The 453,388-nt window shown below is 43.2% G+C and overlaps 12 protein-coding genes across 26 annotated transcripts; 7 read left to right on the plus strand and 5 right to left on the minus strand.

Moving 5' to 3' along the window:
• Positions 1 to 13,209: 13,209 nt before the first annotated feature.
• On the minus strand, positions 13,210 to 411,166 carry anxa5b (annexin A5b). Of its 4 annotated transcripts, none has more exons than XM_070978468.1 (13): positions 411,156 to 411,166; positions 22,467 to 22,511; positions 18,821 to 18,905; positions 18,348 to 18,442; positions 16,781 to 16,894; positions 16,582 to 16,672; positions 16,152 to 16,231; positions 15,852 to 15,902; positions 15,114 to 15,207; positions 14,941 to 15,036; positions 14,778 to 14,836; positions 14,576 to 14,698; positions 13,210 to 13,656 (listed from the first exon to the last, which is right to left on the minus strand). In XM_070978468.1, exons 2-13 carry the CDS (start codon positions 22,467 to 22,469, stop codon positions 13,594 to 13,596), a joined length of 954 nt encoding a protein of 317 aa, XP_070834569.1. In that variant the 5' UTR covers positions 22,470 to 22,511; positions 411,156 to 411,166; the 3' UTR covers positions 13,210 to 13,593. The 4 variants fall into 4 exon arrangements, with proteins under 4 accessions (XP_070834569.1, XP_070834578.1, XP_070834587.1 ...); XM_070978477.1 differs by lacking the exon at positions 411,156 to 411,166 and adding an exon at positions 93,066 to 93,075; XM_070978486.1 differs by lacking the exon at positions 411,156 to 411,166 and adding an exon at positions 22,715 to 22,831 and having other exon boundaries at positions 22,467 to 22,510.
• Positions 27,526 to 35,141, plus strand: uchl1 (ubiquitin carboxyl-terminal esterase L1 (ubiquitin thiolesterase)). Of its 2 annotated transcripts, XM_070985825.1 has the most exons (9): positions 27,842 to 27,965; positions 28,066 to 28,077; positions 28,512 to 28,640; positions 31,017 to 31,158; positions 31,702 to 31,787; positions 32,501 to 32,548; positions 32,670 to 32,739; positions 32,820 to 32,878; positions 34,011 to 35,141. In XM_070985825.1, the coding sequence occupies exons 1-9, from the start codon at positions 27,933 to 27,935 to the stop codon at positions 34,092 to 34,094; spliced, it is 663 nt and encodes a 220-aa protein (XP_070841926.1). In that variant the 5' UTR covers positions 27,842 to 27,932; the 3' UTR covers positions 34,095 to 35,141. The 2 variants fall into 2 exon arrangements, with proteins under 2 accessions (XP_070841934.1, XP_070841926.1); XM_070985833.1 differs by lacking the exon at positions 28,066 to 28,077 and having other exon boundaries at positions 27,526 to 27,969.
• On the plus strand, positions 36,958 to 62,428 carry LOC139341723 (LIM and calponin homology domains-containing protein 1-like). 5 transcript variants are annotated; one of them, XM_070978379.1, is made up of 25 exons: positions 36,958 to 37,413; positions 44,591 to 44,661; positions 44,774 to 44,843; positions 44,945 to 45,051; positions 45,177 to 45,207; positions 45,315 to 45,425; positions 45,880 to 46,007; positions 46,287 to 46,357; positions 47,247 to 47,442; positions 54,595 to 54,633; positions 55,399 to 55,528; positions 55,636 to 55,793; positions 55,882 to 56,521; positions 56,686 to 56,943; positions 57,027 to 57,206; positions 58,080 to 58,182; positions 58,279 to 58,304; positions 58,497 to 58,610; positions 58,761 to 58,853; positions 58,956 to 59,136; positions 59,261 to 59,360; positions 60,174 to 60,239; positions 60,351 to 60,459; positions 60,622 to 60,724; positions 61,007 to 62,428. In XM_070978379.1, the coding sequence occupies exons 1-25, from the start codon at positions 37,297 to 37,299 to the stop codon at positions 61,030 to 61,032; spliced, it is 3,228 nt and encodes a 1,075-aa protein (XP_070834480.1). In that variant the 5' UTR covers positions 36,958 to 37,296; the 3' UTR covers positions 61,033 to 62,428. The 5 variants fall into 5 exon arrangements, with proteins under 5 accessions (XP_070834480.1, XP_070834488.1, XP_070834497.1 ...); XM_070978387.1 differs by lacking the exon at positions 54,595 to 54,633 and having other exon boundaries at positions 36,966 to 37,413; positions 57,024 to 57,206; XM_070978396.1 differs by lacking the exon at positions 54,595 to 54,633 and having other exon boundaries at positions 36,966 to 37,413.
• Positions 62,945 to 72,341, plus strand: tmem192 (transmembrane protein 192). 2 transcript variants are annotated; one of them, XM_070982806.1, is made up of 7 exons: positions 62,966 to 63,091; positions 63,848 to 64,003; positions 64,668 to 64,929; positions 65,066 to 65,188; positions 70,786 to 70,891; positions 71,590 to 71,749; positions 71,780 to 71,800. In XM_070982806.1, exons 1-6 carry the CDS (start codon positions 63,062 to 63,064, stop codon positions 71,702 to 71,704), a joined length of 792 nt encoding a protein of 263 aa, XP_070838907.1. In that variant the 5' UTR covers positions 62,966 to 63,061; the 3' UTR covers positions 71,705 to 71,749; positions 71,780 to 71,800. The 2 variants fall into 2 exon arrangements, with proteins under 2 accessions (XP_070838917.1, XP_070838907.1); XM_070982816.1 differs by having other exon boundaries at positions 62,945 to 63,091; positions 63,851 to 64,003; positions 71,590 to 72,341.
• Positions 73,341 to 75,957, minus strand: apela (apelin receptor early endogenous ligand). Its single transcript, XM_070991076.1, has 3 exons — positions 75,659 to 75,957; positions 73,758 to 73,847; positions 73,341 to 73,392 (listed from the first exon to the last, which is right to left on the minus strand). The coding sequence occupies exons 1-2, from the start codon at positions 75,732 to 75,734 to the stop codon at positions 73,759 to 73,761; spliced, it is 165 nt and encodes a 54-aa protein (XP_070847177.1). The 5' UTR covers positions 75,735 to 75,957; the 3' UTR covers positions 73,341 to 73,392; position 73,758.
• On the plus strand, positions 88,399 to 102,400 carry marchf1 (membrane-associated ring finger (C3HC4) 1). 2 transcript variants are annotated; one of them, XM_070978438.1, is made up of 8 exons: positions 88,399 to 88,613; positions 96,002 to 96,052; positions 97,023 to 97,096; positions 97,823 to 98,635; positions 98,787 to 98,967; positions 99,123 to 99,267; positions 100,748 to 100,792; positions 100,890 to 102,400. In XM_070978438.1, the coding sequence occupies exons 1-8, from the start codon at positions 88,527 to 88,529 to the stop codon at positions 101,210 to 101,212; spliced, it is 1,719 nt and encodes a 572-aa protein (XP_070834539.1). In that variant the 5' UTR covers positions 88,399 to 88,526; the 3' UTR covers positions 101,213 to 102,400. The 2 variants fall into 2 exon arrangements, with proteins under 2 accessions (XP_070834539.1, XP_070834544.1); XM_070978443.1 differs by lacking the exon at positions 100,748 to 100,792.
• On the minus strand, positions 102,357 to 104,522 carry tma16 (translation machinery associated 16 homolog). The gene is made up of 7 exons (XM_070978499.1): positions 104,461 to 104,522; positions 104,233 to 104,336; positions 103,701 to 103,738; positions 103,512 to 103,596; positions 103,264 to 103,412; positions 103,130 to 103,172; positions 102,357 to 102,738 (listed from the first exon to the last, which is right to left on the minus strand). Exons 1-7 carry the CDS (start codon positions 104,461 to 104,463, stop codon positions 102,561 to 102,563), a joined length of 600 nt encoding a protein of 199 aa, XP_070834600.1. The 5' UTR covers positions 104,464 to 104,522; the 3' UTR covers positions 102,357 to 102,560.
• On the plus strand, positions 109,100 to 116,758 carry tmem154 (transmembrane protein 154). Of its 2 annotated transcripts, XM_070984186.1 has the most exons (9): positions 109,292 to 109,454; positions 110,227 to 110,328; positions 111,122 to 111,190; positions 111,382 to 111,444; positions 111,632 to 111,805; positions 112,059 to 112,113; positions 112,728 to 112,804; positions 113,180 to 113,222; positions 115,700 to 116,757. In XM_070984186.1, the coding sequence occupies exons 1-8, from the start codon at positions 109,352 to 109,354 to the stop codon at positions 113,209 to 113,211; spliced, it is 675 nt and encodes a 224-aa protein (XP_070840287.1). In that variant the 5' UTR covers positions 109,292 to 109,351; the 3' UTR covers positions 113,212 to 113,222; positions 115,700 to 116,757. The 2 variants fall into 2 exon arrangements, with proteins under 2 accessions (XP_070840294.1, XP_070840287.1); XM_070984193.1 differs by lacking the exon at positions 113,180 to 113,222 and having other exon boundaries at positions 109,100 to 109,454; positions 115,700 to 116,758.
• On the plus strand, positions 121,853 to 238,864 carry fbxw7 (F-box and WD repeat domain containing 7). Of its 3 annotated transcripts, XM_070974630.1 has the most exons (15): positions 121,853 to 122,345; positions 132,820 to 132,970; positions 143,777 to 143,853; positions 163,386 to 163,634; positions 163,884 to 164,426; positions 218,151 to 218,233; positions 219,531 to 219,672; positions 223,067 to 223,201; positions 225,623 to 225,746; positions 225,916 to 226,052; positions 226,699 to 226,812; positions 232,123 to 232,304; positions 233,674 to 233,899; positions 235,070 to 235,280; positions 237,361 to 238,864. In XM_070974630.1, exons 4-15 carry the CDS (start codon positions 163,455 to 163,457, stop codon positions 237,627 to 237,629), a joined length of 2,346 nt encoding a protein of 781 aa, XP_070830731.1. In that variant the 5' UTR covers positions 121,853 to 122,345; positions 132,820 to 132,970; positions 143,777 to 143,853; positions 163,386 to 163,454; the 3' UTR covers positions 237,630 to 238,864. The 3 variants fall into 3 exon arrangements, with proteins under 3 accessions (XP_070830731.1, XP_070830741.1, XP_070830747.1); XM_070974640.1 differs by lacking the exons at positions 121,853 to 122,345; positions 132,820 to 132,970; positions 143,777 to 143,853 and adding an exon at positions 155,111 to 155,430; XM_070974646.1 differs by lacking the exons at positions 121,853 to 122,345; positions 132,820 to 132,970; positions 143,777 to 143,853; positions 163,386 to 163,634; positions 163,884 to 164,426 and adding an exon at positions 213,529 to 214,144.
• Positions 399,952 to 401,208, minus strand: dctpp1 (dCTP pyrophosphatase 1). The gene has a single exon (XM_070978512.1). It carries the CDS (start codon positions 401,100 to 401,102, stop codon positions 400,551 to 400,553), a length of 552 nt encoding a protein of 183 aa, XP_070834613.1. The 5' UTR covers positions 401,103 to 401,208; the 3' UTR covers positions 399,952 to 400,550.
• On the plus strand, positions 401,239 to 422,239 carry gatb (glutamyl-tRNA(Gln) amidotransferase, subunit B). The gene is made up of 13 exons (XM_070978447.1): positions 401,239 to 401,501; positions 402,946 to 403,099; positions 403,188 to 403,301; positions 410,764 to 410,962; positions 411,218 to 411,340; positions 411,469 to 411,582; positions 414,491 to 414,575; positions 415,245 to 415,289; positions 415,660 to 415,852; positions 416,097 to 416,230; positions 420,959 to 421,037; positions 421,146 to 421,280; positions 421,392 to 422,239. The coding sequence occupies exons 1-13, from the start codon at positions 401,353 to 401,355 to the stop codon at positions 421,515 to 421,517; spliced, it is 1,650 nt and encodes a 549-aa protein (XP_070834548.1). The 5' UTR covers positions 401,239 to 401,352; the 3' UTR covers positions 421,518 to 422,239.
• Positions 422,240 to 425,162: 2,923 nt separating this feature from the next.
• On the minus strand, positions 425,163 to 451,257 carry fhip1aa (FHF complex subunit HOOK interacting protein 1Aa). Of its 2 annotated transcripts, XM_070986928.1 has the most exons (13): positions 451,033 to 451,257; positions 440,059 to 440,114; positions 438,074 to 438,294; positions 432,524 to 433,210; positions 431,144 to 431,302; positions 430,925 to 431,011; positions 430,630 to 430,797; positions 429,661 to 429,740; positions 429,266 to 429,468; positions 427,268 to 428,326; positions 427,006 to 427,184; positions 426,481 to 426,601; positions 425,163 to 425,543 (listed from the first exon to the last, which is right to left on the minus strand). In XM_070986928.1, the coding sequence occupies exons 3-13, from the start codon at positions 438,179 to 438,181 to the stop codon at positions 425,347 to 425,349; spliced, it is 3,048 nt and encodes a 1,015-aa protein (XP_070843029.1). In that variant the 5' UTR covers positions 438,182 to 438,294; positions 440,059 to 440,114; positions 451,033 to 451,257; the 3' UTR covers positions 425,163 to 425,346. The 2 variants fall into 2 exon arrangements, with proteins under 2 accessions (XP_070843029.1, XP_070843038.1); XM_070986937.1 differs by lacking the exon at positions 440,059 to 440,114.
• Positions 451,258 to 453,388: the final 2,131 nt, after the last annotated feature.

The raw sequence follows: 453,388 nt of genomic DNA on the forward strand, positions 1-453,388 counted from the left end.
CATTTGGCAAAAAGAAAAAGCACCAAACTTCAAACAGTCTGTCAGGTACAGCCTGTCCTTTATCTGATGTAATAAAAATGTTTGAGCAGGTTTGTTCAACACTGTTTGTGACACACACACACATATATATATTTTAATATTTCCACAAACAGACTGATAACGGACCTCCTTTGAAGAAAAAAAAGGCCTTAGGAGTTAATAAAAGGCTTAATTTGTTTGATAAGTTGGAGGTTTTCACAGTGAACAACATGCACAACAACGCCGCTGCCATCATGTCAGACTTCGTGCCAGGATCCACATTGTTTGGCAGATTAAACTGTGTGAATCACGCTGCTTATTCCTCCGTCCACTGCTGACGTGCCCTCAAAGCACCACACACTCGTGATGAAAGACTCCTTTTCACACACACAAGTGGAGTGATTGTGCATGGCATCCAAATATCAGAGCTCCAGCTTCCTGCAGCGGTCTCTAATTACCTGACAGCAGACAGCTGCATTACATGCCATTTATAATAAGATTGGTAGTATAGAGACGGCTATGATCCAGCTGTGTGTGCATGTGTGTGTGTGTGTATAATGTGTATTCCTTGAACAAGTGCAACCCCAGATGTGGATTTTATTCTTTCCTGTCTGCTCTTGACCTTCGTCACCTCTGACCTGCTGCTCTCTGTCCCCTCGGTCAGACACTTAAAAGAGCCATTTCCACCTTTAAGCGGAAGTCCGCTCTCTTTGATGGCACAAAGGGGATTTTTGTAGACGTATTGTTTTACCCACTCCCTCTCCAGAGCTCAAGGGCCCATTCCAGGAAGGAGGAAGTAGTTAGAGGTTAGAGGTCAAGGGTGAAGGAGGAAATGAGGATACCATCCCAAAGTCTTTAAGGATTAGCTCCACCTCTGCCAGTCGTCATGTGGGTTTACGTCTTTTATCCTCCGGCTCCTCCGGGCTTTGATCAAAAGGTGATCCACCGGCAGGATGATGTTCAGACAGCGGTGGAACTGCAGTGCTATAAATCACATTCAGGGTGGGCTCAAGGTGGAGTTTTGCAGTTTTTAGGTGTAGTCTGAGCGCTGACATCTGTGCAGAAATGATTCTATGAACTCTCAGCCTCAAAGCTGTCATCAGCCAGACGTCCTTGAACCACAATAACAACATAATAACACTGACCTATCATCACCCTTTAAGATGGCTTGTTTCACAGGATCATCTTGGAAAAGGGTGCATATCTTACAAATCCAGATGCCTCTCAAGGTGACTTTTAAGTTGATATGGTGAACTTTTTAGCAAACAGTTGCTTAATTAAACATCCAGCAGTTATGGAGCTGCATTGTCTTTGTTGTTGTGTCTCTGGCCTCCACTCACTTTTATCTCTGTTTTTGGTCCCCACCACCTCCTGAGGGAAATATCCGTGCTCACCAGCTCGTCGCTAAGTGTTCAGTGGGTTTTTCGAGCTTTGTCGCTGAAAGCAGCTGCCTGTTGTAGCTGAAAATGAGCAGCAAGAGTGAAGCAGAACAGTAAAGATGAGGGCCAGACAGCTAAACAATGAGCTGAAACTTACCGTGAAGCTCCATAAAGGTGCAGATCCAGGCAATAATAAGGAGTTAAAATATTAAGTTTGAACTACTGGGTAATCTCCAAGCTTCAGAACAGATACTAAATGGACTTTGTGGTGACACTGTTTTCTCTAAAGTAATTCAAATAAGTCGCTTTAGTCTCTGAATGGTCTTTGGATTAATTTAAAAAAGTGTTTGAGAGATTAACTGATTTTTATAAAGCTCTGAAAGAGCCACTCCAGCGCCTGAACAGCCTCTGAATGCATCTGAACTGGCACATAAAGGCGTAAAGCCTTGGTGTGCTTGTGTTTGTGCCTGCACACAGTAACTTATGACCGAAGGTGCCTCAGGGGGTTTAGTGGCTGTTTCGTGTGTGTGTGCACAAGAAAGTACTGCGATGCTGAGCGGAAAAAGAGGGAGGGTGAGTGTAACTTCAGTAGGATCAAAATAAAAACACGTATTTTCAATCGTTCTCTCCGACATCCACAAACATGCCACCCAAGAGCAGACGTGATGAGTGAGGGGTGGGCGTGGTTAAGGGGTGGCTTCCTGTTTCTGTCACACACTCAAAGGTCAACAAATCGCAGGCCTGATTAAAGATCTCATGAACAGATACTGGATTATAGACAGGTAACATGTTCGCTCATGATAACAGGGTGTGTGTGTGTGTGTGTGTGTGTGTGTGTGTGTGTGTCTATCATAACAGGTGTTTTCAGTGGAATTTGGTTGTAGGCAGTTTCAGCTCTGTTTAGTGTGTATCAGGATATTATCGACACACACATTCGAGCACACAGGTACGCAGAGATGCTCACAAAAACCTCGGCGTCAGAGTCGTTAAAGGTCAGAGTGAGAAAGAGAAGACTTTCACCGACCAATCACAATCTTCATCATGAGTGTGAGAGACAGTTTGGGAGTAAAAAAGCCAAAGTCAAGTGTTCACACAGATGGACAATGATCTACAAAATGTATTCTTCACATAGACGTCAGTCAATCTGCAAATAAATGCAATAGATCAGATGTAGATCCGTGTGGTCATGTCCACAAATATGGATTAAAACCTCTCAAAATCAGGCATAATGTTCTTTTTTTATTTTCTTTAATATTAAATTTGGGAGCGTCCTGATGGCTGAAACAGTTCGATGCAGACAAAATAACGACTGCATGTTGTGCTCAGTCTCTCCCCTTTGTTTTCTGTCTGATGTAACTGTTCAAGAAATAAACACTTTGCCCTGAGAAATATATTTCAGCTCTCTCATCTTTGAACACAGTTCAGGTGTGGATGTTCAAGAGTTTCTTTAAAAAGTGGACACTAAGAAGAGGCTGTGATATCCTGACTTTTGGTGCCTAATGTGAGTGAAGCTCCAAAATCATACGATCCAGGGAGTTAACAGCATCTTTCACTGCGCTCATCCTGCCAGGTGGATGTCCACATCTTTCAAACTTTGTCCTTTCTGTCAAACAATTGTAGATTTTTATGGTGTTTTCAAAGCACCTTCTCAGCCATAAAGCACATGAGCTGTTTTCACGAGCTGCCATGACCAGTAAATTGACTTCGACGTGTAAAATTGGTGGACTGGCCCTTTAACGTCACCTCGTACAGCTCTCTGCCATGTGTCAAGCCTTAAGAACAGTCCAGTCAGGACAAATAACTCTCAAACTGTCAGTAATGTCTTAATGAGGTGAGGAATCCCTGAAGGAAAGCACATTATTGTCAATAACCATCATCTCATCTGAGTCATATTCAGGTATGTGCGTCCTTTATAACGGGGACCTGTCCCGTCCTGTCTGTCTTTCTGCTTTACAAACCAAACAAGCACCTGTGAACGCACCAGCCTTTGACTCCTCTGCTCAAAGCATTAAGTTTTGTTAAAAACCCTTTGAACTTTCAGGCCTTTCAGGATCCCACGAACAGCAGATCCACCTCTTTTTTTATTCATTTATCAGTCTGCTAATTACATAACATATACGACAGTTGTACCTGGGCTTTGGTTAATACAGACAGATAGATTCCACCATAAATCTCCATTAAAGACTGATTCTACAGATAAAAAGAGTGTTTCCACCGAGCAGATCGACCTCTGACCTCATGTTTTCTGTCTGCTCTTCAAAGTTTCCTGATGAATGAAACTTCAAATCGACTTCAGACTTTCATACCCAATCATGATCCTCTCACCTGTTGTCAACCTGTTTACCTGTGGGATGTTCCAAACAGGTGTTTTTGGAGCATCCCACAACTTTCCCAGGTCTTTAGTTGCTCCTGAACCAACTTGTTTGAAACATTTGCTGCATAAATTCCCCAGAAATATAAGATGTGGAAGGCTTTGCTGGATTTGCGTCAATCAAGATATGTGAGAAAATGTGATGAGACACAGTCTGACGTTTGGACATCATGGATGCACAAACAAATTTTGGAAGAACCCCGTAACATGTATGTTGGCTTTTTAACACAGCATTTTTGTTAAAAAAAACACCTTTGAATTTCGAGGCTGAGAAGTTTGTTGCTTCTTCTTTGCTATCCTGTTCATCATCTTATGACCCTCCACATTTATCCTGTGGCCCTCATGGGGGTCCAGACCAGCCCTGAAAGGCTCTGGCTTGCGTCAGGTGTTTGGACACGAGCATACCTGCTCACACGGCTTCATTGTTTTGTTTTTTTTCCATGTCACCTTGCCAGCCAACCCCTCGTCCTCACAGTCTCCTGCCTGCTTTGTTTGCCTGCCATGCAGTGACGCTCCTGTCTTCTCAGATCCTGACACTCCCTGCTGCCCTGCAGTGACTCCTGTTCCCACCATTCCCAATCACCTGACCTTATCCGCCTACCTGCACACCTGTTCCCACTTCCCTCGTTATCCTGCAGCGCACATACACAAGCCCGCTTCCATTCATTCTCTGCTGATTGTGCATTGTGTTGTGGTCTTTTATTCCCTGCCTGCTTGTTCCACTTGTTTTCTGTTCCTCTCTGCCCGCCTGGTCTTTGACTCCTTCCTCCTTAGACCAATCACCTGAATAAATGTTGGTATTGGACATTTCCATCCGGTTAGGTTTAGGCACATAAACCACTTTCTTAGGGTTAGATCAAGTTTTGGCTTAAAAAATGTCTCAACCTCCTGTTAAAAATACCCTTTTTGTCGCCACAGACGCGGCTCAAACAGCGGTCTGCTGCCTATCAGTCCCCACCATCATCCTGATGAGACACTCAGCTCATATAAACGTACCAGTATTCTGATCTGCGTCACTTTGATGCCTGTTGTAGAAACATTGATAGATGTGTGATGTACAAATTTAACGTATCAGCGGTGCGATGCCAATGTGCTGCTACCACAGAGCACTACGCTATGCTCGAGAGAGGTGCTGTGAACAGTAAACGCAACACTGAAAAATATGGAGGATCTTGCCTGCCTGGACTGCAGAGCCCGCCTTCAGGAATTTAGATGTTATTGATTTGTGACGACTTCTGCCACCAGATTAGTCTCAAAGCTGCGGATTAGTGGTCACGACTTCATGTCAGGTCATGAAAGCAGCTGAGAAAATCAGCCTACTGCTCGTGCTCTTTCGTAGAAAGCAACATCCATCCACACCTTCGTTAATCAGGTCGAGCTGACAGAGTTATGCTAATTCTTGGTTAACTTGCAGCAAACTAACATTCAGGCACCCATCCTCTTCTTCTTATATCCAGGCATGATGCAAAGATACAGATAAATACCTGAAAAATGTAAAGATACCTCCAGAACGGCTTCAGTGAGTGATAATGTGTCCTCGTTTCACTTTCATGGTGAGCGCAGTAACACGAGATTCATATCAGTTTTATGCATCAAGCATTCAGGCGTGTAGCCCTCTTCACATGAATCTCACCGTGTCATCTCTTCCTGCTTAGTGATGGCTGAAAAACTAGTCATTTACACTATAAATTTAAAGGCATTTATCGTTCAGCCCGCTGCTTCTTTCACGTGTAATGTTGTCCTGAACTTGAAGCGCTCACAGAGCTTCAGCTGGGGTGAAGAAGGAGAGGAAGGGGCTGGACGTCAGGAGGGGGAAAGAAAAACATCAAAACACAACTCAACGCTCCACTAAGTTCTTCAGATCTGACCTACAAAGCTGACTGGACACATGCCCACCCACAGACACCCGAAAACACGCAAGCCAGCGAGGTGGGAGGGGCTGGAGGTATTGTTCTTCCTGTGGCTCGAGGTGGCCTGACACGCCACACCCTGCTGTCCGGATCTTGTTATTGGCTGCCTGTTTCTATGGCAACAATCAACGGCACTCGCTTCCATGAAAAAACAACAGAAAGAAGTGGAAGAGGACCTGGGATGACCCCTCCTTCACACACACACAGAAATACACAGAACATCTTCTAATAGCGTCAACAGTGATCTCGAAGAAGCTAAAGAAGAAGCCAAACGAGGGTGTAAAGTGTCGCTGACGAGCCTCTTTAGGTCCAATGGCTGCAAGAACGAGGCTTCACCAGCAGCAGCAGATGATCCACAGCAGAATCACATGCAGCAGTGAAAGCTTCATGGAGCAGTGAAGGAATGAGTGTGTGCCATCTGTGGACTTTGAGTATTTAAAGGATCAGTTCATCCAAATGTAGAGTTTCAGAGTTTTGAACAGCACAAGCAAAATGCTATTAATCTTTGCTGTATTGGAAATAAAACTGAGCAATTGTTTTTTGGGAATTTTACTGAACTGATTCAAATTAATTGTTTGGGTCCTTCTTTGAGTGCAATTAGCAGTAACACGATAGTTAACAATTTTCTAAAAGTATTACACGAAGTATCTAAAAGTATTCATTGTGCAGAATACTGCCTTTCAGAGAGTTCAGTACTTTTATGCATTATATTAAAGGTACAACATGTAACATTTCTGCATTAAAAGGTCTAGAAGACCCTGTTAAATATTATGTGGAGTTGTGTACTTACATTATCCTGGCTGTTTCCAGCAATGCTCAAACCCAGAGAAAATGTAATTTTAGACAAGGTGACGGTGTGGTCACAAATAAAACCTTAATACATTTACTCGTCTGTGGCCATTTCTGTCACACTGCGGTGAGGTCGTCCTGTCTTGGGTTATTGTCTTGTCATTTCCTGTTTTATTTTGAAAGTCTAACTCTCCTCTCGTTTCAGATCACTTGCCCTTCCTCTTGTGTCACCTGTTCGTCATCCCTGATTCCTGATTGTGTCCACCTGTTCCCCATTACCCTCATGTGTTTAAATAGTCTGCGTCTCCCTTTGTCCTGTGCCGAAGTGTTTCGTCTTATGTCCGATCACCAAAGCCTGCATCATAGCTCACAGCCACAGTCTGTATTTGTAAGTCTTGTTTCCTCGTCAGAGTGATTTTTTGTTGTAACTTCTGTAGTTTAGTTTAGCATTTATAGTCTTTTGAGTAATTTGCTTTCTTGGTTTGCCTCCCTTTGGAGTGATTTTCAGTTCATATAGTTCATAGTTGAAGTGAGTCTAGCCTCCATCTTTTAGGAGAGTTTTTTGTTTCTGTCCTGTTCTTTCTGTTTCTTTGTTAGCTCTTTCTCCATTCGGAGAGACTTTAGTTTAAAGTTTTGTAGCCTCTTGATTTTCCTCTCTGTGAGTGATTTTGATTTTGATAATTTTTATAGATCCGTGATTGAGATATTTTCCTCCTTTGGAGTGTTTTTTGTTTTCTCTAGAGTAGTTGAGTATTTTCATAGATCAGGTTTCATAGCCCCTTTGTTTGCTCTGCATAGAGGTTGTCTTGACTCAAATAAAGTCTGCTCACTGTCATTCTCTGCTCCTGAGTCCTGTTTTGAGTTCGGGCCTGACAGTACACTTCGGCCAGTATGGACTCAGCAGAGGCTGGCCGGTGGGCGGCCACGTTACAGGCTCAGGAAGCCCGCATCTCTCGTCAGGAGGAGTTCCAGACGGCGATGGTGGGTCAGCTTGGCCAGCTTTCGGCCCAGGTGAGGGAGCTGACGGACCACCTGCGGCAGACAGCCCCACCATCAGCGGCGCCGGAACCCCCAGCTCCTGCTGCGGCCGCGTCCCAGGGCGTGGCCGGGATGGGAATCAAGTTGGCTTCCCCGGAGCGATACTCGGGGGAACCAGGACAATGCAGGGCTTTCCTTATTGATTGTTCTATACATTTTGAACAGCTCCCGCACGCATTCATCACAGACAAGTCGAAAATTGCATTCATGATTTCCTACCTGACAGGGAGAGCCAAAGCTTGGGCCGCCGCTGAGTGGGCTCGAGACTCTCCGCTTTGCTCCTCTTTTACAGACTTCAAAACTGCTCTCATGATGACTTTCGATCCTGTGTCGACTGACAGGGAAAAGGCCAGGGAGTTGAGCAGAGTGACACAGGGCCGGGGCTCGGTGTGCGACTATGCTATTCGCTTTCGCACCCTGGCGGCGGAGAGTGGGTGGAATAACACCGCCCTGTACGATGTCTTCCTGAAGGGGCTGGCGACTCATATCCAGGAGCTGCTGTTGCCCCTGGATTTGCCTGCGGACCTGGATTCACTCATCTCGCTTGCCATCCGGACTGACAACCGGGTTCGTGAGCTCCGGCAACCGCGGAGCAGTGGTTCGAGGTCGGAGAGGGCTCCGTGTTTTCCTGCCCCGGGGGGGCAAGTTCTCCGTGATTCACCGCCTGAGCACCGTTTTCCCTCCTTCCCCACCAGGGAAGAGGAGCCCATGCAGCTTGGCAGGACACGGCTGACACCGGAGGAGCGACGACGACGCCAGCAGGAAGGCAGCTGCTTTTACTGCGGCAAATCTAATCACCTCGTCGCTACCTGTCCGGCCAAAAAGATCCAGGAGGTGAGTCAACCCCCAGCCACGGACCGCGCTCCGCGCAGCCTGACGCCTGTTAAGGTAACGCACCATGCCATCACTATGAACATTGAGACACTCATAGACTCTGGGGCCGATGAGAGCTTAATTGACTGGGGGCTGGCGGAGACATTGGGGTTAAAATCGAACCCCCTGGCCAGTCCCATCAAAGCCAGGGCTCTCAACGGTAAAGAACTGTTTTTGATCACTCACGCCACTGAACCACTGGATCTGCAGATCCAGGGGCATTGGGAACTCCTGACCCTTTACTTAGTTACTTCACCCTCTCAGTCTCTGGTTTTAGGTTACCCTTGGTTATGTCAACACAACCCCCACGTGAACTGGGTAACAGGGGCTATTATGGGATGGGGGAAGGATTGTGTGGACCACCGCAAACCGGTTCCGGTCCAGGGGAATAACATGACTGCTATCAATCACTTCTCTGTCACCTCTGCCACAGACTCTGAAACCTCCGACCTGAGCTCCGTGCCTTCCTGCTACCACCACCTCCGAGAGGTTTTTAACAAAAGCAAGGCCTTGTCACTTCCCCCACACCGGCCCTACGACTGCGCCATAGACTTGATTCCTGGCTCCCCCATACCCAAGGGCCGGTTGTACTCCATCTCCGGGCCAGAGAAAGCAGCCATGAAAGATTACATAGAGTCATCATTGAGGGCGGGGCTTATTCGTCCTTCCTCGTCAGCAGCTGGGGCCGGATTCTTTTTTGTAGGGAAAAAGGACGGATCTCTCAGGCCCTGCATCGACTACAGCCCCCTAAACGCCATCACCGTCAAAAATCGCTATCCCCTGCCCCTGATGACGTCTGTTTTCGACCAGCTGCAGCAGGCTAAGGTATTTACCAAGCTAGATTTACGCAATGCCTATCATTTAATCAGGATCAGAGAGGGGGATGAATGGAAAACAGGGTTTAATACTCCTAGCGGCCACTACGAGTACTTAGTCATGCCTTTCGGTCTCACTAATGCCCCAGCTGTATTCCAGACTATGATTAATGATGTGCTCCGGGATTTTTTAGACCGGTTTGTGTATGTGTATTTGGATGACATTCTCATTTACTCATCAGATCTAGAAACTCACAGAAACCATGTATCCCAGGTCCTCCAACGGTTGTTGGAGAATAAGCTCTATGTCAAAGCAGAAAAAAGTGAGTTTCATGCCGACACCGTCTCCTTCCTGGGCTTCATTGTAGCCCCTGGAAGGGTGCAGATGGATCCGGCTAAAGTGAGCGCTGTGGCCAAGTGGCCCACGCCTGATAGCCGCAAAAAAGTCCAGCAGTTCCTCGGCTTTGCTAACTTTTACAGGCGGTTTATCAGACACTTCAGTGCTATAGCGGCTCCGCTCCATGCACTCACCTCCACGAAGCAGCCATTCCTCTGGACTCCGGAGGCAGAGGCAGCCTTTCAGCACCTCAAGACCCGCTTCACCACGGCTCCCATTCTCACGATGCCTGATCCTCTGCGGCAGTTTGTGGTCGAGGTGGACGCCTCCAATGAAGGGGTTGGGGCAGTCCTGTCCCAGCGGTCGGAACAGGACGGGAAGGTGCATCCCTGCGCCTTCTTTTCGCGGCGCCTGTCCAGGGCGGAGCGGAACTATGACGTCGGCGACCGGGAGCTGCTGGCGGTCAAGCTGGCCTTGGAAGAGTGGAGACACTGGCTTGAGGGGGCGGAACATCCGTTTATTGTCTGGACCGACCATAAGAACTTGGAATACATACGTAAAGCCAAGAGACTGAATTCTCGCCAGGCCAGGTGGGGACTCTTTTTTAACCGCTTCTCCTTCTCTCTTTCTTACAGGCCGGGGTCCCAGAATGTCAAGCCCGATGCCCTGTCACGAATCTACGACCCCGAGCCTGTTGCCAAAGAACCAGAGCCAATCCTTCCACGGACCTGTGTGGTTGGAGCGGTGACTTGGCAGATAGAAAATGAGGTTAAGCATGCAAACGGTGAGAGCCTGCCACCTAGTGGGTGTCCCGAGAATCGATTGTTTGTCCCGGCTGAGCTGCGCCCACAGGTGATCCACTGGGCTCACACCTCGTTGCTTTCCTGTCATCCGGGGGTACGGCGCACCATGTATGCCATCTCCCGGAGGTTCTGGTGGTCATCCATGGAACGGGAGGTCCGGGAGTACGTCGAGGCTTGTTCGGTCTGTGCCAGAAATAAGACGTCCTCCAGGCCACGTATGGGACTTCTTCAGCCGCTGCCCATCCCCTCCAGACCATGGGCCGAAATCTCCATGGACTTCGTCACGGGGCTCCCGGTCTCCCAAGGTAACACCACGGTTCTTACGGTGGTAGACAGATTTTCCAAAATGACTAGATTCATAGCCTTGCCCAAATTGCCCACAGCCAAAGAAACGGCTGAGATTATGATTAACCATGTCTTCAGAGTCCACGGATTTCCTAGGGACATTGTTTCTGACCGGGGGCCCCAGTTTGTGTCACGTTTCTGGAAGGAGTTTTGTCGTCTCATCGGGGCCACGGCTAGTCTCACCTCAGGCTATCACCCGGAGGCCAACGGCCAGACCGAACGCATCAACCAGCAGTTGGAAACCGGCCTCCGATGTTTGGTGTCCCAGAACCCCTCAACATGGAGCAAACACCTGGTCTGGGTCGAGTATGCCCACAACTCCCTCCCCACCTCAGCCACAGGTTTTTCACCCTTCAAATGTGCGTATGGTTACGAGCCTCCTGTCTTCGCGGACCAGGAACCTGAAGTGTCGGTGCCCTCCGCCCATGCCATGATCCGCCGTTGCCGACGAATCTGGGCGGCCGCCCGGCAGCTCCTTATCCGCCAGGGAGACCGGGTCAAAAAGGCCGCGGACCGGAGAAGACGGCCCGCTCCTGCATACCAGCCAGGCCAGAGAGTGTGGCTCTCAGCCAAGAACCTTCACCTCCGAACCACCTCGAGGAAATTGGCACCACGCTTCGTGGGGCCATTCCCCATCACTAAGGTTATTGGTCCTGCAGCAGTTCGCCTGCGTCTGCCCCGGTCTCTCCGTGTCCACCCCATGTTCCACGTAAGCCAGGTCAAACCAGTCAAGGACAGTTCCATGGTCCCGGCCACCCCGCCCCCTCCTCCTCCGGAAGTCATAGACGGGGGTCCTGTCTACAAGGTCAAGAGGTTGCTGGCAGTGCGCACCCGGGGTCGGGGCAAGCAGTACCTGGTTGACTGGGAGGGTTATGGCCCAGAGGAGCGTCAGTGGGTCCCGTCCCGCTTCATACTGGACCGGTCCCTCATAGACGACTTTGTCAGGGACCATCCTGAACTTCCTGGGCCGTCAGGAGTCGGCCCTTGGGGGGGGGTACTGTCACACTGCGGTGAGGTCGTCCTGTCTTGGGTTATTGTCTTGTCATTTCCTGTTTTATTTTGAAAGTCTAACTCTCCTCTCGTTTCAGATCACTTGCCCTTCCTCTTGTGTCACCTGTTCGTCATCCCTGATTCCTGATTGTGTCCACCTGTTCCCCATTACCCTCATGTGTTTAAATAGTCTGCGTCTCCCTTTGTCCTGTGCCGAAGTGTTTCGTCTTATGTCCGATCACCAAAGCCTGCATCATAGCTCACAGCCACAGTCTGTATTTGTAAGTCTTGTTTCCTCGTCAGAGTGATTTTTTGTTGTAACTTCTGTAGTTTAGTTTAGCATTTATAGTCTTTTGAGTAATTTGCTTTCTTGGTTTGCCTCCCTTTGGAGTGATTTTCAGTTCATATAGTTCATAGTTGAAGTGAGTCTAGCCTCCATCTTTTAGGAGAGTTTTTTGTTTCTGTCCTGTTCTTTCTGTTTCTTTGTTAGCTCTTTCTCCATTCGGAGAGACTTTAGTTTAAAGTTTTGTAGCCTCTTGATTTTCCTCTCTGTGAGTGATTTTGATTTTGATAATTTTTATAGATCCGTGATTGAGATATTTTCCTCCTTTGGAGTGTTTTTTGTTTTCTCTAGAGTAGTTGAGTATTTTCATAGATCAGGTTTCATAGCCCCTTTGTTTGCTCTGCATAGAGGTTGTCTTGACTCAAATAAAGTCTGCTCACTGTCATTCTCTGCTCCTGAGTCCTGTTTTGAGTTCGGGCCTGACAATTTCTGCCTCAGTCACATCAGATAGATTTGCCTTGGCAGTGGTGGTTGTTTAAGAATGAAGACAGCAAGTCCCATGATGCCATGCTGCTTCATTCAATCATCAAACTCAATGTTCTCTGTTTCATTGTGATTAAGAGCCCCCTAGTGGCAGAAATTACATACTGCATATTTAATATACGCTGCATTGGAGCTGATTTAACCATGTGTTTTATGTATTACTTAAGTTTTAACAATGCTTCACAATTTATAACCATGCTTAATATCTACAAACACTTTTATTTATTGGCTGATCTTCCTCTTTGGTTTTTTGTCTCAGCCTCAACACTCGTCATGTGGCTTGTGGACGCCTCTTCGTCAGAGGTTATCTCAGTGACCTTTGCCCCTCGCCTTGCTCTCTTGATATGTGGATCTTGCGAGATCCTTGCCTTCAGATTTTTGGTTTCAGTGTCAACTTGGCCTCCAAGTTTTGACCTGTGTTTCCTACCACCTCATTTCCTTTAGCAGTGCCAAATTTCGTCTTTGTCCCTCTTCTGGGTGTTCCACACAGTTTATACCCTGACCATATGTTTTGTATGTAAAACAGCAACTTAAGTATAATACTGACTAAATGTACTTTTACTCAAGTACTTTCCACCTGTCTTGACCTGCAATGATGACGTAATGTTGAGGCGCTTTAACATTCACAGCTAATCTGCATTAAAGCTGCTCTACCTTCCTCTAGTGGCCATGAGCCGTCAGTGCATGCAGGACAGGATCAGACACAGAGACAAGGTGAATTTTACCATCGTACTTCATCAGCTGAAATGTTTATTATTGCATATATTGTTTCTGCCATACAAAGTGCAAACAAAACAACTGTGGTCTGATATTTTAGCATTACACTGAATAACATAACATTAATCAAAATGAAGGTGTTAGTGGACCCTAAGCTATATTAATGTGGACATGAACAAAATGTTAGCTACCTTTCAAAGACATTATTTGGAATCATAGTTTAAAAGACCCGACGGGCCGCCTCGCACACACAACGCAGTTTCATTGTGATGACTTTTGACTTTGTGTTAGCTTGTTGTTTCAGCGAGCGGTCGAGCCATCGGGCCAATTTGGACAAGAGGCACTTCAGGTATACTTCCTGTTGTATTGCTTGTTGCCACGGTTACGCATCATCTCCACCACAGATCAACAGTAAGGCCTTTCGGTAGTCACCGCCGGTGTCTCCCTGTAACACCAACATGCACAATTAAAGAACAGAAAGGGGGCAAAAGCTTCATGTTGGCTGCACTACAAAACTGAGACTGAGGTCTGTTTTATCGTTTAAACATTATTATGCCCTGAAATTCTTCCTCTGCCATTTCTGTCGGCTCTATGTGCTTCACTCTGCACAGCTAATGCTAAAACAGGAGAGATGACAGCTAGCTTATGAGATAGCCACGGCTAGGCTTAGCTAAAGCTAAATGTACTTGTTGATTTTCCCCTTGCTGTTGTTGTGATTGAAAAATATTTAAATGCATTAAAGTGAGATTATTTTTCTATGTTGATTTAATGTAATGTAATGTAATGAGACATCAAGCAAAACAGAGATAAATTTAATAGAAACTATGTCTAAATACTGTTATATCAAGTGAAAATTAGCCTGCAAGCTAGGCTTAGCTAAAGCTAAATTTATGTACTGATTTTCTCTCTTGCTGTTTTTTTGATTGAAAAACACGAGTTTTAATGAGCTGACATGTTGGTGATTTAGTTTTATTCCACAGAACTAAATGAGCAAAGAGTCATAATAGAGAAAGCAAACAGCTAAACTCCTGAAGCTGAAGCTAACTAACCTTGGTAGCTAACTGTTGTCTCAGCTTTTGACTACACTGTGTTTGTGTCATTTGGGACAGTTAAGATACAGATTAAACTCATGTTTAAATGTACAAAATTGAGATTATGTTTCTATATTAATTTAATGTAAATATTAACAGAAGACAGATGTGACAGTCATGAAGAAAACAATGGTAAATTTAATAGAAACTACGCCTAAATACCACAGGTTAGTTAGCCGACTGCTGTCTGCCTCTGTAGGACAGTATGGCAATTTGTGTAACTGTATGTGTGTGTAGTGTTGTATATCTGCTTATTTGTGTGCGTGTGTGTACCTTGATCATGGAAAACAGAGATCTGGCAAACATCCTCCTGAACTCAGATCTGATGTCCATCATGTCCACCTCACTGCGGCTCACCATCGCTCTGATCAGGGTGTTATCATCAGTTCCTGCACCCTGAAACACATGAACGTATGATGACTGCATGCCACATGAAGGTACAACAATTATCTGCGAGCGTGGATCCAGATCTTACCTTCATTGCATAGTACAGAGTCTCAGCAAAATAGGCTGGAACGCTCCTGGCACACTTCACTTTAGAAGAGAAACAGAAAAGATGGAAAGAGTTTGTTGTTATCAGCCATTCAAACCTCTGATGACTGAATCAGCCTGCAGGATGCAGCTGTGCAGTTTCTTACCCACGGCCAGAAGCAGATCTTTCAGACTACCAGATGTTTCCCTCCCGATGCTCTCCTCTATCTGGTATCCGGACATCTTCATGTAAGCGTCAAACACTGAAACGCAGATTCAGAATGAGTGCGGCTGACTGAAACTGTCAAACCATTAAAAGTGCTTTCTAACTCGGACGAACCTCGACGAAGATGTTCTGCACTGCGGTTTCCCAGGATGGTGACAAATGATTGTTCATCAGTGCCAAACTTCTCCTCTCCGGCCTTGAAGAGGGCCTACGACCACAGAAACGAACGCCCCACGTCACATGTTGTCACTTTATGGTACATTTACTCAAGCACCTCACTTACATACAATTTTGAGGTACTTCTATTTTGTGCTACTTTATATTTCAACTTCACCACATTTCAGAGGGAAATTACACTTTTTTGGATCCCTGAGAGCAGAAATGAGGATATTGCCTCAAACCATCCTTCCTTACTTTGGATTATCAGCTCATACTAAACTTCATACGTGCTGAAGAGGAATGAGATTCAGCTCTCTCACCAGACTGATAGGAACAGCAAATTACAGCAAAGTCTACTAATTACAGGGGGATCATGTTTGGACTGATCCTAGATCAGAAAACATTCAGCAAAGTGACAGTAAGAACTACAGGAAAATATTTTAGCCAAGCGCTCTTCACAGAATTTTCTGACTTCTTTAAAATTCAACCAAAACAATGGGAATCTTACCCTCGCCCTCCACTAGAGGGTGCCAGTATTACAGAAACACACACACACCAACAGGCTTCAAAGGCCAGTATTTAGATCTATCCACAAACACATGTGACAGTCACACCCTCACATAAAAAGACAAAGACACCAGTGATGGCAAAGAGTAGACATATCTACTGACTACCAATGAACAGCTGACTCACCTGAGCATCACTCTCAACATTTCCCTCCTGGATCCCCGTCTGCCTGTTCGCCTGAGGAGGGACAGAACATTTCTGTTAGAGAGGAGCCAAGACGAGAGGAGAGGAGACGAGGATACAGCAGAGGAAAATAAGGATATAGGGGAGAGGGGGCAAGGATGGAGGACAGGAGAGGAGAGATGATGGGGATACAGAGGGGAGGAAAAGACAGGTTAGGGAAGAAAGGAGGTTAGAGGAGAGGAGACAAGGGCAGAGGAGAGGAGACAAGGGTAGAGAAGGGAGGAAAGGAGAGGAGAGATTTACCTGCAGGAGAATAACCAGAAGCCTCTTGAAGTGACCTGAAGTGTCACCTGATACGTCCTCCTCCAGGTCGTCGTCATACTCTGAAGACCACATAAACACACACATGTTCATGTTTCCTGTTTTACTGTTTACGCACACAAATACAGCAGAGTGTGTCCACATGTAAAGTGATTTTATCCCAACTTGTTTTTGTGCCCTTTTATCTGGAAGTGTTAATAATTCACAGTTTTTGGCTCAAAAAATCTCTTGTTTACAGACATCGTTGAGCTTGTGTGTGAAGGAGCATCTTCACTGTGCTTTGTTACCATGTTCAATTTGGTTAAACTGCATGTAAACATATTTAAACATCTTTTTTTAATCAGTTTATCATGCTCTATTAGAGAGAGTGTGTGTGTGTGTGTGTGTGTGTGTGTGTGTGTGTGTGTGTTACCCTGTCTGTAAGCAGCGACGATCTCCTTCACCTGCTGAGCTGTTCTGGAGGCGAGGATCTCCACCAGGACCTTCTCGTCCGTTCCTGCCCCCTACAGGTCAAAGGTGAAATGACATTTGAGTTTCCAGCCGCCCTGACTGCTAACGTGTGTGATCATGAGATCTTTATCTGCATCATATCTCGCATGTGCAGCACTTACCTTGATGGCGTTGCGGAGGGATGTCACATCGTAAGCGATGGGCGGGGTCATGAGAGCCACGATCAGGGTCTCAAATTTGCCACCCAGCTCTCCCTTCAGGTCATCGACCAGATCCTGTCAAGGAGACACAGTATGAACATTAATTAGCTCTGCTGCAGCATGAATCCAGTGTGTGACAGATTTAATGGCTGGTGTGTGTAATGTGTAAACCCGGAATGTCACATGTACGTATTTTCTGCTGATGATCTGTACTGTACCAGCTGTCAAGTTGGAGCTTCAATGTTATGTGTGGTGAACAGGTTTAAAGGCCTCAGTATGCTCCAAACTAAGAGCTTGGCGGATCATCTAACAGCTTCTGAAGACCATTTTATGATTATGTGGATTCATGGGGTCCGACATTAAAGCGCAGCCTTTTTGAGCAGTGGTTGGCCAGGTGTGAGGAGGTGTGTAAGTAGGCGGGATGTGAACTCCTCTCTTCATCACTTTTTATGTGTAACACCATGAATGCTTTTGAGAGGAGGATAGTATTAGCTGATGGGAGCTAATGATGCTGGGAGGTAATTATTGCTAAGCTACAGTTCAGCCAGTAGTTAGATGAGAAGATTGACACCATCATACCCGTGTGGTAAGTAGAAACCTGACGCCAGCAGCTAGTTAGCTTAGCTTAGCTGGACACAGCCAAGCTAGCTGCTTCCCCCTTTTTCCAGTTTTTATGCTAAGCTAAGCTAATTGGTGACAGTTTCCTGTTAACCATTCAGACATAAGAGTGGTATCAATCCTCTGAACTAACTTGAAGCAAGAAGTGTGAACAAGTGCATTTCCCAAACGTCAAACTGTTTCTCTGAGTTTGCATGCAGCTAGCTAGTCAAGTCCAGTTTAGCATCGCTTTCATCAAACGAGGAAAGGATGTTTAAGCTCATTGTGTGCAAGATAAGATGCAGGTGCTAACCAATCTACAGCAGGACTGTGGGCCTATTGTGCAGTGTTTGCATGTAAGTTGATTTAATCATCACAGTTCACTTTCTGGGTTCAGTGCGATTTATCCCCATCTCTTCATCATTAGTGATCCTCTTTAAGATCATTATATTTCAGTAATCATTCAATACTGAAACACAAAGGCTACTGTGACAGTGATCTGAGTTTCTATTCTGTATTTTTGACGCAGTGTGACTGATTTCTTTTTTATTCTGTACTGTTTGTTGAGCCACATGCTGTATGTGCACAGAGCAGATTAAATGCAATCACAATCTGACGAACCAGCAATCTGAGATGAAGCTTCAAAGCCCACAACACACAGAAAGTGTGCACGTTATATCAAGACTACAACGACACGCAAAAGACAAAGAGCTCGTGTAAGAAGCAGCGAAAAGTAGCCGGGAGGCGGCTGTGATGGCGGGCTTTCTTCCCCGCCTTCGATCGAGTCGATTCAGATCAGACATAAACATTATTCCTTTAAATGTGGTCGAGCAGCACGTCACAGTCGTTAGCTTGAAGCGCACAGAGGCCTTTTTAAAGCTCTTTTAGTATGTTTGCTCATGCGGTCTGACAGCTGTGACGGAAGTCCAACCTTTCCAAACAGAGTTTTGTAGCTGGCCTTGATCTCCTGCCTCTGGGCGTTGCTGCGAGCCGTCAGCAGCTGCAAGATGGCATCCTCGTCGGTCCCTATGGCAATGAGCACCATGGTTACTCAGGCAAGCAGCAAGTGTTTGTTTATAGCTCTTCTCATGAGGGATTACATAATAATGAGCGTGCTCTGCTAGGTGGACTGCTGATTACAATCGCTTCACCCACATAATTAGAGCCTTCAGTGGAGGTCAGTGGAGTGTTCGCTCACAGCGACTCCAGTTTCATCCCTGCTCATGTGCTCATGACTCACTGCTGTCTGGGTGGAGCTCCACACGCACAGCAGGGATTACTACAGCGTTTGTTCAGAGAGGAACTCCCCCAAAAACGCTCTCTCATTGGTCCACTGGAGTTCAACGTATCAGATGACACTGTGCTGACAGCAGATATGCATACACACACACACATGCATCTTACCCAGCCCTTTCATGGCCTTGTACAGGACCTCAGCATCTGCGCTGGCATTGAAGTTTCCACTGGCTTTCACAGTTCCTTTGCTGGCCTGCAACATGAAAAAAATGTACAGATGAGGATTATTATGGTGTAGATTTTCCAGAGCTGTATGCCTTTTTTTTTCTAAGAATTCCTCTTAGTAGTGCAGCTGAGACCTCTGGATCTCCATACTGCACGCCTTCATGCACTGAAACGATCTTCTACTGCGATACACGGACGTTACAGTACAAATTACTGCACAGGAGCCGTGACATCTAACGCAGATTAGACATCACTGCAGACACATTCCAGTACAACCATAGCCATAGCTGTACAGTCATTATTTTTCTTGCATTTCTTAAGGTTAACTGTCCTCTTGTCATGAGTGTCTTCCTGTTGTTTGTTTAAACAGCTGTTTTCAGTGAGCATCAAGCTGGACATGAACGTAAAATTAGAAGACGCCTCATCGCGTTACTGTAAGCACACATCTAAACACGCTAAATCTGTCCTAAACTAAAACAACCACAACAACCACATCTCTCTGCTGTCTGCTTTTAATCAGATAGAAAGTAAATGCTATAATACTGCAGGCAGTGTTCATACACATTTTCTCAGGTTCCTTATGTGCATAACCTTATTATAGACTTTGCCCCTGTGTATCATGATAGAAATGCTTAGTCCACAAACGTGCTCACATTCCTATAAAACACCAGATCTCAGATTTATTATGCCCATAACTTCCCTTTTCAGACCATAATCAATCAATCTCTACGTTCATGTTTGGATAAAATTGAGCTACATATCTCAGCATAATGTCATGTACTGACGTTCCTCCTTCTTCCCCTTCAAAAACTTACAGAATATCCTTCATCTCTACATTCATGCTTACAGACATGTAAAACACAGCATCCTGGATTTCTTATGTGCACCCCCCCTTTTCAGATGCACTTAATGACTTACAGACTCATAACTCCATGAAACACAGATGCGCAGGCTCTCACATCAGCCCACTTCACACACTCTCATTTCATAACCAGCATGTTCCCACATCATTTTTCAGCCTTGGAATTGACTCAGATTTGTTCAGGGATTCAAATGTGACGGACTTCAGTCTGATTATCAGGTTCACAGTTTCTCTCAATGTGGAAAAAGTGTCTCTGAGCAGCAGACTGATCCACAATGAGGACAGTAAGAACACAAGGCCGAAAAACATTAACTTTAAGATGGATCGATTTCAGTCGAAGCGCTTCTCTCTGTGACAATGCTGCACACTCCCTAAAACTGTGACACATTAACAATAAAACAGTTGCTGCCTCATTCGGGCAGAGAGATGTTTAAACAGGAAAACCACGGGAATGTCTCTGGAATCCTGACCCTGAAAACCTGGAAGGAAAAAAAAAAAAGAAAAGTGGGCCGTCCAAAAACAAGTCGCAGTGAACAACCAGGATTCTGTCTTTTAATGCAGGGAGGAACGCCCGAATGTCCTCATAAACACACTCAGCACCGCATGCTGAACAAAATCTAATCAATTTGCTCGGACAAACAGCTGAAACAGGAGACATGCAGCGAACAGGTCGTTCCAGCTGGAATGTCAGACGCGGGTTTGGCTCGTGTCGCCAGCGATAAGCTGTGAGGCGAGTTCAGACTTGACCTGAGGCTGGGGGCTTCAGATGCAGGTATGCTGAGCCGCCGTGTGCAAACATCGGCCATGACGGCTGGTGTCTCTGCTTCGGAGCGCAGATGTGACGCCGCATGCACGTCTTCCTGCTAACCCTCCTTTGTTTATGGACTGCGGTTGCCAGACCCAAAGATCTTTCCATTCTGTCTTCATTTTCAAATATCACACAAAATGAGTGGACGTCCATATTTTTAGACCCACAGTCCTTTGCTGCACCAATTTTTAGGCACAGACTGAATTATACAAGGATATAGTCTCTGTGATGTCACCACACTGTAAAGCTCAGTGACAGGGTCGCCATGTAATCCAGAAATGGGCAAAGAGGTGGAGCATGGGTGGAGCTGAGGCAGCTGAATGAAGGCTGGTTGCTGAAACCTGACAGCTAGCTGTCACTCCAAGCAGCCATGCCCGTAATTCTGCAGAACTTTAAGCCTAAATATAAGTTAAATGAGTGAGTCATTTGTCACGAACAGGTAAATTAGCTATAAAGACCAAATTGCCTTTTAAACCACTAAACTTGCTTCTGCTGTAAAGTTGGGCATTTTAACATGGAGGTCTATGGGGATTGCCTCGCTTTTGGTTTCACTTTTCAGCCACAGAGGTTTATAGAAAAAGATAAAAGATAAGATTTTCAGTGCAGTTGAAGACATCTCCTGTTTACTCGTGAAGCTTTTGAAATGACAGATATCTGCACATTCATAGACTGTCAACGACGGAGAAGGAGCTGATGTAATCTTAAGAATTAACGAGGCAACTGACAACTTTTCCAGAAAAAACCACGAGACACAAATGATCATTTAAAGGAGGATCATGGAGAAAAACTCTGGGACGTACAACTGGTTTTAAAATGGATTTAAGAGGTCGCCTGGATTATATTACATTATTTTATAATACAGTGTCCAAATTATTTGACCGAATTTCAGGTCTTTTTAAAATCATCTGAGGGTGTGGAGGCTGCTGAGATTCATGACCTCAGTTTTTCTAATTGTTGGCCCCATTCTTTCCAATGTGGTCTTTAAACATGGGTCACAGATATAACACGTTTGAAAAGGCTGAAGGCTGTCAGACTTTAGCTACACACACACACACACATAACACTTATTATTTGGATCAATTCATTGTTAGTTTCTTTTCAACGCATTTGCTGACAACACGAAAAATTCTAGGACATCACGAGTCCAGTCTGGACCCTCAAATGAGATCTTTGTCTGAGAAAGAGCCATTAAAAGTGACTTCGGTGAGCAGTTCATACCAAAGAGAGGTTCAGTAAACACTAAACCGGCGGCAGGGCGCAGACATCTCATCTGATTATCATGAATGTCATCACATTTTTTATGGCGACGTCCAACTCCACCCTGACGAAGAGAAGTGATTCCCCTTTAAGAGAGGGAGGGCGGCTTTGAACTCCAGGCTAGACTGTGGAAATGAGTGTATTAAACCCAGAGGTGGAGAGACAGAGGGACCCACCCGAATGGAACACAGCCCACATGAGTCATACTCCAAACTTCCCAAATGAAACCTCTGTGCACATCCACAAGCTTATGCATTTAACACACACTTAAAACTGGAAGGTTTCATCAGTAAAAGTGTCCATTTGACCATTTCTCTGCTAAAATAAACTTAAATGTAGCAACTAGTTACTTGTTGACGTGTGTATGAATAGTTTCTGAACTCCTCTCCAGCTGCGCTGCCACATCATTCACAGCCACGAACAGGCTGCTGTGTTTGCTTCAAACTGACGAGCTCTTCAAAGTTTGAGCACCGCTGAAAAAATAATCCCACTTTGCAAACTCCAACACACATTCAGATCAAATCTCAGTCTTACATAATATGGAAAAAAAAGTGGGCGTTGTCTTGGAGTTCAGAGGGTAAAAACCACTGTGAGTCACGCATTTGCATAAATAACGGACTTCTGCAAAGACTGTTTGAACAAATATGCTGTAAGTCACTCACCATTTTGACAGTCTTGAACTTTTATTCACCGGTAAGAAGAAAGTCTGTTAGAGAGAGAGGAACAACGTTAGAGCGGATGGAGCCACTTCAAACATCTGTCATTAACTTCTTCTTTGGCTTTTTCCGGTGCCGGGCTCTATCTGCTGTCCAGTCTGGCTTCAGACGTGTCTCCTCTGTCCACAGGTGGACCCTGTCTGTCCCCGCTCACCTGGCTGACGCTGTTGAACGTGTGGATGTGAGAAACTTACCGCAGAGCAGCAGCAGCAGTCAGACGAGGAAGACGGAGGAGGAGAAGAAGGACCGACGGCGGAAAGCCCACTGAAATACTCTCTGCGGCGCGCGTGAGTGTGTGCGCGCGCGCGTGTGGGCCACACCCCGGTGCGCACGGTCTCTGGCGCGGCCCTGCTCCTGAAGCACTCTGGGAAATGGTGTTTCAGGTGTCTTGAAGCTGCTGTGGAGTGAAAACAGAGGTTTGATCATGTCAGCCAGCCTGTAGGACGCATGGACACGGGCAGTATGGATCCATGTGTGAGAATCACCTGAAGAGAGACTGCCAGGTGATGTCACCTGAGGGGTTTCCATGGAAACACTGTTCACGTTGATATCCTTCATAGGAAAAGGTCTTTACCTAGTCTTTAGCTAGATTTTCTGCATTCTGTGTAATCTGTTTTAACCTGTAGCAGACACAGTCCCAATGAATGCTAATTTTGCTAGCAGCAATGTCCAATATTTTGTTTGTTTTGGGACATTTCTGGCTCTTAAAGCTGCTAAATCCTCCACTTTGTTCACCATCTGTAGCTGCTGATGTTGTGTGTCCCTTGTTTTGTGCTGGCCAGGTACCACACAGTGGATTCATTCGAGCCTTTTGGCTGAACAGAGCTGCCCGCTGGGTTTGGTTGATAAGAGTGTTGAAACAAAGATTTCAGCTATGATTTAAGGGGCCATAAAACCAAAACAATGAGCTGCGTGCTCATATCTGTACTTTTGTCACTAAGACCAAGCCCTTTCCTGTTACACAGTTATTTGATCCATTGTCAATACTAAAATATTGATCAGTGCAGCCTTGAGGTCAGCGCAGAGCAGCGAGTTAACAATGAGCTGACAGACAGCAGTAAAGTCTGTTTACTCTGCACTCACGCCTACAACTTACAGACGTTATATAACTTTCATGCTCTAAATGTCCAGCTGCCCCTCTTTTGCCTCCTCGTGAAAATATCTAAATGATACGGCTACGATGTGTCACAGATCGCATTGAGAATTGATTAAAGCAACATCATTAATGTAACATATACACTTAAAAACAAGGAAACTTATCAGCTGCTCAGTTATTTGCTTGTTTTCGTTTGGTGTTTAGGAATAATCACAGTTACTCAACACCAATCAAGCACCAAACAGAAACATCTAACACTTAAAAGTTTGACTGTCATTTATATTCTTTAAAACTCCGGCTTGTTATCGTGACTGAGGGCCAGCCAGTGTCTGAAGACACCTGACACCAGGGGACATCCCACTGAGGTACATTTGGAAAAAAGGACTGTTAATGTAGCTTCAAGTTCAAAGACAGTTATATACCAATAACAGTGGAAAAGAAACTACACATGTAATCAGACCAGAGGTAGATTCTAGCAGACTGACACTAAACTGACCTGTTACCACAGCGGTAAAACGTACTGAATGAAGAATCTTATCTTAGAAATGCTCGGGTTTGATTGGTATTGTTTCTACTCTGAATAGTGTTCATTCTGCTGCCTTTGGCATGTGTGGCATCTCCATGCCATGTTAATAAATCACCGAGTCAACTGAACTGAGAGCTGCAGATCAATTCTAACAAAGAGACTTAACAGAGAGAGAGATAAGGAGAGGAGACAGAACACGGGTCATACGGTTTAGAAAACACATCTAGTTATGAGAAAAATGACAAAACAGGAGGATGGATAGTCTTTTATTTTGAAAGAGCAATAAATGAAAGTTCATTCTTCCTTGAAAACAATCATTTAACAAAAAGAAATGTTAGCATAAGATGCACTTTTTTTAAAACATGTATTTATTCCAGAGAGTTTTCCTGAAAGCAGTATTAAAGAGCAGTTGGGGGTTAACTGCCTCGCTAATGACGGAGTGACAAATGCTGCTCTTTCATCTCCCACAGGTATCCTGCTGCCGCTGCTCTTTCTGATCACAACTGCAGCTCTCCAACCCTCAGGCTACCGTTGCCCCTCGTTGCTAGTCTTTTTTCCCAGAGCTGTCAGTTGCATCTCATGGTCTTTGTATCCTGTGATCAAAGATCTGTATGTGATGATCACTGGGCATCTCCATGACAACTGTGCAAAACACCATCTGGTGTGAAGATTGTGCCGTTTACAGACAGTTACACAGCGGTTGATGTGGTCAGAACTGTAATCTGGTTTAGAGTGCGTATAGACAGAGCGGTTATAAATGAAGATAGCAGCACTGCTCCGGAAACCATGCATACATTTGGGTTATTTATCACTTACAGATGTGTAAAATGTTTCAAATGCTGCAACACAGATTGAATATTTAAATTGCTACAGAGTCACAGGCATCCACACACACACAAACACAAACCTGACCTCCACCTGTTAGACGGCAGGTGGAGGTCAAAGTGCATCATCACCTTCTGTATCTGTAGCGTTGGGATTGTTGGAGCAAGAACCAGAGAAACAGAGCTAAGAGCAAGCTGAGCGACACAAAGAGGCAAAAGTACACCACCATGCTCCATCCCCAACCTGCTGGTAAAGGAGGCGCACCATCCACGTCCACAACCTGTCCCGGGGCAGGCATGCTGGTGTGCACAGGAAAAAGGAGTCAGAGGTCAAAATTAGATTCCTCTAGTTCCTTTTCGACATGTAGGAGAGGATAAGTGACCTCCAGGGGAGTGAATTTGTTCTGCTGTCCACAATTGAATGTTCGGTTTTCCTTATCTTTTGAGGACCACAGTCAACTCATGCTGTTTTCTCCAGCTGTCCGGGAACTTTCTGTATGATGACTGCAATCAAGCTTTTCCAAACAGATTGAAGAGCAAAGATCTTGATTGTAACAACAATCTGATAGTTGTTTAATGTCCCAGAATGCAGCTGAATATCCTGTGTGTGCTGATGAGCATCCAAACTCATCAGTGTCCTCTGTTCTCTGACTGCTTCGTCCACGTTCGCAATGGAATCAGGGAAAACAAGAGGTGAAATAAAGATGGTCGGACTCTCCTCTCTTGTCTTCTTCTGCGGAATTTTCTACAGACCACTGCATCACTGTTGCTTGTCCCCTTATCAACAAGCCTACAAACACGGTATTTAAATACAGATCGGACAGACAGATGGACACGTAGATGCAAGGACTAAATCAACAGCTACCCATCACTCTGACCTATGAACCCATCAAGCCACAGGCAGTCTTTCTCTGTCTGTCTGTCTGTCTCTCTCGCGCGCGCACACACACACACACACACACACACACACACACACACACACACACACACACACACACACACACACACACACACACACACACACACACACACACACACAGAGTCACAGACCTCACCCTGCAGGTGTGTATAATGTTATCAATACCCTTTGGAATCATCAATCTTCACCCGTGATTGAAATTTATTTCCAGAGTCCCTCCAGCATGAATAAAACATGCGTGTTGTGGCTACAGTGCACTGCTAACACTTTTGAAAACCTACAAAAGAGTCTACTGACACATTCAAAATGGCATTTTCTTGAGGAATGCATTACCAAAGTAATCTCCACATACATGTCAAATAACTTTTACACTGTCCAAATGTATTTGGAAAGCCCTTTGAGTTATGTAAGTAAATGATCCTATTCTTAGACATTTAATAGTATAAAACAAAGCAATATATAATCTCATTAAGGTGCTGCCCTCTCTCTGGGAATAGAAAACAACATGCCAAGAGTGTTGTAAATTTGTGTTGTATAATTTATGAAAGTCATCAGTGGTCACAGACACTTTATTTACACACTCTCATTCTCACTGTCACAGACATGCACCGACATGAAAAATCAGGTGCTTACACAAACAGGTGCTTATACACTAACATGAACAAACGGGTGCACAAAACTGGGGAAACAGGACACGCTAAAGCAATATGCCTGTGGCAGAAACCATACATGGTATTAATTAACCAGTGTGTGGCTGGAGGTAGTGAAGGGTCTCTGTCAAATTCATGCAAAATGTGCAAACCTACGGATTACCAAGGGAGTAAATAAGCATGGAATTGACAAATGCACGTCATTGTCTATGGACAGCACAGCACATCCCTCTTTACTGGTACAATAGCGCCGCCATGGTCTAAGGTCACATTTGGCAACTGCAGTCTGTTGCATTCAGCTCATGTTATTTCCAGTAAAGAAGCATGTGATGCTTTGTTCTTGCACATCAGGACTGATCAGGACTGAGAAACACATGCAGAAAGACAATAACATTGCTTTAAAACTTGCGCTGTACAGTTTCAACTCCAGTATGCTGTACATCCAATAACCATAGATCAGGTTAGGACAGATCTCCAAAACTGTGAGGAAACTGTTTGTGTAAGTGAAAGCCCATTATACACAGTCAAGGGATAAAATAAAGGGTTAATTAACCAACTGCATGTTAATTAGCTCCACTATCTTATATATAGAGACTCAGAAGTAATACATAACTTTTTATATTGGATGATGTAATCAAGTTATAGAAGAGGCAAACATTAATACCATGTGTTACTAATGTATTTCCACAGTTATTTTACTTTATTTCAAAGAGGTCAGTGGGTACATGCAACCAAAAAAGGCTAAAGAATTAAAGAGCTAAAAAAGAAAATCACTGATTTACATTTACTGTTGTACATTCCCAGCAATAGCAAGCAGTTTGCATGGAATAAACAGATGGAAAGACAAAATTCAAGAAAAAATAAGTCACATTCTTAGCCTGACTGATGAAATCCGCTCGTTGCAGTTAGCAATAAGGTGGCCAATTAAGAGCAATGATTGTTTTGATTATGTTTAACGAGTTTAATGTTGGACTTCTGAACTCGCAGGTTAAGCGGAACCATTATTGATAGGGAACTATCACTACGTCACACCTTTCTTTCTAGAAAGAACGTGGTGGTTTGACCACGGTCATCTCATATTGAGCGGTGTGATTTAACTGAAATCTAATTTTTTAAGAGAGGATATATCTTTTTTCAGGGTGTCACAAAATAGTTAAACTTGTAGTGCGTAAAATCTAGCTTTTAAATCACTTTGATATTTCTAATGAGGCCCACTGAAGATGTGCACCACCGGTTATTTGATCTGAGACCACCCCCCCGTCTGCCAGCAAGTGGTATGACCGGCAGCATAAAGTGCGGGTACACTGTGTAACTTCAACTGACAGCTGCAGAAACCGGCGGAGCTCGTGCACAAGATATCGTTAAACTTGCGTAGTCACACCGAAATCACTGCTAAAATGGAGTGGACCCCGATGGAAATCAACCCCGAGGTGGGTGGGGGAATAACTGTGTTTTCATAACTTTTTGTCAACACCGCAACGTCTTCGCCGACGTCGAACTCACCTGTCGTGTCTGTTTCTGTCGTTTCAGATGCTGAACATGGTGAGTAGTAAACGTTAGACGCTGAGTAATGGCGGCAACGTTAACGGTTTAACTCAACTTACGGGTAAGTTTCACAGTCGCGAGCTAGTTATGAGGGCAGTTACTGAGACTACCGTTAAGCTAACACGTCGCAGCTACGGCGTCAATTCATGGGTTTTATTGATATTGTCAGCTGTATGGGTAAAAAAAGTGATGGATAAATTCAAAAGGAGACGCTACTACAAGCTGGAGACGCGCTGATCTCCTCAGCATCATTCCCAGCGCTGCCCCCAGTGTCTCGGCTAAAGGGTGTGGTCGGACTGGACCAACACAACGCAGCATCTTTGAGCACCACCAGAAGGGATCATTTACATATATGTATTACCGCTGAAATCTCAGCGCTTTCACATCCATCTAAGTCATCGTTTGTTTATCCTCCCGGCTTTGTGTTTCAGCTGATGAGCAGCCTCGGCGTGGATGAAAGCTGGCGCTTCGTGGATGTGGTGGGGCTGGAGGATGAGCAACTCTCCGCGGTCCCGAAACCATGCTGTGCCTTGATGCTGCTCTTCCCGCTGACACAACAGGTAATGCTGGGCTCGTGGTGGAGACTACTTCCTGGAAGAGAAGGCCCGAGGGTGGGGGTGAGCCACTGATACAGGCTGTCTGGGGTGGGGTGAGATTGAGGTGCAGGGAGGGCATGGATGGGGGGGGGGAGCTGAAATGTTATGTGATGGACAGAATGTGGTGAGGTTGGGATGAGAGCAGGAGATGAATCAGCAGATGCTTTCATTAATTTCTCGATATGTAGTCATCACGTCAAATGTAGGCATTAAACTGCAGTATCATTCTCAGAGAGGCAAACCGCTGAAATCTAATTGGGTTGCCACTAACGAATAATCCAATTATGTTTTTTTGTCAATTAATGGAATTAACAGTTGGTCTACCAAATATAGATGATGTCACATCAGCAGCTCAAAACCCAAAGATATTCCTTTTATAATGAGATAAAATGGAGAAAAGCAGAAATCTTTGCATTGGAGAAGCTGTAATAAGGTTTTTTTTGTATGTTTCTGCTTCATGAATTTAGATTTTCACAATTTTGTCTGTTGATTGCCATTTCCAGTTGTGACCTTAAAGGTGCAACGTGCAGTAACTGGCCACCTGTCGAATTATTACTCCGAACAAATAGGGGGCAGCATATCACCAGAGTAACTACGAAGTGTCACGAGTCTTTACATCCACAATTTGATTTGACTTTCAATAAACTTTTTATTTTTCACCAGTGACGGCTGTACCATTGTTAGATGGATCGTTAATTTGTAAAGATCAACAGATCATTGGTTTTATCTCCTGACAACTGTCATTTACATTTTCAAATTCTTCTTTAAAAAGATAGTCTACATGATATCAAGTGTGATATAACTGCCATATACTGTATATATTTTTGGAATGTACCACACTTGGGCCATATGGTCAAATAAAAATAATTTATTTTAGATGTAACAGCAGCAGCCTATTACAGCAGTCACTTGGGAACTGAGTGTTCAATGCAAACATAAAACTAAGAGTCATGGGATTGCAGAAGGGCACAGAAACAAACTGTCCTGTGTTTTCTATGTGTGTCAATATTTGAGATGGTGTGTCCCCTCGGGGTTGCCATAAGGTGGGAGTTGTTAGCAGAGTTCTGCTTTTGACACATGTGAGAGAAAAATTAAGACAGTTTTACAGCTGGTCATTCCACTACGTCTCTGTGTCCCATTTATTATTTTTCTAATAAGTGCTGCCCTGTTCGGCAAACCCAAAATGCTCAGTTACATTGGTGGCTGCGGTGGAATTTGAACGGCTTGAGTTTCCTGATCGGCAAAAGCCATCAGGATTAGAAATGTTGAAATTTAGAAAAGATGTTGCCACGCTGGTGACTTCTGGGAAGCTGGAGGATTTCCCAGTTCTGTTATTTCATCATCGTCTCTGACTTTGGCAGTGACCATGCTGTTTTGAAAGGTGCAACTGCAGGTGACTCGTAAGCTACGCTGTGGCGTTTTTGACAAGCTTTTATTTTCTCTGGATATGTGCAAGTAGGCGAGCTGGGAGACGCAACAATCCTGATTTTGATGATTTTTGATTTAGAATGGAAATCGTGACACCCCGAGAAGCCACTAACTGCTGCTGCTGTTAGCTAGTTAGCTCAGTTAGCCATGAAGCTAGCTAAACTATTAGCTGACTCTGCCTGGATTGGTAACTGGGAGCACAGTTACATTGGACCACTGTAATGAGGAGGATTTAAGGCCTGGGTCAGGGGCACCCAGCAGGGAATACTGCTGGGAAGCTGGGAAAGCAAGCTAGGGAACCAGTCGCCGCAGTCTCCCAGTGAATGTGGAAGGACTGGGACCAATCACAGCCACTGATACTGATGGTGGCCAGTTTGACGACAGAGAATACAGTACCGAGGTGATTTACAGCAGCTCCAATGGACTCTGACTCCAGGGACAATGACAAGTCAATGGGTTCAGGCAATGACAGGAGAGGCGTGAAGCAGGAGAGGAATGAGAAGGAGGTCTGGCATCAGTCAGTGCCCACCTCCAGAGGCCTGATTATGCGGTGTCATCCCTGGGGCACCAGGAGCCAAACATGGCCAACACTAGAGTGACTCATTATGGCCTCTTGTAGTATTAAGTGTTATTATGAGACAGGACAGGCTGAGGTTCTCTGGTTAGCATGCTAGCTTCAGTAGATATCTCTGCAACAAAACACATAGATGTCTTTGGCACAACATCAGAACTGTTCACATTCTGTTCATAATTTTAGTTAATTTTTGAATGTTTTGAACCTAAATTTGTATATAAGGCTCCTTTAATCCATGTCCACATTTCAAGTGGCATAATTGACTGCCACCTGTGTCCTAATGGGCAGATGACCATGACCATCCTCTGTGTGTGTGTCTCTGTCTGTCTGTACGGCAGCACGAGTCTTTCAGACAGCAGCAGGCGGACAAGGTTGCAGGAAACTCTGAGGTTTATTTCCTGAAGCAGACAGCAGTCAATTCCTGTGGCACCGTCGCCCTGCTGCATGCTGTGGCCAACAACAAAAGCAAACCAACATTTGGTGAGTGCAAATCAAATTATCACTGATACCGTAAGTAAAAACTGTAGTTTTAATTGTGCGTTTTAGTTGTAGGGAAAATGCCAAACACTCAGGATTTGAAGGTACAAATCCAGGGCTGCATAATCGAAGTGTTCTCTCCAGAATTAAGTTTATATTCAGCTGTGTTGGGTGTGTAATCTGTAAACCAGAAAGTGAACCTTTTCAGGCTGCAAGCATTGGCACACAAATGGGTTGAAAAGGAGGCCACCGTAGTAAATGTTTCATTGACTGTAGCTGGAGCAGCTCCTAATTCCACCGCTCAGTAAAAACACAAATAGAGGGGTTAGTTCTCGACTTGATTCCTTAAGAAAAAGTTGTTTGTCTTGCAGCAGCAAAGTTATACCATTTTAAAAATGAATGACACAACTATTTATTCTCCTTTTTTAATTTTTTTTTTTCTTTTACTTACTCGATGATAACGTTTTCTGGTGTGATAGGATGTGATTTAGGATATTTCATGTGACAGATTTCCCATTAACTTGATTCTGTTTTTGGTCTTTCCAGCTACTGGCTCTGTCCTGAAGAAGTTTCTAGATGAGACTGCAAACATGTCTGCTGATGAACGTGCCAAACACCTGGAGATGAACCAGGTGAGATAAACATACCGACTGTTGAAGCTGCTTTTTTTTTCTTCCAGTTGAATTAAATAGAATGGAGATTCAGTCGTTATAAACGTGGGACACTGATCAGCACAGGTTTAAGTATCTTTTTTAGGTATAAGTGAGATTTTATCTCCTTTAACACCATGTTGTAACTGAATGCCACACGAGCAAGCATTTGACAAACTGGGTCGAATGCATTATTTTCTATTGGAATGTCTTAACTGGCTATGAGCTACGCAGTGCTGTGGATCGCGACGCGGCATCCCGTTTTGAGCTGAACTGCTGTTGGACAGCCTGTTTGTGTTGCATCATGGACAAGGAACAGTTGACTCATGAAGTTGAGCTGAAGAGTTATCTGTAAGATACCTCCTCATTTAACTACAAAGACAGCTGAAATAAACCTAAACAAAGAATTTCTATTAGTATTGCATAACATGCATGTTCTGTTTTACCCACTTGGGGGCACCAGATGCTGCTGAATCCTTGTCCTTGTCAGGGTATATTGCCAGCTGCTTTCTTGAATATTATTACAGAATGTACCATAAAAATGTGTTTCTAAGTCTTCAAACCTTTGCTTTTTTCCCTATATTCCACTTTTGATTTCTTTATCAATTAGAAACATCTCTGCATGTGTATTTTAATGAGTGAAATGATTTGTTTGAGCTCTATTAAACTGACATGACTGAGCTTTTCTTCTCCAGGCAATCCGTGATGCTCACAATGAGGTTGCATCGCAGGGCCAGTGTATGGTAAGACACTGAAACACATTATCAGCTACTAATGGTGAACATCTTAGCTCTTTCAATCAGCAGATTTTTGTGTCGTAATAATAACTCTGAATCTTAATTCCTCAAATCTCAACTTTCTCAGCCGGAACCTGACAAGGTCAACTTCCACTTTATTGCCTTTGTCAATGTAAATGGACAACTGTATGAATTTGGTAAGCATGTCAACTCAGTTTGCAGATTCCTGTATGTGTTCGAAGGTTGTGGATTCCTAACTGTCCTATCTGTTGTTAAGATGGGAGAATGAATGGACCTGTGAAGCACAAAGCCACCAAAGATGAGACGTTCATAACGGTAGGAAGAACTATGGTCATTCTGAAGCATTTATGTGAATTTTGGACATGTTGAAATTTGCTTGTAAGACAAGCTCCTCTCTGCACGTCTGTGATGAGTCGTGGTATTAAACTGGAGCAGGGAGTGGCCGTTCCTGGGTATCTTGATTCAATCAATAAACTTGGCTGATGCTCGCTCTCAAATCTCAAACAGGCTTCATAAAGACAGTGGAGACTATCAATGTCTAAGATCAATAACATGAATAAGCTGTGTAGGAAAAGCATAATGAGTGATTCAACTGTAAAAACAAGGAGCTTTTAATCTCAATGTGCATTTGTGCTGCAGAGGTCATTGAGGGTCGTATCTGTGCTTAACACAGCCTGATGGAATCGTCAAACTACCACAAGAGGGCAGCACATACATGAGTGCTGATGTGACAACATTAAATGTTGTGATGACTTATCGGATATAAGAAGAATTACATGACCTGATTTTATGGTTCTACTGAAGAGTATTGGTGGGTTATATTAAATACCACAAATACCACTATTGATATATCAACAAAATCTAATGATACTACTGTATACACACATTTTTATGGAATCATTGAGTGTGTGTGTGTGTGTGTGTGTGTGTGTGTGTGTGTGTGTGTGTGTGTGTGTGTGCGTGCGCGTGCGTGCGTGCGTGCGTGTGTGTGTGCGCGCGCGCGTGCGTGCGTGTGATGTTACGATAAACATTCAGATGGATTCATTTTGTTAAGGTGGAACAGAAAATGTGCAAATAAAAGCACAATTTTAAGGTATATGACAATTAAATGTCATTAGATTGAGGCTCATGTTATCGTATTGATGTTTTAGTGATATTCCTCAGCCCAACTGGGGAGAACATTACTGGCAATAAAATGCACTTAAATATGAAAGAAAAACTTCTTCCTACAGGACGGCCTTTCTTCTGTGGCAAGTAAGCTCAGATGTTAGAAGGGTTGTGTGGTTGAAAAGTGTACATTTCAGTTTTCTATTTGAAAAGCAGTATTTGTAGTTTATGTAAAGTAGAACAAAATGATTCATCTTGAATAGCAGTACATCAATATGTTATGTAAGAGTTGATATATCTGCTTTCTTTGTTTTTATGTTTTTTCCTCACACATGGTCAGGATGCAGCCAAAGTGTGCCGTGGATTCATGGAAAGAGAGCAAGGCGAGGTCCGTTTCTCTTCTGTCGCTCTTTGTCGCAGTTAGATATTTGGTGGGACACGCAGCCAAATCGTAAACCAAAATGTCCTGATTCATTCACACGGCAAACACAATCAGCAGGCGCCTGTTTCGACCTGTGAACACATACATCTGCAGACACTATGCACTATAAAGCACATATTGTTTCCACATACTGTACTGTCATCTCATGAACAAAGCATTCTTTAGCACATGGACACACAAACGCACCATCAAGACCTTTTGTTCTGCTGACACTAAGTGAAACAAGCTCGTCCAAGACGTTTTATGTGATATATCTTTCAGCAATTAGAATTGTAAAACCTGAGGTCAGATCTCACCACTGCTTGGTTGCATGTGTGTATTTGGTTTTTTTTTGTTGTTGTTGTTCTTGCTACTTGTTTGTGTGTGTACTCATTGGTGCGTCAGTGTCAAACTCAAAAGACTGATGCTTAAATACCTTTTGTGCCAATAAAGGGAGTAAAGAAAAGTGAGAAGGAGAAGGCAGAAAACGTTTTGCCTGTTTCTCTGAATGCCTTCGGTTCCTGTGTGGTTGAGTTTACAAAGATCTGACATTCCTCAGAACAGCCCAAATGTATCCGTAGGAATAATTTAACCATTGTTCGGGACACGCACGCACCCTGTTCAGCGCAGTTTTTTGGTGTCACTGACATTTCTCTGAAAAACTGTGGTTTTCATGGAGAAGTTCGAATTCAAAGTGCAACATTACAGCAGTAGATTACAGCCATTTTCTCTTGATAGTTTACCAGTGTTTTCAAACGTTAATACAGCTGAGTTATGTTTGCACTTTGTTTGAAAATGGCTGTTCAGTTAACAATCCACAAATAGTCAAATACACTGTTAATGTGAAACATAGAAAACTTCCAAATGCGATCGGGACCATCCAAATAAAGTACTGCTGTATGTTGGGCTGTTGTTGTGCAGTGCAGGGTGATAGTACTCGATGTCTAGGCTTTGCACCTGTTTACCTTTCTGCACTTTCCAAATACATTGTTGCTGTAGTTCTGCTGGTGTTGCAGCTGTGAGACTTCAATAAAGCAACCATTAAACTCATGTGTCTCCTGGTGCCTTTTTATTGGTTAGAACAAAAATACAAGTCCTGCTTGTGCACCTGCTTTCGAACCTGCAGCAGGTACACTAATGTACTGTATGTTGAATTTAAATATGTAAGTAATCTTAATTGCCTCAAGCTGGATGTTTGTTACATATTAATATGTTGGTCTAGTCATGTGACTGCCATACATATTTGTTCATTTCTACCTCTCCTATTCATGCTTTCTGTCTATAGTAAGTAAAATTTCCACAGCGTGGGATCAATAAGGTTTCATCTCATCCCTCAACCTTTCAAGCTCTCGTTTTAAAACCCACAAACCTAAATCCTTCTTGTGACTTCCCCCAGTCACCAGTTGACATTTTAGCTGACATCCGTTCACACTTTTGTCACATGAGGTGATGAAGTGTTTAATGTCCTCAGGCCCTCACAGCTTGACTGATCTCAGCTGCAGTTCAGCTGTAAAGGACGGAAACAGGAGGAGGACTGAAGAGTTGCCAGTCACTTAACTCATCACTGTGGATGAAGAGCTCTCAGTGTTGAGCAGGCACAGTGTGATAAATCGACCTAAACAAAAGATTGATAAGCTTGAATTCCTTCCAGAGGCTGAGATGTATACTAAAGTCCTTTTTCCAACCAGACATCAAGGCCAATATCTCTCTGGTATGGAAGGACATGGGAGGAACTATGACGTTACAAGCATGTCCTGATTGTCTTGTCTTGAGGTGACTTGGTAAAGTAAAGTAAAGGTTTGACCTGCTGTCAGAGGTCACATTTGCATCCAATACTGGATGGAGCAGGAGCTTTCAACCCCACTGCGTACTCAACTGTTATCACCAGCATCGATTACTTACAACATGACTGACTGCTGCCATTCATTGGCCAGTGTATGAAATGCACTTATTACAAGTTTATGGGCTATTGATTTAGTGTTGTTTAACTTGTAATCAATAGCTGTAAAGAAGAGCTGTCGTAAAGGCAGGGCTGCGTCTACTATTGTGGACGTTTTGGGGTGGAGGGGGTTAGCGTCTTGGGGGGAGTTAACATTACACAATGAAAAGCTCTGTATAGATATTTTGTAGGCTTGTCTGAGTAGATTTGGACTCCAGTAATGCCAACAAATGTATGCATTAATACAGAATTTAATATTTTGCCAGCAGAATAACAATAAATATATATTGTGTTATCTTTGTCTTTGGTAATGAGATTAAACACATTTAAGAGTACGCACCATTTAAACACAATAACAACTAAAGTAAAGGCACATTTTTATATAATTTTTTTTGTACAGACTTTTCACACAAGGCCTCTTGACAGCACAGTACAAGTACAGTAAGGGAACTTGCCTGTTTTTCCTATTCGGTAATCCAGCCCTGTGGAGAAGGCATGCACACCTTCATGTAGGGGAAATCAAATCTAATTCAATATTTAGTTTCAAATTAATGAATTCAATTAAATGAATGCTGAAAACTCAGATCAGACTTTTTGCTGTCTGGCCTCACATACATAATCTCAGTATTTCTAAAATCCTTCCTATTGCTCTGATATGAAGCAGAAGTAACACAATGATGAATTATAGACTTTTGAAGGTGTCATTTTCCTGACAAACACTGACTCACACCATCCCCCCACAGAATGAATGAAGCTCTACTTTTTGACACGTTTTAGCTCAATTGCTCTCCATTTTCAGCTAGTACATGGGAGCTGTGAAACAACGGGACATCTTTTGCAATCCCCCATCGCTCTTTCGCTCTCTCTCTCTCTCCTTCCCATCTCTTTCTATGTCTCTCGACCTCCCCCGCATAGATTCCTGACTGCGCGTTCACGTCCCCGAAATTGCGCGGCAGCAGTGTCAGCCTCGCGCAGTTCGGCGGCGTTCAAGAAACGTTATTTTTAGCGCGTGGTTCGTGTTGCAGCGTCGGTGTCGCGAGAGGCTTCCCCCCCCTCCCTGTCGGTGCCACAGTTGGAGCAGGGCTTGCGGGGAGCACGAGAGGGCTGCGCAACGCACCGACTGCGCGAGGAGTTGCGGGGGGTCGTTGAAAGCGAGGAGGAAGATAACGGACTGAGAGCGGGGAGGTGAACGCCACCACACATCTTATCACCGCACCATCACCGTCCGACAGACTCTCCGGTCCTCGTTAAACGGCCTGCTCGGAGATGGCTAGCCCCGCAGCAGGTCGAGATGTCCCGAGTGCTCCGCCGCGGGACGAGTGGGAACGTGTGGAGCCGAACCATCCCGAACCAGCCTGCCTGGAGGCTCAGAAATGGATAGAGGTAAGTGACCGTCCTGAGGGGCTCGGGGGCCTGCTGTTACACACACAGAGCGGGACCACGCTGTCACATACTGGGATATAAATACATATACAGCACCGGTGCACCGTCACCTGTTGTGGGGACGACGCAGTGTCGGGTTACTGTGTGGGACGACGGCTCTGCTGCATGCGTGGACAACCGTATGTGTCAAAAGTTTTCACCCATGTGTGTCTCTTACTGAAACTGGACACCCAGAGCAGCTGCGGGGACTCATAAGGCCAACCAAGCAAGACAATAAACGGCAAAACATTAAGCAAATCCCGCAAAGCAGTCGTTTATTTTCTGTTTGTTTTCTACGTGCTCGGAGGAGTAACGCCCCCTTTTTTCAGGCGCGAGGGGATTCCGGTTGCCATGGTTATGAAACCGGGCCAACGTTCACGCACGAGATGCTATCCTGGACCAGCAGTTGATCGCATCGGATGAGATTATCATTTGTGGTCTTGCCGCATCGCTTCCACCGTCATCTGGTCGGCTAAAAACGCCTCTGCCTGTAAGCCTGAGCGGTGAATCATGATTCGCCCGTGGAGCTGCGTTATGACCTATTTTTCTGCTTCCATCACGGTGCTTTAGTCTAGCTACCTGCCAACTACAATCACAGATTGGGTGAAAAATAGGTTTGGAAGCACAACAAAATGGACTTTTATGCGAAAGTTTTGGCTTTACCTTCACAGGAGGCCCACAATCTGAGCATCTTCTGAGGCACACAAGCCAGTTTACTGCAGGCTGTGGGTAGATTGGGTAGATAGATTTGTTTGGCAAGTCTGGAAGTAAGTAAAAGACTGCAAACAGCCAATCTGGACACACAAAGACAGAAAGACAACAAGCTCATTTTCATTGATAGAGAAGGAGAAAGATTACAGACTCAAGATTCATTGTATAACATTCCTTCACCAAGGAGAAAATAGATGTCAGTAATGTTTAACAGCCATTTTGATTGCTAGATATATGATTAATGGGACAGCAAGGCAAAGTGCTCTGTCTGTCTGTCTGTCTGTCTGTCTGTCTGTCTGTCTGTCGGTCTGTCTTGATCAGAGTTAAATGGTTCGCCCGGGGCTGCAGCTTTCCACCATGATTACTTTTAAACTTCCAGAGGCCGCAGAAGTAGATCACCCGTCTCCCATCTGCCCAGTTCAGATCTATCAGTGTCCCACATACAATTCAAGAAAAATCAAAGTTGTAAAATATCTATTTCTGTGGAGTTATGACCTATTTAGGCGGCTCTCTGGGTATTAATATGCACAGACAAATTTCCATTAAACTTGTAGAGTTGTCCCTTTAATGAATGATGCTGAGGTTGGACGACTCTTACAAGACTTAGCATATATATATATATTTAAGTTTGAAGAATTAAGTAATTGGATTTGTGTGCTTTGATGTGTTTGCAATACATAAAAATAACACTTTTTCATGATTTGAGGACTGTAAGCATGTTATTACAAAAATCCCTTTAACTAAATATGGCAAAGCAAGAAGTGCAAGAAGTCTGGAGTGAGCAAAGGTTCTGGAAATATCTGATAATAGAATACTTGAACAAGAATCTGAGCAGAGATGTAAATTATGTATTTCTGGCATGTCATGCTTTATCCCACAAGTGCCTTCTGGCTAACTGCTTCCATCATCATGGTCATGGTGTCTGAGGCCATGTCTAGTCGATCCATCAGTTATGTGATCTCCAGCATGGCTGCAAACACCAGATAAATAACATTACAACCATCTGTTTTCAGTATAGTTTTCACAGATTGCAGTATTTCCTCCGCATGCACAAAAATGTGTGCAAGAACTTTTAAAGATTTAATTCTCTGACTCTGCAAAATTGGCCTAAAAACTAAATTTTTGACTCCCAATGCAATGCACACATTAAAGAAGTAGCAGTGGTAGCTTTGTAACCTGAGTGGTGAGCACCAACAGCCCAGTCTAGGTTAAATGATGACCTCTAAGTCTTAATCTCTGCCTTGCACAGTGTTCCTCTCTCTTTGTCGTCTTCCTGTCTGCTAATTCCCCAGTTATTTCCAGACTGGCCAGGCTGACTCTATTTCTAGTGGTGCATTTACATGCTCTCACAGGTGGGGATGATTCAGGGTTAGCCATGCCACCCTGCGCTACATGCAGCATTTTGAGTCAGCCTGTGCCTTTGCCCCGTCTGTAAGAGTATGCAAAACATATGCACACACACGCACGCACATGCCGATCAGCTATGCATGAACTGCTTGCACACTCCTCAGACACACCCCGGTTGGATGACACGGGTCACTATGGGAACATAACACGGGCAGGCTCTCAGGTGTCACTGTTTCCACGGGGGGGCAATAGAGCAGTAGGCTATATATCACCACATGACCCGAGCAGGAAATTAGACTGGCACAAACAAGACCTTTCTATCTGTTTATAGACGAGACAAGGGAGGATTAGACTGTCTCAAAGCTGATGCACGCTGTCGGAGGTGCTCTAAACCTGTTGGATGTGACGCTGAGCAGGTTAAAGTTGCACAGGCTTAGAGAAACACAAAGTTAACTTTAGTGGCAGCAGTTAACCTCTGCTGTCACCGGCATACAGTACATAGCAAGAGTTAGGGTCTGTCACACAGAATAAAGGAAAGAATGTGTGTGTGTGTGTGTGTGTGTGTGTGTGTGTGTGTGTGTGTGTGTGTGTGTGTGTGTGTGTGTGTGTGTGTGTGTGTGTGCCAGATGTCACAGCTGTCCTGGGAAGATTAACTCCAATCGTCCCAGACAGCCAGCTGTGTCTGCATGAGAGAGAGAGTGTGAGAGCGAGGATTTCTGGATTTTCCATGCATCAAGTGCTGTATGAAAGAATGTGAAATAATGATGACACAGACCGGCTGTTGGCAGAGACGTCTTTCAAGCCTCAGTGATGTTTGTAAAGAAAGGATGGCTGCATGCGACCAGCAGGAAGGTTAGTTGTACTGGTGCATGCTGTGTCATGACCTGTGATTGACTCTGACTAACATGGTGCAGATTTCTCAAGTAGCATTAGTTTGTGTTAGGTGTGAAAAAGCAGCGCACTAAACTATACGACGTTTAAGATGCAAAAACACTGAAAGGTTCATGCAAACAGACTAATAGTGAAATAATCAACCTAATGTTATGCTTAAATGTACTTGAATTGCACATCTTAAGGTAGTTAAACCATGAAAATACTGCTTTAATAACAAATGAAAGCAGCTTTAAGTATATTAAAAGAATGACTGCATTTCTCTGTACAGTGCAGAGTGAAATGTAAGTTAAAGTGTCCCTCTAGAATATCATATTTTGGCTCTTTTTTAAATATTTTCTTAATCAAAAACATGAAAATATCATGCAGTTTTTATGCTATTATAGTGCCTAATCACATACTGCTGTTACTTATTTCAGCGTACAACTCATTTCTTCTATCATGATGACAAAGTATCTTCTTAATGCATTTTTAAAATATGTACAATAAGTGTCCTGGAATTACACCAAGGAAGTTCCTAATATTGAACAGATATCGGTTGTCAGCAGCTGAAGAGTCGAGTCACTCTGGGTAATTACTTCGATCCAGATTAAACTCATCCTCAATCTGGATTATGACTCTGCCTTTCTCTCTTCCTTTCTCAGTCGTCTCTTTGTTATGCGGTCTTTGTCTCTGTTTATGTCACGTGGCCATTAGTGTGCGCAGCGCCCACAGCACATGGTAACATTATAACACGGCTAATGCTTCTGCCACAACACCACAAATTAAAACACCAGCCTCTCTGTGGTGTGTGCACACTGGGGCTCTAACCCTCTCAATCTCTCAATCTACTGGATTTACTGGAAGCACATAGACTCTGCAGCATAGTTCAACTTAGCCCCAGTTTGTGGCTCCCATGCACCAACATTACATTTGAGTCAATGGGCTAATCTTATGTTTTTCCAAAAAGGTGGAAATCACCTATGACCTGCCTCAATTTGCAGGATGTGAACCAAGAGTTTTATTATTGGCTTTGTATGTACTACTTTATGCTATCTTCTGTTTTTTATAAAGCATCTTGCAAAACCAGGAAGCAGATATGTCATATCTGCTGGCAGTCTCCAAAAATAGGAAACTTGATAAATCTGTGCTATCAACTAGCAAACTTACTTATTTTTTTATTAAAATGGTTAGAAGAGTCTTTTAGGGTTCTGGAAATATCTTTAAAACAACAGCAGCAGTTGTGAAACAACCGTCTTTTCACTGGGTATTCATTTTCCTGAAAAACAGACGCTTTAGTCTGACTTGAACGGTAATGGTAATACATGAGAGGCTGAACTGAGGTTCAGCTCAGGAGAAACTTTCAGTGGCAGCAGCATGGCCCCACATCATCATCACTTTTGGTCTGAGCCTGCAAAATCCTGGCTTTTGTCGCTTTAATGCCTCACAGCACACCATGTGCTCATTGGAAAATCATACCACAAAACTGATTTACTGCATATTTTTCTCCTCTTCTGCTTTCTGCTTTTCTCGCCTCTCGTTCTTTCCAACTTTTTACAGTTGTTAAAATGAGAGTAACGGATATTTTGGCCTACTTCTGCCTCTCCTCTGCCCCCCACACACTGTCTCACCTCAGGGTTTAAATGCTAGCTGCTGCTGCCATTCAGCCAGACTGAGCAGGGCAATCCACCATGAGGACTGAGAGGGAGCGAGGGAGGGTCGAATTACTGTTGCTGGCGCTGAAATACCCCGAGGCCTTTGGCTTGGTTTTTGTAGGCGACATGAATGCTCACTTAACACACATATACCCCCTGTCTCTCTTCTTAGCACACACTCATGGCAATCCCTCTACTTTAATTTTTCTAATTAAAACGTGCATGCTCACACACCCCTCACTCTGTCTAATTGCTGTATTTCAGTTTCAGCATTTTACACGTAACCAGTCATTAACCACCTCCATCCCCCACCCACTATCTGTCTCCTGCGTCCCACACACACACACACACACACACACACACACACACACACTACCCACACTAAACACAGTTGTCCAGCTCTCCTTCAGTACAGTGCTCTTCATGGTGGGTAAATTATGCATGACCAAGCTATAAATGTTTCATAGGCCTGGAGTCAAACCTTCACAAACATGACATATGCCAACATACGTGTGTGTGTGTGTGTGTGTGTGTGTGTGTGTGTGTCACAACAGAATGATGAAAGACAAGAAAAAGAATGAGATGCCAATGGGAAACATCTGGTCATCACTTATATAACGAAAAAACAATAGGCTGTTTTCATAGCTGCAGATGCACTCTGTGTGTGTGTGTGTGTGTGTGTGTGTGTGTGTGTGTGTGTGTGTGTGAGAGAGAGAGAGAGAGAGAGAGAGAGAGAGAGAGAGAGAGAGTGTGTGTGTATTCCTGTCATGCATATGATGCATGTGCATCAAAACTGTATGTTAAGAAATGCAAATAAGAAGTCATGACAGAGCAGACAAAGACAGAAGAAGAAATCCAGAAGGACTCAGATGTTTTGTGTTGCAACTTTAAATGCCATCAAAGTCTTTAGACCCTCAGATTAGTTAGAGTTTGTGGTCCGTTGCTGACAGAAAGTGACGCATTTGGCTCAGATTAAGTGTGGGTTGTTCTGTGGATGGAGGCACTATAAGAGCATACACTGTATATTAGCAGTAGAGACAGAGAGAGTGTGTGTCCGCAGTTAACACTTTGGGGGTTAACTGTAATCTCTTCTAATCTGGATTAGAAGTAGTCAAACCTCTCTTCATTTCGATTCATCTTTGGCTGCTGGTTACACAACAGCTCCAGAGAGCAGCGTGTGTGTGTGTGTGTGTGTGTGTGTGGGTGGGTTGGTGTTCTGGTAGTATGTCCCTGTTATTTTCCTGACTCCATCTTCCTCTCCTGCCTGCACAGGATAGACTGCAAAGTGGAGTCCAGGTTAAAGGATTGAGGTTATCGTTGCGGCTCGCTAAGGCTATGACTACGTGCCTCTAAATCAGGGACGTGCGCATGGGCACATTTTGGGAAAATGGAATGAGGACACAGCAGTGTCATTGGCTTGATGTCACTCTAATGTGGTTTCTACTGAAGGAAATTGTTGGGGGAAGGGTGAACCGGGCAGCAGCAGGTTCCTCTGTCAGGGACAGAGTGAGGCACAATGCAGTAGTCTTCAAGCACTTTTAGGAAGTATTATCTATTAATGAATCGACTTTTCTGTTGAGTGTTTTTCAGTTACTCCACTACTCCTTTAAACTACCCATTGTCAGAAAGTGCCAGTGTGCATTGGTATCTATGGAGTACTAGTTTGTTCTAATACAACCGAGAGGCTGAAAGTAGAAAATGCTCAAAATAACAGCAAGATCTTGTGTGTCTCAGAGTGGACATCAGCAGCAACAGTCAGTAGACAATTACATAGAGAGGGGTATTATTGTAGGGCTGCAGTGCACAAACCACTCATTCCAAAGACAACTGCACATTTGAGAGTTCAGTGGTGCAAAACCCATCAGCACTGGTCTGCAGAGATGTAAAAAAAAGTGATATCGTCAGATGAGTCATCACGTGGGCGAGTGTATGTGTGGCATACTCCAAGAGAGCGGTACAGGCCTGAGTGCTGGACCCCCTCAGTGAGGGGGATCCGCTGGCTCTGGTATGCTGTGGAGGGCACTCTGCTGGGATGGTTTTGGTCCACGTGTCCCCTTAGAGGGAAGGGGGTGATCACATTTATCCAGTACCCCCATCCATAGAGCAGGAGGGGTTGCTGAATGGTTTGATGAGCATTATTGTGAGTGGTCATCAGATCTCAACCCAGGTGAACACCTATGGGACATTTTGGACCAACGTGTCCCGAGAGTGGCCCAACAACTTACCAAGACATTTTATGTTGGTTTTGTCTTTAATTTGTCACCTGTCACTCACTGTACTCTCTCTACGTCCACCCTCTCAATGTGAAAATTTCATTATTTTTTGGCTTTATATCATCGTAAACTAAATATCTTTGGATTTTGGACTGCTGGCTGGGCAGAAGACGTAATTTGAAGGCATCACCCTGGACTCTGGGAGCTTGTAATGAACATTTTATCTGCAAAACATTTGCTTGATTGATCAGAAAATAACCACCAAATGAATCAGTAATAAAAATAATCCAGTATTCTAGTCCACCTCCTTTACATCTGTCTCTCCCTGTCCTCCTTCCCCAGGCTGTGACAGGGAAGAGCTTTGGAGAAAAGGACTTCCGCAGCGGATTGGAGAACGGCATCCTGTTATGCGAGTAAGCCTGTGACATCACTCCCACTCAGCTTTTGATGTCTGAAGTACCAACAACGCACATAAATACTCCTCTAAGACTCAATAAATCTCTACCTCTCCCCTCCTCCACGCAGGCTGCTGAGTGCAATCAAACCAGGGCTGGTCAAGAAGATCAACAGACTGCCCACCCCGATCGCTGGGCTGGTAAGAAGACACCCTCCAGTGTGACATCCAGCCTTGAAAGCCACCCTGTTTGTCAAACTGATAAACTCTGACTGTCTGTGGTCCTCTGCTGTCCTTTGTAGGACAACCTGTCAGTCTTCCTGCGGGGCTGTGAGGAATTAGGCCTGAAGGGCTCCCAGCTGTTTGACCCCGGGGACTTGCAAGACACATCCATACGAGCTAACCTCAAGTAAATAGGCGTGTGTGTGTGTGTGTGTGTGTGTGCGTGTGTGTGTGTGTGTGTGGCTTTTTATTCCTGCTCATGTCCATTTTGATGTAGTATCACATGACAGTAGTGCATTTCTCTCTCATCAGGGATTCTGACTGCAACCGCAAACTAAAAAATGTGAGTAGTTGTTGCCCTTTCTTTTGTATTTCTTACTTTATCTTCTATGTTTGTGTGTTTTGCATTTATGAATATATAACAACCCCCCCTGGATCCATGTCCCTCAGGTGCTGAACACTGTGTTCTGGCTCGGGAAGGCTGCCAGCGGCTGCGCCTCCTACAGCGGCCCGACTCTCAACCTCAAAGAGTTTGAAGGGCTTCTTGCTCAAATGAAGGTGGTGAGTGAACTCAGTGAAGAGGACAGAGGAGGGAGGGGGAGGAGAGGGAGACAGACAGCAGCATGGAGGAGGTGCAGGCTGTGGATTTGTTAGCTTCCTGTCTTTGTTGGGGGGCAGGAGAGAGAGGAGACAGACACATTTTTGTCGTTGATGCTGCACAGCTACTCCTATTTCAGGGAGAGACAGAAAAGGGAAACAGGATATGAGTTGGAAAAGAAGATTGGCTCTGCACATTTTATCTATTGGATCAATTCAAGAACATTTTTGTTCAGATTTCTTATACAAGACAACAAGCTGACAGCTGGTTTTCTACTTTTCTTTTGCTCCTACTCTCATTTCCAGTCAGTTCCTCAGCCCACGTATTGTCTCTTAAATGAGCGCCCACATGCATCGTTCTCATGTTATAGATATTTTCTGTATGTTTTCCTGATTGCTTATGTGTGTGCGTTTGCAGGAGAGCGAGGACGGAGGGGAGAGTCCACAGAAGCGCAGTGTTAGAGACAGCGGCTATGACTGCTGGGACTCTGAGAGGAGTGATTCGCTCTCTCCACCACGACACACTCGCGACAACTCCCTCGACAGGTGAGAGACATCTGTCAACACACACACACACACACACACACACACACACACACACACACACACGCACACGCACATACACACCCAAGTGCGTGGGCACACATACCAGGGGTATTTCAGGCTACTGACGAGAAGTTAACTGTTGACATTGTCTGTATTTTAGAAACTCAATTCAAACATTTAAACTGATTGCATTCATACAAAACGTGTATTTGCATGAAAGTAAATGCCCCACATGTGATTTTACTTTAAGTAGTAAAATATTTTCTTTTGTTTTGACAGTCTGGACTCCTTTGGCTCCCGCTCACAGCACAGTCCTTCTCCTGATGTGGTGAATCGAGGCAGCGGTGATGGTTGGTTCTGATAAACGTCTCTTGAATTGGAAAATTTTTTAAAAAGCCAGGCTACCCCTTCCCCCCTGCTTCCAGTCTTTCTGCTAAGCTAAGCTAGTCCCATACTTAACATACAAACATAAAAACATCGTCTCATCTCAATCTCAGAATGAAAGCAAATAAGCATATTTCCCAAAATGTTGAATTATTCCTTTAAAGCAGCAACACCATAAATAGTCTGACTGCTGTTCTCTAACATGTTGGGGTTTTAACCTTGGCATGTTTTGGCCAGTCTGACAGGCTGTGGACAACAGCTGAACGTCTCCGCTACTGTGTGTGTGTGTGTGTGTGTGTGTGTGTGTGTGTGTGTGTGTGTGTGTGTGTGTGTGTGTGTGTGTGCAAGTGCATGCCCCAGATGCAGCAGCTGTTGCTCTAAGTAGCAATCACTAGAGAATTGGACCTGGGAAACACAGGCTGAGGTCAACATCCTGCCTTTCATATGTCAGTGTGTGTGTGCATGTGTGTCAGGGGGTGTTTGTGGGGGGTGTCACAGGCATCCTGTTTGTGTCTTTTATATTGACAGTGTAATATGAATGTTGCAGGGTGAGGAAAAACACAATTCCTGAGCAATAGGCTCATTCCCCACATTCCCCGCAGGTCACAGAGTCTACGCTGCCTCACCGACTAATATTTATTGAACAAGAAAAGATGGACAGGGGATGAAGACTGAACCTGAAGTCTTAATCAATCAATCAACAATATGAGATGGGACAACATGCAGCTTGTATGTCGTGAGAATCGTGTTTTACAGAAGTTAGAATTCAATGTCCACTTGAAAATAGTCCCTGACATACTTTCTAACCTTCTTCACCCTTTTCTCCTTTATGCTCCGTCTCTCTTTGGGTCCCAGGGCGAGGCAGCGACTCGGAGGCCGACGGCAGGAGGCCAGATGTGCGGAAGGATGACATGTTGGCCAGACGGACCGCCAGCAGTGAATCAAGAAGCTCCATTCCCTTTAACCAGTTTCTCCCCAACCGAACTAACGCCAGCTCCTACATCCCGGCTCCACGGCGAAAACCACATCCAGAGGAGGGAGAGCAGCGGAGGTAATGACCAATGAATAATTCAGATGCAAATTATGCATTTTATGCACAAGTTACAAAGAGCTGCATTGGGAAATACAAAACCTGAGCTGAAGGAAAAGGTAAATCTCACAAGACACACAAACGTCCTGATCCCTAATCTTTCCCTGCCGTCACACACCGTTCCCCAGTCACCCTCGAGCCACTCCAGAGCAGGGAAAAAGAGCTGGACTGCACCATAAAACCCCTAAGACTGTCACTTGGGCTCCTGAGAGCAATGAGGGAGAACTAAGAGAGGAGGAGAAGGTGTCCCAGGAGGTGTTGGAGCAGAGGAGGTTGCAGAAGTTGGAGAAGGCAGGGATCAAAGTTCTGCCTGCTGCCGTTCGCTACAGCAGGTCAGGGAGGAGGGAGGCATGAGAGCTGCTGCTGTTGCTGCTGTGGTTTTGGCTGCGTTCACTAATGGATTGTTGTAATGGTAATTCTGTTTGTGTTTTTCTTTGCTGGTGCTCCATTAACACTGGTGCTGCGGCTTGACTGGTGGTATCTGATTGGAGCAATCTGGCTCATTAATGATAATGAGTTTCGCGTTTGTGGATACAGAACCGACTAACAGCCTGCTCCTTCTCTGTGTCTGAAGAGGTCTGAGAGGTCGATTTAGTTAAGAGGTCAGTTAAGAGGTTTTAACGGGCAGGAATTGCTACTCAGTTGGTGTGTAAAAATCCTTCGTGTTTGTACGCACACAGTGGTATGTTTGACTAATCAGATGGACTTTGACAATAATAATTGTGTCAGAGCCGAACTTTGCATGTCATTAATCTGCTCGCAAGATTCAACGGTGGATTTTTGATCCTCTCTGAAATGACCTTGCCACACCATCCCCAGCCCTCCCACAATGGAAGAACAGGAAGTGAGGTCCCCGTCTCCGAACATCATCCTTCGCTGCAATAATGACTTTTTGAGCTCTCAGAAGTCTGCCTGGGACTCCTCCTCTGATGGGGAGGAGGAGGTAGAGGTGCAGAAACTTCCGGATGTCCGTAGAGATGACCTGGCATCCAGACGAGCTCACCGCGGCCCTGTTGCCCCCAGGGTGCATCAGTTTGTCCCTCTGCCTGTGTGCAGCAACAAAGACCGAGAGCGCTGGGAAGGCATTAGACGAGCCTCGCAGCAAACACTGCAGGAGAAGGAGAACAGGTTAGCCGGCGCATGTTTGTGTGATTTCTTCTCCATTTTCTCTAACTTACTGCTAAATGTGCTCTCTCTTTCTTTGGGTGTTGTGATCACTGGTGGTTTGACGTGTGCGTGTGCTCCACTTTGACGTGAAATGTGTGCCGTGTGACGCCATCGTACTGGCTCTGTGATCGGACAGTGAGAAGGAAGTGGTTGCTGACATCATTACACGCAGAGACAACCCCTTCCTACACCCCACCCCTCGCCGTGAGGAAGAGGAGGATGAGGAGGAAGAGGGAGAAGAGGGAAAGGTTAAAGCGACGCCTAATAAGCAGAAGGATGACCTGGCTCAGAGGCGGGTTCAGGGTAGGCCCCTCCCTCACAGGGACGGACCAATGAGCTTTGTCTGTGCGTCCATGAGCCAGGCAGATATGCAGAAGTGGGAGAGACTCAAGATGACTGAACCCAGGTGCCCAACACACACTCTCTGTTTCAGCACACATGCAGCACAGAGCGCTTAAAGGCTGCTGTATGTCAAGTGTGCGGCTTGTTAATGACTGTGCAGTGTGTGTGTGTGTGTGTGTGTGTGTGTGTGTGTGTTAGATCCAGTCTTGAGCAGATCATTGCAGGAAGAAGAGGGTTAATCTGTAAAGACTTTCATAGGAAGTCACAGCCCAAATGTTGTTCACTGGATTTTTTTTAATCCCTAAAAAGCAGTTGCTTGAATACACGAGGTACCTTATCTCAAAATGCCATCCAGGTTTAATCCCCACTAAACCACGACAAAGTACAGGCCATGAGTCTGTCCGTCTGGCCAACACGTGTTTAGTTTGTTAACGTTCAGAAGAGACCAGGACTGTTATCAAAAGGGTTTAACACTACACATTTTTTTATTTTGGGTAAGACTGAAAGAAGCAAATATTTGTTTTTGCACATTAAATGAGCTAAACATGGTAATTCGTGATCTGCAGAGGTGCTGGTAGGCAGAGTAAAGTGAGCTGTTTCCCTCTGCTTTCAGTCTTTGTGCTAAGCTAATCACTCCTGACTGTAGTGTCAATGTTTACTGAGACATGACAGCGGTATCGATCATTTAACTCTTGGCAAGAAAGAAAATAAGTGTATTTCCCAAAATGTAACATAGTCAGTCACATATTCAGCAACAAATGCCAAAAATCATTGGTTCTAGCTTCTCAACTGTGGGAGTTTGCTGCTTTTTCCTGTTTTACATCATCATTGTTGGGCTGTGGGAAATCATATCAAGCTTTTTTCCAACAATAAATGATTAAGACAGATTTAGGGTCACACGAGCCCCCTCCTCCAGCAATCTTTTCCTGTTAGAGCACAGTCCTTTAACCTCCATCATCTGCTTGTCAATACTCCATCGATTTCGGCTCTTAAGACTGCTGTCGCATCCTTTTGTAAGCAGCTTCGTACCTCCTTACATTTAGTTTCCCTGCTCTTTCCTCTGTTGCTCCCCGTGTTCTCATGTGCTTGTTTATTCTTCTCACTATTGCGCACTTGAGTCCTCTTCAGTCTTCTTTGACAGGCATTGAAACAGAGCAGGGAATTGGCCGGTGTGTGTGAGATTGTGTGTGTGTGTGACCAAAAGAGAGGCCACTGTTGGCTGTGAGCGCTGCTTGGGCTTTGTTTTTGTCTCCCTGCGCTGATGTCATTAGATAGGATAAAGAGTTTTTTGTGTTCCCACAGAAGGAGCAGTTACCAGGAAAATTTGGCTACCTAGAGTGGATAGAAGGCTCGGCGCGTATGAGTGAATGTACATGTGTGTTGAAGGGATTTAAGTACACAACCCATTGCTTTGTCCGCCTCTGTCCATCCATACTTCCTGTCTGATTCATCATTTCCACCTCATCCTTCCTTTGTCTTCACAGTCTGATCCTTTGTGTCTCGCTGCTCATGATTTCTTTTCCGCCCTCTTTCTCTTCCCCCTGCTCCTCTGCTGGCTGTTTGTGTGTGTGTGTGTGTGTGTGTGTGTGTGTGTGTGTGTGTGTTTGTGCGCGTGCCTGTCTTCATTTGTGAGACTGTATCACTGTACAGTGAGGCTAGCCCGGCCCCTGTGTGTCAGGCTTGTCTGGAGAAAAATTATGGAAGTCCTTTCAGCGGATCAGCAAAGGCTGGACGAGGTCACAGCAAAGTTGTGACCTTTGGGGGCGTGACAGAGATCGAGCAGCCAATAGACACAGTCATGTCAAGTGAAGGGGAGGAGACGGAGTTGCTAAGACGACTCCTTTCCAAGGCAACTGTAGCCATGCCTACCATTGGCCTGGGCTCCCAGCTTTCAGAGCGGGAACGCAGGTATGGACAAGGCCGAAGGCAACACAGGCTACAGTGGCTTGAATCCAAAGTCTCTTGCATCAGTATGGACTGTGTTGAGGAATAAATATAAGGAATAAAAAGTCCCTTTCTATTCCATTACTAATTAAATTATTTTATTGAATTGCTTGTCAGTGTAATTTTGGAAAATGCTTTACATTTCAAGCCTCTTTGAATTAGTAAATTAGGTAGTTTGGATGCACTTCTCTGCATTGAACTGATTTGCCTGTAGTTTTAATAGGAAATAAAGGTACACACACACACACACACACACACACGCATGTTAATACTGTTGCGACAAGTAGAGCTATATAAATTGGCTCATAGCACCTCATCACAGATACATCAGTAATTGCAATAGAGTAATGGGACATGTTTCATGGAGTTGTTAAACATGATCTTCAGTACGTAAGGAGCTCTGGCAAATTGGCAATGAAGTTTAGTCCATTCTTATCTTATCTTATCTTATCTTATCTTATCTTATCTTATCTTATCTTATCTTATCTTATCTTATCTTATCTTATCTTAATCAACAGCTGAATCATTCTCAGAAATCCAGATCAGCTTATAGAGACAAGTAGTAAAAGCACAATTCAGCTTTTTTTTTTTTCTTTTGTAATTTTTGTCCAGAGATATTACACAATCTGTTCACTTCTGACATGTTTCAGAGTTTTTCCTTAAAATCAAAACATGCCACTTCAAAGATGGAGGTTGTCACATGACTCAGATGGTCAAAGTGCTTGTTGTGGCTTAAAGTGTCATCATGTCTTTTTTGTATATTTGCATTAGTTTTGCATGTGTTTTCTAACCCTTGTGTAATTGTTGGGAAGACACTCTATTGAATGGTTTTAGTCTGGAAGCTTTCCGTCTTTATGGTCTGTATCCTGTACCCTTTTCTGCATGTTCAAGCCTGGATTTTTAAGACTATAGTTGCAGGTTTGGGTATAAATTATCCGTCGTTGTTGCTGTTGTTTGAGCTGATGTGCTCTCGCAGCCAGGTAGATGGAGCCGACCTGAATCAAATGACCGCTCCCCCTGCTGACCTCCCACCCTGGACCCCTGAAACCCCTTCTACTCCTGCTGAGCTGGATGCACGTCTGGCTCAGTATGAACAGAGAACAGAAGAGGAGGAGGAGGAAGAGGAGAGGATCCCAGATCTTCAGAAAGACGACATGATGGCGAGGAGGACAGGAGTTTTCCATAAACAAAGCGCTGCCACACTGACTTACAGCCGTTTCCTGCCTCTGCCCGCCTCCAAGCGCTGCGCGCAAGGGGAGGTCACCGCTGATGCTGCTTCACGGAGCAAAAGGGAAGTGCAGGCAGAGAGGAGCAAGAAACTGAGCGTCAGGTGGGCTGAGATCTGTCTAACAGCATGAGGAGACGCTAACAAAGCTTGGTGTGGTTTTCATCCTCAAACAAATTCTGCAGCTTGATGTTCAGTTATTTCAATTGTAGGAGTTTCTCTCATAGAGCGGAGCAACAGCCACCCCAAGTTCCCATGGAAACACCTCAATCGCACCCTGACACGACTGTGATCCGAGCAACGTCTCACGGCGAACGGGAATACGATGATGATGAGGATGAGTATGATGAAAATGAGCCTCTGCCCGACTTGGAGAAGGATGATATGATGGCTCGAAGGACCGGATCGTTCCAAAAAACGAGTGCAGCCAGGACAAATAAGTCCATCAACCAGTTCCTGCCAGTACCTGGATCAGTTAAATACAACGTCGCCCCAGTGTCTGCTATGAAGCCGCTGCACAGCAGGCCTAAACTCACAGAGAGGATGGCTACTGAAAGGTATTTACTGTGTTTGGCCGGAGAGATTGTGGTGTTGGTCAACTACTGCAACTAACAAAGCATATTTTGCCAGCAAAGATGGAGGTTTAATAACCATGTTGACAAGCTTTATGGCCTGCAGTACTAACATTAATACATCTCTGTGGATGATTTATAGCTGACTGTGTTGTTGTTTTGGTTCCGTGCCAGCATTTTTGAGTGCCTGCAGCTGGATGCCTGACGTGATTTCATTTGTTTAATTCATCTATGAAAGGACCGGCCAGCTTTGATTTGTTGTTGTGGTTGGATTATTGGAGCTCTGGCTCTCATATGACTTGGAAAGGTTTGTGCTTGGTTTGGACTTAATCTGGCTTTTTGTTGTTGTTGTTGTTGTTGTTGTTGTTGTTGTTGTTGTTGTTGTTGTTGTTGTTGTGGTTGAGGATTAATGTTGGCTTTGCTTGGTGTGACTCTGGTTGTGGTTCTAGTTGAGGATGGAGCATTTGGCTATTATTTCTGTATTTACAGTATAAATCACTCAGGAGCAAAAACAGCTGCTGCCACTTTCTCTATATTTGAAATTCTTGGGTTGCTTCACCCAAATTACAGAAAAACATTCAACAAGTTTTGGGGAAATAACTGTCATTTGGTACTAATTATAGGAATAATAACTTCTCAATGTAAACCTCAGTAAATATTCACTCATTATTGATTGCAGTGATTAAAAGACTCTTAGGTTACATTAGCACTGTACCAACTGAACATTCAACATCAGCACGTCTCTGTTTGTCCTATAATTAGTGACAAATTATATCGTTCTTTCAGAGAAACCCCCATGATAATTATTAGGAAATCACAGACCAGTAAAATGTTTTTTGGCTCTACTTCTGTGAGTAGTTTTTTATAGGGCCCACATCTTTAGTAGAAAGTGAAAACTGACTTCAGTGATGTCTGTGGATCATCCAGGCTCTTTCCTGAAAGACATGTTGCTTTTTATTGTACATGTCATAGTACATACATGCATTCACCTCCATTGTATTTGGTCAGAAGGAGACATTTCAGAGACATTACTGATACCTCACAACCTCAGATAAAACAAAAACTTGCCTGCATGACCAGATACAATAAGTGAGAAAATGTACTTTCTGTAATTTGGGTGATCATCTGGGTTCTTTCAGCCTTCATGATAGACGATGAAACCTGTATTTTGACAAGAACTATGAGGGTGTTCAGAAGTGCAACCTGCTTAAAAGTTTCTGCAAACAGCCGCAGTCTCCCTGCTGTCTGCGACACAGTCTCAATTTAACCTTTGAGCCGTTCTTCCTGGTAATCTTGGCTTTGTCACTGGATTTTAGCAGCATTGTTACCGCAGCAGCAGGACCTCAGGCCCCGCCCTCCAAAGCCACAACCCTCCCTGAGTGTGCAGAGCTGAGGGAGAGGCCGGAGGAGGATGGAAATCAAGAGGGAGGCACGACAGTCCCAAACACCGCTGTCACAGATGTGAGCGAGCCTCTCCCTCCTCCATCGCTCGGCCCTCCGCCCAGTCCTGCTACCCTGCAGAGCTGGAAAGTGGAGGCAGAGTTGGAGAATCAGAGAGTGGAGGAAAGAGATGAGGAACAGGTGGAGGAGAGAAAGACCGATGTGAACAAGGAACCACAAAAGAAACCCTTCTGGCTGGATGACGATGATCTACCTCCCATGATGTGAGATGCCTGTTGAACTCTTTGCATTTGTCTTCGTCTCCCCCGTCTCAGGTTTAGCTCAGCCATTCATCCAGACTGCTTACGTCTCTGAATGGACATGACAGCCAAAAGATTTCAGTCAAATGATGTGCATAACACCCTGCTACCCATTCCCTCACTTCTCCTTCCTCTCATTCACTCTACTCTGTTATTGTTTTAGGATGAGCCGGCGAGTTGCTTTTATGTCTGAGGACACTGAGTAAGTCTTTCGGTGTGAACCTGGATGAGCTTCTGCATGACAGCAATATCTACACACTGTGCACGTTCGAGTTCAAGAGTACCGTCCAAAAATATATCGATACACACCAAACTAACATCATGCTCATTAATGTGCATTGTCACATTTTAACTATTAAGTTTTACTTTCAATGTTATGCTGTTTTTACTTCTTTGGTTTAGAAATTGTTATTAAAAACACACAAGCTCATATACAGAACTCGACTAACACCCTGTAAGTTGACCGTGTTTGGCTTGCCATGAGAAGTTCTATTTAAGTTATTTTTGCTTGTTTATTTTCCTTGTAATTAGTTTATGGAAACAGTTTCATATTTTTGTTCCTGTGTGGAGGTTTGGGGCAACACATACACCACTAATATAAATCCACTATATGCAGAAAAGAACAATAAGAACAGTAATGTGGTAGTTATGTTTAGTGGACTTTTGTTGGTTGTGTGTAAATGTGTTGCTCTGTGTTCATAGCTTGTAGAAATATGTTGTACAGTGTCATCTGTACCTTTTGAAAAGGCGGCAGGTTTCTTCTCGCTGCTCCTTTTCAATCATGGAATGTGTTTTTTTAAGTTACTGAGTATTTCTTTTAGATGTTGTGTTAGAAATATTCACTGAAGTAAACAGTGAATTGATTTAAATTAAATATTTGCTGTTTTCCAGAGCCAAGTTGGACAAAGTGAATATGTTTGTTCAAGTGACTCAGAAATGTATTTTATTTTTTATTTTTTCTCTGTAGGAGTGTGAGCATGGGTGACATGCTTAACGAGGAAGAGGTGGGACACTTGCCACCGCTGAGCCAATCGCGATATGAGCGCATGCACGAACAGTACAACAGTTTTGTGGAAGATGAGGACCACTGGCAAGACGTAAGAGACATATGACATTTCAGTAGAGTCAGAGAGAGCAGGCAGTGTCCATTTAAATAGAAGAAGACCGTCATTATATATGTTATGCACCTGTGAACCTGTGACAGGACTTGGCTCGTTGGAAGACCCGCCGTCGCAGCGCCTCACAGGAACTGATCAAGAAAGAGGAAGAGAGGAAGAGGATGGAGAAAAGGATGAAGGAGGAGGGAAGTACCAGCAACAAGAGGAAAAGCATCAAGACCTACAAAGAGATCGTGGAGGAGAAGTGAGGACATAAAGCACAATAAAGTAATATACAGTATGAAAAACACTGCTGCAACAATGCTTTGAGTTTCTCTTCTTCTCTGTTCCAGGGAGCGCCGAGAGGCAGAGTTGTGTGAAGCGTACAGGAATGCAGCGACTCCAGAGGAGGCCGCCATGGTTTTACAGCGTTACGCTCTTCGCTTTACCATCAGTGACGCTACACTGGACAGCCTGAAACTGCCCAGATCCACTTCAAAACCCAAACAGGACCCAAATAAGGTGGATAAGGAGCAGCCACCTGTTAGTGACTCTGAAACATCAGAGCCTCTGCAGGAACCAGAACCAGCTGTTGTAACGGACCAGGCGCCCATAAAACCTGAAGAGATCGAGACAGACGCAGCTGCTCAACAGGAGACACCAGTTTCTGTCTCCCCCGTCTCCCCAACGCCTGGCAGTCCCCTCAGCCCGGTCATAATCTCAGAAAATGTGCCACCTCAGTCACCACATCTTAATGAACCTCAATCCAAACCGACAGAGTCTCCAACCACACATCAGCAGCAGCCGGCTGCAGGAGATGCAAAGCAAACCAAACACACGCCACCTCAGATTGCACAAGTGCAGCCTCCCACCACGCAGCCTGTACACACTCTCCCCTCCCCTCCGTCTGTATCCCCCAGACCCGTCCCCCTGTTGGCAGCCAAGCCCTACTGCCAGCCCAGGAGCACGCAGTCTGGACACAAACCCGTCAAGGTGAGGGCTCTGTATCATTGTCAGCAACATCTGATACCTCACTGATCCACCTCAACGCCTGAACTTTTAACGTTTCCGCTGCTCACACAGTGACATGGATGCTGTAAATTTCCAAAATCAAAGTATCCCTGTAAACCTGACTTGTATGTGTGTGTCCCACTCAGATGGACGGGTTGGTGCGAGTGAACGGAGAGGCGACGGAGGACTCACCTGTTTCCGCTCCTCCTACCTCTGTCCAGCACTCGCCGCAGCAAGTCAAAGACGTTCCCATCAAAGAGACTGAGAAAGATGGGGCTACTGTGGCTCAGGAGGTAGAGCAGTCGTCTGCCAATCAGAAGGTCGGTGGTTCGATCAGTCCACAAGCCGAAGTGTCCTTGGTCGAGATACTGAACCCCAACACTGCCCCTGATGCTGCGCCATCGGTGTGTGAATTCATATGTACGTCACTTTGGATAAAAGCTTCTGCCAAATGACTAATTGTAATTGTAATGTTCCCTCCCAGCAGACACCAGCCATTCAGGAGACAGAGAAGCCGACGCCGCCTCCACAGACAGAAAAATCAACAGGCTCGGCCATCAGCTCCCTCATTGGAGGCCGAAACTGTATCATCACAACAACCATTGTGACAGAGCTCACGCAGACTCTTGTGGAGCCGTATCACCCAGACATGCAAAGCAATGGACAGGTAAGATTACAAGTGGCGTGTTAAAGGTTACCTGTGTTTCACGCAGTTTACTCCATTTAAGACAAGGAATTTTCCATTCAAGTGTTTATGGAAAGCATCGACACCTGAGACTGTTGATTCTGACCATGCATGAGCCATGTCAGTGGAAAATTAAGCCCAGGGGACAAACTGAAAGCAGCGCTGTTAAAAAAGAAAATTGAGAAGTTAGTTGTATTATAAGGTTATTCTTGTCTTGGAAGCACTTGACAACAACACAAGAAATCATCGTTTCATCTTTATTACCACAAAATGAGAACACAAACAGAACGACGAGAGAAAATCCTTTAATGTGGCCACAGGGGAAATTTGTCTGTGATGCCTCACTGCAGTACAATAACAATAAACACAATTTACAGTTCAGACAAAGCATAAAAAGACATTAAAAATAATTAAAAAGTTACACAAGTACATTCTGTGACACACACACACACACACAAGCATACCTTGATTTTTTTTTTACCCCCCTTAGTTTAAAACACCTGAATTAGGAACAAAAGCAGGTGTTTGTTTCGGCTCTGTCTTCACGTTGGAGAGGCATGAGCCTGACCTGAAACACTCCTCAGCTTCACTGTGATTGGTGGCCTGTGTAAAGCAAGTTTCTCTTCAGGTTGATTTTAATATTGCATTTACATGAACCGAAGCCAGCGACTGCCTGAGAGGAATCCCTGTTGAATATTTTGGGCTTGAAACAATAAGATCTGTGTATTCAATATTCAACAACACCAACATGGTGCATACATTTTTAATAAATATATATCTAAATAGAGGCTGAAGAATTACAGATCCACTTTCCAGTTAATGTTTTATTCATGGAGTTGAATATTTGACTTTCAGGTCAATGGTGCTGCGGGGTTATCAGAGAAACCAGCAGAGGAAAGAAAGGCTCAGCCAGCTGCATCACCAAACAGCATGCAAGAGTATTCTCCCACTGTCACAGGTAAAACTGTCAATCAGAAAGAAGAACAGCATGATCAGTTCTTGTGTAAATAGTAAGCCTTAATTGAATCTGTGTGCTCGTCTTTTTCGTCCACAGAGGGTCTTGAGGAGAGCAGTTTGACTGTGAGTATCTCCGGCAGCTCCAGCTCGTTTTTTTTTTTCCTGTTTCTCCTTCATTCCTGAATTTGATCCTGTCCTGACCCTCCGTCTCCAGTAGTCGCTGTAGTCTGACTTGTCCTCTCACCTTTCCTCTCTTTCTGTCCTTTTGGTCTGTATACATGTGTGTGTGTGCGGTTGTTGATCGGGTCTGGGTAGATTGAGACCCCCATGTTGAACTTGGCTAAACGTGTTAATCACTGGGTCTGGGACCCGAATGAGGAGCGTAAACGGCTGGAAAGTTGGCAACAGGAGCAGGAGCGCCTCCTACAGGTACACTGGTGCAATGGTGTGTATGCACTTAGCTCCATGAATGTACTGGCACAGGATGTCCTGGGTGTGTGTTTATCTGTATGTGTTTATGTGTGTTATATGTGTGTTCTTGCGCACGCAGTATTTAACATGTACAGTGTTTCTTTGCAGGAGCAGTACGAGAAGGAGCAGGAGAAGCTGAAGATGGAGTGGGAGAAAGCACAGCTTGAGGTGGAGGAGGAAGAGAGAAAGCACAATGAGGAGGTGCAATCACACACAAACTGACAAACATGAAACCAGAAGCATCACTTACAGCTTCTGTATGTCAAACTTTATGTGTCTTTACTTTGTGTGTTTGTCGTCCAGGAGAGAAGGATTCTAGAGGAGACTGTAACACCCCTCAATCCCACCGGCCTGTTAAACCAGCAGTCATCAGCTCCAGAAACCAACAAGGCAGCAGAAGGAAACGGTCCTTTACAGCAAAACGGCCAAAGAATCCCCACAGGGAACGAGGATCAGCACGCGTCCAAGCTGCACTTCTTCCAGAGTAAGACGCACACAGGAATACACGTTGATACGCGGGACGTGTCCACATGTGTCCCTGCACAGCTCGTTCAAACTGAGCTCAGAGCTTCTGAAGTGAAAGTTTATTTTCTGGTACATTTTTGTAGATTCTGTATCTGATGGTGAACCGTGCAAGAAACAAGAGCTGTGGAAGACGGCCTCTCTGGACCGCAACCCTCAGCCCAATCAGGCACATATTTTTAAAAGGTATGCTCTCACAGGATGCTCTGTGTGTGTGTGTGTTTGTGTGCGAACACCCTTCTGTATTTTAGGTCCCATACTGCTGCATTTTGATCCTGAACTCATATGAATTTGTTCTTGTTGCCTTGTAATAAGGCGAGCAGTCAGGCTGATCAAATGCATGGGGCAGAAAGTCCCTTTGCTATGTTACTGGATTCCAGCTAATTTGGTATGTAGCATATAAACTAATATGTGCAGTGACAATTATGAGATAGTACTAAATTCTGCATGATTGCTTAGTAATGTAATGCTTAGTAATGTGTGTTATACAGAAATATGAATCTAATTATATTTAATTATTGTTTTATAATGCAAACGTTATCTTCTGTAAGCTTCTTCTCAATACAAACCAAGAAAGGCTGCAGGAGCAAATCCCCGAGTATTTAATTCAACTTTTCATCTGTGTCCCGAAGAATGCGTTAGTTCTCTCCAAGGTTGAATAGTCTCACTTTAATAGCCATTAATTGATAATCCATTCAATGTGAACTGATCACATGAATTTATAGTGACTTGATAATTTCCTGATGGTAAGCAACAGGGATTCACGATGCGGTTGACATTAATTTGCGCATTAAATCATCATCTGTGTGTCAAACACAAATCAAGCTTTCTTATTGAATTCAGTGCCAAGACTTTAATGGAGAACAAATGGCAGGAAGTATTGCATGAATGTGTTTCATGCCCACATGGCAACCATTTGAATTGGATTATTTACTGGTAGAAATGTCAAACAATGTGTTCATAAAATCTCTTTCATCTCATCTCTTTTTTTAACTGCAGGTCTGAATCACACGATGCTGTAACGAGCAAACAGCAGTCATCACCTCAGCCTCCCTCCCCCAGCAGGTAATGATGCCAGCACGCAAGCTGCACTGTTAAACGGAGTCAATGTGGCAAAGTAGGATAACCTGTCTGTTTTCCTCCTGTGTGTGTGTGTGTGTGTGTGTGTGTGTGTAGGTGTGTCAGTGGGAAGAGACTATGTTCTGGTTGTTCTCAGCCACTGGGAAAAGGAGCTGCCATGATCATCGATACGCTGGGACTGTTTTTCCACATGGACTGTTTCAAGGTAATTTAGCATTCATCAAAAAGAAAGACAAAAAGTTGACAGTAAAAAGCAAACATTTGACTTTCAATAGTCCTCATCTTTAGTGTTTGTAACGCATATTCTACTGTAAAACTATCCTTTCTGTGTGGAAAGTGACGCGTTAACTGTGTTTCTCTTCCTCAGTGTGGAGTGTGCAGCGGGCAGCTGGGTGACGCCACGACTGGGACCGATGTGCGGATTCGGAATGGACTGCTGAGCTGCCATGAGTGCTATATTGCATCTCGGGGTGAGAACACATGGACACACGTGCTCAAAGACACACAGAGGCTCTTATGTTGAAATTTGTATTTGGCCTCAGCTGTAGAAAGTAACTGGGTACATTTACTCCAGCACTATACTTAAGTACAATTTTGAGGTACCTGAATATTTCCATTTTATGTCACTTTATACTTCTACTCCGCTACTGTTATCTCACTGATATAGCTGCTAGTTACTTAGCCGACAGATTTCAAAACATATGCTCAACCTTTCAACGACTTTTCACCAGTTTTCATGTGTTCATATGCAGGCAGAGGCCAGCCCACCACACTATGATGACCTGCGTCTGACCTGGAACCCCACTGTCAGCGTCAGTGATTGGGCGGAGAAGAATTCTACAACCTTGAATCACATTCTGGGATATTCTGGAAAACTCCTGGAATCATCCTGGGAGCTTTGGAATCATCATGTTTTCCTGAAATGCACAAACAGCTTTATGGACGTTACTGAGAGCACAAGTGGACTGACATATGGACTGAGTGACGCAGCATTACGTGCACACACTGTACCGTGTGTGCACCTCCTAACTGTACACATGTATACACTTCTTTTAATATGTGTAGCATGGATTTAATCAAGAAATCAGTGTGTTTAAGCCTTTGCACATCAATACTTAGCACAGTCAAGACTCTAAAATAAGGATCTGTTCCGTCACAAGCTTAACATTCTACGCTCAAAGCTGAACACTGCTGTCTTCAACACATCAGTCTCAGTCTCGACTCATTAACCCTGCTTCTGCACTGATCGTGTGACTCCACTCTCCGAGTGCGACGTACAGTGGTTTGGGTTGGATTACCTGAAGTAGCTTGACCATTATAATGCCTTACTCGTCATCATACCTTCTCGTTCTTTTTGGGTTTTGTGTTTACAGTTTTGCATGAAAGAAGAACTTCTATAAGTTATTGTGAGTATTGCTCAGATGGAGTCGTGTGAGTTTGATATTATCTTCTCAACAGCTGAACTTTAACTCTCCTCTCGTATGTTGTACATCATCATGATATTTTTCATATTTTTGGCGCATCAGGCTAACTTACGCAAGCTTTTTCTTTATAATTCATTTTACAGGAATGAGAATGCATGTTATTAATTATACTTGTTCTTTGGGTTTTAAATATTTTCCCTTTAAGATGTTTTAACCATTGTTTATTCTCATAGATTGACCCGAATCAGTGCCTTATGTGATGAATGCGAGGGCTAGTGTAAGTGCAGGAGTATTTCACACTCACACAGACCTCAGGGTCTCGGCACATTGTGTGTGTGGGCGTGCGTGTGTGTGCGTGTATGAAATTTTGCATGTATAGGTATGTATGCAATGTGTGATTTGACTTGAAGCACAGTTCCATACCAGCAAAAACATTTTAAATGGATCAGCCTCTCCTTCTCACCTGCTACTCCACCCCCTCCCATGAGCTAAACCAATGACACAAAGTGATTTGCTGCTCAATTATTCCCCCGTATTATGACAGTACACAATGTCCTCCAATCTCTCCTCATCTGCCTCTATCACAAGTGTTGCCTCCCCACAGTCTGAGCTGAGCGTCTCTGTCCTCTGTGTGTCGTTGCCTCTGTGTGGACAGCTGACGGCGGCTTCACTTTGTTGAGAGGAACAGAGCGCTCGGCTCATTGTCTTTTATAGCAAGTGTATGTTTATCAATAAAATATTTTAAATGGGATGCTGTCTACCTGTGAGTTTTCTTAGTATTAAAATGCGCTCAACACAAGCAGGTAAAGAGATAAATTAATTATGACTGCACAAAAAAATGTCATTTTAGAATAGATCAACATCCAAACAATGGTGGAAAAAGTGATCAGATCTTTAAATCAGGTCAAAGTAGAAATAACATGATGTAGACATACATCATCCCTTCTGATTTGCTGTGTGGTACTGTGATTAAATATGTCACTTTTGGAAAATACAACAGAAGCACAAAACTGAAACAATGAGGGCCTTGGAGAGACTTCCTGGGGCTCCAAGGCTTTTACCTGCTCTGCACAAATAGAAATTAGAGCTTTACAATGCAAATGCAACACCATCCCAAATTTCAAAACGTTTTTTTTTAACAAAACCTGCAGAAAAATCTCAACTTATTTAATACAAGCACAAAAGATTCTGCTTTTAATCAGTATAATCAAATTGACGAATCTTCCCGGAACCAAAGCTGAACAGAGACCGGAGTCATTAAATAGAGGAACCGGAAGTGCGCCAGTATTTGCCTGCCCGCCCCTTTCCTAGCATGTAAACTGATGGTTGTTTATTATTGTTTTGTGACGACTTCTTTAAAAACGTCGGACGTCAAAAATAAAAATGGACTCAAAGGGACCTCCGCTTTATGCTGTACGTACAGGTCATTAACGTTACCTGGTCGCCATGTTTACGGTTAGCTTAAAGAGAGCAGTACTGTGTGGCAGTTAGCCTGGTTAGCTAACAGTCAACAAGATATGAAACAGCATATCTATATCAGCATATATGACTGACTTTATGTCGTGTAGCAACAGTTTTCTTTTACAAATGACCACATTAGCAGACCATTAGCTCCCAACAGCTTTAAAACGTGGTAAAATGTACGTGTGTGGGCTGCTGTGTCGTTGTTTCTCAGCTGTTTCCTGTTTTCAGTGTGAATGTTGAAATGAGATTGTTGTGGCGCAGCTTGTAACTACATTAAGCAGAGCAGCTAGCACTTATTAGTGATTACATGGTTGGTTTCATGAGGAATGAGCCCTTAGTTATTACTAGATTATTACTTCATCACTATTTATTTTTCACAAATATGCTTTGGACTTTTATAACCACTGTTGTAATACTGGAGACACAATATAAAAGAGGAGGGAAAGAAACAGGATGCAGTTAAAAAGAAAAATATGTGCAAATCACAACTGATGTCAAGTCAGAAAGTTTCATCCGGTGAGTTTTCTAGACCAGTGTGCATAAATAATCAATGGTGCATTGTATGTGAAACATGCCATACCAACCTAAATATGACATGTCTGTAATTTATCTGTAAGACATATAAATATCATATTTTTGCAGTTACATTAACTAATCTGTACTTAAAAACGGGCCTACTGCTTAATAACGTGGTGTTCATTTCAGCAGGCGGGCCCCTCTCTAGACATGTCACGTAGCCTTGAGGAGGACTCTCTGGTGGATGGACCTCTGATCTCTGCTGACGCCCTCCACTCTGCCATCAGGAGAGAGTTTCAGACCGTACCGACAGCCTGCCATGCTGGCCTGCTGTCTTTACTGCATGTATGATACGCATACATTTACACACATTGCGTTTGCTCAGTATATCAGCTGTAACTTTGTGAACGTGAGACCTGGTTTCTCCCACAAATAAGACTGAAAATGCTTCAGAATAGTTCAGAATAGTATTTTTGTGGTGATTATTCTTATTTCATTTTGATATCCTGGTACTGTTGTTATGTAATCGTCAATGATTTGCAGCTGTAGTGATTACTTAAATGATTAATTGACAGAAACTTTGTTGGCAACTATTTTGATAATCGATGGAATGATGTCTGAGTTCCTGCTTCCAAGCAGAAGTGCCAGATATTTGTTTTATTTGCTGCTGTTTCTGTCTTTTATCACGATGAACTGATTATCTTTGAGTTTAGGGCTGTTTGTGGAGCACTGTGGGCTTTTTTTGATTTTCTAATATTTCATAGACTAAACAACATATCGAGTAATGAAGGAAATAATTACTACTATTAATAGTTGCAGCCCTAAAATGCTTAGAAACTTTAAACTTATCAAGAGTAATCTTACTCATCTGGCATTCATCCCCTCTGCCCTCTTGACCTGGTTGCTTTCAGTGACCTTTTTGTTTTCTGTGTGTGATAGTAGTCAAAGTGTCTGATGTCTCTGACCACGTACATCTGTCTCACTCTCTGTGCTCTCTTCTCTGTTTCAGGTGGTGTACGTGGTGTTGTCAGTGTGTTTGGCGGTGCTGTGTGTCTTGAAATTTGGCCAAGAGGAGGTGTGTATGAATATTTTGGGCAATGTGCGAGGCGACAGCGTCATTTTGTTTGGGAAGGTGTGTTTATGGGTGCTGGTCCTGCTGTTCACCGGGTGTGCACAGCACCACCACAGCCGGGCCAGGAGCAGAGGATACCTGCGATTCTACAGAGAGATGCAGGGACTGAAGCACCTGCCACTCAACGTTCACTCTGCAGGTACAACTGCACTCGTGTTGTCAGGCAAACTGTAAATCTGTTTGTTCTGCTGCACGTGTAGAGGTCAGTTTTCTCCACAAGGTGGCAGTAGTGCTAAAGGAGGAACGTGTTTGTGTTCCTGTATATTTGTGTGCAGGAAATGTTCTGCTGCTGGTTGTTCTGGCTGCCCAGTTATCACTGACTGTCCACATCTACATGCTGCTCACCATCCTGGCCGTGGAGCTCCTGGTGGCCTTACCGTGTCTGCTCTATTACACAGGTGAGCTGATGTCAGAATATTTTAATACTGGGTAAGATGATTTCACTCTGGGATTGCAACGTGAGTCTTTTAGATGACGGCAGACTTTCGTGTAGTTGACTGAAGTGTGATTGCATGATGTACATCAGACTTTTAAGGCATGCACACAGCCACCCACCCACCCACACACACACACACACACACACACACACACACACACACACACACACACACACACACACACACACACACACGTGCCTGCTCCCATCCAAAACAGAAAACATGCATTGCACAGCCAAACTTAATCCCTTGCTTTCATTAGCACACCCTGAGTTTCCTCAGTTCCAGCTGTCTTTCCTCTACACTAAGAGACTGACTTAATAAAATCTTACCTGAAATATGAGGAAAGAAACCAACTTCAGTGGTAAAATAAATATATTGAACGAATATAGACCTTAAAAATGAAACTAAAAAAGATTCCTCACATCAGGAACAACTGGAAACAGTGTGGCTCTAATCTGGATCGCAGTGTCACTTTCTTTACTTTCAGTTCACTTTATTTAATGTTAATTATCATACTGTGCAACATAAGAGTCTTGTGAGTGACGAGAAGGAAACACGATATCAGTCGGTATGATAACGTGACACTTTTTGTATTCCAGTGTTGTAAGAGCGATACTCTACACCAGTCCTACTAATATCAGTGGAGGTATATGGACAGACACACCCCATAGATTACACACAAGCACACAGACTACCCCCACTCTCTATCTGAGTACATTCGCATCACAATACCTGCCCTGCCCTTTTCAGACTCGACAGCATGACAATCAGCCATTCAGCTCTCTGTCCTCCCTCCCTCCCTCCCTCCCTCCCTCCCGCTCTCTCTCCTGATACAAACACCAGCAAACCTTGTTGGATAATGCCCATAATTATCTTTATTTCTATCTATTGTCCTTTTTTTCTCTGCCTCAGGAACTAATTGGTTGAATTTGAAATGAACTCCCTCTGGCCCACTTTGTTGGTAGCCTTGTTGAAACAGCCATAATCTGCAAAAACTTAACCAGGGAGGAATTAAATCACTTTGCAACACAACAGAGCACACTGCCCATGTTGTAAACCCTGACTTCGCTGGCTGTGAAAAGGTATTTAAGAGAGCATGTGGGAAAGAAAGCATGGACGGCATTCACAACTGTTTTCACACATCGTTCCCCAGTTTGACTCGGCTTGATGTCTTGTTTTGCATTAATATTCTGGTTTGTGTGGGTTTGAGTTCTGCATTGGGCCTGTAAGTATTTCTTTTACCAATTGTTAGACGTCACCTGTACAACATTTAGTTTAGTTGCTGCAAACGTCCCTTCATCATTGTCGCTCGGTCAGTCAATCCACCGCTAACAGCTCTGGAATGATTGCTGTGACATTTTGCACATCCAGTCGTGATCCCCAGAGGATGAATCCCAGTGACTTCAGTGGTCCTCTGACTTTTCCTCTGGTACCACTCCACTGGAAAAATATCCAGTTTGTCCAGAACTTTAGTTAAAGACTAAATACTTTGAAGACATGATCAGAAAAGCAAATGTTAGCATGCTAATACACTATGCTAAGACGGTGAACATGGTAGAAACAATATACCAGCTAAACATCAGCTGGTTGTCATTGTCCTTGTTAGCATGTTAGCTTTTAACCCAAAGCTCACAGCCTCACAGTGCTGCTAGCATCTCTGTGTTTTAGCGACCTTTGCAGGGAAAGTTCAGACTCCATCTTCAGCATCAAGAACTCTCAAGCCAACTTTAAGATCTTCAAAGACAGAAAGGACGCCTCTTACAGCTCTGCTGACACCTATGCAATGGGAATTTGGTATTAAAGTAGTTTAATGTTAAATAAAAAAAACAGGATTTTTGCAGGTAGTCTTTGAGGAGTTGTGTATTTAATTATATTTATTTAATTCAGTATTTCCTATAACTCTGGGCTACGTGATAATAAATTCAATCCTCACATTAAATTCTCACTTAATGCTGCTATCAGACCTCAGTACTTTATGATTACCACCCCAAATATGTCTGTTTTGGAAACAGGCGAGTGCCAGAAGTTTCTTATTCTGGGCTGTCACTTTGTGTTAAGACAAACTGAGATGTGGTTTGGGTTGAATTTAATGTAGTTCATAAGTTTGAGAAATAGGAAAATAAATATTTCTTAAAATTAGAGACTGAAACTTGGGCAGAATTTAAGTTTAAGTTAAGAATTTATTTATTTATTTATTTATTTTTTTTAAAGGCCGTGCCGTGTTAACAGTGATGGACAATAAACATTTAGATATTCCCCAGAATGTCAGGTGAGCTCCAATACACTGACCTTCCTCCAAGTATGGAAAGGAAGACTGCTATTAAAGATGGGGACGGGACATTGGAGGACAGGACATTGGAGGACGGGACATTGGAGGATAGGATATTGAAGAATCTGTAATCAAAGGAAATCCATATTAAAGGTGTGTTTGGCAGCTGAGGGGCACAGATTGGGGTTGGAGATACCAGAGAGTCAGGGAGAGAAGATAAGAGGCATTAGGATTTAACCTAGCCAAAGGGTAACCCTCAGCCCGCTCCACCCAAACACAAGGAGGCTCACACACACTCACACACATTGTCCCTGTGTTTACAGTGAGGGTGATCCAGTGTGTGAGGGGTGTATCTGTGTGCGCTCGCTGCATTCCTGCTCAGATCAGTGCAGCCAGGCACGACGCGAACCGAGCGACGCCTCGCAGCGCGGACCTTTTTAAGCACGCACACACATACACACGCGCAAATCCACCGAATGATGCAGAGTCAAGGTGACATCAGCGTGTTCACGAGGAGCAAAGAAACTCTTTTAAGAGGAGACGCAGAAGGAGAGATATAACTCCTGCAGCTATGAAGTCCATACAGGAAGGCCTCGTTCAACTTCTCTTTGAAGTGCATGATCATTGTAAGTGTGTGTGTGTGTGTGTGTGTGTGTGTGTGTGTGTGTGTGTGTGTGTGTGTGTGTGTGTGTGTGTGTGTGTGTCTTTGAGGTTGGCTGTATGTTTCTGCCTCTCTCATTTTAACATGAATACACTCTCCTCTATAGACCTACATGCACATCAAAGCCGTGTCTTGGCCTTCAAAGGCTTAACTTCGAATACATCTTTCTCCTCTGCCTACAGGAGCACAGGGTTCACACACACACACACACACACACACACACACACACACACACACAGATACACATACCTACAGTATAGCCCTATCACACACAAACCCCTTGTGCTGTTTGATGTAAGAGTGAGGACCGACATATTCAAAGAATGTTTGAAACTCAACTTATTTTTGATCATAAATATCTTTATCGTTCTGATCTGTCCAAAGTAAATATCACTATAATTATCACAGCATTATCTCAGTGTTGATATGTTAACAGTATTCACCCAAGTATACAAAATCGTGCTAAAAAGTTAGCAGATTTGTTTCAGATCTCATGGCATGATGTGACCATGTGACCAAACAGAGTGATGATCAGTCCAAAAGCCTCACCTCATCCACATCACTGCACCAGACCTTACATGCTTCACTTTCACCATCATTTAAACCGATGGCCTCAGTGTTTTTCCTCAGACTGTAGCGTCATTATCATATCTAATCTGGTGGAAATGTGTCTGTTTTTTCTCTTTGTTTTGTTTCTATGGGAGGAAAAACTTTAAAAACTTAAAGTCATACCATAATACCTCCACAGTAATCCAGACTGAGCTGTACCGAACCAGCACAAAACTCACAGCAGGATCAGGATCAGGCAGATCTGCATGTTAGCTGGAAATATGCAGCTTTCTGCAGTCAAATCAGTGCCAGTCCGACATTACAGTACATTTACAAGCTGTACTCTCCCTTTAGAAGTACCCACACTGTAACTGTGATATGATATGATCCTCATCATTTTTAATTGTGAAACATATGTTAGTTATATGCACAAAGGTTTGTAGTTTTTAATGTAGATGCTGTAGAACTGACACAGTTTCATGAGCAGGATTTATTTTCCAGCTGACCGCAGACTTGTGGACTCTCCCCTCATTCAGTGTCCTGTGGTGAAACTAAAAGGCGTTCACAGGCCTCCTCTCCTTCGTCCTCTGACACTCTATTCAGTCTCCTTAGTTGTGGGCATCCATTTCCCTCCAGGTCTTTGATTTTGACTCAGGCGGTGCTTAGTTGGGAGCACTCTATGCGGTACCTTAGCTGTTAGCACCTCTGCAGCTTCAGCGTTATCACCTGGAAATGTGCACTTCTTAATGGGCAATTGAAGCTTCTCAGATGTGAGCAGACCAGGTCTGTCCAGCCATGTGAGCGTGTGAGTCTCTAACAAGGACGTGTGAAATGTGTCACTTCCTTCACACTGCTCTGTCCATCCATCCATCCGTCCTGGTGTCTCTGTCTCTAACACACTGAACTCCACAGACCTGAAGAACTTCCTGGACGTCCTGGTCCTTTTCTATATGCGCCCTAACTCACAGCGTGTTTACAGGTTTGCTCATAATCCAAACAGAACCAACTCTCTGGTTATTTTATGCAACTTAAATGGTTGTTTTGGTGAAATTATGGCTGAAATCAGAGTACATAAAACCTGATGAAATACTCAATCTTACAAATGATTGTTCCATCTGAACAACTTCACTCGATTTTTGAAGCAAACATTTATCAACCTCCTAATATTAACAGTTTGCTGCGATTATAAATGCTTTGTGACCTTCTCCTGGTTATTCTCACTTCTGTTTGTACATGCAAACACTCGTCATGTGTGGAAAAAAAAAAAACAGAAGAAATTTTACCCTGTTGGTAGTTAGTGAAATATTTGACAGCAGTTTAACTTCCTTCCTCGTCATTTCTGACACAAACACACTCATCATCACGTCTCTCCACCTCTTCATCCCTCTGCCTTTCTGGAATGTCTCTCTCTCTCTCACATACCTGCTTACTGTTACTGTATTTACACACACTCACACACAGATTTAGGGCCTCATTATGCAGGAATGTGCAGTATTTCTCTAGATTGTGTGTGAGTGTGGATGCCGCGATGCTGCACTGGAGCAAAGTAAAGATAGCGCTCTTTAGAGCCTCCCTGACAATTTCCTCTGGCTAATGACACTCGAGTCTTATCAATCCTCGGCCGGCTCCTCCCTCTGCCCTTCCTCACACACTCGCCCTGCAAACCACACACACACACACACACACACACCTCGGCCTTATCTTAATTCAAACAGCGCCGACATCTCCCATATTTTTTTTCTTTCAGCTACTGTATGCTCCACACCTCGCCGCTAAGCCCGCCTCTTGTGTAAAGGTGTGTTTTTTAGGGTGTGAGAACGAGAGGTTTGAGTGCAGGATATGGCAGCCCATAAGGACTAAGTGCAGGATATAACAGCCTGTGTGTGTTTAGGAGAGGGAGTGGGATGGAAAACAGTAAAGCAACAAATGTGTGCTGTTTCTCACCTGAGTGATTAATGTCTGTGGGACAGCTCTCCCTGCGCAGCAGTGTCTGCGTGTCTTGATGACCAGATAAAACGCCAGTTTGAAGACATGATCAGAAAAGTGACAGATGTTTTCTTTGGCTTGTGGTTTTAGTCAAAGTGATGCAGTTCAACAGGGAGCGAGCTGCACCAGACGTGAGCCAAGAAGAGCATTCGCACAACTTCAGTATCTCGAGCCTGCCGACTGAGACCGGCTTCAGGTACACACATTTCACACACACGCACACACACACGCTGGCCATAGCCACTCACAGATGTGCACCGTGTCATAAAAGAGTCGCTCTCGCAGTTGAATCATCCTCTGAGTCGCCTCTCCGTGATGCAAACTGCAGTATTTTCTCTGCAGCACGTCTCCAGTCTGAATCGAATGCTGCCTCATTAACACGAAGGCTTCAGCAGCATGAAGTTAGATAAGCAGAGAGAAATGTTAAATGCGCGTTCTTGAGAGTACAGTAGTAATTTTGCCATTTAATAATCACCTCTTATGCGCAAAGATAACAGAACCAGTTAAACAAAGCCTGAAATACTTTGAGTCATTAAGTCATTGAGGGCTCCTTCATGTTAGGTCCAAATGCAGGAAAACTTCCTCAGAAAATCACAGAAATTAAGCTTTGATCCCCACCTAATGCTCATAGTGTGACATAAGAATATATGAGCAAACAGGAATTGGTGCAAACCTTTTGTGTTTCAGTCTCCGGTGCTCTTCTACTGAAACATAACTTTTAAAATCCATTGTCATCTTCAGCTGGACCAGCTGTGAAACTTCGCACAATCGTTGTTTTAATGGAGCCGTTGTGGAACATTTATTTGATCCGTTGTGTTTTTAGACGGGCTTGATGATTTGGACCTAAATGTTTGCAGACGTCACTCATTCAGGATTTATTTATTTGTGTCTCAGAGAGGGCTCCAGCCTGGAGGAGGTGGTGGAGAAGCAGGCCGACCTGATCGAGTACCTGAAACAGCACAACACCCTGCTGAGCAAGAGGCTGCTCAACCTCACCGCTCAGCACTGACCACAGCCCGGCCTCCTCCTCCTCCTCCTCCTCCTCCTCCTCCTCCTCCTCCTCCTCCTCCTCCTCCCTGGGAACCAGCCATCACACACTGGAGCCTCTCTGCTCTCATGACGCAGAGCTGAGGGGAGGTGTGGGTGTGAAGGAGAAGGCTGACGCTGGAAGAAACACTGGATAAAAGACTAAAAGTAAGGAAATCCCTGAGCACACGAGCTCCTGTGCGCACAGGCTTAAGACGGGAGGGTTCATCCTCACCTGAGATGGACAGATAACGCAGGAGGAGGTGAGCTGTAAGTGGAGGACAGTTAAAGAAGTGGGTGGAGGAGGAGGAGGAGGGGAGTCACGGGTCACAGATCAGAGGTGAGGGGTTTTTATCACTGTCTTACGACCCCCAGCGACCTGTGTGTGCCGCCGCTTGTTTCACTGTGAGAGAATCAGAAAATAAGTTTTAAAGATCATCTGCACTAAGGAGGAAGGAGCAGGAGATGGGGGGGGGCACTTTATCAGGGTCAAACAACAGAAAGAGATTTAGCAACGCTGTAAAAAGTGCTATTTTATGTCTGAATATGTGTGTAAATGCTTCATTTGGTGTTGAGTGTGTGTTTTTGTGATCTGATTCCAATAAATCTTTAATGTTCTCATGTTTTTGTTCATGTTGAAGCCTTTTCAGGATGCCACGGTACGTCAGGGAAGCCAGTGTTCAGTGTTTTGTTGCACTGACGTTCATTCAGTGTAATACAGCGTGAGAGCTGAAAGATCGGCCGGTGTGAATGTCTTTTCCCGCCTCGCCCTTCCCCGTGTTAAATATCCACACTCGCGGGAATCTGCGTTAACGAAATATCGAGGTCGTCGTTTGAGCCCTTGGCGTTTGCTCCCCATTGTGATGTCTTTATGCTCTGGCGTCCGTAACTCCGCGGGGAGCGCTGCATTTACGACTCCTTTCCCATGTGGCCTCTCCTGGGAGCCCGGAGTTACCCGGAGTGCTGCAGGTAGCAGGAGTCCTGCTTGATTTGGGGCCTTTAGCTCACATGTATAAAGATATTTTCTTTACTCTGTCCCTGCTTAAAGCGCCCTGAATTTAGATGAAGTCTGGTTTAAAACCTGATTTTAAAACACACAAACTCACATAAGAACAAAACAGTCCACTGATACATTTTTTATTAAAAAGTTTTAAATGTAATTCAATAAACATTTCAAGTGCATACATGCATTATAAACACTTTGTGGGAATACTTTGCGGATGCTGTTCATCATCGCTGCTGTCACTAAGATGTTTCCAGCTCTTTGGTCCGTAGCTTTGAAGTCGAGCGTCGCCGACAGATGTTGCAGCTCCTTCTCCTTGTTTTACACAAGTACTGGCTTCTGAGGATGATGAGGGAAGGTGCTTGAAACTGGACAAAGCCAGATCTGTGGCCACAGGGCTGCCAAAAGCATTTCATGGTTTATATTTTGTTGGGGATGAAGAGACAGACATGGACATGGAGCTGAAGTCGAGCTTGATTTTGAACACTTTTGCAGCTGCGCACACATGAAAGTCTTTGGATGGCGTTTCCATGGTGTCCCACTGTTTTCCCCCCACATCACAGTCTGTCTTAGTAATGAGTCCCATCCACGGTGTTTGGGCCGCACACTGCAGTTGCTTTATATTCACATTTCTGTCCTTAGTGCCATCCTCACTCTTGTGCTTCAACCTGAAATGGAAAAACACAATTTAGTATCCTGCCAAAAGGAGTTCAGGGGAGGACAAAAACAGCTTTAAGTGGCTGCGGGTGTTCAGGAGTCCAGGAATTAAAATCAAAACCCCCTCTCTCTCCCCCAAAACACCCCTCGTGGCACTAAAGCCTTCCTCTTCATCGTTAGTGAGATTTATGTCTGAGCCTTTTCCCCTCGCCACACTCCTGCTCTGTTCTGCGTGAACACACACCCCTGCCACTAATCACACACACCTTCTTAACCGCCACCTGCCGGCTCTGTAACCTGGTTTGGTTCCACGTATCGCACGGCTTGGTTCATAACCCCTTTTAGACAGAAACACATGTACGAGCGTCCGGCTTACCTCAGGGGAAGGGTACTCTGGAGTGGAGAGGCAGGCAGCGTCTGTGTGGGCAGTGGTGCCTGTGATATTTCCTCCTCAGGTTCAGGAAATCTGAAAAAGATGCTTTCATTTGAATGCACAGAATAAAGCCCCTGCATAAGCAGATTAAACGTGTAGCCTATAAAACATATTGTAATGTAAGTCAGACTGCTAGAATGACTGGACTGCTTATCAAATTGCAGGTGTGAAAGCACGATTTATGTGTGCAGGTGGACCCCTGCATATCACCTGACGGCAACTAATTAATCCCAAATGGAGGAGAGGAAACTCAGCCAGGCTTTTTAGCACCACAAGAGATAGAATAACATCTTCTACAGTCACCATCTTACAAATAAGTGTAATTTTAACCCTACAAAGGCTGATTATGGCCTAACTTGTCCTCTGTTGGCCATAGAGAAAGCCGGCTTTCATGGGTTTTATTGTTTGGATTTTCCAGAAACAGGGCGACCCCCTTCTAATAAAGTGGGACACGCAGACCTAACACATGATTATTTTTAAACGTCCCTAATAAATCCACTTTGACTCCTGCGGTTCACAGGCTGCCAGCCAAGCCCAGGAAGAGATAAACTGCCAGATGACTTTATGGCTCCCTCTTCCTCCCCCTTTCCTCCATGAAAGAAACCGCTCCCCACGCCTCAAGGTAGGCTTCTTTACACTTGGCACTGCTCCTCCATGTCATGTTAATAAAGCTCGGGGATTTGCATGGAGTGTTAACACCGTGATTGACAAAAGCGCGCCGGAGTGCCTTCCAGCCGGGCACAAAGGGGCTCACCGGGGTCGCCGCGCGATCCCCGGCGGCGCTCCCCCCTCCTTCCCACCCTTCATCCTCTCCTCTCCATCATCGCATGAGCCTAATCACGACCTCGAGCCCAAAGCCTCTCTGTTTAACGACGGCTGTGAGTCTGCGCCGCGATGCCGAGGACCAGATACCCGCAAACCAGCCTGGATTTGCGCAAAAAGCGCACCTGCTGCAACAGGCAGGAGCAGCGTGATGTCTGCTTTTACAGTTAGCAAAACCTTTCGCATAAACAGGGCTTTTACTCATTTGTAGTCAACTTTATGTTAAAAAAAGTTTAAAAGACGAATGTTAAACTATCAATTAACATCCGAACAAGTTTAAGTTAGTTATGCTGATGCTGCATTCAGGCCGTGTTGGTAAAAAGTGCAAATCGTAAAAAAGTTAGCGTACTTTCTAGTCGTATTATCACACCAGGTACATTGAAAATAAGACTGAATAAGTATTTTTATTGTTTTTAAAATTTGCAGCCGTTTGGCTAGCAAGATTCAAAAAAATAAAAACAAAAATAAACACATTTCTTTTAGTTAGCTAATTCGATTGTCCTGGTGTAAACAGCAACTGATTGATTTCGTTTAGCCAGCGAGGTTGACTTTGCAGATCTTTTGCGGGTCGTTTACACTTTTTGTGGCTGTTTCACAAGCAGGCTCACGGTAACGGTTTTTCCCACTCGAGTTTCCATAATTACGGACTTTGCGTTAAGCCTGAACACTCCATAATTGATAGAATTCGTATGTTAGCGTTAGTTACGTCCCGCCATGACGACTGACGGAGCCACATTTTATCTGTAAGTATGTTGTCGCACTTCTTTCATTACTACAGCTTTCTTTTTTGATTTAAGTTCAACTTCTAATAACGCTATGTTTCCCTCCAGTGAGAGTTAGCTAGCAATAAGCAGAAGTATCCTACTTTTGCTATGATACCTGCCGTTCAGCGTACACTGCGCAGTGTTTAGCGCAGTATTTAAAACTGCGCCCGGGACTATGTTTGAACTGTCCGGGCGGATTTTAAGGGACACCTGTCGGCCAGTCGGGAAATCTGGACAGCAAAGTTTTGGGATGCTTACCTGGTCTGGCGGAGGAGACTGGTGCTACAGCGGCTACGAGCAGCAGGAGCAGGTAGAACAGGTTGAAGACCTTCATGGCTGCGCAGCAGTTAGCGTCTGATGAGCTTAGTTGATGCTATTTTTCCAAACGTATGGAGAGTCCTTCCGGCTCTGAGCTGGACTGATGATGCTCGATGTGGTTCAGTTCTGTCTTTCTCCTCTGTTTCAGTCTTGAAGAGCCACCGTGGGAGAATCCAGCACCTCTTTTCTCAGGATGATCAGTATGTCCCTAAGGAGTGTGTGTGTCCAAAGTGTTTGTGTGTCCAGCGAGAGCGTGATTGTCTCTGTGTCTGAGAGCGAAGTGACAAAGGTGCCTGTCCCCCCACCTCCTTTATACAGCCTTTTAGAGGGAGGGGGGAGTACGGAGGGGTGTAGCTCCCACAGCAGCCCCCACCTCAACCCCTGACACACACACACACACACACACACACACACACACACACACACACACACACACACACACACACTTCAGTACTGCACATATTGACCCCACATGTAGAGGGTAATTCAAGTGACAGGAAGCCCCCTCCCTACCCTCCAACTGCCCCTTGAACACACACTCTCCTGCATGCTGCATGGTGTGTATGCGTGGATGAGTGTGTGTGTGTGTGTGTGTGCGACTATCAGTGATGGAAATACTTTAAGGGAGCAGAAGAAGCAGGCGGTGTTGATTTATCACTTCCACAGATAGAGAGAGATTTAAGGAGCAGTGCATGAAAGTAGCAGGTTGCAGATCCCAGATCTTTCCTCCCCCAGTTGTCCCCTACCCCCGCACACTAAGGAGGACACACACATCTGGGGCTTTTGGGTGGTGGTGGTGGTGGTATTGGTGGTGGAGGGGGGTGTTTGCGCCGAGCATTTCAGCCCTGACTGAGTGGAATCCTGGGATGCACTGGACTAACAATACTCTGACTGACTGTCTGGGATGCCGTCTGCTGCGTCTGTCTGTCTGTGTGCGTGAGTGTCCGTCTTTGTGGGGAGGGTGTGTGGTTAAATAGAAAACTATGTTTGGCTAAAAAACGATCCCTGTCATGACCCGTAAAAATCAAACTTTTTTAAAATGCTTGCATAACTCCTTAAAAACCCTAAAAGTTGAGTTCGGTTCGCTCGTTTCACTTCATTTCATCCTCTCATTAGCGCCTCAGAATGTTTTTTGGCACCGAGCGTGAAAACCTGTCGGGTCCTGAACGGTCACCGAACGCTTGATCGGATTTATCACCTTAGTTATTTATTCTTTACTCACCCATCAGATAGCTCCTGATGTAAAGGTCCAGTGTGTAGCATCCAGAGACATCTAACCATCAGGATACTGACTGCAGCCAACTGAGTATTCCTCGCCTCACTCCGCTCCTTCCAAGCGTGTAGGAGAACCTACTGTGGTGGCTAAAAAAGGCCTCTTGAGCCATTTGTCTGTTCTAGGCTACTGTAGAGGCATGGCAGTGCAACATGGCTCCATGGACGAGGCCTCGCTCCCTCTGTAGATATAAAGAGCTCCTTCTAAGGTAACAAAAACACATTTTTTTATGGTGTTTATATAGAAATGAAAGCATGTGTGAGTATTTTATTCTATTTTTGCCATATTTTGCCCATAGATCCCACTAAATCATAGTTTCTTTAGGTGTTGGTGCACAGCTGCTTGTGTTTAGTCATTCAACATTTGAGTTTTGTACCTGCATCCTATTGTACCTGCACTATCATCAAAACATGCAACAATTCACAGCCCTACCTCTGATGCAGGCTGTCAGTTGGGGGTATACCAGCCGATTTTCTTGCGGCAGGTATCCCAGTTCACTCGGCGTCAGCTCTGCGGTCACCGGCAGCTTTTGCAAAGCGCGGGGGCTCATTAGCGTGTCTGCTTACGGCCGTCTCTGCGGACAGAGACTCTCCATTCAGCACCCAGCTAATGAATTAACACATTAAGATGAAATGTCAGCCATTACATGTGAATGAGGATTAGAGAAGCAGCAGGACACTAATGGACCGGGGGCTCGAAATGGTCCCAGAGACTTTGAACAAGCATCTGGACTGTCAGCTCACTTCAGCCCTCAAAAATAGACAAAAGATGCCAGTCTCTCCGTGTGTGTGTGTGTGTGTGTGTGTGTGTGTGTGTGTGTGTGTGTGTGTGTGTGTGTGTGTGTGTGTGTGTGTGTCTTTTAGGGGTGTGTGTGTGAGTGAGTGTCTTTGGAAACTTTGCTTTTATTGCTTTATGGTGTTTGCAAAAATGTTGCTTGAAATGACAGAGATTCCTCATGGAACAAACACATACATCCATGTACACACACACACACACACACACACACACACACACACACACACTCAGCTGAGGTATGTAGTTTGTTTCTGTGGCGAGCTGCACTTTGCATTTCAGCTGCCATTGTCTTTTAAAAAACTTTTATTTTCCCTATTTGAATATGCTAATTTGGACTCCATTGTCATTCAGAGCCACCTGGTATCTGCTTCATCCAACTGCTGCCAAATCAGCGTTTCTCCCCGAGTCGCTCTTCTTCTTCTTCTTCTTCTTCTTCTTCTTCCTCTCAGCGCTTCGGAGCAGAAACAAGTGAATCGCATTGAATTCTCCCCACCGGGTTTTCTTTGTGACTGAGGAGAGCATGTTGTAATATTTGCTCTTCCTGGGGATTATACGTCTTTACAGGGATTACCCAGCCTGCTCAAACACTCCCCTACGAGGCGCACACACACACACACACACACACACACACACACACACACACACAGAGGGCAACCTCGTATTAAGCTGCTTCAATGCTGGCAGGGCTGCGCTGCACAGATGAACCTTGCTCTGCTGTTAAAGGTCACTCTTTGGCGTGCGATAACTAGCGTTTGGTACAGAATTCACTATTTTCTTCAACAGTCCACAACCCAAAGACAACCAGTTTATGGTGATATAAAGCAGAGAAAAACAGTAAAATCATCAGTCAGCAGAATGGTTCAGTGTTTTTACTTTGCAGCTATAAAAATGAATGCATTAATTTCTTTGGTTGACTCGTTTCTGCTCGCTTCGTTAGTGCCAAAATCAATTGTGTATCAGAAACTGAAGTACTGAAAACGGACATTGAACGTCTGCTTTGATTCATATTAAGATTTGCTTGTTCTTTGATGAGATAATTCTGGATTAGGATTAAAAAAATTCAGATTTTAGACTAATTAATTTAGGCAAAGTTCAGACAATATCCACTTTCTGATGAACACATTATTTCTCAGAGCATTTGAACAATTTTTGAAGCAAAAAATGTCTAAAATTCACTGATTCGCACTTTTTAAAAAGTGAAGTTTTGCTGTCATTTTAAATTGAAGACATTTTTGAACTGTTGCTCAGACAAAACAAGCAAATTTGAAGACACTTTTGGTTCTGGAAGCTTGTGAAAGGCCTTTTTAATTGTTTTCTGACTTAATAGAATGATTAATCTTGACAATATTCTGCAGATTAATGGCTAATTTAAATGATTGCGAATTATTTGTACCAAATCTTAGCTGTCGTGTCAGATTTCCCTTCTAACCAGCCGTCGTATTGATCTGATCAGTCACTCTGAGCCTCCTGTCCCTGAATACCATCTGATTCTATGTGTCTTCGAACTCAACAGACACCGTCCACAGGGTGACGATGATGATGATGATGATGATGATGGAGATTTAAATCAGTGATCAGATTTGAAAATATGAATCTGCTGCAGGTGGTGTCGTGTGCATTATCACACGTTCTTTTGCCAGTTTGGTGACTTTAAATGCGTCGTGGACCAGTGTGTAACTCGGGAAAGTCGGACTTCAGACCTGCTGTTGTTGCTGCTGTTCCAGTCGTCATGGTCGTCCTCGTTAGCTGTGATCTTTACGACAGCAGAGGAAGCTCCTGCCTCTCCTCCCCTCCTGGATTTCACTTTCTTCTTCCTGTCCTGACCAGGACACACAGATAAAGTCCTTCCTCTCTGATAAAACTTGCTCACAGGAACAGTCCGTCATAAAAGGACTCTGTTTCTTTTCCACTCAGCACGCAGGTACATTTAGCGAGGACAGGTACTTACTTACATCCAAACACAAACACTCCATCTATCTTCATCTATTCCTGTAACGTGTCTGCTTGTATTAGACCTTTGTGGGCAGCAGAACGGTGATTTTGCATCAATGTCATAAAGTCATTTAATTTCTCAGGTATTAAATCCAGTGGATTAACTAAAAACAGGCGTACCTGTCCAGTCCAGACATTTTTAAACTTGACTGGTTTCCTGGGAAATTAGAAAGAGTCTCATTCAGCTCTTTCACCCTGTACAGCAGCTCACCTGTGTGACAGGTGAACACACTACTGCGTGTACTTCACTGCAGTCTGTGTGTACTGTTTCTATCATTCTTATGGTTTATACATATTTTCAGCCACCTGTTCTTATTGCACTTTTTTCTCTCATTTATTGCCAGCAGTTTTTTGATGTGTATATAAGATAAGATTAGTCTAGAGTCCAGAAAAACGGCCGGAGCTGCTGTAACTCACTCGTGCGGTGCCATCTTGAATAATACATACAATTCTGTACACAGCACATGTCTTTATTCCACATTCAGTGTCTTGTTCTGCAGATCTGCACTTCTTTCATCCTCCTGTTAGTCTTAATCTGTAGTTGATCATGCTGCTGTAACATGATTTCCCTCGTTGGATTAGCAAACTCTGTCTGATTGATCCTCGTCGCCCGCCGTCGCCGAGCATGGAGGCGTCTGTCTTTGCTTCTGTTCTGCTTCGTGCCGTGATGTCTGAATTTTTTTGGGGTGTAGTCCAGTGTCTGCCCGTGTGTGTGCGGGTGTTGATTGTGATCTGATGGGTCAGTTCGTTGTCCATTGTTCCAGTGATAGTGGGTCTGTTGTCATGCCATGAGGTCGTCAGTGTTAATGAGGGCCGCAGCCAGCCAGAGCTTAATTACTCTTAAGACCCTTTATCTCCAGTTGGCCAATATGGCCGCATATACACATGAACAGCCGCGAACTCCCAATACACACACAGACCGTACGGACCATCAGGACACATCACAGCTGAAACGAGCCGGCGTTTTGTTTTCTTCTTCTCCTGCACTCAGGAAGAAGATAGAATCTCACGATGGTTGATTAACTCGGTCTTTATTCAGGAGCGCCTCCTCCCGTCCGCATCGGCATCTAGACGGCTGACTGCGGAGGAGTGACGGAGGGCCCAGGGGTCAAGGGGCAAACTCAACAGGGGGGGCCTCTGACCCCCCAGGATGTCACCCCAGTAGGGCTTCAGGGGGCAGAAGTCGCCGGGTTTGTTAAATCCTAACGCAGACCCAGTGTCACTTTGGTTTTAAGGTGCAGTGTGGATCTCTTTCTGCTTTTCCACATCAAGCTCAGTCTGTAAGGGTCCTCTTTAGTGTAGCGTTGTTGTGATTCCTTGTGAAAACTGTAGATGGGGCTATAGAGCAAGCATTTCACTCTCATCCTAGAACAAGAGCATACTGGACCACTGATGCCAAACTGGATTTTGGCATCTCCAAATTTGAAGACACATTTTGTTGAACATATCTAATTCTTCCTGCTCTAAAGCAATAATCACAAGCCATGTTTGATTGAACGCTTTCAGTTTTCTTACCTAAGACTTGTTTATTTACTCGCACAAACATCAAACCTTGACTTCCTCCACATTTATATAAAATGTTAACGCTCGGCTCAGAGGCAGACTGCACCGTTCATGGAGGACAAGTTTATTGTCGCCCTGTCATTGAAAAATCAACACTATGTCCCATAGTGACACTCTTTGATTCAAAAGTTTTCAGTTCATTTACACAAATCAGACCAGATCCAGAGATTTCTTTTGCTTTATGGCTTCTGTCCAGCTTCCTTGAGGATCACTCTCTGCTTTCTGTTCAATGGCTGCAGTTTCTTTGCTTCGTGGACACTTTTTCCTGGAAGAGAAAGAGCATTGTTGGGAAGACTGACATTTGTGTGTGTGTGTGTGTGTGTGTGTGTGTGTGTGTGTGTGTGTGTGTGTGTATGACAGCCGAGGACGAGTGTGTACCTGGATGTCCTTCTCGTGGTTGGATGCAGACTGAAGCCAAACTGAAGAGTGAGAAGATGACGAAGGCAACGATGATGAAGGTCAGCTCAAAGTCAGAGAACGGCAGGTCCATCTACACGACTACCCAACACAGAGCACGCCGTTACCTCATCTGACAGCGTTAAGATCAAACTAGTCGCACTGCGAGGAGATGCAACCCATCATATTTCCATCACACCACCATCCACCCTCTCTGCACTTTGCATGTTTCTGTATTCCTGCCAGCTTTATTAAGTAAAAAAGGTCCAAATTTCAATTTTTGCTGAGCCACAATAACAGTCAGGTCATTTAAAAAGGTCATTTCATATTGCAAACGTGTGCATGTGACATTCAATGTGTGTAAGATGACATTTTTTTGTGAATCACAGTCCCATAATGAGCTATTCACATTATAATCCAGGCTTAATATATTCAAGTGAATGAGCTGAACCACACTGTCTGAGGAGCACTTGGACTCTGTGGTCGTGTGGGTGATTCACAGAAAGCTTAGAGTGGATCTTCAGGTGTGAAAACTACATGAAACGACATGTTATTGAGAGCTGAACTGAATTTATTTTTAGTTTTTTTATCAGGACAAAAGCCACAGTTTTGCATTTCGCGCATAAAAAGAAGTGCTTTGAAAGCAGTAGTTATACTGGCGAGCAGTACCCCATGGCTTCCACTAGGGGGCGGTTTAATCTTTATTTGTATCTGTTAGTCCTACTAGTTGTTTGTAATGACTCATCCTCCTCAGTCAGCCTCTTCCTAGTGCTGGTTTTGTCTGAGTTTTAAAGCACATTATACTGCAGAGTCTATTCATGCATTCATATCGTACTCTATCTCTGATTACTCACAGCCTTTGAATAAACTATCCAGCTCACACGGCCTTTGTGGTATCAGATGCTGTGTTTCACAGAGAAGTACTGCAGTATTGTAGTATGAGTGACTGAGAGGGAGAGCAGGGCTCACATACATAAAACAGTCATCGCTAAAATCAAAGAAAAAAGCTCTGGAGTTTGTTAAATAGGTGACCCTTCTCCTGGTGTTTAGGATTCACCTGGTAACAGGTATCAGGTGTGTTGCACCGTGCGGTTTTAGATGATCACTGAGAGGCTGAAGGAATCAAAACGGCCAAACACACACGGCCTGAGGTTCACACATTCGTCTTGATGCTGTAGATCTGTTCATTCACACGAGCTCCACCCTGTGATCGCTGACGAGAACCATTCAGGCGCCGCGCTCCTGCAGAAGAGTCCGAGGGCTCGGCGGCGTCCGGCCAGCGCACCTTTGCTTTCTTTGAGAAGTCTCATCTGAGCTGTCCTTTGTTTGACACATATTTCTTTTTTGGGAATATGAAGCAGCGAAGTAAACAAGAAAAGCAGGAGGAGAAAGAGGAAAGCTTCAGGACTTACCACTGGAAGAATCGCAGCAGCTATTTTTAGACCCGAAGATCCAAATAAAAGGACTTCTGTTTGTCTTCACACACACTCACAGAGGAAAGACGGCAGGCGTGTGACACTGTCTTGGAAGTGGGAGTTTGTTTATTCATTTTTATACTGTGTACCATCCAGGCCACTCCTTTGTGCTTCATCCTGGAAGCCTGTAAGACCGGATCCCAAGACAAAGTCCACTCACATGTTCAGAGGCCGCCGTTCAGACTGTTCTGGAAGCTGATAACACACTGACACAAGGCCTTGGCCGACATGTCCTCATTAGGCCTCGCACAGGACGCGAAGGGGCGACTGTCGCCGCCGAAACTTCACCGTGAACCTCATCCGGAGTCACACAGTCTGCTCCTCGCTCTGTGGCTGTGCCTTTGACCCTGATGGATAGAAAAAATAAAACTTCCTTTGGTTTTTACACCTCCATGTACACGATTTTATACAGTCTCATACAAATAAAATCTGTGGCGTGTTTAAAAGAAGTCATGTCTAATATTATGTGTGTGATGTTCTTCTGGAGCTTTCAGCTGCACACGGCCAGTTCCACTCACTTTATATAGTTAGATATAAGTATTATTCACTGGCTGACCTATTTTCTACATCATAGATTGCATGCGGTCCGTTCAAAGCCATGAATAAACATCTGCTGCACCAAAACCTTAAGAACACACATGTTGTATGTCCACTTCACATACAGCAGACAGCAAGAAGCAATATTACAGACACGAAGTGATGAAATTATTAGTTATAAAGATGTTTTTTTTACAGGGCTCAGAAGTAAAAGACAAGCTTAAAAATGTTAATTTTCTGTCATGGTAATGTGACTGAACTGTGACGTGGTCAAATAATATTTCTCATGCATAAATACTGTATGTATATGCTGAAATTTCAATACCTCTGGTTTTATTCTGACCTCCGTCAACTCTCTCTCTGCCCCAGAATTCTTGTTTCAAGTGTCAGTTTTGAAAGAAAAAATGGGTTTTAATGCAGTATTTAAAGGCAGCGGCAGTGACTTCTTTAGAGCCCTGCAATAAATGTGTGCAGGAAATGAAGATTTTACTCTACTGTAATGTTTTATTCCAGTCTTTGGCTTTGTTGATTGCATTAGCAGATATTTCTATTCTATTTTTCAATATTTTGTGTATATATTGAATACTCAGTTGCCAGTTTATTAGGCAGACGGGGCAAAAAGTAATGCAGTCTAATATAACTGTGCTGCAATAAATGAAGGTGATAATGTTTTTTTAAATTTTCTTGAAGCCGTTTTAGACCAGTATTGATTCACCTCTGTGCTCATTTTGGAGGCTGTGGTCTGTGGGGCTGCTGAACTTTTACCGAACTTTTAAAACAGCAGTGCAAAACTCCCAAAGAGTGAATAAAGTGTAGTATTAAAACATGTGGCATCGTCAAGAAACATGGTGGTTTTAGAAAAATCAGAGCGACAGTGATAGAATATATCAGAGCCTCTGCCTCAGATGCATTTTGAACTAATTCCACTGTAAGTTCTGAGAGTTTGTTGTGCTATAAGTAAACGTATATATTTGAGTATATGGAGTACGATACACCAAGTTGTCAGTTTTCTAAAACTCATGCAGTGTAAGACATCTGCCATGCAGCCTGTGGAGTTATAGAAGTGTCCTTAAACACACCACAGTTATACTAAAGAGGTACAGCCTCCAAAAATGATCAGGAAGTTGGATCAAACTGAAATGGGACATTATAACCTTTGAAAAATTCAAACCTGGAAACTACAGATCAGTCGTATGAGATGACAGTCACACACTGATATTACAGATGCAAAGTTTAACAGTCAGCGTAGTTTTGTTCTCCACATCTGCTCGATCAGAAGTTGTCTATGAAGTGACTAAATGAGCAAAGTCAGACATTTCACTTTTGTGTGTGTGTGTGTGTGTGTGTGTGTGAGTTTACAGTCGTACCATTCAAGTGTGCACATTCCTCATTGAGCATCCCAGTAAGCGTGAAGAGGGCGAAAACCAGGAGAGAGAACATGATCGTCAGCACCTCCAGCTCAGTCAGAGGAGACGCCATCTACACCTGCTGCCACGGCTGCGTGTCGACAGTGAACGCCTCATCTGCAAGATCACCTGCTGCCCCACAAAGGTGACATCCCCTCCCACCAGGGACTCAGGCAGAATGAGGGCTGAACACTCACCCAGAGTGTGTTCCTGGTGCATTTCGATGTTGACCATCACACAGCAGCAGTTTCATCACACTCACACACACCCTCTCTCTCTTTGTCACACACTTGCAAGAACTGTGAAGAGCTGACTAACACATCCCCTCTCAAGTTCAAAAGAGATCATGTTAACCCTAATTATTAATGGGCCCTGTGTGTGTGTGTGTGTGTGTGTGTGTGTGTGTGTGTGTGTGTGTGTGTGTGTGTGTGTGTGTGTGTGTGTGTGTGTGTGTGTGTACCAGTAGAAACTTCCCATGCAAAATGTATGATTGTCTTCATGTTTTGAAGTTTTAGGGTTGCTTTCAGGTGGAGCATTTGAAACTACATGGTGGGAGAGTTTGGTTTTAGTGTTGGCGCGACATTCACACGCAGGGTTGAAACAGAAACTTTCTGTGGAGTTTAACGCTCTCGTGGTTTTCTGTTTTTTGTTTTTTTTTTTCCACAAGACCCCCTGTGATGTGGTAGATGTCGTGTTGCAACGGAATAAATCCATTTGTCTGCTACAGCGCCTCATCAGCATGCGCACAAAAGCACATCTGTTACAACCAGATGTGCTTGTAGATGCATGTGATGCCACAAGTGGTGACGAATTAACACTCAACTTTTTTCCAAACTGGAGACCACAATGCAAATGTGACTTCCTCTTTCTTGTGTGGTTAAATGGCATTGCAGTGGTGTGTGTGCATGCGTGCGTGCGTGTGTGTGTGTGAAGAGGATATGGGTGGGTAGACTTATCTGGGACACCTCCTTTGAACACACACAGGGCTGGTGTGGCTGCCGCTAACAAGCTGTCAAATGTTCTCTATGCCAACGAATTGGAGAATAACAGCGTAAAGAAGCTACCAGAAGGTTCATGAGAATCACTCAACACGTGAACGAACGGCCGCAGGTCGTGTCAGATCCAGCAGTCTGGGACTGAAGTGGGAAAACAATGGGCAGAGAGAGGCAGAAGGTCAGTTTATGTTGATGTCAACCAAAGCACGGGCGCATGTCCATCAAAGAGATTAAGTGTACTGAGAAAGAAATAACGAGCTCAACTCAAATGAGTTTTTAAATAGAGTTCCTCATTTGAGCTTCTCGTCATAAACAGATGGTGGGCAGAAGCAAATCTTCTGGCATGTTTACTCTCAGTTTTATGACTGTTTTATGAGAGGAAGTTGAGCTTCTTGATTGCACCATGATGGGCCATTTTCCAACCAGGAAAACTGTCACCACTCCTCTTGAATCCCTGGAAAAAATCTGAGCTATTGGCTGCAATTCTGAGGTCTGAAACCAGACTAACTCTGAAGGCCACCCCAGCCCTCACAGGTCACACACACTGGCTGATTGGACCTCTGCTCAGTGTGAAGGTGGTGTTAGCTTTGCAGGGAATTACGTGAGATCACAGCGCTCTATGTGCAAGAGGTTTGTCCCCCGGTGAGGTGCTGCAGAGCTGACAGGAGAGTCAGGGAGTCCACACAGTCCCGAGGAGAGTGAAATCACCTGTGCAGGTTTCATACCAAAGGCGTGCAGGGCCTCTTACGTTCTGCTGGTGCCTGGCAATGATTCACCACTGCAGCAGTATCGTCAGTGCCTCATAGGTGCATGTGGACCGGATGACACAAATAATAACATGCAGTTATGAACTAAAGGCTTGAATATCCTCTCAAACAGATGCAAGCATGGACAGCTGCAGACATCCTGGACGCGTAGTAGTAGTACTGTTCTTAATACTTTCTAGAGTCTGCTTGGAGGATGCGTTCCATCGAATCTCATTCTCCCATCCCACTCACCTGTCACCTGTGACTCTCTAATAACAATATAGTTTAAGATGAGATCCTGAGAGAAGTTGTTGTATGTGTAAAAATAAAGTCAAAACATTATTGCAATCTCCAAGCCTTGGACAAAATGTACTTTTTAAGACAAATAAGTTAATATTAGTAATGAAAGAGAAGGGACGAAAACTCAAAATCTGAGCAGGTCAGAGGTTTTTCTGATTTATTCAATCATCTTGGTGATGCATCTTGGAAGCCCCTTCATTTTTTTTTGTCTCCTGATGGACAGTCGCTGCCCTGTGCATGTCTCTCTGGAGACGTTTGATGTAATGTACCACTCGAGTTGTTTGCCCTCTTCACCTGTCAGCCGCTGCTCCTCACCGATAACTTGAAGTCACCTATTTTCCCGTTATATCAGTCATAATCCTCATGTCCTCAGGCATTTTGAAACAGGATTACACTTCAGTCACCCAAACACACGCGCACACACACACACACACACACACACACACACACACACACACACACACACACACACACACACACACACACACACAGAGATTCTGCGAGGACATTGCTGTGGTCTGTTTATGGTCTGTGTGGGTTTTCACCTCACGGCCCGACAGACGAGCGATGTGCCTTCATTCCTCGAACATGGCAGAAGAAACGAGGTGTCTTAAATCTGTCACCACATTGTTTCTCGGCGGGGAGTCCCTGAACAATCAGGCCGTGCGTGCATGTGTGTGATTGTGATTATGCGTGTGTGTGATTGTGTGTTACTGCTGTCCATGTGCACAAGTTGTGTAAGCTTATTAGCAGCACCAGTGGTCAGAGGAGGAGATTGAGGTTAGTCTAAGCCCTAATCCTTATGGACCGTATGCTTATTACCCAGCAAGCACGGCAGAATCCTGGCTCCGCCTCTCTGAGAAAGACACACACACACACACACACACACACACACACACACACACACACACACACACACACACTCATGTCACTGCAACACACACTTCCCTGCCTCCTTGTTTACAGCTCAGCTCCGTCTCAACTCTTCCTCTGTCTCTCTCTCTCAGCAGGAGGGCAGTTGAGGAGGAGGAGGGGGGAGGAGGAGGAGGTGGTGCGCACTGTTGAGTAGTTTCTCAGTCGTCATGACGACCTCACACCCCACCGTCTCCAGAGCTGTCTTCCTGTTGCCACGGTGACCTGATCCCATTCCATCCCCGCTCCCCTGGATGATCCAGATCGAGCAATCCCGCAGCAGCGTCTCCTTTCCCTGAGACCGACTCGTTGATGGGACGGCAGATCAGACGCACGGACGCAGATCGGAGGACGGGAAGGCGCCGCACGCCGGGGATGCTGTGGGAGTAACACCGGAGTGTTGCCTGGAAACAGCAGCATGCCAATACAACAGATAACTGTGGTTCCGGCCAGGGAGACAGCCAGCAACGGAAAGAGCGCTCCTCGCTCCAAAGACAAGACCGAGGTGAGTTCCTGACCTGTTAACTGTGTTTCACGCCACTAAGATGGCCTATTTTATGTTATTTTTCACAGTTAAGGCCTAAAACTGGCATAAAGTTGGTCAAATGACAGAGATTGAAGAATCTTGAATTGTTCTTTGTGTTGTCAGAAAGTTGAAGTCATTCATTTGGTCGTTGAGCGTCGATCTTTAAGACTGTAGAAGAGGCTGCGTATGTGTGCATGTGCATGCAAGTGTGTGCGTGTGCGCGTGCGTGTGTATGTGTCAGCCTCCAGTATCAGCTGACAGGTTTTCTTCCCTCACCCAGGCGCTCACACATAGAGCATGGACGCACTCAGCAGCCTTTTATCACTGTTCCCTCACTCAAGCTTTGATGTTTTCCACTCTGTCTCTTATAGAGTCTGACTTCACACCTCATCATTAAACATGACATCGCACAGCATCACCTCACATCACCTCGCGTTACGTGTTTCTCTGTGACAGCCGGGAGGCTTCCATGTGGACAGACTTAGGGATTACACATTCATACAAGTGGTCGGATGGTTGTCGCCAAGTCGGTTTGTGTGTATTTGCTCTCTCGATTCCAGACTAAAATAAACTGCAGTGTTTTTAATTGCCATTCAAGCTCTTGTTCTCTGCACTACGCATTAGTACGAATTTACTTGTTAAAACAGAAACAGGAGTTGGAATAGTCTCTGACGTCTTTTAAGTGTAGCTTGAAGTGGTTTTGCGTCCTTATCTGACGCTTATTCTGCTGTCATTCACTCATCGCCCTGCAGGACTCACTCCTGACTGCTGCCTTTTGAAAGACGTTCTGTCAGTTGTCCTGTTGCCTGTAACGTCTCCACTCTTTTTTTTTTGTTTTTTTTGGCTTGCAAAACTTTCTAAATTAAGTGAAAGCCGTACACATTAGGATTTCCATATCCTGTAAAACTGACACAAAACACGTCAGTTACTGGATTATAACACACAACAAAGCAGCGAAGGATCTCAGCTCGAATCAACCACAGGATGTGGCGGCTGCTTGATACACATTTAGACCATTAGCATGCACGCTGCTTGTGTTGCAGGGCAGTTTTTTGTGACACCACAGTCTACAATTATCATTGCTTATTTGGGAGATTTTTTGGATGAGGATACAATGATGCACAGCAGTAAGGCCACGATCGTGCATCCAGTAAATACCTGCTGATGGAGCTGTCAGTGTTTCTGTGTGTGCGCTCTGTGCTCTCTCATCTCCATGATAGACGTTGATTGTCGTGACATTGTCGTTAATCCAGGCTAAACTTAATGAGCACAAACACTGAGTGAGCTCACTGAATGATGTAGGTGTTGGACTGTGATCCGTTTTTTTAGAATTGAACTCAATTCAGATTTAAAATGTTACAAAGCTGAAGGGTTTCATTTTAAGATCATCGTCTTAGACTTCTGGATAAGACGTCCCAGGCATCCCTTAGCTTCTGTTCACGTGCATGTAAAAATCAATGTGCTGACTCTCGAAACTTAGCTGAGTCCTGCAGTCCATCACAGTAAACACCATGTCTGCATTAACCTTTTTAAAGTTACATTGTTACATTTTCTGGCAGTTCATTTTCATACTTTAGAGAAAAGAATGGAAATCAATGGCTGTCTGCTCCTGGAAAAGTTACAGTACAGCATTTGAAAAACAAAAACATAGCATTTGTATAATTTGTAGATGAGGAGCTAACTTTCAAACCCACTAATATGCTTCTTTAAACATCCAGTAATGGTATAAAAATATACATGTTGCCAGTGTGATGAAAAACAAACGTGTAAGTCCTTTCTTCCATCTACAAACAAATCTGATGTTCAGAGATCCACATTTCACTTCTTTAAAATTCCCCTCCACTCAAAAATGTCTTTTTTTTTGTCTGACCTTGGCTTGAAGTCTTTGCCTTTCAAACTTATCCCCAGGAAGCCAGACACATCTCATGCTACATCACAAATTCAAAAGCCAATCACGCAAATACTGCCACTGTTAATGAGCCAGTTCCCGGGCAAACATGGCTGGAGATCAAGATTTGCAGATACTACACGCAGTATAAAAGTCTCAGACGGACAGAATTGACCTTTCTGCAAAGTTTTATTGCTCCTCTGGTATATCTTTATTAATAGCAATGTGATAATGTGAACACACCGTAACATGGAAGCGGATGTTATTTTCTTTTCCACAGCCGCTAGCGCTGTGCCAGCTAAAAGCTAACAAACAACGTAAACGCATAAAAGATGTTAACTACACTTAGATTCTGCCTCCTCATCTCACTCTGGGTCTGACTGAGGTCTGACTCTTATTTTACTTACAAATATTTAGTGTTGTAAAGAAACCAAGTTTAGCTCTTTTCAAGCTGAGATTCTGTAAAACGTGTTGCACCAAAGAGTGCAGCTACAGCCTCATGGTTGCTTGTCTAAATGCGGCTGTAGGTGTTTTTTGACCCTGAGCCAGAGTACAGAACCAAAATATAGCCCTCAGCCCATGCTACATCACTTAATCCCCTCCACAGAAACATGCACATGTCCACACATTAACTCACCAAAGTCTCTGCAGTGCATCAGAGCGAGAGCGTCGGCAGAGGAGCAGGCGCTCAGGTAGGCGACAGTCGCATGTTTTCTCTGATGCAGCATTTTATTCCTGCTGAACTGTTCGTTTAACTGTAGCTGTGCTCATACGAGGCTGCTGTGTTTTCACTGCGAGCTCGTGCTGGCTGTCTGTGAGACGTTCCTCAGCTGTTTTAAGCTGGCAGGGACCTGCTGTGACTTCGACCTGTCGGGTTTGAATTCGGGATACTTTGGATGTTGCGTTGCAGGTTCTTTGCTTGAAGTGAGGAGGAAACGCTTCAAACAGATGGAGCCAGTGCACAACTGTAACTGACTGAAAAGCCTGATAGTGACAGTCATTTGCCTTTTTAGATATTGCTGTTGTGTATCTGTGCTCATTTGGTGTGAGCCAAAGAGTTGATGATGATGATGCTGATGATGATGATGATGATCATACAGATGCAGCTTCTGTGCAGATGCTACAGACCAATGCGCACAGTTGGAGAAAGACGTCGCGTGTTTTCACTGCAGTAAATCAGAGGCTTGCGTCTGTCAGTCTGCTGTGTGTTGACCACGTCCTCCTTCTGCTTCTGCTCGGCTACAAACTGTTGAATTCACACTTTCCTCTTGTTCTTCTCTCAGTTTAACTGTTGAGATATTTCTGTTGGATTTCATGTTGTCTGCAGCGGTTGAGCAAACGTCTGTTACTGGTGAGCTCAAACTATTGTTTATTTTCACTCAAAGTGCAAAGTAGATTATCAGGGAAAAGGTCTACACATGTACAGACTATGACTGCTATTGAGCGTGACTGACACCAACATAATCCAGCATATCCAGTGTTTGCAGATGGCTTCTTTACCTCTGCAATCACGCCGAAGCTTGATTGAACACGCTTGCTGTTGTCTGGCAGGGAAGCAGTGCATGGGTGGCAAGTTCAGCTGCTGTTTCGCTCTTGAAGGAGCACTCGGTTGTGTTTAGCTTAGCTTGGCACAAAGACTGAAAAGAGGGGGGACATGGCCAGTCTGGCTCAGTCGAAGGGGCCTTCCAGCAACAACATTGTGTCATTTCAACATAATGTGAACGTTGGCAACATCTCTCACTTTCCTATTACTGAACAAAGTCCAGGGGATTCTTCGGCATGCAGGGTGTTAGCTTCCACGCTAACAACACTAGCTCTTCCCCCCCGCTTTCAGTCTTTGTGCTTAGCAATGCTAAACATCTGTTAGGAAACTGATAGCAGTCTTCTTATCTAATTCAGGAAAAAATAACTTTTGCTTTGTTATTCTGCTTTAAAAAGCCCACCGGGCCACTGGATGGTTATGATTGGTGCTGTGGAGACCCCACCTTTCAAGATAGATCTGAATGTATGAAAATCACTAAGTTCTCATTATTCCGTAAGCATTTCCATGTATGTTTATTGTTTGTTGTCTGATCACTGAGGGGTCATGCGTTTGGTCGTCCATGTGTGAGAACTGTATGCTCGACGGGCTCTGGTATTTGCGGTGATCCATAATTTTTGTTAAACCTGTTTTATTGACATCTCTGTTTTATACTATCGTTGACTGCCGACTCCTCTTCTCTCTGAAGGGGTCGGTGTGGCAGCAAGTTATCTGCTTCTGTTAAATGTCCACATTTTGGCCCTAACCCTTTGCTGTGGCTCAATAATCCAAAGAAAAGTTTGGTCTCATCTTGTCAGGGAGCATCCACATATGAATTCCAGACTTGATACGATTAACTAAAGTCAGGTACGACACGAGATGAATAAATCCCTGTTTTTGTTTTCTTTGCCTCCATCTTGACTGTAAGCCACGTGGAGATCTGCACTCTCCTGAGCACATGAATGCACCACCGTGCACCTGCATCTTCTCAGAAATGCAAACTCAGACTAATGAAAACTCACCTGCAGAGCTGCTGGCCACATGACTGCAGACGTCTTATTTTAATCATGTGGAAGTCTGGAGAAATGATATGAGATCTATTGGCAGAGTCTGTCTTATGACTCATAATGAAGCGCTGATCTGTGCTGCTGAAATACCAAACATCACAAACACGCGCCTGAGGCCCAGTACATGTGTCCACGGCCTCTTAACACCCAGAGGAGGTTGCAGAGAGTTTGCTTTGACTCCACGCAGGACTACTGATTTAAACCCGGCGATCTGCAAATCCCTTGATCAGCTTAGACAATGCAGTCCTCTACTCGTCGGTGCGTCTCTTATTTACTTCCCTGATTTGCGTGAGTGTCCTCAGCTGTGTCTATGTGTGGGTTGGTACACCCAAGCTGTGGTTTGCTTTTTATATGTCAAGTATGAAAAATCTAAAGAAGCCGCCCACATGAGCTGAATATTCTGTATGAGCTTGTGATTCTCACACTGCTAAACCTGTAAGATCTATACTGGATGTACTATACACACAAATACCAATTTTACAAACACACCTCCAACATATGTTCCATGTAAGCAGGCATCAGACTGTGCTGTGGAGTACTTTAATAGATATTATTAGTCAACAGATCCCATCAAAAGATGCAGGCAGTGAATTGATCCTACTGTTATTTTGTGCAGTCATGGCCTTACATATCATATTTCTTCCTGCCATAGACCTCCAGAGCATTCGCAGTGAGCCACACGGCTGCTCTGGATGACACTACGATGAACCGCCGTTCATTTTGAGTCAGTACCGCAAACGCCTTCCTGCTGCCGCACACACACACGCGTGTTAATTCAGGGTCAAAAATAGTCCCTGTTCTGGTTTGATCTGAAAAGTGGAAAGTCCAGTTTGCACCTTCTTTTCTTTTGAATTGAACGTACAAATTACAGACGAGAGACAAATCTAATAATAAGAATACTAAAGGAGGAAGACAAGTGAGAAGATGACACCTCAGATGCTGAAATACGCCTGTAAAAAGTATGAGATTCTGTTTAGAAAAGGAACCTCCGACCTCTGTAAGTCCTATACATATGCATACACACGTCTTTAATGACTATATGAGTCAGAAGACAAAACCCGGGCAGGGATGGCGTCAGTGAAACGCTGCAGCCTCCAGCCTCCAGAGTCATGATTCGAACCACAGCGAGCGTCAGGTCGGTCTGAGATACATTTGACCTGTTTTTAAAGACCTTCCCCACAGACAGGAAGCAGTCAGAACCTCCTGAGAGACCAACAGTTGTGTTGTGGCGTCGGCCGTCTCATGTGATTTACTGGAAGTAAGAACACTTAAAGAAAACATCCTGTATCTGTTAAACGACGTCCTCTTCCAGGGAATATACCATCAACACTTCATCATCAGTGTCTCTCTCACTCAGTTCACTTTCCACTGCCCACTCACACAGCGGCACACAGCTGGCAGCTTACCTTGCTTGTTCCATGGCATGATCAGTGTGTGCGTGTGCGTGTGTGTGTGTGTTGACTAATTTTCACACATACCTCATTCAGAATCCAGCGCATATTCACAGTAAAGGCAGCTGAGGCTGAAGGTGTGTTTCCACTGTCTGGGACAAGATGGTTTTAATCCCATAATGCACCTGGCTGCCCGTTACATCCGCAGCGCAGCCTGGGAGGAAAGCCAGCTGAAAATGGTGACGTGGGAAAAGATGATTTGTGAGACGAGTGTTTCACCTGAGATTTTTGAGTTCAGTTCCTCCATGAAGTGTGTGTGCGTTTGATCAATGTGGTCGTTTCTAACTGGAGCTTTCAGCCTGCATCATGTTTTAAGATGAACACAGAGGCAGCTGAACTGATCTGGGCGATGTGATGATGTGAATATATGCAGTTGGATGATATGAATTTGTCTGCTTTAAGAGATTTTGCCGTTTAATAACCATCCCTTTAAAATCTGTAGGTGTGATGAGTCATTTTGGCCAAAGTTAGATGATCGTTTTATGGCAAAGTGGGATTTTAATTGTTCTGTGATGAACTAATTTGTCAGGAATAAATTAAAATATGTATTATGTCATGCTTTAAATGGCTATAATGACATAAAACTGCATATATCGCCCACCTGTGAGCTGATCTGGTTTGAGAGTCTGGAAAATAACTTGTGGAGACACGTGATTCAAATACCGGGGAAGATATTTTTTGTCCATGGTGGTTTACCAGCGTTAATACCTGAATCTTGTGTAAGGCGCTGCAGGCGCTGAACGAGGCCGCAGATGTCTGAGTGTTGAGTTCAAGGTCTAACAGTCGAGTTCAGGCAATCAGCGCTCTAGGAAGTTCTGGAAAAAGTGCTATTAGTTTGCTTTAAATAGAGACACATTGCAGAGCAGCATCTCGTACTCTTAGCAGGACGGCCGGGTAATTGGATTGTCTGGCTTTAGCTCTGGCCACAATGAAAAAACAAGGACACGTGTCCACGCATGACTCCTGACGCTGGATTTTAACCAATCAGCACAGAACCAGCCAGCACTGAATGATGCTGGTGACATTAAAGGCTGCGTACTGTTATTATGATGTTTTTGTTTTTATCTTTAGCTTTAACAAGACAAAACTTAAGAAATGGACCTTTTGCAGGAGAGCGTGGAAGTCTGTGGACAAAATGAGACTGACAGCAGATTAGAGCTGAAACAATCAGTCAAATGAGCAATTAGAGGATTGACAGAAAGGTAATAGCCAAGAACGGAAGACTTCCTTCTTTTCCTGTTTTCTAATATTCTAATTAGACTTGGAAACATCATGAACACAGTTGTTAGTCGCAGCCATGCAGCAGTGAGATGAGCGAGCTCCTGCTTTAGCGTCTCCTTAATGTCACATTTCATGTCCTGCAGCCACTCAGGTGCCATTAAAGCATCACACGCTTCTCTGTGTTTCTAACGATTTTCTGTCTCTCCTCCTCCTCCCTGCAGGGGAGGAAGGCCCCCGGGCGCTCAGGGAGTCGATCCAGCAACATCTCCAAGGTAACGGCTGAATATCAGAGAGCTTAAAGGGCCCGAGTCGAGGTCACAGTTCAGAGGTTGTGGTAGCATCCTTCACCCAGGCAGAGTGTGATGAGCCAGAATGTGCTAATGCTACAAGTGTGAATAACAAATCAATACGAGGCTGCTCCGAGCACACTGCTGTATGACTCAGGCACTAAACGATGCTTTAAGCTCCTCTAAGTAATAGTTGGTCATATTAATTGTGAATTAGATGTTTGGGTGTAATGTGGATGGGTTGCCTCTTGTAGCAAACCCTCAGAGCGGTATCACCTGTAGCTCCACAGGTAAAAAATAAACCCATGAAGTTACAAACTGTGGTAAAGATGACCTAAGCACGGACAATTAGACTGAAAGAGGGAAAGGTACATCTGAGCATCAGTGAGGTAAATATAGGCAGTCACTGGTAAAAGCAATGGTTAGCTTAGCATCAAAATCTCTGCAGATTTAAATAGGAACAGGCTCCCGTTTCAGTGTCAAGTGCACAATAAAGCCTGTAACAAGCTGGAATTAACGGCCGCGTTGCTTCAGCAAAGCTATTCTTAAAACCTCAAAACAGAAATAGAAGGTCGCTCGAGGGTTAGCACGACTGCAATTGGATCAGGAAAATATCAGCTGAGCGTACTATGGACCAACGGCTTAAAGCGATTCAGTCTGACCACTGAGCAGCCTGCAGAGAGGAACAAAAACACCCAAACTTTTGAAGCACTCAGTGAAAGATGGTGTTTCTCTGTGGCTGCTGGGCGTGGACGAGGACAGCTGTTAGCAGTGACAACTCGATGAGGCCGTAATATGTCAGGGCTGTGTGTTTGTCAGCCTATTTTGCCTTCTTTAACCCCCCCCCCGGCCAAAAAAAATCAACTGATGCATCTTAAAGATAATCCATGTTTCTGATTTATCATCCAGATTACACCGATTGTGTGGAAGCTAATTTGAATCTTCATTGTTTCAGGCCAGCAACTCTACAGCAGGACTAACTACAGCATCAAGAACATCAATCACCCCATCGTCTCAGGACATATGCAGGTAAGAGACTGAATATCTGCAGACATCTTCAGTTAGTGTGGTCTGCCGTGCCCCGAGGGAATGAGCGAAATTACAACAACGCTCCCACAGCATGGCCAATGAGAGGAAGGTGGCTGATGGCAGAAATGGGGTTCCTCCTCTTATTATATCCCCCGGTGGTCGTCACGCTGTGTTTGATGGCAGCATGGACAGTTGTGATGTGTTGCGCGTGCTCAAATCATTCCATTTTCACCATCTCCTGTCCTGACAAGCAGACCAAATTGCCGTTTTTTCCACTTCATGATTCAGTTTTATTCATGTCCCGTCGTGTGTCTCTGAGGACCTGAACCTCTCGTAGTGAACGTCATATCTGTCCCGCCAACGTCATTTTCAGTCGAGGCGGAAGCTGGTGGGAGTTTCTTGGAACATTAACTTAATGTTTTTCACATTGTTCGGAAAAATAGCTTGTGGGATGATGAAACCCGTTTTCACCTCCATCGTTTAGAGGTGAATGCAGAAATCTCAGAGACAGAAATCTCAAAACAAACAAACAAACAAAACATTCTGCGTACCTGCACAGAAGGTAACTGAGAAAACGTGTTTGAATTTGGGTGAACTGACCCTTCAAGTATCAGCTCATTTGTCATCGTGTTCATGTCTTCTCCATCTCATCTTATTTGTACATACCTCCATCTGTGTGTGTGTGTGTGTGTGTGTGTGTGTGTGTGTGTGTGTGTGTGTGTTCAGCTCTGGTCATCTGACCCGTGTAGAGGAGGATGCTTCTGAATCCCAACACAACAAGCACACACACACCTCTGTGATGACGGTCACCAGCACGGCTCTGGGCTCGTCAGCTCAGGCCCAGAAGAAGCACGTGAAGCGCCGTCACCGCCGCAAGAGGAGCAGCTGCGCCGGCCTCGACTACGTGGAGACCAGCGGCAAGCAGGAGCAGACCGACCGCAGCCTCAGCTCCGACCGCAGCGAGCGGGGCGAGAAGAGGGAGCGCGCCGCCAAGAACCGGAGGGAGCTCCCGCCTCGCCTCCGCTGCGCGGGGGCTCCCAAGTCAGACTCCACCTCCGAGGATGAGGCGTGGCGCGAGGCCCGCAGCTGGAGCAAAGAGAAAGCCCGGAGAGTGCGCCGCCGCAGCGGAAGCAGCCGCGAGAGGGAAGGGCTGAACGGGGGCAAGAGAGGGGAAGACAAAGCAGAGATCATGGAGCTCCAGTCGGTGGGCTCGGACGAAGGGAAGGAGAACCATCCTCTGGTGGAGGACGGCGGCGGCCTTAAGAAGCGGCACAGCGGCAGAGCCTCGATGAAGCGAGACGGCCACGTTTCACAGAGGGAAGGCTCGCCGAGCAGAGACAAGGAGAAGGGCTACAAGTCATGCAGCCCAGGAGGAAGCTCCTCATTGGCAGAGGACGGCGAGGAGCTCATCACCAAGAGATACCAGGAGAAGGGGTCAGGGGGCGGGGACATGTCAGTGCCCACACTGCAGACACACTGCGGCGTGAATGGGAGCACGCCACGGCCCTGCTCTGATGACTCCGAGATGGAGGTCTGCAGGTTAGTGAGTGTGCACCAATCATCTGTCAGTATCAGATGATTGCTTAACTTTGTCGACCAGAAGGGGGGTTTCTCTGAGTCACGATGCACAGGATGCTCAGAGAGCATCATCTGTTCTGACATGTGTGTGTGTGTGTGTGTGTGTGTTTAGGATCTGCCACTGTGAGGGGGACGATGAGTGTCCGCTGATAATGCCTTGCCGCTGCACGGGGAGCCTGAGCTTCGTCCACCAGGCCTGTCTCAACCAGTGGATCAAATCCTCAGACACTCGCTGCTGCGAACTCTGCAAGTTCGACTTTGTGATGGAGACGAAGCTCAAACCTTTACGCAAGGTAGGTGCGCACACACACACGCACACACACACACACACACACACACACACACACACACACACGAGTCTCATTCAGAGCTGTGAACACCATTCCTCTCTCCCCTCAACCAAAACTGTCTCTCACTGCCGCTCTGTGTCCGTCCCTCTGTCCTCCAGTGGGAGAGGCTACACATGTCGAAGAGCGAGAGGAGGAAGATCTTCTGTTCGGTGTTGTTTCACCTCATAGCAATAGCGTGTATGTTGTGGTCAGTCTACGTTCTGGTCAGGAGAACCGCGGAGGAGATCAGACTCGGGAAGAACGGTCAGTGTGTTCCCTCAGCTCCCTCTCACACACCAGAGACAGGCAGAGTCAAATATTAAACCTTTAGAGTGCAGGGCGGCTAGTGCACAATAAGATAAGTAAGAACACATTTTAGAAAAATAAACAGTAATGATAACACTACGTCAGTCACAAACTGTGCATATCTATTACTGCAGCAACTCTGCAGCAGTTCAGTCACATCCTGTCTGCACATGTGCATCATCATGCTGGTAAAACACAGCAATATCTGCCTATTAAAGCACTGTAGCGCCCCTAGTGGCCAAAAACTCCAACTGTTTACTGATTCTCAGCTGTCTGACTCTGGTGATTGTGAGGTTTTCCTGTGTACTCGCTCGTTGTTCTTGTGGTTTCTCTAAATCTAGTGAAAAGTGTGTGTGTGTGTGTTGTACAGAATCAATCTCCCAGATTACAATCTTTCTGTGACGGTCACCCCCCCCAGTGTCCCTCTGCACATTAGAGGTTTAGAGACTCTGAAGAACTGCACATAAATCCAAGTCAAGTTAATCAGTCATTTTACCTCATTTACATCCTGATACATACAAAGATGAATTGTTTATGATAATGTGGTAACCTGCAACCCATAAAAACATGTCACTGAGTCAGGGTGTTGAGCTAAACTGGGGGTATTTCATGTTTCAGCTCATGAACCAAATTGTGTAAACGTTACCACATTTTTGATAATTTTCCCACTTTTCAGGCAGTTATTAGTTATAAAATATTCTTGCTTGCAAGACTTGAAATCTGTTTGACGTAGATGATCCATCAAAGTGAACGCTGGGGCATGTTTTTGCATCGTGGCATAATCACATATTTTATCATCACATGGCAATGCAGAGGACGGTGAAAAGGCAAAAAATCAGAGCTACTGTTTTTGTTCGAGAATGAAACCCAGAAAAGAAAACAGGTGTAAATACGAACATCGTGAAAACAGTCGAGCCGAGTTTCATCACGAGGTCAGTTCACCGGCGCTGTGTTCAGTGCTCATCGTTTTGTTACCAGACATGAAATCGTACGTTTGAGAAAAAAAACAAAGGTCTTTGAAGCTTCGCTGTGAGTCATAACCTGCAGAAGATCTCAAAAAAGTCTGCAAAGTAGTTTCAGGACTGACACGTACAAAACCACCAGTGTGGTCTTTTGAGTGTCGGCGGTGACTGTTGGCCTGTTTCACACATCAGCTTCTGTTTCCTCTGTCACAGTTTCCACCATCGCTCGAGTAAAAGTAGATCCTCTGTGCTTCTGTAGGATCTCTGTTGTGTTCGCTGATGGTGTGGTGTGTCGTGCTGGTCATAGTGTATCTGTAGCATCACTCTCATACTGTAGGACCGCTGCAGTGTGTGCAAAGAACTTCATATATATATATTGATAACCATTAATATATATTTATTGTATGATAAATAATAGCATAGAATATGTTTACTCAGAGATTATAAAGAGAAATTACACTCACTCTTGATTGCAGAGGATTTTTGGAGATTTTCTCTTCTGAAGTACTATTCGCCAAATGGTAAGCACAGCTCTGCACACACCGCCATCATGGTCCACGACGCGTCCTGCAGGCTCACTTACAGCCGCTCTGTGTTTGTGTGTGTGCGTGTCCTCAGGTGTGCTGGAGTGGCCCTTCTGGACTAAGTTGATCGTGGTGGCCATCGGCTTCACGGGCGGCCTCATCTTCATGTACATCCAGTGTAAAGTCTACCTGCAGCTGTGGCGCCGCCTCAAGGCCTTCAACCGCATCATCACCGTGCAGAACTGCCCCGAGAAAGGCCTGCACAACTCTCAGGCCCGGCCCAGCGCCCTGACCAACGGCAGGCACGAAGCCGCCGAGGTGCCGGTCAGCCCGGCACCCGCCCTGGCTCCAGAGGCACAGATGGACTCGGACATGTCAGTGGAGGCTGCGGTGGCGCCAGCGCAAAACCCCGTCTGAGCGATCCTCCTCCCGCTCAGAAGAGTCCAGAATCACACCCGACTCATCCGACAACACCTGCCGGCGTGAGCGCGGTGTGGTTTCCACTCATACAGTGTTTTAGTGTTCATCTCAGCTCCTGTGATGACTGATCTTGAGACGTAACGGACAGATTTACGGTCCTTCAGTGGCCACTGAGAACCAAAAGGGCAGCAGGGCTGCAGCGACGTTAGTGTGCACAGCGAGGAAGAGCGTGGCAGGACAGGAAACGAGGAAGAGCTGATGAGACGTAAAAAAGGAAAACAAAGCCATCAGCAGGAGAGCTTTGTAAAGACTTTAGTTTTGTGGTACATTGAGTTTTATCCCTGTATGCACTTTTTCAAACTGCACTGACACAAGTTTAAGGAGCAAACTCCCTGTGGATGCTTTCAAAGCTCTCAGTATGCTTCAAACGAACCTCAGGCGATGTCTTCATGGCAGTCGCTGAGTCGCACACTTTGGGACGGCCTCTCCTCGTAGATGGAGGCAGCAGCGTGAAGAAGTTCATACCCCGCCTGTTCCCACACCTCCGCACATCTGGCCAACCGTTACCCAGAGTAGACGTGGGCGGGTTTCAGATGCTGTTAGACGATTCAACAGGTGCTCTGTTTGAAGCATACTGAGGCCTTAAATCCCTCTGGACAGTCAGGTCTGCAGACACCAAAGAGTCCGATGTGATAAGTAGAGAAACGAATATTTAAACAGAATGTTTATGTCATGTGATGTTTTTGAAAAAGCTGAATTTATTCACCGTCGTAGAAAAGTTTAGAGTATTTCTTCAAATAGTAAATCTCAAGTGTCCCAGCTGTCTCTAACAGTTTGGACAGTTTGCGTGGTCCCGTGATTTACACAGCGCTGTAACCAGAGCTTTCGTGGCTGTCGTCCGTTCACGTTTCCACGTTGGACTTGACTCACTGTGCGAGCGACTGAGCGCTCGCTCTGCGAGAGGCGACTGCTGTTTACACGAGTCCACTTTTCTACAGCTTTCATTTGGTTTTCTACCATGTCACGGTCACGTCACGCAAAATTTGATTTTCTCTGCGTCTTAAAACATGACAGCACTCAACATCTTTGTCAAAACCTTTTTTCTATTTCTGATTGGATAAAATGGGATATTCAGGTGACAACAATATTTGTTTGTGCAATAAACGATGAATGTAGAACCCCTCACAGGCTGGTGTGAAGTTACTGAGCCACTTCTCCACTCCTCAGAGTTTGGCGCCCCCCTCTGGACAGTCATGGAGTAGCAGCATCTTTCCCACACAAACACACTTCACATCTATAAAAAGTCTTTGCTGGGGGGGGTCCAGCGTTTCCCTGAATGGACTCCTCAGTTTGAATCCGACATCAGTGCCGTGTCATCCAGCTGCTCACCGTCCAAATCGCCTTCATCATCGTCGTCTTCGGCCTCACCTTTCTCCTCTTCTGGAGTCTTTGTGTCCAAACCTTTGTTCGACACGTTCCGCAGTTTAATATTTGGAAGTTTCTTCAGATCACCGGTCCACTCCCTGCAGAACCAACAACCGCCATCAAACACTGTCAGCGAGGACGTTCACTCATCCTGTTTGTAAATCCTGCTTAAAATGAGCCAAACTGTTGTGAATGAGAGTATTTTTACGCGTCTCTGTGGTTTTTGGAAAGATGCAGTAATTCAGAAACATGCAGCTCAGAGCCAAAGACCATCAAGACTCATCTTAATGTGCATGATCCAGCATTCATACAGCTTTTAAAAATTATTTAACATTGACTCATTTCAACTCTAGAACGCAAACAAATATGACGACAAGGCTTTCCAGGCTTTGTGCGCAGTCTGATGATCGCGTTTTGTGAAATTGTAAAAGCTGAATATTTCTAGCCAACAGAAATTGGGGAACAGAGCTCTGATTCGTATCCACTCACCTGAACGTTTTCAGATTCTTTGCATTGATGATGTCTGGGATCTCTGCAGAGGACAAACCACAGGATCATGTGGTTGTGTGCATGTATACGGCATCATAAGTGTGTGTGTGTGTCTTTGTACTATGAGGACTCACCGAATCCGTTGCCCTCATATTGCGCTCGCTCTCGCTCGATGGTCTGTTTGATGACGGCCTCTCTGGCGCCGTGGAGACGACCCTGTCGACCTTTGATCCCATTCATCAGCTCAATCTGCTCGAGTTCAGAATCGAACCTTTGGAGGTACCTTCTCGTACACGAGACAACACACTTTTCTTATTTTCCATGCAAATATTTTGATGCGTTTCAAACTGAAAACTGACAAGTGACAAATCCCATCTTTGACCTCTCAATGATGTCACAGGCGTCTCTCTTCGTGTAAACGGCCTTTTCTGGATCCAACTGTCCCTGAAACCACAGCAGCTTCTCACCTGAGAGTCCAGACAGGCAAACAAAAGGAAGAGATGTTTGATGGACAGTGATTTGATCGTCAGAGCCAGCGAGTATCAATGACACGAATGACAGACGAGCTTACCGACGCCACTCAGACGGACTGCTTTGTCTGTCTTCTGCCTGCAGCGCCAGAGAAACCAGTTAAATCAGAGTACTACGAGCCCACAACACAGTACATTAAGCTATATCTGAGCATTTGTTTCATATTTGAAAGCGTGCTCACTGACAACCACACTGTACTGTAAACTGTGTTGGAAAAAGTACCAATATGTAAAAATACCATTATTATTAAAGTTCAACTCAAAATAGGATCAAAAATCCTTCTTATGCAAAAGTTTTATCAGCAAAATGTCCATAAATACTAAAATTAAAAGTACTCTTGCGGCAGAAAAAACCCTCAGTGACTGATTTATTATCATGTGTGACATTTTTTATGTGAAACTCCATCTGTCAAATAAATATAGTGGACTATGAAGTACAATATTTCCTGTAAAGTAGCATCAAAAAACTACTGTAGCTGTTATTGGTAAAGCAGATACTTCAGTTTTGAAGTATTTGTACATCACACGTAGTTAACGTGCTGCAGCTGTGACTGCGTTTCCTTTCGTGCTCACCTTTCCTTCTTCTTCAGTCGGATTTCTTCTCGGTTCAGGTAAGCCGCTTTCCTGCTGTACGGATGAACAACTTTCTCCGCGGCTTTTCCTTTCTGAGCCTTCGGCTGAAAAACAAAAAAAACAAAATAAAATACAAAACCAGACGATAAAATGACCAAAAAAGCTTTTAAATCAGCCTTAACATTATTTATCCGGTGGTTAAAATCACTGACAGACCGCCAGTCTTACCATTTTACCAGGCTGAAGACACGCGCTTCCCTCCTGTGTTGACAACCGGACCGGAAGTGGATGGTTCCGTCGTCAAATTCTGTCCGATTGTGTTACAGAGGAAATCAAATGGTTCCTGTTTCAGGAGCGTCTCAAATCCACAAACACTTCGCGAAAGTGATTAAACTTGAACTGTTATATTGAATCAAGATTATATTATTTAAATAGAATCTAACCATCACCAAACTTGATGATTTTTTTTATATAATTTACAAAAACAGTTCCTCTTGCACTTAGACACTGTATGTTTTTGTTCATTGATTCTTTTTCTATGTATTTATATGATTATCTATATTTTACCTCTTATTTGCGTCATAGTTATATTTTTTATTTTACGTATCTTTGTTCAGCTTTGTTGTCCTTGTTTTTAGCTGTCTGTATATTTCTATCAAATAGATGTTTTATATCGTTCTAAAAAAAGAAAATGTAATCCTACTGGATCACATGTGATCCCAGTCTCTCTCCCAAGGACTGTCACCACTGAGGCTGTTTGGATCTTGGCTGTCTCTTGTCAAAGTGATTTGCAAATCATGATATTTCTGCTAAAAACTGACATAAACTACAGAGTCTAACTGGGGTCACGCAATCCAAATAAAACAAGTAACTTATTGAAACATTAGATGACCTTTTTTGACCAAAAGAGGCAACTGGTATGAGTTTTATAAGCATAAGTAGTTTCCTTTTGAATTGATAGGGAACTTCAATCTGTCTTTATCATAACAAAACTGATGAAGTTCCCTTTATTTAGTGAACTGAAGGGAATAATTCTGTTCAAATACGTAATGTACAGTAATCAACTGCTCGGCAACATTTTGTTTTGGTTCAACAGAATATTGTCAAACCTTATTTAGATTAAAAAAAGAACAGACACTTACAGTCATTTGATAGATGAACATTTGAAGAAGTACAGCTGTGTTTATTTCCGATAAACTTTATTAATGCATCACTTCATTTCTATTTGTGCACTGAGACGTTGACACTGATCAGTCGAGTTCAGACTGCTTCAGTGGGACCAGTTGAGACTAGTCAAGCTCCTCCAGCACGTCATGCTTTGCTTGCTGTTGTTAAAAAGATAAGATATGGGGCCGGGGAACGAGCCCTGGTTTGCTTTAAACTCCATCATTTTAACATCAGGAAGAATCAGATACAACAGTAGATTGAGACTGAGACTCTTTCAGCTTCTGTGAAATAACAATCTGAGGATGCTTTATGTGGCCAGAAGTATGTAGACACGCATGTTGTACTGTCCACATACTTTCATTTACTTTTGACCTGGCCTGGCCTGATATTTTAATTAACAGAATGCTTCCAACTGTTTGGCATGACCGTACTCAGGCACACAGAGGAAGGCTCGGGAAGAAATTTCCCAGTTTTGTGTGGATGAACTTGACTGGTCTTCAAAGAGCCCTGACCTCAACCCAAGCGTCTCTGGGAAGAATTGAAATATTATGTCCCAACATAAGTGCTTCACCTCACAAAGGCCCCTGTGGCTGAAGGGGAGAAAAACCCACAACCAGATTCCTAAATCTTACAGGAATCCTTCCCAGAAGGATGTTTGGGATGGAGATGATCCAATGACAATACTAACGCCCTGTACAGGAAGGGCCAGAGACGCCTACACCTGCTGAGGAGACTGAGGTCCTTTGGTGTGTGCAGGACTCTACTCCGGACTTTCTCTGACACTGTGGTGGCCTCTGCAGTGTTTTATGCCATAGTGTGCTGGGGAGGGAGCAGCATGGACAGAGACAGGAAGAGACTGAACAAACTGGTCAAGAGAGCCAGCTCTGTCCTGGGCTGCCCACTGGACTCCATCGAGGAGGTGGCGGACAGAAGGACGTTAGCCAAGCTGACATCCATCATGGACAACCCCTCTCACCCCCTGCACCGCACTGTGAGGACCCTGAGCAGCTCCTTCAGCACAAGACTTTTACATCCCCAGTGCAGGAAGGAGCGCTACAGCAGGTCATTCCTGCCCACAGCCATCAGACTGTATAATAACATCCACTCAAATGCAAGTTGTACTGATAACCTGATCACATGATGTTCAAGACTGAACGCGACAGGAAATCATTCCTGCCTGTGGCCATCAGACTGTACAACTCCTCCCTCTGAATGGCCCTTGGACTTTTCACTGCCTGTTAGATCACACATATTCATACTGCAGTTCACTGTTGACCAAACTCAATTTACAAAGCACATCCCTCTGTATATACTCTCTTTATTTGTCTATGTGTAAACTTATAGTTTCTCAGTATATTTTGTTTTATATATATATTCTCAGTATAAATATTTAATAATATTTATTTTAATATTTTATAAATCTTATCTTATCTTGTCTTATGATCCAGTCACATCCTGGTTCGATGTTCATGTGTACTTTTGGCAGCAACGTGTATTTGTGTGTCTTTGCTTTTTGTCTCTTGTGCAACAGGAAGTGTCACAAGCATCTGCAATGATCTCAGATTTCTTCAGAGCTTCTAAATGAGGCAGAAAAACAACACGTCTCAGGAGGGAGAATCTGACACCTGATATTTTCCACTTTATCTAAGAAAATCTTTACACCTTTCTGCTGAACGGTGACGTCCAGAGGTGCTCAGAACTGTGACTCAAGTGACGGCCCAACGTGTAAAAACCCCTCATTAAAACTGCCGTGTTGCACCGCCATGTTTCTACCGTGGTGCAGAGCAGACAAACAGTGGCTCAGGTGAGCGCCCTTTGAGTTTTTCATGAGTGTCGCAGCCTCCTTAGATTCTCCTACACGCTCGGAAAGAGAGATGCGAGATGAAGGCTATTCAGTCGGTTGCAATCTGCATTTTCACCACTAGATGCCACTGAATCCCACAAACTGATCCTTAAACTAATTCAAACACAGTTAGGGAGTTTTACTACCAACCTCAGGGTCGAGGCCCTCAAAAGAGTCACAAGATAAATCTGGGGGGTCACGACAAAATGAATGAAGTTTTTCAGAATTTTCTCTCATCTTTGGATTTTTTCGGAACTGCTGGGTAATTTTCCGACTTTGGGCCAAAAACACTTAGTAACACCATGACACCATTAAAACAAATTTTAGAAAATTTCCCCTTCGCATGCAGTCGGTTAAACAAAGGCGGAGTGTGTCGAGGGAGTGAGTTATACCTTTAACAGACTCACTCAGATCATATGACTCACAGAGACACAGAAAGTCTTTTGAGGGAGCAGCAGTCACGGATACTAAACTCACAAAGTATGAACTGTCTTCTCCAAACTGACAGAGACTCTTCACAAAACATCCTTCAGTTTTGGTTTTCTCCGAGCCAAATCTTTTGAGGCTACGCTCCTCACTTTAATTTGTTGTTACATAATGAACCTCTGAAGTCTATACTTGTCTGTATTCTCCGTCTGTTGTGTACAGCTTTCATTCATGGTCATGTTTATTCCAAATAACTCAGAATAATTACAAGTTTATCCAGCAGTTTAGGAAGAGGTTGCTAATAAATCCATTTGTAGGTCAATTAGGAGTCAAAAATCCCAGTGACTGTTAATATCTACTGCTGACAACCTGGAACATAATCCATTCAACAAGAACTTATTTACAAATTCATACTCAACGATTAACAGCCTTTAATAACCACCTATTAACCTTTAGAACTGCATAAATTATGGCTTAACAGAAAGTGAGAAATGGATGAACAACATTTATAACTGTACACCAAAGATGGTGACAGGATAAACACCTGCCATTGGGATCTGTCAACCCAGTTTGCGGGCAAGTTTGCAACAATAAATATGCGACGTCCGGATAGACTTTAAATACAAAGTTCGCAGAGAAACTTGGTTCAGTTTAGGAAAAGATCGTAGTTTTGGTTAAAATAAGTGCGATAGTTAAAAAAGTTCAGATACATGCGTAAATTATCTGACATTACGAACTTGATGATCTTAAGTGTGTAACATCAGGTAGCTTACCTACATAAATGAAAGTGATGTAAATTCAAATGAGTAAGTTCACGTAAGCATGTTAACTTACAGGTGACATTCATCCTTTGGTCCCGTCATTATCGCCCCCTGCTGGTACTGCACCTTCACACGTGTAATTCTCACGTCTATGTGAGGTGAAACGTGACACTGATACGATATCCTCTGGTGGACTGGCGGGTCTGTTTTGGCTTTTGCGTCATACTGGGCTGCTGGGTCACTTAAGCCTGATATTGTCTAAAAATCACTGTCCAACCTTTTTCAGGTTTCTGAGAAATACCGCCAATATACAGAAGAAGTGGCACAAAATGTATTTTCATGCCATTTGTGATGCATTGATAAGAGTCACAGAAGAAATCACAAACCCCGACCTGCAACTTCCATCTCTCTGCTGCCAGACGAAGAAAAGAGTGCAGAGTCCCTTTAAACTAGGCCATCAGCCTTCACCCATAGATAATCAAGACAGCATGACCCTCACATTCATGATCAGTATTTTACCACAGTAACTTATGATCCTGCCTGCGCTTGTATCAAGAAACAGAACAACAAATGCACAGCCTTGGAGTTATTTTCAGCAGCAGCTCGACTGAAACCAGCCCAGCCAGACCTCCCTGAGCTCATACAAATAGTCTTTCCTCCCTCAGAGTTTGCTCAGCTCTCCCCTCACTCCGTATTGCTGCATACCTCACCGGCAGGAATGTGATTGTACTGCAGCTGAGGAGTCGTCAGACTTGTGGCGACAAGCACACAGTTGATTGCATCACATCCCAGTGAGTTATCTGAGTGAGTCTGAGGGTGTGTGTGAGTCTTTTTTTTTTTTTCCTCCCATTTAACATGTTAGGTCAGATCAGGAAGTGTGATGCTGTGACAGTTGAGAAGGAAGCGGGCACACAATGGCACTATGTCTGCTTCTTGGCCTGGTAGCATGAGAGGCCCCCGGGTGAAGACCCCTCTTCTTCTTCTTCTTCTTCTGCTGCTGCTGCTGAGCTCTCTGACCAGGACAGGTAGGACTTGACGATTCATGTTTTTACTGTCTGAATTAAGACACAGCAGCTCTTTCCTGTCTCCTCCCTGCTCTCTCTTTTGTGCTTTTAATCTACTCTTTCTGACTGTGTGGCTTTGAGTAACTGGAAGTAAAGGGTGTTTATTATTTACACTAATCAAATTTATGTCTTTACAGTGAATTTAACAACGTCAGATAGAGCTGGTAGATTGGATAGCGTGACGTGAGGACCCAGAGTACAAAATTTAGTGTGTCCTTTCACCTTATCTTTCTTCAGTCCACTTTTTGTAAAAACAATATGCCATGTTTAGACACTTACTTCAAATCAAATTGTTCTCTGAGATTTTTAAAGCTGAGATTAGCCGACCCAACCTCTTAAAATGTACCGTATAGCCTGTTTGTATTTTACAAGCTGACATTCCTCTTTTGTTTGAAATGTTTTCTTGAGCAAGAGAAAAAGCTCTGTCGGGAACACATTGCTCAACATGTCGAATATCTCCACCTACTCCTTGCTGTCCAGTAGGTGCATTTTGCCGCAGTTTTGTATTCTTGTAACAATGACTTGAAACCATCTACACGGAAGTCTGAAGTTCCTGTATGATACTGACTTTGACAGTTATTCTGCTCCACTGCAGATGTCGTTTTAGAAACTAGGCTCACGGTGCGCTGACTCACCTGTGTGTTACGCTTTTGATGCGAACGCTGCACATGTTTCCTTTTCAACGACATGACAGTGACTTGATGCAACGTAATGAGAGGTGTTGCAATTGCAGTGTTATGCCAGTCTGACGACGCTGGTGCAGATCCAGATGCTGGGACAGAAGGAGAGGAGACAGATGACATAGATCCAGGTGATGGTGACACAGAGACCTCAGGTGAGACGTGAATAATAAAAGAGATTCTTGAAACAATAATTAAATACCTGGCCAAAAGTATGTGGACAGGTGTTGACACACTTATGTGTGGGGCTGTTAGTTGTTTCTTTTGTAACCAATTAAAAGACTCATTGAGACATTGTTACAACATAAATACAGTCCAAACAGGCTAAGACAGGCTGTAAAAGCAAGTAAATAATATCAAGTTACGAGGCATAACCAGGTATGAGATTTCAAAACTGCATATGAAAACAATACGTTTAGATGCAGCTGGCGTTGTTAGACACAGGAGGTGACAGTGTAGAGACAGACAGCTACATACAGGTACATACATACATACAGCAAAGGTATCTGGAATCAAACCGGGGATGTTGTAGTTGTATGATATGCCAGATTTGCAAGGCCTGGAACCACTGCACCAAGCTGCGTATGAAGTAAATAATAATATATGAGTCACTTTTTCCTGCAGAAGACCACTTTTGGTACTTAAAGTGCATTTTGCCTTTGAAATTCTTGACAGTAAACTTTTGATTTTTGTACTGACAGTATTTTTTTGGACAGTATTTGCTCCTCACTCTGGTGAAAACATGCTGCGTAGGTTTATTTCTTTTATGGTTCCAGAAGCTTCCCAGAGGCGGGGAAGCTGTCAGAGCAGCTCATCATATATCTGCAGTTTTGGAGATAATCACATCTGGGCGTCCACATACTTTTGGCCATGTATAGCGAATTACCACTTAAAAACTACTGACTGTAGATGTTGCCACTGTAATGACGCGCTCCTCTCTCTTTGTAGAACCACCCCCAGTTGATTCGGATGCCACCTCAGCACCGGACCCGCCCCCCACAGAGGAGGGCGTTCAAGGTCAGACCTCAACTGCAGCACGGTGCTAAAAAACTCTTCCAGGAAGAGTTTCCCAAATGCTTCGCTGCATTTGAGATCCTGATTGAATTCCTTAGCACCATGTCATGGAGAGAAGAAGAAAGAGTTAGCACATTAAGTACTCGCAGAAACGTTAAAAATCATGTCATCATTTCCTCCTCTGCTGCTTGCAGATGAAACTGTATTGGAAGAAGAACATGGCTCAGGGCATGTCCACTCCGTCAGTGAAGTTTATGGTACGTCAGAGCAAACATGACCCAGCATACCAGCACAGGGGTGACTTCTGTCTAGGTTAATGTTTTAATCCTGAGACTAAATGAGAGGAGAACAAGAACAATCCTCGTTCACATCACATCACAACACATTTATTATACAAGTGAGAAATCTACAGACTGACGCCTGACTGACAAACGTGCTTTTCAGAAATAATAGAGGACCCTAACTTTACGGATCCGACCTCCACCCCAGAAGACGACCCAGAGGCTTTGAGTCCCATCATCATCCTCATCCCTGTGGTGCTGGTGGTGGTGATCATCGGCATGATCGTCTGCGGTATCTTCATCAACCGCAGGTGGAACAAAAAATCGAGAGATCAAGGTGGGTCCATCACAAGAGGGAGCACTTTAAAGGGTCAGTTCGCCCAAATCAGACACAATAAAAGCAAAAGCAAAACATATTTTCCCTCCTACCCCTGCTGGCTGATGCAGATGGTTTTGCACCACAAGCTGCATTTCTTGTATGAATGAATGTGACATACAAATAACGTCGAGGTGGACTATATTCAGTTACTGTAACACTCTTTGCTGTTTTGTCATAATAAAGATGACTGGACTCTGGTCTCTTCTCATAGAACTAAGAAAAGCTGATCCATATCTGGACGGGTCCAGTACAGAGAAGGTGCCAATGTAAGTACTGAGAGAGAGTTTCATTCATTTTTCTACAGCTGCTAACGTGAAGACCTGTGGGCAAACACGTGAAATGTTTAATCCGATAGAGATTTGCAGCTTCCTAGTGTCCAATGTGTAATTTCCTTTCTGAAAAGCACAACCTGTTCTGTGTGGAAAGTAGGTTTGGGTTTCATATGCATGCCAGAGAGGGACTTCAGTTAAAGTCATGTCTTGAGGGAGGGCACTTACTCCGCCGGTAGTAGTTTCTTGGCTGTGCAGAGGGCTAAAAACACTTCCAGTAAAGGCTGAAGTTGGTGTTTTAAGTCTGGTAGGAAGCAGCTGTGAAACTGTGAACACAGTTTTGGATAAAACACTACAAATTCATTGACATTAGTAAGCAGTTAGCAGTTAGCCCCGCAGTGATGTATTAGCAATGCATTAGCCTCAGACAGCTGATGGCTAGCTTAGCAGCAAACTGATCAGAGACAAACCAACAAATGAACAGTACAAATAAAGCCCAACAAGGCCGTCAGGTGTTTGGTCACAGATCTGACAGCATGGTGGCTGTAACGAGGTCTGTTAAACCGCTCTGGAACCTGTGTCTTAATCAGTTTTTCTGATTAACCCTCCAGGCCCATGTTTGAAGAAGACGTGCCCTCTGTACTGGAGCTAGAAATGGAAGAGTTGGACCAATGGATGAAGAAGGATGGTAGGTTTCTTTAAAGACAGCAAAATGACATCCTTTGTGACTGCTTGTCTGTTCTGAGAAGAAAACCACAACTAAAGCGTCAAAAATAGAGTAAAGAGAAAGATTTAACTTCCTGCATTCACAGTAAAGCGAATGCAGGGAGTTTTTCCAGCAGAGGTCGCTGTTGCTCTAATTGTTGCTGCCTTACAAGCAGCGAGCAGAGCCCAGTGAGTCTCATTTGATGCCATTTTTGCAAATCTTGTGTATTTCTTAGGACTTTATTGCTTGTGAAATTTAGTTTGCAACATTTCCGTGACATGAAACATCACGCTGGTGAGAGTTTAGTGAACACATGAGTCATTTCACATGTCTGTCTCTTTGGTTTGTTTGCTGTAGGTGAAACTGCAGACGACTCTAAACATGCATGACTCTATTTACGGTGAGCCGCCTTTACATTTACCGAACGTATGTCCAGTTTATGAACACACAGATTTCATTCAGCTTCTTGTCACGAGCAGAGAGCTATAATCTCATAATCATTCAGTTCAAGGCCAAATCCCAAAAAAAGTTGGGATGCTGTGTAAGACATAAATAAAACAGAATGTGATCATTTCTGTAAATATCTGCTTATTATGAATCTGATGCAGCAACACGTTTCACAGACTGGGAAAGATGTGGAACGCTCCAAAAACACCTGTTTGGATCATTCCACAGGTAAACAGGCTCATTGGTAACAGGTGAGAGGATCATGACTGGGTATGAAAGGGGCATCCTGGGAAGGCTCAGTCGTTCATAGAGGATGGAGCGAGGTTCACCACTTTGTGAACACATGGCTGGATAAAGGATGTTACGACATGGACTCAGGAAGACTTTGGAAAACTGTCCTATAAACACAGCTTGTATGTGAATGATTGCAGTCTGTTTTTATTTATGTCGTACACAGCGTCAGATTGTAATAACATGCCCAAAAAGTTTATTATTCAACTCTAAAGTGTTGTTCTTAAATATCAAAACAAATCTAAATGCATAAAGGTGCGTGAGTATATATTAGCTTTACTCGTGATTAATATCTTCCCTTCTGCTCTTCTGTGGACGTCGAGAGTTCATTTGGCAGTGATGACTAAATGATAGCAGTCACTGTGTCACAGCCAGCAGCAATGTGTCACAGCATGAGCAATTAATTGTTAAGCAATGCTCCTGCAGGTGTGAATGCAACCTAATGAACGATCTCATTGTGAATACACACAATAGGAACGTAATTATCTATTTGCCTGCGGTGTAAACGACGAGGCATTACGACTAACCTGTTACGTGCAGCTTATACACGACGATGCTAACACAACCCGGATCAGCTCGGGTTCTTAGACTTTCCGATCCGTTTCCTCTTCTCTGCCAGCCTCTGTTTTGTTTTTTGTTTTGATGCACCAGCTGGATTCAGTATAGCTGTGACTGGTGAACTGTGACCCTTTCATCATTACACATGGTACTGTTTGAAAGCACAAACACTCCTAACATCTGTTAGTGATTACAACAGGCATGCATGGAAGTGTGGCGCAACTTAACCCAGGGATAGTCTCCTTACTGGAAGGGCTGGGAAAGCAAGGTCAAGGTCCACTCGACGAACTGTTGACCAACGTCATTTACACGCTGCTTTTTCTCAGGATTGTGTTTCCAAAGCTGGGCAAGGGTTAGAGGGTACTTTCATTCAGCACAGAGGCTTGAGAGAGATCTCAGAACACAAGTAAACGTGATGTGAGGTTGCACAATGTGATGCCATCCACTGCAGCAGCTGTGTCTTGTTTGTCAGACCTGTGAGAATCAGCCGTAACTTAAACACAATAGTGGATCAAATGACAGAAAGCGTACACAGTGTTGCTGAAGCAGCTTCAGTTGCAAGTTTTGAAACCTTCCAATTACTGTGCAGTGGAAGGAGCCGAACCACAGTAGACCTCCTCTCCAGAGGTTGGTCAAGGTTTTTAGAAAAGAGTAGCTCAAACCAAATTTAAGAAGATTAACAAAATGGTGCTGAACAGCAATTCTGAATTCAGAAAAAACCCACTTTACATTGAGTTCATTTTGTAAAACAAAGTGTGCAATTGTTTCCTTAAAGCTGCGTCAATCCAAAAAAACTAATAAGGCAGAAATGCATGAAAATAACCTCAGAAAAATGAAGCTCTTCAGCAGACACAGAGCAGCATCAGCAGTCATCTGGAGCTGTTTTTCTGTCCATCTTACCAATATTAACTCTCTTTTAGCTCTGTTTTGCTCTCTACCAACTCACAAAAAGGAGCTCAATATCCACAGGAAAGGAGGAGGAATATGTCACTTATATATATCACCTTGAATTATTTGTGTAGAACTTACTCCAGGTAAAAGGCACAAAAATGCTAAAGTAAAAATGTCACTTTAATTATCTATGAAAAAAGAATAAAAGCAATAAAAAGATGACATCACATAAAAGCAAATAAGTGCAAAGAAAACGCTCACAGTGGGCTGATTCCTCTTCACAGATGCCTGTTAACATATTTCCACGTTATTTCTCTGCTGTCGGCCACTTCTGTACGACCCTGAGCTTTCTGAGTTATTTGCATTTTTCATGTGAGCTCTGAATGTGTTTCTGAAGGTATTTCCATGTTTATTCTTATTTGATCACATTACCCTCATGCAGACCCGCTGAGACTTGTGCAGAGGGAATGTGGCTGTGGTGGTGGAAATAAACCTTTGGGTGTTAGCTACACCGCTGATGACAGCTTCAATCATCAGTATGCAAATTTAGCTGAAGTATCATCATGTGACGGTCAACGGCTCTGGACTCACGCCACCACAGTTCAGACAATATGGAGGACGACCTCTGTCTCTCTCTGTCTGCCTCACTCTGACAGTGTCACCTCTCTCTCCATGGTTTCTTCACTGCAGGTTAACTAAGGACGCTCTCCCGGTATGCAAGGACACACAGCCGACGGCGCATTGTTGCCAGCTTGGATTAATGACCTTAATGACCTTTCTACGATAACCCAGCAACATTTCTGGACACTGGACACAGGAACTAGTTTGACTGCCAGGAAACAGTATCACAGCACCTAAAGGACGCTTATTATTTTAACTTTCACAGAGCTCATTCTGTTGCAGTGTGCAACACTTGGACTTGAACTTGCTGAATAGTGGCTCTTTTGTGATGAAAGTGATCAGTGTTTCTGTCATGCTGCCTGTTTTGACTGTATTGATGAACCGCCAAGCCGTAATCAGTTACCAGAGGTAAATGCACAGTGTTTTCTGTCTTAATTAAATCAGCCAGAGTGAAAAGTGTTAAGTTAAAGTGCTGCTGCAGCTGCCAAACGCTCCCTTTTCTGAGGATTTGTTCTCTTAAAGAGTGTGTGCTCATCTTAAAGCACATTACGTGTCACTGTTCATAGTTTCTCCTCGGCTCACAGCCTCTTTGCTGCGTGTGAGACTCCCTCCAGCTGCAGGTTTTAATAGGGAAACATCCTGCTGAAGATTGCAGACATGATTAGGGTTTATGGACAAACTGTGCTCATTCAGAAACAGAAATCTCAAAGTGTGAAATCACTTGGATCCTAATTCTTTTGATGAACCGTCGCCGGTTTCTGAAGCAGCTTTCCAAAAGCTGCGACTGATAAGGTTTTCATCTCACCTCAGATTCTGACTCTGTGACTGAAGACTTTGTGTCAACAGATGCTGTTTGGATGTTTGTTTGTTTCCAGTTTTGGCTTGTAAGTGTTGAATCGAGGCAGTCATCACACTGATCTACATGTGAGTGCAGCTTTTGAAACGCATCAGTCAGTATTTTGCAGGATCTTGCACTGTAAATAAGAGAATTCAGTTTACCAAAAGATGTTATTTTCAATGAATGCCTTTTGTAAATATTTCATATAAGGCTGTAGTGTTGTTGTTTTGCTGATGAAGCTTTGAGTGAACGTTTGGTAAATAAAATCTCTTAATAAAATCAGGATGTTTGAACATTTAGGCTTTGAGGAATGCAACACTGGCCAGTTGATTCAGACTGAATTATCTCTACTGGATGGACTGCCATGAAATTTTCCACAGATGTTCGTGGTCCCCAGAGGATGAACCCCAATGACTTTGGTGATCCCCTGACTTTTCCTTTAGCATCATTATGAGGTTGACATTTGTGATTTTTGGGTGAAATGTCTTGACAGCTATTAGATGGACTGCAAAAAACTACTAAACTCAGTCATGACCCCCACAGGATGAATTTTAATAATGTTGGTGATACTTTTACCTTCCATCTAGCGCCATCAACAGGTCAAAATTTTTACCTTGTTTAATGACCAAATTCCTGCACAACGAAGCATCAGCTGCATTGAATACAAATCTTTTCTGCATGCTAACATGCTAAACCAAGATAAAAAACACAGTAAATATATCAGCATCTTAGTATGGCCATGGTGAGCATGTTAGCATGTTGACCTTTAGCTCAAAGCACCACTGAATACAGCTGCTGGCGTGTCTGTAGACTCTGTGGCGTCTCGTGGACAGAAAACATAAAATTCTCAGGAATAATTAAGATTAACGGTGTATTCCTTCCATGCACTTCTCTGTTTCTGTGCAGCTGGCCGTTTCCTGGCAACTCAAAACATGCAAAGTTGCATTTAAATTAATCATATCAGTACAAACAATGAGCATTAAATACAAAACAGCAGGTTTGAAGTGTGTTACATCTGTCGCTGTGTCAGACTTTATGTCTGCTGCTGTAAATCCACAGATGAGTTTGCTCCGCTTCCCTCTTTGAGCTTTGTACGTCTGATAGAATTCATACCAGAGGAAGGTCTGAGGGAGCAGTGACGGACAATCCATGCAAACCAATGAATACAAATGAGAAATAAGTCTCCCACTCCATTTTCTGCTCCTTTTCACTCTCTTTCTCATTAGGTTTCCAGACAGCAGTTCCGTCTGTTGCAGCACAATGTCCGCATCGTCACTGCCGTCTGGCTGCTCGGACACTGCTGACTAAACATTGACATTCACTTAATCAACAACCAACGCCTAAGGAAACACTGAATTACTGTTTGCACAGGTACATCAAGCCTTTTGTTCACTGTAATTTAAGTTTGGAGCATCATACCTAAAGGCTTGTCCCATCATGTTTGTTACGCCCAAAAAATAAGATCTATTTCAAATTTTAGGAAAACTGAGACCGTGTTAGACGCTTTCATCTTTTCACGCCTTGATCACTGTAACTGTTCATTTGTCTTAACCAAAAAAACTACTGAAAGGATGCTGTGACTATGTTTGACTACATCCCAGTGAGGTGTAGAACTGATTTTATTATCTAATTATTTTATTTGTGCATGTCAACGTGCCTTCACTCATCTGTTTTAGTACTTTTCAGCCACGTGAAGACAGCTGTGCACTGTCCTCTGTGGCTCTGTCAAATCCAAAAAAGTACACATTTGACAACATGTTTCTTAGCTTGGAGACAGAATCCCTGCAGACATGAAGTCTGACAGATGTGAGCGTTTACCTGCATCAGAGGCTCCAGCAGAAAAGGTTATATAATAGAATCCAGTGTTTTTGGAGCTTGACCCATGAGTCAGGAAGTCTCAGCAGCATTGATCATTCTTCCTTACACGTATAAACCTCTCACACGTCCCTTTAACTGCATGAAACTGCAACACTAAAGAACTGCAGAACTCTTTTAAGGCTTCTTAATGCCTTCTTCCTCGCTTTATTTCTGACCTTTCAGGTTGGTTCAGGCTTCAAACCAGAGGCGACACAATTTTACTTGAGTTATCCTCATATTATTAGATTAACAGAAAATTCACTGTTAGGGCTGTTTTTCAAGTGCACTTCCTTATTCCAACTTGTCAAAAATACGGACTTTGCTGCTTGTCTTTGTCTCACGATGGCATGCTGAATATCTGTCTCTGACATTTTATTAATCCTTCAATTAGTTGATTAATTGAGAAAACGATCTGCGGATTAACTGGTAAAGAAGAGGAGCTGCGGCCCTGGTTTTTTATGTGTTCCTTCATGTGAAGTCCAACTGCTTTGTGCTCTACACAGGAAGCTGATCCTGTTACTTTTAAACTGAGAGAAAGCACAAATGCTGTACATCTCCACCTCTACTCTTAGATGCTGCACCGCTGCAGGTGCTTGCCTTTTTCACCGCCTGTGCCAAATTCTGGCTAAACCTGCTTACATGTAAATAAAACGGCAACGCCTCCTAAACATGACTGCGGCTGATATATCAACTCTCTGTTCTGAGCATTTAGCATGAGACTTTTCCAGCTGACGACAAGGTGACCAACTTGTCTGGCGCAGGTACGGTGTATGTGCCGGTATGTGTGAATGCGGATGTGTTTAAATTTTTGATTAAATGCATGTCTGTCACAGTGAACTGAAATGTGATGTAATCTCCCTTGAGGACACATTCATAACATCATATTTCCACTGACCTGTCTCTTTGAATTTACCCAGCGTTGTAGACTGAATCACTCTCTACCCGGCAGGCACTGTTGCTGCCTGTCACACTCTATCAGCTCCATTTCACAGCCGTGTTTGTTTGCCTTCAAGAGCTGTGATGTTACAGAGCATCGTCCGTCTGTCGCAATCACCGCATTCACTCGTTCTTGGGCAATCTCCGAGTGGAAAACACAGCGTACACCAGGGAATCTGTGTGTGTGTGAGAGAGAGTGTGTGTCATTACAGGAGGCTTACTTCACAATCATTTCGAGGCCTTTGTAGAGTCGTGATGAGCAATTCAAACCGTGTGAAACTTTCCACTGCCTCTTATGAAAGACTGCCTCTTGCACCACTTGGATAACGTTTGATAAAAACAGACACATCAACCAGAGCTGTAGCTCCCACCGAGGACACGAAGGTCATGTCCTCTCTATTTATTTTTTGGGGAATTTGGGGATCTGAGGCATATGGTTTAGATTTTATAATTGAAAGCTGCACATGATGGGATTTAAAGGGTGAGACCAACTTTTTTAGACTTGGTGCTCATGAGACTTCAATTCAATTCAGCTTTTTTCCTTACCAGTTGTTCCCAGCCTCAGGGTCGGGACCCTTTTCTAACACTGACCCCTGACTGAGTGACATATTTTATGGATATTTCCCGTTGTATTCAACATAACAACAGCAATACAGAACAACTGACAAACTGTACAATTAACCCAAACAGTGAACGCACTGCGTTCAGGAAGATTGTGTAAAACTTCCTGTAAGTACTCAGAGATGAGTTTTCCTGATATTTTTAGAGACTTTTTACACAATTGGTAGTCTGTTTTATGTAATAATATTATTTTTTATTAACAATCATGCATATGTAATAGGCTTATTTTTTGACATATTTTGTGATTTCTTCCCCCTTAAAGTTGGTTTTTTGGTTCTTTTGACTACATACTTTTCTTATGCAGGTGGAGGCTCTGTGAATGTATCTTATGTTCAGGTCTTCAGTGGGAATTATATTGTGTAGATTAAGAAATAATCTACACAATTAAGAAATAATCTACACAATATAAAGTATTTTAAAAGATATTTCTAAATTGATGTCCTTGAAGGAAAACCAGTCTGGAGTAGATGTAAAAACTAACAATGATTAATTAAATGAATGGAAAACAAAAATCCAAATGAATGGACTATTTTATGGATGATTTTCAGCCCTCTTCAAAATGATCTGTGGGCGTGTGTGTTTGTGGAAATATTGAGATACAATCTCAGTATTTCTAAAATTCTGGCTATGACTGGGAGGTAAACACAACAAGGATTATCCAGTATATTTTAACGTTTAGTTTCACTGACAAAATGATAAAAACGGCACATGGAGAGATGACATCAATGAAAATCTCCAGTTTTGAGCTCAGATTTTCTGTGAGGAGTCGCTCACCAGGGCAATTTCCATAAAAGCACACAGCTACAGAGAGTATTTCATGACAAAGTGAGGATATTTACAGTCGTCCTTTGTTTCCAGGGTCTGCTTTTCAGTCTTCATTGACCAGATGCCCGTCTCAATTCCACACTTGTCAGGATCACAGGTTGGGTGCTTAGTGATATCTCAGGGTTTCAGACAGTCCCTGGAGGATCCAGATACACAGCATGAAAATGACCATGAGCCAAAGCTAACCATGGCTGGCACTGCAGGGCTAACTTCAGCAGCAGCAGCAGCAGCAGCAGCAGCAGCAGCAGCAGCAGCAGCAGCAAACTAATCCACGATAACTTGCTTGTTCTGCCTATGAATAAATGAGGCTCAATATGCTGGAGAGAATTAGGTCCAGGTTTTCATCCAGCATGATTTCTGACACACCATGCAAAGATTCGGAGCCCCTCCCCTCCTAGGTTTTTTTTCCCCCAAAACACTTTATTGATGAAATATTTTTACATTTACATTTTATCATAACAAGAATATTAAAAAAACTAAACGGAAGGCACAATCAAAGCTTATACAGTATATAGTAAATAGAAATAAAGATGCCAAGAAAAGTAAAGAAAAAAGGCAGATTACAGTCTCACCTAAAAATGCAATTATAAGATTTCATTATGTGGATACTCATTTCATGTATTTTTTTAATGAGAAAAAAGGGAAAGGAAAAACAGTAATATGGGATTATTTTAGGAAAACAATATTTGTGAATATAATAAAATAATATGCCCTATCTTATTTAATAAAAAAAGAGAATAAATAAAGAATTTAAACCATGAACCATTTGAGTCTGTAGTCTAGATAACAGAACGAAATGTAATATTAAGCATATTCAAAATTAATTTTTAATCAAAAAGACGTGCACCCCATTGATGTTTTATTCCATGTTTTGTTAATATTTATGTTAATACAGCCTACTTATTGTGAAAATGAACAAGACTTTGTATTTAAACTTCCATAGTTTCTAGCATGAATTTTACCGCCAAACTTTCACGAGAATTCGTACATAATTGTCAACATTATAAGCATATTTTACGGATACAAATATTACCATGTAACTGTGTCACATGGATGTCATCCGGGAGTTTAGTGTTACGTCACATTCGAGCGCCCACTAGCAAACAAAAACGTTCCATCATCATGTTGCGACAGCCATTCTCTCCAGTCGGTGGAGAGTCAGGAGACGAACAAACCTGGCGGTAGTTGAAGAGGCTGTGAAAGGCAAATCAGCCACAACTGACACGCCGTTTGGTCTCAGTGCATGTGTTTTCCAGGTGTTAATGGTCGGAGGCCGTCATATGTTACCCAGTAAAGTAACCGAGTTAAGGAATCGACCAACACTCGTGAATTCGGCTGAACAGCTAACGTTAGCGGTGTTTTACTAGCCAGCTAACATTACACGAACTTGGCTGGTGGATTGCCTTGCACAGGCTAGTTAGCAGGTCTTGCTAACGTGCTAGCTTCTGTTAGTTAGGAGCAAACACTGAGTGCTACTGGTGGGAACCCCAAGAAACGAAGAAGGAGCGTTTAACCTCACCGGACCCTGTAGCGCTAGCTTCATCAAGCTCCAAAGGATATCTCGGTTTGGATAGCGTTGCACGACCAAAACGAAGCATCCGAGAGGCCTGTTGTTTTTGTTATCTCAACAATTCTGAGGTAAGTACAGCTTACATTTACAAAGTGCAAGATCACAACTGGGGAATATTGTGGTAATGGACCAGTGGAAGTGGGCCTAGCATTAGCCAGCTAACGAATAGCTCGTTAGCTAGCTGAGTTAGCGTTGCTAACGCTAGCCAACTTAACGCACTTCTGTTGATGTGGAAGCTTGCTAGCCATCTGAAAGAAGTTAACGGTGTCATATTCTGCTCAGCGTGGCTGAGGGTACTCTGTTGTAATGTTTCCAGCATCAATTAAAGCAGCCTGACCCAGTTTGGAACCTCTGTTGGCTCACTCCGTTGATAACACTCTGCCTTTTAAAAAAGCTGCAAAAACTGAGTCAGAAGCTGCAAAGTGCGAGGAGTTCTGTCCGCGTGCAACACGTTAATCAACTATGTGATGAGCACAAAGTTGATAGGAGTGAATTTTATTTATCTCGGTCATAGTGTTCAAAATAAAGGCGCCTGTGCAATGTAGGTGCAGGTTTTCTGTCCTAATAAATGCTAGGAGACCCCATGCGATGCTAAGTACGTTATAGCTAAAACCAGATGTTCCTGTGGGCACACGGATGACAGCAATTCACGGGACAATGACAACTGTTTGTGGGATTTCTAAGATTTAGGGCCGTACAATTTGGGAAACTGCTGGACTGCACTGATTCTGCACAGGAGCAGTTGTCCTCTCAAGGAAACAGTTCTTGTAGTAACGATTGATTGGCTGCTTATTAGAAATTGTTGTACACTGAGTTGTCACTTCATTAGGTAATGTTAATTCTAGGCTAAGCAGGTCCTCAGGTAAACCTTTACCTGTTACACTGAGAGACGTTTTCTAATATTGAGTCTGAGCTTATTGAAATAAATAGGTGGAAAAATAGAATTGAAACTATATTAGTTTAGCAGATCACCCTTCCTTTGATGTTGATGGGCATGAACAGAGAGCAAAGAGAAACCTGGTTACTTTTGTCTCTGTTTACATGATTTGAACAGCATCCAGTTTTCAGCATCCAGCATATATGTAATTTCTGTGTTGACAGAGCTACTGTGACAAGTGAAGACGAACTTTTTCAACCTTTACTGACTAACTATGACATAACTTGAGTTGAGGACACACCTGCAAACCCGACAGAGAACAATAAGATACTTGGATAAGGTTACCTGCCAAAGTATCTGGATTTCTATTGGCATGCTCCAGGTAGCGTGTTCAGGTGATGTTTACAGGTGCTACACATAACCGGGAATAGTGCTAGAGTGTACTCGCTTTCCACCCAAGTTTGACCCCATCCCAGGTTAGCCAAATCTGTTGATGTGAATTCACACACTCAATTGTGCAACTGGAACATTACTATGGTCTTTTTGACCATATGGTGTTTTTCTTCTGTGCTGTTTTTCTATTCTGTAAGTCAGTTGACTTTAATTTAAACATCATTAATATTGAAATAAATCACTGTTCCAAATGGAAAAGACAGTTTACAAAAGTGGCATCAGCCCATGTTAAACTAAGGTCAGGAAGGTTGTTTAGTCAGATCAAATGACACCCATTGACTGACAGTCGCACAGCCAGCACAGGTTTAATCTACGACATTGTCAGTTTGAAAGGGTTTGTAGATTAGTGGCTCTTATTACCTTTCCAGGACAATATGACTGCTTCTCCACCCTACCTGGTAGTTAAGTGCATTCCTGACCTCTCAGGTTTGAGTATGTCCTTGGTGAGATAGCTAGAGTAAGAAGCACCTGTCTGTCAAAACTGAAAACTGTTGTCCCAGATCAAGGGCTAATTTTTCATTTGGCTGGATGAAAATAAGTGAACCCATCCGTTTATCTTGTCATGGCCTGTGCACCTGTGTTGATGAACAAAGAGCATACAGGAAACACTCACAATAACCTCATTGTACCACATTAATTTATAAAAGTCCTATTTTTTATGAATCATACTTGAATAATCTCCTGAAAACCTGTTAATCTGTAGTGATTGATTGTTTTTTAGGGGTTAGGGTTAGCAGTAGGAGTAGGAGTTGAAAACACTGCTTTGTATTAGATTCTAGTTTCTCAATTGGCCAGTCACATTTGGGTGAAAAAGTTTCAAATAGTTTTCATGCCTCCCTCAGTGCCACATTTTGAAGTAGTTTCCATACGACAAGAACAGCATGGCAAAATGTAGCCTAATAATAGTAATGATGATATGTTAATTTATGTAGCATCATTCAAGAGCAGATGTCACAAACTGCTTCATAAAGTGGAGTATTAGTTAATGCTTTTTGTGTCAGTGCTCTTTTGTATTTGGAGCAGGGTCTTTGAGGACAATGGCAAATAAGAGTCTTGTCTTAGCACAACATCCTTAGGGTGAAGAAATCGAAGAAATGTTTTATATCACATGGGTTACAACAGAGCATCTGCAAAGGTGCTTTTCCTTTTGAATAACATTCATGTGATGCACAGAGCCTAACCGCAGAACTGTTTACACACTATCAGTAGACTGATGGTTTACTGTTCACTACAACAGCTCCAACAAGGCCTTTCCTCAATAGCTGATTTGAACATCTTGTACTCTGTATTCAGACATAAATATAAAACCAAGGTGTTAAGTCAGCGTCTCTCTGACACAGTGTCAGCAAAAGCAGAACACGCAAAGCTTAAAGGTAGGCTTGACTTCAGTGCTGTGGTATTGATTCACTTTGGCTTTTATAGGAGTTATTTGTTTTTCTGTTATTTCAGTGTATATTTTTAGCAACACACTGCCAAGACAACAAATGAAGTAGTGTGGACAGCCAGCAACATTTGCAGGTTCCCCACTAATACTGGAAATCTGGTTGACATTTGGGACTGTGGTAGTTATCAGCTCTGAGAAGTTCCCGTACTTCTGTTATAAATAGGGCTTCAACTAACGATTATTGTCATTATCGATTAATCTGTAGATTATTGTCATGATTTGTGTAGTCTATAAAATTTAAAAGAAAAAGTGAAAATGCTCGTGACATCTTGAAAATGTTTTTTTGTCCAACCAACCATCCAAAACCCAAAGACACTTCATTTGCTATCATGACTATCATACTACCATTTACTAAATGACAAAGAAAAGCAGCAAATATAAGAAGCTTGAACCAGCAAATGTTTGACATTTTCATTTTTTTCTTCAATTGACTAATTGATTAATTGACTGAACGTTTCAAACACAAGCGTATTGACTACTCATCAGAAGGAAAAAAGCTGTTCGTTTGATTCAAAGCCAATAGAAAATGACCTCCGTTTGCTTGCGTTCAGCCTGTTCATTTCGCCTTCAGCTTGGTAAAACAGCAGTTTACTGAAAGCTCATTTGAGAAAATGAGAAAAACATACACAATAAGACTAAAAATCAGTAGGGCTGTGAAGTAACAACAACTGCTCTGGTAATTTAGGGGTAAACGTGGGAAACGTGGGGACGTTAGCTGTTGATTTGATGTTGAGTACTATTATATTTTTATCATTTGTTCCCTCATGGCATGTCCCCTCTCATTAATCAATACTGCTTGTCTGGCCATGGTCCAGTAATCGATGGCTTTGAATCCTAGTGTGAAGTTTTACAACAAAGATTTTCCAGAATTAAGGACTGATTACAGGCAGCTTAGCTTCTGCTGCAGTGCACAGTGGGACAGTCATTAAAAAGCCACCCTGAACCGGCGAACTAGACAAATAAAAGGCAGGTTTGGACATTTTTGAAAGGATGTTGATCAGTTGGTCATTTCTGGCTTTTAACAGGTTGCTGTTCTGGCAGCTCTTCTGAATTACTGTTGGATGAGGGAGTTTGCTGTCTACAAGCTAAACAGTTACAGGTTTTATTATTACCCACAACTGTTATTTAGGGCCAAAATTCCCTCTTTGTATACCTTTGAAAGTGGTTACGCCATGACCAATCATTGAACCCTTCATCTCCATGTATGACGTTATGTGTCCCATAGGTGTTCCTCCATCTCTGTGGTCGAGGCAGTGTAAATAAGTGAAGATTAGAGAATGCGAGTACAGTGATAGGCTGACAAGAGTGGCATATTTTCCGTTCACAGGGATCAGTGTGATGAAATACCGCTTTCTGGCAGTGATTATTGCTGCAGGGCCTTTGAGTGAGGGATGAGGGGTATCCTAGACTTTGTTTGCAGTGAGTTTCACATTCCCACACTCCTGACTGTTGCCGTGTAACTGACCCCAGTGCCTTCCTAAAACAGTTCTCATAGGGACGGCGAGGTTGTCTGTCTTTGAAGGTCGTATTGACAAAACATGAAGGAGGTTACGAGTGTCTTTGGTTGTTAAAGGTGTCAATAGAGGGCGGTAATTCAGGTGGGATACATTCTTGGAGAGTGGCCTTTGGAGGGTCATACTAAACTTCCTGTAATTAACTGTAAGGCTGTCATACAAGTAAAAGAAATTAATCACATGCTTTGTGTTAAATGAATCGCATGTATAATCTGTCACAGGTAGACTCACTCAGTCTGCGTCTGAATTCCTGTTTTTGTGTAGCGTGATGAAACGTTGTAGCATCAGGGGCTGTGCTCGGTCTGAGGTGCTTTGTGCTGAGGTGTTTGTACTTTGATGGTACCATTGCACAGAATGGCGCTCCTATCAACACATCCACCTGGGCGTTTTTCAATGTAAACTTTCCAATCGCTCGGCCAAGCAACGTTTTCTCGTCTGCTACCATCGTGCTCACAATGCTACTGTTGTATGTTCAGTGATTTCAATTTCAATATTCCTTTATTAGTCCAGCAAAGGGAAATTCCAGTTTACAGCAGCCCAATAAAGCCGATAGAGTAGTGTAACAAGTGCATGCAAATTAAAATTGTATCGTGCCAGAAGGCAATTTTACAGCTGAACTATTGCCTTCAAATAGCTTTTTGTTTCCTTTACTGTTAGGGCATCCAAATATTAGGCCTAAACAAGTGAAAATTCTGATTTGGGTACCTTCTTTCAACACAAGTCCGCAGTTGAGATTGAACCAGGGTTAATATGTATTTTAACCACTAGTCTACTGAGGTGCCCCCAGACTTTATACCTCGGCGACACATGGAGCTTTGTGTAGGTTCCTCAGCACTATCATACTTTTGCAATATAGAATACTTTCTGCACAAATGGACTGTGTAATATCTGTTCTGTGGCATCCAGTTTTCAGAAGACAAACCAGGGCAATTTTGGCAGGAGCTGGAGTGATGAGATCTGGAGTAGGAGTTTGGAAAGAACGAGGTGGATTAGGACTGAAGAGAGAAGCTTCTCTGTTGAAGTAGAGTGCTGCAAGAAATGTGATGAGCGCAGCCCTTCAGGCTTTTTGGGACCCAAAACACTGTTTCATGAAAGATGCTGGGACATTTGGTAACGAGTGATTCATGATTTGATGAACAGTCCAGAGAGGAAAGAAACGAAGGGGTTTGAAGGCTCGACTTAGGTCTGCTGGTCGAGATGAGTCTGAGGACTTCTTCCAGATAGAGAGTATAAGGCAGTGTTACTGTGTTGTGTTAAAAACGACAGATTTCCAAGTGGCAAAACCATGTTTTAGCTGCAGAATTTGAATTTAGAGAGACTGACAGCTGGAAGAGAAACTGGAAAAAGACCACAGGAAGGAGCCAGTGGAGGAGGTGAACTGTGGGAAGGGACTTACTTAGAGGTGTTAGCAAACGGGGGAATGCAGAAGGAAATGAAACGGTTCTTGTAAGCAAAGGAGAAGCAAAAAAGATTAGAAGAGCTACACAAACCCAGCCTGCCTTCAGCATTGTGTGGGCAGAGGCACTTGAGAGAAAGTGAGATCAATGAAAGAGGAAATTAAAGGGCTTTTCTGTGGGGAGGTCCAAGTCACCTTGAAGACAGAGGGATCTCCTATTTCCAGGAAACCTCATGAACTGTGTTGTTGCCCCAAAGTCCTACTTGATGGCTTTCTTAGAAACAGACATTGACAACAAGGAGGGCTGAAATACGGGCTGTTAGGCTCTAAGTGGGTCAAATGTTTGGATATTATATCACATATGTTCGGCTGCTGATGGCCGATCTCTCAAGGCCCTGCAAACTCCTGCCTGCTGCGTCTAAAATCACTCCTTTGTTATCACACCCACTTCTCCGTATACAATAAACACTCAAAAGTGAGCAGTAATTTCTGATTTTGGATGCTAATTTGTGTTTTGCGCATTTTGCGTCATCAGTGACCGTTTTAGAGTAGCACCACAATAGTTCTTCCATCTATGACGTTCACAGTATTGCATTGTCTGCTTGCGAGCAGAAAATTATGTAACTTCCATCGATGCTATGTTTTAAGTCAATGTCTCAACGCGACACCCGTCTTGACAACAATACGTCACAACCAAATCAAGCATTCGGAGGAAGGAGCCAGGCAAGCAAGCGAGCCAGAAAAAAACAAAGCATCTAGGTCCAAATAAACCTCCATTAGAGACAGAATTATGTACAGCACGAAACAACTGGGAGGAATAGTAATATTCAAGTTATGCACACTTGTCTCATGTAAAGTCTTGTTTTTTGACTTATGTTAGCTAGCGCAGTTAGCACAGCATGTCCCTTTGTTTTCATATTGTTTCCTCGTGGCCTGATTTGAAATGTGCTGCCCTGTGACCCCTGGTTTACAGTCCCCGATTTAGCTGCTGCCAGCTGAGTGAAGCATGCCAGCATTAGCTTTTGCACTCTGTAGCATCATGGCTCTTGTGTTATCTTTGAAGCACTGTGCCAGTTAGCTTGAAGTTAGAGTTTAATAGCTATTGCACAACGGTAGCATCACGAGAGACGCCTCAGTTTGAAGTTGTATCCTGGAGGGAAAGCTTGATACTGGAAAAAAGACATGGAGGGTCATGTTTTCAGATATTTGCCAGATAATGTTTGGTTGCATGGAGCCCGTGTAAACATAAAGCGTAATTAAATTAAGTCTACGCTGATTTTCTGCCTAAATCTGTGAAGTTCCCAGCGTCTGTAAAAGGTTGTGCTTTAATATTGCCCAGATTGAATCTTTCTGTCTAACTTAAAATCTGTCTGCCTTCGCACCTTTAAATATTAATTTCCCTGTGGTAATTTACCTGAAACGTCTCATTAATTCACTTGTCATGCCCTGCTGTTATACAGCACTCTCATATCGTATCCTCTCCTCATGCTGATGAAAATATTAAACTCCATATCTTCAACTTCTGATGTTTAAAATTTGCTTTTGCTTTCATCGTCCGAGTTAATGCTGTCAGTGATCATGTGATAGTATTTTCTGGTCTGCGCTTCTCTAATATGATTTCTTAATGAGTTTCACTCTCAGGGTTTACTGGAGATTTACAGGCAAATACAGCAAAGCGTGGGTGTGTTCTGCGGTTGTGAATCGCCCTCTGCTCTGTATCTGTGAGGCACAAGGAGCACGTTAATAATTCAGTGCTGTGCCATGTAGCTCTGAGTTGGTTAATGAACGCGGGGAGGAATCTCCCCGGCATATTGCTTTGATGTGGGCTATAGTATGAGCGCTGACAAGGAGAAGTCGCAGTTTGGCACAAAACAAGTCAATAGTGGATATGTCATAGTTAAAAATGATGCCGTAGCAGGCGATGTTGTAGCCCTCGAAGCTAAACTAGAGACGGGATAACGGAGGAGAGTCTCTCTTGATCCAGTTCTAAGAGACGCTTCATTTCTTTCTTGGCGCTGAACAAGAAAATTTTCAACTTTTCCAGTGTCCCTTCACTCATCATGTCTCCAGGAGCACAAAGAGCAGACCTCGCCTAGTCAGCCAAGGTCTTTCTCTCCAAGCTGATGACATCTGTGCCAGGGTCATTTACACCAGACGGGTGGGCTGTATATAAACCCAGCCTTTTTTTTCCCCTTTTTTGTCAGTGACTGCGTTTCAGATTTGTGGTTTTGAATTGATAAAGACATAGCGTTGATGCATTGATTAATCTGTGCTCACCCACATTGTAAACACTCAATTAGTAACCGGCATTTAAGAAAAACACACATAAACATATTTTAGGTTGATATGGTGTTCATGCTCCACTGTGTTTCTTACCAGTTGGCCACTAAAATCTTCCTCTTTTGGCTGAAAATGATGCTGTATGATAACTCATGAGCTGAAACTCTCTACAAAGCTTCTGTAAAGCTGAGGTGAGCTGCACATTCAGGTCACGGTGAGCAGTCCCTTCACGTTGTCGCATTGTCTCATATTGCCATTTGATGCATCATTGTAAAAATACTGATTGTAGCTGCTGTAAATCCAATATCACAGTGTCAGTATAAGAAGCTCCCAGCACACAGAGCCAACCCCAGCCTATGCAGGCTCTGATAGGAAATCACACCTGCATAGGCTCTGGGGCTTTCAGCTCAGACCTTTTCCATCTTGCCTTAACACAATTGCATCTCTTCACTGCCACCCACAACTCATTCCCTCTCAAATGCCCACCAGTCCTTCTGTGAGCACGCAGCAGAGGTGCAGGATGAAAACCGTTTGAAAGGAGGCCTCTCCCAGCAGAGGTCTTGTTGGCATGGAAACGGCTGTCTTTGTGAATGGACGCTTCTCTTACGCGCCTTGTCAGAGGTTTCCCACTGTCTCATGGTCCAAGAGGATCCCGTCAGACCTCTTTTTTCTTCCAAGCAGACCTTCACAAGCTCACCAAACCTGGTTTCTACTAGTTTTATACTACCTTTCGGTAATGGCCTTTGTTGTCTCCCATCGGTTCTTAGCTGTTGTTGTAAGTGTGTGTGATTGTGTTATTGCAGGTGTTATACTTCCCACATTATGTGAACGCTAGAGTGCTCTCATTCATCTCCTTCGCACACTGAATTGTAGGAAGGCATCCACCGATCAGCTATTTGTTCCTCCAAACTGTAAAATCCACTCTCAGTCAACCTCTAGCCTCTCTGCCGTCAGCGAGGCTATCTGTAGAAATTATTACGTGATCAGATGTTTTGAAGCAAAACCAGCAAATCGCTTTACTCTGTGGAGCAGGACAGAGAAGCACTGATCTAATTATTAATTTCCAAATTCGGTTGATTCGACAAAAAAGCCAAGGTCACTGCAGGATCCTGTCCTTGTCTTGTCCCTTCAAGGTATCGAGAGTTGGCACATTATCTGTCCTTCATACTGTTTCCAAATTCTGAGGCCACAAATTATGATTAAAAGTGTGATTGCACTGTTTTGGGAAATGGTAATTTAAGAAGTCATTATTTCCTTGAATGTGCACCTTCATGCCAGAATTTTGCCCTGATAATATCCAATCCCAGCACGGCCAAAACCAACCAAACCATTTCTGTGTAAAACATTGTAATCAGTCTAAATGAGGACTCAATACATTTTACTAACTGAAAATCTTTGAGGTAACTTTGTCATGGTAGAGTTTGCCAAGAAACTGCTGACAAATTAGGGCTGGATAATTACTCGAAATGTTATTGAAACTGCAATATGGCCAAGTACAATATTCAGCTTGCAGAGGTGCAAATTTTAATGTGGCAAACAGCATTATATTAAAGAGCTGTGGTGCTGCAGAGATGCCCAGGCTGAACACAGACCCCAGCAAGTGTCACTTCATCATGATTTTAACTTTTTTTTTTTTAAAGTAAAAATGGAAGTTGTGAGAGCAGAAATGATTCCCACAGATCATGAATGATACAGAAATCGTAATATCTGTCAAAATAATAGATTTCTGAAAATCATATCGTGCAGCCCTGCTAGACATCGTCTCAGTTTGAAGCTAGATCACAGTTCTCTGCGACCCCCCCCCCCCCATGCTGTTTCTTCTGGATGAATTATTTACAGTTTATCAAAATTAAAGTAGGTTGGGTCACACTTACTGTAGCTGAAAAATGCATCTTGTGTGAATGGATAGCTCTAAGTAAACATGAATGCACCCTATATATACATACATATGCTGTTGATTTATCGTCTTTATTCCATAAATAGTATTTCACCTTGTTCAGTAATGGATTCTTTTTGTTGTGATGAAGAATGAGAGGCACTGGAGGAATGTGTTGCATTGTCATGGTAGGATATCCTCCCTCAGACTTGACCGGGGTGGCTTTCCGCCGGGGACGCAGGCAGCTGGCAGCTCAGTTAAAGTGCCTTTAAGTCTATTAGAGAGGATAATCCTTGAGGGAGAGTTCAGTGAACAGAAGGAGCCGGCAAACCAGTCTGTCAATTCACTTTCCTCACTTTTGCCATGCGACCGTATCTGTTGTACAACCCCTCCCGATGCAGCCAGTCGTTCTCCAACACATGGCCACCATATGCTTTCTTCATTACTCCCTGAAAGGCGGCCTCCCTAAACAGGACATTAAAAGTACAGAAAAAAACAATGTTGTGTGTGCGGTGTGACCTCAGAGTCTTCGCTCTGCTCCAAACAAACCAGTCGTAAACCATCTCTGAGGTGCATGTTTTGACATCACGAGATGAACGTTCACGGGCGCATTTTGTTTACTTCTCTGCTGCTCTGTGCTGTATCTTTCGTAACCCACAGTTGTTTTCTCACCTTTTGTTGCTTTCTGTGCATTTTCTCCAGCCTCCCACCTTCCACCTTCGCTGCCCCTGGCTCAGTCGGTGGCTCAGCATCACTTCAAAGGGGGGAGGTCTGCGGAGCTGCAGATAACACGCCGTACCCCCAAGCACCAGCAGGCTTTTCCAGAGCCCCTCCACAGTCCCTCAACTGACAGGTTTGGCCCCTTCTCTGTCTTGTAGGAAACTGTGTCTGCTGCTGCTTTGCTGATGTCGCTGCTGTTTTTTCTCCTCTAGTACATCTTGCTCCAAAGTTTCATTGTTCTGTCGAGCCCCAGGCTTGAATGTACACTTGAATTGCCGCCTTGCAGCATTTGTGTAGTACATACATAATACTGTGAACTTGAAAAGATGAAAGGGATGAATAACATGTTGGTATATCCTGAGTGGAAGTATTATGGCAGATGGCGCAGGTGTCTTGTCTGTTGTTCTGACTTTTTTAACGATCAGTTTTGACAGTTTTAGTCATTTTCGTCGACATGTCAATCAAGATATTTGACACTGATGTTGTGTTTTAGTCCTCTCTAAATGAATTTTGGTGGTGCGGCTGCAGTTTTTTTTCTATTTGGGCCACAGATTGTTCCCAATGTATATTGTTTGATCTGATCAGAAATTAATTTGTTTTCTTATCTTGATCCGTAACGCGTGTTCATGGGAGGTCATGCGTAAGCCACAACCTTCTGCAGTCGCTTTCCTCAAACATTATAGTATCCATTCCTTGTGTATTTCACAAGCGTCAGTGATTGATTACATCTTGTCTCACCCTCTTTTGTGAATTGTTAGCTTCAGAGTATTTCAGTGTAATTCATGTCCACATGGGCCACAGCTGTAAAAACACAAAATAAATGTAATAATGAGTGTTATGCCACTCTTTAACAAGTTGTAGATAAGAAATACCCGTTAAACCTGCTTAAATGAGAAAATCTTCATCATGAGTCGTTAAATTATTTCCCTTTTATGAGTGCCGTGATTATAAATTGAGATTATCCCGTTCAATCTGAATTTGAGCATCCTTTAAAAAATCATTTTAAATTCTTGGCCGCCACAAATGTAATGGGCAGCGTACGGCGGCTTTATGTTAGAGTACTTTAAGTAGTTTTGCTAATGCTCACAGACATGGCATCTGTTGGCTTATCAGTGTTTCCATGGTAGCAGCACTTTGCTGCTCAGGTTCCCCATGATTTCCTCTGGGATGAAACACCTCTCACTCTGCTCTCTAAGAACATCTTTGTCTGCCTGTGGATTTCACATCCTGTCTCCAGTGAAAAAAGACGATTATACAAGCGTTTCATGTAATCAGGAGCCAGTTAAATACTGCAAGCTGTTCCATTAATATATACGTGTGTGTGTGTGTGTGTGTGTGTGTGTGTGTGTGTGTGTGTGTGTGTGTGTGTGTGTGTGTGTGTGTGTGTGTGTGTGTGTGTGTGTGTGTATGTATAGACCTTTAAATTGCAGCATATGAAAAATAGAATAACTACCTCCATCCACAAACTATTACTATTATGGCATTAACTACTGATTGATTTAATACCAGTTACTTAATTATGGGTCATTATTTGCAGTAGGGATGCACCGATCTGCTTTTTTCACCTCCGATAGCGATATCTGAGGTTTAGTAATCGGCCGATGCTGATCCGACACTGACAGCGCTGAATTACCTAATAAATGGTGTTTCTCATTGTGTGGAAAAGACTGGGATCATTCTTTTGTGCATCAGACTTGACTTAAACATTTCTTTCCTATTCTTTAAGCGGGGACGGGGGTCTGATCTCATAAATGACGCATGTCGCCCCTCACAGCACCTATAACATAGGGTTAGACTGAATAGATCGGCCTAGGGCTGGGCGATAAAACGATAACGATATGTTTCGCGATCAATAAAAAATGTGTTCAATTAAACATTCGATAATTCATGTCATAAGTTCATGTATGTTTAGAGTAAGAAGAGTGACTTAAGTTGTTCATATGTCTAGGCTGGTTTTATAGTTCAGTCAGTGTTACTGTACTGACTGTCATGTTTGTTTGTTTGTATGTTACAGATGTCAAGTCTACCTCAGTTTCTGCTGTGTTTACAAAATGCTGCACATATTTGAAAACATTTTATTCACCAGAAGGTGAATCAGCTTGTGAACTTCCTGCACTAAACCTGTAGAAAAAAAGTTCTCAGGTTTCTCTCCGTTTACATTTTTACACTTTTTTTACATTTATTATTTGAGTGTTTTCCATGGTTGTGTTGACATTTCCTTTCCTTTCTGCCTTGATAGCTGAGGGGATTATAATCAGAGGAAGGTTAAATTTAAAATAAAAATATTTAAATTTAATGTATTTTTCTCCTGATCCTTATCTTAAAGAGGTCATAAAAAATATGATATAGACCGATATAAAACACTTATATCGTGATACAGTTTTCAGCCATATCGCCCAGCCCTAGATCGGCCCCAGTGTATCGGGCCCAATGTCACCGATACCTGATCTAGAATTTTCTTATATTGGGACCAATACTGATACCAATATCAGATCGGTGTATCCCTAATTTGCAGCTGTTGAAAACCAGTTTGCAGTGAGATGTTTACAGTAAACTAGTTTCCGCTGCAGCAGCATTGGCAGCATTTGAAGTAATTCTAACTTTCAACTTGATGTCCGGTGAGATTCACCAAAGGTCACATAAATTCACACAGAGAAAACAGACTCTTCGCACGAGGATCGTTGCTTGTCATGCCACATCAAATCTGCATCCTGGAGGTTGATGCGATGCAAATTGGGGCAAAATATCGGATAATAGAAAAAATATAAAATAATATCAGGTTTTGTGATTTTGGAAAAAAAATGGTCCAAAGTGACCTGTGTGTGCGTGTTTGTGCCCACAGCTGTGAGGTTTGACGTCCGTTGAGTCCACCGTAATCACCTCTTCACTGCCTAACTGTAATCACACAAAGTGGTGAAAATGTGTTGTCAGACTTAAACATCAGTGTATTTATAGTGCAACGTTGATGCAAAGCCGGCAGCACGATTAATCACCACTGTCGCTGCTATTGTCGCTGTTATTGACAGTAAAACTAAAAAGGCACCAACGACAGTGACACCAACCCAGCAGATGTTAGAGTTTCTCAGTATAAATGGCTGCCAGAGATGAGATGGGCGTTTGTAATGGAAACTTTAAAGGATGAGAGCAATGTCGGCAAAAGCTTGAAATCATTTTTCTCTGGAATAATAACATTAATCAACTCTGCATCAACAGCCTGAGACAAACATGCGTGATCGTGCTCTTTCATTAATTCTGCCTCCTCATTAGTTTCTGTTTTGCTTTGTAACGCCCGCTCTGCATGACTGAAATGTGAGCTAAATTGCTGCAGGGAAATAGTTATTTTTTTTTTGTTTTTGCTGAGACCCACAGCTGCACATTGTGTCATGATTGTGATGGTGAGGTCTTAGTTGCGTGGTGCAGAAAGCTCCTGGAATTGGAGGAAGAAGCTGTTGAGAAGGTGGGGTCGCAGAGGAAATGAGGCTACATTCCAGCCGTGATTTATGAAGTGTCTTTCATTCTTTCTGTGCTGCTGGCTAGTTTGCAGCTGCTCCAGACAGTTCCCTGATTTTAGTAGAGCTGGACCCATCGAAGCATTGACATGGAAAGGAAGTCATTAGTTGCCGTAGTTGATGCGAGGACTGCACGATATGAGGAAAATCTGTGATGTGTGCTAACTTTGTTCACTAGTGCGACGACGATATGACTTGTGATAATTACACAAATATTGAATTGTGCGTATTACCGTGCACAAAAATACGGTTGAGTTTGCTGATAACAAATAGGTTTTTCTTTTCTTTTTTTTAATTTTAAAATCTGCCTGTGTAGAAATACACTGCTACAATTTTAGCCCATAATTATTAAAAATGCTGTAGTGAAAGAGCAAGAAATCAATGACGAAAGTGTGCCCATGTATTTCAGCAAAGGAAAATAAGAAAAAGTAGAAGCTTCTATGTTTTAAACAACCTTTCTGGCCATTTGAGTGTAGATTAGAGTTAACAGGGTACGCCTGAATGCACCATGAAGTCCCTGTTGGCATCCATGTGCTTTGCAGTACAAAGCGATGAACATTTCAGAGTTCATGACGTGTACCTGAATGCACCATGGAGTCCTGATTGGCACCTATGTGCTTTGCATTATAAAGCGATGTAGATTTCAGAGTTTATGAGGTGTACCTGAATGCACCATGAAGTCCCTGTTCCTGTGTGTGTCACACTCTGACAAAGACAGCAGAGGACAGAAGCAGCACAACAGTAATAATACCAAAACGCAGTAGAGGCTCAGCATGATGTTTTATTCCATGACAATTTTCCTACAAACATTTGCCCACGAGTGTGCCGGATAACTTTCTGAGATTTACTCGGCAAACATTAAATCTACCCACCTCTGGATCTTGGCGGGTGTTCATTTCGGACTCACTGGTACATATAAATAAAATAATTTTTTGTATTTGTTGCGCTGCATTCGACATTGTGAGACTCAGCAAGAAAATAGCCTGAATCAAGCTCTCATGTGGGCCACAGAACTTGCTCAAAATGCTCGCAATCTACAGAATGAGTCACCAAAAGAAGTTCTGAAGCATCCAAATGCAGTAACGCTATCAACAGTGCTATTATGCTTGTGTAAATTAAGTATTTTGTGGTCTTTTATTGCATCTCCAAGTGAATTTTGTCAAGTAACCTTTGCATGTTGTTGCTATTCTATTTGTTAGTTATGAGTACCGTTAGGATCTTATTCATACTGATACTGATATTGATACTACTCTGCATGATTTGTTGCAGAAGGGCACGTCGTGAAAAAAGATTCAACAGTTATTTATTATTGCTTGCCTATTGACATTGTTTATCGGATTATTTAAGAACATAAATTAAACGTGTTTCAAACTGTTGTGGAGTTAATGACTGCAGACTTTATAATGTTAACGAGCATTACCTTTACTTAATGATGTTATTTTTAGTTTGTCAGATCTCGTCCGCCTTGGAGCTGGGATGCTGCACTGAGGACGAAGGTGCAGCAGCTGCTTTGCTAGAGCAGTTAAACGTGCTGCACCGCTGCAGATTTATAGAGTGTTATATTTTTAAGAGTCTCATGAGGTTGCTTGTGTTACACACAACTGCATGTTCATTCAATCTAGTGAAGTGAATCTACACTTTTGAAAGTTTTTACCCTGTCAGCCATGACAGGAGCGCACAGAAGGTAAACACATAACTCGGTAACATCAATCAATCAGTCACCTCACGCTGCTGGCTTTGTCATAAGTGGGGGACGGTTAGGAAATTGAATGGTGTCAGAATGAGTAAATGTTAAATAAATACTGACAGCAGCACCGTTTGTCCAAGAGCTGATCAATATTTCAGAAGAAACAGTCAGCTTTTATTTTATTAAAAAAGATAACTGCTCAACTAAGACAAAAAACCAAAAAGTGAATGAAAAGTTAACAAGTGCAGAAATATAGAATGAAGAATATATACAAAGAATGATGAGGCATTCAGGAACTGGTGCCAATTTAGTACTGGTTTCCAAGTCCTATCCTTACTATTTGCTAATGAGTCGTGTGAAAACAACAATGTTATGCATTTTGGTTATGTAAAAGAACGAAGAGGAGCAGGTCCTTTAAGTTCAATGCGAATTGGAAGTCGAGTCATCAGGCTGCTGAAAGAGGTTTCTCACTGCTGTGTTGTCCAAGAGAGCATTTCCAAGTTAAGATACTTACAACTGGTCTTCTCTGTACAAAGTTGACAGATTCTGGATGAGAACAATAATTTTGTTCACTGAAGACGGTTGCATAACCCGCTGCTTCTCTCATATTTTGACCAGAGTTACTCAAACTGAACCGAGGCCAGGAAACACAGCAGTTGCATTCCTCCATGTGGACTCATTCTATTTGGCACATCCAGGCACAGCTGACCCAGACTGAAGTTGCATGCATCCATAACTGCTGTGTTGCCTCACTCACAAAGGCCTCTTGGAAACATTCAGAACTTTTCCTAGAAAGCTCTGGGTTATCCCCTTGATATAAATGTTAAAAGGTGGCTCATTTTGCGTCTGAAACAGAAGCGCCAGAGCTTTGTCTCTGTGTTGAGGAGAGACTGAACTCATGAATGTAGCTTTATATCACAAATACATTTCTATTTAGTACTTCAGCCCTGACTCTAAGTGACTCTGGCTTCATACTGACTCTCTTATTCATATTAGAAGCATCCTTTTTTGGCATTTTGCCATTTTCAGACAGTGAAAGAATAGATGTAGACAGGAAACACGAGGAGAGCGAGACGGGGATATGACATGCATTAAAAGTCTCTGCCTGACATTGAACTGTGGATGTTACAGCGACATGGCACACATCCCGAACACCAGGCCTCCGCGATGCCCTGGAAGCAGAGTGGAAACTTATGTTGCTTAACATTCAGAGCTTCAGTTTTGTGAGTTTGTGTGATTCGTGCTGTGTATTTATGAGTGATGCGGTCTTCCCGATTTGATCCTAATGGCCTGTATCTGCGGCATGCTGTAACGGATCGGTATCAGCCAAATCAAAGCCATCAACGTCCTTTCTTTACTGAGCTTTAATGTGTTTTGTCCACCTCAGCCTGCTCAGTGTTGCAGTGCTGCTACCCAGTTTCCCACTGAATCCACCTTTTGTGGAGTTTTGTCTAAAAATTGTCTTGTCATAGCCTGTGACCTCTCGCCACATCTGGAAACATCCACTCGTTGCTTCATGCAGCATCATTACACAATGAGTGAAGTGTTTCTTTGCAGCTTCAGTTCTGCTCTTCGCTGCAGATAAAGCCTATGGACAGCAACAATCCTGACTCGTGAGGCTTTCAGTTTGTCGACCATCTTTCTGTCCCACGGTTATCAAATGTCAAACAGCTGGATAGCCTGTCTGGGCATCTGCTCATTTCCCAGAACTCAATGTCCAAGTCCAGTTTTGTTTACGTCAGCTTAGAAATCCTATTCTCTCTGCACAAGCCAGCTCCTTGGCGCTGCTGGGGAGTCTTGAGGGCCTAATTATGTTTGTAGGCAGCTGCTCTTTGGAGCAGCTCAATTTCTCATATTAGAACACCTTTATCTGTGTTTTGACCCGTTATTGAGCAAATTATTCCCGAGGGTACAGAAATAAGCTTTCCACTGTTGGGCAATTTGTGCAGTGTTGATTTAAGTTTGAGTTTCAGCAGTCCTTGAACACAAGGACTGGGCTAGAAGGATCACAGGCACTACCTCTTCGGGTATAGCACAGGGTTAGATATGGACTGCTGAGGGTACAGGACTATTGGTTTGTAGGGGCTTTGACAGTCTGGTTATCCACCATCCAGTGGCGTAGCCAGGATTTTTCAACAGGGTGGACTTTTTGGAAGTAGTGTGGGCCACTATTTTTTTTACATTTTTTTTATTCCGATATAGGCAGTAGGCCTATAGCAGTTGTCCCAAAATTAAATAACACGTGATTTCATCACAGATCAGAAAACAATAATGGGCTACGTTGATAAATAGATTATACTTTATTCATCCCCGGGGGAAATTTGAGGCACGACATACATGCATGCATGTGATTTTTTTTTTTGATATTTTCTTTTTATTTGGAAAAGCAAATATTTACATTTTCATTTACAACTTTCAATCCTTCCCCGGACCACTAAAATATCTTTTCCTTTGGTTTGACCACCCCATTCCGCTTGATATTAGATGGGGGTAGTTTCAGAAAGTCCAAGTGTCTTTTCCATGTTGCTCTTCCAAGATATTTTTGAGTCTTTCAAGTAACTATATTCAAAGAACAGAACCGGGGGAGCTCACATCCTGAGGCCTCTCAGTTTCACATTCAGTGAAAACAAATAAAAACAAAAAAAAATCTTCAAAAATTCTTATACAAGTGGTACCCACAAAAGTAATTTAAATGAAGAATGGATTGTCACAAAGTACAAATAACATCAAGTGAAATCAGATCTTACAGGTTTTGTATAGGCAGTCCATTTGGACCAAATCCAATAAAACTTTTCTCTCTGTACTCTTAAAGAAAATGACAATTTTTCCATAATGTAAATTTCATAAACTATATCCATCCATTCCTTGATGGTGGGTGGTTCTACCTTAAGCCATTTTCTAGTAATAGTTTTTTTACTAGCCGCCAATAGTACACAAAACAATTTTCTATCATTCTTGTTCCAATTATGAAAGTCAATGTCTCCCAGATACATAGATTCATAATTGAAGGTAATATTCCTCCCCATTACATTTGTTATATGTTTATGAATTTCTTCCCAAAATTCCCTAATAACCCGGCAGTCCCAAAAAATATGGAAATGATTGGCTCCACTAGTGCCACATAGTCTCCAACAAAAGTCTGCATTACCCTGATGTCGTTTCTGAATGGGCGTAATAAAAAATCTCACAATGTTCTTCCAACAGAACTCACGCCATATGTGTGACCCTGTTGACCTCCGCTGTAGCTGACATATTCTTTCCCAACTCTCCACCGAAATCACTGCCTTTCCTTCTTTTTCCCCACTTCTCCTTTATATATATTGTACTGTCTTGTTTTGATTTTTGGATGCCATTGTACAATATAGATATAATTTTCCTGCAAGACTGGGACTTAAGCTGCGATAAAAATACGTGCAGAAAGCCTGAATTGAGTTCTGCTAAAGTCGCTTTCATGTGATGATTAAAATAGCTTCTAACTTGCAGGTACCTATAAAAGTCGTCTTTTCCCAATCCTTGTTCGTTTTGCAGAGTTTCAAATCTCTGGAATGCCCCCTTGTGGACAAAAGAGTAGTAGGTGGTTAAGCCCTTTGGGATCCATCTCTTAAACCTATCATCATTTTTGTTTGGTTCGAAATCTGAATCGTACGCACACCACCTCAGGATTTTACATATGTGCTCCAGTCTACAGGATTTTACTATTTCCTGCCAGGATTTTAAGAAGATGTCAAGCAAGGAATCTTCTGAAATCATGAGATCATCTTGCAATTTTTTATCTGCTAGTAGGGCTGCTATTGGAATTCCTTTCACACTTGTACCTTCTATATCTTTCCAGCCTGCAGTATACATTGGTGAGAGTAGACACATTAATGGTCTCAATTGAGCTGCATAGTAATACTCTCTTAGGCAGGGAAGGCCCATTCCACCCCTTTCTTTCTTTAATTGCAAAGTTCTATATTTAATCCTGGCCTTTTTCCCTTGCCAAACATATCTCGATATCCACCTATCCCATTCTAAAAATTGTTTAAGTGGTATTTCGATTGGCAGGCACTGGAACAGGTACAGTAATCTTGGCAAGAAATTCAACCTAATTGATTCTATCCTAGAGCTCAAACCTAGGAAGGGAACAGCATTCCACCTTTGTATGTCTGACTTTATCTTTGAATTTAGGGGTCCATAGTTAAAATCAAACAATTTTAAAAGATCCTTCGACAGTATGACTCCCAAATACTTAATGAACTCTGCGTCCCATTTCCAATTACATAACTTTTTAATCTCCAATGGTGGGTCATAATTAAAGGTTACATGCATGTGATTTTTAACGTCGTACATAAAGACTTGTCAAATAGCTAGTCAAGACCATGGAGAAGAAAACCATATAAAGTAGGCTGGGCTAAATATGAGCAAAAACACGTATACCAGGCTGACGTTGTGGGCGATTGCAAGCGATTTGTAAACATGTAACAACAACAACAAAAAAACAAAAAACAGACAGCCTGAACCCAGAACATGGATTCTGAAGGTCTGATTTGGGAAAGAAAACAGGGCGGGTGAGCCTGAATCAGCATCAATCAATAAATATTTTTTTAGCACAGCTAACCGTTAGCATTCATTGCGAGCTTTCAGCGATTGTTGACACAGCTAACGTACGCACGCTGCGGCCACCCACGTAGCTTTACCCAATCAAAATGAAGTGCAGAATATTAAAAATGGACAAAGGAGCATTTCTGTAAATATTTGTGACATAATGATACTTCATTGAAACAGAATTGATCTCCCACAATTGTGTACGTTATTATTATGGGCTATTTTTTCGTTAATCAAATTTCAAGTTAATGCCGGGCATTTCTGATAGGGTGGGCCAGCTGTCAATCATAGTGGCACTGGCCCACATTGGCACTTATGTGGCTACGCCACTGCCACCATCACCACTGCTGGACCTGTGAATGACAGAAATCTAAAACTGTCCACTGTCCAACCACAACCTTTTCTCTAATTCCACGATCTCCAGCAGTGATACGTCCTCTCTCCACCTTCATGTCACGTCGGTTTCAGGAGTCACATTCTTCCAGTTATACTTACATTGATATATCCATAACTGAAACTTATAATAGATTTGATTCAGGGCCTCAGGGTCAGTGATGGGGTGAAGAAACTTGTGGGGAATAAGCTGACAGCTGTTATTCAATGTGTCTGATACATCAACACTTAGCTAAATCAAAGTATTTGATTGAGTTTGGAATTGACAGATACCCAATGTTAAGGGATTCAAATCGAGATCTGAGCCAGAAAACTCCAGGACATCCTTATTCCTCACGCGGAAAGCGAAGAGAGTTCAACTTTCAGTTTGATTTTGAATTAGCAAATGTTCACCATTGTGTTAAAGCCGTCAGCCGTGCAGTGGTTAGCCAGCAGCTGCCCTGGTTCACTTCCCATCAAACGAGACAGAGGAAGAACTGACGCATCTGTGGCGATGACTCACCATTAACACGCTGATGCAGGTTTTGTATATTGTGCCAGGTTGTTCAATTGTTCTGTTGTAGTTTTTTTTGGCAAACCCATTGAAGAGCCGCCGCGTTCTGTCTGGGTTCTGGAGACTATGCGGTCGAAGCCCGGCATCCTTATCTCACGACTGTGGGCCTCCTGCTCTCTCCTCTCGTATTCCAGACGGCCCCATGGTCCATTAACTCTTTGATGACCTCCGAGATTGCTGTACTGACTGCTCTTTTTCCCTCCTTGTCCACAGAGAGAATCAGCCCGTAGAGCGGGACCTGGACTGAAGAAGACCAATTGTGGCCTGAACAAAGACGAACAGAGAGAACTGTAAGTAAACTCTGCAACTGTGTGAACTTCTCAGGAGTCAGGAAGCTTTTGTGTGTTTGTAACTCTCAGTGCAGCGCTTAGCGCGTGGGCTTACACACGGGAATAGTAAGATTTGTGGTTGTTGTGAATGGGTGAGAGTGCACATGTGGTTTTTGCAGATGAAGCCGTCTAAATTGCTCCTCGGGGTTTCAGTGTATCTGGCAAGGTTTGGATCCAAGTGTGTGGCAGATGGCTGCTAATATCTAACATATCTGACATTTATTAGGCTGCTTGCGGTCTTATTTGTAGTCTGTGTCCCTCTCTGTCTGTGAACGGCATTTTGTTCACGAGCTTTGTTTTCAGAAAATAAAAGCTGGAAGACAAACAGTGAACAAAGCAAACAAGGACATTACGCTTCCACTGAAAAGTAGCCTGGCAGACGTCCAAGGAGGGAGGACTCTTTTACTAATGTATAGACATTTTAACACCGCTGTGAGCATTGTCAAACTCTATAAACCGGCTCAAGTTTATGTCACGGCAGCGTTCATCCTTATCGTCTGTGTTTTAAACAGCTGATAGGATGTAAGCTTTTGAACCCAGTTGTTTCCTAGCAACACATTTCCCATGTAAGTGTCTGTTATCAAGTAAATTCACTCCCACTCCACCGAGGTATCAACAACCATATACAAGTTCCAACCTATTGGAAACACTGATTTTAAAAATACCAAAGAACTGATGACACACCAAACTGCAGTTACAGTGTGCTTTACAGAAAGTGATCCGGACAACAGCAGATTATTTGATAAAAAAAAGACAGACCACTGAAGGAAAACTCTGTGTTTTAATCGAACATCAGGGCTGTGGTACTGTCTTGTTTTTCATGTCTTCTAAACAGAAGATGACTGGTGATGAAGACGTTTTCTTCTTGACTCTGATGCATTAAAACAAAATACAGTTTATATTTGTATGTAATCAAAAACGTATAACCGCATGTCGTTGCACAACCTAGATTCCACAAAGTTGGGACGCTGTAAAACATAAATAAAACAGAATGTGATAACTTGCTCATCCTTTTTTGACACATACTGAATTGAAAACGCCCTGCAATCGGCTGGCGACTGGTTCAGGGTGTACCCCGCCTCTCGCCCATTGTAGCTGGGATAGGCTCCAGTCCCCCGCAACCCCGAAAGGGATAGGCGGTATAGATAATGGATGGATGGATGGATGAATTGAAAACAAAACAAAGACAATATATTTAATGTCTGAGCTCATCAGCTTCACTGATTTTTGTAAATATCTGCTCATTCTGAATCTGATGCAGCGACACGTTTCACAGACTGGGAAAGATGTGGAACGCTCCAAAAACACCTGTTTGGATCGTTCCACAGGTAAACAGGCTCATTGGTAAGAGGTGAGAGGATCATGACTGGATATGAAAGGGGCATCCTGGAAAGGCTCAGTTGCTCACAAGCGAGGATGGAGCGACTTCACCACTTTGATTGGATAAAGGAGAAACAGAAACACTTTGGAAAACTGTTTTCAGTAAAGACAGTTTGTGAATGATTGGATTATATTTTTTTTTCTGTTTTACACAGTGTCCCAACTTTTTTTGAATTGAGGTTGTAGATTAAAGGCTGTTTTTACAACTTTTATATCAAGGGACACAGCCTCTGGAGCTACTTACAACACAGCATTTTATATTATATTAAAAACATCACAAGTCCTTAGAGCTCAAGGTCGTGTCTTCAAATTGTCTGACCAACAGCCCAAAACCCAAAGGAATTCAGTTTGCATTAGTTGTTTCAGCTGCACAGACAGCATCATATAACCTTGATATCTCAATCTCAGAGTTCTTATTCCTCATCTATCCTTCTTTACTGTGTGCTTTTTAAGCTTTTCTTCTTGTTTTCAACACTGATGTTTTATCTTATGGCAAAGTGAAACCATCCTGCTACGAAAACCCGAGAAGTCTGAGTGCATCGCCTGCGTCAGCTCCCTTTAGTGAAGACGAGTAAGCCATGTGTCACGTAATGAAGCGGAAAAAAGTGCCACAGAGATCAAGGAGGACAAGAAAATGATTGCCTCAGTGGATGCACGGAAGGCCCCACCCTGTGTTTCATTGTCAGTGTCTCAGGCCGGATGCAGACCTTTCACACTTGTGCACGAGACACAGTGGAAGTTGTTGGAGTTGTTATGAACGAACAGGGGGTGAATTCACTCAGAGGCAACCTATTGTGCGTATGTGTGTGTGTGTGCATGCATGTGTGTGTACGCAGGGAGCTGAAAAGGCATGAGAATATGTGTAAAGAAAAAAATGAATTGCTTTTTGGTTTGTGGCTTTATACTGCTTGGAAACCTTGCATAATGACGTCTTTATCTAATTATCAAATGTGTCTTTTCATGTGTTTTCTATGAGATAAACACGTTTTTCAGGCTCTTTTACATTTTCTTGAGGTCAGGCTGCAGATATTCATCATTGTGTACCTTGAAGTTGATGCATATGTGGTTGTCAGCAGTGACTGTGGGGTCAAAGGCACACGTTTAAGTTTTTATGGTGTAGTCGGCGCTCGTTGCTGTGAGGGGGACTCTTAAAGCCTCGAGTGTGGTGCAAGTCTTGAATTATTCATCCTCGGCACGCGCCGGTGAATTAAGGGTAAAGTGATAGCACGTAGCAGTGCCTTGCTTGGCCCGCTGCTGCATTTTTAAAGTGTGGACTGGCACTCGAATGTCAAAATGTTAACATTGTCTTCCCCCTAAAACTGTTGCCCTGGTCTCAGGGGCTGGATACTGGAAATTTGATCTGGAGTTTGAATAATTCAGGATGATGGTTTGGGATTGAATTTTCAGCCAAGTGCAACCTCCCTATTTGTATCCTAGCGCTATCTCCTCGGGCTCAAGTCTTGAGCGCTTTGAATGATGAATCTGTCCTTTTGCAAACAAGAGACAAAACCAAATCACTGATATTTATTCAGTCATTGAACTGAACATGCCGCTGCTTGTTCCCTTCGCAGGAAGAGATTTTGCTTGAACGTCAAGGAAAAGAAAAATAGTGAGTTCCAGGGAAAATGTGTGCTGCAGAATCCCCAAAGGAAGAAGTGCACTGCTGTCATTTCCCTAAAAGGTCCTTTCAGAATTTGAATGTGAATCTGCCTCCTAAGCAGACTGTTGAAAGGGGCTGAGATTTAACCATCCTCTGTGTCACTCCCTAATCAGTCCCACACCTCTCACCCACTCATTCTCTGTAAATAATTCAGAGCAGCCTTTTGCTCGCTCACACACAGTTGATAATGGAGGATAGCCGGGGACAGTAAAAATCGCTGCAGATGCACATTCAGAAGTCAGAAAAGTTTCAACCACTTTGACCCTGCTGTCGTTTTCACTCGGCGCTGACATCTTTCGCTTTTGATTAACTTCATGTTTAGCTGTGCACATGACCACAAGTCCAAATGAAACATAAGTAAAAAGCAGATGGAAAGTAAAAGGGAACGAGGAGCCGTCTTTAAACAAAACGTCCAGTTGTGTACACTCCAGGCGAGCAGTTATTCTCATCGTGAGCCAAATGGGTCAGCAGCTTAAAATAAGGCCTGACCTGCGGACAGTGGGTCAGCGGTGACGGCAGCCAGCTCTTTCTGCTTCAGACTCTGGAAATGTGGGTAACCAATCATGTCGACTTCTGTACTTTTTAAACACTCCTCTGAAAACTTTGTAATGTGATGTGATTGTGGCTGATGATGGATTTTATGGTTGAAAATCATCGCTCAGTGCTGTTTCTGAGCAGAGGGTCTCCAATGAAATCAGCTGTTTTGCATCTTTCATCGCGGTGCTTTGAGGCCGCTCTGTGTTGTTCTGTTGACGTTCAGATGTGTGTCATCCTTCTGAGGGGCGTGGCGAACACTTTCTCACTCATTCATGCTTTGGAGTTCCTGCTGAAAACAGGAAATATAACTTTGTCCTGTGTCGGAGAGACAGGAAGTTGTGACTTCACAGGACCTCTTTTGGCTTTGGCCTGGTGCCCGAGTGTGACTTCTGGCTATAGTCAAATATACCCTTCTGTGTAATTGAGAAAATAAATATTCCAGTAACTACATGAATAGTCCCAAGTGGTGAGAAATAGTCCACAATCTGCCTTTTCTAAGCCCTGCTTGAGTTTTCAGTCTTTGCCCACTAGAGTGCAGCCTTCTCAGAGGAAATGCTCTGTCTACAAGCTCAGTCACATCTTTAGGGTTATGATAAGGATGTTTCTGTTTAAATGACAGAAATTTGCATTATTGTTTGAATATTAAATTCAGGACAGATGGCCTTTATGTGACAGGACTCAAACTTTAAGACAAACAGAGAAGTGTGCACACAGTGTCTTTCCTTTCAGTGCGTCAAAATTTGGGAGCTTCAGGATAATCGAGGACACAATTTGAAAGCCTGCTTACATGTATCGACCAGTAACTGTTTTGGGGGACTTTATAGACTCTGTTATCCATTATTCTGTCCATCAGACACAGCACTCCACCTTAATGTCTCGTCAGTGGCTTCACCAGTGTTCTCAATGAAGAGCCTGCTATAGATTTACTCGACAGGCAGCAGACACAGGCTTAATCCAGCAAAGCGGATCATGACTTTAAAGTGTTAAATCAAGGACATAAAGGCAGGGAAACAGAAAAGGTTATAACAATAATAATGATGATTTTGTGGTTTTAGGGATGAGCACTTTGAACTTCGTCAATGTTTGAGATATTGTCATGATACAGGGCTGTACAGTGTAACAATTTCCGTTGCATTTTCTACTAAAAATCATTCTGTGGGAAGAGAAACATGCATCCACTAGCACAAGTGCGAAGATGTTGCGCTGGTATCATGTCTAAAAAAATAGTGGGGAAAACTAGGCTATATTACTGTCTCTTGTCCTATTTGTCAGTTGTTGGAACAATGCTTCATGGGAGTTGTAGGGAGAAGTGTGTACTGTCCTTATCAAGCCGAATACAAAAGAACTACATTTCTGGGTAAACGTTCCCGCCCTCGCTGATCTGTGCCGGGAAACCGTGACTTTTGTATCATTTTTGTGACAAATCAACTGCAACAACTAAGAATAACAAGAAGACTCAAGCAAAATGAAGAGGTATTTTTCTGTAGTTTCTACCTCGGTAGGTCACGACAACAAGGATAAAAGACGCCGTTTGATGCGCATTGAAAATATAACACTGTTGATTTTTCATGTTTAAAAATGTTTAAATTCATCTTGTTGTGTTCAGGTGGAGGAAGAATGAAGGTTAAAGAATCAGTTTAATTGTTGTTCAACATTGTTAGAATTTCTTATCAGTATCAAATTAATTTAGCCAACAAGCACATTAACTAACTGTCCAACTGTGTGTGCTGCTAAATTTTCATTTGTCTTTTCTTTTTAGAGTAGTCTTATAACTGTCAATTTATGTGCTGCCAAGAAAATTGATATCATAAAGTCCAGCCTCATCAAACACAACCCGAATCAAATAATAGGTATAGGCATAATAGTCAAAATATGTTTTTGATAATATCCCAGTTATCACCATATAGCCCTTTAAACAGCTTCTGAATTGATAAACAAGAGCACTGGTACTGGATTAGCGCTCTGCATCAGCCCATACCAAGCATTTAGGCATCAGAGTTGTTATTGGGAGAGAGAAAAAAGTGGAATTGGTGTATCCAAATATAGTTGTTCAGTCTGGGAAGCAGCTCAGGAGTCATTTTTCATGGTTGCAAAGCCATGTGATAAAATGTTATCTTTCAGTAATGAAGAATAATAGCATTGGGCCCCACAACAGAATAATTAAGGACAAAGTGCATGAGTTTGAATGAGAGTCTGTGGAAATGAAAGCTACTTTTTATTCCATAAAAAAACAACAGAAAGTAGTTTTATTAGAGGAGGATGTGAAAGGTTGCAGTGGTCTCTGCCTCTTTCTGTCTTTGCAGCTTCTGAGCGAAAGCTTCTTGCTGTCAGGGCGGCGTAGCTCCACAGAAAACCATATTAAATGTTTTAAGGCTCCTTGAGGCTCCAAATTACCTTCCTTTTCTCACTCTGTACGAGACTGGCATTCTGTCAAATTTCTCTCCAGTCACGGACTGTCGGCGGTGTTAACATAAACCTCTAACACAGTGAGACACGTTTTTAATGCTCACCAAATCTTTCAGCAAACACGCAGCTGAAAAAAGCCCAAATACAGAAACAGATACTCTTTGTCAGCATTTCTCTTTCTCAATATGAAGTACAACAAAGACAGCTATTTATGCATATGTAGCTCTCAGTGACAGAGGTTAGTGTTCAGCTTTAAGGGATCAGCATGTGGCGTTAGGATGCCTCATTTCAGTTAACAATGGAAGATGAGTCAACAGTGACGGAGCTTTTTCTGCACCGCACTGTGGTCGTTTGCGGTGACATGAGTGCAGCTATCGTCATCCGGGGCATAGGCTTACTTTGTTTTTGGTTTAAGTTAAATTTAAAGTGCAAAAAGCTGCACTGGCCTTCAGGCTTTGTTTTGTTTTAAATCGACTGTTTGTCTGAACGTATTTTATGGCCTGTAATTTTCAAAAGCTGGCTTGCAGGACAAAAGAAGGTTGGAGGGTTTCATCCACTTTTAGCTCTTCTAACATGGAGTGAGATTTTTGTTGATTACAAAAGGCCGTTTTAGGATTATAGAAACTCCTCAAACTCTGAGCTTCAACACAGTCTCACACCCAATCGACCGAGTAGATCCTTTGCCAGTGACACCCAAAATGACACACAGTGCTGTTGGAGAGTACCAGGCGTGACGAGCAAATGTTAACATTGTGAAATGGTTGCAGTTCGGTTACATCATATTAACAATAAGGAACATGTGGTTAAAGCTGCAGTAGGTAACTTGTATAAAAGTAATTTTTTTTGTTATATTTGCTAAAACTGTCCCAATGCCCAGACAGCAGTATATGAAACATGTAATCTGTGAAAAGAAAGGACTCCATTGGTCCCACCTACTGTTCCTACTGCGATTTGCAAGAATCCACCGTGCCCGACACAAAACAACCAATCAGAGCCAGAGGAGCGTCTGAGGGAGTGTCTGACATCTGTCAATCACTACTCACACACGCTACGAACTGCTCCCTCCCTCCGCTCATGCTGCCGGCTGCCGCTCAGTCAAACACCCCTGTGAGCAGCGTCAGGAGGCTAGTGAAAGCTAAGGGGGAGCAACAGCCAATCACAAAGGAGAAGCTGTCCACACCGCCGCTGCCAACAACAGCATATACGGCTAAGACAACAAATAACCATAAAGCTAATATGGTGATTGTTACACACCACAGCTTGTACGGTATGTTAGTGTCTGTGATGTAGTGGCTGGGCAGAGTTAGCTTGTTCCAATGCTAAGGCTAACGTTACTGGTTGTCACGGCAGCCATGCAGACGCCGCAGGGAGGAGGGGCTTGGAGGCGGGACATGAGTGCAGCAGAGAGGGAGGGGGAGTGACCTGAACTTGTGTTGGTTCAAATTTTCAGGCTTTTGCAGCTTTAAAGTTGTGAAACGGTTGCAATTTGGTTTGGTTTAGGCAACAAAACTGCCTGGTTAGGTATTGGAAAATATTGTGGTTTAGGTTAGAATATGTACGTTAGCAATGGAAGTTACTTAAATTGACTTATGTACGTACATTATGTAAGTTAGTGTATGTATGGAAGTCAAAACAAGTCCACAACTGTTGGTGTCACACGGGATACGAACATTGGTCTCCTGAGTGAAAGCCTTGTTTGACCCATCCACTCTGACATCCTCCCTATCCTGACTTTTGTCGTGCTTTATACTACATCACTTTTCTCCTGTCATAATGGCTACAGCCGTCAGAACTCGCAGCCTCACAAAAAAACCTAAGCATAGGTCATAATAAGCAGCTTGCACAGACCTTACACTGTGCTTTTGGAGAGGACGACTTTGTCCAACGCCTGATTCTTCTCGTACAAGAGACAGCACAGATCATTACACAGCACTGTATTGATCAGTAAAGCTTTTGTTCAGTTAATGTTGTACTGAATATTAGTTTTGTGGGCGCACTGCACAATGGAGAATTTATGTAGTAATTTTTTTTCATATGGCCAATAATAATACAGTCGAAGTCATGCCACCTTATTAGGCCCGTCTAGCTGGCGCACTGGGGGCTGATACTCCCTATAGCCGCTTCATTTAAGTCTTGTGTCGTTATGTCATCGTGTGAAACCCTCTGCTATGGTGCAGTGAGTCTTATAGATCAATACTGAAGCAGTGAGCTGACACAGTGAAAAGCAATATTCATAAATAATAAACAGGGCACCCTTTCACCCTGCCCTGTCTTTCAGTCCTGAGAACAAAAAATTAAACTGTAAACACAATGCTTGTTTGTGCTTATGGAGCATTATGTTTTAAGACCCACGTTTTGTCATGGTGCCGCCTTACTGTTAGCTGCTACACGATGCGACTGGACTGGACTTTCTTTAATGCAACCCTTTGTCCTTGTTCCAGTGTGACAGTGTTACTTTTCCTTATAGATGGTTGCTGTTGATTGTAGATAGAGGTCTCTGCGTTTGCTGTGTTCCATTTCTCTCCTGATGCGCTGTTTGTTCCAGAGAGACGGCAACCTGGTGTTTCAGGAAACCTCCGTTGCAATGAATCACAGTGAGGTGTCACCTTTAGTAGCGCTTCTATCAGCAGCACAAAGATGTGCCAGTGAGCGAGCACTGAGAACAGCTTTAAGTGCTTCATTATTACCCTTTCCACCACCTTTTATGTTGGGTGCAATTGGCAGTTGGTCACAGCTGCGCACCAAAGCATGATGCACTTCACCCAAATAAACGGATGGAGCAATAACAGCTTTTGTCATTTTTGCAATAGCCGCCTGGAAAAAAGACTAATGGCAGTCGATTTTAGAGTGGATCTCTTTGCGTCATTTAACCCAGCCGGCATGTAGAATACCGAATGGATGAACAACCCAGGTGCAGAGATGCTTTTGTCCTCTCTGTGGATACACATTTTAATTGACCTCTTAAAGGCGTATTCAAACATGAAACCAATTTCAGAGGCAGCATATTTGTGTCTAAACTCAATATAAAGACAGCAGTGGGTGTTACTAGGCCCAGATTTGCTCTTAATAGGGCAACCTGAGACCAGGCCTGCCTGGACGAGTCGCTTTGATTTGAGTGAAAATGTTGCATTTCTGATTATGTTTGACATAAAAACGTTATTATGTCGTTATGTTTTATGATTCCACTTCGTAACTACAGAAACCAGAGCAGAGAAAAAGGCCAGCGCTGGTGGAAAATAACAGATAGCTGGAGGAGATCTGTCAGATTTAAGCTATCAAGTAAATGCAGACACTCACACAAGGTCAGTGAAAAGGTTGCTGACCAGCTGCAGCTACAGTCGGTTCATTGGTTGTTTGGTGCGAGTCGACCGGCGCTATGAAAACACATAAGTTGAATTTCCGTGCATAATGGCACACATTAACGTATCTTTAGAGTAATGGTCACTTTTAAGTTTTCCTCAGCACCGAAGTCATCCAGTGCTCATTGTTCGTACGTCCAAGAGCGCGCTGCAAACAGGAAGTGCTGATAGCGAATTTGGCATTCTTTTATCGCTGCCAGTTTGCTAACATGTACAAAAATATAGGCTAAGAGAAATTCTGTCTTCGGGGGACTCTTTTGAAAACCCCTGATGTAAGAAAAAGCATTACTACTAATTACTCAAATGAATAATTGAATATCAGAATATCTGCCAGTAACTTCACTTGATGGACTAATCAGTTAATCAGTTAATTGTTTTACTTTTTAAATCAAATCTGCATATTTTAAAAAATCACTGTGTACACGGTCAGCACTGGAATTATCAGAATATATTTTGATGTCGCTATTAATTCTTGCGCCTCCTAATCAATACATTGTTATTTGATGTTTTCTTAAAGGGGCATTAGCTTCTTGGAAACAGTCTCTCTGGAAACTGTCATTCTTGTTGGTTAGTGTTTACAGCGTCTGCACAGCGTTTACCATTTTTCATTGTCTGCGTTGGCGGTGATGACAGACTGATTTTGAATAGTCACTTAACGTTATTATGTGTGGGCTATTAATAACAAGCTGCTGCCGCTCCTTTAACAGAGGCCCATTCTCAGTTTTTTGTCAAGCCATCTTTGCTTTGCCATTATTATCGCCACTCCCACTCACCGTCTCCCCCTCCCTCCTTACGACTCCGGTAACTATTAAGCTCCGCGCTGAGCAGTGTTCACGTTGTCCCTGTGCATCACTCGACTCATCAGGTCAAACATCTGTGATGAGATGAACGGCGAATATGCAGTCTCACTGAAGCTGGGGACAGATGTTGACACACGAGGGAATTAGAGATGATACACTTTTATTGCAGATGTATGCATTGTTGAACTGGGACTAATCACAGACATACAGGCTGAATGTATATCACATAATACATTCTATCTAGTTGCCGTAAGGCTTAATAACTGTAAATCACTATGATAGACATTAATAACTGCAGATTTCAGAGTGTTTACTTTCCACTTTGCAGGTTTTCTTGATCACTTAGAGACGCTGTCTGTCTTTTATGCTCCACACTATTACAGCAGTCATCAGCGTCATCTTGATCTCAGTGACAGATTATTACCATAATAACCTTGTCTGTTCCGTTATTGTCTCCTAAATGCTTACCGGACCCCTCCCCCACTGCATCCAAACTGTATCCTGCTTATCAGTCCTTCTGGTGCATGCAGAGTGGCTTGGATCTCTCATAATATTCTATCCACTGCTTCCTCAATTAATGGAACGACCAGGAGCTTCAGTGTCATATGAGGGAAGCACTTTTATCTGCAAGTTGGAGGAGCTCAGTCTGAGTGGTTTACCGCTGGAGCTGGTGGTGGTGTGTGTATGTGGGGGGTGGTGTACAGTGGTGGCAGCAGCGTTGACGGGGATAGCATCCTCATTGCACAGCAGCCGAAGGCAGTGGAGGGAGTGGAAAGAAACGGATGGAAATTGTAGAGACGGAGGGGACTAGTGGCAGACGTTGCATCCTGAGTGTTATTTGTAATACCAGAGGAAGGTGTTTTGTGGATGGGAGTGAATTTTGCAAACAGGGGGAGCTGCAGCAGGAGGCGTGTGCTGTTCAGAGATAGGAGTACAGCATAGGGAGTGGAGTAAGTGGGAAGCAATCACGAGGGAAATGGACCGACAAACTGTACTTCCCAACTCAAGTGTCCTCACTGTGGATTAAGGTGAGCGTCCGCATCTGTGTTATGTTGACAGTAGATAAAACCAACCTGATCTCAGTGACGGAGTACCTGTGGATCAGCACCATGTGGAATACATTACAGAAAAGGCATCAGCTGTGAGGACAACTCAGGGAAATTCAGCAAGGACCAGGAAGTGGCTGCAGCAGGAGCTTGTCTCTTTTTTCCACACGCTTTCCAAACCCCTAACAGCCGGGCTACTAATGAGCAAGTCGATGTGTGGCTGTGGCTGCAGCATCATCTCCTCTCTGATGAAGAGACTGGGCCGCACAGCTTGCTGCTCAGATCTCTTCTCCAGCCACACTTCAGAACAGCTGCAGCGACTGGCCACTGGCTGCCCACCTCAACCAAAGGTAACAATGCATCAGCGCCCACTGACACGGCTACATCTGCGTCCACGTTCCCCTGGATCATCCAGCTGTGTGCTTCTTACGGGTTATCACCCGTGTGCGATGCAGCAAACATATGGGGCCTGGCAGCATATTGCAGAAAGCACCGCGTGTGAAGTATAGCGTCCTTTGTTTATCTGCTTGTGCTTGTCCGAAACGATTTCTCAGGTATATGAACTGCGCTACCAGGGAGAGCAGCGCAGTAATTGATTCTTTAATGGAACCAGGTGATTTAATGGCTGTCTTGCTGCCTTGACAACAGTGGACTTGCTTTCAGCTTGCAGAGTCATTTAAATGGATGCCTTCAGACTGCCTGTGGTTTACAGTGATTGCTGCCCCTCATCAGTAGGAGAAAAAGCCTTTCCTAATGGAACAAATAAAAGCCAAACAAGACTGTGTGTGCGTCTGAGTGCCTGTGTGCACGTGCCTGTGTGTGTGAATGAGAGTGCGACTTTGCTCTAATGCAAGCTTCTGTCTCATGGCTGTAGCTTCTAGGGTTCCCTCTGTTTCATTGTTCGATATGCACATGACTGTCTTAATAGTTGGCCGCACTGACTGGGGTTTTAAGTCCCTTCCACAGTCCTTCTGGCAGTAGGCCATTCTCACAGTGAAGGAGATTGATTCCCTTAGTTTCTAAGAAGATTTATGCTCTCATGAGTAATGATAGAAATCCGCGAAGGCAAATGTTGTGGTATTATTGGGCTGTTGCATGGCAACAATTCAAATGAAAAATAGATAATGAGTGACAGTTTTAGAGGAGGCGTGGAGCTTATAGACAAAACCTTAATGTCGCTTTTATGTTGAACAGAATTCATTGTTTTCCGGAGAGAGCATTGTGACAGAATGAAGCGCTTAGCTGTGAAATGAATGTGGAACAGTGTTGTCCCTCTGTCTGGCAGCTTAGGGATTGAGGTTTCACGTTCTTCCTCTGAGACATCACGGGGCACCAGCTCTAAATGCAGCTATCGATTGATGGCTTCTGCGTTGAACCGGAGACACAAGGTTTCAACAAACGCGGGGTATTTATAGGATTTCTAGACTTTGCAGGAATCCTGTAAAATGGTTTCCAGTATCGCACTTCTGGCCTCAAAGAGTTTATAAAGTCAAAATCCTCAATGACTCTTTTTACTTTTCGTCTCACACATGTTAATCAGGAGGCAGGTATGAGACAACGTCAGCTTTAAAACACTAGTATTGCTTCATTCAGTCTTCATCAATGTCCCACTGTCAACATTGGAAACTCTAAGCGGAGCCACGATACATCCGCTGCTCAATCTATATCTGTTACTATGTGCTTTGTGTACAGCCAATATTTTCCTCACTCTCTCCTACTGTTCTATTAAGGTCACATTGCTGTGATTTATTACTGCCATTTGGGGGTGTTCAGCTCAGTCCTATAATTTTCTTTCCTTATTCTCAACAAGGTTTATATGCTAGCTGTATCCAGTAGCCTTGAAACTGTTGAGCTTCTCAGGTTTTTGTCTCTTTCAAAGCTGGAAATCATTATCATGCTGAAGAATCCCAAGGACCCCGGTCTTTGCAGTCCATCATCAAGCGCAGAATGTGTCCTCATTAGCACAAGAATTATGAACTTGAATGATTTGAAATGGTTATTTTCAAAGATAACTCACTTTTTAGACATTCATCTACCAACTTGGACATCATTTATTCGCGAATAAGCGTGTCAGTAGAAAAAGAAGGGAATCTTCACACCCCATGAAACCATCCTGTAATGACACAAAGCTTTACTGGAAACGGTGGTGGTGACATATGTCACTTGAAGTTTCTTGCACTTTTGAAGTGAACTTTTAGCACCACTTTCAAAGCTACTTGTCTGGAAGTATCTTCATAAACTTGACAAAAACGTTCCGTATGTTGGACGAAAGTTTTGCCTCGTTTCTCTTTACCTTCAAAACTTTGCCTTCTCACACAACTTTAAAACAATTTTGTTCTGACAGCCAATTTCAGACGGGGAATCACATGATCAATGGGACATGATAAAGCGAGCTCTGCCAGCTGTAAAGGCTGTGCTGTGGCAGAGATGAATACCTCTCCTCTGTGGGTCTGACCAATAATCAATGATTTTGTAGATTTGGCTCCTAAACTTTTGAAGTTTCTCCTTGTGAACTTGTGGGCACTTTTACCAAAAAAGACCCACCTGTTTACACTTGTTTTAATTTACTTCTATGTATGTAAATCTGATGACATGCCAACAGAGTCATAGTTTGGATGTCAGCTGTGTGATGTGGTGGGCAGGTTAGCTGCTGCTCTCATGCTGCCTGTATTAAATTAATGCATTTCTCTTGCTGACCCATCAAAGCACGTAGAGAACTCAGTCAACTCGAAGAGAGGGACACTCTTCCTGGAGTGCCCCATGTCGAGTCTCTGCACAAGGCTAAAGTAATGTCTGCTGTGCACCAGCTGTGGCTTTATTCGTGAAGTGCCGACTTGGCATCACCCGCTGAAGAAATCCCAGCCCCTCCCCATCAGCAGCTACACCAGGGACAGTCTAGATGTATGTTGCACTGCCAGAGTGCTGGGCACACCAGATCAAGGCTGGTCTATATACATCTTATTATTCTAAGAAAAGGGAAAATCTTTTGGCCACTAAGCATTTCTAGTAACACAATTAAAGAGATTGTGTCCAAGTTGGCATGCCACAAACTTTTTAACACAGCACAGACGAACACGATGAGCTTCCATTTCTTTCAGTTGCACAAAAACTTTGAAATAAGTGAAACTTTGTTATTGTTTAAGATGCATTAATTGATTTTTTTTTGTTGTTTTTGCGCAAGACACAGAACAACTTTAGCGTCCATTTGGAGTTTGTGTTTTTGGCCACCTGTTTGATTTTCAGGAAATTTGGTGGAAGGGTGTAGCATGAGCTAAGAAATATCACAAGATTTGGCCTTGGCAGGATAAATGCCATACATCTTAAAATCGTGCAGATAGTGGTAGGACTGAACAATATGCAAAAAAAAATCATAACACCATTGTTTTGATAGATATTGCGATGAAATGTGAGTCACGATGTTAGTGGGAATAGTGAGTTTGGCATCTCTGTAGCACCATAATACTTCATTTATAATCCTATGTTGTGACACCTTTAGCAAAAATTGCAGCTCCTGTAATGTGGACATTGCACTTGGCCATATTGTGATTTTGATTAACTGTTCAGCCCCAAATCATTGGGAAATTTGGTAGTGACAAAACACAGCCAGTTGGACAAATATGATCACAATCCACATTCACCAGCACCGGTAATCCTCTGTGGTGTCTGACACATGTAGTCGCTCAAACAGCATACAGAAAGCAGTCCTTGTGGAGCACTCAGGGACAGTGGTTTCATGAGAAAACCACTACAGTACCATGCTGCTAATTATACTCTCACACAGGAGAAGTTAAATAATTAAAGCAACGTGCTAATTTGTGTGTTTTACTCTAAGCCAGGCAGGTGTCTGAGAACACAATCCCATCCTTTTAAAAACATCTCTGATCAGATTTTCTGTTTGCTCTCAGAGGCTCTCTGACTCGTGGACACCTGTGTCTCCCGTTTGTTTCAGGAGACACAGATTCACACCTGCCTTTTCCAGCTTCCCCAAACTATTTTTGTCCACTTCAGCACTCCTGCAAGACTAAGAATAGAGGCTGATGAATGAAACTTGTGCATGCAAAACCAAATGTGCCAAGTCTTTGTTCACTAAGTGCTGCAGCAATTTTGTCTCTTTAGCTGCCTCAAAACACTAATTCAACCACTTAATAAGCTTCAATGGAAGAGCAGTTTTCATAACTGTACAAGGTGCTGCTCTGAAATGGTTTTCTGCTTGCCATAAAGCGGCCTTTGAGGAACTGCCCAGTTGAGGGCTGAATGATAGCAACATGTTTAGAAAGAAACCTTTTAAAATGCAGTGGGAATTGAACAAGAACACTAAATCTGTCGGCCAATGAGTGACTCAAAGCTGAATTACGTTTGTCCTCTTACACCAGCGACACGTTTTTATTGTGCGCAATCTGTCTCATCCTGTTTGCGCCGCTTTCAAACAATTGTTTGAACATTAATAACAACAAACAATTTTCATGCCGTATTTAGGAAACTAATTACGGAACCTTGGGTTGTTCCGGTAAAAGGCAGGGGCAACTTTAGCTATTCATAGCCTTCCTCTTCTGAGCTCAGAGCAATGAACTGGCAGTCCCGAGGGGCGCTGTGCAATCTGAGATAGGTCTAATGCTTCCCACCACTGCACCGCGACCATGCAGCAAAGACAGGGAGAAGCCTTACAATGGGACCAGTGACTTCTCCTCAAGGTCAAAGCAATTGGTTTTCACTGAGACAGATAAAGCATGTGAGCCTCCCAGAAATATTTTCTCATCTCGTATGTAGTGCATTGAGGAGATTTGGAACTGCAGGCAGCACGGCTGATCCTTAATTTGTCACAGTTAAGATTATCTTGAGGCTCTCATGCGGGCATTTAAAAGGCCCATTGGCACCTTTTAAAGCTACATTAGCTGAGATTATGTTCAGTCCAGCAGACAAATACTCCAACAAAAACTTCTCCGCAGTGATGTGTTTGACCAGTAGTGAATCTCTGACCTTATGTGCCTGATAGTGAACCACCAAACCGGTTTATAAATCCAGAGAATAAAATCTTCAAACCTGAAAAATCCCCAAATCCATGCTGAATTTCACTCCTCTGTGTTCACAAATGATGGGAAAACCTCTTTTATATTTAAGGTGAAGTACTCTAATAAATTTACCACCATCCTATGGGTTTAAATCACAGTGAGTAATGTGACAGGAGACAAGTGTGTGTTCAACGGTAAAGTTTTAATGGCCTTGTAATTCACAGTATTTGATGCACTTTATATGACTTGAAGAATATTTATTTATTGATTGTACAAAACTTCACTTGCATCCACTAATATGAGCGCAGGTGATGTCTTTGCACAAAGAGGCTCCACTCGTGTACTTATTTTACAACTTGTCTTCAAGCTTCACGTGGTACCTACTGAGCCCACTACCACAAAACCATGACTCACACATCCCTCTTACCTTCATATTTACATAAACCTTTTCTTGTTATTTACATGCTGAGCCAGTAGAATAAAGATTGTGTATTAAGTTCCTTTAAATCGTTTGTGTTTGAGCTTGTGTCCTGGTTTCAGAATTTAGATATTTAGATGATTCTAAAGACGATGCTTGTGAAGAGTTTCCACCCTTTGTTTTTCTTGGCTTTGTTTTTGTTTTCGCTCTACAACACTGAATCATAGTGGCTACAACGACGCTTTCTCGACTGTGATCAGCAGAAAAGACTCAGAGGACTTCTGATAATGGGATGCAAACAAAATGTTGTCTTCTGAAAGCCAGTTTTTGTTTGGTAAAAACACAGCTGGTAGTAAGTTCTTGGCACTTGGTTTCAAAGATATTGCCTGTGGTAAAATAAAAGCATGACTTGCAAAACAAATGCATCCCTGAAAAATGTGAGTAGTTTCAGTCATAGTAAAATCTTTTTCAACGAGGACCACCAGGACTTCCTTTGAAAGAAATGGGTTTTAGTACGATTATACTTGACAATCAGCAGAAAGTACGTCAAAATGCCAACAGTTTACAAGTGTCCAGGCTGTGATTGCACCATCTATGCAGCCCTTAAGTTTACTGTCAAGGTTTGGCCGTGTTACCGTTTTAAATCCAGATGGATCAGGACTGACATTGACAGTGACCTTTGAGATTTCGCTTCCTGTTCGGCAGCTTTGCCTGATGCCTGAAAGAGTTAAGTCAGTTAGGTTTATATATAGCCCCATATCACACATTTGCTTTAGTGCTTTTACTTACAGTCTTTTACACCTTCTGTTCTGTAGAACAACCTATTGATTTTTTAATTAGCTACTTAGAAATACAGAAAAAGTTTGCATTAGAGCATCATTTGGAAAACAACCTGAGAAACTTGTAAGTGCTTCCAAAGGCAGCTGGACTTGCTTGTGCTTTTGGTATTTCTAGTAAACCTGAGAAACACTTGGACTTGAGGCAGTGGTGTAGCCACATAAGGGCCAATGTGGGCCAGCACCACTATGATTGACAGCTGGCCCACTCTATCAGAAGTGCCCGGCATTAACTTGAAAGGAAGGTTGTGTTAGAGAATGAGTTTTTGAACATCTCTGAAATGTTTGTTGAACTCAATAACCTTCCTGGTTGTGTTTTGTTATTTTGAGTAGTACCTTCAGAATCCATGTTCTGGGTTCAGTCTGACCGTTTTTTTCTTTTTTTTTGTTACATGTTTACAAAACGCTCGCAATCGCTGACAACGTCAGTCTGGCGTACGTGTTTTTGCTCATATTTAGCCCAGGCTACTTTCTATGGTTCCATGGTCTTGACTAGCTATTTGACAAGTCTTTATGTTCGATGTTAAAATCACATGCATGCATGTCGTGCCTTAAATTCCCCGCGGGGATGAATAAAGTATAATCTATCAGTGTAGCCCATTATTGTTTGCCATTAATTGTCTGATCTGTGATGAAATCACGTGTTATTTAATTTTGGGACAATTGCTGTAGGCATATCGGAATTTAAAAAAAAAAAAGGGTTAGTGGCCCACGCTACTTCGCAAAGTCCACCCTGTTGAAAAATCCTGGCTATGCCACTGACTTGAGGCATGAAGTGGTGACTTTTCCAGGGTCATTCATGTGGGAGCCCTTTGGTTGGTTGTAATGACATTAACTTTTAACAATGGCAATAATGGCCCAGTTGACAGTGTTGTCACCAGAACAGCTAAACTAGAAATGTTTCAGTTAGTCTGTCAGCCTGTGAAAATAACCACAGTAAATATTGTTTCTTAGTCTTTTTCATTATGCAGTTTTAACAACACAACTTCGTGGCCTGCATAAACAGCTTTAGAAGATGTGTACATGCCTGAGGAGAAGTGTGGTGCATGAACATCTCCACTCACTGTTAGGAAGTCATGTGAACACGAGTTGTTAACCACACAGTACCCCGAGTTTCAGTTTCCAAATTGGTATCTGGAGAAAGCAGAATCTGTGCAGCCCCAGTTGTTGCAGTGACTGTAACAGCGGTGTCAAATCATCTCTACTAGCCTGGCTGGTCGGTTTCATGTCAGTGTTTTAATATGTGCGGTCAGGTGCCTGCACGTACCAGGACATATGGACCGAAAGAAATTTCAGCCCCACACTTGATGCTTTGATGGTGACAGATTGACACTGCTGCTGGAGTTGCATTGCTGCGCCTGCGACACCACGTCAGAGGGAGAAGCTGTCTCACTGTAGATAAAGCTCTGGTGTCTATCCCTCAATTCTACATAAAGACATTTCAGAGGCAGGCTATGTGCCTTCTGTGTTTATTCAGCAGCTTTGCCATAAACAGCGAATGCATAGCAGCAACACAGGGGATTTGGAAGATACACAACATGTCTGACATTTTTATAAAGCTTGTAGACTGCAGTCTTAAGGACAGTTGTTGGACTAGCTTGTGGTACATTTAAGCTATGTTTTGCTTTTGTATTTGACAGATTGGACTTTGTTTATTGGCTTTGTTGGAAGCTGGAACACTAGTAGCTCTCAAGGCTTTTCTGCCCATCCAACGCTGTGTGATCTCAAGCCAAACACAATCACTCCCACCTTTTTTCCTTGTCTGCTGCTGAGCAGCAATAATATGACTCCAAGAGCAAATGTTTAATTATTTTAATTCAGAGGCAAGAATAGAATATGCAGGCAGACATTCATGCTTTCTTTTGGAGCAAATAAGCAATGAGCATGTGTTTGTGTGCATGGATTGATGTCCAATAAGTCTTGTTCTTGCTCTTTATCAGTTCTTTGATTTCTTCCTTAGAAACACAAGCTGAGAAGAAGAAAACAGTTAACATGTTGATCATCTGTGTCTTTTTTCCTTCTTTTTGTGTGTCTCTTTGCAGAATGCCAAGCCCTTCTCCTCCTCAGACAGCCTAGCGAAGGTCCAGGAGGTAGCAAGCTGGCTTTTGGAAATGAACCAGGATCTGCTGTCGGGGGGCAGCAGCAGCAGGCGGAGTCGAGGGCCGGGGGGTCCGGCAGTGCGAGGTAACGCCTCCTCCACGGCCCGGGCACCTCAGCAGGCAGCAGAGGAGGGTGATGAGGATGAGCACATGAACCGGGTGGTAGAGGAGGAAGAGCAGCTGCAGCAAAGGGTAAGGCCAGCTGACGTTCAGTAAATTATATGGGGGGATTTGAAATAAACCTGTAGATCTAAATTGGATAAATGTAAGCCGAGGTGTGAAGACGTGTACATCAAATCCATATAATTGTGGAAATTTGCTTTAGATTTGCACTGTGGTATCTAAGGAGGAAGTTTTTGGCAAGTACAGTGTGCAACAGATTGAATTTTCCATCAGACCTCTCCTCTGAGGTATTATGTTTCTTTGTGTGGACCTTCACAGCCTGAGGCGTCGCAGGTTGATGGCGAGAGAGAACCACCGTGGGCGCCAAGCGAATCAGGAGCCAGCAACGGCCCTCGGGGAGATGAGGAAGGGGAAGAAGACGAAGAGGGCCCTCCAAACGAGGTGAACGGAGGAGAGAAAGGAGCTCGATGGATGTGGGGGGCCGAGCAGAGGCGGCTGCGAGGCCAGCCGCTGGGCGAGGAGGACGAGGAGGAGGAGGAAGAGGAGGAGAACAACAACAGCAGCAGTCACCAAGAGGAGGAGGAGGCTGAGGAGAGGACAGAGGGAGGGGAGGAGCAGGGAAGGGAGGAAGAGGAGAGGGAAGAGGGCGAGGAGGAAGAGGAGGAGGATGAGGACGAGGAGGAGATGGACCAAGACAGCGATGACTTTGAACATTCGGTGGAGAGTGGGAGGGAGGAGGAAGAGGAGGAGGAAGGAGAAGGGGAGGAAGGGCTGCGGTCTCCCTCTCTCAGGAACAATGTGTCTGCCCCCAATAACAACCTGGACTCTGGTTGTACACACCAAAGCTCTTCCAACAAGAAGGTAAGCACAGCTGTTGTTTGTTGAAGCGTTTTCATTGGAACCACTGTACTTTTTCCTGAAGAAATAGTCCCTGTGTAAACAGTTTACAGTGAGCTCTGCGGAGCCTCCAGAGATAGCAGGGACACTGTTTCTGAAAGACAAAAGCCGGTGATGTTTTCAAATGTCGAAATGTCGTTTTTCTGTACTGTGGGCTCCACAAACAAAAACCCATTCACCTCCACCATACAGCCGCGATTCCAAAAAAGTTGGGACGCTGTTTAAAACGTAACTAAAAACAGACTGCAGTCATTTGCAAGCAAATTATGTTTGCTGACAACAGTTTTATGAAGTCTTCCTTCATCCAATCATGTGTTCTCAAAGTGGTGAACCTCTCTCCATCCTCACTTGTGAGCGACTGAGCCGTTCCAGGATGCCCCTTTCATACCCGATCATGATCCTCTCACCTGTTACCAATGAGCCTGTTTACCTGTGGAACGTTCCAAACAGGTGTATTTGGAGCGTTCCACATCTTTCCCAGTCTGTGAAACATGTCGCTGCAACAGATTCAGAATAAGCAGATATTTACAAAAATCAGTGAAGCTGATGAGGTCAAACTTTAAATATATTGTCTTTGTTTTGTTTTCAGTCGAGCGTACATCAAAAGGGATTAGCAAATCATCACATTCAGTTTGGTTGTTTTGCACAGCGTCCCAGCTATTTTAGAAGCAGGGTTGTGATGGGAGACAATACCTCAAAACACAGGCAAATAAAACAAACCATTTGCATGGCTGGATACAGACAGGCAGACAGGCAGACAGGCAGACAGGCAGACAGGCAGACAGGCAGACAGGCAGACAGACAGACAGACAGACAGGCAGACAGGCAGACAGGCAGACAGGCACATCAGTTGCAGGGGAAGTTGCTCACAGGCAGTGTTTGGTTGTTATCTCATCAGAGCTGTGAAAACACAGTGTTCTGCTCTGGCATAGTTAAAACAGCAGCTCCCTCTTTTGGCTTAAATGTGTTACTGCACTGCACAGTCATGCAGTACACCTCCGAACATCTCCCCAGTGGAAGGATTAGGATATTGAACCTACATTAAATATTAAATTAGGATCAAAAAACAGAATTTGTGAGTGAATATGAGCAAGAATCAACAGAGGAAAACGGCACTTGCAAGTCATTACAAAGTTATTCTGAGTGATCGCCTTAATCTTTCTATCAAACTTGTAATCTTGTTGGGAGTGGTCTTTTCCAGGGTGTCAGTGCCCCCATCCACAGGCTCTGAGGGGTAATAAGTACATAAATAATGTGAATCATATACTATAATCTTCACAGTCATCAGATTTCAACCCAGCTCACCACCTATGGAACACTATGGACTGACATGTTACACAGTACTCTCCACCAACACCATCAGACCACCATCAGTCCTGCTGTAAAGTTCTGTATAATGCAGTTTTTATTTAGATGGTTAGAAGAGACTCTGAGGACTCTGGATCAATGGCAAGTGTTGCGAGATGACCCTCTGGGTTTGTCAAACACAGCTGAGTATTTATCTTGTGGAGGTACGGATGCTCTCCACTGTGACTCACAGTGATATGACGCTAATCCACGAGAGACACAAACTGGGCCTGTAATAATCTATCTGAGGTCGCATTGAATCTGTAAAGGCAGCTCTCTGTGGACCGACAGCTCACTGAGGCACTACACGTTTGCTTTCCTGATGGGAGATAAAAGCTGAAATGTATCACAGCATTTTGAGGAGAAAGATGGTTTAATGTGTCATCAATACCAGGAGGTATTTAGGCAGATTCATTCTTCCCCTTTCTTTGTTCAGCATTGTCGTCCTTGTTCTTGGCTTTTATGTTTATTGCTGTGTCTGTACACAGTAATTGCTTCTGAAAACTCGATGCAAGCCAGCACATAGAGGAGATAAATGCTGAATTGCAACATTTATTACAGATGTCAATAAAGTGGCCCCAATGTGTGGTCACAACAGCAAAATTATTGGAAAAACAGATTGATGATGATTATAATCACGTAAAATATCTCGTTCACCAGTTTAGTCACCGGCTCTGTTCCATTTTGTAGCTGAAGTTTGTAATAGAAGAGTCACAGCACCGTGTGGAGTTACATCTAAACAGCCTCCTTGTAAATACTTCAATCATGTGTAGGGTGCACGGAAGCCTGTTTCAGGAAATGTTAAAATTTCAAGCACGTTCTCGCCTCACTGATGGATGGCTGAGATGCTGAGTGATGACCATGGCCGGGGGTGGAGCAGCGTGTGATGTTCAGAAGACGTGTGACAGATCTTTCCTCAGTAACAAAATTAATGCGCTCTGTTCAAAAGGCTCTGGTGTGGCACAGCAGCATTGTTTGGATGTCGACGCCGGTGTCTCGTTTCAGTGATGACTGATGCCACGACTGTTTGATGAGTGTGTTTCCATGGCCTTCACAACACCTGTATTTGAATGGAGGAAAGGGAGATGGCTGAGACATTTTCTCGAAGCTGGGAATGATATTCATTATTTGCAGTGTGTTTGTAATGCACTGACATTGATTTTGAATAGAAAACCAACAAATCAAATGGCTGACATGCCTCAATGTTGTCTTAATAAGGACATGTCATATCTGTGTATACTTAGGCTGAAAGATTCCATAGTTTATAATAGCCTGTTGTAGCACAAGTTGTTGGAGTAATAAGATCACTTCAGCAGGTGGTGGTGCGACTGTGTTAAGAATAAAAAGCCTCCCACCAGGACAATTCATTTTCAGTTAAACTGCTAACTATATTCTTAACTATAGTATGAATTTGTGTATTTAAGTCAAAATCTGTAGCAGCATCAGCCCCCTTAATCCAGTATTTTTCTAGCATGTTTTTAATTTGTGTTACGTGTAATTTAACAATACTGTCCTAAACAGTGCGTCATACTGTTGTGTCGTGCATTCTCCTGAATGCAGCGGAAACAACACAGACACACACCCGTCTTAACAGACAGTGATGATTAAAGCCGTGACAGATTTGTCATCAGCAGCATAGTCTCATGACCAGTATGCTGCTGTCTCCACACTCCTCAGACAACAGGAAGCAGCGCACCTTTAATTTGTCCCTTTTTAACTGGCACAATTGTTTCCTGTTTTATGTCATACCTGTGGCCTCAGTGAGGAGTGATGTTATGTGTTTCTGAGCCTTTGATGGAGATCTTGCGCCTGCTTACATGCACCTAAATATAGCTTTAGTTAGCGTGAATTTGCTCCTGTGTTCCTCTCACCATCTGACACAGCTGTCAGATAGGATTGTCAGGGTCTTAGCCGCTTTAGCGTGCCAGCTGGCTTTGATGTTGAATGTACACATTTTGTTCAGCTGTGGATCTTGTATGCTTGGAATTAGGAGTGGTGTAGAAAGAGTTGATTGACATTTATTGACCGCTCAAGTAAGAGACACAAAACTGAGGACAGTCGCCAAAGTCAGATTCATCTGACGTATTTACACTCATTGTGTTTAAGGTGTAATATCCTGGAATATCCAAAGTTTAGGCTTAGAAAGTGCTTTGTAAAAGAGGAAATGATTAGTGAAAGTGATTAGGCAAAACAAAGTAATAAAATGAAGCTCATAATAACCAAAAAGGTCAAAGTTAATCAGAAATAGGTGAAACAATAAAGTCCAAGACAGAATCAAACGAACAAAACAGTTTAATGTGTTTAAAAGTTGTCAGATTAGCCTAGATTTGAAAAGCATTTCAGCCATGCTGATGCAGCAGTGTCATTTATTCCAAAGCTTCAGGTCTTCAGCTGCAAATATACATAATACATACATAATATATATAGCTGCCTGTAATAATTATTTTCACCATCGATTAATCTGAGAATTATTTTCTCAGTTGATCGGAAACAGAGAAATGGCCATCACAACCCAAGTCCAAAACCAAAAAAAGCATTTACTTTACAAAAGGATACAACAGAGAGAAGCAGAAAATCCAAAACAGTAAACTAGAACTTGTTACTGCTCTGCACTCGTGCTTGAGAGAGGATCATTTTTCTGTCAATCGATTCATCAAGCACTCATCGCAGCTGTACAGACAGTTTAATGGCCCCGGTCAGATGATCATAGACACTTTGAAGAACAGCGACTTTACCCACTGCGTCCACAGTGACTAATGAAGATCTGGTCTCATTAAAACTGAATAGCTGCCATTGAAACGAATATCAAATGAAAAAAAAGCAAGAATTGAATTCGTTTGTACATTTGACTTGTTACTTAGATTTGTTAGTGGATCTTGGGTCCCTCTTGTGTTCATTCACTTAGTTGCTCTTGCAGATGAATCTTAGTCCCTTTACTTCACCTGAATCTGAAACCATCAGGATCAGCCTTGAAGTGCAAACATGCAACTGTCTTCTGTTTTGTACGGGTTCATAAAACCTTATCAGTTTGTTGAATAACTAAAACTTCATTTTTATTTCTGCTTTTCAAAACCAAGGTCACACAGTGCTTAATAGTAGTAGTAGAAAATAGATTACCTTCATACAAGTTACATATTTAAAAGTCCCGTGCATGTTCCCATAGATCATGTGTATGCAGTCCTGCAAACCAGAGCATTTTGACAGCTGCAGCGTGCATGTGTCAGACAGGGGGCAACCGGGTTGTAGTGGAGGATCGGTCCCCATGTTTGGACCAAGAATGTGTCAGTCCATGTGCGGTTAGGTGATATGTTCCTGCACTGTGTGCGTGGCAGAAGTGTATGAACACAAAGAGCTGCATGTGTAAAGGTTCGAAGTGGAAGCAGCACTGTAAGCTTACAGTATGGTGGTGTTGAGCTTTCTGCACATGCTGTAGCGTGTCCCTGGTGAGGACAGATTGTGTTCCCAGGCTCCAGGTGCTGCAGGCCCAGGTCACCAGAATTAGACGCCTCATCTCCTCTTCTTACTTGACACTCCTGTCTTTTGACCCCTTGCCAGTGGACTGATGCTCGGGGTCATTCTCATCCTTTAACCTTTTAAATTCTTAAATGGCTTCATGAATCAATATTTCAGCCGTGCGTTAGCATCCCCGCAGGGCTCAATGTGCAGAGATATTCCTGAGTTCAGTCAAAACTTCCTTCAGATTTTACATTATGAGCAGATGACGGTTCTGTTCAGCGGTACTAAAAAGGGCATGCGTCACATGACATTTTGAAAACGTGTTGAATGACAGGATATATGGTGTTGGCTTAACATGAGGCTCGTAACCCTTAGGCTGAAGCAGCTGTTGATATGTGCAGACTGTGCCATGTACATTAGTACGCGGGAGGGCAGGTTGTTTGACATTAGCAGGTGGAAAAAATGTTAAAGGTTGTTTAGGTAAGTGTTAAAGGTCATGAGAACATGTGGAGTGACATAGTGGAGTAAAATGTTAATAATCCCATTCCTGATGGAAATTAGTTCCACTTCGTCTTCAGGGATTTTAAAAATAACGACAATGTTAGATTTGAAGTATTCGTAACTCTGCATACTGTGATTTGCTGTTCAGTGGAAGAACACTGTGCAGTTTGTAAAGTTTGAAATAAGCAGACGTATAGACCAGGCATTTGACTCTATTCAATGTTCTCTATTTCCATAACTCTGCATGAAAGGTGGCAGATGATATTTTTCAGGTGCAGTTTTTTTTTTTTTTTTTGTTTAAGCGTCGGATGTGTTTTACTCCTTGAACAGCTTTTAAATCTAAAATTTTCAGGATGACTTATTTTATTCTGATTGTTTATATTGTGGTTTGTTCCCAAACTGTAACCAAATCTCCAAATCGAATGGAATTATATTAAGCTTTCAGTTTTTAAAAATATGCGATAAGAATAGAGAGGGACATATTATACCCATGTTAGGCTCCCTGCAGAGCACCACTGCCTGTCTATCTTAGAACTTTAACATATTACTCATGACTAATGACTAAGGCCTTATGCGATCTGACAGGATTAGATGTCTTATAATGACTCATCGGAGACCTTTGGTGGCAACTGGGCCTGCAGAGCTATGATAAGGCAAAACGATAGGGCACAACGCTGGGCTGAGTGCACTGACATCGACGCTGGATGAGTAAATCATTGAATTATCTGGATAAAAATAGGATAGAAAAATGTTAATTTTGTGAGGGGGTGTCTGATATGTTACGTACATTTTGTCTTGAGTAAAAACAATTTGCCGTACCCTTTCAGCCTCACACCTCGGTCATCTGGGTAGAAGAAAACACGTCTTAGCACCACTGAAAGCGTCAATTAAACTCCAGTCTGTTTGTCATAGTTGCTTGGATGTCCTTGTCCCTTCTTCTCTTTTTGTCACGTCTTATCCGATTTTCAAGGCTGGTCAAATCTTTCGCTCATGAAACCGGCTTTTACTTTGTGAATAGTGGTGATTAATTGACGAGGGCAGCAGCTCACAAGGTTGAACTGAGATTTTTCGTTCTGGTGTCTCTGTTGCTGCAGCTGTAGGAACAGAAAGCTTGGCATTGAGCAACAAACAGCAGGTCTCTGAACTGTAGGAATATGACACCTCTGCAGACTGATACCCTGTACAGTAATGTGGGCTGTAGTGCACGATGTTTGATATGTCAACAGTTTTATATGTATTATTGTTTGAGATAGGAATGAGCAGCCAAATTGGTTTTACTCTTGCAAACTTGGACAGTGTGAGGTACTTTCAGTGCTCCACTTTTCTTCCCTTCATTGCCATTAATTAAATGTTTTTCCAAAGAGAAGGCAGCCTGCTTATTGGTCTCCCACACACTGGCCTTGTCACACAGGCAAAGATGAGCCACAAAGGACCAGTGTTCTCATCCTCCCACATAAAAGCAACTACTTTCAGTCACTACCAATATGCATTGATGACAGTCTGCTTTCACAGAAGCCCTCATTATACACTGTTACACTTCCACAGGCCTGTTGAATTGACCATTGCTCAGCAGTCTCTTTGCCTGCGGGCTTTTCTACAACTTTGTTGAGGCTTCTTTTGAACTCAGTACCAAGGTGATGTTATTTATCCCAACTGCTCAACTGTCTTGGTTACCAAGCTTTGATTTGACATTATTAAGACATTAAATCCAAGACAAACCCATGCAATGTACCCTCCCTAGATATATCTGTTGCAGTACTTGATGTAAAGACAGCAATGATTCATATTTGAAGGTGACAAGACAACATCATATATCAACAAACACTGAGTGACTTCATTGATGATGATTTGGCATTTGTTGTTTTTTTTCTTTCAAACACAGCAACACAGTCAGGCAGAAACTAGTGTACGCCGCACAGCGCAGGGAGGAGGCATTAAACAAAGACATGCCTCAGCACAGGAGGGCCAATTCCTCAGGTCGAGACTCGGGACAGTAGTGGATAGAGGACTACAATGTGCATATTTTATATAGAGAGGACAAATGGTTTGAAAGAGGAGTAGTAGATAAATCATTCCTCAGCATCCCTCCCAGGAGATTTAACATCTATTCACAGTTGGCCTTATATTATGTTTAGACTTGGCCTCAAGTAACGACTCCAGCGACTGCCGTTACACAGACAGGAGCGCTAATGACCCAAGTGGTATCAATGACCGTGAGGGCAACCCTACAGAGGTAAAATACCTGGGACTCCCCACGAGTAAGAGAGAACTGAAGGCAAGGCATTTTCACCCTGAGAACTGCTGCTCTCTGGTTACTTTCTTTTTAAGACAATTCTCTGTCAACCTTTGATATGTTTGCGTGTGAAAATCACACTCGAACAGGTGTACCTAATAAACTGGCCAGTGAGTGTAATTGCCCTGGCTCTGCTTTATTCTGAAAATACTTAAAAAATGAACCAGGGCTCTAAATTAGCGAGGAACTGCATGTAAAAGGCAGCGCTGTGCTGTTGTTACATGTGTGTGGGCCCACCGCTTTTGCAAGCTCAGCGCGTTTTTTTTTTGTCAGCAGGCATTTCTGCTTTAGAAGGTAACGACAAAGAAACAAACCGAAAGGATTTGCCCGTTGGATAGGATATTTTTGTATTGGGGGACTGTCCGTGCAGCATTGTTGTCCCATTCTTTGACACCAGAGGGAGGCAGTGCCCTGAAAGTCTTGTACACACAATAATCCTGGAGCCACAGGTTGTAGAGGCTCGTTGCAGCTGTGCTCAGACTGCACCACACCTAGTAATGAACTGTAGCCTGTTTCACATGGACACTGTGCAGCAGTGCGTGAAAGCCAGTGAGTGTTCATGTGTTTGTTTTTTCTTGTAATGCCTCCGGTGTTTGGCAGAGGCTGTCTGCTTGCTGATGAAGAGACAGCGTGGCGGTGAATAGGATGGGAATGATGTAATTATTTTCTCATCTCAAAACCACAATTTTCACACTAGAAACCTTCACTGTACACATATTTACCATATGGATTTTTAAATGTAGTAAACCATGAACTGCCGCGTGTTGACAGGTACACTGCATCATCCAATTCAATTGCAGAACATGTGCCTCAGTCGTACCTAAATGACTTCAATTAAAAGGCTGAGAACTGCCTGCCAGGCTGCAGTAGGAAAGTATTTTATGTCTGATATTTCATCCTATTGAGTGTACAAAAAGATTTCCTATTCACAAAGTCACCTCACGCGCTCCAGAGCTGCGGCGATGGGGTTTGAGTGATATTGGCAGCACTGAACCGGCAGGATTAGTGTGGAAGAATTTCAGTGCGGTTAATACGCTGCTGTAAAATGTCACACAGATACCAGTAAAAACTAGGAAGTTGCTGTTTTGCCTGTTTTATAGCATAATTATAACCATAAACATTCACTTCCAATATCATAAACTATCATGAGAAGCAAAATGATTGCACCAACATGCAGACACAAAGTAAATGCTGTGTTTTGTCCATTTTTCAGTGGTTTGGAGAGCCAGTTGTTCCTTCATATGGTTTGATTCAAAGCCCGAACAGAACCTGCTCTCTGCGGGTTTGGTCTGCAGCACTTGTTACCATGATGGCATCATTGCTTTCAGTGTTAATAACTTTATACTACACAGGCAAGGCCTGCAGTGTCTCCCTTTCCCAGGGCCTACATCTGTAGCCATACCCTGTCATCTCAGTTGCTCTGAGAAGCTGGGATTGATTTGTAAGTGTACAGAGTTTCTAGAAGCCAAACATTCTTGACCTCTGGCACTCCATCAGTCTTGGAATGACTTATCAGGTCTTGCAAACTCAATGACCAGGCAGTTGTACTGGGGCACATTATTAAGAGAAAGTAGACAAACAGACAGCACATTTACTCATGCAGCTTTGTTGGTTTACTTTTTGGGCGAGCTATGAGCTTGTACAATAGTGATGGTGTGACCATGCAAAGCTTGTGCTCCTTTATTGTCATTGTAAGTCGTTGGTTTTATTCCTGGCGTTGATCATCTATGTTTGGGTAGTCTTTGATTACTATAAAGCTCAATGGGGCTCTATGTTCTGTCTACCTTTATAGCTTCATACTTTAAATCTCGTGAGATACTCACAATACAGTGTCAGCCTTGTCACAGGAGTACATAACACAAGCTGCTTTTCTGCTTCACAAAACTAGAACACCTTAGTGTGGGAACCTTTTCAAGAACTCCCAGAACTTTATCCTCTTTATCCTCCAGAGGAATCTCTGTTAAGTTTGGGTTTCTTGGTCATGGGAAAGCAAACAAATCCAGTCATGCATTTTTTGAAGTTCCTTTACATGTTACTTCCTGAAATAATTTGGCATAATGATAATAATAATAATACTACAATGTTTAAAGAAAATCTTCTTCCAAGCACTGGGAACTGGCGTTACAGAGGAATCAAGGGTAAATATGCTTGCATGGCTCGGTGTTTAATGAGCTACTTTGGGCTGATCATGTTTTAGCAGAGTGGAGCAGTGTGTCTGTCACATAACTTAATGACCTAAGATTAGTACAAAAGCTCAAGTAACCTCGAGACGGCGTGGGGCATGTCAGAAACAAACAGCCGTTTACAGTGCCCTTTTTGCTTGTATCATGCTGTATGTGAATCATGAAAGGGAAAGAGAAGATGAAACAATTTATATTAGCCAATCATTCATGTAATTGCATTTCTAAAAGAATCACTGTACGATATCCAATAAGGCCGCTTGTTTTCAGTCTTTGTCATCTGAAGGAGAAAACTTTCTATACATTGTGTCAGTGCATTAAATGTGGACACACTGAGCTAAACCCGAAGAAATAGCGCCAACTAATCAAACAAATCAAACACCCTGATGGTGTTTGAACATGAAGTTGCACACCTGAACATGCTGCAGATATTGCAGCTGATGGTAAAAACACAGCTGACGGTTATATACAGTGTATTCTGTTCGGGTATGGTCACAGTACATTTGTGGACAAATTCAAGCATATATTTCCTATTTCGCCGTCATCTCCAGCCAGTTCCGGTGGACTGAGAGGATTGTTCAGCTTTGTTCAACACATCCACAGCGTTTTCTTGGCGTGTTTAGTACATGATCACACTACCAGACAACAAACTGTAGCATCGCTGTGACATCATATCCTTTTTTGGGCTACATTTGTGTCAGATTTGTTGAATGGAAACGTAATGTGACCTTACGTTTTTAGAAATGCAAATAAACATCAGTCAAACGCAATTGAATTACCACTGTGAATCTTAAATTCTCAGAATGCAAACTGTGAATATGCGTGATTTTAAAGTTGCAGCTGGATGTCTTAGGTTTTACCTTGCATGGCACTGGTGTTGCCATAATGTGGCTTTTGCTTGTGAAGAAGCAGAAAGGCAAAATAAAGGAAAGCAGCACCAAGTGAATAAAAGATTTGGTATGCTGGATGTTCAGTCAGAGAGCTCTCCCTCACACTGACAGCCTCTGCTGTTAGTTCAACATGCTCAACTGGCTGAGCAGCTGCCGATAAGGCGCCAACTTGCTCCAATTGTGCTGAACATACTGTAAAAACTATGGGCGTTGGTCAGCCACAAACACTCAATGGCGTCCAACAGCCGACTGTCAGCCTGGTGTGTCAGGGCCCTCAGTCTGCTCTGATAGATGCTCTGGAACTGTAATCCTCCTCAAACAATGGTGGATGTGAGAATAGAAGGGGGGTTAAGCCCTGGTGTTTCTGTTACCATGTGCTCAGACATTTAAATGCACACAGGGAAGGTCGTCTCTTACCCTAACTCAATCAGTACATTTCTACATATTCTGCAGTGGTTGTCAGCTTGTTTTCTGCTGCATTTTAATTTTCTCTGGGAATCAGCATAAGCGCCACATTGAGCTTTCCTCAAGTCCCTGCTGTTGCATTACTTGTTGCGCCTACGCGCCTTCATACCTTCACACCTCTGACATGCCTTGTTGTGCAGAAAGGTTCAACTGAAAAAGATCGACTTCCTGGCCGCTGCTTTCGTTGACTTGAAAGTTCATCCCTCTTGACACTTGGTCAAGTGAATCCTGGTTTAAGTGCATGTGTCACATGCACTAACATTGAACTGCTGTGTGGTCGTCTCCTGAAATATCCTCAGCCTCTTTGCTGACATAAACAGAGTTATTGACACTCCTGAAAACCTTGTTTCGTGACAGACTTGGAGAAGGTAACAGATCCTAGCTTCAACACTTGATTCAGGTGAGGATGTGGTAGTCTGACACTTTGGGAAAGTTAACTGGACTCTGATGATGTAGGCCACTAAGTTGGGAGGACCAGAGAGGGGTCAGAGAATGACCACAATGAGGAAGCTCCCCGGACACGTGTGCTGCGTCGGACGACTGCTGGTACGCATTCCACCGCCGAGGGGTCATGAGAGCAGATTCCACAGAGCCTGTCTGAGGGGGGAGAGGCTGAGTTGGTCCATCCTCTTTTCAGGCCCTGACAGCAGCTGCTCCGCCTGGCTTGGGCGCAATAGTGACCTCACACCCCAGAGATATTTTAAAGGGTGCCAGTCAGCAGCGAGATGAGTTCTTAGTAGGTAGGTGCAGAGGCTCAGTGGGCGCAGTATCGATACGTCTGTGCAAGGAGGATACATTTGTTTAAGAAACGTTATCTGCTTGCGACAAGAGTCGGCCAGCGTTCGAGTCTCCTTCTGGGATATGATCCAGTAGACGGCCTTTTTTGCAATGCTGCGGCATTGCCCCATTCCCCGTTTCTCGTCATCTGGTGCTCGGAGAAAGATGCCAAATGTTTCCTGTGGGAAAGAGAAGACTTTGCGCGTCCCACTGGAGAGTCAGCCACTCGACCTGGCAGACCCCAAGGACGTTGCCAAGGAACCGTTACCCCCTCAGAAAGTACTCAAGATATTTAGCATCAACATCATTGCCCAGGGTTTGCCTTTCTGTCGCAGACGGGTGAGTATTGTATGTGTAAGGCCCGTCATATGTTTTGGGTTCGGTTGAGCCATGGAACCTAAAAATGTCAAAGGTCGTCGGACACTCTCACCCACCTTCACTCAGGTCGTTGTTATGTTGTGTAACTGTTTGTTTATCAAAATTGCAAATCAAAATCGAGCCTACTTGGCTACTTTCACTTCTGTTTTTATTGCTTCAGCACCTTTAGACATTCACCACCCAATTAACCTTTTTCATTTCTGCAGAATTTAAAAAAACGTAAAACTGCCAAAAAAACGTAAAGTTAAATCCCGACAAAAGGTTGTGATGTTTTTCACATGTTTCACGATTGCAAATGAGCAGAATATCTTCCTTTTAGTGACGTGTTTGAACTTGAATATGTAAAAGATTTTACATTTTACAGCTTAGCTTGAGTGGTATTGGTAAGAATAGGTAAGAATAACTTAAGATACTCTTTATTATAAAGGACTGACTGATTGTCCTTTTGCCTTTCGCCGTTTCCATATGCTCATAGAACAAAGTTCGCATGCCACGGCTCCACCCATGGCAGATGACGGACGCCGACATGTAACCTTAAAAAGGCCATCGTCAATGAGCCTATTTTTAGGTTGTGTTTTTAGATAGAGATATATATGCATTAATTTGCGATGAAATTAATTTTCACAAAAAGTAGTGCATTTATATGTTAAATATGCAGGTAATATCTTGATTTTTCAGATTGATGAGTAATTTGGCCTCTTATAGATGAGGCTGTAGGGTTTTTAAACAGCCTTGTCTGTTTCTCTTGAAATGTACAAGTGAAATAAATAGCACACAGTTTACAGTATTCATCAGTGTTAGGAGTTCTGATCGTTATGACAGGTGATGATTAAACCTAAATTATGCCTACATTAATGTCTGCTTGGCTGTTTTGCTGTATTAGGAAGATATGTTTGCATCAGAATTTGCAATTCTTCTCATGTGTCAGAGCGAGTTGCAGGTTGAAACCGTTCCAAAACATCAGCGCTTTAACTGTGGCATTAGTAATTTCTTCCTCTTTGACGGCAAATTAGGTTGCCTGATAAGAGCTTTAACGGTAACACTACGTGCGTTAAAAGTCTCCTTTGACAGCCCTGCTGAATTAATTTAGCATTATCTGCAGTGTGACTTGGAAATCTAGCAAGATGCTCCCCAAATGAACCCAGGGCTATTTCTGAAAGACAGAAAACCTCGAGATGACGCTGGCAGTCTGATGTCAGTCATCAAGAGATCAAAGGCTGAAACAACACATTCACAAAATAGTTCAGCCTTCACATTTTTAGCAATAAAACATATGTTTTTTCACTGTAAATCATATCTTACAATACTGAAATTAATTCTAGATATATATTTGATTAATTTAGGTATATACCATATAGATTGAATATATCTAATATTTGTACATTTACTTGACAAATGATTTATTCTGGCATTAGAGAAGTTAGAAATTGTAGATGATCAGAAAAAGGTATTTTCTCAAACTGTAAATCATTTCCCACATACAAAAAACCCACACAGTTCACTGAAGTTGATTTTAGTTTTGATTTTCTTTTTCTGTATTTGATGTCACAGTACATATGTGACACATGACAGACTGAAATCCAGGACGACTCGATGAGACTTGAAGAGATAAAACATTCAGCTGTTTCCATTTAAAGACCACAGTTTGTTTACTCAGTGCCGAGATACTCGACCCCTCTATCATTAGGTCAGTATTCTTCCAGGTATTTCGTTGGTATCCCCCAGCTGTTAGTTAGGACTGTATACTTGTGACCAAACAAAATTCAGCAGGTACTTCAATTAAAAGTACAAGTTATTTTAAACAAGCGTAAACACGGAGCTGAGCCTGGGACACAGGCCTCCATCGCAGTGGCACTAACGGGTTTCCTTATGTCATCAGAGGTGGAAAGATGGGCAGTTCACAATATTAACACACTAAAAAAAGAAGGAGATAGATGGGGTAGTGAGGAGCAGCGTTGTGAAATATCGGGCAAAGACTGAAATAGAAAATAGGGGTAGATGTCATAAGGAGACTGAGGAGTGTCGGCTTGTCCTTTTCCTTTCTTGGTTTTCTCTCAGATCAAAGCTAGCTGCTGTGCTGATCAGCTTTGGAGACAAAGGGTCTATTATGGTGATTTCGCTTTAATTAGTACTGTTTATGCAGTAGTTAAACGGAAGGTTCAAAGGATAAGCTGAGACAGACCGCAGCAGGAGGTTTCTTTAGTTCACCCAGCCACAGGCTTAAAAATATCCAGTCAAACCTTTGTTGCAAGGCGACAGCAGTGATTTAAAAAAGTTAGACAAAAGCTGTGATACACCTCTGATGTTACACATCATCCCTAATTACATCTCTACAACCTCTATGTATTACAGGCTGTATAATTTGATATGTCGCAGGCATGACTTTATTTAGCATCAGAGACATTGTCTTCAGTTCAGAGATTTGTACTTTGCTTTTAGCCATGCTAACAGCAAAGTGGCAAAATTTCACTTTGTCCACTCTTTTGTTTATGAACACCTGCAATAAAAAGTGCGTTCCCATACGCTTCAGCTGTGCTTTGTGTTTAGCTAACACGCTGAACAAAGGCGGTGGCCATGGTAAACATTATACTTGCTTAGCTACGTGACGCTAGCATTGTCATTGTGAGCCTCAAGTACAGCCTCACTGAACCGCTAGCATGGTTGTAGAGTCTTAATCTTGTTTGCTTGTGGTGAAAAGATGGTGATTAAGTGATGGGTTCCACACCCCCTCCCCAAGGTTAGCATACTTTACATATAGTGTTCTTGGGAACAGCAGTAAGGAGTTGGTTTCCTCTTCTTTCTCCAGCATGATGAACATTGACTGTTAAACAAGGGGAAAAGCACAGTTGGGATGATGCTAGGCCTTGAGTTAAAGTGTTAAAGTCTGCCATCTGTGTGCCAGTGGCACCACCACATCACGGGGTCTTGGACTTTGTTTGCAAGGAAAGACTAAGCCATCTGTGTTTGTGCTCAGGAACACTTTTGCTTTAGATAATTTGCTTTTATTGTTGACATGGCAAGCGAGTCTGGAAACTCTAGACTGAAGAAAAGGAACTTGAGCCATAAGGTTGTTTACAAAGTCTGTTCTGCTGGAGGAACTAAATAGAAGGTCCCATAAGGCCAGTTCCTAAGGTTGTTGATCCATGCAAAGGAGGAAACCACGTGAGCCCTGCTGTGCATGTGTCAGCTGTCTCCAGTGAATGGCATAGCTGGGATTTCCCAGGGTCTCAGCAGTATGGCATGACTTAAGTCGTCTGTGTCTTCAGAGGAACAAACCATACTGTAAAATGCATAATTGTATGGTTCGACTTTCTGTGTTGCTTATTCATGGAAGACTTGCAAGGAATTTGTCTGCTTTATCAACCCCCAGGTTTTCTTTTTCTTTTCTTTTTTTTTTTTTTTTAGAAAAGTCAATCTGATTCCATGCATGAAATATTTATTTGGACTTAATCATGGGAGCTTTCCATGAGGCAGCGTCATCTCTTGCATCTACATCTTTTGAGAAACTTCAAGTGACCCTAAAACGTGTCCTACTGTACTAATTAAAAATAGCCCTTTCCAATTAAAACATCCCCAGTAGAAACCACTGTATTTCCGGGAGCCGGAATGGGTATCCAGCTGTTGCAGGAGATGATATAGTGATCAAGATATAGAGCATTAACAGCAGGACATTTTAGTTGCGGTATTACTTTTCTCACCCACCACACCCTGCGCTGCAGGCCTGTTGAGTAAGGTGATCTGGACTTGCCCATGGCAGCTATGTCTGTATCAACAACTATTAGCAAGATGCATCTGCTGTTTGAGCAGGTGTTGTGGGTGTGTCGCAACTTTCTGGAGTCTCAGAGTTTCCCGTGGTTTCGTCTGTAGACACGTTAATTAGAGCCACACAGCTACTGTAATTTTATTTTGGTCCTTTTGCTTGGTTTAAATTTTGTTTGTTTCATTTGCCTCTCTCAGTTTGTCAGTTGAAGACGGTAACCTGTAGTTATAGCGGTGGCCCACTGATCTGAGACGCAGATCCACCCAGTGACTCTTTTTGCAGTGATTGCGTGGATATCCGAAACCTGCTGCCACCTGGTTAATTAAAGGGGTGTTTCACCTCCGGAAAGATGGTATTTTCCTAAAGCTGTGCTGTCAATGCACTAGAAAGATGGAAATGAGTGGTGCAAAGGTAGAAAACCTACAGCAACCAGAATACACCGTGTCGTACTGTGAGTTGGACAGACTTGGTTTTGGCTCATCAGGTTTCAACCAATGGCGGCCTGGTCACAGATTTTCTCATATTATGGCTACAGTACACTAAAATATGTTTCTGAAAGGCCCGAAGGTGGGAAATGGGCAATGCAGTATCACCACCGTGTACTCTTTGTATCATTGGAGGTGGGCCTAGGGAAATGCTGAAGTACAATCTGTAGTTGGAACAGCAGCCCTTTAGCCGGCAGAAGTCCTTCAGATGAGACAAAACGTGCCAGTTAATTAGTAAGTTACTGTAGAAATGTTTTGAGTAAATCATGAATCATGCTATCACAATGGCAGTAGTATAGAGAGACCTGAAGAAGCCGTCTGTCCCGACATGAATGCTCTGTGTTTTTTTAACATCTATTTTAGAGAGCATATGCCTGGTTACATGGAGGACATTTGTATTCCCTTTCAATTTGAGTTGTGTGTCCCTGTCCGCTATGTGACAACCAGGGTGACATGATACCGCTCCTGATCCTGCTACTACCGAGTCAGATGATGGCTCAAGTGTTATTGGTCTTTACTATTCGTATTTCAAAACCGACTGTCCCCCATCACCAACACCTTTAACTCACCTCAGCTAATTCAGTGTTTGGGTTGTGCTTGGTTCATTTTAGCATCACAGTCCTCACCCTGTCTTTGCTGTACCTTCTTTTTTCCTAATTTTTTAATAGTTTGGCAAAAATTCAACCTGTCGGTGTTCAGTGATTATTTGTGCACACTAATAAAAAGGACAGCGCCGTTTGAGTGACAGCCGGAAATGAGTAGCTTGTCAAATTAAATAAAAAACAGTGTCAACTTATCAGTAAACTGGGTAACCTGAAATTAATATTAGCTAAAAAAAATTCACAAGCAGCACAGGCGTTAGAATAATTGGTGGGAGGAGGGAGCTCCTCAGTGCCTCTAATGAAAAACAACCACAGCAGGAACACTAACAGCAAACCAGCGCAGGAAAACTCCATTTGTAAAACACTGAAGCTCTCCTAACAACATCAGCAATGCAGATTCTCATGTGCACCTTATTAAGCGTGATTAAACTGAAGCAAATTAGCCTCCTCAGCATCTCCAGTATGTGTGCAATAAATGCATTTTGCCACATGAACGTTGCTGCTCGTACCTGACTTTGTTCGGTCGCACTCGGCGTTTCGCTCGAGATAAACTTGGCGCCCTGGAGGAGCAGCTGCCTTTCCTGATGTCTGTCTCTGCAGATGACTGTTGCAAAGAAACTAAAGCTCCCCTGACAGTATCGTGCAGCTTCCCAAACGACATCGCTCAGGCCTTTTTAACCGTTTTCCTCCTGTTTTTGGGTCTCCAAATTGAGAATGCTGCTTTTGACAGGACGAGAAGCTAATTAATCTTTTTGAAGTTTTTTTTTTCCTCCATTACTGATGCAATGCATTGTAACACGCGGGAGTGAAGCTGAAGGGAGATTCCCTGCTTACTATTGAAGTGTTTGATGGTTTGTGCCGTTTGAGCATGAATATTAGGAAAGTCAGAGTTTTCCGTCGTGCTGCATTATCCCTGAAACACATGTGGAGAGGCTGAAACAGTCAGAAACATTTGGTCTTAATTCATATTTTCTGTGTTTAGAATGGTCGATTAATTGATCAGGCGATCAGCAGACAATAACTCTGTGCCTGTTTTTCTGTGGAATGATAGTAGAGGTAAAGATACATGCTTAAATAATCGTCAGTTGCAGCCCTAGTTTAAGATGAACATATGTGTTGATCAGCCCGTATGTTCGTGTTTTAAGTCAAAGAGACATCCCGCGATGTCACCTTGATGCATTTGACACCATTCGTCAAGCTCACGCAGACTGCTGCCATGAGTCAACGATTGAGAGACGGCCGACTGGGTCCACCGGAGTCGAAGCCCGTCTCTCTGTCCTGAAGTAAGGACCACGCCACAGTCCACTGCAGGAGGTTGGATTCCACTGCCCTTGGGCTCCAAATAACACAGAGGGGAGGAAGGCATCTGCCATTGGCTATTCTGAGAAGCGGTCCCATTCCAGGGAGCACACAGATCCAGTCAGCAAGCTACACAGCACCCAGATCAGCAAAAGAGTTTTGTTTACTCCTGATTTCCCAAGACTCATAACTGTGGCATCCAAACGCTGGGATAATGTTGAAAAGTGGCTTCTAATATTTTTGTGCTCACACAGCTTTTCCACTGTTCATTAACGGCCAGGCAGTCTTTGACATTGCATGTGATCGGTGGGCTTAAACCTGATCTAGATACCGCTTGAGTTCAGCTTCGGGGTGTATAGTGTTATACTGTTGTGCTTTACATACAGAGCATACTGCATGGCGATGTGCTCCCACCTGCCGCAGAGCTGCCTGAAGGCACTGACATTTCTCACGCTGGTAGATATTCCACGAGCTGAGACAAGATACTCTCCTCCTTTAGCGAAGTGTCACGGCTCCTAAACGCTTTCTTTTAGATGAAGATATGCAGCAAAATGAAACCTCTTAAACACTTTATCTTTCACACATACAAACACCTACATTACTCCTCCAGTTAAATTATTCATCTCCGTGGTGCTGCATGGCACACACACACACACACACACACACACTTTCCTCCATAATTCAGCACTATTGGACACGTTGAAAAGACTTGAATCTGAATGAACCACCTGGGTAACTGCCTCTAGAAGCTGCATTTCAGTGCTTTTCTTTGCTTTGGTATTGTAAAACCTGTTGTTTTTAACCCCATTCCAAAAAAAAAAAAGACGTTCAAAACAAGTTGGAGAGGAGAAACAAAAGACTGTGAAAGATGTGGAACGCTCCAAAAACACCTGTTTGGAACATTCCACAGGTAAACAGGTTGCCTGGTAACAGGCGAGAGGATCATGATTGGGTATGAAAGGGGCATCCTGGAAAGGCTCAGACGTTCATGAGCGAGGATGGAGCGAGCTTCACCACTTTGTGAACACATGATTGGATGACAGATGTTACTACATGGAAAACCAATGTCTGTTTTTATTTACAATTTACACACTTTTTTGGAATCAGGGTTGTAAGCAAAGTAAGTAACAAAATTTGTTACTTACTTGTTACTAAATCTGAGGTGTGACCTCACTCCAGCTGCTCTGAGACGCCCACATCATCGTTTTAAAGGAGTCTCTTAACTCTAAACTATATAACTACAGTTTGGAAATAGATCTATCATTTCTTTTCCCCACAAAACAAAATTCATAACTCAATGAGCTGTTCTCCCATGGTTCACGCTGCATTCATTCAAACACAACCAATATACTGCAGCCTAATCTCATTTAGTTGGCAAGCCAGCGGGTGAGTTGGGACGGTGATAGGCTGCCCTAAATTGCGAATGGGACCTGGTGTTGCAGCCCGGTGCCGCACCCCCCCAAAGCAAGAGACTTTTAAAAGGAAACCAGCGGCAGTGAGACAAGCTCAACTTTCTACAAATGTCCTGTGATGCAGCGTGGGAAACAAAACCAGACAACCTGTGCTCATTTTAACGGTCACAGAAGTGAAAGCACGAGTTGTTTGTGACTTCAGTGTTGTGATTATCCGATCTGTATGGCGGTGCTTGCTGGCGTCCACCTCCATTTTTGTTGAGAAGCTTATTTTTGATACGACATTGGTGCATGCAGCAGGTGAGGCTGACAGCGCCCCCTGTCCTGATGAAGCAGAACGGTTGAGGCTTTGTGTGTTACATGTGTTAAGGATGCCTTTTGTCCAAACAGTTGCTCGTTTAATCATTGATAACCATCAAAACTCAGACTTTAAGAGAATCTGAAAAGGTCACAAGAGATTCAGTTGCATTCAAAAAAGCAGGATGTGCTATTTATGCTCCATATCTGAGCGCCTACCTGATTCCTGTTTGAATTCATGTGTGAATGTGATGCGTTAAGTGGGAAAAGTTCTGATGTAAACACTCGTACCGATCAGTCATCTCTTCAGTCACCATCAGTTTAACATTTACTCTCGTCTCCGCCAGACTTAGCTGCGATTAACTTTCGGACGCGTGAGCCGTGAATCGCCGTGTCCGGTCCTTTTTCCACTGCCGTAATATCACCATTCCTCAGCACTGACCTTCAACAAGCTGCCCCTGCACCTTTCACAGTGTCCCGCTTGCTATAATCTGGTCATCAGTGAAGACAGCCTGTGAATGGATAGCTGACCGGCTGTAACTGATGCGGCCGTCTGCATAGTTTGTCTAATCTGTGCATGAACCCTGCTGTCTGAGTCTCAGTGTGTGGTCTCTCTGCTTTTGATGGGCACTCCTGATGCACCGCAGTGTCTGGGCGCTGCAGTCCACGACCGCCGACACGCTCACGTTACTGCTCTGCTTTGTGTTTGTTATGCATTAAAAAATAATTGGCCATATGAATGCTGTTTAGAGTTTGAAAGGCAGTGCAGCCCAACAAACCGGATCTTTTCAATATCAGAAAAGGGAAAGCGCCCCTAAAAACAACAGTGATATAGTTAATTTAGTAAAAGCATTAAGTGAAAGCAGTCTGTGGTGACGCCAGCTTCACATTGTTTAAACACCCTGAACACCTGAGAGCTCTTCATATCACCTATTTGTCAAAACACAAAACTAGAACTTGCCTCCTGTTGGTGCTGACCTGCAGTTGGAGTATCAAGTACCTCTTTATTACTTTAACCGCATGGAGACGAGGTTTTGTGGGTTTTGAGTGTATGCGTGTGCATACCTTAGCCGGTGTCACAGGGGTCTGTTGTTCAGAGGTTAAGCAGAAATTCAAATGCTTGCTCAGCAACAAGAGGATTACACTCTCTGTAGAATGCAAGGCCTCTAAATGGGCAAGATGAGCAGAAAGCTTTTGAAAAGAGAGAGGAAAGGACAGGAAAGGAAAGACGGATATAACTTATGATAATATTGCACTGACACAGGGCGGTTCCGCTGTCGCAGAAGCTGTAGGTCCTAGCATTTATTTAATATCATCAAGGCAACAAGACAAAGAGGCCGCACTGGGTACGAATGTTAAGTGATGGTTCATAGAAAGCTATTTCTTATATTGTAAAATTAAACCAAGCGTTGTTTGGAAAGTTCTTCACTGTTTTCATTTGACTTTTTTTCCAGCTTTTATTTTGATAGAACAGCAATTAAAGGGGGCGAGATAGAGGGGAAGAGGCACAGCAAAGGGCCAAGGCACCTCCATTGATTTTTAAATGGATTATTTAGCTTAAGAAGAGAGCTGCAACAATCAGTCGATTAATCAACCCTTCAGATGCAATCAGAAACTATTTTTACCATCGATTAACTCTTTCTCCCAGCTGCTCTATTATGATTCTTTGCTGCTTTCCTTCATCTTCTTCAATTGTAAACTGAATGTTGTTGGGTTTTGTGCAGTTTTCAGACAAGTCACGACATTTGAAGGCATCATCTTAGACCCTGGGAAACTCAGACAAAGCATGTAATCTTGAAAATAATTGGCAGATTAATCGATAAGGACATTAATTAATACTTGCAGCCCGACTTAAGCAGTAGGAGAATTTTCTCAAATCACAAAAGAAACTTTCATCCTTCAGTTTATCTTAAAAAGTCAAAATTCGAAGATACAGTTCATAGTTTTCTTTGGGCAGTGACACTATGTACATTGCAGTGGATACATGTTATATCTATGATATTAATGGTAACATCAGAGCAGAAGAATAATGATGATGAGTGAAGGAAAAAAGCACCAAAATGAATCTAACATCCTCTGAGACGTACAGTAACTCCTCTTATGGCTGTCAAAGGCCAAGTGACCGTATTCAGTCTGTGTGAGATACTGTACCCGATTCATCATCTGACATTGATTAGCAGCATGTACAGTGTGAGAGATGATGGATGACTGCCAGAGTGGGGCCGTGACATCCATATTTGTAATTTGTGCAGTTTATAAATGACCTTGGCTCTTGTGTATCGTACCTCCCAGGTCTGACAAGTAAGGCCGTGTTCAGACCAAAAATAGCGCTCTGTTAAAAACGCCGCACGGGGCCGCGTCGCTGCAGGTACCGGTGAGAAAATGAAATATGATCCCGGCGGTTTAGTTTGAGGAGCGCATCCATGACTTTGAGGGCTTATCACATGCCAAAACACAGCACATGGGTTTATAACGCTGTGAGGCAGAATTTTACAACTCTGGGAAGCTGTCATGGCGGCATTCGTTGATCCTCAGTTGTGGCGTTCTTAATGTAAACAGAGGAATTAACACTGCTAAGTGATCTACCAGGAATTTAGGCTTGCGCATGCAGTGCTTGATTGGCCAGTGCGGCGTTCTGCTGGACACATTGTGTTTTTGTCTTTTACTGGCTCACTGGATGACCCTGCATCTGTTTGCCGTAGCCCGCTGTTTCAGGACCAGCGTGCAGAGCTCATTGGAATTTATGATGAAGCTGCTTGGATGCAGAGCTGTTGTCAGTCTGAAGGCAGCCAAATGCATAATCCCCAGGTTCTTACTTTACTTATTACTGTCTGCCCACACGGCATGAAAAAGCTTCAAAATGGTTACTTAAACGGGTTATTCAATTATTCCTCCTGTACCCTCCTGACTTCCTGCATTTTTTTATTCCAAACATCAAGGCGTTGTTTCTGTGAGGAGGTGGATGCATTCATTATAAATGTGCACCTATTGATGTAAATGTGGTGACTCACATGGCTGATAAAGTCTTGACCATCAGCCTCTCTGTGCTGCAGTATTGTACACTAAGCTCCTCAAACATCACATCAAAACATGGCCGAAGGATTCTTCAACTGACACGAGGATCTCGGAGGATTGATGCGTTGAGGGTCATACATGAATGTCTGACTCATCTGCGTCATACTTCATACTCAGTAAAAGCCTTCCTGGCTATACAGAAATACATCTTTCTAGTTTTTCAAGGACGTACCTCTCCTTTGTGTAATTAACAGTACAATGAAGTGGAAATTATAGCTCCCTTTCAGTTGGCCTCTGAGGGCGTAGAACAGAGGGAGGATGGCTGCAGAATATCGACTCCTGCTTCGCCCACCTTTATATTAATTTCGTCATTTTCTCCTCCTAATGTTGCAGTATTTTCTTTCACTCGTTCATTCGTTAAGTTTGACTCCTGGCCTTATCTCCGAGGAGCAGAATCAACACCCTCCGTCCTCAGGCTGGACGGCTGCTTATTGTCCCAGCTAAATTGAGTCCTTCAGTCTCAGTGCAGATGACTTCCTCTGACTGAGCGTTTCTCCAACACAGGCCGTGATTGATTTTGAAGTTTTTTGCTATCCAAAAGGCGCTGCTGGAAAAATTAAAATGACTTATTTATGAACAAATCAAGTTTTTTTAAAATTCCCATATTGTGCTCATTTTCAGGTCCTTTCATTTTGTATGTCAACTAGTTTCATGCTTCGTTTAATGTCCATTGCTGCAGCACCTCTATTCACCTGCTGTCTCAAACACTTCTGCTTTTAGTGCCTGTCTCTTTAAGCCCCCCCCGTAAAGCCCAGTCTGCTCTGATTGGTCAGCTCTCACAGGCCTGAGCAGCCACCACCCACGGCAGCTCTGCTGATATTTGTAGATAGATTAGGGGTGTTTGTTTCTCTGTGGATTGAACGTTTTGATACTTTCACTGTACACTGAAAAAAATTTGGAGTGAAATTTACTTGAGAAAACCTAGGAAAGTTTTTACACTTGTAAGTACATTCGACAAGGACAATCATCAAGTAAACTTTACTTGCGGATATAAGTTTCTTTCACTAGCAAACCTCAGATAATTTACTGATGATTAAATATGGTCATTGAATTTTACTCTCTCCTTCTTTGTAAGTTTTACTTAGAAATCTTTCCTAAAATCACTGGCTTTTCAAGGTGACTTTAAAAAAATGAGGCAAATGTTTAATTTAACAACACCTTTATTTTTCTTAAGTGAAAAAAAAATTTTTTCAATAAAACATTTTCCAACAAGTTTACATGGCAAAAAAACCAACAGGATGTAGTTCACCCTAAGATGAAATTTTTGTTATTATTTACTTGCTTCCTTTGCCGATAGGATTGGTGAAGTTTTGTTAACATCCGTGTTCTTCTGTGAGTTTGAGAGACATTTTTTTTTCCACTCAACTGCAGTGAGCAGTATCTTAGCTTCAAACGTCCAAAAAAACATCAAATACAGCAAACAAAGCCAAAATACAATTTTGTGATGTTTTTAAAACATCTAGGAATGTGTTTTTTAAGAAACAAACATCAGCTAAATTTAGTTTGTGAGGAAAAAGACTCGACGAAAAGACTGTTAGAAGACAAACAGAGTCAGAATATATTTAATCCTCAGAGGTAATCCTTAACTTGCTGATATTGTACAGCCGCTGAACTTTACGTGAACCATGTAGTGGCCCAGCTGATCAAGTAGCTCATTTGTATAAAGCAGAATAATAAATGTAGCAAAGCTTAACAAAGCAGTGTGCAGCCAATTACATCGGGATGAATGAATCGACAAATGTAGCCTCCATCTCCAACTCGGATTTGAGAGGTGCTTTCTGGAAAATTATTTTGAATGATTGCTGTGATTTTTGTTCATTTACTGTATGTTACAAGGTTTTGGTTTGGGGGTTTTCAGTTTTGTGAAATGAAAGAGTAAAAAATGCGAGTGGAAAATAGAGGAATATGTGAGAGTAAAGTGGAGGAAAAGTGAAAAATAAGTGCGGTTTCATCGCTGTGACTCGGCGCCTCGGTCTCCTCGCGGCTCGTGCACCTTTTGGTTCGTGCGTGGGAGTTGTAGTTTTAACTTTTTGCTTTCAGCCCAACAGCAGCAGACTATCACCCTCCACTGTTTCAGCTCCGGTTTGTTCCTCTCAGGACAAACACAGAAATTGCTTTGACTTTTCAGCTGTTTGTGCAGCAAAGGCTCGGCGCTGATACCACTCCGGCCGACGCCGGTCTGTACAATTGGCTGAGAAAGGAAGGAGCCGAAATCGATTTCTATGAACCGAAAGAGAATTGCCTCATCACCTACACGACGTTACATCAGACGCCCACAACAAACACCTTCATTACAGAGAGCGTCCCTCCTGTAGTCCTCGCAAATCGGCCTCTCGGAAGGCCAAACAGTCACTCCTCTTTACCTTGAAAACATTTGAGTAGCTTCAGAACAGTTCCCTGGAAATTAATTATTTACTCCGTGTACGTTGTTGTCATCCTCTTTCTTCTGTCTCATACCTCATTACTCATTTCTCTGCTCTTTTCCTCCATTGATCGAAGTTCTTACACCTACAGATTTGGAGTCTTTGCTGTTCACATTACAGGGTTAATGGTTTTACTTTTTCTGTGTGAACTCATAGATCAAAAGCTGCTTGGAAGGAGTTAACTGCTGTCGAATCTGCTGTCCAAACCCTCATGAACCAGATCTGTTGCTTAGTTCACCCAAATCACACAAAAACATGTTCTTATCACTGCTGTCCCAGTATTTTCTACCAATGCAGATATTTTTGCCTTCATTTGCTTTTATTTTGACACATCAGTCTCTGCAGCTTTCCCCAAAACAATGAGTTCAATCGATTTCTGCATGCTCTGCTCCAATAACTGAAAAATGTCACCTGAAAACCTGTTTCCAGAAACAGCTTCCCTGTTGCTGAGAATACTTCACTGAGTTTGCATGTGGACTTTTTCTTGTGTGTCAAAAACGGCTGCAGTGTTTGAGTCTTTGGTCTCTGCTGTCCATCCGTTTTCTAAAGCCCTTACCCTGCTCAGGGTCTCGGGGTCGGTCAGTCTGTCCCAGCTCTCATCAGGAGAGGGGGGTGCACCCTGAGCAGGGCTCATGTGTAATAAATGATAACATCATGCTGTTTTAGTAGAAGTCATGGTTGCACTTCGCCGCCCCTTGAACCTGCTGAAAGTGCACGTATTATACGAATAAAGCATTTTCTCATGGCTCTTCACGATCAATAAAGAGCATTTCACTAACAGAAATGTGTTTTCTTTTTTCTCCCCTATGTCTTGCCCCCCTGTTATGGACTGATATGAACACACAGGTAAGAAAAGCCTCATTTTTTGATTTATTTCTTCCCATCTTCATCTCTCATGGTGCCATCATTTCTCGAACAACAGAAAAAAAAGTGTTTCATCTGCAGCATGCTGTCGTGTTACCTCTAGGGGGCAGCATGAACTAAAGGTTAAATGGTGGCTGAGGCAGCAGCGAGCTCAGTGTCACCCAGGACCCTCCCCATGTTCATAGCTCAGAGGGTTTGTGTGTTCCAGCTGTGTCTGTGTTCGCGCCCTGTGTGTTGACGTTCTCTTGATTTGGCAGCGGTTTTAACTACCAGAGGCTTGATGTGGACGTTCTGTGGCCTGATAGGAATCCTACATATTGTTTGCTGCAGTTGTTTTAGCATCAGCGGCGGCCTTGCGGCTCTCTGTTTGTCGTGGTCATTTCCCAATCACGTCTTTTGTGCTTGCGACTCCTCCTGCTCTCCATTCCCATCTCTACCTTTAGCAGAAATGCGTATTTATAAGCAGTTCACGTGTCCCCCAGACACACATCTGCTGTCTTTCAAGCACCAACTCTCTCCTCTTCACTCATTTTCCACATGCAGACACTCCCGGCTAAGAGCTTCATTAAATGTTCAGGTTGTTATGACGACTATGAGAGCAGCATTCAGCACTACATTAAGAGTCTGAAGAAGCTCTTACACTGCTGCACGTCTGCAGGTTTAATGCGATGGTAATTCTACGGAAAAATCCTTGGGAAACAATTCCAAAGACGGCCTGTGCTAAAAGATTAATAGCTTTTGTTTAAGTTTTGGTTTGAGAAACAAATTATATTTCAGGGGGAACTCTAAGACATAAAAAGCCAGCCAGCAATTCAATTATATTGTTAAGTTGTCTAATAAGATTCTTGTGAGCATGCTGAAAAACACAGGATAAATCTAAACAGCAGTTCATGTCCGTATTTCTCAAAATGTTTCGTTAAAATACTCGTAAACTTGTCCCCTTGACTGGTGGGCTGTACTTCTATCAGCCTACCGTGATGTGCAATCTGCAGATAGCTCTGCCTGGGACGATGTTCTTTAATTCATGAAATGTTGCCGCTCTATGTGGCCTTCAGTCTCTTTGCTCTGGGAGTGGAGTTCGGTGCGGCTCCAAGTCACCAGATGCAAAGTGGCTGCAAGTATCACAACTGGGATGAAGTGGCCCGGGGACAGTTGAGGACCCGGCGCAGCATCAGTGCACCCTGACTTTCTTATGGTCGTGTGTGGTGTGGGGGGGGCAGGGTCTTTGCTGTAGAGGAGGCAGTCATTAGGTCACAGGCCTGCTGCATTGCACAATTCGAGTCTGCTACTAGTGCAGTTAATAGAAAGTCTTGTTTTGTACTTTATATAATGACTATATCAACTTAAAAGAACATTAAAGAACTATATTGTCTCTTACTTTCTCAGATCAACATGATTCTTGGCAGTGGCTTCATCAGTGCTAAGCCTTGTTTAAAGAAATGTCTTATTTTCTGGTTAAAAAACAGGATTAGCTGGCACCTGACTGTGGTGACACTTGCTAATTTGTCTTGTGGTAGGGCTAATTTGCCTGTCCAGGTTGCACGTGTCTTAATTATTTCTCATTATTTGTATTTATTCATAAAGAAAATCCAAGAATGTATCATAGTTTATTTTTAATGTTCAGAAGGACGTGAGATAAAGCTCAAAACAGATACAAAGCAGGGGATAAACTCTAACTGAAAATCAATTATAACTGGTCTGCTCATGATTTTATTTTGAAACCGAGAGCTTTGAGCTTCACTTAAATCGTCTCGGTCCTTCCTAGCTTATATTTTGACCGAGCCGTCACCACCCTGCCCCTGCTGCTCATTACGCCTTTAGCCTCTCTGCATATTCAAGTTTCTAATATGTGGAGTCAGATGCATCATTCTTTAATTTATCCACAGAAACAATATGCAGCATCATGTTTACAGACGACTTTCCTGCAGCTCTGAGGAAGCGTTGACATTTTGTCAGTCCTGCCAGGTGTCTACAACCATGACAGGCATAAAAAACAAGGTGCCGGGCAGCACATCTGCATTCCTGTCGAGGTCACAGCAGAATACACAGAAAGTTCAAACCCAAGACGTCCCCGCTGACCTCCCATCTGTCTTTTGTGCATTGGTGTCCAGCGGAGGGAAAAGTAGCTCCTTATCCAGTTTGACAGGATTCATCCCTGTTTGTCTTCTAACTGCTCAGGACAGCTTCGACCTCACGTCGAGTAAAAGCATTGTCCACGTCGAAAAGAGTAAGAATCTCATTTCAGCATGTCATATTGATTCCTGTGTTCAGCCAGCTGCCCGAGTGCACATGTCAGAGTGCGCACACTTTACCTTGGCATGAAGGGAAATTATTTGGCTGCCACAGGGATAATCACGGAGGAGTAACCGCTGGAATGAGGTGTGTGTTAAAGCAGCACTTCAAACACTCCAGTGTTGTCTGGAGTGTTATCACCATGGCAGAGTGTTCAGACATTAGCCTGTAGGATGGCATCAAGTGCCAGAGCAAAAAAAAACAAAACAAAAAACTACATCAGCGGTCATTTTTTGTACAATGTTCTGCCAAACTGTGAGAGATGCCTTTGAATTTCAGTCCGAGTTCACTGTGTATGAGTGTGCCAGCAGCGCCCACAGGGCTTAGATGTGACTTTGTCCGAAATGCTAATAAATGTTTTCATCTAAATAAAAGTAGGTTATTCTTTAGAATTACAGGTTTTTAAAAACTTTATTCTTGCACACAACAATAGTATTGATCATGTGCTGTTTAAAAAACTAATAAAGGGATGAAAAGCATTAAAAGTTTGGAAATTAATCTGCAACTTTTTTAAAAAATTCTTTTAAGTCAAGCAAAAATACCAAATTTTCCAGAGTTTCAGCTTCTCTTTTTGAGGATATGCTGCTTGTCTTTGTCTTGCAGTAAATATAGAAAATGAACAATTTGGCCTTTCTTTTATTTTTATGTAACAAATAATCAATCTAGGGCACAGTGGATAATCACATTGATCATTCGTTGTGATCTGAGTTTGAGCATGAAGGGATTTTAGGTTGTCTTGCTCATGATTAGTGTTCATGTTTAATTACCTTGGAAAGTTTTTTTAAATGTCTCTCGAAGTTTATATATGGCCTTTATGTGAAATACATATATAAAAAAACCAAACCCAGGCCGTTCCTGGATTTTCAAATGAACGAAAACAAATTATCGCAGCTTGTGACTCTGCTGCGTTTTCTCTCAGTCCCCCAACAGTTTAGCTTGTTTGTTTTGCATGGCCAGGAATTGAATATTTACCCTGATGCAGTTCCCCGCAGAATTTGGATTTTGATTAGCAATTCATGGCCTCCTTAAGGCAGCGTAACAAAGCAATCAATATCCTCTCCTCAGATGAGGATGGGGGGGCACATTGTGGGGATTAATTTACTATTACGAAATGGAAAATCAATGATAGGCTCCTCACATACATGTACACACACACAAAGATGCGCAAATACATGAAACGAGCCCAGCTGGATGTTCTGTGCTTTGTTTCTGTCCCTGCTGCAGTGTGTCAGTGTGCTGTTACATTACGGTGATGGATGACAATGAAGGGAATTCCATGGCTACATTAGATTTTCCAGCTTCGTCTCCTCACAGGCAGCAACATCCGCAGCCTCTCATTTAAACAGAGATCTGATGTAATTACCACAGCCTCATTACGCTGCTTGTTACCCTTCCCAGTGTTTACCATTAGTCCAGTGGAAAAACACAAGACTTCACATTCAGTCAAATGAAAGCTTCCCCTGAATTACACTGAAGTTAACTTTTTGAGGCAGGCGTTTCCCACTTGATGTTTCTCCCCTGAAATGTTGTCCATACTTATTTGCCGAGTCCTTCCCCTCAAATCAAATATGAAGGAACAAAATGCAATGAATCACCCCTTCAGGTGAAATATGTTCAGCGTAGCCCTTAGACATTGCAGGTGTATTGGTGGCTTTAAGCATTTGGTCAAAGGACCCTCACTTCCCTTCAGTGGATCAATCGATTTTTATGATATTAATGGGGAAATCCTCCGATTTTACACTAGGCTACTGGCCCAAGGCTGCATTAGCTGCTCCCTGCATAATATGTGAATCTCTATGCAAGCGGTTGGCAATGAGTTGCATTGTGGGTAGTGTCAGGTGCCAGGTTTGGACAGGGAAGAAGAACGCATGGAATAAAAAAGAGGATATCTCTGCTTCTGCTGCATCATTTTTTACTTTTTTTTTTTAACTATTCATCGTCAGTCAAACATTATTGTAGGAGTGCATTGCTAAAATAGATCACGACATTTTAATTTCAAAATTGTCTTCATATGGGATAAGAGGAGTAGCTTTAAATTGAGTTAAAAGCTATATAGGAAACCGACAACAATGTGCAACTTGTTGGGGAAACGTCTAAATGCTAAACATTGAATGTGGAGTGCCTCAGGGTTCAGTGCTAGGGCCAAAAGTTATTTGTTTTGTATATTAATGATGTATGTGATGTGTCAAAATTGTTGCAGTTTGTCCTTTTTGCGGATGACACAACCTTTAATCTATGTTGTTTGATTGGAATAAATAAATAAAAATTGAGGGAGAACAAGGGGCCCTTTGTTGGCGGGGGCACAGACTCTTAATGACTAATGCAGTGAAATAATATTGAAAATCTGCCAAGTTTCCCTTTTAATTTCCACCTTCCATTGAGCAGTGTTTACTAATTAACATGGCCAAATATTTGGGCTTCACAAGTCCACAAAGATGGTCTCTCACACCATCTGCGGATGAGAATCTCAGCATCTGTGTTAAAGCCCTTGTTTCAGAAACTTAATTTTGAGCTTTAAAAAACTGGTATTTACAGCAGAGTCGTGCTTTCCTGAATGCCAGAAGGACGTCAATTGCAAGCTTTGGCTTCTTCAACCACAAAGTCTACATCATGAAGTCCTTGTGAGGACTTGGTTGGAATAACGATATAATAACGATAGTTTTGTGCAGGAAAAAGCCGATTAATTGTCCGATGTCCCCTCCTCTGTGCAATAGAATTTGACAATCAGAAATGAAGCAGGAACTGTTGAACGTCTGAGTCAAAATAACAAATAGCTCAATAAATAGAGGCAGCATGATTGCAGCCGAGCAGCACTTCTCTGCAGTCTAATGTGTTTATAATGAGAGGCTATAACCAACAGCCGTGTCATGTTCATAACTTACATGTAAAGCTGTCTTTATAGAAAGTCGCTGTATGAGCCGCGTTCCACTGATAGCGATAGTTTGCAGAACATCTGTGCCAATTAATCGGCCAAGCTGATTAATCGGTCGACCTCTACAACAAACTTGGTGCATTTCACGAAGTCGGTGGAGATGAAGTTTCACTGGATGTAGCGGAGTAGCTCGAGGCGCTCAGCAGCCACATGTGCACTTCATGCTTCATCTCTCCTGATCTTCTCAGGGCTTCCTGTGCACCTCCTTGCAGCAGCAGCAGCATGCTACAGTGGATAAGAGAAAGTCCTGATTCGGCCCGACTGGCCTCTTAAATTTGTGATGAGCGTGGGAGAGCGGGGACCCCACGGGGGCCGCCACAGAGCCTTGTGGCCAGGTTATGCTGCTGCTCCATCCCCCTAGCCAGCTGTAGCACACCTGCCACGTCAGCGCCGGTTACCCAGTTCACTCTGTGGTTCACGCCACTACTGGGAAGAGTAGCATGTGCAGTAAGAGCTGAACTCTTTTTTTAATGCCCAGAGAGGGGTGTGAAAATGTCACTTTGGGTTGGTGAAATCATTCTTTAATACAAACCCATCGCACACCATTTGTCCTCAGACTTTATTTACTATTTGGTTACAGAATGCTTTGGTGTTAATGTGAGTTCTCCGACACCTTTTGCCAGCATACAAATCTATGATTTAATACTTGAAAAAGATTTTACTACCCGAACTGCTGCCAGGCTTTTATAGCATTTTAGATCATTTGTGGACCTTTAGCAAACTGTAAAACAGGAAACTATGTTGTAAAACCATTTCTAAAAGGTAAGCACACAAGAGATTCAATTTCACACTATGTGTTTTTATACCATAGTGGTTATAAAGTAGCATAAATGTGGTCACCTTCGTTCATTAGACAGGATAGAGTTATTGAAGATAAAAAAAACTGCTGAGACTGTTGAGTGCATCCTACTTTAAATCCATTGTGGACTGAAATCACATAAACAGACATGACAAACACATGATGTACACTGGGAAACATACAGTGGAGGATCTGCTAAGTCTGTACCGCTGGAGTTCAGATGGAGATGCCAGATCCAGCAGACGATGTTACGTAGCAGCAGAGTCCAGACAGCTGTAAATTTCCGTGGGTTCATCCTGATTCGTGAAGAGAACTCAGTCTTGGCAGAAGTTGCAGAGACTTGTGGGCATGTTTAAGAGTCATCCAGCCTGCGTGGACACAGACAGTAACCTCAGACACCTGGGTAATCTCATTCATTTAAACAGGCATATGAATGATCACGTTGCGATCAGTGTAAACATCAAATCCTAAATTTAAAGTAACTGGAATATTAGTGAGTATTTAAAAGTACTCTGCGAGATATGGACTCCATGTGGGCACCTCCGCCCTGCGCCAGTGTCTGTTGCCATAGTTTTTTAAAAATCTATATTTTTATGCTCTATTTATGAAAATGGAAACTACTGCCTGTCTTTTTCTTTGGGGCTGTTCTAGCATTACATAAAGTTATTCAAATATTTACAACACGTAATGAAACCAGTGTCGTGTCAGGTGCCTGTGTGAACAGTGAAACCGGTTTTGCTCGCTGTTATCAGTTCTCCTGTCCATACAGGGACCTTTGTGTTATGGAGCTAACGTGAGCATTCAGTTGTCAGAATTAGATAAATTAAGTTGATACCTTTCAAAGTAGCAGTCGTTTTAGTCAAAATTTTCCTCTTTGTGCTACAAACGTACCACCAAAGTAAAACAGGTCAGAGTGTGCATGTGAAGAGCTGTTAACTGGGAACCAGTCAGTGGTTGTCTGCTGGAACACAGATCTCACCCAGGAGGGCAAAGTGAATGCAACTAAACTACCTGGTCTCTATGAATAATATATGAAGAAATGATTTGAGAGACAGTTGAACATCAGAGAGCAGTCTGGTGCCTGCATGTTTTATTTGAGAGTGCTGATGTCGAAGGAGTCTGTTATATAACGGAATTGAGGTTCCTGTGTACAGTACGTCTGTCAGACTTCAAACCCGTCTTCAAAGACGCTTTGGAATTTTTTGCACTTCTGGGAAAAATGTTTGACTTTCACCTACGAAGAAAAAGAGCACGCGCCGCTTTGTGCTGAGTCTAATTAGTTACCGGTAAAAGCAAATATTTGCTCAGAGCAGCTTCGGCCACAGAAATAATAACTTTGTCACTTTTCTTAATTATTGTCTGGCAAATTCATATTTGCATTTTTTAGCGGCTCAGCACTTTTCCTAATAAAGAAAAAAAACAATGTTTCATTAAGGCAGCTCGAGCTTTGGTGTTTTTAAATGTGAAGTACAGCCTGCATGGTGGGGACGTATGAATCTCTGTCAGCTGTCCTCTCAGAGACAGCGAGGGGGACGTCTTCCCTTTCACTCTGACCACACCTTCTTTCTCTCTTTCCTCTGTTAGCTTTTTCTTCTGTTGAATATTGTGTGAATCATTCTACAGTTTGGTGACGCGTTGATCATCCTCATCCCGATGCAAAGTCCTGTGAGCACAGTACAGGCAAAACACAGACGATATGGCCGTTTGAGAGAGTGGCTGAATGCTCAGTAACAATCCATTTGTTGTAAGCACACCTCCCCTGCATAACAATTAAGCGACATCGCCACTGAGTCCATCAGAGACAGATGGCATGGCCAATACAGCAGGGAAAAAGAGAAACTCTCGAGGTTGGGCCGTTTCCTTTAAAGATGATTGTTTCCAGCCCGCTGGGGCTGCGGCCTGATGTTCACGGCATTGTTAGCCGAGCAAGGTGAACGACAAATTGCAATAATACTCGTGGCAAGAAATTCCTGGTACATATCCAGCCGCGCTTTGTGATTCTGTGTCACATTTTGAAACAAAATTGGCCGCATTCTCGTGAAATTGAAGCCTTCATTAGCAGCCTCTGCAGAATTCATTACTGAATGGCAACCCCTGCATCCACTGCCAGCATCGGTTGACTCTAATAGCAAACAAGAGCCTTATCCCTGGATGAGGCCAGAGGCAGCACACTGCAGCCTGGGGGCCGGCGAGAGCGAATCCTGTTGCCAGGCAACGGTTTACGGATGGAGGGGGGGGAGGGCTAGTAGCGGGGTCCTCAACTGCTGCCCACGCCCCTGCCTGTCCTTCGTCATCGTCGCGTCAAGATTAGATCTGCTACTTGCCCGGCCTTGAATTATTGATTTGATTTTCAACATTGTACTGTGCTGCTCCTACCTGAGATATCTGCCAGCAGCTGTCACTGACCGCCAGTCCGCTGCTTCCTGTTTCCAACACGTGCAGTACGACCAGAGTAAAGATGAATCCCTCTTGATTTTAGCCAGAAAAATCTCAATTCTGCAGTTCTTTTTACTATAAACAGACTCTGAAGGTGGAAGAGATTTCTGTGCTTTATGTTGCAGGTGTTTAGTTACCAAAATGAGGAAACCACAAGGTGGCAGGCAGAGTTCTTCAGCCTCATCACTTAAATTGAATGTTTTTTTTACCTTTCCCTCTTTATGGGCTCTCTGCAGGCTTGTGTGTTTGGTTGTTGTTGTTGATTTCGGATGCCTGTCTGTGATGGAGCCTCATTTGTTTCCTGAATGTCTAATCTGCCAAGTTCATGCCTTTGGCTACCCACTGAGAAGGGGGTCCTTGTTCTGCGTCGGCCTGGCAATCCCAGTGACTGCTGCTGTCCCCGGCCTCTCGTGCACATTAACATACAGCTGTCCCACAGGATGTAGTGAGACAGACACCCATGAGCTTCAGAGGGAAGCTGGGCACTCCCTCTCCTCTCCCAGATTCAACTCACAGGCAGCAGCCGCAGCAGATGGGCTGTGGAGATTAAACCACTAGGCACATGGCAGCTATTGTGGGCTGCCCATTGTGAAATTTAAAGGTCATCTATAGGGTCAAGGCTGAATTGGTGTGGCGAGCCTCGCCTCTCATACATGAACTCAGTTGGTGAAGGTTTTTGCTAATGATAGCTTTTTGGCTTGTCAGGAATATTGATCGACAGAGAGTGCGCCAAGGCGAAGCAAGCGTCAGGGAGCAGGTTACAGACAGGAGCACTGGGTGAAATGTTTTGCATCAGCTGCATTATGCACGTTTTCTTTTTGTCTGGGATTCTGTATCTTTCTTTATTTTCACTGTGGAGCAGCAAAAACAAATGCACTGTGTATGCATTCAAAGCTTATTACACACTATCTCATCCCTCTGTGCTGTACATTTCTATGGCAGTCAAAGCAACAGTACTTAGCCACACTGTTTCATTGGTTAACATGTCTTCATTGTGATGAACACAGGCACTGAAGGTTACACTCTCCTGCTGCTGTCAACGCACCAAATCCTCATCCCCAAACTGATGCACTCTTTATTCTAGTTTCTAGCTGTTTTTAGAGCATTTTTTAAAAATTAAAGTACATATGTCTTACCTTTTTTAAAGATTAATGGCTGCATTAGGAACGAATTGGCTTGGGACTGAGTGCTGCAGACAGGCTGGGAAAGTCAGAAAGAAAGGAGAGATGGACTAACGCATGGTTGATTTTTCATTGGATTTTCTGACAATAAGACTAAGACAGAATATCACCAGCCTGTTTCTTCATTCTGCGCCTCAAACATACCCACCTACTCATTTTAAAACACAATGAAAACAGCCGTGCAGATCAGTATAACCCCGCTGAAATACTGTCAGGATGAAACGAGGAGCAAAACATCAACACTTGTCAGTAAACCCAGTTTTAAGCGGCTACATCGTTTTGACTTGCCTGACATTTGAAATCTTGGATTTCAGGTTGCATTTGACTCAAAGGTCGTGGAACATGACAGAGGAAATAGAAAGTGACTGAAAGAGATGATTTGCCTTAAACATCCCCCGCTTGAGTTGAGCTGAAGGTTCGTGAACGGTCCACGCAACCCCAAAATACAGCACTTTATCAATTTTAGATTCCATAAAATATCAATTTCAGCTGCTTAAGTTTTGTCAGCGCCCACTCAAATGTCTTCTCCAATGAGGAGCTGAAGTACTGTGTGGGTTTGAGGTTTGGATAACCTCTGCTGGTCGCTGTGTTCACTCTACTTCCCTCTCTATGAGCGGTATGACCCCCATGTTGTGTCCCACTATTTTTGAAATGCAGACCAACTTCCTCTAAAGAAGACGGTGTGGTTTCTCCGTTGAGAACTTTAAAGCCTCCCATGCTGTTGCGGTGTGAGAGTCTGACAGTATGTGCTGAGGAGAGTCTATTTTTGGGAAGTTGTTCCAACCTCACTTCCATTTTCCACTCTTGTGCTCATTTCATTGACTGGCCAGTTGGCTGCCGAAAGTTGGAAAGTAAAGAAAAAGAGGTGACAGCACAGGGCTGTACGCTGACTTTTTTTAAGTGGTAGCACTGGTGCTAGCAAGTTAAACATTTTAGTAGCACAAGGAAAAATTTAGCAGCACACACAGTTGGACAGTTAGTTAACGTGTTTATTTGATACTGATAAGAAATTCTAACAATGTTGAACAACAATTACACTGATTCTTCAACCTTCATTTTCCCTCCACCTGAACACAACAGGATGAATTTAAACATTTTTAAACATGAAAAATCAACAGTGTTATATTTTCAATGTGCATCAATGAACTGTCTGTGCTGGCCGTCTGTTCGCCTGCCGCCATATAATACCTACAAAACATTGCCTTTTTGGTCTGGTCGTATACAAGCCAGGTGAAATCTTTTAACCACTGAGGGTTGAATCGATTCATTTTTGTATCTGAGGAGACAGGCCGGTCCGATGAAGAAGCGATGAGTGACGAAGATTCGGCGTCAGACTCCGTAAATGTTGTAGTAGCACTATTTTCCTCCAAATGGCACTTTTTATCCTTTTATGTCTTTTATCGTTGTCGTGACCTACCGAGGTAGAAACTACAGGAAAATACCTCTTCATTTTGCTTGAGTCTTCTTGTTATTCTTAGTTGTTGTGGTTGGTTTGTCACAAAAATGATACAAAAGTCGCGGTTTCCCGGCACAGATCAGCGAGGGCGGGAACGTTTACCCAGAAATGTAGTTCTTTTGTATTCGGATTGAGAAGGTCAGTACACACTTAGAACTACAACTCCCATGAAGCATTGTTCCAACAACTGACGAACAGGACAAGAGAGTAATATGGCCTAGTTTTCCCCACTATTTTTTTAGACATGATACCAGCGCAACACCTTCGCGTTTGTGGTAGCGGATGCATGTTTCTCTTCGCACGGAATGATTTTTAGTAGCCATTGAAACGAGCAGTTGAAGTTTATGTGTTTGAGTTTTAACTGAGCTTTTATTTTTGAAGTTAGTCGCCTTCAAGGAGAGCAAAGCCCTCTGATTGTCGGGTTATGTTTGCATGAATCACTCAAGCATGTGAGACTGTTGTTCTCATGAGGCGCCGTGTTGAGCTTTACAATCCTGATGCGTGTAGCATAATTTAAACTTCGAGCGTTCACGCGGACTGCTCGGCCCCCAGAGTGCCCGCACCATTTAGATAGAAAGGCCTGTTTCCTTTTTCGTACCATCTGCTGCGTCGGCGCCTGCGGTCGCTGTACGGCTGCCGGTTAGCTCGCCCCCGGGCTAGATGTCGTTTCAAGGTAGACAGCTCATCAAGATGAATGACAAGGTTTGCAGAATGAGGTGGGACAATTGACAGCTTGAACTAACAATACACTTCCTGCCACAAGGTGAAAATTTGCATGTTGTAGCGTGTTACAGCTTGACCTCTGCGTTAAATGGACAGACATTTTCAAGTAAATACCCCTGACCTGAAACTGAACTGTTGTTGGAGGCGAAAGTCCGGCCTGTTTCAAAAAATTAGAATGAATCCAACAATCAACATTGTGATTGAGAGAATAATAGTACTGCCACACATATATACAAGTATAACCTTTATTTCAAACAGGTGATCTCACTGAAATCAAGATGTCTTTTGCAAGAGCAACACAAAGTAGATTTGAAGCTCAAAGTTTGAAATCAGCCAACAGGATGAGACGTTTGAGTTTTACAATCCAGCCCCGTAATCAAGCGCAGGCGTGATGGCTGACTGTGCAATCATTTCCCAGTCCTCAAGACAAAAACGCGCTTTATTCAGGTATAAGAAAACCCATTTTATCTCCACTTTCTGTGCCAGTTGCTCCACATGCCTCAGAAGAAGAAGAGATCAGATTGTCTTTGGTCTGTTTTGGATTATTTGAGAAACACGTTCAGTATTGTTGGACGTGTCTGTGAATAAAGAATGTCAAACAACATCACGCTCACATTTGAAAACTTCCATAATGTTGGTGAGCTCTACCTACAAACTTTCTGGCATCAGCTTCATCTCATGTCCAAGACCTGCACTCTGCAGCCTGGTGCATGACTACGCTTTATATTTCCTGTTGCAGTGCTCTCGGGGAATTCTGGTATCCATTATGCATGGCATAAATCACTACACATGAGCAAACAAATCAACAAGCGCACCCAAACTCCAGCTCCTAAAGGTGCGTTTCCAGATGACCCAATACACTCTTCTCTCCTTGTTCATTCTGTGCAAGACGTGAAGTGAGAGAGTGGCGTCCTCTGTGAAGTTCGGCGTGTAGGAGTGTTCGAGTATGTGTCAGAAGCTGTGTGAGTGGAGGCAGGGAGGAGGAAAAGACTGCAGCAAAGTCTGAATAGTGACACATAACCACAGCTTCCAGTGTATACCGCTTTCTGAGGTTTAAAGCCTCCGACAGCAACCAGGAAATGCTCACTGAAACCCTGCATTGCTAATGCTAGCAGCATAGTTAAAGTTTGCAGCAGATGTGTCAGTAAGACGAGGCGGACGGCTGCTTTTGATGAGCACAAAACTCTTTTCATGCAAGATGCACGTCCAGCCGTTCAGGATTTCCTTTTGGCGGCAGCTGGGTTTTTCCTCTGTCCTCCGTCTGCCTCCGTGTTGCCCAGCATGGGATGTTAACTCCTCAGAGGCCCCATGCTGTCTACCTTCACAGCCAGACAGATCTCCACCTCAAGATTCAATGGACATATGGCAACCACCTACAACCTCAGCATTGCCAGTTACTCCCGCAGACCTCGATTCATGCATTTTTGCAGTTCTGTGAAGTAGATTCTTCTTCCTCATCTATTGTTGAGCTTTCTTTCTCAAGCGTTGACTGAGGTTTTTCCCCATTTGAGGCCACGTATTTACTGCTGAAGAGCACTGCGGTTCTCTCTGGCCTGCACACTCTGTTATCTCTGCATTAATACATACGGCAGGCCTCTTCTGTCCACAGCTGCTGCAGTAGTATCAAGTATTTGTGTTTGTGTGGGAGTGAAACAAACATGCTTGCAAGGTCCATTCAAGGTTCACTGCTCCTGCGCCCTTCCTAAAATGAAACATTTATGACCCTCGACCCTCGTCATTCCATGTAGCCTTGTAAATCTTGGGGGGCACATCTCTCTCTGCATCACTATCATCCATCTCAGCACACACTAAACATCCCAGTGTTGTACTTTTACTGTGTTGTAGCACGGCTGGTCTTCTTCAGAACAACAGGATTCAGTCTTTTCCTCATATTTTGGAGATTGCTTTTCTCAACGCCTCAGCCAAAAAGGCGACTTGATCCTCAGTCTTACCTGTGTGGCAGGTTTACTTCATAAACCAAATCACTGCATATAGCTGTGATCATCTTCTTGCATTCTTTCTCCACAAGCAGTTTCCAGTTGGCCTCAGGCTGTTTAGTTAAGTAATAGCTCCTCGTCCTTTGTGTTCATAGAGCACGCCACTTTTAAGTGTCTGCGTCTGTTAATGTGGAGGCATACAAGATGCTTTTCATTGCCGTTCCCTCGTCTCTGTACACCACTGACAGAAAGATAAGGCAGCAATGGCAAGAAAACACAAATATGATTTGCATACTATAGAGGAGGGTTGAATTCAGCTGTTTCTGGGCTTTAGCCATTTCATTCACTGAATATAGTCTGTCATTCACACTTGGTAACATCCACCATTAACACCATTGCTGGCTCTTTATTATTCATTATAAAGCACTTATTAATGCCTTATTCTTAGGGTTAGGGTTATTAAGGGTTAGGTTATTAAGATCATAATTCATGTGCAGCAACTTCCTTACTCACTGTGCAGAATAAGGCATTAATAAGTGCTTTATAATGAATAATTAAGCCAGTATGCTTATAATATGCATGCTAATAAGAAACTAGTTAATGGTGAATATGTGTACCTTAATATAATTGTGTAATATGTGTAGCTTAATGTCACTCAGCATGACTGTATTCTACAACTACCAGGCCTTTCTCAACAAATTCCCAAATACATGCATGAACTTTCACATGCCACCTTTTTTTTTTTATTTTTTAAATCTCTGTTTTGAAATATAACCACTGTGTGAGTCTCACTTTGTGATCCAGCAGTTGATAGCAGGCAAGTCAGGCACTAAAAAGGTTGCCATCGCCCGCTCTGCTGGGGGTCCATCAGAGATAACAGTAATCCCAGACACTTTAGACAAGAGCCATGGCTCTCAAAGCACGGCCGGTGGACACATCTAAACAAGATCAAATGTGCCCTTCACTCTCTGGAAATTGGATTTCTATGACAACATGAGAGTCACACATTTCACTCATATCATTGGTTTTTTTTTTTGGTCACTGTCCCTCTCTGACTATCAAGAACAGGGCTGACAAAATAGGAGCTGGATATTCATCTTTAAGATGAGCGAAGATGTTCAGTCCAGATTACCTCATTAGTCAGGCTCACCTTGGTTTAATCTTTAGAAAAGGCTGAGAGCTACAGAACCTCATTCTCAAGACAAAACCTCTTTCCCAGCCGTCTCAGATCAATTTCCTTCCTGTCTTCCTCCTTCTTCATCATTTCACAAGTTGTTCAGAAGTGTCCCTCCATTTGTCTTACCAGCGTGGGGGCCACCGCCTTGCACCCTTTGCTCTTTTGTTCCTCACCAGTTTGTGTAGAGAAGGACACTACAGTCTGTCCTATAATGAAAGTCATGGTATTTTCCTCACAGTGGAACTTGTTGAATTTAAAGGAACATCGTTAAGACGGACGACACCGTTCCCTTCGACACTCCTGCTGCTCTGCTTCCTCAGATTGGCTCAGTCAGAATGAGGCACCACTTCATTTGAAGGAGAATGCATTAAGACTGACAGGACACCTATCGTGAACATGAAAGAGTCTTCATGAATGTTTATGACTCTTTCATCAAGTGTCATTAAGTGTCATTCAGTCACTCGTGGCATTTTTAAAGGAGGTTGGGTTTAATTGAGCGAATTAAACTTAATGACAGCAGTAGACATTCATAAAGATTCCTTCATGTTCATGACAAGTGCCGTGTCATAGTTATGAGTGTCATTATGCTGTCATGTCACTCTTATGCACACCCCCTCAAATGGAGTATTACCAGAGAAAGTATATTAGTGTTATTAGTACTGCCACTTTCATGTAACGTCGAATTATTTGTAACCTGTCTTCCATTGTAGCAAAAGCTCAGAGCATTTTTGAGGTTGTGCTGCACTTGCACGCCTGTGAGAAACTTAGCTTAGAAGTACTTAATACACAGTAAACAGCCCTTTTTAATGATACAGAGTATGTGAAGGTATATGTGTTGTTTTTGATCCTAAAGAGACGAACTATGTATCGATCATATAGCAGCATCGTGTTGTTGTAGAACAGCCATGCTAGTGGGAATGTGAGGCTTTACTAGTCAGGCACAGTGCTGTTTTGAGCTAAATGCTCTCATCAGCATGCTAACATTCTCACAATGACAATGCTAACGTGGATAATTAGCAGGTATAATGGTTACCGGGTTGGCCATATTCACCATCAGTTGAAGCTGATTGGAACAGTTTTAGTTTTGCTCATGTTTGGTCATAAAACAAAGTAGTTTTGAACTGATGATGGTGGTCGACTGCAAATGTCAGGGTGGCTCCAGAGGATCATCAGAGTAATCAGATTACATCATCTGAGAACTGTGAATGTCAGCAGCAAGAAAAGTTGAGGGATCACTAAAGTAATTAGGTTACACTGTTTGAGGACTGTGAAGGTCAGCACAAAGTTCATGACTGTCCATCCAGTAGTTGTTCAGATGTTCAGGCTGGACAAAAGTGGACAATCCAACAGACCGACACTGCCGTAGAGCCCTCGAGCCACGGCGCTAACATGGCTAATAAAAACTGAGGCTAATGCACAAAAGACGAGTGAACGATCAATATATTTGCCTATTTCATTGCTTCAAAGAGTCTGTGTTTAACAGCATCCTCTCATCCCTGATCCACTTAGATTAAGGTAAAATCTCAGTTCAGAGGTTGCTCAGCCGTGTTTTCTTTTGGAACCATTTATTTGGAAGAGCAAACATGCAGATTACTGCTTTGTGGGAGAGATAAAGGGTAGCATGGGTAGATGGTGTTCCAGATGAGATCTTAATCACACATGGGGGGATAAAATACCAAAGGCAGTGCGATGCGCAAGTTTCTGTAGCGAGTTCAGGTCAAGGCATGCGACCAAGTCACCGGCAGAATGTCCCCACTCGCTTTGCCACCGTCTTCTCAAGCATATTTAGGGATCTACAGATGACAGGCAACACCCAGCAGGCTCAATTTGGCTCGCTTTGCTTCATCTGGGATGCAGAGTGGTAATTCTGGATGATTAAAGAGGTTTATTCGTTTCTGTGTAAATGTTTATGCCAGCCCTGGCCAAGTTTCACCTGGCTCATCACACACATTTCCATAACCCTCTTTCATTTCTGAATGAGATATGACAGCTCAGGCCGCATCCAAATGCAAAACTACATAGGCCTATCGTTGGAAAGGGATTAGAAACGGAGGAAAATGTTAATACCTCTATGGTGAAATTTTCCCTGCATAGTTTGACATGAGAATGTGACCTCCTCCTCAGGTACTTATCGTACAGTATAGTAGAATTGTTAGAGAAGTTATTTGACTTAGAGAAAATCCAAGTCAACTTAATCTACGGGGCCAAAAACTGTTTTAAACTTCAGAGTCCTGACTAAATCTTTCACTTTGAGAACTTCTTGTGTTTTGTGAGGCCTTTGCTTGAAACTTTCACTTTAACATTTTATTTCCTCAAACTTGCAATTGTACTGCTTCTCTTAGCATCTTCACTGTACATGTACGACCTGCTGTATGCCTGTTCGTGATGGAAGAATGAGGCTTCGCCTGAGACGTTTTTCCTCCTCTGTCGTTGATCTGAGGATAGAGGGTGTCATTGTACAGATTATAAAGTCTTCTGAGACGAGCTTGTTATTTTGGGCTTTATAAATAAAACTTGACTTTGGACTGGTCCTTCAAAATGAGGAAAGTGATGCAGTTCATAGAAGTCGCTCACCGGATCAGAGCTTTCCGAACTTAATGCCCAACTTTGCAGCTGCATTGTAGGTCGAATGTAATGAGGATCAGCATGAAGGAGGATGTGGCTCCTGGAGAGGGTCACGCATTTCTCTTTGAAGCTTTCTCTTAGAACAGTTTCCAGCGAGCCGGCGTCACTGAGCCGATGTACGCCTCAGACACTCTGCCAATGGCCCCAGGATTTGGATATGATGATTGCGATTGGACAACATAACGATTCGGAGCGTCATCCAAGGCTTTAAAACGCAAAGAGACGCATTTAGTCATTGATTACTCTGACTTCATTACTCAACAAATTTCACACCTTTGAGGGAAAGCTGGGGAAGCATTGTCTGCCTTCATCCCCTCTCCCAGCAGGACCGCAGGGACAACTGAATGTTGTCCAGCTGTCCTTGTAGAAGTCCTCTGGGAAGAACTGTCTGCCAGGATGTACACATTATTCTCCTCAGGTGCAATTGTGTGTGTAATTGCTAAAAAAATCAAACATGTCATGTCCTGAGGCACAACTGTCCCGCTGATGCAACATGTAACTGCCTTTTACAGGACACAGTTGACGGTCGGTGATGTCTCTGAAATGGTCTTGCAGAGAAACAATTGAAACATGAAAAATTTTAGATTTTATAAGGTTAAATTGGGGGTTAGAAGTCAGTCAGAGGGCAGTTTTTAATCATCAGCTTTGCTTCAGAGAGCACATTTATTCATTGACTTGTTAAGGGTTGAGCATGGCGTAGTATTCTGACTTTCTGTGCGGATTCCCTCAATTCAGTGTACATATTGAGGCCACTGAGTCAATATCATCTTCCCTAAGCACTCACACCAGACTGACTTATTTTCCATGGGGAAATCAGCTTCTTGCTCCTTTATCGCCTCTCTGAGGGTTCTGTGGTCAATTTTAATAGAACACATTTCTAAATAAGGAGGCAGGACGACTGTTATTCTCTGTAATGTTGCTTGATGACGGCAGACAGACAGAACAGAGCTCCAGACATCAGCGTCCTGCTGCAGGTGGAGCTTTGTCTTCTTAGTGGCGGCTGAGGGGAACTGTGGGGGGAGTCCAGGTGCTGAGTTCATGAACGGTTCCTGTGTTTTGCAGACGTTTTGTTTTATGCTCCTTGCAAATCCCAAGTAGTCGTCCATCACTGACGGCGGGTGGACGGACTGTATCAGAAGCCTGCAGCGTCCCGTTGAGATGACACATTTTCTTTCTGCGTGGCTTCATTTTTGTGGTTTTCTGCTTTACTGCCTGGTGCTTACTGCTAAAGCAAGCATCCCAGAAAATAAATCGATTTTTTTGTATTTCTGACAGGATTTGGTTGCACAAATGCAATCAAGTGTATTTTTTATTATTATTAGAACTTATTGTCTCTGCTGGCCACACTGCGCTGGTTTTACCATAAAATGAGACTTCACCATCCATTAACCGGCAAACATTCCCATTTAGATTTTGTTGATTGAGTATTGAACAATAAATAACTGCATTATTTTTGCCCACTGTTTCACAACACTGCCTCCCTTAAGTCCTTTTCGTGTGCATGTGTTGGGGAGCGACACCGGCTCTTAGCATTTCATCGCAGACCGTTGCCTATTAATAATTTCCTCAAGGCTTCTCCTCCAGTATACGTTTCAAAATGCTGCATCTGCTTGAAATTCCAGTTTATAAATAATTGCTAATAATTGCAAATGCTGACCTCTGTTCTTCATTTATTTTCCAAGAAGCCCATTGATGTCACATGGGAGATACCAGTGGCTCTCGCTTTAATTTCTTTTTCGACCTGACCCCTTCAAACTTGAATGTTCCGGTCGCGTGGGTGGCTGTAGGATATGTTAATTCAACACCATGCAGATGATGCTATTATTATCCTTCGCTGAATGCCATGATCCATGGTTTCCTTATTCATCAAACCTCCCCCATGCGCATTGCATCTGTCCAGCCTGGAATGGGGCTCACACTAAAAACCTATTGAGAGGAGACCCCCCCCCACTCCTCATTTTTCCACAGAGAGGACAATCGTACAATGACATGGCTCCGTTTAGTGATGCATCACTGCCCAGGAAGTATTTGCCTCCTTCAAGTTCACCACCTCACATTAAACATTTGCTCAAGAAAGGCCTTTTCTCCCGTGGTTTCGCTGTTTCTCGCCAGCATCTGTCGAGTGGAATATCGGGCCAGTCACGTCCCTCCAGTCCTTGTAGACAGGTGTCAGACCTGTGAGTCACTTATTCCCTCTTCTGAGTTTAAACGATTAATCAGTGACTCAACAGAAATTTAATCTGACTATTCTGATAATCAATTCAGGGCTGCAGCTGACTTATTGTCATGATTGGTTAATCTGCTGATAACTTTCCTGCCTAATAGATGAATCGTTAAACTCCCTGTTACAGCGTTTCGCAGCAGGAGTCGGCATATTCAGCCAATATAAAGGCGATATTTAGCTTTATGGTAAACTGTGCTTGACATTTGCTGTAATTAAATCTTGGCATTTGGTAGATTAAAGAGTTAATTAATCCATAAAATATCAGAAAAACTGCTGAGGAACATCCGTTCATTAATCGCCTCGTCCCGTATCTCTGCACATCCAAGGATGCTGAACGTATCTGCAGGCTCGTAGAGTATCTGTGGAGTCTGAAACCATGGCATTGATGTCTATTATTTGTTCACAGGCAGCATTTGCACTTCACCACAAGCTATCTACAGCACCACAGTGTAATGAGTGTGTTTCTATACATCCACTGCTGTTCAGATATGAGCCGACGCCTGTTAGAGCTCGATTACCTGAGAAGGTTTGTAGGCAAAGACGGTTAAAATCGAGGTTAGCGTGAGAGAGAGAGAGAACTGTGTCTTGGAGCTTTGTGTCTGACCAGCAGGATTTTAGTTTGATGAGCAGGAGGTCAGTATCAAGGGGGTGGGGGGGTGGGGGGGGGGTTGAGGCCTGTTAATGCTTTACCAACTGGCAGAAGGAGAGCGACAAAGGAGGCCACGGCCTATTCAAAGGCCACAGTGCAAGTCCTCTCGCATGCCAAGCATTCCAAAGCGCTGTGTAAAGGTTGAGCCAGCGGAGAGCTACGAGGGGGCCTTTCTCCTGAGGGCCACCTTAAACACACACAGACAGAGCTCGAGCCGCTCTGCACCCGGACGTCCACCCATTTCAGTGATTTTCTGTGTGTATGCTGCGAGCGTGGGACTAAAAAGTCTCTTCACACCGGCCGTGTCCGCTCAAGTCCTTCTGATTTACTGTGTAGCTCCTCGTACTGTCCTCCAGCGTAAACCCTGCATCTCACTGTCTGAGGTCATCATGCAAAAAGCTACAAGGGTTCAGAAAGCAAGCGTCACATCGTTTTATTTACCGTCTCGTCCAGAATAACTCAACAGTTCTGTGTGACATAGTGGCAGATTTCAGCACAACTCTCTTGCCAAGTTTTTCTTTGCAGTAACAAGCCCTAAAGTTCCCCCTTGTGCCAGGTCACTCAGTAATTACAGGTGTAAGCCGGGAGCGTCTGGAAGGCTGCCAGATCTCAGCGCTCCATCACCTGTGAACAGGGCCCTTCCCACGACCCTCCATTGTGTCCCCCGTTTCCATGATCTAATGCCGATGTCTTGTGAGGTCAAGGGTAGCAAATGGCCAAGGTCCACTGAAAATAATGGCGTGGTTCAATCTAGTATGAACTGGATATCGAAAACATTTTTTTTAGAAGGATGTTGTGTTACGACGAGCCAGCGAACACACGCTTTAATTTAAGCGGCGCCCACACATCATCGTTTAGAAACGTAATGTAGAAACGTGCTCCGGTTTGTTCTCTTGCAGCACAGTCACGTAACGCAGTTGGCCAGAAACGCTGTTTAATATCCTCTGTTCTCAATTTGTCCAAATTAATCAAACAAAGAGCTTCGAGTGTATTTATCCTGCATGGCTAAACAAGATAAATATGCTTTATGTCACAACTCAGAACGCCTCGAAAGGCATTAAACGTTCGTATATTTCTAAACTAAAGCTGCCATCTTGTGTTTTTTACTCGTAACAATAGCAGTTGCGAGGCCGTCAGCAGTGCATATTGTTGTTGACTGGCCAGGTGTTATCGCCCATTACCTGCTCCTGCAATGCAAATATTGGTCTGTTCCATGTGTGTGCAAATAAGCAGGTGCAGCAGACGTGGATCCATTCACGCTGTCGCCTGACAGATTATAATGGCAGACTGTTTTCTGTCATGTGATGCGTTGGCTGCAGTGCTGACAATCTTCAGTGCAGCCTGTACAACGTCAGTCAGAGCACTCTTTATACACACTGGCCCCATCAGTGTTAATCACCGGAGCATCACTATGGATACATCAACACAGAGGTTTTGCTTTAATGCTGCAGTTAGTTGAGGTGCTAATTATTTTTTCTATACATTTGGCTAGTTTCATTTTGAAATCTGTAAAGTCTTTGACAGAACGCACACAGTTCAGGAATTAACTGAAAATTAAGTCACTTGGCGCCAGAATGCCAAATATTCTGGTTTCAGCATCTCAAATGTGAAGATTTGCTGCTTTTCTTTGTCTCAGATGATTAGACACTCAATAATTAGGGGTTTTGGACTGATGGTTGGACAAAACAAGCAATTTAATGACATTTTTCACCATTTTCTGACATTTTGTAGACTGAACCATCCCTTCTGCTGATGAATAGATAATGAAAATAATGATTAGTTGCAACCGATCATGTTTTGTGATCAGGTGCAATATTTTCCCTTTTCATGTAGTGAAATAAGCACAAAATGGAGATGCTCAAATTTAAACTCGAGTAAATGTCCATAGTTATTTCCCAGTGCCGTATATAAGCTTTAGGAGGCAAACGTGCTCACTTGAGTTTAATCTCCTCTATAATCTATTTATATTTCATAAATAAGTGATGCAGAGCGTGTTGAAGTGAGGATGCTTCCACAGTAAAAATAGAGCCTCCTCAGGCGGGCTGCATAGAGGAGGCGTTTTGGTTCTGCAACAAGTGGGGGTCCACCTTTTCCTGCGTGCCCCTCCCGGTGTGCGCGCGCTGCCTCCTCTGCTGCGCACATGTCCCCGGTCTCCAGCTCGCAGAGGATGCGCCGCGCACAGCGCTGAATGTTGGACTGCACCATTCCTGCCGTCTCCAGCGGGGAGGCTGTAATCCGATCCTGTTTGGAGGAGCTGCCGTGCAGCCTGGGAAGAGGAAGAGGGCACTGCTCTGCGCTCTGACGCGCTCCCCCTCCACTCCTCCCCTTTCCGCCGAGTGTCACCCTCTTTCTCCCTCATCTGTTCGCTCCCTGCTCGGTGAGGCTGGTCGGCGGCGCACACGCCTCCGGGATCGTCGCATCGCATTGTTCACCCACCGACCGAGCCCCAGTTAAGTCGGCGCGACGCGGCGGAGCTTTTCCCCTTATTTCCTATTTGTATTTTTTTTTTGTAAATGTCCGCACCGGGGGGATCTACCGCACGCACGCCAGTCCGGTGACGTGCCCGAGCATGTTCACATCAGAGACGGATTTACCTGAGAGTACGCTGCCCTCACACCGTCAGAGCCATCTCGCCAGCACGCACGCAGATCCGGACTTCACCGATTGTCACTGAAGAGGAAAAAGGGAAAACACACCGGATTACAAGGATGGGGTTCTACGGCACTTTAAAGATGATTTTCTACAAAGTGAGTAGGCTTCTTGTGCTTGTTGTGCGCGCGTCAGCCCCGTCTCTCATTATTTCATGTTTGACTCGCTCTGTCGCCCTCGTTATCTTTGACGCGCCTCTCACGGCAGATTGTGCGGCCACTGCGGAGGATGAACAGCGGCGTAGCAGACCCCCACAGTCTGCCGGGGCCTTTATGTTAGGTTATGTTATGTTCCGTAAGCGCTGCGTTAAATGTTGAAACATCACGTCGCGTTTTGGCATCCTCCTCCTCCTCCTCCTCCTCCTCCTCCTCCTCCTTCGCAGCAACTTCAGCCGCGTAAATAAACCGCACCGACCCTGGGCTGGTCGTATTTGTAATCGGGGTTACTGCTGTGGCACATATGGCCATTTAATTCTGCAATGCTGGATGAGAATATGTTCAGATTTCCGCCTAACACACTCCTCATTTCCCGTGTCTGGTTGGCATTAGATCCCATTTTTCCTCCGCTTTGGCTCGATGCTCCCTGCACCTCAGCTGTGGTCCTCCCTTCCACATAACCTGGTAGATGCTTTAGCTAATAACATATATACTGCACATAGGTGGCCGGTATCACCTCCCTTTGTGCTTTAACACGCGCAGACCTCCACTTTTATACAAAACAATCAGCTCCAGGAACAAACACAGCCCGTTTCCCCCTGCATCCTCCCCAGTTTGCAGGGTTGTTATGCCTCCACATTATGCAGCAGTGCTCGTCTTGCACTGACCAAAGTGACCGCCTGTGATTCACGCATGTGATCAGTCTGCTGTCGCCTGTTGGAGTAGCCTATTCCCTGACATTGTGCACTCGCCTCAGGCTCCAAGCACAGATAATGGGTCACTGTGTCAGACTGCGCGAGGTAGAATATCCTCAAGGATGTTGGGTGTATTATGCTGGATGGCAGCCATGAAATGATGCTCCCTTAGTTGGAAATGCAGAGCACAGACAAAAATGTGAAAGGGAATCTGTTACGCAGAGTGTATAATGTAAACAAATCACACAGCGTTCAAAATCTGAGGAAAAAAGCCCCTGCGGAGGGTGTGTGTGTGTGTGTGTGTGTGTGTGTGTGTGTGTGTGTGTGTGTGTGTGTAGCTGTGTGCACTTAGTGTGGTGTTGAAGCTTTACTCAATTACTTGTAATGATGGAGTGAAAATGTCATTCTTAATCAATAGGCAATAGTTTATTCAATTGAACGGTGACTCATTTGTGCTCCATCCATTTGGTGGGTGTGCTCGGTCTCACATATCAGGATTTATTTGATTTTTTTTGTCGCTCATTTATTTGAAATACACACTCAAACCCATTCCCTGAAGCCGCTCCTTCTCTGTTCTACAACTTGTCATTTGCTCCCAAAATGGCCAGTAGTCAGAGGTGTTTCTGCGAGCTGATTGACGTGATGAAACTGTTTCGCGGCTGCTCGAAACGGCGTTTGAGAGACGAGGAAAGGTTTTTCCAGTGACTGATGCTGCGGGATGTAGCCTGCGTGGAAACGAATCAACACATTATGTAAGAGCGATCGGCGTCTTTAAAATATCATTAACTCTCCGTGTTATCCATCTGTCGTGCTTTTGGACAGATAGGGAAGGGGGGAAGCCAAGAGGAGGGAGGGGACGAGTGATTAGTGGTGATTTACAAACACGGCGCTCTCTGGTTACCTTTTCCCAGGCTGAAACACAAGGAGAGGCTGGTTACACGCTGTTTTTCTTCCACGCCCGCATTTAGTTTGAGGCTTTTCTTACATGTGCACACACAGAGGCGCACACACTCAAAGCCAGCCAGCCAGCCAGCGCTCCCCCCTTTTCTCTGTCACACACATAAAACACGCGCACACACACACACACACACACACACACACACACACACACCCAGTGCATGCTCACACACACCCAGGCTCTCCTTGGCTACTGAACTGCCATTGCAGTGAGATCACTGCTTTAAGAACAAGGCAGTTGGGTTTAAGAGCTGGATCTAAACAAGCTGGAATAACTTCTGAACCCTCCCAGTCAAACACACCGGCGTGTGTCAAATGCAGACAAGTGGGACAGAAGCTGCATGTCTGCCGAGCTGTTGAAAACATTTAGACTACATTTGCATGTTTTTTTGCCACTTGTGTTGCTTTTCCCAGTGCTTTCTCTGCACGTCCCCATAACGAATCACTCATGGCTCTTCCCTTGATCCTCTGCAGCTGCCCACAGGAGCTAACCTGTGAGGGAAAGCTCACAAATCATTGGTCAGATCACAGTCTAATGTCCAGGGGGGGACCTAACCTGCAGTGCACGTTGGTGTGCTAGTCATGTCCACACGCCTGTAGAAACCTCAGCCTTGGTTGTGTCAGTCGTCTTGGTGCATTGATTCATTCTGTTGGAAACTGAGGTCGGGGTCCAGTATTGATACCCATCGCTCACTCAGCGTTGCTGAATCGTTTTTTTCTTCATCGTCATTGTTTTGACATGTTGCAACACCCAGATGTGAGCCTCAGGCTGGGAACACTGGGAGGACAAACACACACTCACCAAATTATAGTGATAAAAACAACAAAACACACATCTTGAGGGGAGACGTGTAATCATGCCACTGTAAAGCCAGACAGTATGGAGTCAAACGTCCAGCGCTGTTTCCTTGTGTAGTGTACACTACAATAACTCCCCGAAGTGACTCGAAAACAGCATTGTTTTCCACAAAAGGAGGGGAAGTTAATTCTGAATGTGGTTTCTGCTCTCTGCAAGCCACGATCAGGCCCTACAATAGCTGGAGGACACATGGAAGTCCTGAAACAAATTGTCCTGCACAGGTTGTGTCTCGCAGCACAACAGACTGGACTGTGACGGCAGACCGTGAAAGTGCAAAGCAGGAACTGTTGCGCCACAACTGGACAAATATGTTGCAGAGCAGGAATAAATCATTCACCTGTACCATTTCTGTTTTTCAGTCAAAACATGCCCTCATACTGTGCGTGTTCACGTATGGAGCCTCTTTAAAACAAAGCCCTCAGAGAGACGGTTCATCTTTTGCCTCTTTTGTTGATAAATGAATCAAGCAACAAGGCCAGACAATCAAGCTGTATATCTTATTCTAATCCGCGTTCAGCTCGTCGATCCTGAAAGGTCGGCGATGAGATGGTGATCACTTGCATGTGTGAGAGGAGGCCTCGCCAAAGAGGCAGGCATGGGATGAAGAACAGTGGCCTGTCCAGGCCCTCACACAGGCGCCTTTGTTTGCACTGCAGGGTAGGTGGTGGCAGAGATCGGGTGCTGTGTGCACATGCAGGTGATCGAGGGCGATAAAGAAGCGACTAGCTGTGTTTTCTCTCTCAGATATCGGCGTGAATCATACTTCAGTGCTGCAGAACGCAGCCTCCCCGAACACGTTTGTGGTTACTCAGTGCGCATGAAGAGTCTGTACACAGAGTTTTGGGTGTGAATGGATGATTGCTTCTGGAAGGCATGTGCGGTTGCCCCGGGATCACTGTTTTCACTTGTCATGTGTCTCCAGAATGGAAAATAATCCAAATAAAGCTCAGCGCTGTTAGAAAAGCTCCTGCTTTGTATCCTCGCAGCGTCGAGCTGCTGCACCTACAGAAGTCTCTGCTTTGTTATGGGACGTGTTAATAAATTGAATCTCTAGCCTGTGCATTAAAGTTTAATTTCCTATTTGCATAAAGCTGTTGCAAGACTGTGGCGTCTGTTTTTTTTTATATGCTGAATTTCAGACATAATGTTAACAAAGTCTGTAACTTGCAAAAGCAATTTTCTGCTTCCCATCCCTGTTTTTAAAAACTTCCATGAACCGTGTCCTCGCTTAAATTTGCTTTTTAAGAGCTGGCTGCTCCCTTAAAAGTAAAGTGACTCAGTCCCCCCCAACAAACTACATGGCACACATGTAGATTTCTGTGTGCGTCTCTGATGGATATCATGTAATATTTAGCTTTCTGTTTTATGTTTTTCAGAGCAGCCTCCTCCAGTATTATGCAGTGATGGTTCCTAATGCTCTTTTCTGTTTCTCTCTCAGATGAAGAGAAAGTTGGACCATGGCCCCGAGGTCCGATCTTTCCCTTCAGGAAAAAAGCCCTGCAAAGGCCCAGAATATCCAAGGTAAAGCAGCCTGGACTTCATTCATAAACCTCCCAGATGCTCAAAAGAGAGCAGTTTTCCTTCTACTACAGCGTTCTGCTTTTGTTACCTCCTTTGGGTCAAAATGATATTAGCAGAAATGACACGTTAGGAAGCCATATTTTCATTTTCTACATGTATTAAATGACCCAGCATGAAAAGAAATCCTTAAAAATATGAATGAACAAAGATGGTGTGTGTCTTCAAAGAGAATGATGCTTCATATCAGCATCCAGTCAGCAGTCCCAGATGTTTCTCCCACCCTGAATATTTAATGCACGTGTTCACATGTAGCCACATTAAAATTCAGACTGAACACAGCCACTTAGCTGTAAATGTTGCCATGTAACCGGCTCCGTCTCAGCTTCCTCTGCCATTAAAAATGAATCAATAATGAAATGGACCCCCAGCTTTCCATTTTGCTGTCGGCGAGCAGATTCTGGAGCGTGGAGGGCGCCCACCGGACGGTTTCTCCCGCCGCCTCTGCATTACGAGGGCACACGGGCGCCCTTTGAAGTCCAGAGCTGCTTTTCACATCCTGGTTCTTACAACGGGAGTCTGGACCTGAGCAGAAAACTGTGGGACTGTGCAGACTTTGAAGTCTCTGAGTCGAAAATATATATACCTTGGAAGTACTCTCAGGCAAATATTTACAGTTTCTTGTGATTTTGAGGTGATACAGGGTTTCATCCAGTTTGTCAATGTGCTATGAGGACATAAAATACCCTCATTGTTCTGATGTTTTGTTTCAGTTCATTCATTCAGAGCCGATTTTGAATCCTGAATTATTTTACCTTTATTATTAAAACTGCACGTCTGCTCACATGGTCAGAAGCTGCACAGAAGGAAAAAAGCAGGAGGGTTAACGTAGAGAATTAGCATAATGTAAAGAAGACTGTTTTGATCTGGATTTGTCTCGCAGAGTGCTTTCAGCTGGAGTTTTTACTGCTAAATCAAATCAGCAATGGGCAAAAATGCTTTCAGTTTAAAGTGCAGCCTTCAATATTTAACGTCACATTATTTGTTCCACTGTTCCATCTTTGCTGTTTTCTCTTGTCAGGATTATTTGTTGTGCAGCAAAACTCACTCAGGAGCCACTAAATGCCCTGAAAATGAGCTCATGATTGTTCTTATCAACAGTGTGTATCCCATATGTTCCCACAGCACTTGAAAGCAGCTTCGCGTCCTCTCTCCGATGCGTGCAGTCGTCGCTCTTTTCCTGTGAAGATCTCACATGATGACTCGTTTTTAAGGGTGTTTCTCTCCTTGTTAATTGCAGCCCGACAGGAATTGTCCCGTGTCCGGCCACGCCCACCACATTTGGCCACATCAGAACAGCCAATGGTCAGGGGCAGCAGAGACGGCGCATCACCTCAATCCAGCCACCCACGGGTCTCCAGGAATGGCTCCGAACATTTCAGGTGAGCGCGGCCGGCTTCTCTTCTTCTTCTCCCTCGTGGGCAGCGCTGAACCCTCGAGCAAAAGCTCATCAAAAAGCAGATGTTGTGCCCAATCAATGTTCACTTAGCCTCAAAGATAATTGGTGCCTTGTTGTTCTGGCCCACCACATTACCATAGGCACTGTAGCGTGGAATTGGAATTAGCCGTACCTGTTCAGACTAAAAAAGCAGACGCGTAGGATCACATGTTTCCACTGCAGACCTGACGTCTGTACTTCAACACGTGTCGTCCATGAAGTCACTGCAGGGTGATCTTAGCCCAATACTACAGTCTTGTGTATTTGTAAGGACGGTAATGAAGACTTCATTTGTCTCCATGACTTACAAATAAACAAGAAAAGTCATTCGATCTAGTTTTCAGCCACTTCAGCGTGTGCAGCGCCCAGAGACTGATAAAGATGGAAAGTAAGACTCAGTTCATTTCTCCATATAATAGTTTACTCTACTTTTTCTGTGAATCTCCCTATATTATCATTGTCTGCACAGATGCAGCATAATAGAGCCATTTCTTTCCTGTTAGCTTCAGCTCTAATGGTTCTACACCTCATGGAAAATAGGATGTCATTTAAACATATTAGCCTTGATGGGGTCTCTCTGATTTCCTATGTAATAGGTTGCCATGGATTTCATTACCTAAGAGAGTTTAAACTCATTATCTTCGAATAGCTGGGTGAACCTGTGACACCTCCGTGTTTATTTTACATATATTAGTCCTCGGGCCTGCCCTGCTGCAGTGTCTGTACTGCCTTTAATCTGGCAGCTAGACCTCAAACGTACATTCTGTACATTCTTCAGTCCAGTCCGAGCCTGTAGCTGCTGTTAGAGAGCGACTGTAAAGCAGCACGCTGGAGCTGCAAAGAAGTTTTCCACAAAAACCTCCGAACTGCAGCTGTTATTTTGGGATTTTGCACTCTAAATGACAAACACAAGGACGCGCGTGGTCGTGGCAAAGTCACACAGTACATGAAAGGATTAGTTTGAGATTTTAGGAAATGCGCTTAGTCGCCGTTTTGCAGAGTTAGATGAGAAGATCAATGCCACTCATGTCTCCCCATTAAATGTGAAGCTGCAGCCGATTAGCTTAGCTTAGCAGAAAGACTCCAGAATCCACCTAGCAGCACCTCTAAAGCTCACTAATTAACACGATGTGTCTCGTTTAATCTGTGCAAAAACTTTATTTTACAAACAACACATTCTGGTTTTAAGAGGGATTATGTTTGGGACTATTTTGTGACAAAAAAAAAGCAAATAATAGTATTTTCCAAAATGCCAAACTTCCCTTCATACAGCCAGCAAAGCAGCACATCTGGAATTACACCGTACATTTTGAAATTTAACTTTAATCATGCTCATTTCCTGCTGAAATTATCCAAACAACAAGGCAAAGGGAATTATTGTGAGTGGCATAGAAGATGAAATAATTGCCTTCTCAGTGTCTTTGTAGCTCAGTAATCTGTGTTTTGCTTGCAGCCTTTTTGAAGGCTGAAGAATTCAGTCTTTATGAAATTAAGTAGGAGTTTTTCAGCAGATTCTTGAACGTTTCCCAGGATGTTTGGACTCAAGTGTTTTACCAGCAGCCCGTCACAATGATTAGCTGATCAAAAGAGTAACGCTGGATGCTCGAGTGTCAGCGCTGTGATCCCAGATGTTGCCTCCTGGTTTGTGTTACAGCTGCTCTGACACTGAGGGAAGAAATCCTACACCAAGCATAATAAACTGCAATTAATCACCACTTTATCCCCGAAACTCTTGAAGTTTGATTTGAGATAAATATTCAGAGATATTCTCAGTGTTTAGAGCCAATGCAGCTTCAACTTTTAAGGAACTGACTTTTTTAAGTTTCTTTGGGAAAACAGTCGTATCTTTTCAAAGTTGTGCCAAAGTAGAGAAAAGATATTTAAAATAACACAAACCCTCATCATTTAAGGGCAAATACTGCCAAGTACATTTATGAATATCTAACAGACTAGAGGTTTTAGTGTTTAGGAGCAGTTTTGGCAAAAAAAGCCCATCTGAGGTTGGGATTTGTGAGCCTGTCGGATTGTGTATGAATGAACTATGGCAGTAACACACAGTAGCTGCTGCAGGCTCTTCCCAGTGGAGGGGAGGAGGTCTCTGAACCCCCTGATTACCTCCAGGACCAGCACCTCTGGCTAAAGCTTTTAGCTGCCAAATTACAGGTGGTTTGCGTGTGCCAGACTTTCCATCGCGCCTCATAGCCTGTAATCATTGTCAGATTTCAGCGCTCCGCAGAGGAAAACAACTGCGGCTGTACATACAGCACAGAGCTTCTCAGCGGCGTTAAAGAGCAGAACATTCAGGCAGAAGAAGTAACCCACAGAGATGTTAATGGAATCTGGTTTCTGATGCTCACATTTTCCACTAATGTGTTGGCTCCTAGAAATAGACAGGTGCCTCAAGCAGCTCAGAGCCGCTGCGGAGGTCACGTAGGGAACATTAGCGTGTTGGATGCGCTGCGCGAGGCGGGATATTTCCACGACATTCAATCAAAGAAAATGAGCACACAAGCACGCCAAGGCGTTTGACGACAATCACCCCGCACTGCCCCGCTGCTGCGTGGTTCAGCTGTGTACAGCTGCACCGGGTGTGGCAGTCCAGATGTGGAGGTGTAATGAAGTTCTGCTGACTGTGTTCAACTAGTGCACGGCCACCTGTGATAGCCAAACATCTTTCTCTCTATTCTGGGAACGTCTGGAGGACACAGTGCAGAGACGGCTCGAGTAGAAAGTTTGTCATTACAGGATTTGGTGTGTACATGAGAAAAACTTGCAAAGCCGCTAAACATGATTACATGCAAGGTAAATTATAGGAATGCTGCTGTTTGTGCTGCTGAACATGTTGATTAGATACTTCTGTGTCCAGCAGCAAAATGTCCAAAATGTGGTGGAGGTCAGCGGTGGAGAATATTCTGTCTAACTGACAGCCGGTGCAGCTCGATGTGTTTATTAGCTGCACCTTTTCTTCATCGACACCAGCCGTCGCTTCACGTCAGCAAACGTGTGACCAGAGGGTGCATCTTAACCTCTGGAGGGTCAGGATTTCTGGATTTCATCCTGAGCTGACTCTGCAGTTTCTTTTTTTTGGGAGGTTTTCATTGGCCGCCCCGTACTAGCTGCTCACGCACGTCTGATTTCTAAAGAAAAAGAAAATCCTAAGCTCTCGAGCTGAGCCGCACACCTCCAGTCGTTTGTTTAACTTCCTTTTTTTTGGATGATATGTAGTGTAGCTTTTGTTCCCGTCGAGCTTGAACGCACTTATTAGCGTGATGTAGAGCATGTCGTTCTCTAAAAGCCTCTCCTCCTCCTCCTCCTCCTCCTCCTCCTGTGTTTTCCAGAGCTGGACCGGCCCAGAGAAGCTGCTGGCGCTGGATGAGTTGATTGACAGCTGTGAGCCCACACAAGTCAAGCATATGATGCAGGTGATCGAGCCGCAGTTTCAGCGAGACTTCATCTCCCTGCTGCCCAAAGAGGTGAGTCCCCGAATCCCCCTTTTCCTGTTAAACAATTCACAGCTTCATCTCCTGCTCCTTGTCCTCCTGTTCCTCCTCCTCCTGACCTGAACTCCAATAGGAATCTCCCTCGTGGCAGACTCGTCTGAGGATGACGACAGAGACGAGGCTTCCTCTCCAGCCCTTATCCTGTCACCGTCTTTCCTCACGTCGTTTAACGGCTTCCATAGTGGGAGTCTTGTTTTTGCTCCGCATCATAACTGACAATACAAACAATCTGAAGTGTCTCGCTGATGATAAGATCACATACGGGATTCTTACAAAACAGCCTCAATCCACCGTATCTGGTGTAGCTGATCAAATACTTAACACCTTGTCTCTGCCTGGCAGGTGTGAGGATGAAAGGGGGGGTTGGTAGCGTAGAGTGTGAGGCAATAGGATGCAAGATTTCAAGGTGTCGGCGCCACTTGCTCCAAAGCCAAATATACAACAGCATCATGTGTGTTCTCAGGACACGAGCCCTCTCTTTTCATTTTGCTTTGTTCCTCCTTCTCTCACGTCCTGTTCCCTGTGACTTCTTTTGATAGTCCCGTGTCTCCTCTGCCGGAGCTGCTGCTGGCTTTATACTGGGTGGTGCTGTCAAGTCATTTTAACGGGACAGTCCCTGTGGCTGCACTGCAGATACAGTCGAAATTGAAACTATGAAGAGAATCTGCAGAGGGCGGCGAGTCGGGCTTAAAAAGCAATCACTGACTGGAGGACCATTCATAAAACTTTTAGCATGTCCTCCAGCCCGGTAATGACTGGCTTAGACAGGCTTTCAGGTGATGGAGGGATGTGGGGGTTTGTGGGTTCTGTCTGGGGCAAGTGCCTTGAAATAACCTTAAAACTAAACTGTAAAAACCCGACGAGCACCAGATAAGGACTTCATAATGATCCCCTTTAAAATGTCACCAAAGAAGTTTTGAACTGCGGAAAGTCGGACATTTAACCGGGAGACATGGAGGAGTCGAGTGTTCAAGAACTTTTCATAAAGTCAATATATTTAAGATTAAGAGTCATACTTTATTGATTACCACACAACATGCCATGCATCGGTGAACACAACACACACACGTCACGTGTTTGACCCATCATGGTAAGTCCTTCCTCCGCGGCAGACCAGGAGCGGTGGGCTGCCAGCCAACAGCGGCGCCCGGGGACCCAGTTTCTTGCACCATTGGTCAGCGCCCACAGCGCCCCAGGCGGGAATTGAACCCAGGACCTTCTAGCTGTGAGGCAACAGCGTTACCATCTTCCCACCGTCCCATCAACCACCAATATCTTAATGTCTGACCTCATCAGCTTCATTGCTTATTGTGAATCTGATGCAGCAACACCTTTCACAGACTGAAAGATGTGGAAAGCTCCAAAAACACCTGTTTGGATCATTCCACAGGTAAACAGGTTCACTGGTAACAGGTGAGAGGATCATGATTGGGTATGAAAGGGGCATCCTGGAAAGGCTCAGTGGTTCACGAGCGAGGTTCACCACTTTGTGAACACATGATTGGATGAAGGAGATGACGCATGACTCAGGACTTCAGAAAATGTTGTCAGTGAACAGAGTTTTTAAAAAATGATTGCTTTCTGTTGTTATTGATGTTTTACTCAGCGACCGACTGATTAATCCAGAGAACAATTGGCAGGTTGATCGATTATGATAATAATCATCACTCGCAGCCCAACACAAGACGAGATCTGAGAGCAGAACTAAGACTCTCCAAGCTAACCGAACACTTGTCCTTCGACTCCGTCCTGACGTTCACCACTCGGCTCTGAATCTGTCCCACTGCTCGCTGTGAGTCATTATCGTCCCGGATTATTGTGATATAAATAAAAGAACAATATTTGCTCTCCGGGTTACATCTCATCCTGCAAACTGAACCCATAATCCTTCCCCTTTTTATGATGATACAGAGTAATCACTTAACCTAATGGTTAATCCGCTGCATTGTGTCATAGTTGCAACAGACATTGCGTGTTAAGGGCTTTATCTGAATATATGACTGCTCTTCCTCTTGCTCAGGGGTCCAGATTTGTGCTCATTAGACCAGGTTTTGTGTCTTTCATATGCAGGCTTTGGTTTGACGAGCAGCAGCATTGGCGCCTTTAGCTGCTGTGTGAAGCTCCTTTTGTATATTTTTTCAATAGAAATGTTGATTTAATTCTGTGGTAAAGCCATTGTCTACCGCTGTCAGTTAGATTCACGATGTTAATATTGTGCACATAGCTTGTTTGTGTTTTCTCAGCTCTTCCTGTTTGTTGTTGTGATTCATTCGCTTCAAACTTCCACGTGCTGTTTGTTCTGTTGTGTCTACTTGCTGCAGTGAACAATGGCTCCTTTCTGTGTCTGCGTTTCCATTTACACCTCTCACATTCCTCGTCCTTGTCTTTCAACAGCTGGCTTTGTATGTGCTGTCATTCCTGGAACCGAAGGACCTCCTCCAAGCAGCCCAGACGTGTCGCTACTGGCGCATCCTGGCAGAAGACAACCTGCTGTGGAGGGAGAAATGCAGGGAAGAAGGTGAGAGTCGCGTCTTTGCAACATGCCGACACCCTGCGGAAACAGTCTGACGCCCCCGCTGGTGTCAGCTCTGTGTTTCCAGACCTGGTTGTACCTGTTTTTAAAAGACTGTCAGAGCAAAAACACGAGCCCGTTAGGCCAATCTGCCTCCGTCTCTGTCTCCAAACAGGCATCGATGAGCCTCTGCCCCTCAAGAAGAGGAAAATGGTCAAGCCTGGCTTCACTCACAGCCCCTGGAAGAGTGCCTACATCAGGCAGCACAGAATAGACACCAACTGGAGGAGAGGCGACCTCAAATCACCCAAGGTAGCTTTTCCTTCAAACTTTTAATTCCCGACTGGGAAGCTGATCTTACAGATCTTTTATCAAATGACTTTAAGCCAAAAAAAAAAGAGACGGTTCAATAAGAGTGTGAGGTGTGGAGTTAGTGATGGGTCAGGTCGGCGCTCCGCAGCGTTCGTGCTGAATGATAATGGAGCCGGTGGACAGGGTGATCTTGCTCGCTTTCACTCTAAAGACTCCATTTGTCTTTTGCCTGCTCAGAAGTTTCCCATAAAACACGACCAGCATGCCTGAGCTGATGGGCCCCCCTTAATGGGCCTTGTGTGGAACGGCCTGGGGTCGTTTTAGGCCGCCGCTGATGTAAATTTGGTTACCGTGTGTGCTCTTCATACTCCTTTGCATATAGTGTTTGCTGAGCTTGCAGTCCTGTGACCCATTATTAGCCTGCAGAGTCCACACACACACACACACACACGCAGAGCTCTGTCTAAAGAGCTGTGTTCACCTACAGCACTCGATGACATTTCCCTCTTATCTCGTCTTTGATGCATAAAGCAGGAGACACGTGTCAGCGTCCGCCTCCGTTCTTGCCAGTTGCCTTGTCATTCCACGTCCACCCGTCCTCCGTGTCCTTCTCACTGCAGCTCTCTTTATCCGTCCCATCTAAAAGGTGCTGAAAGGTCACGATGACCATGTGATCACCTGCCTCCAGTTCTGTGGCAACCGCATCGTCAGCGGCTCCGACGACAACACTCTGAAAGTCTGGTCGGCCATCACAGGAAAGGTACGAGTTTACTGCTTTTCTTCTTCAGCCTGAAACTGCTTCGTCCTTTCATTTCTCAGAGTTGGTGAACGGGAAGTGAGGAGACGCTCATCTAAATTAGCCTTTAATGCTCACAAGACTTTGTATATAGCATGTTGTACATTTAGCTAACAGCCTCACGTGTGACACCTGACTGTATCTGCACAGCTGCCACCAACCTGATAGCTGCTCATTAGCAACATTTGCTCTGCCACATAAAAACATCCTGGCATTGCCATCTCAGTCTGCTCTCCCCTCTTACGTTTAGCAGACTTGTTACACAGCACATGTCCGCAAGCGCTGTTAGTATTCATTGCTGAAGCTGGTGCAGCCACACAGGCCTTGTGCTGCAGCTTTACGCTGTGTATTAAAAAGAAAGGCAGCGGTTGTACTGTTGTGTTGGAGAGAGGTTCACAGACTGTTGTAAATCGGAGCGTTTTCATGCCTCAATGTTGGACTCCATTTTCAAAAGAGCTTTTTTTTTAAACTAAAAATCCTCTGTAAAGCGTTACTGCATATTTTTCTTGTCTCCACACTATTCCTTTCACTTTCTCTTGGTAAATAAATGAGATGCGGTTTGGCTGCGAACTTGCTGTTTCATTTCACAAAAATAAAAACACATGCATACAAAAAAAAACCCCTTGGAGAGATTGATATTCTGCATGATCACACTGCAGTAGGTTCCCCTTTCTGTCGGACACAATGGACCGGAGAGCTTGCTGTTCACTGCTGCAAAGACTCGGCCTAACAGATAGTAAAGTTGGCGTCCAGCCCACGAGTGATTACACGCATATCAGTCACAGCATTTGCTGATCTGAACAGATCTCGCCAAGGTCATCCGATAGGCATGGCACGATTTGGCTCTCCTTCACCCAAAGTCTAATACCTGCATGACGGGTTGCTGAGTTACAGCTGTGGTGGCTCCACATTTCGGCGGTGGAAGTCTGCGATGAGTCACATCACCGGCAGGCTCAACTGCCTCCTCGTGAAACCACCCCGCATGCAGAGCTGCGTCACACAGACACGCAGCGTATCGTCTGTGGTTTCTACAACGCTAATCCGACTCAGGATTGTTTGTTTACATTAGTCACGAGGAAGAGATGAGCCTAAATCCGTTTCTGTTTGGGTGCTGCATTCAGAGCACATCCCCTCTGTGGATTTCATCTCTTTGCCTCCTTAGCTCTCAACACCGGAGAGAGAATCCCTCACTCGAGAGGAATGGCCAATTAAGCCTAGTCGACCATTTCGGGCGAAGTGGCTGTCAATGCCAGTAAAACTGCAAAGTTAAAGTACAATGGGATTACCAGCAGCTGCATTTGTTTTTCCTCTCCGCTGTCAACATTCTTTACAGTCTTTGCCAGCCTATTTGAGGACTTGATTGCTGCGTTTTTCTCTCCATCAGTTTGTCCCCTGTGAGATGCAGGACTGTAAAGAGGCTATCAGGGATCTCGAGGTGTTGGATGGTTTGCGATGGTCCTTGGGCGAATGCCTCTCGTGGCTCGCAGTCCACATGCAAATCCCCACTCCTCGTGTCTTCATATTGCAAATAGCCAAGCTTTTAGGGAAATGTTTATTCCATAACCTTCCTTTCTAGAAGTGCTTTGTTTGACCTTGGCTGCGCCTTTTTATCTTTTACATAAATCCTTTAACTTCAAAGGAAGCTCAGCTGCTAACGCCACAGCTCGGGTCTTCCCCAGAATTGGATCAATAAGAGGTAGCAGCACAATGATCAGCGGGGATGAAGAGCTGGTTGAAGGCGTGGTTTTCTCTTCTTTCTTTCAACTACATGCTCTGAAAAGACATTTCATTTGATTTCGGGTCGTTTCTCATCCATCAGAAAAAGCAGCCGCCGCAAACCAGCGATGACTTCGGCGGACGATTACAGATTATAAGGGTAAATTGGCTCATACTCTCGGAGATCAGCGGAGACATCTGTCCTTTTCTTTGCTGGAGAGACTTGAAATGCTGCTCCGGCGGCTTGCGCTGCAGGTAGAGGACTCAAATTGATGGGATGGAGAAAGAAATTGGTCACAGTATGGACGAGTTGTGCCAGAGGTAGAGCGGCGGTAACACTTCGGCCACTTGTACTCGGAGGTCTTGTGTTCAGTTTGGAGCGATCAGAAAGTTCCCCTGTGATGGGACAGCGTGCGGCGAACCACCAAAATGTTTCTACTCACAGTATCCCCCAACCATCTCTCAACAGTGCATCGGATATGATGCTGACGAGGTCGGAACAGATGTTCTTATCAATAGTTTAATGAATCTGTTTTTCGGTTTGCGCATTATGTATGTTTCAAACTCGCTGGGTAAAGTGTCCGTTGTCGAGGGGGTTATTTACGTGGCTGAAATTATAAAATGTTCAACAAACGTTCAGTTACTCCAGCGCAGTCTCACCAAAGACTGACAAATTTGAAGGTGTTTGTGTGGCATTTTGCTAATGATTCTTCTTCGCTGCCAGTTTTGTCTCGCGCTTGATTAATCTTGTTATATAAAACACATTGAACCCTGATTGAAAACCGAGCCCTTGCTGTGAGGCAATCAGGGAGTTATTATATGAGCACATTACATCTAAATGCTTCCACACCTCTGAAGGAACTGGGCCGTTGCTTAGCGATCAGCTGAGACAATGGGGATTTGATTGTGCTGAAAATGTTGCATCACAGATTGAACTTTGAAATAAGAGGTTCAGATTTGTGGTCTGCGGGAATTTCAGAAAGCCTGCTTTCCCGCTGAAGACGATACCTGGTGGACCCTTTGTCTTGGCGTGTCCTCCAGCGTCAGTGAAAGATGTCAGTCTTCCTCACACAAACAGCTGCACACATCTCATCGCTGCAAAGGTGGCTGATGCTTAACAGAGCAGCGCTTGTCCTTGGTGGTGTCTGTCAGCAGCAGTCTCGCCTGTCAGGCAGATCTAAGATGGCAGACCTGTGGACCGCTGTCGTATCCAGGAGGGGTGTCCTCTGCCAGATGCTCTCGCTGCGTGCATACCCAGATCGGCCTCACCTCTGCTTTTTAACCAGGAGATTAAAGATTGCTCGTGGAGCTGTGAACTCAAGAGGAATCCTGTTAAGATGATTAGAGATCTGAAATTACTGCTTAAATTGTCAAATGACATTATTGAAATGCCATCTAGCATTAATGCACGGCTGCGACTGGCTGCGCAACAGAGGCTGCGGGTTTGTGTTTCCATAATAACGCCACAGTGCAGCCGTGAAATGACATCAGCCTGTTCCTATTTAAAGTTGAGCAGTAAATCATGACCCATGTCATCAAATCAGCAGCTCAGGGGGTGGAAAAGCACAGACATGTTGCCATAATCATTCCCGCTCGGCGCTCAGAACACCTTCAGCCGTCACCATTTTTGATCCATCTCCACCAGCATTCATCTGTTTTTCGGCAGAACATGCCAAGAGGAGCAATTTCATGTGAGGCTCAAGTCTCCCAGTGGAAAATAATGGATGATGCAGCAGCACCGTTCATTACCTTATCTGTCAGGGTGGCAGGGAGGACGTCACTGCTCGTCAGAGAGAGCAACACAGATATTTGGGCTAATATGTGGAGGGTTTCTGGTTTAGCTGTGGGTTAGCTACACAGCAGGTATGAACACGTTGTTGCTGTGGTTGTTTTAAACCTAAATGTACAACAGATCCTGTCAGCCAAAGAACGCAACAGCAAGGGACATCTGAAGTATGTCTCTCCTGTCCTTCTGTCTCTCTTTACTGTCAAACTGTGGACTCAAACAAAACATCCAGTATGTAATAATGCGGCGTCTCGACGTGAAGAAGCTAATGTTTGCGTGCGGCTTTAGCTAAGTCGAATGAAGGTGACATTTTCGATGCAGAGAGAAAACTAGTGTTTCATAGCGCTGAGCTCTGCGGCTGCTGGGCTGGATGCTGTCCCGCTGTTTGTTTTCTTTAAATGAACAGAAACTCTAATGCAGATATTAAACGTTCTGTGAAAACCCATGTGTGTTCAGAAAAGGTCCTTCACAGGTTCGTTAAAAGAATGCAAATCTTTCACTCTCAGGGACGGCCTCATTTTCCGTTTGTTTCGCTGACAGATAAAGAAGCCTAAGCCCTTCATTTCAGGTATTCTCTCTGCCCACGCACTGTTTGAGTAGGCTCTAATCGCACGCTGTGATTCTTGTTCTTGGAACCTCAACCACTGGCTTCGATTCACCAGAAAAATCTTGCATCCTTGAGAGTGCGATTCACAATAAACAGCAGGCCTGCGTTACAGAAGGAAAGCAAATATTTATTGCAGATGTGGACAATCAGGATCTGGATAATATAGCATGATTTTCCCACCGAACAGCCGTGCTTCTGCTGTATTTTAAATGTACAAAAAAAGTCTAATTTAGTCAGATGTTCCTCCGGCTGCAGCATCATTCTTGTCTTTGCTGTGTAAAGCTGAGAAAAAGGACCCTGTGATAAAACATGTACGACTTTTAACACTGTGTTGAGGTTGATTGTTAGGTCGTGCCACGTTGGCCCACAGTTAATGAAGTGATTCTCTTTATCACAGCACAGAGGACAGGCTGCAGCATCATCTTCCTCTTTCACTCGCCGCAGTAAAGCCGCTCGCCCTGCGCCGCCGTTCACCGCTGAGCGGCTTATCGGCGGCAGCCAGGGGGTCACATGTCGTACACCCGAGCAACACGCTCCACTCTGAACCTCAGCACCAACCGCCACTGCCCGCCTCCATGGCTCGCTCCTCTCCTCTCCCCGAAGAATTCCAGTTTAATGCATTTAGGATAATTAAATGGAGGGACAAATGAGGCAAACTGCGGGGACGCAAATTCAATTGATCAGAAAAATTTCCATAACTGCGGTAATCAATAGCTAATCTACCGTCCCTAATGAGGATGAATGGGTGCATTTCGTTATTGGAGACAGTTGTCAACCCTTTCTGCCAAGAGGATGAATCGCCCGCTTTTCCAACAGATAAGTGAAAGCAATTATAAAAGCTGAGGGAGAGATTTGGTTCCCAGCGCAGCAGCAGCAGCAGCAGCAGCAGGTATGCAATGACTGAACTCATCTTTCCCCTCAGAGGTCACACACATTTCATTTTACTTGTCTTCATTTCCCCCTGAAGGCAGAGGAGGAGGAGGTCACGATGGGAAAAAAATCACAAATGTGATTTTAGGTGTTCTTAACCTCAAATGTGATAAATATGAATGAAATCACCCCGAATGTCTTTGAAAGTAACTTCTCTAACAGCCACAGTCTGCAGTAACAGCGAGGGAACGTACTGATCAAGACTCTCCTTCTTCTTCTTCTGTGGTCTTCTCAGTGTCTGCGTACGTTGGTGGGCCACACGGGCGGCGTGTGGTCATCCCAGATGAGAGACAACATTATTATCAGCGGCTCCACCGATCGCACACTCAAGGTCTGGAACGCAGAGACGGGAGAATGTATCCACACCCTCTATGGGCATACCTCAACAGTGCGCTGCATGCACCTCCATGAGAAAAGGTATGGGCCCGTCCTCACCGTGCAGAATTAAAAAAAAAAACAAAAAAAACAGCACTTTTGTACTTTTGGTCATACAAAACAAGCAATTTTAAGATATTTTTCAAGAATCTATCAATTGCAGCCCTAAATAAATCCTCCAAACACGCTAATCAGAGAGCGCTTTACAGATAAACTTGCAGCAAATGTAAATATTTGTCTCTCTTCCCTTAAAGGAATAGTTTGTGTGAAATCTGTGGATTCGCTTTCATGCAGAGAATTAGATGAGAAGATAGTTAACGCTCATATCTTTAAGGTACATATGAAGCTATCGCCTGCAGATGGTTAGCTTAGCTTAGCTTTGCATAAAGAGTGGAAGCAGGGGGAAACAGCTAGCCTGGATCTGCCCACATACAATGATGGAAAAAGCATTTGTCTCAAAATGTCCAGCTCTTCCTCCAATGCCTCACATGCTCTGTTAATATCAGAATAGAGACAAAAAAGAGCATCTGTGCAGCTCTGTACGAGGACAGTACCTCTATGAAAGGGAGCATGTGGTCTCATAGTGATTAAATAGACCCTGTGAACCGTCTGAAGTGAACTGCTGCTCACTCGTTCGCTCAGTATTACACTCCAGAGACTCAAAGTGCTCTTTTTGCCTTAGGGCCCACCAAGGTTTTTATGTAGCATTTGATTACTCACTCACTGTGGAAATGCTGTGAGCTGCAGGCACACGGTGAATAACACGTCGGTGATTTCCATCTATGCTGCACCGTCAGGCATCTTTTTAAATAAAGAGCGTGCGCTGTGTGTATTTACAGCAGGTCTTCTTTTTAATCTGAGCATCATGTCATAATGTGGAGGGATGTGTGTCTTTATGGACGTGTCAGGAATCTGGTGGAAATTAAGGAGAGAAGTGTCAATCAGTCGCCGGATTTTCCTGAAATGAGAATATTTTCCTTCTGTGTCTCAGTTTTTTAATAATATCCGTGGGCCAAACTGTTCTTATGGTAATAATCTGAAAACTGTAAAACCGGAGTAACAATCTTCCCTAAAGGGAGTTTCCTCCTCTGTTACATATCTTTCCTTTTCCATTCTGGGTGAAGACACTGCTGCAGGGCGGCTGTTTAAGTTGAATGGGTGTTTTCGTACATTCAAGTACGAACACGAATGTGATACTGTGGGTTTCTGGTTGTCAGAGCAGTGAAAGGAAATGTTCATACCTGCCTCATTATTCTGTCAATGCGGCTGCCAGGAAATGAATGATAGTGTTGTGAAGACTGCTGAGTTTAATCTTAAAGAATGGAAGACGCTCCCGCTGGGAGGACGTGAAGCTCAGCACAAAGACTTCTGCTGAATTCAGTCTCACTCGCTCTTTGTGGTTTCCTGTCAGGGTGGTCAGTGGCTCTCGCGACGCCACGCTGCGCGTCTGGGACATTGAGACAGGTCAGTGTTTACACGTCCTCATGGGCCACGTGGCGGCGGTGCGCTGCGTCCAGTACGACGGGCGGCGGGTGGTCAGCGGTGCCTACGACTTCATGGTCAAAGTGTGGGACCCCGAGACGGAGACCTGCCTCCACACGCTGCAGGGCCACACCAACAGAGTGTACTCGTTACAGGTGAGCCGCCTCAGACACACCTTCACTGTGTGTGTGCATGTAAGTGTGTGTGTGTGTGTGTGTGTGTGTGTGTGTGTGTGTGTGTGTGTGTGTGTGTGTGTGTGTGTGTGTGTGTTAAAGACCACAGCAGCATTGGGTTTTAGTCGTTTCTTAAAAAACTAGCAGATGGTTTTAAACTAGTAACTGTTTAAAGAATATCTTCTCTTGTCAGGACTTGTCATGTGAAAACTAGTCATGACAGAACATCTGTTGCTCCGTCCGTTAAAAACTGTGCAAACAGGAAGTCGCTGTCACGTCAGTTACATAACTTCCACAGATGACGCTGATGTGCTTTAATCTGCAAGCAGAAAGAAGCGTGTTGTAGTTTTCATGCAGTTTAGAATGAAGGAAATGTCAGATTATGCTAACCTAACTGATATTATTGGGGTAACTTGAGTTATTTTTTGTTAAATCTGCTTTAAAATCTTCAATTTCTGTCATTATTTAACAGCAGCTTAGATCAAAAGTCGCTCATTCTCTGAACTTTAACTCTTCAGTCTAAACACATTCCAAGCTAATGTCAGTTTTGCTCGTTCGTTCGTTCGGCAGTAACATAACTCTTTTCAATTTAGTGATTCTAGAACAGATATGTACATACTGTATGTACAAGTACTCAGTTTTTGTTATTTGAAATACCTTTTCTTGTATCCAGGTAGGGCCCCACACCTGTAAGTTTCATCTGATTGCACGGATGCTTTTCTTCTATAATGTTTTAATGTATCCTGGTATGTGTGTGTGTTTGTTTGTGTGTTCATTCTGTAAAAAAAAAAAAAAATAATAATAATAATAACAAAAAAAAGTCGTCCCTCTGTGTCCTCTAAGACGTCCTCTCACCCACTCTGAGTGATTACAGTGCACCTCAGCTGGTGTCATCACCGGAGAGGTGAGAGGAGGCCGTTTGCTGCTCTGACAGATTGCTTTTTGTGCCACGCTGCATCGTTAGGCTTTTAAAGCGTTCATGCTCCGCTATTGGACGAGGGCACGAGAAGTTTCGCAGATCAATAAAATTCATTCATTTCAATGAGTTTAATCTGGAGTTTGTTAATGGGAACAAAGTATGCTGCGTCGGTACCAGCTGCGATTTGAGGTGACAGTTACTGATGGCGCCTTCTGATCCTTTCCGTCTTCCAGTTTGATGGGATCCACGTGGTGAGCGGCTCGCTGGACACGTCTATAAGGGTCTGGGACGTGGAGACGGGCAACTGCATCCACACGCTAACGGGGCATCAGTCCCTCACCAGCGGCATGGAGCTCAAAGACAACATCCTGGTCTCAGGCAACGCAGACTCCACTGTCAAGATCTGGGACATCAAGACGGGCCAGTGCCTGCAAACACTGCAAGGTGAGTCCACCATCGTGGCGGCGCAGCAGCTACGATATTTTCACAGAAAGGTTGAATAAATAATGGTGACTAGAGGAGGAGTTTATTTGACGTTACCTGCGGCTCAGTACTCTGATGTGTGCTTCCTGTTTGTTTGGAAAGGACGATAGAACGAGCGTGATCTTATGCTGCATTCACTTGAGATGCGAGCCGCTGCTGTTCAGGCGCCAACACCTTACAACAACAACAACACAAAGCACAGGAGGTGGGACTTAGCTTGAAACTGGGAGACCAATTAAAACCCAGACTACATGTCCGGTCTGCCAACACCTCGTGGCCCTGCGGGACCTGATCACGGTCTCATTTCCTTTGTGTCCATCTGAATAGTTCAAACTCTATTAGCAGCGCTGCAGCCTCACAGGAAGCTGAAAATCCTTTGCTGAATAGCATCAGCAACCACCAGGGCCCCACCCCTAAATACCCTCATTAGCAAACTACAGCCGTGCACGCTGCTCCTACCAACACCAACACACACCCCCGCCGAACAAAAGGATGCCCCAGTGAGAGTCTGAGGAGAGCGGGGAGGGCTAAGTGCGACCGGGGGGAGGATGTTTGTGAAGAGGGGGCGACTACAGTAAAGGGATGAGGGAACTTTGTAGGTCATACAATTAGGTCAGCGGGCAGTTTCTGCCATTCATTAGTGTGTCTCCGTAAGACAATGGGCCAGCAACAAGGTCGCCACTGTCCGCCGGAGAGAGTAAAGGTAATGATGGAGCAGGCTGCTTTGTTGTGGTAATGGAGGGAGGAGGGAGGGAGGGAGGGAGGCAGGCGTGCTGGGGGTTGGTACAGAGCTGCATTGTAAACTCGGGTAAATAACGCCGCTTTTGATCTAACTGCAGACAGAAATGGAAAAGATGTGAACGCTTGTTGACGGTGAGGTTTCAACAGATTTTCCCTGCGAATGGATCGTGAGAGCGGAGAGAAATCAAATGCGTCTGAATGAAACCGCTGCTATAGCAACCTCAATGGAAAGCACTTCATTTGCCAGCACTTGATTTCTGCGCTTGTTTCTGTTTTGTGTCGCCCTAATTGATTTAATTAAGATATCATTTTCAAGCCCGAGGGAAATCTGAAGTCTCTGCACACGTACAGTCACAAATAAAGTCACCTCAGCGGAGGCAGCAAGAGCCACCATCTTCACTTCAACGGTGGCCTCCTGCCAGCTGCCAGCACACAAACACAGCGGGCGGAGGTGTAGCTGGAGCTGCTTAGCCTCCGTGACAGTGACAGGCCGGAGTCCTGGCATGTCGCTGCCTGCAGCTCCTCCTAAACACCTCGCTGCACTCACAACAGCTTCGGGATCAGCAGACAGGCGTTGTCTCTTCGTCTCACAGGCTTACGGAGGGTTTGTTTCCACGTCTTGTGCTCCGGCTCTTGTTCATCTTACATTCAGCCATCCACTACATCACTCATTCATTATTATTATTATTACAGCAGGAGGCGCAGGGCGGGGCTTCCTCCACGCATGTGTTTAGTCGAGATGGTTAAGCTCTTGACACAGACTGTTTAGAAATGACATTTGCTGTGTGAAACTGTGCTTTCCCCTCGAATGTTAATGTTCTCTATCATAAAACTCATTTTATGATCTTAGCAGGGGTGGGTTTATTTCCGGCCACTGCGGAAAACCCTGCAGGAATTACCAGTAAACTGAAAGTCTCCTCTTGCGTCTCGCTGTTTATATTTCTATCACACCATAAGGATTTAAAGGTCGGTTCAGTAAATTATTGAAGCTGCTTTTCAAGATGCAGATGTACATGTAAAGAGAGGACAGTTCATGCCAAAGTGGCTTCTACACCAACCGCATAACTTTAAAGTCCAAACGTTCGTAACGCTGTCGGCATAAATCTCTCCTTCAATTACTATGACAGGAGAAAAAATCTCCTCCTTTAGAGAAGTTGAAGCAGCCTTGATGCTTGTGTTTGATCAGTGACGTTAAGAGCTGCCCCTGATATTTAATTCCTGAGCCCTCATTAACTTGTGCTCCTGGAGGAGGTACTTGTTCACCTCATCCCTCTAACCAGCTGCTTCTTTGTGTCTTCAGGTCCCCACAAGCACCAGAGCGCCGTCACGTGCCTCCAGTTCAACAAGAACTTCGTCATCACCAGCTCGGACGACGGCACGGTCAAATTGTGGGACCTGAAGACGGGCGAGTTCATCCGAAACCTGGTGACCCTGGAGAGCGGCGGCAGCGGCGGCGTGGTGTGGCGCATCCGGGCCTCCAACACCAAGCTGGTGTGCGCGGTGGGCAGCCGCAACGGCACAGAGGAGACCAAGCTGCTGGTGCTGGACTTTGACGTGGACATGAAGTGAGAGGGGACACGGTGAGGGAGGATGAAGAGAGCGAACCACAGAGGAAGGAATAGAGGGAATGGGACATGAGGCGCCTAGAAACCGGGCCAAAGCCCAGAACTCTTCACCCAAACTCGCAAAATCTACAACCACAACCACCATCACCACCACCACCACCAGTGGGCTGTCCTGTCCTCTACCATCATCTTCCCTGTCCCCCTTTGGGCAAACGTTCCCGACAGAGCCACAGACCCTCACATGTGTTCAGCCCTGCTTTCGACCCCCTGCCAACAGTAGGCTGTGGAGTCGGAGGGGGTGGGGGCACGACCGGTCTGTCCCTCGATTGGCTGGGAGAAAGAGGAAGAGAGGAAAGACGACTGAACTTTCGAAGTGACCCTCCACCTTTTCGGTTCGGGGTCAGCTTCGCGCAGGGACTTGGTTTTGCTCAAGCCTGACAGATTTTGAGATGTACAGAGATATATTATTTTTTAAAGACCCCCCCTCCCCCACCACCCCCATCAGTGCGCGCCCACACACACATATACTCAAACAGCCAACCGGAAAAGATTGAGGAAGACGTTTAAAGCTAAATTTCCACACAGTCACACCTAAAGAGCTGCTCGTCGTAGAGACGCCTGCAATCAGGCCGGTTTCTTGTCACTCCATCTCCGTTCTGATTGTTCTTCGCTTTCAGTTGGATTTCTTTACAATATCGCACACAAACACAACTGTGAATTTCAGTACGTTTTTGGTTTATCATATGAAAGGGGTTTCTTTTTTTTTTTTTCTTTCCTCGCAGTTGCCAACAGCAACAAATCCCAGTATTAGAAAGCTGCTCTGTTTAGGTTTGCTGTCGTTATGTCACGAGGGTTGTTTTTGTTGTTTATTTGAGTTGTTTGTTCTTCCTTTCTGTTTTCTACATACCTGGGTTTGGAGCTCCATCTCCACGTAAACGTCAGTGCTGTCCAGAATTTTTCAGAGTCTAGCTGGGGTGGTTTCCTCAATGCCGGCGCTGTGACGAGAGGAAGTAAAGGTTCTTAGCTCTAAGCGCTGTGGATTAATGCCCTGAGCCCCCCCGGCCCCTTCCCCTCTACTGTTTTCCCCCAGTGGCCAAACTGTATTTATGCTGCTAGATGAATGGAAAAAGAGAGAGAGGGAACTTAAACTTGCTGCGACGTTTTAGTCCCAGGCAAAATTCCAAATTGAACTCTATATGTTTGGACTTAAAGAAGCAAAAGATGACAAAAAAAAAATAACATCCGACATTTTTTGTTTATTTTGTTTGTTTTTGCCACTGAAACTTGAGCCAAACGTGCCTCTACGAGGCTGAGCGGAGGGAGCGCGTCCGACAGATACTGACGGGATCGCCTGCAGAGAGGAAACGAGGGGATGTACACTGTTGGCGTGCGTGTGTGTGCGTGCATGAGTGCGTGTGTTAGCGTGTTAATGGGCAACTTGTAAACACATTCCTTGGGACAAAGCTCTTTCAGCCTGTTCTTTGGGGAAATGTACAAATGCTGTGTGGACTGGCAAAGACAAAAAAAAAAAACTAGCAGATGTATCGGTTTTAACACGTGAATGAAAGAACCGTCTGTATCCGTGTGTGATTGTTGTTCCATTCAAAGATGTCTGAAGCAACAGAGGAGACCATCACAAGCATCAACTGACAGGTGGAGCTGCCAGGAGTCTTAGTGTTACGTGTGTCGCAGTTAAAATCAGCGTGGCGGCCGCTCGGCGGCGGCCGCAGACTCGCGGATCGTCGGTGGGAAAAATACAAACACAAAGGTGAACAGAAACATTGTAGCCAAACGAAAATCGTCTCAATCTCCAAGAGTCACAACTCAAGCTGAACTGTGAAAGTGGTATAACACTGTATATTAAAAAAGAAAAAAAGAAAACAATCTTGCTCTATCTCCTCTCGTTGTTTTCTCCCTCTGTTTTAATTTATGATCTGGTTTGAGAAATCAGATTTGTTGCAGGTGTTTTATTTTTTCAGTTCATGTAAACTGCCTGGCAAAAAAGAAAACAGACAGAAAAAACCTTAAAGGGATTGTGTATTTGTTTGATTCACTTAGAATTTTATTTTCTTATAACTTAAGTGCAATAAAATGTGGGTTTTTCTTTTTTCATTTCAAGCATATCAGTTGTCTGTTTTTGTTACCTGTGTGAAGGCATCTTATATGTTCAATAAAGCAAATTATTTGGTTAATTACATCCACGAGGGAATACTTTTAACATTCATCGCCGGGGGTTTAGGCCAAATTTGACTCAGCAGACTGACTGAAAACCAGGTTTTCTTCATCAGATTAGTCTCCACGTTGGATGTCCCTTCAATGTTTTTGTTTTACTTTATAGATAAAGTTTTTCATCTTCTCTGCATGTTTGTCTATTCAAATCGTAATCACACAAAGTCCCAGTGGTCTTCACATCTCTGCAATACTGACTTACTAGTGCAGCATATAGACTGGGACAACAACCCTCCAAAAACAGGTAAAGATCTCAATATTATGGCCCCAGTTTGCCTTTTTAGGTCTTCTGCTGGTTAGAGCTCAAACAGTTGATAACACTGGGTTATATTTTAGCATAACACACATTCAGTTTCTTAACTTCCGGTCCTTTAAACCCAAAGTCCCAGTTTGAAGAGAGCTCGCTGACAGGCGAATACTGCTGCTAATGCTGAAACGATCGGTCAGTTAATCAATGAGTCGATCCACAGAATAATTTTCATAATCGAGTCGTTCATCAAGCAGAAAGTATCCCCCGTTCCAGCTCCCGAATGTGAGTCTGCTCTCCTGTTTTTATTGTTTTAATATTGATCAGAGGAAACTTTGGACTTTGGGATACGGATATTGGTACAATGCATTTTTCACCATTGTCTGACATCTGATGAACTTGCAAAAAAGAAAATGCTCCAAAGTCATTTTCTAAGTTCTTTTTTTTTTTTCTCAGATTTTGTGATAGAAGCTTCTTCAGAGTGAAGATTTACTCTTTGTTGCTTATTTTAAATGAATTTCTTTGGGAGTCAGACGGACAAAAGCCCAAAGTGAAGGTACTGGCAGACACCTTGAATGGCTTACTGCACTTTCTTCTGCCACCAATAGTCCATGATTGCCTCACTACCTAAACTTCGATGTAGATTTAAAACCATCTGCAGATTAAACCCTTTCGCTCTCCAGCCTGCACAGCCTCTGCAGAGGTGTGCCTTCTGTACTCCATTTCTACTGTTGTTATTGTGCTGTTTTCACAGCCATTGAATGCACAGCGTGACAGTAAAAGAAAAAAAAAAAACCTGAATCAACACAGCCCAAAGAGGCAGACAAAAGATTTGGGATCATGTTTTTAATCCCAGTGTTTTTCAATATGTAATTTTATTAAAAGAGATTAATCTGCCCCCTGAAAACATGATAATGGGCCATTTTTCCAATTTAGTCCCTTAATTTAATTACTTTTTTTGAACCTCTTAAGATAATCTGTATGATTTTTGCCTCACTGACGCCGGAACAGAAGAGCTCCTTTCTTTCATGCTGCTTTCCACGAAGGCGACCGATTTGAATTTGACCCTCTGTGGTCAAATTGGTCTCAATGATATCCGGACCGTTATCTGTCACGAGCCCACACGGCTCAGCGCAGCGGCGGGAACAGAGTCTGTGCTGTGCTGCGGATTCCCTCCCGCCTGTTGCCTAGCGATAGCTCGTCCCTGGCCGGGCCTCAGAGTTTGGTATAAATGGTATTGTGAGGAAGCGGCGAGGGCTGAGCATCCTCACATGAATGGACGCGTGGGGGAGTTTCCACTGTGGTTGGCAAGGTTACTCTGAGCGCCTGTTTGTTCCCAGGCTCCACTCATGTGTTGTGTAAGCAGCAGCTCGGCTCCACTGACGGGTCCTCCAGGACAGTAATCCAGTTTTTTTTTTTCCTTTGGAGCAGAAGATCTGTTAAGAAATGTTTCGGGTTTCTTATACCAACACTGTACGCCACATTTTTCTAGCAAATTTCTGACTCGAGCTTCTATAATATGAGGATTTATTGCTTGATGTTTTATATCACCGTACATTTATTTGGGTTTTGGACTGTCGGTCCTGTAAAACAAGACGTTTGAATTTTAATTACTTTTTTTTAATATTTCATACACTAAATGATCAATAAATGGAGGGAACAGTTGTTGAGAAACTGCTCAGATCCTTAACTAAAGGAAAAGTCTCATTTTCGCAATGTAAAAATACTCAGTTACAATTAAAGTCCTACAGCTGAAATGACACTTAAAGCGGAAGCGCCCTTTTCAGAAGCATGCTGAGGCTTCAGAGGCAGGTGTGTGAAAACAGAAAAACAGAAAAATGACCTCAAGTGATGTCAGTGATGTGTTGAAGCAGCATCAAGGCTGAAGACTATAAGTTTGGAAAAGAAAAAAAAATAAAGGAGGATGTGGAGCCAGAAAGAAGCCAGATGACCAGACGTCTGTGGCTACAGCTACTAGCCACTACTAGCATAAACAGCCAAACATCAGACTGGACTATTGGTGGTCCATTTGCATTGTGGGTAATGTAGGCACTTGGTTCTGACTAGGAAGACAAACATGGAGTTAAAAAGAAACTTAACTGATTCTGGTTTGATTTTCACACTCAAAAAAAAAACAAAAAAACAAAACTGAATCGTGAATTCGACAATGTTAGGAATGTAATTCTAAGTCGGTTGAGTACTCCATCAGTCAATACAGTTAAAAATCAAGGTAAAAGTACTTGTTCTGCAGAAAAACTGGCCCTGCGCACTGATGCGTCAGCGTGTAAGCAGCATTTTATTGTAGTAGCTGGTCGATGTGGAGCTTTTTTTTTACATCCTTGGTTCTTGAGCAGAGGATGTGAGTGTATCTTGTAGTAATACATGCGTCAGAGAATTGAAGTAACCTAAAGTGTTTTTTTATGTACAATTTTAATCTGAAAAGTAACGAGTAACTAACGCTGTCGATAAATGAAGTGCAGTATTTCCCCCTAAAATGTTGTGAAGTAGAAAGTAGCTAAAACAATTAAATATTCAGGTACAGTACAAATACGTCAGAATTGTTCTTAAGTACAATACTAAAAAAATAAAACTGGCAAAGGATAGTTAGTTAATAATAGTTAATAATTTATTATCATTATTTTCTGTCGCAGAAGCTCAGCCTGCCATGAACTGTAATGAGTTGAAACATGAGACTCGATTCAATAACTGGGAACGTTCAAGAACTGCCCAGGAAACACAAGTCCGATCAGCCAGATGGTGGCGCTGTGATTAAGGCCAAAAATAAATAAAAAAAAATAAAAAAATTGGAAAGGCCACACCCCTCACACACTGCAAGTCCAGCTGACTTGAAATCAGACCCACGGGTCCAGCTCAGCGTGTTCTACATTGTATTTGCTCGATGCCTTTGAGCGATCCTCTTTAAGCTCTGTGGAGACGTCCTGTGTGACCTCCTGAACACGCACACGTATGTTTTCCTCAAATCCAACGACAAATGGCAGAATTCTGAGCGTGCAGTTCTTGAAATGCAGGCCAGCTGAGGTGGCTTCGCTCACCTTTGCGAAGCCTGAAACACGCTTGTTGCTGCTTACGGGTTCGATTTGGCCAAATGAGCTGCTTCCTCCTGTTGAGCCAGAATGGCTGCCTATGGTTATATTTTGTGTTTCTATGAGGAAATAACAGAGAAAGAGCTTAACGGCACATCTACAGTTACAAACATCTGGAGAAGGAGACAGTGACGAATCTCCTCAGATAGCCCTTTAATGAACTTAATTTTAGGAGGTGATGAATCATCTCGTTCCTTGAGGTTACCGGCCATTCATCTGCCTTTACACTTACTGCCTCGATTGCACTTCACCTCCTCTTGATGAATGAACGAGCCTCTCCCTGCTCTCGCAGCTCAAGCCGACCACGTCTGCTGCTGCCCCTCAGCACTAACTCATCCGACGACAAACAACACGCCGCACACATGAGCGATGGAAAGACGAGCGAGGGATGCTGCCTGAACGAGCAGATTTCGATGGTATGGGAAGCATTTAAGTGGTTTGGATGTCAAGATAAAAGCAAGTGGAGGGGGGCTCCCACACCTCATCCCATATCCCTCCATCTCTTTGTTCAGTAATCCTGCCCTGCAGCATCGTGGCTCCTCTCATTGCCAGCAGATTCTCAAAGGGCCGCAGCATTAGCAGTGGTAGTGCTCCACGTCTCTGCTTAATCCTATTTTGGACCTTTGTTGTAGCCCCAGAACTGATAAAGGAGCACTTAATCGCCATAACCTGCTGTCAATGGATGATGCTGAATGGAGTTACAGTACTGTTGCTCACCGCTGATCCATGCGCACACGTATTGGTGGATCGGAAAGGCCTTTGTTTCCTTCGGGGAGCTGATGTTGATGTCGGTCATTAATCTTGACTGTTTCCCTCTGAGGAAGCACAAACAGTTGAAGCTGTGAGGTCAGCGGCTCACTCGACTCCTCCCTCGTGGCTTGAAGTGTGCGTTTGTGTGAATTTGACGAGTCTGACCTTTTTCTCCTTTATGCTCGTCTTGCATCCAAAAAGCTGCAGTTCTTGAAAACCCTATTGAAATGCCAGGTTTGTCACGGGCAAAACTGGCGATTGGAGTGAAATCCTGTGTTTGATTGTGGCTCAGCGCCGCACCAGATGACACCTTGTGTTTCATAATGAGACGTGTCAGAGCCGTTCGTGAGTACAATAATCCAGCACGAGAGAGCGAGAAGCAGAAATATGCATTCATCTTTTCCCCTCTCTTTAAGGGAGGCAGGTTAATCACAGCCAGGTGAGCGTGAGGCAGATCAGATCAGCTGAAGCTCTTTGATGGCCCTGAGTGGATTCACGCCTGACTGCCACTTCTTCAGCCTCAAGAAGCTGACAGCAGGAGGTAAAACTGCACGGCTCTTTCACTCATGTGGCTGATAATACCACGAACTTCCAAACACCGACATTTATTTCAAATTACAGCCAAGATTTCAGTGTCTCAATAAATTACCCACCACGTGGGGCTGAATTATTGAGGAAGCTATAAAATAATGTACGAGACATTTAAAAGTTTCCTTTTGATCAAATGATGCAGATACACAAACACGGCATCTTTACTGTGACAGTTTTAACCAGCTTCGACGTGTGGAAGCTCTGAATCAAAGGCACCTGGTTAATCCTTAAACATGTTTTGTTACACGCTGATGTCACCTGAGGTCACGTGATCGTCTCGTGAGTCAGCTGAGTTGAATCAGTGTGAATGTGAGGATTGTGAGTGAGCACTTCTGGAGCTACTATCCTGTGACCTGGATGACTCAACGCCTCTTCACACTCTGTAATTTTAGGCTGCTTTACAAAAGCGGATCTTTCCTTTTTTTCAGGACCGACTTCTCATGTCTGCTGCTGTAACTCACATCTATAAACTGTTGCAAACGGCATGAAGTGACACACAGCACGCTGGACGACTCATTTTTGACCCAAAAAAAAAGTAGAAAAAAAAAAGCTCCCTCGCTGTGGCTAAAGCCTGTTTTTAAAACATGGCAGCCTCACAGATGGATGAGTTAATGATGTTAGTGCCTCCTCCTGCAACTGTTTCTCTGTTTAGATCGTAATTCTGACATTCATCGTCTCATGCAGGGCGACACAGATTGCAACCGAGACTTCACCCATTGCAATTACCCGTCCTGGACACGTCACACTGTCTGAGCAAGATGTAATGAACTCGCACGACTGTTGTTATCACACAGCGTGAAGGGCCTTACGTTTAAAGGATCGGAGAATCGTGTGGCTTCTAGCGATGCAGATGGTTTTCTTTGCTCACTTTGTAATTCAAATGAACCAGCAGTGAGGGAGAACACGTTTTGGTAACTAATGGCCATTCTCATAACTGTCCGTTATTCTTTTGGCTGAAGCTGAAGGTGAATTCTTCAAATTGCTTGTTTTGTATTGTTTTGTTTGGTGGAGCTCATTACTGCTTAACGTCCTGCTCATTGATTAATTGTTTCACCCATAAAACTGTTTCCACGGGTACATTTCATTCAAATAACACACTTAAACTCGCTCGAGAAAAAACACATTTTAGAGACTGGGACAGGCGAATGTTTGGCATTTTTGGCTGGAAAATGACAAAACGGCCTGTCAGATATTTTTCTGTTGACAGACTAGCAGCACAAAGTATTTTGTAGAGTGAGTGGCCTCTCTTTGTGTCGTGACTTTGAGTTTGCAGGATTTAAAGGTGGGACAGTAAAAGTGTGTTTTCCTACCGTGGTCGACCGTAAAGGAGCATTCAGCTTCACACCAGAGCCCATCTGCAACTCGTGTGCGTAGGCGGCAGAAGTATGGCAGGGGAGGATGCCAGCACATACTGCTATGGAGGGGGCATGCACGCCGACTATCCAGCACCACCTGTCTCACTTGGGTAACTGATGAGCACAAGGTGTGCAACGGCGTGTGCTCCCATTTATCTGCAGAGAAGATGAGTAAGCAAATTCACCTGTGATGTCGTCCTCAAGCGCTAATTATGCGGTCAATTTTCTGCAACAGAGGACAGAGTGAGACAGATTTATTATGTTTTGCATGAATATGGAAGAGAGCACGCTCGGACTTAACTGATTCCATGTCAAGGAAATGCAGTTGCATTTGCTCTTTTTTTTATGTTGAAGCAGTTGTGTGCTCCTGTTTGTGTGTGTGCTGCTGCTGCTGCTGCTGCTGGTGCTTTCCTGCCTTCGCCTGCTGTGGCTTGGCAGGAAGACGCTGCTGCTGACAGCTCCTGAGCAGGAGAGTGCCGCAGGCAGAGCTTGGGCATGACAAACCCTTCTGGAGCACAATTATGACTCAACAGAGACACAAAAACTACTCAGCTCCCTAATGCCCTGACCTCCTGCATAATCCTCAAACTGTGTGTGTCCTCTGCAGGAATCTTTCAACCCTGGAAAAGATATTCCCGGTTTATTGTTCACTTATTTTCAAAGTTTCGGCCATCATTTCTATCAATTATGCTAACACTGTACACACAAAGCGTGACAACATCCTCTCTATTTTATGCCTGTAGCCTCTGCCTGCTGGATGAGGTGGGTGGGCTCAGGTCTAGTCTGAGGGAGGTGACTGGCGATGCTGCTCCACAGGAGTCGTTCCCATGGTGCAGTGGGGTGCTAACACAACTCCAGCAAGGCGCTGCGTCGGCCTGTCAAACACATGCAAGCGCACATTCCTGGTGGATGAGGTCGTAACGTCAACACTATGTTTCTGCTGTTTACCTTGTGATCGTCGTGACTTCCCAGAGTGAAATCCCGTCTGTGTAACACTGTTGTGCAGTGTTTCAGTATCTAATGAGCCTTTAAACACATCAGTGTGTTACTCAAACTGGACCTCCTGGACTGTATTTCCCCTGACTACCACTACCACATTTCTGAAATGATCTGAATGATCTTTCGGCTCATCAGTACCTGCACCTCAGCCCGCACGACTACCTGTACTGTGTACTGCCGCCTCCTGTGGTGCAGCCGGCACCCACACGTCTGAGTCAAACTGAAAAGCGGCTTTGAACTGATTATGTCGACAAGCGTCTCTGCCTGCTTAAAGTTTCAGTCATAATGAATGAGGATGCCTCTGCATGTGACGACCGGCTTTCCCTTCATTTGTTTAAACTGCTTCTGAATAGTTTTAAGCACAGCTGGAGTGGAAAGCAAACGTGATTGGCTGTCTCCAGGTTCTGCTCCACTTCTCCACATCGTGCCTCTTGATGACTGGTGAGACCCGAGTCGCGGCAGCAGTGTCGGGATGTTATCTGAAGGTTTCGTTCGCGTCGCGTGGCCGCCTGTCGCGCCGCTTGTGTTTGAGTCCACATGTGGGAGTCAGAGCAGCTTGTTGGCAGAGGTGCACACACCTGCGTATCTGACGCACAGCTGGCACAGCGTGGACACTTTCATTAATTATTGAAATCTTCCAGCACAGAAGCAGGACAGTAATTGACCTCAAAGCCATAGTTTAGACAGCGAGATACGAATATTGTGCATCTTTTTTTGTTCCAGTTAAATCATTAGAGACTAACTGCTTGTGTTTCTTGCTCCTTCTCGATTCTTTTTAGCGCCACATTCCTGGATCCCAGCAATTAACTTGGTGAGAACAATGTTATTACTTATAGAAATAATGGCCAAAACTATGACAATGGGCAGAGCCAAAGGTTGACACTTCCAGCTTGGATGGAGCAAGACTCAAAAATCATTCAAGTGTCTCAGTGAAATCAGAGAAAAACATGTTTTACTCTATCTGGGTTAAATATTACCCAGAGACAGCGAGAGAGGAAGGATGCAGTGGAGCAAGTACTGCAAGTGCCTTTAATACCAGGACACTAATTATACTCACCATCTGCAAAATATTGTGCCGCAGCGATCCCCAAGACTGTCGTGTTGTTACGCTTTCATCATGATCACAATTTTCCCCCAGAGGAAACGTTTCCATCCAACCTGGGACCAATACAAATCTGCAAAAGGCTCCTGTCAAGTGTTGCAATGTAACAGTATGATTATTATCCTGTTGGAGGTCACAGCAACGTTCAATTAGTTTTGTACTCGTGTTCAAGTTAATTGGAAGAGCGTACTCCGAGCAAAAGCGATTCAAAGTGCTTTACAGGGTGATGAAGCAATAAGAGGGTGAGAGCGCAGACACAGAGAGGCACAAAGGTAGTGAAGACAGTGTTTGTGCAAACCTCACACGAGCAGGCAAGCTGTTCCGGGCTTTAGGTGCACAAACACTCAACGTTCGACCGCCAGATTCAGAATGAGCTCTGGGAATTGGAAGGAGACATCTGTCGGGTGACCTGAGAAATCTGCTGGGTGGACAAATTGGAAGCATGTCAGATATACAATGTGGACCAGACCATTAAGAGCTTCATAGACCGGCAGCCGGATCTTTACGTCAATTCTGAGTGTTACGATTGAATTGGACTGAAGATGCGAGTGGCTGCATTTTCAATGAGCTGAAGCCCCTGAATAGCTACTAGAGGATGACAAGCGAACATACAGGTTAGGCATCAAACTGGAAAGTAGCACATTTCTTAAACATACAATAACTTATTTGACAAAAGAGTCTTTAAAAGTTTGCAGAGGTTAGAACAGTAAGAACATTCTGTGTGTTAAAGTGTGGGGCTGTCCATTAGCTTAGCTTAGCATAGCTTAGCATTGAAAAGGTTACACTGTGTACCTGCCACTGAAAGCACAAATTCCCAATTTTAGGTCCATGCATGAAGTAAGAATCCCACCCAGACAATAGAGCAGGAGGGGAGCTGCTAAACCACCACAAACCACCAGCAGGACTCTCTTCTATGACTGCACCATCGAAACATCAAGCCAGTCATTAAGTTACAAGGTTCAGCTCTTACCCACAAACCATTTCAAAGGTAAAGATCTCTGCCGTTACACTGCACTAAAGACAGGAGGTCACTGACAGACTGGAGAGGATGTGGTTAAGAAGCTCTCCATCACCGCCACCACGTGAAGTAACGTGCTAATATTTAAAGAACTTAAGCGGGTTTCTGCTGGTTCGACCATCTGAAGGGAGAAGTCAACACGCCGCACATACTCCTCTGCCAATCTTTCATTGCGTTACTGTTTCTGTGCTTTAGACGGTTTAATTTTCTTTAAACACACACAAATATTGTGTTCAAAGTGCCGTCTGGTCATTGGCATTAATTGGCGTGAGAGGCGCAGGAACAGCCCCCCCAACTGACATGACTTATGGTGTAATATCAGAGACGTGAAGGACAACAATTACTGGAATGCACAAAGGGGTTACAGCCCCCCCATCCCACCTCTCCATACAGCACCAACTGCTATGAAGTGAACAAACGCTATAGGTTAATAAAGACAGGGTGAAAAAGCCAGTAATGCTACCTTAAGCTTAGATAGTTTCATCAAGGTCAAAAATGAACCTTCGTGCTCAATTTAAGAGTTCGTTACGACCACATTGCGATCTCAGAGCAGAGGTCAACTTCGCCCAGAGACGAGGGATGAAAGCAGATCATCAGCGGGACGATAAATTATCTCGACCCTCTCGTGACCCCGGTGCGACCTGAAGTCAGTGAGCTCTGCGACATTATTCCTGCTCCCTAACGGCTTCCTGTCAGTCTGCAGGATATGATGTATTTCAGCGTGAAAAGACAAGTGATTCACCCTGAAACGCTGTGTAATCATTATTGATTCTCATTGTTCTTGTTTTCTCTAATCACCTTAATTGCTAAAATACTATTTTAGAGAGCAGATAATCACAACCGTAATAACTCGGGTGCTTCTGCTAATCCTTCTCCAAAGCTACTGAAGAAATGTTGTATTTTCTATCAGTTTTTTTCTTCCTTTTTTTTTGAAATCTCAATTAATTAGTGTTACATCAAAGGAGCAGTCTCACTCTATAAGCAGGAAATGTAATTAGGCACTAATGAAGAAGAAGAAGACTGTGCTGCTTTCATTCCTCCACAGTGACACTAAAGGCTTGCGTCACATCAATATCTCACTTCATACCCCCACGGGGAGTTGATCAGACAGTCGCTGGGTGAGGGGCTTTAAACCTCTTGGGTGAGATGAGACATGCAAGGGAGGGGGGGAGTTGTTCCTAATGACAAGTGTAGGAGAGCTCAGGCTGTCGAGAAAGCCCGACTTCAAAGGGACGAATGAAAAGAGAGAAAGATGGCAAACACGGGCAGGCATAACATGTCAGAACAGAGAGTGGGCTGAGGGCGTCTGAGGGAGCAGAATATAAAGGTTTGGGATTTCAACCGAAGCCGAATGCCCTCAAACACCGTCAAAGAGCCACCGGAGAGCCGAAGTCCACCTACAAAGACTGTACAGTGCAGCGTCCAAACACACGCGCTCACCTTTTGAAGCCTGCAGGACTTTGTTTGTGATGTATAATTAAGAAAACTGCGGCTGGACGTTGGCGCGTTGCAACGCCCTGGATTGTATTTTGACTGACAATAATGATGGTAGCCCCCGGCTGTGCGAAACAACTTGCATGATGATGTGCACCACACAAAACTGATCAAAGCCCCAAAATATGAAAAGTGAAGATTAAGGTTTGAAATGAGAGAGAGGGAAAGAAAGAAGAAAGAAAGAAATCCTGGAAGAAATAGCCAGTTTCACCATAGAAACGGCAAATGAGCAAATGAATGCATATCAGGCGTTTTACAGAAATAGCCTCTTTTCTCGCTCTTCTCTCAGGGAGGACTCCTTCAAACCCTGGTGAAATAAGGCATGCATAAGGGCCTCCCTGGCGGACCGTGATGTATGCGATCAGTTTGCTCGAACCATAATGAAGATGCTCCGGGCCCGTTCAGAGCGGATTCGCCGGACGTTTGCTGTGCAGCCGATGACTGCCAGAGCCTTGGGATAATGAGGCCCGGGATAAGACGACTGTGAAGAGGGATTGGAGGAATCTGCGGCAGAATGTTGGCAGGCTTGTGTTGTCTGAGCCGGGCTTGAACACCAACTGCACCAGAGGAAGACTCTTTCAGACGAGGGGAGGGCGGGAGAGGAGCGGAGGAGGCAGTTTGTGTGAAAGAAAGAAAAGAAAAACACCCACGTGTACCAGCAAAACACTCTGCCTTAAAACGTGCTAGAGTTCCCCATGTGGCCTGCCGCTACCAAAGAGACAGGAAGCAGAATAGAGGGATGTCAGTCAGTCAGACAGTGAGTGGGATGAGATGATCTGCCAGCAGATGAGATGAGCTGACATTACCAAACATACTGTACGGTGTGTGTATCACAGAGGAAACACAACTATTCGTGTCCTGGTTTTCGGCTGTTTTGCTGTTTTTCAAAGCGCACACAACTTAAATCGTTTGTTAGACTGAACTCGGCAGGGCGGGTTTTGAAACTTTTTTTAAAGATTTTTTTTTTGGCCTTTTGCCTTTATTCGACAGAGCAGCTGAGAGACAGGAGATGAGGGGGAGAGAGAGGGATTGACATGCAGCGAAGGGCTTTGGGTTGGAAATGAACGCGGGCCGCTGCAGTCAGGACACAGCCTGAGAGCATGTACAGGTCAGCTGCAGAAACTTCTGAATGTGAGGGAGGCGATAATAAACTGTACAATATTAACAGCTACATTATTTATTCAGTGTAATAAATAATGCCAAATAAAGAAGTTACACTGTGAAATAATATCAATAAATGGAGTCTGAGTGGTGTTGACCAATCACATTTGAGCGGGTTTGGCTGCATGCAGGTAAACAGTCTGTGTGGAGAGCTTAGCTTTGAATGATCTTTTTTAAATGTACCTGCATTAATATGCAGATGTCTGTTTATGGGGATTCTCTGAAATGTCAAGTTGTTGTTGAGTTTGAAAGTCAAGCTGCTGGTCGGACTGTAAACATCCAACAATCAATGGAAAGAAGCCTTGACCTGAATGTCAGTTATCCAGATATCAGATGGCTCCACCAGAAGCCCCCAAACATTGGCCTCTGACTCACGATGCCAAATCATCATCAGATAATAGCCCATGAACAGACAAGGCCCCCATTTCTCCTCCACAGGAGCAAGAAACCCAGACTGACTGGTTGTTTGTGTCATTTTAGGATAGTTTGTGCTGCTTTGTGGTCATTCTGTATCTCATTGTGGTCATTTTGTGTCTCTTTGTTGTCATTTTGTGTCTCTTTGTTGTCATTTTGCATCCCTCTGTGGTCATTTTGCATCTCATTGTGGTCATTTTTGTGTCTTTGTGGTCATTTTGCATCTCATTGTGGTCATTTTGCGTCTCTTTGTGGTCACTTTTGTGTCTTTGTGGTCATTTTGCATCTCTTTGTGGTCATTTTGTGTCTCTTTGTGGTCATTTTGTATGTCATTGTGGTCATTTTGCGTCTCTTTGTGGTCATTTTTGTGTCTGTGGTCATTTTGCATCTCTTTGTGGTCATTTTGTGTCTCTTTGTGGTCATTTTTTGTCTTTGTGGTCATTTTGCATCTCTTTGTGGTCATTTTGTGTCTTTGTGGTCATTTTGCATCCCTCTGTGGTCATTTTGCATCTCGTTGTGGTCATTTTGCGTCTCTTTGTGGTCATTTTGCATCTCATTGTGGTCATTTTGTGTCTTTGTGGTCATTTTGCATCCCTCTGTGGTCATTTTGCATCTCTTTGTGGTCATTTTGTGTCTTTGTGGTCATTTTGCGTCTCTTTGTGGTCATTTTGCATCTCATTGTGTTCATTTTGTGTCTTTGTGGTCATTTTGCGTCTCATTGTGGTCATTTTGTATCTCTCTGTGGTCATTTTGTGTCTCTCAGTGGTCATTTTGCATTTCACTGTGGTTGTTTGACTTTCAGGGATGGCCAATCAGATTTTGGGGGGGGGCTTGTGCCGCCCCTGGCATGGCCTCTGGCTCCGCCTCTGGAACTTGTCAAAGCTTAATATTTGTTATTATTTTGACAGAGGTGAGGCGCAGAGCAGATGCTATCGAGGGAACAGAAAGATGCTAGGTGTGCTCGTGTCTCCTGCTTTTTATTCAGAGAAAACGTTTTATGACATTTTTAAATATGTACAGTGTTTTGTGTGGGGATGTAAGTGACAATGTTCCCTCTTTTGTTGTTTTCAATTTCTATGCATCAAAAACATCAACTTCAACAAAAACACAATTTCAGCGCCCCATTTTCAGTTGGCACTGCAGTTCACAGGGGCCATTCATTACCCTCTCTCATTCACAGTTCCCCTTGAACCAAAGGGAATGATTAAAAAAGCCCCGATTGGTTGGAGAGATTCTGACTCTGCAGTCGCCCCAGACTTCAATCACCCTCTAATTGAAAAGTTATAATGAGGTTCAGCCGAGCTCAGCTAAAGCACTCCAGCTTGACTCCGATTCAGCGCTGGCCTCGTCTCCCGGAACAAAGCAAAGATACAGTCGTTTGAATTTTCACACAAACAATCGCAGTGGAAACAGATCTTTGTGAGAGGTTTTTATTCTGATTTCTTATCAAGCTTAAAATGAAGTGACATTAAAGCTTGATTTCATGCAAATTGAATGCACAAAAGCAGTTTGTATTTTCCCTTTTGCTGCCTGTGTAATTAGTTGCAGCCCATTCAGAGTCACAGCGGAAATGGAAGAAAAACAATGCATACATATTGCATTAGAGAGCAGATGGCTGGGGAGGAGGATCATTAATCAAAGATCCATAAATACAGCTCATAATGTTAATCCAGCATTTAGTTTCAAACCTGTGGGCACCTGTAACGAGCTTTTTCTCTTTTTCTACAAAGTATTCTTCAAAGCGGACAAAGATGCAAAGTCAGAGTTATCCGTTGGTGGTCCCACCTCCACAGTTCCCACCATACCTGCTTATTTTTCCATGCAGAAACATGAAGCATGAGTGCTACAATCCCTGATGTATGTCAGCTTGCATGCTTTCATTTTCACCTTGAGCCCCAGCAAGGCTCTGTTAGTATTCCTCAGACATCTCGTCTTGCTGCTCTAGCTTTGAGGTACTGTGTGTGTGTGTGTGTGTGTGTGTGTGTGTGTGTGTGTGTGTGTGTGTGTGTGTGTGTGTGTATGTATATATGTATGTGAATGTGTGCATGTGGATGTATGTTTTTTATTATAGAGGTGCTTCAAATGACGACTGGCTGCCTTCCTGTGGGCATCACAGCGACACAGGAGGCAGACAATCAATCGCCACTCGCCCGTATCGCCTCAAATTAATTTCCCAATGATTACCTCCAGGTATCTGCTGCTGCTGTTTTTCCTCTGCAGATTTATAATGCAAACACTCTGCAGCAGCTGCACGTGTGTGTATGTGTGGCTTTATGTTTTTGTGTGATGCACAAGCTGGCCGCAGCCAACTATAGCTTGTTGAAAAATGAGCACCCCTGGGCGCCGAGGGAGGGCAAACAAGAGAAGATGGGGAAGAAACAGGAAGACAGAGGAGATGAAGTTTGACTGTGTGTGTGTGTGTGTGTGTGTGTGTGTGTGTGTGTGTGTGTGTGTGTGTGCGTGTGCATGTGTGTGTGTGTGTGTGTGCGTGCGGGCATGGTGAGGCTGAGAACAATTTTTCTTAGACAAAGGAGGCACAGGCTTAATATAAGAAGGCAAAATGTTAAAGGTGTAAAGAGAGGCACGAGTCAATCCCGAGAGAAGGCTGCGAGTGGATCTGTCGCACTGATCAATACCCACAGGATCCTCTGCTGAGTGTGTGATCCTTACATAAACGTGGAGGCAAAGCCTATTACTGTGCACTCAGCTCCCATATACGGTTAAAATATTATTTCATGCTTCGGTGCCCATTAGCTTACTGGACTTTTTTAATAAAAACAAGAGACATATCCTGAATGCAGGCAAAGCAGATTCATAATGTTTCCTCGTACGTCTTCCAAATCACACCGAGTCACTGCTTCTGCTGCTGATTTGCAGAGAACAACGCATCTCCAATATCCTGTTGGCATCCTGTCGGTGAGGATGAAAAGAAAAGAAAAGAAAAGAAAAGAAAAGAAAAGAAAAAGAGCACACAGAGGCAGCAAATTCCAACTATCATAAGTCCAAATGAATCTATTACCATAATTCTCACAGCTACCCAGTTTTTTCATATCTCTGTGCTCAGGGGCAACGCTCCGAGCCTTTTCCTACCCATCTCCATTACGCTCAGCTTGTCAGCCGGCAAGCCGAGCAGAACGAGGGAGGAGGAACAGTGGTCATAATGAGACAGACGATAACAAAGCAGAGGATGGAGAGATGGCAGTGACGGAGTGAGGTGGTGCTAAACAGTCCGCACGGCCTGAAATGAAGCGTCGTCATCTCTCACGAGCTTCGACGAGAAACTCGTGAATTTTATACGAAGGAAATGATGATTAGGGGGGTTTTCATCATTTCAAGTAGCCTGCCGTTGTCCGGAGCGATATCGAGCACTACTCTCTACATCATTTAGAGAAAACTATGAATTAAACATGGCCACTTGAAGCCACTGTGGAGATGTGATGAAATTCCAAAACATTACTGACACTTGTTGTTACGTGTTATTTGATTAAAATGGCGTCCACAAGAGTGGAGGATTTTGAAGTGATGCATGATTAACTGGGAGGTGAAATGAACCTCACTGTTGCTAATTCTCTGCAGAGTGCTATTGCCTTTGGCAATTGTAGCACTGGTATGAAATTATTCATTTGCAGCGCTGAAATAAAATGAATCAATTCTTGTGCTTCCAGCCTTCCTGTTCCAGCTGCCCTTTTTCTCTCATTTCATGTCTGCTCTTTGGGGCTCAGATTCATCCATGTGGTACCTCTAAACCTTTCAGTCTGTTTTGCCTGCAGCTTCAGCAGGTGTATCCACAGTCCGTCACAGGTCATTGATCCTCAGTCTGTCCACCTGCTGCCTGTCTGTCTGTCCACTTTCAAGACAGCAAACAGGAAGCTGCTCTCACTGCCAAACTAAGAGGTCAGAGGGCAAAAAGCTGCTCCCTTTCTTTCTTATGAGAGCGTGGCCCAGCTCCAGTGTCCACACTAAGCCCTAAACGCCCTTCAGACATTACATGCAGGAACAGCATAAGTGCCTGAGTGAAGGAGGGGACGAGGGCTCCTAATGTTCATGGGAGGGTTCAGTATTTAGTACACGGGGCATTCCTCCGGCCACATCTTCATGCCTTCATGTAATGAAAGGCCAGACACAGCGCTTGTTTTCATGAATATGTAATATGTTATGCCACCTCTTTGTTTTTTTAATGTGTTTTTATGATTTATGATCGAAACGGGTTCATCATTACAACTCAGGGCTCTAATTTTACCAGAGAGCTGAGGGACAGCCCTGAGCCCTCACATGAAAAAACAAAGCCCTCCTCATTCATTTCAATGAGCCCACTGTGTTTGCGTGGCCAGGGTGCCAAAACAAAGAAGCAGAACACAGGGCGGTTAGGCAAAGTACAACCCGATTCCAAAAAAGTTGGGACACTGTGTAATACTAAACGCAACTGAAAACAGCACAAAGACAATATGTCTAATGTCTGAGCTCATCAGCTTCATTGATTTTTGTAAATATCTGCTTATTCTGAATCAACACGTTTCACAGACTGGGAAAGATGTGGAACGCTCCAAAAACACCTGTTTGGAACATTCCACAGGTAAACAGGCTCACTGGTAACAGGTGAGAGGATCATGACTGGATATGTCAGGTAAGTCGTTTACGGCGAGGATGGAGCGAGGTTCACCACTTTGTGAACACATGTGGATGAAGGATGTTACTGCATGGACTCGGGAAGACTGTTGTTGGTAAACACAGTTCCAAAGAGTGCATTCTGGTTGTATGTGTTTTACACAGAGTCCCAACTTCTTCAGAATCAGCATTGTAGGTGAACCTGGCAAACTTTGGCCTCAACGCAATGCAACATACTCTGCAACAAATGACAATTAAACGCATGCAAGAGCACATTACTCATAAATCACTTTGTAACATGAACGTGATAAATCAGCTGTTAAACTCACAATAATTGAGAGAAAATGTCTGTAATAGGTTTCCAGACATGTCAAATCCTGTCTCACAGTAATACAAACCACTACGCAGTGTTTTCCTGAGCCTTAAAGGCCAAGGCACGCCTCAAACAGCCACATGTTGCCTGATCACATCTGGAAACAGAAGTGTTTAAAGCTGTTTGGTCACACTCCAAAGCACGGCATCACAGACAAAGCTGAGAGGCGATGATCGGCTGAAAATGAGAGTAACGGTGCACACCTTGGGACGGTCTTTCCTCGAAGGCATTCGAGGGTTTGCGTTTGTTTGTGCACACATAACGTGGCTGTGTACAAAATAAACAAGAGAACATATGACAGAAGTTCAAACAGTGCCTTGTTTCTCACCTCGACACACTTCCAGTCTGAAGGTGTGACGGTGTCACAGAGGACAGGACAGGGACAACATCTGCTCATTTCAGAGCACTGTTGTGATGTGGGAGACAAGTGGCTCCACCTGTTTGTTTGACCTGGACAGGAAAAGTAAATCCCCTGTCCTACGATCAGCAGCTCAAGCACGAAAGCTCTGTTTGTGTTTTTTTTTTTTTTTTTTTTTGGTTTTGAGTTCACAGTCTCGTATTCAACAAAGTATTGACATTGAAATTCACAGTGTGCAGCCATAAAAACCTCGATTTAAAACACACTATAGAGAATCTCCGTTTTCCACACAAGCCAACACAAACTCAGCGGCAGAAAGTCAGGGTTGGTGCGCAGTCGGGATCGGTGCTCCAGGAACTATGAGTGATACAGTATTGATGGTCGGGCCTAAATAATTAATCCAACAGAAGAACAGAATGTGTTGCTGCTTCACATCAGCGGGCTGTCATGAAAAGAGTCATCTTTTCTGACAACATGGCGATCGCAAAACACAATGCCATCAATTAACCATCAGTGACCATTCAAAGCGTCCTCTAGTATCTCAAAGAAACAAGCATTATTTCAAGACACAGCCCAGACTTCAGTCCTCACTCCTGCATTCCCTTTTCCCTTCTAATCATCTGCCCGAGCAGCCCACAGCAGCGAGCAGTGCTGTACTGTACCTTTGCAGTTTGTCTTGCACAATAGCAGGCGTACAGTATCAGAGCCCTAAAATGGAGCACAATGGCATCCCCAGATAAAAGCCCCCCAAATTGGCATCCATAGATGAGGAACAAGGGTGTGTGTTTCCAGCCCGACCGTCTCCGTCTCCCTCTGCTGCTCTGACAGCTGTGTCTGTTTCACAGGCCTCATTATGAGCCTCTCTGTCTCAGCTCCTTTCCCCGTACCTCACCCTCCATCTCTTCCTCGTATATTTCCCTCTCCGTCCCCGAGACTGGGCCTGATCTTTGACTGCCACCCCTTTATCTCTGCAGGTCCATCTACTGCCCTGATTGGCAGGTAATTACCAGCCAGGTGACAGCAGCCTATTCTAAGAGTTGAGAGGTCATCAATGTGGGTTTTTTTTATTTTTTTTATTTTGCAGTTTTCCAAGACCTCCTGAAGTTCTCAGAGCTGGGTTCTCCTTGTGAGGCAGTGTCAGGCGGTGACAGTGCAGAGCTGTTAGCTCTGTCTTCATGTGCGTGGTGTTGTCAGTGCCGCTCCCATCCACATCCTTCCAAGCCATCTTTGATCCCGTGACTGAAAGGCAGGCGGGGGGGAAAGGGCTTGTTTTTCTGTCTTAACCACTGTTATTACAGCGGGACAGGCGAGTAATTGCTCTGATTCAAGTGCATGTGAGGTTATGTAGAAAAATACTGTAAACTAAGTGGGAGAAGAAGAAGGAAGAGCAGCGCGAGAGGAAAACATGCCTGAACAACAACAAACAACAAAGCCCGAAGACAAAGTGTGTTAGCAATGAGATAGTGGCTTAAAGTGACAGTGTAAAGTCACAGGAAAAGGGTGTTTCGATGGTGTCTTTATAGCACAGGGAGGGACTGCTCAAAAGGTAAATAAGTTGGACAATAACAAACCCTGAAAATGACTTGGAAGAAGCGCCTGTAAGTTTTTATTTTGTTGTGCATGCCGTGAGCAGCCTCCAGACTTTCTTATTGGAGCTGGCGTGCACCAAATTCCATTTGGTTTTGTTCTGTAAAGGAGGCGATAAATGTTGAATGGCAGTTACTTTTACTGAAGAGGGAGGATACGTTGAACTGGCGGAAAAGAAAGAGCAGCTGGATATGTGTCGGAGGAAATGCGAGGCTACCAAGCAGATGAATCAGTTATTGCAGCCTGTACTGCAGCGATGTGTTGTTACATTTCTGGGGAGGTGTGCATTAGGCAACAGCATAGACGAGAATCACTATAAGGAATCTCCATCACATTACACACAGTCCTTTTATCCAGGGTCAGGGCTAGGCTAAAGAGACTTTGATATAGAGGAAACAATTAGGAGCTATTTTACTTTAACTTAAGCCAGGTGTGCAGTGTTTCTGTCCTGAAGCCCGCTGCCTAAACGTCCCCTCGTATCCACAGTGTCATGGATGTGACAGCCAGCCTGTCTCTGCTTCCCGGCCTTTTGTCTTGCAAAGTGGTGTAATTGTTGTTGTGTGCTCTGGTCAGGTGTCTGCTGGCCGCTACCCCTCATTTATCTCATTCACAGAATTAACACATTAAAACAGCATCCTGCAGCTACACTAGCTGTTCAAAGACCCATTAGCCACCACTTAGCATTAGCTTCTCGGCTCCAATTCTGACACAGATGCGTCATAATGTGCTCTGTAGTCAGTCATGGGTCAAAACAGTCAAAACAACCAGTTTACCTCTGAGTATTTTTTTACATATTGAACTCTATATGTAGTCTTGGTCAGGATGTACAAACAGATAAAAAAAAAGAGACTCAGCTGTTCCTGTAAAATTGAGAGAGGTAAAATTAAATCACCCCCATCTGAGTGAAGCCATGGCGCCTGTCAGAGTGATGCTCTTGTGATATTTTCAGAACAACAAGTTGTGTCTCTCGTTTGTACTCAGCATACTGTTATTGCACACTTGGACCTCAGTTACATAAGACTCAGTAGCCTTTATTTAGCCCAGAAGGCTCTCATTTGAGGTGCAGCATAAATGATGCAGGGCTCTGAATGACGCACGTAGACACAAAAGCGATGGAAAGGTTTCCCGCTGCGGACGCCACTTTGGGCATAAACAGTCGCCACCATGCTGGCAACACGGCTGAGTCACATACTGGACAGCATGGATGACGTCTGCACCTCTACTTAAAGTCTGCGGCTCGAGTCTCCTCCCAGGCTCGAAGGAAGCTCTTGTTTTAGATGCTCGGGTGCATAATTCAAGAATGAGACATTCAAGCATTAAAGCAAAGCTCAGAGAAATGTGCACTCGCTTGGTTAAAAACCAAAAACCAAACCAAAAAAAAAAAAATCTCTCTTTTGAGTTAAACATTGATGCTCCTCAAATGCTAAAAAGACAAACAGTCCTACAGACACACTTGAGGGTGTGGTGAGAGTTGAGACATCCACTTCCACAAACCAACACCACAGAACATTCTGGAAACTGCTGACTGACTGTTCCCGGCCGCAACCACGCCGCCGTGCAGAGCCATCATTTACCAACAAGACGGTGCCATTTGCACCAGCTAACCCTAATACTTACTCCCACGCATGCTGACAGTGCTATTATCATCTCAAAATTACAGTATTCTTCCTGCTCTTCACTCCTTTTCTAAAAGCAACTGGCAACACCAGCCCCCAAAGTCTCTCCCTTGATGCATTTGAAAGTATCGACGACAGTGAGGGATCGAGGGACGTGGTCTTCATCAGAAAGAAGCCTGCGTCTTGATTGATATGCACCAACTGTCCTCACATAGGCTGCTTCTACTACTGCTGCTGCACTGGAAGAAAAAAAAGGCAGGCAGGGGCAGAGCTAGTGCACAGAGACATAGATGAAAAGCCCACAGCTTACTCTATGATCCAGCCTCTCTGTTGAGCCCTAGGAAACAGGACAGAGCTGTACTCTGAGCTAAACAGACCTGCAGATATGACATCGTTAATCTCACGTAAAGCGGACTAATTGACACTTGCTGCTGCCCAGGATGCAGGTCCCTTCTTGTTTTATACCTCCTCGTGCTATGAGATCTGAAAGGTTAAAAAGATTGTCGCCAGATGGGATTGTATTTGACTGGAGTCTTTGATCTGTGGCACAATGAGTGAAGAATGAGAATTTATCCCTAATGATGCAAGAAAGAGAAATACAGTCATCACCGTGTTGGTGTGCAGGACTTTATTTGATCGTCTACTGCTAAAAGGTCGAAGGCCTCCTGCTGAGCGGGGCGAAATAAAAAAAATCAGACACATGCCACAGCGAGACATCACAGGGCTTCTCACATGTTTACAAAATTAATGGCTTTCAAAAGACCCAAACAGTTGCAGCCATATTTAGAAGACCCTCGTGCTGCATCACCTACAGTACGGCAGCCCAAACCATGACTTAGCTCATTAAACGGAGACAAAAGAGGGCTTGACAGTTTACATAAACCACAGCAGATATGTGCCCTGTAGGCATAATCAACAACACCAAAACATCTCCTTAATTAAAAATCATTAACTTGATGCATTCGCTATTAACAGCACCAATTAATTACTTACAGAGCTAATGTCTCATAAATAATGGAAAGCAGGGTGGATGGATGAAAGGAAAGATGGATGCGCTCACTGTAGCGCAAGAGGGAAAGAACAGATGGATGTTCCTTTTGCTCGTTTTGCTGCGTCAGTTCACGTTTAGTCTCCCGCCCAGACCACTAAACTACACTAATGGGGTTCTGGTGTCAGCGGTCCGGCGGTTGATGGCGACAACTTTGTTTAGGGGAACAAATGAATCTGTCTGAACCGCTGCTTGAGCCATCTCTTGATGGGAGCCCACTTCCACTGACGCAACGACTGCCGCTGCAAAGACATGAAGCCTTGGTATCCAGCGTCGCTAATTTCATTAAGCGTGTACGGGGCCACAAGGGTCTGCACACACACTCCCACATCTGCATGTTGTTGCTGTTGCAGGAGGAAGTGTTTCTGCGTTGTAGCAGCAGATGGTCAAAGCTTGACCCAATTTGTGCCTCTCATGTGTTGCCATTACATTCCAGTCACACAGCTAAACATCCGTTTTTTCCAAAAAAAAAAGAATGTCTGGCACACTCTGAAAAACCCAAAGGTCATTTGACAAAATGCTTACTGTTGTGAAGGTATTTCCAAAACCCTCAACCATCTGGATGAAAATATTTCAGCTGTTGCACAATAAAAAAAATAAAAGAACATTAATCCTGCTGATTCTGTTGATCCGCTGATTTTACCTCAAGAGCCACCACAAATTTGACATCAGCAGTTCAGACTGAAATATCTTAACAAAAACATGCTGTCAAGAGCCTGCCAAAGCAACAGCTGGCGATCTAACCGGAACCCGAGAGCCAAGCTGGCCAGTCAGAAGCCTCAATGAAATCTATTTCCAGAGGCATTTAGAGGTGCGACCCCTATACTACAAATCCCACTGTGGCGAAGGCATGACCCGCCTTCACTGTAGCAGGATTTTTAATTTCGTGACCAGGTCTTGTCTGAAACCAGTGACCCAGCCGTGGTCTGTGTCGTGGGAGTGTTGGATTATGTAGCAATGCTCCTCAATAAAGGTGGAGGAGGACGGTCACTGTACATTTATGTGTCAATATGATAACTCTGAAGTCACAAGCCAAAAACTCTGTTTTTGTCATCACTGCAAACGTTTGGAATATCTTCACTCTGGAAAGAGTTTTCCAAAATGCCAATTTCAGTCACCTATAACTGCATTTGTGGACGAAAGGCCAGAATTCATGAAAAAAGCTTTGATAAATACTCACATATGTGTAGACTGGGCATTAACGTCAGATGATTATAGACTAATAAGAATATAACTATGAATATTTTATTTCATTTGTGCCAATAAATTCCCCTAAATTGTACAAACCTAGAGGATAAATTCTCATGATTTTGGTTTTCTGATATTTCCTTTAGTGCCACCATGAGGTTGACAATTTTTGATTCTCTTGAAATGTCTCAACAACTATTCTTGCAGTGATGTTTGGTACACACATTCATGTACCTCTCAGGATGATTTATAATAACTTTGAACAACTGACCTTTTATCCAGTGCCATCATGCTGAAATAAGATGGTGAGCATGAGATCTTTTCAGCATGTTAGCGCTGTCATTGTGAGCATGTTAGCATACCTAGCTGTGCCAAAGTACAGTGCATGGTTTAGACTCAGTCTTTTCCCAAATTATGCCACTGTGACCTCATCTAAAGTCAGACGACATCCAGAAATGACCAACTCTACGCCTGTGCTCAGTTTGCTCGCTGAGAAACAAAATGAAATGCTTTTAATTTCAGCGACTCTCTGTTGAAGCTTTATTCTTTTTGTACATAATAATGCTTATGTTCACACCGTGTTTAGACTTTTCTTGTGTCGTACAAAAGCAGCAAGGACAACTGTCTTTTTTTGTTGTGCAGCAGACTTCTTTAGATACCTATAATAGACAAGTCCTTTGAGGATTCTGCAAATACTTTAAGATCAGCAGAAAATGTTGTTAAACAGCATTCTGGGTTTTTCAAAAATCCCTGCATATTTCTTTTTTGAAAAAGCAAAACAAAACAGATGCTTAGCTCTGCAACTTAAATGTAATGGAATACATGAGAGCCAAAAAGTGGGGCTAGTCAAAGCTGCACATTCATCATCAGAGAGAGTGAGCAACAGAAAGATCTGTCCTACAAATCATACAAGGCAGCCATGTCTAATACAGAGATGCATCTGTATTTTAATGGGCAAAGCAAAAGCTCCCTGCTCTCCTCTCTTTTCTCACAAACACTAGATGCATTTTCTCCCTCGCTGTCCCTGATTCGCTTCTTTGTTTCTCATCTCTCCTCCCTCACTTGTTTCCCCACTTCCTGTCTGTAGCAGCAAAAATGAAAAATGCCACTGCTTCATATCTTTGAGCATGTCTAAAAAATTGCAAAAAAAAAAGCAGGGCTCCCAAGGCTCCCTTCCAAGTTGAAAGCAATTCTTTTGATATTTTTGCAGAACAATTTCATGCCCAATTCATTTATTCCCTCGGTACTTTAATTGTGAACTATTTCCAGATCCGCTGTAAATTTCCTGCCATCTCATACTGTTGGAGCGGTGGTACCAATTCTCTTCAAAGTCTAGGGTCTGCAGTTAGGAACTTCATGCTCTTTAAGTATTTTATTACACACTCTTAATTACAGTCGTTCAATTTACACTTTTTCTTAGTGAGCAAGGGCTGAAAATATAAAATATTCATAGATTTGGAAAACACTGGTCCCACATGAACTAATGAGCCACAGCTAGACGTAGATCTTTGTCAGTTCGAGTGGATTCAATAAACTCGACACGTGTGAAGTGTTTCAACATTGGTATTTGTTTCGTTAAGGCACTACAGACTGAAGGTTTCATATCTGACAACAAACAACAACAAACATGACATTTCTCTTCCATCCACCAATCAAAATCCATATTTGTCACATCCCCCTTCCTCTCAACCTAACCCCATAACTGCTAGTTTAGTCCACGCTAAACTTATTATCCCATGATCCATCAGTGGAAGTCGCAGGCGACCACAAACCACATCCGCCTCCAGATGAGAGCCGCAGTAAGACAAAGTCAGCCTCTATCTGTGGCGCTGGCGTCCACATGGAACAGAGCTGAATGTAAATATAACACAACTTTTGTTTTTATAGGATTTGAAGGATGATTTAGCTGTTTTGTGCAAGACAGAGCTGGAAAATAAGCCACTTAAAGTTTTTTCTCTGACATTTTGAAATCTACTTTGGGCCATCAAGCCTTTTTACCAGGAGACATTTTGACGTGACGTAGAAGGAAAAGCACAGGTGTTACCAATAACATTAACAATGGCTCTGTTCTATTCAAGACTCCCAGTAAGCTGTGACAGTGAGCCAGCATCCACAGTAGCAGGACCCTGAAACTGCTAAATGCAATTCAAACATCTCTCATTTTATTATTTCCACCTGCGTGTCAAAATGTCCTCTGTGAAAAGGGTAGATTACCTGAACTGGAATAAAAGAGGTACTAGAACACTTACACACCAACCTGCACATTATGCACGTGCAACATTTGGGCCACAAATTGTAGAATTATTAATTTAAGGACAGACATTACTGAGTCTGGTAATCAGTGCACACAAATGATGGAACAAGACGAAGAGTCTTCAGCCATGCTAGCACCTCTGTGAGGCTGTAATATGTAGGAATGTGCTACATGCTAATGCCACCATGCTAACACGCTCACAGTGATAATGCTAACCTGCAGATCTTATGCAGATATGTTTGCCATGTTCACTGTCTTACTTTAGCACATTAGCTAACAATTGCTAATTAGCACCACATGCAAAGTCTGGCTGAAGCTGTTTTAGCAGGTTCCTGCTTCTCAGGCTGCACACTGGTCGGTAAGGGGGCAGCAGCTCCCATATACATTCTGGGACCGAGCCACGAAGGGTTTTAGAAGTAATAGGAAAAAACTTAAAATCAATTCTAAAACAACTGGGCAGCCATTGTAAAGTCATTAGATTGGAGTAATGTGTTCTCTTTTTTTTGGTTTTTCTTTGGAGTCTCGCTTCTGCATTTTGTACAATTTGGAGTCCATTAATTGATTTGTGATTTATACCTGTTAAAAGACCATTACAACAGTCCAACTGTGAGGAAATGAAAGCATGAATGATAGTTTAGTTTCATTAAAGCTCAGCATTGAATGTATTCTGGCAATATTCCTCAGACAGTAGTAACACGACTGGATAACATGGTCAAAAGTGAGGTCGAGTCAAAGAGCACTGCCAGCTTCCTGACCTTTGGTTTTGATGTTAACTGATGGGGGACCAAGAAAGGACAGGGTACTGGGATGTCAGGGACTGTCAGGACCAGTATCCCCATATCACTCGTATCACCCCCGCCTCGACAGTCTGCTTTCACTCCGTCCTCCAACACATCATATGAATTAGGTCTTTTCAAAGATAACCTGACCCTTAACTCATCTTGAGCTTGAACTCCAGCCACTCATCTCTGCCTAACCATTACCCAACAAGACCCTAAAATAATCTCCAATCCCAACCACTGAAGGCAGCTCTCATTGGAGAGTGTAAAGGGGAAACAAACCAGTAACCTGCACCAGTAAACACTGGCTAAATTCTAGCACCGAAATGGGCAATACTGTATGATGATAAACTATATGGCGAGACAATATAAACTGCTCAAGCATCAGAAAAATCTTCCTGTAATAATCTCCTGTAATATCTCTAGATGTTTAAGACATTTCAGCCAATGCTGCAAATCAATAAGAGGGATCAATCAGATGTGGTAGCTTGATTTTTCAGGGTATTTAATTTACTGGATTACATTCAGTTATTTTATCTATCAATGGTATTGTATTAAAATTCTTGAAACCTTTCCACAAAAGAGGACTTTCTCCATACTACCACACCTGAAATCATCTAACAGCTTTATTGCTGTGTTGTGCGTCTTGGTATCTAATCATATTAGTCTTGTTATATTTGGCAAAGTAAGTGATTAGCTGGTCAAAAGATGCTGCCTGGTTTCCTGTCCTCTGAGAAGGATTCATCTGGATATTGGCATTGCATATATGCAACGCTGACAGACTTGTTTGCCAAAATGAGACACAAAGGAAACGTCCTCGTCAAAACAACGAGCATGTGCAAGCACGTTGAGTGTCCGTGCAGGCAGAGGGCCTCTCAAATCAGAAAAGCCTGCTAAATCCATGCTTTGCAGGAACTGTACCATAATAGGACATGTCTTATCCCTGATAAACAAGGACACAGAGGTTTAGCAACTGAAGCACACATGCGCTGTATGTGTGATATTAATGTAGAGAGCTATCTATCAGGATTTAATTAAAAGATAAAAACAGTAGGGGGTGAACAAGAGGCTTAATTTCACTAATAGATGAATGTACACCTGCTCATTCAGGATGTTGGGGAATGGATTAGTCTTTGATTGGATTCTATAGCTGATGGGGCAAAGCAAAGAGGGTCATTACAACAAGCTGCTTGAACTACAAACCTCACCAGCTCTGCAGGGGCTCACCATTTACTTCTTAATAATTTGCGGTATCTTAAATAACAGGCTGAGTTTTCAAAAAGATTTCAGGCGCAGCTTTCCTGCCACGAATATTTCCTTCTGTCCGGACTGAAGTCCAGTCGATTTAAAAACAACTGAGCTGTTGATGCCAATGATCTTGGAGTTCAATAGTTCTGCAGAGAGGCGGCAATTGAATGATCCTGATACAGCAGCTGTGCCTCAGCTGCACAGCCACTATTAGCTCTCACTGCTGGAGAAACACCACACCGGCATGACCAGCAAGCCGACAAGCGCTGATACGATCAGGCAAATAAATGATGGCTGGAAGAGACCATTTTAATGACTGACTGATAGTTAATGTAATGTCTTTTATGGTCTCACTGCTGTTGTATTCTGTATCACTGTACATTTAAACTTCTCTGGTTCTGGACTGTTGGTCAGACAAAACAAGCAGTTTGAAGGCGTCACCTTGAAACAGTGAGCTTCAATTTCAAGCATCTTTTAGCCAAAATCTAAATCTACTAATGATAAAAGCAACAGATTCAATCCTTGAGTTAAATCGTTCAAGTGTGGTGTCCACACAATACAACATCCAGCAGAAAAAATAGCTGCATTCTGTATTTATGAGACTCTAATTCAGTTTACATGTTTGTTGATAACCTGCTGGAGATGGACAAAACAGGAGCTGATGGTATTAAAATTAGCTGTTCCAAGCTAGCATGGGAAAGAGACCTTGGGACACCTATTGACTGGGAGGTCTGGGAGGAAACAATTAGGTCCTGGTACACTATAGCACAAGACATGCAGACACGCCTTATTTCATTCAGAATACTGAACAGGAACTATTGGACTCTAGCAAAATTGGCCAGGGTTGGACTTAGGGAGAATGATGAGTGTTGGAGATGTAAGAAGGAAAGGGGCACACTGGTACATATGATCTATGAATGTGAGATGGTGCACAACCTTTGGGTGGCTATTATCCAACGTATTAATAAAGTACTGAAGGTAGAGTTCAGGGAGGGGCCAGCTTTATGTATTCTGGGTATTTTGCCGAGGAAATCTGGCCTGTCCACACAAATGCACACATGGGTGAAACTAGCTCTTGCATCAGGAAACAGGGAGACAATGGAAGTCAGGAGGAAAGATCAGTTTTAAGGGATGGAGAGAAGAACTAACCAAGACTGCTTCTTTTGAATAACTTATTTACAAGATTAATAATAATTTCGATCTCTTTTTGAAGGTATGGGCTCCTTATCTGGAAATGATTGGAAAGTGACGATCATGATGGCTAATAGCTGTATGCTCCCCCCATGTACTTTTTTTACCTAAGTCCAAGGAATGGACACGCCATGTAACGTTGTTTTTTGATGAACCTAACTGTCAAGAATGTGCATCTTAATTATTACTGTGTGATTATTATTTATTATTAATCTTATTATTATTTTTTATTTGTTTTTTCATTTATTTTATTTTTTTATTCTTTCATATATATTTTGCTTGTTACTGTCAGGTTTGTTTGTTATTTTTCTTAAAATGAAAATGCTGACTTGAACTTGCTTGCAATGTATGGGTCTGCACCCTGGCTGTGCATTTGTAAAGAAAAGTCAATAAAGAAGTTAAATTAAAAAATATATAATAATAATAATAATAATTATAATAATAATAATAATAATTAGTTGTTCCAAACCAAACTAATAACTCTTCAAAATACTGTATTTATCACATTAAAAGAGGTAAAAGAGGTTCTAGGAGTGTCTGTTCTGTTAGCAAAGTTATTCTTCAGAGACACAAGTGCTTCCTTCCTGCAGTCGTGTTGCAAAACTCCAATTACTTATAACATGACGTGCGCTGCCTGACACTTATGAGGATGTTGCACACAAACACTGGGTGGATGTTTGTCAAGAAATAGCTGCAGCATGCAACTTTCCCTTAAGCTACAAATTGACGTTTTTACCTTTGTATGCACAAGTTAAACAAACAAGATGCAGCGGCTAATTAGCGAGCTTCATCGGTGTTGGTAAGCCTGTTTTTGAGTTTTTGAGGAGTGTTAATCCAACAGTTTTCCCCTGCTTCAAATCTTTATGCTAATTTAGGTGCTAATTTAAACGCTTGACTCTTTGATTCTAGCTCCACGTGGAACACACATTCATGAGAGCGGGATCAACCTACTCATCTGACTACGAAAGAAAGCAAACATGCCCACGGTTTGCCAAAATGTTGAACTAATTATGGAAGACTCTATAGAGCCACCACAGGCTATAGACAATATATTAGCTGGTTAGCTTTGCTAAGTGACTGCATGATGTTGCTGTCATTGTTTTAAAGTAAAGACATCTGTAATTAGAAGCAGAGTTACTATATTTTAGTTTATATGTTGATTTCGATTTTTAATTTGCTTTCAGTGCAGTTTAATCACAGTTTTTGGGGGTTGTTTGTTAACTATGGTATCTTCTCACATCTAGTTTTAGCTTTTAGTTTAGTTTTAGTAAACTATAATAATAATAATCTTGATCAGAAGCACTGGTTTGCACTTCTTTTCCCTTGTTACACTGTAAAAGGCACATTAACACAGGAAGCAGTCATTTCTGAATGGGAGTGTGTGAACATCCTCTGCTTTTTGAGAAATGATACTTTCTGAAGACTTCGAAACTTAATCCATTAGCACTCAGTGTATTATGACAGCCAGCATACGTTTCTCTAAGTAATGAAGAGGAGAATGATTCATGCCTTGTTCTATATGACACTAATGTCTTCCTGTTGTTGCTCTGGATTTTCTATACTAATTCGTGCATAATTCAACTTGATCCTCTCGGCAGCCCACGATGCCTTTCTTGCATTTTAGGTGATTGGAAAGCTCAGCTGTAGATTGCAGCCGTAATGAGCTCGCACCAGAACGCTGTGTTGTTTTCACTCTAGCCCTCATCAGAACTCGACCCCTGCAAATGAGCGCCATCATCACTGTGTTCACCGTTTAATGCTGATCATCCAATCACGCCCCGCCGTCGCAGCTTGTGTGCTACTCCCCTCCTGACACCTGAGGTGGACGCGCCGGCAAAACAGCTCTGCACAAACAAGCCGCGGCAATCAATAGCCAACACAAACACATAACGGTGGTGTTCTTGTGTAGCCACTATCTATTGCTACTAAGCACCGGGCAGCTAAATAACCTTTTAGCGGGCCCAGGCAGGCGAGACAGATGACTTTCCTAAATGAGGCTTCTGCTGACACTGGGCCTTAAATCAATGGCGGTGGCAGGCGTTGAAATGAAGCCCCTGCAGCATGTGCTCAGAGTTTCCTTTGAGAGAGATTGAAGCTATACCTCTCCTCACATATTAATATTTTATCATTGGCACACTCATTTGCTCGTTCCTATGAGAAAAAAAAATGTTGCTACGGGCAAAAATATGATCAAATCCAGCACAGGTTCTTCATGATCAATCATGTCTCCAAGGGTAATGTTGGTTTCATAGCACATGTTAATAATTTTTATTGTTTGTTGGATCCCGATTAGCTGCTGGTGGAACAGTTTCTGGTCTTTGTACATGAGAAAAAGAAACAATTAGTGCAAATCAAGACTAAGTTAATACAGAATCCAGGAAGAAAGACGAGACAGATCCAAAAATGTAATTACAGAGCGAAATTGAAATAAATAAAATATTTGTTTTGAACATCAGAAAGCACAATGTCCCGCTAATGTTTATGCCTCTACCGGCTTCCTTTACAATGTGCTGAGATCATCATCACATCCATGAACCATTATTGCTTTTATTCTTTCTATTGCACAACTCTTTGATCTGTTCTCATGAAAACTAGACAAGTACATCTTGTCTGTCTAAAGTGAGGCTGCACAAAAGTCTATACAAATGAAATACAAGCTGTAATGATGTACACGTGCACCATTCTGTGAAGTGCTTCTGAGCACATGTCAACAAATTATTTGCCAACAATTTGTTATCATTGATGCTGATTTGATGCATGCTGAGATAGACAGAGGCCCTAACCTGCAACGTAAGGGCTTTTTATTGAGATGCAAATGTTGTCCCAGGGATTTTAGCTCCCAGTCAGTGGCTCATTGTGTATCCCTGGCTTCCTGGTGCTCTGCAAATTTATGATGTTATTTGCGATTCAAATAGATCCACCAGGGCATTGAGTACATGCGAGCTTTTTGTGCATATTTGATCTCCAACTTGGCGAGGGGTTTTTCTGGAGCTTTCTCCTCACCTGACAAATTTCTTTGAAGTGGCAGTTCTCTCAAGCATAATTCATTCACACACTCGCTTAATGGAGAGTTATAAAATCTAATTTGGTATTATGAAAATAATGAGCAATTTGAAAAATGATCATTAATACATTATGAAGAATTTTCCAAATAGAGAAAGTGATGGTGTGCTAATAATATGAAGGCAATTTCCTTTGACAGGTGGCAAATGACCTTGAGGTAATGATATCTGCGATGGATATGGATGTATTTCTGCTTCTATCTATCTCACTATGGCTGTATTTAGAGTTCTTTCACACAGGGTTCACGGTAATTTACTGGCATAACCTTTCATGCACCGCTAGTGATTCTAACTAGTCATGCTTCCATGAATACTGGGGCAAAGGACAGTCCAGCAGGTGGCAGAAATGCAACTCTTATCGATGCAAAATGCCATAAAACTCAACTGATGAAGATGACCAGGCAACGCTGGATATAACTGCATGTGGTGAAAGGTGTTTTTGCCTGTCCATGTGTACTTCTTGTATTGCTTGTTAGTTATCAAATCACCCGTAAAAAGCACTACGTCATCAGCGGAGTCTCGTGATTGGTTCGCTCGCTCCACATGGAAGCATCTTTCATCAGACGGGCGTAACCCTTTACATGCTTGTCCCTGCTCCCATTCACACATGAGCCCATGCAGGAAGTGTTCCTGCATGGGCAGTCCAGGGATAGACTGCATGCGTGAAAGGAGCTTTATCCTCCACATAAAATGAGTTTGGAGAGTCTGTAAATCTTTCCAAAACCAAACATACAAGAACAAAAGTGTCAGGAATGGATTAAACAGTTTGCTTGTCTGTTCTTACGCAAGCTGTGAATATTAGCATGTTTACTGTTAGCAGCTAACAAGCTTACTGCCAAGAGTAGTGACCTACCAGTGTTACTTCCAAGGCTGTGGAGCGCTTTCTACTTTGTGGGGTTACAGGTTATGTTGTATTGGTGGATGCTACTATATCAGAGTCTGAGCTAATATTAGCAGCTAAGTCCTGCTAAGACTCCAGCGACCTCAGCCAAACTGAGAGAGGAACGTTCACAGAACCCAATTTTCAGTCCTCCTCCTAAAAGCCTTTTCTCCTGTGACATTAAAAGTGAAACGTAGTATTTAAAAATGTAAGTACGTATCAAAAGCGTTATGTTAGAATGAAGTAACAGTCTAATCTTACATTTCCACTTATCATAAATAATACTAGCACTAACTAGCTACATGGATCATTTGCTTTTTGCTTCAAACATGCAGCTTTTGTCTTTTAGCATCATGTAAGTATGTTGCCATCAAGAATATATTTAAGACCCCTTTCACTTGTTTTTGTTTATTTAAAAACATCAAAAAGTCTCCCGCAAACTGTTTCTCAGCCAACTTGTGGTCCTAACATTATCTTATTTAGTTATCTACCCATGGCTGACTGAATCTGCTGATTTTGTCTCCTGTCTGACATCACAGACTAATTATTTACTCCAAATTTCAAACAGGAAGCTACAGCAACAGTAACTAAGAGCGGGGGCCTGCGAAGGCACAATTATATTTACAGTTCAGGTCTCTGGATCCTGGCTGAGGGCCGACTCAGAAGACAAGATCAAAGTCGAACTTGAATAAACTGAAAATTCGGGGGCTTTTGCTCTGAATTCAGGGAGCATCAGCCTGGCTTTCCCCCTCAAGACACATGACAGTGTTGAAACAGTAGCTGCTCTTTTCATCATCACACCTACAAGTCTCTCACTTTTAGGTGACCTGACATCACCAGCTTGGGGAATATAACATCTTGTCGCTGTTTCTCTGTATGTTTTCTGCTGTTGAGCACGGCTGCATCTAATGTTCGGCTCGTCCAGTATTTAGTTCCATATTTTCCAAGTGGCTGGAAACATAATGGCCGGCAGCTAAGCCACAGCAGCTAATACACCATGCTCTTCATGTAATGGATGCACATTTACCTCCACCTCTCTCCTCGCTCTCCAGCTCATTCTCTCATCTCTCGCTCTGTCACACAGACTCAAGCCTGTAATGACGCCTCACTTCAGGATGAACACGCTGCCATTTCTCATAATTACAGCCGGATGTGATTTTAATTCAGCCTCCTGGTTGACAGTTAACACACACACACACACACACACACACACACACACACACACACACACACACACACACACACACACACACAGGGCCATTAGAGGTTGCATGAGGACCGAACCCGAGAGAGAATGAATACCATTAATAAATTCGTCTTTCTCAGACTTCCAACTGCAAAACATAGTGAGAACTATAATTTCAAGCTGTGAATTAAGATATGCATATTAAAGATTTCTACATTAAAGTGCATTTGTGAAGAATTTACATGGTAGGCGAAACTACTATCCAGATAATATATTACATAACCAAAAGTATGTGGACACAGCTTCCCACAGACTGCTGTGTATTGAAGTCTGGAGCTGTTTTTCATGGTTGGTCTAATCTTAATCCTACAGCATAGAGTCATATTTTAGGCAATAATAAGTGAGGCTGCAGCTAGAGATTATGTTCATAATCAATCTGCTTATTACATTGGGGCATTTAATCTTTAGGTATGTAGAAGAAAATAATGAATTAGAAGAAGAGCCCAACTTGATGTCTTTAAATTGCTTGTTTTGTTTGACCATTAATCCAAAAAACTCAAAGATATTCAGTTTTTTAACATAAAGACACAAAACAATGAGACAATAACACAAACAAAACTGCAAATCATGAGATCTGACGAACTAGAAACAGCAGGGAAAGTTATTCGAAGTATTGATCGATCGCCAAAAGTTGATTTTCTGTCAGTTAATGTTAATTCAGTTCCAATAGCGTTCTTCCTGCTGTTTGTGGAGGGCCAGATCCTGTTTCAACCCGCACCAAGCGTGATGAAGAAATGCTTTTCTGACTTTGTGAAGGTTGCTTGTTGTAACTTGACTTGCACAGAGCCTTGACCTCAACCCCATCAGACACCTTTGGGATGAAGTGGTGCGCTGGCTGTGAGGCAGGCCTCATCGCCCAACATCGCTGCCTGATCTCAGTCATCCCGTTTGTGGCTGAATGGCAGCAAATCTCTGCTCCAAAATAGAAAGTCATCCCAGAAGACTGGAGGCGGTAGCAGAAGCATATCAATACATTCAGCTTTGATGTGATTTTCAGCAATAACATGACACACTGTGATATTGGTGCTTTCCTCTGGTTAGGTGCTTTAAACCCAGGAGAACTCAAACTGGGCATCCCATAGTAACAGTTTGGGATCACTTAATTAATGTTTAGAGCATGGAAATTTGATGTTGTCCTGTGGGAAAAGCCTGCATAACAATGCTAAGCTCTAAGGTCCACTTAGTAGCTTTTCTGAGATTTGCATCACAGTCTCGTGTGTCATCATGTGACCTATGAGGAAATGCTTTGGAGATCGATTTAATAGTTGTGAGATTTTAACCTTTGAATTCCATCCAAACAATTAGGTACAATGGACCATATTCACACGGCGTCCAATTTCCACTTCCTAATTAATCAGCAACTGAAAAGACAAGAGAGTGAACGTCTGGATTAGGGCTGAACTGACTTTTATTTTCACTGTCAATTAAAGCTGCAGTAGGTAACTTGTAGAAAAGTAATTTTTTGTCATATTTGCTAAAACTGTCCCTATGCCCAGACAGCAGTACATGAAACATGTAATCTGTCCATTGGTCCCACCTACTGCTCCCACTGTGATTTGCAAGAATCCACTACGCCCAACACAAAACAACCAATTAGAGCCAGAGGAGCGTCTGAGGGAGTGTCTGGCATCTGTCAATCACTACTCAAACATGCTGTGAACCGCCCCTTCCCTCATGCTGTCGGCTGCCGCTCAGTCAAACAGCTCTGTGAGTGGCGTCAGGAGGCTAGTGAAAGCTATAGCGGAGCAACAGCCAATCACAAAGGAGAAACTGCCCATATTGCCGCTGCCAACAACAGCATATACGGCTAAGACAACAAATAACCATAAAGCTAACATGGTGATTGTTACAGTAATACGCAGCGCATATGGTATGTTAGCGACTGTGATGTAGCGGCTGGGCACAGTTAGCTTGTTTCCGATGCTAAGGCTAACGTTACTGGTTGTCACGGCAGCTGTGCAGACGCCCCAGGGAGGAGGGGCTTGAAGGCGGGGCATGAGTGCAGTGGAGAGGGAGGGGGAGTGACGTGGAACTTGTGTTGGTTCAAATTTTCAGGCTAAGTCTGCTCTCTTCTCCATCTTACCTACTGCAGCTTTAATCTGTCGATTATTTTCTTGATTAACTGATTAAATGTTTGGTCTGTAAATGATAATTGGTGTTTTCAACATGTCACCATTACTCAATTTCCTGTCATAGAGGAGTGAAGAAACTGGAAAACATCCATGTTTAAGCAGCTGAAATCAGACAATTTGGACTTTTTTTTTTTCTTAAAAAAAATAAATAAATAAAAAAAAAATACTCAAAGCGATTAATTATAAAAACTAATTGATTAATCGATTAATTGTTGCAGCTCTAATCCAGATGTAGATCGGCCATAGTTCAAGGTAAAACAATATATTGGATGACCCATTAGCCACGGTTAGCTAACAGCTAACATTGGCATTCAACCACTTCCTAGCTAACTTAAATGTTTGAAATAAATGTGTCCAAGAAGTGCTTTGATATTCAAGAAGTAATTTCCATCTTTCCTATCATACCATGTAACACTATCAATCAAACTAATATCTTGTTTTACCTTAAAATATGGCTGATGTCCCTCTGGATTTGAAGTGGTGAAATGATAGCAATTTGTCATATTCTCTAAGTTTATACAATTTGCAACCTGGAACACATCAGCACATCATGATCCTGCAGATAAAAGCACTTGAGCTTCTCAACCTGACGTCAGAGGAAAATGGCCGGCGTGTCTATATTGTGCATTCTGCGAAACGACCTTGTAGACATACTGTCGTGATTATCAGTAAGCTGCAGAGAAGATATTGTTGTGGTGCCACAGCATGGATAAAAAAGTACAACCCCTGACACATGACATAAAATAAGTTCTTCTCAAGTACATAACAAGGAGTGGGACCATCAATAGCTCCCTGTAATGCTGTACAACTCCGGAGCTATTTTCAGCAGGGAAACATTTTTCAAGTATGAAACTTCTTTTTCCTTGGTGGATGAACGTGGAAATCTATGTTCTGGCAGTTCAGACACCACATATTTAGTCTCTGTGGAGCTGTGTTAGTTTCTTTGACAAACTCTCATAGTAAACTTGATTTTCACACATCTTTTAATGCTGTGGGGAAAGCTCGCCTGACAACTTCCTTGGGTAGATGAATTTAGAATAAGCATCAAGTTATTTTTGCTTATCTGATATTTTGGGCTCCATTTTTGCTCGTTGAACATAATAATATAATACAGCCGTTACCTTTGATTAACTAGCTGCTTCAAGCAAGCAGAGGTGAGCTATACCTTTACAGTGAGCATGGATATCAATCAATCAATCAATCAATCAAACTTTATTTATATAGCACTTTTCATACATAATGAAATGCAACACAAAGTGCTTTACAAGGGTTGAAAACAATATAAATGAAAACAGAACATTAAAAACCCATCCCTCCCACCCTTCGTATGTACTAGATACATGCACATACACACATACACGCATGCACGCACGCACGCACGCACGCACGCACGCACGCACGCACGCACGCACGCACGCACGCACGCACACACACACACACACACTCCCACCACAAATGGTCGAAAGAGTAACGAGTAACGAAGCAGAGTAACGAGACATGGCAGGACACTGAGGATTGAGTATAATGCCACCTTTGGGGCCGTCCACACCAAGTCATCATGGACTGTGAGCACAGGGGGCGCCGGCCACCCGGGTCCCCCCGACCCTGACAGACCGGCGGACCTCCCCACCAAGGTAGGGAGGCCCCCCCCACCAGCCGGGCCGAAGGGACCCGAGGACGGCACCGGCAGCAGACCAGACAAAGCTCCCAGTGTGGAGGACCCCCCTGAGAAACACCGGAGTTAAAAAATAAATGAAACAGTTAAAAGATAAAATATGATAAAATAATACAAAATATGAAACAACAAACTAAAAGGCATCAACATAAGATAAATGATAAAACATAAGAAGAATTTCACGGTCACTTAAAAATCCTGATTAAAAAGGTGCGTTTTTAACCTTCTCTTAAATGATATGATATCTTATGGCACACACCATAACTCTGACATATAAGTTTCCTGACATTGAAAAACAAAGCTCAGTCGAGTAGCTGTGGACAAAGAAGAAACAGCCTTCTACCTTTTTTCCGTTACGATTTGGAGTCTTTAAACGCTCTAGTCCAACATTTCGGCACCCAGATTCTTTTCAGCCACTCTGACATGTTCCTCCTTTTTGTTTTGAGGCTTAAATGCAAAGTGATGGAGTGACAAAACACTGTCAATCAAATGTGTTTCATGACCACTTGAGATTCTTGGCTGGTCTTGGAGTGTGAAAACATCTGAGGCTCTCAAACCAAGGTCTCATCGAGAGACTGAACAGCAAACCTGACTCGACTGTGAATAGGCCTCGAGCTTCTCACTCTGAACTTAAGACTTTTTTTCTTGACAATGGTCTGTATAAAACGCTGTAAAGCTCCACTCCCATTCTCCTTCCCTCTGAATCAATGCTAAGCTTGTGAATACGGACAGCTTATTTGTCAGCTCTTTCAATTAAGAGTGTACAATGCCACTGTGTTCCTAGCCAGGAATTTGGTTTTTGAGATGTATAAATACACGGGTAAACACTCTTATTTACCTCGGCGTTCTCAAACATAATCACCAGGCTTGGCTCCATGCTCTGTGCCCTGCATGAAATTAGCTTGCTATTGATTCCTTAAACATCTCCCCACAGCTCTCAGCATCGTAGGGCCCTAATTGGCTAAACCGCAGTTTAAGTTTCAAGCGACGTGACAGTTTTGCTCTTAGCGCTGTGTACAGCAGAGAGAAGGATGGCAGAAGAACCATGCGATGATATTATATCAGACCTTTTTTGTTTATAATCACATTTCACATCTCTGCCTGTGACTTGACGAGCTGGAATACCGAGGCCTTGATGTGACATTTGGTGACATTTAGCACTGGAATGTGAATGACTGAGTCTTAACATGAAAGGTCATGCCATGCGAGAGAGTTTGCCCACTAGATGTGACTCATGTCTACACTTCTGTACTTGTGCACAACATTTGATTATTTTGGATCCCTACTGCTATGTCTGATTGATTTTTGCCCTTTGAGTCAGTGTGTAGTTGTTTTTAAAAGCTGACCCATAGTTTCCAAATAATTTCTTGGAAAGGAACTGATATGTGAGTGTAATTTCTTAAGAAAGGTTCCTGGAAAGGACGAAGCAATTTGGTGCTAATTACAGGCAAAAGGTTCAACTGGTTCACTTTCAATTCACTGGTAACATAACTTTCTTTTAAAGTAAGCATTCAGTTCACAGCACTCAGTTTATCCCTTTGTGGAGGTATAAATTACAGGCAAGCGTTCAGTTCAACACACACGGAGAGAGAAGTTTTCAATGAATAAATAAATATTTACTTGGGTTTAAATGGATCTCTTGAATTTAGGAATAATTTTAAGGAATATGCTTTGCAATTGCATATAAACTGCACCTAACTATGTAACAGCTGTATAATTACCAGTTTCTCTCTTTAAAACTTAAGTACTGGGTCAGAACCATGTTTCTCTTTTTCCTATAATTTATGCAAAATTCCATAGTTCTTCCAACGAAATCATTAATTAAGTAAAACGTCTGCCAAATCACTCAGACAATGAACTATTGAATCAATTAGAGTGACAGAAAAATAATTATCAACCATTGTCTGTTTTTTCTAAAGTAATTTTTCAAGCAAACGTTCTGTTTCGGTTTTTCATACTTGTATAATCTTGTGTGATAATAAAGCAAATATTTTAGGTTATGGAGTGTTGTTTGGACAAACAAACAAACAAACAAACAATCACATTCATCAGCTGTTTGGCTACCTGCTGACTGATAACATCCAGTCATATTAATGTTGGCGTACACGGCAGCCTTAATGTTTGTGTATGTGTTTATTGATTAGTTCTTCCGGCATAATCCTCATTGCTGCTTGGACTCTCCCTCACAGTGCTTTCTAAGTCCCGCCTCTTTTTGCTCTGTCGTCCAATAACAGTTGAGCAGGCTTGCTAAAAGGAGATGAGATGAGGTTTATTCCTTCTATTACATACTGTAGTCCTTGCCATGTGCTTCTTGAAGCTAATAGAAATTGTGGCATCCAGCTGAACGTAGCAGCCAAAAGCTTCTCTGTCCTTGCAACAGGGTGGCGACGAAGGGCAGCAGGACTCTGGATTGGTCAGTTCTTTCATGTGAGTCTGTCAGACTGAACTGCAATCTATCTAAAAAGCAGGACATTTTGAAAAATCTCCTCCTTGAACTGCCACCTTATCGTGGTGGAGGAGTTTGAGTACCCGAATGATCCTAGAGGCTATGTTGTCCGGGGCTTAATGCCCCTGGTAGGGTCTCCCAAGGCAAACAGGTTCTAGGTGACGGGTCAGACTAAGAGCAGTTCAAGAAGCCCCTTATGAAAGAAATTAAAGCAAGGAAGCGTACGTCGCCCGGATTGGCGTCACCGGGGCCCCGCCCTGGAGCCAGGCCTGGGGTTGGGGCTCGCAGGCGAGCGCCTGGTGGCCGGGTCTTTGCCCACGGGACCCGGCCGGGCACAGCCCGAAGGAGCGACGTGGGCCCGCCTTCCCGTAGGCCCACCACCCGCAGGAAGGATCAGAAGGGGCCGGTGCTATGTGGAATGGGTAGCAGTCGTGGGCGGGGGCCCCGACGACCCAAATCCTGGACAACGACTCTGGCTATGGGGACATGGAATGTCACCTCACTGTGGGGGAAAGAGCCTGAGCTAGTGCGGGAGGTTGAGCGGTACCGGCTAGAGATAGTCGGGCTCACCTCCACGCACAGTCTGGGCTCGGGAACCCAACTCCTTGAGAGAGGCTGGACTCTCTTCTACTCTGGAGTTGCCCGCGGTGAGAGGCGGCGAGCTGGTGTGGGCTTGCTTATAGCCCCCCAGCTCAGCCGCCATGTGTTGGAGTTCTCCCCGCTGAGCGAGAGGGTCGCTTCCCTGCGCCTTCGGGTTGGGGATAGGTCTCTCACTATTGTTTCGGCCTACGGGCCGAACAGTAGCGTAGAGTACCCGGCCTTCTTGGAGTCCCTGGGAGGGGTACTGGAAAGTGCTCCAACCGGGGACTCCATTGTTCTGCTGGGAGACTTCAATGCTCACGTGGGCAGCGACAGTGACACCTGGAGGGGAGTGATTGGGAGGAACGGCCTCCCCGATCTGAACCCGAGTGGTGTTCTGTTATTGGATTTCTGTGCTAGTCACAGTTTGTCCATAACGAACACCATGTTCGAGCATAAGGGTGTCCATCAGTGCACGTGGCACCAGGACACCCTAGGCCGGAGGTCAATGATCGACTTTGTAGTCGTATCATCTGACCTTCGGCGGTATGTCTTGGACACTCGGGTAAAGAGAGGGGCTGAGCTGTCAACTGATCACCACCTGGTGGTGAGTTGGATTCGCTGGCAGGGGAAGAAGCGGGACAGACTTGGCAGACCCAAACGTACCGTGAGGGTCTGTTGGGAACGTCTGGCGGAACCCGCTGTCAGGGAAGTTTTCAACTCCCACCTCCGGGAGAGCTTCAACCAGATCCCGAGGGAGGTTGGAGACATTGAGTCCGAATGGACCATGTTCTCCACTTCCATTGTTGATGCAGCCGTCCATAGCTGTGGCCGTAAAGTCGGCGGTGCCTGTCGTGGCGGCAACCCCCGAACCCGGTGGTGGACACCGGAAGTAAGGGATGCCGTCAAGCTGAAGAAGGAGTCCTATCGGGCCTGGTTGGCTCATAGGACTCCTGAGGCAGCTGATGGGTACCGGCAGACCAAGCGTGCGGCAGCTCGGGCGGTTGTAGAAGCAAAAACTCGGGTCTGGGAGGAGTTCGGGGAGGCCATGGAGGAGGACTACCGGTTGGCCTCGAGGAAATTCTGGCAAACCGTTCGGCGCCTCAGGAGGGGGAAGCAGCTTTCTGTCAACACTGTTTACAGTGGAGGTGGGGAGCTGTTGACCTCGACTGGGGATATTGTCGGGCGGTGGAAGGAATACTTCGAGGATCTCCTCAATCCCTCTGTCATGTCTTCCGTAGAGGAAGCAGAGACTGGGGACTTGGAGGTCGATTCATTCATCACCGGGGCTGAAGTCACTGAGGCAGTTCGCAAGCTCCTCGGTGGCAAAGCGCCGGGGGTGGATGAGATCCGCCCTGAGTACCTCAAGTCTCTGGATGTTGTAGGACTGTCTTGGTTGACACGCCTCTGCAGCATCGCGTGGCAGACGGGGACAGTGCCTCTGGACTGGCAGACTGGGGTGGTGGTCCCTCTTTTTAAAAAGGGGGACCGGAGGGTGTGTTCCAACTATCGGGGGATCACACTCCTCAGCCTCCCTGGTAAAGTCTATTCCAGGGTACTGGAGAGGAGAATCCGGCCGATAGTCGAACCCCGGATTCAAGAGGAACAATGCGGTTTTCGTCCTGGCCGTGGAACACTGGACCAGCTCTATACCCTCCGCAGGGTGCTTGAGGGTTCATGGGAGTTTGCCCAAACAGTCCACATGTGCTTCGTGGACTTGGAGAAGGCATTCGACCGTGTCCCTCGCGTCATTCTGTGGGAGGTGCTCCAGGAGTATGGGGTTGGAGGCCCTCTATTGAGGGCTGTACAGTCCCTGTACAACCGGAGCAGGAGCTTGGTCCGCATTGCCGGCAGTAAGTCGGACCTGTTCCCAGTGCATGTTGGACTCCGGCAGGGCTGCCCTATGTCACCGGTTCTGTTCATCATTTTTATGGACAGGATTTCTAGGCGCAGCCAGGGGCCGGAGGGGGTTCGGTTCGGGGGCCGGCAGATTTCGTCTCTGCTTTTCGCGGATGATGTTGTCTTGTTGGCTTCCTCGGGCCAGGACCTTCAGCATGCGCTGGGGCGGTTCGCAGCCGAGTGTGAAGCAGCTGGGATGAGAGTTAGCACCTCCAAGTCCGAGGCCATGGTTCTCGACCGGAAAAAGGTGGCTTGCTCCCTTCAGGTTGGAGGAGAGTTCCTGCCTCAAGTGGAGGAGTTTAAGTATCTTGGGATCCTGTTCACGAGTGAGGGAAGGATGGAACGTGAGATTGACAGGCGGATCGGTGCAGCGGCTGCAGTAATGCGGTCGCTGTATCGGTCTGTCGTGGTAAAGAAGGAGCTGAGCCGAAAGGCGAAGCTCTCGATTTACCGGTCAATCTACGTTCCTACCCTCACCTATGGTCATGAACTTTGGGTCATGACCGAAAGAACGAGGTCCCGGATACAAGCGGCTGAAATGAGTTTCCTCCGCAGGGTGGCGGAGCGCTCCCTTAGAGATAGGGTGAGGAGCTCTGTCACCCGGGAGGAGCTCAGAGTAGAGTCGCTGCTCCTCCGCATCGAGAGGAGTCAGCTGAGGTGGCTCGGGCATCTCTATCGGATGCCCCCTGGACGCCTCCCTAGGGAGGTGTTCCAGGCATGTCCCACCGGGAGGAGGCCCCGGGGAAGACCCAGGACACGCTGGGGTGACTACGTCACTCGGCTGGCCTGGGAACGCCTCGGGATCCCCCCGGAAGAGTTGGAGGAAGTGTCCGGGGAGAGGGAAGTCTGGGCGTCCCTGCTCAGACTGCTCCCCCCGCAACCCGGCCCCGGATAAGCGGAAGATAATGGATGGATGGATGGATTTTGAAAAATGATATAAGTGAGCAAATGTGCTCTCCTCTACAATATTTTTTCCTCCACCCACTCCAACAGCAGGTTCTGCAACATCGCTGTTTGAGGTTCGGGCCCACAGTGACTTCTAATTGGACAGGGACTGAGGGGACACTTGTGATATGATGGCAATGACAAGAACGGTGGCGCTCAGAGCTCCACAGCCTGTGGGAGCTCTGGCTGCATCCTCTGACAGAATCGATGTGTACCACTGGCCCCGGCGAGGCTGCAGGGACTCTGGTTCAGCAGAACTAATTACTGGTTGTCTTAAAAGTTCATTTATTGCCGGTGTTTTGTTTTGTTTTGTTTTTTTCCTTTCCATTTTTCTTTTCCACGTTGGACGGAGTTGCCATTATTTTGAAGTGTTTCATTAAGTGTTAGCAATCAGAGCGCACCAGACAGCTCAAATCACTGACCTGTTTCTAAGAGTGATTCCAAATGACAGGCAGTAATTGGCAGTTATACGGCCGGTTAGATAAAATACATTTTCACAAGACGGCTTCGTGAATTCATTATCCAAATACTGGAAGTGACATATTTTTATTAGTTGAAATCACGCCTCAGTCTGTCTGAGTGACATAAAATCATCTTCAGTATTCAAATATCTAACAAGTTGTTTTGAGAGATAACCACAAAAAAAAACAAAATCCCAGTCGTGTCATGGCCTTTGCCTTCACATCAACTCCAGACTGACAGCGTCCAGACTCGACACCACCTGATATATTGTTTACCGCCTGACAGGAGCTCCGTACACCAACCTGATAGATGCGCGCGCACACACACAGACAGCCTTCCTCTTATTGGGAATCAAGGGGCGAAGCCTTCAAGCTGGGCTGCACAGCTCTGAGCTGACGCGAGAAGACAGGCTCTCGTAGGTAACTGAGGGGGAGTCGACCGGCTCGGTCTGTGGGGAATCCACGGCAGGAGCTCGTGAGCAGGTGGGGGGCTCACTGCAGTGCTCTCCTCCAGCAGAGCATCTGATAGATTGCAGCATGCACAGACAAGACATTAACCAGCGGTAAGTGGTAGTCACAGGATGCTAAGAATAGCAGTAACTCGACAAAAACGAGGAGCTACTCCAGAAATTTACCTTTTCAAGAAACACTACAGAACAACAGGCATTTCTATGTTTAGTACATCTACTTCAAAGAACTCTGAGTGATAAAAAATATATTCTTCATTTCAGTGTGCCAACATATTTATTGTGTGTATGCACTGCTCACAGAATAGATGAGATTGGAGAATAAACTATGGGAGAGTGGACAGGAGGAGCTTATTTTAAAAACAAGAGAGAGAAAAAAAAACATTTGAGAGTCTAATGGTGGTTTCAGACCAAACATGAGGAGGGAATACTTTGAGCAAGTTAGTGCGCAGAATGAAGAGCAGCACTAAACAGCTAACAAGGACAACGTCAGAATGTAAACCATTATAACATTAACTCTCTAACCTGGTACCAAACCTCTCTGATATTTTCTGCCACGCTCGAGATTTTATTAATTAAATCCTGGTAGGATCAGAGAGTAGAGTATGTAAGACAGTGATTTCAGTGACTTTTCTACATTAACGCCCTCTGCCTACGATCTGCTTCTAGTCAAGGCCTCAGTCCTACTGGATGAAGACTCGGGAGGTCAAGTAGTAGCAAGGCTGCTAAAATAAGCAAATTAAGGGTTTTGGCAAGTTAATTTGAGTTCACTGGGTCAGCTAGAGAAAGAACTCCACATACCAGAGGGAATGCTGAATGCTTTCTTCACAAACATGAACTCAGCTCTCTTTTTGGTTTTACTGCATTCATGCAACTGTATTTTATGTAATGTTGTTTATGTCCCTGCTGTTTGTCCTCATCGATTGTTGTGTTTTCAGTTTTCCTGTATTGATTTTAACGTGGCTTGTACAGACAGTTTCCCCACAATGTTTAGAGTAAAGTTCCTGACTAACAAATTAACATATAATGATCAGATTTAACTCTCAAACAGCAGTATTGAAACTGGCTTCAAAAATACACTTAGCTATATTATTTAATATGCGGTGCACACACACAGGCCAGGTTCACAGACTCCAGCATGTATTCATTAGTGCTGTCAATCGATTAAAATATTTAATCGCGATTAATCTCATGAATGTCATAGTTAACTCGCGATTAAACGCAAATTAATCTCACATTTTTATCTATTCTAAATGTCCCTTGAATAATCATTTTAACACTCTTATCAACATGGAAAAGTGGATAGGCTTGCTTTGTACAAATGTTTTTTATAACAACAACGTGTAGTGTTTTATTTCACACTAACATTCTCACTTTGAGCAGTCATTCACATTTGAATGAATCAAATCTCACACAATTTAACACTATCAATAAACAGATGACAAAAAATAAATACTTGATTAAAAAACAACCCTTTCTAAGGGATCAAAACAGGGTGATACAAGATGAAGTTACAAAGTGCACATCATTGTAAACTAGGACTCAGCCTAAAGTGCAGTTAAACCATGGCTTAAACTTTCCTTTCTTAAGTTTCCTTTGAACATAAAATCATCCACATGCCTCTGTCGAAAGCCATCCAGTGTCGCCTGGTTTTGACAAGGAGGCGGCGGAGAATTCGCATTCGCCGTGTGTTTGGCCATCAAGTGGTATTTCAGACTGGATGTGCTGCGGTGATAATTCAGTTCACACCGACAATCCACACAGATAACTCTGGTCTTGTCAGTCGACCCATCTGGCAACTTTTTGAAACTAAACTTTCCATTCAGAATCTTGTTCGCATCCATTTTGGCGTTTTGCGCTTGACATCCACACAAACCGGTAGCCTACTCTTTTACAGCTAGCGTCAGGCAAGACCAAACACGTGCGTGGGGCGTGCCCGTTGTTTTGTTAACTGGATCCTGTAGTTTTTCTAACGTTACTAGCAGTGGCCACAGCTTATAAAAAACTACAGGTTCACTCGGTCACAAAGAACGTTAATCTCACAATAAAAAAAAAATGACGCCGTTAAAATTAATTTGCGTTATTAATCACGCAATATTTTTCACAGCAGTAATTCATACGAGTTGTAAGTTTTCTGTAAGTCTCTCAGCTTTAATGTGATAATTTTAACATCCAATAATCTATAGCACATGTAATACAGACTGAAAGACTATGCCGTAATGAAGGAGTACTTTGCTGTCAGAGGCAGTAAAGCAGCAGCATATTGAGCAAAGTGTGGGCAGAGAATTGTCACCTGTAACAGGATGCACTGGATGTACATGAACTGCAGTCAGAGTTTGTCATGGGTGAGTGCAGCAGTGTGCTGAACAAGCTAGAAGGCTTTAGTCCATTTACATGACACTTTTCTTGACAGGGTTACAAACTACTAGGCATTATTCAAGACATGATTATGACATTTTAAATGCTGAACTGTTGCAGCAACAGTGAAAACCAGCAGTTTCCTTTATTTGTGCCCAAATTACACTGTCATGTCAGAGAGAACTTACATTTTTAAGTGAAATACAAATAGTCCCCCAAACAGTGAGGGCTTTGCCAAGTGCTGTAATTCTGAGTAGGGTACAGTTAAGTTTTACAATGTATGAGTACTGAAGTCAATTCGAACATTTACTCTTTCCATTCATCTCAATGCACCATGTGGAATTTCAATTTCTCCTTTGTGACAATAAAAGATGAATGACGAGGTGAACTCAGGCACCAGCTTTGAAACTCAGTGTTTATGCATACTGTTACTTAAGTTTAAGTTTGTTTTCCAAAACTGTTGTCACTGTTGTAACTGGGAATAAATCTACCGAGCAAAATGGCACACTCAACCACTCACACCTCATTGGCTGAAACAGGTGATCAAACATCGTGTGAAGGTTGACTGTAAAATTTTAAGCGCATATAATTTCAAAGATGGATATTAAAATGTTCCTTTGGAATCCAAAATAATCATTACTTTGGGGCTTGGCTTGCATTCAAGCATATTTAATATTTCACGCTTAAACTGAGGCACGGCATTAACAAAATCATTTAATTCATTTATTCGGTTATCAGTTAATTCATTCTTGGCAAGGCTGTTTAAATTTTCTAGCTTTATTTTCAGTTATGCCGTCTGAATTGCAAGTGGCTAATATGCTTTACAATTGGATAAAACACTTAATGTCTTTTGGTGCTGACGGCGTTGGTGGTGATGCCCTGAGTTCTTTTTTGCTGTGTGTGTGCATGTGTGTGTGAGAGAGGGAGAAATCCTCAGAGTTTCCTGCAGAAGTCTCTATTTTAGGGCGGCAGGGAGACGGTTAATCTCAGGTGGGCTGAGTCCACTGTGGTTTCTGCTTAATTAATGGCGTGCCATCTGTGTGTCTCCAGAGGAGGTAGACCACCAGCTGCTCAGGCTTTGATCTCACCTGTCTGTCTGTCTGTCTGTCTGTCTGTCTGTCTGTCTGTCTGTCTGTCTGTCTGTCTGTCTGTCTGTCTGTCTGTCTGTCTGTCTGTCTGTCTGTGAAGAAGTGTCTGTGTGTGTATGCACGTGTGTCCCCTGTGCACGTATGTGCATAAGCCCGTCACCTCATTTCTGAGCTGCTTGAATGTCCTGACGTCACCAGCTCTTCAAGCTACAGGTTACTTCTGGGAAACCAGCATGTCTGAGATGTTTTCTCTGCTTTAAAGGAACTTAACAGAAGCGAAACACACCAGACACACACTCCACGGACAAACGCGCGCAGACACATGAACATCAGACCCACTTGTAATTGTTGGACATCTCTTTCTACAGCGATGGGCCTCCACTCGTCAGGACACCAGGCTGCAGGGACTCGCTCCCACTCAGCCATAAGAGCATTGGTGAGGCTGGACTCTGATGCTGGCTGATGAGGCCCGGCTCGCAGTCAGTGTTCCATTCCATCCCAAAGGTGTTCGATGGGGTTGAGGTCGGTGCTCTGTGCAGGCCAGTCAAGTTCTTCCATACTAAACTCAGGAAACTGTTTCTTCATGCACCTCACTTTGTGCACAGAGGCTTTGCTGTGTTCCCCAAACTGTTGCCACAAAGTTGGAAGCACACACAGTCTAAAATAGGACTGTATGCTGAAGGATTTCTTTTAATTGGAAGTAGGGGTACACCAATTAAGCGGCTGGGCGATTAATCAGGCCAATATATGGCATTTTGAGATAATCGGCATCAGTGTGTGCTCACAAGGCCAATTAAACAAAAAAACATCTGCAGACATGTCAGAGACTTTGCATATTTTTTCCTTTAGAACAGATTAGGGTCAAATAAATGTTCACTGCTGCTGGGTGCTAATTTCTTTAGATTTATACGAGTTTCCAAATTTTTGTTCTCAGAAACGAGGAGATAAATGTTGTCATTATGTTTCTTGTGGACATTTATTTAGCGGATAGTGCAGAACTACTGAGCAGAGACGATGCTGACAGTAACATTAGTGTTAAATAAATGTTTAAGTTTGGCAATTGGGTCTCGTTTGTTGTTATTATTATTAAATTGTTGTATTTTATCAGATCCAAAAAACATGACGTCAGCATTATGATATCAGCCATCGGCCTGCCTGCTCTCTAAATATTGGTATCAGCCATTGAAAAACCCGCATCAGTGGACCGTTAATTGGAAGTCAGGCACCTAAACCTAAACAGTATGGTGCCTGAACACATATTTGTGCCAATATTGTGCACAAACTATATTATATATCACATTAACATGTGCTGCTTTTCTATTTACATTCAACATTTGTGCTAGACTTTATTTTTAACTGTCTAAATCTAACTGTCTCCCTCTTCCATCACTTCTAAGAGTCAGTTAATGCGCAGCATCATTAGTTTCATCATTGATTTCCCTCAGTGCAGCCGAGGCCTGAGGAGTGTCTGCTGCCACTGACGTGTCCCCTTTAAAAGTCAAGGTGAGGCGTCAGAGTCTCGTGTGGGAGGACAGCCCGGCGCAGATCACGAAGCCTGCATCTCGAAGCCGCCTCCCGACAGCAGAGGTAAAAGCACGCACGGCTTTCACTTCAATGCCGTCTCCCCTGAGAGAGCTTAAGGAGAAGGATTCACGCAACAGTTGGAGAAGAAAAGAGGCGATCGGAGTTTGTCATTGAGCGCAGTAGAAGTCACCCTGTCCCAGTTATTTTAAGAGCTTTTTACCACTGACTGCATCTTAATTTAAAAAGTGACACTTATTCAACCCGTAGACTGAGATGTACACAGGATTTCAGCAGAACTTCCCACAATATATGAACGAATGATTCAGCCAGCAGGGACAGTGAGTGTCACGAAAAAAAGCTGACTTAAAATAACACCTGATCACTAAAGGAAATCCTGCTCGTATCCACAACATAGATTTGCTCTCATTAGCAAATTTACAGTCATTATACCTGCCAACACTGTACGACTTAGATCGATTTATTTTGGAGTCATGCGCTGTGATGTAGGTGGGCCAGCCCACATACAGATTGATTATACTCCCAAAGAAAACTCACACAACCTGCATCAGCGATTTAACGGGATTAACGGATAAACTGTGTCACACACCGTAACATCTGCCTTTTCTCAAGCAGAAATCATCTTTCATGATCGTCCTACGGGGAGAAATATTCAGAGGTTGATGTGATTTTGCTGTAAACTGCACATTTTGAATCATTTTGGGAGCCTTTAATTAATTTCTTATACAGCGAAGAGGCAACAGGAATTTAACAGACAGAGAACAAAATGCTGTCGGTAGCCACACGGCACCAAATATCAACTTAGTGCTTTTCTACGTTATTAAGGAAAATATCCAATATTATCCACTCGAGGCTGTACAGCTACAAAGAGGAGACAGACTCAAATGCAGGACAGATTAACAGGTGGTCAATTCAAAAAGGGTATAATATAAATGTTGAAACAAAGAGACCTCTGTCTGCCAATCCTTATTATCAGGCTGGTGAACAAGCCTTCATCTGATCACTGCAGCAATTTCCCATAATGAAATTCATTTAATGAATTGAATGAATTCATTTAATATAAATGAATATCTGTGAAATCTCTTTTTATAGATTCTGGGGCAGTATTTTAAAGCACAGACTGTGCTCCAGAAGTAATGAGGGGTTCACTGTCTCACCACGTATCCTCAGGATGTTTTGTTTCCATCTGATTCTGTATTTTTATTATGTTACGGTCTCATACCAGGGAAGTGTTGTTTTTGTTTTGATGGATGTGATAACATTCGATAGCAGGGTCTATCTTAAGTTTGTAATATTGTGAAAAAAAGGAACCTGATGCCACATTTGTTATGGTGCTACGATGCTACTGAGCAATATTTTTTCTTATTTTGTTAAATTTTACAGTGTCACCATTTGAAGTGACAGACTGTGATTCTACTGGGTGATGGATGGTCACTAAAAGTTTCCAAATGACTTTGGAAGCCTGTGGTTCAGCATATTTACAACTCTACAGCACCTGCAACCCCAGTTTTCAATCTGCAGAGACCAGTGCCAGAACACACAAGTCGTGTGCAGCAGAGTTATGAGTCCTGCCCGTCTACAGTTGTTGTTATTGAAAATGGACTTTGGTGTTTTCACTCCTCAGCAGAACTACAGAGTCCTGGCTGTATCCTTTCCAGGACCCCACATTGAGAAACTAAGAAGGCGGGATACTCTGAACAGCTGTTTGGCGAATTGGCACAAACACCAGTTGTAGCCTTCCTCTCAGCAAATCAAAGTCACATAAGCCACAGTCTTGGGGGCTTCTTCATACCGCCTGACACCTCTCACTTTGGGCAACTTCGGCAAAAGGAGAGCGCCTCTCCATGAGCTTGGTTCCCCTGTGCTGACCAAATGCGATATGTAAAGGTGAGATGTTGACATTTTGTTTGGCAAATTACTTAAATAATCAATCATCCAAATTGTTGTTGAGTGCAAATGCCGTGCAGGTGCTGCATACCAGCAGAGTGCTGTTTGAGGGCTATGGTTTATAGATCGTTGGTAGCGTCCAGTGGGCTTTGAACGGTCTTGAAAATCGGCAAGTGGAAAACAAATCATGTTCTGCCTCTCAGTGCAGTCCTGGGGCGCTCGGCTGTTTCGTTTTATTGGTCCTGAACCACTCTGATGTAGCAGGAATGACCTTGACTTGAGACTCGTGGCGCAGATCCTCGTGAAGGACAGTTTACACGGAGTGGGCGGGAGCATGGGGAGCCAAGATATTGGAAGACAACGTCCCTACTTGTAGGTTAATACCCCTCATCTGTGCATCTGCCCCTTCATTAATTTCCTCTCTTTCTTCCATCTTTTCTTCCATCCAGTCAGAGGTGCACCAGCATCCTCTCTGGGCTCCTCTGCTGTCAGCATTGTTAAAACAGCCACTTGCAGCCTTGTCCTGTGCTGGAATATGAAATTTTAATCACGTCAATACAGCCTCATAATTGCATTATGATTGCAAATCACCTGCGCTATTGTTAGACAGTCATTGATGAATATGTGAATGTATGAGCTGCTGGGAGAGTGACAAACGACAGGACTAATGACACCACAGGCTGACTGCAGATTAGCTGCGGCCTTATAAGGTCAGGAGGAACTGCAGCAAACTGACGTGACTCTCTCTCTCTCATTCACACACACACACACACACACACACACACACACACACACACACACACACACACACACACACACACACACACACACACACACACACACACACACACACACACACACACACACAGAGTACTGCAAATATCCACAGTGGTAACAGGCAGTCTCATTCTATTTGTACTTCTACACAAGCCTGCATTTGACACATCTGCATGAGGGTGTTTTATTGTATGTTTCTGAGCTCTTCCTGGCACCACTGCCTGACCCACTGCTGGCCTGAGCACAATGACTGCACCCAGTACACTGACAGGGGGATAAGTAATAGCTCCACTATGGCCGCCAGCCTATAGTACAATCATCCCTGCTATTGCCTCCACTGATTTATTGAAAGACAACGACCTTTGGTTCCACTCAGCCCGCTGCCTGGCCCGGCTCCCAATGTATGTATTGTTTTCCATTTTAGTGCCACATATTGCCATGGGGAGACACTGCGACCCTGAGCTGGAGTCCCTGTCGGTGCTACAGCTGGCTCTGCGTTTGCTGTTAATAAAGCAGTTGCGCTAAATTGTTCGGCACCTCTGCGTTGCTGAGTCCCACCCGTACGAATGTTGACGAGCTACAGAAGGCGTACTTTGAATTCAACGTAATTTTTGTCAAGCAATTTCAAGAATTATAACAGTGTAATGTTATTTACGGCACACAAGCTCAGTGAAAGACACTAATATTCCACAGTGGTATTTCATCAGTTTTAGTGTTGGGTGGATTTCCTTTGATTGATGCCTAATGCTTTAATTAAAATACGTTTCAATTATCCCAGCTGATGGAACACAGATATAGTGCCGTGGTAAATCACACAGACAGTGAACTGGACTGTTCTTGAGATGAAAATAAATCACCCCCAGTCATATTTTGCGTCTCAGAGTGTTTGTTAATTTATATTCCATTTCACTTTGTCTGGACAAAATGCTTTATGGAAAGGCAAATATTTCCAGCAGAGCCAAAAAGTTGCTTCCTGCGTGCACACCTTCATCAATCGCTTCATGGTGGGTGAAAGCGCTGCCAGGAGCAACCATGCTGATAAAATAATGTGGCTTCAAGCAGATCTTGATACTCATACAGCAAAAATGAAAGTCTGGTGTTAAAAAAACAAAGGAATGAAAGTGGGAAATGTGGAAAAACAGAGATTATCTGGCCCAGGCAGTGCAATTTCTCCCCTATTACCTACTCTATTCAAATTGATGAGACCTCGTCTACAGGATGAGGTTAAAAGGACACGGGAAAAAAGAAGACTAGAGCTGCTAAATGGGAGAAGTGTTACTAACCACTGCAAATCGATATTTCAGAGTTTCTTTAAATAATTTCCTCATTATTACTCAATAGAGAAACACAGGACTCTCCTGGATAATTTAACAATATTACAGGTTAATGTACTCGGGCCATCAGTTTGAATTATTTCCATTTGTTTTTGGAGAAATCGTGTCTTTTGTCCGACATGGCAGATAGCTTTAAAATCGTACTGAAATGACAGTTGGAGTTTTTTCATGATCTGTAATGTGATGTATTTCCCAGTGTAACAAAATGTGTGGGCTGGGCCTAATTAGACAGGGATTTGAACTAATCCATCATGGACTGCTCAAAAGTGGGCACCGCTAAGCAAATACAGCATGACACAGCACTGACCTCCATTAACACCTTCCTCTTTCCTGTTATTTCACCAGAGGGTGGAGGACTGACAAATTAATAAATTAGACAGCACCAATACCCATGAGCCTCAGCAGCTGTTGCAGTTATGAAAATGCAAGTCAGAGGTATGACATTTAAACAAACCTGACCCTAAATCCAAAAGAGAAGTTGATTTTAGCTGCTGGATGTTTTATCAGATTTCCATAAAGCCTAATCTTCAGCTTCAGCTCACCATTAGCGGCACACTCAATAGAATTTTAGCCAAATTACAGAAACTGCAATTCTTCTGCAAACGGGTGGGTTTGGGGTTAAGATGCGACCATGAACCGTAACGCTCTCGGCTGGCGTCCATTGTTACATGTCTTTTTCCCAACAACACTAGCAAGCAAACTAAAAATGCAAAACCTCAACACAGCAACACACCCGCAATACACAATGCAACACACCATGGCTCAGTTACACACATACAATATCCATATTAAAGAAAAGAAGCAAAAAGAAAGTACATAAATAAGTACATGAAAAATAAGCATAATAATAAAAAATAAATAGGCGTACAGCAATGCATCCCCTCTTCATGACCTTTCAGGGAATCCCTCTAACAGAATGGAAGATACATTGGGGTCCAAGTAATTCAAATAAGGTTCCCAAACTTTATAAAACTGATTTGATTTTGAATGTGATACACGAGTCAAATATTCCAAAGGAACTAAATCAAACAGCACTTAATGCCAACCCGTAATATTTGGTTCTTTATCACTAATCCACTGCAACAAAATGCTCTTCCTAGCTGCAAATGTAAGAATACAGCACAGTCTCTGATTTGTTGAGTTAGAGTGCCAATTTCTGTTTTACATTTGAGACACATTGGAGACAAAGTGGGGCTGAACCCAGGTCTGCGATTAGGGGATATATGGATTCTATGCAAAATCTTAAACTGTATTGATTTGGCACAGTTGCAAACTGAGATTACTGCTGGCTTTCTATTAAATTTCCATTACAACAATATTATTATTCGGAATTTCCCCTCGAGGGACGAATAAAGGAATATTGAATATTAAAAAATAATACATGGTAGTTTAGGAAAATGACCAAAACGACCTACAGTTCCTTACAAGGACTTCTTGTGGTCACGCCAGTAGTCACAGCTGTTTCTGAAGGTGTAGCAGGACATTGTAAACACACTGCAAAACATTTCTAACATAACATATGGTGTTTCACGTGAGCAAACAGACTTTTCACGAGCCATTCTGGGCCTCCACCGAAGATCACCCTTGAACAGATTGTTTTGTCACGTGAGTGAAGTTCATGCTCTGCTGATGGGAGCACAGAATCAGAAAACCCTTCAATGGCTTGTTATGGAAGTCAGCGACAATGTTTCTCTGTTAATGTTTGTATATATGTGACGATATGTTGTGGCACAGTGGAACAGTGGTAACACTGTTGCCTCACAGCTAGAAGGTCCCGGGTTTGATTCCCACCTGGGGCACTGTGGGCAAAGGGAAAGGGGAAAGGGGCCTTTCTGTGTGGAGTCTGCATGTTCTCCCCGTGTTCACCTGAGATATCCTCCATAAAAAAAAAACACTAAAAACATGTAAGAAGATCACCACCTGACCAATGGTGCCAAGAAGGAACTGGGTCCCCGGGCGCCACTGTTGGCTGGCAGCCCACCGCTCCAGAGGAAGGACTTCCAGGATGGGTTAAATTCGGAAGACACAATTTCACCAAAGCATGGCATATGCATGTTGTGTTGAGTGATAAATAAAGTAAATCTTAATCTTAATGATAGAGACTGAAAGATATTTCCCAGATACTTCTTGTGCTGAGTTTCATGAACATCCAACCAGCAGTCGCCTAAAATTATCTATGCAAGGAAATGAACATGACTTTTGCTTCCAGAACCCTCGGCGCTCAAAATAACTGCTCCTTCTCTGCTACTCCACAGGAATTATTTAAGGTTTCATGGCTCACCAAATAGTGGAATGAGAAAGGGAGAGAATATTCAGGAAGAAGGATGGACTGAGAGTGAAAATCCTCTGTCAGCTTACATATCGAGGCTATGTTCTCCATCAGTGGGTTTGAGGGATTGAGGAAGGACAGAGAGAGAGAGATCCAGTCTGCTGGGTGCAGGAACTCAGGGGTGACAGACACACACACACACACACACACACACACACCTCATCTACATCTATCAACCCAAACCTGTACTTATTTTTCCGCTGCATCCCTCCAACGCTCTCTTACTTCTACGCTTCACCTCTCACTCACTCAGCTGCTCTGCGCTCTCTACTGGCTCCATATTTCTCCACTGTTATTTAAAATTCATGCGCTTCAGACAATCAGTTATTCCGACTCAGGTAGCATATGAAATGTGTTGTTGTTTGTCTGCAAACAACACATCTGATGGTTAATACTGAACAGTCCGTATGTGCTTGCGTGTTTCTGTTTCTCCCCGGGGTGAAAATGCGGTTGGTAAAGAATGACTCGGTGACTGGGTGACAGGTGAGCGGAGAGGAGCCTCACAGGTTCATTACCGGCTGGCAGAGTGGAGCACTCCAGGGCACAGCAGTTGGAGGGAACGCTTCGGGCCTCCTCATCAACATCCTGTCACCTCCATTCTCATACTCTCAGACTCGGCACAGCGGCTGACCCGGTCCCCGCCGGGGAAACTGTCTTCCTGAACAATAAGTCAGCACCTGGTAGCAAGAAAAACAGTGTGTTGTTTAGTCACAGAGAAAATGAAAAAGGTGGCGTCAGCTGACCTTCATGTGAATTTGATACGCAGTTTTTAAGGAGCAGCGGGGAAGGCTGAATGTCTGTCATTGTTGGTTTGTGCAAAACGATTCACGTTCAGCATCTCTTTAGCAGAGGAAAAACTTTCAGACATGGAATATGCAGCATGGCTGTCTTTATGTGTGCGTCGTGGCTTTTAGCTTCCATATAAAGAATAGAGATGAAATGTTTGCACGTCAAATATCTGGTATGCAGGAGCGAATGATAGCATCACCTGTGGTGTGAACTTATTTTGCAGAGTCTGTGACTTAACTGACAAACATGAACTTGAGAGAGTCTCCCCCGTCCTCTCGCTAGTCTCACCAAGGCTGTGATTGTCCAGTACATTTTCTCAGTGTCATGATTTATTAGATAGAGTGTGGACTTCTGGAGTCGACTGAATTCAGTCCAACAGCAGTCAAGCATACTTAGAAATTCCTTCTGCATTTGCTTTTTATACACTTTATGTAATAAACTGTACACTGTATGCTGTTAGCATGGATGGAGGTTGAAATCTAGACAGACTGGTGGTCTGATGACTATTTTGGTTTTCCACAATCTTTTTGATTATTTTGCCCAACACTGTCAGGAGAAAAAACTTTTCAGTCATGCTAGTGGTAAGGCTCCAGAGACGTGGGGGTCTGTTTGGTCAACCCACCACTTTGGTCCAGAGGGCGTACAGGCATTCGAGAATAAAGCCCACTGACTTTATTGATCCCCTGAGTCTTCCTCCACCACCACCACAAGGTTGACATTTGTTTTTTTTGTCAAATTTCTCAACAACTATTGGACAAATTACTAGGAAATTTGGCACAGACATTACTGTTCCCCTGTTGAACTGTTATCACTTCTATTATTATTTTCATCGAGCACCATCATCAGGTAAAAATTTCAATTTGTCCAATACTTCAGGACCACAAAACAGCATAATTAATCCCATCACACTCAGCTGTACTTTGTGTTTAGTGGCAATTATCAAATGCTAGCATGCTACCAAGCTAAGATAGAGAAGAAGAAGAGGAAGACATCCCTTTATTAGTCACAACACACAACATGCAGAGTTAAAGAAGGAAACGGCACACGCCATGCTTAAGTGAAATTCTTCCTCTGCTTTTAACCCATCCCGACAAGTCCTTCTTACGCATCAGACGAGGAGCGGTGGGCTGCCAGCCAACAGGTGGCTCAGGTGGTGATCTTGCACGTTTTTAGTGGTGTTTTTTTAATGGAGGATAGCCCAGGTGAACACGGGGAGAACGTGCAAACTCCACACAGAAAGGCCCCTTAAAGGGCAGCAGGCATTGAAGGCATGGTGGAAGACACACCCCCAGCGCCCACAGTGACCCAGATGGGAATCGAACCTGGGACCTTCTAGCTGTGAGGCAGAGGCACCAGAGAATATGGTGAACATAATGCTTGCTTAGAATCATCATGTTAGCAATGTCATTATGAGCATATTAGTTAAAGTACAGCCTCACTAAGCTGCATGGTTGACTCTTTGTGGGTGGGTCGGTGGGGGGGGTCAGCCACATGACTGACGTGAACCAGGGATGTCCATGATTGGCACCTTCACCTTGGGCCAGCTGGGCCCAAGAGATGAGGTGAAAATTACAAATTACAGATGTATTACTGTGCTTTCAGACCTCTGTGCATGCTGCTTTCGGCTTCATGTTGATGTAACAGCATTCAGTTCAGACTTGTGATGAAAGTGTTACATCAATGCTGTGATGTCTGACTCTGTAAGATTTCCATGTGGTTGCTCAGGTGCTTATACAACAATGAGAACAACACAGAAAATTAACAGCATATTTATGTAATAAAGCTTCTGACAGGTGTTATAGTCACTGCTGCAAAGCAATTAATGTCTGCACTGCGAGCATGGTCTGATTGTCTTCTTATTGTCCATGCAGACTGCCAGTTAGGACTCTTAATTTGAAACTGCAATCAAAGAGGGGTTTTCCAAAGGCTTAACATCAGAGGCGAAGTCTCTGAGAAGTTCCCCAGACAATTTCACTGCAGTATGAGTGTACTTTTCAGTGTTATCTCCGGGTGGAAGAGGTAGGAGAAGGAAGTCATGCAATATCAGTCGGCAATATGTTTAGCTGAGGGTAAGAAATAGCCAGGCTTGTAATTGCTTTGGGGCAAGCTAGGATGGCTCCTCTGGCAGCAGGAGATTTTCTTTTGGTCAACCATGAGGGCAATAAGACAGATAAGACAGAAGGGAGAGAGAGAGAGAGAGACTGAGAGAGGAGAGAGGAGGGAGATTTTCAGATTTTCTGAAGTGCTCAGATGAAATAGAGGCATTATCGTCCCATGAGGTTACAATGAAAAGCCCACAGTTGGCTGCCCTTCCAGACTCTGAGGTTTAGGAGAGGAAAACACATATAAGACTGAGAAGGAAAAGAGGAGAAAGAGTTTCGATTTCTCAGTGTGTTTCTGCTCATGAGCATCTTTTACAACTGTTTGTCCCCAGCTTGTGGCAACTGTCAGACAACCCTCAGAGGAATCGTGTTGCAGTTTCGGTTTAATGTTACTATCAACAGCTTTTCTCTGAACGACTTCACTCCTGTTTCATTACCGCCTCTCTACAAGATAAAACCTGCTGAATGATACAGGAAGAGGGAGTGAAGCACCTGCAGCCACTGATGTGGGCGACAGTCTCCTGCAGTGGTAATGTACATTACTTGCGCTGTCAGGACAGAGCTTGTTTACTGTCTCTAAGGTGTGTCCTTTAATTAATAGCTCCAGGGCTGTTCTGTGTTAAGCTGTCTGGAGTGGGAATGAGGTTTTAAAGTGGATCAGTTGAGTTTACTCTCCACCCCTGCAGTGGAGATGTTGGTTTGAGCTGAAACAATCAGCCGATTAGCTGATGGTCAGAAAAATAACTGCCAACTATTGTGATAATAGATTAATCGTTAAAGCAAGTTCCAGCTCTGAAACAATAAATCATTCAGATCTGAACAGATAATGCATCTGAATCTTTTCCAGTATCACATTCTTCTCCTGTACAGTGAGGCTGCGAACTGTAAACAAATGAGCTACAAACAGTTAAACAATCTTTTGACATTCGGCAAAAGTCACTGGTTCATCCTCGACAACTTTTAATCAGCTTTCAAGAGATTTGTTATGCAGTACAAGATAAACCCTGACTGATGTTTCACAGGTGTCCTTTTTATCTCGTGATCCGATACTGAAGCTTGGCAGCTCGCATGACATGCAGCAGAGAGAAAGTGACGAGCTGATTTAAGGGACTGTATCCAACGTGAATGCAAATTGTCCAAGAGAGCTTTCAGAACTTTACAACATGCAATATGTCCCACGGAGCTCTTATGGCCGGTTTTAAATTACACTTCACTTCACACGACCTTCACATTCATCTGGGCCTCAACCCATTACAACCTCCACTTCTTTAAGAGTAACTTCACGCAGTCTAATCATGTGGTTTGTCCTGCCTCAACCTGCACAGCCTGGCACTATGAGACTACAGCTGGGTATGGAAACAGTGTAACAGAGCACACCCAGCATCACATCAAGGCTCCTCAACTACAATGGCGTGAACACACCCTCAAAAAAATGAAAGAAATCCACAATGATACCAAGATACTTAACTAGAAAATGCTCCCAGAGCTCCACAAAGGAGACAGTCAGTGCTTAACACAAAAGCTACAGTTCAACGACCAATGAATGAGTCCTTATCTCAACAAAAGGCTGCTCTTCATAGACATGCTTGTCACATCTAAACACAGAATCATCATCATTTTCATTTCACTGTGTCCCGACTGATCAGCAAGTGAGAAGACAACAGATATGGTAACGCATTAGCTACTGTTAGACAACAGCTAACATTAGCATTCAACCACTTTCTAGCTAGCATTAACGTTTGATAGTGTTACAAATACGACAGGTAAGGCGTAAATGAATTCTGAAATATCCATTCATTTAAGGCTGGGAGTGAAGCACGCTGGATGCATTTTGCCACTGTTCAAACCTATTTAACATTTCCATTTTTCACGTCCGCCTGCACCACTGAACGTCACTCAGCTCTGATTTAAACTCAGTTTAGACTCAGGTGGTGTTCGCTGTTGTCATGGTGATATTTTGCTGACAAACTTACACAGATACAATTTACAGACAATCTGAACACCTTCCAGTCGAGGTGTTGCTCATGCCTGATAGAAATCTGACTACAGATACAAAAGCAGATATTTGTCTTCGGTAACCTGACACAGATAATAGTATTACACGCCTACATTGTGGACACCAGAGGACATCATATCTAGGAATTAGCTTTTTGTAGCCCATCTGGTGATTCATTTGTGTTACTCAAAATGTTCCCTTTTTCTTTGGCAAAGTTCCTGGATACATAACATCCTAATGAGATACAACAATCTTATTAAACCGAACATATTATGCCTGGAGGCACATACTCAGCATCCTTTTTCATCCCCTTCTTTGAAACTCTTATACTGTTATTTTGTTAGAGTTCAGCAGCATATAATGCAGGTATTTCCATTCTCATGTTGAACTCTATTATGCTGTCTATGGCTTTTCACATTATAACCGAATGCCCTGAACACCTCCTGTTGCAAAACATTTACTCTGCCAGTTGCTTTGCTCCGGCAAATCATAACAAATGTGCACAACCACATCATCTACAGTTAATGCCCCTGTTTCTTTGCCTCCTTGTTCTATGCTTTATTTCCCCAAACACTCATTTTCCAGTTGGGCAGTTAATTGAATTCAGAGCTGGGTGTAAAGTAGTGGGTCCTTAGCCACAGTTGCCTGCTTGCAGTGCATGAGTTAGCCGAGGTTAGATTAACTAAAGCTGGGCTCAGATAGAGCAGCCAATGGTGCATAGATACACCCACTGAGCAACTGATCATGTTATTTGATGCCAGATGCTGAGTTGCTACTGGCTCTCAACTCGGATGCAGGAGTAAATCAGCTGCTCTGTTGTACAATGGGAAAGTTAGAACTCAGTGAGATGCTTGATTTGCTTTTGGCTATAATGATAGAAGATGGATAAATGCAGAAAATAAAGATGCTTGATGGTCTTAATACGCCAAATGATCCAGCTGGGGAGACAGTATGTCTAGAACAAATTGTCCCAGAGTATTCGTTATGTGGCATCCTAAAAAAAAATAGTATCTGCAGCACAGTATTACAGTCAGTATAATCTTGTCCTTCTCTTCAAAACACCACTTAAAATTTAAGTGTTTCATCCCTGACAGATCTAGCCCTGCCCGTCCCTTTTCGTAGCACTACATTTCTTTTCAAATATTCATCTAAATGCATTATTGTCATCACTCCAGCTCACCACTGAAACTACAGCAGTGAAAAAAATAAAAAATAAAAATAACGCTGCATCCGAGCCGACCTTACTGATGGCTCTGATAGTGGCTTTAAAAATAGCCCTGGCTGTCCTCCTCTCCTTCCTCACTTCTCACAACACGCCGCTGTCACTGTGTCGCACCTGCTGTGGTGAGACCATTGCATAACCATCTCTGCTCATGCAGAAGATCAGCATTTCTCTCCAGCGACACACTGAGAGAGAGAGAGAGAGAGAGAGTGTGTGTGTGTGTGTGTGTGTGTGTGTGTGTGTGTGTGTGTGTGTGTGTGTGTGTGTGTGTGTGTGTGTGTGTGTGTGTGTGTTCTCTAAGGCTTCTAACAGAGAACAGTAAAGGACTCTGAAGGTCAATACACACAACAAACAGGACCAAATGCACTTTTTCCGCACAAATATAACTCTGCATGATGCCAAGACAACTTCTCATGGTGGGTTTTTATCATGTTTGCAAAATCTGACTTTTGTAACAGTGTGACGTCTTCAGCTAGGATGTCCTGTCAGGAGAGAGCACCTTGTGGTGTTTTCAATAAGACTTCTTTGAGGAATAACTAACTTTTTCTGGGTGACATCTGAAAGCAGAATAGGAAAGAGAGAAGGAAATTAATTATCTATGAATAATTTATTTATAAACTTACTGCGCTTGTTAATTCAGACAGTGAAAAGCTGTTCACAAGGAAGAGGGATCAATAACCACTACAGTCAGACGTAACAAATGAGCTGATCGTTAAATTAAAGCTGAAATCCTGAATGTTTTTGGCCTCTGCAATGGCAAAAGGGCTACAGTTAAGATTGTTGTAATTGTCATAATTGTTATGAAAAAATCTAACTTTCCAGGTCTACTGATTGTTTTAGACAAATGTTAACAGATTTATGGCATTACCAACATAGTGGGGTACAAACAAGAAAGGTCGGCACACTCGGAGGCTCCAAAAGAATAGTTTCACTTCTGAATCTTCCTCCGGCCCCGCCAGAGGAAGTGATGTATATTTTTTGTCTTGCACCTGAATATTTTTGCCTGGATGCAAGCCCTCTTCATTACCAGCATTGTAGTGAGCCTTTTGCAAATACAGGTCACTAGCAGGCCAGAAAAACAAGCTAATTATGCTACTTTTTCAGTCACGCTGTCATGGTGGGGTCTGATGACTGTGGCGAGGTGAGAGCTGAAAAAGTAGGTGGTGATAATAGTGTTGAAAGGTTGACATTTAGCAGAACAGATGAAGAATAATCTGTATATTTGTGCAAAAAGGAGGTGGGAGGCTGGATTGCTTATAGTTACAGTGTTGATGCCATTCCTTGAGAATTCATTTTTTTATACTAAAGATGCAGGTATCAATTAATTAATCAGCGGCACAATTAAGAATTTCCCACAGAATTTTATAGCGTACCATCTGGGCTGAAAAAAGTCTGCTTAAGTCATACGAAATTTTTTACATCTTTGTGAAATATAATATTAAGGGTTTATTAAACAAGCAGCGGCTCTACATCTAACTTTGATGGTGAGGTGCGTCAGCATCTGTCTAACTGAGCTCAGCAGGAGACTGATCAATCACACTGTTCAAGTGCGTTGCAGCAATTAATCAGAGCAATGTCTGGGAAAAAGGAATAAGCTAGTGAAAAGATGAAATTAGTTCGCCAGGTTAGGTGGCACGGTGGAGCAGTGGCGAGACTGTTGCCTCACAGCTAGAAAGTGCCAGGTTCGATTCCCACCTGGGCTGCTGTGGGCGCTGAGGGCCTCCACCATGCCATGGGACACTCCATAACAATGAAACGCCCCTCTAAAAAACATGCAAGAAGATCACCACCTGACCAATGGTGGCGAAAAGGAACTGGCTCCCTGGGCGCCGGTTGGCTGGCAGCCCACCGCTCCTGGTCTGCCGCGGAGGAAGAACTTACCAGGACGGGTCAAAAGCAGAGGAAGAATTTCACCAATGCATGGCGTGTGTGTAGCATGTTGTGTTGTGTGTGACAAATAAAAGGGTTTCCTTTCTTTCTTTCTTTCTTTCTTTCTATCTAATCACCAGATGGACACATTTTACCAAGCAGAGTCTACATCAACTTAAAGTTGATCGAGAGAAGCACTTCTGGCCTCCAGGTCGTACACGAGCTCTCTGCTAAACCGCAAAGGCTCAGTTCAAAACCAGCTGCAAACAGCGTCATCATCACTACAACCTGACATTATACGCCTCCCCAACGAGAAGCAGCTCCAGCCATCCCAGAGGTTAGAGGGAGATGTGTGCTCAATAATTTAGTAAGGCCCTTGAAGGAAAAAGTTTCCCTGCCGCTGGCTTCCCACCTCCACTAACTAACTTCCTGAAGGACACACTGCTCTTGTTTGTGTATGGTAGGATAACCCCCCACGCAGAAGGAATATCATTAAGAGACACACACACACACACACACACTTAATATGCATTATGCATTTGCACTGGTGGACACAAGAAACTGTGAATCCAGACTCAGGAGTCAAACTCTTCCCAGCCACATCGATCCAATAAAAAATAGCCAACAAGCAATTTTCAAAGTACTGAGGCATTATTTTTGTTTATGCCTTGAGGATTTTTCAAGCTTTAAATCAGATGTTAAGTGAGCTGTACCACGGTGATTAGTTCAGTAAAGGTCACGCAAGTAAAAATGTCAATGTATGAGAACAATCCACCGCAGATTATGAGAAGATTGACAAGCAAACCATACAGGGTTGAATTTCAGTTAATCCATCCTACGTGTACGTCAATAAACACACCGCGTACAGGAGGAAGTACAAACACACAAAATACAAAAATATGAAGAGCAAACACGTAAATGAGTGAGTTAGAAAAGCAAGATCGGCAGGTCAAACTAACAATGTGCAATTTAACAAGATCTACACCAAGAAGTGCCTTCAGCATTTATCAAGACTAGTCAAATTCTCCCAGTTTTACAAGGAGAATGCGTAATAAACCAAGAAATAACAAATAGCACTTGTGCCTGGACAGCCTGCCTTGAGTTTTAATGCTGACTTTAATTGCTCTGATTTATTGAGTTAACTTATCTATAAACCGTCCTAATGTGGCCTTCACACCAACCATTAGCTCTGTCCATTTAATATCGCTGTAAAGCACTTTAAATAGTTTAATGCTCTCTTTTACTGAGATGCTGAGAAATACACTCAGCTGTTGATCTAACTCCCCACGGGTCAGCACTACATAGTATAGCGATTGAACATCCGTGCAGTTACAATGGGTTTCTCCGCTCACGGCATCATCATACAGGCCAAAACTGTAAAATACCGCATGATGGAATCTATGCATTTTTTAGAATAACTATTAATAATTGATGAAATGTAACAATCACTCAAGTGTAGCCTGTTCAGAGAAGTATATTACATTTTTATTTAAGAATCTAAAGAATGATTTTTCATCATTTTTGTCAACATAATCTCAGTGTGTGTGAATAGTCTCATCTTCAGAGGAGCTCCTGTAAATTGAGTGAGTTAAATGACCTTTTTCTCTTCAAACACTTCTTTAAATGCTAACTTTTAATGGGTTTTAGGTACAGACCAGGGTTTTGACTGCAGCATAAAAGTACGAAAGTCTTCTTATACAAGCTTTGGAGAACTTTTAAAACTTGTTTAAGATTTTTTTAATGATATTTCTTTAGTTTTACATTTGTTTCTGCACTTAATGTTCCTCTTAATGCATACTGAGTAACACCTTTCATGTATTTGGGCATCTCTCTTTCAACACTAAAGACAGCTTTGGAAGGATTTTGTATGCCGTAACATAACGCACTGAGCTGGTTTGATCTGCGACTGTCTGACTCACTGAAATGAGATGGATTTGAAATTGCGATCCAAGACGTCTGCTGTGAATTATGTGACCTGTATTTGCTGTGAGGTGTATCGAGGGAATTATAGCAGGACTGCTGGGCAACAGTGCTCAATTTCAATTACTGTTATCACCCGCTTTAAAAGGTGCACGCATCAAGAGGCAATGCAGTCTTCAACCAAACAGAATGGCGTCGTAGGTCGATGCACAGATAGAAAGCACTCTTTGACAGTGAATGGAGCTCTGTCGAGAAGAATCAAGATGGAAGTTTCATAAGCTTTTGTGATTATTTGCCGCTACGCCATTAAATTGAGCAAAAATTCAACTCCCACTTTAAGATTGGATTCTCCAAGTTTTGTTTGAGAAAGTATGACGTTGTACTGCACACATACGCTGAACCTTTTCACTGAGAGAGGAGGGCCTGTAGGGGCAGACAGGCTGATACCGACTCTGCTGATGATGCTGAAGGCTGCTAAATGTTCTCAGGACATTTCATTTCCAAAGCCTCTGCCACAGCAGTAGCAGGCAAAAGGTGGAGTAGCTGAATGGGAAAGGAGGATGGAAAAGCAGCAAGAGGTAATGCAGCTTTAAAGCTGACTGTGTCAATATATCCTTCATGCATAATAATGAACATCAATAGTGTTATGTTGTAAGTCAATGCGGACAATGATCTCATGTGATGTTACACCTTCACCAATGAAATGGGCTTCTATCTTGTCTCAGTTAACAACATTTTATAACACTCAAAAGTCCTAAATTATTTTCAGCCAGTGGTGACCAATATTAAGACAATTAAGAAGAGATGCACTTAGGTTTCTTTTGCAGAATAGTTGATTAAGCTAAATATGGTTTTATCCCACTGCTATGAAATTTTGCCAAAAAAAATTACATTCTGCAGAAAAGTACATTCAAGGTTCTTTCTTGACATTGGAAACAGCAGCTCTACATCAAAAAAAAAAAAAAGCCACTGAGTCTCTGAAAGTTTTGCAAAGTAAGCTGGACCTTGTGCTACTAGTTTTTTCATTATTATGGTAAAAAGAACTTAAAGGTATTCTATAAAATTTGGTGGAGCCATGTAAAAATGGGCCAGATTCCTCCACCCGGAAAGAAGCAGTGCATTGTGTGGAAAGAAGAGTTATTTTCAACCAGTTTGCAAACCACAACCATCATTTTGCACCCATTTTGATGCTGTTTGAGCAAAACAAGTTATGTGGACTCGCAAAGGTCCGCTGAAGCGCCACTAAAGACGTAGATTGTTGGAAACAAGACAGGGTGCGTTATTTACGGTCACCTGTCTTATGTGAAGCAATAGCTAATATTACAGCATTTCTATCATTATCCAACTCGGGTCCTCCTGACCGCAGGGGGTTAACAAGCCAGCGACCGTAAACAACGCAAAACATAAGCATTTTGATTGTCTGTTACAGTGTTTCCTGTGCCGAAAATCACTTCCAGCCCTCTATCTGCAGCCCGCGCCACAACAAAAGAGGGACATGACGTCATATGCAAACAACCTAATACAGGAAAATTTATACCCGTTCTTGTCATCTTCATGGATTTGGAAATCTGGTTCCAACAAAATAATCACAAGGCCCAAGGTCATGGTTTGCATCAACAAAACAACAGCACAACGTGTCTTTATCTGACTGCTCTGGTTGTAAACTGATATATATGAGACATAAATAATAAAACACTGTTGAACTCCTCCATCCCCCTGGCTTGGCATTTTCAAAAAGGAGGGTAAAAAAAAGGGCAAAATAATAATCAACATGTAAATACAGTTGCTCGGCCAACAAAGAGAGCTTCATTTCCCAGCTACACTGTGAATGTCACAAATACCTCCAACATTTTCATTACTTTTACAGGTTTGTGGAGAACCATGAAATGAGGAGGATTTTCCAAAGTGCAAATTTAAATTCGAACCCATGCAGTCCTTGAATGATGTAGTTTAAAACAGATCTCCTAATCTTTCATGTCTTGATCTTTTATCCACTGGGGGACCTTGCAAAATGTTGCTGTCTGAACGAAGGTAGTCCACGTAACTCTCCAGGCACGGCTCGTTTTAACTCTCAAACCTTTCGTAATGAAGTTGTGTCAGTGCTCTGTGTTCTCAGCAGGCACCGTGAAGACAAATATTAGGGTAAAATAAAAGAAATAGCTTAATCATAATAGAAAAGAGAGAGAGGCAAGAGAAAAGGAGCTATGGTGAATAGGACAAATAAACAAATTATCTGTCCAATGAGGTGTTTGAGGCGAAAAGTGGAAGCATGCTGATTATTTCAAATGACCTTATTTATTGTGTTTATTCATCGAAGAGCTGTGTTTAAAGTTTTCCTTTTCTTGTTGGCCCACAGTCCCAAGAAGCAGATATTATTGAAATACCAAATTTGCATCTAATCTTATTTAGATGACAGAGGGTGCTGGCTCAAAGTGAAGTGCTGGCTGAGTCAAGCTCTATTTTTCTATATTAGCACGCCCTCAGTAAAGCACACATGAAAGAAATGCTGCTTCTTTGCCAAATTTGTCATGTCTTCAAAGCTACCTTGACTAAAGGCCAGCCTCAATGCATGGCATGTTGGTTTAATAGTATTTCCTTAGACCTGAGAATTGATGCTACAAGGTCATTTCAGCGAACACTGAATCAGTATGAAAAATGGATGATTGTGTTTCGGGCTGTACTTGAATCCAAGATGACTTTTTGTTGCTAGTTTGAGCCAGTGCTTTGCTCGTATTAGATATGAGACCTGCAAGCCTCCAGAATAACAACACTAATGCACATTGTAGAGCAGTGTGCAACAGGTGCAGCATCAAGTGCGTAACAACACCTTGGTTCCTTAAACCACAAACACAACACGCCAAAATGGCTGCATGCTGCGGGTATTTTGTCCCTGCTACTGCACACTGGTCATCTGTGTGAAAATGGTCAGACTCTCCAGTGGAACCCCTGAGGGATAAAACTATTATTAGGATATAGTGAAAAACAAAGGATCAAAAGACTCTGAATTGTGTTTTTCCCACACAACGATACACCACCTAACCAAATATAAAAGATACCATCAGAAAACTGATATGTAATTCTAAAATAGTACAATAGAGTGATATATTAGAGGAAAGTAATACTTTGAAATCACAGCAAACCTTTGACCCTCAGCAGGGTCTCCTCCTCTGATGGTCTGAATCATTAGTGTTTGTGGGCGGGTGCAGTGTAGATATTAATGAGATGTACTCTTCGAGTTTACACACATATAACGGGCTCCAGACATTTACAGCTGCAGTTCACAGCAATGCTTTGGAAACAGTTGCCACATTGGAGGCAATGGCTTTTCTGGAAAGTGGCAGTTAAAACTAGTGGTCGACCGATGCAGGTTTTTCAATGGCCAATGCCATTATTTAGACAGCAGGGGGCCGATGGCCAGAATATAATGCAAGAATCAACAACTTAATGAGAACCAATGAGACACAACTGCTGAACTTAAATGAAAATGTATTTCATACTAATATCATTGTCTGTATTGTGTCTGTATGTAGTGCACTTATCCTAAATAAACAACAAAATAAATATCCATAGGTAATAAAAAAAACAACAACAACAAACTAATGAAAGAAAAGGGAAGATTTAGTGCATTTAACCAAGGCAATTATCAGCAGATAGCAGCATCTCCTTGTGTCTGAGAGCAAATGAAGGATGTTGGAGCTCACAGCAGCATCTTTGCTTCTGGTCCCAATGAACAGTTAACACTAATCTCTTATTCACACAGAAAAATATTTGAAAACAAACACTGAGCAATGCCTTGGACGTGTCTGAAGACATTTATTTTGTTTAATTGGCCTTGTGACCGCCGGCATCGCCTGATGTTGATTATCTCTCAGATAATCAACAGATAATCGCCCAGCTAATCGGCCGACTGATTAATCGGTCGCAAGTTAAAACAGTAAAATGTTCAGGGAGAGATAATGTGCATTTGAACAATGTAACAAACAAATGTTTGTGGGTTGGCTAAAAAGTAAAATGGGAAATTTCCTCTGATAAGTGAACATCAGAGTGCTGTTTCGCAAGTGTTGCCAGTACTTTGATATCACTCCTCACCGACAGCAGCTCCCAAACAGCCAAAATAAATAAGCACTGGATGGTGTACTAGTACGGCTAATTCTCTTGTATCATAATAAATAAACAACAGACACAGGATCTGAGTTTGTTCTGTGTGATCCACCAAATTGTAGCAACAGGACAAAACATAATCTTGGCAGCCAGTCGGCCCACGTACCACCGTCGATTACACAGCACGGATCACACATGACTACAATCACTGCTTCACCGGTCAGGTCAAGAGGCTTCAGTCCTCTCTCCTGCAGCTGGTGAACATCTCTGAATAAAATCTCGTCTGTCCTTTACAGACTTTGAGAGGGTTATCAATGCCTTCATCTCATCTTGTGGACTACAAGAAACCCAACTCTGACCTCAGAGAGAGTTTGTTCTCTGCAGCTCTGCAGAGCTTCTAACAAACTAAGAATTAGACTTTTCCCTTTCCTCTGGCCGTTTGTGGAATTAACATTAGGTGCCCCGGTAGGGTGTGCGCCCCATGTATTGAGGCTGTCAGTCCTCTGCAGTGGCCGCAGGTTCGACTCCCACCTGCAGCGGCTCATTTGCTGCGTGTCACCCCCTTTCCTGTCATACCTTCAGCTGTCTCTCTATTATAAACGCTAAAAAGCCCAAAAAGTAAAATAATTAAAAAAAAGAATCAATGTGTATACATAAATATCTTCAATTGTAACATTTTGAGTGTTGATTTATACTTTTTTGCTGCTTCTATTCTGACTCACTCAAGCACTATAATTACCTTGTTTAGAGTTATTTGGATTTTTATGCTACAACAGAAATTAGATGCTTCCTGTAAAGCTGTGATGGTCACTGTTGTCTTGGAATTTCTGTGGTAACAGAAATGTCACTACACTCTTTTCTACAGTAAAATATTTTGCATATACTCAACAGATTTGAAAGTATAATTATTGATATTCAAAAGCTAATTAGTTAGCCACAAATGGATTTCAAATTCACTAATGAACTGCTGTTGCAGAGTGTACTGGCAAAGCAGCAGTATTTACTGATATCAATTACAGTGAAATTGTGCAGTTAGAAATTCATTACGGTGCCAAATAGGTGAATTATTAATGTGTGGTTTCTGTCCTTTAAAGATATTCTGACTTCTCCGTATTGAAGAGTTTATGTTTATTACGCCAAACTGGTTTACTCCATTCTATTAAGATGGAAGTTGAGGCGGTAAATCCTCTGTATTTTCATCATGGTTTTGCTGACCTGGAAAGGACAAAATCCAAAGTTCATTAAAAAATACCTCTTCTGCACAGATGCATGAGCTGACACGCAGAGACCGAATCGCACCAATGATTGCAGAGCATCTGACTAATTGTTTGGATGACAAGGCTGTAGCTAATGGGGAATAAATATGATTAGCTTAAATGATTTCCCTTGTATCAGTCATTAACATGAAACAAAGAGTTGATCCTCATCAACCCAATTTACTGTGGAGCTGTACTTGTAAGAATTTAATGAAATGGAAACATTTGAATATTAATATTGGAATACCGGTGTCCCCCCCCCCATTTCATCCATAAGGAGACTGGAAATCAACAGCAAGGACAACAGCGTCTCTTTTAAGCCAAATGCAGTGATTTCAGCTCAGACTTGTTAGATGAAGAAGCTTTTGGGCATCTCAGTTTCATGGAAAACTTACAGCCAAAGCACTTAGTCAAGTCAAGGCTGGATCACTGCCACTTTCCTCTCATTTCTTGGTATACTTATGATTTAAAAAGGCACCTGCAGGATACACACCTGCCTCAGCTGCATATCAGTCACACAGGAAGTTATCAGTACTATTGGGATTCAGTGTGCCTCTTCTCTGTGTTTGGACTTAATTTGTGTTTTTAGGCAACTCAGTCTCCAAACTTAAGAAAAGTAATGCCACCTGGATTTCATGTACTGGTAATGAAGAAACACACGTGAAGTCACAAAATGCTGCTCTCACAATACAATAATGCTCATAACAATTTAAGATTGTCTTGTATGACTATTCACTAACAGCCCTTATTTAAGGGTAGTGAAAGAATGTGGTCATCAGTAACCAAAACCATCATCTTTCCATAACCTTGAATAAAATGTTCTTGTAGTCTCATCATATCCACATATCAGAGGCAGAATGCAAACCTTCATTGTACTGTACTGCATGCAGTAATCCATTTGAGGGGGATGCCATCTGCCTCGTATATGTTAGTCTAGTCTGCCTGATTCATCGATCCTGAATCTGACTGAGGTGTGTGCAACTTGCAATCTATGGCCCCGACCACGGCCCTGAAGTATCAGTAACCCAACTTTGGTGTATTGATAAATCCATGCAGCTGTCCATGGTGCTGAAGAAGCAGACACATTTGTAATTGTCAGTTTTTCCTTGGATCTATAATAATCTCTAAACCATATAATATACAAAAATGTATTACTTGGACTGCAACAAGCGAACATAATCCAGACACCAACCACAAAACAGTATCTGGCAAAACCCTTTAGTAGTATACAAACGTAACACATACTGCACCAAATAACTCATTTGAATAAGTCTTACAATAAGCCCTCTCCTTCTCGATCCGACGCAAACACAAATCTGCACAGCATAACAAACCACAGGGCTTTCCTCACTACCACACCTAATCATGTCAATCTCCCAAGATGCATCATTAATTGCACCCATCCAGACTCATCTCCCCTGGCCCGGACAGTAGAAGCTCCTCATCAGCTTTCAATAGATACCTCAGCGCATGGATCAATGGGACTATTTGACAACTGGAAGTCCGAATGGGAATTTGACGGCGTGCGCTTGTGTCAGCCAGTTGCGGCTGTAATTGGGCCCGCCTGCCAATCACTGTCGAGTTTGTTAACAACGAAATGACGACGCAGCTTTGGAGTCCTGTCTGTGCACTGTTGATGCGCCAAGATGGTGAAAGAGGAATGTCGGTCAGTGTCAAACAAAGAGAACAGGTGCTGACGCTGCCAAATTAGCACGTTTCATGATAGCTGCACAATGGGCTCATTATAGTTAATGGCCCAGGTTTTTTCATGGGGGAATTAATCATTATGTTTGGCTGGATAGCAACTCGAGGTCCAAATTAATTTGGACTGCAACATCAGCGCAACCAACAATTAAATAATTAGGATATTCTCAATGACCCTCACTCTCGTTTATGGTAATTCAGTGTAACCTTGCATTACATAACATTTATTAGCAGCTGTAATCAAGCCCATGGTAGCAGAGTAGTGCGCAGGCTGGGGTGTGTGGCGTTTCTGCAAATTTTAATTTCTACGTGTGTTTGTATGATAGTATTACTTTAGGATAGGCATTTTTGGACAGATAGGACTTTTTTTCCAAGTCTACAATATCTTAGCACAACATTTACATACCAATATGCATATTTAAAGAGTTGATGGTTGCTGTAAATGTTCCTCCTGTCTATTTGTTTTGTTTTTTTCAAAACTTTTTTTGCAGAATTTCTAAAATTCTGACAACCGACCTGCACATTGCTGCTGCTCTTCCCCAAATTCAGCAAGTCACCAATATACCAAACCTGCACAAGCAAAGGAAATAACTGACAAAAACATCCCACTTGACTGACCCAGTTACTCCACCATGCACCAGAAATAGAGCCCTTATTGTTTCCGCACATTATCTTCACCACCATCTTCCTTCCTCATTTACTCACCCTTCCTCTCATCACAGCCACCACCCTCAACCATCACAGTCATGTAGTCATGCTAATGTTGCAGCAGCATTCTGTCTGTGAGAGCATACACTCTGTTGCAGCAGTTACCTGAGGGCACTGCCAGGAGAGCTGCTATCTGAGCTGCAGTCTGGAAGCTACGATAGATAAGATCCCATCAGCTCCTGTGAGGACGACTCGCTACACGGATGATCACAATCCTTTACTTTCATTCATGACTCAGAGGGTTTGAGTAAAATAACAGTTCATGAGTGAACTCACTTGAACCTGAATAAAAATAAGGACCATGCTCATCACTTTACAGCCCATTCCATCACACTGTAGCTATTCAATTATTCATTTTCTAAATCCCACTTTGCTTTTGGTGCAAATGTCTGGTGATTTACGTTAAGGTATTTTCATTAAATATCTGTGTTGTGAAATGCTAAGTGTGGATTTAAGTCTACTAAAACAGAAACTCCACAGTTTTGAGGACAAATTGGTTTTGGAGCAAACAGAACGGGTCAGTATCTCTGGAAAGTTTTTCATCGACTCGGCTCTGATATCAGTCAAGACTGGACTGTCTGTGCAAGGGAGTGTGACTTTCATTTCAAACAGGAGGGAAGATATTGTTGATGTGAGTCTTTACAGTGAATCCTAATACAGTTCTGAGGAGAACGGTTTGCTTACCCAGCCTCAAAGTAAGATGAGAGAGTTTGAGGCAGTAAAGTGGATTGCTAACTACACGAAATAATACACACAGTAGAGGATAGAGACACACCGACAGAAAGGCACACATGCCAACACCATACGGCTGTCTTTTGTGTTTTTTTATACTGTCAGGTTCTATTAATATTATTGGTTGAAGTTAAATTTGATTCTGACTCTACACGCTGTTTTTTCCCCGCTGCCTCTCTGCCATTGCTGGCCTCTTTGTGCTGCTGGGTTAGTTGGCTGAATGAGTCTGTCAGCAACAAACTCAGCCAATCACCGAAATATTTGTCCAATCGCCCAACCCTAAAATTCAGTGGCACTCAGAGGGCACATAAGTATCGCCATGTCTGCCTCACGCCTTCTAACCCTGAATCGGATCAACTTGTAAAAAGGAGACGAGACACAGTACTGGTGTGAAGCGCTGAGTCCAACTATATCCATGTGCTTCTCCATCATTAGCTCCACCTCCTTCTCCACCAGAGAGGTGACACTCATGTGTCCAGAGCCAGCTTTCACAGCCCTGCCTTCGCCTGCGACCTTAGTGGGTACACCTACATCTGAGCTTGTGGGTGGTAGAACACAATGTTGGTCCAACTACTCCTTTAAATGATGTTACATATTTTTTAACTATATTTCTTAAATTAGATCCATGGGAGGACTTTCCCAAGAAGCAACCATCATAACTCAATTGTGATGCCAGTGCCTAAGAGCTGTAAGATGCAATTTATCTAATGGTGACACGGCGATTCCAAAAAACTGACTGGATGGTAGTCAAGAGGAAAACCCTCAGCATCTCTTTGGAAATACAAATTCAATTAACTTTTTTTACTTGAGTTTAGGGTCTCAGTAGATAATGTCAACTCCTCTAATGCGTGTCTTGGTGTTGAAAATCAGTGTTAAATTAAGACACTTTAAAAGGATTCACAGTGGAGTTTGATTAGGGGGCAGTGTCCCCTTGATTGCCTTGCCTATCACATTGATCATGGTGATGGCTGATTACTCAGGCCACCTGCCACTTGAATGTACTTTCCTGGCTCCAAACAACTCTCCAGATGGTAGTGACCCCAAGCTACAGACTTGAAAATGTCCCTTTAAAAAACTGTTGCAGATGTCATGGCCACTGGGGTGTGTCCAGATGTGTCAACACAGAGCATGAAGCAGCACTTTTCTGCTCTGACAGTCATTGCCGTGATTGTCATAAATGCTTGTGTTTGGTTTGGAAGAAAATGGCATGATGTAAGACACTCTGTTCCATACCTTTTATAGCTTATCCTTCTAATATCTCCGGTTATATTAGGCCATAGTTGGCAATTTTACATGTAAATTAGTAGGACTGATTAGTAAAAAAAACAACACTGCCTGCGTATTTTACACATTTAGAGTTACTAGATTTTAAGAAAATTTACTATAATCACACTATAAAAGTCTACATACATTGACACAGGACCACCTGCTCCTAGATGTAGGCACAAAAACTACTTGGTTAAGGTTAGGATTTATCACATTGTGGTCTTTTTTAGCAGAGGAACTACTCTAAGGTTAGGGACAGGTTAAGGAAAGATCATGGCCAAAATCTTTGATCACAGTATGTCATTTTATATCATGGTTAGTGGTATATATAAATCACGGTGTAGTACTGTTGCATAAAGCTAATTTAAAATTTGATTATTTTCTTTTCATTTGGAACTTTCATACAAACAAAAACTTGCAGGAAACAACACAAATCAACAACAAATGACTTAAAACAATAAAACTAACTTTATTTTGAAATGGAAGCTTTAAGGTTCCAAATGAGAACAACACAGCTGCAATAAGGTGTTTCATCGCCACCAACTGTCACTCTCCAATCACAGTGGAACGTGGGAGGCAGTCCTGCTGCCCAAATCACGAGAGCTTGAGAGGCAGCTGGATCGCTACAATGTGCTGCCTGCCCCAACATGAATGTCTGCTGGACATTGTTCAGAGTTTTGTGCACGTCAGACATGCTCTCACTTACTGGAAATATTCTATGTGGTTTAGGTGAGGAGTGGGAGCTGGGTAGAGGGCGCAGGAGGTGGAGGAGGATTCATCCATAACAATGACTGTTTGTGTGTTGATATCAATACTACATATATTTGGACGTTTTCGCAATGTCAACGAAAGAGAGGAAAGTCATACACAGGCAAGCAGAAAAGAGGATGAGGCAGCTACACTGCAATGCTGTCGATATAGCCACTCGCTCCATGTGTAGCAGTGGGAGCAGCACATACAGTCAATGACATGTGTGTAAATACGACTTCAGACATTGCTCCTGAGGTAGAAATGATTTTTGACAAAACACTGCAAATGTTATTGTCTTGCGGTATATACCATCATACCGCCCAGCATGGATAAAGAAAACCATTGTTGACTGTAAAAAGAAAGAAAACAGTGGTCTCCTCTGTCAAAGTTAGATGTTGTACTGACCCATCCATCCACCCAAAAGTCCTTACTGTGAGGTTTTGCAGCACTAGTAACAACATTACACTACTCTGCCTTGATGAGAGTAAAAAAATTCAATGTTAATGTCTTGGTCTTGGTCAGGTATACACATTTGTCAAGGGCTACATATACAGCCAGATTTGACCCACAGGCTGCTATTTGCCTCAGTATACAGCAGTCAAAGCTCTCACCTCTCAGCCAGAAAGTATTACTGTATATGCATTTCGCCCACAGTTCAACTACAGAGCTCTGACGTCAGTGCTTAGTCCACATTCGCTTTACTTGCGTAAAACCTTCAACTAAAAGGTGTAGATAGAAAAATCTATTATAATGGCCAATTTCAACCCAAGGAAGAGCTGGTCAATGCCAATTTGTGAATGTGTCAGCTCAGACTTGCTGCACAAGCACACCTCCATAACACCTTTAGACGTCTGTTTCTGTGAGTATTAATATATCCATCCATACCAACCTGCAAAAAGCTGCACACACCGGATACTTCAATTAAAAACAACAGCGTTATTCTTTGTCACCTGTGCAAATATAGCGTGAGGTACAGTGAGTCACACTGACATCAGGAGACAAACTAAGACTGACCTTATGACTAGCCATGTGGTTTCCAAGGTAACAAAAGCAAATGCACTCTTGCATCCTTACTGAACGGTCCATCATCTGTTACTCTCATAATATTCTTTTTTTTCCTCATGCGGGCAAAGGTTAGGAGCAACAAGTATACAAGTACAGGATTACTGTGATTTTATGATAAAAAAAAAAACTATATACATTCTTAATCAGTTTGCATTAAAGCATGTCAAATTGATTACATTTCTCATTAAATATGATCATCTATGTAGCAATTTCTCACCAGCTGAAGTAAATAATTCAGCCCTCACACTTCTGCAGCAAGCTAACATCATCTCCGGATTCAATGATGGGACTACAAAAAAGGGAACATAGCCCAAATACTGTACCAATAATAGTTACACCAGAGCATGAAGTACGAGTAAAAATTAGTTTGTAGACCAAAGGACAGAGAGGATGCATGCACATGCCATGCTTGAAATTATTTCTCCGCATTTGACCCATCCTGGAAGGTCGTTCCTCCGCAGCAGACCACGAGCGGTGAGCTGCCAGCTGACAGCGGCGCCCGGGGACCCAGTTCCTTTCCGTCACCTTTGGTCAGGTGGTGATCTTCTTGCATGTTTTTAGTGGGGGTATTTTTATGGAGAATAACCCAGGTAAACACGGGGAGAACATGCAAACTCCACACAGAAAGGCCCCTTTTCCTCGAGCAGCAGGGAGGACACGCCCCCAGCGGGAATCGAACCGGGACCTTCTAGCCGTGAGGCGACAGTGTTTCCACCGTGCCACCACCATTTAGCACCACCATCTACAGGGATCGACTGGCAGAAATGGAACATAACATTCCTAATTATGTTTTCATTAGTATATGATCACCTGAAAATGAACCTGTTGAGTGTTTGTTACCTTGTGAATGAGCTCTTTATATCTACAGAGACAGTGGGTCCTCCTCCATGGAATCCGCCATATTGCACCACCATGTTCCTATGGTAGCCCTGGGCTGCCAAACCAACACTGGCTCTAGTGAGGACTTTTCGTACTAGCAACAGAATGTTCAACTGAAACCAACTGCCAGTGTCATAATAGTTACTAAAGGTTACTGAAGCAGCGTATTATTGATTAATCCAAGCTACTCTGTACTGGGAAAAGACAGAAGGGAAGTCTATAACGTACAAGAGAATTGGAATATTTCTGCCCTGGAGAGGTTTCAGTAATGCACTGGGGAGTTTTCTGTCGTGTGCTACGAGTGATGATTGAACACCAACACTCACAGAGTACATGACAGTGACTGCTGAGCACAGAGATTTTCTTTCTGGTGATTTATAGAGAGGGAGCCTGAGCTGGACAAGGTCTCTACGACATGAGCAGAGGGACACAAACGTCAAAAGTGTCAAATGCCAACTGGCGTGGGGAGTCTCGGCCTGCCATGTTCATTTAATATGGACTGGCTTCATTCGGATCTTTACGAAGCTTTCTGTGTAGAGTCTTCATGGGCTTACTCGCCTCTCTCTGAATAAAAACCGCAACACCACTCAAGACATTAAAGCCAACATTATGATTTACAGCTCTGTAAAGGTCCTGGGGAGTCTCCGTGTTGATGCCTTTCTCTATGAATGGCCACTTCAGCTGGGGCATCTCAGTATTTAACATGTGGAGAGCTAGGGCATTAAGGTAATTGAAGATCTATGTCAGGAAGGTTTTTTCTGCAATTTCAGCAACAGTCTGATCTACTCTAAGGTCTACAGTCCATTTGTACAACATCCAGTGAAAATGGGAGAGGGGTTTTGTGTTATTTCAGTCTACTTATTCACTGAAATTAGCTTACTTTATTGTTATTCTATTTGACACTGATGTTATCTTTTACTCCTTTTACACTTTATATTTATTACTCAGCTTTTATTCTCATGGTTCCGTAATTGTTCAGCAATCTCTGGCAGAAGAATTTCCTTTGGGATTAATAAAGTTCTATCTTATCTTATCTTATCTCCCACTTTCCTCTGTGAAATGTGAATTCCTGGATTAATTGCTGCTTCTGGCAAGAACATGTATTTTGCGAAAATGGATCAACAGCTTCTCTGTGGTACAAAGAGATCTTTAATGTATTATTACACGAGAGGATCGGCTCTGTGCTTAAAGATAATGATAAGCCACCCATGGATTCAGTAGAGAGAGTTCATTTATTGTCAGAGGGACTTTTATTTGACCTGGAAAGCCTCAAGACAAAATACTGGTATTGGACACACTCACTCGGACTGAGGCTGGGACAAAAAGGCAGCACGGCAAATTGCGAATGGACCTGAATTATGGGCTCTCTATGCAAAAGACACTGGGTTATTGTGTTCTTGACAGCTTTTACGTTGCTTTTTTGTTGGTGTTGTTGCTCTATATTGTTTCCATCCTGTGTATGTGCATTTCTTATTGTATATTAATTAATGGTCATTTGAGAGGAGTATGTGACATCTTGGTTTATCTCATTCGCTTTTAATTTCAGAGTGCTCAATAATTTTCATTGTCAGACCTGTTGAGCTGATAGCTGACAGTTGGGGAAACAGCCCAGTTGCTATTTTGAGCCACAGTCAGTTGACAGCTCTGTGGCAACTGTGTAGAGACGGAGCTCAAGACATGCAGCATTAATTCAATAAAAATACACTTTCTGTGTGCTTCTGAATCAGATATTTCACTGGAGGAGGAATATATGGTTAGTGGGGAAGAGAGAGATGTTGGAAACTGCTTGAAAAATCGTTATCCTAACTTATTACACATTAAGAAATTAAACTGAGCAATTATTTTCGTGTTGCCTTTTTCACCGCATGCTAACACTGTAGCAGCTATGACAGAAAGCTACGTACGGGAGAGTTGGGAATTTTATTTTCCATCTTATCTACTAATGAGTTAAAGAGGGACTTTGATCTTATACTGCAGATTCCTCGCAAAAGATTAAAATGCAAATTACTTAACGGAGAACGGTTTCGATGAGTATCAGAGAATATTTTCATGATAGTCAGAGAAATTGGTGAGACTAATTCTGAGCACTCATGGTGGGTTTAAAGGAGCAGTTTGAGGATTTTCAACCTTATTTCTCCATGTTAGTCATACAGGTTGCATATCTATAATGTCCACAGCTCTTGCCACTGTTGTCTGCATCACTGTATCCACCTGTAGCACCTGCAGCAATTTACTTCCAGCATTCAGTGACATATTGGATGCCTGAAGAGAGTAGATAGTTGAAGGACTGCGGGAGGGATTTGGCAGTTTTGTTTTTTCTCCTCACCAGAGCTCAGTCTGCTATCAGAGCTGAGAACCGCATTATGAGACAGCCACACAATTTCCAGGCATGCAGCGGACATTATGGATTCCTTCACATTCCAAACATGTTTTCAGAGTCAGAGCAGATTTGCTTAAGCCACAGTCAACCACAGAAGGCTAGAAACGGGGTGGGGCAAAGGCTAGGAGACTGGGGTGTTGAGTTTTCCATTAATGACTATATTTAGTATGTTAAAAAAAGCCCCACAGATTTTTTTCTGTCTGAGCTGGAAACACAAAATGTGCTGCAGACTGTGATTTCACATATTTATCATTCTTTAAATGGTAGACAAAGTAGAAAGTAGACAAAGTAGATTTCTTGTAGAAATTGAAATGCTTTGAATCAAACAGCACCAAGCATTTAGTATAACTTCATACAGCCATTTCTCTAACATACTATATGTAGCTGTCTGTCATACGAAGTCTGTCATTTTGTCATTTTTCACACACAAAAAGTATGTGAAGAAAAACTTGCGGTGTAGCCTCATACGGTGCTTAGCTCGGCTAGTATTTTAAGACCTGCAAACTGTGAAATTCCACTGTGAACATAATGAGGTAAGATTGCTGCAGCTCTCAAGCAGCATTTTGGGTTTCTATGTGAGGGAAATACACTTCCTTCCCAGAGTTGGATGAGAAGAGCAACACCGCTGCCACACCTGCATGTTCAGTACAAAGCGCCCAAAGAACAAACATCTGCCTATCAAAATTTTAAAGCTAACAAGTTGTATGTTGTTTAATCTGTTCACAAACAGAAATGTAAAAATGACAAGTTACCATTTCTTGGAGAACAACAATCGGCCATAGTGACTTCCCACAGTCTTATTTTGGATTTATTTTGTCATAAGACAATCTACACATGACATACTTGTTCAAACATTCACCAAAACACAAAACAAATAAACAAACAAAAAGACACAGATGTAATCAAACATGAAACGTGGTATCACACAATAAACTGCATGTAACTGTATAGAACACACACACACACACACACACACACACACACACACACACACACACACACACACATACTCCCGCGCCATAACTTGAGAGACCATTGCTCAGGACTATCATCTGCGGGGACCACCCTTTCCAGGGCTTGTACAGCTCTGGAAAAAATCACCAATAATCAGCAACAGTCAGATATTACAAAAGTTTGTTTAAATGAGCAGAATTACAAATTTAAAAAATCACAGGAGTCAGGGTGGTCACCACTGGGGACCACTCTCATGCTTTGTCACTTGTTAGACCCATTTTACACACTTCTCTTACAATGTCACTTTTGAGCCCGTGTTACACACCTCTCTAATTCTGTCACTTGTTGCACCCATTTTACACACTTCTCTATGTCACTTATTGGACCCATATTGTTACACACCTCTCTAATTCTGTCACTTGTTGCACCCATTTTACACACTTCTCTATGTCACTTATTGGACCCATATTGTTATACACTTCTCTAACTATCACTTGTGGACACTATGCTATTAATACCTCCAATTAATAATCATTAGATTTTTGGGCTAGTGCAGAATGATACTTAAGAATTAAGTTTTAAGATAGTGGTGTAATTCTTACTGAGGATAGAAAAAAAGCAAGTTAAGGAAGCAAGTTACCTTGGCAAAAGTTACAGGCAAAATCACACCAAAATTAATATGCAGGAAAAGCAAAAAAAGACAGCCTGATGATCTGTTTCATGTCTGCAAAAATCCCAAATTGACATGAGATCCAAGTCCTATTTATGGAGATAAACACATGTTTGATGTGTGATTTTAAAGCCTGGTTGTAAATGTCTGAACAAGATGAAGAAGGAACAACACACACTTTAAATAATACTGACTCAATTCCACCACAGCACAGAGCCAGCCATAGCAAAATGAAATCAGATGGAAACAAAATCGAACTGTGCCACAATTAAGCTGGTCATGAAATTTCGCCACCTATTCGAGTGACATGCTTGGCCGCTACAGGCTGTGGTTTCAAGAACCCAGGTGCTCACCCCATGACAGTCCCTTCACAGCCATTTAACATGTGACAGCACCCAGTACGCCTTAACAAACTCACACTGACGAACGGCAACCTTCTAGGGTCAACATGCCCACATAGCATGGCTGATGTTGGCCTAAGAACAACACATCAGCCCTTAATTTATAATGTCTGACAAGCATCAGCCACATGGGCAAATATCTTCAAATTTGTCTCAGCTCGTCAAATGTATTTTTTTTTACGTCGGCTTTGGGTCAGCCCCATACCTGGCCACATACGGAAGTAGCCACAGTAGGCGAGACATCAGTTCATTTCACCGCCGAAGCAGGACGTTTCGTCACAGTGGGTTTCAGGTAAGCTACGAGATAAATTTCCAGAAAATAGGTATTTCGTTTATTCTGTGACATATAAATGTTTCTGGTGAGTGGCACAACTCGGTGCAAGTTACCAGCACAGGTCCCTAACAGCTATCTTACACATCTCGATAGCATTAACATTAGCTAGTTTAGCTAATATAAATCACAGTATTAAGATTATTTGAACATGAAAATCCAGGGCAGGGTTCCTCAATTGGTTTTCGGTGAAAGTACTTTGTCAGCCAAAGTATGTGATTTGTGCCAAACTGAGGACCAAAACATCCATTTTTTTTTAATTCATGCCAGTAGAAGTTGATTTATGTACAGATAATGCTGGTGCTGCTGCTGCTGCTATCATTATTATCATTGTTATTAGTACTAGTACTTAGAACAGAGCCAACCATTTAGTTCTTTAAATGTTCTTCTATACACAACACAACAGAAAAAAGCACCCTGGCATGCTAACACATTTTTATATCTGTGACTCAAGTAAGAAGCATTTTACTTTACAGCACCCATATAGAAGCCAAACATAAAGGAAGTCAATGAGAAGGGAGCAGTAGTTAAGAAGTTGCATGGAGTATATTCTGATATTCACAACAGCAAAAAGCAATTATTAATAACTGTAGCAAGAGACACACAGCAGGAAAGGAGCAACTTTTCTATGTATTTATATCATTGCCATGGTGCAGAGTTTGGTCCATCTGCAAAATATCCTCAAATACAGCTGTTAGCAACATCTGTACAACCATTCACCTCATGAAGTGAGACTGTGTAAGCCACACACAGAGAGTGAGAGGGAGAGAGCATCAGGTGTCAGTTTGTCACTTTCAGCGATGGCACACTCCAGTAAAATTTAACAAAACTCAACAGTCCAGGGCCATTGGTTACTTTGCTGTCCTACTGTGGCATCAATTTGTGGTTTTTCTCCACGTGTGTACTCAGCCTGTTGTCATTTTCCTCTAAAATGAATTCTGTGCATCTGACACATGCTTTAAATACTGTTGGTTTCAACTTGGACTTGCTTTCTCAGTAACAGGGACACTTTTCATTATATTTTTCCCATTTTAATCAGATCATAATCTCAAGCAAGGGGACAGAATTGCTTGATACACTGCAGTGCACAGTACCAATTTGTGTTACTAGAGGTCTCTGTCATTTTTTTAAATTGAAGAATACAAATGTACAAACTAACCAGGTACACATGGACAGACAACAGCACATTTAAAAAGAAATTAAACTGGACAAATAATATAGAAAAACATATGTATCAAAGATAATCATAAATACAAATTATATATTAAAAACGTACGGGGTCTCTTGTCGCTTCAGTAAGAGCACGATGACGTCACGAGTAGCGTGGGGTCATGGGTGTTGTTTACATTCATTAGCTGTGACACAGACCAAGATAGACCGACTCTGTTGCTAACGTTAGTTTCGAATCTGTAGACCTCATACGCGCAGTTTTGTTAATAGCTGGGTAATCAGGACACTCTCCGAAACAAACAGCTGCCGTTATTTAACCGTCTTAACCTTAAATTAAGCGTAGTAACAGACCCAAAGCCTTCAATCTGGCTAAAAGCTAATTATAATTCTAAAAAAAAAAAAAAAAAAGACGGCGATGAAGTGACTTGATTGTTTCTTTAAGTTATGTGCTTATATCGTCTTTTCTGTCTCTTGCAGGCTTACAGAGAAGCGGACTGAGCTGGGAGAGAGCTTTCTTTTATTGGTGAAACAGAAATTAAAGTTTCTAAACTTGATTTTGCCTCTTCCTTGTTCATACAGCACACACGTAAGCATTGATTTCTCATTGAAACAAAATCGAACTGTGCCACAATTAAGCTGGTCATGAAATTTCGCCACCTATTCGAGTGACATGCTTGGCCGCTACAGGCTGTGGTTTCAAGAACCCAGGTGCTCACCCCATGACAGTCCCTTCACAGCCATTTAACATGTGACAGCACCCAGTACGCCTTAACAAACTCACACTGACGAACGGCAACCTTCTAGGGTCAACATGCCCACATAGCATGGCTGATGTTGGCCTAAGAACAACACATCAGCCCTTAATTTATAATGTCTGACAAGCATCAGCCACATGGGCAAATATCTTCAAATTTGTCTCAGCTCGTCAAATGTATTTTTTTTTACGTCGGCTTTGGGTCAGCCCCATACCTGGCCACATACGGAAGTAGCCACAGTAGGCGAGACATCAGTTCATTTCACCGCCGAAGCAGGACGTTTCGTCACAGTGGGTTTCAGGTAAGCTACGAGATAAATTTCCAGAAAATAGGTATTTCGTTTATTCTGTGACATATAAATGTTTCTGGTGAGTGGCACAACTCGGTGCAAGTTACCAGCACAGGTCCCTAACAGCTATCTTACACATCTCGATAGCATTAACATTAGCTAGTTTAGCTAATATAAATCACAGTATTAAGATTATTTGAACATGAAAATCCAGGGCAGGGTTCCTCAATTGGTTTTCGGTGAAAGTACTTTGTCAGCCAAAGTATGTGATTTGTGCCAAACTGAGGACCAAAACATCCATTTTTTTTTAATTCATGCCAGTAGAAGTTGATTTATGTACAGATAATGCTGGTGCTGCTGCTGCTGCTATCATTATTATCATTGTTATTAGTACTAGTACTTAGAACAGAGCCAACCATTTAGTTCTTTAAATGTTCTTCTATACACAACACAACAGAAAAAAGCACCCTGGCATGCTAACACATTTTTATATCTGTGACTCAAGTAAGAAGCATTTTACTTTACAGCACCCATATAGAAGCCAAACATAAAGGAAGTCAATGAGAAGGGAGCAGTAGTTAAGAAGGTGCATGGAGTATATTCTGATATTCACAACAGCAAAAAGCAATTATTAATAACTGTAGCAAGAGACACACAGCAGGAAAGGAGCAACTTTTCTATGTATTTATATCATTGCCATGGTGCAGAGTTTGGTCCATCTGCAAAATATCCTCAAATACAGCTGTTAGCAACATCTGTACAACCATTCACCTCATGAAGTGAGACTGTGTAAGCCACACACAGAGAGTGAGAGGGAGAGAGCATCAGGTGTCAGTTTGTCACTTTCAGCGATGGCACACTCCAGTAAAATTTAACAAAACTCAACAGTCCAGGGCCATTGGTTACTTTGCTGTCCTACTGTGGCATCAATTTGTGGTTTTTCTCCACGTGTGTACTCAGCCTGTTGTCATTTTCCTCTAAAATGAATTCTGTGCATCTGACACATGCTTTAAATACTGTTGGTTTCAACTTGGACTTGCTTTCTCAGTAACAGGGACACTTTTCATTATATTTTTCCCATTTTAATCAGATCATAATCTCAAGCAAGGGGACAGAATTGCTTGATACACTGCAGTGCACAGTACCAATTTGTGTTACTAGAGGTCTCTGTCATTTTTTTAAATTGAAGAATACAAATGTACAAACTAACCAGGTACACATGGACAGACAACAGCACATTTAAAAAGAAATTAAACTGGACAAATAATATAGAAAAACATATGTATCAAAGATAATCATAAATACAAATTATATATTAAAAACGTACGGGGTCTCTTGTCGCTTCAGTAAGAGCACGATGACGTCACGAGTAGCGTGGGGTCATGGGTGTTGTTTACATTCATTAGCTGTGACACAGACCAAGATAGACCGACTCTGTTGCTAACGTTAGTTTCGAATCTGTAGACCTCATACGCGCAGTTTTGTTAATAGCTGGGTAATCAGGACACTCTCCGAAACAAACAGCTGCCGTTATTTAACCGTCTTAACCTTAAATTAAGCGTAGTAACAGACCCAAAGCCTTCAATCTGGCTAAAAGCTAATTATAATTCTAAAAAAAAAAAAAAAAAAGACGGCGATGAAGTGACTTGATTGTTTCTTTAAGTTATGTGCTTATATCGTCTTTTCTGTCTCTTGCAGGCTTACAGAGAAGCGGACTGAGCTGGGAGAGAGCTTTCTTTTATTGGTGAAACAGAAATTAAAGTTTCTAAACTTGATTTTGCCTCTTCCTTGTTCATACAGCACACACGTAAGCATTGATTTCTCATTGAAACAAAATCGAACTGTGCCACAATTAAGCTGGTCATGAAATTTCGCCACCTATTCGAGTGACATGCTTGGCCGCTACAGGCTGTGGTTTCAAGAACCCAGGTGCTCACCCCATGACAGTCCCTTCACAGCCATTTAACATGTGACAGCACCCAGTACGCCTTAACAAACTCACACTGACGAACGGCAACCTTCTAGGGTCAACATGCCCACATAGCATGGCTGATGTTGGCCTAAGAACAACACATCAGCCCTTAATTTATAATGTCTGACAAGCATCAGCCACATGGGCAAATATCTTCAAATTTGTCTCAGCTCGTCAAATGTATTTTTTTTTACGTCGGCTTTGGGTCAGCCCCATACCTGGCCACATACGGAAGTAGCCACAGTAGGCGAGACATCAGTTCATTTCACCGCCGAAGCAGGACGTTTCGTCACAGTGGGTTTCAGGTAAGCTACGAGATAAATTTCCAGAAAATAGGTATTTCGTTTATTCTGTGACATATAAATGTTTCTGGTGAGTGGCACAACTCGGTGCAAGTTACCAGCACAGGTCCCTAACAGCTATCTTACACATCTCGATAGCATTAACATTAGCTAGTTTAGCTAATATAAATCACAGTATTAAGATTATTTGAACATGAAAATCCAGGGCAGGGTTCCTCAATTGGTTTTCGGTGAAAGTACTTTGTCAGCCAAAGTATGTGATTTGTGCCAAACTGAGGACCAAAACATCCATTTTTTTTTAATTCATGCCAGTAGAAGTTGATTTATGTACAGATAATGCTGGTGCTGCTGCTGCTGCTATCATTATTATCATTGTTATTAGTACTAGTACTTAGAACAGAGCCAACCATTTAGTTCTTTAAATGTTCTTCTATACACAACACAACAGAAAAAAGCACCCTGGCATGCTAACACATTTTTATATCTGTGACTCAAGTAAGAAGCATTTTACTTTACAGCACCCATATAGAAGCCAAACATAAAGGAAGTCAATGAGAAGGGAGCAGTAGTTAAGAAGGTGCATGGAGTATATTCTGATATTCACAACAGCAAAAAGCAATTATTAATAACTGTAGCAAGAGACACACAGCAGGAAAGGAGCAACTTTTCTATGTATTTATATCATTGCCATGGTGCAGAGTTTGGTCCATCTGCAAAATATCCTCAAATACAGCTGTTAGCAACATCTGTACAACCATTCACCTCATGAAGTGAGACTGTGTAAGCCACACACAGAGAGTGAGAGGGAGAGAGCATCAGGTGTCAGTTTGTCACTTTCAGCGATGGCACACTCCAGTAAAATTTAACAAAACTCAACAGTCCAGGGCCATTGGTTACTTTGCTGTCCTACTGTGGCATCAATTTGTGGTTTTTCTCCACGTGTGTACTCAGCCTGTTGTCATTTTCCTCTAAAATGAATTCTGTGCATCTGACACATGCTTTAAATACTGTTGGTTTCAACTTGGACTTGCTTTCTCAGTAACAGGGACACTTTTCATTATATTTTTCCCATTTTAATCAGATCATAATCTCAAGCAAGGGGACAGAATTGCTTGATACACTGCAGTGCACAGTACCAATTTGTGTTACTAGAGGTCTCTGTCATTTTTTTAAATTGAAGAATACAAATGTACAAACTAACCAGGTACACATGGACAGACAACAGCACATTTAAAAAGAAATTAAACTGGACAAATAATATAGAAAAACATATGTATCAAAGATAATCATAAATACAAATTATATATTAAAAACGTACGGGGTCTCTTGTCGCTTCAGTAAGAGCACGATGACGTCACGAGTAGCGTGGGGTCATGGGTGTTGTTTACATTCATTAGCTGTGACACAGACCAAGATAGACCGACTCTGTTGCTAACGTTAGTTTCGAATCTGTAGACCTCATACGCGCAGTTTTGTTAATAGCTGGGTAATCAGGACACTCTCCGAAACAAACAGCTGCCGTTATTTAACCGTCTTAACCTTAAATTAAGCGTAGTAACAGACCCAAAGCCTTCAATCTGGCTAAAAGCTAATTATAATTCTAAAAAAAAAAAAAAAAAAGACGGCGATGAAGTGACTTGATTGTTTCTTTAAGTTATGTGCTTATATCGTCTTTTCTGTCTCTTGCAGGCTTACAGAGAAGCGGACTGAGCTGGGAGAGAGCTTTCTTTTATTGGTGAAACAGAAATTAAAGTTTCTAAACTTGATTTTGCCTCTTCCTTGTTCATACAGCACACACGTAAGCATTGATTTCTCATTGAAACAAAATCGAACTGTGCCACAATTAAGCTGGTCATGAAATTTCGCCACCTATTCGAGTGACATGCTTGGCCGCTACAGGCTGTGGTTTCAAGAACCCAGGTGCTCACCCCATGACAGTCCCTTCACAGCCATTTAACATGTGACAGCACCCAGTACGCCTTAACAAACTCACACTGACGAACGGCAACCTTCTAGGGTCAACATGCCCACATAGCATGGCTGATGTTGGCCTAAGAACAACACATCAGCCCTTAATTTATAATGTCTGACAAGCATCAGCCACATGGGCAAATATCTTCAAATTTGTCTCAGCTCGTCAAATGTATTTTTTTTTACGTCGGCTTTGGGTCAGCCCCATACCTGGCCACATACGGAAGTAGCCACAGTAGGCGAGACATCAGTTCATTTCACCGCCGAAGCAGGACGTTTCGTCACAGTGGGTTTCAGGTAAGCTACGAGATAAATTTCCAGAAAATAGGTATTTCGTTTATTCTGTGACATATAAATGTTTCTGGTGAGTGGCACAACTCGGTGCAAGTTACCAGCACAGGTCCCTAACAGCTATCTTACACATCTCGATAGCATTAACATTAGCTAGTTTAGCTAATATAAATCACAGTATTAAGATTATTTGAACATGAAAATCCAGGGCAGGGTTCCTCAATTGGTTTTCGGTGAAAGTACTTTGTCAGCCAAAGTATGTGATTTGTGCCAAACTGAGGACCAAAACATCCATTTTTTTTTAATTCATGCCAGTAGAAGTTGATTTATGTACAGATAATGCTGGTGCTGCTGCTGCTGCTATCATTATTATCATTGTTATTAGTACTAGTACTTAGAACAGAGCCAACCATTTAGTTCTTTAAATGTTCTTCTATACACAACACAACAGAAAAAAGCACCCTGGCATGCTAACACATTTTTATATCTGTGACTCAAGTAAGAAGCATTTTACTTTACAGCACCCATATAGAAGCCAAACATAAAGGAAGTCAATGAGAAGGGAGCAGTAGTTAAGAAGGTGCATGGAGTATATTCTGATATTCACAACAGCAAAAAGCAATTATTAATAACTGTAGCAAGAGACACACAGCAGGAAAGGAGCAACTTTTCTATGTATTTATATCATTGCCATGGTGCAGAGTTTGGTCCATCTGCAAAATATCCTCAAATACAGCTGTTAGCAACATCTGTACAACCATTCACCTCATGAAGTGAGACTGTGTAAGCCACACACAGAGAGTGAGAGGGAGAGAGCATCAGGTGTCAGTTTGTCACTTTCAGCGATGGCACACTCCAGTAAAATTTAACAAAACTCAACAGTCCAGGGCCATTGGTTACTTTGCTGTCCTACTGTGGCATCAATTTGTGGTTTTTCTCCACGTGTGTACTCAGCCTGTTGTCATTTTCCTCTAAAATGAATTCTGTGCATCTGACACATGCTTTAAATACTGTTGGTTTCAACTTGGACTTGCTTTCTCAGTAACAGGGACACTTTTCATTATATTTTTCCCATTTTAATCAGATCATAATCTCAAGCAAGGGGACAGAATTGCTTGATACACTGCAGTGCACAGTACCAATTTGTGTTACTAGAGGTCTCTGTCATTTTTTTAAATTGAAGAATACAAATGTACAAACTAACCAGGTACACATGGACAGACAACAGCACATTTAAAAAGAAATTAAACTGGACAAATAATATAGAAAAACATATGTATCAAAGATAATCATAAATACAAATTATATATTAAAAACGTACGGGGTCTCTTGTCGCTTCAGTAAGAGCACGATGACGTCACGAGTAGCGTGGGGTCATGGGTGTTGTTTACATTCATTAGCTGTGACACAGACCAAGATAGACCGACTCTGTTGCTAACGTTAGTTTCGAATCTGTAGACCTCATACGCGCAGTTTTGTTAATAGCTGGGTAATCAGGACACTCTCCGAAACAAACAGCTGCCGTTATTTAACCGTCTTAACCTTAAATTAAGCGTAGTAACAGACCCAAAGCCTTCAATCTGGCTAAAAGCTAATTATAATTCTAAAAAAAAAAAAAAAAAAGACGGCGATGAAGTGACTTGATTGTTTCTTTAAGTTATGTGCTTATATCGTCTTTTCTGTCTCTTGCAGGCTTACAGAGAAGCGGACTGAGCTGGGAGAGAGCTTTCTTTTATTGGTGAAACAGAAATTAAAGTTTCTAAACTTGATTTTGCCTCTTCCTTGTTCATACAGCACACACGTAAGCATTGATTTCTCATTGATGGTGAAATACTGTAGTTTAAAAGGCCCGACCTTAATGAATAAAGGTAGTAGTAACGCATATGGTTACTGCCACAACCGTATCTCTTTTTCTCCATGTTACAAACACATACACACCCACAAGTCAATGGGCCCCACGACAAGAGTGGGCTTATGCCTTATCGTCCCCACAAGTGATGGCATAGGAGAGCAGACATACTGTACACGCAAAGGCTAAGTTACTGTACATACATCATGATGCCGATTCGTAAAAAGTCTGAATTAATACTTTGTCTGAGCAGTCAGCATGTCTACAAGCAAAACACCTTTAATAATACTTGTTCACTGAATGGAATTCAGATCGGTCAGGACTATCAATTTAGCTGCTCCATCCGCACTCAAAACAACGTCATCTAAAGGTATAAATATGACAGCGACATTATTATTTACATGTATAAATACCTACACACTGCATAATTTTATGGTTAACTCACCGCCACCGGCATTTCAGCAGCAGCTGAGTGTGACTCCTGAGCTGAGGGTCTGTGACTCCAGGTTAGCTCCGGCTGACATTAGGTTGTCGATCCAACAAATTCAAAAAATAAACGCCTTTCGCCCGTAAACAGCTCCGAGAGAACTCCTACTGCCCAGATAAGTTGGCGCGGTGGCCCAGTTTGTGTTTTTTCCTCCAGTAGCAACATGCTAGCGGGTAGCTGCTATGTAGCGTACATGTTGTTGGATCCAAAAAGTAAAAAAAAGAAACAAACATATTAACTCCTCCCGTCCGTAAACATCTCCGGATTTAGTGGAGAGCCTAGTAGGTCTATAACGTTATTTGCTCCTCAGACAGCCTCCACCTTTATTCTTCAAGCTGTGTAGTTATATACCCGCAAGCAGCAGTTCAGATGTGACGTGTCCCCACTGACCCTGCAACGCTGTCATTGGCTGAAGAAAACGCACCTGCTGCCGAGAAAAACTGTTTGTTTAAAAAAAAAAAGACGGGCTATACAGTGATCCCTCGCTATAACGCGATTCATCTTTCATGGCCTCGCTGTTTCGCGGATTTCTTTAGTGCAATTTTACATGCTTTTTTTTTTTTTTTTTTTAACAGCGCATGAATGCGCATTGTGATCTGCGTCCTGATTGACTAAGGGAGAACCCATGAGTTGTGATCTGCGTCCTGATTGGCTAAGGGACTGTAGACCAATGTCAATCAATCTCCTCCGTGCCGTGTCTCCTGATCTTAGGTTTCATTTTATAATATTGTAATTATTTTTCTTAAGAAGGTTTGAACTTGGAGCGTGTTTAAACAAGAGAGAAATGTGAGAAAATGTTAATGCCTGTCTGAGAAAAGTGTATAAACTGTATGGTGAGGGGTTTTACAGCCTTAATATATATATATATATGTATATATACATCCATCCATCCATCCATTTTCTATACCGCCTATCCCTTTCGGGGTTGCAGGGGTGCTGGAGCCTATCCCAGCCATCAATGGGCGAGAGGCGTGGTACACCCTGGACCGGTCGCCAGCAGATTGCAGGGCACAAACAACTCACACTCACACCTGAGGGCAATTTTAGAGTCACCAATTAATCTAATGAGCATGTTTTTGGTCTGTGGGAGGAAGCCGGAGTGCCAGGAGAAAACCCACGCCTGCACGGGAAGAACATGCAAACTTCACACAGAAAGGCCCGACCCGGGAATTGAACTGGCAACCTTGTTGCTGTGAGGCACTAAAGCGGACTACTTCGCGGATTTTGCTTATTGCGGGTTATTTTTAGAATGTAACCCCGCGATAAACGGGGCAAGGCAAAGATTGCCTTGCCTTGGCTTGCCTTTCCCTTGTTTTACAAATTATGATGTTGCACTCAAATTGATGTCATGTATTAATGGGATTATACATTTACCATGCATAAATGCCTGCCACATAGGTCCTGACATGGATCATTTGCATGTCTGTCACTCATTTGCTCAGCTCTGTTCAACAGCATGGCGCAGCTTCCCAGTTGCGTTGAGTGTAGCCTAAACACTATGCAATCATGATATTGTGCTGTCATGATAAAAAATGGTGCAGAAAAACTTTTCTTTAATATTTCAACACTTAGAGCCAGAAGGCTGAAAATGTAGTATGTGCATTGTGACCAGGAGTGTGACGCGTGTGCTGAGTTTCAAACCTGAGTGACCTTCAGAAGTGTTAAAGGTCTGGGGTTCAGGGGGCAGGAGAGGCCTAATCCTGACATCAACCGTGGGGTGGTGTGGGTCTCCTCTCTGCTCTGTCTGCAGCTGGGACTGCTGCTTGAGGCAGCTGTGAGTCTGACTACCTGTGTAAGCTGTGGAGCGGGGGAGGGGCTCAAGGCAGAACCTGCTGCATGTTGAGAACAGTAACTGCAGAGTGACAGAGGTTTTTATGTCAGTCTCCAAAACACCAGAAAAAGTCGCTAAGAAGATTTGGAAAGTCGCCAGATTTAGCAAGAAAGTCGTTGGCTACAGTTGGCAACACTGTGTGGGGTCTCTAGGATGACAGGGGACTGAACAGGTCCCCATAAGTCACAAATCTCCAAAAATGGAGGGAAAACCGCTTTTCTTTAATATTTCATTAACACTTAGAGCCAGAGGGCTGAAAGTTTAGTATGTGCATTGTGACTAGGAGTGTGACACGTGTGCTGAGTTTCGGACCCGATCGATCTTCAGAAGTGTCAAAAGTCAGGGGGTCATGGTGTGTCTGGCAGGAGAGGCCTTATCCTGAGGTTAAAACCATGGACTGGTGTGGGTCTCCTCTCTGCCCTGTCTGCAGCTGGGACTGCCGCGTGAGGCAACTGAGTCTGACTGCCTGCGTGTGCTGTGGAGCGGGGGAGGGGCTCAAGGCAGAACCTGCTGCATGTTGAGAACAGTAACTGCAGAGTGACAGAGGTTTTTATGTCAGTCTCCAAAACACCAGAAAAAGTCGCTAAGAGGATTTGGAAAGTCGCCAGATTTAGCAAGAAAGTCGTTGGCTACAGTTGGCAAAAATGGAGGGAAAACCGCTTTTTCTTTAATATCTCATAAACACTTAGAGCCAGAGGGCTGAAAGTTTAGTATGTGCATCATGACTAGGAGTGTGACGCGTGTGCTGAGTTTCGGACCCGATCGACCTTCAGAAGTGTCAAAAGTCAGGGGGTCATGGTGTGTCTGGCAGGAGAGGCCTTATCCTGAGGTTAAAACCATGGACTGGTGTGGGTCTCCTCTCTGCCCTGTCTGCAGCTGGGACTGCCTGCGTGTGCTGTGGAGCGGGGGAGGGGCTCAAGGCAGAACCTGCTGCATGTTGAGAACAGTAACTGCAGAGTGACAGAGGTTTTTATGTCAGTCTCCAAAACACCAGAAAAAGTCGCTAAGAAGATTTGGAAAGTCGCCAGATTTAGCAAGAAAGTCGTTGGCTACAGTTGGCAACACTGTGTGGGGTCTCTAGGATGACAGGGGACTGAACAGGTCCCCATAAGTCACAAATCTCCAAAAATGGAGGGAAAACCGCTTTTCTTTAATATTTCATAAACACTTAGAGCCAGAGGGCTGAAAGTTTAGTATGTGCATCGTGACTAGGAGTGTGACGCGTGTGCTGAGTTTCGGACCCGATCGACCTTCAGAAGTGTCAAAAGTCAGGGGGTCATGGTGTGTCTGGCAGGAGAGGCCTTATCCTGAGGTTAACCGTTTAACCCTTGACCTCACCCTAACCCTGACCACTCTTTAATATGATGCATAACAAAGGGTTTCATGCGTGGATTCTTTGGTCCCGTTGCAATATGACCACTGTAAAGCTACTTAGCTTTCCAAAAGGTCTACCGGCTTGAGACTCAAGGTCATAAATCTATGTCCAAAATGAAATTCACACACCACGTTTCAAGTCATTTGGTCCATTTTTGTGCAAATGGCAAGTACTTGAAATTTCCAAAAGGCGATAACTTGAAGGCCCGCCCATCATAAAGTACAGGTCAGAGCAGCACCAAACTGACACCTTTCTGCTCATTCCAGGCCACTGAACGACATATAAAAAAATCAGAGTTCCATGACCATTAGAAAAGCATTTGCTTCAAACTGGCCAGAAGTGGAAGAGGCTGTTAGAGTGTATACACCTGACACCCTCTTAAATTTGACTTTGTGAGACATCCAGTTAAGAAAACTAAATGACCTGAGGGGTTTATTTCTTGTAGTCTTGTATAGGAGCCCAATGGCATCCTCTGTGCTGAATCTGGGGTCTCTAGGATGACAGGGGACTGAACAGGTCCCCATAAGTCACAAATCTCCAAAAATGGAGGGAAAACCGCTTTTCTTTAATATTTCACAAACGCTTTGAGCCAGAGGGCTGAAAGTTTAGTATGTGCATTGTGACTAGGAGTGTGACGCGTGTGCTGAGTTTCGGACCCGATCGACCTTCAGAAGTGTCAAAAGTCAGGGGGTCATGGTGTGTCTGGCAGGAGAGGCCTTATCCTGAGGTTAAAACCATGGACTGGTGTGGGTCTCCTCTCTGCCCTGTCTGCAGCTGGGACTGCCTGCGTGTGCTGTGGAGCGGGGGAGGGGCTCAAGGCAGAACCTGCTGCATGTTGAGAACAGTAACTGCAGAGTGACAGAGGTTTTTATGTCAGTCTCCAAAACACCAGAAAAAGTCGCTAAGAAGATTTGGAAAGTCGCCAGATTTAGCAAGAAAGTCGTTGGCTACAGTTGGCAAAAATGGAGGGAAAACCGCTTTTTCTTTAATATCTCATAAACACTTAGGCTGAATCCCATTTCACCCCTTGGCCCTCCCCCTTGGCCCTACCCCTCCGTTTTGCGCGTTCACGTGGAGGGGTAGGGGTGTCCCAATTCCCATTATGACAGAGGGGTAGGGGGAAGTGGTAGGGCTATGTACCCCTCCAAACGGAGCTTTTTCCGAGGCACACTCCAAACGGAGGGGTACGACAGATTTCTCAAAATGCCTCGCAAGACCGGTATTTTCTCCATGAACGAAGTTTTAAAATGTACGAAAACCACTTTATTGTCTATTTTAACGTTTCAATGTGTAGTGGTCATTTTCCTCGTAAAAAAACCCCCCGAAAAAAATCGATAGTAGTCAAGGCTTCAGTTACGTGGTTACCGTTGCCAGGCTGAATGCCACTAGCGGTGCTCTGTGGGCAGCCTGATAATCTGCAGTGATAACGTTATCAATAATAACTTTGGCAACCTCGCTGCTGGTATTCAGTTACATTGACAGCGTTGTAGGATACAACATGCAGGAATGTCATACACAAATCGAATGTGACGGTAGCATTAGCTTGTCGCATCTGCCTACGTAAGAGGCAGCGGCGACTACTGATGACGTGCGCGATTGTCGAAGGGGTGTCCCAATTCGGAGGGGTTGACTTTCGGCCCTACCCCTTGGCACTCCGTTTCAAGGGGCAAGGGACAAGGGGTAGGGCTAAGGGGTAGGGGTAGAAAAGAGAAATGGGATTCACCCTCTCCAAAAATGGAGGGAAAACCGCTTTTCTTTAATATTTCATAAACACTTAGAGCCAGAGGGCTGAAAGTTTAGTATGTGCATCGTGACTAGGAGTGTGACGCGTGTGCTGAGTTTCGGACCCGATCGATCTTCAGAAGTGTCAAAGGTCAAGAGGTGTCTGGCAGAAGAGGTCTTGTCCTCAGGTTAACCAGAGATTGGTGAGGGTCTCCTCTCTGCTCTGTCTGCAGCTGGAACTGTTGCGCAAGGAAACTGTGAGCCTGACTGCCAGTGTGTGCTTTGGGACGGGGTTGGGGCTCAAGGCAGAACCTGCTGCTTGTTGAGAACCTCTTGATTAACTTAGATGAACCCCACACCACTATGGAACCATGTGGAAAGTTAGTAATGTTTGTTACTCACCTGGACTCTCTCCCTCCTCTCCACCCAGGGAAGTTGGGCTGCGTCCCCCACATCAAGTGTAACTCTCTCTCTTTGTTCAAAGGCATTGCTTGGTTGAGTAGTTTGTAATGGGTTTGTCTCAATGAAAGCAGTTGATGAGCCAGTTATAATTCTAACTAGGTACATCACAGGATCACACTTCTTGTTCGCCTGGGAGTAGGGGCTTTCTTCCTACCTGTTGCATCTAACTGCAATTATACAGTGTTATAAGCCGATGCAAAACATTTATACATGACCTTATTGTTATTATAAAATGCTTTATGATGAGTAGTTAGTGCTTATAATTGCAATTTCAGTGTTATAAACAGATTATAATTCATCAGGTGGAAACCTACAGAAAAAACGCTCAACATTTACACCAATAGTAATACGCTGGTTAGAATGTGTATATTAAAAATAAATTCACATCCAAACATGAGATATCAACTAGAACATGGTTTATTTCTTTTGCTGTACAAGAACATTACATTTTGTTTGGTTTCTTTTGTTGCTGAACAACCAAAATTGAACTTTTTAGTTTAATCTGTGGCTCCTACCAACACTCCTTTGGTTATTGTGCAAAAATCAAAATAAATAAAACAAATAAAAATTAGACAGACGACTAAAAATTAAACTCAAAAACACAAACAGTCTGTCCCAGATGACTGGAAAGTAAACATGAACAGTCTGCCACAGACCAGTAAATACCACCGAAGCCCCCGAGACAGGGTCAATGGCTAAAGGCTTTTCTCTTGAGAGCTGTGATCTTGTTCTTTACATGGAATTTGACTGCTCTCCAGTCACGCTCTTTTAATGCTTCCGGGTTTGCATTGATGCAAGCAACGCAGTCATTTTTTCCTGGCACTACAAACTTCTTAATGAATTTTTGGCCCATGCTTCCATCAACAGCTGATGTTTCTTCTTTGGTCCAAGGCTTCTTCATTGTTGGGCGGCGATCTATATGGAAATGAGAACCATTTAAATTATTTCTACCTGTCTATCTATGTCTATAATTTGAGTTCCAGTACCAAGCCCAGCTGTTTAAACTCATTCCACAAAGGGATTCGTGGCTCCAGTCAGCTGTCTGAAGACTGAGGTCAGTTGATTAACTGAGTCAGGTCTGGTGTGCTGCTGCATGGTTGGAACAAAAACCCGCAGCCACACCGGCCCTTTGTGGAATGAGTTTGAGACCCCTGCAGTAAATGATCCCATTCAGCTACAGCACATCATGTGTGTATTGTCTATAAACACATGCTGTCCCTCCCAAATACACAAATACATTAAAATGAAATGTCAGTACACTTGACTAGCCTTTGTGGGTTGAAGAAATAGTGGTAGAGTTTGAGATGAGACAGCCACAATAAAACAGTTAAATGCGCCTTGAGACCTACAACCCCATTACCTGATTTGATCAAAACCTTGTTTTGAATATTTCCTCACCTTTTTTAGAAGAAATGATACCACTGGATGAGACCTCCATTTGGGTTGGGATTTCCAGGGGCAGGGTGTTGCTCGGTCTGGTCTCTACAAATAAAAAACATTTAAAAGGTCAGTACTAAGAAAATAATAAATTTACGCTGTCATCTACTTAACAATTCCTTACTGTTGAAAATCACAAGAGACCTGATTCCAAACTGTTGGAACCGCCCGTCTCCACCTCCTGAGGTGATGTAAGCCCGCCTCAAATCTCAGCACTTCCTTTCTCTCCTTTCCTCCGAAGCCACCAGACAAAGGGGGCTGTCTGAGAAGCATCATACTCTATTGTTATTGTGGATGCATTAATTTAAAGTAAGTTAAGCCCACGTAGTGCGGTGAGTGCCTAGCCCTTTAGAAAAAGCAGCTCTCAACCTTATCAATGTTAAGGGCCCAAGCATTAATCATTATGGGACCCTGTTAATTTTGACTGTGGGGGGATACAAAATAAACCAAGTAAAACGTCAGTTACACTCCACAAAGACCCCTGGGTCTCCACACACTATGCAGAGAAACACCACTTAGATGGGGAATATCATGCATTCTGTGTCGTTCATGCTTTTCATTAACCAAATGAACCACTTTGAAGTGGACAATAACTGGACTGACTTTACTTTAACCAAGTGGATTACTTTGAAGTAGACTATAACTAAAATTTACTTTTTAACTTTTATTCTATTGGACACTTTATTCCATTGTACACTTTTCAGTGCTGGTATTGCTGCTATAATATATTGTAAAGTATAATGTAATATAATATCACCTGTACACTACTATATTTCATGACAATTACAATGGCAGAGTAAATGGAGTTGAACAATTTTGCACATTGTTTTACTGCTGTTAACCTGTGATGTGATGATAAAGTTTTCCGATTCTGATTCATAAGTCATACTTGTGGTAAGAATATGTCGCACATCAGAAAAATCACAATGTGTCACATTTGACGCTTCGCAGGTGATACCATCAGGGCTTGCAACATTTGCTCAAATACATTATGTGAACAGCTGTTAGGAGCAGCTAGCGTATTTAGGCTAAGTTAGTCACTGTAGGAATAGCCACATCTCACCCACATCTGCATTACTTATAAGAGTCACATATACCTGACAACTAGTGATGGGTCCGGCAACACTGATGCGTCGGCGCACGCGTCGAGCTCATAGAGCAAACCCTCGTGTCGGTGTGCGTATCGCTTTGAGAAAGTCACGTGACCGATGCAGTAACTGTTTCTAACTGACACTGACGCGCCAAACTGTGTTTATAAGGAAGCGCATCTGTCAACGGGATGCAGAGATACCTGGCAGAGGGTAATATTGCCTGGTCCCAGGATCCTATGAGATACTGGGACAACCAAAAGACAATCTATCCAAACCTCTTCCGGCTTTCCTTACAATTTCTCTGCACTCCAGCCCAGCAGCTGTCAGTATTCAGTGACACAATATCGACATAGTATCAATACAGTTTGGCAATGTGTCGAAATGCTTCATGATGCCTCATCTACCCATCACTACTGACAACACATACCTGACATGCCCTCTGTCTCGCTGTCTTCTCCTCCCCTGATCTCAATGTCTTCTTCCCCCATCTCGTCTTCTCCTTGCACCTCTTCCTTGTCAGGCATCAGTGTTGGTACAGACTCTATGGGATTAAGCAAAATTGAGGGTAATATAAGTGAATCTGTTTTGTTAATGTAAGTGTTAAATAAATAGCACTATACTGTGTTATATTTCTATACTGTGTTCAGGGGTCTTGATATCTCTGCAGCTCTTTACTAAACGAAAATTAATTTTATTCAGGTGTACTTTCAGGTATACAATGTACTTTCTGGAGCTGGAGAGCCCTCTGTTCTGATCAAACACTCTATAGTAATGATTGCCATCACATTATAGAACTTTAACCCTTTAAGAAAAAAGTTTTGTTTTGTTTTTTTAAGCAAAAAAAAAAAAATAGCACTATTAAATGTACACAATTCCAATGGTATTCCAATGTTATTCAAATTGGTAAATGCTGCACATTCCTATAACAGTCTATTTCAGAGAATTAATAAACAATTGGGTCATGCATAGAAATGCTGTGTATATACCGTCTGGGGAGATGTCTATCTCGTCAAGATTCATCCCTATATAGTCTCCAATCCGCCCCTGCTGCATAGCAAGTAACAGCTTGCTGACTTTGGCAATTTGAAGGGTGTCCAGCTTGAGCCTGTAGAAGTCTTCATGGATCCTAATATTGTGGCCGAGGTACCTTGCCAATTGATCACGGTCTGCATCTTTGAGATTCAGTACACTCGACAACGTTGCAATTTGTTTCCGCAGCTCTGTGGAGCGAAGGGCTTCTGGGTTTTTGGCACCACATTCATTTGAATATTTTCGAATACAATCAGAACCTCTGAGATAGGTGTCTTTTTCCGGACGTGCAAACAAATAGATGTTATTTTTTTTAATGGCACACTCCTCTCGTTTATTGCACAGCAGTTCAAGTGCTTCTTCAGTCTGTGGAGTCAGTAGTAAAGGAACACCTTGGCTATGTTTTCCTGGCAGTTCAATCCGAGTGAAATGTGAGAACATACTCATCTCGTTGGCTGTGAGGTGCTGTCTGACTTCTTCAATAGGTGCTGATTTCTTTCTTGAATGAAAGAACTTCAACTCCATCTTAGAGACTTCACCTTCCCTTCGGCGGTTGAACAGTATGACATTTGTCAAAGTAGCCTCACACAGCCGTTTCCAGTTAGCTGCTGAAACCACCTTTTTCAATTCCTTGATGCCTTCGGTTACCTCTTTATCTAGATGAGCATGAAGAAGTCTAACATCTTCTGTAAATGGTAAGAGCTTGGGAGCATTAAATTTGGCCTCCCTGAGGTCCCTCCTGCCATGGCCTGACATGTACACGGCCCAGTGACTATCATAAATAGTGGAAAATGCATGGTACTGCTCTGCTTCTGCATGATCCAAGTTCTGCAGTGCTTCAGCTCTTAAGTACTTTGCCACGTTGTTCAATCCAGTACCCAATTTACCATTAAGACTTGGAATTTCAGACCTTGAAGTCTTTTCGTTGAAACCGACCACATGACGTGCAACTTTAATTGTCTCTTTGAAATTCTCAGGGCTCACTAGGTCTTGGATTGTCTTCATAGTCGTTATCTCTCTTGCTGCCTTTATCATCCTACCAAGACTCCTTAGCTGCTGTGTGACAGTCTTCTTATTGCCAACTATGTCAGTACTACTACCCATGACCTTGTTCATTAAATGGCAGCCAAAACCCCGGATCGCTGGATCGGTTTTGACAATATCAGTGACATCATCTTGACGCATGGTCTTGGTCAGATCGTTAAACATTTCAGATGTGTCTGAAGGTGAAGGTTGTTCAATAGAGCAGGTGGCCAGCACTCGAGTTTTAGAAAACGTCTTCTGTGCCCCTTCTTCAGATGGTCGTTTGTCGCATTTTCTAAGATGTTTCCACAACAGTTTCCTTGCAAAAAGTCCAAGACAGTGGGAACAGTGCACATATTCTTTCTCCGAACTGTGTGTTCTGGGTCGCTTCTTTGCGATGAGGCTCCCTTGTCCACTCTTGAGTACAGATGCATTGTGCTGAAAGTTGCCGCTACTTCTTAGAAAATCCAAATGACGTTTTCTTTCCTTTGACCCCTTCTTGTAACTGAAAGCCTTGGCAACTTCGGCCAGATTTCTGTGATGACGCTCCAGATGTCTTGCATATTTAGTTACTGAAGTTTCACAATAGTGGCAGTACTGCTTTTTGTCATACACCCTTTTCCCATCTGACTTTTTGGAGACTGCAGGAACAGACACAGATGGAGGAGACAGTGTTGTATCACCATCTTCTGTACCAGGAGGACTTTCTGATGTGGTAGGGATGCTGCTTCTTGTTTTCCATAAACCTGGGGCTCTGCTCTGTGATGACACTGTATGGCCTTTCTTAGTGGTCCTATTTTCTTTAGCCTTCTGTTTGGATATCAGATCAATCATGTCATCAGAATCATCTGTGCTGTCCTCACATTCACCTTTAGGAGGTATATATTCATCTCCCATGTCTACGCTGGAGGAATCCCATTCTGATTCATCACTCAACTGATCCACTGTGCCATCCAACTCCAACTTGTCTGAAGAACGATCAACTGCGAACTCATCTTGCTTTTTTTTGGTTTGCAGCCGGTGCTGTCCTGTCTTCCGTCTTGTGTGTTCTGCTGTGAGTGGAGTGCTGAGACCAGCCGCACTGTCGCACTGGGTTCTCAGAACCTCTGCTGGCTTCTGCAAACACAATACAAAAGCATGTGGTCCCCACTAGTTATGACACTGCCCTGTGAGAGTAAACAAGTTTCTACCTAACAGAAATAGGCTGCTGAACAAGAAGGAAAACAGAAAGCCAAACACTAAGTGTTCACTTGCTGCCTAAGAACTGCACGAACCACTTAACCTTGCACATCTGAGAAAACATTGCAAAAACATAGTATATTAGCTTGCACAAACTGATACATGCCTTGCACAATCAGTAGATGTATGTGGAACACTTGAAACTGAACTGTGTAGAGTCTCACAGACTTGGTGGCGAAATCACAAACTGGGGCTCTTAAGCTGTGCCTTTATGAAATATCCAATCATCAAAATTAACATCCTTGGAAAATAACTGAGACCTACCTATATAACCCACTTAACACAAGGTCTGCAAAAGCTTTTGAGATTTCAAAGTACGCCATGTTCCGAATATATCTTCAATCTAACAAAAAATACCGGAGTTATACATAGCGATTGAGTCATTGAATCCATGTCCCACCTTGTCATGGGGCTCTGGGCAAGATAAGACGCCTCCAACAGTGGCTGGAGGAGTGCTCAGAGGAGACTCCACAGGCTGTTCAATAGGCACAGGGACCTTGTCCACCACTGGACTGTCAGGCGAGGTTCTTGACAGACCCTCTGCTGACTTCTGTAAAGCAAAATACAAAAACATGTGTTCCCCAATAGTTAAAAGAGTGGGCCCTGATCCAGAAAGTCTTAAATCTATCAAAAATGACAAGAATCCTGCATAGCGGCTGAGACCTTGAATCCATGTCCCACCTTGTCACAGAGCTCTGGGCAAGATGAGACGCCTCCAACAGTGGCTGGAGGAGTGCTCAGAGCAGACTCTGTAGTTGGACCAGCGACCACGTCACACTGGGGTCGTGGCAGAAGCTCTGCTGGCTTCTGCAAACACAATACAAAAGCATGTGGTCCCCACTAGTTATGACACTGCCCTGTGAGAGTAAACAAGTTTCTGCCTGAACAAGAAGGGAGACAAAGCCAAACACTAATTGTTCACTTGCTGCCTAAGAACTGCACGAACCACTTAACCTTGCACATCTGAGAAATCATTGCAAAAACATAGTATATTAGCTTGCACAAACTGATACATGCCTTGCACAATCAGTAGATGTATGTGGAACACTTGAAACTGAACTGTGTAGAGTCTGGACTCTACTTTTATGCACTAACCAAGTGGGCTTCTTTGAAGTGGATTTTAACTGGACTATCAATCAAGTCAATTCACATGCATGTTGGAATCGCCATGTGCTGATCTAAGAAAAGGAATAGCAGTCATATCAGTTGATAGGCCTCTGCATTAGATTGAATGTTAACCTAAAACTCTGATTTCAAGTTGGGAGGCTTCAGCTCGATTCATACTCCCGTGCGAGTTTTGACCTACAACCCCACCACGTGTCGCTGTGGGCTTGCAGGTTGCTTGTTGTCTGTGTGAGACTGCTTTGCATACTGAGTATAAAGTAGGCTTTACTGAATAAATTTGTGAATTTCATACTCAACCTCCAAAGGATGTACATCCTTCTGTTTCTTTTTAATGTTCTGGTGCTCTCCTAATCTCTTCCGTTTTGTCTGTTCTGTCGCCTTTTTGTCCATGCTCTTCTGCAAGGGGTAAAACAAAGAAAGAGAAACTCATGACTGAAAGTTCTTCTTAAGCCAGGTCACAATCTGTGATTTGTCGGAGCATGTGAGGAGCGCATGGTGATTCCTAAATAACTACCACAGTGCAGAACTACTGTATGTTGTTTAGGCATTATCATTCTAAACCTATATTCTGGTTTTGCTGTGGTATCACAGACTTGGTGGCGAAATCACAAACTGGGGCTCTTAAGCTGTGCCTTTATGAAATATCCAATCATCAAAATTAACATCCTTGGAAAATAACTGAGACCTACCTATATAACCCACTTAACACAAGGTCTGCAAAAGCTTTTGAGATTTCAAAGTACGCCATGTTCCGAATATATCTTCAATCTAACAAAAAATACCGGAGTTATACATAGCGATTGAGTCATTGAATCCATGTCCCACCTTGTCATGGGGCTCTGGGCAAGATAAGACGCCTCCAACAGTGGCTGGAGGAGTGCTCAGAGGAGACTCCACAGGCTGTTCAATAGGCACAGGGACCTTGTCCACCACTGGACTGTCAGGTGAGGTTCTTGACAGACCCTCTGCTGACTTCTGTAAAGCAAATACAAAAACATGTGTTCCCCAATAGTTAGGAGAGTGGGCCCTGATCCAGAAAGTCTTAAATCTATCAAAAATGACAAGAATCCTGCATAGCGGCTGAGACCTTGAATCCATGTCCCACCTTGTCACAGAGCTCTGGGCAAGATGAGACGCCTCCAACAGTGGCTGGAGGAGTGCTCAGAGCAGACTCTGTAGTTGGGCCAGCGACCACGTCACACTGGGGTCGTGGCAGAAGCTCTGCTGGCTTCTGCAAACACAATACAAAAGCATGTGGTCCCCACTAGTTATGACACTGCCCTGTGAGAGTAAACAAGTTTCTGCCTGAACAAGAAGGGAAACAAAGCCAAACACTAATTGTTCACTTGCTGCCTAAGAACTGCACGAACCACTTAACCTTGCACATCTGAGAAATCATTGCAAAAACATAGTATATTAGCTTGCACAAACTGATACATACCTTTCGCCATGGCCAGTCTTTCCCTCCATAATCATAGGAAATTTCTTCGCCTATACTTATGGGCTTGATAGCAAAGAGGCAAATGTGAATCTTCTTATCAACCTCCACTAGCCTCATCCTACTATTTGGGTTCTTGTGGTCGTCGTTTACGAGCCTACCAAGAGATCCATCTTCTTTGGCACCATCAACACTAAAACAAAACAGTGGATTTAAGATGGGCACGTTATGAAATAAATTATGAACCCACTACTATGAAATATAAGTTGAGAACTTGCAGCCAAAATTTTCCTTTTTTTCCTGGTGGAGTGAGAAGTAAACCTACCACAGAGACTTTCCAGCGAGGTCGAACATGAAAACACGTTGAGTAGGTGTGTACACCTCTCTCCTCCTCTGTGCTTCTGTGTCAGAGATAAGGTCGCCTCTATACTCAAGGATAAAGTCACCTTGATTGAAGGGTCTTTTGGCGAATACTCCACGCCCTGTAACAAAAGTGGAAAAGTTTATGCAGGGGTCAGGGGAAAAAATAATATGACCTGGCTCCCTGACTTCAGTATCATTGGTGAGGCTCATTGATTGGTATACTATTGATATAATAGTAATATTGGACTCAGATTTAAACCTAGAGACTCAAAAATATAACAAGTCTTTTTTTATCACGAAAGAAACATTGCCAAATTGCGGCAGTTAGCGTTTTCTGTTTTATCTTCTCGTTTCTGTGGTCTTTCTTTTAGTGTAAAGCCATTTGAACTGCACTCTATGTATGAAAAGTGCTGTATACATAAGGATCATCATCATCATTATCATCATTATCATTATACCTCCAGCCATAACAACATAAAAATTAAGTTGGGAAATTTTGGTTTGGCAGATTTTTGGTCAGTTTTTGGGTCAAACACTGTTTTCTCTGTTACTGGCTTTTGTGACATGTCAGATTACTCACCTTTTTCATCATTAATGTACAGTGCTTCAAGGCTGTCCAACTTGTCAGACTTGTCCTTAATGTGAGATATTGCATCCGCTTTTGGATTGACCCTCCGTCTCTTCTCTCTTCCTGTCATCCTCTCATCCTCTGGACCTTTATGAAAAAAATGTTGTCCAAATTAAAACACGGCTTACTGAGGATCGATTCAACCATTTTATAATTACACTGATTACTCCACAATTTTTTAAATGATTATTCTCCAGTGATGTTGCTAGGTTTTCAACATTGTGGGTCCTGGGACTCACAGGTGATCTCACCAGAGGAGCCCCAGATAAGTTATATGAGTCCCCAATAAAATGCTTTAAAAAAAAAACAAAAAAAAACACAAGATACAATTCAACTTGTACTTAACCTTATGTGGTTATAATTATCATTCAATTATCATTCATATCAGATGGTATATCATTAAAATAAACGATTTGAGACTTATGCCCTTTCTCTATCATTTTGATAGTGAGACAACATAATAAATATCTTTTTGTATCTGTACCAGTGGCTGGGTCTCAGTCGTTAGCATTGCAGCTTAGCTTAGCTTAATACATCGAAGTCTATGGGGATCAGTATCCTACTCGGTTTTCGAAATTGCTCCGGGTTGCGGGCTGGAAACTGTTGAAACATCCAACGACTCCCTGTAGTTTTGCCTTGAATATTTCTGCAAGTTGCAACAATATATTTTCGAGGTTTGATCGTCGGTGTCGTCTATTTACTTTTACCGAGAGACCTAGCGTACCTGTCCCAGAGCCAGCTGCAGCTGTTGTTCACCGGTGTATCCCTCCGCGCGGAACGTAAACACACTATAGTTCCGTGTATCAAACGTCTTCTAAAACGACTAAAAAGGACCGTCGTTTTTCTAATTAACATCTAAACATGTTTATCTTATATGCACATGTAGGAATACCAACTTCGGGGTTTCTGGAACGTTTATTTATTTACTTTTACGAGTAGGCTACGGACGTCCATAGACTTCAATGTATTAAGCCACAATGCTAACGGTTGAGACCCAGCCACTTAACGTGCAAGCACTAAAAAGATATCGATCATGTTGTCTCGCTATGAAAATGATGGAGAGAGGGCATAACTCCCAAATCGTCGGCGTATTATTTTAACGGTGACTACGGCATCATGAATTTGTCACTGGCAACAAACAGCAGGGATCGGTGGCAACTAACGGCTAACTCCAGGCTGTGTAAGTCACGTCATTTCGTCTTCTACTATTTGGAAAACACACGAAACACAAACACGACTCACCTCAGATACCATATGATTAACGCTGACAGAGCGGTTTCATGAGTGTGTTACTGTCCCATGCTATCACTGATTGTACCCATGCTGGTTTGCTGTCTGCGCGCAACAGCTGTAGTGCTGGTCGCTTTTCTGTGTATCTAATGTACGCCGTTGCGGTGTTTTCGGCCCCTGCTATTTTGATCGTTCAGTGTTCTTTCGATGGTCATGGTCATGGTTTATATTAGCTTCTAGTTGCGTTTCTGAGCTTTCTGTGGGTATGCCACATGCCTACAATGTTATTCATGAAAGGAAGCCGGAGCTTAATAAGCCCGACAGCCCGGTGTTTCGGTTTCCTAGTTTAGCATCCCCTTTTGCACAAGATCATATTTTTTAATTCAATGTCAACACGTTTATTGTCGGCATAAACGTAGCGTTTGATTTAGCAAAAACATTGCTGCATCCTCTTGACACACAGTGGTTAATTTAATTTGTCCTTTTGAAAATAACTTGCATATTGGACGTGGCTAAGTAAGGCTAAAATTAGCAACATCACTGGTAACACATCACACGTAATCGTTACTTCTGCCACTATTCCGTTTGTTAACATTTAGCAGTAAACAGTTCAAAGTATCAGCAATGTTAGCACAGGACTAATGGTAGTAGGCACTCGTGCTTTATGAATGCATTTAATGACAAAATAATTGATAAAATGTGCTTACCTGTAGTAACCATGAACTTTTCCATTTAAGTCCGCGAAAAGTTTAAGTCCGGACTGACGGCTGCAGTAGAACGATTCGCATTGGCTGGATGGGCGGAGGGGCGGTGCTAGTCATACACACTTCCGTAAGTGTGTATCAAAGTGTAATGGCAAACTCTTGTCACTAGAGGGAGCAGACATACACACTTGATACACACAAATCTGCCAAATCGTGACATATGGAACCCCCTCTGAAATTTTGCTGGAGCATTCTGGAGGTGTTCTTGAGTTGATTTAAAGAAAAAAACTTGTGGGACCCGAATTTTGGTCCCCACAAGTGAAGTGGTCCCCATGAGATTGGTGGGCTAACTCCTTTTTGTCCCCACATGTGATGGCATGGGAGAGCACACACACACACACACACACACACACACACACACACACACACACAAAATAAAACAGTTATGCATAATATAGAAGCATGGCAGAATGAAAACACTGGAAGGCATAAAAACGCGCTGCTTTGTTGATATTTCTTTAAACCGATCACTTGTTCTAGTGGAACATTTGCATGAGGGAAGCCAGGCTCTGGTATTAAGATGGATAAATGCCACAAAAGAACCCGCCTTACTGCATGATTCGAATCTTCAAAATTTGCCATTTTCAGTGTGTAGGCTGCTCGCTCAGAGGTTGTGACAAGGACTTTGAGTGGTGACACTCAGGAGGCGTAAGGGGAGGAGAACGTCAGCTGAAAAGTCAGCCAATAGCAGGCTTAGACCAAAAGCCGTCCTGTGAGTCAGACTGGCGTAGGCCTGGCCTGGTCCAGATCAAGATAAGGACAGACTGCTGTGTCCTCCGACATTACTTACATGACATCTTCAGTGTTTCTCAACATAGAAACTCTCTTATAATGTGACCATCAGATTTAATCACTTCAACTTTCTTTTTTTCTGACAGCTTGGCATATCAGATGGCTTTCAGCACTACAATACCCATGAGCCCTGGCCACAGTTTGCCATTCAAAATGTCGCTGTAGCAGTTGAGAGCAGAACATGACACCGTAGTTGCCAAATTTATCAAAAACTGACCAAGAATCTGAAAGTGAATTCATTTGAGCTGCAGCTTGAATGAGCAGAGTGTTATCTCTAACTTCTGCATGCTGTGATGAATGTTAAGCTCTGTGATTGGATGTGTCATACAGAAATGCACTTTGAGAGTTAACTTCTCATGTTTTTCTCCTGCCTTCTGTCTAATTTTCTTTCTCAACTTTGGAGAGACCCAGGCTAGCGGTTTCCACCTGCCTCCAGTCTTTATGGAAAGCTAGGCTAACGGCCTGTCCACTGTAGCCTCAGACACAACGCACAGACATGAGAGTGTTGTCAATCTTCTCATCTAGCTCTTTAAAAAAAGGCAAATAAGGTATTTTCCCAAATCTTATGGAACTCTTCCTTTAAGAAGTGCATGGCAAATGAACCCCTGAGAGCAATATTAGTCATGTTAGTAGCTATAACATAGAAGTGACAGCGAGCACATACTCATTTTTGTAAGGGATCCAAATTCCTCTAACTGTCCTTGAAACAACACCTGACTTCAAAACTTTGTACTTTAGTTGAGCACCACTTCTTTTAGCCCATATAAGATATATATTCTTTGCTTGCTAAAAAAGTTATTTTGCCCTTGGCTGTAGGAGGCTTTATGCACCATTACATCTGTTTATAGTGGATGGAAGTTTGATTGAGTTCCTAAATCCTATGTTTGGCAGCACCCTGGTCCACTTCTGGTCCACTGACAATGATGCCAGCTATCGTGGATAATAACCTGTGAATATGAGTCACACAGTGGAGGCAGGGGATACGAGTTCTGGGAGGTGGTGTCAACTGTGTAACTGTCCATGATTTCAGCTTACAGATGACAGAAAAGAAAGAAAAGTTTATTTGTGTAAACCAACAATTACAGAAGCACATGAATATCTATAAATTGTCCTGTCCTCAAAGTGCCTCCCCTGGCAGAGGCACATGGCAGACGCTACACACTTTCATCTTGTCACGTTTGCTCATTACGGGGGAGCGACACACCAGCTGTGACTGGATTCTCTCTCTTACCCAAGGCTGCACCGACTCGCCTGCGTCTCCCTCCTCAATCTCGCAAAACAAATGAAGAAGCATTTCCTCACAAATGAACAAGGAAAAGCGGGAGAGGGAGAGAGAGAGGGGGGAGAAAACAAAACCAGGAACACTGTGTCAGCTGAATAAATGATATAATCACAGGTAACAAATGTCTCCTGGCTCTTGGGGCTTGGGGGTATTTCACTGTGTTATGATCACGGGTGTCGAGAGCGCAGACATGCTCCGGTGAAGTTTTTCCTCCTGCTGGCCAGGGTGGATCACAAGAGGGTTTCAATAAAAAGCAGGGGGTAATGAAAGGAAAGATAGGGTCATGGCCTCCAGATAAAGAGCATTCATATTCATGGGTAGTAGAAAAACTGATCTCCGTCTCTTCATGTTTATGAATGGAACATGCGGTTGGAGACAGACGTGTTATTTTCTGCTATGATGGTTCTGATGGTTCTATTGTGTTTTAGGATTTCAGATTGTTTATACCGAATATAGCTTCAAAACACATTTGAGCAGAAGAACACACAAACTGGTCTCTGGCCCCTTTGAGGGGGAACAACAGTGTTTTTACTGTTTTGTTGTGAAAGACACATGCTTCATTCATTCATTCAGATGTTCTGGATAGAGAGCCAGAATCATATAACCATCGGACAAAAGCAGAGGCAAGACTGCTCAATCGCTGCTGTGATGGAGCTTGTGGATGTTTTATTTATTTTTATTTTTTTACCTTGTCTTCACTCAGAAGGATCGTTGTCCTTTATACTAGAATCTGTTCGTACTGTGTTTTTTTAAAGGCGCTTGAATCAATATTTCTTTTATTAACAATGTCTCAAATGATTATGTTTGTAGGTGCCACTCATCAGGACAAACCCACAGATAATTATTACTCATGTTTGAAATTTCCTGAACTTTCTGGAACTTTATTGGATGTTTTTGTGCACTGTATAGTTTTCATGCCACACAACTTCACTGCTTTCTCCTTAACTGCTCTCAACAGTGTTGTTTTCAGTGACAGGGGCAGGAAGAAAAGTCCACTGATCGCTACCTGCACAGCAGCAAACAGCAAAGTTAACATCTAGCTGGTGAACAGAGCCGATAATTTAGCAGATAAAGAGCCTACGAATTGCTTCAGGAGCTGGTGGAGACCAAAACAGAGCTAAACTGTAGAGTAAATCTTGGACTCGAACATTGAAGGCTAATGCTGCCAAAATGGGACCTTGGTTAACGGGCAGTTTTATTTGCAAATATTCACTATTTTTTGGCACTTCAGACTGAAAAATTAACTCGGTCATCAAAAAAAATTTAAATTGATAAAATGACAGCAATGTCGTCTGTTTTAAATGATCTGAAGCATAAACCAGTGGTTCACATTCTGTCTAACTGGATTATGATTTGTGGAAAGAGGTGATTTGTGAGACCAGGGTGTTATTAAAAGTTCCTTTCTTTTTCCGTACACATAGTCATTATTTTTCCTCTGTTTATACATTCATAGAACTGACTGACAGACTAATACGATACCTCATTACATACATTTTTCTTTTTATTAGAAAGAGCTGGTTTAATATAAATGATAATGCAGTAGAGAAGGGATCATTACTGTATATTCTGCTGTTTTATGTAGGAATTACTTTTAAAACAAGACCACCACAATAGCTTATAACACCAAGTCCAATTCTAAATTTTAGGACAGACTGCCATTACTACCATTACCATTACTTTCACATATTTTCCACAGAAATCTAACATGCATGTGTAACATATGGAAGAATTTCTTTCAGTATTGAAGATTATATTGGCTTATGAAGATGAGGCCCACAACTATAAACCCCTGTGCCTCATCAATCGACGCCAGTGTGACTCCTTATCTATAAATGCACATCTGCTAGACAACAATTAAAATGAGTGCAATCTTAAAAATTAAGTAAGGACTTGGAGTATACCTTCTTTTAGTATCTAGTCCATGTGCTTCTGTATTTGTTATACTTAAACAATGACTGCCTGTGTCAGTGCCATGTCCCTGCAAGGGAGTAATGGATGTCTAATCAGATTATGAACCGTCTCTGTGTCCTTTCAACCTACAACAGACTTAGACATGTCCAGGAAAATCAGTTCTCCATTTCTGCCATTGGGCCTGAAGCCCTTTCATCTTATTGTCTGATGAAATATACACCATCAAAGGCTAACATATTTTCCATCAGAGGAAACTGTGCTTCAAGGAAATGAAAAGAAACTTTCCATTATTAGGAAACTGTGCCTCCACAAACGTTGGCCACATTGTGCTGTACACAGTACTGCATGTTCTGTGATGAGAGCACAAAAGAAACACATCTCAGCTACAAGATGTTCAATATATCTGATGCCCGAAGGAACCAAATTTAAATCAGGCTGAGTGAGCTTAATCGAATTATACAAAGACAGTTGTTTGTGCTGTATCTTTCTATTTATCTCTTCCTTACAGGTCTCTGTGCTCGTTTAAAGGATACACACATATGCAGATAGCCATTTTATTTCCACATCTATGATGTTTGAGAGAGTTATTACCACTTTCTGGTTAAGATAAAGTCACTATGTTTCCTGTGGGTTTCAATACATTGTAGCCTATAGATGCCATATCGTGTCTGCTTGATGGAGCTTAAGGCAGCACTAATGGGCAGGGATAATGCATTAGTAAGGTCATTTAATTAACATCCCAGGTTGATGTCTGCTGTTGATTCCAGCTCCTACACTACGTCGTGGGGAGGAAAAAAGATGTTGTCTCATCTCCACAACCAAAAGTTATTTCATAGAAGACCTGAACATTGTTCTTTTTGCCAAATCATTCGGTTATTTTGTGTTTTTTGACATTCATCCACAAACACTCATTTTAAAAATCAGTATTTGTGTATGAATGGGGTTTTTATTCAGGTCACTGGAGAGCAACAGAACAAGCTGTAAATACTAGAGCTGCAGATAATTGCTTGCCATTATTTAAAGCAAGACAAACATCTGCTGCTTCCAGCTTTTTAAAATGCGAGAATTTGATGCTTCTCTTTGTCATACATAATATGTAAATTGAATAGGTTTGGATTTTTGGACTGCTGGTCATATAAAGCATAACATTTGAGCTGAGGGGAACTGCAGAGCCAGGTAAAAATTGTGTGAGTCACTATGCGTGACAACGTTCAGCATGTACAACTGTTTTGAACACCAACAAGGTAGATTATTCAACCAGCAAAGATAGAAATTATTACATTTGCAATAGAGGACATGTCATGATCTATGGCAGTGACAGGGGCTGAACATTTTACTAAAATGTAGTAATGATGATGAGTGAGAACTGTATCGTCCCCAGTGGTGGAATGTCGCTGAATATATTACCCAAGTACTGTACTTTAAGGTGCAATATGGAAGAATTGTAACTTGAAACACTCAAATTATCAACAGATCATGAAGAAATAAAAGTTTTGACATTATGTCAAAGATGTCTGTGTATTGTGCTGCAGAGATATCCACTACCAACTAACCCGTCCATTTCATAATACCACTTCGTACCCCAAGAAGACATAGTGAGTCACTGCAGCGTCCAGTCTGCTATCAGTGCAACACCACCAATGTGGCTTTCTTTTCCAGGTTTGGCTCCTGGCACCCTGGGGATGACCCTCCGGTACAGCAGGTGGCCGTATATTGACGAAGAGTCATTCACTCAAACAGCACTGACCAAATAAAACAAAAAGAACAAAAACAAGAAGGATGCACATGAGAGGGACAGAGTATCTGCAAAAAAGGCTAAAAGTTTGTGCAAGTATCTCCCCAATTGGGAGGAGGCTTAGCCGCACGTCCGTCAAAGTCATGCTTTTTCTAAAATATGCCACACGGATTTAAGTGCTTCACATGGAGGGAAAAATGATGCGAGCCAACACCACAAATCTGCCAAGCATAAACGCACCCAAGAGGCACAGAAACAAACTCCGCCAAATATCTACTCCCATCCATTTTCATAATCAGCATCTCCTACCAGTTGTCTCACTTCCCAGCAGCCTCTCTCAAAAATCCCAACCAAAGCATAATGTGTCAGTGATGTGCACATATCCTCCAAATAATACGTATTTAAGCTGAGTGCTAAATTTATATGCCCTGTTGTGTTTTTATTTATATGATGCAGGGATGTTCACAGCTTTTCATTTTTCACCAGGTATCTGATTCTGACCACCTCACTGTAGTCACTTAAAGTAGGAACTAGCTGTTGCTAGTGGTAATCAAACATGAGCTTAAATCACAACAACACCAAAGCTTCAGCCAGGCCAAAGGAGCCTAAAAGAAACATTTTCGGCCCATCTTAGATCTGCTTCCATATAACAGTCTGACAGCTGAAGAAATAACAAGATGAATCGGTGAATACATAGCTGAAGACTTATGGCCATTTTCTGTGGGTGACGACGCTGGGCTTAGTAAACATGCTGGACCCAAAGTACACAATTCCAGAAGCTAAAGTGACACAGAGCCTCAAAGAAGCAGAGTGCATCTCAATAACCACAGATGGGTGGACTTCACAAGCAACCCAGAGCTATATTACAGTCACAGCTCACGTTATGCCCAGCGAATGGGAAATGAAGAGTTCTGTCTGACAGACACAGCCTCTTTTCCAATCACACACTGGACTCAACAGAGCTGAGGTTGTGAAATCTGCTGTTTTGGAGCAGGAGCTCGACATGAACAACAACAATCACCACAGTTTTGCTGTCGTTACAGACAACGCAGGAAATATGGTCGACAGAGTCTGTTAAGCCTGCCAGTACATAACCTGATCCAGGATGTGGTCACCTGATGGAACAGCTCTTAATTGTTTTATCGAAAGGACTGCTACTGACTGCTGCATTGTTTTGGAATTGAAATTGTACATGTTTCAGTCATTCATGCCAATTTTTTGTCCATGCTTAAGTCATGGCTGGCTAAAGAAGGAAAGCAGAAGCACTATAAGTTAAAAACTAATTTTATATGAATAAAAAACAATCTGTATACACTAATGTATTAAAGGACTTATTTTCAAGTAATTGTTCCTTTTTTTAAATATCACAATATATATCATACTGGGGCCTTAATCTCGAAGTATTATCGTAACATGAGTCTTTGGTATCATTAAATCCCTAACATCTACAGCAGCAAAATGCAGACAAATTAATGCAGCAGTAATATTAATCCAAACACAACTGATATAATAGTGAAACACTGAGGAGCCGTTTTTATGTAAATTTTGTTAATAATACATTTCCTTAAGTAACAGAATCAACACCCTTGGCTAAGTAAAGGATCTGAACACACAAAACACCATCACATTACAGTATTGTGGACTATTACCATAATCCTCAGGACCGCTTTTGCATAGAAAACATAAGTGTCCAAGCAATGGGACAGTTATCAGTCTAACAGTATGAAACTCCTCTTTACGCCCATTGTTTGGCTGCATGGTGAAAATCGATGTGCTGCCTATGTGCATGACCAGAGGGGATAGAGGACAGAGAGAATGGCCAGACCTCTCAGCACAGAGAGAAGCTATAGTGGTATGTCAATCTAGATAATTAGTGCTTACACTGAGGGAATGGGACTTTAATCAGCAGAGCTCTGTGTTGATCATCAGTGTTCAGCCTTCCACAGAGTGCCATCAGTCTGTTAATGAAGTCACTGACCCACCAGCTTGTTGGCTAAAGGCAACAAGAGCACATACATTCATTGAAACACTCTGCTCCACACTCGCTCACATTTTCTTTCATTCATTCATTCATTCATTTGCAACCTCAGTCAGTTGGTGATGTACTGAAACTCTATGTATGTTAAATCCAATTGCCAAACGGGAATGTCAATACTGAAGGACTCTGCAAAATTCGGGATGACGTCAAAGACGGATTGGAACACAATGTCGCACAGATATTCATGCTGCCCTGATGAGTGATGATCCTCTGATTTCTCCTCCAGTGCGACCATAATGGTGATGTGTGGTTTTGAGTTTAATGTCTCAACAACTACTGGATGGACTGCCGTGGAATTTGGTGCGAACGCTCAGGTTCTCATAAGATGATTTGGAATTGGTTAAATTAATCGGTTTATGACCAAATACCTGTAAAACTACCTCATGACATTCCCATCAACCTCAGCTATACTTTGTATTTTGTGCAAATTAGCATGTTAGCATGCTAACACCCAAAACTAAGTGTGTTTGCATTGAGCTCACAGCTCTGCTGTGCCTAAGTACTACTTTACAGAGCTGTTAGCATGGCCATAAGCATGTTTATTCTTGCTTTATTCTTGCAAGCAAATACCAATTTCAGGTTGGTGACAGCACTCAAACCTGCCATGTTAGTTGCCCATCCACCACCCCGACATCCACACCCACACTCCTACCTGCACTGACACTGAACATTGGCAGTGACTATCGTGTGAAGGGTAGATTTGTCAAATCCAATATACTACTGAACAGTCACATGCAGTGCAGACATTTGACTACAATCTGACATTAACAAAGAGAATCACAGACAGAGAGAAAAACCAAGAGAGAACTTTTCAGAGTGACATTTCCTTCAACTTCAAGTTTGTTTGTTGGCATTAAATGCAGAGCTTGTGGATAGGGTGTCGTCATGATGGCAGCTGTGTGGATCTGAAAATGCCCAGCCATCACTCTCTTTTTGAAGCCAAGTGTGAAATGGGCTTTAAATCACTTTTACCCCAAGCAGTCACATTATTGATGGCAGCCTCTGAATCCCATGAAAGAGGGCGTCTTATCGGTTTAGCACAAATGCTGCAAATTAGTAAAGTAATTATTATGGCCTTAGCTTTATAAATGCTGCTAACCACAATCCTCTCAAAGACACGCATGCATGGAAATTAAATATTTTAGGAATGCCTTAGTGAATGGAACAGACCAGAGGGCACCTTCCACAATCCAGTCTGATTCATGTGAAATGTATCTTTTCGTTTCAACGGCACAAGAACAAAACACTGAGAGGACCGATTCGTTATGAGAGGCCAGTTCATTTTGTGATATTGTTTCATTAGACGCAAATGGATGGAGAACAAACACAAAAGCAATAAATGTCGCTTGTTGTTGTTGTTTGTTTTGCTGCTGATGCCTGGAGCCTTCATGTGTGATTTACCGCTTCAGTGTGTCATCGAGAAGAAGCTCCCAAACTTAAAAAAAAACAAAAAAAAAACCACACAAACTTGGCTCTCAGACTTGAAAACAGCGACATGCCAGACCTAGCAGGGGTATAGTTAGCCTATACAGAGATATGGGGCAGCACTCATGGGACTGGATGACCTGCTCAAATCTAGATCATTTCCCATCTGAGCCTCACTGACCTTCAGTTTGTCCAAGCTGTGCAGAGGCTTCGTGCAGCAGAGAGGAGAGGGCAACATCAACAGAGTAGTGCATCTTTAAATACAGATGCTGGCCGAATATCATAGCACTATCACACCTGTGGGTTGTGCTGCCAGGTTCAGTGCCAGCCCTGGGTTGGTCTACTATCAGCTTCCAGCAGCTACAATTCATCTTCGCTTTGTGTATTTCTCAGGGAGATATAAAATGACACCGTTCCCACTCTCATCTCATCTCATTCTCCGGAAGCTGTCTCTGCTGTGATGAATCATTTCATCTTCTGTTCATTGCTGGATGGAGGAGAGACAGAGCAGCAGGCATTTCCAAGCCAAATGTATTGTGTACAGGCCTGAGACAGTGAATCAAAACATCGAATATTACATTTCCTGTCTGCAGGAAAGATGATTATGGACCCATCACTGCTCCTCAATATGCACACGTTGCACAGTCATACTAACTAACGCCTTTGCATTAATGAGTCCCTCATTATCTTGCTTTGTTCTAATATTGTAAATGATGCAAAATCCAAATTCTGACTCCATCTGTGAGCCACTGAAAGACACTGGCTAATCCCTTTCAAGAAACTGACCATTCATTAGACCTCTCCACCAAACAGCAATTGCCCAATCGTCAATCGGCATGGCAGGCCTGCCAAGCCTCGGATTTCTCTGCAGGTGGAAGCAGCATGCCTGCAGCTGTAAGGGAGGTGCTTGGCCATAGACTGCATAAAACAGGGACACAGTCTCTGTGACATCACCCACAGGTTTCTGAAGAGCCTTCGTGACGCACAGTGTGGCGCCTGCAGCCATCACCATCTTGGCAGTGCCTAAAGAGGTGGAGCGTGGGTGGAGTTGAGGTAGGCTGAATGAAAGGTGGTTGCTGAAACCTAGCAGCTGGCTCCCATTCAAAGCAGCCATGCCCATAATTACACATGACTTTAACTTTAAGCCTTTATATTATTTAAACCAGTGAGGTATATAAAAATTCACACCCCGTACATTATCATGAACACGGGAACTGGCTCCAGAGACCAAAACCCATTTTTTGGGCCAGGCTCCACACATTTTTATTTCTGCTGTGAAGTTGGGCATTTTAATACTGGAGTCTGTGGGGATCGACTTGCTTTTGAAGCCAGCGTCAAGTGGCCATTTGAGGAACTGCAGGTTTTGGGACTTAAGAGTTGGCTTCATTTTTCAGCCCCCAACATGTACTCTACACATGAAAAGACTTTGGCCTGGTGGTGTTTTTTCAGCAAAGGTGTAAGAAATGGATTACACTACAGCGTGTGCTTATCTCCTCTGATCTAGCATCCAATCGTTAGCATGTTTACTAGCATATACAACACCGTGATAACGGAATGTCAGTTTGAACCCCATTCTCTGGTCAAGTTAAAATTTAAAGCATGCTGCTTTTTTAAAGCTAAGCAGTCAAACAGTAGTATGTTATAACAAAATAAGAGTGTGATCTTAACATTTCCCCCTATCACAGTAAAAACACAAGGGCTAACTAGCTCTACACTGCAATACAAGAACATTGCTCATTTATTTCGATGACTGGTGAGAACGCTGACTTTTGGCCTGAGACACATAGTTTAGCCTCTGTCTTTTAGGATTATACCATGCATGCAGCCATCAAGTGCATTTTTAATGAATTCCCATTTTAAAAACAGGTCAGCCGGAGTCCTCGTCCAACTGGCGTTAGCTTAATCAGTTTGCTGGCTCGAGCGAATAACAGCTGCTGTGAACAGTTGTCATTTCAGCTGGCAAAGAAATGCCGATCGCCAGCTAGAGGAGTCTACTTTTGTTTTTGTCTGAAATTGTCAAAAATTTGTAGTGGTAAACCTGCAAGAACAGAGAGCTGGACATAGCATAGCAACGCCACCATCATAACAGAGAGCCTCACGGGTTTGCTCCTGCTGCTCTTCCCATTTTGCCCCGACAAACAATAACATGATAAGCTCTTATTAAGAAATCTGTGCCGTGTAACGGCTTCAGCCATGTCCATCACACAAAAAAACAAGTGCTTCATTATACTGTGGACCAGCCAATTGCATGCAATGCATTTCATTGTTAATTCCCAGGTGCAATCATCACCCCTTCGTACAGCCAAATGCATTTTTCATACAAAATTACCATCTTTATTCCCTCTCCTTACTGTAGACTTCAGATGAAAAGAATTACCTATGGTGGGTGGTGATTGTGCAAAATGGATGTAAGCGTATCAATTGTGAGTGCAGCTGTGCTCCTTGATTGATATAGATGTGTAGGCTGCATACATGGGGACTGCAATTTTCACACTGTAAGGGGGCATTTTCAATCACTGCTTCCAATCATCCCACAGTGTAGTGCAGTCTCTGACACCATTGCTACTGTCTTGACTTACATAAATGTAGAAGTGTAGTTCTCATTAAAATTAAATACATAAACATACAAATAGAAATGTATATGTATTCATTTATGCCTTTCTAGACTTGTTTATATATTAATGTAACCCGTATCACAACATAAAGCTGAGAAGAGAGTTGACAAATTTGACATGTTGAGTGTCGGTGACCTGCGGTGAGAAAAATGTATATAGCACTCAAACAAACTGTAAGAAGAGTTTAGTTCAGGTGTGAATTCATTGTGAATAAAAGGCTTTGAAGTGTGTGATGCTTGTGGATTTGATTTGTCTTGCACATGACTGAAAGACTCAGGCAGCTGATAACACACCTAGCATCTGCCAAATTCTATTATCTACAGCTGAAGGATGTCTTTGTTTCACGACATGTCTGTTGGGTACCTGCAACCATCAGGTGTGAAACAGCTTCACTGCCGCTGCAGCTAATGGTTATCTTCAGTACATTAAACTGACAATTATTTTTCCATTTATCTATTAATTAGTTCATTATGTCAGAAAATGGTGAAAATGCCCATCAGCGCTCAAACAGGAGTCCTCAAATTGCTTGTTTGATTCAATCGAGGATATGAAACAGACAAACGCAGCCAACTTTTATTTTTGAGAAGCTCAAAAAAGTGAGGTCAGGCATTTCTGACCATTGTTTCAGCACTGAACGCTGCTGGATGGAAATGATCATTTTGGCTGCAACTATACTGAATAACAATGTCCATTATTGATTAATCTGCCTCTTATTTTCTCTTAAAAAGCTATTTGTTTCTGCAAAATGTCAGTGATGGAATGTAAGAGTCTGACACCTTTAGTTGGTGGTTATTTCACAAATTAAGATTTTTGCACATAAAACATACAGAAATGTGAAAGTACAGCTGAAACAATTAGTTGATTTCTGCTTTTCCTTTTCATTGTTTCCAATCAATTAATTGAGACAGTAATCAGCAGAATAATCCATAATGAAACTAATAGAAAATATTTCAAACTCTTACTTCATTAAAGGCTCTGAAGGCCTCCATCACTAGTCGATTATAACTTCTAACTGAACCAAAGCTGATGTCTTTAAATGTCCTGTTTAGTTCGACCAACAATCCAAAACCCAAAGATATTCAATTCAGTGTTATGTGTCAAAGGAAATCAGCATCCTCACATTTAAACAGCTGGAACTAGTGAATGTTTGCCATTTTTGCTTTCCAACTTTTAGATCAGTCAAGTAACCTAAATTTAAACTTCCATTTAAGCATGAGGGAAACTAGTTGTCAAGAACATCCCTAATCACAGACTTAGTTTATTGCCCGAGTGTCTGAAATGATATATGACTGAATTACTGGCTTTGACTTGCAGGAGCCTCACATCTATATACTCATTTGGGGTTTCTTCGTCCCCTTAAGCAAAGCTCCCCCACAGTAAATAATTTACTGCAGTGTCCTTAGCTGTACTGTGCATGTGTTGTTGCAGGGAACAGAGAGGAAGATGGATGTTGTCCTGTGTTTGTGGATAGCTGTATGGACCTGTATTTCTATATGCATGTTTTCATTAACTGTGTATGGAGATAAAAGTAAAACACATTTGCTCAATCTTCTACGTCAATGTTACTGCCTCATCCAATATTGTATTCTGATGAACACAGATGAGAAAAGGCGAGCAAAGTGAAAACTCACCATTATCTGAACACATCAGGACGACGGTGTCATCATTACTGGAACAGAGGAGTAATTAAGGAGTTCTTACTAGTGACGCTTCACAACTCAATGGAAATTACTCCTTGATGTGGATATAAATTGTCTCTCTGTCAGACACATCCTTCTCTGCGAGAGAGGACTATTGGTTTGTGGGAAAACATGAATTGAAACTGAAACTGCTTCATCACTTTGCTGATAATATATAATCGTGTTATGGGAGCCAAGGAATTGTTCAGGATGGAGTTTGAGAGCATGGGCAGCCAAAACGGGCACAAAAAAAAGCAAACAAAAGACCACGCAGGCAATCACTGTCATTTTAAATGCTCCCGCTGCTTTAAGAGCCTGTGTTATATTGTGAAGTCATAAACGAAATAAGAAGGAGACTCCTTTAGTGCAGCTTTTACATTGTGGGGAAAACCAACAGTCCATATAAACAGCGGTAAATCTGCCTGCTTGTCTTTATGTAGGTAGCATCTTTTTATAATGTGTATAATAGATGAGGCTCAGTTCTGCAAAGACCACTGGCAGGAAACCGGGAAAAGGCACACTGAATTCAACACATTCAAAGTCAATAATTTAATGGGCTGTGTTTTCTTACGCAGACGCGGAGGCTTATTAAGACAACACTGAAAATGTCAGAGTCAGACAGAGACTCTGAACAGACTCAAAAATAATGTTGGCAGGAGGAAAGAAGTTTGTATCTCTTTTTAATCTCTTCATCTGCTGGCGTCGTTGAAACACGATGACAGATAGGTGAAAGGGGGAATTCAGACAGACGTTTAAGAAGAAACAAGAAAGGCTGCAACTAATTGATATTTTCATGACTGACTGATCTGGATTAGTTTGGTCAATAAGCTGCGAAGGCATTTAATTTACTATGAGAAAAATCCTTAAAGTGGCTATAATCGATTTACAATGTGAAAACAATGCGGCAATATGAAACAGGTCAGATCTACAGCTCCTGTCGGCTTTATGGAAGGTGCAAAGAAGCGGAACAATGAGCCCATAAAGGCAGTGAAGAACAAGACTGGAAGCCTGTTTCGAAGACCTCTCAATGTGTCAGAGAAAATGTTAGCAGGAACTTTATTCGGAAGAAAACTCCACAGGGCACCTTTTATTTTCCATCGATGAACTGATAAATCAACCAATGTCATCTCTGAACAGACTGTTACACAGCTGGGTATTTGTCACCAAACACCACATACCAAACTGAACAAGTGCTTTCCAATATGTTAAGGTGTGTTTCATACAGTTGTAGCCTTGACAAATGTACAGAAACATTTTAAAAGTCAAAACATATCTACACTTTAAGATACTTAGAACTGATACTTGTCTTTTTGAAAGGACAGCTTCAAATCTAGTGCATATAAAAATGATAGCAGACTAATCGTTTTTGCCTCTTTACTCTCTGAAGTGAACGCACAAACGGACCAAAATATTTTGATGAAATCTGATGAATCGGTGCAGATAAAAATCTAATTCGACACACGCTAACACAAACAGATGTCACTGCGTTTGCTGACACAGAAAGAGGCCTTCTTTCTGCAGAATCAAGCCTCATAAACCGACCCTCTGTGGATCAGAGACAACAAAATTTGAATATCTGCAGCCTATTCATCTCAAAGCTGATCTCAGTGTGCCTCCCATGTGCTTCTTATCTGAAGGGCTTTTAAACTGGCACATCCCTGAAAACACAAACCCACAAGGCTGCAATAAGCCAAAGCTGCAGTCATGGCATTACCGCACCCAGAATTCTTGCACCACTTGTTCAGAGTGGAGTAGTAATTCCCGTCTTGGCTTCTGTGGTGCCTCTCAGTCAGTGAATGGAACATGCATATGTGGTGAATCCAGCTCACTCCAGGGTCTTTGTAGTACGTGGGTACAGCCATGAATGTCTCAGCTGTGGCATCTTTCCATGGCAGTAGATTTTTAATGTTTCCACTGAGGGGAGTACTTGCAGACAGGCATGGCCAGACTGGCAGTACACACCACAACACACACACACACACACACACACACACACACACACACACACACTTCACACAGAGAGGGGCCATAATGACAGTGTTAATGTTATCTGCTATCAAAGGCAGGAGAATTAGCCATGAAGGACAACAAATTTTAACATCACAGGCACAAGCTTGTTAACTGCGATGTTTAGATGAGCTGAGTAAACAAACTCACAGCTATTAATAATGTCAGAGAGGCATAAAGGGAGTTGTAGTAATGATGCAACAGGAATGATGCAGAGTAGCTGTCCAATTTCGACGCAACAAAACAACAAGAATCGGCAGAGAAGTAAGCAGATTTTCAATCATGTCTGTGTCTTTAAAATTGATTGATGGTGTGACATTTCCACATCACCCTGCCAAGCAAAGCCGTAATTAGTTGCACTGCAGAGATAGGATGAATCATGCCTTTTTCCAGAGCTATGTTCATGCAGGTTTTTATTTCTGAGTGTGGAGGAAAAGATCAGCACATTAAAGTTCAAGTCTGTGGTAAAATACTACAAAGGGGCATAATATAAAGTACTCAGCTCTGAGCGCTCATATACCCCAGTTCAGCTCAGGCTCCAGAGTATGACGATGTGTTTGATCACCATGTTCTCTTTGCTCCCAAGATTGTTGTTGTCAAGTATCTTGTGAGAGCAGCGTAATCAGAGAAGTTTCATGAGTTGCATCTGAGGATTAGCTCAGGCCCGAAGAGAGCGGGGGTTAAAACTGCTCAAATTAAAAAAGAAAAACTTTGATCCTCAGTAAGGAGGGTTACACGAAAGAGTTTCCAAGAATAATTGTGTTTGCCTAACGCTGCTTTACTTCGGAAAGAAAGTGTAAAACTTCTCGCACCTGTCCTCTGGGAGGAAGTCAGAGGCAGAAGTTTGCCAAAGGTAATATTGTCTTTGGAAGAAGCAGTGAAGAATATGCATTATTCATCACATCTGGTCAACTTCAAAGGCTGGATGTGAGCAAAAGTGAGGTAGCACCACTTGAGTGTTATCACCACTGAGACTCTCCATAGGTTTTTGTTCTCTGAGAGAAGCTTAACACGATGTTGTCTTCGAAACTATGCGTCAGATCAGAGCTCAGAGCTGCGAAGGAGAGCGCTCTCCCAAGGATTTCCTGATTTGTGTTTTTCATTTTCATGTTTGACAGCAAATAATCACTCACACAAAATCACAAAGCTGCCCTCATCATAGCACCTACACCACACAGTGCGATCCAGTGCTGCGCTTGGCTGTACTACCTAGTGGTAAAAGGCACCTTGGTTTGAACTTTCACCAAAAGCAGAATGAATCTGTGCTGTCAAACGTCAAATGATGGCTGGGAAGCCGGAAAGCTGAAACATTTGTGCTTCTGTAACATACACAAAACAGCTTTATTTTTCACAAAATATCACCATGATGTATAGATTTTTAACTCCAAACAAAAGTCCAAAATGTTGGAAGTTGGAACATGAATAACTCAATATCCTCCTGAGACCCAGCCTATTCATTTGTGTCCTCTGTAGTGGACATTTGGTTTTGGTCTATATCTTTTGACTCATTTGAGCTACCCAACTAAGTCCTGGTGTGCTCAGTAGAGGACACCCTGGCCTTTCCAGTGATATCTCATGTGTTTGGGTGGCATGACAACAAACAAAAATATTTTTACAAAATTCTAAATTGTGATTTGTTGTTTTAGCTCCAAAGAGGCAGGAAATCACAAAAAAATTAAATTGAAAGATACTTTTTTTCCTACATAAATTAGTTTTATCAAACAGAGAACTGATGACTCAAAAGAGGGCAGTGAGACCCAGTCCAAAATAGACATGAAGACAATTAGACATGATCCAAGATGCAGCCGTCCAAACAGACCCAAGCATAGAGAGAACAGCGACTCTGGCAGCAGCATGATAATTCACCAATTAACGAGCACAGCAACGACGCATTCAGTCGTTCCTTGCACTTTACACTTCATATTCACCATCTAGCCTCAAAAAAAACACTTTCATGTCATGTATATGATGCGCCATATGATCAGAGCTGATCTAATTACATGCATACACTTGACTGAATATAATTTGGACCTATCCAAAGTCCAGTCCTGGGTCAGGTTTCAGCTGCAAGGATGTCTACAATGAAGATGTGACTGGTAAAGATCCCCTCCACTCAAAAATATGTTTTTATTATGTGTATGTCCCCTAAACTGTCTGACCATGACCACACTTCCTTGTATCTATGCAAAGTTTGTCACTAGAGAGGTGTTTTCAAATTTGACTGCTGAAGGGGGGGTGTCGGAGCCCATTCCTAAAATATGACATTCAAACGTTCCCCAGGCGAGGTGGATTTCAAATGTCACAAGTTCGAAGGCCAATCGCTGTCTGATATTCAAATACCGCTCAAAATCTCAGCCAGAGGGAATTTATCTTTCTGCAAACTTTGATTAGATCTCTGGTACTTAATTACGTAATAACAATGTGGCAGTAACTGTTTTTCCATCTACTGTCAAGCAAAATTTAGAAATGTGGAGCAAAATAAAGGTAATTTTCTGCCTTTCCATAAACTGACTTGGAGCAAATAAACAAGGCTACACAAAGCATAGTTTAATCACAAGTTGATGGTATAAGCTATGTTGCACATGGCTATAATAAAAGAGTAGAAGAAGAACAATACTGAAAACTGGAAAAAAACAAGTCACCAGAGTCACCTGAGAGAATAGAATAGAATAGAATAGAATAGAATAGAATAGAATAGAATAGAATAGAATAGAATAGAATAGAAATAGAGAGAAGTCTGCTGGAATTTATTCGCTTGGGAAAAGTGTAAGCGCTCTTTCATGTCAGATCGTACTGGCCATGTTTCATGCAAAATTAAAATAATGTACATTTTACCATCAAGCTTTTTGAAAGAGATATTTCAAAACGTGCATAAAATCATCTTAATGGAATTAATCTTAACGCTGTTTCAGCAAAGCTAACAAACAAAAGATGCTATCTACACTTGATTTGGCGCACAGTGGTTATGTGCGACAGTCGAGTGGCTTTACATACTTTGACTTTAACAAAGCAGGGACAGGAGCGACAACATGGATTCCTGATCTTCACACTGAGGATGTCAGCTTGTTTTGGGGGACTATCGAGGTACTAGCACAGAGTTTTTCTGCTCGAGAAAGAAGATGGCCTGAAGTGAGGGCGAGATGGGAGAGACCAGGACCAGACTCTCAGCAGCTCATCCTGCAGCAACGGGGCCCCACCACTCGTTGAGAAGCAGAAAGAGAAAGGGATTGAGAGAGCTGCTGGGGGCAGTTTGTTAGACCACAGAGACAGCCATCTGATTACTTTCTTCCTAAGCTAACGATGACTCTCACAACAGCAGGGGTACAACAAATATCTCACAGCCTCTGTGCTTCTACAAGGGCCTATTGTGCACCCATAAATCAACAAACTACTACCAGACCATAACATTAACTGCTCTCGGTTTCTCAGTTTCTCAGGCCACTGAATACATCATAAAACAAAATATGCACAGCAGATAAAGAAATCTAAAAGGTGCATCGTGATATATGTGTATTTCAGGAGGCGGAATAGTGAGGATGGCGGCAGAACAAATGGACAAAAAAATATATGGCTATAAGTTGAATTTAATTTCACAGGACATAAAGCTAGCCTTTATTAGTTTTTTCTCTCAGACTGTGAAGCATGCTCTAAAGCCATAGGCCATGGAATATGCCGTACATTGGAATTATTGAAAATCAAATCATAAACAATAACTATGTTTCCTTCCCACCCTTATCATAAATTACACTGTAGGAGCCGTTTTGTCATTTTGTGCGTGTCTTAATGCATCTCGAAACAAACCACAGGAGCAATTTTCTTGTTTTCACAAATTGAAAATAAAAGTTTTTATTCTAAACTGAGGCAAGAAGTTTGGGGAGAAGCAAGCTGAGGGGGAATGAAAACTTTTCTGATATCTGATGCAGACAGTGTAGATTAAGACAGCTTCATTAGCAGTAGGTCCCTTAACTGGGTTGTCTGCTGTAATTGGTGAGACTGAATGAAACATTTAATGAGAGTGCCCCGCAGAACAGAAGCAACAAATAATGTATGTACAGGCTGTCAGTGGTCCTGTTTGCATGAAGTACTGAGGGGTTTCTGCATCTCACATAGTCACTACAGTGTGATTACCAGCAAAAGAAACCAATTTCTGAGTTTGTCTCTGCAACTGTCAGTGCTTATTAAGATTGTTTAACAACATAATTCAGAAAATGTACATGTGTTATTGATTACATGCGATAAGCAGCATAAAGGCCTGTCTGATGCTAAATGACTACTGGCGACAGTGCATCCATCCATTTGCTCTGTAAAAAGGGGATACGAATCACTCCTGCAACCATCCTGAACATCCATCTTTCCTGTCTTGTAGAAATCCTTAGAGGGAGGGTTGAAAAAATACAAGGCAGCATTGATGTCTGAGTGGGAGAACATTTTTTGTAATACAGGTATATAAAATACATCTATACTCAAACAACCCTAGTCGGCCCATGGCTTTCACTCGGTAAGTGGGGAGTGAATGAGACCCAGTGGCCTTAAAGTGATGCATCTTCCCTGCCTTCAACCTCAGAGGTGAAACCTTTTAAAAAATGAGCGTAAGAGGAGATCCGGTCGGTGTGAAGATATATGGAAATGAGGAAATGCTTATTTCTGTGGGCAGATACTTTGGTAACAGATGACACACACACATTTAAACTGCCCTGTGATTTCTCTCTACAAATTGTTATAGCAAGACCTGACATATAATTTGAATGATAAGATACCTTTTAAATGCCTTAGTGTGTGCTTCATTTAATAGTAAAATGGTTCTTCGCGGATCTGTGTGTGGGCTGGCTCAATCTCATCATGATTGAGTGTGTTAATTAAGATCTCGTTGGGAGTGACATTTCCATGCTCGCTCTCTCTCCTGATGGGCTGGCGGGATGGGGAAGTCAACACCACCGCCTCCCCTCGCTGAGGAGGCTGAGAGTAATGAGAGATGACACCGAGGAAGGTCTCGGTGCAGCCGTAATATATGAATCAATGCATACATAATATGTGTGAAGTCATATATTTAGATTTCAAGCACCAGATTAGAACAGGGCTTGGATTCACAATGTGTATTTTTGTCTGTGTGCATGTTTCTGTTCTGTCATGCACATTGAGGCTTTTATGCCCGTGGACAGTGATAGGTTTTACATTCATAAACAGATTTCAAGGCGCTGATCGTCATTGTCTTCAGTATGGATTTTTAGAGCGACTGTTACCCGATACAAAGAAGCAAAGAATTAAGAATCCTAAAATCAAATGCTCTGCTTAAAGAAAAGACTCTTCATCAATCATCCGTGATGATGATCAGCTACACAGGGGCTGCACGATATACCGTTTCAACATCAAATTCACGATGTGTGCATGTATGAGTGAGTGTGTGTGATGTCAAGTAAAAGTTGTGTGGGGAAAACAAAATGGACTCTTTATCAAGTGGATTTAACTCTGTAACCGTGGAAAAGAAAAAAATAATGCAATGTTAGTTTAGCTCTAATATTGTGCAGCCCTACGTTACAACTCACAGCCACACAATGACAGACCATCTGGTGACCAGAGGCGTTGTATCATCTCATTATATCTGATTAAACCTCCATGTTACTGAATATTCATATGATAAACTATTTAAAAAAACATATAAGATAGTGTAAATAAACAAAACAGACTTGTTTTTCATGATTTCGTTATTTGCATATTTAATACCAGCTACAGATGTCCAGTTGGGGTCAACAAACGGGGGTGATGTTCAGTAAAGCGGCAGATACTTGCCAGATAATGTTGACTAGAAAAAGGGAAAAGCTATGAAGTTCTACTTTTGTTGTACAAAAAAAAAAACAAACCTGTGAATCACACATCTGTCAGCATGACCTGTTGTGAAATGTTTGCTCGCACATTCTGTGATGTACCGGGGGTTCTACAGTTTGCTTGAGGCAACCTCACGTCAGCTTGAAGCCAAGCACAGAACTCTTGTATAAAGCTCTGTTTTGCTAGTGTGGAAATGTTACTGAAGGTTCATCCTGGGTCATAACAACTTTTAGGCATTTTGTTGATGTTGTAAATCATTTAAAAACAAGGCTGGGAGCATGCAGCCACACTAGCGGCTATGAGGCTTCATGAGGTTGCTGTCTAAAGCAGACGATGCTATCAAGCTGATCTTTAGCAGGTAAGCCGTTAACCATCGGCCACCTGAGTGCCCACATGCGTCACAAATGTCATGGCAACCCATTCAGTAATTGTTGACATTTTACTCAAATGTGTGTTTAAAATGTGAGCCTCATAGTGGCGCTAGACGAAAAGTCAGGATCAAAGTCAGCAGGATACATCCTCTGGGGACCGTGAGTTTCTGCACAGAATTTAATGGAAATTGATCCAGTCGTAATTTTTCAGTGTGGGCTAGACTTACAATTAGGGATGCACCGATCTGCTTTTTCACCTCCGATACCTATACCGATATCTGAGGTTTAGTAATTGGCCAATACTGATCCAATACGGAAACAGAAAAACAGCCCTGAATTACCTAACAAATGGTGTTTCTCATTGTGTGGAAAAGACTGGGATCATTCTTTTGTGCATTCCACTTGATTTAAACATTAATTAAACAAATAAAAGGTGTGGCGTGTGAGCGTGTGGCCAGGTTGAAATGCGTGTGTCTCACGCCCAATGCATGAGGCTTGAGAGTTTTGTGGTTGTGTTGTAACTTGACGTTTTACCACCGCCCCTCGGAACATTTACTGTGCAGGTATTGCAAGCAGCCGTCGAGTTTGTAGGCTGAGGTAGTGTGAAAAAGTTCCAGACAGCCGATCTTTTCGCTCGCTTCATTTTGAAAACAATGTGGTCCACATCATGTGCGCTTCAGCACTGTGTGTTGCTTGCGCATGACACCCCTCACAGTGGATATAGCATAGCGTTAGACTGGATAGATCGGCCCAATGTCACCAATATCCGATCTAGAATTTTCTTCAATATCGGGACCGATACCAATACCAATATCGGATTGGCGCATCCCTACATGCAATGGTATGAGATCTAGTTAGTACAACTGCTGCTACTTTCAGTTGTAATGACCCTTATAGGAATGAAAACAGAAGGGTTTTTTTGGTTGAACAGACATTTTTTTTATAATTTAAAAAATATTATGTCCAATAAATTTTTAATAGCACAGCATGTTCGAATTTAATACCGCAGATAAGCAAAATTCACTTAATAAATACTCATCTCCACTTTTTATTCCACTTTATAAGAATCTCTTTAGAACATGTTTTCTTGATAGAGTTTAAATATTGAATAGACCTCTAACAGCTACAGTGTTGTGCATGTGTGCTGCACCATAACCTTACACCACCTACACTGTGAGCTAGTTTCAGCTTTTTATTGCAGGACAGAGTTAGATGACTGCATCACCCAGTGTTGATATCCAGTTGTTCCTCACCTTCACAATAGACATTGTCTGCCTGCCTTCAATCTGCCATCCCCCAAAATCCTCAATCACATCCCACCACCTCGTTCAGCCCGTGACAGAATATACTGATAGCCAGCTAGCCTTCCGTTCACACACAGGCTGATAATTCCACCTGCACCTGCATGCCTCCAAATTGATTCGTCCCTCTCTGCCCATCCCTTTGGTACAGCTCGGCTGTATGATTGAGGTGCTCCCTAATGAATTCTCAGAGGCCAGGCACTGATACTGCGTTAACTGAAGGCAGAGGGAGCCATCTATAAAACAGGAGGGGATGAGCCTCATTGGACAGTTAAGCAGTGCTCCTGAGGGGACAGGCCTAGATGAAATACAGAGGTAAATATAATATCCACAAGCTGTTTTGTCACACAATCTGGCTGTCTCGTGGCACACGGTCACCACTTTCACTGCTGTTATCATTTTATGGAAATGACCCAGCAAATACTGCATACCTTAGCCTCACCTTTAACAAGATTGCAGCATCAAATGATCATTACCAAATGACTTTATCAGGGCCAAGCTGGATAGATGTCTGTATTATGAGGCACGACACAAAGGATCCTGTTTTACATAAAGCTGCCATGATGGACACAATGTCACCCTTGCTGTTCAGAATTAATGGTAAGATGAAATGAGTTGTCTGTCTGGGGACATGCCATGCAGGAGATGGCTGCCATTAAGATGAGAGGGCAGGAAGGCTCCTTCCTGCTCATCTGTCCAACATTGTAATATGTGCTGACAAGTTTATTGCTTTGTCCCATCCTTGAACGAGCGGCAATTACTGTGGCAAGTGCTGATAGTCGGACCATGCCAAAGGAAGTTTATCACACGAGGTGGGAGATTTTAAGAACGAGTCAACAAATTAATTCAGGATGTGTGAATGATTCAGGGGGTAGAAAGTGTTCAAATGGAGGTACAAAATGTGGAGGAAATGTACTCAAAAATATGTCTCAGTAAGCACACCGCTATTTGAGATTCTTCTCTTGCTCACAACCCAAAATAATCAAATGAGTGCATTTAGAGAAAATTCACCTCGGCCGGTATCTAAAGATGTCATGTAACTCGAGGAATTTCAGTAGGAATGTACCACAAAAACAGCATCCCACACAAACCTGGAGGACTGTCGAGAAAATGTTATGTCAGTCACTGACTTTAAGACTTGATTATGGCTGGATTGGAAATTCTGAAACAATTTTTTTTAAGAAATCATGCTGTGTCCTTAACTTTAAACCAGCACTTGATATGAAATTCACCTACTAGACCAATTAACCATTTACCGGAGCCCCCATTAGTTTCTGTTGTTATGCATGACTGATATGCAGTTTATAATGAAGATGCCAGATTTACTAATCAAAGTTCTGGGTGTTCTTGAAACACTGGGGCTTGGATTTCATGCAGATGTATAAAAATGTTTTTAAAAAAACAGCAGGTTTCTCATTTCTAGCCAGCAACCAGTGTTACCAGCTCAACTGACAACTGTCATTCGCAGATTTTATCAGCTGTGGCTGGCTAGCTAACGAGGCTAACATCAGCTCAATGAGTTGGTTGCAAACTCTGTCTCTGGTCGGCTTTTTAATGTTTCCAGCTGAGCTACATTATTTTACAACAAAAATCTTGTAAAAAGGGTCTTAAACAATGAACTAAAGCATCATGTCCCAGGGAAAAAGTCCTCATCCGCACAGCAGAAGAAACATGGAAAATAAATATGAAAATACAGAAACAGCATTGTCCTTGTATTGCATAGTTTCATCCGTGAATCCTTCGGTTAAAAATCTGATTGTAGATGTCTTTTTTAAGGGCATCCATACTTTCAATATTACTGAAAATAGTATGAACAGCGATTGTATTGTTTTAGACATGTGGCATTGAAAAAGTATTGAAGTATCAATAGTATCAAGACTTCTGTCTGTTATTGAGGTCTAAAATAATACTGCTTGGTTACTTGATTTCACTCAACATTTCAACAGAAAAGGCCTTTAGACTGAAGACTGACAGGTGTCTTTTCCACAGTTAAAGCTCTCTTGGGTTTGGTTGGGGTTGCTGCAGAGTAAACTTCCCCAAAATGCAATAAAGAGCAGGACAGAAATTAACTCTACGCTCACCCAGGACCACCCTCCACACAGTGGGGAAATAAGGGTGGGACCACTGGAACCATTGAGAGCCGATTGTCCAATCTATCTGAATCAAATGCCTCCAAGCTTAGCAATTCCTTTTATCAAAGTTTTATCAACGTCAATCAACGAGGAGTCATGGGGCTGCTGTGGCTCAGGAGGTAGAGTGGTCTGTTGGAGTCCGACACACTTAAATCTCTTCAGTCATAATGATGCCCGATGTCCGCCCGCTTGCCCCTCTCCTGATTCTGTAGGAGAGTTGGTGCTGATTGTTGAGACAGTGTAAGGACAAACCAAGACAGTTTGGTGAGTTTTATTTTGTTTCTGTCGAGTTTGAATGAAGTGTGTTTTATGATTGATAAAATTACTGTTTCTGTAAATGGAGTTTGGTGGCTTTGGCAAGCATGATACAGTGGCCGTTTCAGGTGAAACAAAATGCATCTTTAATAACCTCTCTATAACAAAAAGCTGATCATGAATCAAACAGCTAGCTAGACATGCTAACACATTAGAAGAGAAAAATCCATTACTTCCATTTTGTCTTTTGTGTTTTGATTTTGCCATTATTACCACCCACTCCTCTTAATCAATCAATATAAATAAGACAAGAATGTCTTGTCTCCAGTAATGAAATCCTTTAATATAGCTACACCAAAGATTAATGTAAGATTTTATTGATCCCACACCGGGGTAATTTACTTGTTACAACAGCAACAATAAAAAGAAGAGGTAGAAAAAGAGTAAGCAGACGATAAAAAGCTAAAATCAACTATAGAGGCTATGTACATTATATATGAATGAGTATAAAAATTGCCTTATGAAGCATAACTCAGAATGGCTCACTGGTAGGAATACTTCAAAAGAAACAGCATATATCAGTCTGGCTCTCATTTTTCCTCTCTCATTACCTGCACAACTAGTTCTATGTTTTTAATATCTGAATATTGTAGACTTGAGTGCATTGTGTATCCTAAGCACCCGAGCTGTCCTGAGTTGAACTGAACTAAACTGAACTGGGGTGAACTGAGTTGAGCTTAAATGGACTGCAATGAAATGAACTAAAATTAACTGATTTGAACTCAAAGGAACTGATGTTAAATCTTTATTAAAAAGTGAAATGAACTGGACAGAGCTGAATGCAAACGAACTGAATTGACTTTGAATTGAGAAAGAGAATGAGGCGAGCACGAGATGTGCTGCAAACACAAGTATCCTTCTTTTCCAGTCTGGTCACACCATCCTGCAAATTATACTGCTTATTATCCCTGTGCGCTCTATCGCAGCCCTAAATCACACTGAATTATGGGTGCACAGCCTCTGCCTGTGACCGAGCAACGTTGCCAGGTTGTGTGACAGCCAGAGACAGCATCATCTTACTCCCTCCATCCTCTCTTTCTTTCCCCCTTCATCCTCTTTGTTCCTTACGTTGTGTGCCAGTGCATCTCTCCCAGTCAATTTGACTTCACTTCAAACTCTCTCCTCCCTTGATACTCTCTAATTTCAATTTTCTACTTCTCTGACTTCTCTCATTTTTCCTTATCAAATTTTGAATAGAAATACTGCACCCATGGACTTTCTCTCCCCTGTCTTTCACATATACAATAGCTGTCAAGTAACAGCAAAGTTTTATGAAAAGAATTACCTTAGAAATATACAACTGCCTGGCGTGCATTCGTAAACAGCAGCTTTCATAGACTGTAGTATTTACTGAGTGGAGAGCTGAAATGATCCATCAAATAATCTGTTTATAGTCTGATCTGAACAATAATTGCTGTACTTTTTAAGCTAAGTTTCTCTCTTTTAGCTCTGTTTTTGGTTTCCACCAACTGTCTGTCAGCTACTCTTCAACTGTGTGTCTGCTGTTTGGTGCTGAGCAGTTGGGTAAAGTGGGTCTTTAAAGCTTTGTTTGCTGAAAACAGCTGCTTGCTGCAGCCAAAAGTGACGCTATGAGAGCAAAGAGAGTGAACCAAAACAGTAACGTTACAGACCAGGCAGCTAAACAATGAGCTGACGCTCGCTATGAAGCTCAGAAAAGCCAAGGGGAGCTGCAGAGACAATCCCCTGCAGGTTGATGACTGTAGGCACCCCACCGTCACTTCATACATTTTTATTGTAAAAATATATAGTGGCTTTAAGTAAATATAAGTATTGGATTGGACTTGGTATCAAAAGATGCCCAATATGGGATCTGGAATCAGGATGGCTGCCAAAAAACATTTATTGGGTAACACAAATGTGATATATATAATATTATTGTTCATACATTATTTTAGAGTCACCTATTGCAGCTCTGTCAGAAACACATCGAAAAGAGATGGCACAGTCTGACTTGGCAGTATGGCTGTACTCCTGGGGACTCTCCCTGATGCAGCAGAACTGCATAATAACACAGAATACACAGCACATAATAGCTAATATGCAGGGAGAACTGCAAACAATCCACCAGTGGGAATTAACTCAGAAATAAAGACCCTCCAGGGTGTATAGACACAGAGGGAAATCTAAACAGGTGGAGGCTGCAGTGAAGGAGGCTCTTCTTGCTAGCAGCAGCAGATTAACAAAAGCAAGGCACGTGTTGTGGTTCAGAGTCAATGTGAGGACGAGGCTTTGACATCTTCTGTCAGAGTCGGATCATTGGAATAATAAGTGTACTGTGATGGTTGGGGGTAAGAGGTACACATGACTGAAGTGGTTTTACTCACTACAATTAACTCCAGCTTGACACCATATTTCTGAGGCACCAAAAGATCAGGAACACAGCTGAGTAAATTCATTACAACATGACTTAAACCTGCCTTCCTGGTACAGTAACAAACCTTATTGAGCAGGCTAAGTCCTTTGTGATTCCTTCTAAACCACCATGTGTATGAAGGCACACCATTTACTATACACTGAGTGGCCACTTTATTATTAGGTGCACCTGCTCATTAATGCAAATATGTAATCAGCAATCATGTGACAGTAGCGAAGTATAAAAGCGCATAGAAATGATCAAATGGTGCACCTGTTGTTCGGACCAAACATCAGAATTAGGAAGAAATGTGACCTATGTGACTTTGACTGTGGAATGATTGTTGGTCTGTTTTAGAAAGACTGGTGTGAAAAACAATGAACATCCAGCGAGAAGCCGTTCCCTGGATGAAAACGCCTTGTTAATGAGACAGGTCAGAGGAGAATGGCAAAACGGATTTAAGCTTAGAGGTCGTGTCAGCTCTGAACAGGAAACTGAAGCTACAGAGGATACAGGTATCAAGACTGAACAGCAGAAGATTGAAAAATTTCCCTAAGTCTGGCAGATCTTGATTTCTGCCACAACATGCAGATGGTTGGGTCAGACTTTAGCAGGAATACATGGATCCGTCCTGCCTCGTATCAACTGCTCAGGCTGCTGGAGGTCTAACGGTGTTGGGAATATTCTCTTAGCACACATTAGGGTCCTTAGTACCAGTTAAACACTATTTAAATGCCACTGAGTATTAGTGCTAGTCATGAAAGTCCTATTATGGCCACAGTTCACCCAGCTTCTAATGACCACCACCAGCAGGATGACACACCATGTCACACAGCACATATCATCTCAAACTGGTTCCACCAACAGGTCAGTGAGAGTTCAGGGGACTCTAATGGCCCCCAAAGTCACCAGATCTTGATACGATACAGTACCTTTGAGATGTGACGAACGGGAGATTCATATCTGCAGCAACTGTGTGACGCTATCAGGTCAACATGGATCGCGTCAACAAACGATTAAAAGACAAGTCATCAGATTTAAATGAAACAATTATGAAAGCCAAGCATTATCCAAATTATGTCACCAGCTAGTTCATTTGAGCAGTCTTGAGCATAAAGATTCTCACACAATTTGGAAGTTTTATGTGTTTCATTTTAGAAGTAGTCCAACCTCAAAAAAGGTTCCAAAATGAAATTGAGAGCCTGTGCAGCAGGATGTGACCCTTTTATATCTTAAAGTCTGGGAGGAGGATAAATTAAGTGACAAAATATCTTGACAACATGAAATAGAAATGAGAAAATTAGAATTAATCATAGATTCTCAAAGGGCCAAACCCTCTCTCACAGTTTTGCATATTTTTGCAGTTTCCAGAAATTTGACTTGCAGAAATGTTGCAGTGTATTCCCCCGCTCTGTGTAACCTGTTACATCAGGATGAATGCGCGATTAGAGCTCAGTAGTTTTAGACTAGCAGGAGCAGCAGTCCCTAATGATCGGCTTTAAACTTTACTTATGCTGATTGCATTAGCATTTTGTATTTCACTCAGATTTTATTGAACTTCACTGTGAATTCTTTGGTTTTCTCCTGTGTGACTTATGAATGCGCTCGGTTTTGCACTTGAAAGTGGTTTGTGAGAAAACACTCCATGGGGTGCAAGTATTACTTTCACTACAAACTGAGGTGTATACTTGTCAAATCACTGGTTGCATGCTTTTGAAAAGCTTAAGAGAACCAATTCATGATTACACTGAAAAAAAACAACAGCTCTGTTTTTCATTGCCATCAGTGCAGTAAGAATAGCCTGTAAAACCAATGGTCTTAAAACTGCCTTATCTGTCTCACATTTTTCCAAGAGAGCAATTTCAAAGGCTCGAATCCTTTTTGAAGTGCCCTCTCCATTGTCTGTATCGAGAGTTTGAGTCTCCCTCCCCTCTGGACGGAGATTCATGCGACTAAAGGCCAGGTCTTTTTCTCCTATGGGTCGGCTGATGAATCCTCTGTATAAAAATTGTGGGTTTACAGTCATGAGCTGGTGATAGTGATGTTTTAACTATATCTTGGGTTTGGAGAGGATGGCTGAGTATTTTTCAGGTTTTATGTTATACAGTAACTTTTATGCAAATTGTATTTTATGTATATTTGAAGCGGTAGGTTTTTAGCATATCTTTTATATATTATGTTATACACAGACTCTGTTGCTGGTTTATCAGGTTGGCTACTTAAAACTAATGCGGTCTAAAACAACAGTTCTGCAATAAATCTTCATGAAGCTCATAATGTTCAGTTTTTGTTGAAACTGTTTAAGAGAGGTGTTGATTCAACTGTATGGTCATTTGGAGGTTATTTGTAGTTTGTGGTGTCATTGAACTGTCCTGCATTACACAGAGATGTGTTTCCGTTATTCAGCCTACCCACACTGATATGAATGGAGTTCACAAAACAATAGAAACACCTGTCAGTGTAAGAAAATACTGTTCAGCAGCACCACAAACCTCAGCCCCCAAAACAGACATAAATCTGAATCAACACCTCTCTGGCCTTGCATAACTACACCCATCTGCACAGCGCTGTGTCAGCGCTGGAGAAAGGCCTGCCTGTACCCATTATCATTCTGATTATCATTCTGATATAGGAGAAACAAACACTCTGGCTTGTTTGTATTTCTTTAAGTCAATGACAGTCGTCTGGGTGTCCCAAAGCGCAGTATTCAGCAATGGCACCCTTGCAAAATAGTGTTGAGGATACTCGTTTTGGTGGAAGATTTGCAAGCAGGGTGCCAAGCCTCAGTGTTAAAAATGCATAACTCCACGCAAAAGGGATTTGTCACATTTGTCAGTTAAAGGTTGGTAGGATAGACTGCAGTTCATTAAGCATTAAAGGAGCAAAAAGACCATGTATATGTTTCTCAGATGGAAGAACTGACTGAGCCTAAAGACATCATGAATCTTCAGGGGTCTCATGGGAACTGTAGTATTTGTGTCATTTAACATATGAAACTGTTCAATGGAGTTCCTTGCATGGGATAAATAGCTTATTTTGTGCAGTGTGTACATATACACCACCGCAGGGTTGAGCTCATTACCATTAATGCATATTCTTATTTATTTAATCCAAATCAGTTCATCTTTAAGTGAACATTTCTACCAGATTTGAAGAAATTCCCTGAAGGTATTCCTGAGATATCGAGTTCACAAGATGGGATGGACATACAGACGGACTGACAACCTGGAAACAGAATGCCTCCGGCCACGGCATAAAGATCCAGTCCATCACAGCCCTGTGGTCATCTTACGCAGATGATATGGTGTGACAAATCCATCAGGAATATCAAGATTGACTCTATATATGGAAACAAATTCAAGTGAAGCAAGCACTAAAAATAGACGCTGGCTATGTAGTTCATGACACTGGTACATTAAATTTCCTCTGCCCACATCCATTTTTATACTACTACACCACTAAACTAAAGCACCTCTTGACCATATATGTTTATACTGAGTTAGATTACAATGGCCCCAACAACATTGTGGATGTCACACTGAGTGAAGTTACACAAAGACTCAGTGTGAACAAGTGTTTGGAGTGTATGAGTTTGGCTTCCGCAAAGGGGAAAGCTGCCTTAAAGTCTTTGACAGAGAAACATGGAAGGAGAAGAAAGACGAGGAGGAGGTGGAGATGAACTAAAAACCCAACGGTAGACATAAAAATTCAAATGCTCTGCAAGAATTTCCATTATTTATCCAGGACATAGTCTCTTCATTCCAGGGATATGCCACATTTGCCTTTGATTTAAAATTCTCAAAAACCAAAATACACAAAAATGAATCATTCATAACATTTATTGAGCCAGAACATTGGCTATCTACGTGCTTGCAAAATTACACCAAATTCATGGCATAGAATATAATTCACATACAAATGTATGCAAATTATCATTGCAAACTCATGCTAAAATAATATTTTGCCAAAAGTTGATGTACATTTTTCAATATGACACAAATATAACAAACTTAGATTGGCACTAAAGTCACAATGAGGACCCAGATTGTCTCATATTTGTCAGATCCACGCGTGTGTGAGTAAGCGTGTGTGCTTCCGAGTTAAATTAGTCAGTAGGATTCGTGCCACTCCTGTGGCAGGTCCATATGGCACAGAGCTCAGCTCGAAGGCTGGCTGCACTCATTAACATTCCCCCATCATAGAGGCCAAGGGGAATGCACAAAGTGTGTGTGTGTGTGTGTGTGTGTGTGTGTGTGTGTGTGTGTGTGTGTGTGTGTGTGTGTGTGTGTGTGTGTGTCTCCTCTAAAATGTGAAAATGTGTCATATCAGCACTCTTACATAGCAGCAGATATCAATGAAACTACTGATACTTTCCAGTTGTCCATACATGCATACACACACAGGTTTCAGTGAACTGGTTCTAATGGGAACCTATAAATAAAAACTAATAGCTATGGGGATGAATGTAAACACAAGATAATTTGATGGAGAGAAGGGGGTGGGGGTTACAGGGAGGCCAGATCAATCCCTGAATCAGTGTGTTGCATTCCAAAAAGGGTGTCCGCCATATGCTTGCTGTTGAAGAGGCAGCTGCCCCCAAAGCCTCAGATTCAGTGTTTTTGTGGGTTTGTGTTCTGGCGCCAGTGTGATTCTGTACTAATTACTATTTTGGAACGTGAGGAAAAAGGAGAGAAACACAGAGGTGGAGGGAGAGAGAGGGGCAGCAAAAGAGAGAAAACAAAACAGAACGAAAATGACGTTTTGTTTTTTTTTATCCTCTGCGAACAAGATAATTTCCTATTAATCCATATACTTCCTACCATGTAGCTCTCTCCCACCTCAAAATGGAAAAAAAAATTAAGTTAATGGTTAAAAGTTTCAGTCCCATAATATCATGAAATTCTTGCTGTAAGCACAAAAACACATTAAATGTTGTAAAATGTTTCATGTCGAGCTTTAATTGATTGATTTAATTCATTGAGCTCATTGCAGGATTTCAGAAATTTGCAGAGACGAGAGGATAAGAGATAGACTGGAGGGATAAAAAAACAGAAAAAAAATGGTTCCTGGTGAGTTCTGAGTTCAGTCAGAGGCTGAGCTGCACACACACACACACACAGTAAGTGTGCGTGTGTTGCTAGCTAGCTTGCAGCTAATGAGTGCTGCTTGGTACGCTGTTTGTGCAGTATGTTTTTTGCCCCAAACAGCCAAACAAACATCTCCAAATAGCACAAGGCTACATTTTGCTTCACTTTCTGCTTGAGCACACCTTTGGCCCTCAGATATTCTGCCTACCTATCTTATCCTCTCAGTTTTGGTTATCCATTCTGACTGCCTCCCTCTTCCCAAAGTCTACCTCTGAACTTCCACGCAGTAAAATTTGCTTTTAGCTGACCTGTTTTGCCTCTGTCTTCTGTGCATTTGAGTCATCTACCTCTTTCACTGAGCCATTACATTTCCAATGGAAGGACTGAGTATAAATGGATGTTTAGGGAGAGCAAAGAAAATAGCCTCCAAAGTTAAAATGAGTAAGAATCATAATAGCTGAGGTGAATCACCAGCACTCATCATGAAATGGTGAGGACTTCACAGAAGACGGTACTTCTCAAAAGCACCAAATTATATCTGGAACACGGACTCGTTAAAAGCTTTTGGCGTGTGTATTAATGGGTGTATTGGATGCACTTGAAGTGCTAGGTAGCTGTCCAAATACTGGAAGACTCATGAGAAACACAGGGACCATAAGTATCAAGATGCTGCAGAGGAACTGTATCTGCTTAATATTTACAGTGAAAGGCTGTCCAAGAAATATTTTATGATACGTATCGGAGGAACGACAAAATCCATCTGTCCAACAGGTCAGCAGTAACTACTGTGGGCGACTCCCTGCTGCTTCCATCACGTCTTTCCATTCAACTGAGTCGCTTTGGAAAACATGAATCCCAGCATGACATCTTAACAAACACTGACAGTCAGTAACAGAACAGTCCAATCTCTCATAGCAGCTGACCTGCGGGTCACGATATCACGCCTGCTTCTCATCAGAAACCACCCAAGAGTGCCTCACAGAAAATACCAAGGTCAAGCTCCTCCTATCTCTGGTAAGTAGAAATGTTATGGCCTTCTTAGCAATAATGTCCCAGTCAGACAGTGAAGAAAAACACTGACATACTTCTTTTACAATGACGCACGTTTTTTGGGGTGCATGTAATGTAGGACATCACAAAAAATAACCACCCACACATTTAAACACACACACACACACAGTATGAGAAGTTTGGCTGGTCTTAAAAAGCTCACAAGTGAGAAGAATCACAAATTAGCTTCCACCTCATTTCTCCAAATCTAGATACCTTACACATCACAAATATTTTCACCACACAGAATTTTTTTTTTTTTTTTTGTCGAGGCACATATTGAACAACTGAATGAATACTGAAGACATCACAGTGGAGAACTACGATTTGAAATGCACAGCCAATCAACCCCAAAAATCCCACGAGAGCACAAATACTCTTCTTGCTGGAGCAAAACAGAAACGATCAAAACCAGTTTGCCTTTCTGCATAATTTATGCTACAATCTGCACAGGGAAGGCGAAGAAACGTAACCAGGAAGCTAAAAATGGATGGGATAGATGGAGAGAGATGAAGGTAACAAGGTCTGGAAATTCAGAAAACCGGAGGAAAGTGAATTTTCAAGAGTGAGGTGAACTTCAGGTGAGCTCTGGCTCTGAATGAGACCTCTATAAACTGGATTATAGAATCATTTTCACACATAATTTTTCAGTTTCTCTCACTGTATGTGATTTTGACAGTCTAGTTCCAGTTGGGAAAATTTAACATGACCATATTATACAGTCTGCTTAGTTAACACACACCTGTTGACGTGCAGGCTCAGCGGCTGTTATGAATTCATCCAGCACTTTAAGGACTTCTTTTCGGATGAAGATCACTCCACATCGCATGGTCTTCATCTTCATCTGATGTAGCTGAATGTTACATGAAGAGTATGGACCCTGTGTTTGGTTAAAGTACTATGTCCAAAGTCAGAAATTAACTACTATGCTCGTGTTTAAATAACAATGGACAGTGTCTGGATAAGAAGGAAATAACTAGGATCATGCCAGTAGACCGCCCACTCTATCTGTCCCTTCTCAGTTTCACAGGTTTATCAGTCTGATGATGGAGGCAACAGTGTTTTGGTGTGTTGTTATTTAGCAAGATACATTTGGTTTCATTTTTATCTTAATTTTGATGATCAAGTTCATGCAATTTGACTCATCATGAACCCTGTAAATTATGCCTGCAATAATCTTTGCAGAGGTGAGAGTGTGCAAGTCACAGGCAAGTCTAAAGTCTTGACCTTCAAAGTCTCATGCAAGTCCACGGTTAGAAGTCAAATCATCGAGGAGGTGGAGCACGGGTGGAGCTGAGGCGGGCCGAAAGAAGCCTGGTTGCTTTGCTGTGTTGTTGAAAAATGTGCTCTCGTCAGCTTCACCTAACATTTCATTTTCAACTTTTTAACTAATGAAAGTGACTTTGTATGCAGAGTTTCCAATTTGTGTCTGTCCACGTATCCTGGAAGATTTCAATGTCCCACACAAATGGGAGAAATTCCGATCAAATATTATGAATGTTTATGGACTCTATGTTCCCATGTTTTTGTGTCTAAGTAACTAATGGGGATGACAATTTTTGAAATTGGTTCAGTGTTGAACAAAAGCAGTGCAGCCATCAACCAGGAAACGGGCTGTAATGTAATTCCTCCAGGCGTTGGCACATCATCAGTGTACGTCCTCTGAAAGTGCTTGTTTTTGCCACTGACAGGCTCAGATTATCATTCTAAGTATCTGACAGCATTATGGAAAGGACAGGAGCAGACCTTTTTGTTAAAGAGTAAGATCCTTTTAGCTTAACAAGAAAACAGCCACTATATCGCTCTCGCCAAAGCCACCAGACTCCATTTACATAAACAGTAATTTTATCATCGTAAAGCACACTTCATTCAAATTCAACAGAAACAAAATAAAACTTACAAAAACCTTCTTGGTTTGTCTTTCCACAGTTCCAACAATCACCACTAAATCTAGTTTGGTTAAAATGGTCGGTAGAGGAGCGACAGCGAGGGCGTGCACGAGAGAAGCAGCAAAACCATGTGAAGTATTGTCACATCTAACTCTGAATTATTCTCACCGGGTATTATGACTGGAGAAATTTAAAAGTCAGATTTCAACAGCTTATCCCAGTTAAAAAAACAAAAAAAAACAGTAATTACTGGACAACAGAAACTCGGGTTGTGTTATTCCTGTCCGTCAGGCAGTGCATTCGGTGCAGCTGTCCAGGCCCATGCAATCAAATATAAATTTTTTGTAATCAAATGTTCAATTGTTTTTACAATTCAATTATGTATTGGGATTTAGAATATTTGTTGACAGTTCTAGTGTGTATCTTGGTCACAGTTTAGCATTTATGGGGAAAAAAAACAAACACGGACCAATTAATCATCTGATTTTTAAACTCAAATATCAATATCGGTATTGGCCTCAAAAATCCAGAACTGGTCAGACTACACCAGTAACCCGTGCCAAAAGACCCACCAGCAGAAAAGCCAGCAGCAGTGCTCCTCCGGAAGTTCAGTACTAAATCACCTTCACGACATAACCGTATACAGTCGTACTTATTTCTTCACAAGATGAAAGAGTCTGTAGAGCGGTCTCTTGAAAACACTGTTTTCCATAGGTGTTGAACAAGCACCCACGGTGGTAATTCAAACAGGAGCTTGTAAGAGACAAAAAGGTGGGAGAGAAGAAAATGAAAAAAATAAATAAATTCAAAGCACTCCTGCTCTGGAGGACATTTCCTTTTCAGTGAGAGAAAGGACTCCTCTCTCCTGCCTCAGTAGTGGCCCTGGCTGTGCCTGTGTTTAGCTGTGGGAACAGACCACTTGGTGGCACGTACTGAATAGGGGGCCTTCGCCCCTTAGCGCGGCCTAAGTGGGCCTGCCAGCAAACAGGCTTTGGACCGTCTCCTCTCCATTCTCATCTTATTTCATTCTCTTGTAGACACACTAACCACAGCCTTCCTGTGACTGCGTTCATCGTTCGCTTACTTTTCTTTAGTCGCCTGAGTTTCAGCTGTCCTCCTTGTGCTGCATACTGGGCCATTTGCCCCTCACACACAGCAACAGAAAAGGATCAAGAAAAAGAGGTAGAAGATGAGGGGAACCCCGATGTGTAGACGCCTGTGTGTAATAATTAGTCATCTCTTAGGCAGCTTTCCAGAGAGACTCCCCTGGAGGCTGGGATCTCTATTGTGGAGGGTTGGACTTGGTCACTTGGCACTGGCCTTGCCCAGATTCCTCTCTCCCTCTTCCTGGAGGGGCTTACTACTGGCCCTGGAGGTCCAAAATATACTGACATACACCAAGTCTATTATCCATGGTGATTTAAGATCCTGATGAGGGCTGATTTATCCCCACCTACAGAGATGTGGGGGCCCTTTACTTTGGCCAACATACCACCCCCTCCCATAGGGGCCTTGAGTGGAGTGAAGAGGGATAATGGAAGGAGGCGGGCTACATGCAGCACCCACTGATGGACAATAGAGCCTGCCATGCAGATGGAGTGGTAAAAGGATGGAGGTAAAATTTATTTGTGTGTGTGTGTGTATGTGTGTGTGTGTGTGTGTGTGTGTGTGTGTGTGTGAGTGAGTGTGTGAGAGAGAGAGACAGAGAGACAGAGAGACAGAAAAATAGAGACATCATGTTTGTGTTCAAGCATGCCTGCAAGTCTTTGTGTGAAATCAGTTCCCTTCATCTCTTTGCCCAATAACCAAATCACTGATCATAACTTCCTGTTGTCGAATATGAAAACCAATTTGGAGATGTAATGAAGCCAGACTGAAGAGTGAAAAAAATACTGCCTTCAAGCCCCTTGGTCTGCGCTGAAACATGATTTTTATTTTTCAAAAGCTTCCTTTTCAAACAGGAAATCACTAATGAGCCAGAGGGCTCTTAGATGAATTAATCCCTCAGATCTCATATTATATTGAAAAAGAAGAAATATAATGAAAAAAGGAGGGCAGGGAAACACATTCAAAATGTGTCAAATGTGCAGTCACATATCTTCGTTTGAATTCACAACAATCTTTCAAGATTAGCCTGAAAAGTCAATGGATATAATAATATTGCATGGGGACACTGTTTGCAGGTAATTACACGATCATAAAAGCCTTACCTATAATGTATACCTGTCAAGATTCCCCTTATAATTTTCCTAATAAAGATAATAACATTATTTAGCTCCTCTTTTAGCCCCTGTAATCACATCCACTTTGCACACCAGGAGGTGCAACGTGCTGCAGGTACCTATCATAGAGATCCAGGGGCATTAATAATGACTATGGTCCATATATATTGCAGGTTCTCACTTGGTGTGTTTTGAGTGCTCTGCCTCCCCATGATCTGTGGGAGGACATGGCCCCATACTGCATGAACCATACATAATCTATGAGCTGCCATGTTTGAAAGGAGATAAGGGAAGCTAAGCTGCTCAGATGCTCTGCAAGACCGTTTGATTTCTTTAAATAAAATAAGGCTAAACTTCACTTTCAATACATTAAAAAAAAAAGATCAAGAAAGATCAGAGCCGCTTACTTTAACCCTTCACTAAAGAAAGTGGTGTTAAGCAAATAAGATTAGATTTAGATTTAAGTGATTATTCCAACATTTCTAAAACCTGAAGCACTGACAACTTTGACAACCAAAAAGAAAACTTGATTGGGACATCCTCAATGTTAACTTTGCACTGGCAGGACTAATGCACACGTGTGAGATACGTTAGCTAGTACTTGACTCTGGAGTATAGGACAACTGAGCCAATAATAAAGGGCTTTTAAAGGCCCCATCCAAGTACAATATTGTTGGTAGCATAGCCCTGTTCCAGTTATTTCATATGAGTGTGCTCTACTTAAGGTTCACTGGTCTGCTACAACTTCTAGTACCGTTTTTGTGTGGCTGCTAGGGGCTGTTGTGCCTGTGTGAGGTGTTAGTAGTTGTGTTTTTTCCCTATGGTGGCAATGAGTGATAGTCTACCAGTGGAAACATGGGCAGAGAGCTGATGACCTCGACTACCGGCAAAGTGAGGAAGCTCCTCAAAGGTTAGACAAGTGGCAGGTTAGAAAGAGGGAGCTGTGGAACAATGGAGAAAAGGGGGGAGGAAATGGAGGAGGATGAAGAGCAAAAGAGGCAACTGTGTAGTGACCAAAAAAGAAATAGAAGGGAGAGAGGTCTAACTCTGAAAGACAAATGGAGCCTGGGACTAAAACACCCATAGCAGGTGTGGCTTTTGCCACAAGGAAGCACACATTATCCCAGGGGAACTAATGGGGAGGTGTTTGAGGGTCTCGCTGTGGCTTATCTGTATTCTGGCCCTGTTGGTGAAACACACGGGGGTGGCATTCGCACAAAGAGTATCAGCCCACAGCTGCTGCAAGAGCGATCAAACATTCAAACGCCCGCACAGCAGGGGTTAACAGCAAACTCTACAGCTGTGTTACATGAGGACTGGCAGTGTAAAATCAACCTTAAAACAGGCACGCATGAGCACCAAAATGAAATTCACCACGCAAGCTTCAGAAGTTTTGATCCTAAATTTCCTTTTTCAGTGACAATTAACAAAACAAGGAGGATTGTTTGAGACGCTGTATTCATGGCTGTCCATGAATATTCTCAATAGCTGGCTCGTCGTGTGAATTGGCAGCAAAGCAACAGTGAATCAGGTGTGGACAATTTCTGGTTATCCCCGCATGGAGAGTGGAGGATTGTCTTGATGATGCCGGTTTCAGTCCAGAAGGGTACAGACATAGCCCCAGCAGCTGGCACAGCTTCGTTCCGGCCTCCATAAAGAGAGCTGCTGCAGGTAGGCACTCTGGGATGCTGAGTGTGTCCTTGGAGGCCTGATCTTTGAGTGCAGCAACGGAGCAAAAGTGCAACAACAGGTTGTTCTCAGCGGGTTTACAGACCAGGATGTCCTCTGATTCCACGTCTCTGTGGAGGGACAGTGTTGCAATACTGGAAACACTGATGGACACCATCTCCTGCTTTGTGCATGTAGTGAAAGAGCTCGATTGAACACATGCGTGGTGTAGAAGTCCCACAGCAGTGAAGCTGGTGTGCTATACAAGATATGCATCCCATTGATTTTTAGGCCAATATTTTAAATGAGCCTTTTATTCATTAAATTCTGGCCCACTGGCTGACTGTCACACTTTATGAACCCAGTGCACATGTTCTCAGAGACTCAATCATACCAGCTGAATTCAAAGCACTCCCCTCTGTTGACTTTTAGGAGACAGGGTTGCTGTTGAAGATGATGATGGTTAGTTTGTGGGCTGTGTCACGTACATACACTCAGCTAATGCAGCTGTGTTTTGCCTCCATCACAAAGGTCCAGTGGTCACCCAGCAGTGCTGCCCAAGTCAAAAACAAGGCTGTACAATCAAACCATAGTTAAAATGTTCAAGGTACTCGGATGAGTAAAATCGTTGCACCACACCAGTCATCCTCTAAAATTCTAGGTATATTTTAAATGCATTTTTCTGATATAAGATGTCATAAAATTGTTATAGTTCACAAAATAAAACAGCAGCAATGAGGAAACTGGGACATACCTGTCTCCTCCTGGCAAGCACGTCCCTCAAACACACACTTCCAGCCCCTATAGCTAATAAATCCCACCTCTCTTGTCATAATGAAAAAGAGGATAAAGCAAGAATTCTCTTTAAAATCTGACTGTTCATGTAGAAACAGAATATTACAGTGACTCTCTTGCAACATCCAACACTGTCAATCTTATTAATCCTTACACTCTCAGTAAAATTTAATATGGTGAAATGCTCCAAGTGTCTCGGATGCTAAAACGGTTCGACAGGACAGGCTGTTAACCAGCCACTGAACCATTTGTTATTTTACAAGTGAAGTAAACAATTTTTCTGCCATCTTTTAGCACTTCTTTCCCTCCCTCTTGTATATGCTTACAATATATCAGGAACTATACAATAATCAACAGCAATCAAGCATCTGTGTCTTGATCATATTTCAGCATTAATGGGCATCATGGATGCCTTGAGGCCTACAAACAGAAAGAGGAGAATAGTGCATTAAGAGCAGTCACCTGTTGAGAGTCTGCTGCATTGCCGCAGACTTGTACACTTCGGTCACTTCCTGATCTTGGTCAGTTTCCCTCTTCTCTCAGTGTGAGTGAGTCACCGTTTTATTTTTATCATTGTGAAGCAGGAACCCCTGCTGACTCCCTCCGGTCGGACTCCTCGGGAAACATCACAGAGGAAGAAGAGAGAGAAAGGGCTCCTCCCTGTGGCGAGGCTACAGCTGTCCATCTCAATGAGAGGGCGAGAGACTCCTCCATAGCAACAGTCCTACATAGCAACAGTCCCTTTGAATAAAGATAGCCTTGGAAGGCATTCAGAGAGTATCTTGTAGCTTCAGTCCTGGGAAACAGAGGACATTGTATCATAGGCAGGCTGCTTCAGTCGTCTCCTTTGCTTTACATCTGGTTTACGCGAGTGGCTGCATGCCGTTACATTGTAGAAGAGTGAGATTTGTGCCAAGTACGGGCTGTGAAATAAAAAAAATTCAGATGGTGATTTCCAATTCAGGCGAGGCAGAGAAAAGAAAAGTGAAGCACAAAAAGTGGGAAATCTACTCAGAACAGAAACGGCTAGCAAAGAGCCTTCAAAGACTTAAGGGCTGCAACACCTCTTACCCCCCTCCAGTAGAAACATCTCAACCGAGAATTTGCCACTCTTTATTTGAACTTTTCCTCCATCATTTCCACACTGCGTATGATGAATCATTCAAAACGCCCGGCTCGAAATGAGACCAGACAGGAAGGAAACTTGCATCGTATTGAGCTTGCCGCAGCCAGCCCAAGTCCAATTTCAGTCCAACAATGCACTACTTTGATCAGTCTATACGGCTGATTTAGGATGTCACTACTAACTGTCTATCACTCCTACGCAGCCCCTCCAGGAGCAGCCACACTGAGCACGCTGGGATTGGGACATGCCAGGAAATCGGGAGTAGGGTGATACGAGACGGTGGCTGTCTTCCATATCAGAGATGTGTGTCAAGCCAAAAATGCCCAGGCGCCATCAGCAGTCATGTACAGTAAACCATATTATGGTCATACTCGTGTATCTTGCAAAGCATCAGCAGATCAATGCTAAGTATTGCCTTGTTTCCAAAGCCCAATATACTGTACTGTAGCTTAGTCCTCCTTGCCAAAGACCTCCACTGTTGTCCAAAAACAATTAAAAAAAAACATAAATGAGCTGCACCATTACACTGGGTGGCATTTTCCTTTATTACAACAAACACTTAGGACACTGTAGTTTTGCTTGAGTCCCACATGCACAGTTCTGGTGCTGTAAATACTCACTAGAGCAAGAAATCCACTGCTGAAAATAATCCAACAAATACACCATTTACTTCTGCTTGAGTAACATTTGGCGAAAACTACAGTGCCAATAAAGAAATTAATTAACGTTTTTTAAATTAGTTTATATCTGTTGCCCATTTTTAAAGATTTACTTCCTCAGTGGGAGGAAATGGGGCTGAGAGCCACAAAAAGTAAAGAAGTACTGAGAGACAGTTTAAAGCATTGTTGGTTTTGATCTGATTTTATGAGCTCTGTAGACACACATTGAGTAACATACAATACTCACTACAAAATGCTGCATGCTGACGAGAAAGAAAAAGTATGTAAAAAAAAAAAGTTTATTTTGTTTGCAAAAGGTGACAGAATGTGAAAAATGTGAGGACATCAAAAAACTTTCTGTCCTTTATACCATATGAAGAGTGTACACTGTGGGCAGCGCTGTGTGTGTCAGTCAGTCAGTCAGTCAGGAGTCTTTTTAATGCTGCACAGTTCAATCAAAAGACAATCCTCCTGCCTCTCACTGTCACATATTAGCTTTGTCACTCTTGGCTCCCTGTGGCCATTATGTGAATGGGGCCTGTGCCTGTTCTGCCACACTTTGATCATTGGTGTTATTACCCATTCACCAGATATATCTGTCAGGTGCATTTCACAGCCATGCTTTCACACCAGTTCGTACCTGCTGCAAATCATAATGTCAAGTACCTACAGGGGTTGGACACAACACTTGCAACGCATGTGCAATCTAATGCAATCTAGTGCTGTAGAGCTGCAACAAATGCTTCAAATCGTTTTGAAGGCAATGCTCCAGTTATGTGTAAGAAGTGTTCATTTCTGAAGGTGTAGCTTAATGCAACTCTCCTCTAAGTCATTACCTTATCTGCCTTAATTATATGCCATAATGTGCATAACTACTACTAAAATGGATTTTTTAAAAACATGTGACTATTTCCTCAAGTCTGCTATCCTTTATCTCGCTTTGCTCCTGCTTTGTCTTCCATTTTTGCTTCAGGTCTCGCTGACACAAAGAGAGATGGGAGGATGTCAAAGGCAACAGAGATCTGAATGCTTCTGTCAGTAGAAATATAGCTTCACTACCTTGGTGAGCACTCTGGGAATTCTTGGCCCAGCTGTAGACAAAAACAGACATTTTCTATCATAGACTATTTGGTCCCTTTGTTTTGAGGAAGATGAGAATTTCTCTTCTTTGTATAGATGTTTTCTTCTGTTTCATGTTTGTATTTCACCCACTTTCAAATGTTAAGTCGGGCAACAATTAGCTAACAAAGGGATTATTCGGAAATGTCAAATTCAGCTGAACTAACAATCATAAATTCACACTTCTTGCTGGTGTTAAGCGGAGGGAAATGACTAACTTTTGAACAAAACAGTCAAAGAATAGTGTGAGGCGCTGTTTAGAATTATGAGAGACTTTACCATTGAATATGGCCTCATGTGATAGTCTCTCATGGACTGACTGGTGTTGCTAGGTCATTGTCTGCCATATCTCCACTCCCCTTTATCTGTATTTAACTGATTGTATCAAACAACACATATTGCATTACTTCTCATTGTTTCTAACATACTGTTCTAGAATACATGCTATAACTTCTGTACATACTTTACATTTCATAGTTACTGTACATACTGACATATAGCTGCTCTACATTTTTGATTTGTTTTTTTTATGTCACACTAACATCCCTTCCCTATTACTCATTCTGTACATCTTGTTATCTCAGTTTTGCATTTTTGCTACTATTTGCTAAGCTGCATGTGGTTGTACTGGCGCTCACTATGTGCAATGAAAATCAAGTTTAATCAAATCTAAAAGTTCTTGTATCGTTTAGGTGGAAACTAATTAAAAGTTGTTCTCAATCAATGGATGTATAATTTTGTCTGCACCCGCCTGGTGTCTCGGATTTCACTGTGGCATCCAATAGCACACACACAGTAAGAGAAGAGTCTTATTTTACAACCCAAATCCCCCAAAAGTTGTGAGACTGTAAGACATATATAAAACAGAGTGTGATCATTTGCCAATCCTTTTTAGCAAATACTCAACTGACAACAGTACAAAGACAGTCTATTTAATGTCTGACCCCATCAGCTTCACATTTCAAACAAGTTGGGACAGGAGCAGAAAAAGCCTGGGAAAGTTTTGGGTTCTCAACTGTCCCCCATGGGTTATATTCCTTTCAACAAGCAAATGTCAAAAACGTGTTTTGTGGGAATATTTGCGAAATAATTTCACCATTACCTCCTGTAAGCACCAGATACACGTACCACAACAGGGCTGCAGGATAAAGGTATCACTAAAGCTGTCATGCAGAGGTTTTTTATTATTAATATGGATAGAGGATTATAGAATGTATAGAGAATTGTAAAGCACAGAAACTCGTATATATTTTGCGGCTGTAGACGACTGAGAAATGCTGAACAGCCTGTCGGGTCGTACTTGTCCTGGTTGACAATGATAATAAAGTCTGCTAAAACAGCACATTGGCAGCTCTGCTTTTCACACCAAGTTTGTACAGTCAGTCACACATTGAAATCAACAGCATTAGCCCATCAGTTTCACACTTCAACTAGCTGTCCCATTTTCATAGTTTTTTTTTTCTTACAGTGCTTGATTCTAATAAACAGCAGGATTTCACAAAGCCTTCCTCAACTACTCCGACATCTTTGATACGCCTCAAACACAACTTCTATCACCTGTCATTGCTGGAGAGAGCAACACTTTGCAGGAAGTTCCAGGTTTCATATTTGAAGAAAGTTCAATACCACAATATGCTGCAGAGGAACAAAAAGAGATGCTCGACTGTTGTGGCTGAGAATCCCTAAATAACATAGTGTGAGATTGGCTTGCACTTGACAGTCACTCATTCATTCTCTCTAACCAAGTTCAGATGAATTTACTGTCGCTATTACTATTATTTGTCCCAGGAAGGCATTTTGTTTATATCAAAGTGCACATGAGGCATACAGAACAAAACAATACAAAATAATAGCCTGGGCGAGAGCATTCAATGCAAAATAATATGCCTGTAAGAGCAGGCCGTAAAAAAAAAACCTACATGGATCACAAGAACAAGAACCAAGAGGCTTTGATTCAACTCTAAAGCTTAAACTAGTCAAACAAACCTAATGGATAAATACCACACTCACATGCACTGCAGACAAGTACATGAAGGTTGATTCAGTCAGCCACCTTACCAATTGAACGGCTGTATTACTAAATGGATACAGTTGTACAGAGCTTATTCAGTGTCAAGAGACTGACCGCAATCACTCCCTGCAAGCAAACGCCAAGCTCAGCACAGAGAAGATTGGAGAGTGACAATGATAAAGTCCTCCACAGGGGAATCAGAGGCTTCAGGTGGATGCTGGGGTGGAGGTGGGGTTTATAAAAATGCTGCATGAGCAGCAGCAGCGATGCCAAAGCGGTGTGTGTAGGCTAAACTTCAACTGCCGTATGACCACTACACACCACTTCGCATCTCAGACCGTACCAGAATTGAGTTCTGATGCATCTAAATCCACCAACCCACCTCAGATGTGGCAGCAGGTTTAGACTTGTCAGTTATACAGCATTACCAATGTATACATGCACTAAAAATGTCTTGCTTAACTGTTATGAAGCGTAAAGCAACAGATCACCATGAGTTGTGAATCAGGAGCAGCTGAGTTTATATCAAACTATGATATGAAGAACAATAAAGCAAGCTGGTACATACCTAATGCCTTTAGGTTCAAATCTCCCTTTAATGCTTAGCTAAATATGATGTAGACACACTGTGAATGCCTATTGTGTGTGTGTGTGTGTGTGTGTGTGTGTGTGTGTGTGTGTGTGTGTGTGTGTGTGTGTGTGTGTGTGTGTGTGAAAAGGGCCATGTTGAGTTTCCCTTAAAGCCATTATTACAGGAAAATGATTATGAGAAGGGGCTGTGTGCAAGACAGCACTCGTGTTGACATTTCTAAAGCCATTATACAATAAATTATACTTTGTAAAGCTTTTATACAATACTGTAACATCCTCTACTTGAGACCCAATTTGCAGTGAGCCAATTGGCAACTCCACAAGAACGACACCAACAACCTGGGGGAAAATATGCTGCACAACCAATTCATCTCAAAACACTCCAACACTGAAACACACTGAATTTCACCACTATGCAAATTAACAACATTAAAGCATCATAATCCATGTGCAACACAAGAGGAAAGAACAGCCCAGCCATTACAAGACATTAATTCAGAACACCAATACAAACACTGCACATAATGGCTGAATGGCAGCAGCGTGAGAAAAGAAACGAGCAGCCAGTGTGTGTTGCCAGCAGAGACCAGATGAATATGAAACAGCAATGAGACAGCCAGTACCAGCAGGCTAACAGGTGAAGTACACAACTGAACACAGCTAACACATGAGCCAGGGTGGTAGCACAAGGAGCTAATTCTTACCTTCAACTGGTGAAATGAGGCAGAGGTCAACACATGTTGGCATCGTGGAAAAAAATCCTCTGGAAAGAGTGGTCCTTCGTCATGAGCAGTGGTCCCGAGGTGCCAACAGGTGTGGCAGGAAAGAACTAGCCCTGAAGCGCAACTGTGGCTAGCAAACAAAGCTAAAATGCGTAGCTAATGGAGTCCGGAAAACATGTTTCTGTTAGCCAAGAAAAACCTGCGTGAGTGGCGTTTTTTGGCGGGTGCGCTAATTTCTGAAACGCTAAGAAACAGCACAGCGTTGAAGTTTCTCGTAACTACGATTTGTAAAGCAGCAGGTGGCAGCAGTGGACGGAGAGTGTCGCTAGCTTAAATAAACCGCCGTTAAACCAAGGGTGCGTTCGATTTACGTTACAGGGTGCAAAATATGTCACGTGGGTAAGTGTCGCAGCCAACTGGAGCTAACCAGTCGCACAAGACTTCAAGCGGGCTTTGAATGATTTTTATTATTTTTTTTTTTTTTATTGCAGGTTTACTCAGACTTTATGGTCTCGTTTTAATGAAATATTACTGTTTACATTACAAAATGTGAAATTTTGCTCGTGTTGAATTTCTTGATCAGTACAGCCTTTTCACAGCAGACATTTTGACTTGTCATAGCAGGTAAAGCACAGGTGTTATGAGTATGGCTCTGTTGGATTCAAGTGTCTCAGTAAGCCAGCATGCACAATACCAGGGCCCTGAAAATGAATAAGATATAGAATTCAGCCATTATTAATTTGATTGCTAACACCTGTGCCTTTCTTACTGTACCATGTCAAGGTGCCTTCTGTGAAAAAGGCTGATTTAGTTATCTTGGCCGGGGTCCTCATTCACAAAGGAAAATGGCGTCGAGAGCAGGCAGTATTGAAGAATGATATATAAACTTTTCTCAGCTCTTCTTCTATGGATGACCAGATCACACTCGAGTTACACTTTACACTTAAAGTGCTGGTTTGCTTGTGTTTTCGTTTTGTTTATTTTCTGCTATTTTCAGTACTTTATTTGTGTTGTTTATTGATTTCTTTGGATATCACACATTACAGAAAATGTCCATCCACAGCAGATAAGAAAAAGCAAAGGTGGATCCGATAACATTAACAATGACTCCCTTCCATTAACCTCTGCCAGAGACCCAACATGCACAACACCAAGGCTCTGGATCCAGCTAATCTAAGTGGAATGCAGCTTTAATCAGTGTTATACTACACCTGTGCTTTTCCCACTATGACATGTCAAAATGTCCTCCATGAAAAAGGCCTATTACAGATCCCAAAAAGACACCACAGCCGAATAGCTGGTTAGGATTAAGGACATTCAAAGCCTCCAATTAGAGTTACCTGTTACAGGCGATGGAAAACCACAGGTGTCAAAGGTGTGAAAAGTGTGAAAACAAGGTCAGACAGACAAAAAGAAGAAAAAATAACACTGTATTTTCTCATTGCTTCATTTGGCAGGAGATGGTCATCCTGTCTGAGACAAAAACATCTTTTTCCTGCAAGTGATGATAAAAAAATATAGATTTTCTTTGGCAACTTCAGTCATTTTCTGTACCACAACTTACAGACTGCTATTTATTAACGTATAAAATGTGGAGGCAGGAGCGACAATATTTTTCAACAATGTACTTTACTGACAAGCAATAGCCTGTGACCAAATCCAGGCTTGTGGACAATAAAGACTGAATAGATTGTAAACCAGTGGAAACACTCATATAAATTTTTAATTGTTGGCAGGAAATTTGACTAGTAACACTGCTGCCGTGGCTCAGCTGTCAGGTTTCTGAAAAGAAAGAAAATTGGCGAATCGTTGATGCTCAGAATGGATCCGTTTGGGGTATTCAAGACGTGACTGTCTGTGGCAGCACCACACAAAAGGGAAGAAAGCACGCCTTGCCATTAGCAATGGTCCAAAATAAAAGAGTGTGTGTGTTTCTGCGCGTGTGTGCCTGTACACGTGTATGTGTGGGATGTGATGTGATGTGAACCCCTGCTGCTGTGTAACCCCACTGTGTTGAGATCTGACAGCTCCCACTGCTGTCTCTATGACAGGATAAAAGAGCGTCTATGTGTGTGTGACTCAGATAGTGGAAAAGGAGGAGGAAGTGGCCAGAGAGAAAGAGAGAAACCATAGCTTATTCACCCGCAAAATAAATACATTCACTCGAGTAAATGTCCCTTTGAACGCTTATCTGTGTGAGCACGAAGAACTGGACAGATCCTTTTGAAAACCACAACAAGCAACAACGGGCATGATGGAATCCGCTGAGCTGACCATTAGAGAGACGAAGAAAATCGAAGACTTTTAACTCATCAAAAGTCCTGAGTGTAATTAAGCCCTCAGCGCCGTCTGCAGACGAGGAACGGCACCACGGCAAACTGCTTCTTTCTCAAAACATGAAGACATGAGGGCACCAAGCATCTCCTCAGCCAACTCTCTGCTAACATTTTCAACAACTAGAAAGTCTTAAAGAGTCCAGTGAACACAGTGAGACTTTAGTCGGGTACACATTTATTTCCCACTTTTAAGTAAACAAAATGCTACATATTAATAGATGCACCCTTGAAAATCTGCACTTTGCAGTTCCATGTCCTCTTTGTTGTTTGGAGCAGTTAAGCGTTGAAACTCTGCCTGCAAACACACACTTTGCTGTGACACTTGTTAGGTGGCTGCTACTCTCAGACAACTTTGATGTATTTGTAGCATTTACAAGCCGTTTTCCCACTCAGGCCATGGAAGAACGACCTCCATCGAGTAGCAGGTAGAGAGTACATGAAGTACACTTACCAACAGTAAATGGAATACACAGCTACGTATTTGTCCTGACGTGTGCTCCAAGTCTTAAGGACTTTGTGAATGGAAAATATTTCAATAAGAAGACAGAGACAAGGTCAGGAATTTGTGATCATGAGGAGTTTTAGAGAGATGGCTGTTCATATACAATAAAAGAATATAGTGATATAGAGTATAGTGCATGCAACCGTCTAATTGATAAACATTCATTCTACTGTATGTTTACTCTGATTCAGGTTTTCTATCTGCTTCTTTTACACAGCCCTGTACTCAGCAGGTCGCCGCTAGAACATAATGTGGATATATGAATACTCATGTCTCAAAGGAAAGTGTTCTTACCAAACCCTTTCAGGAGAACTTTTGGCTATGTGCTCTCAGAGAAGCAGCGGGATAGAAAACTGCCGGCAGAAGAGCGACACAGGCTGAAAACGCTTACATTTTACTCTCCTGAGACAGCTGTAATTGCAGCTTGCTACCTGACTGGCACACATCCAGACAGTGAATACTGAGACGGCTCCCGCAAAGTGTCACGATCTCCCATTTAAGACGCTGTTTTGCAATGATGTTCACTGTGCATGACAAAACCCAAACTGTACGTGAGGAACGGCTCGTGTTTTTGGATGAACAAGGATTTCACTTTCTGCTGCAGAGCAAACATCGCAGAATTTGAGGAAGAATAATGCATGAGCTCAGGATTTATGATCATGAAAAACAAATTTGGTGGGGCTGCTGTGGTTCTTCTGCTTCATTTGATCGGGAAAGGGGAAAACTGAGCCCTTGTCTTTCCTGTAACCCTCGCTCCAAAGAGCTTAAAATTAAAATGATGTATTTACACATTGCAGTGCCAGAAGGGGAGGAGAGTTTGCATATCCAAGTTTCTGGATACACACCAAGAAAGTGGACAATTGCTCATTCTTAATGTGGCATGCCGCGTCATATCTGCTTAAGTAAAAAGCTGTTTACTTTGAAGTGAGGCTCGACTTGCACACAGAGCAACATTTTGGTGATGCATGACTGTTCTCCGTAGCAGCCTGTGGATGACTCACGCTTCTGAGTGAATACCAGGATATACAGCTGAGGGCAATGTTTGTGTCTTCAAGCACATCAAATGAAAACTCAGACAGACGTTTTCATCACTGCGGTATGCTAAATGCCCCCCCATCCCCCCTCCCCTGCACATATGCAGCCAGACATGTTTTACCAGAGTGCTCTGCATTTTAAATCTTTGCTGAAAGATTTATCAAAGTTTCATTCCAGCAGAAACATACTGGTCGAGCTGCTTTTAAACATTCATTTCCCTTCGCTAACACCTGCTGATCTAAAGAAGACTGTTACAAGCTCCAAGTAAATCATGGCACCACCACTCTGTGTGCTCAGGTGGAACAGCAGGTGCTTCAATATTGCAAGGTGGGTAGTTCAACCCCCAGCTTTTCCATGTGTACATGGGCAAAACACTAAAACCCAGTGGTTAGGCATGCTTGCATGGCAGCTTACTGCAGCGTGTGAAAGGGTGAATCAGACAAAACTGAAGGCTCTTTGAATAAAAGTGAGGAAATAATGAACGACCATCACACTTAACTGCGGCCATTTTCAGTCAACCTGGCAATGCTGAACCTTGTCAAGGGAATTTAGGTAAATTTGTTCCACAGGTGCATTTGAATTACATTGTTATGCTGAGAGGTATTTTTAATATTGTGGTCAGCCCACTTACATCCAGTTCAGAAACACCTCTCAGTAAAATACTATTCAACATTTCTCAGACTGCAGCCTCCAAAATTACCATAAATTTGAATCAATAGCTCTCCAAAAGAGCTTCAACAGAAAGTGAACGTTATAACTGTCATAAAATTTGGATTTTCTTCAGGGCTATTGTATTACGAGGCCAGTAGTCTCAGCTACCTAATAAACTGCTAATTAAGTGGAAATTTCTCTCCAGGCTCACCCTGAATATGCACGCAGCCGGCAGAAAGGCTTCTGCTCCCATCAGATCCACTTTGAACTGACATCTGAGTGAAACAAATAACACACAGGACAGTTTTAAAGCAACTTTTACTTTAGGAAGTTGTGTTGTGAACAAAATTGAAGAGGAGCTGATCCAACCCCGATGGAAATGAGGAAAAATCAACAGCCTAACAACAGAAAAACAATTCACAACTCCTCTTTCGTCAGGACAGTGATCGTCTGCTTAAACACCAATTTTCTAATGCAATCTGTCACACTCCCAAACTGTCGTCAGGCCGTAACCTCTGAAACGTTCTGTGAGAAATAGATTCTTCTAAATGTCCCCAATGGCGCTGCACAACAGTAACATTTTCTGCAAGAGTTTGCACTGCCTCCATTATCAATGCTCAGACTAAAAACAGTAAAAGTCAACCTAAATAAAAGCAAATATACAGTACACCTCCCTTGCCTACTAAATGTGACTTTGCATAAGTAGGCAACTGGTTAGTATCACAGAAAACACAGAAAAGTTAAGAGCATTCATACAGTTATGCAACAAGTCGACCCAGAAAAAAAGCCTTTTGAACCACAGGGATAAAAGGTCAGTAGCAGGCCACAGTCAAACTGCAGCATCAGTGACCAGCAGCTCCAGCAGGCACTGCAACAAGCCCCCCTGACTGACATCTGCACCCGAACTCAGTCCGTGTACTCAGTGTACTTTTTGGCCGATCCGTGCACCTTGCTGGCGGGGTATTTCAGTCGGTTTAGGGCCATTTTACGAAGCACAGCTTGGGGAAGGTCGACGCGACACTTCTCGGCGAGCTCCACCAGGTAGATCAACACGTCGCTGAGTTCGTGCGCCAGCTGCTCCCGCTCCGTCTCGGTCCAGTCCGGCAGGCCCTCGGCCACCTCCCCGCGCCACTGGAAGAGCTCCGCCACCTCGCCCACCTCTCCGACCATGGCCAGTAGCAGGTTACGGGGCTGGTGGAACTGGTTCCAGTCCCGCTCGTCCGTGAACTCCGCCTGCATTCGCCTGATGTCCTCCACGGTGGGCTCGGAGCTGAATGTGAACCTCTCGGCCCGCCCGGCCCCTCCGTTCTGCAGCCTGGAGTGAGACGACGCCTCGGTGGCAGCTCCGTTTACCGGTGACTGTGACTTGTTAGCAAAAGCCTCGTTGGTGCCATTTGCAGACACCGATGGCACGTCACCGTTTATTCCACAGACCTTCTTTCCGTTTGTAGCCATCATCGTGTCTTAAATTTATCAGCGGTGACTCTTAAAAACTAACTTCTAACGCCTGTCAACAACCAACTCAGCAACTACCATGAGGAGAAGTCCCGCCAGTAGTCCAAACGGAAATGACACAATTATGGCGGAAACCGTAATCATACCAAGATTGGGACTTGTAGTCATAACCTTAAAACAGGCGGCGTAGACGCACATATGAAATGTCACTTTAAGAAACTACAGCTCCCGTGTTCCATTGGAAACGCGCAACATGGCTGCCTCCTCAATAGCAGCAAGTGAGCTGCTACATAATATGAATAAACGAATATCAATGTTATATCCAAAAGCTTTGTGTGTAATCAGACGGATAAGCACATCGAGCTCACGATGCTACACCCAGCCGCAGCTGAAAGCGAAAAGGTAAGAGGCTGCTAACCTTGAGTACTTTGTGTTCTGCTGCTCCTGACCTGCCCCTCTTCCTGCCTGTACAGTCACCTAGCAGCCGTCACGGAGTCCCAAAACAAAAGCGAAGACGTTTATTCCGCCCACTATTTTTTTTATAATTTAAGTATCCGTGGGACTCAAACTGTTAAACTGTGACCACTCGCTAACTTAACGAAGTTACAGGAAACTGTTCGTCAGGTTAGCACACGTAGCTTGAACCGGGCAGCTAGCTAACTCGTAACGTAGAGTGAGCTACAAGTGCTGGTTACATACAGTCGCTGCCACTGATTTTGAACGTCGGTTGACGTCAGTTATCTCCTTCAAACTGTTTTACTTGACTTTGCGTATTCCATTGATTTAGTTTTGTACGTTAATTTTAAAAAAAAAGACAAGAAATTAGAGTCGGAGCATGTTCCAAAAACACTGAGTTCTACATTTCCCATAATGCAACGTACTAGCGTCTTTTGTTAGACCCTTCCTGCCTGCCCATGTCTTTCAAACTTCACAGTTTTCTTTTATATAGGGGCAAAGTGGGCCCCCAGAACCCCCCAAATCCGAGGTTTCAATTGGTTTTTGGTTGTGTGATTGAATGTAACTTTGTTTAAAATACAGTATAAGATGACATGACAAGGGCCTAAAAAGTAGGTGCTGGCATACTGAGCTTAAATGATGCCTATTCTGCAGTTAATTAGTCATATAGCAAACAGGGAGCCATGTTACTCCAGCATAGCAATACTGTACACATGCACAAAGAGGGGGGTGAATGGATTATTTGTCCCAGGGTCCCCTAGTGGGATAATCAGGCCATGCTTGAGAAGAGTCTAATGACCTTGCTGGGATTATTTTCTTAGACAGCTCCCTCCACAGCCACAGAGGATAAACAATGCATTTTCTTCATTCACTGTTAATATAGTTGATATACAAGAAATCAGCGTACTTGACTGTTTTATGCTAATGTAAAATGATACAAGCGGCCAGTGGATGTCAAGTAAAGTGTGATTTTATGGTCTCACTGTCACATAAAGTTCACAAAGAGAAAGCTAAATGTATTTTTAAAAGATTTAATATGGCACTTCTGGAGTTGTTTCTCCACATTTTCAATTTCTTTTTAGCAGCTGTGAGTAGTGCTTCTGTTTCCCTTTGTGCAATGCATTGTGGGACAATATTCTACATCAAGTGCACCCTTAAAAATCATGTGTTTCTCAGTATGCGTAGTATTTTCCTGACATACCCACAGCCTGCTTAGAATAAGTATGCTGTCAGGAATGATGCCAGTCAGCCAGACATAAGCGAGTACTTTCCTTTGTCATCCTGCACGGCTGCTTTTCTGCCTGATTCTGTTATCCCCAGTCCACCTGTATAGTAGGAGTGTCTTTTATTTGGTTCTGTCTGTACCATGTCTCGCTTGTCTCTGCCTCAGTGCTCCCCAGCAGCTGGTTGGAGTGGTGGGCTTGGAAATCCACGCCCAGATTAACTCCAACACCAAGCTATTCTCTGGCTCATCGGTTCGCTTCTCTGCACCTCCGAACTCCCTGGTGTCGTTCTTCGATGCGTCCTTACCTGGCACGTTACCCGTAAGTGTTGTTTAACCTAACTCAAACAGAGATAACCTGTTGTTTTTGGATCGCTCTCTTATCAGGTAACATCTCTGTGTGTCTCCAGGTCCTGAACAAACGATGTGTCGAGGCGGCAGTGATGACAGGATTAGCTCTCAACTGCACCATAAACAGGAAGTCATTTTTTGACAGGAAACACTACTTCTACGCTGACCTCCCTGTGAGTTTTTCACTCCCCCGGCTTCACCTTCTGTGCAACATCTTCAGTTTGACAGGTGGGAGAGTGATAGCACTGGCATTAGTGGGAGCTCAACAGCAGTGTAGACACACTGTCGTCCTGAGCATCATGCTGCATCATTGCTTTTGCTTTGACATAAGCGGTCCTCATCTGCCTCCATCTTGCCCATCGCAGCACTCCCAGTGAACTCTCCCGGTCATGAGCTCTAATTGAAATAATGAGCAAGTCTTGCTGACGCAGCGAAAATGCTATTTGCCACACGTACAGACAAATGACACCGAAAGCTGTTAAAGAAAATGACCAGTGTTTTTTCACTTACCAGCTCATTTCCCTCAGTGCACTTCTATTTTTTTACATTATCCACAGGTCATTTCCCTCTGTGTGCCATTGCTGATAATTTGGGGATAGCTTTTTTTTTTAATTCACATAATTTTAATCATTATTGGAGTCATAAAAACCCCAGGTAGTGCTGTCTAACTGAACAATTCTGCTTGCTGTAAGTTTGATTATGAACTGTCTGAACTAATAACAAGATATGAAAATTAAATCATTAATTAAAACAGATAGCTTCTGAGATTAAGGTGACTCTGATCTTCAGTAGTTACCCATAATGGACTTCACTTACCAGCCATTTTCTTAGAGTGGGTGCTTGTATTATCTAATTGTGGCTATCCCATTCTTAATTGAAACTCCTCTTATAGTAGTTACTATTGAGTACACTCCTTCAAAGCAGTATTAATTAACTAACTTTTGGGTTTTGGCCACTTGTAGGGAAGCAGAACAAACTGTAAACACAGCGCTGATAAATTATTGGGCGGGTAATTAGCACAGAGCAGGTTTTCAGAGCTTTTTCACTGAATATAGCTGCCTGCTGTGGCTGGAGATGATGGTGAAGCTGAAGAAAGCTGCAGCAATAATTCATCATCCCTTTATTACAACGAGCGACACCTTTCACATTGCGTTCAGTTTTTGGCCCATTGATGATATAAGAATATTGATCAGTGCAGCTTTAAAGCACCTATAGTCACCGTCGTCATAATGTGTCGAAGACAATGTGAGAGTGACGTTTACATGCACGAAATATTCCTGTTTCTTTGCTCTTATTCTGAAGCTGTTTACACGGCTAATGAAAAAAAAACACAGCCTCCCTCTCTCACTCATTCAGTCACCTTCTGCGTTATGGTTTTCATGCACATCCAAAAGCCTGTTGATATCCACATGTTTCACGTTGTTCTGAAGTGGGTGTTTCACCTTCCGACCAGAAATGTGGGCTTTTCTTTGCGCACGCATCTCGGCCTTACAAACTGTTGGCGGGGCAGCACACAGAGCTGACTGTAAAACTGCAGTAAAAACCCCAGTTGAGAAGGATATTCCAAATGTGCTCTATACATGTTCAAGGGATGCTCCTTGTTAGAGCCATTTGTGCACTCCAGACAACTTGATAAATAATTAAGATTTGTGTTATTTGACCTGATTAGAATTTGGAGACATTGAAACAGTCCTGTGGTTTTATTATAAATGTTCATTTGTAGCTGATAATTACTGCAGCTCTCCTATTGGATGACACATGTAATGCAATGCGCATGTGCTTTTGGTTAGTTAGTGCAGCTCTGGAACCTGGAGAGCACAGTAGATTTTGACCGTGTTTACACTTTGCTTATATGAGATTTTGTTTGTTATTTTATTGCACATTATTTTGTTTTGTAATGCTAAGAAAACAAAGATCAAGAACTCAGAGGGCTTTCAGTAGTTAGACGGAGCCGCACTGACACTCCTAAAACCTCGGCACATCCCACATGTTTTAACTGAAATTGGATTTGGAAATCCCAGTGGAATATGCTGTATGTATGACCTGTATAAACTTCTGAATATTGTCGCAGTTAGAATAATAGTATGATAATTAGTTTGTAAATATAGTCCATGTGAAGGGGGTCACTGGTAGTGACAGACCTGCAGAGTTACCATGCAGGTCTGCAGCTTCCCTCGGCTTTGCAGAGCTTAAAGAGTTTCAGCTCATTGTTGAGCTGCTGGCCCACAACTTCACTGTTTTGGTTCATTATCTCTGCTCTCATAAGCATTGTTTTTGGCTGCAGCAGGCAGCTGTTTTCAGCAGAAAAGCTTCAAAAGCTCCACTGTACACTACCTGCTCAGCTACAAACTGCAGACAGACACAGTTAGCGACTGGCTGGTGGACATAGTGGAGCGGTTAGCAGCTATATATTTCCCTCAGGGGTTGTTAGAGACCAAAAAGAGAGTGAAGTGAGAGTGAATATTGGACTTACTTTCACCAGGTGACCAGAAACACGACTCCAAATGAATAATGTTGTTGCTCTGTAACTGCAGGATGTGTAAATATCCTATGTTTTTTTTTTCTGCTGCCCCCAAGTGGCCAGAAATCATTCACTGCAGCTTTAAATTATTCTGATTGCAGTTTTCTGCCATTCAACTGCCACTGAATTATCAGATAAGTAGGGCAGACATGTGCACTATCTGGTATTTGAGGGATTACTTATCAGTAGTCTGGTGGGATAGTGGCAGAGGTAAAAAAAAAAAAAAAAAACACTTTTTAACACTGATGTTTCCATTTAACAGTCTTGCCCGAGCGACATTCACTTTGCTCTCTGTAATGGAGCGCTCGCATGGCAAGGTTTCACTAGCCCTCAGAGCTCCAGGGTAATTTTACTGCCATTATGAGTGACATTTTAAGGCTCAGATGGAAACGACAAAATGTCACAGGAACTCTGCAGTGACTTGCCCTGCAGAGACCTCTTCTCATAAATCTAAAAATTCTCAGAAGAAAGGGGGTGGAGAATTTTTGCGTTCTGAATTTTCAAAGTCATTCATTCATATTTTCTTTTCCTTTAGTGGTATTTCATAGAAACTGCCCAAAGAAGTGGCTTAAAACCCTGTGAAGCAGCAAGCAGCACACTGAAAGAGAGCTCCGTCTGCATTGTTATTGCACTGTTTTGATTAGACGTTTGACATTTCGATGATCCCTTTCTTTGCTATTTCTGATTAGTTTCTGCTCTAATTTATGAGCTAACTTGACTGTATTGTGAAAAAGTGACTGATAAGCCTCGATGGAGCACAAAGATAGAGTTTCCTCCCATTTCATATTTCTCAGACTTTCTGGTTATCGCAAAGTTGCAGCAGTACATATTTTAATCACCATGGTTGGGATACATTATCTCCCCAGAAAGTCCATGCGTCTTGAAATTCCAGCAAAATCCCCTCCAGAAGCGCTGGGATTACTGCTGGGTTCCACTTGCTCCATTGCATGTTTACCACAGATTGCATCACCTCCTTTGGAATAAGTCTCAACAGTTGACACACACAGCAGGGACGATAATACCTGCTAACACTTTTTATTTTTTTGTGAGATTTCCCTCATGCCAGCAGGTTGAGCCTGAACCTTTATTTGTGTTTTAACTTGACTGTGAGCCCTGTGCACAATACCTGCTGCTGCCTTGTTTACAGTTATTTAGTTTGTGTTAGTCAAGTTTTTTTTACGTAGCACATTTCATATGACACACTCAATGTGCTTCAGAATAAAAAAAGAAAAAGCAAAGATCATGCATGACAAAAACATAAAAGCACATATAAGATAGGAAGGTATTACAATAATAATAATAATAATAATAAGGGTAATAATGCTTCTAAGATAACATTTTTACCTCTTAATCACACACTTTAAACCAGTGTTTCCCAACCTTTTTGAGCCACGGCACAAATTTTACATTAGAAAAATCACACGGCACACCACCAAACAAAAATGTCACAAAAGTATATTTATTGAAATATAATGAAAATCTAGTCTCAATTTACTTACTCAGTGTGAAACCTGGGCCTGTTTAGTTGAACACAAAGCTGATATTCTTGCAGGAATTGAATAAAGACACGCAGGAAGATTTCGCCTGACTGGTGCTCTAAGCCAGCGGTCCGCAACCTTTTTTGTGCCACAGACTGGTTTCACGTAAAGCACTAATTTGCCGAACCGGCATAGAAACGAATAAAAACAAATGATCAGAAATACAACTCAATATTACTCTGAATGTAGCTGTAATTAGTGGGAGCCCTGCGCTTGTTTCTCTTCAATGAGAAGGCTTCATTGCCTCATTTGCGAGGTTGGTGTGTGAGGATCACCTGAAGCGATAACCCCATATTTTAAGTAGGACTGCTGATATTGTCTCTTAAATGCAGCTTTCTTTTTCTTGGCAGTTGTAGGCTCTTCTTCTTCTGTCTCATCATTTGGCCTTTTCCCCTTCCCAAGAAGCTCTCCAAAGACGTTTGTTTTTTACTCATTTTTCTTAGCTTTTTTACTACGGTATCACGTGACCGAGACGAGCGGTTTGACATGTGTAGAGAGGCACAGGCGGATGCACCTGGTTTTCAAAATAAAACCTCTTTCAGACTCTGATGATCAATAAAATATTTTTTGTTCAGTTTGTCTGTGCGGCCCGGCACCAAATGGCCCATGGACTGGTACCGGTCTGTGGCCCAGTGGTTGGGGACCGCTGCGCTAAGCCTTAGAGCACCAGTCAGGTGAAACTGGATAATCTTCCAGGGCACACTTATGTGCCGCAGCACAGTGGTTGGGAAACACCGCTTTAAACCACACTGAAAGTGTAAAATCAGATGTGTTTTTAATCTGCTTTTAGAAGAAGACGCTGTCGTGGCATCAGTCTCATCAGCGGCTCAGAAAGAGCAATCCGTCCCCGTGTTGTGTGAAACAGCTTGATAATCAGAAGTCAGACTGGCTTTAATTATGCAGACGATGGGACATTTTTCATGTTCAACCTAAACTTTGAGTGTAATCTGTGCTCATAAAACCAAACTCATAGCAGGACCGAGGGAGAAATTATCCTGCCCTTGAAAAATACATTTGTAAATTGTGTTGTACATTATTGATACGTTCCACTAGAAATCCCTGATTGCATTTTGTAAAACACCACAGTTGCTCATTTAATGATTAATGCTGCTGCCCAACCAGTATTCCTTCTTTCAGTTGAAATGGCAGGCGAGACACACATACAGCCTTTTAATAACATGCGTCAGCACTGTAACCTACCAGCAAAAGCAAATAATTACAATTTCCTTGAGATATTAAGCCTCCAAATAAACGGACGTGGTCGAGCTATTGAGGCACTGACGTGTTTAATGAGAGCTATGAATGTTTTTGTGACCTCTGCGGGAAGCCAAAAGAACATCAGTGCGCAGGCACGAGTAATTAGATGACCGACCGGTTTGTTTAGTGACTTTTAATCAGTCAGAAAATGACTCAGCGGCTCACAACGCAAAAATTAGCTTGGAGTGAGTGAGTGTGTGTGTGTGTGTCCAATCCTACGCGTGCAGTATGTGAGCAGGCCTGCATCTGTAACTTTGGATATGAACAGGGTGAGGAGTCACAGCTCATTACGGCTCAGTCTGCTGTCAGAGTGTAATTGGGGGAAACTTAATGCGGCCACCAGGATGTTATTAGCTACAGACACGCCTCATCCTTCATTATATATCAACAGTAGCTGATGTATTATGCAGGTAATGCAAATAGCCTTCACATACAGGATGCCATCTCGCCTACAGTAGGTGCTTTCGTACATGCTCGTGCTTCAGCCAGCAGAGACAACATTTTCAGGCTGAGGCGAAACCCGCGAAACGATTAAGTAAGAAACGGGGGATTTCTGATAAGCTGCAACAGTATTCACACAAGCCGGCAGATTTAAAGATGGAATCCGCCAGGAAGAACAGAAATTGAAAAAGAAAATCCCCAGCAGTCTGTTTTTCCTCTCATTTATTTTAAAAGGAGGCGGTGTGGAGGTGATTGATTGTGTCGATCAAGCACATTGTACAGGAAGCCGGTGACGAACAGCCCCCCGGCCTCGGCTCCCACGGCCTCGCTCTCTTCAGCATAAGTATGATTAATGTGTAGGTCCTGTGATGAGGTTTCCATAGTAACATGGGAAATTAATACTCGTGGAAGCAGATTCTTTTAGGGATATAAGAGCAGGTGAATTATTGAATTATTTACTCTTATATTCTCGTGAGGAGAGACGTGTAGAGATGTTTTTTAATGGCAGCCCAGCCGACCCATGACACTGACTGTGCTCATCACTGCTAGACAGATGTCAGTAAGCAAAAGACTGTTGATAAGGTTAAAGGATGGCATTGCACTGTGTATTAGCTGGGTTTTTTAAATCAGGCGTGCATGATGTCACACAGTCACGACAGTGGTGGGCCTCATCAGGGACGACAACGACCTGGCCTACAGAGAGGAGGTGGAGCAGCTGGTGGGCTGGCGCAAAGACAACAACCTGATCCTGAACGTGGATAAAACCAAAGAGATCATCGTGGACTTCAGGAAGAGCCAGCCCAGTCACGCTCCACTTCTCCTCAACAACACAGCTGTGGAGGTGGTCAGCAGCACCAAGTTCCTGAGGGGTGCACATCACAGACGACCTCACCTGGTCTGTGAACACAACGTCACTGGTGAAAAGGGCACAGCAACGCCTGCACTTTCTGCGCAGGATGAGGAGAGCCCACCTGCCCTCCCCCATCCTCACCACATTCTACAGAAGCACCACAGAGAGCATCTTGACCAGCTGCATCTCTGTGGTGTGGAGGCTGCAGTGCTGCTGACTGGAAGAACGTGAGGACCACGGCGAGGACAGCGGAGAAAATCATTGGGACTTCTCTCCCCTCCATTCAGGACATTGCACCTAAACGCTGCTTGTCCCGTGCCGTTAACATTATCAGGGACTCTTCACGTCCCCACCATGGTCTGTTCTCCTTGCTGGCCTCTGGAAAGAGGTTCTGCAGCATTCGGTGCAGGACCACCAGGTTCTGCAACAGCTTTTCCCCTCAGGCCATTAGACTGCTGAACTCTAGTTGTCACCTCAGGTCATTCTTCTCATATGTACTTTAAAATTGCTTAATTGTATATCTGTGCTGCTTGTTTTTCACTGTTTTTTACTTACCGCACATCCCTGCTGCTGTTTGTTAACTTAACCTTTATTCTACTGTTTATTGTACACATTGTTTATTTATACACCGTAATTATCCTACCGTTTATTTTACATTCTTAACGATAATTGGAAATATTTTCACCTCATACTCTTCATTTATACATATACTGTACATATATATGCATGTATATATATATATTTTTTTTTAACTATTTTTCTCCCTTGTGCTGTGCCTGCAGCAATTGAAATTTCGTTTAGTGTACACCTTGTTTACTGAATGACAATAAAGTTTGTCTAAAGTCTTTAATGCTTGCTTCAATGGGACTGTTTGCTCCCTCATTTCACGTGCTATTAAGTATGTGCAAGCAGTGCTGCTCTCCTCCTTCACTCAGCGTACACTACAGTAACACAGCTGGCAAACACTTTGGTTTTTAGCTCCCTGTTTACTCCGCAACCCTGCTGAGTTTTCTCCCGTCAAATTTCAGGCTGGATACCAGATCACGCAGCAGCGGCGGCCCATCGCAGTAGACGGCAAGCTGACTTACTGCCTCCTTGGAGGAAAGAAGAAGAGCCAGGTGATCAGAAAAACCGTCAACCTCAAACAGATTCAGCTGGAGCAGGACAGCGGCAAGAGTCTCCACGATGACCTCCGTGGCCAGACACTCATAGACCTCAACAGAGCAGGTATTTTTTCATTGATCCTATTGATGTGTAGCCACAGACAGAAGGGAGGTCGGAAAAGTTTTGAATGACCTGCTCATGAAATTAGAAAAACATTTCATAAGTTCCTCCTTTAATTCTGGAGGAAAAACCTTCAGACAGACGTTGTCCTATAGATTTCCACTGTTCAACAGAGGAATAGCTGTTGAGGTTTGTTGCAGAGCTGCATAGGATGGAGACCTTAGAGGTGTAAAACACAGCTGTCTTCACGTGCGTCAGGTGTAGGTCTAATGGAACTGGTGATGGAGCCAGACATGAGCTGTGGAGAGGAGGCTGCTGCAGCTGTCAGAGAGCTTCAGCTCATCCTGCAAGCCCTGGGCACCTGTCAAGGCAACATGTCTGGTATGGAAATCATTCTTTGTCTCTTCTGTCTCTCTGCCCTCCTCTTTTTTTATTTATGAGCTGCCATACCTCTAAACCCAAACTTATTTCCCAGCGAGTGTGCATCTTGTTCTTGTCTTCCTCCACAGAGGGCCAGCTGAGAGTGGATGCCAATGTGTCCGTCCACAGACCAGGCAAGCCCCTGGGCGTCAGGACAGAGGTGAAGAACATCAACAGCATCCGATACCTGGCCAAGGCTATAGGTAAGCAAATCAAAGCTGAAAGGAAGCGCAGCAGGAATGCTTTAGAGTGCGGTGGATATTTAGGGAGGTGCTTTTAAAAGCTGTTCCATCTGAATGCGTCTCAACCAGCTGCATGACTGCTCACACAGACCAAGACCATTTTGTGAGCTGACATTTGCGCACTGTGTCACCCTGAAAGACTCACTTAGAGTTTGTGCGTGTAATTATGTGTGGGCTACAAGTGGAACTGCCAGGAAAAGGTAAGAAATACTAAATGTGAGAGTAAAGGAGTGTCGCTCACTGCGGCTCCATATGCCTTCCTTTTATTCAAATGACATTTCAGCCCTTTGGCCGTCTTCAAAGGTTCATAATCAGGATTGTGTTATGTAATATGATTGAGGGCCAAGACATCATGCAAATAAAACAAATGCATATGGAGCCACACGTCTTTTCTGCTGTCAGTTCACAGTGATCAGCAACTCACAACAACCTCTGTTTGAAGAAACATTGATGTAACTACGCACATTTACTCAACTGTACTTAAGTTTGGGAAATATGCCTATTTTCTTTTGCCGGTTCTTGGATGAGAATATTGCTGAAGCTGCAGCCGGTCAGCTTAGCTTAGCACAAAGACTGGAAATAGGGGGAAACTGCTAGCTTGGCTCATTCAGGTAAACAATATCCGCCTACCAGAACCACTAAAGCTCACTAAATAACACATTGTATCTCCATGCAAAAAGAACTATTTGCTGATTTATGGGGAATTATGTACCAAGGGGACTAGTAAACGGCAGCTTACTTGTCCTTAACTTGAGTTTTTTTATTTCATGCTACTTTATGCTTCTGCTCCACCACAGTTCAGAGGTAGATAGTGTACTTTTTACTCCATAGCTGTAGTAATTTGTTATTTTGCAGATTGAAGAAGATTATACATGCAAAACGGTATAATGTATGCAATGAGCTAAAAAAAAATATGAGTTGTTATAGATTGAACTGTATAGCTGTAGTCTAGATGTAGCTGGATCTACACTCACAGAGGCATATTTCTGCAATATGAGTACTTTGACTTTGACTAACTTTGGATGCTTTAAGCAAATTTGACTAATAATACTTTAATATGTTTAGCTAAAGTGACATTTACAGTGTAGTCAAGTCAATTTGATTTTGCATAGCATATTTAAAAACAGCTGAAGTTGACCAAAGTACTGCGCAAATTAAAGTGAACAACTCAACAAAGCAACAAAAAAGCAAATAGAAGTTAAAAAAAAAAGCACAGTAACAACAATAAATGATGAAATGCAAGGCAATAACAAAATATGTGCACAAATGTTCAAACAGAACCAGAATAAAAGATATAAAAAATCAATTTATTTATCAAAATCAAATCAAACTTTATTTATACAGAACTTTTCATACACGATCAAATGCAACACAAAGTGCTTTACAACAGTTAAAAACATTATAAAGGAAAACTTATAAACAGAGAAAAGCCATCCCTCCCACCCACCCGCCGTATGTACATATGCACACCCAGGACTACACTCACACATGCACACACGCGCACACATACACACACACACATACACAGTAGTGAGACATGGCAATGCACTGAGGATCAGGGAAAACGTCACCTTTGGGGCCGTCCACACTGAGAGGTGTCATCGCAGACTATGACCACAGGGGGCGCCGGCACCAGACCCCCCCGACTCCGACAGACAGGTGGACCCCCACACCAAGGTGGGGAGCCCCCCCGCCCAGCCAGGCCAAAGGGACCCGGGACCAGCACCCCCAGCAGCAGACCAGACACAACTCTCAGTGCGGAGGACCCCCCTGAGGAAACAGGAAACACTGCAGTTAAAAGTAAAAGGCATGATATAAGACAGCTAAAGTAAATTAGACAGTTAAACAGAGAAAAATACATAAGATAATAAATAAAGTAGATTAAATAGGATAAAATATTACAGAATATAAAACAGCAAAATATATGAGATAAATATAATACAAAATGAATACTGACACTAAAATGGTGAAATATTAAATCCACTGAGAGCAAACAACAAACAAACAAACGTCATTGGAAACGTGTACGTCTTGATTTTCGTCCTAAAAGTGTCAACGGAGGAGGAGCGAAAGCTGGACGCACAATGTCCCTCACTCACTTAAAAACAATTGTTCTGAGGGTCTCGAGTTGATTGGGAGCGTCTGAGACGAGTGGACCTTCACGTCTAATGGAGTATTGTTGTGTGGCGTTGCTGCTTTCACTAAAGTAATGAATCTAAATGGTTGTTTCAAACACTGGAAACAAACACATTCAAAGAAGCCAAAGAGAAACACACACACACACACACTCCTGCAGTTTTGTATCTGCCAGGTGTAACAAAACCTTTTATTCATTTTAAAGATAAATGAAAACAAGATGGCTGGATTTATGAAGAGGCATTAAGACGGGAAGCGTGGTTAATATTGACAGTAAGTTGTGAGGACTGACAACCAGTCACAAACAATTAGCTGTGTGATAGAAGCTGAACTGGCTTCTCGCAGCTGCTCACCTAAAAAAAAAAATAATAGATTTTATGTCAACTCTACCCGCGCTGACTGCTGATTGAGCTTCACTTAAAAAGCAGACAAAGAGCCACAGCCAGCTTTTCACACGCGGGTTTTTAAGCGCTGTTTGACGCACCGCAGTGCTGCACTTGAATTATTTATCAATAACGTTGTATCACATTTGCTCTGCTGCTGAATTGGTATTTAAAAGTCAGAGAGAAAAACATCGTTTATCACAGTTATAATGCGGCAGCAGTCAGACCTGAGGATTGTCAGCACGTCACAGCAGATGGTCGGTATTTACCACAGAAATGTGTTTGCATGTACTGGTGTTATTGAATAAACCGCCCGTACTTGTGTGCATGTTCTCCCTTTACGTCTCCAGACTACGAGATCCAGAGGCAGATCGATGTCCTGCAGAGAGGGGGGAGGGTGCAGAACGAGACCCGGGCGTACGATTCCAAATCAGGGTAAGAGGATGGAAGAGCAGGCCCCCGATGCCAAGCTTGAGCCACTAAAACAGCCTCTGACTGGGATCTGTGCCTGGTTCATTAGTCCTGAGCTTCGCTGAGGAAGAACCATCATGGTAATCATGATGAATAGAGCCATTTGGATGCCGCCGTCATCCTGCGTTATCCGTGAGCTATGTGCAACTCGCAGGCTTACGAGCTCGCAGAATGAGCCCGCTAGCACGCAGCTGAGGTCTTGATCATCTTCTGGTGCTCTGCCTCTTTCCCATGAGGCCTTGAATGTCCAAGGTACACGGCGAAGCGTGTTTAATAGAGTGCGATGGCTCGTGATTGGCTCTGCGGTGAAGGTGGCTGCAGTTTTGAGCGCACTGGTTCGCAGACAGCCAGGCTGACTGGGAGACATCGACACTCACATGCTCCCAGCCTTTTTTCCTCTTCTTTATCAGCTGATCTGCTGATTAGTTTCTCCATTAATGATCCAGTCCACAAAGATCAGAAGATAGTGAACAATGCCCATCACAATTTCCCATGTTTTGACCCACCAACAGCCTCAAATCCTCCCATTTTCCCATTTGACATTGAATAATTCTCAAAACTCCTGAATGATGTGTTGAAGATTTATTTTCTGTTGCTCATCATATTGATCAATCAGCTGATCTTTTTCTCCAGGGAGACCGTTGCTATGAGGGACAAAGAGGGACTTCAGGACTACAGGTGAGCTCGTCCCGGGAGCTTGTTTTTATTGCCGTGCAGTTTTGATATCGGCCTATGATCTTGTCCTCGGCCGGGACTGAAAGGGGGTGAGAGCCCATGAGTGGCAGCTAGATGGAGAGAAATAAACAGACTTCACTCGAGGTCTGGACCTCAGCCATGTGTTTGTATGTGTTTGAGTTTAGGAGGGGGGATGATAGATGGGCAGGTTTAAGGCTGATGGAGTCAAATGATTGGGGGAGTCAGTGAAATGTGACAAGTGCGGCGTCAAGAGGACTATTAGTATCTCAACAAAAGCCAACCTTCTCCTCTCTAAGCTTATCTGTGCTGCTGATAAAGCGTTCTCCCCCTCCCCTCCCTCCCCTCCCTACAGGTTCATGCCAGAGCCCAACCTGCCCCCTCTGATTGTGTACGAGGATAACGCATCGCTGCCCACTGGCATTGATGCGTGCCAGGCGGTGGTGCTGGAGAAGATAAGGAAAGGGCTGCCAGAGCTACCCGGCGTCAAAAGAGACAGGCTGGTGCGAACGTACGGCATCCTGCCCGAGCACAGCTTCACTCTGGTGGTGAGTTTATACTTGGATGAAAGCAGCCAGCGAGAGAGTTCGGTTCATTCCCTCACTAAATCTGTTCCCTGCATCTTTCTTTTAATTGCCATCTGATCAAGTCCAAGCAGAGTCAGCTTGGATGCAGTCCTGCTCGAGTCCAGGAGGCAGCTGTGCAGTGCAGGGCTCCGCTGCGCCGCTTTGACCCTAATTAGATAATGCGCGCGCCAAGCGATAAAAGCTTTTTCACAACATTTTGTTGCAGAACGAGGATGGGCTGGTGGAGTACTTCGAGGCGGTGTTGAAGGAGACCAAGAAGGAGCCGAGGAAGGTGATTGGCTGGGTGACAAACGAGCTGTTGGGTCACATCAAACAGCAAGACCTGAGTGTGAGCCAGAGGTGAGACACACATGGATCCCTTCATGTCACTTTTACAGTAGCCACATAATGCGGTCATAGCTCATGAATGTGACCCCTCTGAGCCTCATGTGATTGGCTGGCTCACTTTGTACCTTTTGACTGCTGTATTTGACAGTGTGGCAGGTGGAGCAGTGGAACATGTCCAGATAAAGGCACTGTAGGACGCTGCATTGTAGCTGCTTTCAGACTGAGAGTCAGGACATGAGAGACTTCTTCTGAATTCACTCTTCTGCTTTTTCCTTGCAAAATACCAAATAGTTTGATTAATGATACAACCTGCATCGAAAAAGGTCAGAAGAAAAGGTTAAACTGTTCACTTGGGGCGTCCCCATACCTCAGGGCTTAAGACGCTGCTCGTGAACCACAACACCTCCACTTCATGACCGAGCCATCTCTCTCAATCAGCCAGCTCCTGTCGTCTTTCCTCTGTCTGCAGTGATGACATAAAAATGCCCAAAAAGACAAATTTAAAGAAAATCTATTCACTGTCTAGATGCAGACTGTCAGTCAGTCACATTCATGTGAAAAACTGATTTCATGTCAAAGTGAGCTGCCACTGAAAAGTGATTTCTTATATGTGATATCAGAAGTTCAGCTCCATATCCTGTCAATCAACCCAAATCTGAGACCCTTGTTCATGCTCCTGCTCACATGCTGGTTTAAGTTGGCTATGTATAGGATTGTTGTGCAGGTAGATTTGGGGAACAAAGCTCTGCTCTCAAAAGAAAACCCTTAGATAAATCAATAATTTAGCACATAAGGAGGAGTTTGTGGTGGTGGAGGGAGCTCTGGCAGCAAGCAGCATCGGCAGAGTGAACTTATAGTCAACAAGCGAAATTCGCCTGATGAAATGTCGTCACGTGGCCAAAAGCGGTGCTCAGAGCAGCGTACTTTCTTCTCCGCTGCTCGTCGTCTTTCCCCGTACAGCCTCGCAGTTTCGCCTGTCAGAGTTCAATCTGATTCAACTCTGTGCAAAGTGGAGGAGGCGGATAAATCCACACCCTCCCGCAGGGGACGTGAACGAGAAGCCGAATTAGGTCTGACTGCACCACGATGGCGAAAAGTATCAGGTTACGACGGCGGTGATTTCCACCTGCATGAATATGATTGGACCTAATTAGTCAGCTGATGGTTGTGAAGCATGACCACAGCAGCTGATGCCAGTTAACCACCTGAACTAATGATAGGCTTCATATCTAGTGTCAGTGAATGAGCTCTGTTCCATGACTTTTTATGCACAGCAGTCGTAGCTGCATCATACTGAACCGAACAAAAGCTCCTGGTCTAATGACATTCAATTTACTCCTCAAAGGAAGCTAATAAGTGTGCAAACAGTGCAGGCGACGAGAATCATAATGACGAGCTCGCTTCAGGTGTGAAAAGTCAATCTAATTTTGGGGTTGCGACTGAATCCGACCCTTGACACTCATTAACATGCACAAACCTTCAGTTGCTCTTGGCTGGAGAAGAGATGACTCTAACGTTATTGGACTGCTTCCTCTCTATTCCCCAAGAAGGTTTGGATTAAAGAACATTTAGCCACAAAAAGAGATTTTCTTCTGCTTTTATAATCAAGCTGGTGAAGACTGACAGCACCTTAGCCGGATGAAACAACTCTGTCTCATCTGTGGACCGTTCTACTCTCAGCTGGTTTGGTTTGATTGACAGCAGGGATTATTAGATTCTCAGTGTTCACAAATACCGATTAGATCGACGCATACGACACAACAGCAACACGTGAGTTCATAAATCGTCTGATATTCCCTGATTCTTTGTGTCTGATGAGGAGAAAGCCTGCATGGCAGCCCGTCAGGGAGAAGCCTGTTTCAACAAATCCGATTACATTAGTGGAATCATTACTTTTTGGAAGAAGGTGTTGTTTTGATCTCTCCCTGCTGAAGGCCTGTCAGCTGGAACAGTTTGGAAATGCTCCAAAAACACTTGTAATTGAAGCCTTTTTGATATTTTGATGCAAAGAGAAGTTGCCGTAGAACCTTTCACACTTGTGCTATGAACAAATAACACCAGTCGTCTCCCACTGTTTCTGTTTATGGCTCGCTGCGACGCTAAATATCAGACGCTCATTTCAACTCATTTCTTTTTGTCACAATTTTCTTTAAATGGCCGTTTGGTAGCGACTGCAGTTTAAGTAAAAATGAGGAGGTTGGATGCATCTGAGTCGTGTTTGTGAAGGTCAGTCGGCAGATCACGACTTCAGAAACTTCACCCCAGCTTGTCGACTGAGTCAGATTGTTCTGAGTTGTAAATTGTAATGGGTAGTTTTTACTGTTGTTCAGGAATATTATCATTTCTTTGAATAAAAATCTCTGAGTCATTACAGAGCAAATGAAAATGAAGTCACGGGTTGACGTCGCAGATGCTGCGAGCTTTACTTTATCTACCGTTCACAGACTGTCGTGACGCATTTGTGTGTGAGCAAACCACAAAGTAGCTGCTGTTTATTTGTGCATAATGTTCTGGAAAAGAGGCGAGTTAAAGGAAAACAAAGAGCAGCCGACCAGACTGTCAGAAGCTGCAGGCAGAGAACAAACACAGAGATCAGCTACATACTTAGAAAAACATTTCGAGTGTTTGGATCCAATAAAGAGGCGTAAAATAAAAGGTTTGGAGGGTTTTGCGCGTCTCTTTGTGCGTCCATATGATGTCAGATCTTTTTCTCTTGGCTGTCCTGCATAATCTTCCCAAACGTCCCTTTGCCCCTCTGGCTCCGAGCCCTTGAGAAGGATAAATGAAATTAGAAATGGGGAAGCACATTGGTCGGGCAGCCAGAGAGGTGAAACGCCCACACTTCACGAAGAGCTCTTTCAGTTCTTCCTCCGGCTGAGACAAGTCGCTCTTCCAGGGTTTCCCCTCAGAAAAGCTGCTGACAGCTGCCTGATCTCACTGCAGGTCCAGTGGCTGATCTGTGGCAGGCTGGTGACTCAATGCCAGCGTACATTATTTGAAAACAGCTATAAATGATATAAATATTGAAATGTGGATACTCTTGCAAAAAATGTATAATGGCATTGTTCAGGTCGCTTTGGTCAGTTTGCAGTCACACTGCTGCTGCCTGGAGGGACAAAAGCTGGATGTTTGGACTATTTAAAAAGTTTAGCACTAGTAGCAGTATTACCTTTAACCAATTTTTTTTTCTGTTCAATGTCTTTATTGAGTTTTCATATAACAAAAACAATAAAAAAGTACGAATATAAAGCGATAGGCTGGATGGACATGAATGGAAGGTTATGCCACGTGTGACAAATATAAAGAAGTACAGTTTCTGTTGCTTTGCATATATAACATGTCATTATGAGTAGCCAAATATACATAAACACAAACCAGCATAGACAGCCACAAAAAAGTGCTGTCTGTGACAAAAACAAACATAACAACAAGAACAGCAGGGGATGGGGTCATATCATACATAAACAAAAGAATCATATGTGATACGTAGAAATAAGAGTGGGGGGAGTCGACCTAGAGACAGCATCCAGTTTTTGCATTTCACCACAACAGTTTCATTAATATCAGGTGCATAATCACTCATATAACCCACTTTGTGTTAATCCATACTGTATTTTCTCACTTATGGTCCACCAGGCCCTTCAACACAATGGCAGCAGTCTCGTACCAGTGTAAGTCAGGAATGGGGACCAGATTCTGTAGAAAGCCTCAGTCATGCATCTGGACCTGTATGTTAGGTATTAGCCATGGCTAACATGTCAGAAACAACCTTATGCCACCCAGCTGTTGTGGGGGATTTACAGTCTATCCACTTCAGCAATATGTTCCTCCTTGCACAAAAAGTTGCGTGTCTGCCAGTCCAAACAGTAGACACACCAGGTTTTTTTAGGTTTACTGTCAAAAATTAAATGTAGTCGATTTTCTACATCTTGCCAGTATTTAGCAATGTATCTGCAAGTCCAGACACAATGAATAAAACTCCCCACCTCGACATTACACTAAGTGCACCGTTCTGATTTACTGTTATCGAGTTTGTGTCTAAACTGGGGAGTGATCTGTAAACGCTGAAGAAGTCTAAATTGGGTTTCTCTTGTCCTATTACAGACCGAGATGTTGTTCGCTGATTCCCATGTCCGTTCCCATACCGCCTCGTCAACATCCATATTTAGATACGTTTAGCCATTTGACTGTTAATGCATTACTTTTAGCTATTTCAACTGTTTTAGCCGACTAAGCTCACTGGTCATTGTACATTTACTAAAGATCTGCATCACACCAGCTGGCCATTCGATTTGCCTGTTTAGTTTTCTCCTTAACACAGAAAAGCAGATTTATCTTTGAAATGAAATTACAGTTTCAGCTTTAGTTAATTGGTTGAGCTCTCCATGTGGCCCCCAGTGCCCCCTGAGTACAGCTGGTTGGGCATCGCCGCTCTGTTAAACAGTCAGACAAAACGAGTTGTGTTTGTAAAGATGGACACTTCTCATCTGTTTGTCCCAGTGTCTTTGGAAGACACTCAGCGGGGACGGACTGTCTGGCCTGCAGTGCACTGAACCAAACTGTGTCTCTACTTAATATATTTGAACAGGATTTAGTCAAATCACAGGTGTTCATAGACTCTGCGGTCCTTCCAGTCTGATACCCCCACTCTTTCTCTCTCCCTCTTCCCCTCCATTTACATATATCTTTAATTCCTCAGTACACCTATTAAACTGTAATTAGATTACCTCTTCATTTCAGCCCTGTCTCTCCTTCGGCCCTGGCTGAGCTGCTGGAACTCCAGGAAGGAGGACACATCTCGTCTTCAGTTGCCAAGCAGGTCAGTCAGTTATCCCCTTCTGCCTGTCACTCAGTACAAACACCCCACATAGTGCTTGTTTGCCCTCTGGTTCTCACCTGTGTCCTCCTGCTTTCTCCCTGCCCTCAGGTGTTCCAGGACATGTGGAGGTCACCGGGCAAGAGGGCCCCGCAGATCATCCAGGAGAAGGACTTGGGCCTCATTAGTGACACCGCACAGCTGCAAAGCATCTGCCAGAAGGTGGTGGACTCGCACCCCCATGAGGTGAGGCCTCACATGCAAACTCTCACCTGCAATTCCGTTATTTGTTTCATTTGTTTTTTGTTTTGTTCGTTTGACGCTCAGACATTCAGTGTCCGCTCTGTCTCTCCGCAGGTTCATGCCATCAGAAGTGGAAATGAGAAAGTTCTGAACAAGCTGATGGGGCTGGTTCAAAAAGAGACCAAAGGCCGAGCTGACCCCGTTTTGGTAAGGGCAATTTTACAAGAGAAGACTTCATGAGAGTCAGATCGTGGCATGCGTGACCTTCGTGAAAGACAAACGATATGACCGTGATCTTAGAGATCTGTACGAACATGCAGATATACAGAGTGATCACATCCATGTCACTGGGCAGCATTTGGCACCTGGTCCTCTGTGGGTTGGAATAACTATTGATGGTCAAGCTGAAAATGAAGCTACCATCCTTAGTTCCTGAGAGAGTGACATTTTTTGTACATAATGAATCATAATCGAATCACATTCTGACCAGCTGATAAGATTTGATATGCAAAGTGGAAAAAGTCAAATCTGCTTTTGACTGGAAATCTAATTTAATGTTAAAGATCAACTTAAATGGTCCTGTTAGGATGTGAAGAAGATTGGGCTTCAGTATAAGCTTTTCAGTATGACTTTATGGCCTGTTGTCCACTGCTTTATGTGCTCTTCTGGTCAGACACCGTGCTCCCTCAGACATGGAGTGGGCTGGAAAACTGATGGACTCACCCAGGTGGGAAAGCTATCAATGAGCGCCCTCTTGTGGTTGCAGCCCGTTATTTGCCTTGTGACACTTTCTATATTATGGTGCGTCAAATGTGGATTCACTGTAATGTTGAGGTGCAGATCCTTCGCACAATTTTCATCTGGATTGTTTCAGAGCTCCTGATCTGCACCTTTTGTTATTGGTACATATGTGAAAATAAACCAGATACACAATAAAAGCTCATCAGTTCGCTGTTGTTTCAATCTAGTGAATCTTAATTTGACACAAAGTAATTCCCAACATCTGTGCACCTAATACGACTAATAATACCATTTGGAAATCAGAAAAATAGCAGGTTTTTTTTTTTTAATGTGAGAGAAAGAGTCTTGCTGTTGAGCAGACGGACGCCGTGTTGTTCTCAGATCAGCTGCGGCTGTTTGCAGTCCGTCTGTGAGGCTCCTGCACAGCCCCGAGAGCTGCTGGAGCTTTTTCATTACCAAATAATTCGATTTCTGTTTTAGTTGGTTTTGCTTCACTTGGCTGTCGTTCCTGGTTGCTCTTTGTGACACAGGTTGAAGCCTGACAGCGGCCTACAGCATGCAGTGTCCCATGTTTTTCCTCATATTTTCTCCAGTTTATCCCGCACTGCTTTGGTTTCGTGCTGCTTTGCGACCCATGTAACAACTTGTTTGCATGCACACACACAACACGGCCTGCTTGCATCACAGAAAGCTCTCATCAAAAGCTTCTTCATCAGAGTTTGCTTCATCTCTGCAGTATTTCATAGTCATTGCATGTGAATGGAGAATGGAAGCTCCAGACCTAGTTTTAAACAAAATCTCTCTGGGGGGGAGGGCTGCTCGGAGAGGAAATGTGTATTAAACGAGGACGTCAATGTCTACAGAACAAACATGCACAAAGCACTTCTGGCACAAAGGAAGGAGTACAGTATATTGATTGTGTCAGGCGAAACCTGTTCGCTAAAGCAGCTGGGTTTGTGCATTGAAAACCTTTCTCTTTTTCTTTTTTTTGCTCAGAGAGCGGTGGGAAAAAAGTCAACACATCCAGATTCAGTTGTCTTTATTAAAAGAGGCACGCCTTTGTGTCTCAGACATCAGCAACAAACAGAAACCTGATCACATCTCGGATAGAAAACTGAGGCCAGATGGTGTCAGAAAGGATGAATCTTTGGAATCTACTGAGGCAGGTCTATAATTTCGGTTATAATACCCGTTTTCATGCTGCTCAAACAGTGTTTGTTGCACTGTGCTGGGTGTGTTACAACAGACTGAATCTGTGCTGGTCCGTGTCAGCAGTGCAGAGCGGCTCTGCGAGAAGAAAAGGCCGATAAAGTGCTCTGAAACATTCTTTTACCAGAGAGAAAGACTAAAATGGCTTTGATTGATACAAATATACATTTCTAAGACAGTTTTGTTAAAGTACAAACAGACCCCGCTGCATAATTTATTGACTGAATGGATTTAAATAGGAAGAAAAATACACAATCCTGATTTAAAAGCAAAGTTAAACACACTCCTTCGTCTTATTAGTTGGATTTTTTTTTGATCAGCCTCCTAGTTTCATCCCCTTTTCTTTCTCCTAAAAATGTGTTTACAGAAGTACGTTTACTTTTTGTTTAATCTAGCATTTCGTTATCTTTTCACAACTGAAAAACTCTGCTCTGCTTAATCAGTTCTAATCATTCTATTTAAAATTATAGATCTAATAAAACAAATTAGCTTCTAATTCCCTGGTAATTTCCACATTTTAACTGGATTTTAAACAGCATCTTTCTATCAGTTTGTAAATGTGGTGACTTTTGATTTTTGAAAGCAGCGTCAGTGTCTTCTGTGGAGTTAAATTAATGTGAGACAACGCATCAGAAATAACGCGACACAACAATTTATGCTGCACGTTTCCTTTACACCTCGAGACTGGACAGCTTCAACTTTACATTTCCTTTAAATCACTTTGAATTTAAACTTAAACTGTACATTGTTGTGTTACTCCTGAGTAAATCCATTCACAATCAGGCAATAATGTGAACTAAAATCAGAATTTAGGCACTAATTGAAACATATTTCTGTCCTGTAAATCAGTAGAGGCATGCTTTGTAACAAAAGACTTCTCATTTGAGTGACATCCCAACAACCGTGTGCAACATCTGGACTAAAATAAAGGCGATTTCCAGATGTTTGCTCTCGGTAACTTTACAATCAGAGATGGTTTTCAACAGATGCAAAACTACGACTTTCCCAGCAGTGAGACTTATCACAACTAAAACGACACCCAACAATCCCTAAATAGAAGATGATGACAAACCATAACAGCTAGCCTCGAGTATAATCTCCTTGAAAAAAAATATGGCAATAGAAACTCTCATAAAAGCTTAAATACCCCTTCCCAGTCTGAAAATATCCAAAACTTAATTATACCTAAAATATTCTTGATTTGCATAGTGTCCTCTGTCGTTAGAGCATTTTCTTACAATATGTACATCATAAAGCATCGCTGAAGTAAGGCAAATTAAATACAGCGTGAATAACTCTGGGTTTGGTGCTCTGATTTGAAGAACATGTGGAGCCCATTCATTAATCAACGAGTGCATTGGAGGAAAATTTGCTTCACCCAAAGACCATTTAAGAACGTGCATTAAAAAATCTCCTGAGGTACCATCGTGAATTAACAGAAAACAGCAGATCCAACACAAAGATTTCGTGGGGAAAAAAACACCACTTTGGAAAAGTGTAAAGACAAAAGTGACTGACCTGTCTTGACCAAAAAAAAGATGCAGTCACGTAACAGCTGCATAAAAACAGAGGACGCCGAGCGTGATGATGCCGGCCCTTCTGCCAGTAAAACCACATTTTAATGCTGCTTATTCAAACACGTCCTCCCCAAGCAGCTGAGGCTCCACGTGGAGCTCGAGCAAGGCGTGTAATCCCAGAAAGGCCACCTGAGTGTCGAACAGAACCATACATCTCGCTGTGGGTGCAGCTGGTTGTAGAAGACATTCAGAAAGAGGGCAGAACCCTGAAGTTCAGGTAAGGGCTAAGTGTCTTTGGTTGGTGGACCTGGAGCTCGCTCTTATGAGCATCGCCGGCTGGTGCTTCAGCAGACAGGTCTGGCTGAAAGCTTAGACCTTGTTCGCTACCAAAACCCTTTACAGAACTAAAAAGGTGAAACTGATTATCTTTGCTCTGAAAATAAATACGCATCATTTTTCTAAAAACAAATCACATGATCTAAGAGTTTTCTTCATCACGTAGTGCCTGGAAATGATGAAAAAACAGAGAACCATCATAAAAGAGTTTTTGAAAATCTTTCAGAGTCCAGTTGGACCCATCACAGAGGCCTTCTGGGACACATTCACTCTTCCATAGGAATGTAAGATAAGATGGAGTGCTCTTGTGCAATGGCAGCAAGTTCTTTGAGGAACTCCGTGAAGAGGACGGTAGCGAAGACTTCTGTCCGATCCAGAGAGATGGCTTTGGGTTTAGGTGGCGGCGAACTCTTCAAGATCCTTCCCGCCTCGCCGGGGGTGGAGCGTCTGCTGCTGCTTTTGTCTGAGAACAAGAGGAGTTCATAAGTTATGAAGACCAAATGAAAGCAAATAATGTACGCACATGGTTAAACTGTGTGTCACGCAGCTGGATTTCAGGACATTTTGTAAACATGATATATTCATGTTAATGATTTGTAATTAAGCCAGAAAGTGCTGCTCCTCTGGAAAAACACTGGACAAGAAAGGAGTTTTCTGGTTAACCAGCTAAAAAATTCCCTTTAAATTCCCCATCTAAGAAAATTCTGGCTCTCATCTTTCCACAAATATACTCCAGACAACGATTTCTGAAGCTTGTACAACAGAAACCACGGGGAATCGAGTTCAAACACAGGCTTGAAACTCCAGCGTTTAGCTGCCGCCACACTGCAAAGACACACGGCTTCACAAAATCAAGCAGAATTTATTCTGATTCCCAACAGGAGCCGAAGCACAACCAATAATGAATGCACATGTTGTTTTGAACTTGACCCATTTTTAACAGCAAGTTAGTGAGACTGATGAATGAACAGCAGTGCTGTTTATATTCTAGTCATCAGGTCGCCACCAAATGGTTCCCAAAATAAAACAATGCGACATCAAGCCAGTAAGTCTCACCCTGAACCAACTGTTGTACTGAAAATACATTATAAACAAAACTGATACCTCGAGTCTAATCACATTAGAGAGGCTGGTCCTTGTCATCTCCGGCCCTGATGAGACCATCAGTGGACCTGCTACAGTTCGCCTTTCGACCTGCACACTGGGGTGGATGATGCTGTCATCTACCTCCTACATAGATCCCTCTCTCACCTATCCACTGTTTGCATTGTGCATTGCATTGCACTGTGGTTTGTGCTAAGCTAAGCTAACTGGCTGCTGGTGTTAGCCTCATATTTACTGTTACAGAATGGTATCAAAACACAGATTTCAGCCATAGCCTGACGTGGGTGTAATGTCACCTGCTGCCATGAAGGAAGTCTCCCTGGCCAGCAGCCAGTGCTGGGCAGCAGTGATCAGGTCAGGATAGTCTTTTCTGGTGGCGGCCAGCTCTTCTATCTGGTTCTTCACGGTGGCGAGTACCTGAAGGAAAACAAAGAAAAGAACTGAGGATTTCATCTGCAGCGTCTCCACTGATGTGATTAAGGCTAACTGAATGAGAACAACCTTAAAATCTGCAGCCTGATTGCATTCATTAAGGATCTCTCGTCAAGATGTGCATAAAAACAGGCCGTCTTTCCTTCATATTACCCAAGCGCAGCACCAGAACTGTGCTCGGATCTCAAACAATTCATTTTATTCCTATTTACAAGGAAAAACCATGTTTCAGCATCTTTCAGTGATCCCACAAAAAACCCTGATCTCTTGCTTCTTTTTCTTCCTTTTGTCTACCTGATGAAACACAAGCCTCAGGGGAAGGAAAGGAAATGGGAGGCTCGCTCCCGCCTGCACATGCACACGCGCAGCAGACGACATGTTTGCGTTACCTGGTAAAGGGAGCGAACGGTCGGCTGAAAGACCAGGTTGGTGTTGAGGAGGAACGAGCGCAGGAGGGGCTGAGGGTAGGTCGCCAGCTGGGCCAGGATGCCCGTCAACAGCAGGTTGACATGCAGCGAATTAGACAGCATGTTCTCCATGCGAGACAACAGCACACTGACAAAAGGACCTGCAGAAAGAACATTCGGAAATCATTTTCTCTCCGATTGTAATTTTGTTAAATAATAATAATGAAGATTTCCATTAACTCACCAGTAAAAGGCACTGAGTGGCTTCTGCTTGCACTTCCGCTGCAAAACTTAGTCCCAAACGGTGACTGCACTTTCTCCGGTTCTGGTGTCTCAGCAGAGAAGGAGGTGAAATCCATCTCCTCATCCTCCTCCTCCTCCTCCTCCTCCTCCTCCTCCTCCTCCTCCTCATCCTCATCCTCATCCTCCTCCTCAGCAGGAGCAGCAGGCTTCTTGGGCTCTCCATCAGTTCTGACCTCTTTTCCACCTGCTTCAGTGTCCAGCGTACGAATGAGCTCCTCATACTGAGCCAAAAGGTCGTCACCCAGCTCAGCAGCAGTCATGTTGTTTTGGAGGTTGGAATTGCAATCTGTCTGACCTTTGGCCTTTGAGTCTGAGCTATTCTTGCTGTTATCAGCCATCAGAGAGGTTGGAAGTGTTAGACTGAGTCCATTTTTTAGGGGGACTTCTGCTGAGCCCGGTTGGGTTTCTTCTGATTCAGACCTGTTGGATTTGAGCTTAACTCGCTCGACATCTCGGGCGTCTTTCTTGGCGACAAGGTCGTACACCATGACGTCGTCCTGGAACTCATTTTCCTCAATATATGAGCCTTTTACCAACATGATGGCCGTTTTCCTCATCTCCTGGATGTGCTGTGGGGGCTCGGCAGGAGGCTGCTGCAGAGGTTTATTCTCCACGGGAGCTTCATCAGTCTGCACCGGGCACGCATCGTAACTATCATCCCACTCCAGCTCCGGCTGGTTGACGGAGGGCAGTTCTGCACTCGACGGCGGGCGGGGTCGAGGCCGTGGCGCCAGCAGCTGTGGAACTGTCTTGGGAGCCATCTGGATTTGCCGACTCTTCAGCCCTGGCTCCTCGAGCACGCCGGGCTGGTATTTCTCCGGAGGCGGATCCTCTCCATCGTACGGGGCCGACCAAACCTGGCAGGCCCGCATGCAGCCGCTGATGCTCAGACGGGCGTCATAGAGGTAATGCAGGTAGCTGACATCCAGGTAGATTTCTGAGCCGATGGTGCAGGAGTTACCCGAGCCATCATCCTCTTCTAAGAAGCTCTCACTTTCCTCTGGGAAAGGTAAGAAATGTTGATTAAAGCCGGAGTGCAGCACCTCGGCGCAGCGCTCACACGGAGCAGAACTAATGAGTTTGACATGCAACTACAGGGGATGAAGTGATGTTACACAGCGACACAGCGGGAGATCTGACAAAATGCTCATAATCATCTCTGCTATACGTTCATGTCCCAGGTAAACGCAGATCAACGCAGTGCACTGCACACAAAAAGATGCTTAAACAGATTTGGAAATTGTAATGTTAATAAATAACCCCCCTTATTGTAATTTTAGGGTTTTAGCACTCTAACTGCTGCAATGAATAATTTTCCATTCCCCTCCGTTATGCTCTGTTTGTTCTGTTTGTTTTGAGCGCACACCACTATTACTGAGGTTACAACATGCACACACTCAAATGAGGATATGAATAGTAAAATCTTCTGGATGAATTCCCCCTTGCAGCTGATTTGAAAGCAGTGAAGAAAGAAGAAACATCCATAAAAGCTGATTACAAATACAGATGAAAGCAGTCATTTGTTCTGGCTCATCTGCAGCACATACGGGACATAGAAAAGTAAAAGTACTCAGGAGTCTCACAGAGCATTATTAAAAGCAAGCTCTGTCATGCAGCTGGTGGGGGGCTCATTGTGCAGCACAAAGACTTATTTGAAAGAGGAACAATGGCCATGGTCGTTATTTTTCGGTTGCAATCAGCCATCACAGTTTATAGATCAACTCCCTGATTCAACTAGTTGTTCAGTTTTCCTCTGCGATGGTTTTCTTGTCTCATCGGACTTCATTATAACGACGTCTCCCAGTTCCCAGATCTGAGAAATTACTTTGGCGAGTACCATGTTGTCATAACCCACTGAAATGATGTCCAACACTTTAAAAATAAGATGCAAGCTGTAATAAGCTGACAAAATGTTCCTTTCATGTCCTCTTCCTCTTACCCGTGCCGCTGGTGCTGCTGGGAGTCTCTGCACCCTTGGAAAAGAGGATGGAGTCCAGCTGTCGGAGAGGCGGGGGGCTGTGATCAGGTGAGCAGCAGGACGGCGTTAATGCCAGGATCTTGGCTGCTGACACCGAGTAGCAGTCCCTCTCCCTCACCACGCGTCTCTGACTCAACATCATGTGATTACAGGGGATCAGGTACCTGGGGAGGCAGAGTGGGAACGGATCCTGTTAGGAAAGCCGACGGGCGGTCGCAGGAGGGGGGAGTGCAGGGGGGAGGGTGGGCTGACAGATGGTAGCACAAGCCTGCATGGTGGGAGGCACACAGTAAAAGCTCATCATGTCATAAACCAATTAGATGTACCGCGCTTCATAACTGGGATAAGCCACTCACCTCAATATGAGCTGCAGCATCACATCTTCACAGTGTAAGCCAATGAGAGTGCGGAAGAGTGCCAGTGACACAGTGCCCAGCTGGAGAGACGAACAGGAAGACACTTTAGGGCTTCAAAAGCAAACAACACGTGACAGCCGACTGCCTCCCATTGGCTGCTGTCAGTGTACAGGTGAGGCCACAAAAGTGAAATCTAAGTAAGATGAAACACCTTAAATCAAGGCAAGAACTGCTTGTTTTTCCTCTGACAAGATATATCTGAATAAGATAATACAACGTCTTACTGAGGCTTCATTCCTGATTCTGAGTCATTTAATTCTTGAAACTAAAATTTACAGAAATATAAAGCTGTTACAGTAGTACAGTACAAAACTCAAAGTCAGAATTTCTTAGTATCCAGTACAAAGTACTTGTTTTTGGTCTGGGTACACTACTTTAAAGATACTGTAGCTCTGGGTTCTTTGAGACAAGACATTTTTCCTCTTTTTAAAAATCTTCACAAGTGAAAAGTTATTTGAAGCAATATTTCCCCAATTTTACTGCTTTCTTTCTTGTTTTTTGAGAGCTGGAAAATAAAATAGCTGAAATGTGGAATATTTGCATGTTATTCAATGTTTTTTTTAGCTCAAGGTCAAGTATTTAAAAAGCAAACATGTGGCAGGTGTGTCAAAGCCGGCTGTTAGCAAACACTGGAGGGAACTCCCTGAGACAGCAGCACAAAGAGCACATCACTTATTCATGTTAATGGTTTAGGTCTGCAGAGATATTTGAACATGTACCGACATACATATGGGACTGCGTCGATATCCGGTGCTTCACTAACAGGCAACAATCTGCCAGCTTTGGTGCTGACATTTAAAGTTTCACCTTGGCTCCAAGCCCTCCGGGGTAGTTATTCTGGACTTATTAACCACTGAGTCACGCTGTACTGGACAAGAGAAGACATGTAAATCAGGGTTCGTCCTGTACCTGGAAGGGCGTGTTGATGCGGCTGACGAGAGTATCTAAAATGTGGACGCTCTCGTGCTGGTGGAGGAGGATGAAGGCGAGGAAAGTCTGCAGCAGGGCCGGCTCGGTGACGCTCCTCAGGAAGAGGTCGAGGTAGGCCGTGGTGGCCATCACCTCCTCGAGGGTCAGCTTCACAGAGGTTAGAAGACATAGAGAGGACATAAATACGTTGTGTCTGATCTGTTCATCGTGTCTGAATTTGTCCCAATTAAGGGAGTACATGGAGGTGAAGAGGAGAGGGAGGAAGAGTCCCAACCTTGTGCAGAGCCGGTGCCAGAACAGGCACGAGGAATCCGTTGTAGATGTAGCCAACTAGCTGGTCTCTGATATCAGGGTGGGCCACCTGGGAACAGCCGATATTAAGGCGCATGTCAGTCAAGAGAGCAGTGGAGCACGAGACTGCAGCCATTGGCCACGTGTGAACACGTTTCATGTGACGGAGCCTCATGTGTACAGCCCTGTCGCACGTGTTCACCTGAATAACAGCGTTGCAGAACTCCAGCGAGTTGAGAAACTGGACGAGGGACGGCATCTGGAGCCAGTCCTCTTTGTGCAGGCAGTGCCACTCCTCAGTGGGAGCCTCCAGCTTGGTGGGCAGAGATGAGTACAGGCCGCTCAGCCCCGTGGCCAGCACCTGACGGGAGACAGGTGTCAACATCCAATGAGATTCCGTAACTCCAGATGAGGTCAGCAGTCATCAGTGACTGAAAAAAGTCAACATCTACAAAACAGATTAGCTCAAAGTGTTTGTACAGGTTGTGTTTGTGTGTATTCCAGTGACTTTGGTCAGTTTTCCTCTAACACCACCTATTAGACAACTATTAGATCTCTATAATGGTCCTCAGCTGAGCCTCCACAGCAAAACTGGACAGCTGGCTGAGACGATGTTTCACCTGCACAGTAGAAAAAACTCACTGCTGTAAACCTCTAATCCAAACATCATGTGATATATACAGTCTAAAGAAAAATAATCTGACATTAAGTAATTACAGAGTGAATATTATGGGCTTCGTGAAACATTAATGAGGCGGCGCGCGGCAAAAATGATGCATGCACGGCTTCTCAGAGGTCAGTTTTACTTCCAGCTTCACTCAACGGATTTATAACGGCGCCTTACTGCTCACTGCGATGCAAAATACTTCTGTAAATCATTTCTTTTCCACTTTTTGATAATGCAATGCAGATATAAGCAGAGCACTGCAGCAGCCTACATATCAGCCTCCCTGTTCCTCCTCGCACAGCCAGACAGCATCCCTATGGATTGATGCCTCCTACAGGTCGCCTCTATAAATATTTCAGCAGCTAACACTTTTATTGCCGATACCTTTCCTGTCATAATCATCATGATGTGCTAATTAGGTCACTAATTAATGCATTAATGTCAACAGACTTTCCACATAACAACTGATTAAGTATTTACAAGAATTCAAACAAGAGTCTATAGCACTGCAGTCTAATTTAAGTGCACGATGGGTGCATCATTAGTGTTGCATTGATGCATACATCCTCTATAGGATTATCCTCGTAGCCTGCCAGTGGAACCCATTAAATTCAGACTCTAGTTGTTAAACTGGCATCGCATCAAAAGCTTTTTTTCATTGCGATGTCTGCAGCTGTGGGTAAGTGGCATTATTTACATGGGATTAGCTTGTAACCATGCCATAATCTTCTGAATGCCAGACATTCAGCGCCAGAGATGTTTTAACCTCGCTTCGAGTGGCTTCGTGAGTTCATCTGCATAATTTGGCCTGATTCTGATGCCCAGAGTGACAGAGAGGTCTGGGATTTTAGAGTGGCTGAGAGGGAAAAGAATGAATTCAGAAAGAGTGAAGCTGATTCATCGTCTGGGACTGACCGGACAGAAGTAGGTGTTCTCCGCGACGTGTTTGGCCACTCGCTCGTTCTCGGCGGACAGCGACATAATGAGCAGCAGAGCATCTCTGGCCTGCTGGCCCACTGTGCCCTCCCTGTGGATGAAGGGGATGAGCAGGGAGAAGATGAGGAAGTTGGTGGCTCCCTGATCCTCGCTGGTGTGGAAAAACAGCTCCAGAATCGAAGGGTCCTTCGCCAGCACGCAGCACAGCTGGTTGAGCAGCAGCACCAGCTCGGCTTCGACCTGCGGCGCCGCGGTGCCCGAGCAGGACGACAGCAGCATCATGAGCGGCCGCAGGATGGGCTTGTGATGCAGCAGCGGCTGGTGCGCCTGCCCCACCAGCATCTCGTACATCTTCAGCTGCTCCAGCTTCATGTCGTCTGTGAACTCCCTGCGGAGGCTCCACACAAAGAGACGCTCCATCACGTTCTCCATCACCACAAACTCCAGGATGGGGCCCATGGCGCCGGCCTGACCGCTCTCCTCCTCCATCAGCAGGAACAGCATGTGCTCCACATAGTTCTGCACCGCGTTCGCCTCGTCTCCAGGGATGGGGCCGAAACGAGGGCCGCCGCCACCGCTAGAGCTGGCGCTGAGGTTGATGACACTCAGCGAGGGCAGGGTGGAGGTGCTGCGCAGGGGATCATGCTTTTCTAGGATCTTCACCACCTACAGTGAGAAACAAGGGGAATATTACTTAAACTGAACACATTATAACTATGTGTTATTGGATTTTCATGCCCAAACATCTGCAAACTTCACAAAGTATTAAGTTATTTACTTCAGCTATTATTACTACACCCAAACAGAACAAGACAAATCCCCAGGTTGTGTAATGAGGCATCAAAAATAAACCTTCTTTTTGGTGCAAAGTCTTAAATGAAGGAAACAATATTTAAAATCACAGATTATTGTCACTTTGTCAGCAAAGTAAAAACACTTTCATTTTAATCAAACGCTAGATTTAACAAATTGGTCACATCTCTGTGTGAAAGTGGACAAAGCACTCAGTGATGCGGCTGATCACAATGACAACCTGCCACATTTGCAGAAGTTAACGCCTTTTTTTGGGACGGCCGACTCTCAGATTGGAGACGTGCCAAACGCCGGCTTGCAGTCAAGACGACGTTTTTAAATAGGGAATCATTTTTACGTGACTGCACATGAATGCACCACCCAATCAGCCTGAACTTTGAACTGTGTTTCCAACAACCACCATAAAATGATATCACGACAGTCAGTTTGGAAGGAGACGAATCTTCATCGGCGGGCCAAACAAACTCATTCTATGCACGGGAAACGCTGCTGCGCACAGCTGACTGCTCTTCATCGTCATCACGACCACTTTGGAGAACACAACATGAAGATTAAACCTGACAGAAACTCAATCAAAGAACTCCAAGGAGGAAACTTTCAGGGATGCAAAAAGTGCAAAAAATACTGAATCTGCTTCCATTTATGTTGAAAAAGGGGCTCTTAACTATCACCTCTAACATAATATACAATATACCTGGTATACTATGATCAGTATTTCCTTTTCATACAAGTTTGAATCATATTTGTGCAGACGATGCATGTTAAATAAAAAATTATGCACTGCCAGTAAAATCAATCCCTTCTTCCTTTAACCACCAACAATGTGGTGTAAAGAGACCAGCAGCACAGTGCAGATAAACTCAGCTTGGTAGGACACAGTGAAACAGTCCTTTGTGTATCCACTCCCTCCCTTGTGTGTCCGCTGCTACGAAACCAGAGTCACAATAATGGAGCCAGTGTCCCCGGCCTGCCTCCGCTGCCATGACAATAACTGGCTGTGCACAAGAGAACTGGGCAAGGCTGATGGAAACAAGAGAACAGAGTTCGTAATCCCTGTCTGAGCCCGATGGGGCCTGAGGCTCAGGGATCAGTCCGGTTCAGGCCCCCCGACCATCACAGTGGACGCAGGAGGGGGTCAGGTTTGAGAGCCACTGAGGATTTTACTTAGTGGACATATGGAGGAGTCAGGCTGGGGTCGTGGGCTGCCTGCTGGCAAAACACTGACACTATCAAGGTCACTTCAAGACAAGGTTAAAGCTTGTTAACGATGATGCCTGGAGTATGAAAACTGTTCGCAAAGCAGCTGCGAGTGAGCCTGAATTTATATTGTGGATCAGTGGAGGACAAACTGTGACTGATGGATGCTGGTCAGACGGTAAACATGACGGAGGTCAAACTGAAGGTAGCAGCACACTGTCAGACTCATCTCCACACTGAAGTAATGCACTTCAGTATCAGCTGAAGCTGCTGACCTGCAACTGGTCCAGCAGATCAGACTGGTTATACTGGGCACTTAGCAGGTGTGTGTACGAGCAGGGCCACGCTGAAAAGGAGAGCACTGCTCCATGGGAAAAATTAAGATTAAGAACCCAATTCTGTCAGAAAAACCATTAAAATACCACAAATATGTGTCATATTTTCAACCTTAGCCTGCACTTTGAAGTACAGAAAAACACAAAAACATGAATTTTACTCAAAAAGGAAAATATTCAAGGGAACAAAATCAATACATCAGTGCCACAATTGCTGCTCTTGGTGCCCCTTTTTAAAACTTCAGGACTAACTACAGGCCTGGTGGGGTGCTCTCACGCATATTTTATGTATTATAAATAAAAGATGACACATGTAGTATCAGATTCAGTCAGTGCTCTGAAATGCCAGTTTTAAGATGTATCCAAAACACTCTCATTTTACATTTGTACTTTTTAGTTGACTGATGCCCAAAAAGGAAACGTTATTATGAGCATTAGATCATAACTCAGGATGGAAGCAGCGGCCGATTCAACTGAAAGGCCTGTTTACGACTCTTGAGTCCAACTAACCTGAAGATGCTCTTAAATGTACACTGGATGGGAGTGTTTCCACAGAAACTGAGCATGGCCACACAAACACGCATTCATAAAACTTTGGCATGTGCCGTGAAAGGAATGAGTCAGTAACTCCGAAGACTCTGACGAAGAACAAACTCCCCGCACTTCACTGTCTGTAGTTAATGATTGTTGGCAGCCACCGCAGCTGACAGATCACTTCGCGTGTCACCACAAACACAATGAGCCCTGTGAGGCCTGGAGAGCTGCAGATAAGACAGCAAACGAACATAAACCTCATCTGCCAGTGGAACGGGCAGAGCTTCTTACAGCGGGACAAGGCCAATATAACTTACAACATGTTTCTCGGATTTCAAGGTCTTACGAACTGAAAACAAAGTCAAGAGCGCTCTTATCGGGCTGCAGATTAACTAAACGTGGAAATGCGATGCTGCAGGAGCGAAGCTGTGTTGCCAGTTTGCCTGAAGCAAAACAAGTTTTAATCTGGAACAGGGAGGTTTTTTTTTTCTGCTCAGGCAGAAGCTGAGACAGACTCTTGTATTTTTCATCCCAACAACTTCTTGAGCAGAAAAAAGTAAGTCAAGCTAGGACCTCATTTGGCACATGGATCTTGGCATGAAGGTTGAGTTTTTATTCTATTATAAGAATTAAAGCAAATTCCCTCTTCAAATCAAGAGAAGCCTGTGTATATATGTCGATGTCCTTTACAAGACAGCACTAACAAACAAAGCTAACAAAGCTTTCACCATCGTGTTCAGTGCCAAGTCTGTCGCTGCTCTGGACTGAACAAAGCCTGACAAACCTACAGGTTAGTTTGTACTCAAAACAGTAAGCTCATGTACAACACTGGACTTTACTTTGGATTTACTAAGTGGAACCTACTTTTCCGGTGAGTAATATGTTCTATCCAGCTGTTATTCCCAAGGTCAATAATGAAGCTTCAAGCTGAATTTGTCAAACTAATGGAATATAATAAATTCATATAATTCTTCTGAAGGTAATGTCAGAAATATACCCACAAACAGTCTGAAATTCTAATTTGTGTTTGATATAGTGCTGTTAAAAAATCCTCAAATCAATTCTGTTCCTCATTGAAACTCCAGAATCTATGAATTTGCAAACATTTTTCATTTTGAAAGTTAGGATGTCTCTGCGATATCATGAAATCATGCTGGTACGTAAAACCTCAGCTGAGCACAGAGAAACTTCCCTCCTCCAGCGGATGAATGTGAAAAGAGCTTTCCAGTGCTGAGCTGTGCACAGTCACCAGTCTGCACGGTGAAGGTCAAACATCCACATGAAGTAACAATAAGCAACAGACATTTCTGAGCGGAGGCGGACTCGCCCAACGAGAGCTTTCAGGTCTACACATCTGCACTAAACAGCACAGCTTCTGACCAAATAACACAGCTAATCCCTACAAGCTTATCTGTGGAAAATATAATAAAACCAGAGGGATTCAGTTCATTTAGCTGTGAGCAACATGGGGTCGGACCCCACGCTGGCAGCCGCCAATGTGGACATAAAAGCAGCTGACACCACTCCATCCCCTCAGCGTCTGGCCAGTGTCACACTTTAGTCAGTGTGTATAACGTTGGTTCATCTCAGCGTGGGAGGAGGAGGTCTCGCGGGCTGCCAGGACCCACAGGGGTGAGCAGGGACACATGCTGCTGCAAAGAGCCAAGAGTCTGAGACAGTCGCCGTCACGCTGCCAAGATTCCACCGGCCATAACTGCGCTGCAGTCCGGCGTTTAGGGACGGCACTCGAGTTTAGCCGTCACTTTCCGCTGTCAGGGAGGTGGAAGCAAAGAGGGATCTGTGCCTAAATAAGAGTGACTTTGGAAAAGTGGTGGTTCCCGACATGAGGTCACGAGATAAATCTGACTAACACAAAATCATGTTCACGTTCGAGACTTTTTTATGGTCTTTGCTGTTTTCTAGTAAAACACTAAACAGTCCAACCTCTTGAAGAAAATCACACGTTGAAGTCAGAATCTGTGATGAGCGGTTGCAAGAAGACACTAGCACACGCTAAAAGATGCTTGAACACAGCATTACTGGCATTTGGGAATATTTCAAAGGAATAATTCAACATAGCTCGTTCACTCAAACGATTAGCTTATCTCAGCCTACAGACTGGAAGCAGCTAGCCTTGCTCTGTCCAAATACACTTAAAAATACCCCTAAAATTCAATAGTTGACATGGTGCATCTTGATAGTTCAGCCTGCACAAAAACAGAAATGTAAAAGCAACAATTTGTGGATTTGTATGGAGTTCACAAGCTGCAGCACAGAAGTGCTGAGTGGACGGAAAAATGAACATTAAACTCCCTCTACAACCACAAGCCGTCCCCTTGCTTCCAGTCTTTATGCTAAGCTAAGCTAACTGCTTCCTGGCTATTGCTCTATATTTAAAGCACAGACTTAAGAATCACATTTTTAATTATTTTTTAGATTCCTTTTGAACTTTTTGCCTTCATTGGACAGTTGATAAGGTTGTGTTGCTGATGTTTCAGTGACATGGCGTGCACGATAGCCATTAAAGTAGCAGAGCGTTTCATGAGAGTGGAATTAACCTTCACGTCCATCTCTGTGCAAAAAAAGTTTCCGAAAATGTCAAACTGTTCCTTTAAGCTGCAGGACTTGTGAGTTAGAGCCGGCGTTTTACCTGAGCCCAGTGGTTCTTGAACACAATCATGCAGGTCTCTGGATCCACCCCTTTCAACACCAGAGACTGCCCATCTCGGCTTCCATTGGCAACCATGGAGGCCATCATGGTGACCAGATCATACGTGGGTTAAACCATGTCATAGGCAGGAGAAGGAGGACATTCCTGACTGCTTACTGGGTGCAACCATAACCACAGGAGGACGCATAATCACAGAGGACCTGAGGAGGCAGGAAAAAAAAAAACAGACATCATCACACACTGAGCCACAAAAAGTCGCTTCACAAAACAGCAGCACAGATGCAGCGATATGAGCGGCGAATGCAGAGCACTTCTCTCCCCCTGCATGAGCAGACAGCAGCTATGACAGGCATGCAGGAAACAGAACAATAACAGGCAAAGTCAGATGACCCAGGAGAGGAGAGACACTTCTGGCTCCACTTTGGCTCAGAGATTCGCCTGCCGCGCTCTGGACTTCGGACTGAGCTGTCAAATCGCTGTTGGAATATCTCAGACGCCCAAAGTGGATTCCTGCAGGCCCCCTGACATCACTCTCATTACAGAAACATTTCTTGACATCACAAGGCGAACGACAGCTGGGCGTGAGCGGGGAGCTGGGGAAAACAACACAAGATTGCTAGTTTTGTAGATCATTTTGTAGCGTGTGCTATGTGCGTGTTTTTGTTTCTGGATGACATATTTTACACATATTTAGTCAAGTGAGGTCTGCACTGCTCGCATATGTACTTATTTATTTATTTTCAGCTGAAAATAGCCTGAGGGTAGCTCTGCAGATCAGTTCCAAAACTCACATTGGCGCTGTGGAAACCTGGACCATGCCCACTTTTTCCCCCAGAAAGGAACTAATTTGTTGTTTCCCTTGGAGAGGACGTTACGGGAAAGATTGATTCTGCTAAACAAGGCAGAGGTTTTCTTTGACAGCACCGGGAGCAGAGAGGATAATGTGAGCGAAACACATCCAAAGAGAAATGCAGCGTTTCCAGGTAGACGCCTGCGCTTGAAGAGGAAGGATGTTAGGATGGGCCTCATCGGCTCACGTTTCCTCTGCAGTGAACGTTTGTGACGACTGTCAGAGGTCACGTGTACAGTAGATGTACAGTCACATTCAACGGCTCTCACACATGATATCTACAAGAGCATTTAACACAGGGGCGTCCAAACTTTTCCCTCTGAGAGGGCCTAAAAGGAGACTTAACGATGGGCCACGTGCAAAGCAAACACCTTTTGTATTGTAAAGATGCAAAATGGTACAAGAATCCAAAGTTCTCTTAATTGACTGACTTCCTGTGTCACTGCGACCACCACTGGCAGATTATGAAAAACGCTTGATAATAAAGGATGCTACATATTTAAAGATTTATGTTTGCTTTCACTGGGAACATCTGGTGGGTTAACCTCATGGCTGCCTGCAGCCATGCTAGCAGCTACGTTGCACTGCGCTTAAGAACAATGGTGCCTTGAGTCAAATGCCTGTTTTACTGGATAAATAGAATAAATTTACGGGTGAATAAGGAACAAAACTACTATCTTCCATCCAATCCAACAACCCTGGAGCCCTGCCTTTAGCGTGGACATGACAGCTTAATTCTGTCTGTCTCAGAGCACCAACACAATGTCAGGACAAAGATAAACACTCTCACACTGCAGGATCATATGGACTCTGTCACCACGGGGGATCAACTGTAAAACATGCAGCAGCTGCATGCATCAGAGCCTGTAGCTCCTGCCCCTACGTGTGCCTCTCAACCAATCACAGCTCAGCCCTTCTTTTGAATCCACTTTGCCCCAGTACCACAGACACATCCCCACCAACCACAGAGTTTAGGCATAACAAGGCACACAGTCAAACTTTCACCATCTGCTTTCAGTTAGGAGGAGAGTGCCGGATGGTCGGATTCTTGAGAAGGAATGTGAAAGCAGCGTGGAGAGTGTGTCAGATTGTGTGTGTGTGCGCGGTGTCTTACCTTCGCGGAACCATCTTTAACGGGGACGGGTTGCAGACAAGGACCTCATTCTTGTCCTGTTGTCACAAAAAAAAAAGAAGAAGAAGAGGAGGATATGAGTGTCCGTGTGAGAGGCGAGGCGTGGCGGGAAGTGACTGGACATGAGTAAGCTCCTCCACTTGGATGGAGATGGAGAGGAGGAGGTTACAGGGAGGGAGCGAGGGAGGGGAGAGCAGGACGGGGAGGGAGTTAAAAAGGAAAAATGGGGTGAGAGAAAGTCTACAGAAAGGGAGGAGGTACAAGAAAACAGCGCTCACAAGCTGAAAAAGATGAGAAGGAACCTCAAATAAAACATGTGAAGGAATTCAACATCACATCCTCGTGACTCCATCAGGGGAGAATAACACTACTGTCCCTTTCAATTAGCATCGTGATGTAACGCATCCTTCTCAGCTGCGACAGGCCCGTTCCTCACCAACACTACTGACACCGAGCCATCGTGGGAACCCTGACACACAAGCCTGTAAAACTCCCAAAATCCAGTTCCTCACCTCACGTCCGACACAACACACTGACCGCATAAACTCTGAGACTCTGCCGCTGATGTTTGGGCCTGTGAGACCTGAAATATGTGGGTTTCCTGGAAAACGCGCCATCTCTCATGAAAGCGTGATATGGTGTAAACAGAGAGTGAGAGGGAGACAGATGGAGATGTGTGTGTGGGTGCGTGTGCTAAAGAGGAGTCATCAAACACTCGTTTTGCTCTTCAGGCTGGTTTTGTGCCTTCAGTTGACTCACACATGCAGTTTTCCTCGACACGTTACGCTCACTGTAAATGACATTTGTACATTACATTCAGTGTAAGACATGTTTTTGCATCCAATTTGAAGAGCTGCAGACTGGAGCAGCTCAGAAACTGAACTTTGTGCTTACAGGCTGACCCGCACTGTTTCCTGTTTGACGCCTGACAGCAGGCTTTAAAGATGGTTGCCACACTGGTGACCAGCCATCGTCTGCCGATTGCCAAAGCTGACAGAACGGTTGCCATATTTTAATCCTTTATAACTGGAGTGATTATGGTCTTGTGTAATCAGACCTCCTGTAAACTGATATCAAGAATGGTTAAACATTATACTTAACACAACAGTCACGAGTGTCTGTTTGTTCCACTCACATGAATGGATTTAACCACAAACAAGTGGCTCAGCTTCACAAGCAGAACACACCTTAGATCACAGCAGGTATACTGTTACATGTTGGCCAATAAGTGAGAGGAAACTGCAGGAAGGAAACGCCAAAAATATGCTTGAGTTCATTAAGAAACAATTAAGAAAATATCCAAATAGTGGCCTCCTCGGTTCAGCTAAAGTCACTGATGGACAACATTAGCACACTGAATTCACACAAGTCACGACTGGTCACATATTAGCAGAGAATACTGATGAATTATTGTCATTATTATCTCCCGCTGAGAGGCTGCAGACGCTCTTTATCTTATGCAATGCAGCGTTTTACCAGCCTGGTTTTCTGTCCACGAGGTGAAACAGCTCCTTTCACCTGTTTCGGCCTTCGTTCGCCTCTCAGGTCCATTTCCTGCTGCCTTTCAGCTTACTGTCGGGTCGTTGTTAAAAACTTTGAGTTCTGTGTGGAGCCCCTGAAGGTTTTTTCAGCAATATTCGGCTGATTTAAGCAGTGATTAGCTCCTCTCAGACAACAATACACTGGCAACACATTTATGTCTTGAACTAGGAGCCAAATAGGTTAAGACTTGCTTTTACCAACTCAAAACACCACAACTGAGACCCTGAGTGAGCACCAGCACCTTATAATACTCACCACTTGATATTATTGCAGAATAAAATGTGCTTTTTCAACTAATCTGGCGAAGGCCTATTAGCGAAAGTCATGACCTACATCGTGCTCTCATTTACAGTAGCTGCTGTCATGTTGTCACGCAGTCACAGTTACCCAGAAGACACTGCTCTACTTGCTCAAAATAACCTGAAATACAGGAGAGGCAGAAATAGGACAAGCAGAGCACATGCCAAAATATAGGTGGTTAAAAATACACCTTGTGTGTGTGTGTGTTGTGTGTGCGTGCGTGAATCTGTGAGCTGGTTCTGAAGCAGTTTCTGCAGATCTGAATGTTTACAGGAGAGTGCAGTGGCGTGTGTGTGTGTGTGTGTGTGTGCATGTGTGCGTGTGTGTATATACTTGTCTGTTTACAGTCTCAAACTGCTAACACTCCACTCTCATTGCTACACAAGCCTCTCCTGATTTGGCAATTTCCAATTATCCAATTATGGCAATTTGATAATTACACATATTTGCAGCTTGCACTTCTCCACAGTCAGTCAGAGACACGCTCAGCAGAGCAGACTGGGATTTCTCCCAGCGCCGGCGCAGGAGCTGCACTCATTTCCTACATCAGACGTCACAGCGCCACCAACGCTAAAGCTAATAATGTAATAATTCACGCGTTCTTTCCTAAACATGCTGACGTTGACGACTGTGGGTTAATTTCTACCTACCATCCGTTAAAAGCTCGGGGATATTGTTCAATCTGTTGTGTTTCAGAATAAGAATCAGCTTTATTGGTCAGGTATGTGTGCACACACAAGGAGCGTGACTCTGGTTTAAACACTGAGCTCAATGTTTTTGCATAGGAAAAAAGGATACACTGCTCAGTGAGGACAAAAATACAAAATAAATTATAAAAATATAAAACTGAACAATAAGGTAAGCAGTGCAAGAATATAAAATAAGCAAGAAACAATATATACAATGAAATTTCAGCAGGGATGCATCAACAATGGCTGAAAATGAGCATTTCTTCTGATAATCAGATGAAACACATCGACTACGACAGCTGTTGTTGCTGACTGAACAATAAGCTTTGATGCATTGATCATCAACCTCTCTTCTCTTTGCTTCTTCTTCTTTTGACTTGTTTCTCGCTCTTAGATTTCATCTTTGATGTTGGGCCATGACTGAAGGCTGTTACAAACTCAGCCCCTTCTTATTTTTATTATTAGGTACACCTTGCTCTAATGCATTATATAACAGCCCTGCGGTAAATCCTGCCGTCACAATGTTCAGTTTTTCTTGGAGCTGTTTCAGAAAGGAGTTGATTCAACTTTACAGTCACTCTGCAGGCTGCAGTTTGTGGTGCTGCTGAACTTAACTGTGTTATACTGACGGGTGCATCTAATATTTAGTCTGCGCTCGTTGATCATTGATAACTGAATGAGCAAAACATGACAGACGTTCTCCTTCCTTCAGTGAGCGGCGGTGCACCGACTGAGGAGTAATGACCACATTAAAATATAAACTCCCAACTCCCAATAACATTAAAACAGGAGCTGTAACAAAGCCAAATTCAATTTTCATGTCTTTTAAAACTAAATTACTGGACACAATGAGTCACTGCTCAAACCTCTGCGTGGCTTCTTGACACTTGCAGCGTTCAGTTTCTAATATGGGCTCCGGCAGCTGAAATCATCTCCTCCACATGACCACAAAATAACCCTTTGGTTCATCCTAATGAACAAGGAATTACAGAATAGGCAGCGGCTGTCACACTTATTTTTTGCCAAAACAGGTAATGTCTTTCTCAGATTTCCAACTGCATAAAGGTCCAGTGTGGAGGATTTAGCAGCATTAATCGGTGAGGTTGCAGCTCCTCTGATTTCAATATTGACAATTTTGATCATTTGATGAGTTGTTCAAGTGGGAATAGTTTTAAAAGCCGTGTTGCATCATGAGCAACAGGCTCTCCTTCTCCTCGCTGCACAGGTAACATGATGACAAAGTGAGAACATGAACCGTGTTGCATGTCAGCGCTTTGCCAAAGCAGATAAATCCCCAGGCTGAAAGGAGCCAACAGCGTAAACATCAAGGAGAAATGCTCGCCTCCGGGGGTTTTGGTTCTTTTTTTTTTATGATCTGGTTTTCTGGCATTGTCAGCTTCCTGCCGTCCCCGAGGTTTTCATGCACACAGGCGTGGTCTGGACAAACAGCTTCGAGGCGAGACACACCCTTTTAGTCAGAACGAAGATCATATTTCTGGCTAAACAGGAGTTTTAAACCTCAATCCCAGAGACTTTATTAATGAGCCCTGATTTTAAAGAGTTGGGTGTAATATATATAAAACAGAACGTGTTAACTTGCTCATCCTTTTTGAAAACAAAGACAATATATTTAATGTTGGGTGATAGAGACGTGACGATCCTCCAGCAAACCAAAGAAAAGTCCTCTGCATGTCATGTCTCTGAACCAGCATTCCAGTTGCTTCCTCTCTGCTGAAGGTGGCGCTCACAGAGGAGATATCTCCAGCGACCGGGTGGCAGCCATGGCAACCCAGCGACAGACGAGCCCATTCAAATGACAGCAGCTGCTGAAATATTTAGCGCTACAGGTGAAGCCACTGAAGGGACAGATAGTGCCTGGTCAGGCTATTTATACTCGCAACCATCCTCGTCCAATCAACATCGCCGCAGGCGGGGAAAAAGCCATTCATTTTCTTATCACTGCTTCTATTATTCCCTTCAGCCAGCGGGGCCGCGACCACTGTGGTGGACCACTTATCTTCAGGAGAGAGATTTACACTGACCTCATGTCCAAATGTCAAATGGACATGAGGGTGACCTCGAATGATTGGACATCTATTGTCAGTCTCACTGTTAAATGTCATGAACAAATGAATGACTAACAGAAGAACAATGATAACACATTTTTAATTAATGACTCAACAGCCAATAAATGTCAAACTGCTGTCAAATCCTGATGCTGCTAAACGAGGGGAGCGTCATTTAGGGCTTGTAGTGGACGGAAAGTTGGAGGCATTCTTTGTGTATTCCAAAGTTTGCCTCCATTTACCTTAAGCAGCTATAATCTTTATATTCAGAATGGACTGCACGACAACTCCTGTGTAAAAAGGCAGATTACAGAGAAAACCCAAAGAATTCTCACCTGGCTGTTCCCCTCAGCTCTGCGCAGCTTTTTGGATGAAAATAAATTGAGGAGAATTTCACAGAAGATCTGTTTTGCTGCTAAAATAAGCCTCCAGTGAACTTCATTAAACTTCACATAAATTACAATTTTCCATATGAAGTTTCCCTTCAAAGCCTGTCATAGGCCGTCTCTTAAGGTGCTGAATAATGACTGAGACGAGCTTATGAGATAAGGCTGTGATTATGTAAGCAGATCCATGCTGCATGTCCACATGCCCATGAAGGCTGACAGGGTGTTGGCTGCTGTATTCATCTGAAAACTGGTTTCAGAAACAGGCTGTTCCTTCCATATTGCTCATGAGAAGAGATTCATTAACATGTCCAAACACACACAGAGGTGCTTAGTTTAGCTGGGAGGGAAGACGAGGAGTGAAAGAGTGGCTCCGTGAGCACAGCAGTGCCAGACACCCGGAAGGGGAAAATACACCCTCCAAAGCCTGAGCTCCGTAAATGAAGTAGATAAAGACTGGAGGAGGCCGACGGGAGGATACAACAGCCCTTATGCTCCATTGTTCAGATCAAAGACATGCGGCCAACTTCACATGCTGCAACTCTCCCGAAAGAGAGTTCAGCCAACGGTGGAGATAGCACTTAGAAAGGACAGATGAGACAGTATCCTGCTTCCTGCCACTGATACTGGCAAAGCGTGATGTCATCCCTCACCTGTGTGTGTGCGCAATGCATGTACAGAATGTGTGTGCTGACTTCTCTTCACCACCCTTGGGGGTTAAGATGTAGGGTTGGATAACAGTGTGATGGAAAGAGGAACTCAGGGCATGTGGTGGGATTTAAAAGGCCCTGCATGTTCTGACAGGGCCTTTCACATTTTATCTATTCATCTGATAGTATGACAGCCATGTTTCCTGTAAACTTAAACTCCTCACGTCACAGTCTGGAGCCAGGTACAAGCAAGATTTTTGTAAATATCTGTTCCAAACAAGTTGTGACACAAGCAACTACAGACTGGGGAAACTGATGAACGCTCCAAAAACACCTGTTTGGAACGTTCCACAGGTAAACAGGCTCATTGGTAACAGGTGATAGTATCATGATTGCGCATGAAAGGGGAATCCTGGAAAGGCTCAGTCGTCAACAAGCAAGGATGGAGCGAGGTTCACCACTTTGTGAACACATGCCTGCTAGGTTTACAGTTTAGTGCAGTAACTTAGTGAATGTCCAGAAGAGGAAACCTCAACAGTACAGACAATCAGACTATGATTGCAGCATTAGCTGTAAGTATATTATGATTATATTATATTACAAATTCTTTTTCTCCACTAATATGAATCACAAAAATCTAATTATCATTCCACAAAGTACCTAATAAAGTCTTACAAAAGAAAAAATCTAACACAATCACAACAGTATGTATTGAATTGGATGTGACTGCATGCAAAGGCCACTAAAATCCTCGTCTACTAGTTCTACAGGTCGGCCCTTTGCTGAAAGCTGCAGCCTCAACAAGTCAACCCTCCAATTTGGTTTTACAGATATCAGATCACGGTTTACCGAAGCAGTACCGATAAGTGATTGGTTTCTTCAGCATGGCCCGGGATATGAAACATGGCCGAATGCAAAATGTTTTCATCAAAATCTGCCTTAAAGCAGCAGGTCATTTCATATCATTATAACCCAAATATTCACTTTAAACACAGGTCAATACGCATTTTTCACCACGTTCCTTTCTGACCCTCACAGGCTTAATTACTGCATTGTATGTGCACAATGTGGGCTGATGACATCACTCCCACTTTCATGTTGGTCTGAAGCTTCAGCCCATCCCCACACTACAATGGGCCTCTGTCAGCGATAAGAACGTGTCCAGCGTGGGTATACGCTATCTCTGCTCCTGCTACTTCCTCTGTAGCTCGTTTGCATCACGTCTCACCAAAAAAAAAAAAAAGAATCCATGTTTGCATGTGGAGTGGGAGGAGGAGGACAGGAGATACAGCACGTCTGTGAAGTTCAGATATTCATCAGAGAGATGAGAGCAAGCTGCAGCGCTGCACTCATCAAATTAACCAGCTGGATGAAAAAGAGGTTTCTGATATGAAATGAGTCCTTTTAAAAAGCTGTGATACGCAGAACACTGGAGCCTGTTTTTAAAGGGAGCACGCCGCATACCAGAATACCTGCCGAGCTCATCTGTGTCAAATATTTGTTTGGGTGTGGATAACTTTGAACCTGTTTTTACTCAGTTTTGTTTTCTCTTAGCCTTCAAGCGGTTGCACGCTTCTGCTCTTTTTACCTCATAAACTTTCAAGGCAAAAGAGGGGAAAATACTGTGAATGCTGCTGCGTCTTAAACCTCATTAGGGCTGCAATCAGCCATTATTTTCATTGTCAATTATTTTCTTGATTAATTAATATAAAATGTCAGAAAATGCCAAGATGATGCCCTACATCACCTACATTTAAAACATTTTTTCCTGACTCAAACCAATTCATCGCTCATCAAAATAGCTGCCAATTAATGTAATATTTGGCGATTAGTCGATTAATGGCTGCAGCTCTAAACTTCAGGCACAGTAATGTTTTCCTTCCTTGACTGGTTTTCCTGCAGGCTCCAGAAACAAGACTTGCACCTTCGCTCCAGCAGAAGTGGTTCAACCTGATTCAGTTACGTGTCTCTATTCTTTTCACTCTAAAGAGAGGCGTTTTTTCTAGACCCCCATCGGGAGTTCACAGGGGGAAAGAGGCTAATTCTTTGTACTAAACTGGAACACAGGTCAGCCAGCAAATAGGCCAGTGTCACAGATGCTGTAAGGAATCCTCATATTTACACTTCTGTAATTCAGATGAAAATATCATGAACAGAATAGACCACCGATGTCCGTATGCTTAATACAGAGCTACAGTCAGGGTGTCGTTAGCCTAACCTAGCATAGGCTAAGCAGCAGCTCTCTCCAAAGGTCAAAAACATACAAAACAACACCTCCAATGCTTTCTCATCACCACACATCTCATTTATTTCATCTGTACACAAACAGAAATGTAAAAACTGGCAACCGCACTAACAAGCAGGTTCCAGGAAGTCACTGCGCCTGGTTTGACTGTTAAGAAGTAGTTAGCCTGTAGCATGTATCTCCCCCTAAAACCACAAACTGTCCCTCTTTTGTACATTTCTGTTTAAAAAAATTAGATATGTGTTAATTAGTGAGCTCTGGACGTGTTTGTAGGCGTATTTCTAAATGTGGAGACAGCCAAGCTCGCTGTTTTAATCTAGCTGTTTCCCATTGCCTGCAGTGTTTATGCTACGCTAGGCTAACCACACAGACATGAGCGGTATCCACCTTTTTGGAAGAAAGCTTGACACGAATTTCCCTAAATGTTGAGCCACAGCTAATCACCAGGGCCACGTCGCTTTCATGCTGCTAACTCGTCAGGGTCAGCGTGGGGACCGGAGCGGGGAAGGTGGGGCTAATCCCAAACACGGGACAAAGCTGAGCCGGCTGTGTCTGTGGTGGGAAAGGGGAAACAGGTCAGCACACACCTGCTGGTATGTTAACTGCTGCACCTGTTCCACTTCAACTTCTGACTAATGTGCAAAAAAAAAAAAACTACTTCTATCACATAATCTTTGCAATAATTAGCATAAAACACTAGTTACTGTTCTACTGCTTATGGTTTTAAAGTTAAAAAGAAGCTATTTAAAGTTAAAAACACTACTTTCGGACAGCCGGTGACATTCAGGAACAAGCAAGGTGAAGCAAATCCGATCCCAATCACAAACTTGTGACCTGGCCATACTAACCACATTAGTGTGACCATTATTCACAGTCTGGCCTGCTGCGATGGAGACTCACAGACATCCTGTGTGTGTGCGAATATCTCGGCTGCGGGTCTGAACGCCATCAGCTGAACAGACTTCCCACTATATGAGATCTGAGTCCTTTCTGAAGATCACTACGAATCGTACAAATGACTGATTGGCCTCACATTCCTCCCATTCCTCAGAAACTATTCCCAGCACTTCTATCGTAAATTAAACCTGCATTCCTGCTGCAAGCCGGTTTTTATGTTCAACCTGCTCCTGTTTAGGACGCTGCTATGAGAAGTGGGAGCAGCCTGTCATTAATCCTAAGCGAGCTCAGACTGAATACTTTTAGAAAGCATCAGCTCTGAGTAAGTTTAGCTTCGTTAAAAACAATGACATCACACTAAACTGCTTCCCTACAATCACGAAAAGCCCATAATTTTAGATCTTTTAAAGTGACAAATACCTTTGAAGTGGTCATTCTGCTGAGAAACCTTGATATATTTACATCCCTTCCCCTGAAAGCAGCCCAGCTCACAGTCACGGTGCAGAAAACAGCGCTAGTGGGCTCTAAAGCTTCCTGAGCAGCATTTTTGAGAGCAGCCCAGAGACCACAGCAGCCACATTTGATGATGACATGCAGACGTTTGTGGAAGACGCCTGTTCTCATAATAAAGAACAGTGTGAAAAAAAAGAGGACGTTATCATGTTATCACATGACCTAAGTGTGGGATTTCAGTCACGTGATAGCACGTAGCTGTTCAGTGGTGTGAATGGTGGGATGTGAAAGTGACCACGATCAAAAACCCACACAGGTCACATGATAACGACAGAACCATCTCCACTGCAACAGGACACACTCCTTTCATACGCTCCTGTAAGAGGATTTTGTGCCAGAGTGTTCAGTGTTCAGTGTGTGCATTCACTGAAGTTCAACAGTTCAAAGGAAAACTGTCCTGAAAACCATCTAAATGTTCCCGATGTTGAATTATTAAAAAGTCGAACCGACTAAATGTTTGGAGAGGACACAGTTCATTAACTGATCAATCAACTGGGAGGAAATTACACAGTTTTGACAATCAGCTGATCATTTTGAGTCACTTTTCAGGCAAAAATGCAGAAAGTCTCTGGTCCCAACTTCTAACACATGAGGATTTGGTGCTTTTCTGTGTCTCCTATGATTAGTAGGTTGAAGATGTTTAAGGTTTGGATTCTTCATCAGACAATATAAACTATGTGAGGAGGAGTTTGGGCTCTGGGAAACTGTGACCTGCATCTTTTTCTGCGTTTTACAGACAAAACAATGAAATGCTTGCTTGAGAAAGTCACATGATTAGTCAGTAATGAAGATAATTGACATCATTAACATCTTTCATAAGCTTTCGAATCAACCTCAGAAACAAACGGGGTGGATGTAAAACCTCTCTGCAGCTTGTAATCATCCTCTGTTTATCTGCAGATAAACCTCCACAGCAGCACGACTCCAGTGACGTCTGTTCTCCCTAAAAACACTCAGTTTACATCAGGTGGCAGTGAACAGCTCTGATTTGTGGAAGAGAACACCTGTGAGGGAATGGACACTCACGCGCGATGGCCAGCCATGAAATATTGATGATGTTTGCTGGGAACTTAACACCACCTGCATTCTGTGGATACCTGTATATACCTGTGGAGTTTACCTGAGTTTACTGAAGGTGTAGCTGCACTTCAGGCTGTGAACTGAACTCTGCCAGAGGCCATCAACAACAACACGTGGATTTAACATGTTTGAGGGAATGTGAGCAGATGCCTTTGAAAGCATGTCATCAAGCAGTCACTGCTTTATTGGCTGAGATTGCAAAATTGTGAACTGTGATTAGAGACAGGGTGGGTCTACTTCGTCTCTATGGTGAGGACACAAAGTGCAAACAAAGCAGGAGAGCAATTAGTCCAGTCCTTCAATTCCTTTAACTTGTCAAGAAGGCAAAGCTAGTGGTGGTTTTAGTGGGACTCCCCCAGTAAACACAGCAGACAACTATGGTTTCCCCCCTGGACTGCACCCGACGCTTCCACCCACCCGCACATGTCAATCACAGACTCCGCAACTGTCACAGAAAGCAAAACAAACGCACCCACATGGTCCAGGAGCAGCAGAAAGGTCGCTGCCAGGTTAGACTTAAACAGGTAAATCAAAGCCGCAGCTGCGAACAGGACCAAGTGTTTCCAGCTCTCTGTCTTTCTTTCTTACCGTCGGACGGATCCTCCGCGCGGACGGAAGGAGCGCACGGCAGTCTGAGCGTCGTCGGTCGGCAGCTTTAACCACCAACACACCCTCACTGTGTCCTCTCACAGATGGAAAACAGAGTCACAGCTCCATAGTTTCCCCCCTTTCATAACAATCCGCGGAAGTATTACAGGCTGTGTGTCACTGAGCTACTTCTTTAACCTGGTCCGGCGCGCACTCATAGGTGAAACCGCACTAATCCTCATCTGAACGCTCCTCCCACTGAGCTCCAGCAGGCCTCCGACCACTGACTGAGCCTTTGGGCTTTTCCACGGGTTGTAGTTTCCCTCTTGAGGAATAAACCTTTGAGAATTGCAAAAGCAGAGGAAGTGCCGTAATGTGCTGTAGTAATGTTTTACAGATATTCACACAGATCAGCTCAGCGCGCACAGATGCCCAAAGCGCCGCTCCTCTTCACGGAGTTTCCCAAAAACTTACATCTGGTGAGGTTTGCAGAATCTAATTTCTATAGCACCGGATCAACCTGATTCTATTGATTTTAGGGCTACCAATAAAAACATTTTATAAGCTACTTTTACCAATAAATTAGATGTAACATGGATGCCTCGATATGTCGCCACCTGTTGGACAAAACAGTGAGATACAGGACATGATGAGTCAGTTACATGTTGGATTGAGTCTAATTTGTCTTTGAAAAAGAGACATAAAATACATCTTTCATGTACAAATGAGACAAATATTTGCTACAAGCATCTCTTATTCCCAGTGTAGTTGATCCAGAGACGTGTTCTTCCTCTGAAGCTCATTCTGTTCATGCTGTAGCTCCATATTTCCACACATTACATCCCTTCCTACATTTTATTGCCTCTGCGTAAAGCCGTGCACACTGCAGGCTTCAGTATCTCTAAATTCAGCGTTTCCGTCTGCAGTTCCAGTGGGATGGTGATGATGATTGTGATTTCCAGCATGAAATTATACCGTGGAGTTATGAAAAAGGCAGAACCTGCATTTATGCCTGATTGAAGGACGCATTTAGCCCGAGTCACAATTTAAACATTAAGTTTTACATCGAAGTTAGAATCAAACGTATCCAAAATGATGTGGTTCCCATTACGAAACGGAAAACCTTGGAGCAGATTTAAACTGTGGTGGAAAGTAACTGAGTACATTTACTCAAGTACTCTGCTTAGCTACAATTTTGAGGTACTTTCTTTGAGTACTTCCATTTTCTGGTACTTTATACTTCTACTCCACAACAGTTTAGGGCCAAATATAACTGTTTACTGCCTTCATTTGACAGTAGTCATGAGCATTTTGCAGACTTTTAATAATACAAAAGACTAAATTATGATCTAGTATTATAGATTAAGATAAAAATGTATTGATCCCCGAGAGGAATTCACAGTCTCTCCACAGATAATCTATATGAAGTAGTTAAACCACCTTCACCAGCTTCAACAGCTTTTTTTTTTAATTAATTAACAGTTTAATTTAGTTTGTTAAACCAGGCTCTAAAGATGAGCAGATCTGTAGCGACATCTAGTGGAAAAGCTTTTCAATTGCAACATTTCCCACGGAAGTGTTCATGAGGTGATGGAAGAAGTATTCAGAGCTCTCACTGAAGTAAAACTAACAGTACCACAGTCTAAAAATACTCTGGCACAAGTAAAAGCATTCAAAATGTTACTTCAAATTCTACTTAAAGAACCAAAAGTAAAAATATTCGTTATGCAGAATACTGCATATTATATTATTGGGTTATTACTTTACTCATCACTGAGTGGTTTACAGTAATCAATAAAAATACATCATATTATTTAGCTGATTCTGATTTATATTAATAATCACAATAAACGAAGCAACTAGTAAGTACCAGATTAACTAAAAAATGTAAAAGGTACAATAATGAGAGTATAAAGTAACTGGAAAAACTTGAGTGAAATCTGAAAGTACTGTACAAGTGCCTCAAGATTGTACTTGAGTGCAGTACTGGAGTAAATGTACTTGGTTCATGGGATCATTTCAGATGGCTTTGACTCAGTATCAAACACGTCAACAGAGATGTTAATGCTGAATGAGTGTCAGACATGACACCACCAACCTGGTGGAAAAAGTTTCTGCTGCAGTGTCCTGACACAGATTTTAAAAAGGACTCTGGAGTCATGTCTTAGTTGTGTTTCTTTCTAAAACTTCATTTGGCTTTAGTTTCCAACAAATCCAGCAAATCAAAACTTACACATGGAGGGTAATTTCTAGGTTGATTCCAGTACTTTTAGAGTTAACGTGTAAAATTTAAATACTTTTAGGACAGAAAACTGCTTTATGAGACTTTCAAACACCATTTAGAAACTCATGTTAA

The sequence above is a fragment of the Chaetodon trifascialis genome, chromosome 2 (genome assembly GCF_039877785.1).
Source record: "Chaetodon trifascialis isolate fChaTrf1 chromosome 2, fChaTrf1.hap1, whole genome shotgun sequence".
NCBI lineage: Eukaryota > Metazoa > Chordata > Actinopteri > Chaetodontiformes > Chaetodontidae > Chaetodon > Chaetodon trifascialis.

What these genes read in the sequence shown, in the direction of transcription:
- tmem154 (XM_070984186.1), top strand. Translation starts at nt 109,352, where the DNA reads ATGTCTGCTTCTTGGCCTGGTAGCATGAGAGGCCCCCGGGTGAAGACC. An exon ending in CAAAAAATCGAGAGATCAAG is followed by an intron (nt 111,806 to 112,058) that starts GTGGGTCCATCA and finishes CTCTTCTCATAG; the next exon opens with AACTAAGAAAAGCTGATCCA. An exon ending in AGTACAGAGAAGGTGCCAAT is followed by an intron (nt 112,114 to 112,727) that starts GTAAGTACTGAG and finishes TTAACCCTCCAG; the next exon opens with GCCCATGTTTGAAGAAGACG.
- anxa5b (XM_070978460.1), bottom strand. Translation starts at nt 18,914, where the DNA reads ATGTTGCAGGCCAGCAAAGGAACTGTGAAAGCCAGTGGAAACTTCAAT. An exon ending in ATGTTGAGAGTGATGCTCAG is followed by an intron (nt 15,208 to 15,851) that starts GTGAGTCAGCTG and finishes CTGTGGTCGTAG; the next exon opens with GCCCTCTTCAAGGCCGGAGA. An exon ending in AGATCTGCTTCTGGCCGTGG is followed by an intron (nt 14,837 to 14,940) that starts GTAAGAAACTGC and finishes TCTCTTCTAAAG; the next exon opens with TGAAGTGTGCCAGGAGCGTT.
- dctpp1 (XM_070978512.1), bottom strand. Translation starts at nt 401,102, where the DNA reads ATGATGGCTACAAACGGAAAGAAGGTCTGTGGAATAAACGGTGACGTG.
- fhip1aa (XM_070986937.1), bottom strand. Translation starts at nt 438,181, where the DNA reads ATGATGGCCTCCATGGTTGCCAATGGAAGCCGAGATGGGCAGTCTCTG. An exon ending in TGGCACCGGCTCTGCACAAG is followed by an intron (nt 430,798 to 430,924) that starts GTTGGGACTCTT and finishes ACCTCTGTGAAG; the next exon opens with CTGACCCTCGAGGAGGTGAT. An exon ending in CCGTTCGCTCCCTTTACCAG is followed by an intron (nt 426,602 to 427,005) that starts GTAACGCAAACA and finishes GTTTTCCTTCAG; the next exon opens with GTACTCGCCACCGTGAAGAA.
- tmem192 (XM_070982806.1), top strand. Translation starts at nt 63,062, where the DNA reads ATGGACTCAAAGGGACCTCCGCTTTATGCT. An exon ending in GCCTGCTGTCTTTACTGCAT is followed by an intron (nt 64,004 to 64,667) that starts GTATGATACGCA and finishes TCTCTGTTTCAG; the next exon opens with GTGGTGTACGTGGTGTTGTC. An exon ending in CCGACTGAGACCGGCTTCAG is followed by an intron (nt 70,892 to 71,589) that starts GTACACACATTT and finishes TTTGTGTCTCAG; the next exon opens with AGAGGGCTCCAGCCTGGAGG.
- uchl1 (XM_070985825.1), top strand. Translation starts at nt 27,933, where the DNA reads ATGGAGTGGACCCCGATGGAAATCAACCCCGAG. An exon ending in AACACCTGGAGATGAACCAG is followed by an intron (nt 31,788 to 32,500) that starts GTGAGATAAACA and finishes TTTCTTCTCCAG; the next exon opens with GCAATCCGTGATGCTCACAA. An exon ending in CATCGCAGGGCCAGTGTATG is followed by an intron (nt 32,549 to 32,669) that starts GTAAGACACTGA and finishes CAACTTTCTCAG; the next exon opens with CCGGAACCTGACAAGGTCAA.
- gatb (XM_070978447.1), top strand. Translation starts at nt 401,353, where the DNA reads ATGGCTGCCTCCTCAATAGCAGCAAGTGAGCTGCTACATAATATGAAT. An exon ending in GCGTACGATTCCAAATCAGG is followed by an intron (nt 414,576 to 415,244) that starts GTAAGAGGATGG and finishes CTTTTTCTCCAG; the next exon opens with GGAGACCGTTGCTATGAGGG. An exon ending in TGGACTCGCACCCCCATGAG is followed by an intron (nt 421,281 to 421,391) that starts GTGAGGCCTCAC and finishes GTCTCTCCGCAG; the next exon opens with GTTCATGCCATCAGAAGTGG.
- fbxw7 (XM_070974640.1), top strand. Translation starts at nt 155,281, where the DNA reads ATGAGCAAGTCGATGTGTGGCTGTGGCTGCAGCATCATCTCCTCTCTG. An exon ending in AAGAGCAGCTGCAGCAAAGG is followed by an intron (nt 163,635 to 163,883) that starts GTAAGGCCAGCT and finishes GGACCTTCACAG; the next exon opens with CCTGAGGCGTCGCAGGTTGA. An exon ending in AAAGGCCCAGAATATCCAAG is followed by an intron (nt 218,234 to 219,530) that starts GTAAAGCAGCCT and finishes TGTTAATTGCAG; the next exon opens with CCCGACAGGAATTGTCCCGT.
- apela (XM_070991076.1), bottom strand. Translation starts at nt 75,734, where the DNA reads ATGAAGGTCTTCAACCTGTTCTACCTGCTCCTGCTGCTCGTAGCCGCT. An exon ending in AGTCTCCTCCGCCAGACCAG is followed by an intron (nt 73,848 to 75,658) that starts GTAAGCATCCCA and finishes CATCTTTTTCAG; the next exon opens with ATTTCCTGAACCTGAGGAGG.
- marchf1 (XM_070978438.1), top strand. Translation starts at nt 88,527, where the DNA reads ATGCCAATACAACAGATAACTGTGGTTCCGGCCAGGGAGACAGCCAGC. An exon ending in GATCCAGCAACATCTCCAAG is followed by an intron (nt 96,053 to 97,022) that starts GTAACGGCTGAA and finishes TCATTGTTTCAG; the next exon opens with GCCAGCAACTCTACAGCAGG. An exon ending in GATCAGACTCGGGAAGAACG is followed by an intron (nt 99,268 to 100,747) that starts GTCAGTGTGTTC and finishes TCTTGATTGCAG; the next exon opens with AGGATTTTTGGAGATTTTCT.
- LOC139341723 (XM_070978379.1), top strand. Translation starts at nt 37,297, where the DNA reads ATGGCTAGCCCCGCAGCAGGTCGAGATGTCCCGAGTGCTCCGCCGCGG. An exon ending in TTCTTGCTCAAATGAAGGTG is followed by an intron (nt 45,426 to 45,879) that starts GTGAGTGAACTC and finishes GTGCGTTTGCAG; the next exon opens with GAGAGCGAGGACGGAGGGGA. An exon ending in CAGGCACATATTTTTAAAAG is followed by an intron (nt 59,361 to 60,173) that starts GTATGCTCTCAC and finishes TTTTAACTGCAG; the next exon opens with GTCTGAATCACACGATGCTG.
- tma16 (XM_070978499.1), bottom strand. An exon ending in CGACTGAAGAAGAAGGAAAG is followed by an intron (nt 103,739 to 104,232) that starts GTGAGCACGAAA and finishes CTGGCGCTGCAG; the next exon opens with GCAGAAGACAGACAAAGCAG. An exon ending in GCCTGTGACATCATTGAGAG is followed by an intron (nt 103,413 to 103,511) that starts GTCAAAGATGGG and finishes GTGTACGAGAAG; the next exon opens with GTACCTCCAAAGGTTCGATT.